Source organism: Lissotriton helveticus, chromosome 7, assembly GCF_964261635.1.
Source record: "Lissotriton helveticus chromosome 7, aLisHel1.1, whole genome shotgun sequence".
In the NCBI taxonomy this organism is placed as follows: Eukaryota; Metazoa; Chordata; class Amphibia; order Caudata; family Salamandridae; genus Lissotriton; species Lissotriton helveticus.
In genome coordinates, this window is record NC_136068.1 from 1,517,342,984 (window position 1) to 1,517,919,699 (window position 576,716).

A 576,716-nucleotide genomic window follows, 5' to 3' on the forward strand; every position below is an offset into this window, starting at 1 on the left:
CCTGTTTAAAGTCCACACACAACCTTAGCTTACCATTTGCACGCCTAGCAATCATGAATGGTGCGACCCAGTCAGAGGACTCTATTGTTTCAATTATACAAGCAGAAAGTAATTTTTCCAATTCTCTTTGCACTTTGTCTCTAATTCCCATGGGGATATTCCTGGCCGTATGGACACAGGATACTGCATTATCCTTCGGTATTATCTGAAGTGGGAACCCTTTTAATTCTCCAACGGCACCTGAAAATACTCTAGGATATGAATCTATGATACTTGCTTAACACATGTTAACATCTCAAACCACAGAAACAAGTTCAGAGCTGTTTGGGTCAAGGATTACACCCAATTCACCCTGACCCCACCATCCTAACACTGAATGATCTGATTTAGAAACATACAGCTTACATTCTGCCTCCCTATTTTTGAACACAAAATGCAATTTCCTAAACCCCAGCAACACAATTGGTTCCCCTGTGAAGCTTTTGTGTGATATATACGGGATTTCTCCCAACACAAGTTTAAGTTTCTTAACCGATACAGATTTCACATTTGGGCTTCTTACTATGGTACCTTTATAAATCAATGAATCACGGATTTGTGAAGCACACTACTCACCCGTGAGGGTCTTCAGGCACTGGGAGGGGGAGGGGTATTGCGATCTTCATCTCATCCGAAGAGCCAGGTCTTGAGGCTCTTCCTGAATGCTTGCAGAGTGGGGGTTTGTCTGATGCTGAGTGGGAGTACGTTCCAGGTCTTGACTGCAATGTAGAAGAAGGATCACCCCCCCCCGCTCTGGCTGTGCAGATGCGTGGTATTTAGGCTAGGGCAAGATCGGAGGCTTTTCCAGGGCACGTAGAAAGAGATTCTTTCATGAGGTATTGCGGTCCGATTTTGTGGAGAGATTTGTAAGCAGAAGTGAGGAGCTTGAAGGTCACTCTTTTCGATGGGGAGCCAGTGGAGTTCTTGTAGGTGTTGGGTATTGTGGTGATGTGGTGTTGTCGTGAGATGCTGAGGGATGCTGTGGCGTTCTGGATTTTCTGGAGTTTGAGGAGTAGAGAGTTCTTTATTTCAGTGTAGATGGTGTTCCTATAGTCTAGTCTGCTGGTTAGGAGTATGTGGGTGACAATCCTTCTGGATTTCGGGGGATCCATTTGAAGGTCTTGCAGAGAATGCGGAGGGTGTTGAAGCATGTGTAGGATATGGCATTGATATGTCGGTTCATGGTGAGGGAGGAGTCGAGTATGATGGCGAGGTTGCAAGCATGGTCTGTGGGAATGGGAGGTTTTCCAAGGGTGGTGGGCCACCAGGTGTTGCCCCATGTGGAGGGGCTGGATCCGAGGATGAGAACTTCCATTTTCTCTGAGTTGAGCTTTAGGCAGCTGTTGCTTATCCAGGAGGTGACATCTTTTATACATTGATGTCGGTTTTGCTGGTGATGGGAGAGGATGAGCTGGGTGTCGTCGGCCTAGGATACTATGTTGAGTCCATGTTTTCGGACGATGGTGGCAAGAGGGGCCATGTAGTTGTTAAAGAGCGTAGGGCTGAGTGAGGATCCTTGGGGTACTCCGCAGCTGATCTTTATAGGTTCAGAGAGGAATGGCGGGAGTCTGATTCTTTGGGTTTGGCCGGTGAGGAAGGAGCAGATCCAGTCGAGAGCGGTTCCCTGGATGCTGGTGCCGTGGAGTCGGTTGGTTAGTGTGCAGTGGGAGACGTGTTGAAGGCTGCTTAGAGGTCTAGTAGAATGAGGGCAGCCATTTGGCCCTGGTCGAGGATGGTGCGGATGTCGTCCATGATGGCTAGGAGGGCGGTCTCAGTGCTGTGGTTGATATGGAATCCGGATTGGGAGGTATCGAGGATCGAGTTGGCTTCTATGAAGTTAGTGAGCTGGATGTTGACAATCTCCATGACTTTGACTGCAAAGGGGAGGAGAAAGATGGGCAGGTAGTTCTTGAGGTCCGTCGGATCTGCAGTGGGCTTCTTGAAGAGGGGCTTGACATTTTGCATGTTTCCAGCCATTGGGGAAAATGTCTGTTTCGAGGGAGCAGTTGATGGTACGTCGTAGTTCAGGTGATATGGTGGATGTGGCTCTGTGGAAGATGTGGGGCGGGCAGGGGTTCATGGGGGTTCCTGAGTGTATACTTCTCATGGTCTTGGCGGTGTCCTCTGTGATGACAAGTGTCCTGGCGGAGATGGTAGACTGGGTTGCATTGTCAGTTGGAGGATTAGGGTCGGTTCCTAGATTCTGCTCGTCAAAGATGCTGTAGAGGGTTCTGAGTTTGAGATGGAAGTAGGAGCTGAGTTTCTTGCAGAGGTCCTGGGAGGGAGGGACGTCGGAGGATTTGCTAGGGTGTTTGGTGAATTCTTGTATGATGCTGGGGAGTTCCTTTGGGTTGCAGGAGTTGGTGAGTATTCTGTTCTGGATGAAATTCTTCTTTGTGGTTCTGATGAGATGGTGGTGTTATGTCATGGCAGTCTTGTAGGCAGAGCGTGCTTTGGCGGTTTTGCTGTTCCTTCACTCTTTCTCGATTCGTTGGCACGTGTGCTTGGATTCTCTGAGGTCCGTGGTAAACCAGGTGGCTTTCGTGGTGAGTTGTGTGTCGGAGTTCCGAAGGGGGTTAAGGGTGTCTGTGCAATCAGTGATCCATCTGTAGAGTGTGTTGGCTTCGGAGTTGGCATCGGTTGTGGTGGGGAAGAGCATGTTTGAGGGCGGACTTGAGGTGCTCTTTGGTGAGCTTGCTCAAGTTTCTGTGCTGGGGACGAGGTGTGGGCCTGTGTGCTGTGGGTTTCGAGACAAAGTAGATGCTGTTGTGGTCCGTCCAGAAGGGTTGTGTGGTGTGGCTGAAGAGAATGTTGTGTCCTCCCACGAAGATGGGGTCGAGGTTGTGTCCTGCCTTGTGGGTGTGGCCGGTGACAAGTACTTAGAGGAGTTCTCTAAGTTTTAGACACACATATTTTTATCCTCCCTCTCTGAATCTAATGCTTTTGAACCAGATTCTTCCTCCAACATTTTTATCTCTCCGGTCTTTTTGTTCCTGCACACTTTAAAAAAAGCCCTATGATACCACAACCCGAACATCTTTGGTCGTGGTGCTGGACACTTCCTGTCATTAGCAAAATGCCCTTTAAATCTACATCTAACAATTATTTCTTTTGGAGTTTTGTACATCCCATTCGTTATTTGGTTTGCATCTCTAAATCCCACATTGTCTCTTAGGAGTTTCTTGTGTGCTCCCTACTGGCTTCTTCCCTGTTCGAACTTTGTTCACCATTTCCTTGTGGTCTGACTTTTATTCCGCTGTACTGTCTTTCTTGTTTTCTGACAAAACCGCTTTGGTGCACCTGCCTGTGAGTTCTGCTTTCTTTACTACTGCTATTACTTCTTGCAGTGGAGATTCTCCTTTTGCTGTATGACAGAGTTTGTGGCATGCCTGGCTATTTGCCCCTTATAAGTTCATCATTTAGTGGTCTAAAACAAACATGTGAGAGCCACATTTTTCAATGCTGAAACATAGGCTTGTTTTGACTCTTCCTTAGTTTGCTTCCTATGACAGAACTTGTATCTATCTATGCCAACACAGACAGTAGGTGCATAATAAGTGTCTAAATCTTCCAGTGCACACGTGAAAACATAATCTTGCCCCGAGTTGCCGTTGTTTCTTTTCCAGATGTTTATACGTTTTTAGACCAACAGGCCCCCGACCAATGTAATAGGATTTTCTTCTATTTTTCAGGAGAATAATCGTCATCCTCATCACATGTCGATAGATGATTTAGAAAATATTCACGCCATTCCTGCCATCTAGTAGAATCCTCATCAGATGTACGTGCAAATGGCTGTGGGAGAGACCGATTTAAAGCATTTCAAGACACAACATTATTTATCAGTCCGTAAATATTAGCCAGAGAATAAAATGAAGTAATGAAACAAACAAGAATAGAATAATGACTCAGGACATACTTAAAAAATATGTATATTCGACAGGAAGCCACACCCTTAAAGTCTTTTTAGGTCTCGCATGGCGTACTGCGCACAGGCGCAGTCGAGCTTGAGAGATTTTATGTCTCAGAGTGAACTTCCCTAGCGAGGGTTAAGCCCCGCCCCTCTTCTCCATTGGCTGACCTCCTAAATGGTGGCCAGTCATTGGAGAAGAGATCCTAGTGATGTTCTTCTTTCTCTTTAAGCCCCGTCCTTTTCAGACTGGGTTCCTTGACTTACTGCTGAAGTAAAAGGTTTCTTATCTTCTTTATGGGTCCAGATGGCCCCATAAAGAAGATAAGGAACCTTTTACCCCAGCAGGAAGTCGGGGCACCCAGTCTGAAAAGGACGGGGTTTAGAGACAAAAGGCTTGAGGTAATGTCTTGTCCTTCCATCACTATGCATCCCAGACAGGCATTTGCGAGTCCAGTGATGCCCCTGAAACAGGCCTTTGTCACACAAGGCGGAAACCTTGGAACAGCTGGAAAAGTCATCCAGGGACCTCTAACAGCGCTGCAATGTCACGCCACTATACAAACATAAGACATAAGAATATTGCTCACTTCCCATGAGAGGCTTGTGCAGGCCCGTTGGCTACTAGAAACCAGACCCTGGCTCTGTGCACCACAACAGAGCCCTGTGTCTACCACTGAAAGCCAGGCGCAGGCCCTGGAGCACCTACGGTCAGTGGCGGCTGGTGGAATTTGAAAGTGGTAGGGCGTAAGAGCAATGAATGAAGTATAGTGCGTGTGAGAGAAGCAAGCACACATCACCTCAAGGTAGTTTTAAGTGGCGGTTGGCAGGAAATTTCGAAAAATTCCCTTTACTCTTTCAGGATGTACTTTATTTTAGCTGTTGGTAGTCACTTGTGCACACTGATTCGCCATGAGTGTTAGTAAAAAAAGCGGATGGAATTTAGTTGTACAGAAATGCATCCCACTGCACTGGCGGTATAGCGAGAACTGGGTATGTTGCTGTGTGTCTACAACTGAAGTGCTAAGGGGGAGTGTGTTTAATTGGAGCATGTAAGGAGGCAGCATTCTAGATTGTGCCAGACTACGAAGCAACCAAGACTGAGGTTTCTGAAAAGAGTCATGTATCCAGCATGTACCGTTTTGTGTTTAGAAATCTAGTTGCCTAATTTAATGGGATTATGTAACTCACTTTATAGACACAGAACGCAAAAGTTCTGCATATGTGAATTTCAGAAGCATTGTTTATTTATTGTTTTTTTCAGCCTGGCACAGTTTAAAAGGGTTATGCTGCCAAAGGCCCGGCAAGTGCCTAATTTATTTCCTGCTGCAGTGCTGTGGTCTTTACTTTAACTTTCTAGTGCTAGTTTCTTTCTGACTGCCGCTGCTGCTAAAGAGAAAGACAGGGAAAGGAAAAAGCGGGAAGAAAGGAAAAGCGAGAACAGATCAACAGGAGAAGGAGTCCAGGACGATGCGTGAAAGCAAGAAAGAAAAGTAAGGACGACAAGCGAGAGGTTGGGATCGCAGACAGAGTGCCTGAGAGCTTCGGAGTAAGTCCAGAAGGGGGCCCCTCCAAGCACTTTGCAGGGGGGGACCTTGAGGTTTCGTTACGCCACTGGTGTGCACCTAAATTTCACGCTAATGGAGCAACTCCAAAAGTGTGCTAAAACTCGCGGACCAAAACCTGGGCAACTAAGTGACACTCGTGCGAGATCTATGAACCCTACTAACTGGTCTGTTTCTTCTTGGCTCCCACGAATTGCTATTATCGCCCTTTCACAACATTTCATATATTTTGAAAGGATGAGCTGACTGACCCTGCAGGGATTCAGGTTTTGCTCAGCAATATTTTTACCAGTTTACATTTCACACCAGTTAAACATAGGTGCACTGGTATTCACGAGTGCTCAACTCATCAGAATGTACGACCGAGCGCTTCACCTGGGTGTGTGTCTGACTGGAAAGCAGCGGACAGCAAGAAAGCGCGCGGTTTGCACCCGAGACTAATCCCCACAGGAATGTCACGTGTAATAATATTCCTCAGACCCTCACAAATTCCCTGCTTAAGCCCATCTGTACACACACTGTAAAATTGTCAGGATTGCTTGAGCTGGCTGGGCACACACAAAGGGGCATTATCTATCCTGCTAACAGCGCTCGCTCGTGCAGAGAAACCTGCAGCCCGCTCAGAGTAAAACTGGACATTATTGGGAGCGGGGGTTACAGAACGGTGGACTTGAGCCGAACTGCAGAGCACGATAGCAGGCACCTTCTTAGATAACAAAAGATAGCTTATCCTGGAATGTGTGATGTAATAAAGCCGTATTTACTCAGCCCTGGTATTTTTTACATTCACATTTCTTGAAGCCTTTGAGTACAACTTTCGTTACTGCACACCATCATCCTGACCTGTGGCATGTCTGTTTCTCACAAGGTGGCAGTGTCTTGGCTTCTCCCCCCACACATGCCACGAAGTAAATAAAATAAATATAAAAGTCAATAAACTTACTTACCTATACCTTCCCGCCTTCAAGTTCCGACTCCAGACTCCTGATTCCTGCCGTCCTGTTCCTGTTCTTGAATTCCCATGGTGCTCGTCGTCACACAGGAAGGCTGCAGGCAGCCTCCCTCCCCTCCACCACAGCACAGCGCTGTGATTGGTTCGGCCGGCTGCCCCAACCACGTCATTTCTCTCTGTATGCCGCAGCATACAGAGAGCAGGGAGAGTGGGAGGGGTTACTCGAGGGCAGGGGGGAGCGTCTTGCCCTCTGTTCTTAATACAGTTAGTTAATACTGTCTGGACAGCCTCTCAGGCTGCCCAAACAGACAGTATTAACAACAGTGGGAAAACCACTCCCCCTGCCCTCGAGTAACGCCGCCCACTCTCTCAACCAGGAACTTCTGCTTTCTCGCCGTGCGAGAAGGCAGAAACAAATGGTAGTTCTCTACTATTTGTTTCTGCCTTCTCGCACGGCGTGAAAGCAGTGGGGCGGTGCCCAAACGACCCCATGGAGGATCCGTCACTGCCTACGGTCGCAGGCCTCTGCTACAAAACATAGCCCCGTGGCCCTAGCAAAAGAAACCGGCCTCAGTTATACCGTGCTGCGTGAACCAGTGCACCCAAGCACCTCTGCAACGGGCCTCTGTCGCACAATAGTGCCCGCTGTCATGGGAAATAATTACTGTACTCGGTGCGTGCAGCACACAGGCGGCGATACATTTTCCATTTTAAACTAGACTTCCCTCTTAAACTTGTGAGAATGGAATAAAATAACCCAGCTGTACAACAGGAAGATAGTTCAAGCCTCTGTGCTGGCACTACTTGAACCAACACAAAATTAATAAAACCACAAAATGTAGTAAGCCTGATGTGTTGGAAACTACAACCCAATATACACACACATTACCAGACAAAATGATAATAACTTATCTTTAATAGCGCAGTAAATCAGGAAAAGTGCGAAATCAGTTGTCACTATTTCTCCAATCTAAGGTACGCAGTGTATCGACTTCAGAGGAATGAAAGACGAGTTGACTCTGCCAGCATTCGAGCCTACCCTACAGATTTCACACATATCCTATCAAGAAACGCATCAACCCTTTCAGATGCCTCACCAATAGAAGGAAATCTTTAAAAATAACTTGGTACATTATGTTCTCTGTGTCTGATTTTCTTGCTTTCAATCTGTTACATTTCAGAGGTTCTAAAGCTATGGCGCCTACAGGCGAATCCATGGACGGAACTCTGCTACAGAGCAAGCATACTCCGTTTCCTTTTCTATTATGTACACTATCATGCTGGAAAGCGCTGCGGCGTTGTTGCTTGGTATAATTTTTCTATTCTGATAATAAAAACAATAAACCAACTGCTTACCCGGAAAGGCATCTATCTTGCTCTGGGCGCTTGTATTTGCTTGCTCTGGATTTCGAGGCACTGTGGCGCGATAGCCCCGGATCTTTTGGAGGTGGCGTGTCCCCCCTGTGCACGGGGCTCGGGAGTGTGGTTGTGGCAGGTGTCTCATAAAGTAGGCACAGACTGAGCCCGGATTACCAGCTCTCAGCGCATTAAAAGCTGCTCCAGTGCGCGTGGCATGTGTGAGGAGAGTCCCTGGAGCCGGGAAGGGGCACAAAGCGCGCGCGCTAAGGTGTGCTGTTGAGATATTGTGTGCCCGGCTCCTTGAAGGCTAATCCTGCCAGTGCTGATTCGGCATTTCATCCTTCCATGACAGCCAACATGACTAATAAAGTCAGTCGGGTAGGCCAAGCAGCTGCAGATCAACCACTCAGTAACAGCCTGTGTGTGTGTGTGTGGTTGTGTGTGTGTGTGTGGCTCTGTGTGTGTGTGTGTGTGTGTGTGGCTGTGTGTGTGGCTGTGTGTGTGTGTGTGTGTGGCTTGTGTGTGTGTGTGTGGCTCTGTGTGTGTGTGTGTGTTTGTGGCTCTGTGTGTGTGTGTGGGTGCAAATGCAATAGGTCTCGCATTTGCGACAGATTAAGCTATTGGCATTGTAAATGACAATGTCATTTATTTATCTGTTTTCAAAACCAACACATAAATAAAAATGTTGTCATTTACAATGCCAATAATAACTCTAACTTTTGCAAAGGCGAGACCGTTGCATTGTAAATGCTTGTTTTTATTATTTCAGAGCCTTATATTTGTCCGGCAATTCTCCTATGTGCTTATTGCAGTACTATGACATACCACAAGATGGCGGCACGTGCACATAAACTATATGTAGATGTCAGAAATGACGAAGCTGACACAGAGGAAAGTGCAGCTCGGAAAATGCAGCTTGGAGCATTGTGTGGCACAAGAGTCGAAGAATGCGCGTGGCTTTGCGCGTGGCTTGACAGTTAGTAAGGTAAATGAGGAGTTGAATAATATGGTTGAAATAGGATATTCAGCGCGACTCACTATTTTGCTTTAAATAGTCTGCCTTTAAAAATACCCTCTTAGTTGCCGCTTATTCTCCACTCATCCAAGAAGAGTTTGCACATTTCTGGAAATTGTGAAGGCAAGTAGGATCCTGTGCCGGGGCGCTCGTCGCCACTTTCTGTAGTAAATCAACATACTCTGGTGCACTTGAAGTGAAATCGGTGGCGGCTGCTAGCTGAACGCAAAAAGGGGGTAACAGGGGAAGAAGTGGGGTGGGGTTAAATACAGGGGCAGATTTATGAAGGCCTTGCGCCGCCGGTGCGTCATTTTTAACATGGGAAAAAGTGAAGCACCGGCGGCGCAAGGCCTTCATAAATCTGCCCCAAAAATCACTTACCGCCTCTCCTTCATCCGCTCCGTCCTCTTCCAGGCTTCTTCTGTGCCAACAGTAAACAGGAACCACCCGGGCTCGAAGGCTCCTAATAGACAATGTGATTGGTCTCAGCGCCGAGGTTCATCGCTCAACCAGGGAACAGGAGCCTGGGCATGTTCTCCAACCAGGCTGTAATGCAGTCTGTGTGGAGAAAGTGCAAAGTGTGCGTGAATGTTTGCCCAGCTCAAAAGGGCCGGCCAAACATTCATGCGCACTTATATAATGCCCAGCACTCCTCCCGCTGCTCTGAGCAGAGCAGACCCACCCAGCCAAGACACCTCAGCAGGAACAAATAAAATGATAATAAAATTGAGTTATTATTGTAAGCCACCCAGACCCATCCTAACAATGTATCCACCAGCAACCCTCTGGACCGGGTGCAGGCCAGAGAGTATAAATAAACGTGACGTCAGCGCTCGTGCTGTTGCCACTTTGATAGCAAGTGGTGTGTGTCTTGACTGTGTGGCACATATAGTTCAGGACCCAACAATAAACCCCCTTCCCACTCTCCCCGACAGGCGTGTCCGCAACATTGGTGACGAGGCGGAGCGGACCCACGGTGTGTGTAAGGCCACGAAACCTACCGGTGGCAGCAGGTGCGGTGCGTAGAAGTGGCGATTCGAAGGCGCCGAAGTCAAGAAGATGTAAATGTAAATGTAAATGTATGAAACTTATATAGCGCAGGACTTACCCTGGGGCATCTCCGCGATTGCTTAGGGAACCCGTCCTGGTATTCCCCTGTGAGAAACCCCGGCAGGGTATCCACAAGGTGAAAGCCAGGCATCCCGCCGCGAGGGGCCGATGTGGAGATTAAGCAAGCTATTGCCCAGAGTCGCAGAGTGTGACCCCGTGAGTCGAGTAGGCACCGGAGCGAGAATTGTCGAGACCGTGGAATTTATGAGCCCGAGACCCGCCAAGGCGGGGATCGAACCCTGGTCCACGGTCGATCTCAGATTCCGGGTCTGCCGCCTCTAACCACTGAGCCACACTTCTCCAGATCAGGAAGTGAGAGGCCGTGAAGTGGAGGCGGCATGTTGCTGTGACCTGCTGTGTCTCGACCCGGGAACCTGTTTCTTGCACTTCTTGGCTTGAACACTGCACCTTACCTTTTCCACTAGACCTTAGCAGTCTAGTCGGTACATAGGGAGTTAGAAAATCATGCAGATACAAGGGCCCCTTTCTTTGTAAAATCCGGTGACTAACACACATGGCCTTAACCTTTACTCTCTCCCTAATAGGAAGCCAGTGTAGGGAGGTCAGAGCCCTTGTGGCTGAGGCTCTCTTTGGGAGCATGAGAACCAATCTCGCTGCTGCATTCTGGATGCACTGCAGATGCTCCTTGCATTTGGCAGTTGCACCCAGGTACAGGAGATTGCCATAATCCAGGCGAGAGATCACCAAAGCGTGCATGTAGTAATCACTCATGAAGGTTGTAGTAGATTTTCACTAGTTTATTTGTAGCAGCACAGATGACATCTTACACCATTTCAGTCCAGGCTTCATATGAATGTTAACAGTCATAAGACTACAACAGCTGGCCCTAGAATGTAGAACTAACTCAAAGGTAAACTTGCCTCATGCACTGGCATGCGACCATTATGTAATTCTTAAAGGCATATTACTATATTGGAATGTAACACATCTCCCTTTTTATAAAAAAAAATATAAGTATTGGCAAGCACTAATTTATAACTATATACAATATTAAAACTTAAACATGTACATTTCAAAACAACATGTAGGTTCAATTAACATACTTTTTAGGTATGTTAATAACACGTTTTGAATCTTTCACCCTATGAGCAATGGAATCATTTCTAACCACCATATGAAATTTATTGGATGGAGTTTTATCATCACGATTGAATGTACATTTTGCCAGTTTCTTAATATTCCAAAATTTACCATCCTGTGTCATCACACTGTTGGAAAAAACTTTTTTAACTTGAATGGGAACACTAAATTTATTAGATCCTTTAGCTAGTAGACCTGGTCTAAGAATTCTCACCCATTCCCCCACTTGAAATTCTTGAGACTTAGTGTTCCATTTCTTATCATACCACTCCTTGGTTTTAAATTGCTTACTCTCTATACGTTTGGCAACATCTTCTAAATTTATTTTATCTACTGATAATCGTTTGCATTTTTCTTTCAACCACCAAGGTAGTATTTTGGATGCTGGATCACGACCTTTGAATAACTTAAAAGGACTCACTTCAGTGACAGTGTGGGGCGTGATGCGATAAGTCCATAACCTTTCTCTTAGAGAACTTATCCAATGTTCACCTGACTTTACTGATTCCACAAAAAAAATTCTTCAAAACACAATTAAACCTTTCAACTTGACCATTCTCATGTGGTTCATATAGTGAAGTAAAACTATGAATAATGTTGCAACTCCTAAGAAAATTGGACATTTCAGCAGATGTTAACTGAACTCCATTGTCTGAAACCAATACGGCAGGACAACCCTCTCTAGTAAATATTTCTTTAAAAAAACTAATAACACTCTCAGTAGTAGCTCTAGAAACAAACTTCACTTCCGGCCACTTGGAATGATAATCCACTATCACTAATGCATATCGTGAAGATTCAGGTAAAACACTGAACGGTCCAGATATATCAAAAGCAACCTTCTGCCATGGTGCTGAAGGCCATTCAACAATTTTTAATGGAGGAGTATATTTTAAGCATCCTTTCTTTACACACACATTCTTGACATTCCCTCACAGTTCTGTCAACAAATCTGTCGATTCCTGGCCACCAAAAAACAGACCGAACCAACCGTTTCATGGATGAAATTCCTGGATGAGTACTATGAGCAACCTGTAAAATAATGTCTTGCATGCTTTCTGGTGGTATACATTTCCCAGACTTAAAAATAAAACTACCATCCAACTCTAACTCATCCATGACATTATGAAAAGGCATTCATTCTGATCTGATCAATTTTTTATCAGGCCAACCGTTCTGAATGTAATCAGATAATTCCATCCAGTTTGAATCTTTTTTTATACCTTCATTCCAATCAGATTCAGAAATGGTCTTAAATTTTCCTTGTAATACATCTTCTATGGCTAATACAAAATCAGACTCTTCAACAACATTGGCTACTTCCACTTTGCATGGTAACCGTGATAAACAGTCTGCCGTAACATTCTTTTTCCCAGGTACATATATTGTGACAAAACTATATTCTTGTAATCTGGAGGTTAGTCTAGCAATCCTGGCTGTGGAATTCCATCCTCCTCCCACTGACAAAATATTTACTAATGGTTTGTGATCTGTCCTCAGCGTGAACTTAGATCCCCAAACATAGAGTCTAAAATGTTCTATGGCCCAAACACATGCTAATAGCTCTTTTTCTATCACAGCATATTTACGCTCACATTCATTCAACGTTCTTGACGCAAATGCTACATTCCATTCCTCATTACCTTCTTTCTGAGATAATACTGCTCCCAAACCATATAGGCTAGCATCAACTGTGATGATACATTCTTTGTTAACTCTAAATGGTTTTAAATTTGGAGCTTTGATAATGTCGCTTTTGATTTCATCAAACGCCTGTTGTTGTACATCTGACCAACAAAATTCAATTCCTTGTCTCAACAATCTCCTCAAAGGTTCCATTTTATCAGCACATTTTTTTACAAATTTGCTGTAGTACTCACACATTCCAGCAAATGATAACAATTGATCCTTATTCTCTGGAATTGGAGCATTACTAATGGCCTCTACATTAGATCTTTTTGGAAAAACTCCCTTGCCTGACAAGGTATGTCCCAAATATTCTACTGATTCTTGGAAAAGTTTACATTTATGTGCCTTTACAGTAAGGCCATTTGACTGTAGTCTCTTGCATACTTGTTGTAAATGATATTCATGTTCACTAACATTTTTTGAAAATACCAAAATATCGTCTTGAAAACACTTTACATATTTATCTGCATCTCTGAATATATGAAACATCACCCTTTGAAATACCGATGCAGCAGATGCTAGTCCGAATGGCATGCGTATATATTGGAAAAGACCCTGGGGAGTTATAAATGCTGTGAGATTCCTAGATTCTTTTGTTAACTCAATCTAGTGGTAAGCAGATCTTAAGTCTAATGTAGAAAAAAATTTTGCTCCATCAAAAATTGACACCAATTCATTAATATTGGGTAGCGGGTGACAATCAATAACTATGTTGGCGTTAAGTGCTCTTAGGTCAACACACAACCTCAATTTTTGATCCGGTTTTCTTACTAAAACTATTGGAGAAACCCATTCTGATGACTCTATAGGTTCTATAATTCCTTCCTTCAATAAATCATCTAACATAGTTTTTAATTCATCTCTTATGTTTATGGGGACTCCTCTAAGTTTTTGAATGACAGGAGTATGATTTCTTTTTAAAATGATGTTGTGTGAAAAAATTTTTAGTTTCCCCAATTTTTCACAGAAAACCATATCAAAACGTTTGATCAATTCAGATCCATAAACACTTATCATGTGTTTATTACTTGGTTCAATACCCGATACGGTATTCATTAGACTGTCGTCACATAGGGATACTTGTTCTTTTGCTCTGGGATTCAATAGAATGCCTAATTTCCATTGGTCAAACCAACCTAATACATTGATTCCCTTAACTGAAATATAAAGTTGGATATCAGCTTTTCTATGTTTGAACTGAATTTCAACTTTGTAAAATCCTAATATTTCAATCTTAGCCCCAGAAAAATTTAGGGCTGATACATCTGATTCATACATGTTACCTAATTTATCTGAATTACTAAAATTACTTTCAAAGTACTCTTGAGTAATTATGGTCCATGGAGATCCTGAATCAACCATTAAATAAACATCAAATCCACAAATGGAAAAACTGCATTTTGGTGAATTACGTTGAAAATTTGACTGAATATTGACAATTGATACTACAAAACCTGACTCAATGTTAGATTCGCAAGTAGTGTCTATGCTTCTACAACTGCTTACATTCTCTTCAGAGGTAACAGATACAGCTCCTTTATTTTGTATTTGAGTACGTCTATCCCTACACATATTGCTGAAATGTCCAATCCTTTTGCAATTGTTACATTCTCTTTTTAAGGCTGGACAACCTGGAAAAGAAGCAATGTGAAATTTATTACCACATCTAAAACACATTCCTTGAAAACTTTGGTTAAAAAATTCATTTTTCTTCTGAAAAGAATTTTGTCTATTTTTGTTAAATGAAGATTCTTGTTTAGTTCCTGGTTTATATTTTACCACACATACTTCTTCATCTAGATGTTTCTTTTCTGAAGTGTTTTTTACTGTGTTCATCCACATATCAGATTGTTCTTGAGCTTTAGCTATGGCAATGGTTTCAGTCAAATTTGGATCACCCATGACCCAAAGTTTATCTTGAGTTTTTTTGCATTTAGTGTGAACAATTATTTGATCTCGGATCATTTCATCAGTAATATTGCCAAAGTTGCAATGTAAACTTAATGACCTTAGTGCGGTCAAAAATTTTCAAAAGACTCCTCTTCCTTCTGTTTTCTAGTATAAAATTTAAAACGTTTAAGGGCAATGCTTAAATTGGGTTTAAATCTTTTTTCTAGCCTTGCAAGTGCCTCTGTATAAGGATTTAAATTGTCTCCTCCTGCTTCATTGGTTGAAGTAATTTGGGGTAAAGACCTAAAAATGTCCTGTCCTTCCGAACCAAGACAGTGAAGCAAAATACTTTTTTTTCTTTCTGAACCCATTCTTTCCCCATCAATAGCCCTCATAATTTACAAATTCTTCTTTCCACCTTGTCCAAGGCATGGGTGGATCGCCTTTTACCTGTAGAAACTTTGTAGGAGGATCAAACTGCATTTTATGAAATATGAAGAATAGATTGGAAGAATTAGTTCAGAATAGAATATTTTGTAATTTGTAACCAGAATGTAATTTTGTAGTATTCAAAATGCTAGTTCCTTAAAGCGATGTTTGAATTAATAAAACTAAATTAAACCTCTTACTTCCTTTTGTCCCCGTTTTTGAGATCGATGCGAGTGAAATTGGTAAATAACACGGTTGAATCTTGACTTTGTTTCCGTGTGTGCGTAGTTATGGTAACCAAGGTATACAAAATGGTGGTGGAGCGTCGTGCGTCGAGCGTCGTGCGTCATGAGCGTCACTGGGTTAGTTCAGTAGCATCATCATGAGCTGTGAAATGGCTGCGCACGGAGGTTCCATGACGCGGAGATCAACGTTCTACAAAATGGTACGTTGTTCTCCGTTTTGAATGTAAACGAAGGAAACAGGCCCACCAAGTATGCTTAAAATATATGAGTTTGTATCAACGTTTCCGTTCAGAAACCGGACAAACCGAGTCCGCGTTTTACATCGGAACAAGACAAACAAAGTGCACTGTCGCTTTATGTTGAGTGCGGCAAACTGCACAAGCAGGCGTTTCAAAAGTTGAATTAAACATCAATTACTGCCGCGGGTGCCATCAATGCACATGGACTAAATTCAGCCGCTGGCACAATTAGAGTGCATATAGAATTTTAAAATACAGTACATACCAATTCGTTTCAGTCCAAAAGATAAACACGACGAAATCTGTAGAAATGCGGGTTCTGAACACCACCTATTTGAATCTGTGCTGCAGGTGGTGATCTCCTCAGTCGCCAAAATTGTAGTAATCACTCATGAAGGTTGTAGTAGATTTTCACTAGTTTATTTGTAGCAGCACAGATGACATCTTACACCATTTCAGTCCAGGCTTCATATGAATGTTAACAGTCATAAGACTACAACAGCTGGCCCTAGAATGTAGAACTAACTCAAAGGTAAACTTGCCTCATGCACTGGCATGCGACCATTATGTAATTCTTAAAGGCATATTACTATATTGGAATGTAACAGTGCATCATATTCTTTCTGGATGCAGTGGGTAGGGCGTCAAGGGTTTTCCGTAATCCCCTCAAGATGCCAAAGCAGGCGCCTGCCACCCGCCTGGTATGGTAATCAAAAGACAACTTGTTGCCCACCCATACCCCAAGGCTCTTCGCTTGCTCACAGGGTGTAGGAGTAGGGCCCAAGGTCTGGGGACACCAGGTCTATGACCATACTGATGGAGCCTTCCCTATCACCAACACCTCGGTCTTGCTGCCATTCAACTTCAGGCAATTATTTGCCATCCACACAGCCAGTTCTTGAAGGCATGACACAAGGTGGGAGGCAGCACCAGCCCGGGCTTGGGTCAGAGAGACCACCAGCTGGGTGTCATCAGCATAGGACAGGGCATTGATCCCAAATTTATCAGAGATTTTAGCCAGGGGGGCGACATAAAGATTGAACAATGTTGGGCTCAGGATAGAGCCCTGTGGCACCCCCTGAGTCAGCTTGATGTTCCTGGAGTAATGAGTACCCTGCATGACTTGAAAGCTACGCTCCGATAAAAAGGATTACATCCACTTCAGTGCTCCACCTGCTACACCCCCTCTCTCTAGGTCCTGTAGCAGGGTGTGATGGACAACAGTGTCGAAAGCGGCACTAAAGTCTAAAATAATTAAGGCCGCTGTCTGCCCTTCGTCCACATAGTTCCGAATGGTCTCAGTTGAGTACAACAGGGCAGATTCAGTAGAATGAAAGGCCCGGAAGCCAGACTGAGAGGAATGGAGAAGGTTGTTGTTACAGATATGTGCTCTAAGTAGTATATTCACAATCTTCTCCGCAACCTTAGCAAAACACGGAAGCAGGGAAATTGGGCGCAACTTGTCGAGTTGGTCAGCACTAATATGAGGTTTCTTTTGTAAAGGGAGCAACACTGCCTCCTTCCATATTTTCGGGACCACTTCTGAGCTAAAAGACAACTCTATGAGATATCTCATAAAATGTTCAAGTGTGTCAATACTCCCTCTAAGCACCCTAGGGGTCCCTTGGTGAGCCCGATTTAATGGTAATGGCAATCTGTTTAAGAGTGTCGGGGGGCACAATAAATTCATGGAGACCCTGTATTTCCGAAACATCCACAGGTTCCCTCTCCACTCCCTTGCCATAGCGAGCAAAGTCAGGAAAGGAGGAGTAAATCTTCTCCACCTTTACTGCAAAGTACTCGGAAACTCGATTGCATGATTCCTCAGATCCAACGATAGGCGCTGCAATGGATGTCAGAGAGGATATTTCTTTATAGACCATAAACAGCTCTATGGTAGAGTTCGTAGCTGTTTGAATCCTTTAATTAAAATAGGCTGTCTTCTCCTTTCTAATGAGCGAATGGTAGTTCTTGAGGCTGATTTTATATTCCTCTTCCAATTGGACTGAGAAATCTTTCCTCCAGCGCCTTTCTAGGTGTTTACAAGCAGATTTAGCGGTTCGTAGCTCTTCACCAAACCAGGGAGCAGACTTACGTCTATTAGTGGACATTTCTTTTGACCAAGGTGTGGTACAATCAAGGGCATCATTGATGCGTCTCTCAAGGGCTTTAAAAGCCACATTTACATCCAGGCCAGAGGGTAGTCCGTCCCTTAAAAGGGCCTGATTAAAAATCCCCTGAATAAGCCGGCCCACTTCCTTCTTTTTATGCCAAACTTAACTTTCTCCGGTGTCTTAGGCAACAGCAACTTTATCCTAAACAAGATCAGAAAATGATCCAACCACAGCACTGAGAGCGGAGGCTCCAATTCCAGCGCATTCAAGTTGGCAGAAATAGGGTCAAGTAAATGACCCAACTTATCAGTGGGAAGTTCAGACTTTAGGAATAATTGTAGCATTTCTAATTCCTGTTGCATCTCTTGTGCCCCAGAGTTGAATGCATCATCAAAATGCAAGTTTATGTCACCCAACACCAATAACTTTTCGTACCGTAATGCAGGTTGAATGAGGTAGTCAATTAAGCTGGGTGTGAACCTCAAATGGGGTCTCGGAGGTCTATAGATCAGTAGCCCTTTAATTACATAATTAGTAGCTGTTCTGATAACGAAGAGGCCTGCCTCGCTGTCTGCTATGTCAGCTGGCACAAAAGAGCACTGAATCTCATGTTTGTAGATGATTGCAAAGCCCCCTCCTCTACCAGACAGTCTATCCACTCTTATAATCCCATACCCACTAGGGAGTGCCTCCAAAATTTCAGGTGCAGAGTCAGTATCCAACCATGTCTCGGTAAGAAATAAGACATCTGCTTGACCTTCCGTCAGTTGGTCACATATCTCAATTCTGTGCTTCCTCAATGCTCTAAAATTAATTAGAGATAGCCTGAGTGAGGGGCCTCACTCCCTATCCTCTACTCGTGCATCCGCCCTAAATGAGCAGTGACTACATCGCCAACTCTTACCCTCTGAGTTTATACTGTGCTTACATTTATCATCCATACTTGGACAGAGAGCGAGAAGCATCCGAGGGCTGTAGTGGCATCTTGGGTCAAATCCAGCAGGGGTTCTACATGAATGAAGTTGAATTTTTTGGATACCCATTTTCCATGGCAAGGCTGCAGGTCAATCCAGCGAAAGTGGAGGCAATAAGAGCTGCAACAGTACCGCAGAACTAGACGGAAATGCAGAGTTTTTTAGGCAAGGCAAATTATTGCGGCCTTTATATTCTTCATATTGCGACAATAGCGGTGCTGTTGAGAGCACTCACCAAGAAAGACATGAAATGGCAGTGGATGTGGGAAGCAGAAAGAGCATTTCAAGAGGTGAAAGGAGCGCTGTTGCAAGGGGTGACGGTGTCCTATTTCAGGGCACCCAACAGAGCTGGTGGTGGATACCAGACCAATTGGTCAAGGGGTGGTGCTCCTTCAGCAAAACACAAGTGAGGAATGGGTGTCCTTACATATGCCAGCAGAGCGTTAACAGCAATGGAATCAAAATACTATCTAATCGAAAGGGAGGCATTAGCAATCAAGTGGGCGTAGCAGCACTTCGACATCTATCTCTGTGGGCACATGTTCCGAGTGGTCATGAACCACAAACAGTTGGTACCACTGTGTTGCGGGGTATGGGAAAAAGCAGGAAGACTCGATGGGGTTAAGGAGGCTTTTATTGGTCTTAGTACACATTTCTTTCTTGTGAAAAGTCTGTAATAAGGTAGAGGTGGGTCTAGGTCCTTTTCTGGCAAGACGCGCTCCCTTGGCGAGGTCCTCCCCTTTCTTCTCCACTCCAGCGTGATGCCGTCAGGGGGGTAGTCAAGTGATGGCCCAGCATAAAAAGAAAACAAATAACCTGGTTTGAGTCAGGTGCTCAGAACTGATACGTGATAAGAGCGCGGTAGTGAGGAGTCACACGGTGCACATTTCTCTATCTAGGTGAGGATAGTGCTCAGGGCAAGGGAATAGGGAATTCAGGGTCACAACCGCTACAGTTGAGGTCTTCCCCTTTTATCCATCCAACCCGTAAAACGCTTGCATACCTGCGAGAGCCACGCTCCTCCTGGAACATGGCCGGGCGACGCACGGGAACGCTGGCCTCCTGGCTCCTCGGGTTTTCGCGGGTGCTCTTCTGCCGTCTCTCCTCCGGTTTCTCTCTGCTCTGCACTGCTCTCTGTTCTTCGAACCGCTCTGACTCCTCCGTTGTTCAGAAACATTTGAAAGCCAAGCCCCCTCTTCGTCATCACCAGAGGCATGGTGTAAAGTCCTTTTTTTTAAAAACACAGGAAAAATCCAATGTAATAAAGATGAGATTTAATAAATAATAAAGTTAAGCACAGTACTTCAGGCTGCAGATCTCAAGCCAGAATGCCAAAATCTAATACTAGAAAACAGTTCTAAACAGAATCCTCAACTGAGCAGCATGTGCCATAATTAAAAGTATACAGGTTGTTAAAGGGGAAATGTACAAAGGAGGGAAAGAATGACTTAAAAGGTAAATGGCATTTATAAAGCAAGAAGTACAACAATGCAACACATTTCCCCCCTAAGGAAAACTAAGTATAATTGTTAACACATTTAGTAACACGCCTGACATTCCATACTCTACCATCCTGCATGACAATACTATTTTGATTGATCTTAATAATTTTAATGGGTTTTCAAAATTATTGTTCTTCTTTTGAAACATACCCAGGTTTCCTAATTCTTACTCATTCACTAACAGTAAAAGAGGGCATTTTAAGTTTCATCCGAATGTCATAATCACATTTACTTTTGTTTTGTTTAACTTCCACTTTTCAAGCTATATCACTGACCAAAGCTTCTGATTGACGAATATCTTTGGCTTTTTTGAACCACCATGGGCACAATTTCGACACAGGATCCCTTCCTCTCAACAAACGGAGGGGCGAAACCTCTGTAGTAGCATGGGGTGTAATCCTATACAACAAAAGTTTCTCTCTTAACTTTTCCTTCCATTGATAACCAAAATTCCGTGCCCACAATATGTCTTGTCTGAGCACCCTATTATATCTCTCCACTTGGCCATTTCCTTGTGGCTCATATAATGCCGTGGTGATGTGCCCTATGTTGTAGAACTTTAAAAATTCCAACATCTCATTTGATTTAAACTGCACTCCATTGTCCATGATGAGAACTTCTGGATAGCCTTCGCCAGCAAATATCTCTCTCAAAAACAGTATCACACTTTCGGTAGTAGGATGTGATATTAACTTAACTTCCGGCCATTTAGAATGATAATCTACAGCCACAATGGCAAATCTACAATCTTGCAATAAAAAATTGAACGGACCTGCAATATCAAGACCTCATTTTTGCCATGGTTGATCCAGCTATTTCACAGGAATCAAGGGAGCAGGATCACATTTACACATTTTGTCACTCCTGATGCAGTCTGGACATTCTCTGACAACTCTGTCCACGAACCTATCAACACCAGGCCACCACAAATTTCATCTGATCAATCTCTTCATTGATGACATCCCTAAATGACTTTCATCGACCAGATTATATCTCAAATAGAAGATGGTGGAATACACTTTCCTTCTCTGAAAATTAGATCTCCTTCTGTGACCAGATCACCAGAAACTTTCCAATAAGAAACAATATCAACATGAATATCACACTTAGAAAGCCAACCTCGTCTAATATAGTCCAACACCTTACTCAGCACCTCATCCTCACCCATACTTTTCCTCCACATTTCTTCAGAAATGAAACTAAACTTTTCTGAAATTATTTCTGCAATGCCAGCAACTGTTTCCTCACCCTCACACTTATCTTCACTCAAGCAAGGAAGTCGGGAAAGACAGTCAACGGTCACATTAATACTCCCTGGAACATATTCGATGTAAAAACTGTACTCTTGTAAACGTGACATGAGTCGAGCAATACGAGCAGTAGCTCTAAGACCACCACCAGGAGTAAGTATGGAAACTAAAGGTTTGTGATCAGTTCTTATCATAAATCACACTCCCCAAATATAATTGCGAACATGTTCGACTCCCCAAACACACGCCAGCAACTCCCTCTCAATTACAGCATAACCTCTCTCGGTGTTGCTGAGTGTACAGGAAGCAAATGCAACATTCCATTCTTCTTTTCCAGCACGTTGAGACAAAACACATCCCAATCCATACAGGCTAGCATCAACCGTAAGCACACATAACTTATTCATACAATATGGTTTAAGAGTTGGTGCAGCTACCATTTCAGCTTTTATAATTTCAAAAGCTTCTTGTTGTCTTTTTCCCCAACAAACTCAACATTTTTCCTAGATAATTCTCTCAACAGTTCCATTTTTGTAGCAAAGTCCTTGATAAACTTACTATAGTACTCACAGAGTCCTGAAAACGAAAGTAATTTATTCTTGGAACCAGGAGCAGGTGCCTTCAAAATAGCATCCACCAGCGACTTTTTTGGTGACACACCTTCTTTGGCTACAGTATGTCTCAAATACTCCACAGAGTCTTGATATCATTTGCATTTCTTACTTTTGATAGTGAGTCCATATTCATTCAAAACGCTACACACATTTTTTAGATGTCTGTGTGAACCTCTACATCCTTAGAGAAAATCAATATATCGTCCTGAAAACATTTGACGTAATCTTGCATATCTTTAAACATGTGACACATGGAACGTTGGAACACCGATGCCACCGATGCTAAACTGAATGGCATCCTCTTAAATTGGAAAAGACCCTGGGGTGTGATAAAAGCTGTCAGATGTCTTAACTCTTCTGCCAGTTCTACCTGGTGATACGCAGATCTAAGATCAAGCGTGGAGAACACCATAGCTCCCCCCAACATGCTCACCGCTTCATTTATATTTGGTAATGTGTGACAATCGATAATATTAGCATTCAGAGCCCTCAAATCAATGCATATTCTCAAAGATTTGTCCGGTTTTCGTGCAAGGAGCACCGGAGAAACCCATTCCGAGGATTCTATTTCCTCAATAACGCCAGAATTTAACATTTCTTTCACCGCATCACCCAATTCCTCCCTAACATTAATAGGAACATTCCTTAATTTCTGTTTAACTGGTAGAGCATTTTGTTTTAGTTTTATAGCATGAGTAAACCCTTTGAGTTTCCCAAGCTTCTCAGAAAATACACCAGGAAATTCTTTAGCTAAATCCATTTTTCCCACATCTTCCTCTACTACCATTACTGGATTACTTTTGCGGAGGTTCAAAATAATCTTTAATTTCTACTGGTCTCTCCAACCCAACACGTTAACCCCTTTTTTAGAAACATACAATTTATTATAGGCAGACCTTCCCTTAAATTGAACTGAAGAAGCAACATAACCTATGAAATCAATGGTAGAACCATCAAACCATTGGGCAACAATATCTGGAGAACACAAATCTTTAGTCGATTTACGAGCACCATATTTTTCATTGAAGAAATTCTCCGTCACAATGGTCCAAGGAGAACCAGAAACAGCCATTAACTCAATATCTTCATCCAAGAATCTGACCACACACTAAGGGGAATTTAACACCTCACTCTCAACTACACTTACATTTACCAATGAAACTACAATCCCTCTCTCTTTAATAAAATCAGTACTAGCTGAATGCTCACAATTCACACATGTAACCTCCCTGGTAGGATCCATCCTTACACAAGACAATTCACTACGCTTATTATTGTTCCTGCTCTTGTCACCCATTTTCTTTCTATCATCCCTACAGGCTTTAGAGAAATGACCTATCCTTCAACATTTGTTACACTCTTTTCCTTTTGCAGGACAATATTTAAAAGAGGCTACATGATTATTACTTCCGCACCTGTAGCACACAACACTCTTACCACTAGCCCTATTAGTTTGAGGATTTTTAGTCACGTTACTCATAGGACACATTTTATCACAAGCTTTGTCACTCTTTTCATCCTTCATCCCAACATACTGTATGGTTTTCATCCACTTGTCCGACTGCTCAAATGCTTTGGACGTAGAAATAGTTTAATTTAAACTAGGATTACCCAATATCCACAACTGTTCTTGAGTTTTACTCCTTACATTGACAATAATTTGGTCTCTAATCATTTCATCTGTTATGGCCCCAAAATTGCATGAGACAACAAGTGACCTTAGTGCAGTCAAAAAATCATCGAATGATTCAGACTCTCTCTGTGCTCTTGGGTCTTATATCGGTTGAGGGCTATGCTAGTTGTGGGTTTAAATCTTGTTTCTACACGTAACATTGCCTCATCAAATACACCCAAATCCCCTGGAACTGTGGGACGAGTTCTAAATACTGCTTGTCCCTCTGATCCCAAACAGTGAAGAAAAATATTTTTTTTCCTTTCATTCCCCATTCTCTCACCATCAATTGCCTTTAAATAAGTGATGAACTCTTCTTTCCATCTACTCCAGGGTAAAGGAGGATCACCCTTACATTGAAGAAATTTAGAAGGGGGATCACATTGCATTTTGTTGTCTAAAATCACTTAACTATACATAAGAATATTAAATTATATGCAGAAATATTGGTTGTAAAACTACCACACACTTAAAATAGGAAATGGACAGTAATTGTGATCTAAAATGTCAAATTCTTGTAGCTGTGCAGGTAAACGTTTTGTCCAAAATGATAAATTAACTCTAACTAACATCAGCGTTATGTGCAAATAATGAATTTATATATTAAAAGCTGTGCACATCAGCATTATGTGCAAATAATAAATTTATATCTTAAAAGCATTAGTCGTAATGTGCAGATCCATAGACCAACGTTGTTAGAGCTGTGCACATCAGCGTCGTGTATAATTCAAAAGTTAGTAAAATGTCAAATACCTTATATTTGTATTCTGGTGAGAAATTTGAGATCGCCGCAAGTGCCGGTATTAACGAGATACTGACGTAGAATTGGAAGTTTCCTTAACGTTGTTATGCCGGCCCCAAAATGGCCGCTAATGACGTAATGACGTTACGCTGCGTCGTCACTTAACGTAACCGTGATGACGTCAGCACACCAGTGTCATCAGAAAGACAAAGAATGCTTGAGAAGACCACTGATGACACGGGTTGCTATGATGGAATGCCTCGCGTTGTCAAGATGATGACGACTCTACAGGCTTCAGGTAGGCGCTCGTTTCACTTGGTTTGCATGCGTAGACCGTTTCACAATTGAAAGATGCGGCAGATCCAAATATGAGAAACAAAACAATATTCCTCATAATGTTCTCCAAGATGCCGAGAAGATTCCGATTTGCACGAGGATAAAATGGTCAGTCGTGCAATATCTCTGCACAGTTCTACATTTAAATTGTGAAAGGCATAAATTCAAAGAAAAACAATACAATTCCCAAATACTCCCAAAAAATACGTCCAAAGCCCAGATTTTCAGTAATTAGATAAGAGAGATATGTAGGTCCAAACGCAGTCCACCAGAATTCGATGAAATCAAATAGAAACATTTCAAAAATAAGTATATGCACCGCTCCTGTGCTTCTGATGAAGTAGCAAGTACTAGTCCTCGTCGCCAAGTTTGTAAAGTTCTTTTTTAAAAGAAATACAGGAAAAATCCAATGTAATAAAGATGAGATTTAATAAACTTAAACACAGTACTTCATGCTGCAGATCTCAGATCATTTATAAAGAAAGTAGTACAACAATGCAACACGTGGCTTAGCGAGAGTTCACCCCATTTAAAGAAACAGTGCCTCTTTTCGTCCTCTACGTGCAGTGTTGGTATGTCCGGGTCTTTCCATTCTTCCGGCTGCTGAGAAAAGAGAGGCGAAAGGGAGTCGGTCACACAATCCCAACCATCCAGTGAGTCCGCCCTGTCCTTGATCCGACCCCCCCGGTCACATACCACCCCCCTTGGATTCTCCCGATTGGAGAGAGGGAATCTGGAGAGATAGTCCGCATTGCCATTCTCTGTACCTTTTCGATGTTTCACAGTAAAGGAGAATGGTTGGAGGGAGAGAAACCACAGGAGGACACTTGGGTTATGAGCGGTGTTCCGACTCATCCACTGAAGGGGTGCATGGTCCGTGTATAGGGTGAATGGGTGGCTATCAAGATAGTATCTCAGTTTATCCACAGCCCACTTTATTGCCAGGCACTCTCTCGATTGTAGGGTATTTTAGTTCTCTGGGAAAGAGTTTCCGACTAATATACAGGATGGGATAATCTATACCCTCAGGGGACATCTGGGACAAAACAGCCCCCATACCATTGTCCGATGCATCAGTGTGGAGTATAAAAGGCCGGAAGAAATCAGGGGAAGACAACACAGGACTGGTGGTTATCACCCTCTTCAAGGAGTTGAAAGCTTTCCACATAGAGGGGGTGGGACGGAGAAGGACCTGCGGTTTTACCTCTTGTTTGAATGTGTCTGTCAGGGGTGCAGCTACCTCTGAAAACTGGGGTATAAATAGGCGATAGTATCCTATCACACCCTATCAGACCTAGGAATGCTCTCATTTCCCTCTTATTGCTAGAAAAAGGGATCTTTGCTATCGGTCTGACTTTTTCGATCTGGGGTTCGATTAGTCCATGTCGCAACACATACCCTAGATATTTTACTTTTTGATAACCCACCCGGGATTTTTTTCAGCATTTACGTGCAGACCGGCCCGTTGTAGAGCTTCTAGTATAGTTTGCAGGTGACAGAGATGACTTTCCCAGCTGGGGCTGAATATCACGATGTCGTCTAAGTAAGCTGACGTGAATGTTTGGTAATCTCTAAGTACATTGTTCATGAGGCGCTGGAATGTTTCAGGGGCTCCATGGAGGCCGAAGGGAAGGACGTCAACCTCAAACACACCATCTGGGGTGGCGAACGTGGTTTTCTTGCAATCTTCCTCGTGTAAGGGTACCTTCCAAATCCCTTTGGTCAGGTCCAAGGTGGTAATATATTTCGCCTCCCCTAGTTTCTCTATGAGTTTGTCCATCCTCAGGATGGGATAGGCTTTGAAAGAAGAGACGTCGTTTAGAGCCCGGAAGTCCATACAGAATCTTGTGTTTCCATCCGGTTTTGGTACCATCACTATGGGCGAGGACCATTCACTCCTTGATTGTCTTATGACGCCGAGCTGTACCATCTCCTGTACTTCCTTTTGGACTGCTGCCCTCTTGGCCGCTGGTATCCTGTATGGTCTTTGTTTAATGGTAACCCCCTGGGGTGTCACAATTCTATGTTCTATTAAGGTCGTTCTTCCAGGTTTGTCTGAAAACAGGGATGAGAACGGTGATATGGTTTTCTGTAGGCCCTCTTTCTCCTGTTTTCTTAGATCTTCGTTTGAAACCAACTGTTCTATGGTAGAGGAAGAAGGAGTATGCGTGGGTAAGGTGAGATGTGGGATTTTCGGGGAGGTCCCGACCATTTCTTCAGCAGGTTTATGTGGTAAATTTGGGTTTTTGGGGGGGATATTTGGTTCTTGTAACTGGTCCGACAGTCGCGATGACTTTGTAGGGTCCCATCCATTCAGCCTGGAACTTCCTAGTGGACGAGGGTAGTAATACCAGTACCCAGTCATTGACTTCGAGTATTCTCCATTTCTTTCCTTTATCATAGCAGACCTTCTGTGTCTCTAGGCTCCTCTCGAAGTTCGCATAAGCCAACTCTCTCATTTTTCCTAATTTCGCTTTTAGGGCCTGGGTGTATTCCAACATTCCACGTTCTTCCTCTGCCTCTTCTTTCTCCCAGGCTTCTTTGGTCATCTCTAGAAGAGTTCTGGGTTGTCGTCCGTATAACATCTCAAATGACGAACAACCGAGGCTACTCTGTGTCTGTCCCCTTATGACGTACAAGGCCAGTGGTAACATCTGATCTCAAACACTACCATTCACCGCAAGCATCTTTTTTAGTGTTTATTTGAGGGTCCCATTGTATCTCTCGATGAGGTCATCGGTTTGGGGGTGGTAGACTGAGGTTCTAATCTGCCGAAGATCTAATAGCCCACAAACCTCCTTCATCAATCTCGCTACAAATGGGGTGCCCTGATCCGTCAGGATCTCTTTAGGGAACCCTACTCAAGAGAACAGCTCTATAAACCTCTCAGAGATCAGACGTGAGGTAGGTGCTTTCAGGGGGAATGCTTCAGGGAATCGTGTGGCATGGTCCACTATTACTAGAACATACTGATTTCCCCATCTTGTCTTAGGTAGGGGTCCAATCAGATCCAACCCTACTCTTTCGAACCGGGTCCCTATAATTGGAAGGGGTTGCAAGGGTACCGCTGGGGGATGGTGGGTGTTTCTTCTTTGGCAAATGTCGCAAGCCTGACAATGTTTTTTTATGTCCTTATAGATTCTGGCCAAAGAAATGCCTTAGTACGTTCTGCGTGGTCTTTTCACTTTCGATATGTCCCGCTGTTAGGTGGGAGTGGGAAAAACATAATTTGTTCCCTAAAAGTGATGGGGACCAGTAGCTGATGTGGATCCTCCTTGTTACCCTGGCGGTATAACAAACCAACTTTTATAAGAAACCGGGGATATACAGTGGTTTGACTGTCCTGGGTTCTATGCGCCTGTTTCCATGCATTAAATAATGGGGCGTCATTGGCTTGAGCGAATTTAAAGCTTTTATCTAAAGTCCATGGCTCTTGTGTTATGAGGGCGGGAGCTGGAGTGTTTCCTCTCTGTTCTAGGGGTTGTTTTGATGTCTGGCCCTGTAAGGTATGTACAAATAGATAAAGGAACTTGGGGTTGTCTGTACCTATAATCAATTCTTCTGGCAAAGTATCCAACACCCCCACCCATATGAAATAGGTACTACCGTCAGATACATCTAGGGGTATGGTTGCTACGGGGTAAGGCTTGACATCTCCATGAACACACCTGATGTGGAACATGGTATCGGGGACCACCTGCATGGGTTTTATAAATATCTCCTGTATATCGGGTTGCCTGCAACCTGAGTCAAGGAGGGCTTTAACCTTTATCCCATTCACCCGTACACTCACGTGAAATGCACATCCCATCTCAGCGGTATAAAGAATGTACTTGGGGACATATCCCACCTCCATGGGTTCTTCCCCTGTCTTTCTTTGAGGACACACCCTAGCAATGTGACCCCAGGCCCCACATTCAAGACATTGAGGTCCCTTAAATGTGGGTATCTCCGGTCTGTTGAGCCGTGGCTTGGTTGTTTCCATACTCAGGCGAGGCTTTTTCTTGTGTTTCGTGGCCAGTGGCCGACTGGATTTCTCAAGTTCCCACCCATACTGCTTTGGTTGGGCTCTGGAGTAGGTGGAAGCCATATCAATTGCTTGTTCCGTAGTCAAGTGCGAGTGTTGGCGTAACCATTTCTGCGTATTGAAAGATAGTGCATCTAAGTACTGTTCGAGATAAATGTTATCCATTATCTCTTCTTTGGAACTAGTGGCCAAGCTGAGCCACTTGTTGGCCGCCATCTTCAAACGGAAGAACAAGGTCTTTGGGTTCTGCCTTGGAATACCCCTCTCTTTTCTAAACCGCACCCGGTGTGCCTCTGCGTTGATGAATAGATGGTCCAATATTATGGTTTTTATGTCTGCATAGGGAGTGTTTCCTGCCCCGTTGGCCACCTGATAGGCAGCTTGAGCCTCGCTGGTTAATAATGGGGCTAGGAAAAATGGCCATATCTCTACAGGCCACCCACAAGCTCGGGCGGCCCGTTCGAAATTAAGCAAAAAGGCATCATGGTCCTCCCCTGACACATATTTTTTTAGGGAGATCCCAGAGGGCCCGGGGGTGGATTACGCTGTTCACGTTGGGTGGGGAGAGGCTGGTCCGTCATCATCTTATGGAACCCCTCTATCTGCGCAGATATGGTGTTTTTAAATGTGTCTCTGTTGGCCTGGGCTGAGGTCAGTTGTTGTTCGACTGCCCATCCGAGTTGTTCCTGGCCCTACACCGGGTGTTGTATTAGGGCGTCCATCTTATTTGTACAGATGGGTGTCAGGTTGCCCGCATTCTCCACCACTTGTTGCTGGGTATGGGAAAAAGCAGGGAGACCCGATGGGGTTAAGGAGGCTTTTATTGGCTTTAGTCCATGTTTCTTTCTTGTGAACAGTCTGTAATAAGGTAGAGGTGGGTCTGTGTCCTTTTCTGGCAGATTATGTGCGCGATGGGGATTTTATGTAGCACATCCTGGAATTGCCATACTTCTTTCTGGAATTTCTTTGATACCCGTACGAAACTCTTTCTCTAGCATCTACGGATCCTGGAAGATTGAGATGAGCAGGCCTTTTTCACCTTCCCTACAACACGTGTCTTCTTACATGTCCACCATTTTAATATTTTCTATACCTTGGTTTACTTTTTTCCGTCGTTAGAATTCCGGAACGACTCCAATTGCCTTCCTTCAAGTCCTGGGCCCTGTCGGGTCGGAATTATCACCGACAGAGCGGTGAGCTTTTCGACTGTCTTTATGTTATTGTGACCTTCCTATGTCATCATTGTATTTCTACCCCACCATGTAGGACAGTCATATGGATTGGGTATGTGCTATTGTGTTTTCTTTCTTACTCAGACTTACGCAACGACACTCTTTGTATTTCGAGGTATGACTTACCAAGTACCAACTTCTGTTTGGTTGTGTGTTCACCAACGCATGCATGTATAGAGTAACACTCGTTTTATTAGCATACAAATTGTTTCTTGCATGTTACCTCATATGCTGACGACACACAGCTGGCGGTGACACTTAGTGGTGACCCCGAGGTGGAGGCTCCCAGATTCCGAGAGGGTCTGGTGGCAGTAGCAAGCTGGCTCCGGACCAACTGCCTTCAGTTGAATGCCACCAAAACTGAGGTGTTGGTATTAGGGAAGCATGCGGAGCTATGGGGAAATCAGTGGTGGCCACCAGAGCTGGGTGTCATTCCGATTCCTGCCTCTGGCGTCAGAAATCTAGGCATTTGGCTGGATCCTGCACTCACCTTCATGGATCACACCAAGAAGGTGGCGGCCACATGCTATGGCATCTTGTGGGGTATAAGGCCGGTTTTAAAGTACTTTGACCCCCCCACTAGACAGCTTGTGGTCCAGGCATCAATACTATCCCGGCTGGACTACGGCAGTTCGATGATGCTAGGGATGAATCAAGCAGAGGCCTCTAGACTACAAAGGGTTCAAAATGCCGCGGCACGTGCCATTGTGGGCCTTCCCAGACACTGTTCAGTGGCTGGCACGATCGTGGCCCTACACTGGCTCCCGGTCAGACAGCGAATCAAGTTCAAAGCGCTGTGTCTGGCTTTTAAAATTTTGAAGTTTTCTTCGCCGCCGGCACTTGCCAACTTACTTACTCCCTATTTTCCTTCAAGGTCCTTGAGATCTGAGTCGCTTCACCTGGCAGTATGCCCCCGTTTCAAATTGTGCAGAATGGGTGGCCGTTCCTTCCGGGTGCTTGCGGCAGGGTTATGGAACTCGCTTCCGGTCCATATTCGAGCTCTTGACGACCTGCTTGCCTTCAGGCAGGCGATTAAAACCATCTTGTTTCCCGTCTCTGAATAGCTGCCCCTTTCTTTTATTGTGTGTTATGTTGTAGTGTCTGTCCAAGCGCCAGGACGCCCCTTTGCTGGGGCAGCTGTGCGCGATAAAAATACAATTAACATAACATAACATAACATAACCTGTATCGCCTTTACCTTGCCCTTCACTGCTAGTATTTTTCGTGCAGAATGGATCACTGCTAGAATCTTTGGTCCTTCACTTCACGCACACCGACTTCATTAGGTCATAGGTTTGACCTAGGCTTTTCTTTTCGTTCATTTTCTTTTATTCTCTTCACAAGATCCCACACTTTCCCTTTAGACTCACATGTCTCACTACACCATAGTATTTAGTTATGAGCACTTCTGTAGGATTTTCTCCTTTGGCCTACAAACACAGTTTTTAATTTTTCAACCATTGTCACCTGTTACTGGTCATGACATAAATGTTTTACCTTGTACCCCATCTCCTTCCTTTGTATTTCCCTCCCAGCCCTGAGGAGTCGCGGGAAACTATCCCCTGTGCGACAAAACACGTGTCGGCTGGTCTCTGTTGAACATTAAAGACACTTCTGTTGGAACAACCTACTCCGAGGACAAGATCTGTTATTTTGAATTTGATAAATAGGCTTTGTGCCCTTTGCTTTCTATGTCCACTTTGATATAATCAATGTATATATGAGAGTGTGCATAGGTGATCTGTCTTCTACTATATACAGTGGTGGCGCAGGCTATTCTGAATTTGGGGGGTTATAGGGCTTATCGCCTCCACCTTTTTGCACCTCACACCTTACTTGAACGGATTTACATCAAGCGCTAATCATTAGCTGTGCGCCCTTTTCTCTAGCTGACTAAAAACCCTTCGTCTAGACCCTTAAGGTTTTGCAGTTTGGGACCCCCCTTTTTCTCTTGGCCCCTGCTTGACAGATCATCCCAAACAATCCATGCACAAACTTGGCAAAAAGAACATTTTTGGGGTAAATTTCCGGGAGATTCGTGAAACAGTGCCAAAGTTATCAGCAACACAAAAAATGTATTTCCTATGGGAACTCTGACCTAACTATAAATACCCAGAAGGGACCGCCACTGGGTAATGTTTGAATGTATGGGCATGCTAATGCTGAATGCCTGATTGGCCCCATTTACTAAAGGCCTCTGTTTTGAGCTTACCAATATTTAAGTACCCCAGAGCAGCGCACGCTGTGCTCCATTGCCTACTTCGAGCATCTCTGGTCACTTCTGTAATCATGCTCGAATTCTTATGAGATTACGGGCATGATCACATGACCGGTGGGCATTTTGAAGGGGTGGCCATAAATACCACAAACCATTCCCTTCACATGACAAACTGTGTTAAACATCTATATGTTTTAACCAAATCTGTCTATAATATACGTAGTTCTGAAGATTCTCAGATTATCTATATCTGGATATGGTGTGTATCTGGCTAAGACTGGCCATGTTGCTCCCTCTTTGCTAAGTGGGTCCAGTCTAAAATTGTTATTTGTAGGTGGTAGGGTGCCTTCAAATCAATTCTTGGTAAGTTTATGGTATTTCTAGAGTTTCATAAGCTGTGTTGTTATCAGGAACTGTATCTGCAGTGTATGTCTGAAACAGTCCTGAAGTTGTAGTTGCTGCTTGGAATGTAACTAATGAATAGAGTACCTCTGTCCTGAATGCTTAGTAGGCCTCAATCACGAAGGTAACATCCCCACTCATCTGGGACAGACCACATTGGAACAGCATTTGTGTAACCACATTTTTGCAGTTAGCTGGTATGTCAATTGGTGATTCGTCGTTCTCAGGCATTCGAATATGTGGAATCGGAGAGGGTACCTCTATGAGGAAATATTTTGAACGGTTGAAACTTGAACAACCTACAGGCAATACATTGGGGTTAACCTACTCAGTTGAGGAGGATATTTTCCCTAACTCCAAGGATGTCTCCTGTCAGTAGATGAGCAAGGGTCTTTGGGTACACAAAAGAAAACTACTGAGGTGATCCATTAAATAGGAACCAAACCTAGAACGTTAGCGGCACCATGTCAAACTTTCTCAAGTAAAATTGTGCATTTGTTGGACATCATAAACGTTGAACTGGTGCGATACTGATTCTGAGCACCCCTCAGGATATGTTGGCTTATGAAAAAAATGACACACCAGTGGCACAAGAGGCTTGTAAATAAGCCCCTTGGTGTAGAGTCGAACAACATCCCTCGCATTGGGTGACATGAATTAGCTGGGCTTTAATTCCGGCATAGACCAACCTCTCAATGCCAGAAAATGCTCCTCTGGATAAACAAAGGCTTGATGTCATGTATATAATCACATCCTCCATGTTACCATGCTGAAGCCCCAGTCAGGCCACTATTGTTAATTCTATTGCGGTTGCTCAGTTGCTGAGAAGCCAAAAACAAATTACAAAATCTTTCGTGCTGAAATTAGCCCTTTTACAGAATGTTTAAGGTGTTCTGATAGAGTGGCTACAAAGTGCTATTGTAAGCAAACTGAGTATGAGTAATGTTATCCTGTGTGTGCACGCAAATGAATGTGTGTCAACTGTCATCATGTTTAGGGAGAGAAGGCAACTTTAGAATGTGTGCATTTAAAGATGGGATTTCTTATTCGGGCCTAATACTTCAACGTCATACTTGGAACTATGAACATTCTAGTTTGACACTCACTTAGGAGTGCTGTGATTTCTTCGACTTAGAGGACTCCCTCTTTGAAGTGCTGTGATTTCTTGGGGACAGCGGTTCTTGTGGAAACAATATCAGGGTAAACTGGATTAAAAATGCGCAATGGCAATGTAAATAGGTTGCACGGAGTTCAGACAAAGAGGCAGCCGAGTAAATTAACCCTGTTCAACGCAAGCCGATTCCACATGTGTAACTGGTTCCTGAGTCCTGAATGGCAGCGACCCCAACTTCGTTGCAGCGCCCACAACCCCAGACTCCCTTCAATCAGTCAAGGATATTTGCATATGGAAGGCCAGCGACACGTGTTGCCACTGAACCTGTACTATGCAGGCCGGTGGGGCCATCAATGTATGCACATGGCTATGGGCCCTTGCTCACCGCTACCTCTGACCTACACTGTGTATCAGCGGCGAACCATGGTGCCACTAACTCTGTTCAACTCAAGCCGATCCCACATGTGTAACTGTGTCCTGAGTGCTGAATAGCAGTGACCCCAACTCTGTGAGACAACTACAGCAGCAGACTCCCTTCAATCAGTGAGGCATATTGACATATGCAGCAGCGGCGACACGTGGTGCTACTAACTTTATTCAACACAAGCCAATCCCACATGTGTAACTGTGTCCTGAGTCCTGAACGACAGTGACCCCAAGTTTGTGGCAGCGACCACAGCACCAGACTCCCTTCAGTCTTATGTGTTGTTCTTTTCTTTAAATACATTTTTTATATGTAAATCTATACATGACTAAGATTCTTCTTTCTCCAACCGCACTGGGACACTTCCGGGCCCAAGAAGGTTGTTGGGGGTATGTTGGTAATGTGCGAAGAGGGTACGTTACCTGCTAATGTGGGGAGAGGGAGCGTCAAAGGGGTAAAACTCATAGAAATAACTCCGATATGTTTTCAGAAATGCCTCGGACAGATGCCAGCAGACGGACTGAATCACAAAATGGTTTTTCAATGAGTTATGAATAGTTCAGATCCAGGCTCGCAGAGGGACATCTGCGGCCCGTCCGCTCGACTTCCAGATGCAGTACTACGAGCCGTCCGCATCATTGTGTCTATCCCTGCCCTGTTTCGTTGTATGCCACGCCACGTCACACCACTCCGATTATGTTCCAACGTTGGCCCCACAAGGCCCACATATCTACCTGTCGCAGGCATACTTGCTGTTGGTGTGCAGGTCAGTGGTCTAGTTCTCAACATCTCACGGCCACTCCCTGTGGGCAGGTTTGCACACACACCACACCCATCCGGCACATGTGGCACAGGCCATGTGACCACACATATATAATAGATAGACAACGTCACATCCTTTATTGCAGGTGCCGACTAGCTGGGGAACACTCCACTGGTCTCAACCATAAAGAGTCTATGAAAATTGTGCAGAAGGTTAGTCGAACCCTCAGCTGTATGGCCGTCAGCGGCCTACCATCCCCTTGGCGTGTACTTCATAAGTATAGGGTTAGTGCCCAGTGGCGGCTGGTAACGTTTGAAATGGTGTGGCGTAAAATGAAGACACCAATTTTCTATTAGTGAGCAAACATGAGGAGAACTAAAGATGAAGGGACGCATGGTATTTTGTTGACTAGACAGGATAAGTCTGGTACCAATAGTGTAGACTAAAATTAATAGTTTTATTAAACAAAAGAAAAAAAGTAATAAAAGCTTGCTGCTGGGTACTTTTATGTTACATTTTAGAGGTCTACCAGCACATTACTCTTGACAGATCAACGTGTGTCATTGCTAGTCCTTTAAAATTATTCACAAAGGAACATAATTTTGCACTTCGTGTGTTTAACCCAGTTCCTCTCTTTTGCTCTGCAAAGCGATGAGAAGAAAGACTTTCAAATCACGTCATTGGACAACACACACACACACGGCCATTTAACATTTCAGCCAGGGCAATGCCAAAAACGTTTAAATTCACCAGGGCCTGCATATGTTGACTCAGCCAAGCAAAGAAAGACAGTCAAAAGGTTTGCACTGCGTTGTGCAGTCAGTCGGACAATTCCAACCCGTCTCTTATGGTTGGTGTTCAGATTCCTCACTGGCTTTTCTAATGCACCTTCTCAGGTGGCTAAAGGAAATGGCAGGCTGTGCGCACTGTTTCTAAGTTTTGAAGCCCATTTCACTGGCGAAATTAAATCTTGACTAGAATACATTTTAGCATACAGCAGCACCATGAAGTAAGAGAGGGAAAACAGACATTGTGGCTGGTGTGTAGCCACTTTGGTAACACGTAATTAAATGCGCACATGTGGGCCCCCTATTAAAAGTAGGTGCCAGGATTACTGATACAATTGTGCCATAGCATCCTATCTGCACTTACAACTGCAATATATCGATCGACGAGCTCACTTGGGGAGGCTGATCGGTGCTGAGGACGTTGCTCTGCATTCAGAGAGATCGTGAAGATAATAAGCCACAAATTCACACTTATCTGTAGACAATAAACAGCCCCAGGGGTTAGATTCCAGGGTTGAGCTTGCCACCTCCATCCGCTCACCATACCCACTCTCACAACTTGTCACAAGATGGGGTCAGTGCTGCTTGCCCCGACCCCATCCTGTGACGTGGCCTTGATGGACATGAAGCCCTTGGGGCTGCAGGGCTTCAGCCACAAATGCCCAGGGACAAACGTTTCACCCGTGGTATCAGGGGGCGGAGCTTAGCACGGGAGGTAATGATTTTGACAAGTTGGTGACCTCACAAGCCTCAGGGCTTAGAGCTCATCCGCCCGGCACATGGTAATTTGATGCAAGCATTACTCAGCTGCGCAGGTGCAGCAGAGGACTGCTCCAGGAGTTTTTATCTGACAGCGATTTATTTTCAGTACTGCCCTAAAGAAAATCGTTTATTTTGGAATAGTGGAGTTGAAAACAATTTCAATAGGAAAAGGCTATTTTGGAAAGGAAATAAAGGGGGCGAAGCCCCAGCACCCACGTGAGGGAACCGCCCCTGTTAGTGCCACCCCAACTTCAAGTGGCCATCAGAAGCCTATCACCACGTGGCACGAACTTGAGATCGACAGGCTTAGCGGCACCAAGCCCTGAGGTGGTCTCGGCCATTGACAACTCAGGACTCAGTGACATGTGTGAGATCTGCCGGGCCGCGGAGAAGCTGTAGTGGGCTCCACCATTCAGGACTCAGCGACATCTGGGAGATCCGCGAAGAAGCTGATGCGGTCTCCGCCATTCAAGACTTGGGACTCAGCGACATCTGTAAGATCTGCGCAGAATCTGATGTGGTCTCCGCCATTCATGACTCAGGACTCAACACATCTGAGATCAACGGAGTATCTGATGTGGTCTCCGATATTCAGGATTCAGGAATCAGCAACACATCTGAGATTGGCGGGGTTTTGACGGGCATGTGGACTCGGCCCACTGCTGCACACTCCGCTGGCACCAGGTAATTATTTGCTCATGGATGCACAGAGGCGACAGTCTCTCTCTCTCTCTCTCTCTTTCTTTCCTCTCTTCTCTCTCTTGTCTCTCTCTCTCACTCTTCATGCCTTTCCTTTTATCTCTCTCCCTTCTCCCTTTCTCACTCCCTTTCTTCCCTTCCCTCTCTTTTTCGCTCTGGCTTGTTTTTCCTTCTCTGTTTCTCTCTCTCAGTCCTTTCATATGCACATTACACCAGTGGCGGATGGTGACATTTGAAAGTAGTGGGGCGTAAAACAATTGTTGTACTGCACTGTGGCAAGCGAGCCCCAATCACCTAAGGGAAGTTTGGGGGCAATTCTACCCCGAGCAAATTTTGAAAAAGTGTGGGCAAATGGTGCATTTTCATGCAAATTTAAGAAAGCAGGACGAGGCAGCTGCCGCCTGCCTGGCTCCTACTGCACACTTTCTGGCCCACCCATTTACCTCCGAGAGTAGCAGGTTCGACCACGGAAAGACATGTTTGTACAAATACTTCGGAGCCATGACGGACAGGAACCTGTCGCCATAGTACACTCACAGGGTTCAGAAAGGGAACCACAACGGAGTGCGTGGACGCCTGGACTGACACACACATGTGCGTGTGGTGTGCCATGTGCAGGGATTGCCTGTGTGGGCGGCAGAGTGCAGGCAGGAATGTGCAAAAGATGCATTACAAGCCCCCCTTAGTAGATTTCATGGCCCAATTCAGAAAGTTGTTCAAGGCATGTGTCTAGCTGATGATCAGTTATACGACATATGAAAATAGTATGCGCTAAAACCTTTGGACTGTCCTTAACAAAATAACTGTTCAAAGGAAAGTGTCACAGAACTAAAGAGCTGTGTGGTGTACCCTCAAACTTGTAGATTTAACTTAGACCGGAATAATTCACTCATAAATCGTGCAGAAAATGTGGGAACATGCCCAATATCTCTAGTTCATGCTCGCTGATTGTAGCAAAAAGTTTTGTGTGTGTAAAAACAGCCTTTGTACAAGGAAGATGCTGTAAAGAAATGATTCCACAATTTGACTAATCCTTGACTTGCATGGTGTACGCATTGCAAATGTGAGGTAATAAAAATAAGCTAGGAATATTGAACAATACCAGGCAAATATGTGTTTGCATATCACATGTGTATGTTTTGCAAAAGCCACTAGGAAAGGTATGTGACTATTCTAAATGTGATAAACAACAAGGCTAAATGCACAAGTAGCACTGTGCAGGTCGGTATGGACATCTTGATCTTTCTGGAATGGCCCTTTGGTGCTATGATCTAGTACAGAAAGCGTTTTCTGCTCCGTTCAAGTCGGACAGGGCCAAACAGTGCACCCTGATTGTGATGGGATAGCTAGTACGCCATGCAGGATTCCTCGTGCCTTGCACATTCTGAGTATATGGCCAGGGTCAGAGAACAGCAGTTTAGGGTCCTTCAAACATGCCGCTTATGCAATCCGTACATCCATTTAAACTTTAGCAGGGTATGAAATCCGGTTCTAAGGCAAGTGTTGGCATTTGGGACATGGCACATACGGTGAAAGCAAAACACATTTTTTCGGTAGTGCTATCCTAGCATGGTTACTTCATTACTAGTAAATTATGTTATTTTAATTATGTTCTGAACTGAAGTCAACATAAGTTACGTCGCATAGACCACATAAAGACCGTCCTCTGTAATAGCCGGCGTATGCCTCGCGTTACAAGTACGCACATTCCTAATTCCGGACAGACACCTTTACATTATGTGGGACTGCGTGCCTTGTGCTGTGGAGCTTAAAAAGAGCCTTCACTTAACAGCAAGTGTCACCAATAGCTGCCACATAAATTCACTTCAACAGTGGCCACATCCACTCGCCACACACAAGCAGTGAAAAGCCTGTAATGGTCAGGCTATGCCATTTGCAGCTTTGTTAGTTTACCAACGCATCCCTGTGCTGATAGGGCTATAGTACCCATGACATCACACACTATACAACTCATATCTCTGCACCTGCGGTCTCGTTATACCGAAGGCTCAAGCTACACAGGCCCCATTATCCCAGTGCCAAGACAGAAGTGCGGCTTTTAGCTATAGAGGGGGTCGTGCTCTTTCTCTCGTTTCTGAGGGGTGGGGGGGGGGGGGGGGAGTTAGCATGGGTTAAGTTCCGCAATGCAGAAGACTGATTTCGACGCCAAAGGATGGTCACCCGCTGCAGAGCTGACTCACACAGCACCTCACATCTGATTTTTGAGTTTGCATGTAATCCGTGTTCTTGTAGTGTTTACACTCTGCTAATGGGGGACTAAGAGTCGCAAAGTTAAAAAGATGAATGTCTCGATTGAATGATTGAACACATTGATAAAGCTCCAGTCCCGATACTTCCGAAGGTGCCATGTTCTGCGCAACTCTCCTCTGTTCCGCACTCCATGGCTGCTTCTTGTTCCCCTTCCACCTGGCACTGCCTTTCTGCTCATCTGTCGTTCTCTCGCTCGTGTTTCAGTATAATGGATTCTTACAGCAAAGGCCTTCATTTCAGTAAGTTAAAGAGCAGTGGACTGGAGACATGGTTCATGCTGCCATCGACTGTGTGGTCAATGCCTCTGTGTGAGCCAACTCACTTCTGTGCACAGCACATCACATCACAGCAGGGATCCTGTTGTAGAGATCTTTGAGAAGTGCCGTTAAGTCTGCTGGCTGTCAACATAGACCCTGGCAGCATCTGATTTCTCCCGCTTTTTTTTTACAGAACCATATACAGTAATTTAACACTCGCAGCTTCAAATGTAAACAATCCGCTTGAATATTACAAACCATAACCATCTCAATGGTACTCATTTTACCATTTCCTCTAGTCTTAACACACAACTCGAAACCGCCGGCCTACCCCTATCTACGACGAACAAGACAAACAAGACCCTTCCTTGACCCTTTGCTTCTCTGGCTCACTTCTGACAGAATGAGGCACTCCAGGCTCACCACCCGACCAATCAATCGACGACCATTGTGTCTCTCAGACAGTTCTCTTACTTTAACTCTCTCTGATGATGATCCGAACTTGCCATGAACGTCGTCACCACCAGCACTGTGCCACACAGGTCTCTCTGGAGCCGCGCAGTGATGTCTGAGGCTGCTGCGTCACACGAGCGAGGGCCAGTGAGGAACTGCTGGGGACATCACGAACAAAATGGCCAATCACCGTCTGCTTCCATTCACAATAAGCCACAGTGATTGGCCATAACAGTTTTAACCAACTGTGTGGCTGTAACACCACCCACCCCGCGCCCGCCACCCAATACTCATTAGGCTTGCCCTCAGGCACAAGGCTGCGCGGTGTTTGAGCCAATCCAGGCACTGCATTAGCAGCGCCAGGATTGGCTAGAGCAGGTGTGCTCTCTGCCCCACCCCCGGGCTGCTGGTCGAGTCCCTGGCTCTGTGGCTCTCCAAAGGGGAGTAGTAGTTGCTTCCAGTGCGCTTGCTTGAGCTAGGAATAATAAGGACTAGCCCTAACTCAAGCATGCGCACTCTGCTGCTGTCAGCTGCCTGCCTGTCACTCAAACCCTCTGCTGGCGCGGCCCAACCCCCCTACAGCTCCGATTGCCTCGGGCGTGTCCCGATGCAATTTAGCGCCGTGAGCTGATAAACGGTACGTTTCGGAATTGGCCTGTCTCCACGTGAATGGGGGCATGTGTGGCAACGCCCCAGCGCCCCCAATGGACGCACCGCCACTGCATTACACACGTCCTTATTTTGTGCTTTGTTTTCCAGGCCCTGTCGTCGACATCCATGGCCCCCACAGCACTCTTCCACCTTGTTCTTTTCTATTATGTTTTTAAATTTTGTTTATTGGTTTGTTTTTTATATATTAAGAACATTTAAAAAAAAATAGTTTATGGTTCATATATGTTCATAAAAAAATAAAGTTGACAAAAAAAATGATTAACCTTTCCGGTTGTTTTCTTAACTACTGTGTGGCTCTTTCTTGTTCTTATTACTGTTATTTGCTGGTATCCACCATGGTGTTAAATTTTGGAGCACTTATCGCGGGAATACTGGTGATCTCTGCAGTTTGCACCAACTTCTGAATACTGTGTTAAATTTATCTCAACTTTAGTTGCATTAAAGTGCAGATAATGAAATGCAGAATAGCCATCCTGTGCAAAAACACACGAGGTGCACCATTGCGATTTATTCAAAATAATAAAATCTTGTATTGAATTGCACATAGGTAGTGCCTCCACTTACAGTCGATCCACAAAATCAATGAAGAAATCTCATTGTATTTATATTGATTAGGAATAGTGCATCAGGGGCTTCATCTTGATAGGATACACTGCCCAGTTCATATATTGTTCTGCACATGAAAAAATGACATCACAACTTTCACAACTGCAATGCGAAATTAATTCCGGCGATAACCCACGTTACCACCAGGAATTTTACACCTGCTTTCTGCTGGTGTTAAGCAGGACGACTACCTATAGCATGAAAGGAAACACAACAAAGAGCCACACGAGAACACCCACACGTGCCATAGAGTCAATGAGCACGATACAGGGATACCCATGAGGGCCACAAAGCTCATCGCAACAACACCAGGACCACCAACGCCCACCAAACCTGCATCTGAGCAAGTGTGTCCATGTGATCATTGTGTTAGCATGATAGGCAAGGGCCCTGCAACATCACAGTGTGCTGTCTTCAGCAGACGTTACCATGTCACCTCAGCGTTGGCAGTGACCCTGGACATTAAGCTACGCACGCATCCTCCTGCAAGCACAACACATGTGTGCTGGTCCGGCGTACACAGGTCACCGCAGGGGTATGCCTATTCGGCAAGGGAAAGGGTGTCTCGGACATGTTCGTGTGCAGGAAGTGCGGTAAGTGTGTCTCTGTGTTCTGGTCTGGCCTGTCACTAGGGCCACAGCAGACGATGTTGTAAAGTGGGATACACCACCACCAAACGGTACTCTCATGGTGTAGTTCGAATGCCGGGGGACATGCCGGAATAGACATTACAATGCTGTGCCGTACGAGTGCACGGGTTACAACAGCACACTGCACAAAAAGCGAGGGGCGGGAGGGAGGAGCAGCTGTTTTGGCAATGTAACACACAGTGAACCCGCCCATGAGCCACAGGCTGGGCATCTCATCCATGATGACCACAGTCACAGTCATCCCACAACACCCACGACTGGCCTTTCTACACATCCTGTATGAATGCAGCATGGTTTTCACTTCTATGCTCGTTCAGTGGTGTGATGTTGCCAGGTTGTGGGACTTATGCTCCTTGTTGGTGTGTTTCATTTTGGCTAGTCTTTGTCTATACTTGTGCTGTACTTCATTGTACATGTGTGCCATTGTGCCCATCTCCCCCGTCCCCCCACTCCCTGCTTCTTCCTCTTCATGGTGCTGTTTCTAAAATGTTGTTCCTCCACACATAAATGCAAGTACCAAACAAATTAGAATACTTCCTTGATTCTTACACGTTTCAAAACATCTCTCTATTAGTTTCTTTTTGATTTTCCATATAAACAGTTTTTTTTCATATTCAACGACACATCGAAGTCAGCAGTGCAACGTATTCTATCAACACACTTTCTAGAACATTCTACAACATGTGCAGGTTAAAAGTTCTTAATTTTTTTTAAACCTAACGATATTTTTTTGCAACATTTTCCCGAACATTTAACGGCACGTGCAGGCTAAAAGTTCACGATTGTTTTAGGTTCGAACAGTGCCTTCCAAATGTAAGTAGCAGGTGTGGGTGAGTTGAGCAAATTGTATGCTATAATATGTATTCCACATTCAAACTGCTTTTTCTTAACCAATCACAAACATGCTTTTCCACAAAACGAATGTGCACCCTACTTTTAAAAAACAATGCTTTTCATCTCCCAATCAGGTATCGTTTTGTATGTGGGAAAAAACTAGTTCCCCATCTTTAAACATATCTCTTAATCTAGGAAGGAACTGCATGAGCTACAGACATCTTTCCATACCTTTCAGCCATGCCTTCAAAATGCTAGTGCAGATCGTTGGACATGGCTATGTTTTCTGGTGCAAGAGGTATGCAGAACAGAGACGTATTGACTTAGATCTAGGTTTACAAAATGTGTACATTAAATGGTTTCCACAGAGAGGATTGAAGTGGCACCAATTGTTGCTTTTGGTTAAAACCTGTTTGCATCTCCAACACCCTGACCTCATGATTGTGCACTGTGGTGGTAACGACCTAGGCACATTGACTGGGGTAGGTTTGGAAATGCTTCTGAAGGACACCTTTGGACAATTGATTTGTATATTCCAATATATGTCAAAGACAGAAGTGGAAATGGTCAAAATAATTTTTTCCTCAGATTGAAAAATCTAGGAAGAAAGTCAACAAAGCTGTGTCTGCATACCTCAGCGACCACAAAATGGGGTCTATTTACAACATCAACATACGTTTTGATATGGCTGATATCTACAGAAGTGATGGAGTACACTTCTTGAATAACTTGAAGCTGTGCATCCGCACTTATATGTAGCTCCAACTAATGAACACAAGGGCTCTTTTTAGAGCCACCCTATAACTTTCAACTTAGGCCCGCTATATTAGGGCCAGGTAACGGCAACTCCCGGACCCTCGCTAAAATGTATTCTAAACACAGCTGTGGTGCAGCGGCCACACCATCTCACTTTGCAGCACAGAACTCTCGATTTGATCACCAGCTCTACTCACCCATAGGGGTCAGTAGTTTGTGCTTTACAAAATACTGTATTGATTTACCTTCGCACTCCCTATACAACATCACGTAAGCACCATATATAAGTTGGACAGGTGTGGCTCAGCGCCCAGAGCACATGACTTCACAGCATAGGACACACAGTTGTGCTCACGGTTTCATCCCTGGGTCCAGCAGCAGCTCGAATTACCAGCATGACACTCTAGGCAATACACCACTTAATTTCCGTACCCAGCACTTTCAGACAGGTAGGGGTCAGTAGTTCAGCGACTTTACCCCGACTCCTTTAGCAGCTCAGCTTACGCCACCAGCGCCATCACACCCGTAGGAGTGATTAGTTTGCACTTCACAAATACCAAATTAATTTGATAAGCGCACATGTACATTTGCACTCCCTGTATAAAAACCCCTAAGCACCATACACAAGTTACAATGTTCGAAACAAAAGTTCCTCCGAGTAGCTATAATTACATGCTGACACTACGTGGACAGATGTGGCACAGCGGCCAGAGCACATGACTTCACAGCATATGACACACAGTTTGGACTCACGCTTTCATCTCAGAGTCCAGCAGCAGTTCAGCTTAGCAGCATGAGACTCTAGACAGTACCTCACATATTTTCCGTACCCCAGAACTTTCAGACCAGTACGGGTCAGTAGTTCATCCTAGTAGTTATAACCACATGCTGACACTACTTCCACAAGTCTAGTGCAGCGGCCACGGCACATGACTTCACAGCATAAGACACACGATTTGGGCTCACACTTTAATCCCCGAGTCCCGCACTCGCTCACCTTAGCAGCATCAGATTCTAGGCATTCATAATTTCCATAGCCCACCACTTTCACACAGGTAGGGGTGAATACTTCACTTCGCACCCCCTCTACAGCACACCCTAAACACTCCACAGAGGTTACAGTGCTCCTACCCTTCTCTTTCACAGTTTTTTGCTCTTTTTTCCCCTTATTCGCTTCAACGGAATCACAAAATGGTGGCCAACACTTCCTAGTTGCAACCGCTCGCACCGCTCGCAGCCAATCAGCAGCAAGCTCGTGCTCGTAACGCTTCAGCCAATCAGATGGCTGAATTCCCAAATATCGATATCTGTAAATTTTGATATTTCTCCAAAACTACTGAACAAATGTACACCAAATAAACAAAACTGTGCTTTCTAGACCAAGACTCTTCTCCCTGCCAAATTTGGGGTAATTACGTTCACCTGTTCGACCTGTAGCCTTGTCTAAAGTTTCCTTTAGAAATTAACATGATGAAAACACGTTTAGCAAACCCCCTTTTTTCTCGGCCCCCTTATGAATCACCCTCAAACTTTTAACATAGGAGCTGATATCACCAAAGAATTCTTTTTGAAAATTTCACGAAGATTTATCAATCGCCGCCAAAGTTATTGTGAATAAAATGTTGCCATTTTCCTATGGTAACGAGGTCCTAACTATAACTACCTACTGGCGACTGCCCTGTAGGATATATATATATTTGTTCACCGAGGGATCGGAGAGCCTGGGCCCGCCCGGGTGTTGGGAGGAAAAGAAGGTGGTTTTGAGGCATTCCACCTCATGCAGGGCGGCGAGCATTGCCTGGCTGCCCCCACTGATAAGGATTCCTGAGCATTCATGGCTGGAGCAGTTGGGGACCCGAGGAGGCTGTTTCCACTGGTATGTCAAGCAGGAATATTGTTTTTGAACTTTGCGCTGTGTCCTGCATCAAGCGCCACCATTCGGCATAATTTCCCCCACTCACATCTTACCTGGGAGCTTCATAGTGCATTCTGGATCCTGCAGTCCATGGAAGATCACGGGACTAGCATCAGGTGTGCTAACACCTTCGTTGGGGGCGGTGCTTGTTTTGGATCACCAAAATAAGTGCCAGGACGCGCATTTGCGCAAAGGACAAGATTTTGACTGCTTGGGCGCTGAAGAAGGCATAAACATGCCGAAATGCATTCGCCACATCCTGTGAATAAAACAGCTTCATTGGTGTTCCCCTCTTGTGGCCTCTGCTTTCTTTCGTGTGAAGAAGTTTTTTTTGTATATATATATATATATTTATATATATATATATATATAAAATCTCTATGGCAAAATGAAACCCCTCATTTTGTTCCTTTTCAAATTAAATGTATTAAGTGTTACCACTTTATTCCAATCAAGATGACTTCAGGTGTGCCATACTTTTGTCATAAGTAAGACTGTGAGCGTTCTAGTTGTTCTTTAGAACACTCTGGGACATTCTGTCATTGGGCTATAGTTGGGCTACATCTGGCTGATATTTGGGCTACATTTGGGCTCTTTTGTCTCTGGTGGCCATCTTGGGAGACTGCATATCAGAATTTTTTCAATGAAATATAAGAGGATTTGAGAAGTCACTCAAAATGTGCCCTAATTTTTCTTTCTTCAGCACTAATCATAATTTCTATGGCAAAATGAACCCTTTCATTTTGTTCCTTTGCAAATTAAATGTTTTAAGTGATAACACTTTATTCCAATCAAGATGACTTCAGGTGTGCCATACTTTTGTCATAAGTAAGACTGTTAGCGCTCTAGTTGTTCTTTAGAACACTCTGGGACATTCTGTCATTGGGCTATAGTTGGGCTACATCTGGCTGATATTTGGGCTACATTTGTTTTTTTTTGTCTCTGGTGGCCATCTTTGGGCTACATTGGGCTACATTTGGGCTCTAACATATATATAGCCCAATGTAGCCCAATATATATTTTTTCAAAGTTAATTTTCGTAAAAACCACTGGAGCACATATCTTGAGACATAGCAAAGGCACATCGGGGTACCAGTCCCTACAATTTTGCCAAGTTTGGTGGAAATCCATTAAGCCGTTCGGCCTAAAAGTGAGTCCAACCGCCCTATGGAAATTAACATGGGGAAAACACGTTTTGGGACCCCCCTTTTATCTCGGCCCCCGCTTGACGGATCCCCCGAAACATTCAGGGAAGGAGCGGAGCGCAGCGAGGCAAAGTTAAGGTAAATTACAGGCAGATCCCTCATTCGGCGCCAAAGTTATTCCCAATAGAATGTTGCGGATTTCCTATGGAAAACGATCCTAACTAGAACTACCTACTGGCGACCGCCAGTAGGTAATATATATATATATATATATATATATATATATATATATATATATATATATATATATATATATATATCTTCAACCTTGGATGTGTTTGACATAAAACAATTGGGGAACTGAAAAGTCTGCGAGTGCATTTTTCAAAAAAGGATTTGTAAGGATCCAATGTGGAATTGTTTACCGGCGGGACTCTGCCAGGAATCTCGCTCCGAACGCCAGGGGTCCGGAAAAGTGAGCCAGTTTTGGTGAATATATATATATATATATATATATATATATATATATATATATATATATATATATATATATATATATATATATATATATATATATATATATATATATATATATATATATATATATATATATATTACCTACTGGCGGTCGCCAGTAGGTATATATAGTTAGGATTTTTTCTCTATGGGATTTTTGAAAATTCTATGTCTAATAACTTTGGCGTTTGTGGACGGAATTGGCTGAAATTTTCAGGAAAATGGCACATTTTGTTTCTGAGCAGCCCTTGAAAATTTGGGGGGGGTTCGTCAAGGGGGGGCCGAGAAAAAAGGGGGGTCCCAAAACGTGTTTTTAACATTGAGTTTTCCATAGGGCGGTTGGCCTCACTTTTAGCCCGAACGGCAGAATGGATTTGCACGAAACTTGGCAAAATTGTAGGGACTGGTAGCCCGATGTGCCTTTTGTAGGTCTCAATATATGTGCTCCAGTGGATTTTGAGAAATTAACGTTTAAAAAAAGATATATATCTGTAACAGCGGACCTGGCAGCGTCCCAGGACGCGTACTTTTCGCGCAACGGAGCTTTGTGAAGCGAAGCTGATTGGTTCTCCGGCGTCTGTCAACATTCCAAAAAGTCCGTAGCGGCCGCCATCTTGTCTCTCGGTAGGATCGAGAGACAAGAGGAGGTCAAAACAAAGGGGGAAATAACTATAAGGGGGCATAGTAGATCCTCGCTGACCCCCTAGGTTTGATGTGGAGGTTTTAAAAGGGCCCCGCGGGGCAAAAAAAAATAATAATAATAATAATAAAACGGCTGAATGGATTTGCACGAAACTTGGCAAAATATTAGGGACTGGTAGCCCGATGTGCCTTTGCTAGGTCTCAATATATGTGCTCCAGTGGATTTTGAGAAATTAACGTTCAAAAAAAGATATATATCTGTAACAGCGCTCCGCTTCGCGTAACGGAGGTTTGCGAAGCTGATTGGTCATTCTGTCACTGGGCTATAGTTGGGCTACATCTGGCTGATATTTGGGCTACATTTGTTTTTTTGTGTGTCTGGCGGCCATCTTTGGGCTACATTGGGCTACATTGGGCTTCATTGGGCTACATTGGGCTACATTTGGGCTCCAACATATATATAGGCCAATGTAGCCCAATATATATTTTTCAAAGTTAATTTTCGTAAAAACCACTGGAGCATATATCTTGAGACATAGCAAAGGCACATCGGGCTACCAGTCCCTACAATTTTGCCAAGTTTCGTGGAAATCCATTCAGCCGTTCGAGCTAAAAGTGAGTCCAACCGCCCTATGGAAATGAAGGAAATGAATGGGTAATTTGTAATTAGCAAATAGCTAATCGCAAACTAGGAATGGTAAAGAATCGCTATTTATTCCTTAAAGTTCGCTATTTAGGAAATGCAAAAAACTTTGATGATACATATGGCGGTTCATCTCTAACAAGATAAGAAGCATAGGGATACATTTATGATGACTGGCGCATCACCAGGGATGTGTTAGTCATTCTGTGCCGCTGTTCCGTCACCTATGGTGTGCTGCATTTACAATGCACAAAAAACCACTGGGTCTGGGCTCCCACCGGCATTGCTTGCCACAAGCGTATAATGAACAAAAACAGTGCAAATGCCGCAAAATTCAAAACTGCAAACTTATTTGTATAAACATACGACTTGAACAACAACTAACAATGAAAACATAAATGATTCAATAAATGCTGTAAACATGAACAGCAAAGAAAGCCAATGTTGATTTCACAGTCAATTTGATGTAAATTAATGTTTCTGTGTCAATTGTGAATAAACCAATTTGGCTATTGAAAGGTCTACGCGTTTCGAACTAACATTACTGTGTAGTTCTCATCAGGACCGATCTGAAATAGAAAAACAAAGGTTTTTTTGAGGGGGGAATAACTCCTGTGTGCTGCCTAGCCCCAAAACTCAAGTGACCTCACCTACCTTGCACTTGGCTACAAAAAGCTGGGAAGTTCAGTAAAAGATTGATCTAGAAAGTTTATCAAAAGAAACCAATCAGTGTTGCACCATATCACCCATCCAGACCACCACAATACACCATTTGTATCACACACTTACTTCAAGCTGTGGCAAGGCGTTTGAATTCAGCCCGTCCCGCCTGTTTTCATTGTTAGTTGTTGTTTTGTTGCGGGATGAGTGAGGTATGAATGAGGATTAACTGATATACAACGAGTTTATAATCACTGTAAATAACGTTTTTTGTGCACTCCAGATTTTTTAATATTTGTACCAAATTTGTGTAAGTCACTATCAAAATAGAAGTGAAAAATTGAAAAATTTATAAAAAAATCAGCTTTGATTTATTCAATAAACATATTGTTCAAGTCGTATGTTTATACAAATAAGTTTGCAGTTTTGAATTTTGCGGCATTTGCACTGCATTTACAATGCGGCGCATCATGGGGCAAAAACAGCACAGATGCGTGATGTATCTGTGCCGTAAAGGTGGCGCATTGCTGGAGTTGTATCGCAAGTGTGATGAAGCTCCAGCAAGGGTCGGGGGTGCCCCTGTCGCAGGGTTTCTGTTCTCACACAGAACTGTGGACAGAGGATTGGAACCTCGGCGAATTAGGGTGTCCCAAAACTCACGTTAGTAATCAAAAACTCCTTAGCAAGCTAGGTACAGTGTCACATTGGATATAACAAACTCTCAATGTTTAGACAATCCAGAATATGAACTTATAGTACCTCAGGATACGTGGAACTCATGAACAGTCGGTCGTTATATATTTCTTAGAAACCAGAACATGGAGTTAAGAAGAACACATGTGTATTTGAAATGTTTATTTACTAATGCCGTCTTCTCAGGCGTAGTATCTTAGATAATACAAGTACACATATTATCAGTAGCAAAATTACCAGCATAGTTACTAGTACATAAAAAGCGAATGGTGACAGTATGTTAACATGCTGTAAATGAATAAGAGTTAGCAACACTTATAAGCAGCCGCGGGCCGTGGAGGGAGTTACGGTGGGGCAGGGAGGCGGGGAGGGGGAGGGGCAAGGTAGAGAGGGCTCCACCCTGCTTCTCCCCCTCCCCGCCTCCCTGCCTCACCGTAACTCCCTCCACGGCCTGCGGCTGCTTATATCTCACCCTCCCTAATACACATATTATATTATTTGCTAAGAAGGTCTCTGTGTTGGTTTAGGGCGTGCCCATACTTTAGTGTCTTAGATTTGAAGGAATCACATCAGCATACACCAGCTCTCTCTTCATGTGAACCACATCAACTGTTGTGTATGTGTGTTCGGCAAAGCAATATAAAACCCGCCTCATGCCCAGAATTGGCAGAAGTTGCACTTATGTTATGAGTATGAAGTCGTGGAGATCAGACCTCATAACAATTCTGTATCGTGTTGTTCTTGAAACTTTAGCACTCGCTGTACAGATATAGTTTAACAAGCAAAGCAGATAGTAGAGCAATAACATATTATTCTCATGTAAACCACGATGAACTACTAGGTGGAAAGCTAAAGCAACAACTAAGTGTCGTGTGCAGAAGTTGCAAAAAAGGAAAAATGGCGTTTAAACCGGTAATGAGCCCATGCTAACTTAACACGGTGTAAAGATATCCAGGACCTAGATGACACCTCCCCATGATCCGGAAACGAACTGAATAAGATAATAGAAGTGCCATCTCATGAGAGCAGATTGCAAGTTTATATGTGGACGGTCCGCAAGGTAAAGCATTAAAAACTAGGAAAATTTAATGCTAAAGAAAAATAAAACAGCCAAGTACTTTATCGAGTCTTAAGCCAATAGGCAAGGTAAATAATAAAAACTTGACAAATAAGTCAATGAATTGTCAATGAAATGCTAGTACTCAGCATATCAAACATGAAAAAGGTCTATGACATAACTGTGTATGCAAAATAAGCTGCAACAGCCTCCAATAGGAAGTCACCGTCTTCATCCGAAAACAGTTCAGCCATCCAATTTAAAAGCGGAAAAGAACATACGTGCTCTCCCAGCACCGGATCCTCTATCACCTTCAGAGGACAGCTCGGTGGGTTTTCAAGAAAGCTCTGTTCCAAGAAAGACCGTGCTGCCGCCAGTAAATTCCAGGGACCAAGTAGTCCATGCATCAATGCCACAGCCATAATCCTTTCGCCAGGACAAACCAACTCGTGAGTAATGATAGGAGTCATCAGCTGATTAAAGTCGACGTCAGGAGAAACCGGTCCGCAGAGACACAAATCAATGGCCCAATCGAAATCACAGGTCAGGCAGTGAAATACAGGCTGGACACAGGTGAAGTAGGAGAATCGAAAAGATAATCCATATGCCGTGCTTAATATCGCCAACGGCATTGTGCCATAATATTCTAGCATGCGATTGCGGAACAGTGTCAGCAGCTGCAGGGTGGGAGGTTGCATAGGAGGGACATCCATATTTAAAAATGTAAAAAAGCACAAGAGCGTCCGCTGGTAATGCAAGTAAAAATGCCAATCCACGAAGCAGAGTGGAGAAAATAGAATGAAAGGAAGCAGGGATGACTCCAAAGATTTTCTCAAATGAAGTCACGAGACCACTGGTAACAACTTTAAAAAAGTGCGCCAGGGCCTTTGTGGAGGATGCGTTAAAGATAGTCGGAACCATCTTGCTGAAATTGAAAGGCAAATCTGAATTGAAAAGGGTCTGCACCTCTGTACGGGTGTTCGCTATGTGAAGCACGAAAGTTTCACGGGCCGAACTCAAGGCCACCTCTCTCTGAGACAAAAGAGCTCTTATTCTTGCCATGCCGTTGAAATCTGTCCCAAGGTTGGTATTTGTGGCCAGATTGAAAACTCCCTATGTTCATGTGTGGGAGGAAATAGAACATTTCTGCGCAAATAACCCGTTCACTTACTGTTACGATAAAAGGAATACTTTTAATTAACTCAGAACAATCTTCATTATTGAGCATCAAATAACTACCATTTTCCAACAACTTGAACGTGGGGATGATAGCAGGAACTGGCGTGCCTTGCAACACGCAAGCCATATTTGGTCGGTGTTTGTTGCATGAACCGTGTAACTGTATGTGCCTACACATTAGTGAATGATCTGGCGTCTCAGTGCATTCCTCTCCATTCAGATAAACTTCTTGATCATCTTTGAAACATCTGTATGTGTATGGAAGCGACCAGACCTCATGAAGAAAAGCACTACCTAAAGGTTCATAACGACCTATTGGTATATATTTCATACAATTTGAAAACTTATATAAAGCAAAAGGCAGCGTTATTAAACCGTGGATAAGGCACGTTGCCAAAAAACCCGCAATCCTCTGCTGATGATGTCACTGAGCATGTCATGAATGATGTAATATGTGACATCATCAGCAGTGGATTACGGGTAATAGTATCTCTAGTTTACTCCCCTATAGCTGTCTTTCTTTTAACATAAGTGTCTGTTTCCTTCCCTTATACTTACTGTTTTTGGTTCGCTTCCGGTTCGCGTACCGGCGAGCGAACTGGGAAGCGAACTAAGAGAAATAGAGGTTGGCACAGTTCCAAATATTGTACCAATTTTTTAATAACGGGGAGGTAGTTCTGAAAAGAACTTTTTTTTTATTGTTTTTGTTGTTTTATATTTTTTTTATTATTTTTCGGAACATTTTTTTACTTTTTTTGAATTTTTCTGAACAGTTTTATATTTTTTGGGGTTTTTCTTGGAGGGGGCAATGAAAACGATTCATTGTAAAGGGCTCAACAGGAGCAACAAAACAAAAAAAGAAGTATTTATTATTTTGGGCGTTTCGTACAAACTTGCATATGATAGTCAATAGCTCTGTTGATCAGAGTGATGCTTCTTTCTCCGTAGGAAATGAATCCATCGCAAAATACGCAGATGTGTTTTACTTCACCAAATTTCATTTGTATATTTGGCACCATCTCCCTGCCCTCTGGTCCCGTTACTTCCGGTACAACAGATCTTCTGGCCATAATAGGGAGATTATCTAGGTCGTTCCGAAACTGTGCAGCACTGTAGTTGTTAGGATGCCACCTAGTCATATGGCGATGCATTGTGTAGTTTCCGAAACTGTATTTTTTCTCGGTTCCTCTGGACAGTCTATCTTGACATATAAGGCAAGTTACGTATCTTGCATTTACTTTTTTCTGACCTTTGGGAATTTAAAAAAATTGCCAAATGAAGTTTTCTTTCCGGTGAGACGTCCTGGGCTGCTCAGGCAAAAACTGCCTCTCTTCGTGCTCGTCATCCTGTTCCTCTTCTTCCTCTTCTTGTTGAATTATAACTTGAGCAGGTGGTCCACTCTTCCTTGGATGTGGTGGAGGTGGTGGGGAAGCACCAGCTGAAGCTACTAAAGAAGCCATTGCTCAGTGATCACAAAGGGTCTTTCTCTCACAATGATGAAAGTCAGAGTGAGGAAAGAAGGAGGGATTTTCATCATTTGGGAAAAACAAGAGTTCTCAACCAATCAAAAGTGTTCATTTTAGATTATATGACCTAGTCTTACATCATTAGGAAACCAAAAGTGAAATGAACCAATGAAAAGTGTTATTACCAAGTCACAAGACTTGCTGTGTTTACGTTAAGCGCTTTGCAGGGCCTCCCGGTTTGCTTCCAGAAACCTGCGCTTTGCGACTCGCTTCGCGTACCAGTTCGCTAACGTAGCACGTCATATGACGTATCACGCGACAACGTGAAACGTCATGCGGACGGGAGGCGTCACGATGTTGTTTTCTAACGCGGCACTTGCGGTAAAGAAACGTTTACCGGCTCGCGGTCTATTTCGCGGCATCAAGGTCAGCTAACGGGAAGCTTCCCGATTCGCGAAGCGGGAACGAAGAAAAAAAAATATTAAAAAAAAAAATTATTCATAAACATATAAAATATATTTTTGGATTTAAAGAAGAATACATTTTACAGCTACAGATATTAGCTGTTAAAAAACCAATTAAATTCACAGAAAAAACCATAGGTTATAGACCATATATAGTTAGGAATTAGCATTTACAAAACCTTGAAAATTCACTGAAAAAACCATAGGTTATAGACCATATATAGTTAGGAATTAGCATTTAGAAAACCTTATTTTACTCACACAAAACCATTGAAATTCCATATATAGTTAGTTGCACTAACTATATATCGCGCACCCGCAATCCACTGCTGATGATGTCACATATTACATCATTCATGACATGGTCAGTGACATCACTGATGACATCACTGATGACATCTCAAATGACATCACTGATGACATCATCTAGTGTCTGTGTGTTTTTGTAAAGTTTAAATACTTTTACATATTGAAGAATGACTGGATGTATGGAAGACTGAGTGTGTGTGTGGCTGGCTGGGAGGTGTGTGACTCTGTGCATATCAATGTGTACTTGTATCAGTGATTGTATAAGAGAGTAAGTATGTGTTAGTATATGTGTGAAAAGTATGGTGTTCTGTGTTTAACTATAGATGAGGAAATCGAAGTGTGATTGATTCTTCACAGGACTGACTAGGTGTATGAGTGCATATGATAGTGTTCTAATAATAACTGACTGTATGTATGAGTAATTGTATGGGTGAATGAGTCAATGTGTGTGTAGACGTACGAATCAGTGAGTGCGTATGTAGTAACTGGTATTGGTGTGTCATGATGTCATCAGTGATGTCATTTGAGATGTCATCAGTGATGTCATTTCAGATGTCATTAGTGATGTCATCAGTGATGTCACTGAAGTATGGTGTTCTGTGTTTAACTGTATAGATGAAGAAATGGAAGTGTGATTGATTCTTTACAGGACTGACTTGGTGTGTGAGTAACTCCATGGATGAGTGGCAGTGTGTGACTGTCTGCATAGGTGTATGAGTGCATATGATAGTGTTGTAATAATGAGTGACTGTATGTATGAGTGATTGTATGGGTGAATGAGTGAATGTGTGTGTAGACGTAGGAATCAGTGAGTGCGTATGTAGTAACTGGTATTGGTGTGTCATGATGTCATCAGTGATGTCATTTGAGATGTCATCAGTGATGTCATCAGTGATGTCATTTGAGATGTCATCAGTGATGTCATCAGTGATGTCACTGACCATGTCATGAATGATGTAATATGTGACATCATCAGCAGTGGATTGCGGGTGCGCGATATATAGTTAGTGCAACTAACTATATATGGAATTTCAATGGTTTTGTGTGAGTAAAATAAGGTTTTCTAAATGCTAATTCCTAACTATATATGGTCTATAACCTATGGTTTTTTCAGTGAATTTTCAAGGTTTTGTAAATGCTAATTCCTAACTATATATGGTCTATAACCTATGGTTTTTTCTGTGAATATATATATATATATATGTATATATATATATATATATATACATATATATATATATATATATATATATTACCTACTGGCGGTCGCCAGTAGGTATATATAGTTAGGATTTTTTCTCTATGGGATTTTTGAAAATTCTATGTCTAATAACTTTGGCGTTTGTGGACGGAATTGGCTGAAATGTTCAGGAAAATGGCACATTTTGTTTCTGAGCAGCCCTTGAAAATTTGGGGGGGGGTTCGTCAAGGGGGGGCTGAGAAAAAAGGGGGGGTCCCAAAACGTGTTTTTAACATTGAGTTTTCCATAGGGCGGTTGGCCTCACTTTTAGCCCGAACGGCTGAATGGATTTGCACGAAACTTGGCAAAATTGTAGGGACTGGTAGCCCGATGTGCCTTTTGTAGGTCTCAATATATGTGCTACAGTGGATTTTGAGAAATTAACGTTTAAAAAAAGATATATATCTGTAACTGCGGACCGGGCAGCGCTCCAGTACGCGTACTTTTCGCGCAACGGAGCTTTGTGAAGCGAAGCTGATTGGTTCTCCGGCGTCTGTAAACATTCCAAACAGTCCGTAGCGGCCGCCATCTTGTCTCTCGGTAGGATCGAGAGAGAAGAGGAGGCCAAAGCGAAGGGGCAAATGACCATAAGGGGGCATAGTAGATCCTCGCTGACCCCCTAGGTTTGATGTGGAGGTTTTAAAAGGGCCCCGCGGGGCAAAAAAAATAAATAATAATAATAATCGAACGGCTGAATGGATTTGCACGAAACTTGGTAAAATATTAGGGACTGGTAGCCCGATGTGCCTTTGCTAGGTCTCAATATATGTGCTCCAGTGGATTTTGAGAAATTAACGTTCAAAAAAAGATATATATCTGTAACAGCGCTCCGCTTCGCGTAACGGAGGTTTGCGAAGCTGATTGGTCATTCTGTCACTGGGCTATAGTTGGGCTACATCTGGCTGATATTTGGGCTACATTTGTTTTTTTTGTCTCTGGCGGCCATCTTTGGGCTACATTGGGCTACATTGGGCTTCATTGGGCTTCATTGGGCTACATTGGGCTACATTTGGGCTCCAACATATATATAGGCCAATGTAGCCCAATATATATTTTTCAAAGTTAATTTTCGTAAAAACCACTGGAGCATATATCTTGAGACATAGCAAAGGCACATCGGGCTACCAGTCCCTACAATTTTGCCAAGTTTCGTGGAAATCCATTCAGCCGTTCGAGCTAAAAGTGAGTCCAACCGCCCTATGGAAATGAAGGAAATGAATGGGTAATTTGTAATTAGCAAATAGCTCATCGCAAACTAGGAATGGTAAAGAATCGCTATTTATTCCTTAAAGTTCGCTATTTAGGAAATGCAAAAAACTTTGATGATACATATGGCGGTTCATCTCTAACAAGATAAGAAGCATAGGGATAGATTTATGATGACTGGCGCATCACCAGGGATGTGTTAGTCATTCTGTGCCGCTGTTCCGTCACCTATGGTGTGCTGCATTTACAATGCGGCGCATCATGGGGCAAAAACAGCACAGATGCGTGATGTATCTGTGCCGTAAAGGTGGCGCATTGCTGGAGTTGTATCGCAAGTGTGATGAAGCTCCAGCAAGGGTCGGGGGTGCCCCTGTTGCAGGGTTTCCGTTCTCACACAGAACTGTGGACAGAGGATTGGAACCTCGGCGAATTAGGGTGTCCCAAAACTCACCTTAGTAATCAAAAACCCCTTAGCAAGCTAGGTACAGTGTCACATTGGATATAACAAACTCTCAATGTTTAGACAATCCAGAATATGAACTTATAGTACCTCAGGATACGTGGAACTCGTGAACAGTCGGTCGTTATATATTTCTTAGAAACCAGAACATGGAGTTAAGAAGAACACATGTGTATTTGAAATGTTTATTTACTAATGCCGTCTTCTCAGGCGTAGTATCTTAGATAATACAAGTACACATATTATCAGTAGCAAAATTACCAGCATAGTTACTAGTACATAAAAAGCGAATGGTGACAGTATGTTAACATGCTGTAAATGAATAAGAGTTAGCAACACTTATAAGCAGCCGCGGGCCGTGGAGGGAGTTACGGTGGGGCAGGGAGGCAGGGAGGGGGAGGGGCAGGGTGGAGAGGGCTCCACCCTGCCCCTCCCCCTCCCCGCCTCCCTGCCCCACCGTAACTCCCTCCACGGCCCGCGGCTGCTTATATCTCACCCTCCCTAATACACATATTATATTATTTGCTAAGAAGGTCTCTTTGTGTTGGTTTAGGGCGTGCCCATACTTTAGTGTCTTAGATTTGAAGGAATCACATCAGCATACACCAGCTCTCTCTTCATGTGAACCGCATCAACTGTTGTGTATGTGTGTTCGGCAAAGCAATATAAAACCCGCCTCATGCCCAGAATTGGCAGAAGTTGCACTTATGTTATGAGTATGAAGTCGTGGAGATCAGACCTCATAACAATTCTGTATCGTGTTGTTCTTGAAACTTCAGCACTCGCTGTACAGATATAGTTTAACAAGCAAAGCAGATAGTAGAGCAATAACATATTATTCTCATGTAAACCACGATGAACTACTAGGTTGAAAGCTAAAGCAACAACTAAGTGTCGTGTGCAGAAGTTGCAAAAAAGGAAAAATGGCGTTTAAACCGGTAATGAGCCCATGCTAACTTAACACGGTGTAAAGATATCCAGGACCTAGATGACACCTCCCCATGATCCGGAAACGAACTGAATAAGATAATAGAAGTGCCATCTCATGAGAGCAGATTGCAAGTTTATATATGGACGGTCCGCAAGGTAAAGCATTAAAAACTAGGAAAATTTAATGCTAAAGAAAAATAAAACAGCCAAGTACTTTATCGAGTCTTAAGCCAATAGGCAAGCTAAATAATAAAAACTTGACAAATAAGTCAATGAATTGTCAATGAAATGCTAGTACTCAGCATATCAAACATGAAAAAGGTCTATGACATAACTGTGTATGCAAAATAAGCTGCAACAGCCTCCAATAGGAAGTCACCGTCTTCATCCGAAAAGAGTTCAGCCATCCAATTTAAAAGCGGAAAAGAACATACGTGCTCTCCCAGCACCGGATCCTCTATCACCATCAGAGGACAGCTCGGTGGGTTTTCAAGAAAGCTCTGTTCCAAGAAAGACTGTGTTGCCGCCAGTAAATTCCAGGGACCAATTAGTCCATGCATCAATGCCACAGCCATAATCCTTTCGCCAGGACAAACCAACTCGTGAGTAATGATAGGAGTCATCAGCTGATTAAAGTCGACGTCAGGAGAAACCGGTCCGCAGAGACACAAATCAATGGCCCAATCGAAATCACAGGTCAGGCAGTGAAATACAGGCTGGACACAGGTGAAGTAGGAGAATCGAAAAGATAATTCATATGCCGTGCTTAATATCGCCAACGGCATTGTGCCATAATATTCTAGCATGCGATTGCGGAACAGTGTCAGCAGCTGCAGGGCGGGAGCTTGCACAGGAGGGACATCCATATTTAAAAATGTAAAAAAGCACAAGAGCGTCCGCTGGTAATGCAAGTAAAAATGGGAATCCACGAAGCAGAGTGGAAAAAATAGAATGAAAGAAAGCAGGGATGACTCCAAAGATTTTCTCAAATGAAGTCACGAGACCACTGGTAACAACTTTAAAAAAGTGCGCCAGGGCCTTTGTGGAGGACGCGTTAAAGATAGTCCGAACCATCTTGCTGAAATGGAAAGGCAAATCTGTATTGAAAAGGGTCTGCACCTCTGTACGGGTGTTCGCTATGTGAAGCACGAAAGTTTCACGGGCCGAACTCAAGGCCACCTCTCTCTGAGACAAAAGAGCTCTTATTCTTGCCATGCCGTTGAAATCTGCTCCCAAGGTTGGTATTTGTGGCGAGATTGAAAACTCCCTATGTTCATGTGTGGGAGGAAATAGAACATTTCTGCAGCAAATAACCCGTTCACTTACTGTTACGATAAAAGGAATACTTTTAATTAACCCAGAACAATCTTCATTATTGAGCATCAAATAACTACCATTTTCCAACAACTTGAACGTGGGGATGATAGCAGGAACTGGCGTGCCTTGCAACACGCAAGCCATATTTGGTCGGTGTTTGTTGCATGAACCGTGTAACTGTACGTGCCTACACATTAGTGAATGATGTGGCGTCTCAGTGCATTCCTCTCCATTCAGATAAACTTCTTGATCATCTTTGAAACATCTGTATGTGTATGGAAGCGACCAGACCTCATGAAGAAAAGCACTACCTAAAGGTTCATAACGACCTATTGGTATATATTTCATACAATTTGAAAACTTATATAAAGCAAAAGGCAGCGTTATTAAACCGTGGATAAGGCACGTTGCCAAAAAACCCGCAATCCTCTGCTGATGATGTCACTGAGCATGTCATGAATGATGTAATATGTGACATCATCAGCAGTGGATTACGGGTAATAGTATCTCTAGTTTACTCCCTTATAGCTGTCTTTCTTTTAACATAAGTGTCTGTTTCCTTCCCTTATACTTACTGTTGTTTTTAAAAAAAAAAATTTTTGGTTCACTTCCGGTTCGCGTACCGGCGAGCGAACTGGGAAGCGAACTACGAGAAATAGAGGTTGGCACAGTTCCAAATATTGTACCAATTTTTTAATAACGGGGAGGTAGTTCTGAAAAGAACTTTTTTTTATTGTTTTTGTTGTTTTATATTTTTTTTATTATTTTTCTGAACATTTTTTTACTTTTTTTGAATTTTTCTGAACAGTTTTATATTTTTTTGGGTTTTTCTTGGAGGGGGCAATGAAAATGATTCATTGTAAAGGGCTCAACAGGAGCAACAAAACAAAAAAAAGTATTTATTATTTTGGGCGTTTCGTACAAACTTGCATATGATAGTCAATAGCTCTGTTGATCAGAGTGATGCTTCTTTCTCCGTAGCAAATGAATCCATTGCAATGTACGCAGACGTGTTTTACTTCACCAAATCTCATTTGTATATTTGGCACCATCTCCCTGCCCTCTGGTCCCGTTACTTCCGGTACAACAGATCTTCTGGCCATAATAGGGAGATTATCTAGGTCGTTCCGAAACTGTGCAGCACTGTAGTTGTTAGGATGCCACCTAGTCATATGGCGATGCATTGTGTAGTTTCCGAAACTGTATTTTTTCTCGGTCCCTCTGGACAGTCTATCTTGACATATAAGGCAAGTTACGTATCTTGCATTTACTTTTTTCTGACCTTTGGGAATTTAAAAAAATTGCCAAATGAAGTTTTCTTTCCGGTGAGACGTCCTGGGCTCCTCAGGCAAAAACTGCCTCTCTTCGTGCTCGTCGTCCTGTTCCTCTTCTTCCTCTTCTTGTTGAATTATAACTTGAGCAGGTGGTCCACTCTTCCTTGGATGTGGTGGAGGTGGTGGGGAAGCACCAGCTGAAGCTACTAAAGAAGCCATTGCTCACTGGTAACAAAGGGTCTTTCTCTCACAATGATGAAAGTCAGAGTGAGGAAAGAAGGAGGGATTTTCATCATTTGGGAAAAACAAGAGTTCTCAACCAATGAAAAGTGTTCATTTTAGATTATATGACCTAGTCTTACATCATTAGGAAACCAAAAGTGAAATGAACCAATGAAAAGTGTTATTACCAAGTCACATGACCTGCTGTGTTTACGTTAAGCGCTTTGCAGGGCCTCCCGGTTTGCTTCCAGAAACCTGCGCTTTGCGACTCGCTTCGCGTACCAGTTCGCTAACGTAGCACGTCATATGACGTATCACGCGACAACGTGAAACGTCATGCGGACGGGAGGCGTCACGATGTTGTTTTCTAACGCGGCAGTTGCGGTAAAGAAACGTTTACCGGCTTGCGGTCTATTTCGCGGCATCAAGGTCAGCTAACGGGAAGCTTCCCGATTCGCGAAGCGGGAACGAAGAAAAAAAAATATTTTAAAAAAAAATTATTCATAAACATAAAATATATTTTTGGATTTAAAGAAGAATACATTTTACAGCTACAGATATTAGCTGTTAAAAAACCAATGAAATTCACTGAAAAAACCATAGGTTATAGACCATATATAGTTAGGAATTAGCATTTACAAAACCTTGAAAATTCACTGAAAAAACCATAGGTTATAGACCATATATAGTTAGGAATTAGCATTTACAAAACCTTATTTTACTCACACAAAACCATTGAAATTCCATATATAGTTAGTTGCACTAACTATATATCGCGCACCCGCAATCCACTGCTGATGATGTCACATATTACATCATTCATGACATGGTCAGTGACATCACTGATGACATCACTGATGACATCTCAAATGACATCACTGATGACATCACTGATGACATCTCATTTGACATCAATGACCACATCACTGATGATATCATTCATGTGACAATACAATGCATCTCCTCACATTTTAATATAACCTCTGTTTCACCCAGTGTTAAATACAGAGTATAATTTTTGAAACCATTGACACACCAATACTAGTTACTACATACGCACTCACTGATTCCTATGTCTACACACACATTCACTCATTCACCCATACAATCATTCATACATACAATCACTCATCTTTACAACACTATCATATGCACTCATACACCTATACAGACACTCACAGTCTGCCACTCATCCATGGAGTTACTCACACACCTAGTCAGTCCTGTAAAGAATCAATGACACTTCCATTTTCTTGTCTATACAGTTAAACATAGAGCACCTTACATTTTCAAACATATACTAACACATACTTACCTTCTTATACAATCATTGATACAAGTACACATTGATCTGCACAGAGTCACACACCTCCCAGCCAGCCACACACACACTCAGTCTCCCATACAAATACTTGGACAATCAATCAGTAACCCATATAGTTAATCATATAGCTACTGATCAACACATGCAGCAGTTTACAGAACAACAGACATAATGATGCACAAATTAAGACAGTTTAGTCACTAACCCATGCACTCAGTGAGACACATTTAATCACTCACTCATACATTCAGTCATGCACCTACTAAATCCTTTGTCCAGACACTTATACTTCCACTCATTCTTCAATATGTAAGACACATTTTAACTTTACAGAAACATACAGTCACTGGATGTTGTCATCAGTGATGTCATCAGTGATGTCATCAGTGATGTCATTTGAGATGTCATCAGTGATGTCATCAGTGATGTCACTGACCATGTCATGAATGATGTAATATGTGACATCATCAGCAGTGGATTGCGGGTGCGCGATATATAGTTAGTGCAACTAACTATATATGGAATTTCAATGGTTTTGTGTGAGTAAAATAAGGTTTTGTAAATGCTAATTCCTAACTATATATGGTCTATAACCTATGGTTTTTTCAGTGAATATATATATATATATAATAACTTTCTAAGAGCTTTGTTAAGATTGGGGCCTGTTACCCCACCACCCTGTTCAGACCCTCCAGGATATTGCGATTTCGCTATTCTCGAAATTCCCACAATATTTATGTCCCTCTAATGGCTGCCTAATTAAACTAACTTGCAGTGAAAAATGGAATTGACAAGCATTTAGTCCCATTGTGTAATGTGATTTAGTTTTTGTTTTTTTATTGCTTATTATTTTTTAGCAACCAGGCTTTGGTATCTGCAGTGCACTTCGCAAATCTTTCCATTTATGCTGTGGTTAAAGACTTCTGAGTTGCACCCTCATCGTTTATAGCGGTAGGGCTGTGTAGGCAGGCAGTTTCCATGTTTGGTGGAAGCAGGATATCTGCTTTTGGGTAGGGTGCAATGTCCTCTACACCACTCCAACAGACGCAGCTGCTGCAATAATTATGCAGCATCTGAGAAAAGAACTAGCACTCAGTCTGATTAAGACGTAAAATGCATGTAGCTGAAAATATAAAAATTGGGAGCAGGAGCAACATTGGGTGCTCATTGTCATTTGTAACCATTGAATTTAATACAGGCCCATGACTTTAAAAAATACTGGGGCTGCTTATTAGCAAGCCCCTTGCGCCACCGGTGCGTCATTTTTATCATGGGGAAAAAGTGACGTACGAGTGGCGCAAGGGGCTTGAAATAAGCCTCTAGATGTTTAGTGAACACAACAAATTTATAGTTGCAGAACAGATATTCGAAGTATGTGAACGCTTCAATCCTGGACCCAATCTAAGGTGTCTACCCCTTACATTGTTTCTTTCTGATTGTTTCCTAGTTCCCCAGTCACACTCTGGCATTAAGATGTTTTTAGGGCTCGCAAGCGAAGCGAGCAAAAAGCCCTTTTACTAGGGTTTCAAAAATGGACCTTGAAATTCCACATAGCTCGTGCATGTGCATTTCAAGGTCCATTTTGATTGGGCTTTGCATATGTGCTGTTTTATAACAGAACACGCAATAGGCCATAGGCGGTCACATAGCTCCGCCTATGGCCTACTGGTGTCTGTTACGCACACCAAAGCCCATATGTCTTCAATTATGGCGGCCAGACTCCGCCGCCATAATTGAAGACATATGCTTGCAGTGGTGCGCACGCGGCGCCACTCACGAGCTTCTTCTTTTTTTTTTTTTTTGGGGATCCATTCCACGGCCGAAGCAACTAAACGCTGACGTCTTGTTTTGGTAGCGTTTTTACAGCAGTCATGTGACGTTCTGAAACTTGATTTATTTCAGCTTTATTATGTTATTCAGCTTGATTCCAATACCATGAGGCAACTCTGTTTTTCTCTTCCTCGTCTGTGATATAAATAGTAAGTATCAGTATAATAATTATTGTGGCAAGCCGGTGAGTGTCGCACACGGGACGCTAGTTCAATGAAAGTGACATTTTCAGTCCAGCAGCTGCAGTTGTGCCCAGTGATTGGTGAACCTCTAAACGTGCTAGCCGGTGCTCGCAGTGTCATAGTGACCCAGTACGCGCTGTGATTGGCGGGTCGGCGCTGCGCAGGCAGCTGCTCGGCTGCTGCTTTTAATTGTGTAATCTCCATTTGCAGCTCCCATAATGCGCCGCACGCTCTCTGTAACCTCGCAGACCCCCTCAGAGCCCCTGAATTAAACACATTCATTCTGTTATTGGTGCTCTGGTGCTAATGAACTCGTTAATGACGGCTCCAATAATTGCTTTATCACATGTACTAGAGTTTGCTTTCTGTGCCAATTATAGATTTGGCTGCTACGAAGGGACGTAACCAGCGAACGAGCAGTGGGCTCTCAGCCAAGGCTGATTAGAAAGGAGGACACGCTTGTGTGGGTGACGGAGACAAGCCAACATAAACACCGCCTCGCTGCCATAATTGAACAGTCCGACGACGGAGCTCGGCACAGCACCCGAGGATTGACTCCTTTTCCCGCTTTTCTTTTTTTTCAATTTGAAGGTGTCCTGGGAAGGCTGAAACTCATGTCCTCTGCTTCGCCCTCGCAGTAATTAGGAGCGTGCCAGGGGACTCCGAGATACCGGCACTCCGAGCGTTGCCCAGTGATTGCTGAGGAGAGAATGACCGCTCCGTTCTCCCACGTGCTTCACAGCTGATGCCACTTGTAGGGCCTCGGGCCCTAGGCCCGCATGCAAGCATACAGATGACACGGGCACATGATTATTGTACCTGGAACTGGCCCAGGGCATGTGCGCCCGGCTCCTTTTATTAGCAGAATCACCTGACCCGTGACGCAGGTGGTGGTTGTGTGTGTGGGGTGAGTGACACAGGCCAGCCCTCGGGGAGTGGCTAGCAAACCAGTACAGTGCCAAACACTGGAATGTGCCCAGAAGGACACTATATCCCTCCCAAACTTTATTGAAAATAAACAAGTCCAACCTGTGGAAGTGAGTAAACAACGAAACACCACTGAGTCTCTCTTGGCAGTCTGCTGGACAGTGCAGGATTGGGGAACAGGGGCAGCTGGGAGCACCCGGCATCACGGCACGTTTCCATAATTTCACTAGGTCACTCTGGGGTTGAATGTGAGGTGGATGGAGTTTGGATCTCTCTATCACATGTCCGTGGGGTTGCAGTCCACCTATGCCGTGTTATTTGGTCCCGCCTGCTCACATGGTGTTGGAGTCATTCAAACATTTCAAACTGGAGAGTGCATCAGAGGTGGAGTCTACTGCAGAGATTTCTTTGGAGGCACCCTGGCTTCCGTGAAAGCCAAACCTGCAGACACTTTGCCGACAGTGCAATGTCAGGACGTGTTTCTCTGAGGACTCCCGGTGCATGTCATTGGAACAGCTTCAGACTCAACTCTAGTGCTGGGATTCCCTCAAAGTAAAATTTCTTTGAGGCCCTTTTCACTGGGTTGCCACGGGACTGCAGGGAACCTCACTTGCAACGTGCAACCACAAGGGTAGGTGACACAATGGTTGGGTGGGCTCTCTTCAGCAGGACTTACGTGCACGTGGGGTCTAACAGAGGTTATTTAGATAATTGGTCCTTCATGGCTCCAGGAGTGCCTTGTCAGTCTCCTTGTCGTGACTGGCAGTAGCGCAAGAAACAAGAACACCACTAACCTTTTCCTGGGGCCAAGCAGAGACGATATCTGATGCTAAGTCCCTTATTTCCTCACAGCACGACCCCCAGCAGAGGATTTTAAACACTCTGCCTGACTTCGCACCCCAGAGGAAAAAAGGGAAAGAGGATGAAGGGGTATTCCCACGACTTCTCACAGGGACATGATTAACACTCTGGGCTGGGTCTAGTCTACCTTCAAGGCTGCAGGTGGGATGACAAAACACACAATTACTTATATATTCAATGACCTCTGCTCATTGTATTGTGCAAGTGCCTTTCTTTCACTCACCAAGATTCCTCAATTCCCATCATATATTACTTCCAGAGTAAACCCAGTCTTTATATCAGATGCGCCAGAACCAGAACAAATCCCAGAATGCAGGTTCAAGAAGCAGATAAAAAACACGAACTTCACCAGAGTACAATTCACAGGAAAGAAAGGAACTTCTTTTCTTCTTTATCCTTGTATTGTTACTGACACAATACGAGGAATTAAATAACCACAAACAGAGTCCTTGTCTCGGGATGAAGGAAAGTTAAACTTGACAGTTTTTTAGAATTATTGATTTCCAGGAGAAAAAGAGCAGGCGGCTTTCTCACGTAGTTCTGTACCTGCTTGCTCTCAAAAAAAACCTCTCTACAAAACTATAAGCGTATTCCCTGAACGCGTCCACAACCCAGTCGCGTTTCAGGAAATAAACACGCTTTTATTTTCTCGCGTGTTGAACAGAAGCGTCTTGTGCTTCTCACAAACGCCGCGGCTTCTCTAACTAACTAGCGGAAACAATAAATCAAATGTCAGGGATTTCTGTTCATTTCAGGAAAAAGGCGAGCCCGCACTTTCCACAAGATAAATCTCACAATTATTTACGAATACCAGCCGGTACTCCAGAACTCGAATCCAGGACAAAACAGGCTTCCACGAGGCTTTAATCTTCACGCTGGAATCCGGCGGGGAACACCATCCGCCCTTCCTTGATGCTCAAACAGATTAATTGACAAGCACCTTCCCCTTGCAGAGGAAGGGCTTAAGTCCAATGAGATAACCCCAAGGCAGTCTGGGACTTGTAGTTGGAAGGACTTTTCCCGTTTTTTCTGCATAGCAGGAATTCCGTCCCCTGGATCTCAGAATCGCCACAGAACCTCCTCTCGAGGACAGCCGACCCGGCGGTCGTCCAGGCTTCCCAGGATAATTCTCGTGGAATTGAGCAATCAGCTCAGGACATTTCAGATTGGCCAAAGGCTCCCATGTCCTCTCCTCAGGTCCATATCCCTTCCAACCCACCAAGTACTGAATCCGACCCCTAACCATACGGGAATCAAGAAGAACCTGTACCTCATATTCCTCCTGCCCATCAACGTCAATAGGAAGTGGCCTATCCAAAAGTCTAGAACTAACAGGACAAGGTTGAAGAAGGGAGACATGAAAAACAGGATGTATCTTCCATGAATCAGGGAGGGACAATCTCATAGCCACAGGGTTAATAACCTCCACTATGCTGTAAGGCCCCACATACTTAGGTTTCAGCTTATTTTCCCCTTTCAAATGTATGTGCCTAGTGGAAAGCCACACCCTGTCCCCCACCCCGTAGTCGGGTGCAGGCGTTCTCCTCCTATCAGCAAAGCGTTTCTGGGAAGACTGCGCATGCGCCAGGTTGTTCCGTGCAGCAACCAGCACAGCTTTGAGATGGGCATGATGTTCATGAATGCTGGGTACTGGAGAATGTACGGGCACCTCAAAAGGAAGTGCATTAGGATGATAGCCATACAGACAAAAAAAAGGAGAACAACCCAATGTGGAATGAATGGCATTATTGTAGGCGAACTCAGCCATCCAAATTAACATAGTCCAGTCCATATCGTTTTGCAGAGGAAAGCAGCGAAGATACTGCTCCAACGTCTGATTCAGACGTTCCGTTTTGCCATCAGTTTGGGGGTGGTAAGAGGAAGAGAGTCGAGCATCGACGTCCATGGACTTACAAAGAGCTTTCCAGAATCGGGAAGTAAATTGAGTTCCTCTATCCGTAATGAGCACACAAGGAATACTCGAATGATATGTTGCAGAAACACCTGTGCCAGTTCAGCTGACGTGGGAAGACCAGTCAACGGAATAAAATGTCCCATTTTTGTCAAATGGTCTACGACAACTAGGATCACGGTCTTATCGTTACAGGGTGGCATTTCGACTATAAAGTCCATGGACAACGTGTGCCAAGGTTTAGGGGGAATAGGTAGAGGTCTCAGAAGTCCAATTGGTTTGACATGGACGGATTTTCCTTGCATACAAACAGCACAGTTCTTGATATACTGCCTCACATCTTCCCTAAGGTTGGACCACCAAAATTCACGTTCCACTCCAGCAATGGTCTTGTAGATCCCCAAATGACCGCCCAAGGGGGAATCATGTATCCATCTCAATACTTGTAGTTGCAGGATCTCAGTAGGGACATAGATAGCGGACCCATGGTAGGCAAGGTCGTCTTTTTCCATTCGGTGTTCAGGATCTTCTTGCACCCATTCCTGTACTTCCGAATCTGCAAGAGCTACACGCACATCTTCCAAAAATTCCTGTGTAGCCAACAAAGCTATTGAGGGTGGTTGACCACTTGATTCTTTCAGGATTAGCGGGGGTTCTTCTTCACTCACTGCACGTTGTTCCTCAGTTTTGCCTATGCGAGACAGGGCGTCCGCTTTACCGTTCTGTGGCCCAGGTTTGTACTTAATAACAAAATCGTAATCTGAGAAGAATAATGTCCATCTCAATTGCCGAGGCGTAAGCGCCTTTGCTGTTTTCAAGAACAGTAGATTTCTATGATCAGTGTAGATCTCAACTGTATGAGCAGCTCCCAATAGGTAATGACGCCATTCCTCACATGCCCTTTTTATTGCCAAAAGTTCCTTATCCAAAATGGAATAGTTAATCTCACAAGGAGTGAGTTTCTTCGAGTAATAGGCAACAGGATGTAATTGGCCAGTTTCAGGATGGCGTTGTGATAAAATTCCCCCTATGGCAAATTGAGAGGCATCTGTTTCCAGCACAAAGGGTATCTGAGGATCCGGATGGCGAAGAATGGGGGCTCGAGTAAACTGATCTTTCAAGTACTGGAAAGATATAGCAGCCTCCTTGTTCCATACAAACGGTGTATTTTTTCTCAACAAGCTGGAAATAGGATGGATTATCTTGGAGAAATCTTTAATAAACCGTCTGTAATAATTGGCAAAGCCAAGGAAACTCTGAACGGATTTAACGTTTTGAGGAGTACTCCAGCCAATGATAGCCTCGATCTTACTGGAGTCCATTTGGAATCCTTTTGCATTGATGATGTAACCGAGGAATGCAACCTCAGTAACATGAAACAGGCATTTTTCGAGCTTAGCATACAAAGAATTATGCTGCAATTTACTGAGTACGGTTTTCACATGCTCCACATGCTCAGGAAGGGTAGATGAATAGATCAAAATGTCATCGATGTATACTATACAAAATGTTTCCAGACAACCTCTCAATACTTCATCCATGAAATACTGGAAGGCGGCAGGGGCGTTACAAAGCCCGAAGGGCATCACTCTATACTCGAACAAACCGAATTTTGTTCGAAACGCGGTCTTCCACTCATCCCCACTCTGGACTCTGACCAAGTGGTATGCCCCTCTGCTCCGATCACCCCTTCTTTCCAGGAGTCGATGGTCTAATTGGACTGTCAAATCGATAAGTTCCTCGCAGGTAGTAGGGAGCTGCACTACCTGTGCCAACACGTCTTTAAGCTCTCCTCGTAGCCCTTGATAGAAGATGGATATTCTTTTTGCAGTAGGCCACTCTGTTTCGACCACTAGTCGATTGAACAATGTGATGTATGAAAGCAAGTCTTGAGACCCTTGTCGCAATGTTAATAGTTCTCTATCCAAGGACAACATATGTAGCTTTCGATCGAATAGCCTTCGTAGTTCCGAACAAAAGTCCTCGAAACTGTGTAACACAGGATCATTTCTCTCTAACAAGGGAATAGTCCAACTTGATGCATTGCCTCCCATGTACGACATCATGAACGCCGTTTTTGCAGCATCATCCTGAAACACCCCAGGTTTGCACAAAAAGTGCAGCCTACACTGATTTAAAAATGTCTCGAACTTACGGGGATCCCCGTAGAACCTTTCAGGGGGCGCTAAAGGAATACCAGTGTTTTGTATCACATGAACAGTTGGTACAGTGTCAGAAGGGGAGGATGTGGCTGGGGAGGACAGAGAGAACCCACCCCCTTCAGCTCCCTGGGAAACAGTAGATGCAGGGGGTTGCAAAGTGGCTGGTTTTATATAAGAAACCCCTCCCGGGTTTTTTCGAGCTAACCCTGCCACTTCCTTCCGAAGCACACCCACTTCCTTATATAACACCTGATTCTCAGTTCTAGAAGTAGTGACCTCCTGTTGTAGAGCCGCAAGGCTCTCCACCACAGAATTCAACACACTTTCTATATTCATCGTCTAGGCCGGGCTTGTATACTTGGGCTTGTCAATCTGTCGTGACTGGCAGTAGCGCAAGAAACAAGAACACCACTAACCTTTTCCTGGGGCCAAGCAGAGACGATATCTGATGCTAAGTCCCTTATTTCCTCACAGCACGACCCCCAGCAGAGGATTTTAAACACTCTGCCTGACTTCGCACCCCAGAGGAAAAAAGGGAAAGAGGATGAAGGGGTATTCCCACGACTTCTCACAGGGACATGATTAACACTCTGGGCTGGGTCTAGTCTACCTTCAAGGCTGCAGGTGGGATGACAAAACACACAATTACTTATATATTCAATGACCTCTGCTCATTGTATTGTGCAAGTGCCTTTCTTTCACTCACCAAGATTCCTCAATTCCCATCATATATTACTTCCAGAGTAAACCCAGTCTTTATATCAGATGCGCCAGAACCAGAACAAATCCCAGAATGCAGGTTCAAGAAGCAGATAAAAAACACGAACTTCACCAGAGTACAATTCACAGGAAAGAAAGGAACTTCTTTTCTTCTTTATCCTTGTATTGTTACTGACACAATACGAGGAATTAAATAACCACAAACAGAGTCCTTGTCTCGGGATGAAGGAAAGTTAAACTTGACAGTTTTTTAGAATTATTGATTTCCAGGAGAAAAAGAGCAGGCGGCTTTCTCACGTAGTTCTGTACCTGCTTGCTCTCAAAAAAAACCTCTCTACAAAACTATAAGCGTATTCCCTGAACGCGTCCACAACCCAGTCGCGTTTCAGGAAATAAACACGCTTTTATTTTCTCGCGTGTTGAACAGAAGCGTCTTGTGCTTCTCACAAACGCCGCGGCTTCTCTAACTAACTAGCGGAAACAATAAATCAAATGTCAGGGATTACTGTTCATTTCAGGAAAAAGGCGAGCCCGCACTTTCCACAAGATAAATCTCACAATTATTTACGAATACCAGCCGGTACTCCAGAACTCGAATCCAGGACAAAACAGGCTTCCACGAGGCTTTAATCTTCACGCTGGAATCCGGCGAGGAACACCATCCGCCCTTCCTTGATGCTCAAACAGATTAATTGACAAGCACCTTCCCCTTGCAGAGGAAGGGCTTAAGTCCAATGAGATAACCCCAAGGCAGTCTGGGACTTGTAGTTGGAAGGACTTTTCCCGTTTTTTCTGCATAGCAGGAATTCCGTCCCCTGGATCTCAGAATCGCCACACTCCTGATGTTTTGCAGGCATTTTGCTCCACTCTGTTGGTTTGATTCTCCTTGGGTAGCTCTGGTGATGCACATGGTAATGAGGATGATTTTACCATAGGACAACTTGTGCGAAAGGTGGCAATGTCTTGCTTGGAGTGAGGATGACTTGATGGACTTCGTAGTCACTTTTGGTTCTTCTTCTTTGGCATGTGCAGTCGCTAGCAGGGATGCCATTTATCTCCGGTGACTGGTGGCTGGACGGTCGCACTGTGAAGCGTGGGCAGATACGTGGTTCGCACATTCCGGCGGCTTACTTTCGGTACTCTCTCTGGGCTGTCTCCAATGGCGTCGCTGCACCCTAGTGGCATTCTTGTGCTGAATGCACTCTCTGGTAGTTGCGAGTCCTTGGTCTTGTCGCTCTTCTTTTTTTCTCCTGCAGACCCGTAGTTGTCGGGATCTTCAGTGTGATAGGTCTGTCCTACACTTTTCTCTCTCTTCTCTTCATACTGTGGCATCTTGCCACTCTTCTCTTCAACTCTTTCACGATGTGGCATCATGCCACGCTCTTGTCTTTTCTGACCAGGCCTCTTGCTCTGACATTCACTTCACATGGGCCTCCCTCGTCCTGTCCTGTTCATAGGACTGTTTCTGTTCTTCGGCGCGGACCTCCAGCAGGTCCTCTCCTGTCGGTAGTACTTGACTCTTCGCTTCCTCGTGGACCTCTCACGGGTCCAGTCCCTTCCTCTGGGATCTTCTTGGTGCCCCGCTCCCAGGAAGGAGGGTCACCTTTCTTCCGTCTTCTCTTCTTTACTCGAGGGCGTAGTGCTTGTGCCTGTGGCTTGGCCGTAGCAGCTTTTGTTCCTGCCTGAGTGCGTGCATGCTTGGAATGGTCCGTCACTCCATGTGACTTGCTGTGGCCGGCCAACGGTGGCCATTCTCTGCTGGGGCGGCCAGCCTGTGCTGCCTCATTCTTTTAACATTACTTCTCATTCTCTGAGGGTTCTCTCTTTCTAGGGCTCTTGCCTGTGCTGTCTTATTTCCAGGAACGACCCTCTGGGCACGTCTCATCTTGTGCTCTATATCCCTCTTTCTGCTGGGTGTGTTCCTGTGAGCTGATGATCTGTTAAGCAGTGATAGTCTCTCTGTGGACATCCTCTGTTGGCGCCTTGCATGCCTGCTCTTCTTTCTTGTGGAAGTGGCCGTTTACCACTAGTGGGCGTGCAGCATTATTAACTTCAGGTGACGTGGTGTTAGGCAGTGGGTGAGGGGGGCGTGCAGCGCCCAGTGCTCCTCATGCTTTGCGTGTGCTTGCTGGCTTGCTGGCAGGGCTTGCTGCATTTTGGCTTTGCTGCTCAGAGCTTGGCTGCCTTCAGTTCCATTAATTTGGCTGGACTACTCTAGGCTGGGCAGCTTGGGGTTTGCTGGGGGCTTTCTCTCTGCAGGGGTTCACAGTCTCTCCCCTTCAAAAGGTTAGGCAGCCCACAGGGGGTGTGTGGTGCTCTCTTGGCAGTCTCTAGCTGTGGTGGCCTATTGCCACTAAGGGGCACACACTTCTCTCTCTCTTCACAGAGAGCAGCACAGTACATGCTGGAGCAAAGTGGCAACAGACTCCTGTTTGTGTGCGGTTCTGCTGCAGGCATTGTGGTACGTGCAGCAGGGCATCTCTCTTCCTTGCTGATTGCGCTGCTGCCGGTAGTGTTTGCAGCGCAGCGGGGTGCTAATTCCTCCAGTCTAATCACTTAACAGTCCCCCACGGTAGGTGCGGTGCAGCAAACCACCGCTGGATAGCACTGTGAATACTGCAGGAGTCCGCAGCAGCTTTTCTGAGGCTGTGGGACTTGCAACTTATGCAGGATCTGTGGGAACAAATGTGGTGCATTCTGTGCAGGCGTTCCATACCGCAGGCTGTAGATTCAAGTGTGGGTCTGTGTTGGTGCTATGCATTGGGCTGTCGCCAGGTGGCGCTGTAGCCACCGTCCTCACTTGTGGTCGGCCATTTGCACACCGGTTGTCTCAGTGCTTCACGGAGAGGCTGCTGCAATAATTGCAATTGCAGGGCTTGCCACAAGGTTGATGTGGACTCAGCCTTGTCTCGTGTGCCGATTTGACTACTGGAGCACCTCACATTACATACTTGGCTCACTGGTGTCTTGCATGCGCCTTATTGGGAAGGAGCTCCACTCCCACTCCCCTGCCCATCTGAACAGACGTCGACAGACTAGGGCTGCTTGCGGGTGCCTCAGCAGGTAGTGGGGGGCATAGACAGTCACAGGGTCTGCTGTAACTTGAGGGAGTCCGGGGCACGCTCTCTTGTCGGCATGGACCCCTTCTTATCATGCTACCCGCTGATTCATGCAGCCACTAAGCTGCAGCAGCGGGGACATCGGACTAGTCTCTTCTCTCTCACCTCAAGGCCAGTCATTGCGGCGGGCGGCTGCAGGCCTCTCTGGGGGGCCTCATTACTGCTGTGTCTTGGGTGCTGTCGGGCTGGCAACAGGTGCTGCGGTGCCTCATTCTCTGGCTACTCCCCCCAATAAGGATATGCAGACCTGCAGGCCTGAAACACGTGGGGTTAGCCCCGCTAGCCACCATTGTAGGGTCTTAGACCCTACGCCCGCATGGAGGCATAGAGGATACAGACACATGATTATAGTACCAGGATCTCGCCCAGGGCACTTGAACCCAGCCTCTTTTATTAGTAGGGTCACTTGACCGGTGTCACCTGTTATGGATAGATGGATGGATAGGTGTGGGTGAGTGGGACAGGCCAGCCCTTGGGGAGTGGCTGGCAAGCCAGTACATTGCCAAACACTAGACACTACACTACATTGCGGGCCAAGCGTTAATTTTGAGGTCTCACAGACCTGTGTTGCAGCGCATGCGTGCTGCTCGCTCTGCAAGGCTTTTTGTGATCGATTCACTTTCAGAAGTGGAGTGAAGGCTCTGCCCCCTCTTTCAATTGGCTTGCATCATCTTCCATGCTAAACGCTGGCTTCACATTGTAAGTGAGGCTTTTTAGTCCCTCCTGGCTACCACCCTGTCCAGCTTTAGCCCCGCCCACCTGGTTGGATCTTTTACTGGCGGCAGTACACGGAGTCTTTTAATTATTCTGTGAGGACTTTTTAGGTCTCGAAGCACAAAGCGCTGTCGCCAAGGCGACCTATTGTCGTCGACTATGCTTTCAAGGGCTTGCAAGGGCGACAGGAGATGGGCACGCGCAGCCTACAGGCCGTATCGGATATGTGGACGCGCGCGTTCACCACGTACAGTTACGCGCTGTGCCCATCTCCTGTCTCCCTTGCAAGCCTCATGCACTTACTTTCACTTTCCCTCCCCTCTCCGGCGTCGGCTCCATGGCCCGTCAACACTCACCGAAGTCGATTTCCCTCGCCCCACCAGCAGCTGCAGACTCTGCTTGTTATCGCAAATGAATAAACAAGTTGTTGAGCCAGACAAGTACAGTATTTTAGAAGCTGCCCAACCACACCACGCTGGTCGTCGGAGCCTTTTACAATAACCTGAACAGGTCCAGGCCAACTGATTACTTGACTTTAACATGGGATGGGGTTCCTGAGTCTCCGCCAGAACGAAGCAGCTGACTCGTTTCGTACTATGGGAGTCACGACTGTCGGCTTCCGCCGTCTCTGGCAACAAGGACTGTTGCCCACACCACAGCAGCATGGCCTATGGGTCAGCGTGTCCCCTATAAGCACTGCGCGCCACTTCCCGAAAAACTCCCTAGTCATTGAGGCCAGCGACGACTGAGCATTCTTTGCAAGAGGCCACATCCCGCCAACCGACTTACCCGCGAGTGGCGACCACCAAGCGTTACGGGAAAAACGTGGAGTCTGGTCCTGACGCGCGGGCCGCCTTGGCAGAGCAGGAAGAGGGCGCAGAGCACAGCAACCACCCTCCGGGGGCTCCCAGCCGCGCCTGCGTAGTCTGGCAGACAGAGCACTGCACACCTCAGGGGGTGGTACCAGACGCTGCACTTCTGACACGTCTGACCAATGGTAGCACCCGAACGGCTCTAGTATCGTGATGTACTCAGTGAACTACAGAAAAAGAGGAAGTTCCTCCATGTCATGAGGGGCTTTATTTGATGCGTCTCTCTTCTATGTACCAATTGGAGCACCATTGTTTACTGGTTTTGATGCTCAGATAGTTATCAAGGGGCGTGCGGGTGAGATGCCTCACCACAGGAATGCGGGTATCCGTCTAATTTTCTTTAACATCTTGCAAGTATTTTGTTGCCATGGGCGCGCACCTTTTAGAGGACCACGTGGCTATCCATGTCTCACAAAGGTATCGCAGTAAGGGGAGGCCACTGTGAAAGTTCTTCCTCAGTTCCGTATCCATCAAAGTTGCAAGGTGAATGTTTGAGCCACGAGGCAGCATTGTAAGCAGACATACTGTTCCCAAGAAATAAAAAACTTCTTGTTTCTGCTATTGTTTATTTCTCCACTATTACGTTGCAAATATATCTGACATTGTGGCTTCTCCGTGACCTACTCGGTCTAAGGCCATGTGAGGAATCTGCAGTTAGAGTATCCACCGAAAAAAGCTCTAACTTAGTAACTTACACGACATCTGCATGTGACATTTTGGATCTGGTATTAATGAAAAGGGCATGCCACTCAAGTCACCTAATGCACCAGCCGGAGTCATCAGGATGCCAGTTGTTTTTGGCCAAGGTATGGAGGGAAATGCAAAAGCATAATGCTTCTCCTACACATAAGTCACTTGTTCTTCCCTCTGTTTTTTTTATTTATTGCACACACACACACACACAACCCCCCCACACACACAACCCTATATGCACACACAACCCCACACCCCCACACGCACACAACACCCCCACCCCCACACACACACCCACACACAACACCCCCCCACACACAACCCCCGCCACACACAACCCCCCACACACACAACCCCACACACAATCCCATGCACACCCCCACCCCACACGCACCAACCCCCCACACATACCAATCCCCAAATACAACCCCCCCACACACACAACCCCAAACACACACACAACCCCACACGCACACACAACCCCACACGCACACAACCCCACACACACAGTGCCACATAATTACACACCACATAATTACACTGCACTCAATGCAACATACACTCCAAATACCACTCAGTGCCACATAGTTACATGCCACATAATTACACTCTATCTATCGCATCACCACAGCATCACTCAGCACCACCACAGCATCACTCAGGGGCACCACAACATCACTATACACTACCACAGCATCACTGAACACCACAGCATCACTCACCGCAACACAACATCACTCAGCGCCACCACAGCATCAATCTGTGCAACCATTTAACAACAACTGGTTCAAATATGTTCTCTCAATGTTTCAAGCTTTATTACAAATGTCACAAAAACATGTTTTACTGTATGTCACTGAATTATTTTAGACACATAACTCTTATTCCCTAGGCACCGTAAATTCCCTCAGATTAGAGTTTGGGCTGAATCTGGAGAACACATTGGGGCATATTATCAAGAAACAGAGTTAACATTATCACTGCTTTAGCGGCAGAAAACCGCTGCTTAAGCGGCGATAATGGGCTTGATAATACGCCGTAGAGAATGCCCAAAGAAGCCCATGTTCACACCAGAACACGGACTTCTATGGGAATTGACAAGGGCATATTATCAAGCCCATTATCGCCACTTAAGCGGCAGTTTTCTGCATCTAAAGCGCCGATAATGTTAACGCTGTTTCTTGATAATATGCTCCCATTGTTCGCCACACAGATTTCACCAGGAGTTTAGAAGCTCAGAAGAAGGGAGACATGCTGCATTACCACACAAACCAAGGTGCTGAACTGGAAATGAAGAAGTAATATCACATGCTGTGGTATTGTTATTATCTGCGTGCAGTATTACCTCGCAGAATACTTTATTTCATGGAATGAGCCTCAAAACACTTTACTGTGCGCCTTTAACTTACCACATCTTTAGCTACAGAATGATGCAATTGCCCTGATGCTTGGAGGAATGGTGCTTCAAACTCTGATAAAAGCAAAAGGAAGAAATGATGGACAGAATGCTGAATACTGAAAACATTCACCCCCAGTCACAAAGATATCGATTTAATCCATTGTTCTTTTGGTCACCACGCCACTCCAGTTTGGACCCAGCCATATGCAAATCAATCTTGACCCAGTTTCTCATGGGAATAGTCTAGCTCAAACTGCTAAGCCAGGTCTTTCCTGGACTGAAAGCAAGCATCCTGCGACCAGTTTCAGCGCATCACCCCTCATCAGCTAGGCTAGCCTGAATCCAGTGGCGCAGTGAGCACGGGACCCACGTCTGGACATACCCTTCCTACTTAGGGGGACAAAAGGAGCAAGTGATGGATGGAATGCTGAACAATGCAAACATTCACTCCAGTCGCAAAGAACTGGGTTTAATTCATTATTCTTTTGCTCACAACGCCACCCCAGTTTGGACACAGCCATATGCAAATCAGTCTTGGCCCTGTTCCCCATGGCCAGGCCGGGTGCTCCCTGGACTAGAAACAAACATCCTGGAACTGGTTTCAGGGCATCACCCCTCATCAGCCATGCTAGATTGAATCCAGTGGCGCAGTGAGCACTCGTCCCACTTCTGGGACGAGTGGGTATACTCTTCCCACTTAGGGTGACAAAAGTAGGGCTGGGTGCAATTTGCAAATTTGCCTTTCGCAAAATTCCGCGAAACGGCAAAAAATCTCCGTGAACAAATGGAATTTCACGTGCTCGCGGAGATTTTTGGGGCAGGGCTTCTTTGCGTGTTCACATGCCTCTTGATAGGTTCGGAGACCAATCAAAGCAGCAGCTGAGGGGAAAGCAGCCTCCTGGTCACAGGAACTACACAGGGAGTGCGCTCGAGAAACTCATGGATGCAAAGACCTCCATCAAGGATTACAGCTAATTTTCGGCTGCAGATATGGGGAGAAAGCACACCTGCCCAGCCTCGACCGTGCTCACCTATTTTTTGGGCTGATTAATAATACGTTACTAAATTTGAGCTTTAACTCGGGGACCTGCTTGTTTATTTATGTCTGTAAGTGCTTCCTGTTGAGGTTTAATTTTTGTGACAGGAGCACCGTGCCAGAATGAATCCTGCAAGTCATATTTATCCACAACCAGCAACACGGCGACCTGCGGGGAAGAGATCGTACAGTGTACAGCTCGGGGATCATTTGAACACGAGGAGTTATCCGTTCCTCGTATATCCTCAATTCATCCCACAAAGTCTGACGAGAAGAATTGCCACATACTGCGTCCACTCTACATGAGCCACTATCGGGCAAGTGCCTGTGATACCGTTCAGGAGTTTTACGTCATCTAAGATGTTCAAGGACCACACACGTGTTTTCTAAATACCCGATTAGTTCTAACATACCGTGAAGCTGAGTACTTTAGTCTCGGGCCCAGCCAGGTTGGAATTATCACCGGCTGAGCGACTACCTATTGTTTCATTTTCTTTGGACACAGCCCTAAGGAGTCGCAGAAAGATTGTTCCGTATGCAACGAAACACATGTCGGCTGGCTTGTTTGAGAATTAAAAGACCGTACTGTTTCCAAACTATACAAAAAACCTATTGCATTTTTGTTGGCTTATTTATTAGAGTGTATATGTGTCTACACTGACACACTGTCTTATAATAAATTGTTGTGTGCCTGGGTATTTGTTTGAAATGTATCCACGAGGATTCCACAGTTTTGTGCAATACCTCTACTCGACTGGAGTACTTTCTTCTGGCTAATCAGTAAGTGCTACCTCGTTGGGTAAATGTGAAGTGCTTTTCCTTCACTACAGCTGCGTAAAGGGCCAGAAGAGTTGTTTCCATTGACCATGTGTGTCTGTAACTTTGTCACCGCGCCAAAAGGCGCCGAGGTCCCTTGAGTGAGCTGTCCATCATAGTGGGGAAAGGGCGTGAAGACGTTGCATACCGTTAGTGTGTGTGGGGCGGACCTGACGGGCGGGGTTTCTATGCGAGTTCACATGCCTATTATTTATATTATTTAAGAAGTGTCAGAGACCGATCAGAGCAGCAGATGAGGAGAAAGCAGCCTCCTGGTCACAGGAACTACACAGGGATTGCGCTCGAGAAACTCTTGGATGCAAAGACCTCCATCAAGGATTACAGCTAATTTTCTACGGCAGATATGGGGAGAATAATTATACTTTACTGAATTTGAGCTTCAACTCGGGCACCTGCTTTATCCATGTCTGTAAGTGCTTCCTGCTGAGGTTTAATTTTTGTGACAGGAGCACTGTGCCAGAATGAATCCTGCCCTACATTATTTATCCAGGAAGATGCCACCGTTTTGTGCAATACCTCTACTCAACTGGAGTACTTTCTACTGCCGTCATGCCCCCGAATTCCGTTCCGCAGCGGAAGTTTCGACATTTTTGCGTTCAGCGCGGAACGCAAAAATGCAGAAATTTTGCAAGTTTCGCGAGCAGAACGGAATTTGACGCCCACACCTAGACAAAAGCAAAAGGAACAAATGATGGATGGAATGCTGAACAATGAAAACATGCACCCCCAATCACAAAGATCTGGGTTTAATAAATCGTTCTTTTGCTCACTATACCACTCCAGTTTGACTCTGATGGCACTCCCAGAGAACAGTTGCCTATTTTTTTACAGTTCAGTCAACTTACAGTCTGCCCACAGCATGCTATCAGTTGTTTTAATTTCCACTCTCATTTGAAATCTTTGAAGAGAGACAGCCTTTAGAACGCTGTCTTTACCACAGAATGCCTTCAACATACAACCTTTACAACATGATGCCTTTACAACGAAAGGTAAGTATATTTAAGATAAGTGTCTATGTGTTTTTACACATACATACATACATACATATTATATACATACATAATATATACATATTACCTACTGGTGGTCGCCAGTAGGTACTTATAGTTAGGACGTTGTTTGATTTGCCAATAACTTTGGTTCCGTTGGATGAATCTTCGCGAAAATTTCAAAACTAATGGATCCGTCATGTCAGCTGCTGTCTTGAAATTTTCAGAGTGATCTGCCAAGTGTGGCCAAGCAAAAGGTTTGGGGGGAATGCTTTTTCTCCATGTTAGTTTGCATAGGAAATGTTTGACACAGCTACAGCCTGAATTGCTGAATGGAATTCACACACACACACCTGTTGACTCACCCATAGAGTTACTCATACAGCCACCCACCCTCTCACACAGTTGCTAACACACCCACTCACTTACTCATACAGATTCTAACATATGTACTCACTCACTTGTACAGACACTACCACAAGCATGCACTCACCCATGCAGCCACTCAAACTCCTTCTTTCTCACCAATACAGCCTCTCACATACCCACTGACTCACCCATATACCACTGACACACCCACTCACTCACCCACAGTCACTCACTCACCCATACAGCGTCTCACATAGTCACACAGCCACTTACTCATCCATGCAAGCACTTGCAGACCCATAGAGCCACTCAGACACCTACTCGCACATGATGCACACAGTCACACAGCCACTCAAATAATGTGTGTTACAAATAGGATCACTCTTTAGTAGTATACAAACTATACTCATGTAACTTGTAGTATCTAAGTATATATCTTTAACACCCAGAATGTTTTAGAATACACTCACAATCACTGGGTGATGTCATCAGTGATGTCACTGACAATGTCATGAATAATGTAATGGAGTATGGGGAGAGGAGGAATGATTGCCTCCATTCGGGTCCTGGAGCCCTCTGTTTCCAACGTCAATTGTATATGTGTCAGAATGTACAAAGGAATGCTTTTTATCAGCTATTATGCACGCAGTCACTTTCTTGCCGGCATGCACAATATGAAACTATGGTTCTGCATTAGTTTTGATGGTAACTGACCTGGACACTAACTGCAAGTACACTATGAATTAACTATAGTACAAAGCATGCTGAGTGTCGTAGTATTGCATGACTACTGGGCACATTGAGATCCCAGAGCCAAGAGCATTTAAAGCACATGATTACTTACTTAGTGATCTCTGTCACCTGTGACCAAGGCTTGTATGTCGAGCTGAAACGCATCAGGATTATGATCAGAAGATGTTATTTTGCCACCTTTACTGTACGGATTAAAACGGAGAGCCTCCAGTGATTTTGCATCAGCGTTTTACTTTTGTTTGAGATATATATATATATCTATATATAGATATATATATATTTATATACATACACACACACACACATATATATATATATATATATATATATATACACACATATATACAGGAAGTTATCTTTTGTTGGCCATGACAACATCAAATCATATTTGTCATTATTTATGAAAAAGTAATAACGTTGCGGCCATGGGTGGGCTGCAGCTTGTCTGGTGTAATCGTGCAGTGTTTCATAGCGGGTACACCTCTACCAAATAACTGCATATTGAAACCTCTAATCCCGGTTAAAGTTAACTAGAGCCTCAGCATCACAAAATGGATGCTGCTGCCACAGACACAAGTCTGACCTCCTGCTGCTGGGAGTCCTTCCAGCGAGGGAGGCTTGGACAATAGGTTTCCTGTCACAGGGAGGTGCCAGCACCACCCCACACAGGCTATAGTGTATTGGGGCAGGGAGGGCTGAATGAAATGAGACACTGCCTGGGGCACACAAGGTGTCCCATGCATAGTCCAGTTCAAACCGGTGCTGGGGCATTCCAGCCCCAGCGCGAAACTGGACAAAGGGAAAGGGGTGTAACCACCCCCTTCCTGGGTCCCACCCATAGGAAGGACCTAGAAGGTAATCCAGCCCCTAAATTTGGTATATAGGTAGAATCTTAGTCCCAAGACTTTAGATTTATCCTGACTGAAACTCTGATACGAAACTCTGGACCTTCGACATCCTACTCGACGTAGAAGACTGAAGAATCTCCCTTGTGGTCAAGGAGTAACCACCCTGCACAAGCAGGCACCACCAAGCGATCAATGGTTTGCTTTGTCGATGCTCCTGCCAGAGCCCGAGCACAGAGCCTGACAAGACCCAGACTTCCAGAATTCCTTCATCCCAATCCACAGCCACAGCAAAGCTGAGACCAATGGAGGTGACGCGAGACATGGGACCGGCCATCTTGGAAATCCAGCTAATTGCTTTACGTGCAACTTCTGAGGCACCCTCGAAGTTGTGCATTGGTGATTGAGAAGCACCAGCCCCGAGCACCAACTGCATCGAAGATCAGCCCTCCACACTCCACGAGTTCTGCGTGGGGCCCTTCTACATTTTCCTGCTCAACACGTCTGTCCTGTCACTTGCCCATTGGCTAGTGGCCTCTGTGACGACGAACCTTTGAATTTCCAATGCTAGTCTGGTTGCTCCAGACTGGCCCTTGCTCCCCTGAAAAGGAGCAGCCCATCATACCTTGCTGGTCTGATTAAGAAGCCATCTTCCTTTTCTGTGTGGGTTGCCTTTGCCAAGGCTTGTGACTCCAATCCGGAAGCTGACACCGCCGACAGCGAGAGCCTTCGTGAGACAGTCCGTACCCAGCTCATGGTTGTCGTCGACACCTCCTGGTCCACGTGGCTGCAGAGACAAGCTTCACAACATCACCTGATTGCTTCACGACATCGCCTGGTTCCTTCCTGGTTCCATCCTGGTCACTGGCTAGTGACCCAGACTCTGTCCCCTCTTCTTTCAGGTACTCTTCATCCTCGATCCACCCGGACACTTCTCTCCTGGTAGCCTGCAGCATCTTTCTCCGAGGCTCCATAGGAATCAGCGACGAAACCCGACACACTTTGACACCTATGCACCCACTTCCTGTGGGTGAGGTAACTCGAGTATTTCGGTACTCCTGTGGGTATTGACTATCCTAGTGTCCTAGTTTTCAGTAGCTTTTCCCTAGTCCATCCGGCAGTGTCCTAAAAGAACTAGTTTCCATTTCTTTTGTTCCCATTCTAACCCTATGGTAACTTGCGTGCGTGTAAAGACACTGCATGCGCATCCCATGGGCCTCCTGCTCTCCAATCATTGGTAGTATAGTGTAGCCCCAGTGATTCTCCAGGCCCTAGGCCTTTCCTTTGTTCATGACGTGGTTCTTATACCACTATTTTAGTATATGGTTCGAAGTGCCCCTAGGGCATTACTGTATTTTGTGCAACTTACTGTATTTTAATTAAGTATCTTGTATTGTGCCGGTGACTCTGACCTCAAAAAGAGTTCAGAGGACTGTGTTAGAAATAAATACATATATATTTTGATATACAACCTGTGTGGTGTCCTTTCACTTGGTATTAAGGGGATTACATATGGCAAAACAGCTGGCTTCACATGCCCTCTTGAGTTTAGCCTAAGACTGTTTTGTCCACGCTACCACTAGGATAGCTGGTCTATAAGGTTGACTTTACAACCATCACCATAAGGGTTGTTTGGACTGGTGCAAGGTGCTCACTAGAATAGTGAACATCATATACTAGGCCAACTTCTCACACCCCAGTCAATAGATCTGGGTTGAATCCATCGTTTTTTGGTCCCCATGCCATTCCAGTTCGAACCCAGCCATATGCAAATCAGTCTTGACACTGCTCCCAATGGGAACAGTCGAGCCCGAACCGGGATGCCCGGATATGGGTCTCGGGCTCACTGTGCCACTGGTTTCAAGTTACCCTGGCTGATATGGGGTGATGCTCCGAAACCAGGGCACAGATGTTTGTTTCTGGTCCAGGGAGTACCTGGCTTGGCAGTTCAGTCTGGACTGTTCCCAGGAGGCACAGGGTCAAGACTGATTTGCATATGGCTGCGTCTAAACTGGGGTGGCATAGTGAGCAAAATAACCATGGATACAACCAGATCTATTGACTGGGGGAGAATGTTTCATTTGCTCTGCATTCCATCCATCATCTGTGTGTCTTTTGTTTTCTCGCCCTAAGTGCACCGGGTATGCCCCGACATGGGTTCCGGGCTCACTGTGTCACTGGATTCAAGCTAGCCTGGCAGATGAGGAGTGATGCCCCGAAAACGGTCCGAGGATGCTTGTTTCCAGTCCAGGGTGTACCTGGCTTGGAAGTTAGTTCTGGACTGTTCCCATTTAGTGTTCGCGATCGCGAAAGGAGCAAGCAACAGCGAGGAGTGAGCAACGTCAACATCGCCTTTGGAATTGCCCGGGTGGGACATCGTGCAACAATAAAGCCACAATTTCGCCAGAATGTGATACCCGGAGTTCCAGCATTACGAAGTTTAAGAATTGCACCAGTAAAACCCTGCAATCAGTGGCTTATTTAATAAAAGACAAAAGAATGGCGTTTTCCGCATAATATGGAGGCAATCATCAAACAGACAAGGAATACTTTAAAAGTTGTACTTCCATTTGACAAGGCTGGCGGAAACAACAGAATGAATCCCTCAGCTCCCATTCTTTTTGAAATGATCTGATACAATGACAACGCCCTGAAGAGATCCCAGGAACTTTGTCCTGGAATCGAAATGTGTCGGCATTTAATAAGGAGGATTTTTGGTCATTCAATGCATCAAACCAGCAAGTGCTGGTCCATATAGTCGTGATTTATTGACTAAACTCCTTTCATTTTGAATTGATTGAAATGTTACCTTTCGGGGCACATGATTACATGATGTATGGTTTTGTTTAATAGTCTTGTGTTTTATATAGGATGTTGGTATTCATTTGATGAAAAGTTGTTTGTAATGTCATTATTTGTTTGTAAATTCCATTGTATATTAGTGTAAATATGTGGATGTACAGGAGTCTTATTTGCTGAAAAAACGTTTCTAAAAATTTAAAAAAAGATATAAATAATTGGTATAAATAAAATTACCTGGTCAAATTGGACAAGTAGTGTTTTTGACCTTTTGAATTTTGTGTATAAATAGTGGTGGTCAGGCATTTTCGTGTTTTTCTTATTCATGATTAATCACCAAATTGTTGCAAATTAGTCACAATCTCAGATATCCTTCTTTTTTCCCCTAAAGTTTTTGACTACTACTGAACGGATTTACAACAGGGGACTGATAGCGTGATCTGCAAACCAAAATCTACCTTCCTGCCAATATTTTGTGTTATTCCGGCCAACGGTTCGGGCTGTAGTCTTGTTCAAAGCTCCTATGGGAATTAACATGGGAAACACATTTCATCCCAAAACTTTCCATGCCTAACAAGAATTACTGGGTCACTTTTTAAAAAATAAATTGGGAAGATTTGTCAAACGTGAAAACAGTCAATATATATTCACTGAAAAAAAATAAAGGTTACAGGGACGGTATAGTTAAAATTGAAAAACCTTGGAAATGTACTAAAAACAAAAGTTACAGGGACGCTATAGTAGGGTTCAGATTTAACACTCACAAAACAATGGAAATTCAGCAGTTATAGTAAGAGATATCTCAAGTAACTATAGCTTGCGCCCTAAGGTAACTATAACTCACTCCCAAGCCATGCACCGTTTTCTCATCAAGCAAATGTTGCAGTGATATTGTCAATGATATAATGAGTGATGTAATATGTGTGGATAATTAGTAGTGCATGGTGAGGTGGTGAGTTATAGTTACCTAGGACACAAGTTATAGTTCCTTGAGATAACTGTAACAATAACTGCTGAATTTCTATGGTTTGGTGTGTGTAAAATATGAACCTAACTATAAAGTCCCTGTAACCTTTGGTTTTTCAGTGGATTTCTAAACTTTTTTAATTCTATTTCTGAACTATACTGTCCCTGTAACCATTGCTTATTTCAGTTCATTCTTTGTTTTTTAATGCTATTTCCTAACTATAACATCACTATCACCTTAGTTTTGTTTTGAATTTGTACTTTTTAAAAAAACATAAAGTAATATTTAATTACCTTATATTAATCCAACTCAGCCAACCCCACGCCACTTACTCTTTGGTCGTTCGTGGCAGGGGGTTGCCCATAAGTGGGCAACCCCTCAAAGTTAGCCAACCCGGAGGGCATGCAGCCCCGCTACCTGGGATGTTTTTTGCCCCAGGATGCCATATTTGTTTAGGGGACAGGGGTATGTAGTTCCCCTTCCAGGCCATATTTGGTCCCAGAGACCACATCCCCTGGGGCCAATCACCTAATTTTTGGGGGTGAGGACAACACAGCCCCCTTCCCTGGGCAGATTTTGGCTCTGGTGTCCCAATCTCCTGGAGCTCTGCCATATTGTAAATGGGACGAAAGGCACACAGCCCCAATACCCAGGCCAATTCGCGGCCCCGGGACCCCATATCCCGGGGCCCAGCCATATTAAGAAGGAAGAGGGGAGCATACAGCCCCACTCCCTTGCCTATCCAATTATTAATTAGCAATTAGCTCCCTCCCTAGGCCGATTCTAACCCCAGGAATCCATCTCGTCAGGCTTGACCACATTATAAAGTGGTAGGGGGACATGCTGCACCCCTCCCTCTGCCAATATTGGCCCTGGGAATCCAATCCCCCAGGGCCCAGCTAGTAAAGGGTGGGTGTCCTGGAGCCCATCTATGGCACCCACAACATCAATGTTGGAGGTCACAGGGGGAGCCCTTAGATTCCCAGCCAGCTCTCCACCTCCAATACGAGCCAGCAATACTTCCACCCAAAGGAAGCAGCTAAAAATGCTTCTCCCTGCAGAGAGGAGTAATATTTTCATCTGTTTCCCTACCCGCTACAGTGTGGACAGGGAAACAGATAAAAAGTCTTCTCCCAGTGGGCCGAAGCATTTTTGATGCTCCCGTCCACTGGGAGCTGACATTGTGTTTGCTGTCGCTTGACGGGAGCTCTAAAATTGCTCCTGCCAAGTGAGAGCAAACATAGGTTTCCCTGCCTACACCAGTGCGGATAGGGAAACTGCTGTGTCACATGGGTGGGCACCCCAGGACATAGCTGGAGCTGGCCCTGTGGGATGGGGTCCCCAGGGCCATTATTGGCTCTGGAGGGGGGCCAGGTCACACCCATTTGTTTGCACAGCTGGGCCCCAGGGATTGGGATCCCTGGGGCTGAAATTGGCATGGGGGCCATGTGCCCCCTTTCCTTCATTGTTTCAGCCCAGTCACAAGGGGTTACAGTCCCTGAGGTTGAAATTGGCTGTGGAGGGGGTTGTGTGCTCTCCTCGCCTCATAAGATGGAGTCCCAGGGGCCAAAATCGAGCCAGGGATGGGAGCCATGCGGCTGGAGTACTTTCTTCTGGCTAATCAGTAAGTGCTACCTCGTTGGGTAAATGTGAAGTGCTTTTCCTTCACTACAGCTGCGTAAAGGGCCAGAAGAGTTGTTTCCATTGACCATGTGTGTCTGTAACTTTGTCACCGCGCCAAAAGGCGCCGAGGTCCCTTGAGTGAGCTGTCCATCATAGTGGGGAAAGGGCGTGAAGACGTTGCATACCGTTAGTGTGTGTGGGGCGGACCTGACGGGCGGGGTTTCTATGCGAGTTCACATGCCTATTATTTATATTATTTAAGAAGTGTCAGAGACCGATCAGAGCAGCAGATGAGGAGAAAGCAGCCTCCTGGTCACAGGAACTACACAGGGATTGCGCTCGAGAAACTCTTGGATGCAAAGACCTCCATCAAGGATTACAGCTAATTTTCTACGGCAGATATGGGTTGAATAATTATACTTTACTGAATTTGAGCTTCAACTCGGGCACCTGCTTTATTCATGTCTGTAAGTGCTTCCTGTTGAGGTTTAATTTTTGTGACAGGAGCACTGTGCCAGAATGAATCCTGCCCTACATTATTTATCCAGGAAGATGCCACCGTTTTGTGCAATACCTCTACTCAACTGGAGTACTTTCTACTGCCGTCATGCCCCCGAATTCCGTTCCGCAGCGGAAGTTTCGACATTTTTGCGTTCAGCGCGGAACGCAAAAATGCTGAAATTTTGCAAGTTTCGCGAGCAGAACGGAATTTGACGCCCACACCTAGACAAAAGCAAAAGGAACAAATGATGGATGGAATGCTGAACAATGAAAACATGCACCCCCAATCACAAAGATCTGGGTTTAATAAATCGTTCTTTTGCTCACTATACCACTCCAGTTTGACTCTGATGGCACTCCCAGAGAACAGTTGCCTATTTTTTACAGTTCAGTCAACTTACAGTCTGCCCACAGCATGCTATCAGTTGTTTTAATTTCCACTCTCATTTGAAATCTTTGAAGAGAGACAGCCTTTAGAATGCTGTCTTTACCACAGAATGCCTTCAACATACAACCTTTACAACGCGATGCCTTTACAACGAAAGGTAAGTATATTTAAGATAAGTGTCTATGTGTTTTTACACATACATACATACATATTATATACATACATAATATATACATATTACCTACTGGTGGTCGCCAGTAGGTACTTATAGTTAGGACGTAGTTTGATTTGCCAATAACTTTGGTTCCGTTGGATGAATCTTTGCGAAAATTTCAAAACGAATGGATCCGTCATGTCAGCTGCTGTCTTGAAATTTTCAGAGTGATCTGCCAAGTGTGGCCAAGCAAAAGGTTTGGGGGGAATGCTTTTTCTCCATGTTAGTTTGCATAGGAAATGTTTGACACAGCTACAGCCTGAATTGCTGAATGGAATTCACACACACACACACCTGTTGACTCACCCATAGAGTTACTCATACAGCCACCCACCCTTTCACACAGTTGCTAACACACCCACTCACTTACTCATACAGATTCTAACATATGTACTCACTCACTTGTACAGACACTACCACAAGCATGCACTCACCCATGCAGCCACTCAAACTCCCTCTTTCTCACCAATACAGCCTCTCACATACCCACTGACTCACCCATATACCACTGACACACCCACTCACTCACCCACAGTCACTCACTCACCCATACAGCGTCTCACATAGTCACACAGCCACTTACTCATCCATGCAAGCACTTGCAGACCCATAGAGCCACTCAGACACCTACTCGCACATGATGCACACAGTCACACAGCCACTCAAATAATATGTGTTACAAATAGTATCACTCTTTAGTAGTATACAAACTATACTCATGTAACTTTTGTAGTATCTAAGTATATATCTTTAACACCCAGAATGTTTTAGAATACACTCACAATCACTGGGTGATGTCATCAGTGATGTCACTGACCATGTCATGAATAATGTAATGGAGTATGGGGAGAGGAGGAATGATTGCCTCCATTCGGGTCCTGGAGCCCTCTGTTTCCAACGCCAATTGTATATGTGTCAGAATGTACAAAGGAATGCTTTTTATCAGCTATTATGCACGCAGTCACTTTCTTGCCGGCATGCACAATATGAAACTATGGTTCTGCATTAGTTTTGATGGTAACTGACCTGGACACTAACTGCAAGTACACTATGAATTAACTATAGTACAAAGCATGCTGAGTGTCGTAGTACTGCATGACTACTGGGCACATTGAGATCCCAGAGCCAAGAGCATTTAAAGCACATGATTACTTACTTAGTGATCTCTGTCACCTGTGACCAAGGCTTGTATGTCGAGCTGAAACGCATCAGGGTTATGATCAGAAGATGTTATTTTGCCACCTTTACTGTACGGATTAAAACGGAGAGCCTCCAGTGATTTTGCATCAGCGTTTTACTTTTGTTTGATATATATATATATATTACCTACTGGCGGTCGCCAGTAGGTATATATAGTTAGGATTTTTTCTCTATGGGATTTTTGAAAATTCTATGTCTAATAACTTTGGCGTTTGTAGACGGAATTGGCTGAAATTTTCAGGAAAATGGCACATTTTGTTTCTGAGCAGCCCTTGAAAATTTGGGGGGGGTTCGTCAAGGGGGGGCCGAGAAAAAAGGGGGGTCCCAAAACGTGTTTTTAACATTGAGTTATCCATAGGGCGGTTGGCCTCACTTTTAGCCCGAACGGCTGAATGGATTTGCACGAAACTTGGCAAAATTGTAGGGACTGGTAGCCCGATGTGCCTTTTGTAGGTCTCAATATATGTGCTACAGTGGATTTTGAGAAATTAACGTTTAAAAAAAGATATATATCTGTAACAGCGGACCGGGCAGCGCTCCAGGACGCGTACTTTTCGCGCAACGGAGCTTTGTGAAGCGAAGCTGATTGGTTCTCCGGCGTCTGTAAACATTCCAAACAGTCCGTAGCGGCCGCCATCTTGTCTCTCGGTAGGATCGAGAGAGAAGAGGAGGCCAAAGCGAAGGGGCAAATGACCATAAGGGGGCATAGTAGATCCTCGCTGACCCCCTAGGTTTGATGTGGAGGTTTTAAAAGGGCCCCGCGGGGCAAAAAAATAATAATAATAATAATAATCGAACGGCTGAATGGATTTGCACGAAACTTGGTAAAATATTAGGGACTGGTAGCCCGATGTGCCTTTGCTAGGTCTCAATATATGTGCTCCAGTGGATTTTGAGAAATTAACGTTCAAAAAAAGATATATATCTGTAACAGCGCTCCGCTTCGTGTACTTTTCGCGTTACGGAGGTTTGCGAAGCTGATTGGTTCTTCGGCGTCTGTAAACATTCCAAACAGTCCGTAGCGGCCGCCATCTTGTCTCTCGGTAGGATCGAGAGACAAGAGGAGGCCAAAGCGAAGGGGCAAATGACCATAAGGGGGCATAGTAGATCGTCCCTGACCCCCTAGGTTTGATGTGGAGGCTTTGAAAGGGTCTCGCAGGGCAAAAAAAAAATATACAGTTTTTTTAGTTTTTTTGCGTGGAGTGCGCCCGGTTCGCGAACCGGGAAGCGTTCTGGGGAGCATACTTTCTTGAAAATTAGTGAAAAAAGTTAGAGTAAAATAATAATTGTGAGTGATCAGATGTAGGGTAGCTCTGAGAAGAGCTTTTGGGTTTATGGTACATTTAGGTACTTATAAGTAGGTACCAATGCACAGTCTTAAATTCAGAGTGAAAATTCTGTTGCCCTCATCTGAGAAGTGAACTCCATCTCCTCTGTAGATATCTTGCATGTAGTAACGCAAGTTATTGTTGTACAGGGAGCCCATTCCATGGTCTCTCATGTAAGCTGAAACAGATTTGTTTACATGCTTCCTCGATTTCTCAATTTGTGGACAAAATTGGTTCGACCACCTCCATTTTTGTCTTTGACATATATTTGAATATACCAAGGCAGTCTGAGGAAAAAGTGCCATCAATTGCTCAAAGGTGTCCTTTAAAAGCATTTCCAGACCTACCCCAGTCAAAGTGCCCAAATCATTACCTCCACAGTGCACAATTAACAGGTCAGGTTTTGGCAAATGCATAAAGGTTTTCACCAATAGTATCAATTGGTGACATTTTAATCCTCTGTGGCCAAACCACTTAATTTCCACATCTTGTAAATTGAGGTTAGGTAAATTCCTGTTTTCAGCGTACCTTTGAGCCCAATAGATATAACTATGTCCAACAATCCAGACAGAAAACATGGCGAGAGAAGGTTCTGCTGCAGTCAGATGAAGTGTGGCAATGAAATGGCAGTTGAAAAAATGAGAGTGTAAAATGAAAAAAACTGAGGAGTTTCTGTGTTAATGAAGCAGTAAGAGTGATTGGTGGATTTTGATTGCTGAAAACAGAAAGTTAGTGTGCATGGATGAGTTCGTTGAAAGATGTATTTTGAGTGGCGAAGAAAAAATCATTAAATGAAAGAATGCTCTGGATATGCAGGTGCACTGAGAGTTCAGAGTTCAATTGCAACATTGTTGTGTGAACTTGGAAACACCAGAGGTCTTGCAAGAGGTGGTTGCTATGCAGAAAAAGCAGAGAGGGGGCAGGGTTTTGCTTTGAAAAAAAGTGAGGGAAGAGTTTTGATTGGTGTGACATGAGAGATATGTGTGAGGAATTACAGCATTTCTGTGCTTTTGATAGCTGCAGACTCTGGAGTGCATACCTTTTGCTCTGCTGAAGACAAATTGGTGTGTTTCTGAGACTGTTTTGAAACTCAAAGTATGAATATATAAAAAAAAAGAAAATCGTTTTTGAGGTAAAGGAATGTTTTCAAAATTTATGTGCGCCATATGCCCCCAAATTTCTTTTTCGGGGGTGCAGCAGGGTGTTCTTGAGACACCCCTGCACCCTCGGAAAAATTCGTAATTTGCGATGAGGTAATTGCTAATCGCAAATTGCACCTTCATTCCTATGGGCCTCCTGCTGCATGGAAATGAATGGGTAATTTGTAATTAGCAAATAGGTCATCGCAAACTAGGAGTGGTAAAGAATCGCTATTTATTCCTTAAAGTTCGCTATTTAGGAAATGCAAAAAACTTTGATGATACATATGGCGGTTCATCTCTAACAAGATAAGAAGCATAGGGATAGATTTATGATGACTGGCGCATCACCAGGGATGTGTTAGTCATTCTGTGCCGCTGTTCCGTCACCTATGGTGTGCTGCATTTACAATGCGGCGCATCATGGGGCAAAAACAGCACAGATGCGTGACGTATCTGTGCCGTAAAGGTGGCGCATTGCTGGAGTTGTATCGCAAGTGTGATGAAGCTCCAGCAAGGCTCAGGGGTGCCCCTGTCGCAGGGTTTCTGTTCTCACACAGAACTGTGGACAGAGGATTGGAACCTCGGCGAATTAGGGTGTCCCAGAACTCACCTTAGTAATCAAAACCCCTTAGCAAGCTAGGTACAGTGTCACATTGGATATAACAAACTCTCAATGTTTAGACAATCCAGAATATGAACTTATAGTACCTCAGGATACGTGGAACTCATGAACAGTCGGTCGTTATATATTTCTTAGAAACCAGAACATGGAGTTAAGAAGAACACATGTGTATTTGAAATGTTTATTTACTAATGCCGTCTTCTCAGGCGTAGTATCTTAGATAATACAAGTACACATATTATCAGTAGCAAAATTACCAGCATAGTTACTAGTACATAAAAAGCGAATGGTGACAGTATGTTAACATGCTGTAAATGAATAAGAGTTAGCAACACTTATAAGCAGCCGCGGGCCGTGGAGGGAGTTACGGTGGGGCAGGGAGGCGGGGAGGGGGAGGGGCAGGGTGGAGTGGGCTCCACCCTGCCCCTCCCCCTCCCCGCCTCCCTGCCCCACCGTAACTCCCTCCACGGCCCGACGCTGCTTATATCTCACCCTCCCTAATACACATATTATATTATTTGCTAAGAAGGTCTCTTTGTGTTGGTTTAGGGCGTGCCCATACTTTAGTGTCTTAGATTTGAAGGAATCACATCAGCATACACCAGCTCTCTCTTCATGTGAACCGCATCAACTGTTGTGCATGTGTGTTCGGCAAAGCAATATAAAACCCGCCTCATGCCCAGAATTGGCAGAAGTTGCACTTATGTTATGAGTATGAAGTCGTGGAGATCAGACCTCATAACAATTCTGTATCGTGTTGTTCTTGAAACTTTAGCACTCGCTGTACAGATATAGTTTAACAAGTAAAGCAGATAGTAGAGCAATAACATATTATTCTCATGTAAACCACGATGAACTACTAGGTGGAAAGCTAAAGCAACAACTAAGTGTCGTGTGCAGAAGTTGTAAAAAAGGAAAAATGGCGTTTAAACCGGTAATGAGCCCATGCTAACTTAACACGGTGTAAAGATATCCAGGACCTAGATGACACCTCCCCATGATCCGGAAACGAACTGAATAAGATAATAGAAGTGCCATCTCATGAGAGCAGATTGCAAGTTTATATGTGGACGGTCCGCAAGGTAAAGCATTAAAAACTAGGAAAATTTAATGCTAAAGAAAAATAAAACAGCCAAGTACTTTATCGAGTCTTAAGCCAATAGGCAAGGTAAATAATAAAAACTTGACAAATAAGTCAATGAATTGTCAATGAAATGCTAGTACTCAGCATATCAAACATGAAAAAGGTCTATGACATAACTGTGTATGCAAAATAAGCTGCAACAGCCTCCAATAGGAAGTCACCGTCTTCATCCGAAAAGAGTTCAGCCATCCAATTTAAAAGCGGAAAAGAACATACGTGCTCTCCCAGCACCGGATCCTCTATCACCATCAGAGGACAGCTCGGTGGGTTTTCAAGAAAGCTCTGTTCCAAGAAAGACTGTGTTGCCGCCAGTAAATTCCAGGGACCAATTAGTCCATGCATCAATGCCACAGCCATAATCCTTTCGCCAGGACAAACCAACTCGTGAGTAATGATAGGAGTCATCAGCTGATTAAAGTCGACGTCAGGAGAAACCGGTCCGCAGAGACACAAATCAATGGCCCAATCGAAATCACAGGTCAGGCAGTGAAATACAGGCTGGACACAGGTGAAGTAGGAGAATCGAAAAGATAATTCATATGCCGTGCTTAATATCGCCAACGGCATTGTGCCATAATATTCTAGCATGCGATTGCGGAACAGTGTCAGCAGCTGCAGGGCGGGAGCTTGCACAGGAGGGACATCCATATTTAAAAATGTAAAAAAGCACAAGAGCGTCCGCTGGTAATGCAAGTAAAAATGGGAATCCACGAAGCAGAGTGGAAAAAATAGAATGAAAGAAAGCAGGGATGACTCCAAAGATTTTCTCAAATGAAGTCACGAGACCACTGGTAACAACTTTAAAAAAGTGCGCCAGGGCCTTTGTGGAGGACGCGTTAAAGATAGTCCGAACCATCTTGCTGAAATGGAAAGGCAAATCTGTATTGAAAAGGGTCTGCACCTCTGTACGGGTGTTCGCTATGTGAAGCACGAAAGTTTCACGGGCCGAACTCAAGGCCACCTCTCTCTGAGACAAAAGAGCTCTTATTCTTGCCATGCCGTTGAAATCTGCTCCCAAGGTTGGTATTTGTGGCGAGATTGAAAACTCCCTATGTTCATGTGTGGGAGGAAATAGAACATTTCTGCAGCAAATAACCCGTTCACTTACTGTTACGATAAAAAGAATACTTTTAATTAACCCAGAACAATCTTCATTATTGAGCATCAAATAACTACCATTTTCCAACAACTTGAACGTGGGGATGATAGCAGGAACTGGCGTGCCTTGCAACACGCAAGCCATATTTGGTCGGTGTTTGTTGCATGAACCGTGTAACTGTATGTGCCTACACATTAGTGAATGATGTGGCGTCTCAGTGCATTCCTCTCCATTCAGATAAACTTCTTGATCATCTTTGAAACATCTGTATGTGTATGGAAGCGACCAGACCTCATGAAGAAAAGCACTACCTAAAGGTTCATAACGACCTATTGGTATATATTTCATACAATTTGAAAACTTATATAAAGCAAAAGGCAGCGTTATTAAACCGTGGATAAGGCACGTTGCCAAAAAACCCGCAATCCTCTGCTGATGATGTCACTGAGCATGTCATGAATGATGTAATATGTGACATCATCAGCAGTGGATTACGGGTAATAGTATCTCTAGTTTACTCCCTTATAGCTGTCTTTCTTTTAACATAAGTGTCTGTTTCCTCCCCTTATACTTACTGTTCTTTTTTTAAAAAAAAATGTTTGGTTCACTTCCGGTTCGCGTACCGGCGAGCGAACTGGGAAGCGAACTACGAGAAATAGAGGTTGGCACAGTTCCAAATATTGTACCAATTTTTTAATAACGGGGAGGTAGTTCTGAAAAGAACTTTTTTTTTATTGTTTTTGTTGTTTTATATTTTTTTTATTATTTTTCTGAACATTTTTTTACTTTTTTTGAATTTTTCTGAACAGTTTTATATTTTTTGGGGTTTTTCTTGGAGGGGGCAATGAAAACGATTCATTGTAAAGGGCTCAACAGGAGCAACAAAACAAAAAAAAAGTATTTATTATTTTGGGCGTTTCGTACAAACTTGCATATGATAGTCAATAGCTCTGTTGATCAGAGTGATGCTTCTTTCTCCGTAGCAAATGAATCCATCGCAATGTACGCAGACGTGTTTTACTTCACCAAATCTCATTTGTATATTTGGCACTATCTCCCTGCCCTCTGGTCCCGTTACTTCCGGTACAACAGATCTTCTGGCCATAATAGGGAGATTATCTAGGTCGTTCCGAAACTGTGCAGCACTGTAGTTGTTAGGATGCCACCTAGTCATATGGCGATGCATTGTGTAGTTTCCGAAACTGTATTTTTTCTCGGTCCCTCTGGACAGTCTATCTTGACATATAAGGCAAGTTACGTATCTTGCATTTACTTTTTTCTGACCTTTGGGAATTTTAAAAAATTGCCAAATGAAGTTTTCTTTCCGGTGAGACGTCCTGGGCTCCTCAGGCAAAAACTGCCTCTCTTCGTGCTCGTCGTCCTATTCCTCTTCTTCCTCTTCTTGTTGAATTATAACTTGAGCAGGTGGTCCACTCTTCCTTGGATGTGGTGGAGGTGGTGGGGAAGCACCAGCTGAAGCTACTAAAGAAGCCATTGCTCACTGGTAACAAAGGGTCTTTCTCTCACAATGATGAAAGTCAGAGTGAGGAAAGAAGGAGGGATTTTCATCATTTGGGAAAAACAAGAGTTCTCAACCAATGAAAAGTGTTCATTTTATATTATATGACCTAGTCTTACATCATTAGGAAACCAAAAGTGAAATGAACCAATGAAAAGTGTTATTACCAAGTCACATGACCTGCTGTGTTTACGTTAAGCGCTTTGCAGGGCCTCCCGGTTTGCTTCCAGAAACCTGCGCTTTGCGACTCGCTTCGCGTACCAGTTCGCTAACGTAGCACGTCATATGACGTATCACGCGACAACGTGAAACGTCATGCGGACGGGAGGCGTCACGATGTTGTTTTCTAACGCGGCAGTTGCGGTAAAGAAACGTTTACCGGCTCGCGGTCTATTTCGCGGCATCAAGGTCAGCTAACGGGAAGCTTCCCGATTCACGAAGCGGGAACGAAGAAAAAAAAATATTAAAAAAAAAAATTATTCATAAACATATAAAATATATTTTTGGATTTAAAGAAGAATACATTTTACAGCTACAGATATTAGCTGTTAAAAAACCAATGAAATTCACTGAAAAAACCATAGGTTATAGACCATATATAGTTAGGAATTAGCATTTACAAAACCTTGAAAATTCACTGAAAAAACCATAGGTTATAGACCATATATAGTTAGGAATTAGCATTTACAAAACCTTATTTTACTCACACAAAACCATTGAAATTCCATATATAGTTAGTTGCACTAACTATATATCGCGCACCCGCAATCCACTGCTGATGATGTCACATATTACATCATTCATGACATGGTCAGTGACATCACTGATGACATCACTGATGACATCTCAAATGACATCACTGATGACATCTCATTTGACATCAATGACCACATCACTGATGATATCATTCATGTGACAATACAATGCATCTCCTCACATTTTAATATAACCTCTGTTTCACCCAGTGTTAAATACAGAGTATAATTTTTGAAACCATTGACACACCAATACTAGTTACTACATACGCAGTCACTGATTCCTATGTCTACACACACATTCACTCATTCACCCATACAATCATTCATACATACAATCACTCATCTTTACAACACTATCATATGCACTCATACACCTATACAGACACTCACAGTCTGCCACTCATCCATGGAGTTACTCACACACCTAGTCAGTCCTGTAAAGAATCAATGACACTTCCATTTTCGTGTCTATACAGTTAAACATAGAGCACCTTACATTTTCAAACATATACTAACACATACTTACCTTCTTATACAATCATTGATACAAGTACACATTGATCTGCACAGAGTCACACACCTCCCAGCCAGCCACACACACACTCAGTCTCCCATACAAATACTTGGACAATCAATCAGTAACCCATATAGTTATTCATATAGCTACTGATCAACACATGCAGCAGTTTACAGAACAACAGACATAATGATGCACAAATTAAGACAGTTTAGTCACTAACCCATGCACTCAGTGAGACACATTTAATCACTCACTCATACATTCAGTCATGCACCTACTAAATCCTTTGTCCAGACACTTATACTTCCACTCATTCTTCAATATGTAAGACACATTTTAACTTTACAGAAACATACAGTCACTGGATGTTGTCATCAGTGATGTCATCAGTGATGTCATTTGAGATGTCATCAGTGATGTCATCAGTGATGTCACTGACCATGTCATGAATGATGTAATATGTGACATCATCAGCAGTGGATTGCGGGTGCGCGATATATAGTTAGTGCAACTAACTATATATGGAATTTCAATGGTTTTGTGTGAGTAAAATAAGGTTTTGTAAATGCTAATTCCTAACTATATATGGTCTATAACCTATGGTTTTTTCAGTGAATATATATATATATATATATATATATATATATATATATATATATTTATATACATATATATATATTTATATACATACACACACACACACACACATATATATATATATATATATATATACACACACATATATTCAGGAAGTTATCTTTTGTTGGCCATGACAACATCAAATCATATTTGTCATTATTTATGAAAAAGTAATAACGTTGCGGCCATGGGTGGGCTGCAGCTTGTCTGGTGTAATCGTGCAGTGTTTCATAGCGGGTACACCTCTACCAAATAACTGCATATTGAAACCTCTAATCCCGGTTAAAGTTAACTAGAGCCTCAGCATCACAAAATGGATGCTGCTGCCACAGACACAAGTCTGACCTCCTGCTGTTGGGAGTCCTTCCAGCGAGGGAGGCTTGGACAATAGGTTTCCTGTCACAGGGAGGTGCCAGCACCACCCAACACAGACTATAGTGTATTGGGGCAGGGAGGGCTGAATGAAATGAGAGACTGCCTGGGGCACACAAGGTGTCCCATGCATAGTCCAGTTCAAACCGGTGCTGGGGCACTCCAGCCCCAGCGCGAAACTGGACAAAGGGAAAGGGGTGTAACCACCCCCTTCCTGGGTCCCACCCATAGGAAGGACCTAGAAGGTAATCCAGCCCCTAAATTTGGTATATAGGTAGAATCTTAGTCCCAAGACTTTAGATTTATCCTGACTGAAACTCTGATACGAAACTCTGGACCTTCGACATCCTACTCGACATAGAAGACTGAAGAATCTCCCTTGTGGTCAAGGAGTAACCACCCTGCACAAGCAGGCACCACCAAGCGATCAATGGTTTGCTTTGTCAATGCTCCTGCCGGAGCCCGAGCACAGAGCCTGACAAGACCCAGACTTCCAGAATTCCTTCATCCCAATCCACAGCCACAGCAAAGCTGAGACCCATGGAGGTGACGCGAGACATGGGACCGGCCATCTTGGAAATCCAGCTAATTGCTTTACGTGCAACTTCTGAGGCACCCTCGAAGTTGTGCATTGGTGATTGAGAAGCACCAGCCCCGAGCACCAACTGCATCGAAGATCAGCCCTCCACACTCCACGAGTTCTGCGTGGGGCCCTTCTACATTTTCCTGCTCAACACGTCTGTCCTGTCACTTGCCCATTGGCTAGTGGCCTCTGTGACGACGAACCTTTGAATTTCCAATGCTAGTCTGGTTGCTCCAGACTGGTCCTTGCTCCCCTGAAAAGGAGCAGCCCATCAGACCTTGCTGGTCTGATTAAGAAGCCATCTTCCTTTTCTGTGTGGGTTGCCTTTGCCAAGGCTTGTGACTCCAATCCGGAAGCTGACACCGCCGACAGCGAGAGCCTTCGTGAGACAGTCCGTACCCAGCTCCTGGTTGTCGTCGACACCTCCTGGTCCACGTGGCTGCAGAGACAAGCTTCACAACATCACCTGATTGCTTCACGACATCGCCTGGTTCCTTCCTGGTTCCATCCTGGTCACTGGCTAGTGACCCAGACTCTGTCCCCTCTTCTTTCAGGTACTCTTCATCCTCGATCCACCCGGACACTTCTCTCCTGGTAGCCTGCAGCATCTTTCTCCGAGGCTCCATAGGAATCAGCGACGAAACCCGACACACTTTGACACCTATGCACCCGCTTCCTGTGGGTGAGGTAACTCGAGTATTTTGGTACTCCTGTGGGTATTGACTATCCTAGTGTCCTAGTTTCCAGTAGCTTTTCCCTAGTCCATCCGGAAGTGTCCTAAAAGAACTAGTTTCCATTTCTTTCGTTCCCATTCTAACCCTATGGTAACTTGCGTGCGTGTAAAGACACTGCATGCGCATCCCATGGGCCTCCTGCTCTCCAATCATTGGTAGTATAGTGTAGCCCCAGTGATTCTCCAGGCCCTAGGCCTTTACTTTGTTCATGACGTGGTTCTTATACCACTATTTTAGTATATGGTTCGAAGTGCCCCTAGGGCATTACTGTATTTTGTGCAACTTATTGTATTTTAATTAAGTATCTTGTATTGTGCCGGTGACTCTGACCTCATAAAGAGTTCAGAGGACTGTGTTAGAAATAAATACATATATATTTTGATATACAACCTGTGTGGTGTCCTTTCACTTGGTATTAAGGGGATTACATATGGTAAAACAGCTGGCTTCACATGCCCTCTTGAGTTTAGCCTAAGACTGTTTTGTCCACGCTACCACTAGGATAGCTGGTCTATAAGGTTGACTTTACAACCATCACCATAAGGGTTGTTTAGACTGGTGCAAGGTGCTCACTAGAACAGTGAACATCATATACTAGGCCAACTTCTCACACCCCAGTCAATAGATCTGGGTTGAATCCATCGTTTTTTGGTCCCCATGCCATTCCAGTTCGAACCCAGCCATATGCAAATCAGTCTTGACACTGCTCCCAATGGGAACAGTTGAGCCCGAACCGGGATGCCCAGACATGGGTCTCGGGCTCACTGTGCCACTGGTTTCAAGTTACCCTGGCTGATATGGGGTGATGCTCCGAAACCAGGGCACAGATGTTTGTTTCTGGTCCAGGGAGCACCTGGCTTGGCAGTTCAGTCTGGACTGTTCCCAGGAGGCACAGGGTCAAGACTGATTTGCATATGGCTGCGTCTAAACTGGGGTGGCATAGTGAGCAAAATAACCATGGCTACAACCAGATCTATTGACTGGGAGAGAATGTTTCATTTGCTCTGCATTCCATCCATCATCTGTGTGTCTTTTGTTTTCTCGCCCTAAGTGCACCGGGTATGCCCCGACATGGGTTCCGGGCTCACTGTGTCACTGGATTCAAGCTAGCCTGGCAGATGAGGAGTGATGCCCCGAAAACGGTCCGAGGATGCTTGTTTCCAGTCCAGGGTGTACCTGGCTTGGAAGTTAGGTCTCGACTGTTCCCATTTAGTGTTCGCGATCGCGAAAGGAGGAAGCAACAGCGAGGAGTGAGCAACGTCAACATTGCCTTTGGAATTGCCCGGGTGGGACATCGTGCAACAATAAAGCCACAATTTCGCCAGAATGTGATACCCGGAGTTCCAGCATTACGAAGTTTAAGAATTGCACCAGTAAAACCTTGCAATCAGTGGCTTATTTAATAAAAGACAAAAGAATGGCGTTTTCCGCATAATATGGAGGCAATCATCAAACAGACAAGGAATACTTTAAAAGTTGTACTTCCATTTGACAAGGCTGGCGGAAACAACAGAATGAATCCCTCAGCTCCCATTCTTTTTTAAATGATCTGATACAATGACAACGCCCTGAAGAGATCCCAGGAACTTTGTCCTGGAATCGAAATGTGTCGGCATTTAATAAGGAGGATTTTTGATCATTCAATGCATCAAACCAGCAAGTGCTGGTCCATATAGTCGTGATTTATTGACTAAACTCCTTTCATTTTGAATTGATTGAAATGTTACCTTTCGGGGCACATGATTACATGATGTATGGTTTTGTTTAATAGTCTTGTGTTTTATATAGGATGTTGGTATTCATTTGATGAAAAGTTGTTTGTAATGTCATTATTTGTTTGTAAATTCCATTGTATATTAGTGTAAATATGTGGATGTACAGGAGTCTTATTTGCTGAAAAAACGTTTCTAAAAATTTAAAAAAAGATATAAATAATTGGTATAAATAAAATTACCTGGTCAAATTGGACAAGTAGTGTTTTTGACCTTTTGAATTTTGTGTATAAATAGTGGTGGTCAGGCATTTTCGTGTTTTTCTTATTCATGATTAATCACCAAATTGTTGCAAATTAGTCACAATCTCAGATATCCTTCTTTTTTCCCCTAATGTTTTTGACTACTACTGAACGGATTTACAACAGGGGACTGATAGCGTGATCTGCGAACCAAAATCTACCTTCCTGCCAATATTTTGTTTTATTCCGTCCAACGGTTCGGGCTGTAGTCTTGTTCAAAGCTCCTATGGGAATTAACATGGGAAACACATTTCATCCCAAAACTTTCCATGCCTAACAAGAATTACTGGGTCACTTTTTAAAAAATAAATTGGGAAGATTTGTCAAACGTGAAAACAGTGAATATATATTCACTGAAAAAAAATAAAGGTTACAGGGACGGTATAGTTAAAATTGAAAAAACCTTGGAAATGTACTAAAAACAAAAGTTACAGGGACGCTATAGTAGGGTTCAGATTTAACACTCACAAAACAATGGAAATTCAGCAGTTATAGTAAGAGATATCTCAAGTAACTATAGCTTGCGCCCTAAGGTAACTATAACTCACTCCCAAGCCATGCACCGTTTTCTCATCAAGCAAATGTCGCAGTGATATTGTCAATGATATAATGAGTGATGTAATATGTGTGGATAATTAGTAGTGCATGGTGAGGTGGTGAGTTATAGTTACCTAGGACACAAGTTATAGTTCCTTGAGATAACTGTAACAATACCTGCTGAATTTCTATGGTTTGGTGTGTGTAAAATATGAACCTAACTATAAAGTCCCTGTAACCTTTGGTTTTTCAGTGGATTTCTAAACTTTTTTAATTCTATTTCTGAACTATACTGTCCCTGTAACCATTGCTTATTTCAGTTAATTCTTTGTTTTTTAATGCTATTTCCTAACTATAACATCACTATCACCTTAGTTTTGTTTTGAATTTGTACTTTTTTTAAAAACATAAAGTAATATTTAATTACCTTATATTAATCCAACTCAGCCAACCCCACGCCACTTACTCTTTGGCCGTTCGTGGCAGGGGGTTGCCCATAAGTGGGCAACCCCTCAAAGTTAGCCAACCCGGAGGGCATGCAGCCCCGCTACCTGGGATGTTTTTTGCCCCAGGATGCCATATTTGTTTAGGGGACAGGGGTATGTAGTTCCCCTTCCAGGCCATATGTCCCAGAGACCACATCCCCTGGGGCCAATCACCTAATTTTTGGGGGTGAGGACAACACAGCCCCCTTCCCTGGGCAGATTTTGGCTCTGGTGGCCCAATCTCCTGGAGCTCTGCCATATTGTAAATGGGACGAAAGGCACACAGCCCCAATACCCGGGCCAATTCGCGGCCCCGGGACCCCATATCCCGGGGCCCAGCCATATTAAGAAGGAAGAGGGGAGAATACAGCCCCACTCCCTTGCCTATCCAATTATTAATTAGCAATTAGCTCCCTCCCTAGGCCGATTCTAACCCCGGGAATCCATCTCGTCAGGCTTGACCACTTTATAAAGTGGTAGGGGGACATGCTGCACCCCTCCCTCTGCCAATATTGGCCCTGGGAATCCAATCCCCCAGGGCCCAGCTAGTAAAGGGTGGGTGTCCTGGAGCCCATCCATGGCACCCACAACATCAATGTTGGAGGTCACAGGGGGAGCCCTTAGATTCCCAGCCAGCTCTCCACCTCCAATACGAGCCAGCAATACTTCCACCCAAAGGAAGCAGCTAAAAATGCTTCTCCCTGCAGAGAGGAGTAATATTTTCATCTGTTTCCCTACCCGCTACAGTGTGGACAGGGAAACAGATAAAAAGTCTTCTCCCAGCGGGCCGAAGCATTTTTGATGCTCCCGTCCACTGGGAGCTGACATTGTGTTTGCTGTCGCTTGACGGGAGCTCTAAAATTGCTCCTGCCAAGTGAGAGCAAACATAGGTTTCCCTGCCTACACCAGTGCGGATAGGGAAACTGCTGTGTCACATGGGTGGGCACCCCAGGACATAGCTGGAGCTGGCCCTGTGGGATGGGGTCCCCAGGGCCATTATTGGCTCTGGAGGGGGGCCAGGTCACACCCATTTGTTTGCACAGCTGGGCCCCAGGGATTGGGATCCCTGGGGCTGAAATTGGCATGGGGGCCATGTGCCCCCTTTCCTTCATTGTTTCAGCCCAGTCACAAGGGGTTACAGTCCCTGAGGTTGAAATTGGCTGTGGAGGGGGTTGTGTGCTCTCCTCGCCTCATAAGATGGAGTCCCAGGGGCCAAAATCGGGCCAGGGATGGGAGCCATGCGGCCCCCCTCCCTTTGTAAATATTGCAGGTGCCCCAGGGGTAGTGGTCCCTCGGACCAAAAGCAGACTGGGGTGGGGACGCAAACTCCCCCTCCACAATTTCAATTACAAACCATTCCCTCGTAAGCTGGCCCACCCATGGGTCTAATAACAACGAGCACCAGAAACCACACCTTTTTTTTTCGAGATCTACTGCGTCTTTGCAGGAATATGTTTTTTTAAAAACATTTTGGGCCCCTGGTCCGGTCCCTTTGGGACCCCACCAAAAGGCCTAAGGATCAGGGTATTCCTACACTGCCTGCTTGTCTTTTTTCTTAAGGTTTTTTCTTGGAATGTGGACGAGTAAGAGTCCAATGATGGCTGCCACCACTTCCTGGTTAAAGTGGTGGCGGCTAATCAGATTTAAGAATGAGATCTGTCAGATCCATGGAAGCTCTGCATCCCTAGATATACATACATCTTTATTCTTTAATAACTTCAAAAACTATTCAAAATAGTTCCTTGCTGAGCAACACAATAAGTACAATCCAAGTGTTCGTATGTATCAAACGTTTTTTCAATCCCAAAATCCCCCGTAGGGAAAGTCACTTCAATTATAACACCAAGGTACGTTGATATTGTGCTACATCAATCCAAGGGTTTTTGCAATCTCAATATTCCATATGGAGAAGGTCACTTCAATTATAACACCAAGGTACGTTGTTGTTTTGCAGCATCAGTCCAAATTTATTATAGACTTTCTTCCATCAATCAAAAAATTGGCAGCCAACACTTGTTTCGTCTGGCATTAATATCATGCCATTCGACTTCTTCAGGGCTGCAAGCCAAGAAGATTACAGTAAAACACTATTTGCAACCTATAAAACTTCAGATTCTATTTTTTATTTTTTTTAAGATTAATAAGTAAAATCACCACCTATGTGCAAAACCTACTCCCGATACATCAGTGCAATTAAATTTGGTAAAATAAAATGAGAAGACACCCTGTAAAAAATGGTGCACACCCTGGTGTCAAAAAGAACAAGAAGAGACCCAAAGTCCCAAGTCTGTCAGGGATAAATAAAATATAATTTGTTTACCAGTCCGAATAATCTTCAAAAACTACCAAGTGAATTCATACCAGATTCCAAAAAGCACTCTTTCTGGACTAAGATCCAACGTTCTGCAAAATTTTGTGTAATTCCATTCAGTGGCTCAGGATGTAGTTGTGTTCAAAATCACTATGGGAAATTGCAATGGGAAAACACATCTTAGGAGCCCTCCTTTTTCTTGGCCTTTACTTAATGAATCACCCCAAACCTTTCAAACAGCAGCTGAAGTTATTGGTGTACTATATACTGACATACAGAAACTAGCAGTAACTGTAAATAATTTTATTAGGGCCCTGGAGGCCGTTCCAACTAGCACACTTCTAATTCCACTCCGCTATGACCCAGGCATAAATGTTGTTTCTGATACAGTGCAGTTGAAACCACTTCTATTTTGGGTCAGCATATGGTCGACACCAGATTTTTATGATTATAGGGATTGTTTAACAGTCTAATATGGCAGGATCATGCTTTAAAGGTCTCCTGGTTAGGATTCCTTCACAGCTGGTGCAAGAAGTTGAAGCTATTCAAATTCTGGGAAACTCCTGACCAAGTTCGAAAGGTGGATGGTAAGGCCCTGAGGGACACATATTGGATGCATGTATATGAGTCACAATCTAATAATGATATTTTAGGCCATCTGATTTAGAGGGTCCTGGAGTTTAAACCTGCCCCGTCTTTTGAGTATTCTGTAACTCCTCTGCTTGCCAAAAGCCTTTATCTAAGGTTTAGATAAGGCTGCTTGCCTCTGATAGAGTTCTGCAGTAGTTGGAATAATACCCAAGCTTCTACAATATTTCCAGTTTGCGAACTAAACTCAGAGTAACTAGATCACATTTTAATCGTGTTTTCTGGTTACCGGCACCTATGTCGTAAGTGGCCTCAACCAATTTGCTTGAATCTTGGGATTACACATTATTGGCAGGCTCAGCGCTTGCTGAGAAAAGATACTTCGGAACCTATAGTAATTCTCAGTGAGCCAATTCCTTCTTAATGTCTGGTTTAAGCGAGAGAAGAACTTGAGATAAATTTTTTAAATATGGTACCCTTAGGTGATTGGTACTCCTAGCAAGAGCAATTAGCCATGATAAAGGGATTGGTGGGGCCACAGTCAGGTAATATTTCATAGGTTGATTTTAAGATTTTATCTGGATTTTAAACTGACTTAGGATGCACTTTTCTATATGTGATTGCTGCTATTCATGGTTTGCTTTTGCTTGTCAGGAGCTTAGAGCAAAAGCAAACAGCTATGTCTCGAGGACATAGCAGGAGCCAGTCCTGGGGGGTGGTGGTCCACAGGGCCTTGTACGGCTCCAAGAGGGGGCTTGCCCTGCCCCCACCTTCGAATCTCAAATGCCTCCCCCTGGCAGTCAGGTATATGCTATATTTTGTCAGTTTTTTTCTTCCCATGATCACTTTTTCCTGGTTGTGTTGGATCAAACCTCCACTCTGTTTGCATGTTGTGCCTGGTAAGTTCAGATCGTATTCCTAAAATTATTGTATTCGTATCACTCTAATATGTTTCCCTCTACACTGTGCTATCTCTCACATAGGTGGAGACTTTCAGATCCCTTGAACCTGGGTCAAACACACTGTGCTATAACCATCCTGTCCAGGTTTTCCAACAACCAACCTGCAAGAGTCTGTCTCTATTTCTCCATCTCCTTACCCCTTTTTCCTCTTACATTTGGGGTCGATGATCACATGATTGTGCGGACCCATAGCAGTGGGAGAAAGGATTTGCCTTGACATCATCAACTCTATCTGAGCCTGGGTCAGGACAATACCATCTCCTGTTCTATATGGTTATAGTAATAGAAAATATGTGTATCATGCATATATGATACAGATCTGAGGCAAATATAGAGTAACGCCCAAATGGCTGGAGCCCATTTAGATAGCAGTATCTGAGATTATACTTCAGCTCCTAACATGCTTTATTTACCTCAAAGTGGGAGCGGACAAATATGCATCAATCTAGTTTCCTAGTTAAATTGACACACTAATTGACTTGATACAATACAGCAAACCACATTCAGCCCCTCAAACCAGACTATTTCCACACAATTATAATAGTGATCATAAATCAATAAACATATCTGAGCCTACTATTGGAACTTTTTATTTTTATTAATACACATTTCCTTTAAACAAAACATCTATCAAACTGCAGTGCGATGGTAGAGGTAGCTCATTTTTGTTTGGTTACTTATCAGTGCTGAAGAAACTTTATCTTTATTTTTACTCATTACATATTATAATATATTGTGCAGTAAGGAGTTTCTGCTAATGATTCAACTCTGGCATGGTTGGAAAGCCCAACTATTAAAGCAAATCAGTGAAATGTATTTGTCAAACTGTGAAACACGGTCTTTTTCAAGTGGCTGCAGCTGTTCCGTTTGGCTTCTCCTCTGAAAGAGATCTTCTCAAACACTGGGTGCTTTGCCACAAACTTAAGGAAATAAGCTGAAAGGGTTTTCAGCACTATGAAGAGCTGGACTTCACGACTGTTGCTTTGATAAGGCCTTAGCCATTCACCAAGTCTCCAACCATAGAACCTGATATGGCTTGTGCTCTTGCTAAAATTTGATAAATGTGATTTATACACATTGTAATGCCTCTTGTAAAACATGCATTTATTGAGTACCATTCTACACAGGACAAATTATATATATATTTGTGTGTATATATATATATATATATATATATATATATATATATATATATATATATATAGAGATATAAATCTATGTATATATCCACGAAAAAAGATTCCTTCTGGAAACGAGTGCCCATGGGGTGTTTCACAGTCAGCGGCAGAGAAGACCGGCAATCAAATCCAATGTAAAGTTCCAATAATGACGCGCTCTCAGGACAAAGACTCAAAAACTTCAATCAAAGACAACGGGGTTTATTAACCTTCATAAACCCCCGTGACGCATTTCGACCCAAGGTGGTCTTGATCACACAGGTTGGTATATTAGATGTCTATTACTTTTTGGGATTGCCAAATATGTATGTATATATTGTATGTGTGTATGTATGTGTATATATATATATATCCAACAAATAGTCGTCCCTTACTTCAGACAGACAACAAGCTGAGGCCCAAAATGCTTCCGTAGTGAGTTTAATGGCACAAACGACCCAACGCGTTTCGCAGCAACAGCCGCTTGTTCACGAGTACGGCATATTACCATTCAATAAAGATATACAAAAAATAACATCATGTGACATTCAATGTATAAATACTGAAAACAGACTATCCGTCATGTAATGTGGTACATCGATTTCATATACTTTTGAGAGCCAGCCTTTGCAATCTTTCATTATAATTGTTAATACATAGCTGTCATAACATGCATATCAACTTGAGGCAAAGTTCAAATATCAAGCCCAATAGCATTGATGTGGCCGTACTCCATTTCCCATGATTCCTTGCAACCCATGCAATATAATGCTGTTTAATAGAAATGGGAATTATTGTGCTCAGGTGTATCAGCTAATCTCTATGAAACAATAATTCCCCCATGGGCCATAATGAACTAGTTCATAATCTATTTACAAATCATGCCCATGTGGGTGATTCACAATACATAATGTCATTTACGCAGATCCCGCTGCTGTTGACAAATCATAGCTGCTCAGGTTACGGCACCCGAGTTGAGCACCTGATTACCATATTCAAAATGTATCCAAATGTGTTGTATATATATATATATATATATATATATATATATATAGACATCTAATATACCACTCCAGCACCTAATGTCATGGTGATTTTAAATGATCAATGCTAAAATAGAAATGTACTTCTCAGATTCATTGATATATTGTTCTATTAATCAGCTACATCTAGGGTAATATGCTCTGATTTAGAACATTATGTGGAGGGCTACAAAAGTCTGCCAAAGGAAATCAACTGTTCCCAAATTCCATTATCCATTCGGTTATTTTACAAATGGTACACATTGTTAAATATCTCAAAGAACTCCGATTGATTTTCAGAGAGGGGTTTAAAAATCTGATTTTTATGTGTCAAAACATTTTGGAAATCCTTTGCATTTGTATTACATGTTCCAAATGGAAATTACATCTGAATGTCTTACTCAAAGAAAATGTTAGTTACTATCAAGTAATTGTTTTTGGAAGCAATTTCAAATGCGATCTTAAAGTTTAAAGTGGAAATCTTAAACATTAAATACATTTTATACAAAATGCCCTCCTAAAACAAAATCTTAAAGTTCTTGTCAATTTGTTGTAATGTCCATTAAATGTTATACAAGCCAATGTAAACACTCTGTGTACGGTTCTACACTAAAGTTTTCTGTTTCATTGTAATGCAGTAATAAAATGTGCAAATGTTTAGTGTGCTAACTTGCAGTTCAAATATTACCGTCAATGCTCCGGCAGCATACAAAAACTCACAATATAACGATCTTTCCAACATCCCAAAAATCATTACAATTTTTTTATAAAATGGTAAATGTCACTTTTACTCTGTGATTCTGCTTTGCAAAAACCTCATTTCATACATAAAAATGCTGTCAATCCTCTTAAAGTATCCTATTATAAACAGGTTAACATTCCAAATTGTATTCTGCTGTTTAGTTGCAATTCTCAAAATCACACATTAATGCTGTATGTTGGCTTTTTCAAATTCTCATTAGAGTTGACATTCCTTATTGGTCATTCGAACGCTCTGATGACATAGATAAGATAGGACTTCAAAAACACTATAAAATATATTTTATATCCTCTTTTGGCAGCCCACATCTATCGTTCATGTTTGCTGTTAACATTCATATTCTACAAAAACTGTTTATAATTGATCATGAAGCACATACTATAAAATCTACCTCTCAGTTGTCCACCAGAAATAATACTAAAATAATATAGCCTTTATTAATGTATTTAATCAGGGGTTTTGTAGAGTGTAATGTGCCACCTTTTAGTTACGTCAGAATGCTAATATGTGTAACAGAGTAATATAGGACAGTTATAGTCCATTCAGTAATAGGGGCTTGGTACAATATCCTGCATTGCAGTTCCCATGGGCAGGAGGTTCAGAAGAAAGCAAGCCAGAAGAGTAAAGTAAACTTTACCCTCAGACTCTAATTACCTGTAGTTAAATTGACAGCTTCTTTTGAACCAGAGAATTCTATGGCATAGCCATTTAAAGAAAGGAGCAGTTTCTTCAAACTGAAGGGATATCAGCCTCTTTTTAAAAATAAGAAGCAGGCTGCTATGCATTACAGACTCCATTAAAGAATGTATTTCCATTTTGAACTATGTCATCTTTTTTTAATATAACAATGTAATATTCTCATTTAGGCAGTTACTTGGTAATCCTAGTTTTGGCAGTTAAGAGATCTGGGGCAAATGAAGACAAAATGTGTCTATGATCACAAAATATTAACAAATTAATGTGAAAACACTAGTCTCTGTGGAGTGTAGAAAGGTCCTGCCCTATTATATTTTTTTTACTCACATGGTGTCTTTAGAAGTATCAATTGTTTATGCCTATTTATTTAAATATTTCTATAGCGAAAATGATTTAATAAGAAGCTACATCACTTATTTGAGAATATACAGTTATACAATACTCCAAAGCAAGGACCGGAGTACCTACATATGATATCTCAGTGGGTAGAAGCAGAGTAATGATGAAGGACAAGAAGTTATTTAATGCTTTATAATTGCTGATTATGTAAAAAAATTCTAGTCTCAATTGCTTTGTGTTTAATGCCAAGATTCAATAAGAAAAGCTCAGTATCTGCCATAACAAATTTGACATCAAAGAAGACATGTAGCATACTGAATAAAATAAGTTCCATCTTGAAGAAAACCTTTGGGTGCCTATTTGATTGGAACATGTTGACTCTCTGGTCCAGTATCAACAAAGTATTAAACCTAAGTACTGCTTTACTTAATATTGGGTCAAAGTAATCCTTCCTATTTTAGCAAATCACTTATCTCTCCATTGTCCTCTCCCTCACTTGTAGATGTAGAGCAAGAGCAATTATGTAAGGCAAAAATAAAATTGTCACTAATAAACCAAACTCTGTGAAAAGAAGCAGAAAAGGCAAAACAAAGCGTATGTTGACTTTTTGTCATGATTAGCACATACAGTAGCACATTTATATAATCTTATTTAGTTAATCACTACCGTATATATTCTCAGTTCAGATAGATATCTAGACCTGTAATTGAGGCTTCATTGTGGCTTCATAAATGCTATCTACGAAACTTTCATATTTGACAATAATCTGTCAGAGAGGTAATTATAATCGCCACTGCTGCAAAGAACAGAGTTGATAAACAATTAATCATAGGATTTCCAAGAATGAAATTGTAGAAAGATGAATACAAGTTGAAAGTACTAATAGTCCCCAATATTTCAGAGAAGAGTAGTTGCATCAAATTCTGACTTTGTAAAAATAAGTATAATTCCTTTTTGATAACCATACGTCCTTTAAAACTAAAAGACAAGTGGATTAAGTATCAATGCCTTCCTGCCAACTAGAATGCAATTTATAAAGAGGCATTGTGCTAACAAACCCACAGCACAATTCTTTCACGAGTCAACTTTTCAAAGTGTACATTTTAGTTCTGAAGGATGGTCTCAACATTCCAACTTTCCTACATGGCTGTAAAAATGTCAGTTTTCTTATTTATAAATGTAAGTCAATACAAATATCAGTTTTATGGTCAGAAAGGACTTAAAGCTGGACAGGAGAAGGTCACCTAATGAGAACTTGTTCACAATGAATGATACATCTAAGACTTGCAGTGCATTATGAAGGATCCTAAGTGCAGCGCAGATGTAATGTATAGCTAATACGTAACCACTGATAAAACATCACTGCTTGGCTCTTTAACATATAGATGTATTCCTGGGGGATAGTAGATCATGCCAAATGCCTCATATCAAGACATATTTAGGAAATAAAAATGGCTTTCGAACTTACCATGTTACTCTGATTAAGAATTCAAAAACGTTATGTGGCTTTTCAGTCTCTTTTCAATGAGAAAACATATCTAAACTTTTGAAAGCACTGCTGCAAAATTGCACACAATAGTGCCCTGGACCCCCATCCAGGGTCACCAACCTTAAGATCTACAAAGACATTCTCAAAGCATTTTTCTTATTCAGGAATATAAAACATTGACACATTTTCCATTCCAAAGCCCCAATGATATTCTACACAAAAGTGATTTCTTACGTTGTAAGAAAAAAGGTGTGCAACCTTTTCTCTTCTTTGTAACAATAATTTTCTAGGTTTTGCTCTTGAAATCTCACTTGTAAAAAAAAAGAAAAATCACAATTCATAAACCTTATTTGGATGGAAAAACAAGATTGCTAATATACTGATGTACTCTTTATAAAAATGTATAATATTTAAATGGCATTGACTCAATAAGGAAAGGTTTATATGTTTTTGGAGAAGTCCCTCAAACTAACTTCCATAATAAACCGGGTGAAACAATTCTGTACTACACTTAATCACAATAAAGAGATTCCTGCATAGTTTCTTGTTGTACAGGGATAAAACTAATGTCACACTTTCCCAAGAAATGCCAAGGTCCACAGAGAATGTCTCTCCAAAGGAGATTTCTGAACTTGTAAAATCAATAATGTAACCTTTTCTCTCCTTTGTAACGTTTAGAACAATGATTGTCTAGCTTTAACTACCTATATTCCCACTTCTAACAATGGGATAATATTACCATCTCCCAATTACACATTCCCTTCATGAAGGTAAGTCAGTGCCGTTAAGATCCAGATGAATATAACCATCACAGCCTCTCAAGTCTGCAAACGTTCTCAGCTGAAAGACTGCAGTACTGCCAGCAGAAAACAACAAATGAGGGCATGCTGTTAGCATGTTGGTCCAGAAATGGGTGGCTGAGCGAACAGCTCCTGCAAGATGGCTAAATGTTATTCTGGAGCGGAGGGCAAGCGAGTCCGGGGCTTCGGCTCTTGGGAGTCAGTGGTGTCTGGAAAAGCATGGACATCGCTGCCGCTGTTCCAAGAGGTTGAGCGGTTAATAGAATGTCTTCCTCCACCGATAGGTTGTGTAGAAATTGTGTCATCTGTGGGTGAAAGATTATAAAATATTTACTATTAGAGTAGTACAGGTTTGCTTGAAAATAATCTGTCTCCCTGTGCTTGGATGTTAGCTGAGTTGTGTTGTGAATAAGGGGGGTGAAGTTTCATTGTGCAGGATTACATTAAAATTCTGCAAGATTCAGGTAAATTCCGTGAGGGGCCAGAGTGTGCATCACAATATGCAGTGCATACCCCTCGGTGCCCTTACATAAGTATGTAAGGGCACAAAGGGTTATCCACTTCAGTGCATACCACATATTATCCTTATGTACTTATGTAAGGGCAGCAAAGACTATGTACTGCAGTGCAGACCCCTTGGTGTCCTTACATAATGATGTCAGGGTGCCGGGGGGTACCACCCTCGGTGCCCTTACATGAGCACGTAAGGGCACCAAGCGATATCCACTCCAGTATATACCACTCAGCATCCTTACATACTTAAATGTAAGGGCACCGAGGGGTATGCACTGTAGTGAATACTACTCAGCACCCTTACATAAGTATGTAAGGTCGCTGAGGGGTATGCCCTGCTGTGAAGTGGTTTAAATAGGGGTGGAGGAAGGAGCAGTCCCGCTAGATTTAAAAACCAATCCAGATTAAACTTTATCTGCTGCGGTTGTTAAACACAGAGGGACTGCTCCCTCGTCCAGCCCTGTTAAATTAAAAACCACTGCAGATTAATTCCGTCGGTGGTGTGGCAGAATTTAATCAAATATTCCGTGGTACAAGAGTAATGCGAAGGTCCAAATTCCTCCAGTTCCCCAGTGGAATTAGAATCCTGCCCTCCCCTAGTTATGAATCTTGCTATCACTTTACAGTTCTGACACAGCTGAACTACCAAAGGTTAAAGAGTCCACAAACTGATTGCACTAAAAACTACCATACAATACCATATGGATCTTTGGCAGTTCCACAGAGTGACTTCTTTGTGAGTAGGTACTTACATTTGGTGATATACTTTGCTAGTTAAGGTGTCTCTTTTTGTTGGCCTGCTTGGCCCTCAATTTCATTTCATGGGTAACATTTATGCCAGCACCTCAGCATCCATCATTCATTCATGCCTTCTCACCCACGTCTAAGAATGACATCCCATATCGGAGTCAAATAGTCAAAAAGTAAATTGCATCATTCTACACCTTATACTATTAAAATGTTAAAAGGGGGGTTTGAACCCAGAGGAAGTACCTTAGTAGATTCTATTGGGTCGGATTGACATTTATGAGCGAGAAAGATTAAAATGCACATACATATAGTCAATAGGGGATCTCAAAATCCCACTGTTCTCTACTGGTAAGACCAGCCTGGAAGTATGCCTTACCCTCTCCTTTAAAGAAAGAAAGGTTGTCACTCTGTTCACAATAATTGGCCATTTTACTACTGGCAATAAGTCTACATTGTGTTCCTGTTGGTGATCAGAGTGTGTAGAAGATCTTTTGATCCTTACGACTGCTTTGCAGTTCTTTTTCTAAATGTAATATTTTTCACAAGCCTTTTTGTAACATTACTGACAGTGTTGGAATCGTGTATGTATGCCACAAATATAGGTTTTATATTGTGGCAACACATGGCCATTTTGGAGATGCTGATCTTTCTCTGGTTAAATTCAACAGAGGTTCACCAAAGAGGCAAAGGGAGATGCACAGGTGGGACTACACTGTTACAGAGGGACTTGTTGCTACATCTTTATTGCCCTCTTCTGTTCAAGAAGTCCCTTAGAAAAGGTTTCAATCATAGCAATCTGAATGTACAAGCATTCTTCACCCACAGGACGGCCATACTCTATGTAGAAGCAGCTTCTAGGAGAATCATGCTGTTGGTTATTGACATTTCTTACATTTAAGCAGTAAATTTGCAAAGAGTGAGAAAGTTGGTTTTCAGACATTTCTGTTGTGAGGGGCCAGACAGAGTGATGATGTGATATGGCGTTTTTCAGGATAAGCAAACAAAAAGGAGCAAAAGAGGGAAAGTAGCCAGGTTGCCTACCATTCATGGAACCACAAAACACAAGACCTGGTTACTAGGGAACACTATTCTTCTTTAAGATAACCGGGGCAGTCTGAAACTAACTCTGCCCAGAAAAGCTGGCTTCGCCAGAATGACAGTCCTATCTCAAACTGGTGAGTATCAACCAGCAGATCCCTTGGTGATGCTTACGTGAGGTACATTTCTGACCTTTCACACCTTTCTTTTTACCTCTCTGCAGTTTCCTTTGGTGTTTTGACAAACAATTTAAAATTGTGAGCACTGTGAATGAGATACGATTGGCATTCTGGCAAAAAGCCAGTTTTTCTGGGCAGAGTTAGTTTCAGACTGCCCTGGTTATCTTAAAGAAGAATAGTGTTCTCTAGTAACCAGGTTTTGTGGTTTGTGGTTTTTCAGGATAACCCTGGATGATGAACATTTCATAAGTAGACCGTGGAGCTTATGAACAGGTAACATATAAAGAGATTGATTACCTTAACGAACAGAAGGGGAATTAGAGATTATGTACTGCTGTACATAAGCAAGAGCTGATATGGGCATCTGACATTGTGTGGGATCTTTTAGGTGGCAAAATATGTCATAGGGTGAGGGTGATAGGGGCAATCAAGAGTCTATGAGGTGATAAGATGCTCATGGACAGATGTTAGACTATTTGATAGTAAGACTTTCTCTTGGATGTAATGAGTTATGTTTGGGCTGATGAATGAGATTCTAAAATAGTGAAAAATGCATGAGCAGCTGGAGCTTCTTTTTATGTCTGCTTTTGGTATTCACTGGCAGGAGATTCCTTTTAAGCTGGTGAGAGAAATTAAGAGCCATTCAGAGAAAAGTCTGTGCTGGTGGTGGGATTATTGAGTTCTTGAGGGGTAGGTATCATATAATACAGTAGATGTAGAATTAATGAGGTGACCAGAGAGATATTAGCAAATATAAAGCACAAAATTTCATGAGCTGCTGTCAAGATTTGTGAATTTATTGGAAAACATTGTGTGATGTGCTATGACATATTGGCATTCTCTCGGTACTTGAGCTGGTAAAGATGGTTTATTGAGCTGAATCAAGCTAGCCCTTGAGTAGTGTGAATAATAGGGAATTCTTGAGCTAATGTAGAACATAAATAGTTGCTGGGAGCTTGATTGGAAAAAACATTAAGAGTTATCAGGTGCGTGTTAGATAATGAGCTAAGAATGCTACACTAATAGTAGCATACTGGATATTTTGGCGAGTAGGAAAATCTTGTGATGAAATTCATTTTTGGGTCAATACATGAATGCATGGATTTCTGGAGCGTTCAATACTTCGTGTATGGCATTCATGGGTGGATATTATAGCAGTCCTTACTTGAAGGTTTCTGTTACCTGTTTCTAATGACCTTGTTAAGTCTCACTGATATGTTGAAGTGGTTAAGAAGTTGTGAAACTGTATGAGTTTTTGATGATTTTTAATAAGTGATTGTGAAAATCAAAATCCAATGGAGCATTAATTAGCTCATGGGCTTTTTATGGTATTCCTTAAATGATGGAAAGCTACAATATGATAGACCTGTTTATTCAAAAATATAGGGTGGTTGTAATCATGAACGGACTGTGTCATTTGTGATTCTTTTTTTTCATGAACGATTGGTAAAGTATGGAGTTATGGGTCAGTGGGTGAGATCATGGTTTCTGAGCATTACTTATGAGCAGATCACAAATTTCATAAACACCTTGGAGTAGTCCTATGGCAGTTCATACCAGTCACATCTAACTTCCCCCTCTTTTCTTTTCCATTGGCCTTTCTTGATACCCATGTTCTTTACACCATTGTTACATCACTTGATTTCAACCGTTCCTTCCTTCCTTGATTAGTCTTATTGCCTCCTGCCTCATCTGTTTGATAGACATCTCCACCACCACCACCACCTTCTCTTCCTGTCCTCACACCCACTTGTATTGTCTTCACTCCTTCCCAGTTCTGGATCATCTTATTTCACCTGCAGGTGTTTTCTGAGACTTGACTTTGTTGTTTGTTTCCTCTTGAAGTAGCATCTCAAACCTCCGCACGTCTTCCAAGGACATGCCTGAAACCAACAAAAAAGATGGACCTCAATTAAACACCACATTCTAGTCCTAAGGACACTGAGAGTGCACAAGATGCCACATATGTTGGTATGAACTGCAGTGCATTTGAGAGCACAAGCTATTGCATTGGGACCACTCTCTTCACATTTGCCCAGAAACAAATGCATTGATCTGATGCAGAATCAAAATCCTATCCTAAGCAAAAATCACATAAACTCCCTAGTGAATACTCTGACCATCAGCAATCAATGAGAATACAGCCTAAATATACGAGGTCAACAATCTAAGGATGTTGAACTCACAACTTACCATGGCACCTCAAACCTTATAAGTTGTCAAAGTAGAATATTTTCTTGGGTTTGCTTTTTTAAAATTCTTTGACAGTGTATTAAAAAGAAGGCAGACATTAAAAACAAATCTTCACATTAAAAACACCTCTCATTTACCTGTCCAAATCCCCCTGTCCCTAACATTTATTAGATTGTGTATTTCGTTACATATTTCCATGTGGACATTATAAATACATTTCAAATATATTGCAATACCAATGTACAGGCTGCACCTAGATAAGCAGCAATATAATAAATAGCACATAACATCTTTTCATGCTTTTCCATTTGCTTTGCACACTTCCTTGCCGCTTGACCCCATCCTCAGACACAGTTTTACAAAAAGTGTCAGTAACTTGACTTGACTTGACTCTAAGGAAATAACTAAGCCACCTGGGGGCAGATGTATGAAGCTTAAATGGGTTCGCAAACGCCGAAAATCGGCGTTTGCGAACTCATTTTCGCTAAATGGTATGTATGTAGTAAAATTGAGTGCAAAATAAGAAATCGCCAATTTGAGATTCCTTATTTTGAGATTGCATTTAAGGAATCACAAATTTTGCGATTCCTTAAATGCAATGTTAGAAGCACCCAAGTTGTGCGATTTCTCATTAATAAATCGCAAATTACCACCAACTTGAAGTTGGTGGTAATTTGCGGTTTCTTTCACAAAAGCACTTTTTTGCATTTGTGAAGGTGCCATGTGGCACACATATATGCCCTTAGGGCATGTATGTGCGCCATATGCGCACATATGTGAATTTCAGGGGAGCATCATTATGACACCCTTGCACCCTTGAAATTATTCTCAATTTGCGATTCTCAAATTGCGAATCGCAAATTGAGAATAACTTCACATTCATTCCTATGGGCCTCCTGGCCCATAGAAATGAATGGGAAATTATTCCTTAATTGCAATTCGCAATTTGCGAATCGCAATTAAGGAATTTTAAGAAATCGCAAAAAAATGCAATTTTCTACATACATACCAATTTGCAAATCTCAAATAGCGATTTCTAAAAAATCGCTATTTGAGATTCGCAAATCTCGATGCTGATACATCTGCCCCTAATTTCTGGTTTCAAATGCACTCTACAACTATTAAGGTCCAATTCACCAATCAACAACAGAGCCAAACGTGCCTGGACCATAAAGAGTTCACACCAGCCCGAGTCCTGAGGAGTCCTCACATATACAGGAAGTCGAAATGCATTGACAGAATGTGCCAAGGGAAATTGGACTACATACCCAGAAACAATATGTGCCCTGCTACTATCCATGTGTGAAATCCAGGGAGGGCCTAGACCAAAACTGCGTTCACACCCTTGTGAAGGACATTCAAAGTGGGGTGTATAATAATCTGAGTACAATCTCCCACGTGACTTTAAGAATATTCGGCTGGTGTTTAAAAATTATTTCATACCCACCTTTTCCATCTTTTGTGTAAGTAATTTTTGACCTGGGTCAGGTATTTGTACCTTTTCATTTGACATATTAATGAATGCATACATTGACTTCATCTGCAGCATATTATTGTTTTACTCTATTTACACACATTTTGCATATTAGTGAAGGTAATCACCTTATAGGGTTCTCCTTCTTTTTGGGCGCACTAAAAACTGTCATTTTTAATGATAACAATATGCAATAGAAAAAAGCATGACAAAGAACAGAATTTGTGGTCTTACTTGTACAAAAGACATCAATACATTAATCAGTAAGATAATAAACTTTGTTTGCTGAATTACCAGAATGATACAATAGATTGCTGTGTAAAGTACAGTGAATAATTGAAAAGTATATCATGATATCCATTATTCATTATATACAGCTTGATGAAGGTTGATTCAACTCTCAGCTTTTTTCCATGTGTTTCGCAAGTCTCTGTCCCTTAAGCCTGTCGTCTGTTTGTCACACAGGGTTCTAGAGGTTCTCATGCTATGTTTCAGAAGGTCTCTTTTCTACCACTAACCAGTGTCAACCTTGTTTTTCCACTGCCTGCTATGCACTGTGGCTCTTGATCATGGCTCAAGCTCAGGCTCTGATGGCCGTACAGCCCTGACATGGTAATTTTCCTCAATTATCTGACTGACAAGCTGCAGTGCCTTCAAAATGCTGGCGCCAAGACACTGTTCCATCTCAAGGTTAATGACCGTAGGTCACAGCACAATCTGACCCTATTTCTAATCTAGTAGATTAACATACTATGAACCAGTGACAACTCTATGTTCCTCCAAAATGAATGTGCCCATGGTCGAGAACCTAGAATGGGTGGACAAATTACTTCTGTCCAAACTGCCTAATCATCTCTGGAAAACCACTACAGGTTGAGGTGAGCTCCGGATTTTTTTAATGGATTATTCATCCTGTAGGTAGTATTTATGACCAACAAAATACTCTAACATTAACTATTTTCTTCAGAAAAGGTACGTAAAATGGTCTTTATGTAATAATCTTGTTGAGGATCTAATAGCAGAGATTGCTCAAGTGAACAGAGATAGCTGGCAAATTGTACTGAAAAAAGTACTTTGTATCCACGTGCTCACAACAGTTGTTGAAATTAGATTACTGCATCTACAGAGATTCTCTCATGTGCCTCTCTACCAGTTGAGATGTACGGCTCAAGGTAAATTTACACGAGTGAATCTACATGTGTAAACTTACTCCTACTATTTATAGTAAATTCCCTACTTTTAGCTATTCTTTATCTACAAGTGGACATTTACTACTAAATGTAGACTTATATGCTTCCACACTCTGACTTCAGGGGTTGGAGCCTAATTTACAAGTATGAAGTTAGTACTAGTAACTTTTCACAAGTAGGCATAAATATGTGCCACCAGCGCTGAGAGTTCCCCATAGTAAAGCATAAGAAAAGTTGAAATGTTATTAAACATAACACAAAATATTAAAACCATTTTTAAACTAAATATTAATGTACATATATTTATATATGTATTTTAAATGCAGAGCAATGGTTTTTAAAATGCTGCAGCACTGTTGAATTATTTTTTAATTAAATATATTAAATTAAATTATTTTGTAAAATATTATATGAAAAACGAGTCAAATGGCTATATTTATTTATTATGTAGTTACCCTTGCTACAGGTTACGTACAGAATTATTTTTGTAATCAATTAAAGTTACATTCATTCCTAAATTCAAACAGGTATTTAAAATATTTAGGAAATTTCAGGGGATCCTCTGGTCAGTTGAACCTGTGGTGCACAGTTTGTTAATTTTTCTTTTGTCAATAAATGCTTTCAGACTCCAAAACAAAGTGAAGCTCCAAGCAATAGAACGTGCCACAGCCAGGCACCATGAGCCAGATAACTCATAATGAGGGCCTTACTATTGCAGACCCTATTGGATGAACAGGTTGAAAGATGTACAGTGAGTCAGCTGCCCTGGACCGTCTGTAAGCCCTAACAGACTGTGATCAGAGAGGTGTTTCAATTGCTAAGGGACAGTGGATAAGGAAGAATATACTTTCCATGTTCCGTCAGAGGTAAAGTAAAAACGCATCTCACTTCAAAACCAAATTCAAAAGTGGTAGAAGTTGCTTTTGTACAAGTTTCTTTACCAGAACTGTTTGTATTGGTCGCTGTTAGTGGTACAAGTGTGTAATAGGATTTTGCTGAATCTAAACTAATGTCTCTGCAAACGTAGGGCCAGATTTACTATTCTTTTATGCTGCGCCATTAAGAAACACAGGGGCAGATTTACTAGCCCCGTACGGCACATTTGTGCCGCCGTTTTGTCACAAAAGTGACGCAGCGGCGGCGCAAAGTCAGCGCCTTGCTGCGGGGTATTTACAATGTGATGCATCTGTGTCAAAATCCTGCGCCAGCATGAAGCAGGCGTAAGGATTGACGCAGCATGCTAGGCATAGGGGCACCCCGAGCCTTGCTGGAGCTGCGTCGTGCTTGCGACGCAACTCCAGCAATGTGCCAGCTTTCCACCGGGGGATGCGACACGCATCTATCCATCTGTTCGCCACGGTGCACCGCACTGTAAATGCGGTGCAACAGTGGTGACTCACGGGTGGTTTGGCGTGTCGCAACTGGCGCATTCCTGCTGAGTAGCAGATATGCGCCAGCAGTTGTAAATCTGCCCCACAGTTTGCTGTGCTGCGTTGCTCGAAAGGGATTCAGTAGAAATGTGTCATTTCATATCACAAAAATATGCACATAAAAAATCCTTACAGGCATATTCTGTGTGTGCTGGAGAATGCTGTAACTGCTCTAGTGTTTGTTTCGATGTTCCATTGAAAAATGAAAATGCTGTTTTAGTGGTGTTATGTAAAATGAATGTGCTTCTAATGTTCATAATACTGTGAATGTTTAATCTCAAACCATGGCCCACAATCTGTCCTTCCGGGTAGGCTAGTGATGTAAATTGTAATTTAACTGCTAACCTTATCAAAATCAGGTTGAATCCAAAGAAAAAGCTTTTCTGCATACTACAATACCTAGTGCATCCCAAGGTGGAAAAAGGAATGCACCTGGCCAGTATGATAGTGATTTGTTGATTGTTTCCTATTTCTGGACCAGTGCAAATGTGACTCCATATATCTGCCTAGAAAAGTAGACAAACAAGGGCCTAAAGCCTCTGGATAAAAACTGCAATGTTGTTTACTCTTTTATGATATTTAATTTCAAACATCTCGGCTGGGGAGAGGCATCAGACTGAGGATCGCTCTCCTTAAGCTGCCCTGACCTGTTATCATCTCTCAGGTACGCACTGCAAAGAATGGGTTTGGGTGTAAGCTAACAATGAAAAACCATTGATGATTTTGTGAAATAATATACTCCTGTACCTTTGCCAAGGTCCACAGAAGTGAATGAGCCTTTGTGTCTCTGAGAAATACACCACCATCCACACCTGCTCTGTGTTTACCTGATAACATTAAACTCTTCATGTAGTACTGCCATGAGAGATAGGGCTTTGCACTTGGAGTGGAGAGGATCATGGTGATAAAATGAAACTGACTGTTCATCTACTTCTGAGGAGTGACTCCATGTTTATGCCCTTTTGTGGCATCTGTTTATCTTATTGAAGAGTCTGAAAATATTGTACTTTGGTCAACTATCACTGTTGCTGTACTTCGGAATGTAGCTGCTCTGTTATTAATGACGAAAACTCAGCATCTTTCCATGAAGAGATTGTCAACGTATGTACTTTAGTTGCTCTCTGCTTTTGACATTACCCTGGCATAATGGGCCAGATGTACAACCCACCAATTTGCGACTTCCAAATTGCGTCGCATTTGCGACTCGCAAATTGGAATGTATAACAGTGTCTCAGACACTGTTAGCGATTCCTAATGGGGTCGCAAATTGCATGCCTCATGAATATTAATGAGGCTGTCGCAATTTGCGACCCCATTAGGAATGGCTAACACTCCCAGGGATGGCAGACCACCATGTTTGGGACTGCTTTTAAATAAATCAGTCTTTTTTTTTTTACATGCGGCCCGTTTTCCTTAAAGGAAAACGGTCTGCATTTAAAAAAGAAAAATTTAAATTTTCTGTTTAATTTTTTTAACGGCAGGCAGTGGTCCCAGGGACCACTGCCTGCTCTTAAAAAATATGTTCTCACATACTCACAAAGGGGAAGGGAGTCACAAATACTATTTTGCGAGTCAGTGACTCGCAAAATAGCATTTGTACATGCCTTTACCATTTTTTGTGGTCGCAAACAGGAGGAACTCCCGTTTGCGGATGCAAAAAAGGGTTGTAAATCTGGCCTGGTGTACTGTGCTGATCCCAGCTTTAATATCCTCATGTTTCGTGATGAAAAAGACACTTGACAATATTCTCAACGCTGCCCACTTTATCAAACCCTGTGTTGAGCATAATGACACTCCTTTGCTTAATTGTGATCTTGTATATTATGCAGATGGTTCTTTTCTCAGAAATAATGAAATGATGTTGGTTGCTTGCAATGCTGTTTGCACTTAACACAAGTCAGTGTCTACCGCAGGCTCACTCTCCAGAAGTGGTGAAACGGATAGCTCATACACATGCTTGTATTTTTGCTATCCAGAAAACTATAACCTTTTTCACCAATTCAAAGTTTGTGTTTAGTGTTGCCCATGACCATAGGCTTTTTTGGGGCCAGCAAGAGTTTCTCAAATCTGCATGGAACCTACTCATAAATGGGTCCAATGTCAAAGGTTTGCTTGATGGTCTCCAGATATTCCTAAATGTAGCTGTTGCTAAGTGTGCTGCCCATCAATCTACCCAAGATGGTGTGTCAGCCTTAGGCTACAGCTCCCAATTAGAGGTGGGAGATAAATTCTGCTCTGTCGTCGGAGTTCTCAGAGTTTTGCTCACATAAAACTCAGCTAAACGCAGTGTAGCTGAGTTTTTTCTCATGTGCAGCTCGCCAACGGTAAAATGGTGAGCGAGAATTGGTGTCTCCTGGCTAGGATTTCTCAATGCGTGCGGTTGCGACCGTTTGTGGTGAGAAAGCTGCAGCTCGAGTAGAAAATCTACTCAAGCAGCAGCAAAGAAGCAGTGCCTACTGGCACGCTGTGTGGTGCTGTTCATGCTGATTTTGTAGTGCAGAACAAGCTCTCCGCAGCTAAAAATCAGTGCGAGCAGTGCGACGTGCTTATTCTACCTGCTTGCGGAACTCCGCAGACTTTGGCACAGTTTTTATGTAACTCCGTACAATACAGCGGAGTGAAACTCAGTGAGTTCCTCCCACTTCTACTCTCAATCTGACCAGTTTATATCGTGGTATTTCCACATCAGTATGATCATGCTGTTCATACCCATTCATTTGCACCTTGCTCAACAGGACTGCTGTGTGTGTTGCATGTCAAGTTTACATTGTTATCAAAGATGTCAAAGCTACCACGGTTGCCCATCCTGCACCTCTTAGTCCTATTGTCCATGAATAAACTTACTTCATCCATATATTTTATGCTTATATTCTGGTTCTAGTATATAGGTTCCTTGGTTGGAATGTAGTCTACCCTGATGCCTGCGATGATGCTACCACTGTCGTTAGGAGATTTTACTATTTGTTTTGGGCTATCACTCAAGACTGGGAGTGACAGAGGCACTCACCTAGGATACTCTGTAGTTCAGAAACTATGAAAACCTCCAAAGATCAAACAACATTTTCATTGTGATCCTCAGGAAAAGGGATGAGTATGCTTTAAATTAGCAAATAGATCTGCCTGTTAACATTAGTAATTCTATGCAAGAGTCTACGCTGTTTTCTTTTTATACAGCAAGTAATTAGAGAGACTAACATGAACAATGTATCTTGAGAATATAGGGCAGACTATAGGACATCACAGGTCTCTGTCGGAGCACAATACACACCACATGTGAGTAATGATTTCATTGTATAAACGGGGTAGAATACCACATTACTAATTTATAAGTAAAGAGGGACAAATCTAGCTAATTCCAGCTCATCATTATTCAGTCATAGTCTGATTATTCATCTTTGTTTAGTACTAAAAAACAGGATTACCACACTCCAATACCATTTCCTTACAATTTGCAACGAAGTCTAAAATGCCACACTCGTCAGGACCTAATGTGGCCACAAAAAAGAAACAATGTATATGTCACTTTGGGCCACATTTATCAAAGTGTTTTGCATTTGTTAACGGTGCGATGAGGTAATATCGGCCGTTTGCAAATGCAAAATATCCTTTCATGATGTATGAAATGATTTAAAGTCAGAATGTTAGATAATCACAAAGTATAGCAATTACCTAAAATTGAGACTACAAATAGGGACTGGCAAATTGCGATTCTTTCAGCACATGTATGAACCATTTTCCAAATGCAAACTGTGTATTTAGGGAAATGCAATTACCATCGACTTCAAGTCGATGGTAACCATGTAGAAACTTTGAAAAATGCACAAAACTGCATTTTTCAAAGAGCCATGTAGGCACACATGCCTTTAGGGCATGTGTGCACTTTACGTGTGCACATTTAATTTTTGAGGGATGCTTCGGGGGTCCTTAGGCCCCCAGGCATCTATGGCTTTGCATGACCTAATTTGGGATTACCAATTAGGTAATCACAAATTAACTAATACAAAACCATTCACACATATGGGCCTTTCACCCCATAGGAACGAATGGAGTAATATTACCTAATAGCATTTCGCTATTTACCGAATCGCTATAAAGTAATATTAAGGAATCACAAACTCTTTGGCCATTCTTTAAATACATAGCATTTTACAATTACCAGATAGTGATTCTTCTAAAAATTGCTATTTGGTAATCTCAAAATGCTTATTTCATACAAGTTGCCCCATGTGACTAACATAGATCATGACCTTATTTTAAATAGTGTGTGACTACAGGGGGGTGCCCCCATGCCATGGCCAAGGTACTTTGTTAACCCAATTTATGGGTAAGCGATATAAAGGTTGCCCACAGGACTTGTCAGCTCTGATTTTGAGGTGCTCTGTGTTTTGGCACTCAAGATGTCAATCTCAGCTTGCTCAGGTGAAAAATGTTTGCATTGTTGTAACTCTTGAAGGCCATTTCACCAGTTCTCATGAGTTCGGCTAGTCACCTGCTTCTTTTCTTCGGGATATCGATACTAGAAACCCTTATGGAGTAGAGTATATGTTTGAGCTTTGCCTGTACTCTGAGAGCTTGATTCTATTGATGGTTTCAGGACATCCCCATATCAGTTGATCCTTTTACAAGCAGATTAGAATTGTGTCTTTATTCAATAAACACTTTCAGGCTTAACAAAAGCACCAGGCCAAGCTTTCTTCAACACCTGTTTTGTTCAAAATCCACAGAAATATGCCCACTTACCATACCACTCATCCATCCATGCCACAGCTTGTCGGTGTCCCACCAGTAAAATGTCTTTAATATTCTGGATGGTAGAGAGAAAAGAAAAGATGAACATTTGCCTAAAATGTTTATCCTCCTATGTTTCTGGTCTCTGTAGATATATTTAGCACATCACACAGATAACGTTAAAATATATTACTGCATTGCACTTCGGTAGCAAAGAGTGAGTTATCGAAAGATTAAGTAATGGCCATGAGCCATTCTTGTGGGACATGTGGGTTTAGATGGGCTAATCAATTATTCGTCTGAAGACAAAAGTTTGAACTGTGTAAAATGACAGAAGGGGCTGATCTCAGTTTGGCAGCCAGGTGAAGTTTGCTCAAGAGTATAGGTTAATTAAATAAGGATTCTTTGCCTGTCATGTGTTTGTGACATTTCTGGACTCTTAGCTGGGCTATGGCTTGAGTCATTCTGCCGTGATGGTGACAGACAACTTATTGGTCAAGTTTCCTGCCTTTTTTACAGCATCAAGTCTTGGAGATTAACCATTTCTAGGTGAAGATCCATGGTGTAGGGGAATGTTAAACAGTTTATTAAATATTATTTTACATTAATTTTATATATTTATTTTAAATGTAGTACAAGATCAAAAAATGCTACAGCGCTACTAACATAACTTTGAATTACATATGTAATTAATTTATAGAACAAATTAAAATGATTTGCTAAAAAGAGATTTAACCAAAAACTCACAAACTAAAATGCTTACATTTATTTAATTATATAAAAAACTGCTAACAATTAGGTATAGATTTAATTTTAATTTAGTTATTTAAAAAATAAAGCTTCATTTTTACATAAAAGGGTTATTAAAGTATTTTATAATTATACAAACCATTATGTAATTATATTTTAAATTAGATTAAATGTATGTATATTTTTATAAGCAGAACTAAACAATTCTACTTTATCATTATTTCCTATGTTATTCTATTTTAAGTCCCTCTCTCTATAAGTTTCTATGAGACTGTTTTGCAGTACCTGCGAGTGGCCATGTGTTTTGCTGGGTTTACTCCAAGGCTTGGCTGGAGAACATATACTATTAATTTGTGGGCTTTGGGTTGTAGTAACTTTAGATGTGTAGCATGTGAAAAGCAATTGGCTCACTATTGTGTGGGTGGGTGTCTGTATTATCATGCTTCTCCTTAAACCCTTCCTTAACCATCCCTGAATCCCTCCTTAATCCGCCCTAAAGTCCTTCCATTTTGCAGAGGATATTCTACATTTTCCAACCACTCCCATTAACCCCTCCCATATTTACTGCTAAGGGCCTCATTTCAATGTCAGGCACAATTCCTTCAGCCCGACACAAACTCAGTCCTGGGACCGACCAACACCCGGTCGGCAGTCCCAAACGCCCCATTACAATTCGACCAAACACTGTTCGGTCGCGTTTAACTTTTCTCAATGGAAGCTCATGTTACGGCCAGAAACAGGCCATAACACAAGCTCCAATTGAGGAAAGGGAGGTGCAGTTCACCCCTGCACCCCATGGCAGTCACCTTAAGGTGCCTGCCACAGGGTGCAGGGATCAACAGGGGGGCACCATGGTTGAACCCTCGGCCTTCAACTGGAGGCCATGCAATCCAAGGGGGCCCTGATGGGGGCCCCCAAAGTCGAGTTCCGACAGCCTTTCTGTGTCGGAAAGGCCAGCACGGAAAGGCTGCCGAAACCCAATATTGTAATCTCAAGGGCGGAAATGCCCGCATTTGAGATTACAGGCTGAATTCCAACTGTCCAACGGGCTCTCCGAGCCCATAAGAAGTTAGCTGGAATGACAGACAGGATAAGTTTATGGCCGCTTCCATTGTAATTAAGCAGTCGTAAGGTAAACCATTCTGCCTATTATGATGCGACCGTAAAGGCTCCGACCGAGGGTCGAACCTTTTACGGCCACATCGTAATCGTCCCCTAAGTAGTAACTGTACATGTGTGTAAATCTCTCGCTAAAAATGATAGGGGGAAGGAGGTGGAAATTTACACCTCTAGGTATATGAATTCCATTTTGGAGTGAGTAGTACTTTACATACAACAAAATGTGGATTGTGAATCAAGCTCTGAATGGAGCCACAGTGACGCGAAAGAGACTTTCAGAGGTGTGGACATCTGAAGAACTCATTAAGGGATTTGTGTGAAGTATAAACAGACGTTCTTTTACATATCACCCTTTTATACCATATTCTTTGTATGTATGTTTTAGAGTAAGACCCACTACTTACATTTTACTCTAAGTGTCACAGCTTCACCAGTGCATGATTACAGCTCACATGAGATGGCTTATTCAGCGTGGGGCAGAAGGCACATGTAATCTACTGCCTGGTATAATGCATTCTCCCCCTTGATGTTCTCAGCCTTGCTTCTTAGCCAGCGTGTAAGGTACATAGAATGCTGATGTGTATTGCACCCTTATGTTAGTGCCCTTCCTAGTTGGTAATGGGCGTGCTGTATAAACTTGTTGCCACCGTTCCGTGAGGGATGAGCAGAGGGGTTTCAGGGTTCCTAATTAAGCTTTTCTGTTTACTGCTTTGGAGTGGTATTGATGAATTTGTTGGACGTGTTACTTGTGTGTTTTTAATCTTGCGTCCATAGGATCTTTATAAGGGGGAGATGTGTTGTAATCTGCTGTCTGGTATAATGCATTCTGCCTATTGATGTTCTCTGCCTTGCTGCTCAGCCAGCGCGTGAGGTCATTAGAATGCTGAGAGTGTTTGTGCGTGGAGTGGTGGGCTTAGCAGCAAGGATGCTGCTCCTGGTGGGGCATTACATTAGAACCTACCATCTTCCTATAACCTGTAGCTGAAGATATAACTTGAAGAATAAATGAACATCCGTAATCTACATGATTTAACTAAGTGGCATTCGTTTTAACACTACTGGTAACATATTATAGCACCTGGATTGTAAACATCTCACTCTGTCGTTCACATTCACCATTTCTGGTCTACATTAGCTACTCAAGGAGAGACGTTTCTAACTACAATGCAGACACCAAACAAATGCCCAACAACCTTCAACTCTTGCCAGAATTCAACTGTGGTTAAAAGATACACATATTATGACAGTTCTGCAAGACAATTTTTTCATTTACACTTGATTCTATTCCTTTTATTTTTAAGTTGTTCTTTAGAAATTATGTGTTTTATTTTTTTGTATTGTATGGTATTACAACACACTATGGCATTGGACATGTGTTTTATAATCAACATGGCGACATTTCAAATGTATAGATCAAAGGAAGCTCCAAAGCTTTGTGTTAATTCACAAATGCAGAAACTGAAATATCAAAGATGATAAAACATCACACAATTATGATTTTATTCATTCTACATATAAATCTATTTTTTGTGAAGAGAGGATGGCATTTTCATGAGCAATTATAATGCCAGGTATTATGGTGCCGTTGTAAATTTTTTAATTATGATAGAAATCGAATGATTACTAAAATTATTGACTGGCTCACTTCGATCTTCCAGCTTTGGATATATGAAAGCCAACTGTACATATGTTTACAGAATTTTTCACCGTTCTTAATTTCAATGTGACATTTAATCTGAAAATAAAACACCACGATGTTCAGGCAAGACAATAGACGACTGTATTTTAAGATTCAATTAGCATGCAGAAGTATGTTTTACCACATTTATTAATATATTTCTCTTCTGTTTTATTATATACTTATGCTATTACTTGTTACAATATGTTGGAAGCCCTAACATTTAGGATGCAAACCTTTTGGAATTCCACTGTAAGGCCTGACCCAAGATTATCTAACTCTACTCATATTTTAGCTCGATATCAATTAGAGCATGCAGGGAAATACATCTGTGTTTTATTCCCAAGTGTTTTTTTCCAATTTCGATAATTCTTTGAGAATGGGTTGACGAGGATGGATTTTGGTGAGGGTTAGTTTATTTGCCCGCGAGTTGGTACACGTTTACTGATTTATAAGAACAGAAGGTCAAAGTGTAGTCATGCTTTAGCTAATATGAGCCGTGAGGATGAGCACGAATGAGAGGCAAGGTTATCTGCTGCTTTACTTGCTTTAACCTGGCACTTAATGCTCTCCCTGCTTGCTTGGATTTTTTTTAACTTTGCCTTTTAGATCTTTCAATGTGTTTGTAGTGGTTGTGTTGATTTAGTTGCACTGACAGTTTATATGAATCAAGCATTGTTCTTTCTGTATGAATCTTTTATGGATTTTAGAGTGCTATTGTCGATTTAGTTGCACTGACATTTTTCATGCACCATGCACTGTTCTTTTCCCCCACAAATAATATATGCAAGACTCTGTGGGAACAAGAGCAGCTATTGCTTCCCCTTATTCGGACAGATGGTTGGTTTGATTGGAGGGTGGTTGTTATTATTGTAAAATGAATGGACGTGTAGGAATACAATGTGCAATAATTGTTTTTAAGAATTAGTTTGTATGCTTGTATGATTTGTTTTGTTCAAAATGATGATGATGATTTATAAGAATATAGGAGAATTATTTACATTAAAAAATGTGTGGGATTTTACAGGATTTATGAATTTGTCAAAAGCAGGCAAAAGGCAAATGTTTGCCAAATTCACTTTTGTCTGCCTAAAATTCATCCGAACTTGTCAAATTTATTTTTGAAAGGGTTCAGTTGAAACTGGTTCTTGTACACGTCGACATTCAAAAAGGCAGCTGCATCTGACAATTTAAGAACACAAGTGTTAGACCTGGCATCTTTGGCATGATTTCCCCCTATCTTTTTGCCTCTACCTCCTGTATTTTTGATGCTGTGCTGGATTTCGTTTTTGCTGGTTTGGATGCTTTGGACACTCTGCCACTGCTGATCAGTGCCAGAGTGTAAGTGTTCCCTATGTAAATTGGTATCATGATTGGATATACATGATTAGCATATTTGTATCACCATGAAGTCCCTAGTAAAGTGCACTGGGTGTGCCAGGGCTGGTGATGACAAATGCTACTAGTGGGCCTGCAGCACTGATTGTGCCACCCACATGAGTAGCCCTAAAATGGTGTCTCAGGCCTGCCACCGCAGTGCCTGTGTGCAGTCTGTGAACTGCCATGTCCTCCTGGTCAGTGTCCCCACTGATCAGGTCTAACCCTTCCCTTTTTGTGCACATTAGTCACCCCTATGGAAGGCCCAAGGTACCCCCCTGGGCAGGGTGCAGTGTATGTGAAAGGTAGAGCATGTACTGGTGCAGGTAACATGCTCTGGTAGTGAATGGCAGCCATTTTCGTTTTTCACTACTGTAAGGCTATCTTGCTCCATAGATTAACATGGGGGATGCTGGCTACAGTGGCTACCAGCATTTCTTCTCATAGGAACAAGATAGGACATAAGAGTCTAGTATCCCTGAACTCAGAATTTAATAACACATCTTTTAGGAAAGGTTGTTTTTAAATCCTGTGTTTGAGAACAGCACTTTTAGAAAGTTGCTGTTCTCTTGTCTGACCCTTCTGTGTGCCTTGGCCTGTTTGTGTATTGACTGTCTGGTTTGAGAGTGACAGGGGCTGGGGATTCCCCAGGAGGCTGGATGAGTCAGCCCTAGGCTGAATGACTGCATTTGCAACCTGAGTGGTGGGAGGAGTTAGCACCTGGGCCTGAATAGAGCTGTGCCTGCCTTCCACAATGCTGGCTCCACCTCCTGCTGGGCGGCTGACGACCCTGCCCCTCACTCTGAAAGGAAAGGAGAAGCCAGGCAAACAAAGTGCTCAAGCAACACCCAGAACTGGTTCAGACCGGGCTCAGGGCCCACTTGCACAAAGAGAACAAAGACTTTTAGGGGTATAAGTACAGGACCCCTGACAACAGAAAGTTAGATCATCCTGGAATCAAGAAGGAACCTCTGCCAAGGAGAAAGCTGAATCCGAAGAAGGAAGACTGTCCTGCTGTTGCTCTGCTGGACTGACCTGTTGCTTTGCTGCCAAGGAGAGGGGAAGGACTTTGCTGTTGTGCTGTGTCCCCTGTCTTGAAGGAATCTCCTAGGGCCTGAGAAGAGCTGGCTCCCTGTTCTGAAGTCCCAGGCACAAAAGGACTTCACCCCCAGCTTCCCTGAACTCTGCTGAGAGAGTTCTGTCCCTCTTAGAGTTTTTGATCCAGTTGTGGGGCCTCTGGAAGTTGTACCTGTGCTGGGAAGCTTGAAACTAAGCTTGAGAGACTTTTGCAATTGAAAAGTATTGCATCGCTCGCTGCGGAGCGCATCCCCGACAGTGCGAGGAAATTCCCGCCGCTACGAAGACCGAGATCGTCGCAGCGCCTGGTGCCGCTGCCAGAGCCGTCGCACCCTTCGTTTGCGGGACGCACCAGACCGGTGCAGGAAAGTCTAACATCGCTGCGAGTGTCGTCGCAGAGCCTGTCGTTGCTGGGTGAGATCGCAGCACCGCAAGCTTGCGGACCGCATCACGTCGCTGCGAGTGTCGTCGCAGAAGCCATCGCATCGAGGAGCTGCGAGAGAGAAGATTACCGCTGGCCCGCGCATCGTCGCCCCGGAGATCGTCGCAACCCCAAAGATCGTCGCATCGTGCCTTTGCGAGAACAAACTTCGTACGGAACCTCTGCACCGGAATCCCTACAAGTGGCCTTCCTCCCCATACAGACCGGATTCGTCGCAACATACCCGCTGCTGCAGCGGGGCTGTCGCAAACGCCTCCCCAGGGTCTCAGGAGCAACGCATCGCTTGTTTTCCACCGCACCAGCTTCTGCTTTTGGAACTTTGTCGCAACTAAAAGGTACTGTGAGTAAACATGGTGCAACTGTGAACTTTTCACGCATCTGTGGATTCTTTTATCGCAACCTAAAGAACTTTATCGCAAACCTTAAGAACTCTTTTGACACCTTATTCTTGAACTGTGTATATTGGATTTTTGTCGCTTTGGTCTTGTGTAGTTTAGATTAAATACCTTTATTTTTAAACTGTTGTGGGGTCAGTTTGTGGTCTTTTCACTGTGTTACTGTGAGTGCTGGTACAAATACTTTACACATTGCCTCTGGTTAGCCTAGACTACTCGTGCCAAGCTACCTGGAGGGTGAGCAGGGGTTATCTCAGAGGGTTTCCTACTTGCCCTGACTAGAATCAAGGTTCCCTATTTGGACAGTGGTACCTACCCCTGCCAACTAGAGACCCCCAGTTCTAACAACAAGAAAACATGCAAATTAGAAAAGTAGGACAGAATAGTGTGAGGCAGGTTCCTTTGTATAGCTGCTGCACTCAAGCTTGTCAGGCGCTGCTGTGGTGCAACAGACAAAACATTTACGGGATCCACTCTAGTCTGCAGTGCCTCATCGCAATTAGAATGGAATGTAATTAGTACCACCTAGTGTCGCGACAGCCTTAGATGCATTATATAAGTTCATACTAGGTCTGCTTTTTTATTATTTTAATACGTCTTTAACCGCAGCACGGGGCCCCAAAAAGTGAGGGCCTGGTGCAAGAGGACCGGCTACTCTCTCCTTGTAATAGCCTAGGCTGCAGTGAATGGACCCACTGACGTTCGAGGTTCAAAGAAAGTAGCAGGGTCCTAAATCTTGTTTGAAAGAGAATTTTGCCAATTTCTTGTACTGTATGAGAACAGACTAATGTAGCAAAGAGGTAAGTGAAATGGTATTATAAAAACAACGACGCTTACTTTATGAGTGAAGCTCTCCACTCTCGTCTGAAAACCATACACTTCAAATTTGACTGTCACCGACTTATAGGAACACATGATGGGTTGAGATGTCTTCCTCCATCCCTCCACCAACGGTCCTCGCCCAGTCTTCTGCGAATGAAATAGTGTGAGGTCCTGTGGAGCAGATCATAAATATTAGCCTGGTCAAATAATAATTTGAAAGACATTTATTTTGTTTAATTTCTTTTCACAAAATACAGATGATGGATCAATTTGTAAATGTATAAGTAGATACTTAGATATGGAGGGTACTTGAATACATGATATATAGATGCATTTTATACATCCCATATACATCCATACGTTCATGCATGTAGAATTCTTTTGCTAAGTACAACTGCTCCGACAATTCTCTAGTTCTTTTTAAATGGTGTAGTTCATAAATCTGTATAAATCTCGGACTTTTTACTGACATGCTCTCCGTATATATTTCCTATTGGTTGATGTTGGTTTGGTCATGACTATGTTGATGAAGCACCTCATTTAATCATAGGGTATGTTTAGAAGTGTTTGCACCAATAGGCTACATTCCATCTGAAGGGGTTTTGACGCAAGAATACCAAATGCCAAGGTTCTCATACCAACAGAAACAAATCTATATCAAGTAAGAACTTTCATTTTTCAGAAGAATACACATCTTTGATCTACTTTTAGCACGGTACGCATTTGTTGCAGTGGCATGTGTTGCTCCTTAGTACCATTTATAACTTTATGGAAAGATGAAATTGTCTGCAAGTACGTGCCAGCCAAGTGATGCTGTGCTGAAATGTACAAAATTCCATGCCCACTCACTCATTCGTGTTTCTAAGCCTGGCTCATCTTTGCTTGGTGCCAATCCTCTGGAACAGTACGTTTATACACAGGAACATAGCTTCAAGGGGGTGTTTGGGGTGTTACATCCCCTAATAAATATATTTTGTAGTAAATTGTTGGACACAGGTACTTTAAGTCGGGTATGGTGATGTGTTCGTCGGATTTCACTTGTGAGTGTTTTTGTCTTAGTGTATGATAAAATTTCACACACTCTCTTGTTTCTGTTTCAAAGGTCTTAAAAAATGGTTATTCTAGAAAACATTGAGGGGCATATTATCAAGGACGGCGTTAAAATTATCGACGGTTTAGCGGCAGAAAACTGCTGCTAAAGCGGCGATAATGGGCTTGATAATATGCCCTGGAGAATTCCAATAGAAGCCCATGTTCACACCAGAATATGGACTTCTATTGGAACTCTTGAGCATATTATCAAGCCCATTATCGCCGCTTTAGTGGCAGTTTTCTGCCGCTAAACCGGCGATAATTTTTTAACGCAGTTCTTGATAATATGCCCCCAAGTTATCAGTAACTCTCACAATCTGCACTCCGCTCCCTTCCTTTTGCTCCTTAAGCCCCTCCCCCTGCCCTGCTTCTCCTATAATGTATTTTAACTAGCATGATTGTTGGGAAATCTGAAACTTCCCCCATCTCCCCTCCCCAATCGTATTGACCAAGCTATGCCCCTGTTTATACCCTGAATGGGGATAAGAGAGGGAAAGTATTACAGAGACATGGATAAAACTATCCTTTGTGCCAAATATAGGCTGGGAAAACAACAAACTGTTGGGACGAAGCAGTCCACATCTATCAATAAATCTGTTCCTGTAGCTTAGTTTTTTTCTGCAAAGGGTCGTGAAAGAACAATCTTTTTTACACATAGAACAGGAAATAAAAAGTACAGCAATTAAAAGGCATGGACAGAGGTCAAACAGTGGTTTAATGTACCTCACTTTTCTTGTAATAAGCCTGCGGGAGATCATCAAATGCAATATCCAGTTGGCAGACATCATCTGAAGGCGTAGGTTTTCCTCCGAAGACCTGCCGGCAGGAAGAAACTGATTACACAATCAAGTAAAGGAAAGCAAGGGAAGTAAACATGCAAAACTCTCATGCACTTATTTGGAAAATGGCTGTCTCTGTAGAGCAATTATTGCAGAGAACGTAGTCACAAGAGTAGACAATGAAGGATACTAGTGTTTACAAGCTGTGTAGACGAAGCAGTTAGGTGTCCGGGTACTTAAGGCCACAGGGGGTAGAGTTTGTTGTTATGTCTATGCCAACATCTCTGTAGATGACAATACAGGTGTATGAAGTGTGGCCACTTGAAGGGGATAGTACTATTTAAGTACACATCTATTACATGCAAATTCAGCTGGTATGATCTACAATTTATGTACGTTCATGTGTTCAGATTGTGGACCAATTACTCCTGTCAAGTTAACTGTATTACAATGCATGTATGGAACCCAGGATGGGTTTACTGTAACTGTATATGTTGCATTGAACCGGCTGATATTTACATGTCTTTGTAACATTAAGATGAAATTCAATACAAATATTGCAGTAATGAAATAGATGCATTTTATACCTGGAGACAGCTGGAGCTCACCAGAATCAGACTTTTCTCAGATTTTCTTGACTCTAGGTTATTATCACTTGGGATTATAGGTATAAGTCCTTTACCGGGACAGTAATACCCTGGATCCATGTCCTGTCCCATACTCCACAAATGACAAGGATCATACATTTCTTGTTAGTGGTGGTTGCAGTTTTTGGACTAAAAGTCATCAGTGGTTCTGCAAGAAGGTGCATAAGTCACTACTGATCCTCTATCAGCAATTGCAGTTGTTCCTATGCCTTTCCAAGGAAGCAATCTGGCTAAGGCTTCATGTCTATCCCACCGCCTTTACTAGGATCAACTGAATTTGTTCTGTCTGCTGCAGAGACTGATCTTTAACTAGGTTACCATAAAAGGAGTCATCCAGGAGCAGTTGGATGGCTGCCACCCTTTTCGCGTCCTCAGTATTGCCACTGCATAGCTGTACCACTGCTGTGCAATTGATATCTGAAGTGCCAGCTAATATATTTGCTCATGGAAAATGGGAATGTCTTTTGAATTAAGCTTTATTAGTATATTTATTTGGAATTTTATATAGCACCATAATGCGTACTGATGGCCAGTACAAAGCACAGAAGAAGTAATTTAAATCTTTCACAGTGTATCTGGATGAGGGTAAGTCAAACCCAACTGGATGTGTTGTAGCAACTATTCAGTATTCTTAGTTCACTACCTTTAAGTACTGTGGGGCAGATTTACAACTTCTGGCCCATCTCTGCTAATCAGCAGTAATGCGCCAGAACAGTTACGACACGCCAAACCACCCGTGCGCCACTACTAATGCGCCGCATTATGGTGCACGGATGGGCATATGCGTGTCGAAACCCCCCGGCGGAAAGGCGGCGCATTGCTGGAGTTGCGCTGCAAGCGCGACGCAGCTCCAGCAAGGCTCGTGGTGCCCCTATGCGTAACATGCTGCATCAATCCTTTACGCCTGCTTCAAGCAGGCGCAGGGTTTTGACGCAGCATGGCCATAAAAGTGACTAGGTGAAATCTTGTAGATTTCACTCAGCCACTTTTCCGAGACGATCCTGCGCTATTACGCCCCCCCTGTGGCGCAGGGCTTTACAACGTGACGCATCTGGGAGATGCGTCACGTTGTAAATACCCCGCAGCATGGTGCTGGCTCTGCGCCGCCGCTGTGTCTCAAAAGTGACGCAAGGGGGTGCAAATGTGGCGTACGGGGCTTGTAAATCTGCCCCCGAGAATATAGCAGAACGCATTCTTAAATTGTTCAGTTTTCTGATGGGTGGTGATTTGTTTCTGCAGTCTGCTGAGATTCAGGGCGATTTAAAGTCCTTTACAACCAAGAACCATGATCCATTTTTCAAGAACTTTTGTTGCATCACGTGCCAGTGAATCCTGTTTTTGGTGCCACGCACACTTGGACAGAACACAATACTCCACTGCAATTGCTTAACCCTGATGAAGTCTGTTCACAATATAAAGAATATTAATAAAGGTTGAATGTAATATCGCTACTTGTCTCCTTGCTGGATGATTGGATGATGAACTGGATAATTATCCCTTGATGATTGGATGAACTTTTTTGAATTATCATTATTCTTCTGAGAGGAGCCAATATATATGCTAAGCACTCCTCTTCATTTTGTGGGGAATAGGGAATTTAAGCCATTAAGGGCAATATGTACAGAATATAGGGATACTTAATGTACCAAACCTAGAGATTGTAAATAGAGTCTCCTCTTGGGATCGCAATAGACCTACCTCATGAATATTAATGAGGTAGGTTGCAGTTTGAAACCCATTAGGAACTGCAGCCATCACAGGGATGGTGGCCTGCTGAGGTCTACGGCCCACCATGTCTATGACTACTTTTTAATGCAGCAGCCATCACAGGGATGGTGGCCTGCTGAGGTCTACGGCCCACCATGTCTATGACAACTTTTTAATGCAGCAATTTTTTTTTTTTTTAAATGCAACATTTAAGTTACATTTTTTAAGAGTAGGCAGTGGCCCATGTATTGTTGTATCAACATTCAAAAGGGGCCCCATAAGGGCCCCCTCCCCTTTGTGAATCATTACCACCAACCTTGAGGTGTTGGTAAAAAATTAATGTTTTGCAACTGTAATTTGGTCGCAAAACATTCATATATATCACTGCTAATCAGTATTATGAAGGGCAGCGTTCAACACGCCCCTTCCAAATATGGATTTGTAAACCCACACTGCGATTCGGTAATAGGTTACCGAATTGCAATTTGGCTTTTATACATTTTAAAAACCTTTTTCTCAGTCGCAAATGGCCTGATTCGGCCAATCGGGCTGTTTACGACTCATACAAGGTTTTTTACATATGGCCTCAAGACTCTTGTTACAAGTTGGGTGGAAATACATATGCATGGTAAATACTTCCTATTTCGAGATTTTAACTTCAAAATGAGGCATAACATGAAGACGGTATTTAGCACACCAAGGGGCATATTATCAAGAACTGTGTTAAAATTATCGCTGCTTTAGCGGCAGAAAACTGCCGCGAAAGCGGCAATAATGGGGTTGATAATATGACCTGGAGAATTTCAATAGAAGCCCATGTTCACACCAGAACATGGACTTCTATTGGAATTCTCAAGTACATATTATCAAGCCCATTATTGCCGCTATAGCGGCGATAATTTTTAACGCCGTTCTTTATAATATGCCCCCAAATTATACATATTTTGCATTTTTCGTATGCTTTTCAACCAATAAATTTCAGCCGGTTCGACCTGCCTGAATATATAATAGAAACACTGTGAAGGTATGATAATTCTAACACAACTCTAAATTCCGATCCTTGGGTAAACTTTATTTTGCCCAGGAATTGGAATTTAGCTCTAAATGTGTAATGACAGCCAAAGAGTATCTGTTTCTATTATCCTTTTTTCAACATGATCTATGTTTGTCCTTGCCTTGCCTTAACTCCTTCAGGAGGATATTTTATTAGATTTTTTCTAACTTGAACTCTATTATTAAGCATTTAGTGGCATATTATCAAGAACGGCGTTAAAATTATCGCCAGTTTAGCGGTAGAAAACTGCTGCTAAAGCGGCGATAATGGGCTTGATAATATGCCCTGGAGAATTCCAATAGAAGCCCATGTTCACACCAGAACATGGACTTCTATTAGAATTATCAAGGTCATATTATCAAGCCCATTATCGCCGCTTTAGCAGCAGTTTTCTGCCGCGAAACTGGCGATCATTTTTAACGCCGTTCTTGATAATATGCCCCTTAGTACTTTGGCAGTTAGGACCTAACTCTACTGACTCTACATTTGATTCTGCCTTACCTGCATTCACAATTTCTTCTACCAGGAAAACAACTGAATTAGTATATTGGTAGGCATCTGTACCCTTTCAACATGTGCATGAGCAAACACATAGGACTTGTTTACAAGTGGATCGTAATATTCCAACCCATACGTAATCTCCTGTTTGTGCATGGATCAGAATTACGAGTCTGAAGGCATTTATTTAAATACCCCAATCTTCTTACATTTCAGCAGGTCAAACCTGCCGAAATGGAACAGGGGAAAATATATAATTACAGTAAAAATGCTGATTTTGGTGCATAAAAAAAAAAAACGCAATTGATTCCTCATGAACTCGTAATAAGTGTTGCTTATCACACCCAATAAATAAAGGGCCAGATGTACGATGTATTTTGCGCCCCGTTTGCGCAAGCAAAAATACCTAAGGGCCATGTACAAACCCTAATTAGAGAGTCGCAATTTATTTGCGACTCGCTAATTAGGATTTGCGACTTGCTATTAGGAAGGGGCGTTTCAAGGGTATCCCTTCCTAATAGCGAGTCTGAGCCCTATGTATGACTGTTTTGCGACCGCAATTGCGGTCGCAAAAAAGTTGCTATTTATAACCTACTTCAAGTAGGTGGTAAAGCATCTGCAAATGGGAAGGGGTCCCCAATGGACCCCTTCCCCTTTGGGAATGAATGGGAAAATATTTTTTAAGGGCAGGCAGTGGTCCTAGGGACAAAAACGTTTCACATTTTTAAAATTCAAATGCATCTCTTTTTCCTTAAAGGAAAACGGGTTGCATTTAAAAAAATAAAAATCTGCTTTATTTAAAAGCAGTCCCAGACATGGAAGCAGTCCCAGACATGGAGGTCTGCTGAGCCCAGCAGGCCACCATCCCTGGGAGGGCCAGCCATTCCCAATCCGGTTGTAAATTGTGAGTGGCTCATTAATATTCATGAGCTTTGCATTTTGCGACCCCATTGGGAATAGCTAACAGTGTCTCTAACACTGTTGTACATTTGCTTTTGAAATTCGCAAATTGCAACTCACACGAGTCGCAAAAGCAAATGGTCGTACATCTGTCCGAAAGTACCTTGTCGGATCATTCTTTATCAGGGGCAATAAATAACGCATTCAGGCCCCTTATTGATCATCCATCCTCTCTTGAGTGAATACCACCTAAGGCAGACTAATTCAAGGAACACCTGGCCATTCATTTCCCCTAACAGAAGAGTGAGTTGTCACTCTGAGGTGCTGAATTTCTATAGAGTGAGGGGGCAATTAAAATGTGTGGGGGTTTAAAAAGTGTTTATTTGTTAATAACTTTGGCACTGTGTGGGAAATCTGCACATAAAATGGCAGGATTCATTTGCATTAGTCTTCTATCGGTAGGCGGTGCGTAGTCTCCCCATGACCAAAATGACGGGATCCCCTTGAACTGTTCGCCAAATCCCAGCGCTCAGACGTTTATTGCCCTGTCCCCGAGACCCCACAGCTCCTCAGATGACCAGGCATCAATGACTACGTAGATAGGGACCATGAATGGAGGACACTAGCAGCCTTGCTGAAGCCTCTCCAGACTGCTTGCAATGCTGACCGCTGTGATATCCAGGCCTCTGTGCCATGGTCTTGCGCGGACCATGAACGTGGATATTCCGGAAGCCAGACCTGATGGCAAAGGCACAGAGACTTGTGGCACCGCAGCAGCCTACCCAATATATCCACTGATTGCACCTGGGCTGCTTCTAGACTGCACTGCCTGGCACTGTGGGGCAGACTAGGGGCTATTGTAAAGAAAGAGAGCACCCTGGGACCGTATGTCCATCGGGGACAGAAAACCGGATGTGGGACATGAACTCTGACTTCTGCAGAAAAAAACGGACTGATGTCGAAGAGCAGAGCAGGTGGAGCAGTATCTGTTCTCTTTGGAGTGCCAAAGGGGGCAGAGGCTCAGGGCATCGAGGGCTTCCTCTCTTCTTTGCTTCCTGAACTAAAGGGCATGGCGTTCTCACTGTCAATGGAGATCAGAAAGTCCACAGGATCCGCTCTTATCCGACAGAACCACAGAGGCCCCACAACCTATAACAGCCTGCCTATTACGCCAACAACAAACCCAGCAACTTATCATTGTGGCTAAAAAGAACAATGGTCCCTTCCTCTACAAAAACTCAAAAATGTATACAGTGGCAGATTTTCCCACAATATAATCTGCAGAAAAAAGGTTTCTTACCCTATGCCCACACCTCCTGGCACTCACCATCCATTATTGCGTTATGGAGCCAGCCATGATGGTGAATACTGTTGGTGGGACAAACTGGGATTTTACAGAGCCAGAGGATCTAGACAGGTTCCTCACCATGCTAGAGGCTGGAGACCTGGCCATCCCTAGCCTGGAGAAATAGTCACTGCTGCCATCTTGTAGACCACAAGAACAGATGACTTCCTTAGGCCCCACAGGTTCTGAACCTTCTCAAAGCGATAGGTCCAGTCCTTTCCCTAGTTTTGATTGTAGCTGAGTCGTGAACTTCTTCTACACCTCCATAAGACCGACTAACCCCCTCCCTCACCACCCCTACACTTGAACACAACGACCCTCCATCTGGTTAATCCACCTAGCTGTCACACACAGTTCTTCCACCCCTCCAGAGGTACAAGGACTAACTTCAGCAGTTCACGTTTGATATCCGACCAACCTGTTGTAACTCGTCATGCTGCCGCGGAACCTCCCACACCCGGCGATATCCGACCCACCTGTTGTAACTCGTGCAGTTCGGACGTAAACAAAGCTGTGATGAACAAGACATGCCCGAGGCACTTAGGGATACTGTCACTCAATGTTAGTGATATGGCACATACCAATAAGAGGAAGAAATTCCTCACCTACCTAGCCTCCAAATCCCACCATTCGCAGAGAGAGCCAGACAAGCTGAAGCAAGACTGGGTCGGCAGAGTCATACGTGCCAGCCACAGAAGACTGGCCAGGCAGGCTGATGATATATCAGTCAGTAAGTGAAATTCAGTCAGTCAGCGAAATTCCGAAAATAAAGAGGGTTTACCCAACTTATTAGGAAGACACTCCAATGCACAGTACACAAATAATGGGCAGATGGTGGAGTATGCTATGTTTTCACCAAGATTACACGAAGGAGGGGATCATAATCCTGGACTCTGATTACACACCTACTAATTATAGAGCTGCCTTCCTCTCCTCTTGGTTCCAACTCATGAGAGAATTCGGCCACTTCTCAGTGGTGACAGGGTGTGACTGAAATTTTGCCCTTGATCCATTCGTGGTCTGCACAAGTGACCCAGACAAATCCAACACCAAAGGCCGGCAATTCTGTCTCATGTGATGGCAGACTTTGGTATGATGGTTCCATGGTGGTTGCACCCAGAGACAGGGAACACACTTTATGTCGAGCGTCCATGGTTCATGTTCAAAGATGGACTACTTTCTACTGAACCACTCAACACTAGTTGTACTGCGGGATAGTAACATATTGTAGGTGGGAGAGAGGCTGTCCGATCAGGACCTGATGCAACTTGTCCTGGACCCGGATCTTATAGCCTCTATGTCTAAATGCTAGAGCCTTAACATCAAACACTATTAATCCTTTCCATGCTCATGACGAGTCCAGCTCATCATGCTGCACGGTGGTCGTGTGCACATGACGAGCTGAACTTGTCATTCTGCCGCGGAACCTCCCACACCCGGCGAATTCCCCGCCTGTGCGGGTGTTCTAAAAGAGTGAGTGGAGTCATGACAAGCCCAGCTCGTCATGAGCACAGCTCCACTGTTCAGCATGACGTGCTGGACTCGTCATGAGTACTGAGGCGCTGCGCGCGGCCCCTCCTCCCCCCGCAACACTGGGGAATAAGCCCTGTGTGGAAGGGGTTACGTTTTCTATTGATATGTAAAATTTTCTGTCAAACCATCAAGGGGACGACGTTAAAGGATGGGGGCAATGCAATTTTCTTTGCTCATAACTTTGTTGCTGTTTGGTGGATCTGCATAAACATGGCAAGCAGCTAGCAAGTCACACCCAGTGCAGGTATTTTAGCTTTCATGCAGATTAACAGATGGAGGTCATAACAATTTTGATATACTAATTACTTTATCACTGTCTGAATGATCTGCATGAAGTTTAGAAGGGACTTAGCATGTTTAGCCTATTCTTAGATGTTTCAGTATCATGCACAGTCATAAATGTATAAAATTAGGCAGCCATTTAGCAGGTTGGCAAAGTGGTTTATGTGATTGTGAGATAATGTATTTTGTGTCTAATACAAAGGATATATCTATAAAACCTTGTGTGGAGTCTCTTTTTGTGGTGTGCATAGTGTGTCACTGGTATGTGTGTGTGTGTTGCACAAACGCTTTACACATTGCCTCTTTGACAAGCCTGACTTCTATGCCAAGCTACCAAGGGGGTGAGCAGGGGTTATGTTGTGTGTGTAACTCCCTTACCCTAACTTGAGTGGTGGGTTCTGCCTGGCTTAGGTGCGTGCCCGAGCAAACCAGAAACCCCATTTCTAACAGCCTAAGTCACAGATTTATTTAGGAGAAGTGTTACCAGAGGTGCAATTACAGGGATCAAGAGAGAATAAACAAAGTGAGAGCAAGGGTCAAGTAATGGTCAGGATCTCATCATTCTCATTGTCCTTTCCACCATTTCAACTGTTATGAAAGCTGCTCCCCAGTTGGAAGTAACTTCCGGATGTTCTGCAGTGATCTTCGATAGTTCCCTTTCTATGAGTGGTTGAACCCCAAATGTTGAATACCTGGATATGATTTTATTGTTAAAGATTGTGGATAAGTTCTCACAAAAATATGCAGAAGCTTTGATTGCGTGAATCAGCACTGTAGGTTGAGCTACTTCATTGACAATTTTGAACAGCTTTCTAGATGAATTATTATTTTCATCCAGTTTTTTCATAAAATTTTGTTTGCTTCTTGGCATTTCTTAATTGTTTTGAAAAGGCATTCAGTGCATTTTTATAAATTGTTCTGTCCTCTGGACTTTTAGTACGCTACCACTTGCATTCACAAGTTTTACAATCCCTTTATTGTTTCCTCAATTCTCCTGTATACCCCTGGTTGGGTGTTTGTTTGAGAAGGTATTATTCCATGCCGGGGTGCAGATGACTAAAGCTGTAGATATTGCATTTCCCAACTCCCCAACTGCTTGATCCATAGACCAATTCTCTCTTGTTGTTGGAGAAATAAAATTGCTAATAACAAGATCAGGACTCACTTTCCTCCATGGGCACCTGCTAGTAACAGTGGAGTTAGAATTTCCCCTCCGATTTCCTGATAAGCAAAAGAGAATTGCACTAAAATGTGGTCAAACCACATTATGGGCTCTACCAATTGGATTGTTATCGAATTCAAATTAGAAAAGAGTAGACGTAACGTGTCGTGCTTTGTGTGTTTGACAAATAATCCATTGCTTAAGCTGTAGGGCCTTCATCTCGTTATCCAGCAATCTACTCTGGCTCTCTACCTGATCTTCAAAATGTAAATTAAAATCCCCCACTTATAGGAAATATTGAAATTTCAGTACAAATTGAGACAGCTTATCAGCCAGTTTAGTTGCAACCAGAGGGTCATATTTATGAGCCCTTTGCTCCACCAAATCGTCACTTTTTGTGACACTCCGGCAGTGCAAACTACAGAATCATATTTATGAGGTCACACAAAGCCATTTTGTGTGGCTTTGAATGGCCTCATAGATAAGCAGTAAGGGAAGTCAGCACAAATTGCTGTGTTGCCCTACTCTGCGCTAGGGAGGCATTCCATGGGCATTGCGGTGGGTATTCCCAGCCAACACCCATGGATTTTGACGCTTCTCCAAATTTACAAAACCATGTATATCATGGGATGTGCAGAAAAACAATTGATTTCAGAATGCAGAACAATGTCATACATTCACCCCAGTACAGAGATCTGGGCCTAAATCCATCGTTGTTTTGCTCACTACGCCATTCCAGTTTGGACCCAGCCATATGCAAATCAGTTTTGACCATGCGCCCAATGGGAACGGTCCAGCCCGAATTGCCAGGCCAGGTCCTCCCTGGAATAGAAACAAGCATCCTAGGACCGTTTTCAGGGTTTTACCCCTCTTCAGCCAGGATAGCTTGATTCCAGTGGCATAGAGAGCATGGGACCAACGTCTGGGCATACGAGTCCCACTCGGGGTGACAAATGCAAAAAAAACAATTGATGGACAGACTGCAGAACAATGTCATACATTCACCCCAGTACAGAGATCTGGGCCTAAATCCATCATTTTTTTGCTCACCATGCCATTCCAGTTTGGACCCAGCCATATGCAAATCAGTCTTGAACCTGCGCCCAATGGGAACAGTCCAGCCCGATGTGCCAGGCCAGGTCCTCCCTGGACTGGAAACAAGAATCCTAGCACCGGTTTCAGGGTTTCACCCCCCTTCAGCCATGATAGCTTGATTCCAGTGGCATGGAGAGCACGGGACCCACGTCTGGGCATACCCGTCCCACTCGGGGTGACAAATGCAAAAAGAGCAATTGATGGACAGAATGCAGAACAAAGTCATACATTCACCCCAGTGCAGAGATCTTTGTTCGCCCTAAGTTGGCAGGGTATGCCCAGACGTGGGTCCCTTGCTCACTTTGCCACTGGATTCAAGCTAGCCTGGCTGATGAACGGTATTACCCAGAACCCGGTCCCAGGATGCTTGTTTCTGGTTCAGGGAAGACCTGGCTTGGCAGTACAGGCTGGACTGGTCCCATGAGGCACAGGGTCAAGACTGATTTGCATATAGCTGGGTCTGAACTGAGGTGGCGAAGTGAGCTAAAGAATGATGATGGATTCAACCTAGATCTGTGACTGGGGTTGAGTGTCTGAAAAGTTTCAGAGCTCCGTCCATCATCTCCTTGTATTTGCTTTGTTCACCCTAAGTTGGCAAGGTATGCCCAGACGTGGTTCCCTTGCTCACTTTGCCACTGGATTCAAGCTAGCCTGGCTGATGAAGGGTGTTACCCAGAAACCAGTCCCAGGATGCTTGTTTCCGGTTCAGGGAAGACCTGGCTTGGCAGTTCGGGCTGGACTGGTGCCATGAGGCACAGGGTCAAGACTTATTTGCATGTAGCTGCGTCTTAACTGTGGTGGCGAAGTGAGCTAAAGAATGATGATGGATTTAACTCAGATCTGTGACTGGGGGTGAGTGTCTGAAAAGTTTCAGCGCTCCATCCATCATCTCCTTGTGTTTACTTTGTTCATCCTAAGAGGGTTTTCCAGGGGACCGCGGCTACTTTGGAGAAGGATTGATCGCCCATCCTGACCTTGGTCGTACGTTTGACTGAGGCAAAGGCCTGATGGCGCGATCTCAAGTTGCATGATGGAACATGGAATTCTATTTTATTGCGTAAGATGTATGGGCCTTTTTCGTGCAGGGTTCTGTGTGCAAAGCAGAGGAGCTTAAAACTGGCTCTTTGGTGCACTGGTAGCCAGTGTAGCTCTTTCAAGCAGTGGGAGGCTGAACTGTATTTCTTTTTATTGCAGATTAGTTTGGCTGCAGCGTTCTGAACCACCTGGAGATGCCAACACAGGGCATTGCCTTAGTTCAGCCTGCTCAGAAACACGGCCTGTGTCACCATTTTTCTGCAATTCAGAGGGATCCAGGCGAAAAGCCTTCTGAAGATTTTTAGTGTGGCAAAGCATTTTCAGCAGAAAGTGTGTACTTGATCCTGTATAGATGGGGTATCGTAAAAAATGATGCCCAAGTTTCTTGCATCCCGCTTTGGTACTGGGGCGGTGCCCAATGTCTGGGGCCACCAGCTGTTGTCCCAAATTGTATGGGCACCCCCGAAAAGCAGGACCTCCGATTTTTCAGCATTTAATTTTAGGCAGTGCCTGGACATCCAGCCTGCAAGTTCTGAGGGGCAGTTTATTAAGTTGTTCTTGGTGTCAGCATTGGTCAGCCTATTTGCAAGGGGAATCACCAATTGCGGGTCATCGGTGTATGAGCAAATATCAAAGCCCCATTTCCTGCCGAAGTCCGCCAAGGATGAGACGTATGCATTAAAAAGGGTGGGGTTCAAAGTGGCTCCCCATGGAACCCCATATTTAATGCTTTCAGAAGTGGAGGAACAAGATCCCATTTGGATTGTTTGGGTTCGATCTTTCAAAAAAGATGCGAATAATGACAGAGCTTTATAGCAGATTCCTTTTTCATGCAGGATTCATAATAGGTTAGTGTGGGAAACAGTGTCGAGAGCCGCAGTAAGGTCCAGAAGGATTAATGCTATGGCTCTACCCTGATCGACAAGTAATCAGATGTTGTCGGATATGGATAATAGGGTGGCCTCTGTACTATTTTTGGCCCTGAAGCCAGTCTGAGAAGTGTCCAGTAAATTATTGGATTCGAGGAAAGTGGTAAGTTGTTTATTGACTAGACGCTCCAGGACTTTAGATAGGTATGGTAGTTGGGATATTGGGAGATAGTTTGCTGGCTCGTGGACTCAGAGGCTAGCTTTCTTTAGTAGTGGAAAGACCACTGTTTTCTTCCATAAGTCTGGGAAAGAGTCCAACTCTAAAGATTGGTGGAAGACTTTAGCGTTATAGGGGCATAAAACTGACCCTAATTGTGAAAAGATAAAATGTGGGCAGGGATCAAGTGGCGATCTTGCCTTGACCTCAGTCATAGCTTTAGCTACCTGTTCCTCTGTGAAAGGAGTTAGAATGTCAAGATGGAATTTTGCTAAGGGATTGGGTGCCAAATTTTCCCAGTCAATATTAACGTCTTCAGGGGTATTGTCAAAGGACGCATAGATTTTTGACACTTTACCAGTAAAGAAATTATTAATCAACTTACAATTCTCCATCGTGGGTGCCATAGTTTGTGCTAAACTGGTAGGGTTGCAAAGTTCTCGGATTACTTTCCTTGTTTTTTCCTCTTTCCATGCATTCTGCAGCACACAAGGACAGAGGGAAACACCTCCCAGGATTGTTTTTGTGCAGGAAAGTACCCCTTCCTGCACAAAGAAAATCCTACTGACCACATGCGTTGACACCCGGCTACCAAAATGGCGCCAGTGCAGGGGAAAAGGACAGGAATGTGCCGTATTGGATGAATACAGTACTTTCCTGCCCTTTCACTTTGACATAGGGCAGCGCAGCAAGTTGACTTCTGTGGTGATAAACACAGGAGTCAGTTTAGGAGATAAACACGTCTTTATTGGTAAAGACAGGGCTCACAGGAGCGTGGTCCCTCCAACGCCAGCCACAGCCCCAACTGACGCCGATGGAATGCACGCGCACAGAAGACCACAGAAACAGAACCCTAAGAGAAGGTCCAAGAAGTGCCACATTACAACACCCCCCACCCCTCCCTTCTACCCAAAAGTCAAAGAAACAAGCACCCAAAAAAACCTCCCTCAAAGTTTTGTTGTGTTCATTTACTGACCCACCAAAAACCAGAATATCATCCTGGAAAGATTTCACATTTTCGAAACCCTTAAACATACCAGTCATGATACGCTGAAAAACACTGGCTGCGGACGAAAGTCCGAAAGGTAGCCTAGTAAAACGAAAAGTACCCTCCATGGTTATGAAAGCTGTTAGGTTTTTCGAGTCTTCGTGAAGTTTGATCTGGTGGTAAGCACTTTTCAGATCAAGTTTAGAAAAGTACTTACCACCTTTTAACAAACGTAATAATTTGTTAATGTTTGGGAGGGGAAATGTGTCTGCAACCACATGCTGATTCAAACTGTGAAGGCCCACACAAAACCTGAGCTTGCCATCACTCTTCTTCATTATGACGACCGGAGAGACCCACTCGGAGGCCTCAACAGGTTCAATAACTCCTTCCGCAAGCATATCATTCAGCAATTTCTTAACATCATCCCTAACCACAACCGGGACCCGTCTCAATTTGTGTTTTACTGGAATAGTTCCCTCACATAACACTTTGCTATGGGTATAGTCCTTGAGGACACCCAATTTCTTTTTGAAAACATCATCCATTTCTGCAAGAATACTCTCTGTGACAGACTCATCAGGCACACACAAGACTTGACCAGGAGCATGTGGGTCAATCACAATATGAAGGTCAAATTGATGACACCAACCTAAAATAGGTGGGCCATCTTCTGCTACATAAATGTTCCCTTGAACCTGTCTAAACTTGAAAACAATAGTAGCATTAAAAAAACCTAGTGCAGATATTCTCTCCCTTTGATAACCCCTTGGATCAATGTCTTTGGGGAGGAGAGATACTTGGGGCCACTCCTTCTTTCACATCCATTTAGGGACAATGGTATATAAAGACCCACAGTCCACCATTAACTCCACTACTTTGTTTAAGATCTCAAATGATGTTTTGGGGCTTGTCCGCCTTTCTAGTGCTTCAGTTTCCGAAAGTACCATCAAGAGACGATCATCGTACTCTTCATCAATGCTGAAGTCCTCCATCGCATTCACACTAGATTTGTTGAAGTCCTTGCACATTCGGGCATAGTGATCCGTACGACCACATTTTCTGCAATCCTGTTTAGCAGCAAAACACCATTTAGCATCACTAGAATGGGAAGAGCTGCCGCATCTAGAACATCCTTTGTATTTTAACGGTTTGTGTGGCCTGCTAATCGGTTTATTACTTGACATTTTGCTGGGTTCATCCTTATGACTGCGATGGCCCCATCAACATTTTCCACTTTGTTCACCTCCTTCATGCAACGGTCAGACTCCTCCACCACTTTTGCTATTGAAATTGCATATTTTAATGACGGATTCTTTGCTGCCCATAAACGCTCTTGAGTCTTTTTACTAAGACAATGGACAAGGAGTTGATCCCTAATTAGTTCGTCAGCCATTTGGCCAAACTTGCACTTTATAGATAACTCCCTAAGAACTGAAATGAAGTCATCAAGGGAATCACCCTGCTTTTGAGGCCTTTTATAGAAATTGTACCGTGACATGACAATGTTCTCTTCTTTTGAAAACCTTTTCTCTAAGCGCAGTTTTGCTTTCATAAAAACATCCTCAATAGGGTTATTATCATTACCTAACATTTGAGGAGTGTATTTAAATATGCGTTGAGCTTCTTTCCTTATGGTGCCCAACAACAAAGCTTTCTTCCTTTCAGGTGAAAATTCAATACCATCCAATGCTATAATCTAGTTGTCAAAGGCATCAACCCATTCTTCCCATAACATTGATGGCTCTCCATGCTGCTCAAGAAAAGGCGGTGGAACAACAATGGCAGAGGTAGCCATCTTGTCTGGCCAAAAATACAAACAAAAATGCTCCAAAAGACTGTCAAAATAGTGGAAAGTAACAACTATAATGACAAATTAAGAGCTATTTAATTTTATAATGCCGTTTTACCACTGGCCAGCAGGGGGCGATAAACATAAAACACACAAACAGGAAGAAGACTGTTATTTTACTTCTCTTTTAAAAGTCACGTGATTCAAAATCCTTACTGAAGAATAGAGGCAGCAACACAAGTGGCGTGGCTAAAGGTACGTAGAACTTTCTATAGTTCAATAACCGAGTTTAGCTTGTGGACGTGAGCACATGACGCTCCTAACGTTCACTAAGCTATGGGTTTCAGTCTGCTTAACTAATGGTAACCTTGGTATGACAACGTGAGCTCGACTTGCTCCTAACGTCTGTCAAGTGTTACATGTTAAAACTGGGTAGGCTTCTAACTAGCAGACTTCGCAAACCTCCTCTGCTTACTATCTTTCAAGGGGCAACCAAAATAAATGGATCTTGAACTGCGTAGTAGCAGGTTACGCAAGTTTACATTCCTCTCTGAAACCGGGTTGAGGATCTTCACTACAGGGACATGACTTAATCCTGTCTCCTCACCTCAATCTGGAACTCGTTCGCGGCACCCCTGCTCCAATCCAGCTCCTCACCTCGACTCCGCTGTTCTCACCTTCACAGCTGATTTCCCTAGACATCAACGGCCCCTCTTGATACTTGATGGGTTACAGCCACAGGATACTAGGGACCCGCTCTGTTACTCCGTTCACCACCTGTGGCTGGCAAGCGTTGCCAAAATGTGGTGATAAACACAGGAGTCAGTTTAGGAGATAAACACATCTTTATTGGTAAAGACAGGGCTCACAGGAGCGAGGTCCCTCAAACGCCAGCCGCAGCCCCAACTGACGCCGATGGAATCCACATGCACAGAAGACACAGAAACAGAACCCTAAGAGAAGGTCCAAGAAGCTCTGCTAAAGGCAAGTGCCACATTACAAGAACTTCCTCCCTGCCCTACACTAAATCCCCATATGAGAGTTGTGTCCAGGCAGTCTGTAAATAACATCTCCTCCAAGTACTGTCCATTTGATCGCTGATATCTAGAAAATCAACATTTCACAGTCATTATCATCCTGCATATTATTATTCAATAGGGGCACTGACTTGCAATCCCCTACTACTCCGCCTCTCTCCAGCCTCCCCAGACATGTTGTTTACATTTTATATATATACTAGCAGCCCGTCCCGACGTTGTCCGGGTATGAAATAGAATGTGTGTAATGGGTGTATTTGGCAAGGGCAATTTATTTTAAAATCTCGCGGTAGACAACATTTTTTGTTTCATTAGAATAGGGACGGAGAAGGCCCAGCTGCAGCCCTGGTTGATGTTAGCAGGCGCGTGTAATTGGTGTAGTGATCCGCCGCCTGAGCCCGGCTACAGCCCTGGTTGATGTTAGCAGGTGCGTGTAATGTCGTTGAATGAGAGAGTTATCAGCCGCGGGTAAATCCGTTTAATGAGAGAGTTGAGTGACAGCGAGTAGGAGAGGCTGCAGTAATTGTCCCCGAAGACACGCTCATTTGTGTGTTCCCCCGCTTGAGGCCCAGATGCAGGCCTGTTTGGTGTTAGCAGGCGCGTGTTCCCCCGCTTGAGGCCCAGCTGCAGCCCTGGTTGATGTTATCAGGCGCATGTAATTAGTGTACTGATCCGCCGCCTGAGCTCGGCTAGAGCCCTGATTGATGGTAGCAGGCGCGTGTAATTTCGTTGAATGAGAGAGTTCAGTAACAGCGCGCAGGAGAGGCTGCAGTAACGTTACTTACCAGGCCTCCAGGTGAACGCGTTTGTCACGCCCCCAGCACACGGCCACAGCAGACGATCTTCTGATTAATGTACGACCCACATGGCATGAAGGGCGGAACATAGCACACGCCCCCAGCGTTTCTCACGCCCCCAGCGTGCCCCTTGATGCGGCGCAATTGCGTTCACATGGCATGAAGGCCGGACACACGCCCCCAGCATTTCTCACGCCCCCAGCGTGTCACACCTCCAGCGTGTCATGCCCCCAGCGTGCCCCTTGATGCTGTGCAGCAACGTAATTGGCGCTTGTATGTACGACTCACATGGCATGAAGGGCGGACACACGTCCCCAGTGTTAGCTACGCCACCAGGATTTGTCACACCCCCAGCACATGCCCACAGCCCACGATGTGATGGCCGTACCACACGCCCCCAGCGTTAGTCACGCCCCCAGCCCACGCCCACAGCACAACGCAGACACGCCCACAAGGGACTACTTTGCTGGCACGGTTCTTTTACCTTTTAAATGTATAGAGGAGTTGGCCTAACGGCTAAGGCGCTCAACCTTGGACCTGGGGATCTGGGTTCGAGTCTTGGTAACGACGCCAAACATCCTGTGATTCTGGGCAAATCACTTAATCTCCCCGTGCCCAACAAAAATGAATGGGTGTCCTCATGTAACGTAACTGGTGCTATGTAAAGCGCTCTGATACCTGATTCAGTTTGGGTCAAGTTCGCGCTATATAAAACACTGCAAAAAAAATATATATATATGGTGGCCGTCTGCATAGCCTATGTCCTTCTGCTGCAACTGCCCTTTCCAATGCTGTATTGGGTGTTGTGATTGGTGCTGTGGTTACTGAGATTACCAGCCTCAAAGGTTTCGGCTCTCTCTTTATAATATTAGTATGGATAACATTTTGCTACCAAGCCACCCCTTTCTCTTTCGTGTGCTTTTACAATTTTCTTTACATTTGCCGCTCCAAGACTTGGCATGGTAAATGAAAAGTTTTTTTAAATGGCCACTGCATCATCACTGCCTTCATACGCATGCAGTGTGATCCATGCATGCTTTTATGACAGAGCAGCAGATGTTTTTTTTATTTTTTATTTTGCATCTGCAAATTAGCAATTTGTCTTTTTACTAATGCAAACTGCATTGGAAAAAATGCTCACAAAGTCAATAGTTTGGATAATGCCATCACAAAGGTGTGAGCTACTGGCATTGTCAATGCCTTTTTAACAGTTCCGATTCCATGAGCGTGTCTTGCTTAGAAGCATAATTCATGCATATTTCATGTGGAGAACGTCTGTGGGAGTTGCTCAGTGCTCAATAACACATGGAAAGATTCATCTTGGCACTAGGTTAGGTTTCTGAAATGATGCTACCTCAAGGTTTGGTAGTTTATAGAAGAAACTTTTATTCAGCAAATTCAATCTAACTCCTAATCACAAGCCTGGGTCTCAACTGTCTCCCCTGGAATCTGGAACCCAGCAGTGTTCCCGATTCCAGGCATGACACAGCGATACCACACATTCCCCTTCGTAAAGAATAATAAAGAAACATTTTAAACTGAAAATGACAGAACAATAATTGATATACAAAGTATTTTTTTTTTGTTTACAGAGTTTGAAAACAAAAGCATCAATAACAAGAAATCACATGGTACGATGAACAAATCAGATAATCCTTAAACCGCACAGGAGTGAGACATTTCCTCTGCGTTCGTTGAATAGTATTAGAGTCAGGAGTACAGGAGAACTTATTTTCAGGGACACAGTGCAGAGATGTCGAACCAGAGAACTTTCTCCAATTACTGGCACTGTTGGAGGTTCCCGAGTTGGATGTCATGTTACACTCTGAGGCTGTTCTCTTAGGCCACAACCACTTGGGAATCTTTACCACTTTGGACATATTCCACACGTTGCCATCTGAAAGTTCAACAACTTGTCGACCAACACGTTTGACCAACAAAGGATCTGAATATCGTGACTCCCCAGACCTGACTAATCTGCTCTTCTTAACACGCACCCAATCATTGACATTGAACAGTGAAGAATTGGCATGCAAGGAATAATCATTATCAATAGTCTTTTTTGAATCAAGCATCCTCATCCAAGGTTGACATATGTTGGAGACACTCCTCCTCCCTCTCATCTTCTCAAAAGGTGAGAGATCACCCATGCTTCTTGGCGTATTTCTGTAACACCACAGAATTTCACTAATGGTTTGCTTACAATCATTACCATTACGTAAGGCTAATTGGAGACCCTCTTTAAACACCCTGATCCACCTCTCTACAATACCATTACTGTTGGGATAATAAACTGACACACGTTTGTGTCTTATGCCATGACGCACCAAAAACTCCTTCATCTCTTGAGAGACAATTTGTACACCATTGTCTGTTGTAATAGATTCAGGGAAACTTTCTCTTTCGAATACTTCATTCAAAAACCTGATCACCACACCAGACGTTATACTAGAAACCATTTTTACCTCAGGCCATTGAGACAATTGATCGATCAAGATAATCGCATACATCATGCTCTTGTTGAATGACATGGGACCCGAAATGTCTAAGGATACACTTTCCCAAACCCGTGAAGGTCTAGAAACGGGAAGACGTTAATACGTGACATGCTTTTGAGACTTATCACTTAAACAGCAATCCACACAATCCCTGACGTACCTTTCTATACACTTGTCCATACCTGACCACCAGAACTCACTCCTGATCCTCCTTTTCATAGATGTCATACCCGGGTGACCCTCATGAGCCATCTCTAAAATTTTAGACTGCAATTCGCCAGGCACCACCAGTTGTAAACCTCTAAATAATAACCCCTCAACCACAGATAGTTCTTGGGCAACATGAAAGAACGGTTGAATGCCATCAGACAAGTCTTTGCGTGGCCACTGAGTTTTCACAAAATTACATATCTCATTAAAAACAGGATCGCCACTACATGCCAATTTCCATGTATCCTCACGGATACAACCTTTGGAAAGCTCACATATTGACACTACGTTATCATTATCATTGTCCACCTCAACTACATTGTCATCAGGCACGGGTAGTCTAGATAAGCAATCCGCTAACACATTCCTAATACCAGGAATATATTCAACTTTAAAATGAAAATCCTGTAGCTTGTATTGCCACCTGGCAATTCTAGATGTTGCTTTTCCACAACCTTTGGTAGTAAATAAATCTACTAGAGGACGATGATCAGACCAGAGTTTAAAAACAGTACCATAAACATATTTGCAGAAATATTCTATGCCCCACCAGCAAGCAAGAGCTTCTTTTTCCAATGTAGAATATTTACATTCAGCTTCCCTCAATGGTCTTGAGGCAAACCCAATAGTTACCATTTGACCCTTTTGACGCTGCATTAAAACTGCCCCGATTCCCACATTGCTAGCATCAGTAATGATGAACGAACCATGAGCAGTATTAAACGTTGCCAGAGCAGGAGCAGATGCAATGTTCTGTTTCAACAACTTAAATTCTTCTTTACAACTTTCATCCCAAAGGAAATGAACATTTTTCTTCATCAAATTTCTCATATTTACAGTTTTGTCAGAGAACAGAGGAATAAACTTGGAGTAATATTCGGCAAGCCCCAAGAAAGACCTAAGCTGATCTTTATTCGTAGGGTCTGGAGCTGATTCAATGGCCTTGATTAAATTTAATTTTGGGGAAATGCCTTCTTTACTAATAGTGTGTCCCAAATAGTCAACAGAAAACACACCAAATTTACACTTTTCCTTTGTGAGGGTGAGACCACTATCTTGCAGCATACATAATACCTTATACAGTATTTCAGAATGGTCAGATGGATTAGATGAAAAGATTAAAATGTCATCTTGAAAGTATAAAACATTTTTAAAATCCTTAAAAAGATTATGCATCACCCTTTGAAAGACAGAAGATGCTGATATTAGACCAAAGGGCATTCTTTTGTATCTGAAAGCACCTTCTGACGTGATGAAAGATGTCAAATGCTTACTGTCCTTGTGCAATGCAATCTGATGGTATGCATTAGACAGATCTAGCGTGGAAAAAATGGATGCCCCTTTTAATTTCGTAAACATTTAATTTATATTAGGCAATGGATGTCTATCCACCCATACATTCTCGTTTAAATCCCTTAAATCCACACAAAGTCTAACTTTGCCGTTTGGCTTGGGAGTGACAACGACCGGGGATAACCAAACTGAAGATTCTATTTCCTCAATAACGTCTAACTCACACAATCTTTTGAGTTCAGACTTCACAGCGTCTCTTAAATGTAAAGGCACATTCCTCACTTTATGAACCTTAGGTACAGCATCGTCCCTGAGTATTATTTTGTGCTCAAAATTCTTTAAGAGACCTAATGCAGATGCTGAAAATACAGATGGAAATTTTTTCTCACACTCATGGCCAAGATCAAACTCTACATTCATGACCAGGTCTGAATAGCCTAGCACTTGATCAGGATGGTTGGGATCCAATTTCATCATTAAGTCCTTCTGCTGAGGCCACCCCAACAAACATGAACCATCCTTTGCCACATAAACCTTGGAATTAATGGTTTTACCTTTAAAACTTAGGGTTGTTGTGAAAAAACCAAGAATTTCAATGGGCTTTTTCCCATATCCAAGCAGTTTTATATCAGGAGGAGATAATTTTAAACCCGGAAACTCTTTTATCCATTCCTCACCAATGAGAGTACGTTTTGCTCCAGAGTCTGCCATAACACTGATATTCTTCCCCCCAATATCCACAGTACAGTATGGAGAGTCCTTATCACCCTCATTAACTTCATATAGAGCAAAAAGAAATTCTTCTTCTAAATTATCATTATCTATTTCATTAACATATTCATTAGAACTCTTCCTTTGCACAAAACTTTTACCATTAAATTTGTTCTTATTTTTACACATTTTACTAAAATGACCTTTTAATCTGCAATATCTGCAAAATTGTCCAATTGCTGGACATTTCCTGTCATTTGCCAGGTGATCTGGATTTCCACACTTGAAGCATGCATACTCTCTCCTCTCTTGGAATGGTTGGTTCTTACTTCTAAAAGGATTTTTTTCTTCAAAATTAGATTTTCTGATAACATTCACCTCAGTTGATTTCTTTTCCGTAAGTACTTTTACACCTAGATTCATGCTTTCAAAACGATGAGCGATATCTAACGCTTTGTCTAAAGTTAGATCCTCTGTGTCTAAAAGTTTTCCTTGAAGCTTGACATCAGCAACTTTGTGGACCATTTGATCACGCAACATTTGATCATGAAAGGTTGAATAATTGCATTTAGACGCTAAAATCCTCAAGTCATTTATAAATGAGTCAATAGATTCACCTGGTAATTGACCCCTACTCAAGAATTTATGACGCGACACCACCACATTAACTTTCTTTATATACTGTTTATCCAATTGTTTGATGGCTTCTTCGAAAACATCTATCACTTGCTCAGTAGATGTTACATTGCGTGAATCAACTGGTAAATGACTGAGGACATGTCTTCCTTCAGCGCCTAAACAGTGCTTCAAAATTGCTAGTTTCCTTTTGTCGGTGTAGTCTTCACCACCAATTGCCTCTATGTAAGCACAAAAACCCTCTTTCCACCTTTTCCATTCTAGAATTGGTTCACCTGGACTTGGTAGGAAAGGTGGAGGCGCAGAGAAACCTTCCATTTATTTAAAATTAAAAGTACTGAATTTTGAAGCAAATATGTTGAATGTTGAAAGCAAAAAAGAAATTCTTTTTTTTATTTATTTATTTATTTTTACTCTTTTTCCCTACATATTTTTATTGTTGCCTTGTTAAAATGTTTGTTTTCGTGGTTTATCGAGATTATGCAGGTTATATTCGCATTGAATAGTCTGTTACGATGTTCTCCTCGCGATGTCACATATCCACACTGTTTTACAATGGAAATTAGCCCAAAAGATGGCCGCCGTGCGTCCAAACGCGTGTTGTCACGCCGTGACGTCACGCGCGTGCGCACTAGTTCGTTATGTCTCATATGCTGACGGGCTCTCGCGCTGACAAGTTCTCGCGCAACAAGCACAGAAAGTGCTGAAATAGATCAAAATTGAATTCCTCACTCACGGAAGGGCGCACAACAGCGGGATTTTCTCCAGTACGGCTCAGTACCTGTCCGTAGCTCGGCGCCGTCTTCTTCTACAGGAACTGAAGACGACTCGTGATCCTCCGTATACAACGCACCTCTCACGTTGCAGGTAGGGACTCCAGGCTTCGGTGTCAAGGTCTCTGTAACCCAATCGTCGCCAGTGAAATGATGCTACCTCAAGGTTTGGTAGTTTATAGAAGAAACTTTTATTCAGCAAATTCAATCTAACTCCTAATCACAAGCCTGGGTCTCAACTGTCTCCCCTGGAATCTGGAACCCAGCAGTGTTCCCGATTCCAGGCATGACACAGCGATACCACAGTTTCATTTAGGGATCCGGATATGAATCTCCTCTAATGAGACCTCCCATGAGCAGTCGATGGGTCATGATGAAGTCACAAGATTGTTTGGCATTACTCCTCTGTGTCTCAAGGTCATCTCATTACTGATTTTTCGTATGACATTGTTTACAAATTATTCTCGCATTTGACTGCAACCCACCAGTTTCCCAGGTTGGTCGAATAGATATCAGAATGATTTAAACAGTGCTGTAGAGTTAGTCTATTTATGTAATTTGTTGGCATACAATACAATCAGTAGCGGCTGCTACTGAACAAGGGTGGTGAGCAGTATGGAGTGGAGGGGGAATAAGAAAAATAAAAGCACTTACCTTGGTATGGCCAACTGCCGACTCTCCTCCATCCTCTTCTCTTCTCAGACAGCAGAAAGCACAGAAGCTCCCAGAATCCCCTAGCCAATCAGGATGCTGCATGACAGCAATGTTGTGATTGGTCTGAGCGCCATGGTTCTGCACTCATACAGAGGCTGGGAGGCTGAGCCTGTTTTCCCCCAGGCTGTGCAATACAGCCTGGTGGAGAACATGCGTAGTGCGCATGACTGTTTGGCCGGCCAAAGACGGCTAGCCAAACCGTCATGCACACTTAGAAAGTGCTCAACACTCCTGCACCTGCTGTGAACAGCCCAGACCCACCCTGCCCCCTCAACCAACTGAGCCAGTACGTTAAAATAAAATGACAATAACATCGCATTATTATCATTTTATTTTTCCTTTTTGAACAGCTCAGTGAGCAGAGGGGCAGCCGCCGCTGAATTCATTTGTTTTTTTTCATATATAACTACATTATGTCCCATACTGAGTTTCTTTACTGCCATTGCTGTATCTCTCGAGAAATATTCACTTAATTCTTTTAGGCCTTTTGACACATGAATTTTCACAAATGTATTTTTCAAATACTGCTCAACCATACCGATTGTCACCAATAAAAATTTTAAGTAGAAGAATTCAATTGCATGTTTGTGAAGTAAACAAATGTTGTCATTCATCAGAATGAGAACAATGTGGCAGGCAGAGGTGCTAGTGCGATGCAATCTATACTCAGTGGTGACCAATTCATCAGATGAAAGTTTTCCCTCCAGGGAGTAATTCTGTGACCTGCCAGTATGCCACAATCTCTTGAGAGTCGTCTCATCGCCTTACAATATTTTACTTTTGGAAATTTAGGCACGATAAGCATGAGCCACAAGGATAATTTCCACGCACCAGTTTGTGTCTGTGCAAAACGTGCAGAGTAGTTAAACAAGTGCAAATGATAACTTTGAATTTATTGCTTAAAGCCACCCCTCGCCTTTTCTAATTATTGTAAACAGCATGTGTCACTTTTCTCTGAATTGAATAGCCTTCAATATACAGGCCTTGGAAGGATGAAAGGCTGAGTAAGCCCAGTTAAGATCCGAAGTTATAAAATACAGATCAGACAACTGTTATGAATCGGCAAGCACTGGATGCTGGCACTGGACACAAATAGTACATTCGAGGCGAATGTCCACCTTGCAATTTTTCGGTTAACTTATGACTGTGGGTGGCGGTGTCATATTTTTTCAAAGTCACCTAAACTCTGCAAGACCCACGTTAGCGTCTGTTCATCTAGGAGCCAGAATAGGTAATCATTGACTAAACAGAAATCCTGATCTTCACTCTAAGGGTTGGCCAGTGCTCCAGGCCCTGGTTCATCTGTGAGGGGCATATTTACAAATCCCTATCGCCACCGGAGCGTACCTTTTTTTGACACTCCGTGGTGTAGCGCCATTTTCTATATTTACAAGGTGGTATTAGGCCATTTAGAGTGGCTTAACGCCACCTTGTAAATATGCCCCTTTTCGCCCTAGTCACAGGGGCGTGCAATGGCTCCGCCGCAACACCCATTGCTTTTTGACACTGCCTCAGATGTGCAAGACTGCAGTAGAGCCAAAAACTAACTCTAAGGGAATACCAGGCATTAGATCAGCGATGCGTGGAGAAATTATGATTTCTCCTCGTTTTTTGCTTTTCCACGTGTGCTACATGTGCGTGCAGCACATATAGAAAGAGAAATCACCATTACTGATTATTTATATGCAGGATTGTATCCCTTCCTGAACATAAACAATTGTCCCTCCAGCGCAGGCACCCTTGCCACATTGTGCCTGCCTCATCACCACCCCCTTTTCTGAATCATGCCTTGGCGCCAGGCAGCTTTTTTTGAACTTGCGCTAGGTAAAACACTGGGGGGCACCATATTCTTGTGAATACAGCGCATCACGGTGTTTTCAAAATTTCGAACATAGTACTGCCAATATTGGCGCAGCTCTGGGCTCCAACAATTTATTGTAAATATGCCCCTAATCTTGGCTTTCTGGAGCAGCGTGTAGCCTGGTGCATGGCACATCAACGCCCGTCAAGGGATGTAAGCGCTATGTAAGTTAAATGACAATATAATAATTGGAAAGCGAGGGGCAGTTCCAATGCGTGCCACGGAGACTATCTGCGGTCTGCACACATGCCACTGTGTCCGTGTATCACACAAGCCAGGACACATGTTCCCTGCTTTATCATGGACGCTCACTTCAAAGAGGGTCGTGTGCCTCCACAAAATGTTTACAAAGAGAAAGGCGGGGCTGGCAATTGCCCGCCGCAAGTATGGCGGGGCACCGCCCCCCCCCACCTGCTCTCCGTGGTGAGGCACACCCCCACGTGTCACTGTGATGTGGCGGGCGCGTCTCATCGTGGATTGGACACAGGCCTCCCCAGTGACCCGGAAGCAATTGAATTGCTTCCGGGTCGCTGGGGAGCAAAGGTCAGGCCAGTTAGAACCAGCCTGACCAGTAGGGGGATTTAAAAGGCCGGGGAGCGCGGGAGTCTGCCTATTTGACCCCGTGCTCCACGGTCTGCCCCCCAGCCTCTAGGAGGCTGTAATTATCTTTCCCCACCCACCATCCCTTAAAGCAGATATCTGTATTGTGTTTATGAAGGTTGTTTCATATGTTTTTTCCCAATGTACATGGATGACAGGTGTGTCATATTATTATTTTGTTCCTTAGAACTTTATCCCATTTACAGGTCATCTATCGTCATATTCATTGCTATTCCTTGGTCAGGCGGTAAGGTCATGATTGGTGAGCAGTAAATTTAAGGTTGTTATAGGGCGGCACCATTCTTGAATGGGGTCACCCAAGGGGAGGGACACGTGGTCTCTCCTAGAACTCAAGGGGCGGTACAGCCGGTTGGCTGGATGGGTGCGGGTGAGGGGGGAGTCACGCTTTCTTTAGGCTGGTTGGCCACCCCGCACGTGCAAAATGACATTGGTAAATGGCGCAGAGATGCAAGGGCCCCCTTTAATGGTGTTAATAGAGCGTACGGGGTAACCGGGGGGGAGTACCCTCATGGTAAACGGGCCCTCTGTGCATGTGCACTCCTACTAGAGGGCGTGGTTAATTGATAAGGATCTGACACCAATTAGCGACCTTGCCGTATGCCCAAATAGGATATGCAGAAAAGTAATTAATAAGTGATTATAGTTCATATGTTAGATTCGGATAGGAAACACCTTGTACTAGAACTATGTTAAGGTTAGCCATCTGATATCTGTATATATTAATTTTAATCAAATGTCATGCAACGTTTTCTGCGTAAATATGTAAATATTGTTTATTTAAATTTTTATTTGATTTTATGTTTTAATAAATAGGGCCGGGGTTGTACGACCCCCGCCTCCAAAGCAATCCCTCTCATGTCCATTTTTAATAAATGTTGGTTAAGCACAAGGGGGGGGGACATTTCCGGAAGTCCCTGGCCATACGTACACCCTCGGCTATCTCATGAAACAGGCTCATTTCTACCAGCTTGCTCGCCATATTTGGCAAGCGGTAGCCCTTAGGGAGAGTCTGCTGATATACAAGAGAACCAGGCCAGGGAGGTGGAGTGTGTCTGTGGAATCACCTCACACAGAAAGAGCATCAGAGAGCTGGCTTTCGAATACACCGAGTTCAAGCCATTTCGCCTTGTTTCGCATGGGAACTTTACAGCCTTTTTTAAGGCGGCTTGGGACGTTTTGTTAAAATATTATCTCTAATAATCAGTGGTGGCTGGTCCATAGGGGCGCTGGGGCGGCACCCCACTAGTAGGCAGAATTAACAAAAAAACTGCTCACGGCACGGGCAGCAAGAAATGTAAGCAGCCCGCATTTCGTCTGTTTACATTTCCGGCCCGTGCTTCACAGCCTCAAGTCAAGTGCGCTGTTTAGATGCTCCCTCCATCACCACCCCTTTTGTACCGCTTTGTTAACCATAAATTGGCAGGGTATGCTCAGACGTGAGTCCCTTGCTCACTTTGCCACTGGATTCAAGCAAGCCCGGCTGAAGATGGCTGAAATGCCAGAAACCGGTCCTAGGAAGCTTGTTTCCGGTCCAGGGAAGGCATGGCTTGGCAGTTCGGGCTGAACTGTTCCCATGAGGCACAGGGTCAGACTGATTTGCATATGGCCATGTCTGAACTGGGGTGGCAGAGTGGGCTAAAGAACGGTGATGGATTAAACCCAGATCTGTTGACTGGGTGTGAGTGTTTGATTGGTTCAGATGCTCCGTCTATCACCACCCCCTTTTGTACCGCTTTGTTCGCCAATCGCCATAGGTTGGCAGGGTATGCTCGGACGTGAGTCCCTTGCTCACTTTGCCACTGGATTCAAGCAAGCCAGGCTGAAGACGGCTGAAATGCCAGAAACCGGTCCTAGGAAGCTTGTTTCCGGTCCAGGGAAGGCATGGCTTGGCAGTTCGGGCTGGACTGTTCCCATGAGGCACAGGGTCAGACTGATTTGCATATGGCCATGTCTGAACTGGAGTGGCAGAGTGGGCTAAAGAACGGTGATGGATTAAACACAGATCTGTTGACTGGGTGTGAGAGTTTGATAGGTTCAGATGCTCCGTCCATCATCACCCCCTTTTGTACCGCTTTGTTCGCCAAGAGTTGGCAGGGTATGCGCAGACGTGAGTCCCTCGCTCACTTTGCCACTAGATTCAAGCAAGCCTGGCTGAAGACGGCTGAAATGCCAGAAACCGGTCCTAGGAAGCTTGTTCCGGTCCAGGGAAGGCATGGCATGGCAGTTCAGGCTGGACTGTTCCCATGAGGCACTGGGTCAGACTGATTTGCATATGGCCATGTTTGAACTGGGGTGCAGAGTGGGCTAAAGAAGGGTGATGGATTAAACCCAGATCTGTTGACTGGGTGTGAGTGTTTGATTGGTTCAGATGCTCCGTCCATCACCACCCCCTTTTGTACCGCTTTGTTCGCCATAAGTTGGCAGGGTATGCTCATACGTGAGTCCCTTGCTCACTTTGCCATTGGATTCAAGCAAGCCTAGCTGAAGACGGCTGAAATGCCAGAAACCGGTCCTAGGAAGCTTGTTTCTGGTCCAGGGAAGGCATGGCTTGGCAGTTCGGGTTGGACTGTTCCCATGAGGCACAGGGTCAGACTGATTTGCATATGGCCATGTCTGAACTGGGGTGGCAGAGTGGGCTAAAGAACGGTGATGGATTAAACCCAGATCTGTTGACTGGGTGTGAGTGTTTGATTGGTTCAGATGCTCCGTCCATCACCACCCCCTTTTGTGTGCATGCATGAGTCATTCAACAAGCGCACAGTGCACGCACGCAGGTGAGAGCAGCAGGAGTCCAGAATTGGACTCCGACTGCGCATCTGCAAGGGGCGCTTTTAATTTCAGCACCCGACTCCATTGACATTACACTAGGCATGCTGTGCATGCCTAGTGTAGTACAGGAGCCTGAAGATAGGATCCTGCTCGGGCGGTGACGTGCATTCGCCCCATGCCCTGTCAAATGGCAGGATTTCGCCGAGTAGCCGCCCCCAGTCTTATGATTTGCCAGTTTGCCACTTGCCATGAGAGGGCTCAGAGACGTGATGCGTCATGGGACCGGTGGAGGAGATGCCTCAACCTGGTAAGTTTTTTTTATTTTTGTTTTATTTAATTAATAGTTCCCCCTCCCCTCGCGTACCCCCATTCCCCCCATCATGCCTGCCGCCGCGCCACGACTGCTCCCCCCCTACATTAGTAAAGAGGCATGAACATGTGCCTGACATACATTCTCGTGGATCTGGGCTGCGTTTGAGCGCTGCCTGATTTTTACGGGGAGTGTTCTGTGGCGTGTTTGCTGCATGGTGTGGTTTGCATCCAGTGGTCGGTCGTGTGGGTGTTTCTTTTTTCGGCGGTTCAAGTACAAGTTAGTCGAATGGTTTGAAATGATTTCGGGTTTTACTTTTTTGGCTGACTTGTCACGTGAGAGGTGCTGGGGACGGGGGTGCTCACGCGACTGATTGTTGGATGCGGGTCGCGTTGCGTGGCAGACACGTCACAGAGCACTTTTTGAGGGGGTCGGGTGCTGCTTGGACGCGGCTTGGATTTGCGAGGGTGTTTGTTAGGCATATGTTAGTTTGTGCCTCTTTATTAATGTAGATGAGTTTTGCTTCACAAGGAAGGTGATGGGGATTGGCCAAACAGTACTGCTTTATTGGGTCTGGGCCCACTTAACTAGAAGCTACCAGGAAGCCAAGAAACGATTCCAACTTTTATCCACAACTCCTATGCTAGAAAATGACACACTGTATTATAAGATCTTTGTAATTGTACTTTGTAACTGCCCTAATTTAAACTGATAGTGGGCAGTTGTATCTTTTCGGTGGTAGAGTGCCCTGACACCCACGGCCACGGGTCTTGATCATATAGCCTGCAGAGTAAATACACTGGATGGTTATTATGAAGGCTCGCCACAGTGCACTCTGACAGAAAGTTTACGCACACCACTTTCAAATGTCACCAGCCGCCCCTGCTAATAATGTAAAGTAATACATATGCATTTTCTTTTCAATGCATGTTTCCAGTATTTATGGATAGTTTTTATGACTGGCTGTGTATTGCGTTGTTTTATTTGCACTGCCTCAATAAGCTGTCCTAATGTTTGGAAAAGGTGGATGAGTAGAAATGTGCTGTCAGGCTTCTGAAAGTGAGTTAATTATACATGTGAAGTAGGTGGCTCTGAAAAAGCAACAGAAATGCAAACAGCGCCCAAAGCTGTGGATAAGAAGAAAAACCTGTTGAAACGCAGAGAGCAAGTGATTTGCTCACAAAAATATGTTAGCAAACTTTGGCTGCATTCCAAAGCAGGAGCAAGGTTTGCAGCATCGAATAATTCTCTTTCCGGATGCGGCTCAGGTGATTAGGTGCATTTCAAGTTACTCTTTTCTCCTACACCGAGGCAACTTTGCATTTTCCATATGGAGGCCTCGATGATTTGTTTAGAACTTTATGGGAGTTCACAAAGCATGCTTTACATGTGCCTTATTGAACGCCATTTGCAAGTTTCAAATTTACATGTATGAATTGAGCATTACGCAAGCCTGCGCCTTGGGCACTTGCTAGGTCTGTGAAATTTGATTTATTGCCAGAGTTGCACTTTTGCACTTCATGCATATATAAGAGGTGCATTAATTGAATAAGGACTGAAGGCCTGATGCTTATCGCTGTTCGCAAACCATACTTACGAATTCACAATGCAACTCTGACTTCATTTGCATGTTTCAAATTTACTTATATTACTCTGATCTTATGCAAGACTGTCAATAACAGAGGTTACATTGAGGCCGTGGTTGATTGTCAGCTATGCATATCTGTGCTGATACTCTTAGAAGGCAATCGCCCATTACATAAGTACTGAAGGTGGACAATTATTTATTGCAGAAAGTGCATTATGCCCCTTTGTTAACTACGTATCCATTCCCATCTATGTCTGGGATGCTCGGAAGGCCTCAACGCCAGTCCCTCCGAGAGTTACTAAAGATGTGTCTGGCGGCCCTGGTTGGGAGGTGCACCAACCCTTTTCTCTCCTACAAACCACTCCCCCAAAAGGGAAGGGCTTATGCTGCAGGAGGCTGCCTGGCCTGCCATATTTCCAAGCAGCTTCCAATGAGAGCAGTGGCTGCCTTCAGGTCTCATAGGACCACTGCCACTCTCACTACAGCTCCAATGTTGTATGGAGGTCACAGAGGTGTCATTGACGCTTCGATACCCAATTGTCTGATGCTACATTTGGATTTAGGAGATTCTAGAGGGGAACTTAGACCTCATGACAATAAGTACAATTTTACCTTCAGAATATGAAGTAGGACAGAAAGATAGTGGGGGTGGCACAGTACATTTCTATGATCCTTCCTAACCATAATTTGTACTAGTTAGGAGTCAGAGAAACACCTTTACTGCTTTGTTGGGTTTCCTGCTATGGTTAGGCGTATCACACCCTACCACACTTTTCTGGCATGTGCTCAGGGCTGGAGTAGCTCTGCTAAAAGCCAAGGTCACATCTGGAGACAGGTGGAGCCCTCATATGTTCAAGATCTATGCGTCGATTGTGAGGTAATAAAATATCAAAAACAAAGAAAAATCCACTGCAGTTGCATTTAAAAAAAATGTTATTGTGAAGTGGTCAACAACATGAAGTTAAAAAAAACATAGCTTGAACCTTTTTCAGGAAAGCATGTTTTGCACACAAGATGTTTCAGTTATTTGGCGTATCAATTTGACTAAAAATGACTTTTTTCCTGTTTCTTTACTGATTGTGCGCAGTTTCACAGAACAGTTATTTTTTTTTAGAAAATTAAGTACTTGTAGCTTACAGTAAAAAAAACTAGACATGATTATAAATACCTTTGATTCTCGAAATGGAAAAGAAGGTAGCACTTCCCATTTTTAGGTGGAAGGACATCTCTTCAATAAGAAACAGGCTATCTCAAACATTGAATTCCCATTTGAAATTGCTGATACCATCTTTTCCCTAGATGGCAAAGTATTATAACTTACTGAAACGCCTTAATGAAGGGTACAACCAATCTAGGACCTACCCTTACCTCCTGATAACTCGAGCATCCACCGTGATAGGGAAGACAAGTCTGGGGTGGAGTATGTCAATATGTAACACAATTGATCACGTTTAAACCTTCATATCGGAGTCTTTCTTCACATTCCATTGTGTGGTGGTTGTACCTGCATCCATTTCTCTTTCACCTACCATACTCAACATGATATATAAAGCACAATTTGGAGAGCAATGCATTTAAAGTGTTTGTGACCTACTGATTAATTGACGAATAACATATTTTTGGAGACATCCTTCTCAAATAGGGCATCTCCATGGCTGTCTTTGTGATCTCCTATCCTCATCCTCCTTGTTTACAAAGAGGTGATTCAACAGTGCTGGAAACTCACCCATAATAAAAGATACTGTCCACTCCTCATTCTCACTAAAACAGCCTTATGAAGGAATATCTCATTCTGATGCACTGCTTAGATCACCCCAAGTTATACTTTTTCACTACTTTACTTGAAAAAAAATCCAAGTAAATGAAAGCCAGTCACACCTGGGTCCGAGACAAATGTGTTGACACCACTTAGCTACCCTCCTGCATGTCCTCAAGACTTACCACTACAAAAGGTATTACAGAGGTCAATTATCTACAGCCTAATCAAATAAGAAGATCACCAGTTTACATCACTGACTTTGCCCCCACTAAAGGAAAAAAATCTGCTTCTAGGTAGGTACTCCAAGGATCTCATTGAAGAAAGACAAATTCCAGGTGATTGAAAGAAATCAAAATACTTCACCAACTAGCCGACCTATATACACATACATAACTGTGTATTAAATCATATCTTTCAAGCAAAGACCAGCACCATTACAGTGCAATTTAATTAAGCTAAAATAAACCCTAAAATATTATTTGATATTCTAAAATATACGATAAACACTGCCCACTTTTGCTATTGAGGACTTTTGGAGGCAAATACAAGGATATTGCCTAATTCACCAGATCTAAAATTAAAGATACTGAAGTTTCTCTTGCTAAATATTTGTAGGAGGCTGGCTTAGTAGATGGTGCTCACTTGTGTAGGTGTAGCACCCTGCACTAATCCACAGAACCCGTATGGTGATTTTAGTGGTCTTAGACAACATTGGAAAGCTCTCTAAGTGGTAGCTGTGGAGAGCAGCCTTCAGGCTTAGTCCAGAAGGAGTGTAAAGCGGCTTGTTTTACAAGAACATAATCTTATTGGTATAGATTAAGTGAAACAGAACCCCATAGTGTATTTATAACATATATATTTATTATAAGACACTCACTAACACATACAAATATCTCCTACCCGGAAATATACACAATGCACACAATACTTTGTGAAGAAAACAGGTAACTAGCATGAATACACAGTGGTCGCCAGGGGGGGACCAAACCATATACTAATACAGAGGGTTGTGAACCACGGCACAAGTTAAGACTATACCCAGGGGACATAGATGTGCTGGGGACCCAAGGAACCACCTGAGGTAAGTAACCAGGAAACCCACAGAGGCTGTGTGCAGAGTGGGAACACAATCCTGTGCTCAATTCAAGTCCATGGGTAAGTCGCAGTGGCAATTTTAAAGAAGAAGGGCGCTTCTCAGAGGATTCTGAAGAAACCCCGTAGAAGACAGAATGTTGGAGAGCCACCCCACCCGTGGATACCCTAGGAAAGAGGATGCCTACACGAGGGAAGCCGGGTGCATAGGTGCAAATTGGCGTTGGAAACCGCCGTCAAACTCAATGGAGGACTTCAGGAAGATGCAGCTGGCGAAGAAGGTGAAAGTGTCCGGTGGAACCCAAAGGTGGATTCAAGATGTGAAGTACCTTCAAGAAGAGGGGGCAGAGTCTATGCCACTCAGGAGTGACCAGGAGGCATGGAAGAGAAATGCCCACCGATGTCAGATGTTTCAGGAGAGTTGACAGTGACCTTTGAGCTGCAGCTGTGGGGACCAGGTGACACTGAGGAAGACCAAGAGCAGGACATGAGGTGTCCCATGTTGGATGTCGAGAGTTGAGGGGTCAGTGTCCATTGGGAGCACCAACAAGTCTTAGCAACTGCAAACAACAATGCTAAAAAAGGTGCAGTGTGGGGACCAGCAAGATCCAAGTGACTCACCACGAACAAGGGAGTCAGAGTAGTCTCCGAGCTAACAGGGGAGCCAACTGGAATAAAAGGAGACCCTCAAGAGGACCCTCTGTCCGGAGGGACTGGAGTCAAAAGAGGACCTCGAGCAGCTCACCAAAGATGCAGGCCCATGGTACAAGAGATGCAGTGAGGACGAAAATCTTGGCCACAGGAGATGCTTGAGGTGGAGGCTACATGGAGCCCCAAGATCTCTGAGGAAGAGAGCCAACAAGCCTTTGCAACGGCAAGTCAACGCTGTGCACAGGGGTTGGGTTCCTGCAGCTCTGACGAGGGATACTGGCCTCAAACTTGATAATAAGACAATGCAGGACTCAAGGGAGATGAAGAACCACTACCTCTGCTTCTGAGCCTTTCGGAGTCCATGGGAGCCCAGGATCAATCAGCCCAGGTTCAGCAGACCGGTTAGCTTTGTTGTGGTGCCTGCAAATACAGGGAAGTGACTCCTTCACTTCAAGGGAGATTCCTTCAGGTGTCTTGGATGTCCCCAGGCCTTAGGAGAATCCTGTATGAAGCATAGGTACAGACGTTGCAGTGGACTTGCAGGACGAGACCAGGAGCAGCACAAGTCTTCTCGGTTGCAGTCTTGATGCTCAGTGCAAAGTCCTGCGAGGTCCAGAGTGCTGAGACGGTCGAAGAAGAAGTGGGTTGGGACAATTCATGGTTCTATCCCAGGGGAGGGGTAGGACAGTGGAGAGGATACACCCATGTCTTTTGTCCAGTTTCAAGCCAGAGGGGGAGCCAACGGCCCCCTGAGCTGGTTTGAACTGGAGTTTGCTAAGAGAGCACGAAATGTGCCCTTCAAGCAGACTGAGTGGCGCTGGAAAGCACCCCCACCCTGTCCTAATACACTAAGTCCTGTCTGAGAGGTGGTCACAAACCCCCTGTGACACAACACCTATTGTCTTGCCTTCTTCTGCTCGACGTTGGCTCAGCAGCAGGTTGGTAGAATTGTTATCTCCGGTCGCGGCAGCCATAGTATGCTGTCCGGGTCTAGAAGATTGGTACCGGGAGCACTGAGGGCCTCCCGGAGGAGCTTTACAGTACATGGAATCATACTGCCCACACCGTTTAGTGTGGGAGTATGATTCTAACATGTTTGATACCAAACACGACAGGGTTTGTTCCAGCCAGTTTAGAGATGGCCATTGTGTAATGACACATGGCCAGTCTATGTACCGCAATGGCTGATACAATTACAACCCAGAAGAATGGACTATGAAAGATGTGCTCATGCAGAGGCACCCTCACATTTAGAAGCAAGCACCCTGCCTTTAGGATTGAAAGGCCTCCCTTAGGGGTGACTTATATGTTTTAAGTGCAGTGACCTCAGATATAAGAAACTTATATCTGTCATAAGTGGTGCTAGCACCAGCTTACACAGGCTCCAATGACAGGCCTGTTGTCACAATTTGAGTAGTCTCTCATGTGTGGCATACTACATGCTGCAACCCATGGGAAGCCCCTAAAGTACCTATGCCCTGGATACCTCTGTACCATATACTAGGGACTTATAAGGGTACACCAGTAGCCAATCTGGCATGTACCCAAGTACTCACCATAACCAACTTAAGGGAGAATCATAGAGAGACTGGGGTCCTGACTAGCAGGATCCTAGTCAAACTTGTCAGAAACAGCATAACACCAGGCAAGAAGTGGGGGTAACCATAAAATCAGATCTTACTTTCCTAAAATATTTAAAAAAGAACTCCTTCTCCACAACTCTACAGAAAATTCCCCAACACATGGACATAGTGCAACAGATTATCTCAGAATAAAGAAATACGATCACCAAGCTCAAAACCTTCAGTCATTTCTTTGATCCCTTCCTTGCTTCACTGGTCAAAGACCCAAACCCTCCCTTTACTTGCAACTGAACTAAACTAATCAACATCTCCCTTGCGAAAGGTCCATTTTCTGAATGTCTTACATTTGGCCACGTCTTTCTTCTCCTTTAGAAATTAATGGCAAGACAGAAAGGGGTCATTAGGCCCACTTATTTTGCCTTCTTCCTTACTTTTTCAGCCCCTGCAGATCTTCTGTAGTCTCCAGACATACTGGATGTAACTCAAATCATACTCATTCATGTGAGTCAAATGCTTATCCGGATACATTCGTTTTTTTGCTACTGTCCTCTTTTACCAAAAATTGATTCTAGCAGATAATAATGCCTACGCTTTATATTTTTGTTTAATAAATGCAGCCCCACCCAAAAATCTTTGTTTGAGCCATGATGGTGTGGAAGAGCCACTTTCATAATGTAGTTGTCCCTGGATGTAATTGTGTCCTCTTAATTTTCTATTGCTTCTTTGGATATCTGGGACCTCTGAAATAATCTATTTTGCTATTTCAGAAATGCTTGGGAAATAAATCTCAGGGAAGCTGCATATGAGTATGAATTACTTAAAACAGGTGTATAACCTGCTTATAAATGCTGTCATATGCTCTCAATAAGAGAACTAAAGCTGGGTCACTTGCACAGAAATCACACTAGAACCCAGGAGAATCTTGTCCCATCCCAGACCACAGCAGTAGGTTTTGGATCTCTGTCCTGGGCTGCCCTACTCATTTCAGGACTGAATGCCTGTGCCCCAGAGTTCCATTGTCACAGAGGGATACAACATGCATTGTAGTAAAGGCACTGATTCTACTCCTCCCCTCCACCCTCCCCAAAAAATAGAAGTTTACTCCGATATATTGTTTCCTCCAAGATTTGGAGTACATTTTTTTACTTTTTGGGAATTTTTAAAGGTTTTCCAGGAGTTAACCTGTAAAACCTTTGTGAATTCCTATATCTGGTTATGCAATTCAATTTCCACATGTGTAAATGTACATAATGTTATGCCCTATCTTCCCAGGAAGAAAACTGCGTTCCTCTAGTTTCTATGTTTAAAAAGACTCTTCTATCTGTAAGTCTAAAATGGATAGGCGTTCTTTTTTTCCTTACTGTCCTGCTGCGTGGAATGCTCTTTCCCTTATTATTAGGCCCACAGGCCTTCATTTTTTGTATGTAGAAGTGTTGTTACAGTTTTCTTAGAGAAAGAGTGCACAGCTCACCATCATGGTAGATTGCGGACTAGCTGAACAGGCGAACCGGAAGATGGCTGGCTAAATAGATTATATTTTATTAAGCACAAATAATGGGCCGACTACTGATACAGAAATGGTCACTGGTTTATGCAGCTCATCTTCGATTTGTTCTTGCCTTTCACTAGAAATTAAGTCATTTTACAATTTCCAGTTCTCTGGTTTGGGTCCTCACATTCATTCTCAGCTTTCGCCCTCAAACACATGCCGACTCTCTGCGCTGCCATTTCTGGCCCATTGGCAGTCCATCGCGAGGATTCGAGCCATTGAAAAAAAAATCAAGCATTGGTTAAAAAGTGAATAGGTCTTAACACATGCAAGCACAGATATGCACAAATGAACACAAGCGTCTGTGGTGTTTCTTTTTCAACCATGCCCTTATTATTGATTCAGATGTATATATTTTTTTCAAACTTACTCTTTTCTACCTTTCTTTTATATGTTCTCATAGATGAGATGCATGGTGCACTGCAAACAGCATATTCCTGTGTGTTGGAAGGGTTTTTTAGGGCTCACCCCGAGGCATTCCCACACTTTTTGGTGTCGTTGGAGAAATTGCCCGAAAAACATCCCATCGCACCTTCGACTTCCCGGATCACATACATAATTAAACATACACCATTTCCCTGTTGTAAATCACATGAATCTCTTTCACTCTTCAAGGTAAAAGAGAGCACAGGCATTACTCAAAGTGAAAACATTTTACAACGAGCTAAACTTTGCTTTGGCTAGCACTTCTAAAATGTGCACGTTTTACTGTCATGGAATAAATTAAATGTCCTGCATATATTTTTAAAGAAAGGTAGTAGTTTTGTGAGTTGAGAGCGAGGAATGCTACCACCAATCATTACAGTTTTATTAATAGCACACAAGCGGTGCATTTTATGTACTCTGACAGAACCCTTGAGGCTGCTTTTGAAATGTGTACATATGTCAACAGTATGGCTTACAAATGTTCTTTGTGTAAAGCTACAAGGCCGGGTCTCAGCCCACCCCACCACGAGGGCAGCCCTGAAGGAGTGCAGCACACACTTCATATGGCCACAGGCATGTTTTGAAGTAGTGAACAGATGATGCTTCTATATGCTTAACAGACGCCGGGACTATCTACAGGACCACCAGTTGAAGATGTGCTTATAGGATTGCCAGATTCAGTGACAGTCTTCAGAACTGACGGTCAAACATATGCTATGTGGCTGGAAACGGTGCTGGTAAAACAATTTCTCATTTTTAAACTGATATTCTTGGGAGCAAAACTTTCCTTTCCTCGCCAAACCCTACTGAGGACGTGGACGTACTCGCTTCCTCACTTGGATCGCTTAGGCTACCAACAGAGTACGTTAAGAGCTGTGTTTAGAGTTCCCACTCGAGTTCTTGAGATATGCATTGAATATTTGGCCCAAACTCTGGCGATGCCAACTTATGTCTGCTTTTATTTGTCAAGGACAAGAAGCTCACTGGTAGCCGGGCTCTGAATTACCAATTATTGCAACAGAAGCTACCAAGAAGGCACTTCCATGCATCTGAGTTTGTGCCAGATTCAAACTGGTGTGGCCATGGTTTAGTCTGTATTCACTCATGCGCTGCAACTACCTTACACCCAGAAACATCCAGATATTTTATACAAGTTAAAAGGGCATAGTTTTTACAACTAAACTGTTTACAGTCATTGACCACTGGTGAGCTAGCGCAATACGGCCTCCACTTAATATCTGCAGCCTCCACATCATCACTTTCGCACCACATTGTACACTGAGCCAGGAATAGGACGAAGAAAGCACCCTCTGTCCTATTCCTCATATTAATAAGTTTTAACTAGTGGGAGGAATTGCAGTGGGCCTGATGGTGTGGCTCGTGTAGGGCTGTACAATATTTATATGTGCAGTGTGCATCTTTGAAGCCAGCTTAGGGAGATAGGCACTACTGTCTACTTTTGGGGTGCTGTCAGTAGCAGAATGAGGGACATGGAGCAAAGCTATGCTTTCTCAGTTTGAGGGAATAGCAATTTGCGTGAGCCGTCTTTCTGTCTTAAGTCGCTTGTACTCCTTGTTGTCCACTTGCTACACTAAGGGCCTGATTTCGATGTCAGGCGGAATTCGTTCCGCCCGACACCGACTCAGTCCTAGGACCGACTGACACCCGGTCGGAAGTCCCAACCACCTCATTAGGATGCGACCGAACGCTGTTCGGTCGCATTCTTATATTTCACTATGGGAGCATGCATTACAACTGTAAACCGGTCCTAATGCATGCTCCCATCGTGAACTGGGATGTGTGGTTCATCCCTGCACCCCATGGCAGTCACCTCAAGATGCCAGCCACAAGGTGCATGGATCAACAGGGGGGCATCATAGGTGCCCCTTCGGCCTCCAACCAGAGGCTGTGCACCAATAGGGTCCCTGCTGGGGGCCCCAAACACACTTTCCGACATGGTTTCCATATCAGACAGGCCGGCATTCGGAAACCGTGCATCGTAATTTTAATGGCAGAAAGGCCTGCACTTGAGATTACTAGCCGGCTTCCGACTGGCAGAAGGGCTCTCTGAGCCTCTTGGAAGGCACCCAGAATGACCGGCCGGTTTCCTTTCTGACCGCCTCCATCATAATGAGGAGGTCAGAAAGGAAACCAAGCAGCCCATTACGATGGCTTTACGGGCCGCATCGCAAACGGCCCCTAAATGTTATCTACATTAAATGGTCACTGACCTAGGAGGCACTGGCTACCTGAAGCTACAGTAAGATAATTCGTCCAGGTGCTGGCATGAGGGTGGCCGTTGAAAAGTCTGTGAAGTCTAATGTGAAGGATTTCTGCTTGAGGAAGTAGGCCAGTGACAATCCCCGAGCATGAAATCTTTTAGACAGGTACAGTGAAAAACAAAAAACTCTCTGCTCTCCCTTGTGACGAGGACTGAGCAGAATTCTAATTGCACCAGAGTAATCAGAGACATTTCAGTAACTCCATGTTATTCTTTGATGCGGAAATACAGGGAACTATGCAATTACTCCTCCTCATGTAATTTAGAGTAATTTGGGGCAAAAATCCTGTTATTAGAGCGCATTTAGTGAGCGTGCGCGGCTGGTCATGCTCGCTATTCATATTCTTCTCAATTTAGCGCTCTTTCTTAAAGCAAAATGCAGCCTTGCATCCATTTTGGAAACAAGGGTGCATTTTGCGCTAAGAAAATAGTGCTAAATGGCGGTTGTAAGTCGAGGGAAGAACCACCCCAAAAGCACATTTACCGAGTGTGAATGGCTGCTCGCGCTCTCTATTTGTGTTCTGTTGCCTTTAGAGCTTTTTCTTAGTGCAAAATGCACCATTGAATCTATTTTGGACACAAGGATGCATTTGTGCGCTAAGAAATAGTGGTAAACAAAGACTTACTCTTCTTTGTAGTCTTGCAGAATGCTTAGGTAATGTCACATGATTACGCTAAACGGAATTACACACGTTACACCCACCCCCTACTTGTGCCCCCCCCCAACCATCTATCCTGCATTTGCTCTCTCAAGGGCCATGTGTGAGTGGCCATTCAGAATGGGGTGAAAATATAAAAACTGCATCAGTGCTAATAGCATTTTAGATGAATGGTTTTGCCCAGGTCAGCTAGAATCCGAGACTAGGTGTCAATCCTAGATATTTTTGCAGACTCTTTAACTTGAAATACTAGAAAAGTGCGACTTCATTGGATCACCCAAATTCTCTTGGCGCATATTTCTCTTCATGTATTAAAAACGGAGAAAACACTATTTTGTCTCGTTTATATAGGGATGAATAATTCAATTTACCGCCAGTGGCACTTTTCCTATCATCCTAATAAAAATATTACTAATCATGTGTGCATGGACATATTGAACAGGATGATTACTTGGGAACGTCATCTCCTTTCAGAGGACTTTTTACTGAAATTTGGTTGGTGGGAAGTCTGCAACATTTGTCTCAAGTACCATCTGCATGAAATGAAACCTTACACAACCAAACGTGTTTGATAATTAGAGAGCTGGGACTATCTATGGAAGTATGACGTGTTACCTTATGCAGATTTGTAGAGCGCACTATTGCACAGGAGGGTATCCCAGCGCACAAGCTTGCTTTCCTTGTACTACCAAGCAAATGTGAAACTAAGGCAGTGCATAATTTGAGCCGGTGGTTTCTGGTGCTCTGCAGCGACACATAATTGTCAGCACTGGCACTTATAACAGCCTACCACATGGTGGCGATGTTTGTCTAAATTAGAGAACAACAAAACAACTGCTGTTGATTATTTCAATATAGGTTGATAATGACTAATACCTGCCTCACAAGCCATTGTATAGCTTTGGGGGCCTGAAATAGTCAGAATTGGTACACATGTAGCAATATGATGGTCATGTTTGTGTTTGTGTTGGTACTGTCATTGGCAGGGCTGGCAAGGGGCAATGGGTGGCACATACATCAGTGGCCTCCAACAAGGACCCTGGCACTTATTTTTTTGTTACAATTTAAGCCCTAAATGGCTATAATAAAAGACACTATATCCACAGCAGTATTTTTGGTAAATACTCTCAGTTGATGCCAGGCAACTGAGCTATCATCCTTCGGCCCCACTCTTCCGGGGAAAAAACAGTACCTGAAAGATGTGCGTGGGCAGATTGTATGGGAGAGGAACAGCCCTTTTGTAAGGGTATCGACTTCAAGTGAATGTGGGACTGCCTTCTCTTCCTCCCAATATGAATAGGCCCATTCACAAACATGGGGGGGCTGTTTTTGTCGGGAGAAGTGTGAGGACGCAGAATTGTTGGACATTTCAGTGATTCAGAGCTGGTACTCGAGGGTAGTGTGAGAAGCCTCTCGTGGTGGAGTGAGGTGGAGACCTGAGGGGATGTTTGAGTGTGAGGATTGTTCACAAATTTCTCCCGTAACAGCTTGCCTTGCAGTAGCCACACGAGTGAAAACTCCTTTCTGGAAACGACACCCTCCTGTAAAACTCGGCCAAGCGCCTTGACGTAGTTCAATGCAAGGTCAAGGTGTCGCTCGTTCACTTCTTCAGAGAACGGATCGCTTTTCCCCTCCTGACGGCATCAGAGCCCTGATCATTCCTTCAGATACGGAGCTTTGCCGCCATATGGGCAGTGGAAAGTCTTCCATCCCGCGCTGACTCACCTCTCAGATGAACGAGATAAACGTGGCTCGAATTCATGTCTCGTGCCTCTCTAAGAATTGTCTAGGGTGCCATGGATTCTGAAGATGGCCGTTTTAAATATCTCTGTGGGTTCAGACAACTGCTGCAGAAATCTGTGTGGGCACTATACACTGAGGATTGGCGTTCCCTGGGACTGGTTCATACGCTCATCCTTCAAAGTTGAACAAAAAAATGTTTTTAAAGTTGGAAACTTGCAATGTCAGTGTTGCACGGCCAAGGCAGGAAGCGACATAAAAACTAGCTATTCATTTGTGGCATCGACACCTTTGTCTAATATAGGTAACTTAGCCACAAGTGCATTTATCTAGTCACTGGTGAACTATGTGCAGCAGTAACAGGGACTGGATGTCACCATTTATCATTCAACCAACAAGTACCCCCCCAGAAATGATGCCAAAGAGCATGGCAATGTCTTTAAAAATCGAGTAGTTCAGGCTTTTATTGCTCATGCTTCTTGAGATGCATTTTTTGACAACTGATTAAATACTTGGAATATCAGACCTGCTTGGGCGTTACTATACTGTCAAGCAACACTTTTCAAAATCGGAGCCATGATTTGCTCAAACAATGGCGCGCGCTGGTTTGTAATAGAAAGAAACAAGGCCGCAAACTCGGCAGAAAACACAGCTGCTGAAACAAAGACAACTAAGATGCTTTCTGTGCACAGAAGGGTGGCGTCGCACTGCGGTACTCACGTTTTCGTTGCACCCATTATTGTTCTCAAATTTGGTTTCTATTCGAATTTGGAACTTGGGCAGGAAGGAACACTGAAATAAACAAGCATTCAAAGGTTAGCTTTAGTCTTTTAGGAGATGGAACAATGCAGACCAGTTATTGTCTGCCATATTTATGTCTACATTTGTAAAGGAACTGGCTTGGAAGCTTCTGGATCCACTGGGCAACTAAACAGTGGCCTCTCAGTAGCCTCCAAGGAGCGTGTTAGAGAGCAGAGTTATAAGCAGGGCCACTAGTAAAGAGCAATTCTGTTTCCGTTGCACATAGTGCACACATAATTGGCCAGCCATATAATCAGGTAGCTGCTGCATATTTCATGGAGAAAAATGTGCGAGAGAGAAAGTTTGTGTTTCATTTGCACTTGTATGTATTTTATGCTGTTACTTATGCCACTATCTGGGTCCCTGCTTTATCTCTGCAGCCGTATGCTTGGATTTATGGTGTTGTCTGTGGTAAATGAAACGTGCATCTTTCTGCAGGAACAAAGGACTTCTAGTTTTCCTAAGTGTCCTTTCACTGCCTTTCTGAGGGTAGGTTTCAGCGTGTCCCTATCTGAAATGGGTGGCCATATGTTTATGATGTAAGTGTAGGTTGTCAATCCATGCACCTCTGTATGAATGTGCTTAGCTGAGGTATTTTTAACATTCTTGTATGTGTTTGTCTGACCTGAACTCTTACTGAGATGTTTTCTGTGCAGTCGTTTGATGCATCCATGCATGTGCCAGTTTGATCCTCTGTGCATGTCTAGGACCACGTGGTACTTTCGCTCTGTCTACTGGGGTGTGTGTCATGTAATTAAATTAGGGGTTCCCTAAAATGCCATGCCTCTGAAGAGCAGTCACCCACATATCAGGCAAGCATGATAACTTACTGACACTGCACTGGGTTTACTGGAATTTCAAACGCAGAGAGAGAAGTCGGTTTAGTTTTCCTGACTAGCCGGTCCACATATGGGCCTATCAAAAATATAACAACTAGGAAAAACTAGGTGCCTCAATCACAACTTAGCTTGCCTAATCTCCACAACGGCCCCACCAATTCCGGGGATGCCTGGCTCCATCTTGGGGACTCCCACCAAGGGACCATCCCACAGGGAAAGCCAGGACGGGTTCCCCAGAGTTATACAGCGCCGGGACGCCCCGTTGCTGGGGCAGCTGTGCGCTTTAATTACTCTTGCTATTAAGGCTACTCGATCTGGCAAAGCTCCGGGGCCCGATGGATTTCCCATTTTGTTCTATAAAACTTTTCTCCCCTTCATGGTCCCTCGGTTAAAACTCCTATTTGATGTGTTTATTCAGCAAAATGCAGTTTCAGGTACAGCGGCGGATGCGACTATTGTGGTCATTCCGAAAGAAGGGAAGAATATTACGGATCCTAAAATTTTTCGTCCTATTTCCCTCCTTAATATGGAGGCGAAGATTTTTGCCAAGATTCTTGCTAAACGTCTGGAGTCCTATATCCCTTCTCTAGTTCATCCATCACAGACGGGGTTTGTTAAAGGAAGGCTGGCTAGAGATAACATTCGTACCTTTTGCCATATTTTGGGGGCTGCTAAACGATCTACGCTTCCTGCTGCAGCTTTAGCCCTTGACGCCGAGAAGGCTTTTGACAAGGTCTCTTGACCTTTTTTGCATGCCGTTCTTTGTGCGCATAATCTTGGGGATTCCTTTGTTAACATGGTGATGTCCCTTTATGCCCACCCTCGAGCGAATATACGAGTAAATGGGGCTACTTCTGCATTTTTTAGTCTCCGTCAAGGCACTCGTCAGGGTTGCCCCCTATCCCCGCTTTTGTTTCTATTAGCGATTGATCCGCTCCTTAGGTTAATTGATCTTCATCCAGATTTTAAAGGGTTTACGTTCGGCTCACAGAGCATGAAGTTAGCGGCCTACGCGGATGATGTTCTTATTTTTTCTGAGGACATTGTCTCAGCTATTCCGGCGATCACAGACACAATTCCTCTTTTTTCTAAGGTCTCTGGGTACATGTTAAACAGAGACAAGACGGAGATGTTTCCCCTTAATGCTTATTGTTTTCCGGCCCATATGGGTTCTGCTGGTTTCAAATGGCAGTCTAAGCAACTCAAATATTTAGGGGTCTGGTTTTGTAGTACTTTGTCTGATACTGTGGCGTATAATGAGGCACAAACCTTAACTAAAGTTCGTCACCTTTTGGATACTTGGTCTCCTAAACACATTTCCTGGTGGGGTCGTGTTCAAACTTTAAAAATGATGATTACTCCTATTATTAACTTTATTTTATCTATGCTTCCGTTGAATTTATCCGCTTCCTTTTTTCGAGAGATTGATTCCATCACCTCTTTGTTTCTCTGGAATGATAAGAGGGCTCGAATCGCATATAAATCCTTAAGGAAACCCTACGATATGGGTGGCTGCAATTTCCCGGATTGGGGGAAATATCAGGTGGCTTTTTTAGCTTCTCAAGGAGCACTGTGGATTTCCTCACTTCCTGGTCATACACCTTCTTGGTTGGTCATCGAACAGACCCTCTCTTCTCCTCTTCCGGTTTCTTCATTTTTAACCACATCTTCACTATCTATTCTTTTTTCTCGAGCTATTATTCTGGATACTGTTGCAGCTGTTAAATTGCTTGATCGGAAAATGGCTACTCCGATTCATAAATCCAGGTGGTCATCTTTGTGGCGTAATCCCCGAATAAAAATTCTTATTGATCCCCCACTAATAAAAATATAACAACTAGATACACCCCAAAGTCTCAGAAAGAGCCCTAAAAATGAGAATTATGCTGCATGTTTAGACTTAGCTATTGTTACAAAACATACTAGGAAGGTGTCATATGCACGCTTTCTAGGAGAATCCTGTTCTCTCTCAAAATGTTGTCCCTACCTGTACTCCTCTCTCTCCTTCTAACCCCGGTGTAGGTCCCATACTTTCTGCTTTCTACCTTCTAATGTCTATCCCTGGATGTATGTCGGACATACCTGAAGAAGGAGCCGGAGGGCTTTGCCAGAGGATATGTTCAACATGGCAGTTAGCTAGCTTGAGGGCATGGGGGTGGCTTTTAGGAAGTGTTGTGTTTAATTTGGCTTTCCCGTGCTGCTCTACTACCCTGCTTTCTCCCAGTTTTTCTGAGTGCTTTCTCCTGCTTTCACCTTGGTGTTTACTTCTTTCTCCTTCCTTTTTCCCCATTTTTCTGAGTGCTTTCCCTGCGTTTGCCCAGTTTTTACTGTTTCTCCTTCCTTTTCCTCGTAGTTCGGAGTTCTTTTCCTATTTTCGCCTAATTTTTTATTGCTTTCTTCTTCCTTTTCCCCATTGTTTGGAGTACTTTTCCTGCTCTTTCCCACTTTTGACTGCTTCCTCCATCCTTACCCCCCTTTGATCTGAGTGCTTTCCCTGCTTTTGCCTCGTTTTTTACTGCTTTCTCATTCCTTTCCCCCTGTTTTTCTGAGTGCTTTTCCTGGCTGTACCATGTTTTGACTGCTTTCTCTGTCCTTTCCCTCGTTGTTCTGAGTGCTTCTGCTTTTGCCTTATTTTTTACTGCTTTATCCTCCCTTTCTTTCATTGTTCTGAGTGCTTTTCCTGCTTTTGCCTCATTTTATTTACTTCTTTCTCCTTCCTTTACCCCCATTTATCGGAGTGCTTTTCATTCTTTTGCCTTCTTTTTTTTACTGCTTTCACCTCCTCACTGTTTTCTCCCTCCTCTCCTCCTTTTTTGAGTGCTTTCTTCTGCTTTTGCCTCATTTTTCACTGCTTCTCCTTGTTTTTTTCCTTCATTTGCCACTCACACCTGAAACCTGTTTTCCAGCCTCCTGCCTAGCCCTGCCCATCCTCCCTTTCTTTCATTGTTCTGAGTGCTTTTCCTGCTTTTGCCTCATTTTATTTACTTCTTTCTCCTTCCTTTACCCCCATTTATCGGAGTGCTTTTCATTCTTTTGCCTTCTTTTTTTTACTGCTTTCACCTCCTCACTGTTTTCTCCCTCCTCTCCTCCTTTTTTGAGTGCTTTCTTCTGCTTTTGCCTCATTTTTCACTGCTTCTCCTTGTTTTTTTCCTTCATTTGCCACTCACACCTGAAACCTGTTTTCCAGCCTCCTGCCTAGCCCTGCCCACCGACTCACAGTGCCCCCCACCTACTTAATGGAGGCCGCAGTGCAACCCCATTGAGCAGGCCCCAGGCCCAGCTCTCCTGTTCTGCTGCACCGCTCTGCTTCCTCCCCGTTTTTCTGAGTGCTTTCTCCTACTTTTGCCTAATTTTTACTGCTTTCTCCGTCCTTCTCCCTGTTTTTCTGAGTGCTTTTCCTCCCTTTTCCTCGTTTTTTTACTGCTTTCTCCTTCCTCCCACCACTCAGTTTTCCTGAGTGCTTTTCCTGCACTTGCCTCCCTTTTTTTATTACTGCTTTCTCCTTCCTCCCTCCCACCCCCCTCCCCATTTTCTGAATGCTTTTCCTGCTTGTGCATAATTTTTCATTGCTTTCTCTGCGAAGCAGCTAGCAACTCCAGTGCCTTGAAGCCCTCACGGTTTGATTTAATAACGGTGCAGATATTAGTGGGAAATGTGAAACTACAAATCCCAGCATTCTTATAGAGTTGTGGCTAAGCAGGCAAGAGAGGAAGAAAATTATCCTCATGATATTGCGGTAGCTGGGTAGCTGCGTGCAGTGCACACCAGGGCATGTCATAAGCAGAAAATGCTTGTATTTGTCCACACTAGTGAAGGGCATGACCTCTGTGGTAGTTCACAATATTACATTTTGCTCTCAACTGTTAAAATACTAGCAGTTGAGGATGCATATGCTTCTATCCTTTAGTGTCCTAGTTTGAGGCGTGTTCAGCAAATAGCACTATTTAGCTATGTTAGAGCAGGGGAAACAATAAAAAGAAAGACATTAGACACATACTGTGCTCAATTTGTAAAAAGACTTGTGTAGCGGTCAAAAGTGTATTATTTGGAGCCTGCTGCTGGCGCTACAGAATGTCCAGGTTACTGAATACCAAAGCTGTCTTGTGCATTCCATGCCTCTTTATTCAACCACCCTACACTTCTTTCCTCTTTATCTCACTGTCCAGGTTCTTTTTCTGTCTTGGATCAATGTGTGGTGATGAGAAATAAATCCCCCAAAATGACATCCGCAACCACAACCACAAATAAAGCACGGGTGGCTTGATTTCAAAGGCCCAAACGTGTCGAGATGTCACTGCAGAACAAGTATACCTCATCCACAGCCACAGTCACACTGCTTCAATCTCAACTGGATTTTCAACTTAACTGAAAAACATCAAGCCATCGGGTCATGCGACTTACTGTATATTCTGCCGGCGGCGTCCAGAAGCGGATGGAATGTGAGATAGAGGGAGAGAGAAAAAAAGCGGTTAGTGTAACATTCTCTGCTGTGAAGTGAGCATCGCCTCGAGGGACAGAGGAGGCGGGGCTCCATGCTGAAATATTTAGGCCTTGCGCGGCTCACTTTGTACTGCTTTTCCCCACTCCTTCATTACTTATTACTAGGGCCCTGTGTTGCACTCCACCGCTGCTGAGTCTGCAAACACCACAACATTGTACAGATGACAAAATATAGGACAGCTGGGGTTCTGATGCATGCTGCTCTGCCTTGCGCTAGCCACATGCGCAGTGCGGCATCACAAAGTACCTGTTTGCAAATTGCCCTGTGGTCAGGGAATCTGATCTCATAATCCACCCCGGTATTACCGTTGACCATGAAGACATCTCCCTGACACACCAACAGCAGGCACCACCAATGGCACACCTGACATCGCTACCCGATTGAAGGCCGCCATGATCCAGTTTATAGGGCATGTTATTAAGATGTGCTATTGAGGGGGGATCAGATAGCTCAAAGGATTTTGGGTAGGTGTATGGTGTCTCGGCTCCCAAGGTCTCCAATTGTAATGATGGCAAGCCTGCTTAAACCAGAAACTTTGTGTGTGTGCCGGGATTCGTTGAAGGACTTCAGTGGTCTCAGCACATCCGCTTGGATACATTACCACTAAGGCCTGTATACTAGGAGCCTTCCAAATCCTGATTCGAGCACAAAGGCGAGTTTGCTCACGAATCAAGAGAACATTAGCACATTTGGGGATCTTTACCCGCATCATTTTTCACCATATGAAACTTGGCATAAATTATAATAGCAAGAAGCTCATGGTCCAATTTTAAGCTCTACAGAACAGGGAACATGTATGTAATTTGTAAATTTACCCTCTACAGAGATTCAAAATGTGAAATGGTGTAGAAATTGCCCACCCAGTAATACCACAGCCCGCAATATTGGTATTTAATGAGTGTGCAACTGAGTGGCTAAATTAGTAATGATACATATTCTTGTTGGAAATATATTGGAAACATGTACATGGAATTAATTGGGCTTGGGCCATGACCAGACTTTTCCTGTGTTGTCAGGGACTTCAACAGACCAGGGTCCAAAGTGACATTGACAGAGCGGCGCTAATGTGCTTTTGCTGTGCCTTATCAAAGGATGCCAAACGCAGGGTTGAAAATGATAGACCTTTATTCCTCAGTGAATGTCCACAGATTGGTAGAGCGGACGCCCAACCTCATGTCCAAACACCGTTGCTAAACTTCCAATACCTGAACAGATGCATGTGTGACTATAAGGGGAGTCCAAGGACTGGTAAAATGTCTGAACCCCTTTGATCCAAGTTCTCCTCAACTAAGACTACCTATAGTCTTCAACCTTTCAGAAACTGAAACAGCACCCTGGCGGACTCAAGCTTCCAACTCATTGTGATTGGCAGATGACTGAAGTCAATCACTGCTAAACTGTGTAAGGTTTGAACATTCTTCATAGATGGGGATACCAGTCTCTTTATACCCAAGTCACGAAAATGTTCAATTCTCCTTTGACAACGGGCTTAAGCCCTGTGATAACCCACAATGGACAATGGCTGTTGTACGTGTTATCAACAATTACCTTGTCCAAAACACACTTAGACTCACAAGTGGTCTTTATAGATTACGTATTTTCACATGTATTTCAAAGTATCTATTTTAATGATTTTACAGTAAAGAAAATTAGTGTCAATGAGCATTGGCCTTTGCAAGTTTTCTTTAGGGTCTGCCCCTCAACCTAATAATGTACATAGAGTTGGAGTCTTACTTGTTAAATATCTTCAAATACTAATTAGTTGGACTCCTAAATTAGATTTTTCTTCCTCCGTAAGAAATGTGTGACTGTTAGACTTCCTTTACTCATACTGTGACTTCATGTTAAAAAATTCTGCATAATGCTTGCCAAAATATTATTTTAGTGTGCAAACTAAATTGAATCAAGCCAATAGCTTGAAACGTGGTGGACATTCTGTAGCCAAAGTCAATATTTTTGGCTTGAAAAAGGAACTATGCAACTATTAAAAGGGAACAGGGGAAATATCTGCGGTTATCGATTCCGGGGATGTAAAAACATTTTGGAGGCTGGTAAATGTGAAGGTAGGGAGATTAACGTCCCTAGGGCTTATGATCCCTAATGATAAATGGGTTCTGCATTATGTCACTTTGTATGGGCATTTAGGAAATCACCCCTGGTTGTTAAGAATTTTCTTGTGACTCTTTCAGGCCATTAAGTCTAGTTGAGTGACATCACTCGATTATCTAACTCCAGTTATAATTAAGGATAACATTGACTGGTGGGTTGATCAACAGTCAGTTTCATATCTTTGGATCAAAGACTATGGGACAGACACTGAGTCCTGGTTTAATTCCAATACACTCTTCCATTTACTGTGTGATAAGCTTAATGGATGCCGTTGTTAAAATTTATGACAAACTATTTTTCTCTTCTCTCTATCAGTAGGTCATTCATAATAATCTGATCCCCGAGACCAGGGGGGGTTTAGAGATGGTCACTCCACCTTGGTCTACTGTCTCTCTCTATGGACTATTGTCCTTAAGCAACTGAACATAGTGGTGTGTTCTTCTGAACATCTGGGTGACCTTTTATTTCGTGGATAGAGATGGACTTTGATCTAACCTCAAATGGGTGGTAATGCACGGTGAATGGTTTTGTGGGACTATTGCACTTTCAATCATTTTACACTAAATTTAGATGTGTTTTGTTAGATATAAATTAAATTTTTCTAGAAACGAAATGACTGCACTTTAGAATGGGTTAGAGATTGTAAGTATTTAGGTCTCATGTTTTATTATAATTTGGGTTGCGAATATCATTTTTTCTCATTTCTTATTTGTGTTCTTACCTTTATAGCTTGAGATTTGATCGTACATTTGAAGGAAGATCCATGTACAGTTTTATAGATAAAAAAGTCAATTTGGGAACCACAGAAAGGAATTTATTGAAACTTTTGCTCAACACATCAGTGAGTTTTATGATTTAAAGCACATACAGAAAATTCAATTGTAACTTGTAGACACTAACTGCAGGTATACACGCTTTGCAACCTTTCAATCCAATTAATACTAATGCATTTGATAACATTTCTGCCTTCGGTTTGCAGGACTTTCCTCATAGTAAATTATCTTAACCTGTGGTGTGGTTGATAAGATATTATCTTTAAAAACCTTGCATTGTGATTCAGGAACTATTGATGTTTTCTACCTTTTTTCCGGGTCAAGATCCCCTTTAGGGAGAAAGCAAAAAATCATTCATTATATTTATCCATTAAGACTTCAATCTCATTGACATGGGGCTCGGAGGTTTAAAAAAACTCCCTACAGGAAATTAAGAAGATTACTATTTTTGTTTAGATTAGTGTACGGCATTAGTCAATATGCAGTTTAATGATTGCTGTTGGGCTGGTTAATTATTTATGTCCAAATATTTGTGTAATTTTTTCAAAATGTTTAAATTAATGTAAAATATCTATCTGTCTACTTGTGTGTGCATGTGAGAATATATATAATTTAATTATGCAATATTTAAATAGCTCCTTTGAGTTAAACAATGAATGTACCAATACATTTTATGAAAAAATAATTAAATTACTTTTAAATAATTCTATATGTCACTTTTAATTATTTAAAATATTTAGATAGATTAAATATTTAATTCAAAATTAAATTGAGTGCTGTAGCATTTTTTCTTGAGTTCTACATTTAAAATAAATATATAAAAAGGAATTTACAATATTATTTAACATAAAAAATATTTGTGCTATTTTTTTCTGATTTAAATATAAAAAAAAATATTTCGCCATCGGTGGAGAGTTCCACATGGTAAAGTATATCGAAAATGTAAACAAGTTATTAAACTTGGAAAAACATTGTACACATATTTTTATGATCTGGAAAGACTCCCAAAGGTGGGCAAGGTATGTAGATCCCTTTAAGGAGAGTTGGGGAACTAGGAAGAGGAAAAGGTTAAAATAGTCAATAAGTGTTGGTAATGTCATGGAGATGGAACCATGAAGTTCTGTACAGTGACTCTGACCAGGGATGTAAAAATGTCAAAGTATGTAGAAAGATGGTACCTACTGTTTGTGGTGCCTTGCAGAACACTCTGATGAGTATCCCTCCTCTACTTATATTGGTGGTGAGATTCAGTGTGTACCCCAAGAGTGGCACGGGTCACTATTAATATCATGTTGTGTGACAGAGCTAAATGCGTGGTTGATGACTCTGTACTGGTTTAATAGACTGGAGAGGTGTGGCAGCCATGAGGGTTTGCAGAGTTAGGGGAGAAGGGTGGGGTTGCTGAGGAGTTGGACAACTCCACGTCTGATGCCCATGAATGAACAGATCTTGGTATCAAAATTGGCAGGTTGGTCTGTATGGCTTGTACCGTTAGCTTGCTCTTGTAATAGAAAGCTGACAATGAGAGCCTGTTTCCACATTTTATCACGAGTGACAATAAGTAAAAGTAGACTGAATGTTTAATTTAACATTTAGATTGTTGCTAAGAAGAAGTGATTTGTTTCCATTACAATTTTTATGTTGTGGTAGATTTAGTTCAACGTTTTAGGAATCTGGCTCAGGAGTAGGCCCTTCAGTTTCTGCTGCTTTTAGTCTAACATTTGCCTGTCTACGTGGTGACAAAGCCGGCACAGCATACGTTTTAAGAGATTTATATTAGCAGTAGTAGGGCATACATTTTTAAGAGGTACAGATATCTGGAGGGTTACAATTGTGTAAAAAGTTTAGATGCATGGTGATACCAGGGAAGTGTAATAGACACTGCTCGAGAAAACATAAATTGGGCTACTCATTACAATTCTAACTCCCAATGGATGTGCCCTCATCTGAGGTGAGTAGGCATGGGATAAAATAAAATTCTGCACTTACGAACATAGTCATTTTTGCTCTATATGGGATAAATATGTTGCCCGTACCTTGGAGAACATGGCAGAGGCTAGAAAAAAAAACTTAGTGCAATGTCCCCGCTCCCAGTATTGCTGATCCTCCTCATGATAAACTATTAGAGATATCTTAGGACATAAAGTGATAACATCTTTCGACTGGGGTTAATGGGATCAGGAAAGATGTAAAAGAGATATTGTATTAAAATTAACTGCATCTACTGGCAGGAAAACACCAGTGCCAAGAAAGAATGCTCTTAACATTGGCAGTAGTTATGGACGCTGTCCCTGAGAGAACAGAATGGATCTGATTCAAGAATGGATCTTCCCCCTTTTTTCCATGAAGATAACTCTGTAGTTTCCAGCCTTCTTCTTTCCTTCTTCTTAGGGTTATCAAATGACTCCAGGTCACAAAAGATGCCAGGTTCTAGTCCTGAACTTTCCTTTTACAATTACATTTTTTTATAATTTACTCACATTACTAGAACCGTTTATCAGCAGGTCCAATTTCACTCTCCTCGGTGACTTCAATTTTCATTTGGAATTACTCGAGGATAATAACACCAAAGCTCTACTCGAGGGTTTAACCTCCTGTGGGCTTAATCAACTTGTTGACGGCCCCACGCACACTGCCGGACATACCTTAGATGGCATCTTCTCAAATGACACCAGGCTGACGATCGGAACTCCGATCCCTTTGTCCTGGTCCGACCATAGGGCAATTCCATTTTATATCAATATGACTTCCTCTGGTTCTGATCAAACCAATAGGAAAGGATGGGAGAACAGAAGAAACTATAACAATATATCTAATACTACACTCACCCCCTTTCTGACTGACTTCCATCCCTTCTCTTTGCCTGATGAAAATGAAGCTGCCCTAAGCCTGTCGGCTGCTCTCTCTAATGCTGTGGACCTGCTAGCACCCCCTAAAAAACATTATTCGGCCCGAAAAAGTCCCTCGTCCCCCTGGTTCTCGGAACATCTTAGATTACTACGGCAGAAATGTAGACAGAAGGAGAGAGCCTGGTATGCCTGTCCTGACCCCAGGGGAAAAATCTACATAAGTCAGCCCTGAGAGAATACAAAAAGGCCATGGCTGAAGAAAAAAAGAACTACTTCAGCAAGATCACCACCTCACTGAAATCATCTCGAGAGCTTTTTAAAGTCATTGACACTCTGTCAACACCTAAAGCTATCGAATCAGTGAATGAGTCGCAGGAGCTCTGCGATGATATCGCAAGCTTCTTCCAAACTAAAATCTCTGACATTTAGGTTTCTCTCAAATCCAAGAGGAAGAGGGGGGGCAAGAGTGCCAATAGGGCACTCTTGCCCCCCCTTCCTCCTTTTTACACATTGAGACCCCCAAATTGGGCCCCTCATCTAATTTTTCCAAATTTCCAAATCTGACACAGGACGAATTAAACCGCCTCCTTGATTCCATCAAATCAGGTTCGCCCCTTGATCCATGTCCTCTAAAGATGTTGAAGTCCTGCAGAGAGACTGTTCGTCCTCTTCTCTTGCAGGTTATGAACATGGCCATTGATGAGGGGTCTTTTCCAACCCCTTGGAAATCAGCAGTTGTTAAGCCCCTCCTAAATAAACCTTCCCTAAATCCTGAAGTTTTAAAAAACTTCCGGCCAATATCTTTGTTTCCAGCCCCGGCAAAGATACTCAAGGCCCATCTTAATTCTCATCTGACTACTTATTTAGAGAAGATGGGTCTTCTTGACATCTCCCAGCATGGGTTTCGTGCTGCCCACAGCACCGAGTCTGCCCTCACTGTCGTAGTTAACAACATCCGCTCCGAGGTGGACAGAGGGCAGACCGCATTATTGGTGCTACTTGATCTTACAGCAGCATTTGATACCCTGTCCCCTTCAATCCTGGTAGACCGGCTGAAGGGGATAGGGGTAGGGGGAAGTGCCCTGAGTCTTCTATGTTCCTTCCTCTCTCAGAGACAACAAAGGGTCCAGCTTGGTAGTTTTTTGTCTCCTTCCCAGGCCGTGCAATGTGGGGTCCCTCAGGGCTCCTCCCTGAGCCCCTTGTTATTTAACATCTACGTAACCCCACTTGCTGAGGTAATAAGGTCTTTTGGATACCAAATACTGTCCTATGCAGACGATACCCAAATTATCATTTCCACCACCTCACCGACCAAAGAGGCTCCCTCCAAATTTCGAACTTGTATGGAGGCAGTCTCGGAATGGTTGGTACGTAACTACTTAAAGCTCAATGGGGAGAAGACGGAGGTCCTAGTCTTTGGAGGAAACCACGACATCTGGTCCGAAGACTGGTGGCCCCCTTCTTTGGGAGACTGCCCCCAACCTACCAACTCGGCCAGGAACCTTGGTGTTCTCATAGACTCGGCCCTCTCTTTTGACCTTCAGGTTAACAGAACAGTATCCACCTGCTGTAATACCATCCGCATGCTGAAAAAGATCGCCCCCTACCTGTCATCTGACGCCCGCAAGCAGGCAACAGTCACCCTGGTATCTTCCAGGCTCGACTATTGTAATGCGTTGTACGGGGGCATAAATAGGAAATCCCTCCATCGCCTTCAGATGGTCCAAAATTCTGCTGCTAGGATGGTCCTAAAGCTACCCAGGCTATCATCCGCAACTCAGGCCAGGAAGGATCTCCATTGGTTACCCATGCATTCCAGGATTTCCTTCAAGCTCATCTGTTTGGCCCACAGGGCTGTGTTTGACTCTGGCCCCGAAGGTATAAAGACTCTTGTTAGTCCCTACTCTCCCAAAAGATCCCTCCGTTCATCCTCAAGAAATCTGCTTGTCGGACCCAGATTTAAAAAGGTGAAATGGGGAGGAAGAGCCTTTTCTACTCTGGCCCCTAAATTGTGGAACAATCTCCCCCCCGAACTTTCCAACCAACCTTCTTTGGCGACTTTCGGGAAGCTTATGAAGACTTGGCTCTTCTCTCAGGCTTATTATTAAATAATTTTTTCTGTATTAGTATATATGTTTATGTGTGGACTGCGCCTTGATGCCCGTTGGGCTAAGTTTGCGCAATATAAATAAACTTTCATTAATTCATTCATTCATACAATTCCTGCAGTTATACTGAATTGGCTGAAGAGAATCAAGTCACCTTTGTGTATACAGATCCTTCCCAGAATGCTCTGGGCAGTAAAATGAGACCTAGGACTGGAGCCTTATATCACTGGTTACTATACCTCCTCAGTTGCTAATTTCTCTTCGAGTGACCAATCTCGGGCACACAGAGATGACATTGACTTGTGGCGACCTCTGCCTTGGTTACATTCACCTCTTTCTCTGAGGGCGCCCCTCCCTCCCACTTGGCCATAAATGGCGACCGCGCGGCGCAGGTGAGTGTGACTTGTTCTCAGGACACCCCCGTGCCGCACAGCCACCAGCTGTGTGTGTGTCCCTCGCCTCGCTGCTGCCCGCAGCCTCGCTGTGCCTGCCTCACTGATCCCTGCCCCTCCGCCGTATTTGCGTGTGCCTGATTAATCTTTGTTTCCTTTTTGTTTCATTTGCCTGATTATTGTTGTCACTGCTGTCCCCTTGCACGTTGTTGTATTAGCTCCGTTTTGTGCTCATTAGTCCCCCTGTGCCTGCCTGCCCCCCGCTTCCCGCCGCCGTCCAAGCGGCCATGCCCCCTTTTCGTTTTGTCCCTTCCCGCTCCCGCCTTCCAGCTGCTCCTCCCTCCCTCCCACTTCGCCATAAATGGCGACCGCGTGTACGCGCAGCATTGACGCGCAGCGGGCGCGCCAGAGGTAAGCCCGTCTGCGCCCGTCCGCGCCTGGACCACGCCCAGTGCCAGGACCCCTGGCCCCCACCGATGCAAAACGACCCGACAGACCTACGACGCCGCCGCCCTCAACGCACTCAATGCCGGCTGGAACCCCGCCTGCTGCCGGGCCGCCCCGAAACGCATTCACGGACCCTTCACCTGCAGGACCTGCAAGTTCACCTGCCTCGAACCTGCACCGCACCGGCCAAGCCAAACGCCAGCAGCAACCTCAAGTGCATCCTGCTCAACACCCGCTCCATCCACAGACACGCCGTGGAACTCTGGAACTTGCTCGACACAACATCGCCAGACGTCGCCTTCCTCACGGAAACCTGGATGAACGCCTCCTCAACCCCCGACATCGCCATCGCCATCACCATCCCGGACGGGTACAAGATCATCAGGAGGGACCGCGTCAACCAGACCGGAGGAGGCATCGCCATCGTCCACACGAACACCATCCGCATCACGACTGACTCCAACGACACCTTCGCGCCGCCGAGCACCTCCACTTCCAGATTCACACCGACCCGATGACGACCCTCAGAGGCACCCTCGTCTACAGACCCCCGGGACCACGCACACAATTCAGCGAAGACATCACGGACTTCATCAGCCCACACGCCCTCCCCTCCGCCGACTACATCCTCCTAGGAGACCTCAACTTCCACCTGGAGAACAACAAGGACCGCAACACCGCCGCCCTGCTGGACAACCTCACCAACCTCGGACTCAAGCAACTGGTAAACACCCCCACCCACCACGCCGGCCACACGCTTGATCCCGTATTCACATCCAACAAGCAGATCACCTTCAGCCACTCCACCGGACTCCACTGGACCGACCACAGCTGCGTCCACTTCAGCTTCAGAAGAACCACAACCCACCACCACCCGCAACAGGTTCCTCACAGGAACTGGAGCAAGATCACCGCCAACCAGCTCACCACCTCCCTCAGCCAGAACCCACCCAGCTGCACAAAGGACCCCAACGAAGCAGCCCTCAACTTCACCCAGTGGCTGACCGCCTGCGCCGACGAACTCGCACCACTGAAGAACCCTCCCAGCAGACCCAGAAGCAAGAAGGCTTCCTGGTTCACCGACGAACTCAAGGACTCCAAAAAGACCTGCCGCACCCTCGAGAAAGCCTGGCTCCTTGACCAGACCACTGACAACATGACCGCCCTCAAACACGCCACCCGCAAGCACCAACAGCTCATCCGCACCACCAAGAAGAAATCACTGAAGGAACGACTGGACAACAACACCCACGACAGCAAGGAACTCTTCACCATCGTCAAGGAGTTCTCCAACCCCAGCACCAGCAACAACGACATCACCCCCTCACAAGACCTCTGTGACTCTCTCACCTCGTTCTTCCACCGCAAGATTGCCGACATCCACAACAGCTTCGGCGCACCACCCACGCACCCAACCGGCGAACCAACGCCCCCCACCGCCACCCTCCGCACCTGGACCACGGTGACCACCGAAGACATAGCCCGCACGATGAACACCATCCACTCCGGATCCCCGACTGGCCCCTGCCCCCACCACGTCTTCAACAAGGCCAACTCCACCATTGCACCCCAGCTCCGAGACGTCATCAACACCTCCTTCGACACCGCCAGCTACCCGGAGAGCTGGAAGCATGCCGAGCTCAGCGCCCTACTGAAGAAACCAACAGCGGACCCCACCGACCTCAAAAACGTCCGCCCCATCTCGCTCCTTCCTTTTCCTGCCAAAGTCATCGACAAGATCGTCAACAGACAGCTTGCCGCCTTCCTCGAGACGAACGGATCCCTCGACCCCTCGCAGTCTGGGTTCAGAGCCAACCACAGCACCGAGACCGCCCTCATCGCAGCAACCGACGACATCCGAGCCCTGCTCGACAACGGGGAAACAGCGGCACTCATCCTCCTGGACCTCTCCGCAGCGTTCGACACTGTCTGCCACCACACCCTAATACAGCGCCTCAGCAACATCGGTATCCAAGAGAAGGCACAGGAGTGGATCGTCTTGTTCCTCGCCGGAAGAACACAGAGAGTCCGCCTCCCCCGTTTCGATCCGAGGCCACTGAAGTCATCTGCGACGTTCCGCAAGGATCATCACTCAGCCCAACCCTCTTCAACGTCTACATGAGACCTCTTGCCACCATCGCACGCCAACACAACTTCAACATCATCTCCTACGCCGACGACACCCAGGTGATCCTCTCCCTCACCAGAGACCCCGACACCGCCAGAACCAGCCTACACGAAGGGATGAAAGACGTCGCCGAATGGATGAAAAACAGCCGCCTGAAACTGAACTCAGACAAGACGGAAGTCCTCACCCTAGGACCATCACCCTCCACCTGGGACGACTCCAGGTGGCCCCCAGCCCTGGGCACCGCTCCCAAGCCTACAGACCACGCACGCAACCTGGGCTTCATCCTGGACTCCTCCCTCTCGATGACCAGACAAGTCAACGCCGTCTCCTCATCATGCTTTCACACCCTACGCATGCTTCGCAAGATCTTCCGATGGATCCCAACCGAAACCAGGAAGACGGTCACCCAGGCCCTCGTCACCAGCCGATTGGACTACGGAAACACCCTCTACACCAGAACCACAGCCAAGCTACAGAAAAGACTCCAACGCATCCAGAACGCCTCCGCCCGACTCATCCTGGACATCCCCCAACGCAGCCACATCTCCGGCCACCTGAGAGACCTGCACTGGCTCCCCGTCAACAAGAGGATCACGTTCAGGCTCCTCACCCACGCACACAAGTCTCTCCACGACCTGGGCCCCAAGTACCTCAACGACCACCTGACCTTCTACACGCCCACCCGCCAGCTACGGTCTACTAGCCTCGCCCTCGCCGCCGTACCACGCATCCAAAGAACAACCGCCGGAGGCAGATCCTTCTCCTACCTGGCGGCCAAGACATGGAACTCCCTCCCCATCCACCTTCGGCTGACCCAGGACCACCTCGCCTTCAGGAGACAACTCAAGACCTGGCTGTTCAAGCAGTTGCGGACCCCCTCCCCCAAGCGCCTTGAGACCCTTCCGGGTGAGTAGCGCGCTATACAAATGCTATGATTGATTGATTGATTGACAGCTGCCAGGTCTTGGGTCCACTTGCCTACAGTAGTACCTAGCAAGGGTGTGGGATAGTAGGACAGGTGCCATTGGCTTTCTGATGGCACGATTCTTCCGGTTGCCAAAGTGGAGGCACCTTGGATGGGCAGAGTGGGTGAGCGCCGTCCCATACAACTTGCAGAACCTGGGGTTCTACAAGTAAGTGGAGAAGTTCATGCAGGAGATCACGCTGGAGGCTGCCGCCCCTACCACATAGACCACGAAGCTGGTCTAACGCCAGATATGAGCAAAGGACACCAGCGAACCGATCAGTGTACTGCCCTCTGCCACAGCGGACCACCTGTGGGGAAACATCGTATTCAAGTCCTGACCAACCAATACAAAGATATTGCCTGGATGGCCATCCAAGGAGGACTTCCCAGGAGAACCTTAATGCACGCAAGTGGACTCAACCGATACAAGTCCTGCCCAAGAGGGTGCATTGTTAACAAGACGACATACCACTTCTTCTGGGAGTGTGCGTATGCCCAGGACCTGCTGAAGGCCCTAGAGCTGCTTAGGGCCTGGATACCTAAGCCCTGCATCAATGCAGACTCTGTGATGTATGGTTTTTTTCCCCAGGGACAGACGCACTGACTGACCTCCAGAACTGCTGCAGGCTCCTGTGCTGTTTTAAAGATGTTCTTCTTCCCTACTACCAGGCAGTTTCTAGAAAACAGAAGGAGACGTCGACCCTGGCATGCCATAAGATGATCCACAGCCTCCTGTGCGACTACACAGCACTGGACAGATCAGATGAAGACAGCGATGATGAAACCTGAGGACCCAAAGGGGTCCCCTTGTACCCTCACATGGGGGGGCGGGCCTGGAAGGCTCAGTCAACAAAGAAGACAATGACAGCTGAGAACCCAAGGGGTCCCCTTGTCCTTACCTGGAGTTGGCCTGGAGGGGTCACTAACCAGTTTTTTTTGCCCTTTTTTCCCCATGCCCAGGAACCGGTCAGTGACAGGGGAGAAGAGAAGGCAGATGAAGACAGGTGGATTAAAAGTAGTTATTTACTGTAGGTATTTTACCAATGTGACCTTTTTCATTCACAGGTAAAAGGTCAATGGGATAGCTTGTGCACTTGTTGTCAAGTTTGTTATCAACGACTTACTATTAAAATAGGGCTTTGTGGAAGGTGACGATTGACGTATCAGAACCAGAAACAAGGCCCTAACAAGAGAAAAAAAAGGCGCCATTGGCTGGTGCTGAGTCACGGGATTACGACACAAAAGGTGCAGCCTTGGCAGAGCTGTGCCTGGGTTTACCGACCGTGAAAGCAAGCTGTCTCGTTGAAGCCAGTAAAACCTTTCTTATCATTATCAAAACTACAAGTACAACTCTCTTTTTTTCGTCTCACAAAGCGGCCTTTTTGTTCCATTGTATTTGTTCCTGCTGGGAACAGATTTGTTTGTGAATTGGGAAGGCGAACCCTGCAGAAGGTGAGTAAATCATCTCTTTAAATCAGACAAAAGGTGCTTTATGAGTTTTCTTTTCAAAGCCTCCAGATTAAAATTTCTTTTGAGGCAGCCATTCGTGGATGTCAATTAGAGGTCAACAGATGAATCAGTTGCTGTCCCTGGATTGCTCCTTGGTACTCCCAGCACTGCCAATATTACCCCTGGGTCAGAGGACATGAGGAAGAAAGTAAATATGAATTTAAGTCAGTGGGTAATAAGGGTGCGATGGGGTGAGGAAAATGTGCCCCTTGTCACTGGAAGGGTGGTATAAGACAGCCATAATTGGGACGCTGTAGGTCTCTCAGAAACTTTGGCCCTGGTGCCACTGCACCTGCTTAACTATTGATATTTGTGTTTCTGCCGTCACTGACCACTTTATTTTCAGTGAGTTCCAGTACTTGGAGTCCTAGCCCTCAGGAGGCTGTTGAGGGTTTAATGGTGGGGCAAGGAGTTATCTCTGTGATGTTGTTACTGGCAGATGGAAGACAGGGCGAGGGCCTACAGGACGGTTAAAGGGTGAAAGATGCCACTTACAGTAGTCATGGAATGTTGGTGTACCTACAGCCAGGCTGCAATTGAGGTTAAATCGATACTATGAAAAGAGTTTCTGAATGTTGAAGCAAAGCCATGCCTCTTTGCGCCAGTCTTCCTTGATCCCGGTTTAAGAGATACCAAACAAAGTTCTAATGCCAAGTTCTTTTTGATGCTGAGTTTTGGGTTTAGTAACTGGATAGCACATTTAGAACTGCATCAGCCCACGTTTGAAGTAATGTGTGTGCTATACACAAGCAACTCCCAGCCCTTCCACCGATCCTACTTGTGTACCTGGTTCACACGGAGAAGAGCTTCTTTTATATATTCTCTCCTATCTCAAGGGCCCATAATATAGTGTATGTACACACCTCAGAGGCAGGGAACTTCTATATCCCTAACAATCTATTCAAAACACCACGTCTTAAGTCGGGCGCGCGTTGACACAGAGGCTGCTCGGCTGACTGGCACTGTGTCCTGGTACTTTCAAACTGTTGCACAGCTTTTATCTTATAAACTTTTATAAAAACGTACGCTTTGCTGCTCATTGTTGCACCACTTCTATTCTGGCACTTTCCTGTGGCATTCTCCCCGGTCCACCACGAGACTAGCTCGATTGTTGTGGAGGGAGTCTGGACCAGGATCCACTTCTGGTTATGAGGGAGGGTGGCGCTCTAGTGCTCCAGCCCCCTCTACTTAACCGGATGCCCTTTCCGCCGCGCAGTGGACGCGCGTTGGCACAGAGGCTGCTCGGCTGAGTGTCACTGTGTCCTGGTACTTTCAAACTGTTGCACAGCTTTTAACTTTTAAACTTTTTAAAAAACTTACGTTTTGCTGCTCATTGTTGCACCACTTCTATTCGGGCACTTTCCTGTGGCATTCTCCCCAGTCCACCACGAGACTAGCTCGATTGTTGTGGAGGGAGTCTGGACCAGGATCCACTTCCGGTTACAAGGGAGTGTGGCGCTCTAGGGCTCCAGCCCCATCCATTTAACCGGACGCTCTTTCCGCTGCGCAGTGGACGCGCGCAACTGGCGCACTGGCGGTGTGCCGAAGGCGCGCCAAATGCAAGCCGGTCTGCGCCTGTCTGCGCCCTGACATCGCCAGGAGCCACTCCCAAACAGAACCCTTCCCCGCATCTGACATACTCTGGTGAGGAGCTGTTGGAGATGAGGACAGTACTCATACCCCCTTGCCGCCTTGAGACCTGGCCAAACCCAGGGGGGCCTTTCACATGTTGAGTCTGTCAGTTTCAAAGTACCCCTGTCGAAATGGACTCAATCTATGTAGAATCCTGCCATGTCCCCCTTAATACTCACTCCCCTGGTCCAAATCTTGCCACTTCCACCAGATTTGACACAGGTAAACCCCTCAATATTCCTCAGTGGGAGTGGAAAAGTCTGTTATGCAATATTAGATCCCTGCCTAAGCATTCTACTGAGGTTTGGGACCTTCTTTCCTGGGTACAGCCCGAGCTTGGGTTTTTCACCGAAACATGGCTGAAACCTCATTCACTCCCATCCATCCCCCTAGCCCTGCCTGAAGCATACAGGCTTATTCGAATGGATAGACAACTAAATGTAGTGGGTGGAATCGCTATTGTACATAGAGACAGGGTTAACGTTACCACACTAAAACAACACTGCAATGCCATCATGGAAGTTATGGTATTTCGAATAGACTTCTCCTCCCATCTTAGCTGGAAGGGGGCCTTACACTATCGACCGCCTGGCCCTTTAGCTGAATTCTCACTGAATTAATAGCTCCCCATGTGATCTCGACCAGCAATTTTCTACTGCTGGGTGATTTCAATATTCATAGTGAATGCACTTCTAATGTTGACGTACTAACACTCGGGGCAGATCTTGCCCTCTTGGGCCTATCTAAACTCAATAAAGGCCCTACCCATATAGCAGGCCACACATTGGACATTATATTCTCCAACTCTCCTAGTGTTCTCTGTGCGCCTCCGCAGCAACTAACTTGATCAGACCATGCCTCCATTGAATTCTCCATTCTAGGCCCAAGGGTGATGATGAGGGGTCCTAACCCAGTCACCTATTACACCCGTAGACAGTGGAAGAAAGTCACACGGAGTGCTTTCAAGGCTCCTTTTCAGTGCCTTGGAACACTATACCGGACAACATAGAGGATGGCTCATGCCAAATACAATGCTGCTGTCTCCTGCGCTATTTATTTAATTTTTTTTTTAAACCTTTATTGTACAGAAGGCGCTCACAGATACGGGCCTACAACCCACCGGGCCGGCCACCACAATAAAATGACATACGAAACAATACAGGAGTGACAACAGGATTTCTAAATAGCTCATATGTAGGCAAAGGTAACAAGTCTTCGAGCCGCCATCACGGACAGGATAAGAGTAGGTTAATTTTATAATAGAAAAAGGGGGTTTCGCAGGATAATGACAATCTATAGAGTCCAGAGGGCCGCGGTGAGCCGTGAGCAAGCCGAAGTTTCGAATACAGGAAAAGACCAAAAGAACAGTCACATTTTGGCAAAGGCAGAACGTGAGTCCCACGTCAATAACAATCACAATCGCTGCCCAACGCCCTCCCACCACTACCATGGCACATAATAGTAAAAAAGCGAAAAGTACGCTTACGAAACTAAAAGCCCTCCGTTACAGCAACCCTGAAGAGGAAAAGAAAAATAAGGGGGGGGAAAAGGGAAGATAAGGGAGGAAAAGGACATCGGAAAAAAGGAGGGGGAAAGTGAGGGCGCAGCGGCAGTGCACGCCCCCCACGGCTAACAAAGCACCCAATACTAATTCGGTACAAGGAACTAGCGTCCACAGGAGAAACGAATGCGTAGTAAACCGTAACAGCAGACATACCAAAAGGGCCATGCCAGCACAAACACCCCGGGGGGCGACGTGCCGACACCGCGCCACGAAATTAGGGGGTACATAAGAGCCATAGAACCAAAAAAGGAACAAAGGAAGATACAATAAAACAGACCCTCCCCCCACCCCGCACAGCCCACCCTGCACCCCTGCAGAAGGCTATGCCCTACCCCCCAGCAGCGTGCCTGTCGCCCTAATTAGAACCCGAAATATAGAAGAAATATAGAAAGAAAGAATCACGTAGATAAAAAAGGGGGGGGGGGAAGGGAAAACAGGGAAAAACAGCGGGAGAGGAGCCACAGAATCAAAACCCCTTCGGCTCCCACCCCCCCGCCCGAAAATACTCAGAGCCCACGGGAAGATAGTAAATATACGGATATGCTCCAGGAACGTTAAAAAGTATCAAACAGAATCATACAATTATAAACGGATCACCCAACCATACCACAAAATAACAGTCCACAGAGGCATGATCAGCTCAACCCTGTCCTCGTTTGTCGCAAACTGTAATCGTCCAACAAAGCAGGAACCAGATCACATGGAAACGGAGTTGAATAACAGGGAGTCGAATCACAAAGACACTCAAGTCATAGCGATCGCGACACGGATGATCCAGAAAGTACCATAACCACCTCAGGCAAAACAGGCACAGTTCCGAAGAGAACACGGAGAAAGCCGGTCCAGCGGCACAGTCACAGGATCTTCGTTCGGCCATGTGAGGCAAATGAGGAAAAGGAGACCCATCAAGGGCAGTCCAGACGGGATCCGGCTGGCGAACCTCCGGAGCAGAAGGAGGCTCAGGATGAAGAAGGGCAGCGGACTTCCGTATATCCACACCAACAGCAGCCTCCAGGTCCACGATCCCAAGGAAAGGTCCAGCAGCACACAACAGAGATGAAGCCGCACCAACTGGAGGGGGCCCGGCAGGCCCAGCCAAGGGACCTCTCTCCAGGATAGTGATAGGTGCGGTCATGGGCGCCCCCCAGGAGCGCAGGGCGGCGAGGATGTCGCCAAGTGTAGGCTCACCTTTGCAGTATTCAGAAAACGTGCCGTGCGGCGGATCCGCATCGCCGGTCCCAGCAAGGCCGAGAGTCATGGGGCCGGCCGCCATCTTAGAAGCCCGGCGGGGCCGCTGCAAACACCAACCCCCGCCCGGATACCAACGGGGCCAAATAGGATACCGGCAGCCACCGGCGGAGGTGCCACCAGGGCAGGAAGGGGGGCCACCAGAAGAAGGCGATGCGCCGGCACCCCACACGCCGCCGGTACCGTTCTCCGAGCCCGGGCGGAGGAACTCAAAATGGCCGGGTCGGAGAACAAAGGGGAGACGAGCCAGATGTACGGTTAACCCCGTCCATGGAAGGCAGCGCCCCAACACCAGGCCGCAGGACCGCCGGACCAGGCCCGGGGGGCCGCAATCGGTCTATTAGCACATCGGCCTCTCCGACCGACTACACACCACCACCAAGGGCCGGCCACCGCACCCCGTCCAGCCCGGGCGCCGCCAAGGAGTGCCAGGCCCGGCCGCTCCGGAGGTCCCGAAGCAGACAGGGGCGTAACTCAGGATCCGTGACACCCAGGAACCACCGGAGCAAACGGTAAGCGCCTGTGAGGTATCGTCGTTCCACTGCAGATCGTAGAATACTTCCCGGGGCAGGATAAAGTACAGGATAGTTGTTGCAGACAGGAGAGTGAACGGAGCCGAGCTAAAACGCGGCCATCTCGGACGCGAGCTTGGCCGTCTCCTGCGCTATTGATCAACTAGCACCATTTAAATCACTCCCCAACCTCTCTAAACATCTTCAGACGGCCTGGTTTTCTCCTCTCTCAACTAGGAGCACAGGGGGAAAGAAGGGAGGAGGCTGCCCCCCACTCAAAGTCTATACATACAACCAGAGCCTCCTCCTATCGGACACATATTTCAATATAAACGTGACCTAGTAGGGAAACCCTAATTGTTCTTGTTTCCTTATTTATAGGAATTTCATTTATTCCTATGTCACTGTGTCAAATTCATGAACAAACCACACATAAACTACCACCTTTAAACCCCACATTCCAAACCGTGAAAAAATGTGAGGAGAGAGAGAGAGCCCCTCACGGAAAAACCGCCACAAGGGGTTACTGGCTAGTCATTACCAGTTATACCCACTTATCATCATCGGTGACTCTCTCTCACTCATGAAAGAAAGAAGAAAGGAAAGAAAAAGAGTGAAATCAATAGATAATTTCACTACTAGGGAGACACAAATATTAACTCCCACTTGTGCACAAATCCACACAGACACCCCTCGTGAAAGAATCAACCAAAAGTGTAATTCTCATCATTAAAATTGAGAAGCTTGCTGGCCACTATGACATTTATTCTGGGCTGCAAGCCTATCAAATTAAAAATGGCTTCTATTATAGCCAACCTATTATTAGATTGCCGACATGTTTCGTTGCTATATACTATCGCAACTTCATCAGGGCTTAAAGGGGTTTCGTCCTTACACTCTTTCCACTGTGTTTTTTCAGTTCAACACCTGGAGGTGGCGAAGTAACCACATACCAGCACACCTCCTATCTGGGTCACCGTGTCATTAGATCACGTATCCCCACGCAAACCCACCGTGCTGCTGGGGTTCGCTGCCGCGTCCCACCGGCGTTACAGGAGCGTCACCTGGTTTTCTCCCCAGCTTCGTGCTCAGAAACTACTCTGTATAAAACAGGAAAGACGTTGGCTCAGTACACATAATGAGAAGGATAAAGACCGGTTTTTGGCCACTTTGTCTGGCTACCACAGAAATTTAAAGGCTGCGCGTAAAGCCCACATTGCATCTCAACAGGTCCAGGCTGGCAACGCACCAAAAGTGTTATACCGTTTCCTCCAATCCTTTATTAATCGAAAGGCCTGCGAGAATTTAGAGGTCCCTACGCAAATCCTCTGCAACAATATCGCCTAAAACTTCTCACAGAAAATAGAGCTCAACTACCAAAAAATAGTCCCGTCAGGGAGCCAGCCTGTGGACTCTATGTTATCCAAGAGTTTTCCTCCTGTGACACTGACAGACGTAGATACTCTTCTTTGCCTGGTCAAATCAGGTTCCCCCTAGATACCGTTCCGGCCAAAGTTGTTACCTCTCTGGCCTGCCATCTGTCTCCTCTCATTCAGGGTCTTCTCAATCTTTCACTGAGAGAAGGTCTGCTTCAACAGAATGGAAAGCAGCACAGGTCATACCTATCCGTAAGAACAACAAGGCTCCACTAATGGATCTCTCTAATCTCTACCCCATTTCGCTCCTTCCCTTCCTGAACAAGCTTTTGGAGAAGCACATAAATAAACACCTCTCTAACCATGTCGAACAGGCTGGTTGCCTAGACTCCTTTTAGTCAGCCTTCAGGCCCAAATACAGCACAGAATCAGCTCTGCTTGCAGTCACGGACAACATCAGGATCTATGATTCTTGTGCTGTTGGACTCATCAGCCGCATTCGAAACGAATGAAAATGAATGAAAATTGCATTTGTATAGCGCTGAAACTACCCGGAGGCCTCGCCGCGCTTGTGACTGATTACTCAACGCGAGCCTCGGGCAGTTCAGTAGATTTTACTATACAGGTGCGTTTTCAGGGCTTTCCTGAAGGACATGTGATTAGTGTTGCCTCGGAGAGGTAAAGGGAGGGTGTTCCAGAACTTGCCCGCGGTATGGGAGAAGGAGCGACCGCCCCAGCGTGCCTTCCTGACCCTGGTGAGGGTGGCCAGTTGGAGGGTGCAAGAACGGAGGGAGCGGGACGGGACGTAGGGTGTAGCCAGCGGGTGAAGAATTGCGGGGCCTGTACGATGGAAGACCTTGTGTAGAATACACATAGCCTTGAATTGTACTCTCGCTCCTACAGGGAGCCAATGGAGCTCCCTTAGGGCATTCCTCGCTGACTGCCAGCGGGGGAGATTATAAAGTAGACGGGCCGCACTATTTTGTGTCACTTGAAGTTTCTGGGTGACGGAAATCGGCGCTCCTATGTAAAGAGCATTTCCGTAGTCCAGGCGGGAGAGAATGAGGGCCTGGACCAAAACCCTCCTTGCCTGGAATGGGAGCAGGGGGAGCACCTTCCGCAACATCCTCATAATCCCAAAGCAAGTGGCGGCGGTCTTGGTTGCTTGGGCCGAGAAGTCCAGCGCTTTGTCGAGCCAGATCCCAAGGCTCTTTATTTGGGGTTTGGGAATCGGAGGCGGGCCTAGACATGGGGGCCAGATGGATGCAAGGGCAGTGGGAGAAGGGTTGCCCAGGAGAAGAATGTCTGTCTTCTCCCCATTCAGTTTCAGACAGGAGGATTGCATCCATCTAGCGACGGCCTCTAGACAGGGACCTAAGGTGTGGGACGATCCCTCAGAGTGGTCTAAAGAGACCACCAGTTGGGTATCGTCAGCGTAGGTGACGATACGCACACCGAAGGGATGGACTATCCTGTCTAGGGGTTCCATGTAGGCATTAAAGAGGGTAGGGCTGAGGGAGGAGCCCTGCGGTACTCCACACCGGAGTGGGTGTTTGGGAGATACTGTCTCGCCCTCAAAGACCTGGAAGGAGCGGTTAGCCAGGAAGGATGTCAGCCATTCCAGGGCCGCGCCCGACACACCCATGTCCGCCAAACGTTGCAATAGCGTGACATGGTTGACTGTGTCGAACGCGGCGCTGAGATCGAGAAGGATAATGGCGACTTTTCCTCCCTGGTCCAACACCGCTCTTGCCTCTTCCGTTACCACCAGAAGGGCAAGTTCGGTCCCGTGTAGAGGGCGAAACCCTGTCTGGGAGGCACGTAGTAGACTGTTGGACTCTAAATAGTCCACCAGGATGTTATTTACGTGCCTCTCGAGCAATTTACTCAGCCAGGGGAGTAAGGAGATGGGGCGGTAATTTGCCAAGTTGTTCTGGTCAAGATTGGGCTTCTTCAATAGGGCCCTCACCATCGCACACTTCCAAGAAGGTGGCACAAATTTGGAGGTGATAGATGTATTGAGGACGTCCAATATGACCGGGCGAATGACGTCCATAACCTTAGTGAGGGTCTGAGGGGGTGCTGGGTCGTTAGGGGAACCAGAGGTGATCTTGGTGGTAAGTCCACCCAAGCCCAGACTGTCCAGTAGTGGAATTGTATCGAGTGAACAAGAGGCGGGAGGATCAGAGGTAGTGGGCAGGCGAAGTTCCCCTTCATTCTTGACATCCCCGAATGAGGAGTAGATGATCTGAATTTTTTGAGAAAAGAAGATAGCAAGATCGTTACAACGTTTTTGAGCACCTTCGGCAGAAGGACGCTCCGCGGAGGGTGAGATGAGGGATTTAACAATTTTAAAAATTTCCTTTGGGGCATTCGCGGCCGCATTAATTTTCCCTTCATAAAAGGAGGCTTGAGTTGCCTTTAATTCCTGTTTGTAGAGCTTTATAGCAGCTCTGTACTCAGCCTTCCTAAGTTGGGAGTGATCATGTCTCCATGCTCTCTCAAGCTTACGGCAGGCTAATTTCATGGTTCTGAGGGAAGGGGTATACCATGGGGCAGCTTTAGGTCTTTTTAAGGAGTTGCAGGAGTGCATGGGAAGGACCAGATCAAGGGTGCCCGAAATCCAGTTATCGAAATTGTTGGTGGCCGTATTGGGGTTTGTTGCCTTCCCAGGAGGGGCTCTGGCAAGGGCAGCTTCCCACGCTTGGAGGGGGAGCGAGGGCCACTTCCTGCCTCGATACTTTGCAAGGTTTTGAGAGGAGGAAGGCAGGTTTGTGCGCCAGCTAAAAGGTATTAAAAAGTGGTCGGTCCAAGGTAGAGGTAAAGGGGTCTCTACCATTAGATCATCTACATTACTGTAGATGTGGTCAAGGAGGTGACCCCTATTATGGGTTGCGTGAAAGCCTTTTTGAGAAAGATCCATAGCTTGTAAGTTAGAACGGAGATTGTTAGCTGTGGTATCAAGGGGATCATCTAGATGAAACGGTTTCACACCAGATATTGCTCAGGAGACTGAAGGTGGCTGGACTTAGAGATTCGGCTCTGCAGTGGATGACGAGTTTTCTATCTTCTCGTTCTCAGACCATCATCCTTGGCCCATACCGCTTGGCGCCTATAGAATTAAACAAGAGAGTGCCCCAGGGCTCTTGTTTGAGCTCCACCTTGTTTAATAGCTATGTTGCTCCCTTGGCCGACCCACGTAGGGCGTGCAGGTTCATTCCCATCTCTTACACCGATGATACACAACTGCTTTTTCCATTCGACAAATTCACTCCAACAGTACAGGCGACCTTCTCCTCTGGTATGAGAGCTATCTCTAACTGGATGAAGAGTAACTTCCTCCAATGTAATGTTGGGAAGACGGAGATTCTGCTCGTTGGGGAGGCTCACCTACTATGGACTCCGGATTGGTGTCCGGCTGACCTTGGGGTTCTCCCTGATCCAAAATCCCTGGTCAAAGACTTAGGAATTCATTTTGATCAGGCTCTTACCTTAAAGGAGCATGCCGCTCAGACAGCGGTTCCTGTTTTCACACAATGGGCCTACTACGCCGAGTCTTTCCTTTACTGCCTGACTCAGTGCGGAAGACCTTGACTCAGGCACTTATATTAAGCTGTCTGGACTACTGCAATGGCTTGTTGATTTCTGCTAATGAGGTCTCGCTTAGCAGACTGCAGGTAGTCCAGAATACTCCAGCACAATTTGTCCTCAATGCCCCTCCCAGGACTGCCTCCTGCCCCCTTCTTTGCTAGCTGTACTGGCTTCCTATACGCGAGCAGGTCAAGTTCAAAGTCTGTTGTACCATTCACAAGGCTTTATTTAACTTCGACCCTGCCTATCTCTCATAGAAATGTACACCTTACATTATATTACATTGGCTGGAACGGTATCTAGGGGGGAACCTGATTTGACCAGGCAAAGAAGAGTATCTACGTCTGTCAGTGTCACAGGAGGAAAACTCTTGGATAACAGAGTCCACAGGCTGGTTCCCTGACGGGACTATTTTTTGGTAGTTGAGCTCTATTTTCTGTGAGAAGTTTTAGGCGATATTGTTGCAGAGCAGATAAGGTGTACATTTCTCTGAGAGATAGGCAGGGTCGAGGTTAAATAAAACCTTGTGAATGGTACAACAGACTTTCAACTTGACCCGCTCACGAATAGGAAGCTAGTACAGCTGGCAAAGAAGGGGGCAGGAGGCAGTCCTGGGAGGGGCATTGAGGACCAATCGTGCTGGAGTATTCTGGACTACCTTCTAGGTCCCTCCACTCGGAATCTAAATATCTTCTTGTGGTCCCTCGAGTCAAGAAAGCCAGATTGGGTGGGAAGGCTCTTTCTTATCTCTGTCCCCAATACTGGAACAAACTTCATCTGCATCTAAGACAATGCTCAGCCCACCTACAATTTAGAAAGCAGCTTAAAAACACTCTTTTCCATCTGTGATGTTGTAATTCAGCCTCATGTTCTGCCGCACGTCCAAAGTGCAGAGATTCAGGCGGAATACTAATAAATAAATAAAATTAAGTCAGTGTGTCTGTTCACCTCAGACACACAGACCTTATCCACAACAAACCATTCCCATCCATTGCTACATATGCAGTGCCTGCATGCCTCAGATGTAAGGATCCTTCATATTACGAATGCAACATTTACTACACCTGTCTGCCTATCTCAGATCCAGGGCTTTCACCTAACAAGCTTTTTCCTCCCTATCACTCAATGCTTTGTATCTGCACATCTCCAAGACAGCAAGCCTTTTTCTAGCTTCATTCGATCTAATTATAGTTAAGGCTTCTGGTTTTCTGTTTTTACTGATTTCTACAGATAAATACAGACAGAAAACAATGCATTTATTTTTAAAAGTGGAAAAATACTGAAAAAGGTGATTCTTGCGATAAACTCTCCATGCTGTCTTTCATGAATTCTAGGCAACAGCTGAGCAGGCAGACAGCATGGAGGGTTGAAATACAGGATGAAATTTCCTTAAATACAGGCATATATTAACGTATATTTGTAGTATAACGCTAAAATGTACCTGTTAGTGTAGTCTTTTCTTATAAATGGCTGCTTAGTTTGCTAAAACTTGATAGGCATCCATGTTTGAGTGCACAACTAAGAGTTATATAAACCCATAAATATACCAATTTACAGCTATATTTATTCTTGAAAAACAAAATAAATATGGAAAAATACCAATAAGATGGCCAAAAAATAAATATGGATAAATACAGACGGAAATGTAAAATAAAAATACCATAAAACCAGGAGCACTAATTATAGTTCACCAATCCATCGCTCTAATCTGGTCTGACCTCTTTGGAATTGTATCCTTCATAAAATTACCGACGTGCACTGGTAGCCATATATATACTTTCGGGGTTGGCGCGCAGGTGCAACTGGAATCTTTTAATCTCATACCAAGTTGCCAAATAATTAGTTAATCTATGGGCCAACATAGATTCCAGCCCTAACATTCTGCTTTGTCATTTCAACTATGCTAAAGACTGCTTATATGGAAACAAAATTCTGCACACAAGAAAAGCTGAAAATGCTTAATCTAAAATTTCAGCGAGCCGAAAGGAAATGGAGAAGAGACTACTTCACCTCATATAAGGGGTTTACTACTCTGTAAAGCTCTCAGCAAATGTTAAGAAAATGTCATTGTTCTCTGAAAGGGTTTGTAATTTCCCCAAACTTTCTAAATAATTGTTTGCATTGCCCCTGAACTTCAATGCCGTGCAGATGTAAATTTAGAAATGCCACCATCACATGTCCTTTGAGACAATATTTTTGCCCTTTTCTCAGACTACAGGATTAATTATCCAATTCCTATGGCTGCTGCACCATTTAAATCTACTTAGCAGAAAGAGAGCCTCCGAGACTCCTTCATACAAATTACGCATGAGCAACTCCATACTAGACCATATCTACCCACTGGCGTTCAGTTTCCCCCAAAGATCCTGTTTCAGCACTCTTTTTAGCCACAAGTAACCAGTTCCTGATTGTTTTAACAGCTCCTTAAGGCATGGCATTTTTCCAGACCTTTGGAAGTGAGACTTTTTCTGAAGAAGCCTATCATGGTCGCCAACAAATTGAACAATCATAGACCCATCTCCTTGTTCACTTACATGGGCAAACATCATGAAAAACTGGCCCTACTTCAGTTTCAGGACTTTGGAGAATTAAAAGATGGGCAACATGTTAGATTCAATGATGGGCATAGCCCCAAGTAGGTAGTCTATCGTCCCTCAATGATATTCGTCAGCTAGTTGATAAAGAAGAAACTGACATACTAGTTGACTTAGATTTGGTTGGCTGCATTTGATACCATTGATTACAACATCTTGCATACGACCTTGGAAGCAGCAGGTATCACTCGAACGGTCTTGAAGTGGACACATTCTTTCATTTCAGAGAGACTGCAGGTGGTCATTCTTCCCCAATACTCTTTAAAGCATATGATATTGAAGACAGGTTTCGGCAAGGGCTAATGTTCTCGCTCTTTCTGTTTAACATGTACAGGCAGCTCCTTGACTAGCTGTTCCACCAAGTAGGGGTAGACTTTTACATGTATTCTCACAATACTCAGGTCATCGTTAATCTTCCTAGTGTGCAAGAGCCTCCCAAACAAAAGTTGAGACCTTTAACAAAGGCTCCTGCCATCATCAGGTTATAGATGGCCAGCAACTTCCTAAAGAACCAGACCAAAATTGGAATTTTAATGACCTCTTCTTCATTGGTGGCGGAATAGGGTGTGAGCTTATGACCAGATATAATGGACATCTCTCTGATTCTCCAACAGTGGTGCAGCACTTTGGAGTTCTTTTGACCACACCCTGTCCTTGGCAGCCTAATCCATACATATGGCCCAAACTTGTTTCACTCACCCTTACCTTCTAAAATAATTCTCTCCTTTACTGAACCTCTTTGCATACATCCGTAGTGAATGCTATCATTCAATCTTGTCTGAATATGCAAATTCAATCTACCTTGCATATCCAGACAAAATCATATGCCGACTGCAACTTGCTCGGAATGTTGTGGCACAAACACCTACCAAAACTGTCAGAAGATTTCATATATTTCATTAGGACTGCAAAGTCTACGCTGACTTCTCATTCAATCTTGTTTAGCCTTTACGGCACTAATAATTGTCTACAAAGCCTTATACCTTACATTACCTTTCTTTCGGGCCAATAAATGATATTTGCAATAGCTGTCAAACTCCCTCAGATACGCAAATCAATTTTTCTTTGCCACAACTTGAAACACAGCGGTCAGTTATGGAAAACAGGCTTTTTCCACAGCAGTGGCCACGTCTGAGGCAAGAATATGATTTATCATTAACAAAATAAGGTCAGAAACAGATACGTCTCCAACAAGCTACTCAAACTTCAGTAGTCAATATGGTGTGTGTCTGAACAACTTAGAGACAGGAGGCCATCCTCACCAACAAACTATTATTAGAGTTTAACGCAGTGTGTCTGCGAATATTAAAATGAGGGAGCTGCTGTCCCTGACAAATCATCAGTTTTACAGAGTGCATCTGCAGACAGGGGAGTCAGGTGCCTGATCTCACTACCAAACCATTATAATAATCTAATGCAGTGAGTCTGCAACCCTTAGAGACTGGTGGCTGGCAAACAGTTTCCAGCACCAGAGCCTAATGCAATATGTCAGCATTTATCAAAGGATGGACGCATCACTAACATTATTACTAGAGCCGAATGCAGTGTATCTGCACATCTTGGAGCCTGGGGCAACTCTTGCTTTTAAATCATTTCCAGCACCATCACCTTATGCACTGACTGCACACTGCAGAGGCAGTGAGCTTTTGTGTCACTAACAAACCACTCACAGCTCAGAGCTCAATGCAGTTTGTCTCCACACCAGAGAGATACGCAGGCTTATTCATGAATAGGCCTTCACCTTTCAGAAGAGAGGGCTTTTCTTCCCATCAAACAATTCCCACCCAAAGCTCACGCTTTGTGTTAATCATCTTAGTATTCTAATAACTAAAAACATCCCCAGCACCAGAGCCTCAATCACTAACATACCACTATCAGTGAAAGAGAGGTTATCCAGCACTTGCAAATCACCCTCAGTAACATACAATCCCAGAACTAGAGCCAAATGCAGTGTGGCTGTACTTCCCAGAGGCAGGATGCTTCTCTATCTAGTCTTTTCCACCACAAGCACTTAATGCAGTGTATCTCTACACATTAGTAGGGATACAGAGTGTTTCTCATTACCAACAAATTCCCAGTGGAATAAATAAATGCTGTTCGTTAGAGGGAGATTCTGTCTACGGGAAACCATTTCCAGCATGAGAGTTCTTTGCGTCATTCTGTACTCCCAGAAGCTTTCTTACTCTGGGACCATTCCTCGCACTAAAGCTTTAATCAGTGTGTTTGATGAACACCTTGGTCATGGTAGGGGAATATAATATGGTCAATAAACCATATTTACCATATACCTTTAAATCAGGGAAACAAGTAACATTTCTGTAAATGGTGGGGAGGAGACCACATGGTGCAGCAACGCAATGTGAGTAAACCCCTTTCCTTTACCAACCTGTACTAAGCGTTGGCTAACCAACATAAAAGCCAACAACTTACCTGTGCTTTGTAAGTGAGCCTGATCCATCAGTAATAAAGCGACTTTCATCACAACTAAAGTAAAACATGTTTAGCCTATGGCAGTCCAAACTATCCTAAGTAGGACAATCTGTTTTTATCCAGAGATGTCCAGCACACATTGGCTGCGCAACTTAATGATGCACAATTTCATTCAACTCGTACAGTTAAAAGGTTGCCTAAACCAATCACATTTATCTAAACTTCAGATGAGAAGGTGTGCATTTGACTTGAAAGGGAAGATTGGTCCAGAGTCACGGACTTGGAGAAGATAGGGCACAGCGACCAATTTTTGAGCATTTAAATATTGGGGTAGTGAACCGTCTGTTGACATTTGATTGAACTTGTCTTCCAGTAGTATAGGGAGTAAAGCAATCGGAGAGTGGCGATTTTCCAGAGTTGTAATATACTCTGTGCATAAGTGTCTTAAGTTGAATATGCTGTTTCACGGGAAGCCAGTATATAGTCCTTCTAGCTTTGCTCGCTGTGTTAAGGTTTCTCATCTGTCAAACTCATCACGGGGCAAAAGTCTGAATTCTTTCCAGTTTATTGATCAGATAGTCCAGCAACCCCAAGGAAAGGATATTGCAATAGTTAGTCCTTGACATTATGCATGTAGGGGTCACAGTTATTTCATCTGGAAATATCTTAAACAATATAACCTATCATATAGATTATGTGTCATAATTACCTGTGATGGTGTAGGGATAATAATTCCAAGCTTTTTCTATGATGTAGAAAATCTTGGGGACGAACCCTCTGATCCAAGTGGGAAGTTTCCTGGGGAAATAGGTGTAGGGTGTACATTAATGTCACTTCTAGATAAAGCAGCAGATTAACTAGGTAAGTAATTATTTCAGAGGAATGAACAGTATGAGCTACAATGAATGATTGATGATTACAAATGGTCACAGAGAAGAGCAGATACACCATGTGCATCATTGCACGAAGATAGATGAGGTAATCACATGTGTAGATCGATTACAATAAGGATAGGAGAGCAGGAGGACAGGAAAGGTTGCTAATGGAATGGAGAGATGAACAGTGCATGTTGGAGATTTATGGAGGAATGTACTGAAAATCAGAAGGAAGATAGTGATCAATCGTGGGACGGCTGGGAGAATAGGGGCATCTTGGAGATCCTCATCATATTGAGGCAAACATAGGCGATTGGCTTGATTAACTTCAAGATCATTGTAAATGTGTGTAATTAAAATGATGAATAATGATAACGATGTATAATGAATGAAAGGAGGTAAGGTAAAGAAAATTGCAACATGTGTATGATGATTATGAAACAAAAATATATGAACATTGTTGGACTTGGCCTTTTCCCCCCAAAATTTTTCGCTTTTGACCCCCTCATCTAGATTGTCTCCCCCATGGGATTAAACCTGTATAGGCCATGAGTGGTGTGAGCAGGGCCGGACTGGGAACTGAAAGCAGCCCTGGCAAATTTTGCCAGACCAGCCCCTGTCCGGAGCGCAGCGAGCGATCCCGACGGCTAATATGCGGGGTTGGAAAACGACAGAACAAAATGGTGAACTTTACAGCACATTTTTCATTACATATTCAATTGAATCAACCTAGTGGTAGGGTGTTAGCTGGTGGTGGTAAGGGTGGTGGTTAGGGGGTGGTAGTAGGTAGTAGGGGGTAATGGTGGTGGCAGGATGATGTTGGTAGAACGGTGGTGTGATGGTGGTAGGGTGGTGTTGGTAGGACGGTGGTGTGATGGTGGTAGGGTGGTGGTTAGGGTGTTGGTAGGGTGGTGGTGATGGTTAGGGTGGTGATGGTCTTTAAACTGACTGTGGGTAGGGTGGTGGGTTGGCCACTGGTATAGTGGTGATAGGGTACTAGTTAGTGTGGTCATAGTTAGGGTGGTGTTGGTGGTCAAGGTGATGGGTGGGGTGGTGGTAACATTCTGGTAGGGTAGTGGTAGTAGGGTGTTGATGGTGTTGGTATGGTGATGGTGGTGGTTGCATGGTTTGGTGGTGAGGGTGGTGGTAGGGTGATGCTGGTTAGAGTGGTGCTAGAGGTGTTAGTAGGGTGGTGGGGTGGTAGATGGTAGATTGGAGGTGGTGGGTAGGGTGGCAGTAGCTAGAATGGTGGGGGTGGTGAGATGGTTGTGGTGGTGGTTAGGGTGGTGGTGGTGTTGGGGTGGTGGCATGGCTGTGGTGGTGGTTATGGTGATTAGGGTGGTGGTGGTTAGGGTAGAGTGGTGGTGGGGCTGGTGGTAAGGGTGGTGGTGGTGGAAGTGGTGGTGGTTAGGGTGTTGTGGTGGTTAGTGTGGCTAGGGTCTTGGTGGCTGTTAGGGTGGTGTTCAAGGTGGTGGTGGTAGGCGAAATTAAACCTACTCAAATGTTTTCTGACGGTGCCCAGCAGCATAACTGGTGATCTTTGGTAATATGGTTGGTTTCTAATGCACTGTTTTCTTAGTAAATAACAAGCTGTTGTTGGATATCAAAAAAGTGTAAGTGTACGTTTTAATAAGCTTTAACTACAGAACAATCTCTCCCGGCCCCTTTTACAAATTCCTCTTAAAATGCTTTGCGTAGATGAAATCAATGGCATGCACACCTCTCTGGAAAGAACCAGGTTCAGATTCCTGTCCTTCTCTACATAATAAAAAAAAAACACTCTTAAAGAGGCACCTTGGGGATCATAGTTTTCTTGTTAGGTTTACCTCAGAGCATCCCTCTCTTCATGGACATAGTAGAGAGATTACGAAATAAAGACTCTGGTGCAGGGACCATTTTTGAACATGGCGCTTTGGCCAAGTACTGAAACTATACTAGTTGTAAAATGACATTTTTGCTCTGCAGCAAATGCTGTTGCTCAGTAGAAAGTAATCGTCTCTCTGAAAAAAGCCTGAAGCACCACGGAATGCACTCTAGTCGAGTGCTTAGATAAAAAGAAAAAAAGTAGTTCCCAACTACGTGAGCAGTGGGAAGACACAAGAATGTGGGCCATGCTCCTGGAGAGGGACAATCGCATGAGGCGAAGGAAAGCCCACATACACAAACGAATAACAAGAAAGCAAATAAGAGTCACAATGAAGTCAACCAGTGGTAAGCAATGGATGGCAGGGCTTACCACTTAAACAAAACGTTGCGCAAGCGACAGCATGCGCTGTCTCAGGTGAGACGTTAAAAAGTCAAATGTATCCTTGTGATTAATATTGTGTCTGGATACTCATCTTGTACATAGGCATGGCAACTACGGTTTGGCTGAAATCTAGAGGGTCCATGACAAGTTTTATTTTCTTAGCACTACCATATTGATTCGATTGGGTAGAGTATCTTTAATTTCCCGCACTGTATAAACCAAACTTCAGGGCAGAATCAGTAAGGAAGAAAAAGCCAATCCTTCGCGTCTAATGGCAGTTCTCAAACTCTTCTGCAATAGAGTTGATTGAGTTGAACGTAGGTTAGTGCCAATATCTGACCCCCTCGATGCTAAATAAAGATTAGATGACCAACCTCTGCAACTCTAGCTCTTTTCTGCCTTTAATTGTTAATTCTCTTTGTCGTATTAACTCGAGCAGTAAATAGCATTTGAAGAGCATGCTCCTCATGTCCAGGAAGCGCGCGCTCCGTAATCGAGAGAAGAATCCACAAATAGTCTTATTAACTCACTTCTAGGCATCCTATCTTCCAATCGCAGGAAGTCATTCTACTGCTGAGTTTTCCTTCTGATTGCCCTGCTCACCTGCGGTGACGGCGGTGCTCATTAATTATTTTATTCATTTGGCTGCAGTGCAGCTGAGCCTGGGGCGTCAGGCCGGGGCAGGAGGAACCAAAGGGCTGCCTGCAAGGGGGGGGGGGGGGGGGGGGGGTAGGAGTAGGACAAGTAGCATAGGCTCCCGGAGTCCGGGCCGGCCAGCAGGCCCAGGCACGGCACGACACAACTCAACTAGTCAAGCCAGGCAGGCAGCGCAGGCGCAGCCTAACCGACAGCAGCCGGCTCCGCCGGGTCGTCTGCGCTGGGCCCTGTTCTGTTCACCAACAGCAGGCCTGCTCAGTTGCTCACAAATAGGGACGCCCAGGGTGCTACGCAGTAACGCAGAAAATGCAAACAACATCAGTGACTCACCTGCGGGCAGCAGACAGTCGGCAGCAGGGAGGGACAGGCATGCAGGGCAGGGGCTAGAATGAAATAAATTAATTTATGGGGTGCCTGTGCCTCAGTCTCAGTTGTTCTGGAAAGCTAGTCCTCTCGACCTGGCCTCACATCACGTCACGGTCCGGGTCACGCGCACTTTTTATTGCGCGAACCCCAATGCGCATGTCACAACCACCAGCCGCCCCCACCCTAAGGTGGGTGAACTGAGACAGCGCAGTCACGGCGGATGAGACAGCTGCGCGCGACCCACCCCTATTAGATGGTGCACACTGCACAGACAGTGCTCCGATGCATTATGATGTTATGAATGATTGCATTTGCAACAGTAAAGAATCCAGAGAGAGATTGTGCTTTTTTTTTTACCCCCGCACGGAGCGCAGTAGTGTGTGAGTGACTAGTACTAGTCTGCTGTACTGAATGAACATTTCTGTCTCGGATTTATTTTCTGACTAGTAACGCCGCGTCAGACCAAAAACCGGCCCCAGAAGCAAAACCGGCCCCCTGCCGAAAAACCGGCCCCCACCCCTGCCAGCCGACCGGGGAATTGCCCGGTGCCCGACATTGCCAGTCCGGGCCTGGGTGTGAGACACCTTGTGAAACTGTAATTACCTGACATAATGTGAGCACTTGTAAAATCCCCCATTTTAAAACTGCACCCCCATTTTAAAACTGCACCTGACTGAAATGTATTGCTTTTAAAATGGATGCCATGGCCATGGGTTTTGCCACTGGACTGACATAGGTCAGCGGTCTAGATAATATTACCCAGCTACCCCTAGCTTTTGGAGGGAAAGCCTGGCACCCAGGGTGCTCACCCCCTCCCCTAGAACCAGTTTAGGCTAGATGTGCCAACATTCTAGAAGGTCCTGGCACTGCCTGGGAGGAGGGTATAAATAGGGAGAAGTGTCACCAGAGAGTCAGTCAGCGCAGGGACAAAGAAGCGAGGGGACCTGCTGTGAGGTGCTACCGCCACATGGGCCTGTGAGCTGGGCCCTGCACCCCTAGAACCCCCTCTCTGCTGTCCCCTATGGGCCCCTGACAAGGGAGGGCCCCTGACTAGGTCCCTGTCACAGTTGGGATCTTGAACCAGGCCAGCGGCGCGCTGAAAGAGCACTGGGAAGGGAAGGAGCTAAGTGGATTCCCCCCAGGAGGTGAGGAGTTTGCCCCCCTGAGGAACTGCAGTGGGACTGTCTACCCCCCTTTGAAGTGCTGGGCCGTGTGGAGCCGCCTGGGGAGGATTGAGCCCCTGTGAGGTGTACCTGCTGGACGCTGTGCCCTGGAGGCGCTGTTTTGGGAAGTTGCGGCCCCTGTGGAAGCGCTAGACTGGGAGGAGCTGCCCGGGGAGGATAGTGCCCCCGAGGAACTGTGCCTCACTAATCTGCCTCAGTCAACCTGCCCCTGGACTGCTGAACAAGCAGTGCGCTGTGAATAGCGCCATAGTGCTGAGAAGATTGTGAGGAGAAATAGCGCTGTGGGAAGAAAAACGCGTTCTGAGGGCCTGCTGTGTTCCCCCTAGGAAGCGCTATAATCTGGAAGCGCTAATCTGCCCCAGAACTGCCGTGTGGGCGCAAGGAGCAGTGCGCTGTGAATAGCGCTGTGGACTGAGGAGTAGTGCGTGGTGGAAAACGCTGTTTCCTGAGGAGACTGTGGCAAGGAGCAGTGCGCTGTAAATAGCGCTATTCTCCTGAGGAGAATCATACTGGGAGGAGCCTACCCTCGCGTCATCGCGCTGTCTGCTATATAAATAATTAATTGAAAGGGAGCCTACCCCTTACTGCCGCCGAGGGGCGCTGGCGCTGCATTGCGCCGGTTGTAAATAGGCGATCTCACCGCCACGGCGCGGCGCCGCCTTGAAGGGACCCCCCACTGCTGTGGGCATCGTCGGGCGGCCCCCGGCGTCAGGAGAGGGCCGCCGATGTGAGGAAAGGGCCACGCTACGCCCTGAGGCCGCCGTCACCCGGATCATGTGACCGGGGCCGGCCGCGTCATCGGCCTGCCCCCGCCGCGCACGGATTGGCTGCTGGCCGGCAGCCCGGGAAGAGGAGCGTCCTGAAGCCCTGGGTCCCCGTGAGGGAGGGGGACCCTGGTGAAGCTCCGTTGCGGGGCCCCCGTGACGAGGAGGGAGCCCCGAGAGAAGCGACCGTCGCGGGAGGCCACCCCGCCGGTCTGAGCCCCAGAGTGAGGGGCCAGTGGAGAAGGCGGGGCCGGGGCACACTGTCGGTGCCAGCCCGCCGGCACGGAAGAAGCGACCCGAAGGAGGAGGGAGGAAAGCCAGGCAGGCTTCCCCCTCGCGTGCCAGGTCCCTGCGCCGTCCCCGGTGGCCCCGCCGACGCCGTTTGAAAACCCCGGGCCCCTGTGAGGAAGAAGGGCCCGGGAGAAGCCGAAAGATACCGCCGGGAGGGGCGCTCGAGGAAGCGCAAACCCCTCCTTCCTTCCACCCTGATGTGAGGGTGCTGCAGGACCCGCGAGGCTCCCGATTGGTCGGGGAAGCCCCGTGAGTTAAACGCTGTGCGGCAGGGGCCTCGAGGCACATTGTCGGTGCCCGCCCCTACCGCCAAGGAGTCCCTGGACTGCCGGTGAGTGTGGGCCTGTCTTAAGTTGGTGGAGGGAGGGGGGGCAACGGGGTACATTGCCGGTGCCCGCCCCCGGGGACTGAGTTACCTTATCAGGTGCCCCGTCTGGCAGTGGGTACCTGCAACGTTGGGCCCCAGCGGAGTCTGTGGCCCCAGTAGACTGTGCCAGTTGGAGGAGGCCGATAACTAGCCCATAGGGTCCCCCAGGGAATTATCGATGCCCCCCCCTGAGTCACGGCCACACCTTATGTTAATGCTGGGCGATGTATGTTCCGCCTGATGTTTGATACACCTAGCCGGTGACATGCCTGATGAAATGCCATAGTTACCTGTTGCCAGATGGTCCCTGAGGTTAGGCCTGGCTCTTAGGTTATTGGTTATACGTTTATAGTGAGGCCACTTTCCTATCTAATGGTTAATTGCATGTTTTTGTGCCACCGTGCAGGTGATTGTACCTTTTATTACAGGTGCTCCTATTTAAGAGGTACTATGATGCCCTGATGTTTTCTTTTACAGGGGTGGGTTGGCGTGATTGTGCATGACATATATACCTATGCTAATGTGGTACTCTGCATTTACAACCCCCTAAGGATGAGAGCCTGAGTTGGCCCCGCCAGGTTGGCCCCAGGTCTAATGTTTTATTAACCATCCTTTTTCCTTACAGCTATGGACTATGGACTCAATCCCTTTTTGGTCCCATGTAAATAATCCCCCTCTGAAATACTTGGCTCTGGTGCCAGTTGGCGCCGTGTTATGATGACACTGTTAATGCATTTTTGACTTGCAGGTTGGAAACCCTACTAAACGACGTATCTTTTTCCAACTCAAATTGGTGTCCTGCCTCTTTTGTGGTGTGCCTGGTGTGTTGACTGAGGGTACTGCGTGAGTGCTTCACATGTCCTCCAAGTTTGGCTTGCCCGCTTGATGCCATGCTACCCCCTTTGAGACTTGGGCAACCCCCATTTCCAACATTTGGTGGCAGAGCGGTGGGATAGGACTTGTGTTTGCGCAGTACCACAGCGACCACAGGTTACACCACAAGTAGAGCCTTGTGGTGGGGATTATTGTTTGAATATTGTTTTTGATTGCTTCCTCCTGAAGAGTATTCTGAATTGTCCCCTTGTTCCACTGGGAGGGTGTGTCCCGGGTGTACCTCGCCACGATGGGGTTGATTTACCAGGAAGTGGAACTGATGGAGTACACCGAACAGGAGGTGATAGACTTCCTCCTGGAGAGAGGGATACCCCCAGTAGGGAACATTAGGAGGAATTTGTTTCTCTATGAGGCCCTCAAGAGGGGAGAGCCCTTAGAGATTAATGGGGACTTGTCTGACTACCCCCCGAAGTTTTGAAGGGTCAGTGGGTTAGAGACCAGAGAGAGGGCTCCCCATCCAGAACCCTGGGAGGTAGTTGCTCCGATGAGGAGGAGGAAGAGTCTAGCAGGGCAGAGACGCCAGTAGCTGTGGAGGACACCGAAGATAGGGAGTCTCGCACTGGGTCCAGTCCCGGGGGCACTGCCCCATCCCTTTCCCTGTCCCCAGAAGAGTGGGTAGATAGGAGAGAAGAGAGGGAGTATCAGCTGGCGCTGGCAAAGCTCAGGCATGCCGAGGGCTTAGCGCAGCTGAGGGTAGAAGAGCAGCGACTAGAGACTGAAAAAGTCCTAGCGCTGGAGAGGATGGCGGAGGCGGAGAGGGCCTTCGCCAGGGAGAGATCAGCTCAGGTGGGTAGGTTGTCCCCTGAGAGTGGTTTTAGGAGTCTGGATTCACCGAAGAGGGTGGGATCCAGTGGTGGCAGCGAGTGTAGGTCCAGTGCAAGGAGTCCCACTCCCGAAGCCCAAGAGACTGTGCCTGATTCCCCGGAAGAGGAGGACGGGTTAGTGTTTAGGGGCAGGGGAAAGCTGTTCCATCAGTCCTGGGGAGAGTTTGAGGAGGAGTGTTGGACTGTACTGGAGGATTGGGTGGTGAGGAGAGCAGTGGAGGATTGGGAAGGGCTGTGCCATGCCGTTATCCGGGAGCACATGCTAAGGAGTTGTGTCCCAAGACTGCGTCACCATCTGGTGCGGTGTGGGTTCTCAGACCCCAGGGAACTTGCACGGGAGGCAGACCTCTGGGTAAGTGCCAGAGCGTCTGGGAAGGCTGAGGGGAGTGATCCTGAAGGGAGCGAGACGGGGAGGTGTCCCGAGATGCCCCAGCTGTGGTCACCGGGCCTGGAGTGTTCTTTAAGAGAACCTCCGGTTGGGAGACTAGGCTGTCCCGATGCGTCATCCAGAGGAAAGGATCCCCTCATGTCAGGAGGACCCGGAGCCACAATAATTGGAGCTCCAGTGGTTCGGGGGTCTGACCAGTCACAGGGTTTAGATCCTGGACTGGGGTTCCAGGTTGAGGGGTTGCCTGACCTGGAAGGTGGGGTACCTGTAATTCAGGTCCCTACCACTTTGACTCCCAGGGGTACTACTCCCAGTGGGAGGGTGCGGAACTCTGGGAGGGGGTGCAGAGGGAGGAAGGTCTCTTCTCTGTCACCAGCTCAGCCACAGGGCGCAGATCCTGGGTTGGGTGGCCAGGGACAGGGTTTGCCTGCCCTGGTGGGAGGGACCTCTGTAACCAGAGTCCCCCCGGAAGTGACTCCCAGGGGTACTACTCCAGTTAGGAGGGTGCGGAACTCTGGGAGGGGGTGCAGGGAGAGGGAGGACTCGCCCCTGTCACCGGTTCAGCCTGTGGGTTTTGGCTCCAGGTTGGGGAGAGAGTTGTGTGAGGGTGTCCCCCAGCGTAGGAGATGGAGGAACCCTAGGAGGAGAAGTAGGGGGAGGAGAGCCTCGCCCCTAAGGGCTGGTCAGTCTGAGGGTGTAGACCCCAGATGGGTGGACCAGTGGCAGTTTGGAGAGAAGAGAGTGGTTCCAGATTATCACAAGCCTGAGGCTAGAGCCTCCCACTCTAGGAAGGAGAGACATCCCACTAGGGAACACCAGTGGGGTGGTTTTGTTGGTGAAGGGAGGGTTGCGAAAGAGAACCATTGGGTTCCAGAGTGGAGGAGAGACTGCAGGTGCTCCTGTAGTTGCAGGCCTGCGTCCACCTTTTTCCGCCCCAAGCAGGGAAGCCCATCAAGGCATTGATCAGTCTACCCTGGCTTTTGGCTGGGGGGGAGTCGTGTTGGACTTGGCCTTTTCCCCCCAAAATTTTTCGCTTTTGACCCCCTCATCTAGATTGTCTCCCCCATGGGATTAAACCTGTATAGGCCATGAGTGGTGTGAGACACCTTGTGAAACTGTAATTACCTGACATAATGTGAGCACTTGTAAAATCCCCCATTTTAAAACTGCACCCCCATTTTAAAACTGCACCTGACTGAAATGTATTGCTTTTAAAATGGATGCCATGGCCATGGGTTTTGCCACTGGACTGACATAGGTCAGCGGTCTAGATAATATTACCCAGCTACCCCTAGCTTTTGGAGGGAAAGCCTGGCACCCAGGGTGCTCACCCCCTCCCCTAGAACCAGTTTAGGCTAGATGTGCCAACATTCTAGAAGGTCCTGGCACTGCCTGGGAGGAGGGTATAAATAGGGAGAAGTGTCACCAGAGAGTCAGTCAGCGCAGGGACAAAGAAGCGAGGGGACCTGCTGTGAGGTGCTACCGCCACATGGGCCTGTGAGCTGGGCCCTGCACCCCTAGAACCCCCTCTCTGCTGTCCCCTATGGGCCCCTGACAAGGGAGGGCCCCTGACTAGGTCCCTGTCACAGTTGGGATCTTGAACCAGGCCAGCGGCGCGCTGAAAGAGCACTGGGAAGGGAAGGAGCTAAGTGGATTCCCCCCAGGAGGTGAGGAGTTTGCCCCCCTGAGGAACTGCAGTGGGACTGTCTACCCCCCTTTGAAGTGCTGGGCCGTGTGGAGCCGCCTGGGGAGGATTGAGCCCCTGTGAGGTGTACCTGCTGGACGCTGTGCCCTGGAAGCGCTGTTTTGGGAAGTTGCGGCCCCTGTGGAAGCGCTAGACTGGGAGGAGCTGCCCGGGGAGGATAGTGCCCCCGAGGAACTGTGCCTCACTAATCTGCCTCAGTCAACCTGCCCCTGGACTGCTGAACAAGCAGTGCGCTGTGAATAGCGCCATAGTGCTGAGAAGATTGTGAGTAGAAATAGCGCTGTGGGAAGAAAAACGCGTTCTGAGGGCCTGCTGTGTTCCCCCTAGGAAGCGCTATAATCTGGAAGCGCTAATCTGCCCCAGAACTGCCGTGTGGGCGCAAGGAGCAGTGCGCTGTGAATAGCGCTGTGGACTGAGGAGTAGTGCGTGGTGGAAAACGCTGTTTCCTGAGGAGACTGTGGCAAGGAGCAGTGCGCTGTAAATAGCGCTATTCTCCTGAGGAGAATCATACTGGGAGGAGCCTACCCTCGCGTCATCGCGCTGTCTGCTATATAAATAATTAATTGAAAGGGAGCCTACCCCTTACTGCCGCCGAGGAGCGCTGGCGCTGCATTGCGCCGGTTGTAAATAGGCGATCTCACCGCCACGGCGCGGCGCCGCCTTGAAGGGACCCCCCACTGCTGTGGGCATCGTCGCGGCGGCCCCCGGCGTCAGGAGAGGGCCGCCGATGTGAGGAAAGGGCCACGCTAGGCCCTGAGGCCGCCGTCACCCGGATCATGTGACCGGGGCCGGCCGCGTCATCGGCCTGCCCCCGCCGCGCACGGATTGGCTGCTGGCCGGCAGCCCGGGAAGAGGAGCGTCCTGAAGCCCTGGGTCCCCGTGAGGGAGGGGGACCCTGGTGAAGCTCCGTTGCGGGGCCCCCGTGACGAGGAGGGAGCCCCGAGAGAAGCGACCGTCGCGGGAGGCCACCCCGCCGGTCTGAGCCCCAGAGTGAGGGGCCAGTGGAGAAGGCGGGGCCGGGGCACACTGTCGGTGCCAGCCCGCCGGCACGGAAGAAGCGACCCGAAGGAGGAGGGAGGAAAGCCAGGCAGGCTTCCCCCTCGCGTGCCAGGTCCCTGCGCCGTCCCCGGTGGCCCCGCCGACGCCGTTTGAAAACCCCGGGCCCCTGTGAGGAAGAAGGGCCCGGGAGAAGCCGAAAGATACCGCCGGGAGGGGCGCTCGAGGAAGCGCAAACCCCTCCTTCCTTCCACCCTGATGTGAGGGTGCTGCAGGACCCGCGAGGCTCCCGATTGGTCGGGGAAGCCCCGTGAGTTAAACGCTGTGCGGCAGGGGCCTCGAGGCACATTGTCGGTGCCCGCCCCTACCGCCAAGGAGTCCCTGGACTGCCGGTGAGTGTGGGCCTGTCTTAAGTTGGTGGAGGGAGGGGGGGCAACGGGGTACATTGCCGGTGCCCGCCCCCGGGGACTGAGTTACCTTATCAGGTGTCCCGTCTGGCAGTGGGTACCTGCAACGTTGGGCCCCAGCGGAGTCTGTGGCCCCAGTAGACTGTGCCAGTTGGAGGAGGCCGATAACTAGCCCATAGGGTCCCCCAGGGAATTATCGATGCCCCCCCCCTGAGTCACGGCCACACCTTATGTTAATGCTGGGCGATGTATGTTCCGCCTGATGTTTGGTACACCTAGCCGGTGACATGCCTGATGAAATGCCATAGTTACCTGTTGCCAGATGGTCCCTGAGGTTAGGCCTGGCTCTTAGGTTATTGGTTATACGTTTATAGTGAGGCCACTTTCCTATCTAATGGTTAATTGCATGTTTTTGTGCCACCGTGCAGGTGATTGTACCTTTTATTACAGGTGCTCCTATTTAAGAGGTACTATGATGCCCTGATGTTTTCTTTTACAGGGGTGGGTTGGCGTGATTGTGCATGACATATATACCTATGCTAATGTGGTACTCTGCATTTACAACCCCCTAAGGATGAGAGCCTGAGTTGGCCCCGCCAGGTTGGCCCCAGGTCTAATGTTTTATTAACCATCCTTTTTCCTTACAGCTATGGACTATGGACTCAATCCCTTTTTGGTCCCATGTAAATAATCCCCCTCTGAAATACTTGGCTCTGGTGCCAGTTGGCGCCGTGTTATGATGACACTGTTAATGCATTTTTGACTTGCAGGTTGGAAACCCTACTAAACTACGTATCTTTTTCCAACTCAAATTGGTGTCCTGCCTCTTTTGTGGTGTGCCTGGTGTGTTGACTGAGGGTACTGCGTGAGTGCTTCACATGTCCTCCAAGTTTGGCCTGCCCGCTTGATGCCATGCTACCCCCTTTGAGACTTGGGCAACCCCCATTTCCAACAAACATAAATTGGTCTTGCATGTGATCCTGAATCCCTTCCACATTTACAGAGTGATTCAATATCCAGTTGTTCTAAAGAAACACTAAATATGTGTTAGACCTGGTATCCTTGCCATGGTTTCCCCTGATGTTTTGCCTTCTGACCTCCTGTTTTGCTGACTTCATTTTTGCCGGCTTTAGGATTCTGGGCACTTTCCACTGCTAACCAGTGCTAAAGTGCATATGCTCTGTACTCTAAACATAGTAACATGGCTTATGCAAAATTCACATATATAATTTACTTATAAGTCCCTAGTAAAGTGCACTATATGTGCCCAAGGACTGTAAATTAAATGCTACTAGGGGCCCTGCAGCACTGATTGTGCCACCCACTCAGTAGCCATTTAAACGTGTCTCAGGCGTGCCACTGCAGAGCTTGTGTGTTCAGTTTTAAAATGCCTTTTCGACCTGGCAAGTTAACCCACTTATGAAAACAATGGCTGTGATGCACTCAAATAAACCAATTCGACCTATACATACATACTTATACAAACTTTCTGAATAGTGCTGAAGCGGGCTCTGCCCAAGCCGTCGCAGTTGATTTGAAGGAAAACTAGATCACCAAAGTTGACTAGATACAGCACTCACTGTGATCACCTAAGGCTTCCCTGTACACACATTTAAACAATTAAGTCCAAAACAATTTTCAATGTTTACGGTTCAACAACTGGAATTAAGTTGCTTGTAGATTTGATGTCTTGTTTACAAATGTTACATTACATTTGCTAGTGACATGAATGTAGTATCCTCATGGAAAATAATTTTCATCACAATTACACAAAACCCCAATTAGTTTTGGGTGGGAATCACCCTTCATCAGGGGAAACTGGAATTTAGAAAAACACTGATTACATATGTGGAATAACTTCACACGGTTAAGTGCAGTCAACAGACAGCAAAGGAAAAGGAAGAGAAAATCAGAACCCTCCCATATTGTAACATAGATATAAAACTACCTACCAGATAATAGCATGCTAGATACAATGACAGCAAAGAATTATGGAAACTAGCATTCCATCATCAAGCATTATACAGGCTGTGGCATGAGCATTCAAAACATGCTATTATTTAAATAATAACATGACTTGTTTGCTAAATCAGGCATACACAAAAAAAATAGGCAGGAAAAATTGTAATTCCCAGCATGCACCCGTTCTGGTATGTGGAGTGAGCAAAACGAGAGGTTAACAGTGCAGAGGAAACCATGTGTGCAGAAGCAATGCCCAGAGAAAAACATATGAATAATGCCCAAGAGGCCAGCTCCTTAAAGTAATATGAATCCGGCGTAGCAGGATTACATCATGCACTCGTGCCAGTGAGTCACAGAAAACAGGATCAGTGCATGAGTGCAATTAGACATACCGGCGCAAGACTTGTTGATGCAACAAATTGCATGCTTGAAAGCTACAATGTGTACAGAAGCCATACCCCACCTGTCCCCACACAAAGATCTTCATACCTCCCTGTAGCGAGTCTGGAGCCAAAGCAGAAAAGGCAGGGACCTTGTGATCGTGGATGTCTTCACCACTTCAAATGCACATTTGAGTATAAATACTGGACCCCTGACTCCACCAGAGCAGAACTTTGCTGGAACCAAGGACATTCTGCCTGGAAGAAGAGTTGTTGTGCTGTAGGGGGGACTGCCACTTTGTTGCCTGCATTGCTGTGCTGTTCTGCTGATTTCTCTGCTACAGGAGGGAGTGACACTTTACAACTTGCTCTGCTGTGTTGGCCTGCTGCCTGCTGCTTCTTGCCTGGGAGTGAGAGCTGCTGGACCTGCTCTCCACATCCTTGAATCCAAGATTCTCAAAGAGCTTGCTGGCTTTCCTCCTGTTTTCCGAAGTCTCAGGGACACAAAATACGTATTGCAACTCTGCTGGTGCTCCTGGACTCTGCCATCTGTGGGTCCTTCCCTTGGGTGAGGTTTCCCCTTCAGTCCTGAGCCTCAGAAGTTGGCTCTTCAGCTGTTTTTCTGCAAAACCAGCGCATAGACCAGACTGTGCAGGGGCAGTTTCTGGGGTTGGGCAGAAGGGGCACATCCATCCAATTATTTATGAAAAGGATTTTAATTACAAAAAGCAATTACTATCCAATTTACATTATACTTGACGGATGCACTGCCTTACCCAGTACGTTCTCCAAAACGGATGCCAGGCAGTAAGGAAGTTTTAAATAGGCACATGCACTATTGCGCATGTGCCAGTTGGCAGCAGTGAATGTTAAAGCAGGGTATAGGCTGGCATGCTGCCCGCCCAGTTCAGCAATACTTAGGGGTCCTCTAGATGGTCTACAAATGATGCAATCAAGTGCCACATTCTGAAGCAGCTCTGGGCTTGTACAGAATCAGCCCTGTGCTCCCGGGACTGCTTTTCCGTTATCAGCTGCCTCTCTCTACTCCTCCCTTTCCAAGTCATCCCAGGGTGATGAGTTTGGGGAAAGGAGGTGTTGTAGCATTTGCAAGATGGCGTGACTTCACCGAGTCATGAGACTCCATTGGCTCTGTGAGGCTGCGTCATGTGCTGTAAAAAGATGCACAGCGCATGCTTCTGCGCCTCATATATCTGTTTAGATAATTCCATTGAGAGGATTTCAGGACCTACCAGGTTAGCCTCATGGAGAGGAAGTGTCAAAGAACGTTGCTGTGAAGTGTCTCCAGTGCAGTCCGACACCAATGGGACAGTAAGTAATCTTGAATTCTTTTGTCGCTCCGTCATGATCGAGTTTACTTTCTCGTCTTTTCCCTCTCCTTTCTCTTTCCTGTGCCCCACTGTCCTTGCTTTTCCAGTCACTGAGAATGTTTTTAAGCTCATTTATACCATAACATAACATAACAGGTGTATTTGTAAAGTGCACATTCAACCCAGCAACGGGGCATCTTAGCGCTGAAATAACAGATATATGTTCTTACCCAACTCAATGGTACTCATTTTAACGACCTCATATGGATGAAAGGCTGAGTGGACCTGCCGGGATTTGAACCTGTGACCATGAGGTCGAACACAGGCCCCTGCAGTGGATGCATTAGTCCACTGAGCCACAAGACCCGGTTATCCCAACATGACTTCTGTGTCTACAAAGGATCTCAACATAGATTATACCTTTTAACTTAGTCATTTATAGCAGGCATTTGTCTTATATTTAGAAAGCAAGTTCCTAATTTAATTAGGCAAATTGCTTTCTTGAAACAGAACACAAAATGTTCTGGATCAGACGCATACATTTTGGTTGCTTCCCTGTTTCTGCCAGCTAACATGACCCCTGCACTGTGCACAGTACTGAGAGGCCAAAGACTCGCTGACAATGGATTCAAACAGCTTTTTGAATGTGCACTGCCTGCAGCCTGAACTTCAGAGCTCTCAACAATCAGTGATAAATAGTCTAATAAATCAAGCCCAAAGGTGTTGGTACAACTGGTATTCTGAACTCACATGTTTGAAAGTGCTTTTAGAAAATAGAGTTTTGATGAAATAAATATTTGCCTAAGATCACACAATTTAAGTGGCAAAGCTGGGATTTATACAGATACATTTTTTCACTTTGTACAAGTCAGCCACTAAGAGTGTGCATTTTTATGTAGTGCAAACTCGACCCAAAGGTTTTGTAGCATTTTAAATTAGCACCAATGACATTACAAAAAGTAACATTAATTGATAATAGGCACATGTGAGATTAAGTGATTTGTCCAGAATCATAGTATGTCCTGCCAATGCAGAGAATGTAACCTGGTTCCCGAGTTCCAAGGTTAGTACCTCTGGCTGTACCACCAAATACTTTGTAGAGGGAGGGTGGCAGGCTGAAGTCAGCATAAGAACTGTAATTTTGGTCCATTTGTCCCAGAAACAGTGCAAAAATTATTTTAAAATACACCAATTTTTAAAAGTTTTTATGAGGGGAGGCCTCCCAAGTCTCCTCTATTAATCATCGGGCTCGCTCACTCCACTTGCTTGCACTATACAGTAATTGCTCATACGGCCCACCATTTTCAAATGCAACCAGCTTCCACTGCGACTGCATGACAAAAATTGACGCGTCGCTCCTCGATGGTGCCACAGTACTGAATCAACAACAATCCCGACTGTGAGGCTCGATGACATGCAGTGATGATTCTTCGACACCATCTGAAAGGCTGGACGATGATGCAGTGCCAAATCTTCAATGTAATCTGCGGGGTTCGTCTCTGACGCAGTGACCCAACTGTGGGGAAAATTCCGATGCATCGTGTGTTCAACGTCAAAGCTTTGCTTCATACAAGGTACTTTCTCAGCGGGCCCTGCATGAGTTCTGTAGCCGGCCTTCCCTCCATTGTTGTTGGCCTGGACTTTGGATTTGTACTGGTCACTTGCGACTTCAAGTAATCATTTGACCGCTAGTGACTTCTAAGCACTGTTTTTTACTTTCAATCTTTAATCATTCATATCTCAAACTCTACTCATTGGATTTTTGTCGTATTGATATTGTTTTACCCAGATGAATATTCTCTATTTTTCGAAACTGGTGTGTAGTTCTTTTGTGGTGTTTTCACTGTGTTAAAGTGTGCATAAATACTTTACACATTGCCTCATATGTTAAGCCTGACTGGTCTGTCCCAAGTTACTAGAGGGTGAGCACAGGTTAATTTAGGTTGTGTATCTGATTTACCCTGACTAAGATTATGGCTCCTTCGTGGACAGGGTGTGTACTCTTCCAATCAGAAACCTCAAATTCTAACAATATGGATAACAAATTAATTCTTTGGCATTATAGGCGCATGCTCTTCCTTCCTCTTCAAGAACCCAAGACTTTCATAAGCTCCTGAAAGCCCCAGTTAATCAGTAGATCTTCATGTTCCTATCAGTGGTGAAAGTTGAGTCCCCAAAAAACGCCCCCGAGAGCTATTATTGCAGGTATGTGAATTATTTCATCTTTCTATTTATAATCTTAGAAAAGATCACCTGGCAGATGGATGTCAGTGCTCAAAGTATCTTAGGAATTTACAGTGGCAGCATTTTAGCAATGGACTGATCAAGTTGGCCATGTGTCCTGGAATTGAATCAAAACAGAACTAACCAAGACTAATACATCTCTTTGTTGCTTTTCAACTGTTTCCAGTCCAGAGAGAAGGTTCATGGAGGTTATGTATTTGCAAATCTCTCCACTGCCAATTGGTTCAATGCAAAGTTGAAGATTACTTTCATTTACATCTTATGCTAGAGCTTGAATCAAGGGACCCAACCCATAGAACTGATTATTGAGAGGCAACTAACTGCTCTTTCATATGTTGTGATGCATTAGTGATATTAATCAGTCTTGTAGGCATCTCACACATAGTAATCATGCGACTCACCAACAATATCAATGAGGCAGAATGATCAGTGTCCAGGGTGCACCACCTTGTAACTCTTTGACTCCAGTTGAGAAATGTCAACCCTATCTGTGTTCATTCAAAGGCTAGTCTGAGGATGGGTCTCTTCGAAATGGGCATTTCGCCCTCACACTGCGACATCCAGATCCAGCACCCAAGTCGGAGGGACAGGCTACTCATCTGCTCAGAAGCCTGAAATTGAAGACCCACATGAGGAAGCTTTGCACACCTTTTCCTGAATCACCCACAATGTTGTGCGGTGTCTTTAAGGTGACCTATGACAGTGAACAAACTGGCTGTAGCCACATGCAGGCACTATAAAAATCATTATTATCAATAAATTATTTCCCAAAGTTGACTTACATCATCTGCACAGGTCTCTCACCAAAATGAAATGGGCTTTCAGGACATGCTGATAATGAGTAGGAAACTAGAATTTTGCTGCAGCTGTCCCCCAGCATTTTGCCCCCTTTTAACTACTAGATGCTAGTTTTCTCCTCTGACTAATCAGGCCCCAATGCCAGTGCTATTTCCTTAAAACAAACCACATGTTCAATTATTAACCAAATGGCAAATCCTTTAGCACCCCTGTACGTCCCTAGTAATGGTACCCTGGGCATGGGTATTAAAGGTGGTCCCTAAGGGCCGCAGAAGTTATTATTTCACCTAAGGGACCCACACCAAAAGCCATGCAAACTGCTATAGCAGGCGGCATGAAATGGTGCAAACCATTGTGAAAACACGATATGGCACACACCCTGTGTGCCATTCCCAATGACACTGCATGCAATATATGTAGGCTGTGGGGTTTTAGGTTTATACCTGTAATAACTGATAAACCCCCACTGAAAGAGAAATACCCCTCACTGTTGAAAACATATAAACACGGAAAAAACACCTGCACAACCAGAAATGAAATGCCATTAAAAGAAAGAAAAAAGATAGTGAAAGAGTCATTTTTACGGGCTCGGCGACGTCACCACAAAGTGGGGAGGAGCTGCGAGCCGTATTGTAGCGAGTTTCTGGCTCATGCTGGAGAAATTCTTCTTTGCTCGTACATTTCCAGTGCTTTATTTTATAAGCTGAATGGTAATTGGTCCTCGCGGTGGTGTTTTTTTAGTTGTCTTCATGTGATAGGGCATATGTAATGTTCGTCCGCCATTTTTGGCATTTTCTGTGCGGTTTCGCGCACGGCAGACCATTAATTTTAATTAGGAGCTGTGAGAGTGCCCTTCTAATGCAATCCAGATGGTGGGAGCGCGTTCACCATCCTGCATTGCATGTATAGGGCGCGCGTTCGTCTGCAGCCTTTTTGTGGCTGAAAAAGAGGCAGATTTGATAAAGATCCTAGTGACAGTTACAAATATAGTAGTGGGAGACACAGCAGAATCCTGCATACTAGGACTGACCGGTAAGCACAAGAAGCAAATAGTACAATCCAGATTTTTTAATTTAGCTCCGATAGTGGCAAAACGTTCAATCACGATGCGGTGGAAATCTGCGCTACCCTCTGCAATGCTCACCTAGCATGGTGACGTGGTTAGATGCCAATACAATCCAGATTTTTTAATTTAGCTCCGATAGTGGCAAAACGTTCAATCACGATGCAGTGGAAATCTGCGCTACCCTCTGCAATGCTCATCTAGCATGGTGACGTGGTTAGATGCCAATACAAAGCAATCAACATGTTTTGAACTGCACACACATCTTAATGCACAAATCCACCATATCCCGCGAGAGAAATCAGATACATCTGAAATTTTAGTTATGTAAGTAGGCTACAGAAATATAGAACAATCAATAAAAACCCTGGAGGCTCTGCAAGCGTGCCTCGTTTGCCGTTCTGTAAATGTAATACTAAGAACACTAAATGCCAAGGAATTACAGCAAAAAATATTAATAACATCGATGTTTGCATTAGCAATACCAGCAGTGAGCAGCCCTGCAGATTAGATCAGCACAGATCAGGCTTCAGTGCCAGGCAGCGGCTGCTTGCAGACCCAAGAAGGATGAAGACACAGAGCAGCCCTGCAGATTAGATCAGCACAGATCAGGCTTCAGTGCCAGGCAGCGTCTGCTTGCAGACCCAAGAAGGATGAAGACACAGAGCAGCCCTGCAGATTAGATCAGCACAGATCAGGCTTCAGTGCCAGTCAGCGGCTGCTTGCAGACCCAAGAAGGATGAAGATACAGAGAAGCCCTGCACATTAGATCAGCACAGATCGGCAGTGCGGCATGTGCGTGTCTGCCGTGCTGTTGTGAAGGGAACTAGGCTTCAGTGTTAGGCAGCGGCTGCTTGCAGACCCAAGAAGGATGAAGACACAGAGCAGCCCTGCAGATTAGATCAGCACAGATCAGGCTTCAGTGCCAGGCAGCGGCTGCTTGCAGACCCAAGAAGGATGAAGATACAGAGCAGCCCTGCAGATTAGATCAGCACAGATCAGGCTTCAGTGCCAGGCAGCGGGTGCTTGCAGACCCAAGAAGGATGAAGACACAGAGCAGCCCTGCAGATTAGATCAGCACAGATCAGGCTTCAGTGCCAGGCAGCGGCTGCTTGCAGACCCAAGAAGACTGAAGACACAGAGCAGCCCTGCAGATTAGATCAGCACAGATCAGGCTTCAGTGCCAGGCAGCGGCTGCTTGCAGACCCAAGAAGGATGAAGACACAGAGCAGCCCTGCAGATTAGATCAGCACAGATCAGGCTTCAGTGTCAGGCAGCGGCTGCTTGCAGACCCAAGAAGGATGAAGACACAGAGCAGCCCTGCAGATTAGATCAGCACAGATCAGGCTTCAGTGCCAGGCAGCGGGTGCTTGCAGACCCAAGAAGGATGAAGACACAGAGCAGCCCTGCAGATTAGATCAGCACAGATCAGGCTTCAGTGCCAGGCAGCGGCTGCTTGCAGACCCAAGAAGGATGAAGACACAGAGCAGCCCTGCAGATTAGATCAGCACAGATCAGGCTTCAGTGCCAGGCAGCGTCTGCTTGCAGACCCAGGAAGGATGAAGACACAGAGCAGCCCTGCAGATTAGATCAGCACAGATCAGGCTTCAGTGCCAGGCAGCGGCTGCTTGCAGACCCAAGAAGGATGAAGATACAGAGCAGCCCTACACATTAGATCAGCACAGATCGGCAGTGCGGCATGTGCATGTCTGCCGTGCTGTTTGGAAGGGAACTAGGCTTCAGTGTTAGGCAGCGGCTGCTTGCAGACCCAAGAAGGATGAAGACACAGAGCAGCCCTGCAGATTAGATCAGCACAGATCAGGCTTCAGTGGTAGGCATTGGCTGCTTGCAGACCCAAGAAGGATGAAGACACAGAGCAGTCATGCAGATTAGATCAGCACAGAGCAGGCTTCAGTGCCAGGCAGTGGCTACTTGCAGACCCAAGAAGGATGAAGACACAGAGCAGCCCTGCAGATTAGATCAGCACAGATCAGGCTTCAGTGGTAGGCAGCGGCTGCTTGCAGACCCAAGAAGGATGAAAACACAGAGCAGCCCTGCAGATTAGATCAGCACAGATCAGGCTTCAGTGCCAGGCAGCGGCTGCTTGCAGACCCAAGAAGGATGAAGACACAGAGCAGCCCTGCAGATTAGATCAGCACAGATCAGACTTCAGTGCCAGGCAGCGGCTGCTTGCAGACACAAGAAGGATGAAGATACAGAGCAGCCCTGCAGATTAGATCAGCACAGATCAGGCTTCAGTGCCAGGCAGCGGGTGCTTGCAGACCCAAGAAGGATGAAGACACAGAGCAGCCCTGCAGATTAGATCAGCACAGATCAGGCTTCAGTGCCAGGCAGCGGCTGCTTGCAGACCCAAGAAGGATGAAGATACAGAGCAGCCCTACACATTAGATCAGCACAGATCGGCAGTGCGGCATGTGCATGTCTGCCGTGCTGTTGTGAAGGGACCTAGGCTTCAGTGTTAGGCAGCGGCTGCTTGCAGACCCAAGAAGGATGAAGACACAGAGCAGCCCTGCAGATTAGATCAGCACAGATCAGGCTTCAGTGGTAGGCATTGGCTGCTTGCAGACCCAAGAAGGATGAAGACACAGAGCAGCCATGCAGATTAGATCAGCACAGATCAGGCTTCAGTGCCAGGCAGCGGCTGCTTGCAGACCCAAGAAGGATGAAGACACAGAGCAGCCCTGCAGATTAGATCAGCACAGATCAGGCTTCAGTGCCAGGCAGCGTCTGCTTGCAGACCCAAGAAGGATGAAGACACAGAGCAGCCCTGCAGATTAGATCAGCACAGATCAGGCTTCAGTGCCAGGCAGCGGCTGCTTGCAGACCCAAGAAGGATGAAGATACAGAGCAGCCCTGCACATTAGATCAGCACAGATCGGCAGTGCGGCATGTGCGTGTCTGCCGTGCTGTTGTGAAGGGAACTAGGCTTCAGTGGTAGGCAGCGGCTGCTTGCAGACCCAAGAAGGATGAAGACACAGAGTAGCCCTGCAGATTAGATCAGCACAGATCAGGCTTCAATGGTAGGCATTGGCTGCTTGCAGACCCAAGAAGGATGAAGACACAGAGCAGCCACACAATCATACACGACACACACATAACACACACACACCACACACACACCACTCTCTCACCACCACACACTCATCACCACTCACCACAACACACTCACTACCACAGACTCACCGCCACAGACTCACCCCCACAGACTCACCTCTACAAACACAAACACACACACAACAACATAACACCAGCCATCAGTGCACCCTTTCACCAGGGCCAAACACCACCAGCCATCAATGCACTTTTTCACCAAGCACAAACACCATCAGGCGTACAACACCAGGCAGCCGTCAGTGCATTCTTTTACAAGGCGCACTCACCAGCAACCGTCAGTGCACTCTTTCACCAAACACACACACCATCAGCCATCTGTGCACTGTTTTACTAAGTACACATCCACCAGCCGTCAATGCACCCTTCCACTAGGCACACACACCTCCAGGCGCCAGTGCACTTTTCCACCAAACACACACACCACCAGCCATCAGTGCACGCATCAATTGTTAACGCATCCACAATTAACTTTTGTAGCAATCGCAGTATGGTACACTTTTCTTTTAAACATATTCATCTAAAGCACAGCATGACACCATTGGTAAAATTACAATCCAACTCACATAATACCACTACACACCACATGCACACACATGGTGAAAAGACATTGCCATTTACAATTCCATTAGCTCAAAATCAAATAAATCCGAGCCCGATTGCATTTCTAATGCTTGTTTTTCTTTCTGAAGGGGTCAATACAATGGAACTTTGTTATACAAGCTAGCAGTGAGAAAGACTGGGCTAACACTATTCTGCTTGAGTTTTGTTGTTTAGGTGTGCCACTAAAATATTGTTTATTCTTCCTTTTTTCAGTTTTGTGGTCTTTGGTCTAAATATGCAGGGTTTAGAAGCATGTTTTAGGCCTTGTTTAATTATATTATAAACTGGTGAGAATCAGGAAATATCAAAATCATATTTGTTATTTTGGCTGTGTTTGATTCTTTCACTTATAGGTAAAATGGGTGGTTTCATAAGAATCTTTCCTATTATGTGTCATCACATTTACCCACACAGAATGTGTAAAAACCCTTAATACATTCGCCCATAGTTTCTAGTGGATCAGTATTGATAGTAGGTGAATTGCCAATACCTCAGACTTTAAACATTCAATGCAAGGTATAGTGACAAGTATATGTATAAAGAGCACTATCACCAAGCATCTTGGATAGTGGTGAAAAAATGACACCAGACTTTTGGAAAACATGGAATGCAGTGTCACTTGGAATGCTCTGTAAAAATGGTTATTTCCAAGTTCAACAAAGACTGGAATGATATTGTTTGTATTTGCAGTGATTCAGCTACGTATATAACAAAGTTGTTTGATGACCTGTCAAAATTGATACCCAAGCTGAAGTGATTCCGTGTAGGAGATCCTTGCCACTTGTTAGATGCTATGCTGAAAGCATCTTCACAATCTTCAGAGTTAATGAGGGATGCTATTGACTTTTTAGTCCATTCTGGTGTGCTCTTTTCTTATGCACAGGAACTAAAATGCAAATGTGTATCATTTCGTGCTTTATGTGGCATCAAAGAAAGAGTCACCCCAACTGTGTCCCTTAGCTGATGGTTCTCAGTCCAAGGGTTTATAAATGCTATATCCATGTGGCAACCGTTTACAGAATGTATGCTGAGTGATGATGCCAAAGTCAAGAAATGTGAGGATCTTCGGTCGCATATGGATAGAGTTGTGAAAAAACATACAATCTACTGCATTGTTAGATTTTTACAGGAAAACATAACTGCTGTAGGGGACATTACTAGAGTCTGAAAAAACCCTTGTCTGCCAAGTCTTCAGCATAATTGGTGTAGATGTGAAACATCTCCTTTAGAGTGGAATGGGTGACACCTTTAGTGACTTTGGCACTGCAACATGTTCCATGTTAGAATGCTTGCCACTTGGTAAGCAAAGCAATATTGAAGAGTAATTCAGGAACATGTATTTTACAATGTATGAGAAATGGCTTGCAATGATGCATAGAAATGTCCCTTCACCACCAATGGCATTTGAATTCAATGAAACCTCACTGTGGTACTCTGTACAAGTTCTATATCCCTTCAGTAAAGGGGAATTTCCTCCGTAGATTCAAAAGTGCTGCTTCATTTTTGACCGCTTCAATAACTCTGAGGGCATAAACGCCCAGCTCAAAGCAAATGTTGCAGAACCTGCCCTGAGAATCGCATCCTTCAAGTGCACCAGTATTGACATGGAACACTATGTCAGTGTCCAGAGTTAACAAATTGTGTACTGGCAGTTTTAGCGTTGCCCGTCTCTAGTGCCAATGTTGAGAGGGCCTTTGCACAGAGGTTAACATGGGATGGAAAGAGCGAGCGAACATGAGCAAAGACTCACTGAAGAAGTATTGTATGGTGTACTACAATAAGAATAATTTGCAAAAATCTATTTGGACCACATATACACGATACATACACTATCTATATACCATGTTCTATCGGTGCAGAAAGCAAGCAATAATGAAAGCAAAACATTCCATAAACACCTGCAAAACACTTTTCTGTTGTTTTTAGTGGCGCGAAAATGTGTAACCACTGATAAAAACTGTTTTTTTAAGGTATGGAAATCACTTGAAAACAAGGAAAAAACCCCACCAGAATTTATCAAAAATAAAAACTGAAAACAGGAAAGCCTAAATATATGTAAGTAACCTATACAGCAGGCCTAAGAACTCAAAGGCAGCGTGCATTATATTACATGTGAGGACATAGCTGCATGGGCAGATATGACCCTGGAATGTCTAGTTTGATTACAAGATATTACAATGGATCAGGGAAGCCATCTTAAGGATGTGTATTGGGCACTGGTCATCACAGATTCCTCAACAACATGTTAGCTTCCAGTAGTATTTGGTATCAAACTCTATTAACATTCTCAGCTAAAGACTGTTGCCAATTCTAGATTTATTATCACATGCACTAAGAGGACACCTTAGAGTATACCACCTGAAAATCCTTCTAGTCTCTTAGTGTGCTGGCTGAGTGGCATCTTCAAGCCTGCCACCAAAGATAAGTTTCTGACCCTTGCAGGAGAAAGCCCACGCTCTCTGAGATCAGAAACAATACCCATCTGGAGAAAGATGATCACACCTCCTCTAACAAGACGGCTAGAGACTTTAGCATATCAAGGTATCAAGGCCAGAGACCTTGTTCCCCCCCCCCCCTAGACATGGGAATGCCACTCCCTGCCCTGGGGCCCATTCGGCAGCAGAGCAGGTGGGAAAATGAGTTAGTCAGAAGGCGTGTCTCACATACAGGCTGGTCACACCCTCAAAGTGAGCCACATGAAGTGGACAGTCAAGGAAGTGTTTCACCATCTTGTTTTTGCTAAAACTAGGAACTCTGGGTCAGGATTATGCCCACTCTCCTGAGGAAGTTGTCGTATAGGGAGTGTAGTCACCCCACGGGTAAGTAGCCCATTGGCTGCTACCTTATTCTCCCCTAAATTCAGTATTTCGTGGTCCTCCTGACACGAGGAACTCAGATTTGTCTAATGGGAACAGAAGACGTACAAAGAAGAGCCGACATCGCAAAAACTGTGGACCAGCTCCGGAATTGATGCCAAACCCTGCCTGCTCATGTCCCGACAATTGCAAAGACTCAACATGTCCAACAACTGTGCATCCTCCTAAAGACTTGGAGGGATGCCAGCACTTTGCCAACCAGCCAGCATCTTCCTTGAAGTGGAGGAGCCAAAATGCTTAAAAAAGGCAATCATGATTGTAGAAGCAGTATCAGAAAAATAAACTGTTGTGCTAACGTAGAATACAGAGTCAAGTTTGGTGTCATAGCAGATTTTGATTGGGAAAAAAACACAGCGCAGCATGCCTAGGGTAAAACTCTGCTCCTGGAATGTGGCTGGCCTCAATGATAGGGCGAAAAGGGAACAAATGTGTGGGATAATTACCCAGAATGCATTCGATATAATATGTCTTCAAGAGACCCATATCCCTTGGGCGGAAAGGGCAATATTAAGGGTCCCTGGATTTAACTTGCTGGTATGTACATCTCATACCTCTAGGACTATAGGGGTTGCTATATTTGCTAAGCCATTTTTGGGTGAGGCCATACGGGTAGCTGCTGATTCTATGGGCAGGTGGGTCATCGTGAAACTTAAGATCGGGATCACAATATGTTCTATTTATGCCCCTAACGAAGATGACCCCTCTATATTTATTGATCTTGAGACGGAACTTTCATCTTGGTCTCAGGCACTTATATTTTGTGGTGACTTCAATATCTCCTTGCCAAAAACGGATCTAGCACATAATCAAGCTCGAAATAAATATGCTGGCCGTAAGCCTAAAGTCTATAATGCTCTTTCCCAACTCAAGGAAAGTTTAGGCTTGGCTGACATATGGGATTTAAAGCAACCGCAAGACCCAGGGTACACGTACTTTTCCTATCCCCACAACAAGTACGTCCGCATTGATTATATTTGGATGTCTAGTAATTGGGCTAGCCAGGCAAGAATTTTTAAATTACCAAAGATTATAGCGGACCACAATCCCTTAGTACTTTCTGTTAGCATAGATAATATGGTTAGACCTCGCTCGAGCTGGACCTTTGATAGAAAATTGCTCGTCAATAGGGAATATATTGAGCATATCAAGGCATGGGCGCAAGGATTTCTGGATTGCAATCGATATAGTTCATCTAGAAACACGGTGTGGGATTGTTTTAAGGCGTCAATACGGGGTGAGACACTTAGTTATGTAGCTAGGCAGAGGAAAGAGGGTGCAATTCTGAATGAACTTCAGCTTCAAGAGTTAGCTAGAACAGAAGAGAAGCATACTGCCATAATTGCTCAGGGCGGAGAGGGGGGTTCAATCCTGAGAGAAATGGCGATTCTCAAAGCAGAGATAAATAGTAAGTTTACTCAAAGGGCAGCTGAGATCTATCAATCCCATCGTAATAAGATTTATGAAACAGGAGAGAGGGTGGGGAAGCAGCTCGCACTCAGCACTCGGCCAAAACAATCTCTCAATTCAATTGTGTGCATAGAGTCAGAAGGTCAAGAATATACAACACCTGAGACTATATTAGAAATCTTTAAAAAGTTTTATGAGAAACTGTATAATAATGAGGACTCCTCTGACTCTGCTACAATCAAAGAAGAAGTGGTTAGATGGGCTGCCGAGTCTGAAAGCACCTTAGGGGTAGACACGGATACTAGGCAAGATTTAGAAAGAGATATAACTATGAGTGAAGTACAAACTGCTCTAGCAGAACTAGCTGCGGGCAAGGCAGCAGGCCCAGACAAAATTCCACTCGAGCTTTATAAGATTCTGGGTAATATAACTCCCCTACTCCTCGATTTAGTTATAGGAATCCAAGTCAGTGGCATTCCCCCTAGATCATGGATGGAAACTAATATTGTGGTTTTTCCAAAAAAAGATAAACCTCCCAAACTGCCCTCATCCTATCGCCCTATTTCTCTTATCAATTCAGACTCGAAGGTATACTCGAAGATCTTGGCTAATCGGCTCAGGGGGACTATGGAGCGTCTGGTCTCTCCGTGGCAACACGGCTTCATCCTGGGCAAGGGCACTACGGACCACACTAGACGTGTCATTGCCATGTTTGATGCCGTGGCTGTCGCGGGGGGCCAGATGTCGGTAGTCCTCCTAGATGCCGAGAAGGCCTTTGATCGGGTCTCATGGGCATTCTTGTGGGCAGTCTTAGAGCAAAATAATATGGGACCAAGTTTTATGAAGTTTCTAAAAGCAATGTACTTCTCACCGAAGGCCAGAGTTTTGGCGATCGGCCAGGAGTCGAGGCTCTTTGATATATCCTGTGGGACTAGGCAGGGATGCCCATGTTCCCCGATTCTCTTCGCCCTCTATATAAATCCCCTTATTATAAAATTGTTAAACGCTGAGGCAATTAAACCAATTACTCTGGGTCCATTTGACACTAAAATATTAGCCTACGCCGACGATGTGGCGGTAGTAACATCACACCCCAAGGAGGCTATAATCGAAATTGAACAGATTACTCAAACATTTGGCCAAGTCTCGGGGTATTCCTTAAATAGGGATAAAACGATGGTTATATGTACCCAAAATACTCAATTTACAGACTCCAGGAAAGTAGAAAGTGCCGTTTATCTGGGAGTCCGTATATCCCCTAAAACTGACAAGATCATCAAAATAAACTATGATCCTCTTATACAAAAAATTAAAACAGATTTAAAGCGGATAGATGGCATACATCTCTCGATTATTGGAAGAGGCAATTTTCTTAAGATGAACATTCTACCCCGGGTCCTTTATTTGTTTCGGGCGATCCCGTTATTGGTGGATGATAAAACTATCAAGACCCTCGAATCCCAGATGAGTAAGTTCATATGGGGATATGGGAAGATAAGGAGATCTATCCGCTTTTTATCTCTCCCAGTTATAAGAGGGGGCCTCGCAATTCCTAATTTGGGATTCTATATGTTGGCAGCCCTGCTTCAGCAGATGAAGCCCCTATTCTATATAAAATCTCTGGGAAGTGAAGCAGGGGAGAACTATATTCCTTCAATATTTGAACTGGTTATCGGGGATAAGGCTAGAGGCCTCCTAGTAAAACAACTTGAACCTTCATATTTCAAAAAAGTCAAATTTAAGATTATATTGAGTGTCTGGGGTATTTGGAAGAAAACTAGAAGACATTTGAGCATTACTAAGCATAATAAGTACACCTCGCTATGGCACTCTACCTTATTACCACCATCTATATATGATATGATTGCTAGGAAATGGGAAACTTGTGGAGTTTTGACTCTTGGTTATTTTTTACTGTTTCCTGCTGGTCAAAGATTCCAACAGCTACAACTTAAGTTCTCTATTCCCAGCAATAGTGTATTCAAATTTATTCAGATCAGCACGATTCTAAACCTAAAAAGTGCAGATATCACATTAGAGAATATCCCCCTATTTGACTGTCTATTAAGACCTTTAACCAGGATTGGCACGATCTATGATATTTTAATTGTCAGTCAACGGGATGATGTTGCTGCTGTTGAGCAGGGCTGGTCAAGGAAACTAAACAATCCCAATGTTGATATTGATATGTCACTTATATTGTCAACAAAATTGGTTATGTCATCTAATTTGAAAGCACAGTTGTATAAGACTCTGTATGATTTATATTTTACCCCTGCTAAACTCTACTCTTGGGGGAAAAGAGCTAACTCAGAATGCCCCAGATGCGGAAAAACTGCGGCACATTTACTCCACATGCTCTATGAATGTGAAAAATTATTAGTTTTGAAAAATATGATAACGCGTTTCTGGCAGGAAGTGTTTGGACACCCAGTGGCCGAATCCCCCACCTTGTACATTTTGGGCTATGATAATACACTGTCACACACCAACGAAGAACAAACATCTCTCTTTTTGGGGACAGCTGTGTATCGTATTATATTAACAGCCCGTTGGAAAGATACAGATCCCCCTAACTTCCAGTTGTGGCTATCACGATTCTTAGGTATGTTTAATCAAGAGAAGGCGATCTTTGCCTGTAAAGGTTGGAGGGCTAAAGCCCGGGGCATTAAGATTTGGAAACCAATTGAGAATTGGAGTAATAATATCAGAGTGGCTAGCTAGACTCTGTCCACCAATGTAAATAATGTTGTGGTCTTTTTCTTTTGATATCTGCTCTCTATATTAATTGTTGTTTTATTTTTGTTCTTGTTAAATCTGTTCGGAGACTAAAATGCTGTTCTCTATGTCTGTTTCTGCAATTTATGAGATGTCAAATAAAAATTAAAAAAAAAAAAAAAAGAAGTGGAGGAGCCACTTCTCTGCATTCTGCAGGCATCAACTGCATCTGGCTGGTACACCGTTCTGCTGACCATTGGGTCCACCGAGGGAGCAGCACCCCCAGTAGAAGGACTTCATGGCTCCCAGAGGTATCCTCCATCTCCCCCAGGAGTTTAGAGCCAAAGACCCTCCAGAAGTCCCCCAGCACCGCAGCCAAGGACTGTTACGTGTCCATTCCGGACTCTAACACAGCCAAGACTGACCTACCGATGAGGGGCATAAGCTTCACTGAGGCCATTCCCAAGAGTGGACCTGCTGTTCTGTTTTCACCCCATCATCAGATCGACCCCCAAGAAGTGAGAGACTGCAACGCAAGTGACCTGTTGTACAAAACACCTCCGCAACTGAGTCTGAGCCAGTCGACGGTGTCCCCTTGTCTCAGGGTCTCTGAACCCTCAATAGCCGAGTGCCCCTTTGGGTTCTGCCAGACTTGTAACCACTTACAGCCTATTTCTTGTTACAGGTTTCTCCATTGACTTTACCGTGTAGCGCTCAAGGCTACCATCGCAAGCAGCAGCCTCTGCACCGGGACAAACAAGGGCAGGTAACACCAAACTGCTGGTGGTTCTATGGACTTTGGCCCCTAAGCAACTTAAGTCCAAAATATTAACCCTAACAACCATGTGCAAGTATACCTATGCAGTGTTGTTTCTCCCATAGGATAACATTACCGCGTTCGAGGCATGATCTGACAGCATTTGCTATTTAACTGTTTTTCTGTAAAAACGAAAATTCCAAAAGTACTTACCTGATTCCAATGATCTTGGTGTTAAAAGTAATATAAAAATCAATGTTATTTTTCTAAATTGATCACTTATTTTTTCTTGAGTGTGTGTCTCATTTTTTGACTCTGTGTGCAGAACAAATGCTCAACACGTCCTTCTGCTAAAGACTAAAGCTGTCAGACCACACTACCACAAACAGAGCACTTTGGGATGGTTAAAGCAAGCCCTTGTAAACCAATAAAGTGTCGCCTGGACTTTCTGCACAGTGTACCTCATCTTGGGACACTATATATAAAGCTAACTTCCTACATAATGCCCATTTTATGTGGGGATGTGTTATCTAGTTCTGCTTCCAGTGCTCTGGGTGGCATGTTTAATGACTACTACAGTGATTAGAGAAATTAATCATTTTCAGAAAGATTTCAGCATAAATGAGCACTAAGTTCTGCAAAAGGAATAGAAAGAGTTACTTGAGTTACATGAGGTGCACAGGGGTAGTGGACAAAGAGAACTGAATGAACAGAGTTGCATAGATGGCATGAATAAGATTATGACGTGCCTTCATTCTGCTCTGTATCTGATAAATGTGCAAGGCTGTGGGACATGTATAGCACAAGGACAAAATTAAATCAATGACAGTGGCATTCATGGTACAAAATGGAGGCTGAAACCAGTGCACCCCTATTCTGCATCCTATCCCTTGAGGTTTAAGTCTAATAAGCTTTTGGAAAGGATATGGGCAACATAAAATGGCCAGGGTCTGTACTTGGTATATTAAGAGTGTAAGGACAAGGAATGCCCATTCTCTGGCCTACCTGTTCAGGTGCACCCTCTTCTCTGTGTACTGGCCTCGGCCATATTCCGGGTGCTCGAAGGGTTCATTGATGACGACCTCGACCCCTTCTCCATCAGAGCTCTGCTCGTGGCTGTGTTTGCTGATCATGTAGAGCTGCCCAATCTTGTACTACCGGAAGAAGGAGAGGTCCAGAGAAGAGAATGAGATAAAGGGAACAGAGCAATAGTAGAGAGGTGGTAACAGAAGGATAGAGAGGCAGAAAGAAGGAGCAAACAAGAAAGAGATATGGAGAGAGAAGAAAAAAAGTTAAGAAATTCATTAAAAAACTTTCCAACAAAAAAAATAACTATTATAGTCTATCAATGGTTTCAAACTTATTTATTTATGAAAACTGTATAATTGTCATCCCTAGGTGGTTTCATAAAGTGCTTTGGTCTTAGTACAGGTTAACGTACATTTGTCATATCATAAATGTGTTCACTTGATATAAAATCTATACATGAAAATAATTTGATCCTTCGAAAAATTATAAAAGTAGCTGCCTGTTTCCGAATCTCCGAATCTAGGACTACAAGTATAACACACTAACTCGGACTTCAGTTGTTAAAGGAATACCAATTATAGTCAGTGGAATAAAGAGCAATTGTTTGGCAATTATTGACCAGAATATTTAGGACTTGACAGAGTAAGTGTGCTAAGAAAACGCCACTAGAAATTTAAATAAATAAAGCATTGTTCATTAAGAACTATGTGTAAGGACACGTTTGCTCACTAATGTCATGTACTCCCCTTTCAAGCCGGTCTTAGATCGCGGGTCAGTACAGTGGACCAGGTGTTTAGGTTTTTATGTGTTATTTGGAAATATATTAAGCTGAAAGGGGGCCATCTATATTTCACATTTGCAGATTTTAGGGCAACCTTTGACCTGGTCCCAAGGAGTTCTCTCTGGGAGCCCTAGGGAAACAAGGAGCCCCAGAGAATCTTCTATCTAGGCCTGGGTGGAGTTGCGCTACGCGGAACTCCTCAAAGTGACCAAAATTCACTGCCACACTATGCAGAGTTCTGCAAGCGGAGGAGTGTGTTAGCTTGTGCCGTTTCACTGATTTGATTTTTTGTGCCAAGTGTTTGCTATGGGCTGGAAAATTAGTGCAAACTGCACCATGCACAGCCCAAGAAGGTGCTGCTTCTTTCTGCCGCTAGAGTAGATAAATGGCAGCTTCCTCAAAGTGAACGGATGGATTCTCAATGCGAGCGGTAGCAGCTATCTGCAACCGCCTGAGTTGAGAAATCTAGTCAGGAGGTGGTCTGGAGTAAGATTATCCTTAGTCGCCAACTTGACGTTGGCGAGTGCGAGCCAGGGGAAATCTCAGTTCCACGGAGTGGAGGTTTTTGGGACTCTGCACGCTATGCGGAGAGAACATCTGCAAAATCCACGAAGAGAGTGGAATTGCACACGCAGGCCTACCTCTATCACAGAGAATGAGACTGCATGAAGGAAATTATGCAAGGGTCAGTTGGGGCCCTCAGGGCGAACTCGCTATTCCAATACCCATTAACAGGGGAGTGACACAGGGTTGTATGCTCACACCCACCCTTTTATCTCTTTATGTTAATAATGTAATTGGTTATCTAAAAGAATCTAGACACGATTCACCAAAGCTTATTGTGCCCTGTCTCTGCCTTACTTTTTGCAGATGGCCTCTATTTATTGTCACAGACCCTGATGGGGGTTGCAGTCCCTGCTAACACATTTAAAATCTGTTGCAATAGCAAGGGCCTTGAGATAAAGCAAAAAAATATATAGTAATTAATCCAAGTGTTCTTTAAGGGGAACATTGGGCTCCACCAGCAAAAGTTTGAACGTGTACCTAGATTTGACTTTTTGGGCATAATGCATGACTCTAACTTGTCTTGGTCCCCTCAAATAAACAACTGAACACTGTCCCTAGCTCCATAGTTTTGTAATCAAACTAAGGTCCTTCTAGGTAATCAATCCAGTAGCCAGTAGTGTAGATATATAGGTAGGTTTATTCATTTACAGGTAAGGTGGTAAGTAATGTGCCCCACCAGGAGCAGCATCCGGATGCTCAGCCCCACTCATTCCAAATGACCATCCAAACCATGCATGCATGAACATTCTATTACATCACATTCATAAAGACTGAGCAGCAGGAAACTAAGAGATCACAGAATACAACACATAGCAATAGTGAAAAAGCATAAGCTACTTTATCAAGGGCCATTTCTCTGGTAATTGAGGTTTATAGAAGCAAGGCTCTGTGTGAAGGTAGCTGCTCTGTATGAAGCTGAGTTAGGGGTATTTTATAAGGTGGACAAACTGACCGGGAGGTGGGGAGAACACTTTTTTGAAATTGTTAACATGCCTCCCTACCAATGTTCCCGTCATTCCTTTATAGCAAGACACTGATCTCAAGAGAGTTGAGCACATAGAGGTCGTGAGATCCCTATTATTCTGGATTTATGGGGGGTTTGCAACTAACTTACTTCATCAGAATTCTAAACCGGCCAATATTATTTAAGCCCACACCACAATTTAAATCCTTTTCGAAGGCAGTCAAACCCCAATTGACCAAATTACTTTATCTGAAATGTTGGTATTACCCTCTTCAAGTTAGAGAATACACATTGAGATGGACAACTGGTAATAGGGAGATTTGGTGGACGCAAAATGTAAATTGTGTAATTTATACACTAAAGAAAGCACTGCACACATATTATTATTCTGCCCAACCTATACAAACCTGAAGGGAGGTAATTAATCTGTCCTATATGCTATAGTTTGGGATTTAAGAAGCACCAAGAAGCGCTAAGGATCCTCAAAACGGATACTTCTCCGTGCATAATTTTAAGTGCAAGAGATTATTTGCCTACAGTTGGGTTTGATCGAAAAAAGAAAGGCATGAACCTCTAAAGTAGACTCCACCTTTAATGACCAGCCATAAAAAACTGTTCTATTGTGCTTGACATAAAAATGCAATCTTTACATTTTTATTGATGAATATTAATTTTCTGCAAGTTTAGTTGTATATTTTAGCCAATAATTATTTTTAAATTAATTGGTACATGCTAAGGAACCACAGGAATGATTTTAAAAGATTTCAATTGTTTTTAGATAATACAATCCATTCATTCATTCATTTCTTTATTCAGTTTACAAATATAGGAAACCATAAATGTACACAATAAAAACAATACATTGATGAAATAAATATGACACATAGCTCATATCTCAATGCCCATTCCTGATGGCTGCACACTCTAACATTTGTGCGTAACAACATAGGATCTCCAGACCTTAGAGAAAGGCAGTGGCCTGCTACGTGGTCAACCATATTAATAATTATAGTCACCTGGTGCTCCCATTCCTCATTCGAGAAAATTTGGCCACTCAGTCAAATGTCCTTTTAATCGAACACTTCATAGAGAAAATTTAAAAATATAATACATTTGTTTCAATTAAAAGATATTTCCTCATTTCTCCTTGCATTTTTCAAAAGCTAATGAATATTTTGAGACTCATTAGGATGGTGGTAGGACGTGCCTCCGATCGCCATCCCTTCGGAAATGGGACTGCCTGACTACAAGTTGGCGGTCCCAAAAGCCAAATTGGGATGCGACCACCACCACGGCAATCACAATGTCTATATTTTGTATTGCGGCGAGTGCTGATGGCTGCAGCACATCCCATAGTACAAAAAGTTAACTTTACACATATCTCTGCACTCAGGGTGCAGCGATATGTAGGGGGCACAGGACCCAGGTCGGAGGCCCAGGAGGAAGCCCAGGAGGAAAGTGGGTTCCGCTGCGGGCCCCAATTTCCCTTTCCGCCTGCCGTTTCATGTCGGAAAGGAACATTGTAATACCTATGGTGGTGCCTGGCCGGCACCAGCAACATTGTAGGTATTACTTCAACTCCAAAGGACCGATAGGCTCCCTGACCGCCAAAGAACACCTGCCATTGTAATGAGGCAGGCGGTAAAGCAGTGACCGCCACCCACGGACTGTCGGTGGCGGTCCCCTGTCATCAGAAGAGGCCCATGGTGATTAGCTATATTTATATTGAGAGCAACTAGTAATAACCATTTCTTTGCTCTAGGAAGAGGCATATATATTAAAAACTATAAGTAATTTACTAAGTTTAAGATTATATAATTTATGTAGGAGTTAGAAAATTCTACAGAAAGGATATCTTTCAAAAGAGACATAATAGATATAGCTATAGACATCTTCAAAGGATGTATAAAGCGGCCTCATAATTTAAAGCTTCCAAATGTGCTAGATTTTTTATTCTCCCTAGGGCAGATATAATGAATGATGATGATAAACAAATATCCACAAATATTCACATTTTCCAAAGCACATAAATAATTAAAAACATCCTGATAGTACATATATTTACTAGTTTTAAGAATCGGCGCTAGAAGTTGTTTTCTAAGGTCCTTATAAAAACTACAAAATAAAATAAAGTGCATAGTGGTTGGGCTAGTTCTACCATCACATGGGCATTTTGATAAAGTATCGGTCCAGGCTCCGATTTTAGAAAGAAAACCCTTAAGTGCATTGTTCCTAGATGTAATCTGGTGTGATAGAACCTGCTTTGAGTGTTCCTTATCAAATAGTTTTGTGGGCCCACTGGTACTGGGCCTCACAGATATCTGCACACCGTAGATTTTTTGCAAACTCTGGTATCTCTTTCTATCTCTCTCTCTCCCCTGAGTATAGTTCTTACTTAAATTTTAGTATATTGGAAGATGTTAAAAGTATCCTTAACTCCGATGCTATTGTCCACTTTTCTTAGGTGGCTGTCTATGTAAATCAGCCATATTATTTTTGTCCATGCATTTAACGTTAGGCAGTCTAATATTATAGTCTTTCTGAACACTGTCCCTACTTTACTCCATATATTGTACCACTAGAGGACAGGGCTAACACGTAGGTTGTTTTCTAAAAAAGGAACTGCCACTGTCTTGTGAGTTACATATGTTGAGCTCGTTTTTTGGCACAGCCAACACTCGAGCTAAAAACAGATTCTCTAAGGTTTGCAACGGGGCAAAAAGATAATACAATCATGTATTGTTTGTTTATATGAGATGCTTACTTGCGCTTTTTAAGATTTGTAACCGAAATAAAGCTATGTTCTACTACTCAAGCACATCAACCAATAGGAGGGGAGTAGGTGCCTAATGCCAGCAGTGAGCCTGTGAACTGCATGCCTTATGGAAGTTACTACAGAAATGTGGATGTTAATAGAGTTACCCATTGACAGTCAACACAGAGCCTTCTGCGGTTACTGAATTTGATAATGTCTACATGATTTGTCTTGTGACCTCTATATTCTGCTTCCTGTCTGCTGGGGCATGCTTGTTAAGACAGGAAAACAGAGTCTTTTAATTCCCTCTTAGTCTGCATGATGTCCGAGAGTGTTATTAGTTCCATGAAAAAGTGTAAAAATAACCAACCATGAGTGGGCTCACGAACCAATGCAAGGCTATTTAATAACTGTTAATTTATATTTTGCTGTAAATTGCAGGATAGGGCAGCGTCTCACCAATTTATAATAGTACATTTGTATAGCCATGATTGGATCATTTCAATGGACAATCAATTGCTACCCTTGCAAAAAGAAAGCTTGATTAATAAAAACCTCTAATGATATAGATGACTTTTAGACTTTGAAGACATGCTGCTTTTGGGTATTGAGATTATATACTCACGGTAAGTGTACCAATAATTGTTGTGGTTTGCAAACTCCCAGAAATTCTGATCATGAATTTATGAATAAAGGGGAACACAGGAACACACATACACAAAGTTGTGCCCTTTTCATAATTAAAGAGTGTGTATGTCCACTAAGGACAAACTCACGAATTGGTTAGCATATTCAATAACTATTATTCTATTAATTTGAATACTGTTTGATGACTGATTTCTGCCTCTTTTATGATTCTGTAATTACAGGTTGAAGTTCTGGGTAGAATCCAGGCCTGAAGACAAATTTATGTATAAAGGGAATATGTACAGAAACAAGACATTGGAATTGAAAACACATTTTACTCTAGAGCATTTATTGAGGATCTCTGAATCTATACTTAAGCCAGTGAATACACTTAACTCTTGCAAGAACAAGTAAACTAATTTTATTCTCAAATGAGGATCCGGTCTTAGTATGAAAAACATACAGATGTTATTAAAAATTAATTTACAGCACAGTATGGACTGGCACGCAACAGTTCAATTGTTAAAAAAAAAGCATAACTCCAATCTATAAGAGATCAGCACAATGTTGGAAAAAGGTCAAAGTGAAAGCTGTGATCCACTTCTTTTGTAATGAAATTCTACGTGTCATCATTGTATATCCTAATATTAGAAGGGAAATCATTTTCATAAATAAAAATTATAATGATTAGTAGCGAGGTTCTGATATTTGAAAGTCTTTCAAAGTAATATTTACTAAGAAAATGGAATTTGTTGATTGCTTCTTTACTTGTTTCTTGACATATGTATGCTCCTCCCTCCATTTTTTCTTTTCTTTCTTGCCTATATCTCTCTGAAACTATATTAAATAAAATGCAATTTTCTTCTGATATTTATATTAGCTTGAGTACTGTGTATTTTTTCTGTGTTTGCAATATATTACACCTCTTGGTAATGTGCATCCTTAAAAGTTCTCATTGTAGATAATATCGGGTTGTTTTCGTTTGTCTCAGTCTTAAAGAAAAAAGAAATGTTCACTCAGTAGTAAGGAACAAGAGCACTAAGAGTACCTACTTCATTGACAAGTCAGTCACTCAGTGATGCACAGTAATTCACTGTACATTGATTCATAGTTAAATCTCAAGGCTTGTTTTGCAGCCTGTATTTATCTTTACTATTTTCCTTTTATCACACAATGTGGCCAGCAAATACTCTGACTGCCTCGTTTAAAGCATCTCAGATTACATGCCATACTAATGCACAAACTGTTAAATCGAAAGCACTATTTGATTGTGCTCCTGAGATGCCTTTAAACAGAAAGGCATTCATTGACTAACCCTGACGGCATCATATAAGGACTTAAATCATTCATTCAGAACTCCATGTTTGAGTGTAAAGGTGCATAATTCAGCCCAAATACGTTATTATCAATATGCCATGAACCTGACTAGTTTGAGTTAAAATACTGTAGTTTGTGGAGTATAACTTGCACATGTGAGTGATAAGAAAAGGCTATTTCTCCTCTGTGAAGTATTCTAAACACCTCTGTTAGTGCTACCTGATTTCCTAAGTATAACAAGCGTCAGACACCACTCCCAGCAGATTATTGGAGGATGTAACTCTTTACACATGTAGTTTGGAAGAAGGTTATACACTGCACCTACCATATGCCCCCCACATCCAATGAGATATCATATGGCCACAGACGAAAGGATGTATCCAGAAAAAAACAACTTGTTACCTCCCACACTTCGTTATCCAATTGTCAGAACCTTGTTTAGAAGGCCACATAGCAAGCAGGAGCCACTTTGCCCAACCGTGAGGGGTGAAGGCCTTTTACTCCTGATGTCCTAGGGCCAGACCTACATTGGATGCTGAGCAACTGGGCAAGTATCAGTTTATCACTTGACGATCAGTGGTAACGCAGATCGAGCAGTCTAAGGCTTCACGGGGGGGGGATGTAGACACACGGACTAAACACAGGCTCACAACTCAAAATACGTTCAGCAGCAGAAGCAATACCTGGTTACCCATCAATTAGTTGCTTTTATGAAAAAAGGAGCATTTATAATCAAACACAGAGTAAAATAGAACATTCACAAAGAATAAACAAAGGACAGGGCTCTAGTGTTTTATAGGCGCGTCCCTGAGATAAGGCAAGAGCTAGGTTGGTGTTGAATGATCAAAATCTAAATAGAGAACATAGTTCTCCTTCCTCCCCTAATAAGGTTAATCATAACAGATTGCTATCAGATATGGTTTGAGAAGCATTCTTGATTCAGAGGATTCTCAGGGCCCATGGTCACCTCTACATGAACTACAGTCTTCTAATTGGAAGGAGAGTGGAAGTGATCACATAAGCCTGCCAGAAATATTCAGGCAAATGTGTGTGGTATCTGTTGGTATCAATACAGATAATCTAACAACAAATAGTTAACTGAACAAACAGCAAAGTACCTGCCATCAGTTTCTACTAGTTTCACATGCTGTTCAAACGTTATATTGGAAAGCGCTGAACCTTTCTTCTTTAGTTGCAATACGCAGGAGGGAAGTGGATAATGTGGTGGCACACAGACACAGTCAAGTTTTTCATCTCAATTCAGTAGTGTTGTACATAGATGGGTTGTACTCAGGTAGGCTTGTTTGCAACAGTTAAGAATATTCTCCGAATAATTCATTTCAAGTTCCGAAACAGCGAGCAATTTGGGGGTAGACACATGACTTTTACATCGTCAAAGAAGCTATTCTGCCGTTGCTCCTATCCCTTTAATCTTAAGGGTCCTCATGAGGATAAAGAGAGAGCATGTAAGTATAGTGATGATTGTTCCATTTTGCCCCACTCTTCCTGGTTCCCTCCCTCTTCCTCATCAAATGGGAAAGGGCTCGGAATGGGTTATTCCTCTTTCCTCTTACTGAGCCCATTGGTAAGCATGGAAGTCCTTTCGTATCTAAAATGTACTGCTTGAGGTTAAAAGGCTAGGTTTACAGAGGAAAAGACGGTCTAAAGAGGTAGCCTTGGTAGTCCAATCTTGTAGAAGGCCCTCGACTCGTCAAATCTAACAGAGGCATTAGGCTCCATTCCAGGAGTGATGTGTAAATAATGACTGTGGCCATGTCTTCTGTAGTGAGGTACAGAATCCGGAATTCTTTCAAAGTGGCCTCACGTTCGATTAGTCGTTGTCAACCTTGAAAATCCAATGGTCAGCAATTCGAGCTTTTAAGGAGCTATGGGCTGCAGTGGCAGAACTTTAGTCCTATGTCTTTAGAATGTTGAGAGGTTTTTCTTTATCTAGACCATCAGTCAGAAAGACGGTTCCGGATTTGGATTTAGTATTGGTTTAGGATCCTGTCCAGAAATACCCATTTGATCCTTTGCATATGGTGTCCTTACAATTTCTGAACTGGGAGGTTTTATCCTGGTGACAATTCTGTCTGTGTGGAGATTTGGGAAGTCAAGGCTGTTGTATCTTGGTTACAGTTTCAGGGTTCTAAGTGTGATGACTTGTTCACTGGATTCTGGAGTGTGGAACCCAGGGATCAAGTCAGAGGTTGCTGTTGCTGAAGGAGAAAGGACCTGCATCATTGGGGTGGTTTATGGAATAAACTTACTTTTCTACATCAACCACTGTTTCTTGGTAACTTAACAGTGGCCACGAGGATGGGATCGCAAAGCGTATCAGAATAAGTATGTTCATAATCATAATATCAAGGTCAAGAGTTCTCCAAGGTTATTCGATGCGGGAGAATGGGTACGTACACATTAAATGGAAAATCTTAGACCTGGGTGTTCCAAATGGTCCAAACCAAAACAAATCATTTACATGGATGGCAACATTGTGAAATTGAGTGATGGAAAACGATGGAATATAAGAAGTATAACAAGATGTAATGATTTAGAGTGCAAACATATTTTGGGTCAAGATCTGGATCAAAAGTTGATGGATGCTAATGTTAAGGCATCAATTGAAAACAAGGGTGAAGAATCTAATCATTCAAAATCTCATGTCAGTGTATCTGTGTCTAGTATGAAAGAGAAATCTACGTGTTCCAAGTCAAAACCTTTCTGGATGAAAGATTATTCATGTACATAAATGTTATTGTATTTAAATCGGTATTTTTATTTTCTTGGTAACATTACATGCTCTTATAGTGTTTACTTTCTTTTTTCCTTGTATCATTTCATTATGTTTTATTTGTTTTATAGGAAAGGAGATATGTTGTATCTTGGTTACAGTTTCAGGGTTCTAAGTGTGATGACTTTTTCACTGGATTCTGGAGTGTGGAATCCAGGGATCAAGGACCTCTGTTGCTGAAGGAGAAAAGACCTGCATCATTGGGGTTGTTTATGGAATAAACATACTTTTCGACATCAACCACTGTTTCTTCGTAACTTAACAAAGGCTTTGTCCTCTAGACCACCATGTTGAAAAGGCCTCCAAATCCAAGGCCCAGCCTACATGAACCACCGCCTGCTCCTCCACCAACCAACCAGAAAACTTCACTCCGCACACCTCGCTCAGACACCACTTGACCACCGCTGCCGCTCCAGAGAACGCTCTTTCTCCCACTTTGCCTCCAAAGCCTGGAACACTCTCCCCCTTCACCTCCGCACACCCGCTGACCCACTTCAGGAAGGCACTCAAGACCTGGCTCTTCGACTGATACCGGGAGCACAGCCAGCGCCTGGATATCCCCTGGGGCAATTAGCCATGCTATACAAGTATGTCTTGATGATTGAAATGCTTTTTTTGGACAGGATGGTCCTTAATCTGGGGCTTTCTTTCCTCCCTAAGGTCAGCTCACAGTTTCATTTACAGCAGAAGGTGGTTTTACCAGAATTTGTCTTGGATCCTGTTCTCGTCATTCATTGGATGCGAGAAGGGTAGTTCTTATTTACCTAGACAAAGTTTCTTCTTTTACGAAGGCAGACTCCTTGTTTATCAACTTTGTTCCGGCGATGTTTGGGGTGGGTTTAAAACCACCTGTTTCTACTTTAATTAGATGGAGAAGATCTCTGATTGGTTGTGATTAGAGGTTAGTATTCCCTAGAAGAATTTAGGGTAGATAAACCAGAAGCATGGCTGATTTTTGGCCGAAGGTCAGGGAACCTCAATTGCAGAAATTTGCAGGGCAGCTATGTGGGCTATTCCTTTCACAATCAAGGATTCAGTGTGATACCTATTAGCGGTTGCACTATGCTTCACACAAAATAAACTCTTCTAAACATTCTTTCTGGATCTGCTGTGTTCTGTGTCCCGAAATTACAGTGGATTGGGTATTCCCCAAAAGTAAGGACTGGAGCAAGGAAGAAAAAAAAATGAATACTTAAATTCCTTGCTCCAATCATAACCACCCACCCTCCAGTGGGCATTTCGGGTCAAAAGACCTTGGATATTACAGAATCGATGGAGTGTAGGAGGAGCCCTCTATACGGGATTGTTCCTCTTTCTTTCTTGGTTGAAAAAAAAGTGAAGTAGGACTAAAGAATGATAGTCTGTGAGCGAAGACAGGCTCCTCAAAAGTAAGGACTAGAGTGAGCAAGACAAATCAGAGTAATTGAATGGAACTAATGTAAGCAGTTTCACATAGTGCGAGAAAGAGCAGGTCAGCTTTAGAATTTACTACCTAATGGCTTCCAGGAACCCTATGAAAATCAGCCTGCTTCTGTGACCTCTGTGGGGAGATAAAGTATTAATTAAATAACAAATATGGATTCGCTTCTTACTTACAATATGGAAAGTAATTAGGCTTCACAACGAGTATGGAGAGCACTATATAACTACCAATACAATACAATAGTGCTAGCGCTTCAAAGTGGTTATTGCCACAAGTTAGCTTTTTATGAAACATTTAAATAGATAAATCTTATGTCCATATCCAGAAAATCTGAAATGTGGCTGGCCCTCCTGCGCATAGGATTGGACACCGCTAACAATATTCTTGTTAGTTTCTGCACACAGCTGAATTTCCTGCAAAATAAATTGGGTATTCACATTGAAATAGGAGAAAAAGGAATAGTAACTTTGTCCGCTAGAAAGTCTGTAAAAATGTCTAGTTAACGCGAGACGAGGCCGACTTACTTCTGCAGACAACGTGGACCCTTAATGCACCTATGGACTTTCAGTTGCGCGAGTCTGTCAAGAAATAATTTCACTCTGTTAAACGCATTGCCGCTCCTCAATAAAAAGATAGGGGCATATTATCAAGAACGGCGTTAAAAATTATCGCTGGTTTAGCGGCAGAAAACTGCCGCTAAAGATGCGATAATGGGCTTAATAATATGCCCTGGAGAATTCCAATAGAAGTCCATGTTCTGGTGTGAACATGGGCTTCTATTGGAATTCTCCAGGGCATATTATCAAGCCCATTATCGGCGCTTTAGCTGCAGTTTTCTGCCGCTAAACCGGCGATAAGTTTAACGCCGTTCTTGATAATATGCCCCGTATTTTTTTCTTATTTAAACTCAACGACGTTTTTAAACATTTCAAAGCCTGCTAAAATTCTAATCGGGGGTTTCATCACACACATAAAAACACACAATTTACGTTTTAAGTTCTACACAAAGGAAATCGAAATTCGAAAAAAGCTGTTTGGAATGCAGTTGAATTTAATGCTGTTAACTCCTAATCTTTGAGGAAGTAAATGTAATGTTTTAGCATTTTTGGCCAATTAAATGTTTTCACCTTTGAAGTTCACGTTCTTATAAAAATTCAGCAATTCCTCCCTTGTTTTCAAACTTCTGGTCTGTTATCCAGTGGCGGCTGAGCCCATGTGACGTGGTACGGTCGATCCTCGACTGCTGCACACTGCGCAGGCTCCCAGGTACCAATACCAGTGTTTCTCTCATCCTGGGAATACTATTCCAAGCATGCTCACATGTAATGCTCACAACTCCTCCTCCTGAAGCTAAGCAGGATGGCCCTGCCTCACCAGGTGATTCGGCTACCCAGCAGAGGCAACGGTGAAAAAGAAAATGATAATACAATTATTTTATTTTTCACTGTTGCCTCTGCTGGGTAGCAGCAGTGGGACAACGCTCCTCTGCCATAGAAAAGGAGCCACTCCTGCTGTTATCGATTAGAAAACCCAACGTGCTGTGGATATTGATTCTTGGAGCTGTGTGTGAGCAGTGTATGCTCAGGGCACAATTCAAGCAAAAACGGTGTATCTTTTCATGACCTGTATGTAAAGAGTTGCCTGCCTGGCATATCCTATGCAAACTGTTTTGTCCGTGGAACTCCGTCCGGGTCGCATGAGCACTGTTCTAAGGGTGTCCTAAAGACGTCATTGCTAGGTCCTGTCCTATTGTGTAAAAAAAGCCAACCGTAATGTACACTTTATATGAGTGTGGGGTTACCTGGTGAGCAGCTAGGCGGATAAGGCAAACCAGTTTGACAGTAACTTGTTTGTCGGGTGCCCTAATGACATCATTGCTAGGTCCAGTGTGTGGGGAAAAAAAAACCCACACAATTACTAGGAAACAAAAACAAACTGTAATGTACACTATCTTTACATGAGTGCAGGGTTACCTGGAGAGTAGCCAAGTGGGTTTGGAGAACCGGTTTGACTGTACCTTGTTTGATGGCTGCCCTAAAGACGTCATTGCTAGGTACTGTCCTAATGTTAGAAAAAAACATACACACACACAACTACCAGGGAATAAAAGCAAACTGTAATGTACACTTTATATGAGTGCGGGTTACCTGGAAAGTAGCCAGGCGGGTCAGGAGAACCGGTTTGTCAGATGGTGTAACATGCCCTTTGGCGTATATTGGAAAACTGCTTGGGATCGTGCAAGACTCATGACTTTAATTCTCACATTCCACACTCCCTGAGACATATGAGTGCTTGTGCCGACAAGATGGCTGAACCAGGAAGAGGAAACTTATCATGTGAACTGGAGGTTCTACGCGCTCTTCCAAAGCAGCGATGAAACCCTGAATGATTCATTAACCTCATCGTTTATATTTTTCCACATTTTGCTACCCAGGCAAGAGTGCATTAAAGTACTTTAGAAACTTAAATGACACCAAACACACAAAAAATGTAAACAGCAGTAAAATAAAATTGATCACTGCGAACTTCATATCACTGCTATGTGGTCTTCAGCCCCTTCAACCACAGCATTATGGTGTGAATTCAAATACTCTCACAGAGTTTTTGGTGCTCCTGGTCTCCTATACATATACGGTGTCTTTAGCTGTGGTGTCCCTGGGGTGCCGCCTAGAGGTAGGGCATATCCAAATTCTCGCATATTGTTACGTTTTCTACAGAGACATCATATTTTTTTTTTTTTTTTTTGTAAAGCGCGTAGTCACCCAGAGGTATCCCAGCGCTAGGGACCCTAATTCTGAAGTACGGTGGGCCAGGGACCAAGAGAAAAAGAAGGAGGTGGGGAGGGACAAAGATACAGAGTAAGGAGAGGGCAGACAAATATGATTAGGGAAAGAGATGAGTCTTTAGCTGCTTCCTGAAGCGCAGATATTGTGGTTCAAGTCGTAGGTCACGGGGGAGCGAATTCAAGAGACGTGCAGCCTGGACCGAAAAACGTCTTCCTCCTGATCGGGCTTTCTTGAATCTTGGGGCGTTAATGAAGTTTTCTGCGTCTGAGCGGAGGGATCTTGTAGATTTATAGGGGATGATGAATTTGCTAAGGACTGGGGGGCCTTGATTGTGCAGTGATTTATGGACAAGGCACAAGGCCTTGAATTTAATTCGCTCCCTTATCGGGAGCCAATGGAGGAGTTTGAGAGCAGGTTTAGCCGAGGTTCTGGCCGGGGTGTTTGTGATAATCCGGGCAGCGGTGTTCTGGATACTCTGAAGCTTGTTGAGGGTCGCTTCAGGGGCGCCCAGATAAATCACATTACTGTAATCCAACCTCGATATTATAAGGCCTTGGATTAACAGTTTTTGGGACTTGGAGGGTAGGAGGGGCAGGACTTTCCTCAGAGTTTTTAGGAGACCAACGCAGGTCCCGACTACCTTCTTAGATTGAATATTGAATGAAAGATCAGAGTCGATCCAAACACCCAGACTTTTTACCTCTGTTTTAGGTTCAGGGGGAGGGCCCAGACAGGCTGGCCAGATGTCCGGGGAAAGTGAGATTCCTTTTGGACCAAGCAGAAGGACCTCAGTTTTCGTCCCATTTAGCTTAAGGGCTGATCTATTCAATAACCTCCTCCAATGTGGACATATAGATATTAAATAATGTGGGGCTCAGGGAGGAGCCCTGAGGCACACCACATTGGAGGGGCATTTCGGAGGAGCGGGCGTTCTTCTCCCAGATCTGGTAGGTCCGTTGGGCCAAAAAGGATGAGAGCCAGGACAGGGCTGTGCCTTCCACGCCAACTCTTTTAAGTCTTTCAATGAGGAGTTGGTGGTCAACGGTGTCGAACGCCGCACTAAGGTCAAGGAGGATCACTGCCACTGATCCTCCCCCATCCAATAGTGCTCTGGCCTCCTCTACCGCTGCCAGGAGGGCGATGTCAGTGCCCTGCCCTGGTCGAAAGCCCGTCTGGGAGCTTTTTAGTTTATTATTGACCTCCAGAAACTGTGAGAGTATCCTATTGACTAGTTTTTCTGCGATTTTGCTGACTCCTGGGAGAAGGGAAATAGGCCTGTAATTGGCCAGATTCTCAGGGTCAAGAGATGGTTTCTTCAATAGGGCTTTTACGACAGCCGTCTTCCAACTCAGGGGTACAACTCCTTGTTGGAATGAGGCGTTGATCAGATGAGTGAGGGGGGGGATGATAGTGGAAGCTACCTCCTTGAGGATCCGGAGTGGAGCAGGGTCCCTAGGGGAACCGCTCTTCATGGAATTAAGCATGTTTCCTACTTCATCTATTGTAACTTGGCCCCACTTGGCCCCACGAGGAGAGACAAGTAGGAGATGACGGGCATGGGAGAACGATTTCTTCACATTCTTCATATAGATACGCGATTTAAACTAATACTGCTGCTTGGGTAACAGCCTCTCCCGCTGTAACCCTTGTGCACTCTTATTTAAGCAGGCCTCTAAAGGAGAGTTTCTACAGCTCATCCAAAGTCCACCTCTACTGTGTTAGGTTTATTCCAAGAAAAACCCTTCCCCCAGTGGTAGGTCTCTCTTATCTGTCTGCTCCCTGTGACCTTAACATGTTGTTGTGTGTCTCTAGCTTTTCACATGGTGGTGGAGCTTCAAAAATACTTCATTGCGTTTGAATGTCATCCCATATAATCTCACATAGGAATACGGAGCCTTCACAGTCGGGCTGGTTCAAGTGGTGACTCAGCAGCACCAAGAGAAACATCTTGGGACAAATTTACAAGTTTCTTTCGACTTCTAGCATCACTTTTTCTGGCGCTCCGGTGGCGTAGCACCATTTCACATATTTACAAGGTGGCGCCAAGCCACTTAATGTGGCTTAACACCACCTTGTTAATATGCCCCTTAGTGCTGCAGCCTGCTGCTGCAAAGAGGCGGGCAATGCGGCTGCCCGAGGCCACGCAGTGGCCAACAGGAGGGCGGCCCCTTAGATACAGAGGGCTTCCCCCCGACCCTCTCTAGCCTCTCTCCTCCCCCGGGCAGGCGGAGTCCCGAGGGGAGTTAGGAGGAGCTGGGTGGGCATGTCCGGTGCGGCAGGCGGGGCGAGGGGTACTTAAACCCCCTCGCCATTTTCTCTGCCTCTTTGCTGCACCGGACGCGCCGTAGTGTCCTCGTGTGGGGACACACATTTTCCCTCCCGACCTCTCACCCTGTGTGTCAGCTTGTGGAGGACAGTTTGAACGTTTTAATGTTTTAATTTTCGTTGCAGGCGGAGTTACAGGGCAATCCGGAAGCAGAGAAGTTCAGCACTGGACCTCAGCGGGCACATAGGGGTGCCAGAGCCTAAGACCTGGGGCCTCATGGGAGGTTCCGGGAACACGTGTCGGCGCCCCATTGGTCCTTCGGGCGGTTGTGGGCCTGTGCAACCGGGGGTTTGCCTAGTACGCCCCGCAAGGGGCGTGAGTATAATGTTTACCATAAGGGGCAGCACATGGTAGTACGCCACGGTGCTGCCTGGCTCATCAGGCGGGCAGGTGGCGAGAATGCGGCCTGCCCTTGGATTGCCCGTAAGATAACCCACTATGATTACATAACGTTGTATGTAATAAAATAAACCTGCAGCAGTTATTCCCAATGTAACACTGGTGTCTAGTGTGTTATTTGCGGGATGCATGCTAAGTGTGGGTTGGGGGGTCCTGTCGCCCTGATGTATCTATGGGTGTTGCAGTTTGTGTTCCACTGCAACACCCATTGCTTTTTTACGCTTACCCAAGTTAACTAGGCAGGAGCAGTGGCAAATACTAATGCAGGTAATATTTGGTTCTTAGAATGGTGATACAAGGAGAAATAATTAATGTTTGCTCTTTCCATGTGTTCTGCATTCTGAATGAGAAAGAGCAAATCACCATTAATGATTGTTTATGTGCAGGAAGGTGCCACTTCCTGCACACAAACAATCGCCCCTGCAGCACAGGCACCTTTGTGGCACAAGAGTGCCTGCGCTGGCACTAGGCAGCTTTTGTAGCGCTAGGGGAAGTGCAGGGATGTGCAGTATTTTTGTAAATATGGTGCATCCCTGCATTTTAAAAATGTTGGAGCGTGACATTTCCAAATTTGGCGTAACAACGCACTCCAAAATTGGTTTGTAAATATGCCCCAATGTGTTTTATTTCGTTTATGATAACAATTCATGTAGCACTACACACACTAACTTTTTGGGACATGATTGTGTTTATATCTACACAACTGAACCAATTTTATACTTTTTTTTAGAACAATGAAACATTGTGTAAACTCCTCCAGGACACAACTTAATGCATTGTGTGGAACCTTTTCCAGAAGTCCAAATCCAGACATGGATTACTGGACCCAGATAGTGTCATAGACGGTTACCACTGGTGTCCTTGAGCGTAACCATAAATTTTGCCCAAAACTATGCACCATCAACATCCCTTTAGCTCCCCGTCCTCGGGGTAGCGAAGTCCAGCAGTACTAGGTTTACTCAGGAAAATGGTGTGGTCTTAGAGACTCAGAAAGAAAATAATTTAATGTCCAGTGGTTAGTCTTTGAAAAAGAAATACTGTAAATCATACAAAACATAGCACTCTGTCTAATATATCAGACCACAACAACTTATTTTAGGCATTTGCGTAATACTCAGAAGTTACTGGAGACATTTCCTTGCTTGTTTCTTCAAGAGAACCTCTAATAGTGTCTGTGTTGGTTTCTGTAGTGTTGCAGACACTGTTTGTCTGTGTCCTAGATGAGACCAACAGGAGTGGGGATAGCACTTGTGATTACTCCGTGTCTGTATGGGCTTCTTTCCCCTACAGCCGCGGCCCGTATAGGTAAGAACGGTGAGGCCAGGTGGGCGGGATTTCGACGGACGATGACGAGCGAAAATTAAATAAATAATGCATTTTCTTCGTCGTCGTCCGTCGAAATCCCCGTCACCCGGCCCCACCGATCTTTCTTGCATGGGCCGTGGCTGTTCCCCGATTTGGTGTTCTCTCAGGTTGCACAGTAACATATTGTCTGTTTTTATCTTTTGGTTGTGCAGGCAGCACCTGCTATCTTCGTTGCTTTCGGGCGGTGGGGCGGCTACACCGCTCAGAATGATTTGCACTGCACACTCCATGGAGGCCGGTGTCCTTGGACTATCCCCGCTGATTTGTTTACAATTGTAGTGTATTGTATTGTAATTGCATTTATATAGCGCTTACTACCCCTGACGAGGCGTCGAAGCGCTTTTTTGGCAGATAGCACGCTACTCCGGGACCCACAGAGGATTAGTGTTGAATTAGTATAGCGAAACATGCAAGTACATTTTAAGTGGTGGATAGGTTAATCAGTTATTTGGATTTGGAATGATAGCAGAAGGATAGAGTAGGACAAAGGTTCATATTTATCTATCGCTCGCTTGTTGACGCATGCTATTCAGGGAGCCTATAGAGGATTAGTGGTGAATTAATATGGTGAAATATGAGGTCATTTCAGTGGTGGATATTAGTCTGTTACTTGGAGTGAGAAGGATAGCGGATGGATAAAAGGAGAAGAAAGATTTGCATTCATATAGCACTTGTTACCCCTGAGGGATGGGAGGGGAGGCTGAGGGGTGAAAGGGACCCAGGGAAAAGGAAATAAGTGAGACGGAAAAGAAAGACAAAAGCAGAAATCATCGGCTACTATTTTTCTTTTGGTTGCTCCAACCTCTACCCCCTCCCTTCACATTTATGCATAGCTATTATTTATCCCTCACCTCCTGCCTTGACTAAACCATAAAGCAAAAACACATACCTGAGCCTTTTCCTTCTGACGAGGGACGACGGTGGCCAAGGCTCACCTATGGGACTGAAGTGGAAGACCCTCTGCGGAGAACCAGTCAAGACAAGCCAGTACCAATTGTGAAAGCTGTTCCAGAGTTGATGTGTTTGAGACATGGGGGAACTTGCAGCTTTGTTGTGGCATTCTTACAGCACTTCTTACCCATTTCCAATCACAACGCTCACCACCTAAACAAGTTGATGCCCACCCCTGGTCATAGCAATGACTTCGGTCTTCGTGCACAAGCCTCTATCGATGTAGAATCTCCTCTGACACTCTGGTTTTCCTTTAAGGGGAGGGCATGCGTTGCACTACAGCTTTCTCTAGTGCCTTAATACTTGCTGGTGCTAAGAACATGGGCAGAGTAGAGCTGCAAAGCAACCTTTGTGCCCCAGGCACATAATGCAGTCCATGCTGCAGGACACTTTGGGGCTCCTAAGACTCTCCCTCATAGAGGGGTACAGGCCCTTTCCTCTTGCAGTGAAGTGTTCGGCTCACCCCACCAGGCTTCTTTATGGCCCCTACTTTTGAGCAGCCAATATGGCAATATGGTGCAAATAGGCTGTCCTAGTTGAAAAAGTGGGGCCGTCTTAAATTGGGCTGCCTCCTAAGAAAAATTACATTAAAGCAATGGGTTTATTGTGAATAATGGTCGATTGTGAAATGGGATTTACAATAATTGGCACTGAACGTTTATTCATACTTATTTTTAAGATGGCAATTTATTCCTCCAGAATTAAATCACAATTATTTTATATTATATTTGCAGTCTGCATATAGAGTGTACTATTGGCAGAAAGCCATCGGAGCACTATGCATCAGGATGGGAGAGAGTAAGGCAGGCGAATGCCGTGCAGTAAAAAGAGCCAGGGAGAGCAAACCGATGAAAATACAAGGAATGATGAGGAGTAAATGAAAAACATTGGGAGATAATTAATACGATGTATATAAGGTGAACTGGGTGCTATAGCTAATGGATTCCCGTTCCTGTGTACCTCATGGATCTGCAAAAAACCTGGGAGGCACTTTTTCTCTGGCCCCGTTGACTTTGATGGAGTTTCATGTGAGGTAAACAACCTGTTTGATGTTAAAACATTAACCTTTGGTTTAAATCTGAAATCTCACCCCGGTGGACTTTTGAACCATGACTTCTCATGCACAGCAATTACAGGCCGATGTAAATGCCATCACTGTAAAAACAAAAAAAGAGAACCATCGTTTCCCCACAAATTTAAAGAAGATTAAAACTCACATTTCAACAAATCCGTAAATCTAGTTCCATGACTATAGCAGATAGAGGAGGGAAAGTTATATTTTGGTGATCTGTAAGGGTGAGTTTAAAAAAAAAATGACGCAGTGTACAAAGGTATTTTCCTATCGCAAAGCCAGAGAACTGCAAAAAACACAGGGTTTGTGACCACAAAATACGTTTCTGAAATATACAAAATACATTTTGCCCAAACAGTTTTGTGACCCTTTCTTAACTGTAACTAGGAGAGGGCATTGAAGGGTCTTGCAGTCTCAAGTGGTGCAATTGTGGTCACAACCCATTAGACAGAGAACAACCCCAAACAAGGGTGGGAACCGATTCACAAGGGGAGGCTGTCCCCTTAGGGGCTGCCTCGGGGAGCAGACAGGTATCCAGGAGACCTCTACATATTGTTTACATGGCAGAACAACAAGCCATGTCCTGGGTTGTCTATCAGTGCCTGCCTTTCGCCAGTTTTTGGGTGGCTGGCTGCAAATCAGATGAAATACACTACAGGGAAGACAGAGTTACTCTTCTTCGCAGGGGCGCTGAGACACCGCTGCAAGTCTTCTGGCCAGCGGACGCACCAGCCCCCATGGCGAACAACAACTCGACAGTGAAAAATCAGGTGTTCATAATGGATAACCAGCTGCTTTTCCGCGCCCAATTCAATGCGGTGGTATGCACCTGTTTTGTCCTGCTACGTCTCTTGCGGAAATTTTTATTTTTTCTATCAAGAGCTAGCAGACAACAGGTGACTCAAGCCCTGGTTATATCCCGGATGGACTACGGGAATGGTCTCTATCTTGGCATGCCTAGCTATCTTCTGGACAGACTTCAGCTTGTCCGGAATACAGCAGCCCGTACCATATTTGAGCTTCCCCGGAATACGCATGTGTCCCTCCTTCTGAGGCGCCTTCATTGTCTCCCAGTAAGGAAAAGAGCAATCTTCAAGACCTTACTCGTTACCCAGAAAGGCCTTCCAGGGACCTGACCTAACTCACTAATGAAACATTGAATCGACACCTCTGTTTCGAAAGAAACTGAAAACCTGGCTCTACACTTGCCAATAATCTTTTACTCCCCGCTGCTCCCTTTTCAGTCTTTAGCTCCAGGACACTCTTTGGAGTAACAGAGTGCTCAATAAATACCCTTACATAGACATAGACATATTCACCCAATGTCTTCTCAGCATGTAAAAATGTTTTTTTTTAAAAGCAGCAATTGTAAGGGACATAAATGCCACCATGCCAGGAATTCAAAGACAGGTTTGGAGGTCTGCTGTCCCTTCATGGTCTCCGTTTGTACGTTCGAAGCCGCCCTACATGTTCTGCATCATTAATATTTATATGGCGGGAAGTTTTGCAACCCTCTATGAATATCTGATTTTGAGACGCGATTGATTAGTACATAAGCCACTTCACAAGATGAAGGGATGTTACCAGTGTACAATTTGCACTCATTGGTTTACAAAATCATCTTTATTAAATCAGGCTCAAAATGTTATGTACAGAGGTTGCAGTAGGTTACTTCAGATGGCCAAAGAGTGAGAAAATATATGATCCTGCTGATGGGGAAACATTCACTGGTCCTTCATTTACAGGGCGATTATTGATTGATAGGTATTCTCATATTTGTTGTCATTTTTAGGACAAGATTATGCGTGAGTTGACATGGTTGCAATAACTTACGCAATGATCATTTGTAACTTCATACATTTACTTTTCGCTTTACCTGGCTTTACCAGCTGCTCTTATCTGAACAATGGGCAGAATTGATCCTCGGGAGGGGGTTCTGTGATAATGTGCACATATACTGTTGTCTCCCGATGCAAAAAAAGCTGTAAGGAGCGATCATTTGTTTTGGTGCAAGGAATAATACATTTGAATAAAAACTAGAAGTGTCTTCCTCTGTTAAATAAGCAACCAGTGAGCGGAAGTTAGAATCCAAGAATCAGTGTCTGAGTTGGTGCTAAAGGTTTGCTTTAGAGCCTTCCTGCAGTTTCAGAAATGTGTTCCTATTCAACTATACGGAGCAGAACTAGGTCTGGGTGAAATTTTAAATCTTCTTGAGTAATTGGTGTAATTTCGAGTAACAAAATTGAAGTGAAATTACTGAGATCATGCCATTACTCAACAATGCGTAATTTACCAGAGGAACTGACACTAGCCATAGGTGCTAAACAAACTGGGAAAGCTCTAGGACCCAACGGTATACCTATTGAACTTTACAAAAAAGCAGCAACCAAACTCGCGCTGCACTTGCTTAATATGTATAATGCCAGCCTAGAAGCAGGGGAACTTCCCAGGGATCAGGGACTAGCGACTATAGTAGCAATTCAAAAACCAGGAATGCACCTCCTATCAGCCAATATCACTCCTAAATGCAGAGGCCAAAATACTGGCAAAAACACTAGCTGGCAGGTTACAGCCATGCCTCACCACACGGGTGCATCCAGATCAAGCTGGTTTCATGCCGGGCCGTAATACTGCACTTAACCTAAGGCGCGTTACATGACGTAATGGCCCGCATACCCATTATCCAAGAAGACGCTGTCATCCTCTCATTAGATGCACGTATGGCCTTTGATTTAGTCGAATGGCCTTTCCTTTTTGCAGTCCTTTGACACATGGGTTTTGGCCCCAAAGTTTGCTTTTGGGTCCAGTTAATATATAAGAAACCTCTAGCACATGTGGTGGTGAATGGGAGGATTTCAACAGAATTTACTCTGGGACGTGGAACAAGGCAGGGCTGCCCCTTGTCGCAGCTCCTGTTTGCCCTGGTACTTGAACCACTGGCAGCCTGGATAAGAAGGGACCCGATTATCCATGGGCTTAAGTGGACGGAGAGATGAGAGGACCGCATTCCCTTATATGCGGATGTTGTTCTACTATACATGGCATCCCCGAGACGTTCGATCAGCAGACTCCTAGATATCTGCAATGTGTATGGCAAATTCTATGGGTATAGTATTAGATGGACCAAATCTCTGCGCTTTATATGCTGAGCAGCTCCGCACCACGATTACCAAGGAACTGTGCGATGCATATCGCAGAAGAGGGTTTCAAGTACCTGGGACTTTATATCACACCCCAGCCCATGCTATTTACCTAAAAAAAACTCCAGGAACCCCTAAAAAGACTCCGCAGCGATGTCAAACATTGGCAGGCCCTACCATTGATGCTACTAGGAAGAGCTGCTCTCTTCAAGATGATGGTGCTCCCTAGATTCCTATACGCCCTGCAAAACACCCAATTCCTAGTACCCTCTACCTATTTCAAAGCAATAGAAACAGAAGTAAGTAACCTCCTTTGGAATGGGAAACCTGCCCGAATAGCTATGCAAAAGTTAGTGAAGGGCTGGTATGATGGTGGGATCGCCCTTCCAAATATAAAAACATACTATTGGGCTTCCCAGTTAAGCGTGATAAATCATTGGCTCCAAGCCCCACAAGAGGCACATCCCGGGAGACGATGGTGTCATGGGAGCACTATACAATAACCCCGACATAAAGCACTTCTGGGGTCAACTGCACACACCGTACAAATATGGTTTACTGCACTCCGTACGCTCGGTTGGGAGAGGATTATCACACAATCCACACCGCTTTGGGAGAGCTGGAGATTGGGAAGACTTCGTAATAGTAAAGGTTTCAGGCAATGGGACTTAATAGGTATTTCAAGAGTAGGTGACCTATGGAGTAAGGGAGAAGTTCTTACATTCCCCCAGCTTCAAGAAAAGTATGGGATGGCATCAGCAGACATTTTTCGTTACATGCAGGTCAAACATGCACTCATGAAGACTATTCCATCGGGTACTATACTCCCGGAAACCTCCCCATTAGAGGACAGACTGTTGACGGAGTACATGACTAAAAAAACCATTTCCCTAACCTATCGAAAGATAATAAACCAGACCCCACGATTACTCTTAGACAAAAGTGGCAGACAGAAATATGGCAGCTGGACGAGACAGACTGGCAGGAGTTACTGGCGTCCCCGCGGTAGGTGGAAGTACCCTCCAAACTAAAGTTAGTACAACTAAAAATACTTCACAGAATCTACTATATAAGGCTAACTATGCACAGAATGAGAAAAACTGATACCCCACTCTGTTTATGGCAAAGCAGGCACCAGGTACTTTTTACCATACCCTGTGGGAATGCCTAGAGATCGAGTCATACTGGAACGCGGTTATGCACACAGTCACACAAATTAGTGTAACCAGCGTCGGGCCGGAACCCAAGCGATGTCTCCTCAAAATTTGGAAACCGACAGATCTTAACCATGTGGCACAGGACTGGGCAACACTGGGCATGATGATGGCTAAACAAAACATTGCTCAACACTGGGGAGCGCATACAGTTCCTGCCTATAGTAAATGGTGTAGCGATATGGATGGCGCAATGGTAGCAGAGAAAGTGGTATATGTACATAGAGGGTGCCCCAAAAAACTGGATATGAGTGTGGGGAAAATGGAATAACTTTAGAGGAAATATTTGTACCCCACCTTCTGATGAGTGAATAATGATTAAGGTCCACTGTACTGTATGGTATTTCATATTTTATGTAGTAATGTTATGAGTGTGGATGGGGAGTAACTGGGACGAGAAGCTGATACACGAACAATTGTTTTATGAACAATCACTGTAACTTGTACATGCCTTAAATTTTTTATAGTGATGCAAATTGTGGAACTTAATGGAAAATGACAATAAAAATGTTTATTAAAAAAAAACAATGCGTAATTTCATGGAGGTATTTTAACGTGAGAAGCACCATTCGGGAAATCTATGAACATATGCACCATTTTAGGTATATTTATTACCTCAGTGCATCGCAGGTAAATTATTTTTACCCGAGCAGACCGTTCAAGCAAATTTTAAACGTAAATCTGCAAATCCAAACGTGAACAACCAGAAATCAACTTGAAATTACACTTTCAAGTAGAATTTTTATCTGCACGAACCATTCGGGGGTAATTGTTTCAGATCGAGGTACATTTTGAATAATCATGCCTAATTTGTGGTCATTTTGCAGATTTACACTATCCGAAATTACACAAGTTATGCCAGCACCTAACAAGAACTAAGGGGCATATTAGCTACAGATGCCGATAAATATCGCTAACCACGTTTAGCGCGTTTTTATTTATTGCTGGATTTTATCGCCCGGTTAGCACATTAATAACAGCGCTTATCACCAGGGCGATAAAAAATCCAGCGATAGCGACATTTTGGGTGGATATCGCTAGAAATCCAGCGATAGAACTACAGAGATAGGGAAATCCTTCTAGATATGCCATGGTGGACTTAGCCTGATGATCCACCTCCCATTAAGGGGATGGCTAAGTCAGGATTTTAGGAGATGTTAGAATCTGGCGAAAAGCGCGCTTAGCCTGACTTTTTACATTGTTAAGAGGTTGCGGGCCGCATTGTTGATATCGCGATGTTCAGTTAGTGACCTTTTCCGTGATGTTTCCAGGCCGAACGCCCACTTTGCATCTCATTAGCGATGTATATCGCTAAGATGCGTAGCGTCACTGAAACGGCTGCTAACACCCGCTAATGCATGTTAGCGCTGCATTGTTAAAGCGGCGATTAAGCCCTTGATAATATGCCCCTTGGATATTTTCTTTTCCAAAGTCAGTTTGGCAATTTTTGCATTTACCGCAGATTGATGTTGATTTGGACAAAATGTGGCCCCTCTTTCACTCAAAACAAGACCTCCTTTTTAGGTCTGGCTTGACAGTGAAAATGTCTCAATGAGCTGTTGCTACCAATTATTCAAAATATTCAATGTGGCTTTGACTCCAACCACAGAATATTTCTCACTCACCTCATTCTTTTGCATGTTTAGTGTGTTATTCCACGTACAAATATCTTAGATTGGAATGCATGAGACACTTTTTTGCCTCTGAAAATACACTCAATCATTGCACTGTTTGCCACATTCAATTTTTTATATCCTTTCTGCATTCTATACAGAAAATAAACCTTGCTTCAATTTAAAACCTTTTCCCCAGCATTAGTAAAGGCAATAGGGTTGAATTTGTTGTGCTAAGCAGAAATTGTGCAGGCAATGCATGCAAAAAGTATTTGTGATTGTCAGACTATGCTTGTGTTCCCCAAATTAAAGCTAGGCCTATTAACTTTTATAATGCTTGTTTACCACTTTCTGGCCACGTGATATGGCTCTATTCTGAGGCTAAATCTCAAAGACATGTAGAGAGCAACTGAACACTGTATGCAGCACAGAGGGATGAACAAGGTCAGGCGGGAAATCCCCTCACAGGCCATCAAAGACGTGCAGAGTACACAGAGGTAGATTGAACACCTTAAATACCACTCAAACCACTTACCCCTCTTGCTCCGCTGTACCCTATTTCTTGTGCACACTTTTTGTTGTTAAGCCTCCCTTTGCACAGTATTTAATTGCTTTGTACCTTGGTTCATGTTTTGGAAATCATTTACAGACATTTCTCTTTGTACTGTTATACAAAAAAATGTGTCCAGCATACATATCACCGAATGAACACAATTCTATTGAAACACACACATGATGTAGTTTCAAGAAACTCCAGTAAATATGAAACAGAGCAACATAATTTATAAATGGAAGAATCATTCCATTGGGAAAAGCAGGAAGGTCCACTCTTCTGCAGCCAACATCAGTATTCGAACATCATCATGCTTACCTACAGGGTTTTATTTGCGAAGCTTGAAACAACTGTAAGAACTTTGAAGATTATCATTTATTCAAGCATTCTTCAGGAGCCTCAGTCTGAGTTAGATATCAAATGCATTTTGAATTTTGGAACGGACTACAAAAGAGATTTAAAATCCCTACTAGGTATGTCCACAAAAGTACTAACATGGCCATGGACAATAGCAAGCGCTCTGATTACCATTGGGATATCCCAAAGGGGATATCCCAAAGGTAATCCCCTTTGGGACATGTGCCATCATATAAGGATTGAAAATAAGACACTGGATGTCACTAGAAAATTGGACTGAGTAGTTAGGATGGAGCCATTGACATAGTATAAATGTTGAGAACCTTCTTGAAACAGCAAATGTAGCCAGCAGCAATGAACCAGAGTTTGGATTTTGAACAAGATTCTTGATGCCACCAGGAGACATACAACTAAGGGTCTTGAAGGCGATGCATACTGACACTTAAATGCATGAACTTAGCCATAGTGAACATGGACATGTGGCAACTAGACAAAGACTGTGAATGTTGCAAAGAAGATGCAGTCAAATTTGGGATCATCAGTTATATCTAAAATGAAGCTTGGACCCACAAGAACCACAAAGAATGAACTAGGGAATAGGCGCAGACTACACAGAGCAGTTGGAGAAACTGCCAGGTCCAACTGGAAGATCCTATTTCTGGAAGCTATTTGAAAACATGGCAATGGATGTCGCTGAATTGTGCAAGGGTGTATAACTGGGCATGGAATTTGTCTTTCTATTGTTGATGCTGATCTAAGATGAAAATGACTAACATGTCTTCGGATCTCCGTCCAGCATCTTGCATGGAATGAGTCTTCGGACCCTGTCATCTGATGTAATCATTTTAATTCCTCACTAGCAGTGGGCACATCGCTTTTTAAGATGAAACATGCAGTAGTGTATCAGTTCCATAAATATATCCATCGCAAACCCACAAGTGTTTTGTCATTATCGTTGAATGTCGAGTTTGTCAAGGAACTAGACAATTCTGTAAAGAGCAGTAGCAAATAAATTCCAAGATTGCATTATTTTGCTTAAATGGTGCAAAAATGGAAATCCTCATATTGAAAAAGACGACAAAAACTCCCATCTATTTCAGAGGCCTTCCAGTTTGGAGCCATCTCCCCCACCACTCAGAAAACAAAAAACTGGGGGATTCTCTTTGATGAAATATTTAATTTACTAAAACAATGGTGTAGTGAAGGGAGGGTGTTAAGAAACTCTTACTCATGCAGAGTATTGCTTTCCTGCAAACTGCTAACTGAATCTAACTTACATGATGCCTTGGTTTGGGACAGAAAGACTGCTGCAATTTGATCCATGCATACCTGCCGAACAACTTGACTAATATGTTCCAGAGGCCATCAACTTGTGCCTAGATCTTGGTAAATGTGATCAGGGCAGACTGGCTCTATAGAACTTTACTAACTGGAGTTAATACTATGAATAGATTCAAGTCACTTTGTGTAATGCACAAGGCCTTTTAGAACAAAATCAATTTTTAAACTCTTTCTCCAATTACATACCGCAAAGAATTTTCACACAGCTGCATCACACCTGATTCCTAGCCACTCTTTCAATCATATGAAACCCAAATGAGAATGTGCATCACGTCTGATTCCTAGCCATCCCTTCAATCATACAAAACGCAAATGACTGCTTGGGTAGTTTTGAGTGCAAAATATTGGAATGCTCAGTACCCACAACTTAGAACCAAACCAAACTACCACGGTTTCAGAACATTCTCCTTTTCAAGCTTTGTAGGAAATCCTTTTTAGCTCAGGTGTTATTTAAGACTTTTTGATTCTATTAAAATTTTATGTAAAATACACTTACTTAAAATGGCTTTTAGCCAGCTCACTTTATGCTTTGGTCTGTTGTGTGATTTATCTTCTGCTTCTGCCTACTACAGCACATAGCATGGGATAGTGGACAGTGGGTCAGCCTACTTCATCCACTGGCTAACTTTATTTTGAGTGACTGCATTGTGTTCTTTCACAAGGGAGTTGCCTTTAGTGCCAGTGTTTTTGTTATTACTTCAATTCAATTAAATCAACTTTATTTCGGCTCAACTGAACCATAAAAGTACACAGTGCAAAACAGTAGAAATACTTAAAAACATTATAAATACAATTCTCAATTCATAACAGTAAGTAAACAATCATACAACATCAGTAGTCCAATGAAGCTCCACTAAGCTCAGATAAAACCAAAGGAACAAAAACCTTGGAAGAAATCCTTAAGAGGGAACTCATTAGGGGTCTGCTTTGTCCCCCGGGATCATCTGAGCAAGAGATGAGATATACTAAGGACAATGAGTACAACAATAAAAGGCACAGCGGTCAGTAAAATAAAAATACATTAAAGTATCCACCTATTTATTTATTTTTATTTATTTATTTATTTATTATAGTGTTTTGTATAGCGCGAACAAGACCCGTGGTTATCAGAGCGCTTAACATAGAGTATAGATTACAGATTGACAATATAATAACACGTATAAAAACAAACAGATATGAGGTAGAAGGAAATATGGCTATGAGGGGGGGACTAAATATATATATTCATAACGCATGTGCAATTAGCATTAAGAGGTGAGTAAGGCTTAGCTTATGTCACTGTCCATATAGACAGACAAAGGTGAATTCCTTGAACACCTAGAATTCCTAAAACTTTACATAAAATCAGTAGCCATCTGCCTGATGATGCGTTCAATATATGTGGCAGCAGAGAAGCAGATCTTGATCATGGGTAAGGTTTTAGGTAGATAAAGGCAGCTCTACAATATAAATATTGGCTGCACTGAGGATGGCCAACAAATAGAGTTTCCTCAGCAACGAATAACATTTACAGAATAACATAAAATGTAGGATAGTTTGATTCTTACATTAGTGGGGCCCTTGAGCTTAGATCGGTGTAATAGCAGTATGCTTTCCACCAGCTGCTTTTGATGTGAGAACAGGGCACATTCCAGCTTTATAATTTCCTGTCTCTTGCTAATGCGGTTGTAAATTTGTTTTGAGTGGCATTCGTTTTTCTGACTGCTTCTATTTCACAGCATAACAGATTGTGTCCATTTGAAAATATTCTTTGTTAAGTTATCCTTTTTTTAGTATGCATGCAATGAAGTGCATTTAGAACTGCACTCCTGTATGTCATGCTGGTATGTAGTTTGAGGACTACAGTTATATTTGTAAACCAGTTAATCTGTATGTCCTGCTTGTATGGCTTACTAGTTTGCTTTCAGTGCACATGTATGTCATGGTTATAGAGTTACTTAAATATTCTATTACTATTTTAAACTGTGCATTTATTCAAGTTCTGTGTCCTATTTGTCTATCTGTGTATCTTTACAACCCTATCTATTGGTTTGTCTGTCTAACTAAATACCTGTATGTCTACCGATCTGTCTATCTACCAGTCGTTCTGTTTGTCTACTTTACTATCTACACGTTTCTGTATCTATCTCCCTGGCTATCTAGTTGTGTTTTTTATTTAACCTGTCACTCAGTATACTTATCTATCTACCTGTCTGTCTATCTAACAGTCTTTCCCTTTCTATCTATCTCTCTATCTAGTAGTCTATCGGTACATCGGCTTGTCTGTCAGTCCATCAACTTTTGTCTATTTATCTATCTATCTATATAGAGGCCAAAATATTTTTGCCTTTAGCCATATATATTTTTTAGATTGACGAAGACCCATCAGCTTCCTCAAAAATAAAGTTTGCAAACCCTATGAAAGAACAAAACATTAGTTACCAAATACGGAATCATGTTAATATGTGCTTTTTCTCCTTAAAATGTGACCAGGGTCCACAATCGAACAATGTCAGTAATGAGTCCCATTTCAACGAATGAACTCTAACATCCAAGTGATTTCCCAATGTGATCCCATATATATATATACTTACGTATGTATGTATGTATATATATATATACTGAAACGCGTCCGCCCTCATTTCACCACCACAAGGCTTTTTACTGGGAAACCTTCAATAAATCTCCTTCGAGCCACTGAGCATGTGTCGGACCCGTTTCTTTGTGGAGTGGGATTGGTATATATATATATATATATATATATATATATATATATATATATATATATATATATATATATATATATATATATATATATATATATCTACACTGTTCTGTAAAGCCAGTACTCTGAAGATGTTAAAAGAATGAGAATAGGGCTGTCATAAAACATAAAAATATACATAAGTTGAGCTTAAGTCTGTCCTGAGGGGCTGACAGTTTTGAATTGATGTTTTCACTAATATGGTGCACATACATCAGTAGTGTGGTATTAAGAGGTTCAATATTGAGTCTCTGGCTAGTAGAGGTGGAGCTGAAAGTTAGATGAGTGTGAGGAAGTGGAGGACGAAGTTCTGTCATTGATAGAAAGCCCATTTATTACTAGCTTCCAAGTTTAGTATTGGCGTAGTGTATGGTGTGATACTATATTGTTGTAATGGTGGTAGTAATGTCTTGTGTCATGTATTGGTATAGTGTATTTTGTGTATGATGTAGCATTGTGGTGATGGTGCACTGTAGCATTGTGTATACATTTAGGATGAGATGATGTAGCATTATGGTGTTGGTGCTCTGCAGTATTGTGTATACATTTAGGATAAGCTCATCATAGGTCATGTGGTGGTTGTTAGCCATGTTTCCTGATCGAGGCATTGACAGAATTGTGCATCGAGCAGGGAATGAATCCGCCATGATATGCGCAGTCAACCTAAAAAGTCACCTGTTGCTTCCTTTGCTTCATTGGCATGTCAATCAAGATACCTGGGATGAGCGCTCTGGGAGGTCCATGAAGGGGAAGGCACACTTGAGTCAATTTGACCTAGTTGACCAATCATATGGAAGATAGAGGATCCTATCCTTTTCCACAGCAGAGCTATGTGGGAGTAGGAAGGATGAGGTGGGTAGAAAATGAAAAGCCTCTGCAAGGTGTGAAATCTTCTAAGCCCAAGTTATATAAAATCATGTTCTTTGTGTTTATCCTGAAAGATGAATGTGTTTCTACAAAAAATTTGGCCAAGATAGTTTTACTCATTTGCTTTTTTATTTTAATTCATAAACATTTTTGCCAAATTTATGAACTGCAATTACAAAAAATAAAATTAGGAAGTGGAGTAGTCAAATTCACTAATTTAGCCCACTCTGTTAATAAAAGTCACCTTTTGCAGTTTTGTTCACAAGTCACAGTTAAATCTTGTGGCCAGTGTTCACTGCATAGGAGGGAAGGGATGGCGGTCGCTTGACAAGGTGCCAATGATACACCAAAGTGTTCGCACAGTGCTTATGCTTGTCATACAACAATGATAGGGCGCAGGGTGACATGTCATAACAAGTGGTTATTCGCTACCAACTGGATGATCCAGTTAGTACTTTCCGCAAAGGGTGTAGCTCAGGTGGCTTTGTCAATAATACTGCAAATGATTGATCTCTGTTTTGCCTTCAGGTGTGTTTGCATTGCATTTGTGTTTTTCAGGTTTCCATTTGCATTCCACAGCACCCATGTCCTAGCTCTCTATTTTAAGCATTCTATTTGTAGAACTAACCTGAACACCAGCTGACCCATTCTTCATGTAAAGCAGTTATTTTCATGTATTTTCCTGTAGGTAAATATTGTGCGCCTTCATTAGACCAACAGCTTGAAAATAATAAATCCCAGTTGAATTTTAGTTTCAGCTCTTTTCTCACGTGATTTCCCAACGATCACAAAGTCTGTCCAAGTGGTGTTAGCTGGGATTAAGAAACTGTTCTGCTGGTTTCTGCATCTGAAGGTTTAGCCACTGCATAACACCTCCTCTCTAATTCTTTGCAAATTTACCAATTTAAGCGGTGCATGTTTAGAGGCGCCATAGCTCCAGTCTTGTTTGTATAACAGGGTTAGTGCAGTCAATAAAGTTCGTGGTCGGAAGTAGTCCCTGGGAAGGTAATTGCTGTTTTCGGGAAGTCTGTAAATATTGCACCTTATAACCATAACGATTATTGGTGGGGTTGTCCATATATTGCATAGATGTGATCTAAGGGATGATTTAATCTTACCATTTGTAAGAAAAAATAGGCAGGTGTGAGTAGTTTGGCACACTTATCTCACAACTTTGTGGACTATTTTACCTCTTGGCACTGAATCGCTTTCAAAGGTACAATGATTATTAGTAATGCTCCACTCAGCACAGACCCAGTTTTGGGGACATATAGCAGCCCTGCTCCACAACACAGCGGTGTGGGTGTTTATTGACACCTACAGCAGACCTCACCCAGAGGACCAGAGACCTTGTCTATACTGAGGAGAACCAAAGCAGCTCGCTTCCAGAGGATGGGTGGAATTGAGGATTTTGGATACATAATGAAATCTTTCCTACAGAACACATGGGGCTGATTTGATAACATTTTGTGTATGGCTTATGCAAAAAGTTTATTTGAAATGTACTTTCCAGTGTGCTAGAAAATTGCAAGCAAGTAATGCAAAGCAGAGCAACTTTGCATTATTTTGCACCAGAGGAGTGTTCAATGGGTGGTACATGGGAATTCCCATACAACTCATGGTTGTGTCACAAAGCCCTATCTGCTAACAATAGTACACAGGGCTTTGTACCAAAAAAGAATGCATCTTTGAACATCCAAAGTGGAAAAAATGCTAGACATGAAGAAAACACCCTTGCGCAAATGGTACTAAGGTGTGTGCATAGTGCGAGGAAGCTTAATTATTCCACACCGCTAGGGAGAGAGCAGGACAGTGCCATATTTTAGTAGATATGGTATTTCACTGTTTGCTTTCACTGACGCAACACTGCATTGTCTGGCTGATATCTTTGTAAATCTGTTCCATGGTGTTCTGGAATTTGGGGGCATAATGCTGCCCTCCCAAGAGCACCAGGTATATTGAGAATCTTTGGGACATGCAGTAGCATTTTCCAAGTGGCTCTAAGGAGTTGTGGGGACAGAGAGCAGTCCTCCTTTAGAGGACAGAAGATGTTGTAATTCTGCCGGACTAAGAGCAGAGCGGAGGTGTTATGATGAGATAGAGCAGCCCTCCCCAGAGGTCAAGAGGTTTTAAGAAATATTTGCAACGTAAAGCAGCCCTCGCACAGAGGACCGGAGGCTTTGTGATTCTTGAGGGCATAATGAAGTCCCGCCCAAAGGCCGAGTGGTGTTATGGGTCTTGAGAACGCAAAGCAGCCCTCTCCCAAAACACATATGGTGGTGTAAATCTTGGGGGCAGAAAGCTGCTTCTACAATAGTATGAACGTGTTGAGGCTTTTTGGGACATGGAGTTGCCCTTCCCTAGGCGACGAGAGGTGTTGTGGATCTTGGGGACATAAAGCAGCCATCCTCAATAGACCGGACGTATTTGTGATCTTTGGGGCATGCAGGAACCCTTCCCTGGAAGAGTAGTGATGTTCTGCACCCGTGGGACCTGAAACAGGAGTATGCTGGAGCCAAACACAGCCTTCCTCTTAGGATGGGAGCTGTGGGGCCAGTATATGAATTATGATGCACAGAGATAGACAAATTGGACAGGGGAGGCTCTAGGCTCATGGCGGCCCTGGGCATTCATTGCGGGCCTGGGCAGGGAGCGCAGGTAGGGGGCCCCGGAAGAGGGGGTCCGGGTGGGGCGGAGTGCAGAGGCCAGTGAAGAGGGGGAGGGGGGGGTCAGGGTGTTTGGTAGTGGAACAGAGCCGGAGGCAGCCAAATCCCTGCCAGTGGCCGCCACGCAAATATGTATCCATCCTCAGAGGATTATTATATTATAGATATATATTGGCGTGGCGGCCCCTTGGGTTTGGCGGCCCTGTCCAGGTGCACAGCTTGCACATGCCTAAGGCCGCCCCTGGATTGGACTTCTTCATACTACTTTCATGGATCAAACTAGAATCAAACAGTCATCTGAAGCCACTAATATTTCCCTGGCATTCACAGTGTGAGCTTATTTGCCAAGTCTGAGGGACAGTTAAGCTGTCGAATTCTTCACTTCCTGAAGCTTAATAGGATTTTTTTTGTAGACCTGGATTTTGCAACAGCGCAGGCAAAGGTTTAACAGTCTTCTATTGCAAAGTTTTGCTGCTCTTTAAAAGAGTTAAAGAATCGTTCTGAGGCCGAGGAGCTAAAATAGCCGATTTAATTTATTTTTGTTAATTTTTTTTAGCACTGATATGTTACCTGCTGGCCATTTCAGAGGAGTTAGGGATTAGCTGGACACATTCCAGATTCTAGGGCCTTGAACTCTGAACAATCGACCGCATGCTTGCATTTTTCGCCTGAACTTTGGTTTGTTGTTTGTTTGCAATTTGCTTGACCGAAGGTTGCTAGTTGTGTTCACAAAACTTTTAGTTTCAACCTGGGCCCTCGCCATAATACAACCGTGCAGGCGGAAGGGTGACGGTGGCAGAGTCCCCGTTCCGCTCGCTTGCTGAAGGTTAACACGAAAGTGCCCGGTGCTGTACTGAGATTTGCTGCATGTAAGGAAATTGAAATTGAATTTGAACTGCTAGCAATTTAAAAAAAACCTCATTGTTGATTTAAATAACGATGTTGCTCTAAAACGGAATTGTATCCTGATTACTTATTTTAAAACTGCACAAACTCACTCACTCACCCAATTCAGCACGCACTGCTACATACGCCACTTTCTCTGGATTGGCGCTATTTTGTATTTTGTATCACCTTTCCTATCCTGATTAAAAGGGGGGGAGGAAACATTGACTTTTGGCAAAGGAAGCCTGTGCTCGTCTTTTTCTCCTGCCCGTCCCGGTCCGACGCGGTAGCCAATACCGTTGCGCGGAGGGCGGGTCGGGGAGAGCCAGGCACTTCCTGCGGGGGCACTTCCTGAGCGGTTAGCGCTCTAGTGGATGCCTTTTGCTGGCCTATTTAGCCATCGCCCCCTACAAGCGCGCAGCGATCGTGCGCAGTGTCGCCGAAGCGTCGCCGAAGACCAGCCAAAGAGCTGCCCGTCTGCGCCCGTCCGCGACAGTACGTGGCATAGGGGCAATGGGCTCAACCCCTGCAGACCATGACATCTCAGGTACTAGAAATATCACATACCCCGCCCAATTCCTCCTAGATTTACAACCTACTGGAGATTGTGGCACTCGAATACCTTGTCAGAATCTTGAGGGCTGTTTTTCTTGTCTAAAATGTCGCTACCAATCATTAGTAGTAAGGAACAGTACAAATGGAAACGCTCTAAATATATCACCCCCAGAGGGACTAAAATGTTTTCTTCTGAATGTCCGATCTCTCCCCAAACATCAGCTTCAGGTATGGGATCTCATCTATACCACGCAGCCTGACATTTGTTTTTTTTACCGAAACATGGATGAAACCCCATACGGTTACTGCAATCACACTAGGGGTTCCATCAGGCTACAAAATTCTACATTTTGACCGAATCAATAAAACGGGCGGTGGCTTAGCCATCATATATAAAGACATACTAAAGATAACAATATTAGAACAAAGATCCAGTCCTCAATTGGAAATAATGATCTTTAAAATCCACTCGGCTGGCCACATTTCCTGGAAAGGCGCATTAGCGTACCGCCCACCAGGATCTAATCCGGACTTTGCCCTCTCCCTTCTGGAGTTATTAGCCCCACATTTTAAAGCCAGGGAGGATTTCATCCTCCTTGGAGACTTTAATATACACATGGACAATCTGACACATCCCGAAACCATCTTATTAACCGCAGATTTGTCTAACCTGGGGTTAAAGGCTATAAATAGCGGTGCTACCCATAGAGGTGGTCACACTCTAGACTCACTATTCTCCAACTGCACTAATATAAGATGCCTGCCTGCTAAAGAAATCAACTGGTCAGATCATTTTTTGATAGAGTTTCTTCTAACTGGCCCGGTTAAACCCTTGCATAAACCGCTGCCCCCACCAATTCTGCGCCGTCAATGGCACAAAATATCGGTGGAAAAATTGCGGGAAAAGTGGATACTACCAAAATTCACAAATGAAGACTCAGCAGACACCGCATTAGAAAAACTCAGTAATTCACTGGAGTTAGCTATCGATACTCTGGCCCCACTAAAACTTCATAAACAATACCCTCCCACCAAGCAAGAAAAATGGTACACACAAGACCTTAGAATAGAAAAGCAGAAATGTAGGCGACATGAAAAAGCATGGAGGAAATCGAAAACTGAGGAGAAAAGGAGAATCTACTAAGAGGCCCAGTCAACCTATTATAAAAACATAAAACAAGCCAGAAAAAATAGTCTTACCCTACAATTAGAAGAGGCAGGAAACTGTCCAAGGGAGCTGTTTAAAATACTGCAGAGCTTTGTCAAACCCACAGCTAGTGAAAGCCCTAATGATTTCTCACAAACGCTTTGTGATGAGATTTCATTGTTCTTTGAGGACAAAATCAATCTCATTTATAATAAAATCATGGCCTCTAGAGGTGCAGGAACCTCGGTCACCCTTCTCAATAACCCACCTACACAAAATAAAAACCCTCTGCTGACTTTTCCTTTAGTCAGCGACCTAGATCTGCCACCTCTCATCAGCCACATAAAATCTGGGTCCCCTAATGACCTTCTCCCTGCAAAAATGGTCGCCCCTCTGATTTCCCTCCTAGGACCCTCCATTCAGTCAGTGATGAACATCTCGCTGACAGAAGGGCAAGTCCCAAAGGAGTGGAAAAAAGCGGTGGTGAACCCAATAAGGAAAAAAGCGGCCTCTCCATGGACAGACCTTTCAAATCTTCGGCCTATCTCCCTCTTGCCGCACATCGCTAAGATGACTGAGAAGCACGTGAATACCCACTTATCAGATCATATCGAGGCAACGGAAGGCCTGGACCACTCACAATCTGGGTTCAGGCCCAACCACAGCACCGAATCGGCCCTCCTAGCAGTGACCAACAACATCAGGATGACACTGGACGGGGGAGGGTCAATGATTTTGGTGCTGTTGGATTTGTCCGCTGCCTTTGATATGGTATCACATGAAGTGCTTCTCGGTCATCTGAAAGATGTGGGATTGGGGGGTGTAGCCCTGTCCTGGATGGAGAGTTTTCTCTCTGGCCGCTCTCAAGAAGTCAGGCTGGGCTCCCATAAATTCACCTCTAGGGAGCTCACCAGGGGAGTGCCACAGGGCTCATGCCTAAGCCCCACATTATTTAATGTGTACGTGGCCCCCCTGGCTGACTTAGTGAGATCCTTTGGGTTCACCCCGGTGTCATACGCCGACGACACCCAACTTCTGTTTCCTTTTAAAACCTTCACACCTGCCTTAAAAAAATCTTTCGCAGATGGAATGAGGGCAGTATCAGAGTGGATGGCTAAGAACTGCCTACAGTGTAATGTAGGCAAAACGGAAGTACTGTTGTTCGGGGAGGCAGTGACACTGTGGTCTCCCGAATGGTGGCCCCTAGAACTGGGACCAGTTCCCAACCCTAAACAGACCGTGAAAAACTTGGGAGTGCTATTAGACCAAGCCCTGACTTTCAAAGATCATGTTAACCAAGTTGCCGGTACATGTTTCAGGGCCATCGGACTGTTGAGAAGGGTGTTTCCATATCTACCCGACAGTCATAGAAAAACCTTAGTCCAGGCATTAGTCATTAGCAGATTGGACTACTGCAATGGGCTTCTACTATCAACTAATGAAGATCAACTTAACAAACTGCAGATAGTCCAAAACACAGCGGCAAGGTTAGTCCTCAATGCTCCACCTAGGACTCCCTCCCGCCCTCTACTGGCTAAACTACACTGGCTCCCAGTGCGGAAACGCATTAAATTCAAAATCTTATGCACCATCCATAAATGTTTGACAGGTTCAGGGCCTAAGTATCTAACAAACGCCTTCATACCCAATGTCCCAGGACGCTCATTACGCTCTAGCAACCTCCAGCTACTGCAAGTGCCTAGAATTAAGAAATCCAGACAGGGAGGCCGTGCCCTGGCCCACACTGGACCCGCTCTCTGGAACCCTCTGCCCCAGACATTAAAACAAATCACTAATCATCTATCTTTCCGAAAATCCCTTAAGACCTATCTCTTCACAAGTAATTAAACACCTGTCCACCTTTTCAATTCTCTCTGAACATGATTTGGCATACTCTATGTCCCTTCTTCAGGCAAAGCGCGGAGATACCCCTTCGGGGGTTTATTCAGGCGCTATACAAGAGAATAAAATAAAATAAAAATAAATAAAATAAGACTATTTTGAAAATATTTCTAGCCTCCTAATTTTACGGCAGTTTTCACATGAGCACGTCATTTTAGGTTTAGCCTGTTTCTGTTTCTAGCTCAGATTTTCCATGCCTTATTGCAGGAGTATTTTTGGGAGTCTGGGGTAGATTATGTTGCAAAGATCCCAGTGCAGCATCAGCAGGCATCAATGGCACTTGGTGATTGGTTTGCGGCAAAGGAGGTCTTCTGGAGCTTTGAATAACAGAATTTAACTGCTTGATTATTCTGCTTATTCAAAGAAAGTCTTACAATCAAAACTGGACACTAATGTCTGAATGTTTACTATAGGACTGATTGTTTTGCAAAAGATTGTCTACATTGTCAGAAGTTTCCTAATTGCATCGGACCACAGGTGTTGAATGGCTAAAAATTAAACTCAATACATCAAAGTGCTGTTACATAAGAGGCACTACACCCCAAATAAATACTACTGAGAAAGCCTCTACTGAGATTTCCACTAAATAACATGTATTTGTAAAGGGCACGTTCACCAGGAGACATCTTAGCGCTGAATAACAGATGTTTATTGTTGTACAACTCAATGTTACTCATTTTATCGACCTCAAATGGATGAAAAACTGAGTGGACCCGCCAGGATTTGAACCTGTGACCATGCGGTCGAACACAGACCCCTGCAGTGGAACCATTAGTCCACTGAGCGACCAGACCTGGCTACATCAAATAAGGTAGGAAGAAGGTTGAGTACAAGGGTGGAAATAGGTTAAAGAGAAGTGCAAACATTCGGATTAGGATAAAGTTAGGGTTATAGTAATGAGCAGTGTTAGTTTTAGGGTTAGGGCAACAGCTAGGATTTTTGTGAAGGAGGCTTTTTCTGCAGTCCAAATTGCATAGGTCCAGAGATATCAGCATCTTGGTTGCGGTCAGATCAGGCAAATATGGATAAACTAGAAAGATACAGCTGTCCTAATGGTGGTGTTGGTCTGCAGTATCATTTAGAGGAAAATTGGATTTTAAGGTTTCTAACCAAAAGGGTCTGGTTTGGGAGTAGTTGGGGAGAAGTGGCAACATGGCTGCTGAACCTTAGTACAAGGCATTGGCAGCCGACGGTTCCTATGTATTCTGAGACAAAGTGGATCTCCCCCACCCCCAACTTGACTATTTTTAGCACAGACAATCCAGGCAAATTCCATCCTCTCTCCCCTGATTCTAACACAACAGTAACCACAAACCATAATTTAATTTAATTTAATTGCGGGTTTATATAGCGCTAGGAATCGACTCCCGGAGGAGTATCTCCACGCTTCGACCCCTGGGGAACCCGTCCTGGCTCACCCTGAGAGACGGTCCCTGATGGGTATCTCTAAGGTGCGACCAAGCATCCCCGGCGGTCTGGGGGGCCATTGTGAAGATGAGGCAAGCTGATGCCCAGAGTTGCCGAGTGTGGTTTCTGACTAGAGTAGGCACCGAGGCGAGAATTATCGAGTCCGCTGACCCTGGTCCACGACCCTGCCGCGTCGGGAATCGAACCCTAGTCGCGGGCCGTTCTCTGCTTACGGGTCTGCTGCCTCTAACCAGTGAGCCACACTTCTGTGAAACGGGAAACGGCCACTACAACGCGGCCGTTTCCACGAAAACCTTAACCACGCATGCATTACAACGCATGCGTGGTAACGAGAGGATTTACCACGCATATCTTTACTACCAAATACGTAGTAAAGGTATGTGTGGTAAATGAAAAAAAGGGGGGTCTCCCCCAAAAACGAAAAAAAAACGAGGGATAAAAAAGGGGGGGGTTGGGGTGGCTCCCCCCCCCAAAAAAAAGAACTAACCTGAAGTGACGAACATCAAGCGATCAGCGTCGTAAAAGAGGAAACGGAATTAAACTTCCGCTTCCTCTTTAGCTTTAGGACGTACGGCCGACGTAGCCAAGAAGAAAGACGTAACAAAGAAGATGGACAGGAGACGAGTTAAAAAGGTAAGGGAAAATGATTTTTTTTTTTTAAATAAGGGTTAATGGCAGGGGTAATTAAAAGGAGTAGAGGCTGGGGACATGAAAGAGGACAGGTGTAACCTTTAACAAGAATATGCCCTCACCATGCATAAATTAACAACGAAAAACGTTGTTAATCTATGCGTGGTAAAGGAATATTAGTGGTAAAGGTTATGCGTAGAAAACCAATTCCGTTGTAACGCATGCGTGGTAAAGGCATGCGTTGCAACTGAATTTGTTGTAACGAGATATAACCACCATAACACGGAATCTGCAGAGCAAATTGCAAGCACTTGATAATTACATGTATATTTTGAGTGCCTATCTCTCACATCTCTGCCTCTATTGCACTGGTAGGGGCTGCACCCCAAGACAAGAAACGAGCACCTCCCTGGTCACTCACGTAATACACCGATCGGTTTTGCATATAGAATCACAATGAGTACAACACTCTGCCAGCCAAGCACACCCTGCAACCCCTCCCCCCCTTGGTGTAGCAGGTTACCCATGTGAAAATGAGTTTCAGTGTCCGACAGCAGGTTCTGAAGTGTTACATAAATGCTACAATACAACATAATCAGGACTCCCGGTTTTATGGTATTTATATTTTTATCATTTGCTTCTATATTTACCCATGTTTATTTTTTTTGGCCAATGTTAGACCTGGCATCTTTGGCGTGGATTCCCCTGACTTTTTGCCTTTGCCTCCTGTATTTTTGACGCTGTGCTGGATTTCGTTTTTGCTGGTTTAGATGCTTTGGGCACTTTGCCACTGCTGATCAGTGTCAAAGTGCAAGTGCTCCCTGGGTAAATTGCTATTATGATTGGTTATCCGTGATTGGCAGAATTGTTTCATCAGTAGGTCCCTAGTAAAGTTCACTGAGTGTGTCAGGGCTGGTGATTCAAATGCTACTAGTGGGCCTGCAGCATTGATTGTGCCACCCACATCAGTAGCCCTAAAATGGGGTCTCAGGCCTGCCACCGCAGTGCCTGTGTGCAGTTGCTAACTGCCATGCTGACCTGGCCAGTGTCCCCACAGGCCAGGCCTAACCCTTCCCTTTCTGCACACATTGGACACCTCTCTGGAAGGCCCAAGGTACCCCCCTGGGCAGGGTGCAGTGTATGTGAGAGGTAGAGCATGTACTAGTGTGGGTGACATGCTCTTATAGTGAAACACTGCCAATTTCATTTTTTACTATTGAAAGGCTACCTTGCCTATAGGCTAGAATGGGGAATGCTGTGTATAATATTTACCTGCCTATCTTCCCATAGGAGCAAGATAGAAAATAAATTGAAGTCTGATATCCCTGAACTCAGATTTAATAACCCATCTTTTAGGATGGATGTTTTTTAACTCCAGAGTTAGAAAACAGCACTTTTAGAAAGTGGGTTGTTTTCTTGACAAACCTTTCTGTGTGCCTCTGCCTGTTTGTGAATTGACTGTCTGGTTTGTGAATGTCAGGGGCTGAGGTGGCTCCAGGAGGCTGGGTGAGTCAGCACTAGGCTGCATAGCTTCATCTGCATCTTGAGTGGTGGAAGTGGATAGCACTTGGGTCTGAATAGGGCTGTGCCTGCCTTCCACAATGCTGGCTCAACCTCCTGCTGGGCGGCTGACGACCCTGCCCCTCTCTCTCAAAGGAAGAAGGTGTCCACTGGCAGGAAGCACCCAGAACTGGTTTGGACCGGGCTCAGAGCCCTCCTGCACAAAGGGATCAAAGACTTTTTGGGGTATAACTACCGGACTCCAAACCCCTAAACTTTAGATCATCCTAGAATCAAGAAGGAACCTCTGCCAAGGAGGAAAGTTGGAAGACTGAAGATTAAGGACTGCCCTGCTTTGTGTTTGTGGGCTGACCTGCAGTTGCTATTCTGCCAAGGAGAGGGGATGGACTTTTGATGTTGCTGTGTCCCCTACTTGAAGAGATCTCTAAGGGCCTGAAAAGAGCTGGCCTCCTGTTTTGAAGTCCCAGGCACAAAAGAACTTCACCCCTAGCTTCCCCCAGAACTCTGCTGTGTGAGTTCCGACCTGCCTAGAGTGTTTGATCCAGTTGTGGGGCCTCTGGAGGTTGTTTGGGAGCTGACGAAGAGAAAAGAAGCCAAAGAACTTTATTTTCAACGCCGTTGACGCCGCTGCTGTGAAGTCGCAACCTACATCGAGGCCGGGAGCCGCTCGAGAAGTCAACAACCCAGCGCCTGCCATGCTCCGCAGCTCCGATGCCCTATGACGTCCGCCGACCCCGGCAATGATCGGCCGTGAACGACGTCAGCGCCTCGCATCGACTCCAGGTCCTTGCTGGAGGCCGTCCTCCCTTTATCGCGGCTCCGATAACCGCCGAGGGTGACGCAAGAAGCTCACCGACATCGCATCGGCACCGAAGCCGACGCCGCTCATCGACGCCGTTACATCCCGAGGATCTACACATCGTACCTGTGCATCACCTGTGCATCGGACCCAGCACAAAGACTCAACGCCGCCCTTCCCCTATAGAACGGATTCGACGCCACTGGACGCTGCTCGATGCCGCCTCGCCTCCCCAAGGTCTCAAGAGTGCCGCACCTCTTTGTGTTCCGACGCTGCAGCTGTTTTTGGAACTCCTACTACAGATACAGGTACTTTGGGCAAAACGCGACGCCTCTAAGGATTATTTTGGTACAAGTTCTGGAACTCTTTTTAAAATCATATTCTTAAACTGTGTATGTTGGATTTTTGTCGTTTTGGTCTTGTGTAGTTGAGATGAAAATACTTTATTTTTCTAAACTGGTGTGGAGTCCACTTGTGGTGTTTTCACTGATACTGTGAGTGTTGGTACAAATACTTTATACATTGCCTTTGATAAGCCTGTCTGCTCGTGCCAAGCTACCAAGGGGGTGAGCAGGGGATATCCAAAGAGAGTATCCCCTTTACCCTGACTAGAAGCAATGGTCCCTATTCGAACATTGGTACCTACCTCTGCCAACTAGAGACCCCCAGATCTAACAGCCAACTTATTGGTATCCATATTTATTTTGTGTTTTGCAATAAATGGAGTCGTAAAATGGTATGTTTCCATATTTATTAAACTCTTAAACGTGCACTCATATGTGGATGCGTCCTGCATTTTAGCAGATCAAGCAGCCACATACAACAAAACACTACACTCACAGGTACATATTAGTATTAAACTACAGATATATTACAAAATATGCCTGTATTTAAGGAAATCTCATTTTATTTTTTTAACTCCCTATGCTGTCTATCTGCTCAGCTTTTGTGTGCAGTTCATGAAAGACAGCACTGAGAGGCTCTCACAAGAAGAAACATTTTTTTAGAATTGTTCTGCTTTTCAAAATAAATACAGACAGGAAACACATTGTTTTCTATCTGTAAAAATCACTAAATACGGAAAATGGGGAGCCTTAAACATAATATGTGGCTGTCCTAAAGCATTTATTATTCACTCCAGCGAATTAAAGCTAATTCTAACGTGCTTTTGCTGCTGACCCTCCTAGAAAATCCAATTTGTAAATCTTCAGGCAGAGGTGGGGCTCAGGAATCTGTGAATAAAACTGAGGATCAATGTCTCCCCTGCCTCTAGGTCTCTCTGCTTGGTATTTGTGGTGGCACTACATTTATCCTTTATATTCTAGGCATTCACTAGGGGAACCAACAGATTTACAAACATACCTCTCCTATTTGAAAGTCTGTTTTTGCAATTTTTTAAAAAAAATGTGTTTTTGAAGGCTGTCCTCTTCATTACTTGTGAACCATTATGTGTGATAATAACTCCCTATTGAAATGTGTGCCTTTTGTGATGGAACATAATTCATGGTGCTGTAGCGCAAAAACTGATTCTTCTTTACACGGTACAACAACTAGTTTAACTACAAAAATTCTAATGTGCACTTTTCACACGTTGACAAAAACAACCACGAACACTGAGAAATGTTAAAGTAACATCACCATAAAAGCATGCTTGGTTTAGTAGAAGTAAAAGAATATAAATGCAATAAGATCAAAATCCTTATTAATTAAGTGCAATAACAAAACCGTTATCACAATTACTGATTCAAATGCTCTTACAGACAAACTAAAGCAATTCTTATGTATGAGACTTAGCATGTCTATTGCTTTCATTGTAATACATCATGAAGAAGAAAGTGGTGCAAAATTAGTATGAAATGATTTACATAAATGATATTCACAGTACTAATCCTTGACATTATTAGAATCATAAAAATATAAAAAGGATTTTAATAAAATGATATTTAGGGATAATTTACATTTATATATTTTGAAAATCGTATAAGTAGACCATATTCAGCTTTAAATATTTCTATGCTGTAATCATTGACAGTATTACCATTATTTCTTTATATGAAATGCTTGATTTATTTCATTTGCTTGAACTTAATTGTGAGTTTGATTTACTAAATAAGAAACACTAACTTTAAATACATTTAATATGCTTTTTTTTTCCTAAGCTGTATTATTTCTTAGCTTGGTACAATAGACTTTTGAGACGATTCCTCAAATGGTGCTTTTTAGGTCTCGGCTATAACGCGCTGAAAAGCGCGTTCTCGCCAGAGAACTATTGTCGGCGTCTCAGCAGTCTGAGAACACCGAAGTGAGACAAGACCTGGCCGCGTGCAGCATTTCCCCATAGGATAACGTTGTGCGTGCGGCCAGGTCTTGTCTCCACAGCATTCCAGGGCTGACCGGATCGCGTCGCGCGCCTCCCTGGAATGCAGGGGGAGTCTTCAGAGAGGCGCGCGGCGCTGATAAACAGGCAGGCAGTGAGAAAACGCTTTAATGCTATCAGGTCCGGTTCGCGCAATGTAAATGCGAGCTCTTTTAAATTTTACACGGTTGTGGTAGTTGACGATTCTCTGCATTGCTCTTCAAAGCTGTTTAAGGCACTGGCTATGGTGTGAATTGAGCTCAGTTTAGGAAAGTGGCGCTTCACCGGCTGTGAGTTTACCAGTGCGTGGTCCTTTGGGCTCTCTCTCCGTGAGATTTTTGCAGCTCTCACGCACTCTAAAGAAATGTTGCTGCTTATGTACAATTATGTAACTTTGAGCCATCTTGCTGTTTGTTTACTAACACCTGGAAACGGTCTCCGTGGTAGTGCTTAGGCGCTGGACAAACTACCCGCCTGGGTGCTTTTAAGGGAGCTGACCTTGGCTGCCTTTGGTGTTGGATAGGACAGAGTGCATGCAGACGTTAGTTTACTTCTGGTTGCAGCAGTGGCTCAGCCAGCTTGCCTCGACGCGTGGCTTGCCATCTCATCTTCTTTGTGGTCACCAAACATTTAAAAACGTGGATTAAAAAAATCAGTCTTAAAGGCTTTATAGCGCTGTCAGCTTCTAAATCTCCTTTTAGAGGGTAAAACATTTTAAAATCAGTCTTAAAGGCCTTATAGCGCTGTCAGCTTCTAAATCTCCTTTTAGAGGGTAAAACATTTTATTATAGCCCTTGACGAAAGAAATGGGAATGTGACAGGGATTTTTCTGGATAAATAAGAAAACATCTGTGCCTCGTGGGTATGCAGAGACTAAATTTGCTACCTGTATCTTAGTTTCAGCATAAAATCAAGACCGAGTGCATATTCTAAGCTAGGACAAATAAATACTGGCAGCCCAGAGATGCGGCGTTGGTTGTACCATGTAGTCTTAAAGTGTTGAAGTGTTTATTTAATACTTCAAATACCTTTTTAAGTGAGCAGAGAACAAGTATTGCCGCTTAAAGAGTAAAAATGAAACGCTAACAACAAAGGTTATTAAGCACTAAAATGTGCTTGACATTTTTTCAATGAAGGAATCCATTTAGAAATCCTTATTGGTTACTCACGGATGGTCAAGTAATCTGGGCGGTCCGATGCCGTCCAACAGTGTGGAACGGATGCGAAGTCGCAAGAGCAGAAGAAAGGCGAACCCTCCCCTCCTGACGCGTGTGAGCATAAGTTAGCCTGGAAGGGCGACCAGGCAGTATTAAGTCATTGCAGGACGTGTCGGGGTTCTGCAGTGCCAGCTGCTCATCTGTTCGCACGTGCCGCTTTCCATCCGCGGATAAGGAGCACGAGCGTCTTCAGGGGAGAGCGAGGCGTCTCGCGGTCCTTGCTCACGAATCGACGACCATCATTGGAGCATATGGCTGCCAAGTCTGTCTTCTGGCGGAGGGCGTGGGGGGAGTGTTGATTACAAGGCAGTCAGATAATCTCTATACTCACCTGCAGTGCTTAAACCTCCAATTATATTCAAGTTGATTTGATTGACCCCAGATGATTTCAATTGAATGGATCCCTGGAGGGGCCCTGGCAGATAATACTTGTCGGAGCACTTAGAGGGATCGTCTAACGCAGCCTAGCAGCCACTCCACGAAGCTCTCCCCTTTCTCTCGTCTTTGCTTACATCTGTTGCTGTTCCTTGCCCTTTTTTTTTCGATTACATTCAGATTTTTTTTTTGGTCTGCATTAGTATTTAGGCAGGGGCCACCGTGTTGACTAAATAACCATTGTTGCAGGGCACATATAAGCATGAACACACATGCACACATCGAAACACAAGCACATAAAAGCACAGACACGCAAATACACCAGGGCACATATAAGCATGAACACACATCGAAACACAAGCACATAAAAGCACATACACGCAAATACACCAGGGCACATATAAGCATGAAGACACATGCACACATCGAAACACAAGCACATAAAAGCACAGACACGCAAATACATCAGGGCACATATAAGCACGCACACATCGAAGCACAAGCAAATACATGCACACAAATACACCAGGGCACATATAAGCACGCACATCGAAACACACGCACATAAAAGCACAGACACGCAAATACACCAGGGCACATATAAGCACGCACACATCGAAGCACATACATGCACACAAATACACCAGGGCACATATAAGCACGCACATCGAAACACACGCACATAAAAGCACAGACATGCAAATACACCAGGGCACATATAAGACCGCACACACATGCAAGCACCTACACAATAACACATTTCTATATTGCCATGCAAGTACACAAGCAAACACAAATATAAGCCCACAGATGCATACACACATATATAGGCACTCACGCAGCCCACACAATTGCACATGGTTCCATTCGGCTACATAAAAACGCACACTCAATGCCACACAGAAACATGTAAAAGTTTGTTTAGATATGTCACGTGGATCCATGCACACACGAGGCATACACGCTCTGAAGCCAACACACACATCCAAACGCGCACACATGGATCCGTGCACAATGTGTCACACACACACATGCACGGGCAAACACGGCCACCTGTTCACACATTCATCACTGCTCTTGTGCTGCATGGAATATTACAGTTGGTGTTGCAATATTTAGCAATGCCAATAGTTCAAACTTAATTAACCCGAGACCTATTGCATTGCAAATGCTTGTTCTATTCTTTTTATGCACATTTCATGAATGGATAATTTTTCTAGTGCTTATTATGAAATGAAATGGTGAGTACCAACTCTTGGTCTGTACTCATGAAGCCTAACAAAATATTTAGCTCTTTGTTAACTAACCTGTGAGGATTGAATGGGCACTCGTTTCTCTTGACCAGCATAGAAAAGTTTACTGGAGCATCAAAATTGTACCTGAAGAACGGAAGGATGACCACATGATGTTCAGACCTTTGTGGAACGACTACTGATGTCACAACTGCATCATTTTTACTATTGAAACAAACTCCCCAAAGGAGGGGTGGGGAGGACTCTTTAGAATGCTTTAATTGAGCAGTAGCTGCTGTGGCTGCTGATCGATTTGGAATCCTTCTTTGCTGGAAGAAACAATTATCATTCCATGCACTTGACTTTTTCTCTTTGCAATGAACTTGACTCCTGAGCTCTTTTGGACTGTCTGGTGAGAGCCCATATCTGAACTTTCCTGATTTTGCTCTGGCCCCCTTTGCCCATGCCCATGGACATTTGCCTAGTTGACTTTAACTTGATCCCTTTGCCCCTTTCTGAGTGAACTCTTCGCAACCATCCTTCTGACTTCATAGTAGGAAACTGTTAGGTTAACCATCCCCTTTATTAATAGAATACTTTGACTAAATGTGCAGTTTTAGAATATGTGCTAGCAGATTCTTTTCTGAGCTACTTAAAAGGTTGTTGGAAATAACCGAATTATCTAAAATTGCCTGAACCTGTAAATGTGACTTATCATTCCTTCCTTAAAACTGCGCTAATGAGACACTGGTTCTAAATGCATGGCAGGGAGAGTCAGATTATTTTCAGAACATCAAGTTCTACGGCTCATATTTTGTGTTGCAACTGCAGAACTTTTAGTGTGTTTAATCCTGATCAGATTAAACTTCTTTAGGAGGTTGGGTCTTCCAATTGCGATACAAGAGTCATATGCTCGGTACATCAGGGTGTATCGGTTGGGAAAGACACCTGATGCAAAGATACCAGAAAAGACTCTATCACTGTCAATTGTTTGGGTGAAAAAGGAAAACTGTGATTGTTGAATATATGAGATGTACCATAAATGCCATGCTTCGTATTTACAATCACGAATAAAGAATTATAAAAAAAAAGAGTCATATGCTCCATGAAGAAAAACTACAGAAACACAATATCATGTAAAAGCAAATACTCTTAAGAAATGTAAGATGAAATAAACATGTGAAATGTAAACAGGGACTGAATCACTGACTTGAAATATATTATTGGTTTTCAAAAGTCACTGTTGAGAAATTGATCAGTGTTTTTGTCTGTAAAGTTAAAGATATGAATATAGGCTCCTTTAGTGACCCATTTCAACGTTAATTTGTAATGTTTCAGTGCAGTTTTAACTCTTGTGAACTGGGTTGAGTCTAGTTGTCTGACTAAGGTGCGTTTGAGCATGTGTATTTATGACAACGCACAATTGTGAGCTGTGGAGATGAAGCAGAGGACAGTGTGATTTTCTCACCGCTCCTGTCACTGGGGCATAAATGTTTTCAGACTACACGCTCATACAATTCTTGGCATCTCTTCTGAGTGTACAAAGCAACAGTCACATATGTGCCAACTGCAATTGTATGTAAAAGTAGGTTAAGGAGATGCACCACTATGTAAATATTGACAGCACCAAAGTAAAAGAAAATGGGTTGTTTACATGTGATTAGAGCGAAAGACTGTGTGTAGGAATGGTAAAAAGGAAGTGACATAAAGCAGTATTCTGAGTGAAAAAGGGAGTGATGAAGAGGAAGCAGTTGATGTGTAAGATGTGCAGATGAAGGTTTTCTAAAAGATGTGGTGAGAAAAAGAGCGTGCAGGATTAACGGTGACATATTGCACAACAAAATCGTATGAAATGGTGAACAGGAAAAATGTAGACACTTCGAAGTACACTAGCCTTTGCACAGACCGTAGTAATGCTCAATTCAGATTATCATGTTTCCAGAATTAAACCAATTTCAAATCTAATTATTCACTACAAAATCACCGCTGTTACTCTACTTAGTGCAGCTCACCAGCATTGGCAAAGCCAAAAGGTCTTGCTTGTTTCAAGAGAATGTTCTTTTTTGCTTTTCTACTTGCAATAACAGAACTCACAGAGAGACATCAAAATAGTAGTCAGGAGGCACATAGTAAGAAGGGCATGATTTTAGCAACGTGGTCTAAGTTAAGCTATTACTTAAATAAAAGTAGTAGAATAATAACGTTGGGGAGATAATGCAAAGAGGGGTGAAGGAATTATGAAACCAAAAGACATAAGAGAGAAGATGAAAGAAGAACACAGATTTGAAGAGACAGTGTGCTAAGGAAGTAGTGTGGAAAAAGAAATATATAGGCGAGGAGATTGGTGAAATAGAACGAAATGAAAGAACAGAGAGGAAGGCAGAGGCGGAGGGAGGTAGGAAGACTCAAAGAATTCAAGGGAAGCCGTAGAAGGGAAATATTGACGGAAGAAACAAAATGAATGAAGAAGAGACCAAAGGAGGGAGGATGGAAAGATGAAAGAGGCAAAAGGGAGGGAAATAAGAGACGAGAAAGAAGGAAAAATGCAGACAGAAGTGACAGAAGAATGAAGGACAGATGGAGGACTGGATTTGTACCTTAATTGCAGCTGCTACCTCTATGGAAATTCATGGGGTGGATGCCTAGAGCAGCACAACAGCATCAAAATATGTTCTATCCCCCAACCGACATGTCAGCAAAGCACCCATTCTAGTCACAGAAAAGAAACTGCCTTTGCCAATTTACTCCTTTAAATTAAACTGCCGCAATCCATGTAATTTCAAGAATTTAGCATTACTCTGGTCACACCAAGTTTCCAAAATTATGCCCTCATGCCGCATTACATAATTAACTACAACAAAATGATGGACGGAGTGCTGAAACTTTTCAACCACTCAACCCCAGTCAAGAGAACATGAGGAACCAGAACATGAGTAGCTATTGTTCTTGGCAATTATGTCTTCTGCACTAAATGTTTTGTGCAAAATGCATACAAAATTGATCCAAGGACTCACTTTGCACTAAAATGTATTGCTAAATGATAGATTTATATTTTGTATAATGTCTCAGGAAAATTTCAAATAATTACACCATCACAAATAATGTGAAATTTGCACACACAACTGCTCCTGTATAACCCAGTGTGTCTTGAAATGCATATCCATAGAGTTAATTGAAAATAAGTATGAAAACGCATTTGCTTCAATAGGATTCCCAAACAAGTGATCCTGCAGGACTTAAAAAAATCATAATACACAAGACACTTATACATAGAAGACACGAAAGGCTGAAAGTACTTGTTCCACAGGATAGACATAGAGACACATGAGAAAGACAAGTGTAGTAAGAGGCCCCATAAAAACGTGCTTTGAAAGTGAGATGAAAACACATTCAAAAGATAACATTAATACATAAATGAGTTGAGATAAATTCTAATGCATATGTTACTTATAGACATATGTGGAGGCGAGTTTTGATGCTATGTGAAGTGGCCCAGGGTTTAAGCTTTTTGTTGAGAATGCACAAGTTAGAAAAGTCGTACAAAAATGTGTAGCAATGAAGAACAGGCTTGAGATTTTGCATCTTGATACTAGAGACTGTGTAGGTTATGAAATATGAAAAAACGATTTTAATAGAATGAACATTTTAAAACGTACATTTATATGAATATCGTAACATTTTGTGGTAGTAGGATATTTCTAACGTTAAATATTTTTATGTAATAATATTGTGTGAAATTGATACATTCTTCATTTGAATAGATTAAATTTCATTATGTTTGAAGTAAAGCCAGGACTCATTTCATTTAACCATGCAATGCTAACTTAAAGGCATTCACAAAATGTTATACCCTGACATTCTTCAATGCTTTTACAATGTTCATCGTGAAATATTCCTGTGGGAACAGAATGTCAGCTATGGCTATAAGTTGCAACTTTGTATTTCTTCTCTACCACAGCTGGGCCGGTGAGGACCTGCAAACTTTATTTTTTCATGACTGACATGAGAAACCAGATTGATGTTTCAATCATACTAGTTGGCATGATGTGAACTGGGAATTATGATAGTCTTTTGATGGTGGTGTGATGCTGCGCCACTGGACTTTGTTAAACGTCTATAAAAGAAGAAACCCCAAAGGAGGGTCAACGGCCATCATTCTGATTTTTCATACCGGATCCTATGCTGATTGATCTTACTTTTGGACTGTTTGCCATCTTTGCTGAACCATTTCTATTTTTTTCAAATTCCTATATTACCTTAAAACTTTAAGTTAATGGACTCGCCCCTAATGGACTTTAACCCATTGGCTGCGCCACCCGTTTTGCGGAAGTGCGGCACTTCCGCAAAACGGGTGGGGCCACGTCGGCCATTGGCCGACGGCAGCACCAGCGAGGTAGTGCTGCCGTTGGCCAATGGCATGGATGGGGTTAAATATGGCCTTTTCCCTTTGTCCCATAGCACCTGATCTGAACCATCCTTCTGCCTTCGGGTAGTGGGACTGAACTTACGCACTGCTTCATGCTGCTGACACACATGTCATAAATATTCAGCATGTCCTTTTAAATAGCAGATACCCAGTTTGCAGAAAGCCCTTCTTTATAGGAGGAGTCAAGAAATGTAGTCCCAGGTATGTCAATACTGCAAGAAGTCGAACAAGGGTCTAAGAAACCTTGGCGTGGCTTTGAAGATCATTGACCTAGGTTCGCTGATCTAGGGCGTTGGGGGGGTGGGGGGGATTGTGAACCCATCTTTGGGATCCACGACCCCTGCTGCAAAATATGCATTTTTACAACAAGAAGGGCCCTTTGGAGCTCCCCACATGAGCCATAAGGCCAGGGGGTGCTCCCTCTGCCCTCTTATGACTCCTTAATTTCAATTTATTTAGCCCACTTGGTGGTGAATAGCATCTGACAAGTATTTGAATATGATACACTTTTTATGAATTGTGAATTAATGGCCCATTTGGGCTTGACATGCCTAAATATACATGAATGTTCATTGTTTTTCATGTCTTCAAAAAGCATATCATTTTTGCACAACATTGTAAGAAATAAAGATCTAAATGCAGAGAGTATGTTTTCTGCATCCATCCAATTCATGAGCACTCTACACTCTACTGGTTGTTATAAACAAAGTATAATATGGTGAACCATCTTGATCAGAGCTGTGTTGAGCCGAAACGCATTGATTCTGCTGCCTACTGATATAATAAATAAGCAGCGATAAATAACAAAATCTGAGTGTCAGTGCCTGTAGCTTACTTAACAGAGATTATTGTGTTTTTTTTTGCGTCGGACTGTTCCTTTTTTGTTGTACACCAGCTGTGTATTTGCATATATACTATATATCCTAAAACATGTCCCCCTTTTTTACTGGTTTTCCTTTCAGCACGAGGGACATCAACCCAGCAAAGTTTATGGCATTTTTTGTTTTAAATTCTAATTGTAGGGAACAGCAAGACTCTATTGGTCTTCAGCAACTTCTGGGTCTTTTTATTGTCTATTATTTCTCTGATGGATTTGGTGCACACTACGAACTTAATTGTACCACAAAACAAACAACAACTAGTTGCTATGGAAATCACTTTCCATAAATAAAAATACGCTCAGAGGTTAAATGGAAAACACATTATAGCCTTTCTGATCATCATAAGAGTTGATTTATTTTTAAATTTCCTCCGGTAATGAGTTTTATGTCTATAAACCCAAGATAGTTTGAGTACCCTTCGAATGCAGATTGGTGCTGGGGATTTTTCGGGAGCATTTGACTGCCTGATCTTAGTGGACACCTTGAGATGTATTCAGATAGCTTTTCCTGCAAATAAATAGGGATGATTCCTTTGAGACAACAGAACAAACTACAGGCCATATTAATAGTGATACATATGGTGGTGTGTAACCAAGAAAGAGACAATAATTCCGCCCTAATGTCTTCCTGCCATGTTTTATATGATCTGAAGCAATCCTCTCTAACCCATGGGTAACCCTCCTAATATGATATTTAGATGGCTCGGTTCAGAATTCATGTGGGCCTCCCACAGTTATGTTCTGGAGTTTTTGTTTGAGGTAGGACAGCATTTAAGTTGCTTAAGGCATAGGAAAGCTGAGGGATCCACCAGCTCGACAAGGGCTATGAAGTTGAGATTAGAGTCCCAACTCCAATGGCAAATTATTTGCTGGCTTAGCAAAGAAGGAGGGAAGGTCAAAAACTTCAGGGTGCGGGGGGATTTCCTCAGTTCCTGAGGTATGTGACTTGGACCACAAGACCTCTGTTTAGGCACCATTCAGCTTAAATCCACCATCATTAGTCCATTGGACGTTGTCGGCCAGCCATTTTTTTATGGTTGATAAATTCACCATCAGATCCTTACATACTCAGTTAATTCTGTGTACTGTCTGCATAAGAGTGGAACTGCGGATCTCTCACTATGTTCATGGAAAGGAGTGGTGTCATGAAGGTGTTATAGAGCCCTGTGGACCCCCGTACTCATACTCTAGCCCAGCTCCAGATGAAAAGAAACAATTCATTTTTACCGTTTGACTGTGGCAATGCAGGAATAATTGAAGCCATCTATTTACCTTATCAGACTCACTTTGTCACCTGGTTGCTGACCTGAGGAGGAATTGCGGGGAGAGCAGCACATTGCTTGTTTTGCCACCGTGCTGGAGGAACCCGCGGAGGGAAACCGAGCACCGAGAAGTATCGCCGGGAGAGCACTACAACTCCCATCTCCTCTGGCCACCGGCTATCATTTCCTGTTTCCGCACACCTCACCTCATAAGCGCGATGAGGGACGCGCACAGGGACGTGCACTGGGACACGTACGGGGACCCACCTGGGTCGCGCACGGGCATAGCCCGGGCCATGGGCAGGCCCATCAGAGCCCGTCAGAGACCGAAGGAGGCCGGGTTGGGCCACACCATTGACATTTTATGATCCCAGGACGATAATTACTGTTTTTATTCTAAGGTACTGCAAAACTAATATACTTGAATTAGAGTCTGCATATTGGGTGGTTTAAAAATGAATAGGCCTAAATCTGGAACTGGGAAGGTAGTTGTAAGAAGATTGGATGCCTTCCTATTGAGGGCTGAGTCGGCACTCATTCACAAGATTGAACTTACAGAGCGTAGACTATCCCTAGAGCCGCAAAGTTCCCAAAATGTATCTGTATCTACTTCTACTGTGTAACAAACTAACCTCGTAGACATTTCTTCTCAAATAAACATGTCGTACTCTATGGTCTCGGACCTTGTAATTACTAATGTTTCTGATATAAACAATAGTCCAACGAGGCCAAATGTAAACACCAGAGGCCAGAAAGCAAAGATAACTCATGGGAATAGCCTCGCAACACCACCTAAGGAAAGGAAGGGGCAGGGTACTCACAAACAAAGTCATCTCCTGCCAAAGGCATTAGGACGCAAAATTATACCCGTCGATAATGAGTCTAACCAGGGGCTGATTTTGGCACTAAAGGAGGCAGCATTATCGGGAATACCATCAATTCAGGAGAAGGAAGCTTTTTGGAAAAGTTTAGAGTCAATGGTATCAGCCCTTCAGGCCCCAATAATGCAAAAACTAAGTAATGGAAGCCAGGCTAGTCAATTTTGAAGAACCTGTGACTAGTACCTCTTCAACTTCTCCTGAAAACTGTCAAAGGAGGGTGGCGGCCACTACCTCCAATAATCTACCTGAAACCTATGATATGAATGGGGGTGCGTATCATTCTGAACCCCATTCAAGGCCTCATAACCCTATATCTAAATCCAGCAATATGGCTAAGGACGATTTGTCATCCAATTTATCAAATAACACCCAGACCCGACACATGATAGGCGGTGTGACCATTGGGCACACTCAGACCTCACAGGTTTCAAACAGGGCCTTCCAAGTTAGGGAAAGTCATACTCAAGCCGAGAGAGCCCAGACTACAAGTATTCTAAGGGGCCAGACTTTTGACCAAAGGGTCTCTCCCAGCCCAATTACTAACTTACATTTACCCCCCGGAAGTAACCCTGTATACTGTGGTGTTGGCTAATGTTCCTACTATGTTGCCCAGAGACAAAGAGCACTGGTCTGAGTGCAAGGACAGGGATAACTAATAAGCTGTTCTCAGAATTTAAGATGGCCCGATGGACCGGCTGGGTAGGAAAGTCTGAAAAGTCATTACCTGGAGATTGCGTTGTACTAACATTCAGGTCCACAGGTTTGGTTCAGGCAATATTAGAAAGGGCTGGCAATTGGCTTGAAAAGCCAAATGGGATCATTATTCTACCTCTGGGGTTTTTCTACCAACCTCCCAGGCACCTATGGCCTATTGCTGAGGAGGAGAGATTTACTTGGGCAAACCAGTCAAATTATGCAGTCCCAGTAAGTAACCATTTTGATATTCTGAACACTTTAGAAGAGATTGACTGACTGATCCCTCAGAGCCTCTGTCGAAGATCTGCTGGTGAACATCATGTGTACTTTGGAGATAAGGTTTTAAGGCAGGACAATACAGTTCAAGTTAATGTAGAGCAAGAAGACTGTATGCCATTCCTAGCCTCTTCTGAAGAGAAAGCCCAAGATATCGGTTTTACCCTCCAGAACCAGGCCTCTCTCCTCGAACTGCATGATCCTCAGTCTCTAGCCCATGTACCCACTGGTGATAGTGACTATAATTCCCATAAATTGATAATTGCCACATCCCCATCTACTTCTGAGAGTTCTGGCTGTAGTCTTATCTCCTGGAATTTATTCAGGCTTACGTTCTAAAATTAGTAATCCACTATGGAGTGATTTTATACTAAATTTTGATAGCTTGTGTTTCCAGGAAACGATGTCGAAGGAACAGATACATATAAATTGATTCAAATCGTTTAACGCACAAGCAGTTGAGGGGCCCATATGGTAGAGCTAAAGGTGGGCTCTGCACTTATATATCTAGTAAATTAACCATTGATAAGATTGAGACTTGAAACAACAAAATGGGAGACTATCGGTCTGCAAGCAACATGACACAGAGAATAGGCAAGATAACCGTGATACTGGAACGATACAAGAGAAACACACTGTGTTAAAGTGAAACCCATCAGCCCACCTTAATTGCGGAGCATCGTCATCTGGGAATGACCTTTCAGAGGATGAGCCGATGCAGTTCACACCCGTCCAGGCGGATAATACACTGCACTTAATTCACACCCAATGACAGATCAAAGTAAACATCCAAATTGGTAGTGCTGATATTTTGCAGTGCAAAAAAGAGTGAATGTGAAAAAGAATAAATTAAAATTGACTACTGAGATACAGAGGAATTTTTAATAAATGCTACCTCAGTGTCAATGTTAAAAACAGGCTGATAGTTTGAAAGAATAACTATCTGGAGCAATAGGATAGGGTCGACATGTTTCAGCCAAGAATGGTTTGATAACCTGGATTTCTTCAGGACCAACTGATAATAACGCTACTGCAAAAAAATTTTTTAATGATGCCAAAAAATTGTGCAAACACTTACCATCAAAATTAAGGATACAATATGCGCTACCAGATCCTGTGGTGCAAGAATGCATATATTTCCATTTTCACAGGAGGGGCAATGTCTTTCCCAGCTTTATGTAGGAGTACTCCTCACCTCACCAGGCAACTGCTCGGTAGATGAGGTCCCGCTCTGTCCGTTGTTACCTCTGGTTGAAGCCGAGCCGGCTCGGCTTCAACCAGAGGTACGATTGAATGTCCACACTCTCGGTTGTTCCTTTTCTACTAAATTAAAATCCATCCACACCACCGCATGGTCTGATAGGTGGGGAGTTAGATAGCCTATTTCTTTAACTTTACCCCTCAAATCATTACTGATCAGAATATAGTCAACACGATATTTGTGTCTGTATTTCCGATTACAAAATGAGACACCTAATTTAGAGCCTGATCTTTCCCTCCAAATATCAGACAAGGCATTTTGCCTCATCATCAGCTGGAGGTATGTCCTTGATTTGGATAAAATGTTTGCTCTACTGCTTGGGGATTTATCCAATTGAGGATTCAGGACTATATTAAAATCTCCGGCTAAGATGGTCGAGTCTGAAAATCCTAGCAAGTTCCCCAAATTTTTTTCAAAGTAGTGGGGTCATCTTGATTGGGGCAAAAATATGTATGTAAACCTTAAGAAATAGCTTGACAATCACCCATCTGCTACTTGAGTCTGTCATAGTATCTAAAAGACGAGCTTTTGCATGTTTTTTCACTAGGCTAACAACACCCCTAATGTTAGCACTTTGACAGAACTAACACAGTGCTCCACCCATCTAAGCTTCCCGCAGATCTCACTTATTTCTTCTCTCAGCAGATGTGTTGCCTGTAAAATAATTAGCTGTGCGGGGGAATCTTTGAGATATTGGAGAATTTTATCCCTCCTGCTTTTTACCTGGAGACCATTAACGTTCCATGATAAATACTGTAGCGGTTTCATGGTGGATTGTGAGGCGGAACCCAAAAAATGCCCAGTTTCTTAAAACGTCTGCACCAAACGAAAAACATTAACCGGTGGAAAACAATCTGGCCAATTGGCAAGTGAGAATTTTTTTGTATTTTTTACCCACATGCTGCCCCACCCGTGCTTCCCCTTCCCCTTCCCCACCCCTAAAACCCTCCCCGGAGAACCCTTCCTACATTTGACTGGACTATAGGTCCAGATTCTGCCTGCTGGGCAGTTCTGTCCCTAACTATTAAAGCTTTATATGTTAAGCAAAACAGCTAATAACTCACACTATTACTACCACCATTACTGATGATATTTTCTGGTCTTGAGCTAGTCTTGAACTAATATAGTATTCTGTTGTATTATGCTATATTATATAGTGTTATATTGTGTTATATTGTGTTCATTTGTGACCTCTGTGACCCCTATAACCCACCTAACCCCTGTGTATACTAATTTAAGCCTAGTTTCTAACCCTAATAAATTCCTACATATCTTTACGTCATGTTGAATTTCTAACAAGGATTTCCTAATGTTGTTATTTTTGCTTAGATTTCCCAGAAGCTCCTCCGCCTCCTGCACTGTCATCAAGTTATACATTCCTAGCTCTCATTGTCGATCTAATGTGACTCCAGCCAGATCCGAACGGATTTCAAAAGTGAAGTCTCTAGGTTTCAGTGCTTTCTGCTTCAGGGCGGCGTTTAATATCTTCTCCTTCAGGGCAAAGGTCAGGAAGTGTATTAAAATCTTTCTTCGTTTAGTTCGATTGGGGTGCCTCCTAAAAGGGTCCCTGTGGATCCTTTGTATGTCCCTCATCAGGTCCTCCTCAGAATCTATCATTATTTCTATTTTTTAAAAAGGAGACTGTCAGGACCCTGCCTGTTACAGGCCCATTTCTTTATTGGATTCTTTGGCCAAAGTTGTGGGGTGAATTATTTTGCAACGCCTACATGACTGGGTCGAGGACAACCAGATCCTATCTGATATTCAATACGGTTTCGGGGAGGGGTTAGGGACAATAGAGCAGAGTTTAAATGTGTCCATCTAAGTGGGGAAGTATACTAGGGTGAAGGAGGGCAGATTGTTTTTAACTTTTGTGGACCTTGCTGCAGCCTTCGACTCTGTGATGCATGGTAAACGTTGGAAGGTACTTGAGATTCTGGGGGTTGACCCTAATATTATCCATTTTCTTATGCACCTCTACAGTGGAGCAAAGGTATGAGTGCGTTTTGGTTTGGGTGGCGAGCGTACTGCCTCTTTCCCCATAAGGAGGGGATTAGGCAAGGCTGTGTCCTAGCCCCGTTCCTTTTTAACCTTTACATTAATGGGTTAGGGCAGGCACTCCTTAAGGATGGTCGAGATTTTCCCCAAATAGGTGGCCATCCTATACCTGCTCTCCTTTATGCCGGTGGCGCAGTACTGATATCCCATATGCAGACTGGTCTCCAGAAGGTTTTAACCAGTTTCTCTAATTTTATGAAGGATCTTGGTCTTAGTATTAACCCGAATAAGACGTCTATAATGAGATATGGACGTGGGAATCAAAGGTCTAGGGACATGTTTGTGGATGGGCACAAAATAGCCCCCACAAAGAGTTTTTCATATCTTGGTATTTTACTTAATCAGACCGATTTATGGACCTGAAAAAAAGCTGGCATTTATTAGAACAACAACTGCCCTGGCCACCTTTTCCAAAAAATTGGGTAGGAAACCGCCAGGAGAACTTATACAAATTTACAAAGCAATATGCATTTCTATCGCAATGTATAGAGCGGGGGTCTGGGGCTTTGCTGACATACACCCAATACAATTAATGGAGAACACCTTTTTAAGGTATATTTTGTCAGTCCCAGACAGTTCCTCCACATATGTTTGTCATGCTGAGTTGGGCCTCCCATGCTGAGTTGGGCCTCTGACCGTATAAAACTAAAACCTATTCTCCGCTGGCACAGGATCTGGTCAAAAGAACAGACCAAGTTAAAAAGGGAGATCCTACAGGACAGTTTGAACTTGGAAGGGGCTTTAAAGATCCCATGGGATAAGTTTGAGCAAGAGTTTCCGAGAGATTTAGGTCACCCGGAACATTTTACTAACTTAAGCACCATCCAGTTGATCACTAGAAAGAACCTAAGAAAGGAGTGTCTCCAAATGTTGAACATTTTAGGATTGTCTAGGGAGAATTTAAAGCCCAGCGTTCAACAGCATCAGGTGATTCTAACTACTTTTAGTATGCAGCCATATTTAGCATTTGTCCCTGGTGGATTTGACAGGCTGCTACTAACTAGGTTTAGACTGGGAATTGTCCACAGATTTGTTACCTTCCCATAAATGAATGATTGGGCTCGATAATTACAATCTTGTCCTTGTGATAATCACTCAATCCAATCTACTATCCATTTTGTTTTACTCTGTACATTTTATACGAAGTTAAGAAAGGTGTTGTTAGTTCCACTCTTAAAAGCTCTGGCGGTGAAGCAATCTCGCCAGGCACTAATCAAGCTCCAGTTTTTAGAAAATGAGCACATAGCCTGGAGGATATCCATGTTTCTGAAGAAATTGCTTTGCCAAAGGAAGAGTATAGTGATATAAGGAGTGAGATTGTTTAGGCGCACTGTCACTTTAACATTTTTTGATTTTAATTATGCTGAATTTTATATCAATTTTTAAGATGCTTTTAATGTTTATCATATTTTTATTCTTGTGTAAATTGAAAGCTTTGTATATTTTATGTACTTTTATGATTGTTAAAAAAGCAATCAAATAAAGCTTTCTTTGACTTGACCTTATCAGACAAGGCGACCTCGGACACAGTCACGGCTCCTGCAGGTAAGTGCGGGGGCGGGGAGGGAAATCGACAGACAACGGAACAGGATATGTTTATTTTATTTTTCCTATTCCATTGACTTTTGACTCCCCCCCTCACCCCGTCCCCGCTCCACTGTGCTTATCTTCAGGGGCAGTGACTGCTCGAACACAATCCTAAAGAGCAGAAGGTCAAAATCCACTGCGTCAAATGCTGCGAACAGCTCCAACAGGACAAAAAGGGCCATGTCCCCTTCAACATCTTCATCATCAAGTAAAACTACTAGCATCATTTCAGTGTATTGGTGAGGTCTAAAACTGGACTGGTAGGATTCAAGTCCAACTTGATTATATAAGAAATTTGAGACAGGGAGCTGAGGGCAAGATGTACTAAACTTTTAGAGGCAACCCTCCTATTCACTAAATCGGAGGGACTCCATCTGCTAATCAGTTATTTATGATGTCCTAAATCAATTTTTGGAGATGGTATGTTTTTTCCGAATCCTAAAATGGGTATAGAAATGAACACAAAAGAACTGATATCCTATTTATCAATGGTTCACAGCCATTATTCTGGTTACAAGCCAAAACTAAGTTACTGTCTCCCAAGTTGGGGTGGAAACTAATTCACAAAAAAGAAAGGGCCCCATTTGGACCCGTTACCCATTGCAAATTGGGGGGATTCTTCTCAGGTGGCAGGAGTAGGTAGTGATTCAGGGGACCACTGCCAACCCTCACAAAATCTTTTCAATACAAAAAGTATATATTTTTTTAAAGCAGCCCTGAATTCTGCAGCAGGGGACAATGTATTTGCAACCAATCGTAGTAAGTCACAGATTGCAGCCCACTTAGTTAATATTAATTAGGCAGGTTTCACTGCAACCCCTATGATTCAGTATTTTGCAAAGTGTCCAATTAGTACATAGGTAGCTTCGAAAATTAGATACTGGTCTAAAACGTAGCTCCAATTTGCGACCACTTTTAGTAACCAGTATATTACTACATCTGGCTCGAACTAGCTAATCCAAAATTTCTGATAGACATCGAAGGACAGCAATTGGTAGTTGCTCCAGACCACCTTTTCCAACTTATGAAAGATAACTGGAACGCCTGACTCCAACCTGAACTTCTGTTTGTAATAGAATAGAGGTAGTAGACTGCTGTTCACAAGGGCAGTTGTGGTCTTCCGTATCTTCCTCACACTAATAGAACGCATGTCTGCTTTTCTATTAGTGTTGGCAATGGAAGACAAACTGTTTAATCTATACAAAGCAGAATTAGTCTACCTTGTCAACGAGGTCTATGAGAAGTGGCATTTCTCACCCCTCCTATTTCCATTTTCTTTGGTGTAAGAAATATTGCCAGTTAAAAGGTGGCTACTACCTGAAACTGAAGTAGATATGCATCTGTGTCAATCACTATTTTCAGTAGATATATTAGTCTTTATACTATTGCTCTTACTAACGAATCACCAGTCCAATATGCCAGTAGTGTTTTCCATAAAGGAGACTACTGTGCAAACTATGAAGAGCAATAGGCATATTAGATGTTCTTCTTTACTAATTACTGATGGCTCTTTTGGGTAGCTGTCAGACCCACTCACTAGAACAATCTAACTTGCAATCTGGTAAGCACGAGGAAGCCTCTGCGTCGAAAGGTACTGCCATTTCCTAGGGTGAACACATGCCCGTATTTTCCACAGAATGTCCAGAAGTTGTGTGCCTTGTCCATTAAGGCATGAGTGAATGAGTGGTCTATGCTTTTTGTCCGTAATGTTGGTGCAGGTGCTCCTCCTAAAGTATTGCTGCTTGCATTGTTCTGATAAAGAACACCGTCTGTTTTCCTAAGGAAAGTAGGATCTGGTTCTTGTGGTTTTCCCCACTTTTTGCTTGATGGTGTAATGTTTTTGACTAGTCTGACTGGGATCCTGCTAATCAGGACCCCAGTCTATCTGCTTTCTCCTTTAAATTGCCATGCATGTACTTTGGTACACTCCAGATTGGATACTGGGGTACCCTTATAGGTCCCTAGTATGTGGTACACATGTAGCCAGGGCATAGATACCCCAGAGGATTCCCATAGGCTGAAGCATGTATTATGCCACCCATGAAAGGCCATGCAAAATAGAACTACAGCTCTGCTACAGCAACTTGAGTAAGCTGGTGCTTGCACCACATACTTTAGATATAGGTTGCCTATATCTATAGGTCACTACACTTAAAACGTATAAGTCACCCCTATAGCAGGCCTTATCAATCCTGAAGGCAGGGTGCTGGGTTTTATGTGAGAGGGTGCCCCTGCATAAGCAGAGACTCTACAGCCTTCAGCGACCATTCTCCCGTTTTGTCAGTGACTCAGCCGGCCATATAGGTAGAGGTGCATTATAATCTTGTGGTAAATGCTATCTGGAAAAGGGCTGCATAGAAACATATCGTGTTTGGTATCAAACACTTTGGAATCATACCTCCACACCGGGAACTAGTGCGGGAGGTATGATTACACCCTTCAGAAGCGAACTTCGTGGGGTCCCTGGTCTATCTGAAGTCAACAGGCTTCAGATAGCTCAGAATGCAGCCGCCAGGCTATTGACAGGCACACCGAAATTTGTTTTGGTAAAAAGAGAGTAAAGTTGTCTACACTGGCTCCCGGTGAAGCAAAGGGTTTGTTTTAAGGCCTTGTGCATAGCTTTTAAAGCTCTCAATGGTATTGGCCTTGACCATTTGAGGCAAAGGTTCAAATGGTATGCCAGCGCCAGGACCCTGCGGTCTAAAGGAGCAAAAAATTTCCAAATCCCCACCTTTAAAAAAAACAGTTGGAGAGGCAGGAGCTCCATTACCTGCACGTCCAAGGCATGGAACAAGCTACCATTCTATTTGAGAAATGCCATAGACCTTCTTTCCTTTAGAAAGGGCCTGAAAAACTGGCCCTTTACTCATTGATCCCCTCCGACTATCGTTTAAGCAGAGCTCAGCGCCAGGACACCCTAGGGTAATCGCGTGCTTTTATGAATTCAATTAACGTAACATAACATATCCGGTGCCAGCCTTCTTGACCCGGACAGCAAAAAATGGATGCTGCCGACCAGAGACCCATTTCTGCCCTCCTGCTGCTGAGCCAAGCGCGAGCAGAGGGAGGTAGCACAATAGGCATCCCGTCACAGAGAGGTGTGACCACCTCCCAGACAGGATTTAGTGTATTGGCGCTGGGTGGGTACACTCTGAGAGTGCCTGAAAGTCTGCACCTGGGACACATTTGGTGTCCCTGTGTATAATCCAATTCAAACCAGTTCTGAGAGCCATTGGCTCCTGCTCTGGCGTGAAACTGGACAAACAACAAGGGAGTAACCTCCCCTATGTCCAGCCCTCCTCTAGGAGTGTCCCCTGAATATGTCCAACCCTCTCCAGAGGGTACAAAAGTGCTTACCTGGCTATAAGACTTTAGGTTTCACATGGACAAGATTCTACAAGAAGAAACCACTGATCTTCGACCGTCTGGACACTCTGGACTTCACTAGACCTCGACTGGGCTCAACTTCGTCCCCCTCCCCATCCAAAGCTTTGTCTGTGCCCTTGCTCCATACGGACTTCGTGCAGGACCTGTGGTGCACTAAGGACAACTCAAGAATCTCCCTTTAAGTGAAGGGGTCACTCCCCTGCACTAGCAGGCACCTCAACGAAACTGACCGGTCTGCTGCTACTGAGGACTCCGAAGATTTCAGCAACACAGGAGGTGGGTTACGAAGGTCCCTGAGGTCGATCTGCCCCCTCAGCAAGATTGAGGCCAGTATTCCTCGTGGGGACTGCATAACCCAAACCCCTGTGCACTGCTTCTATTTGCAGTTGCATATGCTTGTTGGCAATTCCCGAGCTTGTGCATTGGACTTCGTGTAGTCCTGACCCTTAGCAGTATTTGCACCAAAGAACCCCAGCCTCCTCACACCGAGTGATTCGTGGGCTGGTACTGTGCAATCTTGCTCGAGGTCCCCTCGCGACTCCTGGTCATTCGGACTGTGGGTCCTCCTGAGGGTCATCTTGCTTTCTGTTGGGCTATCCTGGTAGCTCCAGACGTGTCTTGACTCTCCATTGCTTGGTGAGTCACCTGGACCTTGGTGGTCCACACCGTAACCTGCTTGACTTTCCTGCGAGGGTTGCTTTTGCCAAGGCTTGTTGGTGCTCCAGCCAGACACCGACCCCCTCAGCACTCGACATCCTTCGTGGGACAGCTCACATCTGGCTCCTCCTGGTCCTCGTGGCTGCAGAGTCAAGCATCCCTTCTTTGCACCTGAAATTGGCGGGCATTCGTCTACCGAGCCCCTGGTCGCTCTAAAATGACCCAGACTCTGTCCCCTCTGCTTTCAGGTTCCTTCCTTCCAGAATCCAGGCTTGGATTCCTCTGGACCCTTTTCACCTTCACGGCTGCAGTACTTCTTCACAGCCCTCCATTGAAAATGACGGCGGTTTCCGACACCATTCCAGACCTATGCACCCGGCTCCTCTGGGATAGGTACTATGGTATTCACGGGTGGGGTGGGTCTCTAACCTCTTTGGTTCCAAAGGGTTTGCTCAAAGTCCTCCTAGAAGGGTCCTTAAACTTTAAAAGTGCAACCGCGACTTCCCCATAGAATTGTACAGAGCCTACGGTCATGTTAGCATACTGCACCTATCCACCGTGGGGTCTCTATGTACTCTCTATGTCACCTTAGGTGGTTCCTTGGGGTCCCAGCGGTTCTACGGGCTCTAGACCTTGTCTTGATCCCAGTCGTGAATGTTATACCACTATTTTAGTATATGGTTTGGTCTCCCCGTGGAGTCCACTGTGTATTGTGCTACTTACAATTGTCCTATTGATCTTGTATTATGTGCTTTGTGTTCTATTCTCGTGTAGAGGATACTAGAGAGCGTTATATTAATAAATACATATTTTTATATAACTACTTTGTGGTTCTCCTTCATTTAGTTAATTCAGGCGGTGATATTCTGGTAAAACAAGCTCCTTTAGATTCCTTCAAGATTAAGCCTGAAGGCTGCTCTCCACAGCAACCACTAGGATAGCTTTCTAAAGGTTATCTTTGACCTCATACATCGTAAGGGTCATTTGGACTGGTGCAAGGTGCCCCCTTTAATTAGTGGACATCATATACCAGGCCAACTTCTCACACCAAGGACTTTTAATAATAGGGTATTAGCCATGAGATGATCGCATTTGCATCTGAAAGCCTATCTCTGCCCTCTCATCCACTGGGCTCTTGAACCCTTGAGTGTCTACAAGAATAATAAGCATTGGCAAATCCAATAGGTCTTGCCTATAAGAGCTATTGGCATTGATAATACTTTTAGCCATGCTGTGCAGCATCCTGGCTGCTGTGCAGCATGGCTATAAAAAGCATTAACACGACTGCAGTGTCATTTTGTAGGCATGCATATGCTTTTAACATGAATGTGTGCACCTACAAAAGGAAACAGGCTTTTTTGCTTTTATTTACTGATTGGTAAATAAAAAAGTGGTGTAAAATCTACTCTCAGATGTAGTGCAAAGCTCGTTTTTAAAAATGTAATTTAATGGCAGAAGTATGATACATCACATCATGGTACCAGAGGAAAACACATCATAACGGTCGTGCACTGACTGTCCCAATAAAGCAGTAGCTCCCACTTGAAGTGAGAAAATTAAAAAAAGATTGTTAATGCAGCAGTAAAGGGCTTTTTCAAAATGTGTCCGATTAAGGGTGGCAGTAACAGGCAAGAAGAATAAACTTAAGAAGGAGCTTTGGGCAATCAAAAAGGCAAAGTACAACAACTACTGGGCGAAACTTATCTGTGCAAGTAAGGGTAAAAATGTCACAAAATGTTGGTGCATGATCAACAAAAAAAGGTCCTGGAAAGCCAATAATGCAAACATGAGTGAGCAGGCCTGCATAACTTATCTAACAAATAATTTTCTAGATCCTGAGGAGCAGCCTAGCAATATTAGCCAAGCAAATTTAAATAGGTATAGTGAGAATGAAAGAATTGATGTTACCATCGGAATGGCACAAGAAGGCACAACCCATGGGTGTCAACACACCATATACTCAACATCTCAAGATGGCAGATGTTTCACACCACAAAATGATGTCGACCATCTTATACTGTCCAGTGAAGACATAGAAAAGGTCATTGCTAAATCACACATAGACTGCGCACATGGCCCAAATGGCCTACCACAGGCCCGGTTTAGGAAATGCCCCAAGTTATGGGCCAATAGGCTCTCTGTGTTATATAAACACATTATGCAAGCTGAAGAAATTCCTGACTCTTGGAGGGGTGCAATAATGCACACAATTTATAAAAATAAATGGAGACCCTACAAAACCAAAAAATAACATTTTGATTGCTCTGATTGACATCGAAGCTAAATACTTTACAGTATGGTTAAAAGAGCTTTAATGTTGTGCCTACAACAACAGACGTATCCCCTGAATCAAATGGGATTCGGCAAAAATCAGAGCTGCCTTTCGAATTTGATTGCAATTTAATTGCTAATGGATCACGTGTCCCAGACAAGATCAGCGCTTTATGCATGCGTTATCGACTTTAATGCAGCTTTTGATCGAGAATCCACAAATAGACTATGCGAGAACTTAAAAGCCTGGGGTGTTCTAATTGAGCTTTTTATGCTAATCTAGCTATTATAGACAGGAACCTGGCTGCAGATAAAACTCCATCCCAAGTCACATCCTTAGTTATCATGCTCCAGGCAGGCACACAGGTGCCAACATCTTTAATAAGTGCACTCTCCAGGTGCTGTGCAATCCCATACTAGGAGCTACAATTGTTCACAATGTCTAGAGTTGCCTCTGATTGTAAACATTGTAAAAACTCTTTAAAGTGCAGTAACTTCTGCTTGGGCTCGTGCAGACAATTGGAAGAGAGAGAGAGGAGATCGAGGGGATGTGCTTGCCTGCTCCTCTATCCTACCACAAAATATGAAACTTAAGCAAGGCATGGTAGCTGGTCTTCAGAGAGGTGCACACAGAGCTCTCTCTCCCAAAAGACGCCCATAGACACCTATTATCACCTGAAAACAGAGCAAGTGCTTTGAAATGTGCAACCCCTACCTCAACAAAATTACTACTGACCGAGGACAAAACTTCAGAAAAAAACATGCTCTGGACGTGTTTCCACTTTTCCAAAAATACATGAGAATTTCCACCACATCTTGATATACTTTACACCACTAGAGAAGCAAATAGTTTTCTCTTCAGCCTGTTTTATTTCAGTGCACTAACACCACCAAATTATTTATAAATTTTAAATAGGGGCGCCCATTTTTTATGCTGATTTAGAATAGGCTTTTGATGTCTGGCGTTGACTTGTACTACATGATACATTTATTTATTTTTAAAAGAAGAACTCATCTATGTTTAATTTATCTAAACACAAAAACTCATTTCTGCATTGAGAGCCCCCATTATTTATTGAGTCGCTCTTAAATGTTTCACAATCTATGATACCCTTCAAACCTCATAGGGCCCGTAAATGAGGAACCGTTCCTTAAACATTTGTGAACAAAAGCTACGTTGAGTAGATGGGTCACTAAATGGCTGAATTACTTGGAAAGATGAAAAACGGAGGTTGTGGGGATGAAGGAAGGTGTGGGTGGTGGACAGAGAGAAAGAGTTTGGCATAAATGAATAGGGTGTAGGTGAATGTTGGGGTGAATGAAGGTGTATATGGTAGCTGGTTGCACAATGTGGGGGGTGAATGAAGAGGATGTGGATAGGTGGATGGGTGGAGAGTTGGGGAGGAAAGTAGAAGGTGTAGATGGTTGAATGGGGTGTGGGTGGGTGTAGATGGATAGATATATGGATGGATCTTGGTAGGCACATAGATGAATGGAAAATGGTACTTGGATTAATGACTGTCTCTTGGAAGGCACATGGATGGATGGATGGATGAATATGAAAAATCTCTTCGTGCATACTATCCACATTTTGAACAATGTAGAGTTATCCTCTGTGCAGTATCAGTAGTTCATGAGCTGCACCTTGCTGTAGTTGGCAGAGGCAGAGGGGTTCTGGCTTGGACTTTAAATAGATATAAAGAAGCTGTTGCTACCAATTTAGAGGGAGGTCTGTGAGAACCACTAGCAGTAGTTTTAAACTCTTGAAGGCCTTCAGGATCACATTGTGCTTTCTAAATTAGTAAATGCTATAATTCTTGTGCCATTGTGTCACCCATCACTGCATGTCCAATATCTGGCCGGGCAGAGCCCACTATAACAATGTTATGTCCTTCACGCTATAGCTTAAGATCAATTATAGAGCGGCTGGCACATGTCGGTGCACATCAGCCAGGTTACGCTACGTCATCAGTACATTTTTCACACTCCAGAGTATACATTTTCTGCTCATATAATTTTAAAATGATTAAATCTGCTGCTCTACTGTCTAGGTTTGGGCATAGCCAGTGTTTTACAATACTTCCCTATCATCATTCTTTGCATTGGTTGCTCTAAACGTGCACTGTCTGAACTGTATTAGGTCAGCCTCTGAGCAAGACAAGTTTGTGACCTGTTTAGTACCATTTGCAGATCAGTCATTCCACAAATGGCCTGTGTTCTGCGTATTTTGCACATTGCTTTATAATCTATGCGTAAAATGTTGATCTGTTACTCGCACTACAAATATGGCTCAGCTGAATCTTCTCTGCCTGTGTTCTGTAGATTTATCGTTTTACAACAGGTCTGTGTTAGGCGTATTTTGCACACTGTTTTAATTCCATGAGCAAAGGTCGGTTTCGTTATGTGCTCTGCTTTCTTTATCTACTTTCTAAAAACAGTTTACCTGAATCCTCGCTTTTTGTATTTAGCACTGCTTGTTTTCATATGGTTTTATCGTTGTACATTGTATATTTTTCTCTTTCTAGACATTTGTTAACGTTTTAATTCACCATACAATAACCCTGACTACACTGTGCTTTCTAGGCGTCTCTTTGTACAATCCAAGTGAGTGACAACCTGAATTCCTCCATATACATCCTATGCCTCTCCAGTCTCCCTCCACTCTCAATCTTAGGTGTTGAACTTGAGTGGGACCTCAATCACACTATGCATTTGTTGGAATTTATTTTTCTACACAGATTTCACCAGAGAAAATATGGTAAAATGAAGCTCGAAATGTGGTAAGGTGTGATATTACCGTGTTTACTCCAATTCCGACCGGAGATACTCAAAATGGGAAGGAAATAATACTGCCCCCAGGAAATTTCTCGCACTGTGATATCAGATTTTACTACCTTAGAAGTTACCACTCAAATACCGCAGCACTGTTAATGAGGCATGCAATGTGCCCAGAAGAGATTGTTTGGGGTACCACAGATAAAGAGAACTGCATTGGAGAGGTAACTTACGATGGGCTGAACAAAGAAGACATCTTGCACTAGAATATACATAATGGTTGGAAAATACACCAAATAAAGAAAAAACTAAAATCCTGCTATATAGCAGTAGATTTGGAGGGATTTCTGACCCCACATAAATTTAACCCTGATTTTTTCTGGGTGGCAATTAAGGGAGTGTAAAGCTGTGCTGGTGCAGTCAATTATTTCCTGGTAAAAACCTAAAGGACAAAAGATGGCGTATGAAAGTGACAATATGCAGAAAGGGCAAAATGTCCAAAAAGATACCTTCTGATAACACTGTACCCTGCAACAGGGCTGTTCTTTAGCATGGGCGAGCTTGGCCAATGCCCAGGGCACCAATTTTCTGAGGGGCGCACGAAGCTGTGTGCATTACGGTTGTGCCAACAGCAGAGCCCTTCTCATCTGGCTCCAGCCCAGTCCTTTTCCCTGCCTGTTCCTTTCTGCATGATTTGCCAGTTTAAAGTGGTTTTAGTCCTTCATTATCATATTGCAGGCATGTTTTTAAACACCCCTTTAGGCCCCTGCTTCCTTGCCCTCCTTTCACCCTCTTACCCCTACTGACACACACATCAACAAACCCATATTCTGCGTGAGGCAGCTAAGCCATGGGTGATTTCTGGGGGAGGTCCGGAGATGTTTGTATCGCGCAAGAAATCATTGTCCACATCTCTCTTTTAGGAGCAAAAAAGGCCACTTTATTTTAGGACAGGTGCATCATAATTTTCACGAAACACATTTCATTATTTATTTATTTACCAAAACCAACTCTACAATGATCTTAGAAAACCTGAATCCCAAAACCCAGAACGAAACTCCTATCTACTACCCCTAACCTACCCACACTACCCTTCAGGATGGCCAACCCGCTCCAGGCTGCCCACCCCCACTACCAAAAACCCGCCTATAGGTAGAACAAAGGCACCCATCCTAACCGTGGCAGGCCAAGAAAGGAGCAGCACCTAGGGTACCACAGAAGAAAAACACCCCCCACCCAAATGGAAAAGAAAAAGAGGGAGGGTGGGTGGGGCAAAACAAACCTCCCTACTAGCCTCCCGCTACGCAGTTACGCCACTGCCAACCTAACCCCCTTATATCACTTCCCTAATCAGCCCACACCTGCTTTCCTGCTTCTCGCGCGAACCTACCCAGGGAGAGACCGGCTCGCGCCTGGCTCTCCCTGGGTCCCCCCTCGCGCAAGAAATCATTGTCCACATCTCTCTTTTAGGAGCAAAAAAGGCCACTTTATTTTAGGACAGGTGCATCATAATTTTCACGAAACACATTTCATTATTTATTTATTTACCAAAACCAACTCTACAATGATCTTAGAAAACCTGAATCCCAAAACCCAGAACGAAACTCCTATCTACTACCCCTAACCTACCCACACTACCCTTCAGGATGGCCAACCCGCTCCAGGCTGCCCACCCCCACTACCAAAAACCCGCCACCCAGGAAAACCTTTAGTGTTTTCCTGCCCCACCAAAAGGACAGGAAGGAGCACACCATAACTGTACCTGAAGAACCTTACTAATCAAATCCCTGAGTTCTAAAAGGTAAAAAGAAATACCCAAAGCCGAGAGATGCACACCGTCCTCACAAAATAAATGATGTTCCGAGACCTGTAAATGATAATGATTCAAACAGTAGATACCCAAATTATGACAAAAAGGTCGCATTGTCCTGTTCACTTTTCTCCTGGCCCTTTCAAGGGCGGAATGGTTCCTTGCTCCACGCCACTGCAGACGAGGCACAAACTCAGTCCATATCAGCATGGTGCTCACCCATGTGGTTTTGATAATTTCCAGATCTTGCTTCATGAGTTTCAACAAAGTTAACCCAGAGAGAGAAACCAAGTCATTCTCGCCAAGATGGAGCACCAAGAGATCCGGAGGGCCCCCCAAACACTGGGAAACCAAAGCAGCTAAGGCGGGAAAAAACCCACCCCACCGCATGCCCCCTGTTCCATGCCAGGAGACTTCATGTTCCGCGCTGTTGAGACCCAGCGATCTCCCACAGAGCTGAGTGGCAGCGGCGCAAGCTGCACGTTTAATAAAAGAGTGCCCTAGTATCCAAACCCTCCGTTTGCCTCCGGGGGCCGACGGCCAAGGACCTAGGAGAGAAAGAAATGTTAGACAATCCAAACAATTCACTATTTCCTCACATATTTCTCACAGCACTTGGAACGCCAACGACCAATGCGTCTGATCTGGGACCAGTCCCACCCCAAACGAGCGGCCTCCGTCGCCGCACCAATTCTGAAGGAATGGGTACCAAACTGAACCGGATCCTTCCCCAAGCGCAACAAAACTTTGCGCAAGACAGCCAGCAATTGGGAAGCCACAATGGGACTACCATCCACATGACAAAATATAGACCCCTGGAGAAAATGTGGAGATGATACAAACACTTCCCATTCCCCAACCGGACAACAAGCAGAAACACCACTCCTGCCAAGGAACACCCACTTACCCCTCCCCAACTGGTCGGTTTTGGATGCCCGCAGCCACAGCCGCACCCTGTCACTCTCCAACACAACCTCACTGCTAGTCATGCCTACCTTACCCCGTAACCCCAACAATTCCGAAGCCCGAAATGCCCCAAAGAACAACCAAATGAAACACAAACGAAACTTGGCACACTCAAAAGCATCATGACAACACAACTCCAACTCTGGTAACAACAACTGAAGCAACTCAAAAGTCACTGGCTGCCGAAGCTGCGGACCACCAGCCCGAAGCCTAGCCAAACCTTTCAACATTTTACGAACCAACACCCCCCCAACCGGATCCCTCCCCCACCAAAGTAGCCCATAAAAAGAAATCCCAGCCAACTTGCCCGAAATGGTAGTGGGCGATAGACCTTTGTCTGCCAAATGCAACACAAACTGTAAGATAACACGTTCATCAGACCAACCAGCCCCAGCCGGGCCCACCAACTCCTTACCGAACTGCAGAAACTCGCTCCAAGCCTTCACATACCCCCGCCTCGTTGAGGCGGCCACCGAATGTTCGACTAATTGGTGAACCCTCAATCCCCCATGGCCCATACGTACTGTGGGATCGCTGTTGGTTCCAGGTCCGCCCCAGGAGCTAACTTGCGGAACTCGGCCCACTGAAATCGAGACAAAGAGTCAGCGATGCAGTTAGAAGTGCCAGGAACATGCCGTGCTTTAAAGACAATATTTAATTGCAGACACCGCAGCATGAATGCGCGCAGGAGTCGCAACACCCGCAAATCACGAGCCTTCTGGTGATTGACAAGATGTACAACTGCCAAATTGTCCACATGAAACAAAATTGATCGATTCCGAAACTCATCCCCCCACAGATACAAAGCAACCAGCAGTGGGAAGAGCTCCAGAAATGCTATGCTACGACCTTGGTCCCGCCAGAGCGCCGGCCAGCCGGCCGCGCACCACCGACCGTCCCAAAAGATTCCGAAGCCATGAGCCCCAGAAGCATCAGTGAACAACTGTACTTGCCACACCATGTCCTCATCCGCAAAAAACAAGGACACGCCATTGAACTCCTGCAGAAAACGAAGCCAGACTGTCAGATCAGCACGGACAGCGGTGGTAATGCGTACCCGATGATGGGGAAGGCTCGCACCGGACATGGACAGACCCAGACGTCTACAGAACGTCCTGCCCGCCCGAACAACCCGACAAGCAAAATTGAGGTACCCCAACAGCTTCTGGACAGTTCTCAAAACTACTTTCCGCTCCCTCAAAACCAGTTGGATGAAGTCAGACATTTCCGTCACTTTTGCTGCAGGCAATCGCGCCACCATAGACAGCGTGTCAATTTCAATCCCCAAGAAAGTCAGGGACGTACATGGGCCCTCAGTCTTGTCCGGCGCTAAAGGAACACCCAATTCCTCCGCCAGGGCCTGAAAGCTGGTCAAAGCCGACTGGCACTGTCCGGAGCGACCTTCCCCAATGAAAAGAAAATCATCAAGGTAATGACAGACCAGGACGTGGCCAGTAACAAAAGTGAATCTCCACTGCAGGAAGGTACTGAAAGTTTCAAACAGGGAGCAGGACACGGAACAGCCCATAGGCAACACACGATCCACATAGAAACAACCATCAAACTGCATTCCTAACAGACTGAAATCCCAAGGATGGATGGGCAAAAGCCGGAAAGCCGACTGAATATCGCTCTTCGCCAGCAATGCCCCAACACCTGCCATGCGCACGAGCCGTAAGGCATCGTCCACCGAGGCATAAGCAACACTCGAGTCGGCCGGATCGATGAAGTCATTAATGGAGGTACCCTCGGGCCAGGACAGGTGATGGATAAGACGAAACTCTCCTGCCGCCTTCTTGGGCACCACGCCCAGGGGTGAAACAATCAAGTCAGGCAGAGGACAAGATACAAAAGGACCAGCAATCCTACCAGCCGCCAGCTCGGCATCCAGTTTTTTCCGCACCACATGGGGACTCTCCTTCGCCGACTTCAAATTGTCCGACCACCTGCCCACCCTGGGTCCCTGATATCCAATCCGAAAACCAATTTTGAAACCCCAAGACAAAATCTTAGCGGCATCAAAATCTGGATAATCCACCAGCCAGAGATCGAGAACCGTCTGCCTAATAGGAGTAGGAGCCCTTGTAAACAGGCTGTTGGTGCTGTCCCCTACCCCCGGAACCTCGTCCCTGATCGCCCAAACGTTGTCCAGGAAAACAGTGGGTGAGGGAGTGCTTTCCCCCACACTGGGAACACTCATGCTTGTACCTACAAGCTGGCCTGTTACAGGAACCCCGGTTAAAGTGCCAGCAAGTGCCAGTGGCGGCTGCTTGACCTCTGCCCCAAACCCCCGCCCCAGACTGAGCGGGGCGAGCTGAAAAGGGCCGATAATGCACCGGCTGACCACTAGCCGTGTGGGTCGTAGCAGGCGGATTTGCCGAAGCCATCCACTGTAACCATAATTCGGAGTCAACCTCACCCCACGAACGCTCGGGGAAAGCGCTCATGCGGGCCCGAAATTCGTCATCATAGGACAACCATGCAAAGCCACCAAAAGAACTGTGAGCCTTGCGGACGATATCTGCATATTTAAACATAGCAATTGCCTTCTCAGGATGACGTTGACAATAAACACTGGCATAAATCAGAAAGGCCGAAGTCCAATTCTCTATAGACTTCGGAACACGGGGCCGCCTCGCCAGTTCTAGTTCCTCCTCCTTCGACCCCTCCTTTGCCTGAATATCTCTATGAAGAAGTCGAAAAACATCCACAAATGCCCCAGACCATATCAGATTCTTCGTTTTCTCGGACAAATGAGACCCCAAAGGCATTCCCACCCCAGAATAAGGCAACTTTTTCGGCAGGATACTATCCTCCGCCACCTGTGGGGCAACCATTCCACCATTCCCAGCAGTAGAAACCTCTTTGGCAACTTGCCCCGTAGAAACATTCGAACATACCGGCCGCTCAAGCCTCGGTCCCAGAGCGACTCGCTCAACCACAACCCCATCCCTCGTAGAAACATGCGAAAGTACAGGCCGCTCAAGCCTCGGTGCCAGAGCGACTCGCTCAACCACAACCCCATCCCCCGTAGAAACATTCGAAAATACAGGCCGCTCAAGCCGTGGTGCCAGAGCGACTCGCTCAACCACAACCCCATCACCCGTACCAATAGACCTTGTACTCTTCACAGGGAGACTCTCCCTAGGTTGCCACACAGACCACCACCCATCCTTACCTCTGGGCAACTGCTCCGACTGCAGTGTGACAGCCCCACGCTCCTTCTGCGAAGGTCCAGAACTCACTGCCCCTCGTACACCGGCCTGGTCCGCTCGAGACTCCTGCGAAACACGAGAGACAGGGGGTTGCCCCAACCCACCCCCCTGGGCCCGTGCTGCCAAAAGCCCAACATTAGTGTCTCTCAATTCCCCTTCCTCCAAATCCTCCTCACGAAAATTACCGCAGAAAGCTTCATCAGAAAATAAAACTTGGTCACTGCCACTGGGCATAGCCCCATCACCAATACCCCCATCATAAAACTGCCAATCAACAGGCTGAAAACTGTGTACATTGAAAGCTGTAGACGAGCTATCCGCTCCAGATAGCCCCCCGTGAAGCCCACCACTGGAAACAGCCGTGTGGACAGTTCCCGGGCCCGTAGAAACAGCCGGCAGCCGCCCAGCCGAAGGCGCCGGACGAAAACTGCGGCCGCTCGAGCCAGAAAAGGAAGAGGACCCCAGAACAGGCTCCCTGGAAACGAAAACGCCATCACCCCCCAAGGAACTGGTCGCCGACGCCAAACCATGGCCACCCACCGCCCCAGGCTCAGGACACCCAAAACGGCCACCCGGCCGACCCCTGGGGACCGGGAACAGGGAAGGACCAGGGCCCGCGTGCGCCCCCCCATGGAGCAAACCCCTCCCACCCGTAGCCAAATGAGGGGGGGTGGCAGTTCCCAGGCCAGGCACACTAGCGTCCGTAGACTGTGCAGGCGGGGGTGGCAGCCCACTGGGTGCAGCACCCGCAGAGGGAAGAACAGCAGCAGGTGGCGGGGCTTCAGGGAGGGGGCAGACAGGTAACGCGTCCGGCAAGGGCCGTAAATCAGCCCCACCTTGGGGTGGGGAACCAAAAGAGAGGTGAGGGGCCGTACCAGGCCCCGGCACAGCGGGGGAGAGCAGGAAACATTGCCCGTTCAGCCACAGGTAAGGCGAGGCCCCGGCCGGCATTAGAGGAACCGCAGGGGGGGGGGCAGGGGGCACCGCTGCAAGGGGGGGGGGTTGCGCATGCTCAGGCACCTCCAGGCTCCTCCCACGCTTGGGCTTTGGGCCCGCCGGAGGCTTCCCCGACTTCCCCCGCACCAGCCCGCTGGGGCTCGGTGCCTGCCCGCCCACTGAGCGACCCCTCCTCCCCCCGGGCGCCCCGCGCGTGTCAGCAAGAATAAATGGCAAAGCACATACCTGCAGCGGGGCACCCGGGGCATCCAGTGGGGGCTCCACAGCGACGGCGGGCGACACCGGCCCAGGCCCGTCCTCCGGCATAGCCGCGTCTCCGTCCTGCTCCTCCTCCAGGCCCTGCGAGAGGCAGGCCTCAACTGCCCTGGAGACGCCCTCAGACGCCCTGCGAGGGGGGCGGGACAACCCGACCCACGCCTCCGCCGGAACACCCGGCCGTAGAAGGTCTTCGCGCCCCGCCTCACAAAGGATCCTCACAGCCCTACGGACCTCCGCCGCTTCCTCCATGCCCCAGGACACAAGGTAAAACACGAGCGCCGCAAAACAAACCTCCCTACTAGCCTCCCGCTACGCAGTTACGCCACTGCCAACCTAACCCCCTTATATCACTTCCCTAATCAGCCCACACCTGCTTTCCTGCTTCTCGCGCGAACCTACCCAGGGAGAGACCGGCTCGCGCCTGGCTCTCCCTGGGTCCCCCCTTCGGGGTCAGTCCCTGCTCATCCAGGTACTTGCCAGTGAACACAAAAGCCTCCCCCTCCCACGCGCTGCCTCTTTTAATTCATAACCATCGGCAAGTTCGCTACATTTCTCTCCGCCCAGGGCCAGCTCTGCTCTTGCAGCTCCCGCTGTCCCGCAGCTCTGTACGTTTCCTCATTGCACCTGTCAGCATCTGTCGCTGCCCAGGTGTCAAGAGTGGTGAGAAAACGCGTTGTCCTACTCAGGCTCGTGGTTCGCGCGCGCAGCCCTACGCACCAAGGCGCGCGCTCACGACTGCTGCGCTGCCTTCACACTTCACAATAGAGCCATTATCCTCCATCCTCGCTGCGCACTTAAAATGGCTTACGTCCCTCCTGCTGCGCGGGTTCTTGTCGCAACAAGACCAGGGCCGCAGACGTGCTGCAGCAGCCTCGGTTTACTGGGAAATGCGGTCAGCCTGACTCCAGAAGGCCTGCGTTAGACGCATGGATGCGTACAATGTGAAGTAGTGTAATTAGGAGGCACAGGAGAGAACGCGTCATGCGTCGAGGGAAAAAAATGCCTGCAGCAAAGTATTTCCTCCATTTTTGTCTATCCTGATCCAGGATGACATTTCGAGCGCAGAGCTGCCTGCATAAGCGGTCTTGTAACTGCGCATGAATAATTAGATGTTATGTAGGCTGTGTGTAGTATGACACTCATTTTCCGTGCCTCAGGGCGGCACACAGGATTTGACAGTAGCAAACGAACTCCACTTGACCATGTATATACACATTTTAAAAACTAAAATCCTCAGCGTCCGAATACAAGTGTCCTCTTGTATTGTGACATCTGCGCACACAGTGCAGGGATCGCGGCCATAATAAGTGCTTCGGTATTTAGAACACTCGGCAATTACCGGGCGCGATAAAGCGCACCTTCCATTATATGTCTGCTGGTCAAACTCGCCGGAATTTAAGATGGAAATAAGGCCTGATATTTAAGTACAAAAAGATTCCCAGAAAAGTGGGAACAGGCGATAATTATCGCACCCGACAAATTCGGAATACCTCGTGCTTTGGGTAAAATAATTATCACATGCAAAACAGGTCACTCACTGGCAATCATGCCCTAAGTCTTGAATTTTGCCTTTGCTTATTTGTTCTGCGGCCATGGCATCCAAGAGCGAGATAAGGCAGCCGCCTAAGGGCTCCGGCTAAGGTGGCACAAAAGGACTTCTAATGTGTTTCCAGAGCTGCGACATTTCCCCTTCCTCCCTGCGTGCTCCAGTCCTACCCTGTGGCCTTTTGTGTTTTATGATAACTTACTCACAAAAAATTAGACTTTTCACTGTCTTTTCCCCTGTTTAGAGTATGACGTTTCTATCTTGCATCTCTTCTGTCTTTCTGGTGTAAACATGTTTTTGCTTCTACTACTACCGATTGTGTTCTAAAGCATTTATGATGCTGCTCTCTGAACAGTCTGTAATATGCAAAAAAAATAAAAATGTAAATTGATAATTGTATGGCGCACTACTCACCCGCAAGGGTCTCAAGGCGCTTGTACGAATACCGCTGTGGAACCCATCCTGGCTTTCCCTGTGAGGTGTCCACTCCTGGGCACCCCCAAGGTGGAGGCCAGGCATCCTTAGCGTTGTGGGGGCCGTTGTGGAGATTAAGCAAGCTATTGCCCAGAGTTGCAGAGTGGGACTCCATGATTGGAATAGGCACCTAGGCGAGAATTATCAGGTCCGTGGAATTTTTGAGCCCAAGACCCGCCGAGGCGGGGAATTGAACCCTGGTCCCGGGCTAGACCTCTGCATCAGGGTCTGCCGCTCTAACCATTGAGCCACACTTCTTCATTCTGATGCTCAAATAGTGTCCAGAACCAGGCACAGGACTCAAATATGCCCTGTAGAATTGGACATTCTTCAGAAAAGGGTTCTTAAACTGGTAATACGTCCAGACGGTGCCCAAGACCTTGACATACTATTCTGCAGGCGGCATCAGGAACAGGCCTGGGTGGAGAATGCAGAGTTCTGCTTCGCGGAACTTGCAAAAGGTCAGAAAAAACAATGCCACACTCCGCAGATTTCTGTGAGCAGTTGAGTGTGGTAGGTCACAGTGCTCACACAGATTTTTAGCCCTAGGAGGTTGTCCTACGAGATAAAATCACAGCGAACGGCACTACGCTTCATGCCAGAGGGCGCTGCTTCTCTCTGCCACTTGAGTAGATACTCTACTTGAGCAGCTGCTTCCTCAATGCGAGCGGCAGATTTTTGAACGTGAGCGATTGCGGCCTGATGTGACTGCCCGCATTGAGAAATCTCATCAGGAGATCTAAAGCATGATTTTTCTCTTTCACATGCTCGCCAACTTAACGTTGGCGAGCTGCCCAAGAAAAAAAACTCAGCTCCACATCACTTTGTAGAATTTTGAGGAACTCCGCACGGAGGGGCAAGACTCTGCAAACTCTGCCAAAAGAGTGGAATTCTATGCCCACCCCTAATCAGGAAGTGGGCACAGTATTATAAAAACCGAACACCATTCTTCAAAGTCTACATAGCAGTTTGTACAGTGATAAACATCTACTTTTTTGCTTCAAGATTTACAGTCTTCTCTCATAGGTCTTACATTCTATTTTCAACCTGAAGGTACAACCTCCTCCTACCATCTACAAGAGGTGCACATTACCTCTACTCAGAGGCGCAACTAGAGCTACATTTCGGGGGGGCGCTAAGAAAAAATTTCGGGGTGGGGCTGAAACATTAAGCAGTAGGTAGAGTGGCGCTGCAGGGGCTCTTAGAAGGGGTGAAACATCAACAAAGCCTCTTTAACATGCACATTGTCTTTTAAAGACCTGTTAAGTGCTCGGGTGCAGCTGTGTGTGTGGCCGGGAGATGTCTGAGCCCGGGCTGTCACACACGACGGTGGGGGGAGAGGGGGGGGCTGAATCCCTTTGATTCCAATGGGTGTTGCGCGCCAGCCTCTACTTCCTATGCAAAGTTGCTTACAAATGGCTGAAAAAAAAAGGGTCTGGGACTACTTGACACCTCACTTTCTCCAGAGCCACCTGCATTTACCAGCACTTCGGATGTTTATGGATCATCTAATCTCTAGTCCAGTTTGTAAGCCTTGCTCCACCCCAAACACTTATAAACGTGTTAAGAAATATTCAGTTTGGAGCAGAATCAAAGAATTTAATCTAAAAACAAATTAATCAATTGCTCTGCTGTGATGTATTTCCCATATTACTCAAACAATGTTAGGTTCCAGAACTCAATTAGATCAGTCTGCCATGACATTCCTGTTGTGAAACCATGCCGCTATCGATGGCGTAATCCGCTTCTTTTAAAGTATTCTCTTTATAAGTAATTTTATATAGTATGTGTATATTTTCTCACCAATGACGTCAGACAAGCTTCGCGGTCGATTAGAGGCTCCTCACCACTCCTCTCCATCTGCCTTTCTTAAGTGGTTCAGAAAGTCGCCTCTCTTAAATAGCACAGGGCTACTGTTCCCCACTCACCCTACAATTTCTCGTATTATTTCAATGTTGTATCCCACAGCCTTTGTTAGCTCCTGCAAAAGTGTTTATTTTGTGAGGGGGCTCATTTCCACCTCTGATACATTAGTATTGCCGTTTGTCTTTAGCTTCTGTTTTAAATATTGAACACACATCTCTTGGTTGATCAATTCCACAGTCTCCTTCACTTCTCTTTCAACTTCATAGCTCTACCGCTACATTTGCAACAGTAACTTAGAGATCTACAAGAGGTTGCCTTTCCTTCCTTCACTTATTTAGCAATTTTCTCCTTATTGCCCTTGCTCTTGAGAAAGCTTTTTTTCTGAATTTATGCCCTATTGAAATAGAAACTCGTACTTGATCTAACATTAGACAAACTAGGCCACGGAAGCCATCTTTTTCTGTGACGTTTCATTGTATCACGTGCATAGGCTTGCGTTTTCATTTCCCAGGAGAAAAAAAATACAATGTACCTTGCTGAGATAGACAACTTACTTGCACTGCCCTTAACAAAGTGCACTTATTCAAGGTCAAACCTAGCTGTCCTAGAAAAACCATATAATATGTAACCATTTCTGTTCTATGCACAGAAACATGGCACATAGACACCTTAAAGGTTGAGACTTTAGTGTCTGTCATTCTTGTACTGCCTGATGTGTTCTACAATTATGTTGCTTCAAATTTCAATGTTGAAGTCCTTAAAATTGAGACTAGATCAGCGGGGAGCACCAAGGCAGTCTAGTGACTACCCCACTCCCGATCCATCTCGTATGTGTACCAAAAGGACAAAGAAAGGGTTGAGCACGTTCTCATTTTCGTGGCTGTCTTCCACTCTTTGCTTTGCTTTTCAACTCAATGCTCAGTTACTCTGCTCCTATCATTTTGCGCACCTTTGAAATTCCCTTGGCATTCCGACAACTCTTTTGCCGAGTAGAAACTCTTACAACCAGTTTCGTGTTTTTATCCACTCCGGCTGGAACAGGGTGTCTATTTCGCTGCAGCATTTCTAGTGTGTTTTTCTCTCCTCATAGGATTGTCTGATTTTGCAGTCTCCCCATCCCCTTATTATTATTACTCTGTTTTGCAGCTACTTGCAATCTGGATCTCCTCTTTGCTCCTCACCTACACCTACATATTGGTTATTGCCCCTTAGCTGTGCCATATTGGGACAAACTTTCATCTTTTCTCTTCGCACCCTGATTTAAGAGGTTAGAGGCTCCATCTCTCTCTGTGTGGACTTGATAGAGCCATGTAAGGCTCTTGGCCAGATCCCATTGCCTGATCATCCCAATCACATCTTTTCTTTGAACTGCTTCAGCAGACACTTGCTCTCATCTTCGTACTGGTAAGTACAATCCTACCACCGTTACTCAATGAAACCTCACACTCCAGTTTCTGTAGTAGCATCCATCCTGTCAGTGGCACCATCAGTGCCCATAAGCCCATATGCTGTGGCATATGCTCAATTTCCTTGGGTTAAATAATTGTGGTTTCTTTTTGAACTCCAAAGACCCTTATTCATTTCAATTTGTTAAGGCTCTTAGATTTCACTTTCATCCCTAACAATGAGGGGATAGCACATCTTCCATGTAACGTTTATTCGATCATGTATGTAGAATGAATACTGTGTGAAGCACATTATTCCACGCACAACTCTATAAATATGGATGGAACAACCTATCCGTCAGGACCGCCCTAATTCTGCTCTAATTTAGTAAATAGTTGAAGCATCAACTCTTTAAAGTAGGCAAGGGTGTAAAATTCAACTCTGTCCATCGAGTTTGCTGAGTTTTTCACGCTCCGTGTAGAGCCTGGAGTACGCGGAGCAAAGTTTTTTCCTTGCTCTCCAACGTTAAGTTGGTGGGCATGGAAAATCTTACTTCAGACCAACTCCCGGTGAGATTTCTGAATGTGGGCGGTCGCAGATGGCAGCTGCTGCTCGTGTTGAGAAACCTTCCGTTCACGTTGAGGAAGCTGCCCCTCAAGTAGAACAGCTACTTGAGTGGCAGAAGGAAGCTGCACCCTCTTGCACTGCTCATGGTGCCTTTCACAGTCCAGCAAGGGACAAACACCAGGTGTTAAAAATCAGCACGATTGGCATGACCTAACTCACTCTGCCACTTGCGGAACTCTGTGTAGCATGGCAGAGTTTTTTTGGTCACTTCGTGGAATTCCACGTAGCGGAACTCCACCCAGGCCTACTTTGAAGAACACTACATCACAATGCATTAACAGTTCATAAAACAGCTGTCACTCCTGTCACTCATTGACTTTATGCTGGACACCATGTACAGCGCTCTGCTGACTATTGGCTAGGTTTGCGCTATAGAAATACCACATGCATACATACAAATAATATTGGCTGGTCCACAAGCAGTGTTAAAATGACCATGGCTTATCCAGACAAGGTGTCAGAATCTCACACATGACACCTGACTCTTTTACATAGGGTACAACCACACACCTCTGCAACCAAACATATAGGTCTGTCTGTAACTGCTTTTAATAATATAGGTGCTAGGATGCCACTCTAGTCACAGTTGAGAGATAAAGAACATACCATGACAGTCTTTTCAAACTCAGTTCTCCTTAAGAATATGATCTTTACCTTCGTATGCACAGGTTCAGTTCTATTATTACATTGAAGAACACTGTCTTTTATTTTCTTCAGCACCGATTTTCCCTACAACATTAATAATACTGTTCCAGTTGTTAGAACCAGATACTAACTTTTAACTGTGAGTTTGCTCTAACAATTACAGCTTCAGTTGGACCTTTTATTGGGGTTCCAGAATGTCCTTTCTACTAAGTGCAGGAGCAAACGGCATTCTTGTCTCTACATCCGAACATAGCAACCTTCTATCCACCCATTAGCAGTAACTTGACTTCATTAACAACTTATGAAAGCCTTAAGAAAACTTTACTGAACTGGTCCCCCTGATAAGGTTGCCTGTACCTTTCATGATTGAGCAAAATTAAAAGTCTTATTAGGTGAAGGGTGAGAGAATATCACAAAACATTTTTAAAACAATGTTTTTCAAAATAAAATGTAATATCAGTCTGGAGGTGTCAGGATCAGGGATGTTAGGAGGCACAAGACCTACCAGAGAAGGAGACAGACAGGACAGAGAAAGAATAGCGAGAACCAAGATTGAGGATTTGGAGGACTTGTCCGTGGCAGGTGGGTACAAAGGTACCAGGTAAGCAGGTCCATGGGAGACAATTACACAAAAGCCTCGAGGGAAGGTGGGAGCTCCCATGGGAATTAGAGAACTATCGAACTATGTGCTCAATTGTCTCAAACCTGCTTTGTTGTATGGCTGGCAGACTCCTAGTTATCACCCGCCATTTGCTTTCATCTACATCTCTATTTTCTTCCGCCCCTTCCCATCTTCCTCCCCATGCAGGTTTACCTTGCTTGCCTTGCTCGTGCTCTCATTAGCTGTCTAACCTTACTGGTTATTCTTTGAACCCACCTGATTGGTGTGCTCTTCTGGTACTTCCTACAAAAATGTTCCTCTCTTTTTCTCACTGTTATCTTGACCTATCTGTTTTCCAGTGTTCAGGCTTTCAGGATTGCCAAGATGTACCAGTACTCTTGGAGCATTAGCAACACTTCCTCACTTAAAATCTGGTATGTCCTTGACTGGATTGGGTGTTGTGGCTGGAGGTGGTTCTGCCTAGTATTAAATTCATTCTAAGTCTTCTCAGATATATGGTACCGGGAATACGTATACAAGTAAATGTGGGTCTGAAGAACCATCAATACATATGAAGCTGACATCGAACCACAGAAGATGCCTTTGGTGTTTTTCTAACTTGTGCCCCAATTTTCGCCCAACTGAGAGCTTGTGCTCAGATTTCCTGTGACTCAGAACTGTGTCACTCTCTGCAGGCGGAGTCTAAGTATTAGCAACAGAATCAGCCAAATGTACCCTTTTCAGTCTCAAACCTCACAGGAGGAAGGTCACCATATTCCATGATAAAGACGAAACCTGTTGAAAACACACTTTCAGCTGTAATTCTGTCAGTATTGTAAACTAGTTTGATGACTCTCACTGACTATTGGAGACCAATTCAAAACAAAATTCTAGTGATGGCTTTGCACGTTATCTTGCAGAAAATGTGTTTGTAAACTATTAGCAACTTTAAAATTATGTTTTAAGTGTTTCTGATTATATACAATTTAAGATAAGACTCAGATGACATACATTTAACTTACTATATCCCCCTGCCTTCACCGCTCCAGGCAGCTTCACAAAGCAAATCAGGTTATGGTCTGTGATGGAGCCATTTGATAAGTCATCACTAAACTACAGATCATGCTCTGATGCAACAATAATTTCAGAATGTATGCTACATAAATGACAATAATAACAACATTGTAACCAAACAAATACATTTTTTCTCTGGTGTGTGACATGTGAGTAACATTGAAAGTGTAGTGGTAGAATTGTATTTCCCAAACAATATCAAGTAGACTGCCAAGAGATGATCTGCAAAAGTACTAATTAGGGTGATGAATTACAAAACATCCTGAAATGTAGGCAGTTTTTGGCCCACATATGAGCCAAAGTGTGGCAATTCTGCTGTAGTAAGGATAGGATATTTGTAAATATTACATATTTTTATCTTATTACTTCAAATGGATATTTTTTTGCATGTGACTGCATCTCTTCCTCTATGACGCATTAAATGTTGCATTGTTGTGTTGCACTTTGCGTACTTCTGCACTATTTAATGTGCACCTTAATCACCTAAGCAAAGAAATATAGTAAGTGTTAGAAAATAGCTATTTCTGAAAGGTCAGCCCAAACTGTTTGCCTTTCTCCTCCTCTTTCTATGACTTTGTTTTTGTTGACTTGAGGACTCTGAGCAGTTTGGCACTGCTAACCGGTGCTAAAGTGCATGCGCTTCTTACCCTAAACATGGTAACATTGGTGTATACACAATTGACATATTTAGTTTACTTGTAAGGTCCTCGTAAAGTGGTATACCTTATAACAGTGTGTGCAGTGTGTGCAGCATACTGCCACTTTGACTTGGCATTTAATTCCACTTGCCAAGCCTTAAACAACCCTTTTGTTACACATAAGTCACCTCCAAGGTAGGCCTTAGGTAGCCCATAGGGCAGGATGCTGTGTAACTAAAAGGTAGGGCATGTACGTTTAAGTTTTACATGTCCTGGTAGTGACAACCTGCAAAAAAAAAAAATTCTACTGTGAGGCCTACTCCTCTCATAGGCTAGCATTGAGAATTCCTCAAAACACTTTATAGTTATAATTCCTGATTAGAAAGGAGATGCTGCATCATGTTTCATATCTTTGGCATGGTAATGATAACTCCTCTTTACTGGTAAAGTTGGATTTAACAGGACTGTTTTAGAAATGCCACTTTTATAAAGTGGACATTTCTCTGCTCTTACTGCTCTGTATGCCTTGCAGCCTGTCTCTACTGCATGGGATAGGTGACAGCCACACTTTATGCATTCGGTCTAAACAGACCCAAACACAGGAAGGGTGGGCCTGCCAGAACTCATATGCATTTATCTACATTCTAATAGCTCTTCCTAGGCAGGAAGACGGGGGGAGCAGGCACTAATATCTGAATAGGCAGTGTCCTGTGTCCCACACAAAGGGCTGATTACCCCTCACAGATAGCCTGGCAGACAGGGCTGGGATGAAAGGGGACCTGTGCACTTCAAGAACTTGCTTTGAAGTTACCCCCACTTTAAAGGAATGCTTAGGTATAAGTACTGGGGTTCTGACCCTACCAAGACAGTTCACTACTGGACCTGTGAAGAACTCTGCCAGGAGTAAATACTGTTGTTCTACAATAATTGCCAATGATTGCCACTCTGCTTGCCCAACTGTTCTGAAAGAACTGCTATGCTGAGATGCCTTGCTGATCTCTGCCCTGCTGAGGACAAGGACTGGACTCCAATGGCTTGCCGGCTTGGCCCCTGTTCTGAAGTCTCAGGGTAATCAAAGACTTCCTGCAACACTGCTGATACACTATCACAATGTGAGCTACATTTTTGGTGGTCCCTGCATGGGTCCTGTAGCCGGCTTGCCCTCCATTGTGGTCAGCCTGGACTTTGGATTTACCCAGGTCCAGCGCATCCTGAAGTAACCCCTAAGTGCTATGTGACTCTAAGCACTACCTTTTGGTTTATTCTTTAAAAATTATTATCTCCAGTTCTACTTATGGGATTATTGGTATTTTGGTCTTGATTTTCTCACAAAAATATTCCCTATTTTCATAAATATGTGTGGAGTGTTTTTGTGAGATTTTCATTGTGTTACTCTGTGCGTGTGTGTTGCACAACTACTTTACACATTGTGTCTTTAGATAAGCCTGACTGCTCTGTGCCAAGCTACCAGAGGGTGAGCACAGGTTATCTTTTAGGGTGTATCGAGCTTACCCTGACTAGGATTGTGGTCCCTGCTTGGACAGGGTACATACCTCTGCCAACCGGAGACCCAATTTCTTAACAGTAAGTGCTAGAAAGACCAATACATTTCACAATTTTCAGAGGAAATAAGTAAGAAGGAAATATTGTTCTTAGGAAATAATTATATAAAAAGTAATAGGTACAAATATGGTTTTTAAAATGTCTCTAATTTATTGGCCCTAACACACACAATTAGAAAATGAAAGCAATTTAGAAAGATCAATAATTGGTCAGTGTCATGCTAATGCTTTTTGACAAGTTTATCATTCCTCTGAAACCCTTCTGAAAATGGGGAATTTAGGTGCACTGCCTTAGAATCTATGCATCACTTACCTTTTACGTGTACGTTTTGCAAGGGTAGGAAAAACTAATTGAACATGGTTGTGAATACCACTTCTGCAAGGGCCACTTCCTGTGACAACATGTTAAGTGTCACAAGCAGATTTCATTGCAACCCTGAAGGAAACTCTGCAGCCACAAAAAGCATTTATTGGGACACTCTAGTGCCGGCAGACTCTATTGAGTAGCTATTGCACTTAACAATAAATAATGAATTTGTGCTGAACAATTCTACAGATCCTGACTCTAAGGATCATTATTGGAAATGTATGACTGGTTAATATAGTGTTTACTTGGGCAAGCTAGAATTGTACATGTAACAATTTTAAGCCAGCAGGGTACTTGCTAGCTTTAGAATATTTTCTTTAGTTAAAACTGAGAGTACTATTATTTCCCAGAACAGTAGTGTAGTCAATCGTAACTTTTTCCAATAGAACATAAACATATCTGCCCTCTGTTCTCGTGTAAGCAGTGGTGTTGGAACAATTCTGACTGGAATGTTGGCCATCAGCACATGTTCCCTACATTATAGGGATTTTAAAAATCCTGGTGTTACTAAATGAGTGAGTGCAGCAAGTATGCATGAACCTTAAATGAGGAGCGTGCATTTATGAAGTGCATGAGATAGTTTCTGAAACACTTATGTGAAAATGTGGTTCAGTAATGCATTAGGTTACAATAGTATTAAAACGTTTGATATATTATCAGTTTATGTTAAAAAGGAGTTATTTAAAAAAAAAGACCATTAATTAATCACAGGACTTTTAGTCATGTGTGCATATAAAAGTAAATTAAATGTATTTTGGTTTGTTTTTCACCATACTTCAATTCTTGCCTGACAAATATTCCACAATTAAAAGGCCCAAATCAATCTTTTTTTATGGTCTAGGACAAGTTGGGAGCCAGGATTACATGTTTTGATTGAACAGAAGGTGTGTGTTTCCACAAAACAGTGCTTGCCCTCACTCTTGCCTTGTGCACTTCCACAAAAAAATGTGCTTGCCCTCCAGCAGCTTTGGTCATTTTGTTCATTTATCCAGCTGCCTAAGCTTGAACTTTGAGATGCACACACATGACATTGTAATGCTAGTTAAGTGTATTAGATAACTAGCTAATTTGTGTCGTTTTTCTCTGGCAGCGTCACACAAAAGGGGTCAGCCATTAACCAATAGAGATTTTTAGGTCTGAATAGGCAGTGAAGCTCTCACCTAAGCTTTCAACCAAAACCAACATTATTATACAGGTCTTTGCTTCCACACAAATATATATCTATTCCCATGTTATTTACCTATTAAGCTTCACATTACTAGACAACATACCTTTAAAATTAGACCTATTGGCATTGCCGATGCTTGCTAATATTTGTACGCTTTAAAAAAGGGAGCTATTGTTTTTTAATCAGTTCCTTTCAAGAGCCTCATTCATTCATACTCCATATCACGGCGTCCTAAGACTGACAAAAGCTTGTTTGCAAACGCGACCTCTTCGTAGCCACACGTTGTAACATGATAAGCCAATGTGCAGCGCTCTGTTAAATGTTCTCTGGGCTCTTTATAATTACCGCTCATCTTTTACTACATTTGAACAAACATCTACTGCAGTGAAAAGAGAACTGACTGAAAGGCTTCATTGTTTTCCAAATATCTTTCTAAACTGCCTCTAGGTCTGGGGGAGCCCCGCCCCGAGTTCAAGCATCGCTGCGATTTAAGCACAGCTGCAATGAAGGGAGGGGTGGAATCATAAATTCAAGTGTATATTTTTTTCATTGGGTTACATGCCAGTTTGCCAGCCGGTGCAAGGAGCAGGCTGCAGTTAACACAAACGTAAGCAAACAGATCAGCCTGAGGTAAAAAAAAAAAAGGGAGCCCGTTTTGGCAAACAGACGTTTTTAGGGCTCGGACTCCTCCCCACTGAAAGTGGGAGGAGTTTCGAGATCCTAATGTTAAAGAAGAGAAAAAAGAAGTATCTCCTAGGGCTTTGGCGAGACAAATTCCACACATTCCTTAGCGTGTTGTGTCATCTGGCCAGTGATTCGTCTTCGTTGTGTTGTCGTTTTAATAGGCTTGAAGTGATAGGGTAAATGTAGTTTTGTTCCGCCATCTTGGGCATTTTTCGTTCATGCTCGCGCAAAGAAGTACATTAATTATAATTAGGAGCTGTCAGGGTGCCTCCGTAAGTGAATCCAGATGGCCGGGCGCGTTCACCATTCAGCAGCGCTCAGCGCGCAGCTCCCTTGAGCTGCTGCGTCTGTGATGTTCCTCAGCTCACAATCTTCTGCCTGTGTTGTACCTGTTCTGGGTGTTGTTTCTATGTGAGGGGCGCTTGCTGAATAACAATCTTTTCACTATACAAAAGGCAAAATGACGGGCTTTGTCAATGTTTTCATTACCCTGCAGCCTATGGCTCTCGGCCTATTGTGCTTGTCACACCCGCTTGTTGTATCAATAAAAAGGCGCTGTCTGTGTGGTCCTCAGCCTGACAGTTGCAGAGAGCAGGGCAGGGGCCACCGTGTTTACACAGCTTGCACAATTAGGCAGCGCAGAGTTTTTAGCGCAATCAGAAACTGTCTATTTATTCTCGCGTTTTCAAACAGTTGCTTAGCAGGCTGCGGGGAGGAATGCTGTCCTTGGGGTGCGGGAAACTGTGTGAGGCAGATGCTGGGACGCAGAACGCGGCACCGCACTCCCAGGCCAGGCTGCTGGCGATGGGCAGGCCATTGACGTCATTTCACTGTCATCAAACGAGCTGCAGGCAGTTCCTGGGTCAATGAGAGAACTTTAGGGAAGGATTTGGGAAAAATCAAGTGCGACGGACACTTACTTGCCTTATGCAGCATAATTAGGGCTGTGCACGTGTCCCTCTTAAATGGTCAGCCTCTTGTGTGTTGCAGTCGTGCCTTGCAAGTGCCTCGGAAACCTTAAGTAAACCGGGGTCATGGATTGCATTACATTGTTTTTTCATTGCCACCGTTTTTCAAAGTTCACTATTCGCTCTCTTAGGTTTGTTTTTAGGGCACCCTTATTTATCCTTGCCTTTGCCCATGAACACATGCCCTCCTACACTGATTGGCACGATAAACGTCACTTACTCGAACACAGGCAATGAGCCAAGCTGGAAAATGTATGCAGAATCTTTCATTGTATTGAACATTTTGCTGAGTTTTTCTGTGCGTTGTAGCAAAGGCATGCATATTTTTCAGCAATTTTAGGTTTTCTATGCACGCCTCGTGCACGAGATCATTAACTGTTTTCTGTGACGTATATCTTTTGTTAAACCACTTTGGTAGGGCTAAATACAAATATATGGCACAGTAATTGTCGCAAAAGTAATTCTCACAAGGAAATGGCAAATAGATAAAACAAGGAAACTACATGAAGTTCCTTCATGGTGTTTGCAAAACATGCGTGTGGCTTATTTTAAATGACACTTAAAACTAAACTGTGTTTTAGTTTCTGAGGTAAAAAAACACTCTAATAGCTTGATTCCCCAGGTACCTTAGAAAGATTATCTCCATCAAGCAGAAACAACATGTCTGTGGCCTTATTTTATGCAAAGTTTTGGCTTATTTTAAATGATTTCAGGCTTTTTGTACATTACAATTCACTGAAAACTCACAATAACATCATATTAATTAGCACAAAGGCTCATTAAAATACGACAGAATAGATTTACAATAAAGTGGCGAAGCGTGGTGTTAAGCCAAGAAGGCTAACAACAAGCTTTGTCACTTTAGAAACGCAGGGCTGCCCCATATTTACAAGAATGTGGTGTAGCCCTGCGTTTCCCCCTGCGCTGGCGCTAAATTTATCTTCCTAGCGCCATTGCAGGCACCCTTAACACAAAGTGCAAGGGTGCCTGTGTTGAGGGGAAAATTGTTTATGTGCAGGAAGACTGACAGTGAGTGCAGACTGACAGTGAGTGCAGACTGACAGTGAGTGCAGACTGACAGTGAGTGCAGAGTGACTGTAGAGTGAGTGCAGACTGACAGTGAGTGCAGAGTGAGTGCAGAGTGAGTGCAGAGTGACAGTGAGTGCAGAGTGACAGTGAGTGCAGAGTGACAGTGAGTGCAGAGTGACTGTAGCGTGAGTGCAGAGTGACAGTGAGTGCAGAGTGACAGTGAGTGCAGAGTGAGTGCAGAGTGACAGTGAGTGCAGAGTGAGTGCAGAGTGACAGTGAGTGCAGAGTGACAGTAAGTGCAGAGTGACAGCAGAGTGACAGTGAGTGCAGAGTGACAGTGAGTGCAGAGTGACAGCAGAGTGACAGTGAGTGCAGAGTGGCAGTGAGTGCAGAGTGACAGTGAGTGCAGAGTGGCAGTGAGTGCAGAGTGGCAGTGAGTGCAGAGTGACAGTGAGTGCAGAGTGACTGTAGAGTGCAGAGTGACAGTGATTGCAGAGTGACAGCAGAGTGACAGTGAGTGCAGAGTGACAGTGAGGGCAGAGTGACTGTAGAGTGAGTGCAGAGTGAGTGCAGAGTGACAGTGAGTGCAGAGTGAGTGCAGAGTGACAGTGAGTGCAGAGTGACAGTGAGTGCAGAGTGACAGTGAGTGCAGAGTGACAGTGAGTGCAGAGTGACAGTGAGTGCAGAGTGACAGTGAGTGCAGATTGACAGTAGAGTGCAGAGTGACTGTAGAGTGCAGAGTGACTGTAGAGTGCAGAGTGACAGTGAGTGCAGAGTGACAGTGAGTGCAGAGTGACTGTAGAGTGCAGAGTGACAGTGAGTGCAGAGTGACAGTGAGTGCAGAGTGACAGTGAGTGCAGAGTGACAGTGAGTGCAGAGTGACAGTGAGTGCAGAGTGACAGTGAGTGCAGAGTGACTGTAGAGTGAGTGCAGAGTGAGTGCAGAGTGACAGTGAGTGCAGAGTGACAGTGAGTGCAGAGTGACAGTGAGTGCAGAGTGACAGCAGAGTGACAGTGAGTGCAGAGTGACAGTGAGTGCAGAGTGACAGTGAGTGACAGTGAGTGCAGAGTGACAGTGAGTGCAGAGTGACAGTGAGTGCAGAGTGACAGTGAGTGCAGAGTGACAGTGAGTGCAGAGTGACTGCAGAGACAGTGTGTCAGGGTGCACATTGTGTGAGTGTGCAGAATGAGTGTGCAGGGTAAACAGTGTGTGACTATGCAGGGTGACATTGGGAGTGTGCGGGTGAGCAGTGTGTGAATGTGTAGGGGCAGTGTGTGAGTGTGCAGAAAACACCACACACACATACACCACACACACATAACGCACACACAAACCACACACCTCAGTGTCTCAACACCACACACTTGTCACCACTCAACACAACACACTCACCACCACACTCACTCCCCAGGCTCACCCCCACAGACTCACCACCACACACTCACCAGCACACAGAAAACAACACACACAACAACACACCCCCAGCCGTCAATGAATGCTTTCACCATGCACAAACACCAACAACCATCATCCATCTGTGCACGCTTTTACCAAGCACACACCCACCAGCCGTCAGTGCACCCTTCCACCAGGCACACACACCTCCAGCCGGCAGTGCACTTTTCCACCAAGCAATCGCAGTATGGTACACTTTACTTTTAAACATATTCATATAAAGCACAGCATGCCACCATTGGTAAAATTACAATTCAACCAAGATACTTCCACTACACACCACATGCACACACTCCATAACACATGGCAAAAAGACATTGGCATTTACAATGCCATTAGCCCAAACTCAAATAAATCCGAGCCCGATTGCATTTCTAATGCTTGTTTACTCTGGCTAAACGCAAGATCAATTTAATCTCAGAACAGGATAGGTTTACAATTATGTTAACCAGCGCCTCGAGACCCTGAGGCAATGGGCACTATATAAATGTAGTAATATTAGCAAATGTACTTATATAATATACCAGGGATACATTTTTCATCAGCTGGCTTGTCTGCCATGAAAGAGTGAGCCTTCTTGCTCCATCCATTCTTCCAGGAAGGCTGAATTATTTCTCGGCTCTGCGAGGCTAGTCTGTTTTTTACGGATGCCTTTGAAGTGTGTTTCATGTGTGCCCTCTGACGACAGACTTCATTGTTCGAAGCAGTCACTGCCGCTGTAGTAGATCTCATGACAGTCTGGTGCATGCAGACACCCAGAGAATGATCTGCAATGCATTGTTTGATATGACACAGACCATGTGCTGCAGAGAACATCTCATGATTCCTGTTGCCTCTTGGTCATATTTCTCCTGGGTCCTAAGTGCTTAGCAGGGCTTAAAGTGGGAAAAAAACCTGGCGGTGCTCTAAAAGGGGTGTGGGAAATTTCTTAAAGGTGTGTGGCCTACCCAAGTAGGGGCGTGGTCTAAATCAAGATAACTAGTATTGTGTGCAGGCCATCAGACGCACCGCAGGAGGTGGAGCCAGCATTGTGGCAAGCAGGCACAGCCCTATTTTTTATTTATTTTTTGCAGAGTTTTATATAGCGCGAACTAGACCCGAACTGAATCAGGTATCAGAGCGCTTTACATAGCACCAGTTACGTTACATGAGGACACGGATTCATTTTAGGCACGGGGAGATTAAGTGATTTGCCCAGAATCACAGGAGGTTTTTGGCGTCGTTACCGACACTCGAACCCAGATCCCCAGGTCCGAGGTCGAGCGCCCTAGCCGTTAGGCTAACTCCTCTCCCCTATTGAGACCCAGGTGCTTCTCCTCCCACTACTCTACATGCAGATGGGTCTATTCAGCCTTGTGCTGACTCAACCAGCCTCCTGGAGCCACCCCCCAGCCCCTGTCACTCACAAACTAGACAGTCAATACACAACCAGGCAGAGGCACACAGAAAGGTTGAACAGAAAAAAGCCACTTTCAAAAAGTGCTATTTCCAAACTTAGAATTTAAAAACCATCTTCCCTAAAGGATGTGTTATTAAATTCTGAGTTCAGGGATACTAAATTCCATATGTCTATCTTTCCGTTTTGAGAAGATATGTGGGTAAACATGTTACACAGCATGGAGAAGTGTGGCTCAGGGGTTAGAGGCAGCAGACCCGGAAGCTGAGATCGGTCCTGGACCAGGGTTCAATTCCCCGCCTCGGCGGGTCTTGGGCTAAAAATTCCACGGGCTCGATAATTCTCGCCCCGGTGCCTCCTCGACTCACGGGTTCACACTCTGCGACTCTGGGCAATAGCTTGCTTAATCTCCACAATGGCCCCTCGCAGCGGGATGCCTGACTTTCACCTTGTGGATACCCTGCTATCTCACAGGGGAATATCAGGACGGGTTCCCTAAGCAAGCGCCGGGAAACCCACTGCGGGTAGCTGTGCGCTATATAAGCTCAACTACATTTACATTTACATTTCCCCATGTTATCCTATGGGCAAGATAGCCTTTCAATAGTGAAAAACGAAATTGGCAGTATTTCACTATCAAGACACGTTACCCACACTAGTAACTCCAAACAAAAACTGGGACGTATGGTCACCCTACCTTTGACCTTTGAGGCCCGAAAGTAGAGCCCCCTGAGCCTCCTTTCGAGCCCCCCCCCAAACAACTGGGGGGCTCAGACCCCCCCCCCCCCCACTTAAAGCCCTGGTGCTTAGGTGATCTTAGATCTTAGACTGCTAAGATATTCACGTCTGAGTGAAACCACACGGTTGTTCCCATATTTAGCTGATCCGATTGAGAGAGCCATGACATTTAATGCTAGCCATATTCTAACAACTCCATTGGAGGTTATAGAGCGATCCATAAACCAACATCTTGCGCCCATGAGATTGAAGGGCATGGATGGTTGGGGGCAGTTAGCCATTATGGAGCAGACCTTGTCACTTTTGTTCTGTGAGAGCAGTAGCCTAACAACCCTTTCTTGTCTCATTTCACATCTCCAGGTGCCATGTCTAGAAACAATGTATCCATGTTCTGATTAGCGATCACCCAAGTGGAGATTATCTACACTGGAAGCATTTGAGAACAGTAGAGGGCTTTCGGCACCTTCCAAATTTTTTGTTTCCTAATTTTTTATTAAGATTTTTTTTATAATGAATGTAAAAGTTTTAGTATATAGGAATAACATTTAAAAAATGTAAGCTCAAAGAAGAATATTATTAATAAAATTACCAAAAGAAACAGAAATAGAGAGAGGAAGAGTTACATAAGGGGTCCTTTACGAATAAGGAATGAATTGTGTAAACAATATAAAAGAGGATAATATATTATATAGGCAGTTAATAAACACATATATTCCATTATCGAGCTAGTCGTAAAATAATGAGTATGAGATTTAAAATACAGAAATTGATACATGAAATATAAAATGCATAAAGTTAGGTGAATATTGAAAGATATAAGGATAGCTGCTGGAGAATCATAATTAAATAAATAGATAACTAGGTAAATAAATGAGTGAATAGATATATACAAAGTTCATAGGGTCGGATTATGTCCCAATTGCAGTTACAGTTTTTATGGTATTCAGACAGAATATCGAGTTGGAAATGTCGACTTACACAAATATCGAGTTGGAAACATTGTGATACAGAAATATGGACAGCAGGAATATCGTGGTCTAGAATATCGAATTAAGGTAAGAAATATTGTTTTAAATAATATAGAATTTATTAATATCATTAGCAAAAATATAGTTATTTAAAATATCGATTTTTTTATTAGTGTTATGTATTTTAGTATATATTTTAACTGTATGTGATGTATGTTTTTTGTATACGTTTTGTTTATGTTTAATATATGTGGTAGATTTTTTGTAATTATAAATGTTATTATAAGTACATTTTGTGTATTTTAGTTCTGTAGCGGGTTGTGGGTTTATAGGGGAATAGAGCGGGAAGTCATTTAATTGTAATAAATTAATGATTATTTTTCATTTATTAATATTTATTTAATTGATATTTTATAGTGTTAATTGTGGGAAGTAATTTATTTCTAAGTAAATATTAATTGGTTGTTAATTAATATTAATTCATTAATTGATCATAAATGATGGTAATTGTGTAACTTTTATTGGTGTGGGTTGTGGGGTTTATAGGAGTAAAGGGTGGGAAGTAATTTATTTGTAATTAATTATTAATTACTTGTCAATTAAAGTTAATTTATTAATTGGTAAATAATTATGATAATTGTGTATTTCATTTTAGGTGCAGGTTGTTGGGTTTATAGGGGTAAAGGGTGGGAAGTGATTGCTGATTAATTAATAATTAATTGTTAATTTATATTAATTAATTGAAAATTAATTATGGAAATAGTGTAATTAATTTTATGTGTGGATTGTAGGTTTTATAGGGGTAAAGGGTGGGAAGTAATTTATGTTTAATTAATCAATAATCAGTTAATTTATAAATGATTCTAAATTTATTATTAAATTGTGTAATGAATTTTAGGTATGGGTTATGGGGATTATAGGGGTGAAGAGTGAGAAATACTTTATGATTAATTTATGATTAATATTAATTAATTATTTGATCATTAATTAGGGTTTTTGTTTTTATTTTTAGTGTGTGGGTTTTACTTTTATTGGGGTACAGTGTAGGAAGTAAATACACTTGACTTACTTTATAAATAGTTGTTAAATACTTTTAGTTTTTTAATTGAAAATAAGTGTTTATTGTCTAATTAAAGTTTTAGAGTTTGATTTTAGCTATGGGTTGTTGGAATTATAGGGGTAAAGTGTGGGAAGTTTATTAATTTTTATGAGTTTTAATTTGTTTTTTAATTAATAATATTTAAGTGGCAATTAATTAAGTTAATTAAAGAAGTACATTTTTTTAGATGTGAGTTGTGAATTGTGTGGTGTTATAGGGTAAAAAATAAAAAAAGTAAATTGATGTAATAATTAATGTTTTTGTTTCTAAATAATTTCTAATTAAAAATATTTATTTGTTTGAAAATGATGTTTTCTTTTATTTAATATAATATTTGTAGGTATTGGTCAAATGTATTTAACATAAATTTATTTTAATGTTTTAATATTAAATATATTGGTAATTTAATTTTTAACATATTTATATATTTTTTAATTTATTTTGTTTTTTAAATAATTTTGAACTGACTGGAGTGAGAATATTAAATGTTACCCCTCCCCAATCCCACGCTTTCCCTACTGTTGCACTCAATGGAGTGGGAACAGTAATTTTGACCTCCGCTATACAACACATTCCCCACTGTTCCACTCATTGGAGTGGGAATAGTAATTTTTACCCCTCCGCTATCCAACACTTTCCTTACTGTTGCAATTATTGAAATGGGAATAGTAATTTTTACCCCTCTGCAATCCAACACTTTCCCTACTGTTACACTCACAGGAGTGGGAATAGTAATTTTTATCCCTCCACTATACAACACTTTCCCTAATGTTGCACTCACTGGAGTGAGAATAGTCATTTTTACCCCTCCGCTATCCAACACTTTCCCTACTGTTCCACTCACTGGAGTGGGAATAGTAATTTTTATCCCAGACTATCCAACACTTTCCCTACTGTTACAATTATTGGAGTGGCAATAGTATTTTTTACTCCTCTGCAATCCAACACTTTCCCTACTTTTACGCTCATTCGAGTGGGAATAGTAATTTTTACTTCTCCACTATCCAGCACCTTCCCTACTGTTGCACTCACTGGAGTGGGAATAGTAATTTTGATCCCTGCGCTATCCAACTCTTTCTCTACTGTTGCACTTAATAGAGAAGGAATAACAATTTTTATCCCTCCGGTATCCAACACTTTCCCTACTGTTGCACTCACTGGAGTGGGAAATGTAAGTTTGAAGATTTTTAAATAGTTTAATGTTTTAATTTAAAATAAAATGTTTTTTAAATTTTGATTTTATGTTGTACATATATATATTTGTAAATTTTTATATAATTTTAAAATTATAAAATAAATTTAAATGAATAGTTTAATTGTTTTAAAGTAAATATATATTAATGATTATGCATGTAACTTTTTTTAATTAAGTTTACTTGTTATATTTGTTATAATGTATATTAAATCTACTTTATGTTTTATATTATTTTATTATTTAACATATTGAATATTTATTATTTTAAATATATATAAAAATCGATAATTTGGACAACTATATTTTTTACATCGATTTGTTTTATGATAGTTTTGTACTTACCTCTAAGTAAAGGGAGTCAATATTTTTGCATTCTATATTGTTTCATTGATAATTTGTACTTCTATATTTTTTACATGGCTATTCTGTCAGTGAACCACTTTAGATCGGGTACCCCTGCCTTACACTAAAATCACCATCTGGATCACCGGACCACTGGAATTATGCCCCTTTGCTGTAAATATAAACAATATTCTGCTGTCTAGGTTTGTGCTATATGAAGTCTTTAAACAAGCAACAAATCCAGGTGGTTGCCACCAAACAGTAGTACATGCCAGGGCACAGATGGTATCAGATCCCTCAAGAAGGTGACAAATGCATCAGCACATTTTTGTTCATGTTTTTGGTGGCCTCGGTACCAGAGGCAAGAAAGAGTGTGGTGCCATTCATTTATGGCTCATCAGAACCTAAGGGCAGCCAACAAAGTTGAGCTGCGTAATATCATGCACTGCGTGCATTGATTCCACTAGAAGCACCAACATCCAAAAAATCACAACAGACAGAAACAGTTTGCATACAATCAATACAACCACAATTAGCCTGTAGCCAATATCACATAGTCCACAGCAGAAGTAATCACAAGAGTAGCACACATAAAAGTCCAACAGAACACGTTACACAAAACACCTTGCATCCAGAAATCCAGTAAAACACATAAATCCCATGCTATTTGATATCACCCTGACCACAATCACATTTCTAACCACGGTCAAAACAAAACAACTATAACAGTGCTAACATGGCCCAAATACGCCACCTAGTAAGCTCACATTTTCTCCAAACCACCTTCACACTCATCCAGAGGTAGTAGACTGTTGCTAACATAGCGCTCTGCTTGCACTGTAGTGATTACGTCCGCCTCCCTTACTCTCCTTCTTGACCTATAAGATGAGCAATTGGGAGGTAGTGGACGACTGGGTACTTTAGCGAAAGCTGCTTTGCTCGTGCATGTTTTAAAATGATCTACCACCATTGTAGCAATTATTTCCATATGACGTGGCATCCACACTGTCAGTTACATTAATAATCATTGTACTTTCTTTGACAGTCGGCTACATGTACAAAGAGTTCTTTACATTACTGAGACCTGTGGTGCGCAACACGGCCAACTTTGTGTTTGCAAAAACTCAGATCACCGCCTACTTAAGTGTCACAGTGAGAAACATAGCTTTGCCACTCATGATGCCAACATTGTGACCTTTTCCATTTCTCAAGAAATTGGGGTGAATTACAAAGGAATTTATCATTGGTTTGCAAATGCTCTCCCAGTCACCAACCATTGAAACCTTACCCACTGCCAAAAGCAGTCAATCACAGTTTGCAAAGTCAGAGCTGTGCGTTTGAGCCAGCCTCCACCTTGTGATTGCCAGCTGTGGGCATGAGGTGAAGCAGACAGCAGCCTGAGGGCCAACAACATGAGCCTTTTAATTAGCCTTTCACATTGTGCCCAATCTATTTGATATTGTGCCCCCTTCTACTTTAAGGTGCAGGGATTAAAATAACACTTTTAAAATAAAAGGCTTGCAATGATGTCACTTTGTAAATGGAGGGATAAAGGTCTCTTGGAGAACGTAAAGAGGAGGACCAGGGAGATTTATAGACCTGCAGGTGTTTACTCCCAGTTCATATAACTAATACACAAAAAGAAACACCTGGGTCTGGGAAGAAGAGGAGAAAGAGAAACCTAGCTGAACAGAGAAGTTCCTTTTTTTAGGACGAATTCCCTCACCGACCGGACCCATTATGCTTCATCATTGGTATTCTCCTCGCTTTGTGACAACTGGTCACAGTGCGGGCTACAACTCCCTCTCTGAGAAGGAGCTCTTCAGATGTTTTAGAAAAGTTAAAAGAAACCCTATTGTGAGATAAAGGGTGGTGAGTTATGCAGAGAGTGCAATAAGGGGATAAAGTGATTAACAGGATTCCAGGACAAGCGTACAACTTTATTCATGCGTACCTGGGTCAGGGTTAAAAAGAGAGAAGGGGCACTGCAGTGGTGAATTCACCCTGCTTTGATGAAGAGGCCCCTTCCGAAAAGTTTGCAGAAGCGGCCTCTTGTATGGACAGAGAGCACCCTGAGCCCCACGCCACGGCACCTCGAGTTGAGGCACAACACCAGACGATTGCAGGTTGATTTACAGTGGATCCCTCCTTGAGTTTCACTGTGGACCACTATGGACCTCTGATTGGTTTTGTACTTTTTAATTTATGAGAACTTTTTTGAGCAGGAGCGATACTTAGAGGTCCTGATGAATGCCAGCACACCTCCTTTGAAGGTCTATCTGGCAGAAACGTGTTGATCTATACTTAGCAAAACATCAAAAAGGGGGAATTGACCACTGCAGTGACCCTTCTCACTTTTTAACCCTGACCCAGGCACACATGAATAAAGTTGTACACCTGTCCATGGATCCATTTTTAGGTCTCACCTACGCAGCGCGCATGCGCTGCATAGGAGGACCTTTAGCCACGTTCTGGTCATTTTCAAGCACACACTCGTTGTGGTGGCATCCACCTTGCGGGAGTGAGCAGGGGCGCGCCGCAAGCACTAGTGCAGTGCTTGAAAATGAGCAGACTGAGCACGCCCGCACAAGCACTCCCGGGCTCCTCTCTCTCTCTCTCTCGCTGTCTCTCTCGTTCTCTCTCTCTCTCCTTTGCTTTCTCTCTCTCTCTTTCTCTCGGTCTCTCCCGCTCTCTTATTTCCATCTTAAATGGGAACATGTTATAAAGTCCATATCAAGGCAGACAACGCATGCTTCCAAGAGCGCAGACCACATGTCTGCCCACATCCTCCATCTTAATATCTGCAGTTACTAATAGCGCTGGCTGTTTGCAAAAACTCAGATCACCGCCTACTTAAGTGTCACAGTGAGAAACATAGCTTTACATTACTGAGACCTGTGGTGTGCATCGTGGCCAACTTTGTGTTTGCAAAAACTCAGATCACCGCCTACTTAAGTGTCACAAACTTGGCGTGCCTTTTTTTTTTTACAGTATTATGTATGTGCCTCTTGGTAGACATTTGTGCAAACACATTTACACTTTTCTTTTACACTCTCCTTTCTCATCATCGTTTTCTTTCCCTCCCTCTGTACTCTATTTTCTGTCTTTTGTTTTCTTGTCTCTTGTCTCAAGCAGCGAAGACACCCATCTGCAAATTGTATTTTCGTTGTTGTGCATTTGTCATGATTGCATTTTTTGCGGATTTCCACCTGCTTTGTATAAAAGAAATTACAAAAACAGCCTAAAGGCAGAAACCGGGCATCTGCCAGTTGGCGCTACTGCAAGAATTAAAAGAAAAATTGAGAGTACCCATTTCTGTTCTAGCACACTTCTCTTGTCACCCCTGCAGTAAAACGGATACAGACCAAGAAAAAGACGCATGAGCTGGCTCACTTCACATGCTTCACTATTACCCCAACACACAACATGCTAACACATACCCCCTATACAGTACAAATCACTACAGTCACATTTTGAAACAGGAGGAGCAATTTTCAGGTGTCCACAAAAAAAGTGGTGTGTTTCCACACAATGGTCTGTGGACTATATAAGGGATTTTATGAGAGCAAGCCTCACAGAGCAGTTTAGCACAGCTACATGTTGCAGTGCCAGTCACAATAGTGCCTGTGAAATTTTGGGGTTCTTGCAGCCGGGCCACGGGAAATTATGCCCAGCTGATAAGTAACATTTCCTTAGTCAAGTCTTGACCAGATTATGTCAGAGACTACTAAATATTTTCTCTCCTGAGTAAGGGAGGGCATGGGTTTGTCTAATTGTTAAGACAATGATAGAGCATTAGCCTGGCAATGTCATCATATATAGAGGGAGTTCTTTACCACTGTAACTAGCAAAGACACTGTGTCATGGCAGCATCACTCAGCGCCACCACAGCATCACTCAGCGTCACCACTGCTTCACTCAGCGTCACCACAGCATCACTCAGCGCCACCACAGCGTCACTCAGCGCCACCACAGCGTCACTCAGCACAACTAAAGCACCACTCAGGGCCACCACAGCATCACTCAGCGTCACCATAGCATCACTCAGCGCCACCACAGCATCACTCAGCGCCACCACAGCATCACTCAGCGCCACCACAGCATCACTCAGCGCCACCACAGCATCACTCAGCGCCAGCACAGCATCACTCAGCCCCAACACAGCATCACTCAGCCCCAACACAGCATCACTCAGCGCCACCACAGCATCACTGAGCGCCAGTACAGCATCACTGAGCGCCAGCACAGAATCACTCAGCGCCAGCACAGAATCACTCAGCGCCAGCACAGCATCACTCAGCGCCAGCACAGCATCACTCAGCGCCAGCACAGCATCACTCAGCGCCAGCACAGCATCACTCAGCTCCAGCACAGCAACACTCAGCCCTAACACAGCATCACTCAGCGCCACCACAGCATCACTCAGCGCCACCACAGCATCACTCAGCGCCACGACAGCATCACTCAGCGCCACCACAGCATCACTCAGCGCCACCACAGCATCACTCAGCACCACCACAGCATCACTCAGCACCACCACAGCCTCACTCAGCGCCACCACAGCATCACTCAGCGCCACAGCATCACTCAGCGCCACCACAGCATCACTCAGCGCCACCACAGCATCACTCAGCGCCACCACAGCATCACTCAGCGCCACCACAGCATCACTCAACGCCCTCACAGCATCACTCAGTGCCACAGCAATATCACTCAGCACCACATCAGTATCACTCAGCATCGTCTTTGCACTAGTACACCAACACATCATCATCACTCAGCAAGACCGGAGTATCATTCAACATCACCTCAGCATTGTCCCCGCACCAGTCACCACCACCACCACCACCACTACCACCTCAGCACCACTCAGCACCACCTCAGCCTGCTCTCGGAATCTGGCATCTGTTGATTCTCCCCTAGTATCTGTCCACTGCTAGTGTTATAATACAGGTACTAGTTCCCAACCTTCATCCTCCAATTGTTTATGCCCCCTCAAAAAAAGCTTTAACAAATAACCATTGGAATAGGCAGAAACAAGTTGCCAGCATTGCAAGAACAAAAGAAAACTGAGGAAATGTTTATTGTAAATACTTTTTTTAAATATGGTTGCTCAGTGTACATAATGCCTTCTTGGTCATATATAAGGTAACAAAAGTGCTTCTGACACTTTTTTATTATAACTTTTCAGCATGCTGCACAGCAGCCACACTTCTCTACAACACAGCTTGAAGACATTGGCAAAGTCAATAGCTCTGGCTAAACACTTATAAGGCCCCAAAGGTGCGACCTATTGGCTATACCAATGCTTGTTTTCACTTTATCTCTTTTTTGCTCACTCTGTGTACCTCACCACCCAATAGCTTGCAACAGGGTTTCCACTACCTCTTCTAAAACATCTGAACACCTCCCCCTTCTCAGAGAGAGAGTTGTAGCCCGCACTGTGATCAGTTCTCACGGTCGAAGAGAATCCCATTGATGAAGTATAGCACCTCTGGTGGGTGAGGGAATTCGTCCTAAAAAAGGAACATCCTGGTTCAGCTAGGTTTCTCTTGGAGAACTCCAATTCTGCGTTCGCAGTCATTCACAAAAGAATTTTAAGAGGGAATCCTGACTCGTGAATATTAATGGGACTGAAAGTCTGTGAATCTGTGTGAATTGCCACTTTCTTCCTAGTTGGTTTGAGTTGCGCTATATTAGCACATCTTGCACAGCGTAAACAATGGGTTGACATTACGTTTGTGGAAATACACCTGCGCCGGGTGACCATGGCATTCATTCATCTGGACCTAGATGGCAAGAACTATGATACACCTATAGAAATGCAGTTGTTTGTTTGTTCCAGTGGTCGGAGGTGGGTAGCAGCGACATTCATTCTTTGACTACCACGATTTATTTTTCCATCATCATATTTTGACTCAGAAGAAAAGGAAGAAAAGAAAAAAAATAAGAAAGGAGGCGGCAGAATCAAGGCTCTTTATCCGACCTGATATTAGGCAACATTGGTATTCCGCAGCAATGCTGCCAAATGGATTCTAGAAACATTTTGGACCTCTTCCTTTTTAGGTCTCGGCCTATTCCATTCCGCAGGAATGAATAGGACGAGTCTATAGCAGTGAAACCAAGAGTTAAACTAAGCTCTCCCAAAGCGGATTTCCACAAGTGCATGTGCTCTCGTGCACGAGCTTTTGTCCGATCCGCCTGCCATCAAGAGCTTCACATCCAAGCCATCTGTTACTTCCCCAGCGTGGTGCCGCCAGCAGCTTCACTTCAAGGTGTTCAGCTCTGCCCCCTGCTGCTTTCATTTCGCGGCCGCGCCATTACTTGACTCAGGCCACAGACTCCATTACTTGCGCACGTTCGTCTATTCCAACCCCCCCTCTCATGCACGCTCTTCGCTCTCCAAACCCATTACTCATGCCACAGACTCCTTTACTTGCGTGCTATTCTTTTAGGTGATAGAAGTTGTCATTGCATCATAAGTACAAAGTGTGGCGCCCGACTTGTATTTTGCTGTTTCCGGCATTGCATCTAAATATATGATACAATTTAGATGCTTTTGGTGAAATGTATTTCTTTTCCTTTACTGCGTGCAAACACGCAGACGACAGCCTATCTCTCACTCAGCTGCACGTTCGTCCATTCCACCCCCCCTCCCTCTCATGCATGCTCTTCGCTCTCCAAACCCATTACTCAGGCCACAGACTCCTCGCTCTCCTTTTTTTTATCGCAAACAATATTAATCAGGCCACAGACTTGCTCCATAATTTGCGTGATAATCATGCTAACACGCAGACCACAGCCTATCTCTCACACAGCTGCACGTTCGTCCATTCCCCCCCTCTCATGCACGCTGTTTGCTCTCTGTTAGACCTGACACCTTTTGGCGTGGTTCTTCCCCCATCTTTTTGCCTCTGACTCATGTGTTTTGATGCTGTGCTGGATTTCGTTTTTGCTGGTTTAGATGCTTTGGACCCTCTGCCACTGCTGATCAGTGTCAGGGGGTAAGTGCTCCCTCTGTAAATTGTGATATTGAATGAATATACCTGATTGGCATATTTGTAGCACCACGAAGTCCCTCGTAAAGTGCACTGTGTGTGCCAGGGCCGGTGATGACAAATGCTACTAGTGGGCCTGCAGCGCGGATTGCGCCACCCACATGAGTAGCTTTAAAATGGTGACTCAGGCCTGCCAGCGCAGAGCCTGTAGGCAGTCAGTGACTGCCATGTCAGCCCGGCCAGTGTCCCCACTGGCTGGGCTTAACCCTCCCCTGTCTGTGCACATTAGCCACCCCTATGGAAGGCTCCAGGTACCCCCCTGGGTAGGGTGCAGTGAATGGATAGGGTAGAGCGTGTACTAGTGCAGGTAACATGCTCTGGTAGAGAGCAGCAGCCACTTTGTGTGCTCACTGCTGTAGGGCTGTAGGGCTCCCTAGGGTAGCCTGGGGAGGCTGGTCCCATTGGATCCCAGCCTATCTCCCTATAGGAACAAGATGGGACATAAGTGAAAGATATCCCTGGACTCAGAATTTAATGACACATCTTTTAATGAAGGGTGTTTTTAAATCCTGTGTTGGAGAATAGCACTTTTAGAAAGTGGCTGTTCTCTTGTCTAAACCTTTTTCTGTGTGCCTGGGCTTGTGGAATGTCTGCCTGGTCTGGATGTGACAGGAAGGGGCTGCAGAGCCCCAGAGGAGAGGGTCGGAGCCATCCCGGGGATGAAAGGGCACATCTGCCTGCTTGGGAGGAGGGAGGAAGGAATGCCAGATAAGTGCTGGGCTGTGCCTGCCTACCTCCCCCACATTCGCTCTCTCCTGGTGGTCAACTGACCCCCCTGGCCCTGAAGCTGACAGGAAGAAGAAAGCCAGAGACACCTCAGTGCTCCGCAACCCCCAGAACTGGTTTAGACTGGACCCAGGGCCTCCATGCACCAAGAACTTCAAAGACATTGGGGGTATAAGGAAAGGACCCCTGTCTGCAGAAAGTTAGATTCTGAAATTCTGCAAGCAAGAAGGAACCCTCGCTGGAAGGAGGACAGCTAGAGAACTGAAGGAAGACTGCCTTGCTGTGTGCTCTAAGGGCTGACTTGTTCTGCTGTCCACCTGGAAGCTAAGGAGAAGAAAGGGACTTTGCTGTGTGCTGTGACCCTGCCTACTTGAAACTGCCAAGACTCGGCTGTGTGCTGTGTCTACAACTGAATCTCCAAGGGCCTGAGAAGAGCTGGCCTCCTGCTTGGAACCCAGGGCTAAAGGTTCCTAAAGCTATCCCAGGAAACCGCTGCAAAATCGTGCTGTTGGGACCCAGGACGCGTGGTGCTGGACTGCGGAGCGTGAGGAGGAGATCGGTGTGCTCATCGGCACATTAATCGTGAGGGTTGGAGGCTTGTGGAGCCTCCCCTCGTGAAATCTGCTCCCAGGTGGTGGCAAGGTCGAGAGGGGGGGTCTAGTTCTGACCAGCGCCCTCTAAAACCCTTTGCCGCCAAATCACCGTCGCAGCCCGGGGCCAGGATCACCCCTGGTAGTTGCTGTTCGTGACCAGGAGCGGCCGCGGCGAAGAACGAAGCCGCCGCGACCCCATTGGCTGAGGGAGCCGAGCCCCCTCACTAACGCCGCGACGGGATTGGCCCGCGCGGCGTAGCGTCATCAGGTGTGGTGTGCCGGGATTGGCTGAGCCCGCGGAGCGTCATCGGCGAGGCCGCGCTGCCATTCGTTGGCGGCCTCGCGCTCAGAGGGGCTCGACTGAGGGCCGCGACCGGATTGGCTGCCTCCGCGGAAGCTGCGGGAGGTGCCGAAGGATTCCCCAAAATCACCGCCGGGACCGGGGAAGAGCTCCGACCCCGCCGAGGGACCTGGAAGTGTCCCGCACCCCTGGCCCGCCGTCCCTCCATCAGGTGAGCTTCACCGCCTCCCCCGCCGCTCGTTGGATTGTCGAGAGCGGGCGGGAGAGGAAAAGGGGACCGGCCGGGGCGGGGACGCGTGCAGTCTGCACGGCGGGTGAGCGTGAGTCCCAGGAAGACGCGAGGCTGCCCCGGGGACGAGAAAGAGTCCCTGGGCCTCGCGGGGGAGTCTTAACAGCGCTTGAAGCCCCCAGTTACACGTACACAGGGGCCTTGGGTCTACTGCTCATGTTGCGAGTGTCACAACTATAAATCAGTGGCCATATTCTTTTAAGGGCTGATTTAAGAGACTAGAGACAGTGGTTTTGAGAACTTCCTGAAATTAAGAAAGACCAATTAAGAATAAAGTGCAACCTTGTTCTAAGTGAAGGGTTTAACGTGCAACCTTGAAGTTAGAAATGCTATGCGTTCTAAAGAAGTGATTATCATGCAACTGCTTCATTTACATGCTGAAACTAGATAAAGTTATATTTTATATATACTTACCTGTGTGGTCTCAGTTTGTGGTGGATTGGGAATTATTGTTGTGTTAAGTGCAAATGTTATCCACATTGTCTCCGAGTTTAGCCTAGACTGCTCGCGCCATGCTACCTAGAGGGTGAGCAGGGGTTATCTCAGAGGGTTATTCCGTTGCCCTGACCGGAGCTAGGGGTCCCTACTTGGGCCAAGGTACTTACCTTTGCCAACCAGAGACTCCCGGTTCTAACATTGGTGGCTCGCGGTGCGGATTTTGAACTAATGATTGCACTTGACCAGCAGTGATTTCTTGTACATCACTAGTCTAGTATAGCGGAACAGGTTGCGCAGGATTTTTTTCTTTTTGGTGAAACCTTTTTAGTTGAAAAAGGGTAGGAAGCATCATGTCTCGGAAAGCGCCAAGCGTGAATGGAGACGTGGAGGTGGAATTTGAAATCCAGAAGTTGTTAACCTATAACAAGGAGCAACTGAGAAAAGTCTGCAAACAGCTTGAATGCCCAGTGAGGGGCGGCGCAAATAAGGAAGAGCTACAGACAGCTCTGAGGGCCTGGTGGGAGGCCAAACATGGTGTCCCAGAAGCTCCTATGGAAGAGGGTGGCGCACAGGAGATTGGGTTTTGGCCCAGTGAATTGCCAGTGGCGAAGCCAGCGTCTAGGGCCGGCAGCACCCACTCCAGTAGGAATATTTCTCCAGAGGAAGTGGAGGAGAATCAGAGAACTAGGGCCCATGAGATTGAGCTTTTGAAACTCAGAGCGGACGCCGATGAGAAGAGACTGCGCCTGGAAATTGAGAGAGAGGCGCAGGAGAGAGCGGCGCAGGAGAGAAGGGATGCTCTCGCTTTGGAGGAGAAGAAGCTCGAATTGGCTCATGAGAGGGGCATGAAGGAATTGGCCATCAAATATAAAGAGAGGGTGCCCAGTTCTAATGGTGGCAGCGCACAACCAGTACAGGCGGGTAAGGTATACATACCAAAGGATCTGGTACAGAATTATCAGAGGGGTGATGATATTTATGCGTGGTTTAGAGCGTATGAACTAGCCCTAAGGATGAATGAAGTGCCTGAGAAGAATTGGGGAGCAGGATTGTGGAAGCATTTTGAGGCCTCTGGGAGGGATGTTTTGGCACCCTTAGAAGCAGAGGATGCTTTGTCCTACTCCGCCATGAAGGAGGCTTTGTGCCTCAGGTATGGGCTCACTGCGGAACAGTACCGCCAGAAGTTTAGGAACTTCAAGAAGCTTGATTCAAGTACTTGGGTGGAGTGTGTGAGTATGTACACGCGTGCACTGGAAGGCTGGATGAAGGGCAGCAAAGTTACTGATTATGTGGGGTTGTGTCACTTGATTAGTAGGGAGCACTTAAGTAGTTTGTGTGTCCCAGAGCTGCGCCAGCATCTTTTGGATAGTAAGTTAACTGATCCCAGTGAGCTTGCTAAAGAGGCGGACCGGTGGACTAGCACCAGGGTCCACAAGGGGGTGGTAAGTACCCCAGCCAAAGGTGGACAGGGTCCCCAGCAGAAGAGTGGGGGGGACACGGGTAATCAAAAGGAGTCCTCTAAAGGGCCCCAAAGTAGTTCCCAAGAGAAGGTGTCTCAACCCCCCAAGTCTAAGAAGTCCTGGCCCCATAAGGGCCCGCAGGACAAGAAGACCCTCACTTGCTATGCATGTAGGGAGGTGGGGCACATTGCTCCAAACTGTCCAAAGAAGAAATCTGCACCCACTGGTGCTCCAGCTCCAGCTCCGGCGATAGCCAGTGTAGCTTTGGGAGGGGATTTGATTTCTAGTGGGGAGGAGGGGTTAGCATTGATGACCCTTGTCTCTCTAGGAGACCGAGAGATGGCCCAGGAAACCTTGCTGCCCCAAAACACTAAGAAATACGGGCAGAAGGTGACCATCAATGGACAGGTGGTGGAGGCTCTGAGAGACACAGGGGCCAGCGTGACATCTGTTAGGTGTCAGTGGGTGTCTGAAGAGCAAATTGTTCCCCAGGTACTCCGGCCTGTGGTGGCAGCTGACAGTTCAGTGCGCTACTGCAGGCTGGCGAAAGTTCCATTTGAATGGGGAGGAGTCTCCGGTATTTTGGAGATTGTAGTAAGTGATGCCTTGCCTGTAGATTGTCTATTAGGTAATGACCTGGAGAGCTCCCCCTGGAAAGAGGTGGAGCACAGGACTCACTTGGAGATGTTGGGTTTGCCTGCGTGGATCTGTGTGTCCACCCGTGCAATGACAGCAAGAGAGGGCGGTCTAACAGAGCTGGAGCCTGGAAAAATGGCCCAGGGACCTGCCAAGAGAGGAAGGAGTAGAGGGCGCGGGAAACCGGCCCCCACTGTTCCCACGGTCCAGGAGGAGGCAGACCCAGAGGGGGATGCCCTGGAACCTACGGGGGAGCAGGTGGCCGAACTAGGGGAATTGCCTGAGCTGTCCCAGTGGCAGCAGGAAGGTGGTCCCTCCAGGGAGGAATTCTGCCAGGCTCAGAAGGAGTGCCCTTCTCTCATTGGTGTGCGGCAGCAGGCTGCTGACCAGGCCGCAGGCCTGGGGTCCAAGGAGCATTTGATCTATTGGGAGGATGACTTACTTTATAGTGAGCCTAAGTTCGCTGAGCCCGGCGCAGCCCGTGTGCTGGTGGTACCGGAGCGCTTCAGGAACTTCCTACTGGGTCTGGCTCATGACGTGCCTCTCGCAGGACATCTGGGGCAAGACAAGACCTATCACAGGCTTGTCACACATTTCTACTGGCCCCAGATGAAGACGCACGTCGCTGCCTTTTGTAAGTCTTGTCAGACTTGTCAGGCCAGTGGCAAGAGTGGAGGGAAGCGCGTGGCACCCCTCCAACCCTTTCCCGTGGTGAGCACCCCTTTTGAGCGGGTGGGCATTGATATCGTGGGGCCCCTGGATCCCAAGACAGCCCTAGGCAACAGGTTTATCCTGGTCTTGGTGGACCATGCCACTCGGTACCCGGAAGCCCTTCCGCTCAGGACAGTCACCGCCCCAGTGGTGGGCCGTGCCCTGATGGGGATCTTTTCCCGGGTGGGATTTCCGAAGGAGGTCGTTTCGGACCGCGGGACAAACTTCATTTCTAAATATATGAAGTCCCTGTGGAGTGAGTGTGGGGTGACATACAAATTCGCCACTCCTTACCACCCTCAAGGAAATGGTTTGGTTGAGAGATTCAACCGCACGTTGAAGGGCATGATTATGGGCCTGGAAGAGCCCATGAGGCGGAAATGGGATGTCTTGTTGCCATGCCTGTTGTTTGCCTACAGGGAGGTGCCTCAGAAATCATTAGGGTTCAGTCCCTTTGAGTTGCTGTATGGCCACCCTGTCAGAGGGCCTCTGGCTCTGGTGAAGGAGGGGTGGGAGAAATCCCGTGGGAAAACCCCTCAGGATGTGTTCAGCTATGTGCTGGCCATTCGCAACCAGACTAAGCGCTTCAGGAAGCTCGCTCAAGAGAACCTGGAGGCTAGCCAGGAGGAAATGAAGAGGTGGTACGACCAGAATACTTCTCTGGTTGAGTTCCAACCTGGACAGAGGGTGTGGGTGATGGCGCCAGTGGAGCCTTGTGCGCTCCGTGACAAGTGGTCTGGCCCATATGAGGTGGTGGAGCGCAAGAGCGAGGTTACCTATTTGGTTAACCTGAAGACTCCCAGGCAGCCCCTGAGAGTGCTACATGTGAACCGCCTCAAACCCCACTTTGAGAGGACTGAAGTGACTATGCTCATGGCTACAGATGTTGGAGGGGAGGAGGATAGTGATCCTCTCCCTGACCTCCTGGCAGTCAAGGAGCAAGATGGGTCAGTGGATGGTGTGGTCCTCTCCCCCACCCTGACCCCCGAACAGCAGGAGGACTGTCGCCAAGTGTTGGGTCAGTTCGCCCCACTGTTCTCCCTGACCCCAGGTGTCACCAAATGGTGCGTCCACGACGTGGACACTGGAGACAGCATGCCTGTGAAGCAGAAGTTTTACAGGGTGGCTGACAAGGTCAGAGCTAGCATCAAGGAAGAAGTTTCCAAGATGTTGGCGCTTGGGGTTATTGAGCCCTCCAGCAGCCCCTGGGCTAGCCCAGTGGTCTTAGTGCCTAAGAAAGCTGCTACCCCCGGTGGCCCCCCAGAACTTCGGTTCTGCGTGGACTACCGTGGGCTCAATGCGGTCACGAAGACTGACGCGCACCCCGTCCCCAGAGCTGATGAGCTGGTGGATCGGTTGGGAGCTGCCCAGTACCTGAGTACTTTTGATTTGACTTCAGGGTACTGGCAGATTGCCTTAACTGACGGGGCAAAGGAGAGGTCAGCATTTTCAACGCCAGAAGGACACTTCCAGTTTCGTGTCATGCCCTTTGGGTTGAAAAATGCTCCCGCCACATTTCAGAGATTGGTCAACCAGGTACTGGCAGGGCTGGAACAATTCAGCGCAGCCTACCTGGATGACATTGCAGTGTTCAGCTCCACTTGGGAGGAACACCTGCAACACCTCACTGAAGTGTTGAAGGCTCTGCAGAAGGCAGGCCTCACTATCAAGGCCAGTAAATGCCAGATAGGGCAGGGATCTGTGGTGTACTTGGGACACCAGGTGGGGAGCGGCAAGGTGGCGCCCCTACAGGCAAAAATTGATACCATTCTGGCTTGGGAACCCCCCAAGACCCAGACTGAGGTGAGAGCCTTTCTAGGTCTCACCGGGTATTACAGACGGTTTGTCAAAGGCTATGGCACCATTGTGGCCCCTTTGACAGAGCTGACATCTAGGAATCAGCCCAGGAAAGTGAATTGGACTGAGGCCTGTCAAACTGCTTTTGACACCCTCAAAACTGCCATGTGCACAGCACCGGTGCTTAAGGCACCTGACTTTTCAAGTGAGTTCATTGTGCAAACTGACGCTTCAGAGCAAGGCGTGGGAGCCGTGCTCTCACAGATCAATGATGAGGGAGGAGACCAACCTGTGGCTTTCATTAGCCGGAGGCTAATCCCCAGGGAACAGAAATGGAGTGCCATTGAAAGAGAAGCTTTCGCTGTGGTCTGGGCTCTGAAGAAACTGAGGCCCTACCTGTTTGGGACTCACTTCCGTGTTCAGACCGACCACAGGCCCCTCAGATGGTTAATGCAGATGAGGGGTGAGAATCCAAAATTGTTGAGGTGGTCCATTTCCCTACAGGGGATGGACTTTACGGTGGAGCACCGCCCTGGTACCGAACACGCCAACGCTGACGGTCTGTCCAGATTCTTCCGCCTTAGTGATGAGGACTCCCAAGAGGTTGGGTAGTTCTCCCCACTTTCAGCTGGAGGGGACACGTGTTAGACCTGACACCTTTTGGCGTGGTTCTTCCCCCATCTTTTTGCCTCTGACTCATGTGTTTTGATGCTGTGCTGGATTTCGTTTTTGCTGGTTTAGATGCTTTGGACCCTCTGCCACTGCTGATCAGTGTCAGGGGGTAAGTGCTCCCTCTGTAAATTGTGATATTGAATGAATATACCTGATTGGCATATTTGTAGCACCACGAAGTCCCTCGTAAAGTGCACTGTGTGTGCCAGGGCCGGTGATGACAAATGCTACTAGTGGGCCTGCAGCGCGGATTGCGCCACCCACATGAGTAGCTTTAAAATGGTGACTCAGGCCTGCCAGCGCAGAGCCTGTAGGCAGTCAGTGACTGCCATGTCAGCCCGGCCAGTGTCCCCACTGGCTGGGCTTAACCCTCCCCTGTCTGTGCACATTAGCCACCCCTATGGAAGGCTCCAGGTACCCCCCTGGGTAGGGTGCAGTGAATGGATAGGGTAGAGCGTGTACTAGTGCAGGTAACATGCTCTGGTAGAGAGCAGCAGCCACTTTGTGTGCTCACTGCTGTAGGGCTGTAGGGCTCCCTAGGGTAGCCTGGGGAGGCTGGTCCCATTGGATCCCAGCCTATCTCCCTATAGGAACAAGATGGGACATAAGTGAAAGATATCCCTGGACTCAGAATTTAATGACACATCTTTTAATGAAGGGTGTTTTTAAATCCTGTGTTGGAGAATAGCACTTTTAGAAAGTGGCTGTTCTCTTGTCTAAACCTTTTTCTGTGTGCCTGGGCTTGTGGAATGTCTGCCTGGTCTGGATGTGACAGGAAGGGGCTGCAGAGCCCCAGAGGAGAGGGTCGGAGCCATCCCGGGGATGAAAGGGCACATCTGCCTGCTTGGGAGGAGGGAGGAAGGAATGCCAGATAAGTGCTGGGCTGTGCCTGCCTACCTCCCCCACATTCGCTCTCTCCTGGTGGTCAACTGACCCCCCTGGCCCTGAAGCTGACAGGAAGAAGAAAGCCAGAGACACCTCAGTGCTCCGCAACCCCCAGAACTGGTTTAGACTGGACCCAGGGCCTCCATGCACCAAGAACTTCAAAGACATTGGGGGTATAAGGAAAGGACCCCTGTCTGCAGAAAGTTAGATTCTGAAATTCTGCAAGCAAGAAGGAACCCTCGCTGGAAGGAGGACAGCTAGAGAACTGAAGGAAGACTGCCTTGCTGTGTGCTCTAAGGGCTGACTTGTTCTGCTGTCCACCTGGAAGCTAAGGAGAAGAAAGGGACTTTGCTGTGTGCTGTGACCCTGCCTACTTGAAACTGCCAAGACTCGGCTGTGTGCTGTGTCTACAACTGAATCTCCAAGGGCCTGAGAAGAGCTGGCCTCCTGCTTGGAACCCAGGGCTAAAGGTTCCTAAAGCTATCCCAGGAAACCGCTGCAAAATCGTGCTGTTGGGACCCAGGACGCGTGGTGCTGGACTGCGGAGCGTGAGGAGGAGATCGGTGTGCTCATCGGCACATTAATCGTGAGGGTTGGAGGCTTGTGGAGCCTCCCCTCGTGAAATCTGCTCCCAGGTGGTGGCAAGGTCGAGAGGGGGGGTCTAGTTCTGACCAGCGCCCTCTAAAACCCTTTGCCGCCAAATCACCGTCGCAGCCCGGGGCCAGGATCACCCCTGGTAGTTGCTGTTCGTGACCAGGAGCGGCCGCGGCGAAGAACGAAGCCGCCGCGACCCCATTGGCTGAGGGAGCCGAGCCCCCTCACTAACGCCGCGAAGGGATTGGCCCGCGCGGCGTAGCGTCATCAGGTGTGGTGTGCCGGGATTGGCTGAGCCCGCGGAGCGTCATCGGCGAGGCCGCGCTGCCATTCGTTGGCGGCCTCGCGCTCAGAGGGGCTCGACTGAGGGCCGCGACCGGATTGGCTGCCTCCGCGGAAGCTGCGGGAGGTGCCGAAGGATTCCCCAAAATCACCGCCGGGACCGGGGAAGAGCTCCGACCCCGCCGAGGGACCTGGAAGTGTCCCGCACCCCTGGCCCGCCGTCCCTCCATCAGGTGAGCTTCACCGCCTCCCCCGCCGCTCGTTGGATTGTCGAGAGCGGGCGGGAGAGGAAAAGGGGACCGGCCGGGGCGGGGACGCGTGCAGTCTGCACGGCGGGTGAGCGTGAGTCCCAGGAAGACGCGAGGCTGCCCCGGGGACGAGAAAGAGTCCCTGGGCCTCGCGGGGGAGTCTTAACAGCGCTTGAAGCCCCCAGTTACACGTACACAGGGGCCTTGGGTCTACTGCTCATGTTGCGAGTGTCACAACTATAAATCAGTGGCCATATTCTTTTAAGGGCTGATTTAAGAGACTAGAGACAGTGGTTTTGAGAACTTCCTGAAATTAAGAAAGACCAATTAAGAATAAAGTGCAACCTTGTTCTAAGTGAAGGGTTTAACGTGCAACCTTGAAGTTAGAAATGCTATGCGTTCTAAAGAAGTGATTATCATGCAACTGCTTCATTTACATGCTGAAACTAGATAAAGTTATATTTTATATATACTTACCTGTGTGGTCTCAGTTTGTGGTGGATTGGGAATTATTGTTGTGTTAAGTGCAAATGTTATCCACATTGTCTCCGAGTTTAGCCTAGACTGCTCGCGCCATGCTACCTAGAGGGTGAGCAGGGGTTATCTCAGAGGGTTATTCCGTTGCCCTGACCGGAGCTAGGGGTCCCTACTTGGGCCAAGGTACTTACCTTTGCCAACCAGAGACTCCCGGTTCTAACACTCTCCAAACACAATACTCAGGCCACAGACTGCTCGCTCTCCTTTTTTTTTATCGCAAACAATATTAATCAGGCCATAGACATGCTCTATAAGTTGCGTGATAATCATGCTTTTTAAAAGTGACATAAGACCTACTCACTATGGCCTCTGCAACACAGAACATTTGTAACAAACAGTAACACAAAACTCGGCAATTCTGTGGACCATCATGGTTTTTTTTTTTCGAGGGAGTGGTGGGGCCGTCTGGTGACGATACCACACCAGGATACTGGAGTGCTTTAAGCACAGCCATAAAGATTCTTATCTGTTGGCGGACATCCCCTGTGAAATGCAAATCTGAGCTAAAGGAAACGAAAAACACAACGGCCCATCCACAGTCACATCATAAGTAGGAAGTGTGGCGCCCGACTTGTACTTTGCTGTTTTCGTCATTGCATATAAATATATGATACAAGTTTCATGCTTTTGGTACGTTTCATTTACTGCAAGCAAACACGCAGACCACAGCCTATCTCTCACTCAGCTGCACGTTCGTCCATTCCACCCTCCCCCCTCCCTCTCATGCACGCTCTTCGCTCTGAGCTTTTTGGGGGAGTAGTTCATGCAATTCAATCATTACCATGTCTATAAGCATTTTTTAAAGAAATATAAATGACAGAAATTCGTCCATTGGCTCTTTTCGGGAAAGTTTTCTGAATAAAAGCCGAGCCGCCTGCCTTCGAGAGCTTCACACAAAGCCATCTGTTGCTTCCACAGCGCACTCGGTCTCACTTCTCCTCCCCCTAATTACACTTCTTTCACGGCCGCGAGGCCGTACTTCAAAAAGATCCTCATCCGCTCCTCTCTGCCCCCCACCCTCGCCTTCACTTCTCATCTCTCATCACAGCTCCCCTCTCATTCATCCCCCCAACCCCCAAATCCGCTCTTGTTTTAGGACTTGTGCCCTGACTCTACGTCTCCGCTCACATTTGTGGAAGGGAATCTGCGTGGTGTTTAAAAACAGTTGAAATCATAATGTATGACATCAATCTACTTCTAAAATAGCACTCTTGAACAGCACGCCGCTGGAGCATGTGAAGGAATCCTGCGCATGTTTATGGCAGCTTTAGAACATGCAATCCATGTATGACACCGGCCCAGATCACGTTCACCAGTGATCTTTCCCTCATGCGCATACTTGTAAAATATTAATTCCTGGCACCTGCTTCACGTGCAAAATGCGTCAGTAAGGCTGCATGGCTGCAAATTAAATCCCAGAAATGTTGTTTGTGACGGATGACACGTCCCAGATGTCAACGCGCGCGAGCAGCTATATTTTGTATTTGATGCATGGACTTTAAAGCTATCCCGAAAAAACATGACTGCAGCATCATTTTTTCCTGTGATGCTGCTTTGGTGTCGACGGGATAGTTTACACTTAGGAAGGCATGTGTGTTCATGAAATGTTATGTATTCAGGAGTAAACTCCGCGTGTACACACAACAGACCCTCTTGTTTTCCTCACAAGCTTGGAGGCAATCTGCTTCCCCGCCCCCCTGGTGTTTAAGGCTTTTCTCGCTCTCTAATGCGTTTTTTCCCCTCCCACCATTCCTTTGATGTCCACCGCGCGTGGCCTCTGCCTGTCGCCTCTCCGTCCTTCACAGCCCCTCTCTGTCATGGAATCTCAAATTTGGGGACTACATCTTCAAAACAAGCCTGTTCATGTTGACACTTGCAATTAGAATCCTTTCTTTCTTTCCATTCATCCTTTCTTTCCTTCTTTACTTTCCTTCCTTTCCTTCCTTCCTTTCCTTCCTTTCCATCCTTTCTTGCCTTCCTTTTCTTTCTTCCATTCCTTCCTTCCCTCCTTCCCTCCCTTTCATTCCTTTATTTCCTTCCTCCCTTCTTCCTTCTTTCTTTTGTTCTTTCTTTCTTTCTTTCTTTCTTTCTTTCTTTCTTTCTTCCCTTCCCTTCCACATTATCACTCAGCATCACCACAGCACAACTCAGCACCACCACAGCATCACTCAGCGCCACCACAGCACCACTCAGCGCCACCACAGCATCACTCAGCACCACCACAGCATCACTCAGCACCACCACAGCATCACTCAGCACCACCACAGCATCACTCAGCAAGACCACCACAGCATCACTCAGCACCAGCACAGCACCACTCACCGCCACCACAGCATCACTCACCGCCACCACAGCATCACTCAGCACCACCACAGCATCACTCAGCACCACCACAGCACCACTCAGCACCACCCCAGCATCACTCAGCGCCAACCCAGCATCACTCAGCACCACCACAGCACCACTCAGCATTACCACATCATCACTCAGCGCTACCCCAGCATCACTCAGCACCACCACATTATCACTCAGCACCACCACATTATCACTCAGCACCACCACATTATCACTCAGCACCACCACATTATCACTCAGCACCACCACATTATCACTCAGCACGACTCAGCACCACCACAGCACCACTCAGCACCACAGCACCCCTCAACACAGCTTAAGACCACAGCACCCCTCAACATCACAGCACCCCTCAACACCACAGCACCCCTCAACACCACAGGACCCCTCAACACCACAGCACCCCGCAACGCCACAGCACCCCTCAATGCGACAGCACCCCTCAATGCCACAGCACCCCTCAACGCCACAGCACCCCTCAACGCCACAGCACCCCTCAATGCCACAGCACCCCTCAACGCCACAGCACCCCTCAACGCCACAGCACCACTCAACGCCACAGCACCACTCAACGCCACAGCACCACTCAACGCCACAACACCACTCAATGCCACAGCACCACTCAACGCCACAGCACCCCTCAACGCCACAGCACCCCTCAACATCACAGCATCCCTTAACACCACAGCACCCCTCAACGCCACAGCATCACTCTGTGCAATCAATCAACAACTGGTTCTAATATGTTCTCAATGTTTTCAAACTTTATTACAAATGTCACAAAAAATGTTAATGTTTCACTTCTGTTCTTGGATTTTCATCACAATAAAATACAGTGAACATAATCTTCCAAAAAGTTATTTGCAAAAGTTTAAGCTATTGCCATTATAAATTACAATAACTTTTATTTAAGTATTAATTATTTAAAAAATACAACCCATTGTTATTTTTAATATTAATACATCTAAGTCATGTAAATACAACACATATTGCATTAAAAATGCTATAGGTGTCACGTTTGCAAAAGTTACGACTATTGGCATTGTAAATGACAAAGTTATTAATTTAGCTATTTTCAAAACAAAAACATAAATAAAAAATTTGCATTTACAATACTAATACCTCTAACTTTCCTAATGCGAGACCTATTGCATTGCAAATGCTTGTTTTTTTATTTTTCTAACACGAAATAAGCATGGTGGCAAGCCTATGCTGAAAATAAAAACCCTTAGTAGTTTATGGCGACCTGAAGATTCTCAAACGGACTTTATACTGCGAGGCAGTGAACATATTATGCAGTCCTAGCGCCACATACTTTCTTTACATTTGCTTTTTTTCTTTTACGATTTCTTATCGAAATTCCAGTAGCTCCGCTTTATGATGAATCATTTGAAAGGGAGGGCATTGTTTCCGTGTTCCCGTGGTGCAGATCTAAGGAAAAAAAGAAAAAAACTGAGTGGGAGGCTATTGCCCTCGAAATAATGTCTTCGGCTCTATTTTCTTTTAAGTGCATACTGCGAGATGACACTGACACTGGTGTGTTATAATGAGCTCTGCGGTCTTCTATTATATTTCCCAACTGCGCCGAGCGCCTGCAGTCCTTACACCTCTGCAGAAGGCCACGTAAGCGGAGCAGGGAATGTCAGAAGAGGATTTCACCAGAGAAGAAAGGAGGGGACAGGAATGGAGAGCACTTGGGGCCTGTTAGCATGAAAAAAATCTCTTCCTTCAAGGGAGTGAGCCCCATTCTCAAAGGAAGAAAGAAAAAGCATTGGCACCTTATGTGTTTAGCCATGCAACAGTTGATGTTGTTGCACCAAGGATATTGTGCTGCATAACTAAATGCTCATAAGGTCCCAAAGGCACGACCTATTGGCTATGCCAATGCTTGTTATTAGGCATGGGGAGATTAAGTGATTTGCCCAGAATCACAGAGAGTATGTAGCCAAAACAGTCAATTTCCCTATGTGTAGGCCGCTGTCGCTCTTTGCAAATGACAGAATCTATTTGCCTGTGTGCATTCCGCAGAACGCAAAAGTTGATGCCTGGGTAAAGAGGCACTGGTGACCCGGGGGTGTGCTGAATGTGCCCTTCCCACCCATTGTGCCCTTTATCCAAGAGCCTTAAGGAAGTCCCAGGTGTGGGAGGTGTCACTGCCCTTCCAAAGGGAAGCCACGTGTTTCCCTATCCTGACGTTGGTAGTCTATCGGGGCCAGTCTGTGAGCATCTTTACTGGGGCACCCTGGCTCTTGAGAGTGGGGTGGAAACCCATTTGATGGTGGGTAATGGGGTGCTTGAGACCTCAGTTCTATGGGGGCTACGGCTTCCCTTCAAGAGTTTTTTTTGGGGGGGCAGCGTGGGGGAGGGGGGATGCTCCTGCGCACACACACACACACACAGAAGTATGTAAATTCCCGCTCCATGTCTTTGTGAAACATGCTTTTCTGTGCAAGGAACCAGAAGTGCGTGTGCAGAAGATTGTGCCCACTTCCTGAGATGTAAAGGAGAAAGTCTTATTGATCACAAGTATGACATCATATATGAAGGCAAAAGTAGCGAATAAAAATCGGTGCGGAGTAGATACAATAGTGTAACCGGTGAAGGAGTTACGTTATGAATTTTCCAAGCCCAGAGGTGCTGCAGCACTGTGCATCACGACATAGGAGCTATACACCACCCGGCAGGCTGACACTTTGAGGGTGGTATGCTGTGAACGCCTGCACGCAACTCGAGCTGTGTTTACAGCCTGTCTGTAAATCAATGTTAAGTTGTCGAAGTGTCTCGGATTTTGCTATTTCGGCGGGGTACAAATACTGTGTACCCAGAGACTGTCACGTGACTGGGGTTGGGGGTGGAGGGCTGCCAGGGTGTCCGGACAACAAAGAGAGCAGGAGAGGAAAGGTTGCGGCTGTTTGCTTTTTGCATATCTGCGCCGCTGGTGCGGAGTAGATACAATAGTGTAACCGGTGAATGAGTTACGGTATGAATCCTCTCGTTAAGAAAGCTTTAAACTCAGCACCGACATTCATAGCACACGCTTCCCTCGTGCACAAAACTGCCCAGGAGTTCCGCCGAGAAAGTGAAAGTGCATCGCGATCGCGATGCACTTGGTAGAGAAAAGATTTATGGCTGCATTAAAAGCGCCCTCGGGTACAGGGGAAGTAAACAATGACATGGTCGGAGTTACACAGCGCGTGCTGAAATGAAGGCATGTGTGTTGCCGTTTAAACCAGTTATGAGGGCGTTCGTTGTTCTCATACTTTAAATAGCATTCAATCAGTTTCGTAGTAATGACTTCGGCTATACAAGACGTGCTCAGTGGTGCGGGAGGGGGAAGGGCAAAGTGCCCGCACTGAGTGTGAGAGGAAGGAAGGATGGACGGACACAAAGGCCAGAAGAGTGACGCAGGCATGCACGCGATCAAAGAAGCCAAATGCCAGCTGTGCACATCACGCGCGATCTTGTGCGCGTGATAGCAAGCTGGTGGCCGCTTTGGTAGCACTTTTAAAAGTAGCTATTAAATGTCTCGGCCAGACCAGCGCAGGCGCTGGATCAGGCCGAGACCTTAAAACAGGAGGAGGGTGCCGCCTCTGCTTATACACTGTTTTCCTCCTCTCTGGAATTTACAAACGTTTCTAGGAGTGCACCTGGAAAGCTGCACTAGGCGAAGATTTCCAGGCATACCTCTTGGACACTATGAGGCATTCCCAGATGGATTCCGTTCCCCCTTGTCCAGAGTTCTCCATAAAACATCTCCAGTACAAATGCACACTTTTTTGCTCAAAAGGGCAATTATTTTCCACGTGGAGAAAGTCCTTGTCCTGTACAACAACAACATCAGGGGCTAGTTATATAAATACTTTTTCATTATTTGCATATAGTAGTCCTTAAAGGACCACTGCCTACTCCCATCATACATTTTTATCACATTCACAGAGGGAAGGTTGTGGTATCCTGATGGAATCTTAGCATGGAATGTGGGATGGTTGAAATGCTGAGATTCCAGGGAGTGGCAGTTAGCACAGGCTTACTCTCCCAGATAGAAGCTAATCCTTTATCGATTCAATAAAGATTACATACCTTACTCCATCGCATGTAGTCTTCCTTGGTTGAAAATACAGCACTGGCGACGAGGATGGGATACGGGAGAGAAGCCTAGAGCCTTGAGGCTGGCATGGCATTGAACATATACATACATCTGTATATTATCTACCAAGCAATGGTATTGTGGAGAGATGGATAACACTGTTAAAATAATGTTTCCAACTGGCAATAGCCTGTGGGAAGGGGGATTGTTATCAAATAATCAAGAAGTTAGTGTGTAGTTACCGCATCACTTCCAGAGATACTGGAGAGGATTCACTGTTTAAGAAAATGAGAGGCAGAGTAGCTGTGTGTAATTTGAAACAAATGTGGATGATGGATGTAATTGAGACAGTTGGATATGAGGTTAAAAATCACAGTATTGAAGAGTGGCAAAATACCTTTTCAGCCCTTGAAGAAGGGGACTGGGGCCAGGTGAAAAAAGGAAGATTTGTGAAGGTTGGGGAATCACATTTTTGGATACCATGTAGATAGTTAGGGTCAAAAATAAAGTTGTGGAGTTATCCTATTGTAATAGGGGGAGTATGAGCATAGTGGCTAAATTGCCGAAATGCTGTGGCCTAAATAGAATTTTTTTTAAATGTCTGAAAGGACGTTAAAGAAAAAATCCAAGAATGAGTATGAACATGTGAATGTGAGGATTTCAAAGAGAACAAAATATTCTCCAACATAAAGTAAGAGATTATGTGATGTAAATAACGTTTAGTTTGGATCATACAAATTGGTAATAAAGACTATTGTATAATTAAATCTAGGATGTGTACAGGTTAAGAAGAAAACAATTTGTGATATTTATATTTCAGGTTTGTCAATTTTAATGTTATGTAATTTTGTTTTGCTCATTCAACGTAGGGGAATATGTGGAGTCTTGATGGAATCTCAACAAGGCATGTGGGAGGGATGACATGCTGAGATTCCAGGAAGTAGCTGTTAGCCCAGGCTCTCCCTCCCAAGAAGAAACTAATCCTTTGTTGCTTCAACAAAGCTTACTTACCTTACTCCATGGGCGTGCAGTCTTCCATGGTTGAAAATACAGCAAAGATCCCATGGGAATTATTTTCCCTTTTTTTTTTATAGGTTTACAACTCCATGTTGGGGGGAGGGGGAGGTCAGTAACATTTCAATATTTCCTGACTGGATTTTGGTGATAGAACATTGATACATACTGAAACTGATCACTATTTGGAAGGATCACCCTAAACATGCCCTTTCCAAACAGAGATTTGTTATGCCCTTCTATATCTATTTTGCAAATTTAGTGGCCTGTTATTTAATTTAAAAATTGGGATTGGTGTATTGCAAAAACTCTTTTGCAGTTGAAAACTCTGAATCTGAGCATTTCAACCACAAAACTTTGCTCTTTTCTCCACCACTAATCGCAGTACCCATCACCCAAATAGAGGCAATATTCCATCAGTATTGTATTCGTTCTTTGCTTGTATCATATCCCCCTTCTTTCCATACTATTATGCAATAGAAAGGAAAGAAAAAATATTAATCATTGTGATACAATTAAGGAGTGCCCAATGGGCAATTACTTTCGTGAGGTGAAAATTTGTCGAAAAATAGCCCAGCTGAAGATATTTATCAAGAAATATTAAACAATCTCCCAAAACAGCCTCCATGAAACAAAAATCTCCAATACATACACGTTTGACAACCTGACCTCAACTCCCAAGGTGCAGTATATGTTATATAACTGACTCTTTTATAACCCTTATTCTAAGATTTGGACAACAATCAGTTTATAAAGTGCAGCTTTACAAAGGGAATATATTGCAGCTCACAATCTCTTTGCAGTTATTGTCCTTATCTTCTTCTGCATTTTAAGAAGATCTTGACGAGTAAGTTAGCTCATCAGAACCAGGAATTTGTGCATGGGACCATGCTGTATTGATTGTCTGTCCTCCAAAGAATGTTTGAAAATGATTGTCCGGTTGTTGAAAAACAAAGTCTGCCCCTTTTTAGTATCATTTGGGAGAGTTTGTTGCCATGTAAAACAAGCAACAGCAAAGCCAAGAGATGTGGCTTGAGTTTTTAGTTAGAAGGCAGAGCGATTTGCTTTGCAAAAGCCGCTGGGCACACTGAATGCTGCGATTACTTACCGGTAATAGCATTACTCTGAGTCCTTCTCCTTCCTTGATGACTCGCACAGGGCCCTCACTATGAGTCAGCAGCGCGAGAGGGAGGAAGGGGTAATTTATACTTCAGCAGCACCGAGCTCGTGACTGTCAAGGATTGTTTCTGTAATAGGCACTATTAGAGAAACAGCTCTCACAACCCTAGACATTCGTTTTGCCGTAAAGTTAACTTGTGTTCAAAAAAGTTTATAAAAGGGCTGTGTTTTTTCGGAGAAAAAGGACTGAACATGACGGAAAGTGTGATTATCGAGAGCGCTATTTCGATGTAAAATAGTGCCTCGTGCACTCAGGGCCGGACTGGGAACCGTAAACAGTCCTGGCAAGTTGCTCGGCCAGCCCCCAGGCGGGGCACGATGGGTGCGGCTGATCTGTTTGCTAGAGCCGGTTTCAGATGATTTTGTTACATGCGCCGATATTGCTGGACCCCAAGGGGCCCAAAACCGGCACCCACACTGGCGGCCCACAGGGGGGGGCGGGGGGGGGGGGGAGGGGAAGCCCGGTGCCCACTACGGCCAGTCCGGCCCTGCGTGCACTGCAGTGAAACCAATTCCCAGAAATAAGAATGATATATCAAACACCCAACAGCATGAGGTAACGTTATACACACCTTTGGGCTGGTCCAAGATGCAACTGATGCCATCGCTAAGCAGTGGCCTAAAGGAACTGACCGAAACAAGCTAATGGTTCAAGGCGGCTGACCCAGGCCCATTGTATGTATATTGTAACCAACAGGCCATGCACACAGCTGTGCTGTCAAACCAGACATAAAAAATGTTTTTTGTTGCCAGTTGAAAACTACTGTAAGCTAGTGTGTGTCTTTTTTTATACAACACTGTTAGCAAGGAGGGAAAATGCCCCGAAGGCATAGGCGGAGGCATTTTTGAAAGGATTGTTCGTATTGGGTAAGGCAAACAGAGATGTGTACTTTTGCAAACAATAGTTTTTTCATAGCTTGGGTGCACCCGCAGTCCTGATCTGCAGCATTTCTCAGCAGGCATCATGCAATCCTGTACACTTTTGTATGAAAAGATTAAAATTGGCCAAAATTAGCTCATGATGTCAACGAAGGGCTGAAGATTTCTTTTTACCACTTTTGTAACAATGGTTATTTAATACGTTGGATTTTCCATTTCAACACTGCAGCATCTGCTTTAACAAGGTCCTACCCAGGGCCTCTTTTTCATGTTCCAGACCTACTTGATATCTGTCACAACGGGGATTCCTTTCTTAGATGCCTTGTTTCTTTCTACCAGGTTTTGTGGTTTATCTTCAGTGGTGACACGAGATGCTACAGCATCCTACATGCAGGTTACTCTGAAAACTACTGAGCCACATGCAATGAAATACATCACACATCAGCAAGGACATTAGTCACTGCAAATTACAAGAGCGGCGCCTCATATGTACCCTAATTCTTCAAAAATGTCTGTAACAACATAGGGGATGGTAATGCAAACATTGTTTATGACCGATTTGTAGTGTTAAAGAATCTATTTATTGAAAGGATGCTATGGTTTGTTATGGCATTTTCTGGAAAAGTTTTTTTGTAAAGTTTTGCACAACGGTCTGTGTCAGGGAACTTTGTGTGCTGTCAATGTTAACTGTACAGGTTGCAGAGTCAGCATAGCAAAGGTAACTTACATTAGGTAATTGTTTTTTCCACTGTGTTTACATTTATAACTGGCTCTTAGGATTGACTTGAATTGTCTATATCACAGATTCACAATGTTCTACTCTCACCCACTTAAACATACAGCGATGATTTTTCTTAGATTAGACATCAATGTTATTTTATATTACCTGCATCTGTATAGCGCCTTAAGTCATTACTGTGGCACTGTAACATTTTCCTGACCTGTGCAACATTTTAATACAGTTCTTGGATTTCAATCAGTGGGTTGTTCATGGTTATTTTGTTGTCTCAGGGTACAACTGATTATTTAAATATTGAATTTACCAATGGTGTGTGTACAATACATCAATGGGAAATTAAACCCATATAAACATCTTTTTAGTGTGTTAGGAGTAGGGATGAGTGAGCCAAAGCACTCGGCTGTTTACCTTGCAGCCATGTGCTGAGGATTTTGTGCATCTATGCAGGCATGTTGTGAGAGCATGGTAGTCAGAGTTATTCCTAACATTTAGGGAATGCAACTTGTAGGTGAACTTTGAAAAGTGTGTGTAGTGTGTATTGTTGAAAGGAAGCTGCTGCTGGGTGTACATTGATAGCTGCTTAACACATGACAGAGATGTACTGGGAGTAAAGTCCTGTCTACTGTGTACTGCTTCGGTGGTGATGCACTGTATCTTGGATTCAGAGGAAATCCATATCATAGGGATAACCAAACCTGAGCCGCCGGATATCCTCAATGTCATCTCAGATAAGGGCTATTGAGATCTGGGTTGTCCTGTGGAAGAGAATCAAGGCACAAGAACAGTGCAGGTTTTATTATCGTCAGTGTACAGCTCCTAAAGCAAAAAAGCAAGCTGCATAAAACAATGCAGGCTTCTGAGTGCATATCTCATAAGGAAATCATGAAGTCCAAAAACAGCATTCAAAATGGATGACAGCCATCTCACAAGTGTTGTGCTACAATTCAATGGCAGCATGGGATTCTGTGTGTTTGTGTATGGGTTGTTCATTCTAACGATTTTGATGAACCCATGTAACATACTCCACAATGACAGCTATTGCTTGATCAGTGTGTATGTTCAGTGCTTACGTTAAATGTTTACGTGGCGTTTTTGGCCGTCTAGTGCCTCTTGGAGGAAACCAAAATTATTTTGGGTGAATAATCATAGGTATTAGGTACAATTCAAGCTGATGGTACTCTTTAGGTATACATCTTATTGGATGGTAGTCAGCAAGGTTAGAATAATTTATTGTTTCATAATTGATAATATTGGAAACTGGCTGGCCAGATCATGTTGTGAATATATGTGGAGCAGTATGCATCTGGATGGGTGTGCTTTGCTGTTTATTTTTTTCTACTGCGGTGTATGGTTGTCAGCTGCTGTGCTTGAAGTTGTTGTTTAGTTTGGAGGCATCTTTACTGATTATGAGACATTGGTGCAATGTTATATGCATGTGGGTGTTACGTATTTAAGTTAACGTCTCAATTGTTGAGATGGAGAGTGGTACAACAATATGGATGTGACATTCTTTTCCATATAACAACTTTGAATACTTTTGTGGGTCGATCATGCCCCCCAGAGCAATTCTCCATTTTTTATAATATATTTGGGGTGGAATACCCAAAGGCTTATGCTGGCCCCACTATACACTGAAACACCCAATTACACAACATGCTACAAAAATTCGGAACACAGTGAGAACCCCATGCACTGTGTTTTCAGTTTGTAACCCATCTCAGGCAAGCAAGCATAAACTTCATGCATCCAGGATAAGCACGCACACTCTGGCTTGCAAATGCTCACTCCTTCTCGCCCTTCTCCCTTACATACAAAGATCCAGGGCCGGCGGCCACACATCATAAAACTTGGCTCCTGAATCTTGGAACAAACTACCTCTTCACATAAGGGCCACCGGCTCAGTCATAATATTTAGGTAGAAAGTTAAATCATGGCTCTACACCGAAAGTCCCTGACAGTACATAAAGCAACATAACATAACGTAACATAACATATTGCTCAAAGCTACATCGCCACAAGACCACACTGGCGTTAGAAGCATTCCATGCAAAGGATGAGAGACAAGACTATAATGACTATTGACCATTTCATACAGATACATTATGTCTTTGAGGTGTATTCATTAGATTTACTTTTTTTATCACCAAGATATATTTTTACAACATCCTCTTAAAGGTACGATAGATTATGTTCTTTTTGAAAATTGCCTGTGTAACAATTTTACTCTTCTCTTGAGGTCCTGAATATTCCTGTTACAAAGGCAACCAGGAAGTAATGTAATTACTATTCATTAGATATGCCTGCCAACAATTTTGACATTTTAAACTGGATCTTCAGACATTTCCTAATTGTGACAGAGATCAAGCAAATGTATGTATTTATTCATTTATTTAGTAGTTTTCTAAAGTACGGACCAGGCCCAATAGTAACAGAGTGCTTTACAATGTTTTGGGGCAAATTTAGAGTTTGGCATATGGTTACTCCATCACAAATGTGAAGGCTATACCTTCCGCGTTATTACAAGTGCTACAGGATAAAAAGCATTTGAAATAAGGTGGACAGAATAACCATTATGTTTGTGACAGAGTAGCCCATCTGCCAACCTCTAAATCAGGCCTTTATTAAGTGAAGATAGTAGAGTCATTCAAACCTTTGATGGAGACAGAAATAGCTATAAATGTAGGCTATGCCACCTAAAGACTAGTATGTGCAAGACTGGAGTAATGATTGTGTAGATGTGTTTAAATATGCAGTCTCATTTAAGAAGATTGTCAGATTGTAGATCATATGTCAATTATTGGAAGGGTTTTACTGGTTTATCCTGCTGTCTGAAGGGCTGGGGGAAAGATGGGGCTTTTAAAGCCTATCTTCTTTGTAAGTGGAGGTGGTGTCGGAAGAATAGATTTTTTAGTTTTGTTTGGAATCATTCAAAAGAAGATATTATCCTGATCTTCAAGGGAATGGAGTTCTATGTTCTAAAGCATTCCCATAGAATGACTCAGTGATCGTTTTAGATTTATCCATAATTGGGATCTCAAGGAGAAGTGCTTCAGAGGTCTTGGTTTGCCACTATCCTCCTGAGATCTGTAGGTTTCTTGCTAGAAAGTGTGGCATGCCTTCATGTGATGTTCTGTGAGTCATGCATGCCATCTTGAAATTATTTCCTGCTTTGACTAAGAGCCAGCTCAAGGAGATCAGAATGGGAAACAGATGGTAAAATGTACTTGCTCTATAGACCAGTTTGCTGCTGCACGTAGGGCTGGTTTGAAGAGAGCCAGGTGTATGTTAGGAATTCCTACTAGTGTAGGTTGCCATAATCCATTCTTTATAAGCCGATCACCTCAACAATAGGTTTAAAATTGGGTACCGGGGAGAATTGTTAACTCTCTCTAAGCAAACATATTTGAAGTTGTGCACCTTTCATGATGTTATTCCTCTGCATATGGTCAGGTGCTTGTCTAGAATGAAGCCCAGAGAATTGTCAGAATCAATGATGTTTGAATTGATGTTGATAATAGATTTTGAGTCAGGATTTATGGGGATGTCGCAGTTATCTAGGGAAGTGAGGAGACATTCTGCTTTATCTGGTTGAGTTTCCAGAGGTAGGTGGGCATTTAGGACTGAATAATGTTAAGGTTTGAGAAATAACCTTGCCATTCTTTGGAGATGAGGGTTTAAACATAGTATCATGTCATCTGCAAAGAAGTGGTTGTTGATGGTTGATTGCTTTAGAATTCAAGCAAGTGGTACCGTGTAGAATGTGACTAGTGTGGGTGTATGGAGTGTATGTATTGAGCCTCGGCAGACTCCTTGAATTGTAAACTGCACTGTTGCAGGACTCAAGAAAACCACTTTCTTCATGGCTGGGTTATTAAGGGCTATCCTTTCTTTGAGTATTGTCTAAAGAAAGTCATGATTCACTGTGTTGAAGGCCTCTTGCAGATTTAGGAGGATGTGGAGGTAAACTTAGCCATCATCTGAAATGTGGAGGGCACTATTGCTTTATTTAGAGTTGGAATTTCTGTGTTGCCCTACGTTGTGAAGCCAGACTGAAGGTCATCCATCAGCTCATTTCCTTTAATGAAGAGGTTCTAATACCTCAGCGTTAGAAATGGGGTTTCTGGTAGGCTAGGGAATGTACCTAAGCCAGGCAAAACCCACCACTCTAACCTGTACTCATCCCCGGTAGCTTGCAACAGAGCAGTCAGGCTTATCCCCAGAGGCAATGTGTAAAGCGTTTGCGCAACACTCTAACACCAGTGACACAATAAATATACACACCGACTTGGCGATGCGGCGAGCACAAGGTAAGTGGATTTCTGTATTTTTTATTTTATTTTCCCTCATTGTCTGACTCCCCCCAACCACGTCCCACCGCTCTCACCTGCTCGGCTGCTCCTGGATGTAAGTGGTGGGAACATAAGTCTCGCAAGAAATGAAGACATTGAGACCATAGGTGGAAAAGGGATACACTTTAAAAATCAGTTACTTTTGCCCCATCACTTTCTGAATCCATCCAGGCCTAAAACAAATTAGTTTTGAAGCAAGAGTGCACATGGTGACCACAGCAGAGCAGGACTCAAATTACTATGAAGTTTTTTTGTTATCCTCATTTAGTTTGGCTATTATTAATAAATACAGTTTACGTGTTTTGTAATCTATTTGGATTAATTAATAATTAATGTTGGTACAAGCAAAATAGCACAGGTTTCTCCAATACATAAATCCTCCATTAGACCCTAAGCCTCAGCAAACTATTGACATGTACGAAATGTATTCTTTCATTATGATTACTGAAAAGTTAGGCTTGTTGATTCACCAATAACTAAGCTTTGATGCAGGATTCTGAATAGAAGATCCTTCTCTTTAGTTGCTAAATGCATTGTTCTTTATGTTGGATTAGAGGGAAATTTGCCCTTGCACATGTCAGTGACTTTAGATATGTTTAATCTCATTGTCATTTTCATTTTTACCTGGGAGACCTGCATGGGATTTGGGGCTGTAGTGCTTAGCTGGTTCTTCAACTTTTTGTAAGAATATTCACGATTATGCTGGTAGTACATGATTGCTGCTCTGCTGTTTTAATATGCAATTATTATGCCAAATATTTGTTTAAAGAGAGCATAGTCTATAATCGGTATGCTATCACTGAAGGGAACATAGCCTATAATTGATGTATTGACCCTTGAGTGACTTCACACTTTTGGACATCATAGGGTGGGGTGTGATAATCTATTTTTTGCATCAGATTGATGTCATACCTCTAGTATTTCTGCATTGTTGTTGTTCAATCTCAAAACATTTTTAAAACCTCCAAAGACATGTTGTGGCACCAAATATGGATATCTTCATCATGTTCCCTATACACTAATGTACCCATCAAAACATTTTAATAGGAATTAGAATATCCCATTCCCCAGTAAAGGCGGTACCTTTTCCTGCAGTTGCCATTTATTAACTGTCTCTTCCCCATGGGAATCGTTGATCCCATCTTTGGTGGTGTACATTGGCAGGGTGGTCTCCCATCTGCCAAATTAATACAAAAGTTGGGAGATAATCTGCATTTGTTCATCAAAGGGTAGGGATCATGATCTTCCGGAAGCTAAATCTACATGGTGAACTTCCTTGACTGTTGTGTGCTTGGGTGGGCTAGAAGAAGGGCGTAAGCATTGTGTTTGATGAGGCCCAGTACCTATGTGAGATGGTTGTACGCTTACTTGAACTTAATCCACAGAAGTCTCACTTTTATCACTGTGTTTCTTGTGTTTCTCCTCTACATTGATCAATGTATTTGAGCTTGCAAAACGACTCATCACTGAACTGGATTCTTAATCCTACCTTCTAGACAAACAAGGTAAGCCCTCATTTAGCATCTTAGTTGATCTATTTTATTTCCAACTTCACCTAAAATGAAAAACTATGACATTCAATCCCGTGGAAGAGTTGTGTATTGTGGTACAGGATTGTCTCATACTTCCCGTGGAAGTAGAAATTCAGTTTTTTTCTGATGTAATCAAGTAGTTTAATGGCCACACTTACAAAGATATAAAAATATTATCCTTGCTGCTGCGTTGTTGATGGTAGGAGCTTCAAAGTCGAACCATATCACCCATGGGTTTCATCTCTCCACTGAATGCCCATGGGAATCAGAAATATTTTTGTGCTTGCTTGTCTGTCTTTCACTGCTATTCATTGTTACCCACCAGCATACTTTTTACATGTGTTGATTTTTCATTGTTGGCCAACTGAGTCTACGAGAATGCACCTTCTGCCTGCTACATTATGAAGAAATCAAACAATAGTCTGTGCTTTTTAGAACAAGGCCAAGCATGTTGGCATGTCGCTGCAGGATAAATGGCCCCAACCTGTAGATGGGCACTCTAGTATGGATATCTTGCCCTGTTAGAGAGCACACACGTAAACGTTTCTACACTTCACCTGTAGTTCCCAATTCCAAGCATGCAGTGAGTGGGAGAGTACCAACGCCACACTCTCACTGCCTGGTAGAGAGTTGTGTGCTCCCTTTCTGGATGTGTCCGCTCTGGTGGAGACCCTCAGGGACAGACTAGGGTGTACAATTGATACTGCCTCAAACATGTCCTTTTACCCATTTTGTAGACTCCATAATGCATCTGTAGAACGAGAGATCTCCTCATGATTGCAAGAAAAGTCACCTTGCAGATGACCGAGCCCCTCACTGTGAATGCACTGGTGGTGGATTTTCTGTGTGCCGTAAGAACGCCAACCAGGGCGACCGCAGGTTTCCGTTTTTGTGTCCAGCAAACCGTCTGTAACAGGAAGCGGCATGTAACCCATATTTAGTATGTGCCTCATCTTTCTGAAACAACATCGGACTACTTTTTCTCAAGATGAGGTAATGCTACTTGTGGTTTATTCCTCAACTGCTAGCATGAGTGGTGCAGGCCCCGCCGCAGGCCATGCCCAGCTGAAGGCTGTTTGTGATCGGGCTAGATTCATCTGTAATTGCCCTGTGTCCAACCACATATTGCCCTTTTATAAATAAATATATAAAAATCACACACAAAAACACAGTTAAAATAAAGTTACTGTTCAGGCCATATGTGTACCAATGAGAACGAACTCAAGAATGTCACGACTTGAAAGCAAAACCTAAAAACCCATGAAATATGCCATTTACAGTCAGCTACTTGCACAAATCTGCACCCCACCATGAATACCATAGCCTACCCCCAACTTGTAACTGTACTTTTTTCATTGATACATATGCCTACATATTGCCGATTCTGTTGCCATATGTGTTGTCTTTCACAGTGTAAATGCATTTTGTTACAGAATTTGGTGCCATTTGATCAATATGCTGAAGATTTGGAAAATGCAAGACCTGGTTAGCTCACGTTCTTCCTTTCAAATCTTGATCAAATTGGTCGAATAGATTCAAGCACAAATCATTTTTAAGATTCGCTAAGTCATCTACAAGGAATCCCTGCATACGAGGCCAATAAAATATACTCCTCCGTTGGTCAGCATCCACCCAGGAGCTAGGACATTGTCAGACTAGAAACAAAGAAATTCAAAATCCAAAAGGCCAGAAGATAGACGACTTTCTAAATTTACGCACTAGTCTGCCGCATTGTAAACAAGCTTGAATTGTATGTGGCCACTCAACACTGATCAATGATCCATTATTCTCCACTGAAGCTGAAACTGTTCAACTACATTATATACATGCACAGTTATTTTTGTCAATCCAAAAGCACCATTTCCCATTTTAAGTGAAGCTAAAGTGCTCAACAGAAAGACACCCAACTTGTCATAAAGCTAGAAATGTAAATAGGTCATTTTTGGGTTGGTGTAACTCTGTTCATTAGTTTGGGATATTTGGATTACAAAAGACATATTTTATCTATTTGGACATTTAATCCAATGATCATTCAAATTGAAAATTAGAAAAAGTGTTAAAATTTCATTAACAGAGGAAGCATTGTCAAGCATTACCCATTTCGTGATCAGCAGATCCTTAATGGAACTGCAAATCTGGAGTTATTGATTATCAGGCATGAAAGGAACTTTGATTGCAACCACCATTGCATATTGTGAGGATATTGTGAGGATTTGTGTACTATCTGTACTCCATCCACAAGGAGGATGAGGGGAGGAACAAAGAGATAAATCCTGTCCCAAAATAAAAATGATTTATCATAGTTAAGGTTCCCATGGCTTAGGTGGAGCTGCATATCCAGCTGTGTGTGTAGGCTGCCAGTTTGGAATGGGTCACGCTCACAAAAATATCATTGTGATTTTTACCATAGGCATCTTTTGTGATGTAGGATGACTAGGTTAAAAAATGGCAATGAGACACAAGACAATCTAAAAAAGATGTATTTAGGTTTCTTCAAATTAGAATTTCAAATCTCAAATATAAAAATGACCATGCCACACAGTATCTCAATATATACTGATCAGTTGGAACGGACAGAATGCAAACTTTGAGACTAAAAATGAAAGCAAAAGGTTGTGCCATAGCCAGATATCTGTTTGCCCACGTGCGTGCGTGAAATGCACACATTGTATCTGAAAGCTTTCGTGGCAATTAATCAAAAGTTTGAGGCTTAGAGTGTTAGAAAGTTCCATTTGCACAGTTGCGGTACTTGCAGGTAAGCGCAGTGGGGGGATGTCGACAGATGACAGAACAGGGAAAATTAAATAGATAAATAAATCATATTCTGTTGTGTGGCAACATTCCTCCAACCCCACCTCACCGCACTTGCCTGCAGGAGCCGCGAGTGCATTTGCATGAACCATGGAGTTACTGCCAACATCATAGAACAGTCAGCAATAGTGACTCTAGTTATGTTTGAATTGGTTTCATTTATTGTTTCGCTAATAACTTTGGTTTCATTTCACAAATTGTCATGAAACTTCCCAAAAAAGAGATTCATTTTGAGTTTGTCTTGGAAAGTGGTTTTGTACACTAAGGGGAAATCAAAGTTAAGTGATACTGGGTCATAGAAATCATCACTTTTCTTATGCAAACTTCTTTGGGAATGTTTTGCTCAACAAAAGACATAGGATATGTTTACATTAAATTTGGATCTGAACGTAAAAACGTGCCCATAACCCTATTCCTTTTTGTTTTGATGGAAGTCTTTCAGTGGTTTCTGAGAAATTTGCACAAACTATGGGTAAATGCTCTTACAATATATTTGAACACAGTTTTTTTTTATGTCCATGGACATCAAACAAGCGCTTGGACTATTATTTTCTATGCAGATCTGCAAACTACTTTATCCATCATTGGTGATGTTTGTGGGTTTCCTTTGGGCTCTCAAATGTTGCTGCAGAGTATTTTTACTGGAGAAATTGAAAGGGAGGGGTGGCATGGCCACTCCACTTCAACACCATGGGGCATCAAGGTATATCTCACACAATGGAAATTCCTTTTTTGACACACCGACCTTTCAAGCTTTAATGCAAAAATAAGGCGCGTAGCTATGCAAGTACTACTTTACCCTGTACACATTTGGTGAGCTTAATTGGTTTGCCTAAATCCAATAACGACAGGCATGACTCAATAGAAATTTGGCGCCGGGGTGCTGGCACTGTGTACAAGCGTTGTCGTTATCATTTAAAGGTCGCCCAAATGTCACTGAAAAGCATATATTAGATTATGGCATGGATATCTCCTAAGTATAACTAGAACAATGGAATGTTGAGTGCTTCATTGAAGACAATGGAGTGCTCTGGGCTTCTAACGGCTGGTAGAAGACCGGAGCATCAACAATCCAATGTTTGTCGTTCACAGCTGTTGATGGAAACACAAGGCCTCATGGAGCCCGAGAAGACTTCAACCCCTCGGGCTCAGTGAGGCCTTTGTTTTACAGATTAGAACATTCTGCACTCTATGGGCAGAATGTTCAAATACCCAGGAGCCCTCCGCAACAGCCTCTACCGGCCAATAAAGGCCAGCTCCCTTGTTTAAGGCCCTCGCCGTGCTAAAGCGGGCCTTTAATGGACGGTAGAGCCTGCTAGGGTGAGCTCTAAGACTATATTAGAACACTGGAATGTCCAGAACTCCATTGAAGATAATGAATTAGCACCAGGCTTATAATGGCTAGTATAAGCTTGCAGCTTTAACATTCCTATGTTTGTGTTTCTGTTTTCCCTTTTTAATTTAGACCATTCTACCCTTAGTGGGTTGAATATTCTACGAACCATATAGCCCTTCTGCCTTGGGTTATACCCTGGGTTCAGGGTCTTTAATAAATGGTACAGCCCTTGGCAGCGGGCAAACAGGCTATGTTAAAAATCTCAGCTGAAAGGATGTTATAGTTTTTAATTAAAACTAAAAACTACAAAAAAGTCACCAGTTACAGTGAGTCAGGTAACCATAGAGCTCCCTATACACTATACACATTATTGCAAAAAACATCAAAAATAATAATGATAAAAAAAACTCAATGAGCACATTCACTTCGCCTTGCCGACAGCGTAAATACAACAGCTTCTCTTTAGGTAAAATGTATGAGTGGCAGAAATGTAAGAGATATGAAGGGTCAGAAATTACGAAACTGAGGCTAAATTTGATGATGAACAGGAAAATGCCAGCTAAATGAGGGTTAGCAGTCCAGTATTTCAGTATGTAGCTTTAGTTCCTGCTACCTGGTCCGCACTAGTCCATCGGCACAAGAAGGCCCATAATTCATTTGCTCACTGACAAATGGTTTGCTTTGCTGTGGCTTTCTGCTACTACAAGTTTGTTGTGTTTTCCTTTTGGAGGATCCTTAGTTCCTTGTTCTTTCTTCCTTGGTTAGGAAGGATTTTTCTGCTGTGCTGTCTCCGCCTCCTCCCTCTAGAGTTACTGGCTCTCATGCTCTCTGCTTTCCCCTAGTTCTTGAGAATGTCTCCTTGGCTTCTGTAGTGTTCATCATACACTTATTGGTGGATGTTCCAGTAGATTATCACCAATTGGCGAATTGAGTTACTATTAATTGTTTCCCCTTCATGCTGGGCTTTTGTCTGCGATTACCATCTGGGTTTGAAGATCAGTACCAGCTTCCACTCTTGAAAGCCACCCACCATGACAGAGGCCAGCTCCTATCATCACAACAACAGCTGAGACCCAAGAGACACAGGATAATCTTTGCTCTGTCTGTCTGTCCTCTCCCCGTTCTCTTCCCTCGGCAGGCTGTGTTTCATTTGTATATTGTCAACACAACAGTAAAGGGAGGGTTATTATTATTATTGGAGCTTGTGGAGCACGCAGCTACCTCCGACGGAAGTGTCCTGGCACTATCAGTGAGTCCAACCTATAAAGAGTGAACCAGACTAGACAGTGAGCTCTAGGGCAGGCCGAAGAGCCATGTTTTTAAAGCTTTCCTAAACATGGTTTCTGAATTAGTCTTCCTCAGATGCTCAGGCATAGAGTTCCATAATGCAGCGGTTTTCACTGAGAAAGCAGGGCCACCGATCCTGGCCTTTGCAAAACGGGGAATCGCCAGTAGATTCTGGTCGCTTGATCTGAGTACTCTGGCCTGGCTGTATTTCTAAACTCTCTGCTTCGGGTATTGGGGACCAGTACCTCTGACTGCTCTATGCGCCAAGGTCAGTGCCTTATACTCTATTCTTCTTTTTACCAGAAGCCAATGTAAACTGCACAAATGGGGGGTAATATGATGTTGCAGTGGCACATTCCTAATTAGCCTGGCTGCCGCATTTTGAATAATCTGTAACCTCCTGAGCAAATACTCAGGGAGACCAAGGTAGAGGCTATTAGCATAGTCAAGTTGAGAGGTGACTAAAGCATGCACCACTGTCTTCCTACAGTCCATAGGCAGGAAGTGAAGGAATCTCCGCAGAGCCTTCAGTTTTCCAGAAACACAGTGAGGAGACATGGGCAATTTGCGCCTTGCCAGTAAGTTGAGAATCAAACTTAAACCCTAGGTTCCTGGCAAAGGCAACTGGCCGCGGAGGCAGATTTAGCTCAGTCGGCCACCAGAGTACAGACTGAGGGGGAGTAGGTTGATTAAAAAACAGGACCTCCGTTTTGTCTGTGTTTAATTTTAAGCAGCTATCCGTCATCCATGACAAGATATTTAAAAGACACTGCTTAAAATTGACGAAAGCTGTCTCATTGTGTTCCCTAACAGAGAAAACCAGTTGGGTGTCGTCGGCAAACAAGACAAATTCACCCCACATTGCTCAACAAGTGCCGCAAGGGGATTAAGATAAACATTAAAAAGCATTGGTCTCAGAGCCGAGCCCTGAGGGAAACCACACATGAGGGGGTTGGAACTGGAGACATGGGGTGGAGAATCACTTGTTGTGAGCAACCCTCAAGAAATGAACGGAACCATGCCCAAACAATTCCCGTCACTCCTAGATGGTTAAGCCTATGTAAGAGAATCCTGTGACACTGTATCAAAGGCTGCAGACAAGTCCAGCAGCACCAGCATCGTGCATCTGCCCTGATCTAAGTTTTCACTAATCGACTGAGCGACTTCAAGCAAGAGTTGTCTCCGTGCTGTAGCCCGACTGGGAGTTGTGCAGGTGGTTGTTCGATTCCAGGAAGTCCGAAAGTTGTCTCTGGACTTCCTTTTCAAGAATTTTGGCTGGGCCTGGGAGAAGAGATATTGGCCTAAATTATTTTAGCTCTGCTGGGTCAGCGTCCTCTTTCTTGAGGATTGGCTGGACATATGCTTTTTTCCAGCTAGTTGGGTAGACCCCAGTCTCTAACGATGAGTTCCAGATAGGGTTCAATATAGATTGAACCAAGGGGCTAATAACTTGAAAAATCTGGCTGGTCAGGGGTCCAACGGAGAGCCTGATTTTGTTTTATTTAATTCCACCAGGGACACTTCCGGACAAAAAGGGCGGAAAGCCGAACACATGCCCAGATAGTGTGGGGTATGTGTTACCAATTCAGATAGTCCCAAGGATGGAAAAGAGGAATAGAACGCTAGAATTTTGTTCTGGAAGAAAGTGGCTAGATCTTCACAGAGAGCCATTGAGGGGGCTATAGTACTCTTCAGGGCTTGTGGTTTAATAAAACCTTGGACTATCTTAAAAACTTCTTTTGCAGAATTGGCAGAGGATTTGAGGGTTGGCTCATGTTGGATTAGCAACACTGTTGGTGCTATTGAAAATTAAACTATGTCGTTTCATATGATCTGTTTTTTTACATTACTCCCCTGTCAGAAGTATATAATTTTAAATAACTGGGAATTTGCTTCTCACCTGTCAGTTAATCTGCAGCCTTAATGTCTATGTTATACCAGTTCGGAAATCTGTTTGGTGTCTTTAGATTGTTAACTATTTATTTCTGCATAATTTATAAGAACAGAGCTGTTGCCTGTCAGTTCACAGAAGTCTTTCACTATGGAACATTGTGAGGACATCTTTTAGGTGGTTAAGTAACTGCAGGCCTTTCTCTCCCTTTGCCACTCAAGTTGAAGCTTTCCAATTCAATGAAATCTCTGTAAAGAAAATAGTGCATGAAAGTTGATCTGCCACCACTGTTTGTGGCATTTTGTGATACTTCGCAGTGCTTGGTGTTCCACCAGCACACACCCCTAGCAAATCTGACATGGAATGTTTTCACTTCTATCTAAACATCAATCAATCAATCAATCAATCATTCAATCAATCAATCAGGGGAATTTTAAGCGTGCTACTCACCCATGAGGGTCTCAAGGAGCTGAGGCGCGGGGGGTCCGCAGATCTGTTTGCCGAAGAGCCAGGTCTTGAGGGTCTTCCTGAAGGTTTCCAGGGAGAGGGCGCACCTGATGTCTGTTGGTAGCTCGTTCCAGGTCTTGGCTGCAATGTGAGAGAAGAATCTTCCGCCTGCTCTGGCTCTGTGGATGCGCTGGGTTTTGGCCAGTGGGAGGTTGGAAGATTGGAGGTTTCTTTTGGGTACATGGAAGTTGATTATGTTATTGAGGTATTTGGGTCTGTTGTTGTGCAGGCATTTGTAGGCGTGAGTGAGGATTCTGACGGTGACTCTTTTCTCCACGGGGAGCCAGTGGAGTCTTCGTAAGTGTTGGCTGATATGTTCATGCCGGGGGATGCCGAGGACGAGTCTGGCGGCGGTGTTCCGTATTGTCTGGAGTTTGCAGAGTAGGGATTTGTTGATGCCGGAGTAGAGTGCGTTTCCATAGTCCAGTCTGCTGGTGATGAGTGCGTGGGTGACTGTCTTCCTTAACTCAGGGGGGGTCCATTTGAAGGTCTTGCGGAGGATGTTGGAACAGCTGGATGTGACAGCGCTGACTTGCCGGTTCATGGTCAACATAGCATCATTATACATACAGGCTCGGAGTTACTATTCTTTGATGCAGGGCAATGCTGTGCCACAATTGCTGTGCTGCTTTACGTCGAAGGGAGAGCAAAGAATTTGGAATATCTACTAGGATATGGTACATTTCTTCTCTCCCCCAGCGCTAGCGCACTTCTGACAGACATTCACCAACGCACACACCCTTGTGCCATAGTGCAAGGGTGTGTGCATTCTCTGAAGCATAGGTTTTGTACTTGAAGAGCTTCCTTCTGGTACAAAAGTATGCTTTAAGGCTTTTCCCTCTAGGCATGTGTGCTGTACAAAGCAGCACGCATGCAAAGTTTGAGAAAGGAGGAGAAATAGAAACAATTCTCCTTGTTACTCCTGTCTCGAGAAGCCATAAGATTTTGGCACAAATTCCTCTCTACCAATGTTTATAACAGTGCTTAATTTGAGCCGGTGGTTTCCAGTGCTCAGCACCGGCACTTAATCGTCATCACCGGTGCTTGTGACTGTATACCACAAGGTGGTGCTTAGTGTCTAATTTAGATATGACCACAACAACAGTTAATTATTTATTAAAAATACATTCAACCGATTTGGGGTCTGGAATAGTCCTTATTGTCACACCTGTTGGAGTGTGATGGTGAACAGTCGGGTTATTACTGCCATTGGCAGCATGACGGGGGCGATGCGTGATACAATCTGCCGTGGCCTCCTGCTGGAAGCCTGGGCAATTATTTTGCTATAAATTAAGCACCGGTTTGTAAGTATGAAAATGTGTCAAAACCCATGGATGACTGCATGGCAATGGCCATACACCAGCCATGGAAAAACCCCTTACACAAAGTAGCACAATGCAACACATACCACAAATTTGTGGTGCTTTGGGATACTATCCAATGCATATCTGATTTGCGTTTCACAGTAAATCTCATTCTAGCACTCTGCGTCAGGTTTGCATCACAAAAGTGGTGCAAACCCGGTGCAAAGTGTTTGTAAATCTGGGCCTCAGTTCATGTTCATTGAGAGAGAAGCAGAGATATATAGTGTCTATATAAAAATAAACTCTACAGCGACCTGTCTTGATACCCAGAGGGGATGATTGCAGCTTTGCCGAGCTCTTAGCAGCCTCCTGCCGTTTTGCCAGCATAAAATCAAAAAGTGAAGCCTGCCGCGACGTGATCGCACATTTTAACGCAGTGAAACTGCGTGGAAAATAATAAGTGACTGGAGGTTTCTTGGCCGAGCACAAGCCGACACTTAGCGTTATAAATATGTAAAGCCCTTGTTGCTTCCAGTGGCAGCAGTCAGAGCGCTAAGCAGGATCAAAGTAACCAGTGGCTTTGAACGTTCTGATGGGACTAGATTGGCCCCTCGCCCGCTTCAGGGAGGGAGGGGGCCGCCCTGCCTGGATGAGGCCCCGCGGGCCTGCAAGGCACGGCGAACGCCATTTTGTCTCTTAAACATCCTCGGGTGACCTTGGATGCTCCTACTGTTTTCAACAAAACAATGCTACTCGGTTTGGCTTCTGTATAATGAAAAACTTTTCTTAAGTTTCAGTGAGAGACATGAACTGCATAACTTGAGCGCCAGAAATGGAAGTGTATTTCGGGGTGTATATACAGGGCAGAGCAAGCAAACCACACACCAGCACAGACAAGCAAAGTGCAGAAGTCCAGGCAGATGGAGAGCACGCGCTCCCTCCTCACACAAAGCACAGACGGTAGCAGAGCACGCCCTAGCACAGGCGCCTGCAGTGCAAGTTTCCACATTCGTAGGAGGCGCAGCCTTTGCAGTAGCATTGCACGGTTTTCACATTCACTTCCACCATATGGGTGTCAGTAGTGAAAGCTTCCTTCCTGCATACAATCAACAGGTACCACGCAGCCAACAGCAGCTGCAAGCATCCTTCTCCCACAAGCGACAGATATAGCACCAGCCCAGGACAAACAGGATGACTTTAGAAGCCATCCCAGAGTCATTGTATGATCATCCAACTACATTAGAAGTCATGTTCACGTCATCAGACATCATCAAGCTCTTAAAGTCATCAGCAGAGTTTAAAAACTTGAGCCCGATGATTTCAGGATGACTTGAAAATGATTATCTGATGGCTTCACAAAGTATGACTGTTCCTGATGATTTGAGGATGACTTGAATCCGAGTACCTGATTACTTCACAAGATGCGGGAACAAGTCCTAAAAAACAGAAGTGGGGGGACACTGACGTCACGACAGGAAGTGACGTCACAAAAGGTGGCTTGCACCATCAGACTCATTGCCTCCCCTCACCCACCCCTTAGATGCGATTGCATCAGAGAAGCCAGCGCGTGAGCAGCGTTCTGAATAAGCTCCGATCTCGCCCCAGAGAGGCCAAAGAGTGAATGTGTGGCTCCAATTGCTCCAGTAATCGAGCTCCTGGTAAAATAAGTGGGGGGACGCCGTCTACCCACGTGGTACCCTGACTCGAGCCCTGTACAGCACAGCTAACCTCACACAAAGACACTCCAGCCACCAGAGGACGGAGCATCTGAGCCAATCAAACACTCACACCCAGTCAAAAGATCTGGGTTTGACCCATCACTGTTCTTTAGCCCACTCTGCCACCCCAGTTCAGACATGGCTATATGCAAATCAGTCAGACCCTGTGCCTCATGGGAACAGTCCAGCCCGAACTGCCAAGCCCTGCCTTCCCTGGACCGGAAACAAGCTTCCGAGGACCGGTTTCTGGCATTACAGCCGTCTTCAGCCCAGCTTGCTTGAATCCAGTGGCAAAGTGAGCAAGGGACTCACGTCTGAGCATACCCTGCCACACTTATGGCGACCAAAAGCGGTACAAATGGGGGTGGTGATGGACGGAGCATCTGAGCCAATCAAACACTCACACCCACTCAAAAGATCTGGGTATGACCCATCACCGTTCTTTAGCCCACTCTGCCACCCCAGTTCAGACATGGCTACATGCAAATCAGTCTGACCCTGTGCCTCATGGGAACAGTCCAGCCCGAACTGCCAAGCCCTGCCTTCCCTGGACCGGAAACAAGCTTCCGAGGACCGGTTTCTGGCATTACAGCCGTCTTCAGCCCAGCTTGCTTGAATCCAGTGGCAAAGTGAGCAAGGGACTCATGTCTGAGCATACCCTGCCACACTTATGGCGACCAAAAGCGGTACAAAAGGGGGTGGTGATGGACGGAGCATCTGAGCCAATCAAACACTCACACCCACTCAAAAGATCTGGGTTTGACCCATCACCGTTCTTTAGCCCACTCTGCCACCCCAGTTCAGACATGGCTATATGCAAATCAGTCTGACCCTGTGCCTCATGGGAACAGTCCAGCCCTAACTGCCAAGCCCTGCCTTCCCTGGACCGGAAACAAGCTTCCGAGGACCGGTTTCTGGCATTACAGCCGTCTTCAGCCCAGCTTGCTTGAATCCAGTGGCAAAGTGAGCAATGTACTCACGTCTGAGCATACCCTGCCACACTTATGGCGGCCAAAAGCGGGAAAAAAGGGGGTGGTGATGGACGGAGCATCTGAGCCAATCAAACACTCACACCTAGTCAAAAGATCTGGGTTTGACCCATCACCGTTCTTTAGCCCACTCTGCCACCCCAGTTCAGACATGGCTATATGCAAATCATTCTCACCCTGTGCCTCATGGGAACAGTCCAGCCCGAACTGCCAAGCCCTGCCTTCCCTGGACCGGAAACAAGCTTCTGAGGACCGGTTTCTGGCATTACAGCCGTCTTCAGCCCAGCTTGCTTGAATCCAGTGGCAAAGTGAGCAAGGAACTCACGTCTGAGCATACCCTGCCACACTTATGGCGGCCAAAAGCGGTACAAAAGGGGGTGGTGATGGACGGAGCATCTGAGCCAATCAAACACTCACACCCAGTCAAAAGATCTGGGTTTGACCCATCACCGTTCTTTAGCCCACTCTGCCACCCCAGTTCAGACATGGCTATATGCAAATCAGTCTGACCCTGTGCCATATCTTTTGACTGGGTGTGAGTGTTTGATTGGTTCAGATGCTCCGTCCATCACCACCCCCTTTTGTACCGCTTTTGGCTGCCATAAGTGTGGCAGGGTATGCTCAGACGTGAGTCCCTTGCTCCCTTTGCCACTGGATTCAAGCAAGCTGGGCTGAAGACGGCTGTAATGCCAGAAACCGGTCCTCGGAAGCTTGTTTCCGGTCCAGGGAAGGCACGGCTTGGCAGTTCGGGCTGGACTGTTCCCATGAGGCACAGGGTCAGACTGATTTGCATATAGCCGTGTCTGAACTGGGGTGGCAGAGTGGGCTAAAGAACGGTGATGGATCAAACCCAGATCTTTTGACTGGGTGTGAGTGTTTGATTGGTTCAGATGCTCCGTCCATCACCACCCCCTTTTGTACCGCTTTTGGCCACCATAAGTGTGGCAGGGTATGCTCAGACGTGAGTCCCTTGCTCACTTTGCCACTGGATTCAAGCAAGCCGGGCTGAAGACGGCTGTAATGCCAGAAACCGGTCCTCGGAAGCTTGTTTCCGGTCCAGGGAAGGCACGGCTTGGCAGTTCGGGCTGGACTGTTCCCATGAGGCACAGGGTCAGACTGATTTGCATATAGCCGTGTCTGAACTGGGGTGGCAGAGTGGGCTAAAGAACGGTGATGGATCAAACCCAGATCTTTTGACTGGGTGGGAGTGTTTGATTGGTTCAGATGCTCCGTCCATCACCACCCCCTTTTGTACTAAATCTCATAGAGAGCACGCTCCATAGATTAGTGATAAGCTCGTTTAGGTTGGGCTCACTGGCTCGGCTAGCACTGTGACTCGAGCTGGCACATTGACCAAGCTGTGCGACCGTAGAGATTTCTCAAGAGCGGTGATTGGTGGAAAGTGGCCCATGAGGCCGTTGGTCTGAATCGGATTTACCCCCCTGCACCCTAGTACATGACAGGCTCAGATGAACTTGGATTAGACCATTTGCCGCAGTAGCCACATGTCTGGAACATGTTCAGAAGCACTGGAGTGCATCATGTGTGCAGCCTCCACCCAGGGGCCCATGTCCTTAACCATCTCAGATGCGCCGGAAGTGCATAATTTGCAAGAGTCTGATAAACAGATGGTAACAGCACCTTTAGTTCCCCTTACCCTGGGGGTGTACGTAGCAGTTATATTGCAAATGTTATTTCATTTAATAAAAGGCCAATATCACTGTGTTGTAGAGAGGAACTAACCAATGCTTCGCATTTTTTCTATCAAATCTATTCAATGTCTTATTTCCCTTATCACGTTACCCCTAACTGTGCATAATGACATTTAATGTCTCTTTTGAGATGCTTCTCTTAGATTTAAATATGTGCCAGACCAAGTTATAAAAGGTACCATTGTTAACAAAATGAGGTCAGTTTAAGGAAGGAGTTGCAAGAACTTATTTAAATTCTCGACCCCAGGTCTTATTGCACATAAAATAGTTTTGTATTGAAATGCCTCTCTTTTCTTCAAAGTTTTCAATGTGGAGACCTCCCCTTATCGGTCAGGTTTGCTCGCGCTTGGCTTGCTAGTGATGTAACACTCATCCCCAACTTTTACGCCCTACCACTTTCAAAAGTCACCTGCCGCCACTGGCCACAGCCGCGCTCAGGAGCAAGGATAAGGAAATACAGAGGGGGCTAAAAGGGGTGAGGCAGGTATGTGGCGCCTACCCTGCGGCAGACTCAGCAGCAATTGTGGCTACATGGATTTACGCTTACTTCGAAGCAGTTACATCAGGTCCGGTCACCACGTACGATAACCCCACATAGTCCTTCCTGACCGCAGCATGGGTAGAGTTGGGCACCTTCTGCAGCACAGAGGTGGACCTGCTTGAACAGAGTAGAGGGTACTGCCACCAGTACAGAGAGGGTGCCGCTAGGAGTAACCACACAGTACTGCCACAGCACAGGTAGGGAAGGCTTAGCATCTACAGCACAAAGAGGAGGGAATAAGAGACCAGACAGAGGTCACCAGTCCAGAGAGAACTGCTGGGAGCAGCCACACTGTCAAGTTAGCAGCACAAGAAGAACCTTCTGGGTATAATAATACTGTAACATAATAATAATGAGTCAATATGGAGTTGCTATTTCGTTCAGGGTTTCCTCTAATAACGGCTAGGGCTGTGCAGAGGGACATGTCTGGGAACATACAGGGCACTCCTCTGAGAACTTTTGGGCACATTCATCACAAGGGGTGCAGCCATCTTGAATCTTTAGGGATCAATCAAGAAAGGCAATTCTGTGAGAAACCTTTGGACACCTTTCTAGTGCTCGCAGGAAGCTGCTGTGGGAAACATCAGGGAACCATCTTCAATCCCGCCAGGGTGTTAACGTGAGAAACCACGGGGCACCATCTCCAGCGCAGACAGGCCCTCCTCTGGGTGGCCTCAGGGCCCCGTCTGGGGTGCTGACCGGCACTACTGTGAGAAACCTCAGGGACCCTCTCCACTGCTGACGAGCCCTCCGGTGAGAAACCTCAAGACGCCCTCTCCACTGCTGACGAGCCCTCCGGTGAGAAAACTCAAGGCACCCTCTCCACTGCTGACTGCCACTACTGTGAGAAACCTCCGGGCACCTTCTGAAGTGCTGACCGGCACTACTGTGAGAAACCTCAGGGTACCCTCTCCACTGCTGACGAGCCCTCCGGTGAGAGACCTCAGGGACCCTCTCCACTGCGGACGAGCCCTCCGGTGAGAAACCTCAAGGCACCCTCTCCACTGCTGACGAGCCCTCCGGTGAGAGACCTCAGGGACCCTCTCCACTGCGGACGAGCCCTCCGGTGAGAAACCTCAAGGCACCCTCTCCACTGCTGACGAGCCCTCCGGTGAGAGACCTCAGGGACCCTCACCACTGCTGACGAGCCCTCCGGTGAGAGACCTCAGGGACCCTCTCCACTGCTGACGAGCCCTCCGGTGAGAAACCTCAAGGCACCCTCTCCACTGCTGACGAGCCCTCCGGTGAGAGACCTCAGGGACCCTCTCCACTGCGGACGAGCCCTCCGGTGAGAAACCTCAAGGCACCCTCTCCACTGCTGACGAGCCCTCCGGTGAGAGACCTCAGGGACCCTCACCACTGCTGACGAGCCCTCCGGTGAGAGACCTCAGGGACCCTCTCCACTGCTGACGAGCCCTCCGGTGAGAAACCTCAAGGCACCCTCTCCACCGCTGACGAGCCCTCCGGTGAGAGACCTCAGGGACCCTCTCCACTGCTGACCGGCCCTACTGTGAGAAACCTCAGGGACCCTCTCCATTGCTGACGAGCCCTCCGGTGAGAAACCTCAGGGACCCTCTCAACTGCTGACCGCCACTACAGTGAGAAACCTCAGGGCACCCTCTCCACTGCTGACCGCCACTACTGTGAGAAACCTCAGGACACCGTCTGAGGTGCTGACAAGCCCTCCAGTGAGAAACCTTAGGGCACCCTCTCCACTGCTGACCCCCACTACAGTGAGAAACCTCAGGGCACCCTCTCCACTGCTGACCGCCACTACAGTGAGAAACCTCAGAGCACCTTCTCCACTGCTGACGAGTCCTCCTGAGAGAAACCTAAGGGCACCATCTGAGGTGCTGACGAGCCCTCTGGTGGGAAACCTCAGGGCACCCTCTCCACTGCTGACCGCCACTACAGTGAGAAACCTCAGAGCACCTTCTCCACTGCTGACGAGTCCTCCTAAGAGAAAACTAAGGGCACCATCTGAGGTGCTGACGAGCCCTCCAGTGAGAAACTTCAGGGCACCCTCTCCACTGCTGACGAGCCCTCCGGTGAGAAACCTCAAGGCACCCTCTCCACTGCTGACGAGCCCTCCGGTGAGAGACCTCAGGGACCCTCTCCACTGCTGACCGGCCCTACTGTGAGAAACCTCAGGGACCCTCTCCATTGCTGACGAGCCCTCCGGTGAGAAACCTCAGGGACCCTCTCAACTGCTGACCGCCACTACAGTGAGAAACCTCAGGGCACCCTCTCCACTGCTGACCGCCACTACTGTGAGAAACCTCAGGACACCGTCTGAGGTGCTGACAAGCCCTCCAGTGAGAAACCTTAGGGCACCCTCTCCACTGCTGACCGCCACTACAGTGAGAAACCTCAGGGCACCCTCTCCACTGCTGACCGCCACTACAGTGAGAAACCTCAGAGCACCTTCTCCACTGCTGACGAGTCCTCCTGAGAGAAACCTAAGGGCACCATCTGAGGTGCTGACGAGCCCTCTGGTGGGAAACCTCAGGGCACCCTCTCCACTGCTGACCGCCACTACAGTGAGAAACCTCAGAGCACCTTCTCCACTGCTGACGAGTCCTCCTAAGAGAAAACTAAGGTCACCATCTGAGGTACTGACGAGCCCTCCAGTGAGAAACTTCAGGGCACCCTCTCCACTGCTGACGAGCCCTCCGGTGAGAAACCTCAAGGCACCCTCTCCACTGCTGACGAGCCCTCCGGTGAGAGACCTCAGGGACCCTCTCCACTGCTGACCGGCCCTACTGTGAGAAACCTCAGGGACCCTCTCCATTGCTGACGAGCCCTCCGGTGAGAAACCTCAGGGACCCTCTCAACTGCTGACCGCCACTACAGTGAGAAACCTCAGGGCACCCTCTCCACTGCTGACCGCCACTACTGTGAGAAACCTCAGGACACCGTCTGAGGTGCTGACAAGCCCTCCAGTGAGAAACCTTAGGGCACCCTCTCCACTCCTGATCGCCACTACAGTGAGAAACCTCAGGGCACCCTCTCCACTGCTGACCGCCACTACAGTGAGAAACCTCAGAGCACCTTCTCCACTGCTGACGAGTCCTCCTGAGAGAAACCTAAGGGCACCATCTGAGGTGCTGACGAGCCCTCTGGTGGGAAACCTCAGGGCACCCTCTCCACTGCTGACCGCCACTACAGTGAGAAACCTCAGAGCACCTTCTCCACTGCTGACGAGTCCTCCTAAGAGAAAACTAAGGGCACCATCTGAGGTGCTGACGAGCCCTCCAGTGAGAAACTTCAGGGCACCCTCTCCACTGCTGACGAGCCCTCCGGTGAGAAACCTCAAGGCACCCTCTCCACTGCTGACCGGCCCTACTGTGAGAAACCTCAGGGACCCTCTCCATTGCTGACGAGCCCTCCGGTGAGAAACCTCAGGGACCCTCTCAACTGCTGACCGCCACTACAGTGAGAAACCTCAGGGCACCCTCTCCACTGCTGACCGCCACTACTGTGAGAAACCTCAGGACACCGTCTGAGGTGCTGACAAGCCCTCCAGTGAGAAACCTTAGGGCACCCTCTCCACTGCTGACCGCCACTACAGTGAGAAACCTCAGGGCACCCTCTCCACTGCTGACCGCCACTACAGTGAGAAACCTCAGAGCACCTTCTCCACTGCTGACGAGTCCTCCTAAGAGAAAACTAAGGGCACCATCTGAGGTGCTGACGAGCCCTCCAGTGAGAAACTTCAGGGCACCCTCTCCACTGCTGACCGACACTACTGTGAGAAACCTCAGGGCACCCCCTCCAATGCTGACAGGCCTTGCTCTGTTCACTTCAGGGCACCCTGTCCAGTGCTAAGCGTTTCTGCCATGAGAAACCGCAGGGTCCTTCTCCAGTGCTAACAGGCCCTGCTGTGAGAAACCTCAGTGCCCCTTCTCCACTGCTGACGAGCCCTCCTGAGAGAAACTTCAGGGCACCCTCTCCAATGCTGACCGGCCCTACTGTGAGAAACCTCCGGGTCCTTCTCAGTGCTGGTCGGCCCTGCTTTGAAAAATATCAGCACACCTCCAGTGCAAACATACCTGCTGTAAGTACAGCAGGGCCCTTCTCCAGTGCTAACAGACCGTGCTGTGAGAAACCGCTGGGCCCTTTTCCAGTGCTAACAGGCCCTGCTGTGAGAAACCACAGGGCTTTTCTCCAGTGCCGAGAGGAGGGTGCTGTGAGAAACATCTGCATGGACAGGCATTGCTCGGGTGTACCTCTGAGCAGCTGCTCTAGCATAGGGCACTGCTGGGAGAAATCGTTCGGCTTTGGGCATCCTCAGTAACGCAGGGCACTGTGACGGGGAAACTCAGGTCGCCTTGGCCAATACACAGACCCCTGCTTTTCACAATAGAGCCATGACAGTGCTTGGGCCTCACCTGCCTTGGCGCATCATGCTAACACCACATCTACAACAGGCCCTTCGAACACCTGTCATCACCATGCGCCTGCATTTACAGGCCGCAGGCAGGGCGCCAACCTGGAGACTTGGCGTGCTGCCCGCCACCGGGTGTCCTTATTGGCTGTCATGTACCAGAGGAGCGCGCGCGCGCTGCGCCATCACTGCCTGTTCCTTATAATCAGTACTTATCGAGGTTCGTGGCTGGCACGACGCCTGGCAGTGAGTTAATACCGGTTACAGTTTCATCGGTGTCTTCCGGTGACTCACTCGCTGACGCAGCGCATGGCAGCAGCAGTCACCGTGGCCTATGCAGATGCGCTCTGCACTGTTATTATGCTGCCAGGGAGGAAGAAAGAACGACTATTTAGCTGCCCTAGGAGGCGGGGGTGTGCGCGGGAGCGTGACGGGGCTCCCGAGCCCGTTGGAGCCCGCTGGCGTGGGTGTGCTGCAGGTGACTCCGCTTCCTTTTGGGCGAATGGGTTGGGGGGAGGGAGGTGTGGGGGGCATGGAAGATGGTTGGAGTGGACGGGACACCACAAAGACACTTCCTGCCAAGAGGAAACTTCTACCGCGAGGAGGTGCAGCGTAATGCTTTATCGCTGGGCTATTGCACATAGGAAAACAAGCACCATTATTTACGTAATATGCTAGATGTTATATTACTGGCATTTTTGCAGGGAATACAACGAGGTTTTTACCAAGTTGTACCTTTTCCTTGCATTTTTTACCACGCATGTTTTTAAAACGCATATGCTTTTACAACATATGCCTTTTAACATGCATTTAAGGCAAGTTCCGGGGTGTGGGAGGTCTTCTCCCCCAAATACATTGAGTATATATATATATATATATATATATATATATATATATATATATATATGCACAATTCCTAAAAAAAGAAGTGGGGGGACGCTGACGTCATGACAGGAAGTGACAGGCTTGCACAATCAGACTCATTGCCTCTCCTCGCTCACCCCTTAAATGCGATTGCATCAGAGAAGCCAACACGTGTGCAGCTTTCCGAATGAGCTCCGATTGCGCCATAGAGAGGCCAAAGAGTGAATGTGCGTCTCCATTTCCTCTAGTTATTGAGCTCCCGGTAAAATAAGTCGGGGGACGCCATCCACCCACGTGGTACCCCGATTCGAGCCCTGAATATATTTATATAAACAATACCTGGTAAAGGCATATGTTGTAAAAGAATATGCAATCTAAAAAAATGCAGGGTAGAAAAATGCATGGTAAAGGCATGCAGAGTATTTCGCTGCGTTCAGTCATCAGCACAGACGGTATCCATATATCCTCCAACTCCTACCTGCTCTCCACCATAAGCTTTTAACAAAATGTCTCAGAATGAACAACCATCTGCGGTAACCAGATAAACGAACTATGATCTTTAGAAATGCAATAAAGGGAGCTGCTGAGCTTACCAAAAACAACAAACTGCGCACCTGTCTCTCACGCTTCTTCATCAATCACACTGCTAAGTGCTGCTTCCCATAACAAAACCACATACAGTGGTCATCACACACCACATGGAAACACTTCCCCACATAGAATCAAAATAAAGATAACGCCGTTCCAACCACCTGGACCATAAACTTTAAACAAATGCCTCGCAATGAGCAACCCAGTGCTGTACCATGAGCAGCCTCCTGAGCTGTGATCATAAGAAAGACCTGCAAAGCTGCTCAAAGATGCCAGCTTACAGAAAACCATAAACTGCGCTTTCTCTCACACTTCTTTCTCCACCACACTGCTAAGCACTTCGTCTCATAACAGGATAATCACAGCTCGGGGGTAATCTTGCATGACGAGGAACCACTTCACAAGTAAGGTGAAACCAAAACCAACATCCTTTCATCCCCACGCTCTACAATCTACACGGTGTAGATGTTACCCATGTAGGCAAGATCTTCAGCGCCCCCACATAGGGGTAGTAAGTGTGATTTAAATGTTGCAAGTCAATACAATTATTGCAATGCTTTCTTTATCTGGGCACCTGTTTGTGCCATCAACTGGGTGTGTCGGTTGTTCGCCGGTGTCTGCTTGAGACAGATTAGTCGAGAGTTAGTTCAGTGGTTAGTTTAGAAATGGTTTGCACAGATTAGCGTTAAATTAAAATGAGCTATATTTTCGAGGACACTTGTATATATGGGTGCCACTTGTATATATGGGTGCTTTCAATTTTTAATTTGGGTTTTCCAGGTGTATTCATTTATAAGTCTTCGGAGACACCCAGCAATAGCCTCCCTCCCCGTCTGTGGCTCATTGAGGGTTAGGAGTGCCCCTTAGGGAAGTCCGGACCGACCTCCAGGCGTAAGTTATTGATTCCGCCATGGCAAATGGTGATACCGTTGACCTGTGCTCTCCTTTGAAGGTGCAATAAAGTTTGGTTAAGGATGCTCTCTGTCTGGTCTGAAATCTGTAATGAAGGTCCGGCCAAGAATGCACCATCATTCCATTGAAAGATGTGGGTCTGCGGTGTCCGAACCTAGGGGCCGATTAGGATAGAGGATTTTCCGCCTCCTCCGGGCCGGCGGAAGCCACCTCCGGCCCGGAGGAGGCGGAAAATCCTCTGCGGAGTCACCAAAGACCCACCGCCGCATTACGATGGCTGGTGGGTCTTGGTTTCTGTCCGCTGCTTTTCCGCCGCGGTCGGATTACAACCGCGGCAGAAAAGCTCTCATTTGGCTGGCAGTGTCTATCAGACACCGCCAGCCAAATTAGGAAACATTTGTAAACATGCTTTTCCGTGGCGGTTTTTCCGCAGTGGAAAAGCATGTGTACTTTTGATTTTGGGGGCCCGTTGCGGGCCCCCAGGGTGTAGGCGGGTGGGGGGTGCACATGGGGGGTACCTACGGTACCCCCCAGCATTTACATGCACAAAGCGGCAGGCACCGCGCGGTGCCTGCCGCTTTGTGCATGTAAATGTTAAACATGCACTTTTAACATTGCGGCGGGTGCTGCTTGAAGCAGCACCCGCCGCAATGTTAAATATCCAGGATGTGACTGCCAGGGTGGCGGTCACATCCTAATTTGCACGGAGGGACCGCCGCAGCCCATGCGGACGGTCCCTCCACCTCTGGGATGGCGGACGGACGCAAGTCCTAATCGGACCCTTAGTATTGCATCTTGCATCAGCTGCTGTCCAATTGCGTATGCAGAAGACAGTTCTGCGAATCTGAATTGTACATGACACGTCGGGGAGCCGCAGCCGTATCAAGCAGAGCATGCAAATCTGACCACTTTGAGAGCAGTCGCCTCGTTGAGCACGCTGATGATGGAAGATGCAATTAACCTGCCTGCGAGTCCAAGAGCTTGCGGGCCTTAAAAACCCAGTGTATATGTTCATGAGCAAAGCGTGGCTGTTCATAGTTTATACATGGCGACCAAGGGTGGCCAACTGTTAAGCTTGTTTTCCAGGGCAAGGAGAGCACATCTGATTGAGGAAGACATTTGTCGTTTTATATAGAATAGTATGGTCACATTTGTTTTTTTTACTTACACAGTCCACTTTCTGAATGTTACTGATCTCTGCTATGCTGGGTGATTCACAAGGACCCTCAAGGAAAAACAGAATCCTCCAGATTTTATTGACCATCATTATTGAATTGACCGCATCCTGTGGTCTAAAATTCTCTGAACACGTTTAAGAGCCTCTGGAAAATGAGTCACTACTAAAGAAAATATGACGGCACGGAAACACACACACAGCCTGTTTGGTTACATATATTTTATAACATTACAGAGGAAAGTAGAGGAAATATGCAGAGAAGATTGATTTTTGTGAAAGTACTTGCTTTAATTTAGGGAGTTCTTAATGTGTCAGAATGATTTTCTTGCGAAGGGTTCTTAAACCAGGCACGCAGGCGTGTAGCTTTAGGGGGGTGTTTGGGGTGTGACACCTCCTGAATAAATGGATTCTTGGCTTGGTAGTTGGGTCTGTATGTTTACAAGTCTTTGTAAATGTGGGTTTGCATCAAATGCCATGGGTGAATGCATGGGGGTTCCCATGCTACACCCATGTAATACCTACTCAATTCAAAGTAAAGCAAGGCAGCGTTACGTCCTGCCTTGTGTTTCTTTGTATTTACTTAACCAACCAAAGCCTCACAAATTGACTTTGTGTGGATTAGTAAATGCCAAATGGGATTTTGCAGGGGGGCTGTGGCACAAAATGGAGGCAACCCTGGCGCAAAATCTTAGTAAGTCTGGTCCTCAGGGTTTACATGACTACTGACTTGCCTCTTAGTACACTACTGGCATTGTCCTTGTTGGTGGGCGAGCCATGAATGTTTCTATTGTGGTATATAAATAAATAATACCGGATCTAGGTTTTACTGGACATAGCAATAACAGATAGCTCAATAAATAAGAGTCAAGATTCGAGGTAGTAGGAGTTTGCAGGTTTAATACAGCATAAAGGACAGGAACAGGACAACCTGCACGGGAACAGGATGGCAGCGCTGCCGGGGGCAGGATCAGAATCGGCGTAACATTTAATAACAGTGCACAAATATATATACTAAAACAGTTACATTACAATGAATTACAGTAGGCGGAGCAGTGGGTGTGGTCAATAGCAGTCGCAAAAGATAAGGGTGAAAATGGGTGTAACAGGGGCGTATACATAGACATGTGATGCAAACGTAACAGAATATGTCATAAATGGGGCGGAAACATGGAGGGGGCTACCTAAGGAGCCGGGACCTCTAACCTAATGGTGCGCGTAAACTGACAATGACGTGTTACTAGGAGAAGCTGGGGGCTATGAACTCTGTGCTAGGAGCAGAGACTGAAGTCTGGAGAGTCAGGGAATCATATGTACCTAAACAGTATCTAGTATCTAATGTTTGGAGAACATGTTGATAGAATCCAAAAGTTATCGGGGTAAAGGCTAACGGACTCTAAGACTGGAGCATGCATTATTCTGTATGTAGTGCGTGATGAAGAATATTAAATGACCATTAAATGCAGTATTTCTCTTACATGGAGACGTAAAGGCTAGACAATGACGGAAACTATTGATGCGATTCAGTAGCTTAGGAATGCAGAGAAGGAGGGCTGGACTGATAACTAGAATCATAACATACTCCTGGCAGACTCAGAGGCAGAGCCAGGCTGAGCCGGGCACTGCGAGGCAGGAAGTAAGTGAAGGGTCGAGGATACAGGTGGGGGCTGTATCGCTCCTCAGCGAGGACTCAGAAGACAGGAGCTGAATCTGGTGTCCGGGCCCTTTTGAGGCCTAGAAACGGGGACTTTACAATAAAATAACGTGCACACTGAGAAACGTGGCAACGCAACTTTACATAGGCCTAATATTCGTAGTATTCACGAGAACTGGAAACTGGCATACTAATGATGGACACAACTGTAATTGCGTCTTTAATCAAACATGGGGGATACATATGCATATTTAATCATGCACACATAACATAAGATGGAGGACACGTAGGGACACAGAACATGGCAAAATTTACTTTTCCACATTCCCTCCTTGTCACTACGTTTCCATCAGGAAACATCAATATTCATGATACCATCTATCATTTCATACAGTATCATTTGCTCGTCTCGAATTTTCTTGGAACTGGATTTAGGACGGGACTTGGGACTAGGAACACATGATGTAGCACAAATGCCGCAAATCGCAGGGCCACATTGTAAACAGAGGCAGCAACTGAATATGATCGCTACTGCAATACCCAGAAATGACAATACTTTCCATCCCCAGGTGGAAATTATATTCCAGAACCAACCGGACCATGTCCAGGTGCCTGGATCTTGGTGTAACATATGGGCAATTTTATGGAGTCTGGTAATAGCTGAATAAACAGACGGCGCGTTATTTGGAATGAAAATGCAGCAACTAGATCCGATGACTCTACAAGCCCCGCCCCTATCGGCCAGTATGACGTCAAGGACGAGACGATTCTGGAGCACAACAATTCTCATAAAGGATTGTTCTTCGGTTAAGTTACCTAGAGCAGAAGTAGTCTCAATCACTACTGCTTCAAGTGTTCTGGTTAATCTACGTATCAGTTTACTATTCACGACAGTACCTAAGTAGGGGAAGACACCTTTATTGATATCTATGTATTGTTCTAGAGCAGTTTCAGTATAATCGACAATCGGGAAATTTCTCTTGTGTCTAGTATGTACTAGGTGGGAATTCCTATGATAGTCAGGTGGGGCTAGGAAAACTGGTGGCAGTAGGAAGGCAATGTAACATGTACCATCCCAATCAAGGGGCAGACGAACATATGCGGTCTGACCACAAACAAAATAAGAATGACGTGAAGCTTTGAAAATAGATTTCCCACTGTCACTATACTTGACAATAGTAGTACAATCACTATGGCCTACATGTACGGAACCATTATTTCGGACACATAATTCACCTTCGACTGGTAGTACTGAAATAGCAGGTAAGTCTGGAGTAGAATCAGACTGAACATTCAGGACCATAAAATTCGAAGAATAATTACCCAAATTATAAACTTCATTTTCTAGATCTAACCCTGTTCTGTGGGGAAGACCTTGCTTGTCTGGGAAACATGTACTGTTCAGAAAAGACATATCTGTTGAGGATGTCGTTAACGTGGACCATGCTCCACACGAACCATTATGTGAAAACGGATAAGGAAAGAGTGGCAGAACTCCCTTCGGTGTCTGGAAAGGGGGGAGTCGACCACACACCCAACAATTTGTGGCATTGCTGGTCTGGTGTGAATAATGTAACATGCGGATAAAGGAGTTATTACGCATAGCAAGACGATATGAGAGTTCATGAGGAGGCAGATCACTAAACGTGTGCTCTACTGTAACATTAGCAGACTTATTTACATGGGAAACTGAAAAATACAAATAAAATGCATAACTGGTGCAGGAAATCATAATGCTGAAATATAGCAGAAAACATAAAATAATAGTGCAACTTCTAGAGTTCTCACTAACTCTCTCTCTGTGGGGGTCTATTATATACATGTCAGAAACCGGTCTAACCGTTTCACCTAGGGGAGGACTTAGACAATCAAACTGGCTGACTTATTTTACTAGACCTTAGTTTGAGCTTATACTCCTGTTGCGGAGTTTTCTCTAACAGGGAAGGGTTCGTAGCAATGTCTTTTGCGGGACAGTCCTTAAGAATAGTACTTTGGCAGTCTTTAAGATCCTCGGAAATGTTCTTTGAAACAGGTTTCAGTCCAAAAAATCTTTTCACATGTGACAAATGGACCCAGCCCTTCCTGCCTTCCAGCTTGACGGCAGTACGGGTGGCCAGGAGGACCTGTCGGGGTTCCTTCCAGCGAGGCTCCAGCGGACTTGAACGATCAAAATTCCTGACCAGAACCATGGATCCGGGAACGATTTCATGCGGTGCCACCTCGGTATTGTCTGGAAATGCGGCAGCAACCTGTGAACGACAAGAGTTGAGGGCAGACATCAAGGAAGCTAGGTAATCTGTCAGCATATTACTTGAAACATCGGTAATACTTCGAGGTCTAGGTGTACCCCACATGTTAGGGGGGCGGCCGAATACGACCTCGTACGGGGACAGACCTGATCTGGAATGTGCGACCATGCGCATATAAAATAGGGCAACTGGCAGAGCTACTAGCCAGTCCACACCTTTCTCTTTACATACTTTTGCAATTCGGATTTTCAGGGTCTGATTATGTCTCTCTACGAGACCGGCTGCTTCTGGATGGCGTACACAATGGAACTTCCACTGGTACCCTAACAACAGGGAAATATGTTTCATAAGCTCGGATGAGAATGGCTGGCCGTTATCAGAATATACGACTCTAGGGAGTCCGTAGCGGGGGAAGAATTCACGAACCAACTGCTTGGCAGTGGTCGCGGCTGTGTAATCTGGTACTGGATATGCTTCTGTCCATCTGGACAAAGCGCATACAACTACGAGGACGTACTTGAAACCTCGACATCGCTCCATCTGAATATAATCCATCTGGAGGACTTCAAAAGGGTGGTCAGGGGGCTGGAATCCACCTTGTTCCACCGGGACACTTTTACCTGGATTAAACTGACAACATATCATACAGGTACGGACTTTCTGCTTGGCTGCAGCTCGTAAATGCTTGTTGAACCAAATGTTCTGGATACTATCTAACATAGCTTTTTCTCCTAAATGTGCTGGACTATGTGCGGTATTGATAATGACTTGAACCATAGAATCGGGGAGAAACCATGTGGCTTTACCCTTCGTTACCCATCCCTGATCTGTCTGGACCCCTCCTTGTTCGGACCATTTCTTGATTTCCTCGGGAGTAGCATGTAACTGGATATCTATGACATCTTGAGTAGGGTCCTTAACTGTCATACAGGTAGTTGGATCTGGAGTGTGTGTCGGTGTCTTATTAACTGGAATGTCTGGTGTCTGTGCTGTAAGCTTGGCTGTGCGATCTGCTAGATCATTACCTTGGGAAATAGTGTCAGTAACTTTCGTATGTGCTTTGCATTTCATAATAGCAATAGATGTCGGTAAATGTATGGCATCTAACAGAGCTTGAATAAGGAGACCATGCTGAATCTTGGTTCCATGAGAAGTCATGAAACCTCTCTCCTGCCAGAGCACTCCAAAGTCGTGTACGACTCCGAATGCATAACGTGAATCTGTGTAAACATTAACTTTCAGGTTTTTAGCGTGTATGCAGGCTTGAGTCAGAGCAACTAGCTCTGCTGCTTGAGCAGACAAGGTGTCAATACGGTGTGTTTCAATAACTTCAGTGTCAGTAGTCACTGCATACGCGGCTACTAGTTCTCCTGTACTTGTTCTCATACATGAACCATCCACATAAAGCGTCAGGTCGGGATCTGGTAATGGAACATCTGTCAAGTCTTGTCTTGGCTTAGTCATAGTGTTAACTACTTCCACACAGTCGTGTGTGGCAGGATTTGAATTTACTGATGGTAACAGTGTAGCAGGATTTAAAACGTTGCAGCGTCTGATTTCTATGTGTGGCTGGAACAGTGTCAATTCATAACCTGTTAAACGTGCAATTGTCAAGTGCTGAGTCTGTGTTCGGTTTAAAAGAACTTCCACGGAGTGTGGAACTTGTACTGTCAAGGAATGTCCTAATACTATGGAATCACTTTGTCTGATAGCTAGTGCTGTGGCTGCAACTGACTTGAGGCACGCAGGCAGAGCCTGGGCTACAGGATCTAGTGTGCTCGAAAAATAAGCACAGGGCTTGTATTGTCCTGCTTGATCTTGTGTGAGAACAGATAATGCTGTACCTTCGCGTTCAGTGACGAAAAGTGTAAAAGGCTTACTGTAGTTCGGTGTTGCTAGAACTGGAGCTTGGCATAGAGCTTTCTTTAACTCATTAAAACTAAGTGTATGTTCAGATGTCCAAGGGAGAACAGTCGATACGGCTGCCTCCTGTGTCGTTAACTGTATCAATGGCTTGGCTAGAAATGCATACTGAGGAATCCATTGCCTGCAGTAAGAAGTGAGGCCAATAAAAGCACGTACCTCCTTCTGGGTCTTGGGCTGAGGAGGACTCGCTAATAACTGGATACGGTCAGGTGTCAACTGCCTACCCCTCTTGGACAGTAAGTGGCCTAAGTAGATCACTTGCTGGACACAGAATTGAAGCTTAGAAGGGGACACCTTGTGTCCCATCTCGGCAAGGAAATACAAGACTGTAAGGGATGCTCGCTCGCAAGCACGTTCAGAACGGGCTGTGATCAGTAGGTCATCGACATACTGGAGCAGGGCAGTGTCAGTTGGCATGTGAATATTGTCTAGTTGTCTCTTGAGTGCTTGACTGTAAATACTAGGACTTTCTGTGAAACCTTGAGGAGCGCGTGTGAACATATAGCTCCTTCCATTTAAACAAAATCCGAAAAGGAACTGGCTGTCTGGATGAATGGGGACACTAAAAAATGCGTTCTTGAGGTCTATGACTGAAAAAAATGAGGCTTCAGAATCAATGGCTGTCAATAGGGAAGAGATATCTGGGACAACTGGGTACTGGGGAATAATACATTTGTTGAGTTCCCGAAGGTCAATCACTAATCGATATACTGGGGGTGCATTTGGATCAGTACGTTTCATGACTGGAATGATCGGAGAATTACACACATTGGAGTCAGTTTCTACAACTACTCCTTGAGCGATGAGCTCGTCAATAATTTTGGATAAGGCTGCTACAGCCTCAGGTGGCAATCTGTACTGTCTGATTTGTGGTAACACTACACCTGGCTTGAGAGTCACACGATGGGGTGTGATTTGCATGAAGCCAACATCAGTTGGACCTTGCGCCCATAGATGCTGCGGAACATTGGACAATCTCGGATCAAAATCTCGTAATACATAGTGACCCTTGAAGTCACGTAGGAACAATCGTATTCCCTCTGGGGAACAGCAAATAACTGCACCTAATTCTTTCAGTGTCTTAATGCCTAACAGATTTTCTGGACATGACTTCGTAAGTAACAGATCAGTAGTGCGGGACAATGGACCTACTTCTAGAGTAACTGGCTGAGATATCTCATTTACAATAGGCTTTCCTGAAAATCCAAGGGAAACATTTCTTGAGCCTGAGAGCGGAGCCCCTGGAACTTCGGCGTGACTGATGGTGGTCCTACTTGCCCCTGTATCAATCAAAAACTTTCTGTCTTTCCCTAATACTTGACTATGAACATAGGGACCCTCTTGATCTACAGGTATCTCGATGAGAGGCAAGCCTACCTCCCTCTCTAGGCTGTTTCATGAATATGGCTGATACTCTGGATACTCGGACTGTGCATACTGGTACATCTGCTGTGTAACATGCTGTGTTGTAGCAATAGGCTGCGGTGCTGGAACTGTCTGTTGTGTATTCTGTGGCTGAGAAGTCTGTGAAACTTGTTCTTGTCTAGGCGGACGTGGTCTTTCTTTAGTCTTACCAGTAGCTATGTTGTGTTTCAGAACTGCACACTCGTTTATAAAATGACCTGGCTGTTTACAGTAATTGCATGTCCCTTTAACGGGAACTGCAGGATGACTGGCTTGATTCGTACCCCTCTTCTGACTGTCTTGAGGAACAGATTGTGCAACTAGTACTTTCATTTTCGTGTCTTTCATACGTTTCCTTTCGTGATCTTGTTCTTCTCTGATTCTATTCTGGTGGTATTGGAGCATCTGTAACATCTGGGACGGGGTATTAGCTTGCCAGGTACTTTCGACTTTCAAAACTCGATTCTTAACTTGTGGACTTGAATTCTCGACTAATTTAGTAACAAAAAGATGAGGGTATGACTCGCTACTTGTCTTGAGGACACTGTTGATACTAAAGCATTTCTCGAATCTAGAATAAAAATCACTAGTGTCTTCGTCTTGTTTCTGTTTACAGGCTGAGATTGCATCCCAGTCTTCCTTTTTAGTGGCTAATAATCTTGGCAAAACTTGTATTAACAATTCTGGTAATTCTTTACATTTTTCTCCTAGACCGGTACCTGGTACTCGTATCTTATCTTCAGCTTCTAGGACTGCCCAATCGATCTTTTTCTCTCCCACCTCCCAATCTTTTTCCTTGAGTTTTTCATATACCCCTGCGGGCAACAGGACCTTTAGCATTTTAATTATATCTGGATACGTGTATTCTCCCATACGGAGCATGTCTTTTAATTCTCGGTGGAACCCTGCTGGATCTTTGTCATGACAGGGAATTAATTTCTTCATCTCTAAGAGTTCTATCTTTGTAATCGGAGTGTAAACAAACACTCGTTGCATTTCACCATCTGTTGTCCTAACTGGGTGTACTTCTCGTAACGGATTCTGTCTGTCTATGTAAAAGGGTTTACTTTCTGGGGGTGAGACATGAACGAAATGCGGGTTCAAAAACGTTCTATATTTGTGGCGCTGTTCTAGAATGACACTAAATAAATCGGTACCTAAACCTTTCCATCTATATTGGAGTAACTCGTTCAGGACATCGTGTAACGGACCTGGATCAGAATGTTGACCCTCATACAGAGTAATGAGGTGCTGGATCATATACATACCCACCAGTCGTTGCTCGGCTGGGGGCAATTTCAGAAACATTTGAGCCACTATTTCGTCTGGAAAAGTGGTAGAATCAGTAATCCATCGGACTGCTGATCGGGCTAGTTCTTGTTCATGCATAGTACTTAACTCACTGTAACCGATTCGTGATTTCAGAATGTGATCGGTAGCTTGAAATACTTGTTCCAGAGAACCTTGTTCTGGTGCTGGATGATGTAAAACTGACTTGTGTTCTAGGCGCAAATGGCGATCTGGAAATCTAGATTTTCCTACATACGCTATTCTAGTGGGATTCTCATCCTCTACCTCTTCAGTAGAGTCATTTTCTTTCTCGCTTACTTGTGCTGCTTTACGTTGTTCGTGTAACTTTAGTATTTCCTTACGAATTTTCTTGTACATACTCTCTATACTACTGATAGTCTTGTGTTTACCCTCGGCTATATTATCACTCCACCTTGTCAGAATTTTCATTTCGGCCGGATCTTTAGTCGGGGAATCTTGTTCTCTTATTAGACAATTAATCAGAAACTTTAATATCATGAGCTGGATCTCAGCTTTCCTTTGAGACATGGCTTCGCCAATACTTTCTGGATCATCCCCTGTACGGATGAAGCGATATATTCTGTCTAGATCTCCTTTCATATCTGGTAGGGTGTCCAAATACCCGGTCACCCGTCTTACACGGATGGAATATATTACTGTACTATCATCACCTGCAACTGGATCATAGAGGCATTCAGTGAGAGCTCGTCGGATGTCTGCAACGGACTTATATTTGGGCGTACGCTGTAACGCACATTCATGTAACTCGGCCAACGTTCTACGTTGGTGCGGTGGCGGGGTACCAGGAGGACCTCCTCCTGCGGCCCCTAAACTGGAATCGTCGACTGATACTCTTCGTACTAGCGCGGCGGGAAATTGTAATGTAGGCTGGACCGGGGGTACCGTAGCAGGTACTGCAAGAGGTGCCCCGGTGTCTGGAGGAGCTAGATTTACATTATTTACAGGGACTGGCGGAACAGGATTAGCATATTCTGGGACTGTGTCGTCCAAATAGGACGAGATGAAAATATCAGCTGCGGTCGGTTTGTGACGTAGCTTGGTCGGAACTAATGGTGGCGGAAAATTACTGGATGCCTCCGGGGTCGCTTTTAGCAAGCCCTCGGCAAGAAGAGGATACATACCCTTAATAAGGGTATTCCTCTGTCTGTCTGACTGTTCTGTTTTAACTCGTTCACCTATCTCGATTAGTTCCCTTTCTTGGGCTCGTTCTAAGGATTCTCTACTTAGTTCTGACTTTCTGATTTCTTTTTCGGTTCTTTTATGAGATTCTTTGCGCCATAACTCGATGGCATCCTTCTGTGACTGTCTGGCTTTCTTTTTCCATAATGCTTCTTCTACTCTCATGATGCACTCGGCATCCCACGTACCTGATACGGGCCATCTATACTTTTCCTCTAACTCTTTGGTATACTCCACCCATAAATCTAGATATAATATGGCACTTATGCCATGCTTCTGATACATAAAGTGACCTGGACTGTCCCTAGGCGGGACAGGAACTGCTGCTTCTAGCAGACCTTTTCTAGTTTTTAACTGACGTAATTTCGAGAATAAGGGCATGACTGAACTGTAATCTAGACACAATACAATACACAATGAACACGATACTTACTCCACATTCATACCACGACGTTAAAATACATGAAGAACATTTAAAATAACAGTTCGAAGCAGAATACTACCTGGAATACTGAAAACAGAATACATGAGTTTTCTCGAGAACAGAACTGACTAGAACAGAAACTAGATGCACTGCTGAAACAGTACGAAACTTACCGGTCTCATAAAGAGACACGTCAGGACCCGTATCCACCGAAGTGGACACTTCGTTTTGGGTCTGTGTACCACCAACCCACGGACCAGAGTCAATTAGATTGACCCTGTCTAGATACTACCCCAGCAATGGTACTCACCGGGCAGCAAGAACGGAAGGCCTCGGACTGGACTGGACTGCTTCGACGCCGGACGGACGAACTTCGGACTTCTGTTACGGGTGGGCCTCCGGATACCTCGGACCTTGGACTCTCGGCTTGGGCTCTGGTCGGGACTCGCCGCGTTCCTCCACCGCCTCGTCTGGATGCTGGACCGCCACCTCCGTCTCCTCCGTGGGCCTGAGGGATACTTGAAGCAGAAATATCTGCACGTGCACGGTATGGTTCCGTCACGGCTGCAGAGGGTCAGGGGGCCGGCGTGGCTTCACCGGCGCGTGGGGAAAGGTCAAGTCCCTATTCGGGCGCCATTATGTGGTATATAAATAAATAATACCGGATCTAGGTTTTACTGGACATAGCAATAACAGATAGCTCAATAAATAAGAGTCAAGATTCGAGGTAGTAGGAGTTTGCAGGTTTAATACAGCATAAAGGACAGGAACAGGACAACCTGCACGGGAACAGGATGGCAGCGCTGCCGGGGGCAGGATCAGAATCGGCGTAACATTTAATAACAGTGCACAAATATATATACTAAAACAGTTACATTACAATGAATTACAGTAGGCGGAGCAGTGGGTGTGGTCAATAGCAGTCGCGAAAGATAAGGGTGAAAATGGGTGTAACAGGGGCGTATACATAGACATGTGATGCAAACGTAACAGAATATGTCATAAATGGGGCGGAAACATGGAGGGGGCTACCTAAGGAGCCGGGACCTCTAACCTAATGGTGCGCGTAAACTGACAATGACGTGTTACTAGGAGAAGCTGGGGGCTATGAACTCTGTGCTAGGAGCAGAGACTGAAGTCTGGAGAGTCAGGGCGACATGTACCTAAACAGTATCTAGTATCTAATGTTTGGAGAACATGTTGATAGAATCCAAAAGTTATCGGGGTAAAGGCTAACGGACTCTAAGACTGGAGCATGCATTATTCTGTATGTAGTGCGTGATGAAGAATATTAAATGACCATTAAATGCAGTATTTCTCTTACATGGAGACGTAAAGGCTAGACAATGACGGAAACTATTGATGCGATTCAGTAGCTTAGGAATGCAGAGAAGGAGGGCTGGACTGATAACTAGAATCATAACATACTCTTGGCAGACTCAGAGGCAGAGCCAGGCTGAGCCGGGCACTGCGAGGCAGGAAGTAAGTGAAGGGTCGAGGATACAGGTGGGGGCTGTATCGCTCCTCAGCGAGGACTCAGAAGACAGGAGCTGAATCTGGTGTCCGGGCCCTTTTGAGGCCTAGAAACGGGGACTTTACAATAAAATAACGTGCACACTGAGAAACGTGGCAACGCAACTTTACATAGGCCTAATATTCGTAGTATTCACGAGAACTGGAAACTGGCATACTAATGATGGACACAACTGTAATTGCGTCTTTAATCAAACATGGGGGATACATATGCATATTTAATCATGCACACATAACATAAGATGGAGGACACGTAGGGACACAGAACATGGCAAAATTTACTTTTCCACACTATACATGATCACTTTCAATATATATGTCTGTCTATGCAGTGATATAATCTTATGTACTAAGGTGAAGCACTGACATAGCTACGACCCTGCAGGCACAGGGTTGTGTCTGAATTGTATTCTAAACTTCAAATGGAGCAAGTGTAAACACTTAATGAATGCAGTGAATTTGTATTGTAAGGTTTCGCCTGCACAGCGCTTGCGCGGTGTTTGAGAAATGTATTGTTTTTAATATAAATGTCAACGGGATTTACATCCTGCCTCCTCTGTTTCCTGGCTTGTCACTGGTTCCTGTGCGTGCCACTTACTTTTCCTCCATTTCTATTGCCTGGATCACTGAAAGAATATCGACGGACAGAATATCGACCATCAAAAATATCGTTGAGAAAATATCGACAGTCAAAATATCGAGTTTCTATCTACAAACAGGTAAGTACAAAAATATCGAGTTAAAAATATCGTTTACAAAAATATCGTTTACAAAAATATCGTATTTACTAAAAACAGTGTTAAATTAAATTAATATTAATAATTAATTACTAAAATATACTTAAAATTACTTAAATTAACTTATAATAATTAAATAATTAATGAAAGTTAAATAAATATTTTTTATTTCATATTTATTAAACATATATATATAGTAATAAAATATAATAAAATAATACCCAAAAACTGAAAACTGACCCTGAACCCTAAAAATACCCCTTTACCCAAAAACTGAAAACTGACCCTGAACCCTAAAAATACCCCTTTGCCCAAAAACTGAAAACTGACCCTGAACCCTAAAAATACCCCTTTACCCAAAAACCCAAAACTGACCCTGAACCCTAAAAATACCCCTTTACCCAAAAACCCAAAACTGACCCTGAACCCTAAAAATAAAAACGATATTACTTCACTTACCTTAAAAACGATATTACTTCACTTACCTTAAAAACGATATTTTGGCTGTCTATATTCTGTCCTGTCGATATTTTCTCCAAACGATATTTTGGATTCGATATTATGTCCAAACGATATTTTGGAGTCGATATTATGTCTGTGCACCCTATTGCCTGTAGCATATTTTCCTGCTTTTACCAGTGCTTGTTCCTCAACTGCTTCTTTTATCAGTTTCTCGCCGGCAAAATACTGTTAACATCCGCTTTGGTGGAACTATATTTTCATAAAGTTTTGCCTTTTACTCTTGCAACATATTTATATTACAATTTATCACCCGGAGAGATGAAGTGATTTTCATAGAATCACAGGATGTTGCGCAGTGCCGCAGAGACTCGAACCAGGATCCCCAGCTCTCGAGTCAGCACCTCTGGCTACTGTGCCACATCCTCTCCACTCCAGTGTTGTCAGGTAGCTCTTTCCTTCTCCCAGACGATGATTGATGAAAACAGCTTTTTATCCATTACATAGGGGAAACCGATGCATTACCAATGCTTGTTTTTTAAGTCTAAAAATTTGTTGTCAGCAGGGTTTGTATTTTTCTGGGCATTTTAATCGGGATTTTGTTTACCCTGGTATATAAAGAATGAAAGTAGTGCATTTAAAATGAATTTGAGCGCCTGCATTTGGAGCAGGCAGCTCTAGTAGCATTTGGCGGAGGATACTATGGGGCTGCTGGAGTTTGAAGGTAGTTATCCCGCTGATTCATCAGTTCTTTTGTGGTGATCATCAAGGACGATGTCAATGTTGTCTGTTATTTTTCAAACGAAATTGTGCACTTGGCGACGGAGAGACAGACTGAGTCTCAAGCTGATGAAAGAGGACCTGCTGCTTACTCCACTTTTGGCTCTGCTAAACTTAAGAGTTTACAGAAAGGGACCTGCCATGTTGATAGCTCAATCTAGAGCAGTACTTGTTTCTAAGCTTTGTATAGTTTAAGGACATTTTAGTCTAGAGAGGGTCTCAGTTGCAGCTTTCAATCGCAGTAGATCAGTTTGTGTATCTGTGCCTATGCGCATCAAAACTAGGATCTCCTCTAGGGGTGTTGTTTTGCTATGTAGATTCTAAAAAAGAGTGCAAACATTCATTCATTCGTTTGTAAGTCTTTGTGGGAGATACTGCTGCACAGATTGTTGCGCTGTTGAAGTGGAAGGAAAGGCCAGTGGGCTTTAAGACATAACAGATAAGGGTGGCACGTGAGAAGCCCTCTGGAGCATCATGGGAGACGCGCAGAGGAAAGTGGTCAAGCTTGACAGACTTTGCCTGATTTTTTTTTCTTCCAAGTAGCTCTTTATTGAATTTTTAGATGCTTATAGAAATGCCACAATACATATAACTATATCTGGTGATAAAGAGTTTAATACAGTACACCCGCTATGCATGTCCAGATACTATGAAGCAGCCCATGTAAGGTGTAACTATCAACAGGACATAATGAGAATCATGAGTATGTAACATATGATCATATTACCTAGCTTACACAGTGTGAGTGTTAATGAATATCCTTCTCATCTGACAGACCCCATATGGGCATCAGGCTGAAGGGAGACCACACGGGGTCTGTGGGAGGGGCATTGTGTATATAAAAAGGAGCTTTATTGTGACGACATAGCCAACCACGTGAAACAATTTGAAGTCTGCCTGTGTGAATGAAGTGCCTAGTTGGGCAGTACAGGATAGTGCCAGATTGGAAATGGGGTGGGGTGGGGGGGGTTTGGGGGGGAGAGCAGAGACAATAATTTTCTTACTGTTGAGGTACGGGGGGTAAAACTGCTGCGAAGGGCCAACCTCAACTTCGCTGTCCACTCTGGTGCCACAGAGGGATCCCACCCCCGTCTTTGCCAGGACAGTGCTGATGGGGACTCGACCGTACTGAGACCAACTCTTTCTACAAGGCCATCTAACGGTCGTAAACACCCAACCAGACTTCGGGGGGAGGGTCTCTCGTCTGTCTTGGCCTGCAATTTAACAATGTAGGCATACCAGGCATCAAGCTGGGGTTCCACCGCCGCTGCACGGACAGCGTTCTCCAGTTCGTTGTCTCAGCAGTCGCCCATTTAAGAAAGCCTGTCAACCAAAGTGCCGGTGGTGGTACGACAGTGGACTTCCAGGCCATGGCCATATGGCCTTCAGTAAAAAAAACTGATAGTATATCTATTCTCTTGCGTCTGTGTGGTCAGCCCAAGGTGGCAGTGCAGTGGAGTGTACCGCAGGGAACGGTTCATGATGACTGTCAATGCCTCAACAGCATCCCCCAGTACCGAGCGATCTCCGGGCAGTCCCACACCACGTGGTAAAAATGGAGCTCAGGACAAGGGCATCGGGTCACCCCGAAGGGACATTTGGGAAGATGCGAAGTAGGTGCACTGGGATCAGATGTTTTTGGTGGACATAGTTCAATTGAATGTACTTCAGGCGGGAGTTTCTGGAGACACCAAGGACCTGTTCTAATGCATTAGTCCATTGTGGATTTGTTAACCTCTGGCCCAGAAATCGAGCTTATCTGTCCCTCAGAGCCTGATGAGGCGGCATACAAAGTTCCAGCAATCCACCGTAAAGCAGCGTGATTGCACACTTACCAGATCCATGTCCTAACAGCACCTGGAGCAACGAGAATTTAGCTGGTTCTGCACCTTCTGGCCCACACACAGCCGAAAAGCCACCATCAAGGTGTTATACATCAAAAATTGGCCCTCATGAATTTCGTGCCTCTCCTGTAAGTCTTGGAAAGACATCTGAAGTTTGTGTTCAAACAGATCTCCAAATGTGAGAATGCTCACCTACGTCCACGTGCCTGTGTTGTGTCGGACAGCAATCTCGCGAAATACAAGTAGCATCCACAGCGGCAAGGAAGTAGCATAAAGCACGGGGCCGCGACAAGGAGTAACATATTTATCCCAGCAATACTTAGCCATCCTAGTGAGACACCCCTCCCGCTGAGCCCAACAGACTTCTCCTGTTAGAAGCGAATGCTTCAAAATCATTGAAAAGTTGTACCATAGGCATTAGTTATATATTATATGTTATATTAGTTATACATATGAGAATTAAAACAGTTAGGTGTTTGCTGTCCAGGATGTCCACCACATGAATAACAGGATGGTCTTAGTTCCCAACTTGCATACTAGGAGATTTAGAAGAATGCTACAGTGTAAGACTGATTAGTGAGTAAGCATGCTAGACTGTCGGATTCTTTTGAGAGTGTAGTAGAATGGAACATCGACTTTGGGAGGACGATAGATCGCAGCATTGTTTTGCTGATTATGGGACATGGTAGAATAACATTGGTTTCGATACAAGCCAGAGTAGAAAGCTGGTTTGACAGCATGCTGGAATATTACTAAAGTTAGCGACTATGGTAAAGCACCAGAGTGTAATCGGTTCAAGTGAACGCTTGCTGGGGGCATGGAGTGTTGTGCATGTGGCACTCATCTTGAAGCACCAGAGCACAGCACTAACGGAGGAGCATGCTAGAGTTTTCCTTTGAAGTGTGAGAGAGCAATCCCGTACAGAGCTAAGGCCCATCAAAGAACATGCATGCCCGAAGACCCTTACACCAAGTCTTGTGCTTTAACCGTCTGAGCTTGCTCTTCATAACGGAATGCTTCATACCGGAAGTTACTGAGTCACACCAGCAGAGGAAAACACCAAATGAACCTGGGATCTTGGTGAAGAGCGTCAATGAAACATAAGCGCATAAGACTATAAGTCTTTATAGTTGGTACTCAGCCTGGCTAATTTAGAAGATGGCTACAATTAAATCAACAAAGGAGTATTTTAAGCTTTGAGCACAGTTGAGAGGCAACTTCACAAAAACCATAAGTAGAAGCAATGAGCTAAGCGAGCAACACAAATAGATGAATCAAGAGGTTTTTTTCTTGATTTGTGATATTTTTTATTGCTTTCTAATTCTTTATTCATAGTCTTCTGACTAAAAAGAACAGTCTAGCACAGCCAACACGTTCCACCCAGTTATGAGCTTCCTCAGGGCTCTAGGAATCCCGAAAGACAGCGTGACTTTTCCTTCAAATTCCTATTGCCAGATTCGATATGTTAATACCTCTGGAGCCGTATTCGACCATTCGCAGTCATCTCCATGCGAGTTAGGTGTCTTTCCCGGGTTAGTCAAGGACCGTCAGAGCTTGCTCTTCATAACAGAATGATACATACCGCAAGTTACTGTGTCACACCAGAAGAGGAAAACAGATTCAACCTAGGATCTTGGTGAAGAGCGTCAATGAAACATAAAAGAATTGATAGTTGGTCCTATGAGTAGATAATTTAGAAGATGGCTACAATGAAACCAACAAATGAGCATTTAAAACTTATTGTTGAGGAGGCTGAGAACTTTAGCAACATATGGTCTAGGCTCGAGGGTCTACTTGGCTATTGTACTACTCTGGGGATATCGGTTCTTCTAATCAGGGCCACATTCAGAGTTAGAGGCACCAGGAGAGACAATCTTTTTTGTGCCCCTTCCCCCTCACTTCCTGTGACATCCTTCTCCGCATATTCCCTCACTACCACCTTCCAACAGTGCCATTCATCTTTCCACAGCCTATCTCTCACATGCATTGCTTTTGTTTTTATAATGGTACTCATACCAACCCTGGGTGCTGTTCGAGCACTTTACATCACACAAACGTTATACAGAGGCAATGAATCCTACGTGTGTAAATAAGTCTATAGCAAATGTTACACAAAATAATGGATATCACCGTTCTGTGATCTGCATTTACACGTTCTTTGCAGCAGGCATATTAACTCTCTGTGCGACTTTATGGGGGAGTCAAAAGTGCTACTAAACAAAACTTCGGTCTCTCTCAGCAGAAACCTTAATCACCTTTAATATCTTCCACATTTGTATTGTTGCCTGAAAACTGCTGGACACGGAAGGAAACAGCAGGTGCTTTTAAAACCAAAAGTTATTTATGAACACAGACCCTCTCTATAGGTTCCTCCTAATCCTGGCTTCAGCACCAACATGTTATCTGTTCAGTTTATTATAAATATAAAAATAACAACTGATGTCCTTCATAAATAAGCATTCTCTTAGAGTTATGCTAACACTGTCACTCCTACATACATGCATGTTGTCTATAATAAAACAGGAGAGCACTCATACACGTGTGACGCTACAAATGTTCTCTAGGCCAGAGCTCATTTTACTTTCACAGTAATCTACACAACCAGGTTATAAACTAAGAACTGAACAAATACTGATCTATCACATACAGACAGTGACACCAATCAACAACAGACTTAAGTATGACAGGAGCAGGTTGTAGAGTAGAAGTAGTTTAATTCAATAAGATTACAGCATCACCGGAGGGCATCCAGTTCCATCAGTGTCCAACATCCAACTTATAACCAGAGCCCGGCCCGGACCTTAAGCTCCAGAATGAAAGGAGAATGGAACGTCCGTGCCGAGGTACATAGCAACTATATACACAACACAGAAACACGTAGATACCGGCATTGGTCTACTTCATTGGCCTTTATATTTTTAAATTGTTAAGATTAATTTTTTGGGGAACGAAGGTGAGTTGGGCTTTATTGACCATGTAGTTCTTTTAAAGCAAATTCTTCATAGATTGAGGTTTTTGTTTTTATAGTTTTGAACGTGGTGGAGGAAATGTAGGGAATATTTCAGCACCGCAGGGTGAATGAGTCAGAAGTTTAATGGATGTCAAGGCTTGGAACATATATACAGTTTTCATGTTCTTTGGTAGATGGATTTTTGGAGATAAAGCTGAAGGGTCTAATGATTGTGCTACTGAAAGGTGACGAATGAGTGAGGTCAAACTGAGTGGGCAGGAAGTTGGGGGAGTTTAATTGGAATTCCAGGATAATATATGGTTGCAATTGTGTCCTACAACATAAACGTGTGTCAGAATGTCTTCGACTCATTTGAGATTAGAGTGTGTTCTTTAGGGGACGGAAAACCGAGTTGGAAGTCTCCGGGTGTCTGTGTTATATATAGTTGTAAGAGAGTTGTGCAAAAAGAGGTGGTGGATTCTGTTGGTAGTTTATTATGATAGTACAACTACGCCGTTTACAGCGAAAGCATGCTCAATAGATATATAAATAATAAATATTGTTATGTTTGTCAAGACAGAGCTAGGTGCCTGTGTGTGTCTGTGTACGCGCACATGCACGCAATGCTGGGGATGTAGGTTAATGATTTATGTATTCGTCGTGATAATATTTTGAGGAGAAGAGAAACCACAAATTGGATGCGTTGGGCTAGTCATCCTAAAGGAATATTGCTTTATGTATGGATGTGGGGTAAGTGTTCACACATTCCCGGGCCTAGGTTCAGATACGGTTATTGGGCTGCTGCTGGTTACATGGTGAGTGAAAGAAAGAGGTACACTAGACCCAGTGCAAGACTCGTTATATATTGAGAGCGTGATGGGCGTGTAGGATGTGGAGATTTCTAGTGGTTTGTGTTGCAATAGAGGTAATAGTAGAGGATTGAATGCATTAATGAAGCTGGTTGGATATGGAAATCTACCAATGATTACTAGCACGAGTATGGCCGATTTCTCAAGAATGCAATCCATAAGCAAACATGATAAATGTTGGACCCATTCAATAATTAGACTCACAATGGCGCTTCCATACGAGTAAAGCTTATATGGGAGTTTGACAAAAACATAATTCTGACATCAGAGTTTGTTGATGGGTAACAGCACAAGTATCTGGTTTTAGGAGGGGAAAGACACCAGAGATGTGGTATTGGATGAGTACTGCCAGCTTTCAGATATTTTCTTTGAAATCCAGGCATGTAAGAAACCTATTTCAAGCAAGAGCAGTACAGGAAAATAAAAACTCCCAGGAGAGCACTCAATACTAAAGAATCTTCTGCAGATATTTGGAGCAATCTATGATCTCTTGGTACGCAACAGGAAGAAGAGGCGTGTGTTCACGAATACCTGCCAGCAAAGGAACCAAAAGATCTGGTAGATACTAGAGCTGAACAGAGCTACTAGACAAGGAACAAGAGGCGGCCTACTGACACCTTGGTGTCAGTAGGCAACAGAAGGAGAGAAGTGACTACAAAAGAATACAGGGAGCTGCTGAAGGCACCATGAAGAGATACCGAAGAATGAAATGGGACAAGGTGAGAAGCCCACGGGATAGCCGTATGAGGAAATTCTGGATCATTTCAAACTGAACCAGTTCAGAAAATAAAATAAAATATTTTGCCACGGCTTTTGTAGGGATCTAAGAATTGAAATAGAAAATGAGATACGTTACTTAAACATAAAATTACCGGTTTTGGTGAAGCTGAATCAAAGTCCTGTTGGGAGACGCTCCTATATAAATATATAAATAATATATATAAAGGGCAACAATACCTTTGTGGGCGGACAGATTCATGCCCTAAATTTGCCTTGTTCTCTGTTAGTGATTAAAAGCTTGTGGATATAAAAGGATGCTGAGGAGTGTACTCTGTGGAAGAAAGGGGGCGAAAAGCCAAACATTACTACCCGAATCAGGCTAGGAGATATTTGACATGGTTAAAAAACACTAATATAGTCACTCCATTAAATGGAGTTAAACTGGGGGCTGAAAATGGACATTTTGCAATGTATCCCTGAGAGGCTGCTGCAGTGAAGATAACCCCAAACTCACTGATGGAAAGGCCTAATCAAAGACCATGCGCAAATCAAGTGTGTGTATAGCACTGTTTTTAGGTCTCGCCAGAGCCAGCACGCATGCGCTGCTCTGCAAGGCTTCTAGTAAGGACTTTCAACTCGGAGCACACGCTTGTGCGTGTGCTTTTTTTTGTTGCTCACACGCTATTGGCCTTTGCGTGCGTCTTTCCAAGAAATACAGCATGCAATTGGCCAAAGGGGTGCATGTCCCGCCTTCTCTCTCCCCTGGCCTAGGGAGCTCGGGAGCGAGCAGCAGTGTAGCCGGGTGCCAGCTGCATACCTCACATTCCTTGCATTGCGCGCACACCGCGCTTGTTTTTCCGGGCATTCCCAATCGCTGTCACCCATCCAGGTTCTGCATACCTCTCCCTGCAGCAGTTTTACAAAATTGCACGCTTATCACGTGAACTGTTGAAAACTTCCAGTCTCCTGCACGCCTTCCGCGCCTTGTGACCCCGTCTGAGCTCCACTCAATAGTCTGCTGCTCTAAAACCATGAAAACGCGCACTTTGCCTATGTATCGCAGTCTGTTCTCGTACTACCAAGATATGATTAGGACGCCATGAGAAGACTTTGCAGATTGAGGATGATCTTATTTTGCCGTGGAATGACGATATACCTGTTCTGTATCCCAAAGTTTAAATCGATATTATTCAGAACTGATCTCTGTGGAGCAATGTGTAGGTTTTATATGTATGCAAACAATTTTCATATTATAAATTAAGAGTTTTAAGACCCTTATTTACAAAACAAGAAAAAAAAATCATCCGTTCTGCACACAGTACATTTTTTGCCTGAATTGCTACCTCATTAACGCAGATTTTTTTATTTTTCTTAATGAGTCTCAGTTACAGTTCTGTCAAACATTCTCTAGGATGTCCGCCCTTCTATATTTTATATGGAGCTTGCGTGAAATTTGTATTCTCGGTGTTGTCCGTCTTCGCTGTCAGTCAGCCAACTGTCACTCAGGCTTGGGGCTCAGCAGACTAGGCTGCACAGACGCTTTGTGAATGGACGGAGGAGCCGGTCACATGACGCGTCTTTGATGTTTACACTGGAGGGGGAGCCGTGGCTGCAGCCAGAGTGCTTTTGACTTACCCCCAGGCAGCGCCCCCCCAGCGACCCGCCACTAGCGAGGATTCAGCCACCCGCACCATAGAGGAACCAGTAAATGTGTTGTAAATGTTTTTGAACTTGTAAAGCGCACTGCTACCCATCCATAGGTCTCCTGGCGCTGTATAACTCTGGGGAACCCGTCCTGGCTTTCCCTGTGGGATGGTCCCTTGCTGGGAGTCCCCAAGGTGGAGCCAGGCATCCCCGGAATTGGTGGGGCCGTTGTGGAGATTAGGCAAGCTAATGCCCAGAGTTGCCGAGTGGAACCCCTGATTAGAGTAAGCACCGAAGCGAGAATTATCGAGTTCGCTGACCAAGGTCCACAACCCTGCCGCGTCGGGAATTGAACCCTGGTCCCGGGCCAACTTCTGCTCTTAGGCCTGCCGCCTCTAACCAGTGAGCCACACTACTCCACGTGGTGGAGGTGCGGGGGTCCAAAGGGGCCTTTTTTATGGTATGAGGGGCACAGCCTGCTTGCCCAACCCCATGCCCTACCCTTTGTCTTAGGGGCCCGGCGCTGTCTCTCTCTCTGTGTGTTGCTCTTTCCCCAAATAATTAGGTGTCTCCTACCAATTAGCCAGGTGTGCGCAAAGTGTGTGCGCAAAGTGTGTTGCGCATGATTGTCAGGAAACTGTCTAGACCCTGGAGAGCACAGCCCGAGCTTGCTTGCCTCCCGCCTGCTGTCCAGCAGCGGACAGTGTTGAGAGGTGCACCTCAGGGCAGTATTTATTTTTTGGGGCGGGTTGAGTTGTGCATGAATTAATTTACAATCTATTTGGAGATGGTGAATTGACCATAGCATTGTCATTTTGGGGAATCGCCCTGGTACAGTTATAATTTGGTATGCGGTCCCACGCAGCCTTGAAGTAGCGCATGTTGGAATAGTTTGTTTTTTGGAGAAAAACAAGTAATACGAGGGGTAATCTCAAAGGGCAGCAGCGTTGGTATGAGGGGTATTGAGGGGAAGATGCACCTCTTGTACTGCATCTCTTTCACCTTTAAGAGACGTGAATGCAACACTGGGGAGTTTAGTGGGCTCACTCCTGTAAGGCCCGGGGCACCATGCTCACCTACACTATGGGTGGAACTGTCTATGCACACTTTAGCTGTTAAGATTAATTAAGTGGTTGATTAACCCCCTACAAGCATTTAAAGAACTGTCCCCTTTTTGTTAAGAGTCAAGTTGGAACCTGAATTATTTTTAGGACGTTTCGTGCATCCCGCTGTTGTGTTGTGTGGGGGATTTCGGGGTTTTGTTGGAAATGCACTATCTTTGTGTTTTGTTGACTGGGCAGAGTGCAAACCCGAGCTACATGGAGCAGTGCTCAGTGCCTCCCATGTGCTATCGGCTTGAGGCAATGCCTCTTGTATTGTGGAGGATTGCGTCTCTATGTAGTTTTGAGGTGGCTTAAATCCCTCTAAAGTATAACAAAGCCTGGAAGAGAGTGTGTTGTCCAAATTTACATCACATCTTCAGGTTGGTACATTGAACTAATCCCCTCCCAAAAACTACAAATAGTCGGTATGCTTTGTGTGTTATCTATCTGTACACTGTAGTGGGACAAGCATTGGCATAGCCAATAGGTCTCGCCTTTGTGACCGTATGTGTTTAGCCATGCAACAGCTGATGTTGTTGCACAAAGGATATTGTGCTGCATAACTAAATACTTATAAGGTCCCAAAGGTGAGATCTATTGGCTATGCCAATGCTTGATTCCCTTATATTCATTTGTGTGTAGTTTGTTTCTACTCTTCCAAAACTGAGGACTACAAGAACCACAATGCATTACAAAACCCATAATTTGAAGGCTGACTTGTAGCAGTCAAAGGGCGATTTGTCAACTCTGTCTAAAGTCAAGTGAGCACATAAAATTACCTTCCTTGCCCACTAAACTTGAACACACCAGTGTAATGGGCACCTACCCAAGGGTTGACGGGCCAAGGTTACTTCACGACAAGGCATGTATCTGCACGCTTTCCTCATTCTCCCACACCCTGACACTTATAAAACCACACTGATGAAAAGACTCTTCCATGAAGTTCACAAACTCACACAGGTTACCCTGCAACAGGGACTTTTTCCATTTAAGATAATAAAGCTTCTTGCTTGCGCTGCAAATTTGCTGGAGTGAAAAAGACTTCCATAAAGAACTGCTTTGAGTCTTAAGTGCAAAATGCTTTTCCAAGGCAAACAGTTGAGTAAGAGGCTGAGCAGGCAGCAGACATGAATAATTCATTACTGCTGGCGATCTATGACTCGCTAACCTCCCTGGTCTGTTCCAGTAAAAATGTGTCCAACAAACCGCCCTGATGTAGTCAAGATGTCCAGAGCGATGTTTACAAATATATTGCAAAAGGGTTAAAAGCAGTTGGCAGGAGTCACGAGCGAGCACTAACATTATCCCAGCAGACATTTAGAGTGGGCATCCAACATTGAAACCCTGGCAAAGCCCACAAGACTCACGTTTGCAAACTCGTGCAATAGTTAAAATCAGTTTTATTATTTATAGCAAGCATAATTAAAAAAAATAAAAAGAAAGCAAAAAAGAGAAAAGAAAAAAAAAAGCCTACTCCCGCCTAAACATGGGATGTACCATTGCTTTATAGCATGCAGTGTACTTAGAACCTCTATAGAAAATCGGTTATGTTTTTATGCGCATCACAGGAAAGTATGATTGTTATAGGTAGGAAGAAAGAGTATTATTGATTGTCTTTAAACTCCTTTCGATTACTGTGGACACTGAAGACACAGGTTAAACACACAAGGATAACTAACAAACGTAAATAAATAAAGAGCAAAGAAAAAAGCCCTGGTAAAATAAAGCATTGTCCCTCCACCCTGTCCCTGAAGTGAAAAAACAAATATACACACACAAGGAGGGGCTTTTGGTTAGCCTTTTTCGTATAAGTCCGTATTTTTTTTTACGTATGATTTTATTTTATTACATCAGTTTGGCAAGACAGTGAAAACGGTCTCTAGCCAACACCTAAAAAATAGAAACTGCACTCATTGCATACTCCTGAAAAGTATATTTCAAGAAATCGAGAAAGCTGAAAATGTAAAGGTAAGAATGTTTCAGCTTATCCCAGCATTGCATCTCTGGTCTAAAATTCAGTAAACACGACCTTAATTTTAGATAACATCATGCCACCATAGAGAAATTGGAAAGTATGTTTGTAAACCTCGCCACTCCAGCTCATCCCTCTGTCCTACCGCATTTTCCGGTCCTGCGTGAAGATTCAGCACCATAGCTCAAGGTCAACGGACCACCATGCATCTTACATCACGGGGGGAAGCCATGTCAATCACAGCTTGTGAAAGACCACATGGCTCCCTATAGTGGTGTTATAGTTGCGTTGTGAATTCCTTGCTGCAGCTAGGACCACTACCTGATACCTTAAACAGTCATGGGTTGTCCCCTTTAGTGAATACATTTACTCCAGAACGGCAACCTTCAAGAAACTGAACAATAACACTTCCCACCAACTTCCTTCTGAATAACGAGTCTACAAATGTTGGTCTTAATATCAGCGCAATCAAACGCCAAGTAAAGTTATGAACTAGAGAAAAAAACAGTCTGGCTCTGTGCCAGGCATATGGTCTGAGCCCTTTTAGATGTATGTGGAGTAGGAGTTGTTTTGGCATGTAGGTGACCGGAACGGAATATGGTTATGTTTTCAAGTTTTAATTTCAATTGATGTTATTTTGTTTGTGTTTTCACTTGATTTACTTCATTTGTACTCCTTTTATGTGCATTAAAAAAAGTATATTTTTTATATAGTGTTTTTCTTTTCTTCATTTGATTTACACATAACAGCTATAACAGCCAACGCATTTCACCCTTGCAGGCTTCTTCAGGGCTAAGGTACGATCCGATACATGCCGGGTATTGGCCCAGGTAAGTAGATGAAATCTCCAATGGATATTCAATTAAAAAGTCTGAATCAGAGTGCTCAGGAATACACGCACAGAATGTAAGTAGGTTGATCAAGAAGAATACTTATATACTTCCAAAACTGACGGGATAAGATTTCCTTTTTGTGCTGTTGCATAGGCCTGTGGCGTAGCGCGATACACTACGCGTCTTGGTTCTATACTGCAATCTGTGTGAACCGTGTACACTTGATCAACCGACTTACATACTGTGCCGGTATTCCTGAGCACTCTGATTCAGACTTTTTAATCGAATATCCATTGGAGATATCATTTACTTACCTGGGCCAATACCCGGCGTGTAGCGGATCATATCACAGCCCTGAAGAAGCCCGCAAAACAAATGAATAAAAGAATTCATTACAGCACCTAGACAACAAGCATTTATTTCTGTCATCGTTTCTTTTCTGTGATCCTGGGATTGAACCCTAAAAGTGTTGTTCATTACAATAATGCCTCTCTCACTCTTTGTGTGTATAGAGATAAAAACCACATTGGAGGTTTACTCCCTGAGATGCACTTTGGATTCACAACTGAAAAGCGAAAACAGGAGGCTGAATAGGAAAAGCTTGAAGACCCACCTGTTTGATGCTTAGGTCGATTTTAGGATGCTAGTCTGTTCTCTAAAGTGGTCTTGCTATTAGCACCGGGACGCTCTGTCGCGAGTAGCTGCATGCTCTACAAATGCCATTGTATTGTTTTGAATTCCTTTCACCTATTTCAGCAATTAATGCCTTTTTCGAATAATGGCTTTTTAGTGGTCACACTAGTTTATATGCTTGCCTCCAACTCACCTTGTATCTTGTATTGGGGCTTCAAAGCCATTGATAGGCCCTGGTGACATGATAAGACAATGAAACAAAAGGCTATCAGCTAGATGCATCAAACAAAAATCTGCTGGCAAAGGGGCAGATTCTCAGAATCTGCCCCTTTGCGACCGGTATTTTTGCATTTGGGATGCATCATCCCAAATGCAAAAATCGTAAAATAGAGAAATCGCTAAATTGCGATTATTTGCATTTAAGGAATCTCAAATTGAGATTCCTTAAATGCAATGCATGAACGTTTTAAAAATAGCGAATTCGCTAATGGGGCACGCAAATTACCATGAAGTACAACTTCATGGTAATTTGCAAAAACTTTGAAAAATGCACTAAAGTGCATTTTTCAAAGTTTCATGTTGCGCACACACATGCCATAAGGGCATGTGTGTCCGCAACATATGTGCACAGATTCATTTCAGGGGTGCAACAGGGTGTCGTTTGGACACCCCTGCACCCTTGAAATCCCAATCTCAATTTGCAATTCGCTAATTGCGAATCGCAAATGAGATTGTCTTCCCATTCATTCCTATGGGCCTCTAGGCCCATAGTAGTGAATGGGGAGGCATTCCTTAATTGCGAGTCGCAATTTGCGAGTTGCAATTAAGGAATTCTAAGAAATCGCTATTTTTTTAGTGATTTCTTGATGCATTCCATTTTGCTATTCCTTAATAGCGAATCAGTATTTTTCGCTATTAAGGAATCGCAAATTGGGTTGTTGATGCATCTGGGGGCTAGTGTTTTCTAAATTTGTACAGAATCCCTAGATAGTATTATATGAATATCATGAAAAGGTTAGCCGATAGGTCTTTTTCCACCTTTCCAAAACTGGAAAGATAAAAGGAACAACAATGTCATCCCTATGAATTTTAGTCTTGAAAGTCCTTGTCAACTGCAGGGAAGGTTCACAATGAAGCAGATTTAGGGGCTCCCCTCTGGTGCCAAATTTACCCAAAAATAGCACTGGGTAGCAGGCCTCAAAATGTAATGTCACCTAGTGCACTAAGACTCACTGCATTTAACCATACGTTGTGCCTAGTACCATTACCACCAGCAACTTGCTATGCTCCACCTACGGCTACCCAGTGGGCACTGGGCACAAGATGTGACTTATTAACAGACTGTCTGGTCTCACTTATTGACTACTGCCAGCAAATGTGTCCAAAGAGTACATGGTTCATCCCCAGTACCCACTGGGCTCGGTCCTCAAGCAGCAGTTTTCGTGTTCTCACCTTGTAAAAACTTAGTGGTAATCTTAATGGAAAATATAAATGAATTCCCCCACCCCACACACACCCTCGGACCTCTTCGCGTAGCTTTCTAGGATTATATTTTGGCGCAGTACTTTTTTTTTTTGATGCTCATCATGTAGGCGCAAATACATAAGCAACCCACATTGACTTTTGTGTGGCTGCACACAGTGCTAGTGACTGTTTTAGGGCAGGCACTGTTCGATACCGTAGGAGTAGGACATACTGGAATCAGTTCACATTTAAGGCCATGGTTAGGGGTTTTAATATCTTATCTCTTTAAGGCAGGCAGGAAAGTAAAAACTTTTATTTTGGTTTGTAAAACAAAAAATGTGAGTTTTGCTGTTCATGTGGATAAATGCAGCCACTTTTTCAGGGGCATTTCACTTTCCTCTGACAGTCACACCGGCGCTTACTGGGGGTTGGATGTACCCCACCCTCCCTTTTGAACCAACCTGGCACCACAGATCTTGGCCACAGCGAGGGATGGGGTGTTTAACAAGCTTGCTATTTGTACATTAGCCAATGGTCGGATTCATGACCTTCTGCATGACCCCTCGTGGGCACGTGCCTTCCTGTCTCTCCAGCCTGTGGCACAGTGCCAGGCTCCTAGATACTAACCTCTTCCTATGTCTTCACTCTCCTTCCACTCGTTTTGGGGACAGTCAGCAATGCCCGCAAGGCTGATGAAACCCTTTAAAACACGTTATCTTACAGCACTGAGTGCCTGTGGCTCAGGAGAGCTCTGACACAGCACCTCTGGCAGGCCTTCAGAATGCATCCCAGAGATGGAGCACTGTTCTCCTCGCCTGACCTCCTCCAAGACTGCTTCTCTCATCCTTCACGGTGATTTAAAGGGACCTTTCAGCAGAGTCAGCACTACACAAAATCAACTAATAAAATATACACAGAACTGCAAAACGGCTTCCCGGGCTAAATTCATCGGGTTCTCCCCACCAATCAGATCTTGAGCTCATGTTAAAATGTGCGCTATCTGACTGGGTCACAAAACACAACTGAAAGGTTTTCTGTATATTTTGGTTTTACATTTTCTGGAAAAATTAACTGGTTTACACCAACCAATCAAAGAATCACCATTGGCAGCCGCTCTGTCTTCAAGCCACGGACGTCATTCCATCCAGTTATTTTCATTAAAGTGGAGACCAAAACTACACATAATACCCATGAGAATTTGAATGAGAGAATTTAAATTCAGGGAGCCCACTTTGACCTCCACTCTTGACCAATCAGCACGAGACTTTTCACGATCTCACTCCTGTGTGTATATTTTATTTGGACATTTTTTAGAAGATTTGTCAAATGGAGCAAAACTTATTGGTGGTAAAACAAGTCGTTTTCCTTTGGAATACGCCTCTATGCATAACAGCAGCATGTTTCGACAGAGAAACATCAAAGCTACATTAGAATACTATTATTGCAAGCCACTACGAAAAATGTATAAAGATATAGCTGCACAAGATGACACAACTCCAAGGTGACTTTTTAAAATATTGCTTCGGGGTATATTTTTACTTACAATAGGTGGGGTACCCACTAACCCCCTTCTTCATAGAGCTCACTACTACTTCTCCCAATGAAGGTGTAAGTAGTAGAGTCGGCCTGTCTTATTTTTTTAATTCTGGGATTTGTACTTTTTCTAAAGCAACTTTAAAGCCAGTACTACAATTCCAGACTAAAAAGAAAACAGCTGGCCTTGATTCGTGACTGGCAAATTTCAAATCCCCTCCCTCCTTTTTACTGAAGGCCTACCTGTGGCCTTCAGTGGTGGTGCATAGCGCTGAGATGTGCATGGACCGTGCACACACAGGTAAGAGTGGGTGGGCGGGGGGGTGGTGCTGACAGAAGACGGGATAGGTCAAATTAAATATAAAATAAATAAAATCACTTACTTTGCGCTTGCCGCATACGAACGCAAGGTACATGGTTTCATTCATTTTTTATTTACTTTGACCTATCCCATCGCCTGTCGACTCCACCCCCCCCCCCTGGATCCCGCCCCGCCCCATTCTTACCTGTGCCGGCCGCGCCTGACTGTGCATAAAGTGAATGGTTTGGAATTGGGGAATGCCAAGTCTGCCCACAAACACAAATGTCAGAGACATTTTCAGATACAGACATAGAGGGCAACTGCCTTCCATGGGGGACCCTGGTGAAGTTAACTGTCTCTGTTTCACCTCTGTCAGTTTCTGTACCACATCAATTCTCTCTCTCTTTGTCCACGTGTGTTTAAGCCTGTCTTTCTACCAATCCCCGGGCAACATGATCTCATCCCTCTTCACCTCTCTCTCTACCTCCATCTAATTTATTCTTCGTGTCACCCTCTGCTTACCTTAACTTCTCTCTAGCTCCCCCTTTTCTTTCTAAGTCAGCTTTCTCTATGATTTTTTTCTCAACCTCTCTATCTTGTGGTACCCCCAGCTCTTAAATCTCACCAATGACTATATACCCTCACTTCTCTGTACCTCACATCTCTATCAACCCATCTCTCTTAATCGGAGCAAGACTGCCCTATAGGGAAATCAGTCAGTGCCCGACAGGCCTGTGTTAGGGCCAGTTTTGTGGCTGTTTGTGGACATGCTTTTTGGTCTGCTAGACCAATTTTTGCTGTTGATTTATTAGTTATTAAAACAAACATTGGCTGCAGCAAGCTCAAATCCATGCAGGCTTCATACATTGCAAAACAACTATACCGTGGGTCTTTGCAAGTTCAAAACTGCCCCAATTTGAAATCATGGGCCACGTTTTTAGCTATCTGATTCGCTAATAGGGGCCACTTTTATTCTGGTGCCTGTGTCTATTTTCTATCCCTGTCCGACCCTGCTCTTATTACCTTCATGTCCCCTATACCACCCTCTACCTCTCATTCTGTGCCTCGTCTATCTTTCCATCTCATAGTTCACCTCTTACACACCTCCCTCTTTCCCTCTGCTTATTGTTACCTCTCGATATTTACCTATGCACTCCCTCTCTTCCTCTGTGTGAACAGGGAGTTCCAAAATGTGTCTTGTCCTGGGCCCCAAAAATCCTAAAGAGGCCCCTGACAAACGGAGCTGCACAGGAGTCCTGCTGGTATTCACCCCATCTCTTCCGGCCTTGGCCTTTCAATAACTGTGCCAGTTAAATACAACCAGGCAGTACAGCAATCTCAAGTTTCACAGATGTATGCTTGTGTAGTTCATCCTGTTAAGGTTTCCTGCTTGTGTTCTGCTACTTGGAGGCCTGGCTTTATAATAAAATGAGTAGAACTACAAGTCCCAGGAAGCACAGCAATACAATTGGATTCACTACTCACGCACAGACATAGGAAATTTGAGAGCTCTGGTAGAAGGCAGCACTGTCAAGTTCCCCATGTCCATAGGTGTGATATGCTGCTCCCATCTGGATTTTTCTTTGAATTCTGTGATTTGTAGTCTTGCTTATTACATTAGAAAACACAACTACAAAAAAGCACATCACGCATGGACTAAGGACCCTGGCAACTACCAGGGTGGCCAGACTTTGAAACCCCAAAACAGGGAGATTTCATAAAAATAGAAGCAGGACAACAATTTCACATCACCTGATCAGCCTACTCAACACTTCCTGTGTCTAGGTCATGGAGGGTGTTTGAAGAACCCAGCGGCAGCACAATCACATCACAACTCGCTGCCATACTAGTCTGCTGCTGTTTGTGCAGTGGCAATAACCAAACACGAATGGTGAATATGCATGTTCTAATGCAACAACCTGTATTTTTTCAAACACGAATGTGCAAACACGGCAGTATATACTTTTTCAAACAGGAAAGGTGGATATTCATGTGGAAATACAGCAACCTGTACTTCCTGAAGTCCGAACATGCACTGTATATCTGAAGACATCCCCCTGGCCTGCACCTGATGCACGCACTTTGCTCACTTCATACTGCGGCGCACGGATACTCATGTACCAGCACACACGTGCCTCACACAGGCGCACACTATGAGACCCATAGTGTGCGCCTGTGTGAGGCACGTGTGAGGCAGAGCGTGTTCATGGCGCGCTTCAATGTATCCCCAGCTCGTGTGGGGCACCTTTGTCCTGACTCCCTACACACCAGTAACTGCATTAAGGAACCCAGGAGACTTACCTGTTTTAGGTATGTTTGTCTTTAGGGCTGACAGGCCCACACATGCAGGGGAATGCTGACTAAAAATCCGGGAATTCCAAAGATATTGCCCACAGAGCTCTCAAGTGACTCCATGTCATGGTTAGTCATTTCTATAGCACGTAATACTAGTTTTAGCTCATTTCCAAGCACCTCCGATTTATCAAGGCATGGGATCTGTAGAACAGGAAAAGTCTTTTGTCCAAGATCACACAGCAATTGGTCAAGTTGGAAGGCATTATTAGAAGGACCGTCTCCTTGAGCCACACTCGTCAAGCAAATGCCTGTAAATGAAATTTCTCTTCAGGCATAGACTACACATTTATAATAACATCCGGGGGTCTCAAGATGCATGATAAAGAGAACTACAAGTACCAGGATGCATCGAGAAAAACAGACGTGAGCGAGCTGTGCATGCCTGATACGGGCCAACTTGTCAGTGCTCGAGGCTCATTTGTAAACACCGTCTCGTGTACACACAGTGGCGACGAATCCGAGCAGCCTGCAGGGTTCTCGCTCAATGCCTGCTACGGGCTCAAATTCAACCCCGACGCATCAGCCAGTGCATGGCTAGATGTGTGCGTGAAATAAATGTAGAGGTTGAAGCTTGTCAGCAGCCCTGGACACCGGTAGGCGATCTGGCTACAGATGTAGTGTTTAGTATGCAGAAGTCTAATGCACGCTTCAAACACTGCAAATAGCAGGTGCTTCTTTTAAACCAGTTGAATGTACGCATTGCATTGCCCCTCGAAAGAGGAAAAGTAGCGCAAGGGTAGTCAATTTCGCTTGAGACCTAGCCAAGGCGTTTCATTTAAGAGCCCCGAGCGATGCTCAGACATGCTGGAGACAGTAGCCTCGTGTCATTTCAATGCAAGCAACTGGACGGATGCACCAGACCACAACCTTATGCAAAATGACGGTGAAAGGCGTGGACACGAACACTTCTATCAGTGGACCGACTGGGACTTGAACCATGACTCGAGACCTCAGCAGTAGCACATTAACCCAATAAATTACATATTCTTTTTTTCCATTACAACATCCCAGTCCCTTGCCTACTCGAATGCTAGATGCATCTTGGGCCGCATTGCCGAAGGCCATCCCTCCTCCTCGGGAGGATGAAAGGCAGAGTCGCCGCAGGGGGATTCAAACCACAGACTTACACAAGGATCTGAGCCGTGCTCGGTTAAACCACGCTGCCGCGTGAGTGGCGCCGTCTTACCTCCTCCACGCTGAGCGGCATGCAGATCCGATATTCCTTCTGCAGCATCTCTGTCCGCAGTCCTGCTGTTCACGCGGCGGCTCGACCGGCTCCAAAAACCCCAAAGTTTATCCAAAACAATCCCGGCGCTTGGCTCACCTCGCAGGCAGGGGCTGTGCCCAGCACACCTTTTGCACGGGGAGTGGAAAACTCCTCCTACTGTACTCAGACACAGACAGACACACTGGAAAGTTAACCCCCTCGCCGGCTGGGGACCTGCCTTCAAGGCGGAAGGCGAGGAACCAGCCCGAAGTGCACATTCCGGAACATGCGAGGCGGTCTTTATCCGGATTAGCGGGGGCTCCGGTTTCAGACCTGCGGCTTCCGCTGCAGCGCCTGTAAGGAAGTGCTCGCTCTGCATTTCATCAGATGCGCATGTTCATCTGCTCAGATGAGCTGGCTGCTGCTCCTCGAGCGGAGCGTGTGCCTCATTGTCCTGTCTGACACTGCCTCCGCACCAGATCCCGCGCCTCCTGCCTTTCCCTTGACTCCCCCACCCCGCTCACTCGCAGCCGTTTGCTACCCTTGCCTTTTCCAATGCTTACTGCTCTCTCCCCTCAGCAGTGCCTGCCCCCCCAGCCCCCTCACCCTAGCAGCTCCTTCCCTCTGTGACCCTTATCCTATTCTCTATCCTTGGTTGTCGTAGTATTGTAGCCTCTATATAGCGCTTCCTACCCTTATGTGGGCTCTGACTACGTGGGTACCTTGCTACACAGTGTAGGGTGTGTGGTTGGTAAGTGTGTTGTCTTTGTTTTGATACTGTGTAGCAGGGCTCGAGTCGTGGTACCACGCGGGTGGACGGCGTCCCCCACTTATTTTACTGGGCGCTCGATAACTGGAGCAAATGGAGCCACACATTCACTCTTTGGCCTCTCTGGGGCGGGATCGGAGCTCATTCACAACGCTGCTCATGCGCTGGCATCTCTGATGCAATCGCATCTAAGGGGTGAGCGAGGGGAGGCAATGAGTCTGATGGTGCAAGCCACCTTTCGTGACGTCACTTCCTGCCGTGACATCAGCGTCCCCCAACTTCTTTTTTTAGGACTTGTGCCCTGCTGTGTAGGAAGTGTTTCCATGTGTGTGATGACCTCCGAGGTGGGGTTATGTGTTGAGGGATGCAGTCTTAGCATTGTGATGAAGGAAGTGGTGTCATAGACAGGGCCACAGTTTATGGTTCTCTGTAAACGGACAGTTGAGAGCCGCTCTGCACTTTCCTTTATGATGCTTCTCATGTTCATAGTCCACCAAGCTAGTTAACACACTGAGTTGTCCATTAAGAGATGTTTTGTTTAAAATGTATGGTGCTGGTGGTTGGAACAGCAGTGACCCATGAAGGAGAGCGGTGGTGGGGATTCGACAGACGACCACAAGAAACAAAGAAATAATAAATAAATGTTCCCTTGTCTGTCGAAATCCCCCTTACACCCACCCCACTGCTGTTACCTGCACGGACAGCTGCAGGGTTGGAAGAGTGCTTGGATACTGCTTTTACTTGTGTACAATCAATCAATCACGGGAATTGTAAGCACGCTACTCACCCATGGGGGTCTCAAGATGCTGGTGGTGGTGGGGGGGTCCGCTGGTTTGCTTACCCAAAGAGCCAGGTCTTGAGGGTCTTTCAGAAGTTGTTCAGGGAGGGGGCCCGTCTGAGATCTGCGGGCAGCTCGTTCCATGTATTGGCTGCAATGTGGGAGAAGGATGTACAATATATTGTTAACACGTTATGGTCGTGAGAAGGTATAGATTGGAGGGAGAAGTGGTTGAGAGACCTGTTGGGATGGACTTTGTTACTGTTATCCCATATTAGCCCCAACAGCCCGAGCACCTTGAGACCCTTAGGGGGGAGTAGTTTGCGGTTTACAAATACCGGATTTAGATTTAGATATATGCTTGTCATTGTGAGATGTCGAGGAGTGGTGGTAGTACGGAGCTTTTTGGGACCTGCCGTCATGGGCTAAATTAGAGTCTTCCATTGGCCAGCAAAGTGTGGCAGGTGTCATCCGTTATTTCACACGTGTTCTAGTCGTGATGGGTGCTTTAATCTGTGAACTGCTACAGTACCGGGTGATGGCCATTACCCGTATGTGTTCTGTGTTATGTGAGTGGAATAGGGTCAAGCGGTAAGAGGAACTTATTATGCAGCATGTTTTACTACAATTTATTGCCCAACCACTGAGGGCCTGATTCTGATGCGGTTAGGAAAGCATTCCCACCTAGGGCCTGATTCTGATGCGGTTAGGAACGCCTCCTAATGACATTTGCTCCTTCCAAATCGGATCTGGAACGTGTCTTCCCGATCCAGGGCCCAATTATGATTCAGTTAGGAACATTTACTCCCATTGAAGTCAATGGGAGTCCAACCAAATCGTATCTGCAAGCATCCGGATGCATCATACTCAGTCAGTCGTACTCTCCCGATCCGAGTGGGTTGGAAACCATTTCCAAACCGATTCGGTCGGGAAGCTTTGCATCCCGCATCAGAATGAGGCCCTTTGTGTTATGGTATTAGTACTCATGAGTGTAGAGGTTTATATATCAATTGACATAACTATATAACACCCTGACTAGACACAGGTCACCCTTCATATCTTGCATGGACATAGAAATCTGTGTTCTGATTGAGTTGTTCCGTACTGTAGTCTATAGACAGTAGATTGTACTTGTAGGAGACATTATTATTACTGGTCTGTTCCTGAGTTGTGGGAAGATGGTGTTATCTTTTGAAGTGTTTTCACTTCCCTTTTGCAGTGTAAATGCTCCAGAATTCTTTGAACCTTGGTTGATAGTGAGATCCAGAGCCTGGCGGCTTGTACAGAGAAAGAATTGTTTCTGATGGATATCTTACGTTAAGGTGGTATTTTGAGCGTTTGTGCAAGCCTGGAGTACAGTGAATTATTTTCGCCGGGGGAGCGCCCGGTACGCGCACCGGGGAGCGTACCGGGGAGCGTACCCTGGAGAAAACCCAGTGAAACAGTAAAATAATAATTTAAAGTGCTTAGAGGTAGGGTAGCTTTGCATAGAGTTGTTGTGTTGTGTGGGTGATTTAAGTACCAGCATGTAGGTACCAATACAGAGTCTTAAATTCAATGTACACCGTCTCCTCTGTAGATATCTTGCATGTTGTTACAGAAGTTATTGTGGTATATGGAATCTATATCATAGTGTGTCAGGAAAGCAGAAACAGATCCTTTAAGCACTCCTTGAGAAAGCCTATGGGATCATGGGTAGTCTACCCTGCTCCCTTATGATATTTTCAAGTATTACATTTTACTCTCTTCTGAATCTACACAAAATTGGTGGTGATATGGTGCATTAGAGACAGACAGTGAGAGAAAGAAGGCTGTAGATCAAAAAGAGATGTCAAATACACATTCGAGATAATATAGTAGGAGAAAGGAAGTAACTATGAGCAAACTTATTATGTAACACAAAAAAGTTGTATAGTATGCACAGTATACTGTAAGTCTCACTTTATATTATAATCATTTTGGTACTACTTCATGAATTATATATAAAAATGAATAATGTCTCAAACCATTTTTAATTATTAAATATTAATTTATTATTCTGAATTTTCATAATTTAATAACACTTGCAACATTTCATTATACGAAATCTACTCCATATTTGTACTGCATGATTCCATATTATCTACACAGTCTATGAATTCTTGGTCAAGAGAGTCATCTAGGAAGTCAAATAAATCTTCTTGAAGAATTTCTTCATCAGTTATTTCGTAATGAATCTGCTCATCAGTTATTTCGAAAGAAATATTGTTGGTCTGTGGTGTATCTTCCATTTTCTTGCTGTAAATTGCATAAAAAATAACTATATCAGTAGAGTTAGGGCACTGTTGGGTTTGAGTTCAGAGAGGTACTTCTGAGTTTTTAACAGTGAAGTTATCTTTGGGCAGTGTATGGTATGAGGTAGGAAGTAGAAATATAAAAAAGTGTATGTGAAGAAGCCTAAGTAAATTCATAATTATACCAGAGAAGCCTAAGTCAATCCATAACTATAACAAAGAAGCCTATCTCAATCTTTAACTATAACAGAGGGACAGTAAATAACTATCAGAAAACGTTTTTACAAATTAACTTAAAGTGTCCCTTACAAATTAACAACTTACCTTATTAAAAGGTGATGAAGATAAATGGAGAAAATTCTTTCAAGATGTACCTCAGGTAGTTGTAGTCAAAATGGCTGTGTTTCCCTCTCATTTTTCATATATATTCATGTACATAACCAATCAAATGTCAGGAAAAAAAAGTAGAAAATGAAAGTAACATTTTAATTGGTTGTAAATCCTAACACTTCATATGTGTTTTTGTCATGTAATTTACCTCAGGATATTTAGACAGGGCTACAGCCCAAACGGCTCAATGGAATTGCACCAAATTTGGGAAAATGGTAGGGACTGGTATGTAGTAGGGCCTATTCTATATTTGGTGAAAGTCTCTCCAGTGGTTTTTATGTAAATTAACTTAAAACAATTTTGGGGAGCGCTTACCGGTGAGCGCCCCGGTACGCGCAACGGGAGTCCTTCATCTTGTGTTTCGGTAGATTTGAGACACAAGATGGAGGACAAACAACATTGGGAATGGGTAAAAGGGGACACAGTAGACACCCCCTGACCCCCTAGGTTTTCTGAGGGGGGCTTAGGAGGCCCATATAGGCCCAAAAAAAAAATTTTTTTTTAAAAATTCGCGGGGGGAGCGCCCGGTACGCGCACCGGGGAGCGTACTTTAGTGAAAATTAGTGAAAAAAGTTAGAGTAAAATAATCATTTTGAGTGATCAGATGTAGGGTAGCCCTGAAAAGAGCTTTTGGGTTCTGTGGCTGATTTAGGTACCTACAAGTAGGTTCCAATGCACAGTCTTAAATTCAGGAGGAATATTCTATTCCCCTCATCTGAGAAGTGCACACCATCTCCTCTGTAGATATCTTGCATGTTGTAACGCAAGTTATTGTTGTATATTGAACCCATTCCATAGTCTCTCATGTAAGCAGAAACAGATTTATTCACATGTTTCCGTGCTTTTTCAAATTGTGGACAAAATTGGTTGGACCACTTCCATATCTGTCTTTGGCATATGTTGGAATATACAAGGTAGTTTGTGGAAAAAGTGTCATCAATTGCCCAAAGGTGTCCTTTAAAAGTATCTCCAGACCTACCCCAGTCAAAGTGCCTAGGTCATTTCCACCACAGTGCAAAATTATGAGGTCAGGGTGTGGCAGATGGTAAAAGGTTTTCACCGATGGTATCAATTGATGACATCTCAATCCTTTTTGGCCAAACCACTTGATGTGCACATTTGGTAAATCAAGGTTGTGAAAATTTCTGATAGCGGCATACCTTTGAGCCCAGTGAATGTAGCTATGTCCAAAAATCCAGACAGAGTACATGGTGAGAGGAGGTTCTGGTGCAGTCAGATGAATTGTAGGAATGAAATGGCAGTTGGAACAGTAGGAGTTTGCACAAAAAAGTGCTCTTGAATCACAAGCAATGATCGGTGGATTCAGATAGTTGAAAACTGAAAGTTAGGGTGCATGGTTCTGTTCTGTGAAAGAAGTAATTTGAATGGTTAAGAAAAAGTCATTAAAAGCAAGATTGCACCTGATAAGCTGGTGTATTGAGAGGTCAAACATCCTTGCTGAGTTCATTTGCAACATTGTAGAATAAACTTTTAACCCTGAGAGGTTAGTGAGGAGGGAGTTGCTATGGTAACAGGCAGAAAGGGCTGAGGGGGGGAAGGGTGTTGGTTTGAAAATAGAGAGGGAAGAGTTTTAATTGGTTAACATGAGGGATATGTGTGTAGAATTAGAGGTTTTCTGTGCCATTCATGGTTGCAGTGCCTGGAGTACATACCTTTTGCTCTGCTAAAGAAATATTGGTGTGTGTATCTGACACTGTTCTCAATCTCCCAAAGCATTTGTAAAGGTGAGTTATGATTCATTCAGTATAGATAGAGAGTTCAGATTAGGAAGCACATTGAGCTTCTTTGCTGTTGGTTTGTGTGATGCTTTTTGAAAATGCATGGTATCAATATTTGCAAGATAGAGGATTTGTATTTTGTGAAATAGTGAGGTTTTAGTAGTGACATTGAATGCTTGTACATAGGACCTGCGCTCTGTTTCTAAAATGTTATTTAAAAAACGATTTTAGGGCAAATCAATGGGTTTCAGTAGTGAAATTGAATGCTTGTACATAGGACCTGTGCTCTGTTTCTAAAATGTTATTGAAAAAATGATTTTGGGGCAAATCAATGGCTTTTACATTTTTGAGAAGGAATAAATAGTGTGTGCATGATTACATAAAAATATTTGAACCTTTCACAATCATGTCACCTGTGTTACCTCAGATTATGAAGCAGACTGAGCTTCTTTGCTGTTGGTTTGTGTCATTTTTTTGGTACTGCTTGGTAGGAATGTTTGCAATAGAGAGGAAATGTATTTTGTAAAATAGTGAGTTTTCAGTACTGAAATGGAATGCTTGTACATAGGACCTGCGCTCTGTTTCTAAAATGTTATTCAAAAAACGATTTTGGGGCAAATCAATGGCTTTTACATTTTTGAGAAGGAATAAATAGTGTGTGCATGATTACATAAAAATATTTGAACCTTTCATAATCATGTCACCTGTGTTTCCTCAGATTAGGAAGCAGACTGAGCTTCTTTGCTGTTGGTTTGTTTCATTTTTTTGGTAATGCTTGGTAGGAATGTTTGCAATAGAGAGGACATGTATTTTGTAAAATAGTGAGTTTTCAGTACTGAAATGGAATGCTTGTACATAGGACCTGCGCTCTGTTTCTAAAATGTTATTTAAAAAACGATTTGGGGGCAAATCAATGACTTTTACATTTTTGAGAAGGAATAAATAGTGTGTGCATGATTACATAAAAATATTTGAACCTTTCACAATCATGTCACCTGTGTTTCCTCAAATTAGGAAGTGGATTGTGCAGATGAGGTGAGGCATGTCCAGGGGTCCAAAGGAGTTGAGGCCTGTGTCCATGAGTGCAATGGAGAGGACTTACCTCCTCTGACCCTTAGACAAGCATTATCTAATCTGTGCCCCTTGGTCAGACCTTAATACAGTCAGTATAATTGATGCTAACAGGGTGAAGATGAGAAGAGGCGTGTCCAGGGGTGTAGATTAACTGAGGCCTGTCTAATGGTGCAGATGAGTTGAGGTCTATTCAGGGTTGCAGGTGAGGTGAGGATTGTCCAGGGGTGCATAGGAAGTGATGCCTGTGTTGAAGAGTGTAGTGGAAGAGAGGTCTGTCCAGGGGTGGAAAGAAGGTGAGGGCTATGTCTAAGAGTGTAGTGGGGGATAGGCTTCATGAAGTCCAGTTCAGTGCACTCTTAGACACCGGTTTCACCACCTATGCTCCTCAGGACAGGCCTTACCTCATGTGTACAATCTGCTTACTAATCTGAGGAAACACAGGTGATATGATTGTGAAATGTGCAAATATATTTTTTTAATCATGCAGATACTATCTAATCCTTGTCAATAATGTAAAACCAATTCATGTGCCCGAAATACTTTTTTAGAATAACATTTAAAAAACAGAGATAAGGTCATATGTATAAGCATTATAGTGTTTATATTGTTTGCTTATTGTCATTGCTTTGTTGTTTGGTAATAGTGGTCTATAATGAGTTTTTTTTTTATTTGTTTACCACAGATTGAAATCAAGATTTCAATAGTATTGAAATATGCCCTCAAGGCCGAGGAGACGGAAAGATGCTAAGCGGAAAAAATCAAAAACAGCAACGGAATTAAAGCAGTCTCCTACAACAAATACTTCAAAAAACGCGAAAAAAGCTCCTGGTAAGACAACTAAGTCTTTTTTTCGGAACATATGTAGATCCCAAAAAAATGATAATATACATGTGAATGTACAGAAGGAGAGAGCAAATTTGAAGAGGAAGGAGAGATCCCCAAAAAATGTTACTGCTGCAGCAGGAGACAATAATATGTATAGGAATAGAAGGCAAAATCAATTTAGGGACATTCGTAAACGAATGTTTCGCAATAGGGTGGTTTTAAATTTGTTAAAAAATATTAAGAAAGGTAAACAGAGAGCTGCTTTTTATAAGAAAAAGAAAAGTGTAGAGAAGATTGTTGATCAGGCTTTTGAAGTTAAGAAAAAAATATTTATTTTAGTAATCAATAGAATTAGGACACTTAACAAGACAATTGATGTTTTCAAATCAAAGAGTAGATGCAAAAGAGTAATTAATCAGACTAATTTTTGTAAAGTTTTTTCTGGAGAATGGATGCATAGTTCAAGTTGTGAGCCATTTTTTAATGAGGAGAGTTACTTCCAGGAGAATGATTTGGTGCATGCAGTTGACACCAGTGGTCAAGCATATGAGGTGAAAGACGGTTGTCCGATTGAAAAAGAGAAACTTGTGCCTAGAGAAGCAGAAGAGGTGTTAGCTGATGAAGTTTTAGGGAGACGTACTAAGGGTCCAGTGTACACTTGGAAGTGTAGTAGTATTTGTAGTGTGCGACAGGATTCAATTGATGTGCTTCGTAATTTCTTACGTACATATAGTAAGAAAAGTTTGAAACAGAAAATGAAGATGTTGCAATACTTAGATCCTTTCAGAGTGAGAGAAAACACAGGTTTGCAAGGGCATTCACTGGCTTGTCTTTCTAGAAAAGTCTGTCAGAGTGTTTTTCATCATTTTAGGATGTTAGCAGTGCATCATAACAAAATGAGGAAATTAGTGAGAAGGTTGTATTATGCAAAAAGTCCAGCACTTAAGCTTAAATAGTTAAATAGTGCTCTTTTGCATGGAACTGAATTAGATGTGAAGAAGATTTGTGAAGAAATTGAGATTTGTTATTTTTGTGAAAAAGAGGACAGTGTAGAAATTGATACAGTAATACAAGGTAATGTAGAAGACAATGTACAGATTTCAAGTACAGAAAAGTTTGACCAGGAAATTACCAGGTTTAAGGTGAAATCAAGTGAAAGGCCTAATTTTACTTGTGTGTGTTGTCGACGAACTCATTATAAGCATCAAACTAGATTTGTTGATTTATATGTAAAAAGTGAAAGGATAAATAATTATGAGTGGAAAGATTTTGCAACTTATTTGTGGGTGGAGAATTCTTTTGATTTGAGTTCTGATCAGCGTATTTGTAAATATTGTTATAATAAATTAAATCAAAACAGAATGCCTGCTAGAGCTGTTCATAATAATCTTGAGTTGGTAGACATTCCTCCTGAATTGATGGATTTAAATACATATGAGTCTATTTTGATTCAATGAGTCCATCCTTTTCAGGCAATTGTTCGCATGGAGCCTAAGATAGGGAAATTGCCTCCTTCAGATTTACAGAGAGCATTAAAGGGAAGAGTTGTTTATTTGCCTCTAGATTTCAAGAAAAATATTGATACAATTGGTGTGGAGAAAGTGGAAGAGGAACCTCTGGGTATTCTAGTTAATGGGGTTCCGACAAAGAGTAAGAAAATCTGGCAAGATTTAGTGGATGTTAGGAAAGTCAAAAAGGCAACGTTGTATTTGGTCAAAAACAATGAGTACTACAAACATGTATGTGTTGGAGCAGAGGAAACAGCTGCAGATGAAGACAGTGATTGTTCAGCTGGCCAAATTAAAAAAGTTGATGTGTCTACAAGTGAAGAAATATATGAACATTATACTGTTCGTCCTTTGCATTCCAAAGAAGTAATGGGGAATGCAATTGACTTGTTTCAAATGAAATCAGCAAAAGGAAGTCCCATTAGTGTATGGGAAGGAAGTTTGGAAGCTCGTTGTTTTCCACAGCTATTTCCAACAGGTCGAGGTGGACGATATGACGATCGACCACTTCAAATTCCAGCATCTGAATACCGGACTTTAAGATTATATGCTGAAGATCCAAGGTTTCGTCAATGCATCCCATATTTGTTTCATCTACTGTATGAAAGTGACTTGTCTGGGCTTTCTTATGCAGTAAACCATATACTGAAAAGTGGAGCACATCTGCAAAATGTTTTGGCGAGGGACTTTATGGAGAAAGTCAATCTGCTAAATAATATTTTGGAATCTCATCTAATCAATCTCATGGCATGTCAGCGTGGTACAAACGAGTATTGGTACCGTCGTCATGGGGAATTGAAATGTATGCTAAGAAACTTAGGAACTCCTACATGGTTCCTCACTCTTAGCTGTGCCGAGTATGCATGGGACGACTTACTTCAATTTATACGCGAGGCAAATGCAAATATACAAAATATCGAATTCAAAACACCTGGAGAACTGTGTTCTTTGGATCCAGTGAATGTATGCAGATATTTTAATAATAGATTTGAAGCTATGATGTCTTTCATTATCAACAAAAAAAATCCTCCCCTTGGAGAGGTTTTGGATTTCTTTTGGAGAAAGGAGTATCAAGCTAGAGGTGCTCCTCACATACATATGTTGTTGTGGATTAAAGATGCACCCAAATTTGGAACAGGTTCGGATGAAACAGTGATGAGTTTCATTGAAGAGTATTCAACATGTGCTGTTCCGAAAACTACCGAGGAAAACAGTTTAAGGCAACAAGTTTTACGCTTTCAATCCCATAGTTGTGGGAAGTATTGTAGTAGAAAATTCAAAAACAAGGAAAAGTTCTACACAAAATGTCGTTTCAGCTTTCCACGACCAGTGATTTCTAAAAGAAGAGTAAATAATTTGATGTCTTCTCTACGACATACTGTGACGAGAAAATCACCCCAAAATACATACAATTTCAAAAGAAACGAAGAATCCAAGTACATCAACGACTACAACCCAGTGATTTTGTCCATGTGGAATGCTAACATGGATATTCAATTCATTGCTGACAACTCTATTGCTGTGGCTCGATATGTGACGTCTTACATCACAAAAAAAGAAAAGACAGAACTGAAGGAAATGTGGGAGGATATTTCACATGAAAAGAGTCTAAGCAAGAAATTATACAGTTACAGTCTGAAGATGTTATCGAGAAATTGGAGCATATGAATGTTCTGATCGATTGTCATCAGCAAGTCTATATGCCAAATCTAGAACCATCATTTGGGTGAGTCTAGGTCTTGCTGCAAATGTTGAACGAAGAAATAGAGCAAGAAGCAACAATTGCTGCAGAGATTGAGAGAGACAGTTCTCAAGACAGTCAGAGTTCTACTTCATTGAGTCAGGATCCACTAGGAGGACAAATTATTCAAAATGAGGCTGCCACTGCCATGGATGAGGTGGAAAGAGCTATGGAACAAGCTGAAGAGGATGTAATTAACTTAGAAGATTTGGTGAAACAAATAAACATTGAGCAGAAACAGATATATGACGAAGTCACAGAACAGGTTGAACATGGATTCAGTCATGAGAAAAAAGAGTGCTCATGTACATCATTTAAGCCTGTCCGACTGTATGTGAGTGGAGAAGCGGGAACTGGAAAAGGTTTTCTGATTAAAGCAATTGCAACTTAGCTGCAGAAAAGGACTGAATCACCGCTGTCTTGTGTTGTTACCGCTCCAACTGGGCTGGCAGCACATAACATTAAAGGGATTACTTTACATCGTTTACTGATGCTACCAGTTGAGCATGATAACAAATTACAATACCACAAGCTATCTGGAGATGCTAGTTCTGAAGTTTCCAGAGTCCTGAAGAAAATGAAACTTCTTATCTTTGATGAGGTAAGCATGGTCTCAAATCTAATGCTTGCTTTTGTGCATTTGAGAATGCAAGAAATTCTTAGAACAGACTATGATGTCTTATTCGGAGGAAAACACATTATTGTTTTTGGAGATCTACTGCAGTTGACTCCAGTGAAAGGACAACCAGTGTTTAAAATGCTCACGCATGAAGATACCAGGAAGTGCCTAGGAAGCATTGGGAACGTTAATATATGGTTAAATTTCAAATATGCAGAACTGCTTCAAAATATGCGACAGGCAAAGGATGAAGATTATAAAAATATTCTACAAGATGTAAGAATCGTAAAAGTAAGTGAGCATGGGAAAGAAGCATTATATGCACAATTAATTTCAAATTTGTATCCAAATGAAAACATTCTTCCAGAGAATATTTGTAAGAAAATTACTGAGAACAAATCTGGGATATGCTTGATGCCAACTCTGCAAGAATGTTCCATCTTCAACCACAAAATGTTAAAGTTAGAAAATGAAGAGATTTTGAAACTGGAAGCTATAGATAAAATAGAGCATATGGGAGCAACAATTATTTTGTCTGAAAATTTGAAATCAAAATTGGATTCATTAGAGAAGAGTATATCTAAAACTGCTGGTTTTGAAAAGACTCTGAATGTGTGTTTAAATTGTCGTATCATTTTGAGAAGGAATTTAAATGTTGAAAGAGGTCTGGTAAATGGAGCAATGAGTCATGTTGTTGATTTTGTGAATTACAAAAATAGAGATGGAATTGAAATATTAAAAATTAAATTTGATGGCATTGACGAAATACAACAAATTTGTCATTGTTCAGCTAGATTTTTGCTTGTGAAAGACTTATATGTTCGCCGAAAACAGTTTCCTGTTTGTTTGGCATATGCGGTGACAATTCATAAATCTCAAGGTTTAAGTGTAGATAGTGCTTTGGTGAACATTGGAAGTTCTGTGTTTAAAGAGGGTATGGCATATGTGGCATTATCACGAGTCAGAACTTTATCAGGATTGTACTTGATTGAGTGTGATGAAACAAAGATTTGTGCTGATCTAGATTGTGTTAAAGAATACAATAGGTTAAGAAGAGAGTATGCTACACATTTGCCTCAATATCCTCTGTTTGAAAAACGTGTGGTAGGCCGAAAAAGAAGAAATGAGAATAATTGCAGTGAGGTAGTAGCAAAAAGACAAAAAGTAGATGAAACTGTAATTGTAAGCAGAAAGAAAAAGGATTCTGTTGAAGATGTTGTTGGATTTCAGTTTGAAAACAGTTCTGGTGTCAACTGCTATGCTAACGTAGTGCTTAATGTTGTTTTTTTCTTCAAAATTTACAAGAACAGATTGTTGAAAATCGGGATCAAACATTCTGCTGTTTATTGAATTCTGTGTTTGAGAAATGTAGCAGTGATAGAGCAAAAATAGAAAGTGTTTCAGAAATTTGAAATCTTCTAGACATATGTTCTGGACAAAATCAATTTTCACAGAATATTCAGCAGGATTGTCAGGAATTTTTAATGTATATGTTTGATGTATTGGAAGATGAAGGTGTAGATATAAAAAATCTTTTTAGCCTTTCTTATCAATGGCAGCATGACTGCGACAACTGTAGTTTATCAACTAGTAGTAGAATAGACACTGAAAGATTGATATATTTGACTTTATGAGACTGCAAATCAGTGTCTTTTAATAATCTAGTTAAAGCAGCTGCTCACAATATGGTGTGTACCCAATGTAAGTCTGCAATGCTCTCCACATTATTTTTACAAACTTATGGTCAGTATGTTATTTTAATGTTCCAACGATGTAGACCTGATGGAAGTAAATTGACAACTTCTATTAAAAATTTCGTGGCTTCTCAGTTATCAATATCAGGAAGAACTTTTGCAACTGTAGCTATTATTTATCATGACGGTCCTTCAACAACATCAGGGCATTACACATGCTATTTAAAAAGTCGAAAAGGTTGGACTAACTGTAATGACACTCATTTGACTTTCAAACAACGTTTGCTTTTTGACTTAAAAAATTCATACCTAGTGTTTTTAGAACCAAAATTTAAATAAAGGTAATTGCCCTATGAAGACGGGAGCAGTTAATAAAAGTTAGTTTGCTGTTTAAAATTATATTGTGCGTAAAAGTGATGAAGACAATATAAAAATTATAGTTCTCATAAAGGTATGGTAAGTGGATCACATAGTAAGTGATATTAGTATTATAGGAAATGTTCAACATGAGAGAGCCAGAGATGGAATTATGAATATTTAAATACTGACACTATTTGGCCTTAAGGAAAGGTGAAGGAATGAGCAAAGAGTCATGACTGAACAGAAGGAGTATATGAAAACATGAAAACATATTTCAGATGTTCTTCAAGCTTTTTTTCTAGAGAGTCGATTAAATGGATTTTTTAGAGAACAGCAGAGTACCTTCCAACGTAAAGGACCTTCATGATGTACTATTTGGCCTAAAGGAAAAGTAAGTGAATCAAAGATTAGTGTACATATGTGATTTGTAAGTTTATATGTTTTTTTTTTAAACACAATCTTTTTGATTGTGTTTTTTTTCCCCGCTGTCATATGATGAATAGTTTGAACTCACTGTTTTTAGTGAAATTCAATATGTTCTGGGAACAGCAAAAATAAACTATCTAACATGTTGTATAAATTATTCTACAGTTTGTATTGTGTTATTTATATTGTATTCCCATTGTCTCACGCTCACTTTCCTTTTTCCTCTCTCTTTCAGGTCTCTTTACTCACTCACACTGCCTTTCTCTCACTCTGTTTCACACCCATTCGTTTACTGCACTTCTTTCACAACCCCTCATTTTCATTTCAACTGTCTGCATCCCCTCTCTCCCTTGCATCAGTTTTCAGTCTCTCTGTTTTACTTCCCTTTTCCGTCTTTTCCTCCTTTGCTCTTTTAGTAATTCCTCTTTACTCACTCACCAGTATTGTTGCACTTTATCACTATAACTCACCCACTCTCCCTCGCTTATCTTTGTTTGCTCCTTTTTTTTTACCTCTTCTCTCTATTTTCCGTTCACTACCTCTATGTCCTCAGTCCCTCACTCTCCTTGTGTTATGTTCACTTGTGTTTATCTACCTTCTATTATTTCTCTTACAACAACTTCACTGCTTCTCTCTCATCGTTCTTCATCCCATTTCTTTTACTCTGGTTCCATTACTACCCCTCATTTCCTATCTTTCAGTGTCCTTCTCTTTACTTTCATCACTGAATCACTTTCTCTCAGTACCACTGTTTTAGTCCTCTTCTCCTCTCTTTCCTTTTTTTGCTCCCTTACTCATTCACTTTCCTCACTCATTGTACTCCACTTCACTCAATCCTTCTGTTAGTCTCTCTGTCTACTAACTTCCTCACTCCTTTTCCCTCAATCCTTCTATATTATCCTCTCTCCCTTCATCCCTTCACTCTATGACTCTCCTTCACTTACTCTGTTATCTTCCATTCCTCATTCTTCTAAATGCATCCTTAATTAAACTCCTTTCCCTCTCAGTCATTACCTTTTTACTTACTCCTGTTTCCTGATTTAGTTTTGCTAACTCATATTCTTTAATATCTTTCTTACCTTCAGTTCATTTCTCTCTTCTTCTCTTCCTCTCTGTCAGTGAATCTATATGCCTTACTCTTAGTAATTTGCTCTCCTTCTATTTCTTTTTCCCTTTTTTTGTCCTTCTACCTTACTTTATTTCCCTTTCTGTGTCCTTCACTCTTACTTTATTTCTAAATACACTGTTATGATTTTTAACCTCTTCAGTTGTATCTTTTATTTTAAAATACATATTTTACTAATTACAACTTATTTTTTCTTCTCTATTTCACAGATACAAAGTGTAGTAAAAAATGTAATTAAAGTTACATTAATTATTTGGTAAGTGTGACTAAAAAAAATGTAGTTTGTCATCACCCTTTGCTTTAACCTCACTACTATTTTCTCACCCTACCTCACTCATGTTTCTTTACTCTGCTTCCCTCACTTATTCTTATCCTCCATGTTTACTCTCCTTTCCCTAACTCCCCTCCCACATTCAACTTCTTTCAGTCCCCCTGCTTTACTTCCCTTACCCTCTGTTCCCTTCCTTTGCTCCCTCACTCATTCCCTTTCCCTTAATCATTTACTTTACTCCTGTCACTCCTTCTCTCAGTCCGTCTGTTCTCACAGTTCCTCATTTCCGTTCCCTCACTCTGTCTCTCTTATCGTCGCTGTCTCTGTCCCCTCATTCTGTCAATACTCTTTCGTCATGCTCACTCCCTACAACTCACCCACACTCCCTCACTTACCTTTCTTTGCTGCTTCACTCACTACCTTTCAGTCACTCCTTCCTTTACTCTCTCTCTCTTTTCTCTCTGTTACTCCCCATGTCTTATCTTTATTCACTTTTATCCACCCTCTTTAACCCCTCTTTACTTACAATCACTGCTCTTTTCTAACCCTCCATCACCGTTGTTCCTTTACTCCGGTTCCGTCACTACCCCTCATTCCCCATCCTTTACTGTCCTTCTCTTTACTTTCAACACCCACTCACATTCTCCCAGTACCTCTGCTTTAGTTTTCTTCCTCTCTCTTCCCTTCTTTCGCTCCCTTATTCATTTTCCTTTTCTCACTTACACCCTATAATACCTTCTCTCTGTCTTACTATGTAATACACAGGCCATCTGTGTTGCTCCCTCTATCTCTCTTTCTCTTAACATCACTCTCTCTGTCCCCTTCCCTCATGCTCACTCCTTCATTATTTTTTTTAATTTTTTTTATGGTGCGCGCCCCGGTGCGCGTACCCTGGAGAAAAAAGAATGACAGAGTTTTTAAAAAATATAGCATTTTTTTATAAATTGGAGGTAGTTCTAAAAAGAACTGTTTTTTTATTCGTTTTGTTGTTTTATATTCTTTTATTGTTTTTTTGAACATTTTTTACTTTTTTTGGTTTTTCAGAACAGTTTTATATTTTTTTTGTATTTTTTATGGGGAGAAACAAACATGGAATTGTAAACGGCTCATCTGGAGCAAAAAAAATCAGGAAAAAATTAGGGTTTTTTGGGGCAATTGTGGTTGTCACCAGCAAGGACGATGAGCTTTACGCTCTGCTCACCATAGCTGATGGTCTTACCACAAAAAATACATGTGACCCTGAATTCACCAAACCGTGGTTGTATGATTGGCATCGTCTCCCTTGTGTCTGGTCCCAAAGGAGTGGGTTGCTTTCTTTTGGAGGTGCTGGGTGAAGATTGGGGAGGGTTACTGGCCAGTTCTCTCACCTCTGCAGCAGCATAGTTGTTGGGATGCTTGCGCTGCATATGCTGAATCATGGTGTAATTACCAAATGAATATTTCCTATTAGGGTTCCCCCTTGAAAGTTCCATGCCACAGATTCGGCAAGTCACCTTTGGCGCATTCACTTTCTTCTTGCCCTCTGGGATGGAAAAAAACTCCCATACAATGTGCTCCTTTGGCCAATATGGGGTATTGTCTTCTGGGAGGAATGTCCTTCTCCCCTGCTCGTCCTCCTCCTCCTCTTCTTCTTCTTGACCACCAATGTGATGTTGTGGTGGTCCTCTTTGTGGTGGTGGTGCAGATGCTCCAGCTGCTGCTGCTACTGTAGCCATTTTAAAGTACAAAAGATTAGAGACAGATCTCCAAACAGGTCTTCCTCAGTCAAAGGACAAAGTCAGAATAAGGGAAAAAGGTGGGGGCTTTCATCATTTGGAAAACAAAACTGTTCTGGACCAATGAAAAGTGTTATTTTCAAGTCACATGATCCGGGCTTTCATCATTTGGAAACCAAAACTCATCTGCACCAATGAAAAGTGTTATTTTCAGATCACATGCCCCGACGCGCTTACGCTATGCGCCCCGGGGCGCGCCCGGCGGCGCTAACGTTGCGCGATCGTATGCGCTCGGGTGCTTCCGGGTGCGCTTACGCTGTGCATCATATGACGCATCACACGGCTACGCGATACGTCACGATGTTGTTTTCATTCGCGGGAATAGCGCTAACGGGACGCTCACCGGTACGCGCCCCGGGGCGCGCCGTACGCTGCGCATACCGGTGAGCGCATCAGTACATGCCCCGGGAGCGCTCCGAGGCAAAAAAAAATATACTATTACATAATTATACAATATAAAATTCGTTATGAAAAATATTACTTTTCATACCTATAGAGATTTGCTATTAAAAACCATTGAAATTCACTGAAAAAACCATAGGTTTCACACCAGTTATAGTTAGGAATTAGCATTTAAAAAACCTATTAAATTCACTGAAAAAAACATCGTTTTCACACCAGTTATAGTTAGCTGGAAATTTTACTGACATAAAACCATTGAAATTCCCACATTATAGTTAGTTGGACTCACTATAACGTGCGCGTGCAATGCACTGCTGATGACGTCACATATAACATCACTCATGACATGGTCAGTGACATCACTCCTGACATCACTGATGACACCATCCTTGTGACAGAGTGACACACCTCCTTTCACTGTAATGTAACCCTTGAAACACATATTCAAAAATAGAAACTAAAATTTTCAAAAAAATGGAGATACCCATACCAGTTACAACAACCAATTCAATAATTCCACCATCTATATACACATCCACTCATTCATCAACAGTTCTATATAGTCACTCATACATATACTCACTCATCATATGTAGTGATAGACCTATACATCCTGTTACACACCGACAGTCATTTAAAAGATACTCTCACACATACTCACACATGCAAATAAACTATTAAACATCCATTTATTTGCATATACAGCTATACACATACTACCAGTTTACTTCTAAGGAAACTTACACATACTTACTCTCTTAAACAATCACTTATAGAAACACATACTAATTAAAATAGGAACTCTTACAATCCCTCACTCTCACATATACTCACTTACATACATCAATATTCACATATACTAGATTAAAACATATGTAGTTACTGATAAAGACACTAGTGAGACAGTCATTCACTCACTAACACACACATGTACACACTCATCCACCCATACAGTCCTGCACATATGCTGTCTTCAAAACACATACAAAGAGAGAGTCAGTCATTCATGCATCTATGTGCTAAGTAATATCCCCACCAAACCATACAAACACTCATACTGATACTAAGAAAAACATCTAATAACCCATATACATACACATGTAGCTACTCACCAACCCATGCAGCCACTTATACACAAAGTGAAACACTAATACATATATTTAAATATTTAAACATTACTCACTAATATATGTATTCACTAAGATACACTTAATAAACCAGTTAACCAATCAATTTTTTTTTAAAACATCCATGTAAACACTTATTTAAACATTTATTCTTCCATCAACTTTTACATTTACATAAATAACACATTTATTTTTCAGAAAGACACACATTGACTGGATGGTGTCATCAGTGATGTCATTAGTGATGTCACTGACCATGTCATGAGTGATGTAATATGTGACGTCATCAGCAGTGCATTGCACACGCAAGTTATAGTGAGTCCAACTAACTATAACGTGGGAATTGCAATGGTTTTATGTCAGTAAAATTTCCAGCTAACTATAACTGGTATGAAACCTATGTTTTTTTCAGTGAATATATATATATATATATACCTACAGTAACCCTGGTCAATAGAGTAACATGGGCTGGCTACCGAGGAAACCGAGATAGACAGCTCCATTAAGGAAAAACCAAATTGTGTCATGTTTGGTATCAAACACCCTGCTTTTTCACTCGCAACACGAACACGATTCTCATGTCACACCTCCACCCTGCCAGGATAGCTAGAGTTTACAGTATTTAAGGCGGTGAGCCTCAAAGGCATTCACTGCCCTTGATATGGAATCTTGTGTCCCCCAATCAAGGACAACTCTCTTCCTGCCCTGTCCATCCAACAGGTGGGAAAATTAGGTACTCAGGAGGCATACGCTCCCAAAAGGTTAGCCACACCTTTAGGGTGACCAAAGAGTTCTGTACAGCCAAGAAAGGGTTCTGCCATTTCAACAGACCCTAAAATAGAGTATTCTGGGTAGCACAGTGACGTACACCTACATGATGTTGTCACTACAGAGGCGGGTTAGCTGTAGGGATCAGAAGCCCATTTGCCACTGTCCCTCATGCCCTTAACGACCCCTAAACTAGGATTTAAGGGGCTTCTCTGGTACCGAGCATTGTTAAAAAAAAAAAGCTGGACCCTCTAGATTTTAGAAATTACCGGCCTATTTCACTGCTCCCTTGGGTGAGTAAAATCTTGGAAAGACACATTAATCTCCAACTGGTGAATTTTCTAGAAGACCACCAATTGTTAGACCCTACCCAAACGGGCTTCAGACCCAAACATGGAACCGAGTCCGCCCTCCTTATGGTCACTGAGGAATCCAGAAAAATCCTGGATCAAGGAGGATCAGTGGCAGTGATCCTCCTTGACCTCAGCGCGGCATTCGACACAGTCAGCCACGACACCCTGCTGTATCATTTGTCTAGTGTCGGAATTTAGGACCAAGCCTGGTTTTGGTTCAAATCCTTCTTAGAGAATAGATCCTTTAGAGTATTCGACAGTGAGTCTGTATCCAATAGTAGACCATTAAGGTGTGGAGTCCCTCAGGGATCCTCTTTAAGCCCCGCACTTTTCAACATCTACATGAGGCCATTGGCTGAGGTCGTCCGCCCATTTGGGGTTAAGATCATTTCTTACGCGGACGACACCCAGCTGGTGGTCTCATTGGCACAGGAGGCTAACACGCCAACGACAGGCGGACTTAGAGAGTGTCTAGAGGATGTAAAGAACTGGATGTCCTCCTCATCCCTCAAGTTAAATGGGGACAAAACGGAGCTGATGCTCCTGGGCCCATCCAACCCCTGTTTCTTCAACTCCTTGTGGCCCCCTTGTCTAGGCACCCCTCCAGCACCCAAGGACAACATCAAGAGCCTTGGGGTGTGGCTGGACAGAAACCTTTCATTTAATACCCAGGCCACTAAACTTTCAGCCACCTGTTTTGGCCTCCTTAGGACGCTAAAGAAAATCCTCCCCCTTCTACCCATGGTAGCTAAGCAGGTAGCTATCCAGGGCCTAATACAGTCTCGCTTAGACTTTAACAACGCGCTCTACCTTGGCGCTCCAGATTACACCCTACGCAGACTCCGGATAGTGCAGAACTGTGCGGCTCGCTCACTGCTCGAGCTTCCTCGTAGGCAATCAGTGAGAGCCGGTCTGGCCAGCCTTCACTGGCTGCCAGTACGCCAGAGAATCCTCTTCAAGGCCATGTGTATTGCCCATCAGGCCTTCTGGAACACAGGTCCTGTGATCACTCGAGACTTAGTCACCCACTACCACCCCAACAGAAACCTCCGCTCAAGCCAGACGTTCATGGCTAAGGTCCCAAGAATAAAAAAGACTAGGACTGGCGGCAGGACGTTCTCCTACAATGCCTCCAGGACCTGGAACACCCTTCCCCTTCATCTCAGAGCCAACCCTAACCTCTCATCATTCCGCAAGCAGTTAAAGACTTTCCTCTTTAACTCTTCCCACTAACTCTCTGCTAGCCACACCACGAGGTCTCCTCTGTTACTCTAGCGCTTGGACGCCCCTTGGGCAGCAATTCACGCTCTACAAATTTACCTTCAAATTCAATTTCATCTCTATTTTGGAATCCGAGAAGAGACACAAAGAAGGCTCAGTCACCAAAGGTATGCCACTGCACGCTGCCGCAGTGCAAAGAGAGGACACTTAAGTGCCCTGAACCTGAGTTTTGACATGTGCCCATGGTGGAAATGAATTGCTCCCAGCAAGAGGGACTCCAGTTACATCAGAAATCCAAAACAGACTTCTCTGACTTGTCAAACAACTCACCTACAAACTGCAGAAGTATCAACATGCAGTGTTACATAATTGTGACACCCTGAGCCTGTTGAGAGTGAGCCTGAAGAGAAGTGGTGTCTTGTAAGCACAGAGTGGTAGCCAAGCTTAATTTAAGTTTCAAGCTGCTAGTTCACTTCTGTAGACCTCCAGTCATCAAAGTATCTGAAGACTTCATTTTCCGCAGCCAAGGCTATGTGATCGCCAGTCAAGTGATCAGCCCCTTGAGTGACTCCAGCCAGAGAGCAACTCACATTGTAAGCAACCACAGTCATCAACAACCCCATTTCTGTGTCCCTGCATCCTGAGGTTGATGTTGTCGAGTGTGCGACAAAGCACATTTGGATCAACCAGCCCCCAGTGATTGACAGTTGCCAGCTACTTCTGCACCCGGAAACGCCAAGCAAGGTAGAAGAAATCCAGCTGTTCTATCCTGGTCCTGGGATCCCACAGGCCTCTACTTTCCGAGGGTAGAGTGTAACTTCATCATAAAGTGTGGCTTTGCCAAGTGCTGCCTTTTTTATAGTGTCCGTGGATCATGTCAGCACCAAGGACAGCCAAGTAACCTCAGTACCCAGACTCCCTGGGCAAGGTAACACATTAGTGACTGTCGAGTCTTGGTCTGGAGCCCCATAGAACATAAACCACAAGAGGGTTTGCTTGAACTCACCCTGCAACTATCGTTTTGCTAAGTGTGTTTTCTCCCAATAAGTTTAATGTATGTGACAGCTTTCATTGCATTTATCATAATACTTTGAAAATTGATAACTCAGATTATCTGTAACATATGACATTCGTTTTGGTGTAAATATTTATTTAAAAATACAATCTATTTTTATAAATTGGGGTCATGATGTCTTTCAAATTGTGTCACTTACTTGTTGTCAATGTTGGTACTGTGCTTCACACATATTCCTCTAAGTACTCCTGACTGCTCTGTGTCTCTCTACCAGGGCCGAGGTTTGACTGCTAAGAGGTCCACGTTTGGGTATTGTGTTAGTATTACGTGATAAGGCCCACCATGCATATCACATAATACTTCCACTTTGCAACACATAGTATTTTTCTCCCAGTCTTATTGTCTTAGTGTTAGCAGCCCAGTGACAGCTTTTTCATGTCACTGTTTATGTGCGAGCCTCAGTGTTCCGTTTTCAGTGTGCACACCCACGTGAGTTCTCTAGTGTCATGCATCCAGTATTAATATCCCAGAGTCAGCTTTCTTTTTCTAGTGTTGGTTGCTCAGTGTTGGTGCTCCAGTTTCATTTGGCCACTAACATTATCACTATGTAACTTATATTGCTTTGATGTCCCTGTGACATTGTTGATGCCCAGTTTTGATGTCTGAGTGTCCCAGTATAACACTCCTAGTGTTAGTCTCCTCATGTTATGTAAAAAATGCCTATTTTTACATAGTTGCCCCACCCCTATGTCTGGACTAACGCTGATGTTTTTTTTTTACTCTGTGCTAACCAGGCCACACTGCATGTGCGCTGACCCCTAAAACGTTTCGAAAATGTCTACCTTCCTCATTGGCATATTTAACTTTCCTATAAGTTCCTAGGATATGGTGCCAAAGTATACTCTCGGCCTGCAAGTTAAATGGACTCCTGCAGATTGTTGGGACAGAAAAATCCTCTGCATGGTAATTTAAGTGTACCCTTGCTCTGAGAGTGCCCAACTGTACTGATTTCTGAATTCCTAATGGTGATTTTTATTGATCATGGTTGTGCATCATGACATAGGCTCATGGATTGCATTGTTGTTGGGCCAATAGGGGCATCCAAAGCGCTACCCTCATAGTGGTGGAAGGCTACTACCTTCACCAGGAGCTAAGCAGCACGAGCTCAGTGGTGGCAGCATACCGTGAAGTGATCAGTAGAAGTGAACAGGTTCTTTTTATCCTGTGTCACTGGAGTGAAGCCAACATGCTCATTCACTTTTTTATAGTTCTGCTGCTCTATGATTAACTCAACCCTTGGCCTACATAAGTTAGATGTAACGTTTTTTGCAGTGCAGGGGTGGTGACTCTGCACTGGTTATATCTTTTTCTGGGAAGGGTAGACACAGGGGTAGAGCAGTGCTCATCAGTGCATGCATGATGAATGCATTCACTGGTTGTATGTATACCGGCGAGGAGAACATAATACGAAAAATGTAGTGCTGTTCTGTGCATGTATGGTGAATGCCTGTGATGGTGTTTGGGCCCACTTACTCCAAAATTCTTGCTCAGCGGTCTTTTTGTGGGACTTGAGAGGTGAGTAGAAAACCTTTTTGATCTAATAACCAAATACAGTGTAGCCAGATGTGGTTGCACAATAACTCAGTTTGAAACTCGTCTCAAGTTAGTGAGTTTTTTTCAGATTCAAAAACAGATTAGTATAAACCAGTCTAAGCACTATAGTATAGAAGTATAAAACAAAGAAGATGAAGCCAAATCTTTGAAATCGATTTACTCTATATAACAAAATGAAAAGCACTAGCTCAATAACTGCAATATGATTAATAAGAAAACATAACTTCACATCAGATTGCATTACTTTGTCATTAAAGATAAGCAATGACTTTCTATCTGTCCCTACTCCTTTCTAATGTAAAGTCGCATCCCTAAACTAAAGCAAGGTGAAAGGAAGGTGAAATAGGAAGAAAAGTGTCAGCCGTCAGAGTCCTCTGTAAAAGAAGCTCTAACATGGGTCAAGTAGCATAAAGCCACAGAAGTCAAAGAGGTTTGTACCTCAAAGTGCCTTATACCAGAATGCTTACTATCCCTCACTACGTTGCATATTAACATCTGGTGCAACTAGGGTACATCCCACAAATCTGACTGGTACTTTTCTCTTCTTTCAGCACACATCGGCTTCTTCACACCAGCTTGCTATTCCCACGATTGTTATTTCAGCTTTCCTTGGTCTTGTCTCCTTCTCCCATGAGAACTCACCTCACATCTCGTTATCGGCCTCCTTGCCCCAGTTGCCACTTCACATGTCCTACGATCTACTGAGAACAAAGACTCTTTTATTTCTGCCAATGAAGCCTTGTTCCCCTGAAGTGGGAACACAAAATACATGCAACAATTCTACTGTAAAGAAAAATATTAATTTGAATTTTAAACTGAAACGTGAGGTTGAATCAAATAAATTTCAGGCCCTCAAGTTAGGCTAAGTTAATGTAAATGTAAATGTGAATGTAAATGTAGTATACTTGTAAAGCGCACAGCTGCCCCAGCAACGGGGTGTCCCGGCGCTGTATAACTCTGGGGAACCCGTCCTGGCTTTCCCTGTGGGATGGTCCCTGCTGGGAGTCCCCAAGGTGGAGCCAGGCATCCCCGGAATTGGTGGGGCCGTTGTGGAGATTAGGCAAGCTAATGCCCAGAGTTGCCGAGTGGAACCCCTGATTAGAGTAAGCACCGAAGCGAGAATTATCGAGTCCGCTGACCAAGGTCCACGACCCTGCCGCGTCGGGAATTGAACCCTGGTCCCAGGCTGACTTCTGCTCTCAGGCCTGCCGCCTCTAACCAGTGAGCCACACTACTCCACGCACGGGTTACATTTAAGTGCACCCTTTACACACACAAATAAAAATTTCGCAACACTCATCAGCGTTTGACACGGTCAACCACAACATGCTACTAAAAGTAGTAGAAAACAGAATGAGGTTGTCTGAGAAAGTGCTTTCTTGGTTCGCTTCCTTCTTACAGAATCGCTCACAACGCATCAAACTAGGCAACTCATTCTCTGACTCCTCTCCAGTGAGGTGCGGAGTCCCTCAAGGATCAACCATTTCCCCCACACACTTTAACCTGTATATGGAACCACTAACTGGAATCCTAAATCAATTGAACATTGCACACCACATGTAAGCAGGTACACACACAACTATACTTAAAGATATCCTCCCTAGACGACATTTAGCTAAATAAAACTCTAGTCAAAACTCAGTCCTGGCTCTTATTAATTTTATTTATTTAAACCGTTTTATATAGCGCTGGCTAGACTCAAGGGTATCAGAGCGCTGAACAAGGGTTGGGAGTGGGACAAAATGAAATATAACATTTGTACAAAAAGGGAAAGTACCAGAAAATAGGAAAAAAATGCAAAGAACAGTAACGACATGAAAATAATGAGTACAGTTAGACCATAGCCAGAACTGGATAGTTGATCCAGCATGGCTGGCCAGGGATGGGGAGGGGGGGAGTAAAGAGGAAACGGGAAACTGAGTAGTGTGTTGGGAGAAGAGATAGCATATAGGGGTAGGTAGGGAGTATAAGAGAACTAGTAGGGGGAGGGTAGAAATATATTTGGGAATGAGAGGAGGGGGTGTAGTAAGTACGGTATAATGTGGTGACAACACAGCACCGTCATGGGCAGGTTGTGAACCCCTGTTAGGTGGCATAATATAGGACCCCAGTATTTGTTGAGAAGGTGCAGCTTGAGCTCTTTTACGAAGTTAAGGCAGGAGGGGTTGCACCGTAGATCTTTGGGGAGTGTGTTCCAGATAGTAGGCGCATTTCGGGAGAAAGAGCGTAACTGGGTAGCGTTCTTGTTTACCAAGGAAGGTACTAGCCTGAGAATATTTTTGCTCCTCATTTCTCTAGAGCAGCCCGCTTTGTAGCGTTTGTCTGCGAGATACAATGGGGTATGCTGATGCAAGGCTTTATGCATAATGCAAGCATTTTTGTAGGTGAATCTGCCTTCAGTGGGAAGTCATTTGAGAACTTTGAGGATGGGGGAGATGCGATCGAAATGCTTACAATCCGAAATAAGCCTGGCCGCGAGGTTAAGGACTGATTTGATTGGTGCAAGGTGTACTTTAGGGGTTCCAGAAAGCATGGCATTACCATAGTCCAATCTAGAGAGAACTAGTGATTGAACAACTAATTTAAAATCATCAGCAGGAATTAAGGGTTTGATTTTCTTGAGGTGATGTAGAGAGAAGAGAGCCCATTTGGCCGCGTTTTTTATGTGGGGAGAAAGGCTGAGGTTCTGGTCAATGCTTATTCCAAGGGATTCTCTCAGGACAACCTCAAGCTGAACTCTTTGAAAACCGAATTCCTTCTTTTCTCCCCTCAAAACAGCTCCACACCCATCCAAGATGGGCTCAAGCACCTAGATGCACTCAGTTGCAAACCTACCATCATTGACTCCACAAAATCCCTTGGAATAACACTGGACAAGTGTTAAACATGAGAGCTCACATCAGTGCTACCACACGCAGTGCGGCATTCCAACTCAGATTACTTAAGAAATTGAAACCATTTCTACCACCTTCAGACTTGAAACAAGCAGTACAATCACTGTGGTCTCTAGAATAGAATAGGCGTGGCGACCCTATCTGGTCTACCCAAAGCGAGTACAGCTCCACTCAAAACTACTCTTAATGGTGCGGCAAGACTGGTAACAGGAATTAGACTCTTTGACGACATCACCACATCACTTAGGTATCTAGACTCTATTCCCCTCAGGGCAAGAACGCAATTGAAAATTGCCTGCCTCACACACAAAGCACTACATTTTAACAGACCAAGTTACCTGGCAGAAAAAATTAGAATGTCCGGTGGCAGCCGCTACTTAAGAAGTGCTAACTCTCTCAGGCTGGAACCTCCTACATACAGAAAACAAAAAACTTACACACGCTCGTTCTCTGGGGCGGCACCAAGGATCTGGAACTCCTTACCACCCATGGTGCCTTCAAACCCATCAACCCACTTTTTCAAAAAAGAGGTGAAAAATATCCTAATGAATCGATTTCTTGCATAGACTCTTGGAAAGCCCCACCCCCAGGGCTCAAAGGACGTCACAATGGCAGCAATCTTGAGTGTAGTCAGAAGCACATTGGTTACAGGGGAACCAGCGGAAACACCGCTACCCTGGGTACCTGGATCTGAATAGTTCAGAGCAGCAGCAAATACCTACCATGAAGATGCTAGATCAATGTGGACTAATGGAATAGTAATGGAATGACAGTCGTTTAATGTGATATCTGTTGCAACTGCCTATTGTGGCTCTTTACTTTTGATGTACCTGTCTATACCGATCATTTTGTTCATACAACGCTATATACAGCGCTCCAAAACCCTTTGGTGATGTGCACGCTTTATGAAACACTCTAAAAAAAATACCTTTAGAATTAAAACTGTAGTAACATGATTATTCAGTAAGAGGTTCTAACCACACATACTTTAATTTAGTAAACACGTCATTATTTCACTTATCGGTCAAACATTCACAAACATTTGTCATGAAATATTAATATTTAGTCCTCACAAGTATATTAAATATGTTTCTAAACACACACATACATTCTGTTAAATTGCAGGGATATCTTTGTATATGCTATACCCTCACTTCTATTATTGACATTAGTCACAAAGAATATAGGCGAGTACTGACTACCTTTGGCTATGATGCACTCCTAATGTTTTTCATTGTGTAGTCAACTTTACACTTCTCCAATCCCCCCTCTGATGGCAAATTGAGCCATCACACCAATCTTCTGATCCTATCAGATAATCTTATCAGATGGACCAAGCTAAACAATTGTTGCTGCAATCCCTTTTCTTTTGAAGTCCTCCAAATGCCTTGCATCTTTTGTACCCTTTCACAATTCCCACTACAACTAGTGCACAAAGACCAATAATTAACACAGGTTTCACGATAGAACCAACTATTTCACTTCCCAGACTCTCAAACCATCTGACTATAACAGTAAATCCATTTCCAACTGAATCCCAAACACCTTCAGCTGCCATCCCACTCAGTGCCTTCTGAACATCCTTTTTTTTCTTTTAATCTTTATTTTCAAATTTTCGTATACATCGCTTAAACACAAAGGATTCAGCGTGGTATATTTTTAAGTATCAAATCACATAGCAATCATCACTTATATAGAGACTTGTATAATGCAGCTCAGGCACATTGGAAATCTTGAGGTTCATAATAACAAATTTTGATTGTGTTAGGCCCATCAGTCCTCCCGCCCCCTCCCCCCACACTGTAAAGACCATCAATACCCAGACCCCATCCAAACAAAAGAAAAACAAACAAAAAGGATAACAAATACCCTTCAATTATATAGGGATCCCCATCAGTGAACAGGAAGAAAAGTTTGGAAGTATTTCAGATAGTGAGATATCAGCATGCTCATCCCACCCCCTCTGGTACTATTCCTCTTTCAACTTGAGAGGCAGATTTCTGGCGTTCACGTTCAATGTATGCCTTGTATGGGCCCCATATGTCCTTAGGGCACGACGAACTTGGCATTAGGGAAGAATATAGTTCACAGTTAACATTACAATGGGCCAAGCTACGTAGCCATCGCTGAAGGGTAGGTACAGTACGTTGACCCCATAGCAGCGCAATTTCCCGTTTAGCCAGTAAGAGCCCCAGTGCTGCAAATCTCTTAACCTTCTTGGGGAAGTTAACTGTATATCCCAGGAGTGCAATTTCTGGTGTGGGAATAAGTGTCAGCGCTATCTTGTTTCCTAATGTGTCATGTATTTGTTCCAAATATGTCTGTAGTTTGGGACAGGTCCATGTAAGTTGGGCAAAGTCCGCATGTTGAGCGGAACATTTCAAGCAGTGGTGGGTTCTGGAGGGATCAATTTTGTGTGACATGGCTGGTGTGTGATATAAGCGGCGGAAAAATTTAAAGTGGATACATTTGTGTCTGCTGTTTAGGGAAACTTCCCTCATTGAAATGCAGCATTTCTCCCATTGATCGTCTGTAATGGGACGGCCTAGGTCTTGTTCCCATGCAGTGCGTATTTAAACATCGGTCACCAGCCGCAGACTAGAACATGATCTATACATTTTGGAAAAGAGATGGGTACCCGTGTCGCTCTCAATAATCAATGTTAGTGGGGCCATAGGTAAACGTGCAACCGGATAAGTGGGTAGCGCTGCTCTCAATGCTGAACGAATGCGTTGCAGTGCAAAGGTATCCATGAAAGATCTGTCTTGGAATCGGACCTCTTTGGACACTGAGAAGATATGATCGTCTGGATATAGATCTTCTATCTTTGTAATGTTGAATTTGGTTAATGTGCACTGTACCAGTGTTTCGTCTGTGATGGAGAGCCATATGACATTTGGAAGAGGTAGAGCCGGAGAGTATATTGTGGTAAGTCCTAGAAGTCTCCGTAACCTGTCCCACGCCCAGCTAGTAGTGGAGACGGTTTGTTTGTCGCACAGGTCTCTGGGGGCGCCCTTCGGTAACACCGAGGACAACTTCCGAGGAAGTACAAAATTAGCCTCAGGTCTCAAAAATGGAATACGAGCATCTGGGTGATACCATGCAAATGCATAGCTACACTGAGCCACTAAATAATATAAATAAGGATCGGGTACTCCATCACCCCCTCTGTCACTCGGAAGAGTAAGTACCTGCCAACGGACATGTGGCTTCTTCCCCCTCCAGACCAATCTTTTAAGATGTGTACTTAATTGTAAAAAAAAGTCTTAGTGAGAGGGGTGGGGATGTTCTTAAATAAATAAAAAAAATTGGGGAACTCTATCATTTTAAGTATAGCGACTCTGCCTACCATCGACAACGCAGCCAGCTTTCCACCTGTGCCTCAAACCTGTGTATTGCCTGACCATAATTTAAGCTAATAAAACTAGCAAAGTCTAAGTGTACATGAATACCTAGGTATTTCACAGAATCGTGGCACCATTCAAAAGGAAATCCACAGTCCCAAGGAGTTGTGCCAATTAATGCCTAGCCCTGAAAAGCTGCCAAACCGAAGTATTTCCCGTATGATTGGTTCAAGATTGTCCTGTGGGTGGCACACATATAGAATGGTGTAATCTGCATAGAGTGAGACTAATAAAGGTCCTGTGCTAAATTGTAGACCCCGGTGGAGGTGTACATCCTGGAAATGTCTAATCAGCAGGTCCATTGCTCATATAAATAATAGAGGGGAATGAGGACATCCCTGTCGCGTGTCGTGCATCAACGAAAAGGGATGCGAGAGTGTGCCATTTATACGGAGTCTAGCCGTAGGGTTGGTATACAACAGAGCAGTGGTGGCCACAAATCCCACAGGCATCCCCATGCGACGCATTACAGAAAGAAAAAAGTACCATTCTAAAGAATCAAATGCCTTTTTGGCGTCTAACAAGACAGCTGCAGCAGGCATTTTTGGGATCAGTTCTGTGTATGACAGTGAAGAGGGTCCGAAGATTGAGTGTAGTGGAACGGTGTGGGACAAATCCAGACTGTGCAGGGGTTATAAGAAACTCTATTAATTGAGAGAGTCTTCTGACGATAACCTTAGCCAAAATTTTGTAATCTAAATTTAATAACGAAAGGGGTCTATAGGAACTGCATAGTGAGGAGTCCTTGTCAGGCTTGGGAAGGAGAATAATAACTGCCTCCCGAAGCGCGCGGGGGAGTACTTGCCTCTCAAGCGCCTCTGCGTAGACTTCAATCAGCTGGGGTGCAAGGATATCTTTGTAGGCCTTATAAAAGTCCCCTGTAAATCTGTCTAGACCAGGGGCCGAGGAACTGCGGAGCGCCACTATTGCTCCCACAACATCCATCTCAGATATAGGCTCAGCCGGGAAATCCAGCATGTATTTTTCAAGATACACCAGTGCAATTTCAGTTAAGTAATCTTCATGATCGTTAAGATCGCGTCCAATCTTAAAGCTGTATAATGCCTTAAAATACTCTATGAAAGTGTTGTGGATCTCCGATGTAGAGGAGACCGGCTGATTTGGGGGGGATGCATATCTCTGTTATGTATGCCTTACTGTAGCGGGGCGGAGCATTTGTGCCAGTACTCTTCCATGTCTTTCGCCCTCTCCATATATTGTAGCAGACTGATATCCACCCAAATATAACATTTCCCTGTCCGCGGCTTCGCAAAAGTCCACCAAGAGTGCCAAACGCCGAGTTTCAGCATCTGCTGTGGCATTTCGGAGTCACTCAGAATCTAGTGTAGATATGTCTTGTTCAATGCGGGCCAGCGTGGTGCGCAAGTCTTTTAGCACGCCAACACCTTTAGCGATGCAGACACCCCTTATGTATGCTTTAAAGCCCTCCCACAGGACCGCCCAAGTATCCACAGATCCAGTATTTAGAGTAAAATGATCTTCAATGGCTTCTCGTACCTCCGCATTAAAGACCTCATCCTGCAGCGCCCTGCATGGAAACCGCCACTGCCGCTCAAAGCCCTCCGGCCGGGGGACATATAAGCAAAGTATTACCGGGGAATGGTCAGAATATGTCCGTGGTAATATCTCTAGGTCTCAAAACCAGCCAGCAATTCCCGGAGAAACCAGCCAATAATCTATCCTGGTCCATGTATTATGGTAACCAGAATAATGGGTATATGAGGTGCTGGTAGGATTGTGTCTATCAATGAAAGTTGTCGGCAAATTTCCTGCAGTGCGCGTCAGGAGCGTGGTTTTGAGTCAGGGGATGAGGATGTGCTGTCTAATCTAGGATCTAATAATACATTGAAGTCCTCGCTGTTAGAAATGGGATTTCTGGTTGGCTAAGGCTTGCGCCAAAGCCGGGCAGAAACCACCACTCTAGTTAGGGCAAGGGAGTTACACGCCAAGATAACCCCTGCTCACTCCCTTGGCAACGTGACACGAGCAGTAAGGCTTATCCCGGAGGCAATGTGTAAAGCGTTTGTGCAACACACACACACACACAGCAGCAACACACTAGGCACACCACAAAAAGGAACTCCACACAAGGTTATATATAAAAAATAGCCTTTGTATTACCATAAACACATGAGATCATAATCACACAGATACACTGTGCCAACTGGCACAGGGCAGTATTTACAGGGGATTATTTACACCAGACAGGGCCACGTGGGCCACTTTCAGAAACAGCTCTTAGTAGAAATAGCACTTCTAGAACATAGAATAATTGTAGCACAAAATAACAAGTGTATGACAAAACCAGTAACCACCGGTAAAAGGTAGGTACACACTACGCAATCCTAATCACTTTAGGCATAGATCACGCAGGTAAACCTAAACTCACTAGTATAAACTGTACTAGGCAAAATAACCACCTAAGCATGAAAACACATTTAGAGGTATCACAGGCATAAAGGCATTGCACATTACTCATAAATCGCATTAGGCAATTATTATCCCAAACATATTAAGTAATCACATTGTGCAAAAATCACATAGGATACTGCCCCCAGGCCAACTGGCCTTCCATGGGGCTCAAAGGCCCAATGTCCAGAATGCTTGGGGTGACTGCGCACGCAGCCACAAGCAGAGTGCGCAAGAGTTTAGGGCCTAAACGTGGCAGCTGCCCACTACTTGCTGGGCAGCTGTGAGATCCCAAAGAACATGTGCCCTAAAAATGAAGAACCTAAACGGTGCAGCTGCCCACTACTTGCTGGGCAGCTGTGAGATAGGGAAAAAGGCGGCAAGGGCTCTCAGTAGCCCTTTAAACGCTTTAAACCAATGGTGCCAAACGTTGGAGCCCTCTAGGCTCTAAAACAACTATGTATCAGGGAGCACACTGACTCCTGAAAGGATCATGCACCAAACTAGGGAAAGAACGGGCCCCTAGGCACTGGGGATCGCGCTGGCCCTTCTAAACAAATGTGCCCATGGTGGAGCCATAGGCTCTGACAATAATGAGGCCAATATAGAGGACAACACTTGCCCCCAGCTTTGCAGCGGTTAACCAAATGGCACCCCGAAGCCCCTCACACACACAGGGACTTTAAATAAATGGGGGTGCGTTGGAGACATGTAGGCTCTGAAAATGATTAGCCCCAAGATGTTGGAGCGGCCCTCTTCCATGTGCGGGACCGCTCAGTCAGCAGAAGGGGCCCTATTCAATCCACCACCACGGGCCCCACTGGCACTCAGGACAACTGTGCACCCAACGTTGGAGCGTCCCGCAACGGCGGGCTCGCTCATAGAAAGTAGCTGCTGGCAAGAGTATCCCTCCAAGCCCTCACTCACCGGCTCATGGGTTCCCGCACCGGGGCCGTCTCCTCTGCAGGCGGTCTCCTTCAATTCACGGAGCGGAGTCTCCGTTGTCTTCTGGCTGCTTCTTGCGGCCGGTGAAGAAGGTTCCCGGTGAACCCCAGGTTCTAGTTGTCTGCACACGTGGGGCTCCTCCTGACACACAGGAGCCCTGACAGCGCCTGCAGTCCTCTTCCGCCTCACTCGGCACCACGGGGCTCCAGCGGGCAGTCTGGGGCTCTCCCTCGCTCTCAGAAGCCCCAGGGGAAGATGGGGTAATCTTCTTCCGGGCACAGGAGCGCGGGTGGGCTCCCGTCCGCTTCCTGTTGTAACTTTCCTGCACTTCCGGGTCGCCGCAAGCAGAGCGGCGTCCCTTAGTATTTTCACCTCGTGTCTGCAGTAGTTCAGGGTAGGCTCCCGATGAAAGCACAAAGTCCCTGGAAGGGTGAGCACACGCTAGGGATATAAACCGACGAAAATGTGGGGTGACACTCGGATTTCCTCAAAGGCGGTAGGAAATGCGGGGTGGGCACCCGTGCCGTCAATAAGCGCGATTGCGGGGGAATGGGGAGACTCCAAGCCGGGGGTCCCCCCACCAGAAAAGGATCGCATCCCACCACAGAAATGATCGCAGCCTCGTGCTGCCATGTAAATCAGAGGCGCTGCTCCGCGTAGCACCAAAGTGAAGTGCTCCTCAAAGAATGGAGATCCAGCGCTTCTCTAGAAATGGAAATAAAGTGCTCCCAGGTGCTACTGGCAAAGTCCAGTAAAGCCTTGGAATGAAGGCGGGAGGGCAAAGGCTGGGCCCAGGGGCCAGCTCACAGGGACCTCCATGCCTGGAGGCAGTCCCCAGTGGCGGTACCTCCTGGCGCCCAGCAGCAGCAGGCCCCCCGCAAGATAGGATCCAGAGAGAGAACTTTACAAGGGGTCACAGCCCCTTTTTATACATATTTATACTTTGTCTTAGGCTGCATGGTAGGGGGAGAAACAGTTACAACTGGTTCTTGAGCATTTTGTTGTGCTCAGCCCCTCTCCCCATTCACAGGACAAGCTAGGAACATCAGTCGCATCACAGGGGGCGGAGCCAGCATTGTGTAGGGAAGGCCCAGCCCTTTTCAGGTCCCAGGTGCACTCCTCCCACCCATCAACATGCAGATCTCTCCATTCACCACCGGGGCAGACCCATCCTGTCTCCTGGAGCCAGGCACACCAGCCAGCTCTAGCCAATCACAAGCCAGACAGTCAATTCACATTTACTACACAGACATGCCAACTTCTAGAAGTGGCACTTCCACACCAGACACATTAAATCTGCGTCCACCGTCGCACAGCATTTGATCTCCTGAGTTCGCACATACCAAACTCGCCCCTGCACCCCCCACACATCAGGAACTACCATGGACACACACATTCCCCATGCATTCCTGTGGGAGGGCAGGCCAATCTCACCACACGCACTCGGACTGCGCACGCACTTTACACTGGGACACAGGTCTTGCACCTTCTACGCAATGTATATTTTGATTCTCTGTGTTGCCACAATAAAAATGATTTAAACATAAAGAGCGCAGAAGCCAAAAACAACTAGTATCAGGTCACAATTAAAAGCAAAAAGTTTAGGGGTGAACCTGCCAAAAGGGCCAAGTCCAACACCCTCCCATAATAATCAGATTGGGTTTGAGATTCATCTAGTGTATGTAGGGAGTGAAAGAATTCCGGAGTATCAACGTTTGGGCCATAGACACCTACTAAGGCTGTGAAATGTCCCATGAGTATGCCCCTAACAAGAAGGAAACGGCTTCACTGTCTGCAACCACTTTGCCAGGGCTGAAGGGGAGCCTCTTATGAATAAAGAGAGTGACGCCCCTAGCGTAGCTGCTATAACTGGCAAAATATCTATGTGCCTCCCAACTAGCAGCCATGTGCATGGTATCGGCTTTGGGTAGATGTATTTCCTGTAGACAGGCAATATCGACCTTATGTCGCAATAAATAATTGAATATCTGATGTTGTTTGCGGGTGTTGTTAAGGCCTCGTACATTCCAGGACATAAGGGACAAACCAGAGGGACCAACAATATTACCTAGCTGAGCCCTAATGGGTGTACATCAAAAAACATGTGAACAAATTGCATACTTAAGAAATAGTCATGTGAAAGTGACCTTTTGTAACATCATTGAAAATGCGTAACCATCGCAAAGTTCCCCTCCAACTCCCACCAACCAACCTCACCCGATCCCAAGTAAGGCAATACCATGACCCAATAATCATCAGGAAGTGCCAACTTACTTTACGAATGTGTGAACAACCATTGGAAAAACACTTCCATACACACTGAAACAAAAAAAACAGAATAAAGTGTACATCTTAAGGGGTGGCCACGCAGCGTCGGTCGGGCGACTAACTTTATGACAAAACAGATGTATAGTAAGCATTACCCATTGCTAGACCTGGCATCTTTGGCGTGGTTTCCCCTATCTTTTTGCCTCTACCTCCTGTATTTTTGATGCTGTGCTGGATTCCGTTTTTGCTGGTTTAGATGCTTTGGACACTCTGCCACTGCTGATCAGTGCCAGAGTGGAAGTGCTCCCTATGTAAATTGTTATTCTGATTGGATATACATGTTTGGCATATTTGTATCACCATGTAGTCCCTAGTAAAGTGCACTGGGAGTGCCAGGGCTGGTGATGACAAATGCTACTAGTGGGCCTGCAGCACTGATTGTGCCACCCACAGGAGTAGCCCTAAAATGATGTTTCAGGCCTGACACTGCAGTGCCTGTGTGCAGTTTAGAACTGCCATGTCCTCCTGGTTAGTGTCCCCACTGACCAGGCCTAACCCTTCCCTTTTTGTGCGCATCAGTCACCCCTATGGAAGGCCCAAGGTACCCCCTGGGCAGGGTGCAGTGTATGTAAAAGGTAGAGCATGTACTAGTGCAGGTAACATGCTCTGATAGTGAATGGCAGCCATTTTCGTTTTTCACTATTGTAAGGCTATCTTGCTCCATAGATTAACATGGGGGATGCTGGCTACAGTGGTTAACAACATTTCTTCTCATAGGAACAAGATAGGACATAAGTATCTAGTATCCCTGAACTCAGAATTTAATAACACATCTTTTAGGAAAGGTTGTTTTTAAATCCTGTGTTTGAGAACAGCACTGTTAGAAAATTGTTGTTCTCTTGTCTGACCCTTCTGTGTGCCTGGGCCTGTTTGTGTATTGACTGTCTGGTTTGAGAGTGACAGGGGCTGGGGATTCCCCAGGAGGCTGGATGAGTCAGCCCTAGTCTGAATGACTGGATTTGCAACTGGAGTGGTGGGAGGAGTTAGCACCTGGGCCTGAATAGGGCTGTGCCTGCCTTCCACAATGCTGGCTCCACCTCCTGCTGGGCGGCTGAGGACCCTGCCCCTCACTCTGAAAGGAAAGAAGCAGCCAGCAAAACAAAGTACTCAGGAAACACCCAGAACTGGTTCAGACCGGGCTCAGGGCCCACATGCACTGAGAGAACAAAGACTTTAGGGGTATAAGTACAGGACCCCTGACAACAGAAAATTAGATCATCCTGGAATCAAGAAGGAACCTCTGCCAAGGAGAAAGCTGAAACTGAAGAAGGAAGACTGTCCTGCTGTTGCTCTGCTGGACTGACCTGTTGCTTTGCTGCCAAGGAGAGGGGAAGGACTTTGCTGCTGAGCTATGTCCCCTGTCTTGAAGGAATCTCCAAGGGCCTGAGTAGAGCTGGCTCCCTGTTCTGAAGTCCCAGGAACAAAAGGACTTCACCCTCAGCTTCCCTGAACTCTGCTGAGAGAGTTCTGTCCTTCCTAGAGTGCTTGATCCAGTTGTGGAGCCTCTGGAAGTTGTACCTGTGCTGGGAAGCTTGAAACTAAGCTTGAGAGACTTTTGAAACTGAAAAGTGTCGCATCGCTTGCTTGCGGAGTGCATCCCTGACAGTGCGAGAAGTTTTCTGCCGCTACGGAGGTCGAGATCGTCGCAGAGACGTCGCATCCTTCGTTTGCGGGACGCACCAGATCGGTGCGGGAAAGTCGAACATCGCTGCGAGTGTCGTCGCAGAGCCTGTCGTCGCTGAGTGAGATCACCGCACCGCTTGCTTGCGGACCGCATCACGTCGCTGCGAGCATCGTCGCAGAACCATCGCATCGAGGAGCTGCGAGAGAAAGGATCACCGCTGGATCGCGCATCGTCGCCCCGGAGATCGTCGCAGCCCCTACGAGATCGTCGCATCGTGCCTTTGCGAGAACAAGTGGCCTTCCTTCCCATACAGACCGGATTCGTCGCATCATGCCTGCTGCTGCAGCGGGACTGTCGCATCGCCTCCCCAGCTTCTCAGGAGCAACGCATCGCTTGTTTTCCACCGCACCAGCTTCTGCTATTTGGAACTTTGTTGCAACTAAAAGGTACTGTGAGTAAACGTGACGCAACTGTGAACTTTTCACGCATCAGTAGAGAATTCTATCGCAACATGGAGAATTCTATCGCAACGTAGAGAATTCTATCGCAACCTAAAGAAATTTTAACGCAACCTTAGGAACTCTTTTGAAACCATATTCTTGAACTGTGTATGTTGGATTTTTGTCGTTTTGGTCTTGTGTAGTTTAGATTAAAATACCTTTATTTTTCTAAACTGTTGTGGAGTCAGTTTGTGGTGTTTTCACTGTGTTACTGTGAGTGTTGGTACAAATACTTTACGCATTGCCTCTGGTTAGCCTAGACTGCTCGTGCCAAGCTACCTAGAGGGTGAGCAGGGGTTATCTCAGAGGGTTATCTCCTTGCCCTGACTAGAAGCAAGGGTCCCTATTTGGACAGTGGTACCTACCTCTGCCAACTAGAGACCCCCAGTTCTAACATTGGTGGTCAGGCGGTGGGATTTGAACTTGTATTTGTACTTGACCAACAGTAATTGGTGTACATCACTAGCGAGTGCAGACCACTACGCCACCGCATACTACTGGTTTTTGATTTTTTTTATTCTATTTTTGAGTAACTCTTCAAAGCATCATGGCTGCAAAAGGAAAGGCACTCAGTGAAGGGGCAGTAGGAGATTGCGAGTTTGTCATTGAGGATTTGTACTCCTATCCAGCGAAACAGCTTAAGCACTTCTGCCAGAAATTTGGGTGCCCCACAAAAGGCGCCAGGAAAGAGGAGATGCAGAAAATCTTGAAGGCCCATTGGGATGCACAAGATGGAAATGATTCTGTGGATGCAAAGAATAGTTTTCAAGTCACAGATCTGCCAGTGGGCAGAGTAGGCTCAGGAGCTGGCAGCAACCATTCCAGCAGGGGCCTCAGCCCAGAAGAGTTACAAGAAAATCAGAGAGTAAGAGAATATGAGTTGGAAGTTCTGAAAATGAAAATGAAGCAATTTGAAATGGATAAAGAGAGAGAAAAGGCGGCGGAGGAGAGCAAAAGTGCCCGCGCCTTGGAGGAAAAGAAATTGCTTTTGGCTCATGAGTTGAGCATGAGAGAACTGGATCTTAAAGCCAAGGAGGTGGATGTCAGTTCAAATGGTGGCAGCGCGCAGCCAGTGCAGGGGGGTAAAGTATACATTCCCAAGGACCTAGTGCAGAATTACCATAGGAGTGAGGATATTTATGCGTGGTTCACTTCGTATGAGATTGCATTGAGAATGAATGGTGTGTCTGAACAGCATTGGGGGGCGGGCCTGTGGAAACATTTTAAAGCTTCTGGGAGGAGTGCTCTAGAGCCCTTAGAGTTAGCAGGTGCCATGACCTACCCCAATATGAAGGAGGCCTTATGTCTCAGGTATGGCCTTACTCCAGAGCAGTATAGACTGCAGTTTAGAAACTCCAAGAAGAGAGAGTCTGAGACTTGGATGGAGTGTGTGAATGTGTACTCGCGTGCACTGGAAGGTTGGATGAATGGCAGTAAAGTAACTGATTTTAAGGGGTTGTTGCATTTAATCAGTTGGGAGCACTTGAGTAGTCTTTGTGTTCCAGAGCTGCGCCAGCATCTTTTAGACAGCAAGCTGACAGACCCCATTGAGCTTGCTAAGGAGGCGGACCGCTGGACCAGTACCAGGGTCCACAGAGGAATTGTGGGTACCACAGCCAAAGGTGGGCAGGGTCCCCAGCAGAAGAGTGGGGGGGACAAGGGTAACCAAAAGGAGTTCTCACAAGGGCCCCAAAATAGTTCTCAGGGAAAGGAATCCCAACCCCCCAAACCTAGACAGCCATGGCCCCATAAGGGCAGGCGGGACAATAGAGATAGAAGGAATAACCAAGGTCCCCCTATCTGCTATCACTGCAATGAGGTGGGCCACATTGCTCCAAGTTGGCCCAAGAAGAAGCCCGCACCCACTGGTGCTCCCGCCCCAGCGTTAGCTAGTGTAGCTTTGGGAGGGGATTTGGTTTCTAGTGACTGGGGGGAGGGAGCTAGCAGTTATGACCCTTGTCTCTCTAGGAGACCAAGAGATGGTCCAGGAAACCTTACTGCCCTCTAACACTAAGAGATATGGGCAGAAGGTGACCATCAATGGGAGGGAGATTGAGGCTCTGAGAGACACAGGAGCCAGCGTGACATCCGTGAGGTGTCAGTGGGTGTCTGAAGAGCAAATCATCCCTGATGTATTCCGCCCTGTAGTGACAGCTGACAGCTCAGTGCGCCTCTGCAAGCTGGCGTGTGTTCCCTTTGCATGGGGGAGAGTCTCTGGTCTCTTGGAGGTAGTTGTCAGTGATGCCTTGCCTGTAGGCTGTCTGTTAGGTAACGACCTGGAGAGTTCTCCATGGAAGGATGTAGAACACAGAACTCACTTGGAGATGTTGGGTTTGCCTGCGTGGATCTGTGTGTCACACGTGCTATGACAGCCAGTAGGCGGGGATTCAGCAGAACTGGAGCCTGAAACAGTGGCCCAGAGACCTGCCAGGAGAGGAAGAGGCAGAGGGCGCGGGAAACCAGCCCCAGCCAGGTCCAGGAGGAAGCAGAACCTGAGGGGGATGCCCTGGAACCTACAGGGGAACAGGTGGCAGAACTGGGAGACCTACCTGAGCTGACCCATTGGCAGCAGGAAGGTGGTCCCTCCAGGGAGGAATTCTGCCAGGCGCAGAAAGAATGCCCTTCCCTCATTGGTCTGCGGCAACAGGCTGTAGATCAGGCAGCAGGTGGAGCAGCCAGAGATCACTTTATCTACTGGGAAGATGACCTACTATATAGCGAGCCTAAGTTTGCTGAGCACGGTGCAGCCCGTGTGCTGGTGGTACCGGAGCGCTTCAGAAACTTCCTAATGGGTCTGGCCCATGACGTGCTTCTTGCAGGACATCTGGGGCAAGACAAGACCCTGAACCGGCTTGTCATCCACTTCCACTGGCCCCAGATGAGAAAGCACGTTGGTTCCTTTTGCAGATCTTGCCAAACCTGTCAAGCCAGTGGCAAAAGTCCACATTGACTGGAATGAAGTTGAAGGCACCCCTTCAACCCTTCCCAGTAGTGAGCACCCCATTCGAGCGGGTTGGCATAGACATTATAGGGCCCCTGGACCCCAAGACAGTCTTAGGCAACAGCTTCATCCTGGTCTTGGTGGACCATGCCACCCGGTACCCGGAAGCAGTCCCTCTCAGGACAATCACAGCACCCGTGGTGGGAAGTTGAAGGCACCCCTTCAACCCTTCCCAGTAGTGAGCACCCCATTCGAGCGGGTTGGCATAGACATTATAGGGCCCCTGGACCCCAAGACAGTCTTAGGCAACAGCTTCATCCTGGTCTTGGTGGACCATGCCACCCGGTACCCGGAAGCAGTCCCTCTCAGGACAATCACAGCACCCGTGGTGGGCCGTGCATTAATGGGGATCTTTTCCCGTGTGGGGTTCCCCAGAGAGGTGGTCTCCGACCGGGGTACCAACTTCATCTCTAAGTACATGAAGTCCCTGTGGGAGGAGTGTGGGGTAACTTATAAGTTCATCACTCCTTACCACCCTCAAGGAAATGGGTTGGTTGAAAGGTTCAACCGGACCCTAAAAGGTATGATTATGGGCCTCGCGGAGCCCATGAGACGAAAGTGGGACGTCTTGTTACCATGCCTGTTGTTTGCCTACAGGGAGGTGCCTCAGAAGCCCTTAGGGCAAGACTGGAATGAAGTTGAAGGTACCCCTTCAACCCTTCCCAGTAGTGAGCACCCCATTCGAGCGGGTTGGCATAGACATTATAGGGCCCCTGGACCCCAAGACAGTCTTAGGCAACAGCTTCATCCTGGTCTTGGTGGACCATGCCACCCGGTACCCGGAAGCAGTCCCTCTCAGGACAATCACAGCACCCGTGGTGGGCCGTGCATTAATGGGGATCTTTTCCCGTGTGGGGTTCCCCAGAGAGGTGGTCTCCGACCGGGGTACCAACTTCATCTCTAAGTACATGAAGTCCCTGTGGGAGGAGTGTGGGGTAACTTATAAGTTCATCACTCCTTACCACCCTCAAGGAAATGGGTTGGTTGAAAGGTTCAACCGGACCCTAAAAGGTATGATTATGGGCCTCGCGGAGCCCATGAGACGAAAGTGGGACGTCTTGTTACCATGCCTGTTGTTTGCCTACAGGGAGGTGCCTCAGAAGCCCTTAGGGTTAGGGTTGAACCCTAAGTCCTGTATGGCCACCCTGTTAGAGGACCTCTCTCACTGGTGAAGGAGGGTTGGGAAAAGTCCCGTGGGAAAACCCCCCAGGATGTGTTCAGCTATGTGCTGCCCATCCGCAACCAGACACAACGCTCAGGAAGCTCGCTCAGGTGAACCTGGAAGCAAGCCAGGAAGAAATGAAAAGATGGTACGACCAGAATACCACTCTGGTCGAATTTCAACCTGGGCAGAAAGTGTGGGTGATGGCGCCAGTGGAGCATTGTGCGCTCCAAGACAAGTGGACTGGGCCATATGAGATGGTGGAAAGGAAGAGTGAGGTAACCTACCTGGTTAACCTGAGGACTCCCAGGCAGCCCCCAAGAGTCTTGCATGTGAACCGCCTCAAACCACACTTTGAGAGGTCTGAAGTGACTATGCTCATGGCTACAGATGCAGGAATGGAAGAGGATAGTGATCCTCTCCCTGACCTCCTGGCAGTTAAGGAGCAAGATGGGTCAGTGGATGGTGTGGTCCTCTTGCCCACCCTGACCCCAGAGCAGCAGAGGGACTGTCGCCAAGTGTTGGGTCAGTTCTCCTCCCTGTTCTCCCTGACCCCAGGAGTCACCAACTGGTGCGTCCATGATGTGGACACTGGAGACAGTCTGCCTGTGAAACACAAATTTTACAGGGTAGCTGACAAGGTCAGGGCCAGCATCAAGGAAGAAGTTTCCAAGATGTTGGCGCTAGGGGTGATTGAGCCCTCCAGCAGCCCCTGGGCTAGCCCAGTGGTCTTAGTGCCCAAGAAAGCTGCTACGCCTGGTGGCCCTCCAGAACTCCGGTTTTGCGTGGACTACCGTGGGCTCAATGCGGTCACGAAGACTGACGCACACTCCATCTCCAGAGCTGATGAGCTCGTGGATCGGTTGGGAGCTGCCAAGTACCTCAGTACCTTTGATTTGACTTCTGGGTACTGGCAGATTGCCTTAACTGATGGGGCCAAAGAGAGGTCAGCATTTTCAATGCCAGAGGGGCACTTCCAGTTCCGAGTCATGCCCTTTGGGTTGAAAAATGCCCCTGCCACATTCCAGAGACTGGTTAACCAGGTACTGACCGGCCTGGAGGAATTCAGCGCCGCATACCTGGATGACATTGCTGTGTTCAGCTCCACGTGGGAGGAACATTTGCAACACCTCTGTGAAGTGTTGAAGGCTCTGCAAAGGGCAGGTCTCACTATCAAGGCCAGTAAGTGCCAGATAGGGCAGAGATCTGTGGTATATTTGGGACACCAGGTGGGGAGCGGCCAGGTGGCGCCACTACAAGCACAGATTGATACCATTCTGGCTTGGGAGCCCCCCAAGACCCAGACAGAGGTGAGAGCCTTTTTAGGACTCATCGGGTATTACAGACGGTTTGTCAAGGGATATGGCACCATTGTCGCCCCCTTGACAGAACTCACTTCCAAGAAGTTTCCCAAAGAGTTGACTGGACTGACGCCTGCCAAACGGCTTTTGAAACCCTGAAAACTGCTATGTGCACAGCACCGGTGCTCAAGGCACCTGACTTTTCCAGTGAGTTCATAGTACAGACAGACGCTTCAGAGCATGGTGTGGGAGCAGTACTCTCACAAATCACTGAGAAGGGAGGAGACCAGCCGGTAGCCTTCATTAGCAGGAGACTACTCCCCAGGGAGCAGAGGTGGAGTGCGATTGAGAGAGAAGCATTTGCTGTGGTCTGGGCTCGGAAAAAGTTGAGGCCCTACCTGTTTGGGACTCACTTCCGTGTTCAGACCGACCACAGGCCCCTCAGATGGTTAATGCAAATGAGGGGTGAGAACCCAAAACTGTTGAGGTGGTCCATCTCCCTACAGGGAATGGACTTCACGGTGGTACACCGCCCTGGCACAGAACACGCCAATGCTGATGGTCTGTCCAGGTTTTTCCGCCTTAGTGAAGAGAACTCCCAAGTGGGTGGGCAGTTCTCCCCACTTTCAGCTTTAGGGGACACGTGTTAGACCTGGCATCTTTGACGCGGTTTCCCCTATCTTTTTGCCTCTACCTCCTGTATTTTTGATGCTGTGCTGGATTCCATTTTTGCTGGTTTAGATGCTTTGGACACTCTGCCACTGCTGATCAGTGCCAGAGTGTAAGTGCTCCCTATGTAAATTGTTATTCTGATTGGATATACATGTTTGGCATATTTGTATCACCATGAAGTCCCTAGCAAAGTGCACTGGGTGTGCCAGGGCTGGTGATGACAAATGCTACTAGTGGGCCTGCAGCACTGATTGTGCCACCCACAGGAGTAGCCCTAAAATGATGTCTCAGGCCTGATACTGCAGTGCCTGTGTGCAGTTTAGAACTGCCATGTCCTCCTGGTCAGTGTCCCCACCGACCAGGCCTAACCCTTCCCTTTTTGTGTGCATCAGTCACCCCTATGGAAGGCCCAAGGTACCCCCCTGGGCAGGGTGCAGGGTATGTAAAAGGTAGAGCATGTACTATTGCAGGTAACATGCTCTGATAGTGAATGGCAGCCATTTTCGTTTTTCACTATTGTAAGGCTATCTTGCTCCATAAATTAACATGGGGGATGCTGGCTACAGTGGTTAACAGCATTTCTTCTCATAGGAACAAGATAGGACATAAGTATCTAGTATACCTGAACTCAGAATTTAATAACACATCTTTTAGGAAAGGTTGTTTTTAAATCCTGTGTTTGAGAACAGCACTGTTAGAAAGTTGCTGTTCTCCTGTCTGACCCTTCTGTGTGCCTGGGCCTGTTTGTGTATTGACTGTCTGGTTTGAGAGTGACAGGGGCTGGGGATTCCCCAGGAGGCTGGATGAGTCAGCCCTAGGCTGAATGACTGCATTTTCAACTGGAGTGGTGGGAGGAGTTAGCACCGGGCCTGAATAGGGCAGTGCCTGCCTTCCACAATGCTGGCTCCACCTCCTGCCGGGCGGCTGAGGACCCTGCCCCTCACTCTGAAAGGAAAGAAGCAGCCAGCAAAACAAAGTACTCAGGAAACACACAGAACTGGTTCAGACCGGGCTCAGGGCCCACATGCACAGAGAGAACAAAGACTTTAGGGGTATAAGTACAGGACCCCTGACAACAGAAAATTAGATCATCCTGGAATCAAGAAGGAACCTCTGCCAAGGAGAAAGCTGAAACTGAAGAAGGAAGACTGTCCTGCTGTTGCTCTGCTGGACTGACCTGTTGCTTTGCTGCCAAGGAAATGGGAAGGACTTTGCTGCTGAGCTGTGTCCCCTGTCTTGAAGGAATCTCCAAGGGCCTGAGTAGAGCTGGCTCCCTGTTCTGAAGTCCCAGGAACAAAAGGACTTCACCCCCAGCTTCCCTGAACTCTGCTGAGAGAGTTATGTCCTTCCTAGAGTGCTTGATCCAGTTGTGGGGCCTCTGGAAGTTGTACCTTTGCTGGGAAGCTTGAAACTAAGCTTGAGAGACTTTTGAAACTGAAAAGTGTCGCATCGCTCGCTTGTGGAGCGCATCCCCGACAGTTTTCCGCCGCTACGGAGGTCGAGATCGTCGCAACGCCTGATGCCGCTGCCAGAGACGTCACATCCTTCGTTTGCGGGACGCACCAGACCGGTGCGGGAAAGTCAAACATCGCTGCGAGTGTCGTCGCAGAGCCTGTCGTCACTGGGTGAGATCGCCGCACCGCTTGCTTGCGGACCGCATCACGTCGCTGCGAGCATCGTCGCAGAACCATCACATCGAGGAGCTGCGAGAGAAAGGATCACCGCTGGATCGGGCATCGTCGCCCCGGAGATCGTCGCAGTCCCTACGAGATCGTTGCATCGTGCCTTTGCGAGAACAAACTTCCTACGGAACCTACGCACCGGAATCCATACAAGTGGCCTTCCTCCCCATACAGACCGGATTCGTCGCATCACGCCCGCTGCTGCAGCGGGACTGTCACATCGCCTCCCCAGGGTCTCAGGAGCAATGCATCGCTTGTTTTCCACCGCACCAGCTTCTGCTATTTGGAACTTTGTTGCAACTAAAAGGTACTGTGAGTAAACGTGACGCAACTGTGAACTTTTCACGCATCAGTAGAGAATTCAATCGCAACATAGAGAATTCTATCGCAACGTAGAGAATTCTATCGCAACCTAAAGAAATTTTAACCCAACCTTAAGAACTCTTTTGAAACCATATTCTTGAACTGTGTATGTTGGATTTTTGTCGTTTTGGTCTTGTGTAGTTTAGATTAAAATACCTTTATTTTTCTAAACTGTTGTGGAGTCAGTTTGTGGTGTTTTCACTGTGTTACTGTGAGTGTTGGTACAAATACTTTACGCATTGCCTCTGGTTAGCCTAGACTGCTCGTGCCAAGCTACCTAGAGGGTGAGCAGGGGTTATCTCAGAGGGTTATCTCCTTGCCCTGACTAGAAGCAAGGGTCCCTATTTGGACAGTGGTACCTACCTCTGCCAACTAAAGACCCCCAGTTCTAACACCCATAATCCCCAGAGAGTCAAATGAGAGGTTAGAGATGCCACATCAGCGTGTCCCTGTATTGAAACAGAGTTCCATACTAGCGTCTGAACCGCTATGCGGGGGGGAAGTACATCCATCTCCAGTCCTGGGCCCGCTGTTGTTCTTCTTGTAGGTGTAACAGAATTCTTGTGCCTCTGTCGGAGTGTCGAATATGCGAGAGCGACCTCCCACATCTACTTTAAGCCTGACCGGGTACAGCATTCCATATTTCAATCCCAAATTTCTGAGGGTTGCCTTTATCCCGTTGAACTTGTGGCGGGCATCTTGGACCATGACAGTGAAGTCAGGAAAGAAAGAGAGTTTGGTGTCCTGCCAAATGTTATCACCTCGTTTCCAGGCCAGGCGCAAGACTGAATCTCGATCTCTGAAATTCATGATCCTTGCAATTATGGGCTTCTGTGGTAGACCAGGATTAGGCCTAGGTCCAAGGTATCTGTGCGCACATTCTATTACAAATCCCGGGGTGAAGGCCTCTCTGCCAAATAAATCAGATAGAAAGTGTTCCACAAACACATCCATCCTCCCGGCTGTACCAGTCTCTGGTATGCCAAAAATGCGCACGTTGTTGTGCGGACTGCGCGCCTCCAAGTCCTCGTTCTTAATGGCGACCTATTTCGAAATTCGTTCCACCCTGTCCAGGCATTTCAGCGACTGCACCAAGCTATCCTCAATGTCTGACACGTGGGCCTCCCCCACGTCAAGGCGCTGGCCATGTGCTTGAACTTTGGCACCCATGTCGGCCAAGCTTTTGTCCAGCGTGTCGAATCTACCATCAAGAGCCCTGAACCCTGCTCTTATCTCCTGGAGCATCAATGTGGACAACGAGGAGGGATCGGCCACATTGTCTGCACTCTGGGCGCTGTTCGCCATGGTGGGGGTCTCTTCAGAGGTGTTGTCCGCTACTTTTTCTAAGAGTAGGGTCCTTTGTTTGGGGTCTTTGCGGCCCATGATGCAGCGCAGGATTACAACGTGGAGGCAGAGTGGCAGCAAGGCTCCAGTTGTAGTCGGCAGGGCCAGAAATCAACCAGTCGCCGAGCAAGATGAGTGCAGTCATGGCTGAGGGAGAAATCCATGACCTTGTTACATGTCACCTCAAGGCAATGAGGTAGGAGGGAATGTTGTGGATTGTGCACGTTTCAGATCACACAGAAGGCCATTCAAAGGAAGGCATGCATGGAAGGACTGAAGAAAAGGAGAGGAAGGCAGCACCATGAATCCAGGTAGCGTTGATGGAGCTCCGAGAGCGTCGTGAACAGAGTACAGCTACAGCGGTGCAATAGGGATCTCATGACTTGAGCAGTTAACATGTCTGTAGCCCCCGTCATTGTAGTTCGTTTCACCCAACTGTCAGCAGTTTCTTAGGTGACGCACCATGAAGCTCAGGGGGCACGTTGCTGGCCTATGTTCCGTAAACTATGGGGCCGTATCACAGGCCAGACTGCCGTGCGTGTCCTGTCCGTGGAGGAATGCAGCCTCAGGCGAGTCGGCGTGTCGGGGCCGGGAGGTGCAGAATGCGCACTTCGCTGGAGGTCTCTAGGCCTCAAAAGAGGGGAGGGAGAAGGAGCCGAGTAGCCACGTGGTCGGCGGTGGAATGCTCCAGGATATGATCAGCCGGGCTGCCCCCCCCTGTTCCATGCGCCCCTGCACCCGCTCACCGTAGTGAGGCATGTAGACCGATGGGCCCTGTCCCCAATGCGGTCTCCCAGCCGTAATGGTGACGCTCAATGCATGACGGGCGCAGCTATGCCGGGCTGCTCAAATGCTACGATTTGGCGCTGCAGAGGGGAGAAGCAATTCAGCCCGCTTGTAACCAGCCCAGCCACCACGACCACCGACCCCTGCTCACCTCCGATCTAGGTGGATCCACAGTCGTCCGGCACCTTCAGCCGGTCCCCGGGCATCGCTCCACAGCTCTTTGCAGCCTCAGGACGCCGATGCCAGAAACAAGGAACAGAGGCCTTGTCTCTCCCCAGACCTGGATCGACAGATTCAGAATCCCCTCATGCGGTCAAATATGTCACTTACAGGTCAGCGATGCCGGGCATTAGGGGGAGAATGCAGGAATCATTGCATCGGCCGACGGAGCTTCAGCAGCAAGTAGCCATGTTGGACGCTTGAGTGGCCACGCCTCCCTTCTGAACATCCTTAATGTTTGTTATGTACTTCTGCAAGTCCTTACTCTTGTCTGGAATATACGTGCAACACTGCTGAACCTTCAAAACTCACCAGGCTCCGACTTCCTTTGCAAGCAAAATGTCTAAAGCAAGTTGATTCAGCAAAACCATAGCTTTATTAGCAACCATTTTAGTATTCACTAGCAACAAAGGTCTGCCCGTACTAGTAGATAACTTATGAACTACAGTGAACAATTTTCTAATCTTGAAATCATTCAGTATTATATTTGGTACAATAGCTCCAAAAATATCTCCCACAATTTCTCCAGCACTTAGTCCAAGTCTATGTCTCAATTTCTTATTGGATGATCAAAATCTTCAACATGATAAATTTTTGTGAACACTGCAAGTAAATAGCATGTACCATACCATTTACTAGGCAGCTTAAAATAGACATGCTTCCCACAAACAAAATAGGCTCCAGGATTCACTGGATCTGTTCCATCCACTAACACCTTCCATGACCCTCGAACATCAAAGGTATGATCACATTCACTCTTTCCTACAAATATGAAACGGTAGTCACTCCTGTCATGGTGTACACACAGTCTCCCATGATGCTGCCAATCCAGTGACAATGCTCCAGGTTTTCCTGCTGTCTGAGGTTCATTTTCTTTTGGTGACTAATTTTAAAAACAGACTCCCTTTGCTGCATCCACAAATATTGCTCAATATCTATCTTTTACTTGATCTATGAATACCCTTTTGTTGTCAGAAAGGGCACATATTAAATTGTATCTATGTGCATAAGCTGGCTATCGTTTGAACTTAAACAAAATATCTACCCACAATATCAGCAGTCTTGGTATATGAATGTGTATTCAAGTGCATGAACAATGGGATTTCTGAAAGAACGAGACACTAATTAAAAAAAGAATAGTCAAGTGACCTTTTGCGTAAAATATACTAAGAAGCAAACTTAAACTAATGCCATATGTCAAGGGAGGATGGTGATAGGTAATGCCTTCAGCTACTGAAACATGTAATTGCTTACAAACTTAGCAGTCTCTTGCTTCCATAGTGTTTACATTCTCATAGAGCAATCCAGCTTAAGCATTAAGTGTAAAATCTCCTCTAGTCAAATCTGTCTGTAAATACTGTTTGATTAATGGAACTAACCCCTCATCTACTTTAGGTGATACTTTCTTCTCAGGTGTATTTGTTGCTGCTATAGTATCAGTAGGGTGTAGACGCAACTCTATAATCAATGCTATTATCCTAAAAGCTCCAAGTGTTAGCAAAGCACCTATTATGGATTTACGCCTACGATTAGGGTTTATAGTTTCTATACAAGTTCAGATTCAGACCAAGTTGGGTAGAGAAATAGCAGCTACAGAATCTTCTCTGTTGATCGCCACCTGTGTAAGTAGTAAACAGTCTATGCTAAAAGTTAAAGTTCTTATTTTACGAATTATACATGATCTTCGTAAGACTTTCCTAGACCTACTTAATTTTCTTCTAGAGGTAAAAACCTCAACTTTATTCTTCTATCATTCAGACCTAAGTAATCTTCTTTATGAAACTCAACATCCCTAACAAGAAGAGAACCAAGTTCATCAATGAGCATTTCCAGTAACGCTCTTCTCAGTTCAGCAAACAATGCAGGAGACTCTTCCGAACTCAGATGAGGATATTCAGTTTCGTTCAGTATCAGATTTCACAAAACCACTTAGCGCATGTGGGAAACGAAGGAAAAGCGTGAGAACAACATGCACATCAGTCCCTGGAATCTTTAACAGGACATCTATTATCATTACAGAATTCCCAGACGTCGCCCTCATCGTCATTCACAGCTAAATAAACCACTCGGGAGAAGAGTACCTTCAACAAGGCACCCTCAATCTCTTTGCTCTTCTTGGACTTGACCCTTCTACTTCATTTACACTTTGCACTGATTTGGATGCTTCTGGTACGGGTGCAAACATTTCTTCAAAAGACAAATGCAGATTTCTCTTTGTTCCTTTGGCCAGCTCTCTTCTACTCCCACACGTGGTCCTACAGCACTACTTATTTTAGCGGAATAAGGATCCAACTCATTCACCACAACTGTACCAATCTCATTTGAGTCAGTTCCAATTTCTCCTTCTATGAGACCCCCCCCCCTTGGATTGCTCTAGTGCTGTTTCAGGCTCGGTGTGTTCCTGTAGAGCTTGACTGACCCTCTTCTGTGGTCTTTCGATGACTGCTGGCATCTCTTTTGGAGGAGGAGCTGTTTTCCCCAGTGGACATGGGACCTTACGAGTGTGGGATGTGTGCACCCAGTTCAGAAGACCACCACACTTCACTTGAAATAGGCCACGCCAACAAGGCTCGAGGCAGTTCTTCCTTACATGCTTCTTGATAACAACCCAGTCTCTGGGGTTGACGTTGTGACACTGCACCTGATGGGTTGGTGCTGTTGTGGCTTCAACTTTGTGAGATGAGATACAGATTGACCCACAGCAGTCAATCCTTTATAGTAGCCGAGCACCAAATTATCTGATGTGTTCACAAGCATGTTGGCAGGCACAGCAGGTAATCTCATAGCTCACCCCATGAGGATTTCATGTGGCGAGAGTCCTGTTCTTCTGTTTGGGACTCATCAACACAAGGGGCAAGACATTGGGCCATTTAGCCAGCCTTGATTTCAAAGTACCATTTATCTATTCCACGATCCCCTAAGCTTCTGGACGATAAATGCAACGCAATCACTGCTCAACGTGTAATGCTGCACACAACAGTCTCATGATCTCATTATTAAAAGGAGACCCTCGGTCTGACTCTAAAGTAGTTGGAAATCCAAACCTAGGAAGGAGCTCCCTTAATAGCTGTTTAGCTACCATGAGACTGTACCACCTTCTAGGAGTATAATCTTCCACCCAGTGAGGGAAATAAGCCCACCACCACAATTATGTATCTCAACTTGTTGCACACAGGCATCTCAACAAAGTCTAACTGCATCCTGTTAAAAGGTCCTCCTGACCTCTCAATGTGACTCAATGTAACAGAAGTTCTCTTTCCAACATTCATTTGTTGGCAGGTCACACACCTGTGACACAATGCTTCAATCATCACTCAGATCTTTGGATTAAACCATATTTGCCTGAACAACCTCACCATCGCATCCCTCTCTATATGTGTTGGTCCATGAATAATCCTCCCCACCTGGTACAACAAACTATTTAGTAAAACTGGACTTCCATCACTTGAAACCCAAATGTCATCATTTATTTTCACACATCCTACTTTAGTCCAAATCAATTGCTCTTACTCAGACACCTCCTCTTGTAGCCATTTCACCTAAGTATCAGCAACTGTCATCAAAAGGTTGAAGTTGGTCTCATCCGTTTTTTCATTCACATACTCCCCATTGAAAGTGCAGGCATTCCGTGCACAGTAACGTGCAACCTCATCAGAGTAATGATTACCAACTGTAACAAAGTAATTTCCCTTACAGTGAGCTGGGAACTTTACTACTGCAATTTCTCGAGACATCAGCAAGGCCTCCTACAATTTCCTCACAGCTTTTTCATTACAAATAGGTGATCCTGATTAGGCCATAAAACGCCTCTCAGACTATAACTGCCAAAAATCATGCACCACACTGAACCCGTCCTATCAGTGAAGATTGTCATTCTCAGCTGGTCTGAAACACAACATGCACATGTTAGGGAAACCATTTTAGCCATCTATGGGGAGAATACTCCTTGAAGAGGATCAGCTTCCACAACCCCTGAAACAATACAGACAGCATAGGCAGCCCTTAAGTTCCCCTCAAGATTCAGTAACCATGAGTCATCCAGAAACAGGACTTTGTCAGACTTGGATAATGGCTCATCAGTAATGTCAGGACGGGGTTTGGTGCACAGTTCAGTGACATTCAGACAATCATGTTCTCCTTCATCTCCACCTCCCTCACAATTAGGCAATGGTACAAAGGATTAAGGGTTAAGGATAGAACATAGTTTCAAGGTAATGTTGTCGGCAGCCAAAATCACCAGCTCTTATCGGGTGAGCGACTATTTTTCATGTGTTGGGTGCGCGTTCCAGACAACATCAATTCTAAAGAATGTGGTACATAGACATGCCACATGATGACCCATCACGATGCCTTCGCATCTCTTTATGTAGGCGAGTGATTTTATGTGTTAACATCGAGAGTGCACAGACCTCCCTTTCATGGCAAAAGAGTGAAAACGCTTTCTGTAATCTGGCATTCCCCATTAGGAGCGTGGCAAAGGCTCTCTCTCAACTTCAGGAATGCATTCAAACAGTCATTGTCCCAGGGCATCGGATCAGATATATTCTTGTGTGTCAAACTCTGCAAAGGTTTGGCCACTAGGGTAAAGCTTGGTATCCACTCACTACAGACGCCCACCATTCCCGAAAACATTCTGACTTCTTTCTGTGTGAGTATGGTGGATTCATTTGCATGATCACCAAAATCCATTCTCAGCCAAATGGTTCAACAAGGCAATGGTATCAGTTTTATAAGTGTCCGGAGTACTCGATGCAACCAGATGATCATCGATGTACTGCACCAGGACCGAGTTACATGGCATAACCAGGGCCTTGAGATTTTTCTTCAGAATCTGGTTTAAGATGGATGGACTCTCAGTATACCCTTGAGAGACACAACACCACGTTAAAAGACGATCGCCCAGCTGAAACAGAAACAACATTTGACTGTTTTCGTGCAAGATGATCGAAAAAAACACCTGCCAAAGATCAATGACAGAGAACCATTCAGCCTCACAGGGAATCTGAAACAATATTACAGTTCGATTCAGTACCATGGGACAGCAAGAGACCACAACACTGTTGATTTTTTAAAGATCTGGCATATTGCGGTACTTTCCGCTAAGCTTCTGCAAGCCTTTAATGGGAGAGTTACATGGATTCCCCAGGATCTCCTTCAAAGTCCCATGCTCAATCCTGGACTCAATCATAGATGTTATTCCAGCAACTGTTTCGGGTATCAGCTTATATTGTGGTGTTCTCCAGTATTCAGCATTGAGCTTAACTTGTGTGCAGATTGGCTCAACTCCTTTAATGAGTCCAAAATTCTTTCCTTAAAATCCCAAACCACACCTGCCGCTGTATCTCTAAGCTCCAGTGGAAAATCCTCTACTCTCAGCAAAGGAAACAAGAAAACACTATGGTTCTGATTTGCCAATTTGAACGTAGTATGTTCATTGTTCGCCTGGAGTTCGATGCCTTTTGGAGTGCAGTCTATGGTACAATTTAACTTGCACAAGTCATATCACAAAAGACACACATGACTTGAATCACACACCACAAACCAATGTTTATCTTCAAATGTCCCCATCTTTACAGGCACTTCCTCTGTCAGAGGATTTGACAGTCTCTTATTAGCAACTCCTACAACTTGGATTGTTTTTCCAGAGAGGCAAAGGTTTGGGCATTCGTGCTTCCAATGTCCCACCCTATTACAGTAGTGACATGGACTAGTTTTCTTTACAGTAGCAACATCAACTTTGGTCTTTGGATCTATTGGCCCACCTCTCCCTCTTCCTTGTCCCTGTATTCCTTCATCTTGTTGCACTTGAACTCTGGTTTGATATGTCCCTAACACTGGGACGACGTTCCCTAAATAGAGCTGAACCTGTCTTCCTAAAGGGGCAACCTTCATCTGCACCATCACCAACTTCTCCTTAATTCTCTTATGTCTCATTTCACCCTCAGCACTGCAATACTTTGCATAACGCAAAGTTTTGTCGACAGATTTAATCTGCCAACTAATTAAATGCTGCTGAATCATCATGCTAACCTCAGATCTGAGTCCAGTTACAAATTGTGATACAAACTGTCCCATATCCTTGGTTTCAAGCATATTCATTCCATTGTTCTGTTTAAAAGCCTGTAACAACCATTCACAATAAACATGAATCATCTCTTTAGGTTCTTGAGTAGTTCTATCGATCTTAACCCAATTAATATCCTGCAGAGCCACCTTAGCCTTTAACCAAGTATTTACGTGATCATACTTCTTCATTACTTTTGGTGGTGGACCATGAGTCACAGGGCTTCTTTCTGGCTCACCCTCAGGCCATTCCATGGCTAATTTGCATGCAGACACAAATCACTACGGACCACAATTCCAAAGAGAATATTTAGGTCGACCCACAACACCTTTGAGATTTTCACAAAGCGATCAACCTGTTTGTATACTCTACAGGCTTCTCTCTCAATTTTGAGAAGTCATTTATAAATGCAGCAAGATCACTTCTACTCCAAGGCACATGTACGTAACCTCAACTTGGCAGCTCTGGTATCAGATTGGCTCCAACTCCCTGTAACTCTCTCCCCTAAAGGAGGTGGTTCTCCAGTTGTTCTTTTAGATCCCTTCCTCCTAGACCATTTATCCTTCCACTTATCTAATGTACTCCAAACTCGAATGCCTAAAATCAATTACTGAATGAGAATTTTCAGCCCAGGAGTTCTCAAATCCTCAATATCCTGGTCACTGAAAACAAGCCTATGACTCTTTTGTAAGGACTTTGTTCATCCAAGATCACATCATATTTCAGAGCTAATTCCTGTAATTTCTCATGAGTTTGCCTCACCCTCCTGGTAACATCTTTATCCACAAATGCCAGTTCTCTTGGTTGATAGATATCAATCTGATTTAGATCCAAACTCCCACTTATCGTTTCATTCAATTCTGCTTTCAATTTAGCCACATCAATCAATCCACTTATACAGCTGACTTTATAGTTCCCTGACTTGGTTCAGTGTTCCAACTCTCACTAGCATCGTTGCATTCCTTCAACCACATCTCTAAATCCAAGATGTCAAATATATAATAACTCTCAGGTGTCTTCTAAGTGTTAGCATTTTCGCGGAGTGTGCTTTTAGGCACTCTAGGATGTGTTTTCCATACAGGTGAATCCAGACCTGCCAATCAAGGCAAATACCTTATAGTTCCTAACCTAGTCTGGGCTACCAAAGGGTCTGCACTTTCTGCACAAGGGGTACTTGCATTCATCGGAGTCAATGGAACAAATCTCGCTTTAGGAATCTCTGTACTTTCCTGTGACATTCTTCCCTCTGTAGGTATAGACATTCTCTGAGTCCCGTACCCAGCTAAATGTAGATGTAGATGGGGACAATGTGGCAAATAGTGACCAGTAACATAAGGGCATCAGAAACATAGGATTGAAATATCCTGAGACTTCTGAGGCTGGGAATCACCTGAATCAGTATAGCTTTCCTTCTGTGTAAAAAGGTCCGCCACACTATGCACACTTGTCCCATTCACACAAAGATCCCTGTCTCAATTGGGCTGTCGATGACATCTCACAACAAATCCCACAAAACGCAGAAGACAAATACAACATTGTGTCCTCTGCACATTACTATATATCCTGGGATGACTTTAGTACAGCTTATCCCGATGATATTCCTGTCTTTACCTCTGCCTGCGAGGATCACCTAGTCCGCCTCAGGGAAGGTTTGCAGGCCCTACATCAGGCAGGCTTCACAATCAAGGCAAGCGTCATATTGGGCAGAGTACTATTATGTTCCTGGGCCACCTTGTAGGTGGAAGCTGAGTAAGACCTCTCCACCTCAAGATCCAGACTATTCTGGACTGAGAGTCTCCAAAGACATAGACCCAGGTCAGGGCATTCATTGGCCTGACTAGCTACTATAGGAGATTCATGAAGGGGTATGGTACCATGGTGACCCCTCTCAGTGAGTTGACCTCAAAGAAACAGCCAAAGAAAGTTATTTGGACGACTGGCTGACAAAATGCCTTTGACACCCTTAAAGCAGCCATGTGCTCAGCACCTGTCTTAAAATAATTTGTTTATGGGAAACATTTAATTGTTCAAAAAGACGCTTCTGAACATGGGATTGAGGCAGTGTTGTCAGAGATCAACGATGAGGGCCAGGAATACCCAGTTGCCTGCATCAGCAGGTGACTCCTCCCCAGAGAGTAGCATTTGGTCGCCATTGAGAGGGAAACCTTTCTGTGGTTTGGTCCCTGAAAAAGCCAAGACCCTACTTGTTTGGGACGCTCTTCATGAAGATTAGAGGAGAGTACCCCAAGTTACATAGGTGGTCCATTTCCCTACAGGGGATGGACTTTGTAGAGGAACACATACCAGCAGCTGACCATGCCAATGCAGATGGCTTTCTAAGTTTTTCCACGTAGCCAACGAGAACTACCATGAGGGAGATTAGTGCTCATCACCTTTCGTCTGAGAGGTGGTCATGTTAGAAAGTGCCCTTTTTGTCATGGTCACCCATCACCTCACCCATCACCTTTTGCTCTAGATACTGTCTTTTTAGGTTTGAAGTACACTGGGACCTGCTAACAAGGCCCCAGTGCAAGTGTTTATTCCCATAAACTGTAACTGTTGAATTGGTACACCCAATTGGCAAGCACTTCTCACTCCTTGTAAGTCCTTAGTAGATGGTACCAGTGGTGCCCAGGGCAAGGGTGATAAGAGGGGTCTCCAGGGCTACAGCACTTTAAAGTGCCACCCTAGGTGACTCTAGTAAAAGTATGTTTGCAGGTCTTCCACTGCAGCCTTGCACAAGCAGACTGCCTGCTCGAGAGTGACTCTGCACTCACTATGTGCTGCAGAGCACACTACTGCAGTAATGTAAGTAACTCCCTCTTAATGTCAATGTCAATGTCAAATATTCTTATAAAGCGCTCAATTCACTGGGAGGTCTCAAGGCACTTAAGGTTGTCCCCATAAGCCCAGGAGGTAGAGTTCAATATATTACAGGTGTGGATATATATGTTTAGACATATATATTCCTACAGTTAGCCTGTAAAGCAAGGTTTTACTGTAAGTGACCAGGTGTCCATAGAGTAACATGGGCTGGCTACAGAGGAAACTCAATATAACCAGCTCTACTATGGAATGACCGAATTGTGCATGGTTTGCATCAAATACCATGCTTTTTCGCCCCTAAAACAATTCTCGTGTCAAGGGTGAGGTGGCATGCACCAGGGTCGAAAGCTATGTGGGTACCCCTCTAGGATACAAAGCTCCAGTGTCTTGAGGGGCTTCCCTGAGTTATTTGCCTCCAAGATAAGAGTCTGCCCTCCTGCTGGGATGTGCTTGCACTTCTCCAAGACGGAGATAAAGGTCTGGGCAGGAAGGAGGTCACACCTCCACCCTCCTAAGTTGACCAGTGTTTACAGTGATCAAGGCAGTGAGCCTCAAAGGCTTGCACCGCCTTTGAGATGGAATCTCTTGTCCCCACTCAAGGACAAAGCCCTTCCCACAATGTCCAGCCGACACGTGTGAAAATTAGGAAGTCAGGATACGTGCACCTCCAAAAGGTTAGCCACACCTTTAGTTTGGGGTAAGAGGTCAGTACAGCCGATGAAGGGTTCTGCCATTTTAACAGACCCTAAAATAGAATATTCTCGGTAGCCCTGTAATATGCACCCCCTAAACTAGGCTATAAGGGGCTCCCCTGGCACAAGAACCTCACATCTATTTTGGAATATGAGTAGAGACATAAAGAAGATGCCGCCACCGAAGACAGGACTCTGGACTCTGCCTCAGTGCAAACAGAGGACACTTAAGAGCCCTGAAGAGACCATATACTGAAACTGAGTTTTAATGTGTGTCAGTGTTGAAAGCTCATTGCTCCCAGCAGGAGGGGCTCCAGTGGACACCAGAAATATGGAACAGACTCCTCCGACTGGTTGAACTAGTCAGCTGCAACCTGCAGAAGAATCCATGTGTTGCCTCACAAGAATTGCGACCCACTGGGCCTGTCGAGAGTGGGCCTGAGCAGAAGTAGTGTCCTGCAAGGCCGGAGCAGTAGCCAAGTTCACATCAAGTTTCGAGCCGCTAGTCCTCTCCTGTCGACCTCCAGTCACCGAAGTATCCAAAGACTACATTTACCACAGCCAAGGCTTGGTGATTGTCATTCGGGAGATCGACCCCTTGAGTGACAATTCCAGCCTGAGAGCAACTCACAGCAACAGTGACTGATATTATCAACGACCCCACTGATGTGTCCCTCCCAGCATCCTGAAATTGGCATTGTCGAATGTGTGCTACAAAGCATCTTTGGCGCAACCAGCCCCTGGTGATTGACAACTGCCAGCTACCTTTCCACCCGGAGCCGCTTAGCAAGGTTGAAGAAATCCAGCTGTCTCTACTCTCCGAGGGTAGAGTGTAACTTCATCGTAAAGTGTGATTATCCCAAATGCTGCATTTTTCACAGCTCCCACAGATCCCGTCAGCACCAAAGACAGCCAATTAATCCCTGCACCCTGACTCTTTGCGCAAGGTAACGAAGTAGTAACTGTCGAGTCTTTGTATAGGGCCCAGCAGAACCTTAACCACAAGAGGGTTTGCTTGAACTCGCCCTGCAACTACCATTTTGCTAAGTGTGTTTTCTCCCATTGACATTAATGGCGAAGCTTTGACAGCTTTCGTTGCATTTATCGTAATACTTTGAAAATCGAAAACTCTGGTTATCTGCAACGTATCAAGCTCTTTTTGGTGTCAATATTTATATAAAAATACAATCAATTGTTATAAATTGGTGTCAAGGTTTCTTTCGAGTTGTTACATATTGTCAATGTGGGTAATTTGAAATGCTTAACACACGGGCGTAACAAAGACCCCCGCAACCATGCTGTGCGGGGGTGCCCCCAGGCCTACCCTTACTGGAGTGGGGGCCTCTTAGAGCAGCATATCCTGCAGGAGGGGCCTACTCATGTTTTGTTATGCCACTGCATGGCACCTGACCCAGGTGTAGGGAGCCACCCGGGCTCCTCTATACTTTGTTGCCATCCATACACGCATCCCCACACCCCCGGGGCGGGCTCGCTCCGGGGTATAAATAAACAGCGCGGAAGACCGCTCGGAGTCTTTCCGGCATCACCGCACTTCACTTAAACTGCTTGCATAGGGGCTGCTGTCGGATTCCAGGCGCACTTGCTGGTAGTGAGTGCCTTTGCCAGCCCATAGCTATTTACTGGACTAAGATATTCATGGTTCTGTCCAAAATGATTGGCCTGGCAGTGACACCATTCCCCAAACTGGTCCTTACGCAATGCACAATAAATATACAACGGACGGTACACAGGTATGCTTCTTTTGCGCCGTTGATAGCAAAGAGGAGGGTGGCCTGCAACTAGGGGAAGAAACAGCACCCACTGTGAAAATGTGGCTCCGCGACCTGTCACACTGTATGGAACAACTAGACACTTATTAAGTCCTGCTCCCACTTGCGAGCTGGCCAAGAGACATATGGCACCTCCTGCATGAATGCCTACTGGCACTGCACTTGTTGAGCTCTCCGAGCATTAGCAGAAGCAGGGTCCAGAATGAACTTCAATGACGCCACTCAGGTGAGGAAGGTGCCTGAACAACTTACATTAATGTGCTGTTGTGTCTGCTTGGCAGTGACTTTCTCAGACTGCTATCGTCTCTGTTTCGCCAACCTGATCAGCTGCTTTTATTCTCTACTGAATTCCTTCTCTATTATAGTGCAATGCATTGTCCTGGGAAAAGTTTAATGTTTTGTCACTTTATATGTTGAAATCACAAATAAAACATAAAAAGATTATGTACTGACATGAATGCTAAAGTGTCGCCTAAATTAAAAAACAGTGCATTTCTTTAACGTGCAAAAGTGTTTCACCTTAGTGCATCATATTTATTAAAAGTGATGAACATAGAAACATTCATGCCACCCTTCTCTTGATAATGCCACTAGTAAACTATGAGGCAAATCAATTCTCACGTGTACCCTATGTTCCTTGATTTATATTATTTTGTACAGAGCCTATTCTGAACTCAGACAGGGGGGCTCATATGTGATAACGAAGAAAAAGGAGGCTCAGCACAGTAAAATATTTCCAAAGGATCACACAATTTGATGTAGCAGGTAAGTCAGAATTTTCGATTCCGGCACACTGCTACGGAGGGGTAGGTCGTTTACCTAGGAGAGGCGAGCTAATAAACTCAGCCACTCACCAAGAGTGCGTTGACGAAGCCCGATTTCCTTAATGAGGGGTTGGGGGTAGGGACCCACATTGAGAGTTCCTATCTGGGCGAGGACGCTTATACACCTTAAGAAAAGGTATTACAGGTTTACAGGACCTTTTTTTCCTGAGACCTGTCCCTTTCTCTTTTACTTCATCAGCTTTCCGGTCCTGACGAAGCGCCTTTGGATCCCTTATGAACCAACAAAGAGCTTGAAACATGTTGACCTATTTTTGTGTGGTTTATTCACTCCTGCACTTATTCTGAGAGCAGCGGTTAGTCTCACGTCTGCCCTCTTTATTTGTTTCTAAGAGGAGCTCCAGGATTCACATCTATTTTAAAACTTACCAATTGGACCCCCGAATAAACACAGGTTCTAGGTACCGTCTGGTAATTTTAACTCACCCACTCACTTACCTCGCCAGGCCCACACACCCACATGCAAAACTGCGGCATCTCCTTAAAAGATCTCCGCTAAAGAGCACTCTCGCGGGGCCCGTGGGGGACTGCAGTGCCACCCCCTTGAGGAGCAACACCCGATGATGAAGCATGACACCTGCAAGGGTGAGTGAGGGCAGTATATCCAAAAGGAGGGATCCCCATCCCTATTTATAACCCAGCCATCTATAAGACTGACCACTTGTTACTATCCCTTCTTACTAACCAAAGTTTGGTTGCTACTCTCCTGAGACCTTAAGAACAGTTACCCCCTAGTGTATAACAAGTCAGAATTGATACCAGGTTTCTGGTTTCATACAGCTACCTATGTTTTCCATTAAAGGTCACTACTGTTTCTTCAATTCTTTGTCAAACACAAAAGTTAAATCAAACACATAAATGGTGATGGAAGGAATTCTGGCAATTTGTTTAACTACTGGCAGTCACTTGTGATAGCATCCCAATCATTGTTCCTTTGCTCACCATGCCACCTCCGTTTAGATCCAACCGTATGCAAATCAGTCCTTACCCTGCTCATTATGGTAACAATGAGTACAAACTGCCAGGCAGGTCCTCTCTGAACTGGAACACAAGCAATCCAGGACCAGTTTCCCCTCGTTATCGGCTCATCAACTGGGTATAGCTTGGTTTCAGTGGCACAGTGAGCATAGACCCACTTCTGGGCAGAACCGTGCCACTTAGGGCAGCGCATGAAACACAGAAAAGGTGATGGAAGGAATGCTTACGCTTTGCAATTGCTTGGGGTAGCATCCCAACCCATTGTTCTTTTGCTCACCATGCATCCTCAGTTTGGACCCAGCCATGTGCAAATCTCCTCATTGCAAATTAAGTTAGAGCGTGGCTGCAAGCAGAAGCCACATTAAATCTTAGAAGCCACATTAAATCTCGGCTTGTTTTGGGATCCAGCGGTCTAAGAGGGCCTCAAATTGTCCTAGAGCCAGGAATCCTGCTGGAGCCTGGCTCAAGCAGTGGTGTAACAATAGTTCCTGCATCCCCCAGGGTACACGTGGGCCCGGGCTCTAGAGGTCCCCCTCTGGCACTGTGACCGGGTTGGCCTGAGAGCTCCTAACTGGGTCCGTAGCATGGGGGTCCCCTCCATTCCCTTTGCAGGGGGGCCCCCACATGTTTCGTTATGCCACTGTTAACACGTTCCTTTAAGTATGCCTGACTGCTCTGTGCCACTCTACCAGGACCGGGCTAGGACTACTAAGGATGAATCCGACATACACTTTTTGTGTACTGTGTTAGTATTACATGATAAGGCCCACCAGCCAATTCACAAAATACTTCCACCTTGCAACGGTTAGTCTTTGTAGCCAAGTCTCATTGTCTTAGTGTTAGCAGCCCAGTGACAGCTTCTTCATGTCAGTGTCTATGTGCGAGCCTCAGTGTTCCCTTTTCAATGTGCACACCCCGTCAGCTTTCTTTTTCTAAGTGTTGGTTGCTCAGTATTTGTATTCCAGTTTTATTTGGCCACTGTCATTATCACTATGTCACTTATATTGCATCGGTGTCCCTGTGACATTGCTGATGCCCAGTTTTGATGCATGAGTGTCCTAGCATAACAACCCTAGTGTTATTTAGGACAATGCCTATTTTTGTATGGTCAGCCCCTTTTTTTTGGATTGAAGCCACTGTTTTTTTTAATCTGTGCTAACCAGTCCACGGTGCAGGTACTCTGACCGCTAAAACATTTTGAAATCGTCTACCTTCCTCATTTGCATATTTAACTTTCCTTTAAGTCCCTAGGATATGGTGCAAAAGTGTACTCACGGCCTGCAAGTTAAATGGACTGCAGCAGATTGTTGGGACAGAAAAGTCCTATGCCTGTTAATGAATGTGTACCCCTGCCCTGAGTGCCCAACTGTTCTGTTGTCTGAATCCCTAATGGTGATTTTTGTTGATCATGAGTGTGTACCATGACATATGTCTGTCTCACAGATTGCAATGTCGTTGGACCGGGGGCATTAACAGTGCTACCCTCAAACAGAGCAGCACAAGATCAGTGGTGGCAGCATACAGTGTAGTGATCGGTAGGAGCAAACAGGTTGTTTTTACCCAATGTCACTTGATGTGAGGCCTACAGGCTCATTCATCTTTTTACATTTCCGCTGCTCTGTGCTTAACTCACACCTTGGCCTGCATCAGTTAGGAGTAAAGTGCTGTGCAGTGCAGGGATGGTGACTCTGCACTGGTTGTATCTGTACCTGAGAAGGGTACTCACAGGGATAGAGCAGTGCTCTGTAGTGCATGCATGGTGAATGCATGTACTGGTTGTATGTATACCTGCAGGGAGAACATTACATGAGAGATGTAGTGCTGTGCAGTGAATGTAGGGTGAATGCCTGTGATGGAGCCTGGGCCCACTTACTCCGAAATTCTTGCTCAACAGTCTTTCTGTGCAACTTGAGAGGTGAGGAGAAATTCTTTTTGATCCAATACCCAAATACAGTGTAGCCAGATGTGGTTATACAATCACCAAGTTCGGAACCAGTCTCCAGTTAGTGAGTTTTATTTCAGATACAGATTCCAAAACAGGTTAATATAAAGCAGTCTAAGAATTATAGTATAGAAGTATAAAACAAAGAAGATGAAGCCAATTCTTCGAAATATATTCACTCTATTTAACAAAAAGAAAACTACTACCTCAATAATTGCAATATAATTAATAGGAAAACAGAAATTGTCACCAGATTGCATCAATTTGTCATGAAACATAAGCATGGACTAGCCTTCTGTCCTCCCTACTGTAAAGTGACAATTATAAACTAAATCAGGTTGAAAGTAAGATGAAATAGGAAGAAAAGTGTCAGCTGTCAGAGTCCTCTGTAAAAGAAGCCTCAGCATGGGTCAAGTAGCATAAAGCCACAGATGTCAAAAGAGGTCTGTACCTCAAGACGCCCTAAACCAGAATGCTTACTATACCTCACTATTTTGCATCATATTATCAGTTGCATTTAAGATACATCCCACAAATCCACCTGGTATTTCTCGGTTCTTTCGGTACACATTGGCTTTTTTATATCATTTTGCTAATCCCAAAATTGTTATTCCAGCCGTCCTTGGTGTCGTCGCCTTCTCCCATGAGAACTCGCCTACCATATTGTAATCGCTATCCTTGTACCAGTTGCCGCTTTACATGTCCTACTATCTACTGAGAACAAAGACCATATTTTCTGCTAACAAAGCCTTGTTCACCTGCAGTGGGAACACAAAATACATGCAACAATTCCACTGCAAAGAAAAATAGGAATTTGAATGTTAAACTGAAAAATGAGCTTGAATTCAAATACATTTCAGGCCCACAAGTTAGGCTAAGTTAATAAGTGCACATTTATGTGCATCCCATACACACACAGAAATCAAAATTTCTCAACATGCACCTTTACAATGAATACTGTAGCAATATAATTATTCAGTTAGAGTTTGTAAGCACACAAACCTAAATTTAGTAAACATCATTATTTCACTTGTCTGTTAAACGTTCACAAACGTTCGTCAGGAAATAGTAATATTTTGGCCTAACAAGTTTATTAAATACATCTCTAAACGCGCACATAAATTGCGTTAAATTGCAGGGATATCGTTGTGTATGCCATAACCCCGCTTCTATTTTTTACATTAGTCACAGAATATAGGTGAGTGTTGACTATATTTGGCTATGATGCACTCCTAATGTTTTTCAGGGTGGAGTCAATTTTACACTTCTCCGCCTGTATTGGGTGTATGTCTACCTGTGAAAAGTACAATACATGATGGGTGTAGTGTTGTGCAGTGCAGGCATGGTGAATGTGTGTGCTGGCTGTATATGTGCCTGCAAGTGGCACAATACAGAAAGACAGTACTGAGTTGTGCACACAGAGTGAATATGTGTGCAAAAAGCATGTGTGTCAGGGGTGGCACAATACATTAAGGGAACAGTACTGAACAGTTTGCGTGCTGCGTGCATACACTACACAGAAAACAAGTGTGCCTGTAATGGGACCTTGGGTTCCATTTTAGGAAGCCTTGGCCTGCATGGTGAATACATGAGGAGGTAGAATAATTGCCTCAAATAGATTTGTGTAATGTTGCATTCCTTTGAGCTGGGTGGGACACACTAGAGAAGGGAGAGAGACTCCCCCAACGGGTTGTTAGTACTGTGCAGATTCAAGTCAGGGACCCTGCATGCCAGAAGAGGACTCCTGTGAAGATAGCCATGAGCAGAGTGCCATGCAGGAAGAGTAAAACCTATACAGCAGTGTTGTGGCGTACCTGCATGCCAGGAGGGACTGCAGTGGAATATATAGCAAGGGGTGAAGCCTGTACGGAACCTTAGTGGCAATCCTATATGCCAGGAGGGGCTGCAGTGATATGAACTGCCGTGCGGTGAGGTCCGGCTCTTTAGGTGGAAGTGTTGCATCAAACTTGTATGCCAGAAGGGGCTACTAGTATCAAGAGTGCAGATTGGGCTGCCGCCCAAGAACTGAGAAGTCCAGTGACCTGTAGGTCAGAAGGAAGCATTAAGGATTTTCCTAAACTTATCCCCGTAAACAGAGGAGGACACAGTGGTTGCATCACCACATCACTGGAACCCAGATCGGGAGCATCAGAGTTTAACTACCCTCCTTTCTATGTTGGGGAGGCAGAACTTACCATGCAGGAAGAGCACCGGAGCACATCCGATCGCTGCTGGAGCCGACCTTGTGAGCAGACCAGAGTCTTGTGAGTGCCTGCAGATGGGGCACCCGCTGAAAAGCTGCATGCTTCCTCGCTGCTGGAGCGGATAAGGATGGTAAAGGGCCTATCGGGCCCCAGTCGACTCAATGCTAAGAGCGCTGTGGCACCAAGACACTTTTGGCTATTTTTGAAAAGTGGGAGTGGACTCTTGAGGTAAGGACTATATATGTGCTTTGCCTGGAGTGGCCACCAGTGAATGGGAAATAACGCCAACCACATTAAGAAGACCAGATGGGACAGGGAATTAACAGTAAAACGCTAGTGCCCGACCTCAAGTGGAAATGTGTTATTGTTTATGAATGTCATAATCTTTCTTTAAATGCACACAGTTAGAAATAAAAACTTATTTTTAGTATGCAAATAAGTATTTGAATGGACATTGATTTATTTACACTCCTGTGTGCTTTTTGAGGTATGAATCGTGTTCACTAATCTGTATTCTCACTTCACCCCAAGGAAACCTTTGACTGCTCCTTCATAGCTACCACTGAGAGTCAGGTGCAGTTCCTCAGAATTCATAGTAGGTCGAGCCCCAGACATCAGGAGTAAAAGGCCTTGACCCCCTGGCCTCTGAAAGGAGTTCTCACACACATATTGTGCTACCACTAAATGCAAAGCATGCCTCCTGCCCTGCCCCTGCAGTCTGAGTATACAGTTTGAAAAAAGTTCTAATTCGACCTAGCAAAGTATACTTTTTGCCAGACCTAACCATTCAGTTTACTACTTATAAGTCATCTTTAAGGTAGGCCCTAAATGCTCCTAGGGCAGGTTGCATGATATTAAAAAATAGGGTATGTAGATTTTATGTTCACCTGTACTGGCAGTAAAAAACCTGTTAAGTCATTTTTCTATGTGCAAGGATGGCTCTCTCATAGACAAGCACTGGTTTTCATTATAACAGCGTATAATGCTTAGCTTGTGGAAAGCTAGAAAAATATTTGAAGTACTCATTTCATTTAAAATCCAACTTAGTGGTCAAGTCGGATTTTATATTTCTGTTTTGAAAATGATACTTGTAAAAAGTTGTAATTTTACTGCCTGAGACAAATGTTCCTTTCTATGAGAGGTCAGCGTCACCTGTTAGCTGAATGGCCCATTGATTGGATGTGAAGTGGCTCTCAGAGCTGAGACAAAGCGAGAAGGGTTGATCATTCCCTTACAGCTTGGCCATCAGGCTTGTGCCCAGGAACGCATTTAACTTAAAAGGATGCCTACTCCTTCACAAGCTGATGTAGATCATTCCTGGGCCTGCCCCCATTTTCACTTGCTAGCCAGAAAGACAACAATCCAGTGGGAGAGGAGCTGCCCCAGAACCAGTTTTGAGTTATTACAAGAGAGAGTTTGCCTGTTATTACAGCCTCTCCTCTAGCTGGGCTTAGGGGGCTCTGCATAGGGGAAGTTTCTGCCATGTTTGGTTTAACTAGAGAGGGTCGCTGTGGATAGTTTACAGTAAAACACACCAGAAGCACTACAAAAGTGGGCAGGGGACCCCTAAATACCTTTGCCCAACATATTAAGGAGTAGCCAGGAATTTCTGCCACCCACAGGCTCTCGCACTGGGCATAAATGTGGCACCCGTAGTACCCTCTTCAGAACACTGCTGGACCTGTGGAAGCCCACTTTCCTGAGGGAATCCAGCTGACCAGTTACAACTGGACCTACCCTAGACAATGCTGGTGGCTTCTAAGTGTATGAATCCTGGCCTGTAGGGGCCTGAGTATGAGCTAAGCTGTTATTTATTGCCCATGATAAATAACAATGCCATGGAGTTATATTATTTTTTGGATGTGATAAATAAACACTTTTTACAAGTTCAAGGGGGATAACGTGGATTTTGGTGTTTAACACATCAAAATCTGCATGAGATGATAAATGCAGTATGCTTTCCGCTGTTAAATGTAATCAGGTTTGACCAGGTGAAATGTAACGTAAATTGAGATATTGAATGCATCCGATAATTACCGGATGTGTTAAATACCTTTGAACTCGTAATTCCAACCCATGCATAAACAGTAGGTTACCTATGGGTCGGAATATTATGAAGAACTCGTAATCGGGCCCTATGTGGTATCGCTAAGGTCCTGGGGCAGTTGGATAAGTGTCAGAGTATACATCTCTTGACTAACTCTAAAACCTGGGACTTTGAAACTTTTAAAAGGATTTTTGCCTGGAGAATCAATGACAGACAGGGACAAATCTACCAAGTCAATCTCCCAAAATGCCTTGCAGCTCGGCCAAAGATTCAGGTTGCTCCTGCTTGGAGCTTTTCTGTAGCAGCAAATCCTTTTCAGAAGCCCGTCCCGAGAAGATATCTGGCCTTGTGGAGCTCTGTTCAGTTACATCTTGCAGTCTTGCTTCACTTCACCATGTGACAGTTTTCATAAATAAGCCCCTTTGTTTTTTAGTGACTTATTTATGAAAACTGTTGCATCACTGCATGAAAACAGCAATGCGACAAGTTTTACTGCACCATTCTGCGACACGATGGATAAGCCGTATTTGCTGTACGGCGCTCCATGTTGCAGGGAGTGACAGATGCCTCAGGAATCCTGTTATATCTGTCGGCACAAAAGTCACGCTTTGCTGGAGCTGTGTCGCAAGCATGAAGCAACAACAGCAATGCATGAAGCAGGCCAATACACATAACACTGTGTCATTTTAACGCCTGCTATGAGGCAGGTGTAAGTTCCTAGAAGTGGCACAGTAAAATCTGATAGATTTCACTACACCACTTCTACGAGGCATTGTTGCGGGGGAACCCCCAGCCTGCATACATTATACCTGACGCAGGTATAATGTGGTGCAGGTCTTTACAACATCTTTCTAGATACGTCACCTTGTAAATATGGCGCAACGTGGGGCATTGTTTACCCCGCCGCTGCATCACAAAAAGTGAAGCAATGATGGCGCACCAGGGTCGCAAGGGGCTCATAAATAAACCCTTCGTTTCCTTGACTAGGTGTCCGAGTTTTAGTGAGATATGCACCTGTATCAGTGTCCCTGCTTAAGTTTTTGTGTTCCTATGTCAGTGTTAGTGCCACCATTTCATTGTCTTCATTTCGGTTTTATGTCCCTTTGTTATTGCCGTAGTGTCAGTGTTGGAGCTTGGGTCGGTGTTAAAGTATTAGCTATTGGTGCCACGATGTGTCCCAGTTTTAGTGACCCTGGTAATTGATGTCTTAGTGACTGCGCATTAGTGTTAGGGTCCCCAAGGCTGTTTGGTGGCCCTGTGTTGTTACCCTAGTCTTAATGTGACATTCACTGACAAAGTATCAGTGTGGTTGTGCACCACTGCCAGAGTCGTAGTGCAGTGTTGTGTCAGACTGCTAGTGCCAGAAGCATGGTCTGGTCCAGTGTATTAAACAATCACTGCTGAAACATGCAGTAATCTCCATGTCGCAAGTCGGGTTCCGGTGTGTCTGACCAAGCCTCTCACTTTTTCTGAAGTTGGATACATGCAGTACCATTAAGTGAGGAATCGTAACACATCTCATCTACAGTGGCTAGAAACCGCAGGTACGGTATGATGTGCTAGATAAAGCAAGTTATTTTACAGTTATCATCAATGTCTCTCTGTGAGTACTGTCACCCTAGTGCCACTGTCTTAGCGCCCATGCCCAGTGTGATGTTATTGTGTTTCCTTAAACAGCGCTTACACCATTCTAAGACCAGTTAAAAGCCCCAAGTGTGAATAGAAGTAGAATTTAGGGGGGGGTAGGTGGGAAGCCCGAAATCAGAAGGCAATGACGGATGAGAGATATGGTGGAGCCTGAAAAAGGAGCTCACGGTTGAAGAGTACTTTGGAAAGGATAATGTGAAAATAGGATGCACTATTATTTTCTTAGGGGGCTTGTAAACAGATGCTTCTCATTGGAGTACGTACTTCCCTATTATATATCCCCCAGCCCCTCATTTTGGTAGCTGCTTGAGCTGGAGAATCTTTAGTAACGCTGAAATTAAAGTAAAAAGGGCAACGGTTTCGGGTGTTTGTTTCATAGTACAACAGAGTTCTTGAATTGTACTTAGCCTGCTGCGCTTATCACATGGACATCATTTCAAATGAACTAATACAAAGAAAACAAGCATTTACAATGCAATAGGTCTCGCATTGACGCAATGCCGCTGACCGCGCGACACGCAGGGGAGCATGGGCGGGACAGCGCCCTAGTCCCACACGGCGGGCGAGCAGAGCATGTAGCGCGTCAACCCCTTTGAGCCGCCCTCCTCGCCAACAGCCAATAGGGAGGGCTCACCTGGGGAAAGGGGCGTTCCTTGGAGTATAAAACAGGCCCAGCAACTATGCTCGGCCTCTTTTTCCCGCGCCTGGTTCCCTAGGCTCTGCGCTGATCCCACCCTGAACCCTGACCCAGCTGCAGAGCGGCGGGCGAAAGTTGTGAATTTGTTAATGGTCATGTTTTGTGTTGCAGGCGGAGTCACAGGGCGATCTGGAAGCAGATGGACAGTAGGGGTACCTCTGCGGCAGAAGGATACAGTCTAAATACCTCTGCCTGGCACAGTAAGGGTGCCTGAGCCAAGAACCTGGAGCCGAGGGGGTTCCAGGAAACAGCGTCGGCGCCCCGTTAGTCCTTCGGGCGGTCGGGGGGCCTGAACCGACCGGGGGTGTGCCTCATCGCTCCGACCTGACAGGGGGGGCGGGGTGTAACGAAATAAAATGGTAATTTACTGCACCGACAGAGCATCGACTCTCCGTGCAAGATGGCTCCTTAGGCATGCGGGTCAGCGAGGGGCTGCCGCATTGGATCGCCTGTAAGATGACCCACCTTATCAGTTACCTGTTGTACGAAATAAACCTGCAACAGTGCTTTCCCACAAATATGTCTTGTGAGTTTTCCTTGGTATATAAGTGTTAATGTGCGCAGAGCGGAGCGAGCGCTGGCGGTGTGGGCACTAGTTTGAGCTATTGGCATTGCAAATAGCAATGCCTTTTATTTTTGTTTTCTTTTTAAAAACATAAATAAAAGGCATTGTAATTTACAATGCCAATTGCTTAAAAATGCGTAACTGCGATTGCATTGCAAATGCTTGTTGCTTATAAGGCATGCAGTTCTTTTTTTGAAGACACCAATCGTGGATTCTTCTTTCTGTTTGATATTCTTTCGCTGCTCCTCTGAAGGATCAAGTTATGGGTTCCTCCAGTTTAATTTGTAGCTTCCGCTTTTAAATCCCTTCACATTTACAAAGCATATTAAAACGTTCAATTTTGCTTTTTCCTGCTGTATATATACTTTTTAATCTACTAAAACTATTTAATTCTGGAAACTGTCGCAGTCCCTCTGAGTGGGTTTTGCAGAGGCCATATGTCTGCGAACCCCAGGTTAAGAACCACTGCCAGTAAAACATTCCTAAACATATAAAACATAATGTGAATACATGTGGGTCCGTCAGGATAGGTTAGTTGACACAACGCAGCCACATAAACGGTTCCACCACAACTTTCATTGTCAAGGTTATTTTAACCATCATAGCTTAAGCAAATACCAGCACGTTATTCTGTTCAAAGCAGGCTTGGTGGCATTGCTATGCGAATTTAATATGCACTATTCAGTAAAGTGTTTTACAGGGATCTGCAGTGAGGGGAAGGTCGGAAGCATCTCAACAGAGACAGATGCCTGATTTTTTAAACCATCATAAATTAATTATAAATGAGCAAGGCATCTTTCACTGCTTGTATGTAGAAAACTAGCAACATCACACGTGCTTTGCCGCACACTCATTTTCTTTTCTCTGTTAATGATTTTGGCATATTGCAGGCTGACTGGATGGTGGGGACATGCCACTTACACTAACAGCGGCAATCCAGTATGCCTACTGCATGCAGACAAAATGGCACAGGGTTTGAAAGTTCTTGTGAACAGCTAAGTTGGGTATGGGGCACTATTACACAGGAGAGTAATAATAGAGGACGCAGATCGCGTTTAAACAAGCATTTGCAAAGCCAACCATTCTGCTTTAACGTGCATGTAAATAGAGGCATTTGGCATATCTAAATGCAGGAGCAGGTTAAGCTGGACCTATCGGCTTTGCCAAGGCTTTCTCCCCCCTCACTCTGGCCTTTGCTTCTAATAACAAACTACATATAGTGAAAAATCTTGCAATGGAGAGGAGTTGGTACTGCTCTGAAGGACAAAATGTTTCCAGTGGGATTCAGAGGGAGTGACTGCGATCTCAATACACAATACCTTACTGATTCATGGGCGCCACTGAACCGCTCTGTTGTCATCTGCTCTTTAGTGACACTGTTGTGCCTTATATGTTTTAATGGGGGAGGGTTATTTTATTTTCTTTACTTTTGATTAAAAGTGGGGAAAAACTGAAGAAAACATTTAAGGAGTTCGTTATAATTTTTCATGACTCGTACATGTAGATTATTGCATATCATATAGAATGCATGTTAGAATTTTAAAATGTCATACATCCCCCCTCATTGTGTTTTCGGTCTCCCGCTTTCTGTATAGTATGTGGCGTAGAAGGTCCACCTTGATTAATTGTGACTAATTCTTAACGATGACTACTTTGTTGATAACTGATTGTTTAATACTGTCTTAACCATTGGTTTTTAATTATTTATGTATTTTATTGTATGTACATATTTTATCTGTGCTTTTATGGTCGTCGACCGAAATAAAGTTATCAATGAATATAGAATGCATTCACGTTAATAGTTTTTTTATGTTTATTGAACTTTACTACACAACATCAAGATTGCATAGACACGACTTTCAATGTAAAGCAATCGGTTACAGCCACCAAGACATCTCATCGCTTACACATTCGGAGCATCACGGTCTACCTCGTCAGGACTCCCCCACCCACCCACCGTTCGTTGCAAGAATGTTAACACCCCCGACACTGGGCATACTGCAAATATTACCCCTGAATGAATTCCACCTGCCCCACTCCCTGACCCATTTCCGAGGGTCTCCTCTATTCTTAAAGCCTTCCACTTCCGCGACCTCACGTTAATAGTTAATAGGTCTGCATGTATGTCTACAACTAATATTTTTCCTACAGTATTTTTTATTTAAACACATTTTAATAGCTTGTTTTAATTGAAGACGAATAATATTTTTCAAATATTGCAAGTGTGTCACGCTCGTGTACTAATTGGCATATTGTGTTTCTCTGGGATTCAATTCGAACTAGGTTTTAACCAAGTCAAAGGAGGGTGAATCAGTGTGAGCGGTTTATTAAAGGAGTCAAATGAGAGGAGGAGCTTAGCTCGCGACGGAGATGGCCGCCTAGGAAATCGGCTCCGCCGACCCTGGCGCTTTACTTCGATATCCTGTTTCCTATCCTGTCCTTCTACCCCATCACGACAACGGTGATACTATCCTGACTACGCCGGTGTGTCTCCCGGCGAAATCCGAGTTGTATTGGCGGTGATCCGCCCCTTGCTCCTTTCCCGGCCCGGTGCTGCTGGGGGACCGGGGCTTTGTTTGTTGGCTCGGCCGGCCTCGGCCACAGCGGTGGCGGTCAGCGCGAAGGTGGGGGAGCCGGTCGGCGGAGGGGAGGCTGCCGATTGCTCTTGTCACTGAAGCGCCTCGTCCCGCTCTGTGCTCCTTCGCTCCCGGATACATTGTATCTCTGCCATTGCCTGGCTTGGAGGACGTCGGAACATTTTCTTTGTTCCCTCTGCTGCTAGTGGATGCCATTTTCTGCTTTGCCCCTCGGCTTCTGACGGTGGAGATCTCGGAGTTCACTCTGGGGTCCGGATGTCGCCTGAAAGCGATTGAGCCTGTTCTACGATGCCCTCAGTCGCCCCCATGTCTCTGGCCCGGTGGCCCCTGGCGAGAAGGCGGCGCAGTGCACGGTGGGCGGTGAGTTATCATGGCGCTCGGCTTCCCGGGCTGCCTTTCATTAGTGAGCCTGGTGTGGTTGAAGCTGCTCTACTCCCTTTGCCTGAGACGCCGCTGGGGACCGGTGCTATCCTGTGTGCTCTGGAGGCGGTTGGGGCTGCTCTTCGTCTTCATGCCCGAGATTTGGGGTGCAGGCTTGCTGCTATTTCTCCTGTGGGCGGTGGTTGCCCCCCAGTGCTGTACACTGCGCTACACCCTGAGCCGCTTTCTGTTGATTTCCATGCCGGGGTGCCTATGGAGAGGTCGGAGGAACATAGATCTGATTCTGCTGAGGTGCCAACCACGATGATCCGGAGGAGATCTGGACTTTATGGTTTCGTACGCTGGCCGGGATGTCGTCCCTGGGCGCCATTTTTGTCATCTCCTTCGTATGCTGGTGGCCTGACTTTACATCCATTCCTGGGACTATCGCTCTGGCCGGCTGCTTCCGACTTACAGTTGCATTGCCCTGTGGATTGTACCATTCCCGGACATATGACTGTGTTTGACGTGGACTTTCGTGGGCGACCTCTTATCCTCTGCTGGCTGTTCCGGGATTGTTTCTTCTCCGCAGCACTGGCCGGACGGCTGGAATCCATCAACCACCATGATCGCAAGGGGCTAGGTTGAGACATTTCTCTTGGGTCGCTATCCTTTCCGTTGCTGGGACTGTATACTGTGAGCGGGACATTGCTTACACCGACCGTTGGTATCCTGTCGGATGTGGAAGCCGGTTGTAGGTGGCCGGATATGTAATTGTTGGTGGTTTTCTTCTTCTTTTGCTGATCCTTACCACCTTCGTTGTCTCATTCTCTCCTCCTCCATTCTTTGTACTTGTTGTACTTTTTCCCTTCTTTGGGGCAGTTTCGGGGCGACAGGCACGCTGTTTATGGGCTAGGCCGTAGCCATCACAGGGGTGCAGGGTGGCGGGTGTGGGGGGGGTTTGTTATTTTAGTTTTTTTTGTTCTATGGTCCCTTTCGCTCTTTTCTAGCTTGGGAGGGTTCTTTCCTCTTTTGTAGGGCTGGCTGTCCCTTGGTTTTGTGCCTTCTTTCTTTCTCCGGGTGTCTTTTTAGGCCCCTGACTTTCTCTTACTGGGGTGGGATTTCTGGGGTGATATCTGGGAATGTGATCTATTGTATTGTGACCGGTTACTTGGTATTACCGTCTTGGTCGTTTTGTTTATCTGGTAGTTATAATTATTGCCTGCCTCAGTTCGCAATCCGGGTGTGTCCCCCATGTCTTTTGGGTTTTCTCCTTTTTACGTGTGGTGCAATATCCTTGTTGTGACAGCCCCTACTCTCCTTTTGTAAATTTCAAACGAAAACCTAATATCCTTTGTTTTACTTCCCACGACCGGATTTGGTGTCTTTTCGTATATCCTGTTGGCCGATTGGTATACCTCCCTCCTGTCTATGATCAACTGTTTTGCGGCCGGCCATGATGGTTGTGGGCCTGCGCATGTAACTCCTTGTTTTTTTCGATTAAAGGTTTTCAAAAAAAAAAAAAAAAAAAAAAAGTAGTCAAATGAAAACAAGGCAGAGCAAAAAAAAAACACACGCCTAAATCTTGCCCCTTGACCTCGGTAGTAATAACAATAATCAGCTCCGGGTCAGGCATGAAATGACCAGGTATGCACCCCGAGAGTTAGATCAATCCCACAGAGAGACTATTATGATATTAAATGTCAGTCACATCAGCAATTGCTGCCTACACACAATTATGCTCCAAAGAGGGTCAAAAGGTGGACAAATATTGTACATTCTACATTACTATTACACTGACAAATGGCGAAAACCTGCCTAAGTAATGAGGTTAATGCGTTTCACTCATCTCGGCTTAAGTAGTCTAACTAGAAAGCAGGGGCGCCCAGAAGACAAACTTCATCCGGGACTGGATTAATGATGGCTCCCATGCACGAGAAGTATGGACACGTGATTCCCATCTCGGCAGCCCTAATAAAGTTCTCATTAAAAACTATGTAGCTATTAGGACCAGGTTCAGAAGCAGGTCACTGCGAGGATTCTGAAAGATGGATTTTGCTTCATGTCGACAAGAATGAGTGTAATTCCTCATGATCATGCTGCTACAAGGCTACTGTGCCTCCTGAACCGACCACCTTGAAGTAAAACATACACAAATGTGCCACTGTCCTTCTCAGACCATTGCTATTACAAAAATCCTCATCATACTGTCCGGGAGAAGACTAGGCATACTGTACATAAAAAGTAGCAGCTGAGGCCGCTTCAGTTAAGAGCAGTGTGGCGTAGGGCCGGCTTGGGGTGGGGAAATTAAATAAATAATGAATTGCCTCTTTAAAAGTAAGTTCTGACCCATGTATACCAAAGTGTACTGTGATTTTAAATTTTCTGTAGCAAAAAATACAATATTAAGTACATGCCAGCGGGAAGGACACCCATGTGCATATTGACCACAAATTATAAAGGACACAAGTAGCAACTCTGAAAAGTTACCCATTACACCAGAGGAATAGTAGCAGAAAAAAAGTAAGTTTTTTTTTAAAATGCCATTTGCATGGAGGTGGAGGTGTTCCAAATCATCGACCATGGTGTTCCAAACCATCGACTAATATTTGGCGATTCAGTAAGAGGGCAGTGTAATAATTAGAAGTAGGAGAGTAACCAAAGAGTGGTTCTATGCATAAGGGATAAGAAAGACCACAAATGTGTGTGCCTGGAGAAAGGAACAGACCTGGACATAAAATAAAAATCTGGGTGAGTCCGAGGAAGGCAATTCCCAACTTAGGAATGCTTGTACTGGCTGTCAGTGAAGCGGAGCGAGATGGACCCATGTGTGGTCACATTGTGTCAGGTCTAAAACAGATAGCTGTAAAACTTTCCTAAGCCCCCGGGTATGTGTACTTGCCGTTTCGACAACTGTGTCAGGCAGCGCCCCCCACCCCTCACCTCCCTTTGTCAACTTGCCACCGCTGCTCAGCGTGTATCACTTACTCATCGCCGCTGCCGCCGTCCTCCGCGTCACCGGGCCCATCTTGTTCCAGAACTCGGATCCCCAAGGAGTGAACGGCTCTCATCAGAATAGCCCCCATCGCCTCCACGATCACCTGGCACCGGCTCAGCAGCGCGATGTTGACCTGGAAGGAAGGGTTTTCCGTGGTCGCCCCGATTAGAGTCACCGTGCCGCACTCCATATGTGGAAGGAAGGTGTCCTGAGGATGGGAGGGAGAGATAACCACATCCACGTTGAGGACCGCCCTGAGCATCGCTTACAATGAAACCGAAACTTAAGAAACCGAAACTTAAGGAGATCACGCGCGCGCTGGGGAGATGAGGCGCCGCAGGTGGCGTGCGCGCTGGGGAGAGGAGGCGCCGCAGCTGCCGCGCACGTTGTAGAGAGGAGACTCGCGTGCTTCGGCCAGCACTCAGAGCACCCTGGCTGGCCCTGGGATCCAAGGGTCAGCAGACGAGGAGGTGAAAACACGGTAATTAAAATCATGCTACAGCTAGGAAGCGGCCGGCGAGGTGGTCTCAGTGGTGCGAGGAATATGCCATTGTGCTGGAGGGTGCACTCGTGTGTGTGCAGCGGTGGGGGGGGGGGGTGGGGAGGGGTGGGGGTGTGTGTGAGTGTCTCTGTATGTGTGCGCGACGGCGGGGGGGAGGGAGGGGTTCTGTATGTGTGTGTGTGTGTCTGCTTACAAGGAGCCATGGGAGACAGGAATCGCGCGCGACCTGATCCCAGTTCGCAAGGTTGCGCGTGCACATCACTTGTCTTCTGTCTCCCTTGACTCCTTGAAAGCAGAATCGATTGTAATAGAGTCTCACAGCGACGATCGCTTCGCGATCGGTTCGCAGTGCGAGACCTAAAAAGCACAATAAGTTTATAAAAAATTGACAAAATAAAAAGATGTGAAGTTGAAACACTTGGTGTCACATTGAGTCAGGGATGTGTCCCATTTGAAAAGAGATAAAATAGTGCACAGTATCGGCAACTTCATTGTTGTTTTTGTTTAACAGGCCCAGCCGTACTGTTGATAGGCGGTACCTTCTGCTGCTAGTTGCTTATCACATGGACATCATTTCAAACGAACTGTGCTGCTCTTTAGAGCTTACTTTTGAGATAATTTTCTTTTGAAAGTGCAGGCTTTTGTTCAACAAGCCCTGTCTGCTTCGAGTGACATCTCGTGCCGAGGGGTCTTGCACTAGTATGAACTGGGCGTCCCCTCCATTTTCGCAGACCCAATATCTACGGCTAGGGTCTCACTCTGCATGTCATTATAAAGTACTCCTTTCTCTGTCTGCCTCTTCCTCGCCCTCTCATTCACTCTTCTGTCTGATCCCCTGTCTCTCGCTCTCTCTCTTCGTTTCCTCAAGCACTCCTTCTCCACTGCCTCCCCCCCTCCGCCCGCCTCCTCTCCTTCTCTCTCTGTCCCTGTCATCAGTAATCGCTTAAACCGCCTTTCGCTCGAGGGTAGCCTCTGCTCTTACTGTCTCTTCACTCATTGCCACTCACACCCTCTCCTCAGCAGTAATCCACTACCAGCAGTTTCATGTGTACATGTTTCCCAAGAAATACTATCTTCATAGAGCTCTCTCTCCTCAACATTTCTTTTTTTTTATTTCAATATATTTTTTTATTGCTTTCACAACATATAACAGTTCATCATCAACGTTTGCAGCTTATTTGCCCTTCCAGGCCCCTTCTTCAATCCTTATCTGCTCATTCTTTTTCTTCTGGCATCTTTGCTTGCTTAGCAGCACCTGCTCTTTCATCTAAACTCTCCTACGCAGACTACAGTCCCACATGATTGGCTTCTTAAAAGCAGCCCGATTTTGGGAAACAAACTGATGAGTGTAGGGAAACTGAACAGTCAGCTTCCTTTTATACAAGCTTCACCCATACCAGTATGCATCTGTCATTCTCTGGAATGTTTTTAATATCCTTGAGGGACGCGAGAGGTCGAGCTACTAAACCTTCACCTTTGAAACCAGATGACTTTTAGGTCTAGTCTTACCTGCATTACTAACTGATCTCAATTGTGTGATCCTGGGCAAATTGCTTCACCTACACGTGCCTCATATCTCTTAGTTGACACATGTGGGACACTTGTAAAAGGGCATCAGCTGTTTGATGTTCACACTGTCTACCACGGAAGTGCCTGGAGGTGATTCATTTTATAACCTGTAAATAGGAATGAAGATACCACCATTTGCTTGTTTAATAAGGGGAAAAATAGGTATTTGTTCCCGGCAGTGTGAATCCAAATACAGAACATAGCTGAAAGTTTGGAGAAGCTTGGGCAGCTCATGGACTACCATGGACAATCCCAACATCCTTATTCCATAAAATTGTTAGCCAACGAAGTGCCCGTCCAGTCGTCGGTGTTTGTTCCTGTTTATATCAAATGCAACTCCATTGGCCATCGGGATCATCAGCTGACACCACCAAACTTGAGCACTGAAGTGAGACAGACAAAGTATTTCCTCACTCCAGTAGGTCTGTCAGAAGAACCGCAAACCAAAGCAGGGGCGTACGAGACACTAAAATTCTGGGGAGGACAGTTACAACCTTTTGGACTTTCAGTGCCCCAGTACAAATCGCCAATTGTCTCAGAGCTGTACGCTCTGTTAAACAAACACAATCGTATCGTTTTATAGTGAAACATTGATAAAGGCAGGCATGTAGTCACAGTTTGCAAGTATGATTTAATTGTTCTTTACATTCACAAAGTAATTAGACCAATTGTGAAAAAACCATGTTTTTGAATCTTGCATCTTCGTGCACCAAGCAAACAAAGGTGGGATGAAAAAAAGGAAGAATCAACGGAATGCTCTTCGTGACATTCCTGAATCTCATACTGCAATTGGACTAATATCGAAGTGTGCTGGAGACAAAATACAGTCACCCAGAACAGTAAGAGCAGAGAAATGTCCACTTTGTAAAAGTGGCATGTCTAAAATAGTAATATGAAATCCAACCCTACCAGTAAAGAGGATTTATCATTGCCATTCCAAAGATGTAAAACAACATGGCACAGCTATTCCTTTCTAACCAGGAATTACAGCTTAAAAGAATGGATGGATAAATTCCCAACGTTAATCTATGTGAGGAGTAGGCCTCACAGTAGTGAAAAACGAATGTAGGTGTTTTTCACTACGAGGGCATGCAAAACTTAAAAGTACATGTCCTACTATTCAGTAACATAACGCTCTCACCTATAGGCTAAGTAAGGTCTACCTTAGGGGTGACTTATGTTTACTAAAAGAGAAGTTTAAGGCTTGGCAAGGGTTTTTTAAAACCAAGTCGACATGACAGTAAAACTGCACTATACCTAAGCACACGCAAATTCAAAGACAGTCTTTTCAGAAATTTGTTAAAACACCCATGGCCCACGCACAAGGACAGCACAGGGACTTCTCATTTTTTGGGATAGAGCAAACCATGAGACACCCAAGGGGGGGGCAACAGAGAACTACAACTTGGTAGGAATGAAGCATCGTGGATTTTGAAATTTCGAACGACTGAGACAGGGATGAATGTTGACGATGAGATGCATTATTTCCTGGGCAGATGAGCACACCAGTATCTGAATTTGCACATACTACCTCAATGCTACAGTGGAGTGTGATATGATTTGTTGAAGCCTGATGTAACAATGATACCAAATACTATAACACTAGTAACAAGCAATGTATTAGTGATATAGTGAGTTAAAGTAAAAAGTGTATGTACATGTTCAAAATTGTCACTCACACTGAATAGTCACTGACAAATTTGTACATAGATCGGATAAAAACATACACTAAACGGCAACTCATATGTTGATTAGGTATGGATTACAGTTCTCTTCGATTGTTTTCGCAGGTGTTGAACAACATCACTTGAGATCTGTATGACTTTTGATTCTTGAAACAGGTAGCGCAAAACCCGTACCTCGAACAACTGAAACGCACCTTACTCTGGGGAGAGGACTTACTTAGTTACTAACCTAACGGCCAGACGAGACTGGGGATTAATCTACATCCCCCCTACCTTTCTCAAATATATTCTTTCTATAAAATAATAACATTATGGGGCAGCAATATGCCCGTTCACATCACCGTTATTATTATTTGGAGCGTAACAATAGAATTACCATTACGGTGGCACACATGTGAATATACAATAGCCATATTTTAATAGGATATGGGATTAAAGCGCCAAAGATTTCTAATGGCAGGTATTTTACTTTTTATAACAATCCTTTTTAATGACTGAATACGAGGGAAATGTTTTTTTCCCATGTAAAACATGGCCGATTTCCCCATTCAAAGATGGCGTTTACAGTGAACACACACGCGATCACGCGCCATAACGTGATCACGTGACAAGGAAGTACGGCTTATCTGACGATCTGGGAGAAATGCCGACACTCGTACTCGAGTGGACCATGTGGGGCAAGAGGATGCGAGAAGGCGCCCGGCTCAGTCTGAAGAGGTAAGGAGATAGAGAAACTTCTACTTACGCACAAACTTTGTGCTAGGCTCCTAGTGGGGGTTTTGAGAGGTACGGGACTTGGAGATAGGACAGAAATTGAGACCTGGTGTCTTATTTGTTTTCCTCTGTAGCCTCAGGAGACTGGCAAGCGGCGGAACCACAAAGACATTTAAATATTAATTTGGGATTTACATTTTTGGAATCTCACCTCACGCCACGGGAGATCCTGCGGCCTAGAATTATCGACCACAGGAAAAGTATGTACCATTTGGTTTTCATACATTTTGATAGCAGAACTAAGCATATGTTTATATTTATGGCGGAATGAAGAAACCTATTGGTATACAAATATCTCTTCAAATTTTGTGTTCACAGAATATATTACTGCGAAAACGCTCAGGTCAGTGAAAGGACATTCTATTAACTATTTCGCTGACTGATCACTAAAATGGTGATATTGAGCAAGGAGATTAAGGTGAATGTTCACAGGCATGTCACTGGGTGACGTAGTGTTTTTTCTGGTGACAAGAAAGTGTAGGAATACATATATGAATACCTTGCAGCACATAACCAACCCAATCCACATGCACTATTTTCGGAATAAACATCATGGAATGTATTTGTGTAACCTGTACGATTAGTCTCGTGGATGAAACTGCAAGCAAAAAATGCCACTCAGCACTGAATAGTCCTTTTGCATGTACAAACTTTATTTAAAGTGCAAAGAAATGCACAAATGAGTAACACATGGATGTTGCCCTGGCATCACATTTGTTTGGTTCACTAACAAATGAGTGCTTTTACGTAATTTTGTTTAAGCAACATAAGGTCTCATAATATGTATATATATGTTTTACCTAGCCGTGAACAAGTTGCATGTACTAAATTACAAGAGGTAACAAAACATGTGTTGGCTTGGGAAAATTTGAACATCTGACAACAGGAAGACTGATTAAAAGAAGAAAAAGTTGACAAAATTGACCTACTTTGTATTGTGTTTTAACAAATTTCTGAAAAGACTGTCTTTGAATTTGCGTGTGCTGGGGTATAGTGTATTTTTGTTCTGTTGGTTTACCACAGCAATTTAGGGAGGCGGGTGGTTCTCCTTAACCCTACAGCACCGTTACTAATACTGAAATCCACATGAAAAACGCTAAGTGAAAATACCCTGAAGCGCCTATAACCTATCACTTATACCACCAATCTCACTTTAAACTGACAGTACAACTGCACACACAGGCTCTGCAGTGGCAGGCATGATACATGTTTAAAGGGCTACTTGTGTGGGTGGCACAATCAGAGCTACAGACCCACTAGTAGCATTTAATTTACAGGCCCTGGGTATATGGTATACCACTGTACAAAATACTTACAAGAAAATTAAATACGACAATTTCACATGCACTTTAGCACTGGTTAGCAGTGGTAAAGTGCCCAGAGTCCTTAGACCAACAAAAAGAATCTGCAAAATGAAGAGGTAAGTAGGCAAAAAGTTTGGCGGAAGTCCACCCTAAGGCTGGCAGGTCTAATAGTATGGTATAGGATTCTGTGTGTCTGTTTGAGTATTGAAGTCAGTCGGATCTCTTTTGGAGACCCCTGGTTTAGCAGGGCACAAGAAGGAGAGCTAGAACTGTTTCTCAAACACGGGAAATGTATCACCTGCATTTCCCTTAATGCATCGCAAAGTATACAACACAATACAGAAACTTTTGTTGTCCAATCTATGAGAAGCTTTATTGTAGATGGATGACGTGAGTGTAGAGTGCACTCAATGCGCACTTTCTGCACAAAAATATGAGAAGGCCTATGAGATAAATATGAAATAAGAATTAGCCTTGTGTGGGATGCTTACAAAAATGAGATGTACTGTGTTTGTGTGAAAGAGGGATGCTTAACAATGTAAAAGAACCTGCTGTGAGAGACACATATGAGATGCTCACAGGAGACAGGTATAGTGAAATATGCAGAATGAGGTGTATGGCAAAGCTCAGCTATGAGGTGTGAGTGATGAACACTAGAAACATAGTGTTTGTCTGTGAAGCCTACAAATGAATACAGTGGGTGGAAGGTCACAAATGAGTAGTGTGTGGGATGCACTAAAGCACAACAACGTTTTTATATGGGAGGCTCACATAAACTATAAAATGAAAACTAGCAAATATGCCTCAGGCTAGGAATATCCAAGCCAAAATGTTGAACATTTAATTGAAATAATAATTGAAGGCATAGAGGCCTTGCTCAAGACTTTGACGATTTATTGACAAGTTGCATTTGGAGAGTTGTGCATTAACAGTGAAGTAATCTTTGGGGAATAGTTATTGCTACTAAGAAAAAAGGTCGGATGGGCAGATAACTTGGATATGGGTGGTGATGCTTCAGAAGAAGAGCCAGGGATGTCCAGCACCCATGACTCTGCTACTGAGCATGTCCAGGAGAAGTCTGAAGACTCCTTACTGGAGAAACGTAGTCTCCCATGGAATAGTTCTAGTCACACAGAGGGATGTCTTAGAGTTAGGACCCCATTTATTCCTCCTGGGAGGGTACAAAGGGTTCAGGGGTGACCTTGGTTCTCCTCAGTTAATTGTACCTTCTTGCCCACTTCAATAGGGATCCCCTATCTCTAGCAAGAGGGAGGATTCTTTAGAAAGGGAATACCACCGGCTCAAACATGAGAGAGCCAAGCTCAGAATAAAGAAGAAATAGTTGGTCCTAGATAAGGAAACCCTAGAAGTCCAGAGGGCTAGGAAGAATTTAGGATTAGAATCCTATGGTGGCAGCACTAGTGATCCTAGAGTTAGGAAACACTCATTTGACACTACGAACATCAGAATAGTAACTCCGTTCTAGGAGGGTGATGCATCCGTAAGTGGATTACTGCTTTAGAGAGGGCCTGTAAAGTTCTGAAGGTCCCTCAAGAGCAGTGGGCGTCTATCTTGTGGCTCTCCTTTGCTAACAAAGGAGGAGACAAACTCTTAACTGTAAAGGTAGAAGATGAAGACAATTACAAAGTTTTGGAGAGTGCACTCGTAGATGGGTTTGGGTGAACCACTGAGGAATACAGGGTTAAGTTTTGGGGCACACACTGAAGACTGAGTACATTTTGTAGATAGTGCTATTAAGGTTCTAGGAGGCTGGCTTCATGGAAGTAATGTGCTTGATTATGAAGGACTGTACCATTTTCTTGTGAGGGAGCACATCCTTAATAACTGTCAAAATCAGCAACTGCACCTGTACCTAGTGGACTCATATCTGACCTCTCCCCAAGAATTGGGAAAGAAGGCAGATGAATGGGTCTGCCCAGCATGAAAAAAAAGTCTCATGGTGGTGACGACCAGAAGAAGCAAGATTATTCTAAGGCCCAAGAGAATGGTAGGGGACAATCTAAAAAAAAGAAAAAGTCTTCGGAAGGTCTCAAAAAATTTTCCTCTATGGGTAGGTCCCAATCCTCTTGCTCCTCTAAGAAGAAACCTTGGTACTATTTGTGTAAGGAAAAGGCCATAGGACAAATAATGCCGATTGCTCTAAGTCTAGCACCATTACTGCTACTACTACTCCTAAACCTCCTAGTACCCCTAACAATAGCACTGATAGTAGTAGTGCCCCAAGAGTCCTCTTACGACTCCTGTGCCTTTGTTGTGTGGGTCTACTCGAGGGTCTTCCTTTGCTTAAGTAGGCTCTCCTGCTTGCTCGGGGCCTGCTTTGACTCTCCTCCACTTGGTGAGTCACCTGGACCGTGTTGGTCCCAATGAATGCATCTTTTCGCTTTCCACACCAGTTGCAGCTACCAAGGCTTGTTGGTACTCCTGCCGGACACCAACCACCTGAACACCAACACCTGATATGGGACAGCTCATGCATGGCTCCTAGTCTTTCTCAGCATTGCCTGGTCCTCACAGCTGCATCAACAAGATCACCGTCTTCACTCTTGAACCTCCCAGCATCAGTGGGCATTGTTCTGTGCCTCCTGTTCACTTCCGAGTGGCATAGACTCTATCCCCTCTACTTGCAGGTTCTCTTCTACAAGAACCCACTCTTGGATTCCACTGGACTCCTTCACAGACTTTTCCAGAGGTATCTTCTTCGAAGTTCTCCATTGTTGTCTACAACAGTTCTGATGTCACTTCACCCTTATGCAACAAGCTTCTCTGGTGCAGGTAACCTGGTAACTGGGGCATCCATGGGTGGGGTGGCTCTCTAACCTTCCGTCTTCCAAAGGGTTTCTTCGGGGTCCTTTAGGAAGGGTCATTCTTCTTTAAAACTGCAACCAAGACTTCTCCATTGACTTCCATTGGGCACGGAGGCTGTGTTCCCTCTCTGCACACAGCCTCCTTGGGGTTCCTTTGTACATACCTTGGGTGGTCCCTTGTGTCCCCACCTCCTCTGAGTCTTCTGGTCCAAGTCCCGTTTTGCAGTTTGTATTCCACTTTCGTAGTATATGTTATGGTCTTCACCTGGAGACCATTGTATATTTGTGCTAGTTACCTGAATATTTTGAAGTATTCTTGTGTGTATTGTTGATATCTAAGGGTAAGAGATGTACCAATATGTTAGTGATTGTTTTTCATAATAAATAGACTTATTTTTACAAACATTGTGTGTTTTTTTAATTTTTTTAACATTTTATTATTTTCATCACATCAGCAAGTTGTAGCAATATCATGTACGGCTGTTTTTGAACATTACTCAATACATCATTGTGTAGTTCTGCAAAATATGTACAAATTCCATTCTTCCAAGTTGTTGACATTCGTCTTCCAGCCTTCCCCACCTCCCCCCAGCCCTCACTCCCCATCCTCATCCAAGCCATCGCTGCCCTTTTCTGCAGGTGGATCACAAATATCCCTCCTGTAGGTATTCCAAGGTCCCCAAATTTTATACCACTTTCTGGGGCACCCTCTATTAACAAACACAGCCCGTTCAGTTATCATAGTCTCGTCCATGTTTATGCTCCATGCTGAGAGGGAAGGCACCTCCCTCCCGCCCCACTTCTGTGCTATGTTCCTTTTCGCGATCACTATTCCAAGCGTGACCCAAGTTTGCCCGTGGCGTGTAAGGTCATTGGGTTCCCATATGTTTAACAAGCATCTACGTGGGTTAGGTACCAATGACAGCTCCTGTACCTGAGACATAGTACGCATCATCTGGGCCCAACATGCTATTATTCTGGGGCATTCCCAGATCGTGTGGTAGAATGTTCCTTCCTCCCCGCACCCTCTGAGACAAAAGGGGTGGTCTATTCGGTGCATCTTGTGTAGGACTGTTCTGGTGTAATAGGAACGGTGCAGAATTTTTAATTGTACTAAAAAACATCGTGTGGTTCTTTTTCATCTAATCTATAATGTCAATTAAATGTGGTAAAATAAGCTTATTTACTCTCCTTCAAGATGAGCCTGAAGGCTGCTCTCCAAAGCTACCACTTTGAGAGCTTTCTATGGTTATCAAAGACCACTAAAATCACCATAAGGGTTGACATGATTAAGGCAAGTTGCATCACTCATTAGAGTGTGCGCCATACACTAAGCCAGCCTCCTACAACCACCAACACCAGCTTTCCATTATACTTCTCCCACCAGGGCACAAGTCCTAAAAAAAGAAGTGGGGCACTAACCAAGTTAATCAGTATGTAAGTGACATCACAGTACGTTACATAGCCCGTGACCTCACAGGAAGTTATATCCCAAAAAATGACATCAGTTTCTAAGACCTTACAGATGTTATGCAGATCTATCATGAGTTCATTTGATGGCATTACAATATTTAACAAATTAAATTTTGCGTTGGAGTTGTGACAAAAAAGTGATGCAACCCCTGTGCAAGATCTAGGTCTCCACTTATACATTTATTCATAACACCTCTGTCAGAAAGAAATTGGCAACAAGGAGAAACATGACAGTATATCCGTTCTGCTTAATTGGTTGCAAAGTCTTAATTTTAAAATATCTTATGGGGTTAAGGCATCTGCAGCATAGATCTTTATGTACCCAGTAAATCTCAGGAAATAATAATAATTGTAAGATAACTCTGGAGCTTTGGAGCCTAATGCACTAGCTGGTAGGACAGGAATATGGTCTAGTACCAGTTTTGAATCAAAGTAGCTTAGAGAGTTAATATGTCTCCCACATAGCACATATGTGACACATAGATGATGGATGTTGATTTTATGTAGATGGGTATAAGTGGGTTATTGCATTTGATACAGAGATCCTTTAGTTACTTGATGTTTATAAATTGTATTCCTTCTAATATAGCACAGTAAACTATGAAGGAAAGGACATGTGACTACTACACCTTGCAACCCTCCCTATCTTATGTATCACATCCTGTGGATTGATCTACACACACGATTTATTGTTAATGTATAATATGTATGTGAGATCTAAAGCGCTCCAACACCCTGGATTGGGGTGAGTAGCACTATAAAAGAAATAAGACATGATAGTGGTATTTAAATTGTTATTTTTTTAATGTTTAAGACCGACCAATACATCTGACACAATGTACCATGCACGATGTGTGCTTAGACTATGTCTGAGCTAGTTGTTCTCATGTTCAAGGGTGAAGTTGACCTGCTCAAAATAAACATTTTAACAAAAGATTAGGCTTTGAGTGGTTGAATTGCGCAGTGTGAAACAGACAAATAAGATAGAGTCAGGGCTCTTAAATAAAGTAAGAGAAATATTTAAAAACTGACCAGCGTTGTCTGTGAAAACAAAAACGCAAGAGAAATTTCAGCACCAATATTTAAAAAATATGTATATTTTCCTGGCAGATTTTTGCATCTAAATTTGGATATAGAGATGTAGGACAGCTGAGTGCTGTGTGGAATGTTGTAAAAATCGTTTTCTACTTAAATATATATTTTGAAAATGATTAAGATTGATTAATCGCTGTGAAATTATTTTATTGTGAAATACTACGGTAAGTAAATTAATGGGTAAGAGTATTCGCCAATCAAACATGTACGCCTTAAGGGGATTGTCACTAAAGCACAGATACAATCAGTCACCTAAGAGCAAAGGCTGGTCTGTGTGTACAATACACAACAAGCATTTACAATGCAACAGGTCTCGCATTTACATGAGTTTGAGCTATTGGAATTGTAAATGAAAATACCTTTTATTTATGTTTTGTTTTTTAAAACATAAATATAAGGCATTGTCATATATAGTGCCAATAGCTTAAACTCACGTAAATGCGAGACCTGTTGCATTGGAAATACTTGTTTGTGCTTGGGTCTGGGATAGCAATGCACTGTTTATTTTATATACACACCCCTGGCATCTGAACTTAACCATTGTGATTTAATTTTTCTGCATTAAACAAATTCTCCCTAACTGCAATATAATCTCAGGGTTGTCGTATGTTTTATCCACCCCATAAGCACCAGCTGCAAACGTACTTGCCCATTTTCCCCACCCCGTTCCCACCTCCCTTTCCACTGTGGGTGGTCGACATGCAGCCCACCCACCCATGTTTCTCTTCTGCCCTTGCTTTAACCCACCCTCATGTATCAAACCTCCCTGTATGAAGTGAATCTCCCACACCACTAGGGCACAGCTCTACATTGCTTTGTAAATGGACTCACATACACGTTTTTCAAGAATATGAACATGCACAGCGCTGCAAAGCCTTAAGAATGCCGAATCAATGGCTACTCCTTAAAAACATAAATTCTCATTACTAATTGTGTATTGCTTTATGATGTACTGCATAGAGAGCCCTGACTGGTTCTCGGATTTGAGGAGCCCTGCTAAATATAATCACTTTCCCCCTGTGATTCCTCATTTACTCTATTTTAGATGTGTTTACAAGACAGGCGCAGATACTTACGTCTTGTGAGCAGAATGTCATTATTAGTGGAACATGAAGGCTTTGCCAAGAATTCACGATGTCAGGTGATGATCACTGTATGATTAAAGAAACCCACCACAGCCAGATATTACTGAGGATGCCTGTTCAGTATCCAGCGACTGAGCTGCAGTCTGCACACGGTAAACGTCAGATGTCAGAAATGAGCTACAATTTTAAGAGGTTTTCGTATGTTTATGGAAGACTGCGGGTTTGTCAGCAGTGAACGAAGGAGGCAAGCATTAAACAAAGTGTGTGTGGCAGAAAATGGCCCCGGAATCCCGCCGCAGCCGCACCGTAAGTCAGGCAAGGTCGCCTGTGATGGGGGCGGGGCCGCGTCCGGACCGGAAGAGGAGGCAGGTGGAGTAAATGTGTCTCGCGGCTCCTGTGAGCGGTGGAGAGCCCCGGGGCCGACAGCAGGAAGCTGCGCAAGTGTTGCGGGGCTCCCTTGACCAAGAGGGAGCCCCGGTAAAGGAGCTGGCAAGAGCCACAGCGTGAACTCTGCGGAGGGGGCACGAAGCACATGCCAGGTGCCTGCCCCTGCCGCGTGCTGAGAGCGGAGTCCCCCGAGATTGGCCCGGTAAGTTCAAAAGAGCTGGGGGGGGGGGATCTCCGTAGGTGCTGTTGCCCTGGCCGACTATGGCCCGGGAGGATCACGATGAGGCGCGCATTGCAAGGGAATTGTGGCTTTTTCAATGGAGCGTGCGTTCTCGTTTCTAATTGAGCGCGTTAAGCGAAAGCGCGCCCACACAGCAAGCAGCCAGCAGCAAAAGTGCGCTCACAAGGACAAATCTGAAGCGCGTGGCCGACTCGTGTCTCACATTCCCAGAAGTCAGCAACATTAGTTGTCGAGCTTGGACGCATGCTTCGCATGCTTTTCCAGCTCGACCTAAAAACAGGTCTTAACCTTTCTTTCCAATGTATCCGCTAACAGTGCAATATGGTCCAACACTATTTCCTGTCAACATGAGAAAGAGAAAGACATCAGAATATCGTAAAACAGAGACAGTATTATACTCACATAATATTATCCACGGGTAGTATGAACCGCAATGCTCAGGAAGTGGCATGGGGAAACACTAGATCTCACACTTGCTGCTGACAACTTTGAAATGTAAGTAACACATGCACGCACCTTTCCCATGTGCAGGAGTTTACATCATGTATTCTCATGATGCAGTATTGTGTGTGTGTGTGTGTGTGTGTGCGTGCGTGTGTGTGTGTGTGTGCTCTTCTAAGAAATAATACTGATAAACAATAGGGTGCAATATTCCCACAGCATATTGATATTAAAGCACAACTCACAGATGAAGCACCCATGACTTATATCTACGTTTCTATTCATGTAGTGAAAAGGAATGGATGAGATCATTCTAAGTTTCCCATGGCATGTTTATTTTTTATTACCATCTGGATACTTGCTTTATGTCTGAGTCATTCGCTTGTCATAATCAATTTTCTATTGATGTAGTCTTCCTTCTCTTCCCTTAGTATGAACTGGAGTGAAGGATATGGTGACCATTTGTAGCTGGCGGGTATGGCAAGTAGTATATATGTTAGTAAGCACCCAGTTCATTCACAAGGTGGTGTATAGAACATCCAAATAATCCAGATAAGGCCAAGTACAAGCTTTGGAAGTGGTGCTCTACAATTCCCAGCACCTTAATTAGAGTATACATGAAGGACCCAGCCTCACCACTTGTCTATGACCAGCACATGTTATTTTGCAATGCCTGATAACCAACCACTTCAGTTGCCCCTGAAATTCTGGCACTGAAAGGAAATACCCTTGTAAATCTTCATGATGTGTTCCATTAGTCATTATGTGACAAGTACATTTTCAAGTTTAAAAATCACAGTGCCATTATTCATGGTGTGCTCTGTAAACCAGATAACTAACTACAACGTTCAAACTATAATAGGAAACCATAAAGAGAGGGACAGCTGTTAAAGCTAAGAAGCACTCTTGCATTACAATAATATTAATAATTCTTGGTAATTAGAGTGAGCCAAAATGTCATTATCAAGACCGTAGGTCCCTTTTGTGCATTTCTCTTGCTTTCATATGAAAGAAGCCAGTATAACATAAAGGCTACATATCCCATGAAAACAAGGGACACAGAAACTACATATGAAGGTAGGGTCACGGCTGAGGATGGGCTGGATGCAGTCAGCAATCAACAACCTACCTCTCTCCCTTTGTCCTGGAAGTGCAGATTGGAGGCAGCGGTGGCATGGTGGCGAAGAGGTGGAGTGAAGAAATTCCTGGAGCTTAATTGCAGCAAAACAAAAGAGAAGGTCACAGGTCGAGTAGAGGGCCATTGGACTGTCAAGGCACTAGTGCTTTGACGTGCCAATGGGGAGGGGAAATTCTTTTGTCCCCTCGTCCCCCTCACCCTCGACCCCAGTGTCTCAACTACAAAATCTGAGGGGGATATATCCCTGTGTCCCCCACACTTCCTACACCCATGATTACCAGAGAGTAGATTAATGAGAAGTACAAAGGCCCATGGTTCTCCAAAACCCTCAGGATTGTACGAAATAAAACTAAGAAATAATTAAACCTCGAGTAGTCCAACTTTTCTTTGTTGAGTAAAAAGTTTATGAAATTAGCATGACATACACATTTTACATCTGAAAACTTACTGAAAAAAGTCGGGGAAACACCAGCATCCGAGGACGATTTTTCAGAAGCTTTGTAGCTTTCTGGAAAGTCAGATGTGATTTCTTTATCAAGAGACAGATTCCTAAATATTTTTAATAAAATCTGTCCCTTGCACGAGTAATATTTTTGTGCTTCTATCCAGCCTGCCCAACGTAAGGGCCAGAGCCATCTAAGATTTTCAGGATCTTCGGATAAAATAAGTTTACATCCCCCTAATGTCCGTGACAATTTGTTTTACAAATAGGAGGATGAAGAGTCGAATTTCAGAGTATAGAAAGGGTTTATTTAACCATCACCAAACGAGTCGGAGAAGCAACTCAGTCACGCTTGAGGTCAGCTCCAAGCCTTATAGGTGGTATGACAGCAGCTGGCAACAGCTGGCAAAATGGAAAGTTCCAAATCCAGAACAGGGAAAGTGGGAAAACCAGAAAAGGTAGCAACCTGAGAAGGGGTAAGGAAAGAATATATTACACAACCATTTACATTGTAAATGGTCGTCTTGAAAACCTGCCAGTAGTTGCATACCTAAAAGTCACCACCTTGGATTAAATAGTTGACTTTGTCCTGAGGCAGTGGTGTGAAGCTAATCTTCAACTCTCCAGGACAGTAAGTGAGTGCTTGTTTGAACTTGGATCCTCGAGCCCAATATAAATCCCCCAGTGATTAGTGAAAGAGGTCTTGAACTAGGGCACCTCCCATTCACAGTTCTTCCTCAACGATTTGACATCTTAAGAATCAATCAAGATATCCTCCATATTAGTTATGTTTTGAGTGGGGTTCCTTTCTTTGGTATCTGCCTTCGTCTCTTGCATCACAGGCCGGGAGGAAGTGATTGGAGTGAAAGAGGACAACATTCATATGTCATAATCACAGTGGACTTGCCTCTAATCACTGAAGTATCAAACCACTATTTGGAGGGGGGAATCATTTGGGGATTGTAAGGGGGTGGAATAATGAGGATAGAAGAGTCTATACTCATTATGCAAACCAATATATTTGTAAACGTTTTCTAAATGCTTGTTGATGTTGGCTTTTCTCTACATTTTCCAGGAGAGGGAAGCACACAAGGTAACGCTACCTTTTCCAAACGGGAAAACCTGAAAGGAGAAGACTTGAAGTGTGGACAGCCAAATCTAAGGTGCATAATTTGACTCTTTTGCGGATATGTACTATAAAAGAACCATACATTGTTTTGGGGAAAGCAAGCTGCTGCAAACGTACTATATTTCTTATTGAGCGCCAATGGAGATTTCGTCATGCCTCAGATAGACCGCAACTTTGTTAAACCCCCACTAAATATACCATTCCCTTCTGAGCTGGCTGCGCCAACCCAAAACTTTAGAGTTCTTAAAAGTAATAGGCATCCATGGCCACATGGGTTAACAAATAACCACATCCAAGCTTTGCCCCAAGAAGGGGGAAATGTATTTAACTGAACAGGAATATAGCTAATTGCACACCAGGGTGTCCAATATTCAGTCAACGAAAGGAGGAGAGAAAGCAAACAGGGGCGGGCCATGGCTGCATTGTAGTAGGTCGTCCTGCCCCTTACTGTAAGGGGCAGGACATACAGCTAATCCAACGTTTTACTGAACCCGGAATGTATATATTGCTGTAACATTACAACGGTTGATGGAGGTTTACTTTCAAACGCTAACTGTGGAGTCCCCAGCGCACTGAGACATTCTTTTGTTGCTGTGTCTTGAACGTGCTGAGGCTCCGTGTTCGTCTCAGCCCACGCACTGCATTGTGGTGCATACGTCGTTTGACCGTCATCACTGCCTGTTATTGACGCACACGTCATGCACGTTGTGCGCATAATTTGCATGCCGCCATCTTTAAAGGACTATTTTTGCTCATTGTAACGACATATGAAAAAAAAAGAAGCACTTGAGTTTTAGCCAAACTCGTACGGAGTTGTTATCATTTTGCTATCTTTAGCTTTCTAGTTAACATTTGTGTGCAATAAGACATAGCTATTTTATTAACAAAAATGTGTTTTACCCCATTTCAAAGAAGAGTTTCACTTCGTGCTTCTTCACTTGACTTCATATAGAGACATCTAGACCTCGGTGACTACATTTCTTATTTTAACTTCATTATTTTGTAAATCATAATTTTTTTTTTCATGTTCAAGATGTGCACATCAATCTGAATTATTACTGTTTTACATATGTTCACAAATTAGTTAGGTTTCTAAAGTCGAGGTTGTTTTAATCTTATTTATCCAACTATTCACAACATGTCTAATATTGTCGCACCCCACATTTTTTACTAGCAGCTGGTGAACCTAAAATGGAGTGGAATCTATGGTATCCAATGTTTTTGGCTTATGTTAATGTTTTAGAGGAGGATGGTTGCTCGCCCAAGAGAAAACTTGCCCTTTTAAGGAATTGTTTAGGGGGAGCAGGTTTGAAAGAATTAGCGAATTTACCTCCCATTGAAGGTTCTAGGGAAACCAATGTTTTTGGGATTACCATTCAACAAATGAGTATTAGATTTGGCAGGAAGATCAATACAGTTATGGAAAGATTAAAATTTTACTCGCGTGCTCAAAAAGAAGATGAATCCATAGAGGATTATGTAGCTGCTCTATGTACATTAGCAGGATCTTGTGCTTTTGAAACTATCAATTTTGAACAAGTGTTAAGCGATCAAATTTTGATGAAAACTAAGAGCAAGAAGATTTAAGAACGCCTATGGATGGGCACTGAGTCTTCCCTTAATGCTGTATTGAATATTGCTAAAGGGATTGAACAGTCTGAAAAGTTTGTTAGTGAAATTAGGGGTCAAGTGGTTAAAGCTAAGGAAATTGTTCTGGAAGTATCAATAGTAAAGGATCATTCCACTTTTTAAAAAATCTCCTTCTTTTCCTCCCAAGAAAGACAACATGGGAAAGGACAACAAGTCTTTTGGGAAAAAAATCCCAAGTGGTTTGTTATAGGTGTGGTGGTTTCGATCATGTAGGAAGTTATAAATGGTGTCCTGTGTGGAATAAGATATGCATCAAATGCAAAAAACCTGGTCATTTTAGCAAAGCTTGCAAGTACTCGCAAAAAATTTATTTCATGACATATGAAGAGAGTGAACATCCTGAGTGTATCTCAGAGATTAACAGTCTTTTGTGTGTTGGTGATACTAAGTGCAAAAGTTTTCCTAGTGGTAAAATATTAATAAATGATATGGAAATTTCCATGCTCATAGATTCAAGTGCCTGGTATAGTATCATAGGCAGAAATGTTTTTGATAAATTCTGGAGAACTAAAAAATTATTTCCGCCTGATATTCAGCCAGGTGGTTATTCTGGCCACAAGATTGATCTTGATGGATTCATGTGGGCGGATCTAGAGTTTAAAAACAGAAGTACTAGAGGAAAGGTTTATGTGGCCACTAAAGGTGTGTCCATTCTTGGTTGGCCCCACCAACAAGAAATGGGAATAAAGCTAGATCATAATGCTCTGTCACCTGTCTATGTTGTACCCCCTGTTGGTGAGGAGTTTACTAATGAATTGAGAAGCAGATTTCCGTCCATCTTCACTGATAATTTAGGAGAATTTCTACATTTTCAACACAAAATCATTCTTAAGGAGGGCGCAATTCCTGTCAGACACAGGGTAAGAAATGTACCATTATCATATCAAGATAAATTGAAAATGATTCTGTCTGATTCAAAAAAGATTATTGAGCCTACAGAATCCTCTACATGGGTTTCTCCAGTTGTTTTATCCCTTAAGAGCAATGGCGATCTTCGTCTATGTGTGGATCTTCGTAGTTTGAATAAGGAGATATGGATCGATAGACATCCTTTACCCCACATACATGAACTAATTTCCACACTTTCTGGTGCCTGTGTTTTTTCTACTATAGATATAGCTAGTGCCTATCACCAGGTAGTTTTACACAAAGAGTCCAAATTTTTAACAACCTTTGTTACACCTGAAGGTATGTTTCAGTTTTGCCGTATGCCGTTTGGTCTAGCCAGTGCTGCATCTGTTTTTCAAAGGCTCATGAAAGAAGTCCTGGAAGGGTGTTTGGGTGCCATTGCCTTCCAGGATGACATTCTAATTTTTTGGGAAGGACTATGAGGAACATGACATAAACTTGGAAATGGTATTGAAATATGTACAAAAGAAAGGCCTAACCTTGGTATTGAAATATGTACAAAAGAAAGGCCTTACCTTAACATTTTCTAAATGCAAGTTTAGACAAAATAAAGTGGAATATTTGGGACATGAAATTTCCAGCAATGGGATTAAGCCCAAGCTTAATCATATCCAAAGCATTTCTAATGCTCCTGCTCCTACAACGAAAGAACAACTAGTGCCGTTTTTAGGGTTAACAGAGTTCTACAGTAAATTTGTACAAGATTACTCTTCTAAAGTCCATCCTTTGAGATCTATGTTAAAGAAAAATGCAAAATTCACATGGAACAAAGAACAACAATGATCTTTTGATCTTCTAAAAAAAGAAATTGTTAATGCACCATTTTTAAAACCTTTTGAGGTCGGAAGTGATTGTATTGTAACTGTGGATGCTAGCAATGAGGTGTTTAGGCTCTGTATTAATGCAGAAAAACAAAGGTAAGAATATGTTGTTTCATATGCATCCAGAATGTTACGTGGCTCAGAATACAATTATTCTACCATCGTAAAAGAGTTACTAGCATGTACTTGGGCGGTGCAACATTTTCGTCATTTTTTGTGGGGTACTAAATTTTTTTTACGAACGGACCACAAGCCTTTAATCAAGGGTTCAGAAATATCAAGCGAAAATGAGAGGTAATGTTTCACGATATGGCAATCATAGTTCAAAAATTAAAGTGGGGGATTTTGTACGTGTCAAATTTGGTGTTTTTTCTGGCAAAAAGTGGGCCAAATGGTCTGATCCTTGTAAAGTACTGGAAGTTTTCAGCAAAGCTGTAAGAGTAGATGGTGGGAATATCTGGAATTTCAGACGTATTTCTTTATGTAAAGTTGCTAATTCACAAACAGTTTCTCAATCCATTTCTTCCAAATCTACTGATGAAGATGAATATGATTCTGTTATGCTAGATACATTTGAGAATGTCATACCTACTCCTAATGCATTGGAGTCAGGTTCTATAAGCGTAGGCAATCATCAAGATTCAGCCCCTTTCATATCTAGTAACAATAATGCTGATTTATGTGATGACATTGCGGAATCTGGAAGCAATGTGATTGAGTTAAGAAAAAGTTCTCGCATTAAGCATACTCCTATCAAATTGAAAGATTTTGTTCATTATTAACTGTTATTGTTTGTATTTCTACATTTTTTTTGTTTGTTTTATAGGGGGAAGGTGTGTAGTATTCCTAGTTCGAATATTTTGTTTAGAATGTTATTGTTCTTGCTGGGTGTACGTTCTGTAAGTGGGAGTTAGCAGAGGGAAGAAAGCCCTTGATCAAGCGTGGATGTAGAAGCTGTCTACTGTGAATAAACTACATTCTTCTATGAACCTGTGTACCATATTACTTCACTTACCTCCTCACCTAACCCCAGATCAAATATATGAATCTGCCCTCATCCACACAAAAGGATGCTTGAAAGAAACTCACTATGTACCACTGAGAAGAAAGCAACATCTGCAGCACGATGCCACCAGATATGAGGAGAGCTGCATGGGTGGTGAAGCAAGGCCTGCAGGCATATCCAAGATGGTAGGAGATGCAAGGCTATTTTGCAGTGATACTTGTAAGAACAACTTGAAGGGACTGAGGGAGTTTGGAAGCAGACGGGACAATGGTTAGTAGTAGAGAAGCAGCATTGATATAGACTGCATCGGCAACAAGTACTAAAAGTGTTCAAGTACCGCTGCTGAAGCAACAGTCAGCCCCCTGCAGGGAAGTCCCAGATCAGGATACACAAGACACGCATAAAGCGCACAAGTTACCACGAACTGAAAACAAAAACCATAGAAACCCAGGAAGCAATTGCATCCTTCCCTCCACCCTCAGAACACAGGTACAGTGGGCATAAATCAACATCAGAAAATATGAAAAGTTATAGGATACCCAAGCTTGATGTTCCCCTCCTACATCTCTGTTCCAGAGGGGTGAAAACGCTGAGAAGGAGAAAAGATCACTAAGGAGAGAGGTAGAGCGTTTCCCCTGTTCTCCAAGCGAAAGCGCTACTGATGAACTGAGAGTGGTGTTAATCCCCTAAGGAGTTTGTTGCTCCACAACTGGACTTGTTTAACATGGAAATTCAATATAAAAAAACATTTCATAATTTAATGTAAAGCACATTAGCTTCCCAATAAAGACTGATAAGTATTAGAATAAAACCAAAGTAGGTTTACTAAAGGCTTAAGTCATTACAGAAGGCGAAATAAATGGCAAAAAACATTATAGTTAATACAACTTCATTTACAGTCAAGGTTCATTGTTCATGAAAATCACATCGTGGTCCTAATAGGTGAAACCTTGGAGAAGCATTCACTCTTATAACACAGCAGGAGAACGAAGCTTGCGAACAAAGCGTCATCTTGTACAAAAGAGAATAACATTGTGTTCAAAACATAGCCTATAAAATATTTTTTCTAAGCTAGATGCACAGAGGGAAAAGGACAGAGAGTTTTTTGCGTACATGAATAAGACGGTGACAGGCAGTAACAACCATTTAGACTCGACTGAAAACGGTAGGAGGTGTTTTTTATGTTTTGCAAAGCGGGGATAGTTAGCAGTTATTTCAAGAAAGCAATTTAATTAACAGGCAAGCTACTGGGTTTAAAAAGTTTATTTTATGTATGTTCTTACTACCTGTTCTGTAATTCTCTGCTGAGGAGCGCTATCATCGCTTGAAGTAAAATTGTAGTCCTTCTTCCATGTTTGTGAAATGTCCCGGTTTTTGGCTTTAAAATTCTGGTCACCCTACGTCTGGCCACATTTCAGCATTTCAGCTGCTGCCCTAGGCTAGCGGAGATCGGGCGCGAACGGCTTCACCGCGGTCCAGGGTCGGGGTAGGGGCATTGAGGGTTGGTCATCGCGAATTCTGGGCTCCTGTGGAGGGGGGTGTGGGCAGCAGCCAGGGTGTTCTGCAGTGCAGAGCTCACAGGTCGATCCCTAGCGCCGTTGGCAGCTCCTCTCAGCATCCTGTGACTCGGGGCAATGAAGCACATAATCTGCCCTACTTTCAAAGCGGGGGAGGCAGTCTTCCCTGGTCCTGGTTTGGCACCGCTGGCACACCAGGCGGCCACTAAATTCGAAGTGGCTCTCCTGGTTACTTTACATTTCTGGGCCCTCTGAGAGTCCCTCCGACCCCTCGCCGTCGTCGTGCGCCCAGACTCTTTCTTTTCTTTCAAATTCTTTATTTGGTTATTAGAACACAATAACCATAAAAGTTCATGTAAAATCACATTCAATTAATAAATTCATTATGAGGACCATTGTCGAATTATCATAAATACATAAGCATTTTGTCATAATACTAAAGAAATTTCTACATAGTTCCACAGACAGATCAGCATAATTTCATAGACAGTGCATCATAATTAAGAATACCATCATTTTTCGTAGTTTAATTTTTTTTTTTTTAAACGAGGAAATAAATATGACAGTTAAAATATTGTCCAGTTTCTGTACTGCTAAAAAGGCAGGGCGACAGCGGTTTTCATCCATAATCTTCCGTAGGGGAATGACCAATTTTCGTCTAGGCTTAATATAAAATTTACAAAAGAAAAGAATGTGCATGTCTGATTCCTCTGACAGGTTATCACAAGGACATTTGATCAGGTGTTTTGACCAGTCCTTCATATCTGGGAAACTAAATAACCGAAACAATAAATTAAACCTAAAGCGAGTTAATAAAAACCTCTCGTAATTGCTCATCTGGAGTTTGACATATGGCTGTATTTTAGTAGAAATGACAGTTTGTACATGTGCCACTACAGTTTTATTTTGCATTTCTATTTGTACTCTGCGTTCATGTAAGTATCCCATACATTTTTCTTTCAGAGCTTTCCTTGAGATATTACTTAAAGAGGTTGGGTCATTAAAATAATATATGGTTCCCAGGTCCTCGAAAAATTTCTTCACGTATGACAACCAACAGATTTTATTCTTCTTTTCTAGGCCTAGGATATTATTCAGAATCGAACGATTTAGACCACATTCGTCAGTTGTCCAAACTCTATGCCATAACAATATCGGGGCGGTTCTTGTGATATCTACTAGATATGGTTCCCCAAGTTCTATATGGCAAGAGTATGTGGATACACTTCTCTGGACAGCCAGAAGATACTTTATAAAAAGATTTTCTACCACCTGTAGACATGTCACGTTAGCATGCCCCCACAAGCCCGCGCCACAGGTCACTATTGCTAAACAAGTGGCCTTATATACAGTTAGCATTTCCCCTATAGGCTTCCTTCCCATTTTATGGCTAAAACATTTTAGCGCCATTATGGCTTTACAATACAACAGTTTTCTTGTCTTGATTGTAATATTCCAATTGCCAGTGTAGTCGAACAAAACTCCTAAATAGGAAAAAGTTGGAGTAAAATCAACTGGGGTCGTGCCAATAAAAACTGCTTTCCTCTTTTTATTTGTGCCACCACCACAAATCATGGTAAAAGTTTTTGAACAATTTATCTTTAGATTTAGTCCATTCATAAAATTTGCAAAGGAGGTAACTAGGGCTTGCATGGCCAGTGGGGTTCGGGCCATCAGGACAGCATCATCGGCGTACAATAATGCGGGCACTGGTCTGTCTCCTGCCACAGGCAAATCTCTACATTCCTTCAAAAGAGTTTTCTCCACATCGTTAATATAAAGTGTGAAGAGGAGTGGGGCCAGCACACAGCCTTGTTGTACGCCCCTAGCTATACCAAAAGAGTTGGTGCATTCACCATTTTTTCCAAATCTAATTCTCACAGATGCGCCCTGATACAATTCCCTTAAAAAATGTATGATTGATATGTCTACCCCCATATTACTCAGAACCATCCAAAGTTTGGTGTGTGAGACACAGTCAAATGCAGATGTTAAATCTATAAAAGTTAAAAATATTCGACCCTCTTTGGCCTTTGTATATTTCTCTGTTAAAATGTGTAGATTCAAACACTGGTCAATTGTACTAAGCCCTTTCCGGAACCCGTATTGTAAATCGGTGATTATCTTGTTTTCATCCGCCCATATTTGGAGCCTGTTTAAAATGAACCCTTCCAAAAACTTTGATAGTGCTGTCCAAAAGTGAAATAGGACGATAATACAAACATACACCAGATCCTGAGCTACAAGGAGTTCAAGTAAGTTCAAATTAACAAGTCCCAATATTTTAGGTGCTCTTCATTTTATTCTTCATAGAAAAGTTTTTCTTTCATTCAACTGATAGAGTCCAATCTTCATATAATAACAAGAAACACAACCACCGTGTTTCTTGTTATTATATGAAGATTGGACTCTATCAGTTGAATGAAAGAAAAACTTTTCTATGAAGAATAAAATGAAGAGCACCTAAAATATTGGGACTTGTTAATTTGAACTTACTTGAACTCCTTGTAGCTCAGGATCTGGTGTATGTTTGTATTGATTAACTGTGGCCCCTCGGTGTCGCAGGTTTTGATTCTGGTGGGGTGACCAAAATCTGATCCTTTGAGCTTGCCAAATATTGTGACTGCACTTTTATTTCTCCTCCCAGCGCATATTATCCCCTTTCACCCCTTTTTGTTGCTGTTGTATTGTTAAATAGGACGATAACATTGACAGCTAAGTCTGTCCCCTTTTTTAAATATTGGAACTATCTGTGATTCGCGCCATGATGGCAGAGGACCATTCTGAAAAGTAAAGTTAAAAACTCTAGCCAGGATCGGGGCCCATAAATCGATATCATTTTTATATAGGTCTACCAGGACCCTGTCAGAGCCTGGTGCTTTGCCCCCCAAACTTGCCTTGATGCTAACGCTGACTTCTTCTATAGAGAAATCATCATGTGCCAGAGTATTCTTTAAGTCGGAATCTTCTATGTTAGGAGTTACAAAAAATGAACAATCTCCTAACGGACTTTCAACAGAATATAATTCTCCGAAATGCTTCACCCACTCCGGTGCAGATATTGCTACCTCTATTGTGGGAGTACTATTGTAGTTAAAGAAAGGGGAGTTTACAACTTTCCAGAATGCTACTGAATCTCGACTTAACGAGGCCTCACATAGAGCATCCCAAGTTGCCTGTTTTATAGTGTCTTTCCTCTTTCTTAGCACCTGTTTATAAATATACCTGCATTCCTTAATTAACGTCCTGTCTTTGTCTGGCGCGTGTAATGCATATTTTAGATTTGAATACGCTTTAGTGCAGGCTGTATCAAACCAGCTTACTCGGGGCCTTATAGGGCCTTTAGTTTCAACCCAGAGAAGTTTTTTCATTTGTGCGACAATCAATAAAAAATTATTTACAACAGCACCATCCTCAATGTTTACGTCAGTGCATGTCAGTACATGTCTCAAATTGTGGCAGGGTGCTCTTCACTAGTTTTTTGAGAAAATCCTCAGGGACTATGTTTGACCATTTTAAAGAATAGCCATTTTTCCTCGTCAAGGTGATGTTATCCAATTGTACGTTAGGAGTTCCTAACAGACGTAAAGTACTATAAGTGCTTTGCAGTACTATTCTAAGAGGATAATGGTCGCTCAGTGAATTATCAAGAGTTCTACAGGAATGAATCATCCCCCCATGTCTCACAGTCATGATTATATAATCAATCGTTGTTGTAGCCCCTCTACCACAAAAAGTGGAGACGAATGGACATTCTGGGGTGGCTAGTCTGTTTACAAACCCCATATCATACCCGAACATGATTTCATTTATGTGATCTCCACACTTGGTATGTTCAAAATGGGACAAGAAGGTATCTTTGTCAAGCACAACACCACAAGACATTATTATAAAAATTCACTAGAACCAAAGAAAATTCAGAATCAATGGAAATGTGGAGAATATGATAATACCTGTCATTAAAAACAACATCAATTTTAGTATATGACAACATGTTTGATACGTATGTGCATAATCCCCATTTTGCCCTTCCATGGGGTGAACTAATTGCTGGGGAAAAATAGGTCCTAAAGCCATTAACATGATCTGGATCTGTAGTCCAGGTTCCTTGTGTACACATAACATCCTGAGCATTCACAAGATTAATCCAGTTTTTGTTACCCAGCTTAGACCTTAGACCAGCTATATTCCAGCTCACCAGTGCCAATGTATCCTTCTTCTTTGAACTGGCCTGCGGGCCCAGGATGCCCTCGAAATCCAGTATAATCTCTCGAGATAGATCTTTATCTGGAATTCTAAATATGCTAGGCATACTAGGGGGTTCGTCCTTTCTTATGGCATCTGTAAATCCTTCTTTATCCTTGCTCTCTATCGCGATTGGTTCACTCATATCAGAAACAAATCCTATATCGATTGGGGTCTTGGAAGTTCCAGGTTTTTGAATGATTGTAATATCAGGGAGTCAGTCAATGTCCTCCATCCCCTGTAAAGCAGCGAAATGGTTGAATGTTGGGACATTAAACATGACAGCCTGTCTATCCCAATCCTCTCCTTGCCGATAGGGGTTTGATCTAAATACCTTACAGCTCATTAATGGATAACAATAAGACAGATCCCGGGTTTGAATCCCAGCAGTCCCTCCAAGTGGATTCCACCCACAAATGTGTCTAACAATGTGTCTATCTCTAAAATGTATGATTATGCAGTCCCCAGGTGAATCTTTATATATATGTCCAATCCAGCCCACTCTGCGGACATTTATGATTTCTGCTTGTAGATATCCTGGGAGTGGTCTGTATGTGTTTAGCCAATGTACCACCTTGTTTTTTAGAATTATATAGGATTCCTCTCTGTTATTCTGTAGTTCCGGGACTTTCGTCAGTACCACAGTATAAGGCATTGACTCAGGTGGCAAGTCTATGAATGGGTATCTAAGCTTCTGAATATCAATACTCTTTTTTGGTGAGTCTCTTACAGGGTTTACCCCTGTTTTGTCTACTAGAGCCTCCCTTTCCAACGTTTTATTGATAATTTTATTAGATGCCTGGGCTCTGTTATCTGGGACTAAAGGTTGCTGTCTTGGTCGCTTTCCACCTTCTATTACTGAAGTAGGTGTTTTTTGGGGAGGTTTAGTGACGCTGCTAGCTATAGTAAGAATTTCAGCAGGGGCTGCTGCAACCCCTTCCAAACCCTTCATATTGAGCTGTTTCAGTATGTCCAAATTGCCCAGTGCCAATTTTTCTAGAGACTCTATTTTATTTGTCAGAACTTTTTTTCTTTTCAGCAATGGTAAGATTAAAGATCTCAGCATCTGCTTTAAGTGAATCATAGAACCTACGGGGTTAGGTGGTAAAGTTTCCAGATCAACCGTAGCATTGTGTCTGCTACTATTGATCTCAGACATAGTTGGATGGCCCTCGCTCACTTCCCCGTGTTGTCCCTGAACAGTAAAGGTTAATTTTTGCTGTTTAAGTTTACCTTTACCCCTTCCCCATGTTGGCTTTTGAATAATATTGGTTTTTCCCTGAATATTTTTCTGACCCCTTTCTCTTTGAGGGCGGGTCTCATTGCGCAGTCCAACAGATATGTTGGAGTTCGTCAATGAAGAAGCTCCAGAGCCCTCTAAATTAATAACATTGTTATTTAAGGTAGAGGACTCCTCCAATATAAGGGGCCGCTGTAATGAAGGTGTTGATGACAATCTAGTAGCCGAGGGAGAGGATACAGGGGGTGTACATGATATTAGAGGGGTACAGTGGCCTAGGAAACGCTGCAGAGCAATCCATAAGCATAGGATCTGAGATATTTGCCAATGTTACAGAGGTGTTAGTAGTAAGTGAGGGTACTAAATTAGGGGGCAGCGAGAGCCGTCTCTCAGTTCTCTCAATAGCAGTGACGACCACCCCTATAGTCTTCTGCAGCATCCTATCTATTGCAGTCAGGGTTGGCAAAGGGGTGGTAGTACATTGTTTCCGCCTTGAGCTGGATCGCGTAGTCATAGGAGTATTCTTGCCCATAGTTCACGGGATAATGCACAATAAATAAATGTACCCTGAATTCCCAGCGTAAATCCAAGTAAGTGCTTGGCAGTTCGGGCTGGACTGTTCCCATGAGGCAAAGGGTCAGACTGATTTGCATATGGCCATGTCTGAACTGGGGTGGCAGAGTGGGCTAAAGAATGGTGATGGATTAAACCCAGATCAGTTGACTGGGGGTGAGTGCTTGTATTGTCAACGCTCCGTCCATCATTTCCTTTAGTTTTTCTTTGTTCGCCATAAGTTGGCAGGGTATGCTCAGACGTGAGTCCCTTGCTCACTTTGCCACTGGATTCAAGCAAGCCGGGCTGAAGAAGGCTGAAATGCCAGAAACCGGCCCTCGGTAGCTTGTTTCCGGTCCAGGGAAGGCATGGCTTGGCAGTTCGGGCTGGACTGTTCCCATGAGGCACAGGGTCAGACTGATTTGCATATGGCCATGTCTGAACTGGGGTGGCAGAGTGGGCTAAAGAATGGTGATGGATTAAACCCAGATTAGTTGACTGGGGGTGAGTGCTTGTATTGTCAATGCTCCGTCCATCATTTCCTTTAGTTTTTCTTTGTTCGCCATAAGTTGGCAGGGTATGCTCAGACGTGAGTCCCTTGCTCACTTTGCCACTGGATTCAAGCAAGCCGGGCTGAAGAAGGCTGAAATGCCAGAAACCGGTCCTCGGTAGCTTGTTTCCGGTCCAGGGAAGGCATGGCTTGGCAGTTCGGGCTGGACTGTTCCCATGAGGCACAGGGTCAGACTGATTTGCATATGGCCATGTCTGAACTGGGGTGGCAGAGTGGGCTAAAGAATGGTGATGGATTAAACCCAGATCAGTTGACTGGGGGTGAGTGCTTGTATTGTCAATGCTCCGTCCATCATTTCCTTTGGTTTTTCTTTGTTTGCCATAAGTTGGCAGGGTATGCTCAGACGTGAGTCCCTTGCTCACTTTGCCACTGGATTCAAGCAAGCCGGGCTGAAGAAGGCTGAAATGCCAGAAACCGGTCCTCGGTAGCTTGTTTCCGGTCCAGGGAAGGCATTGCTTGGCAGTTCGGGCTGGACTGTTCCCATGAGGCACAGGGTCAGACTGATTTGCATATGGCCATGTCTGAACTGGGGTGGCAGAGTGGGCTAAAGAATGGTGATGGATTAAACCCAGATCAGTTGACTGGGGGTGAGTGCTTGTATTGTCAACGCTCCGTCCATCATTTCCTTTGGTTTTTCTTTGTTTGCCATAAGTTGGCAGGGTATGCTCAGACGTGAGTCCCTTGCTCACTTTGCCACTGGATTCAAGCAAGCTGGGCTGAAGAAGGCTGAAATGCCAGAAACCGGTCCTCGGTAGCTTGTTTCCGGTCCAGGGAAGGCATGGCTTGGCAGTTCGGGCTGGACTGTTCCCATGAGGCACAGGGTCAGACTGATTTGCATATGGCCATGTCTGAACTGGGGTGGCAGAGTGGGCTAAAGAATGGTGATGGATTAAACCCAGATCAGTTGACTGGGGGTGAGTGCTTGTATTGTCAACGCTCCGTCCATCATTTCCTTTGGTTTTTCTTTGTTCGCCATAAGTTGGCAGGGTATGCTCAGACGTGAGTCCCTTGCTCACTTTGCCACTGGATTCAAGCAAGCCGGGCTGAAGAAGGCTGAAATGCCAGAAACCGGTCCTCGGTAGCTTGTTTCCGGTCCAGGGAAGGCATGGCTTGGCAGTTCGGGCTGGACTGTTCCCATGAGGCACAGGGTCAGACTGATTTGCATATGGCCATGTCTGAACTGGGGTGGCAGAGTGGGCTAAAGAATGGTGATGGATTAAACCCAGATCAGTTGACTGGGGGTGAGTGCTTGTATTGTCAACGCTCCGTCCATCATTTCCTTTGGTTTTTCTTTGTTCGCCATAAGTTGGCAGGGTATGCTCAGACGTGAGTCCCTTGCTCACTTTGCCACTGGATTCAAGCAAGCCGGGCTGAAGAAGGCTGAAATGCCAGAAACCGGTCCTCGGTAGCTTGTTTGCGGTCCAGGGAAGGCATGGCTTGGCAGTTCGGGCTGGACTGTCCCCATGAGGCACAGGGTCAGACTGATTTGCATATGGCCATGTCTGAACTGGGGTGGCAGAGTGGGCTAAAGAATGGTGATGGATTAAACCCAGATCAGTTGACTGGGGGTGAGTGCTTGTATTGTCAACGCTCCGTCCATCATTTCCTTTGGTTTTTCTTTGTTCGCCATAAGTTGGCAGGGTATGCTCAGACGTGAGTCCCTTGCTCACTTTGCCACTGGATTCAAGCAAGCCGGGCTGAAGAAGGCTGAAATGCCAGAAACCGGCCCTCGGTAGCTTGTTTCCGGTCCAGGGAAGGCATGGCTTGGCAGTTCGGGCTGGACTGTTCCCATGAGGCACAGGGTCAGACTGATTTGCATATGGCCATGTCTGAACTGGGGTGGCAGAGTGGGCTAAAGAATGGTGATGGATTAAACCCAGATCAGTTGACTGGGGGTGAGTGCTTGTATTGTCAACGCTCCATCCATCATTTCCTTTGGTTTTTCTTTGTTCGCCATAAGTTGGCAGGGTATGCTCAGACGTGAGTCCCTTGCTCACTTTGCCACTGGATTCAAGCAAGCTGGGCTGAAGAAGGCTGAAATGCCAGAAACCGGTCCTCGGTAGCTTGTTTCCGGTCGAGGGAATGCATGGCTTGGCAGTTCGGGCTGGACTGTTCCCATGAGGCACAGGGTCAGACTGATTTGCATATGGCCATGTCTGAACTGGGGTGGCAGAGTGGGCTAAAGAATGGTGATGGATTAAACCCAGATCAGTTGACTGGGGGTGAGTGCTTGTATTGTCAACGCTCCGTCCATCATTTCCTTTGGTTTTTCTTTGTTCGCCATAAGTTGGCAGGGTATGCTCAGACGTGAGTCCCCTTCTCACTTTGCCACTGGATTCAAGCAAGCCGGGCTGAAGAAGGCTGAAATGCCAGAAACCGGTCCTCGGTAGCTTGTTTGCGGTCCAGGGAAGGCATGGCTTGGCAGTTCGGGCTGGACTGTCCCCATGAGGCACAGGGTCAGACTGATTTGCATATGGCCATGTCTGAACTGGGGTGGCAGAGTGGGCTAAAGAATGGTGATGGATTGAACCCAGATCAGTTGACTGGGGGTGAGTGCTTGTATTGTCAACGCTCCGTCCATCATTTCCTTTGGTTTTTCTTTGTTCGCCATAAGTTGGCAGGGTATGCTCAGACGTGAGTCCCTTGCTCACTTTGCCACTGGATTCAAGCAAGCCGGGCTGACGAAGGCTGAAATGCCAGAAACCGGCCCTCGGTAGCTTGTTTCCGGTCCAGGGAAGGCATGGCTTGGCAGTTCGGGCTGGACTGTTCCCATGAGGCACAGGGTCAGACTGATTTGCATATGGCCATGTCTGAACTGGGGTGGCAGAGTGGGCTAAAGAATGGTGATGGATTAAACCCAGATCAGTTGACTGGGGGTGAGTGCTTGTATTGTCAACGCTCCATCCATCATTTCCTTTGGTTTTTCTTTGTTCGCCATAAGTTGGCAGGGTATGCTCAGACGTGAGTCCCTTGCTCACTTTGCCACTGGATTCAAGCAAGCTGGGCTGAAGAAGGCTGAAATGCCAGAAACCGGTCCTCGGTAGCTTGTTTCCGGTCCAGGGAATGCATGGCTTGGCAGTTCGGGCTGGACTGTTCCCATGAGGCACAGGGTCAGACTGATTTGCATATGGCCATGTCTGAACTGGGGTGGCAGAGTGGGCTAAAGAATGGTGATGGATTAAACCCAGATCAGTTGACTGGGGGTGAGTGCTTGTATTGTCAACGCTCCGTCCATCATTTCCTTTGGTTTTTCTTTGTTCGCCATAAGTTGGCAGGGTATGCTCAGACGTGAGTCCCTTGCTCACTTTGCCACTGGATTCAAGCAAGCCGGGCTGAAGAAGGCTGAAATGCCAGAAACCGGCCCTCGGTAGCTTGTTTCCGGTCCAGGGAAGGCATGGCTTGGCAGTTCGGGCTGGACTGTTCCCATGAGGCACAGGGTCAGACTGATTTGCATATGGCCATGTCTGAACTGGGGTGGCAGAGTGGGCTAAAGAATGGTGATGGATTAAACCCAGATCAGTTGACTGGGGGTGAGTGCTTGTATTGTCAACGCTCCATCCATCATTTCCTTTGGTTTTTCTTTGTTCGCCATAAGTTGGCAGGGTATGCTCAGATGTGAGTCCCTTGCTCACTTTGCCACTGGATTCAAGCAAGCTGGGCTGAAGAAGGCTGAAATGCCAGAAACCGGTCCTCGGTAGCTTGTTTCCGGTCCAGGGAATGCATGGCTTGGCAGTTCGGGCTGGACTGTTCCCATGAGGCACAGGGTCAGACTGATTTGCATATGGCCATGTCTGAACTGGGGTGGCAGATTGGGCTAAAGAATGGTGATGGATTAAACCCAGATCAGTTGACTGGGGGTGAGTGCTTGTATTGTCAACGCTCCGTCCATCATTTCCTTTGGTTTTTCTTTGTTCGCCATAAGTTGGCAGGGTATGCTCAGACGTGAGTCCCTTGCTCACTTTGCCACTGGATTCAAGCAAGCCGGGCTGAAGAAGGCTGAAATGCCAGAAACCGGTCCTCGGTAGCTTGTTTCCGGTCCAGGGAAGGCATGGCTTGGCAGTTCGGGCTGGACTGTTCCCATGAGGCACAGGGTCAGACTGATTTGCACATGGCCATGTCTGAACTGGGGTGGCAGAGTGGGCTAAAGAATGGTGATGGATTAAACCCAGATCAGTTGACTGGGGGTGAGTGCTTGTATTGTCAACGCTCCGTCCATCATTTCCTTTGGTTTTTCTTTGTTCGCCATAAGTTGGCAGGGTATGCTCAGACGTGAGTCCCTTGCTCACTTTGCCACTGGATTCAAGCAAGCCGGGCTGAAGAAGCTGAAATGCCAGAAACCGGTCCTCAGTAGCTTGTTTCCGGTCCAGGGAAGGCATGGCGTGGCAGTTCGGGCTGGACTGTTCCCATGAGGCACAGGGTCAGACTGATTTGCATATGGCCATGTCTGAACTGGGGTGGCAGAGTGGGCTAAAGAATGGTGATGGATTAAACCCAGATCAGTTGACTGGGGGTGAGTGCTTGTATTGTCAACGCTCCGTCCATAATTTCCTTTGGGTTTTCTTCATCCCCCGACACAGCCACATCTCCGGACACCTGAGAGACCTGCACTGGCTCCCCGTCAACAAGAGAATCACGTTCCTACTCCTCACCCACGCACACAAATCTCTCCACAACCAAGGCCCCAGATACCTCAATGACCGCCTGACCTTCTACACTCCGACCCGCCAGCTACGATCGACTAGCCACGCCCTCGCCGCCGTTCCCCGCATCCGAAGAGCCAACGTGGGAGGAAGATCCTTCTCCTACCTGGCGGCCAAGACGTGGAACTCCCTCCCCATCCACCTCTGCCTGACCCAAGACCATCTCTCCTTCAGGAAGCAACTCAAGACCTGGCTGTTCGAGCAGTAGCGGACCCCCCCCACCCCTCCAAGCGCCTTGAGACCCTCCGGGTGAGTAGCGCACTATACAAATGCCTTGATTGATTGATTGATTGATAATAGGCGCCCTGCTGCAAGTATTTAGTAGGGTGAACCCCCAAGGTTACAAACGCAAATGCGTCAGTCTCACCATTCCAAAATGGATGCACTTTGAAATGAAATGAAATGAAATGAAATGAAATGAAAAAGAAACTTATAAAGCGCTCTGTGGCCAAGCGGCTTCCTGGCGCTGAGGAACACATCAGTAACTGCCTAACAGGTGCGGAAGAGTTTTAGCCCGGGAAAGCCTGAAGAAAAAGAAAAGTTTTGAGGGCTTTCCGGAAGTGAGAAAAGATGGGAATGGAGCGGATAGGGAGAGGAAGAGAGTTCCAGATCTGCGGAGCACGCACAGAGAAGCGGGTGCCCCCTGTGCGGGACTTACGGAAGCGGGGAACGTGAAGGAGAGAAAGGGAGGAAGATCGGAGGGAGCGGGGAGGGGCGTGGGAAGAGATCAGAGAGTTGATGAAGAGAGGGGCGGACCGGGCCTGTGCCCGAAAGGCCAGGCAGGCAAGTTTGAACTGGGACCTGAACTGAACGGGAAGCCAGTGAAGGGTTTTTAGGGCGGGAGTGATGTGGGAGAACTTCGGGAGACGAAGGACAAGACGGGCCGCCTGGTTCTGGATGGCCTGGAGACGACGAGTCTCGTAGGCAGGAATGCCTACATACAGGCCATTACCATAATCCAGGCGAGATGTAATAAGGGCAGTGATGATAACTTTGAGGGCATCAACAGAAAAAAAACGGGAAATCTTACGGATGAGGCGGAGGGAAAGAAAGCAAGAGGATACAACAGAACTAATGTGCGCGTGCATCGAGAGATCATTGCTGACCTTGATGCCCAAGGTCCGAACAGAGGGAACCGGGGAAGGTGGAGGACCAAAAGAAAGGGGCCAGTGAACAGAGGACCAAGGATTGGACGGGCCACCAGTGAGGACAAGCTCTGTCTTATCAGGGTTGAGCTTCAAATGATTGGAGCTCATCCACTGAGAGATAAAGACAAGAGTCGACCTGAGCTTGGGAAGAGAGTGAGTGGGGGAAGATAGATCGAAAACGAGCTGGAGGTCGTCAGCGTAATTATACACTGAGACCCCCAGCTCAAGAAGCGAGGAGATAAGGGGGCGGATATAGAGGTTAAAGAGAAGGGGGGAAAGAGAGGAGCCTTGGGGTACCCCACACGTGACCGGGAGGGGAGGGGCAGAGAAGGAGGAGAGGTGACCGCCTGTGAACGTCCCTGCAAAAAGGATGTGACCCAAGAGAGGGCAACGCCCTGGATGCCCGCTGCGCTGACACGGTCAAGAAGAATAGCATGATCGACCGTGTCAAACGCAGCGGACAGATCCAAAAGGACTAAGGCCTGAGGGCGGTTACCATCGGCCTTGCCCTTTAGTTCGTCCAGGACCGCAAGGACCACGCCCTCAGTGGAGTGGCCCGGTCGAAAGCCGGCCTGGCGAGAGGCCAAGATGTTGTTCTCCTCACTTTCAATATGCGATGCACCAAAGCTATAAGTGGGGCTTATTTATCATATGCAAATAACAAGCAATGACAAAGCCAATAGATGGGCTTGTGGAAGGTGTAGTGCTCCTTTTGTAATATATATATAGGGATGCATTAACATAGCGGCATGTACCAGGCAACGGCAAGTCACTGCCTCCTTCAGGATGCGTGGGGGGCTCTGACCAATCTGTTTTAGATTTAGGCAAGGTCAGAATTAGGGCCAGAAGTTCTGCAGAACTCATGGGGAATTCCTTTAAGGACTAATGGTCAGCTAAAAAAGCGCAGAAACCCTCTTAGCGGCAGGCCATGTGTTCTAACTTCTCCTAGTCACGGTCAAGTCCTATCGCTTCTGCCATGACCACTGGCGCAAGTTAGGCAAATGTTGTTTTAAAAGGGGCATAGGTTGGGTGATGGACAAGCGACCCTGTGCAGTTTAAGTTGTGCAACTTATATGACCTCAGAAGAGTGAGCGCAGAACAGCACAGGAGGTGAAAGAACATGGGAAACGCTTTTCCAAATCTCGCAACAGGACACCAATAGTCCGGGCCAACTGGTTTGTTGGTTGACTTAGGTAGGTGAAGACTTAGTACAGTTCTTGCACAGCCCGTCATTCCAGAATTGAAGCGTTGCCTCAGGTATCCCTGGGCCTACCCCTGATAATGATACAGGATCATTGTTTGGCTCTAGGAACTGGGATCTTATGCCCGGGTTCTGTCTTTGTTTGCCGTCGGTTACCAGCACTTTGGCATAATTAATACTTTCTACAGCTGTCCCGATGCTTTTGCAGCGCTTGAGGCTCAAGATTTATGTTGAATCTGTTTAAATGTTTTCAGAGAAAGCATGGAGCCCACCGCGGGTCAGCTATTTACGCATTCAGGCCACTCGAGTGATGAGTTCAGACCTCGGCAAGGCCCAAAGGTACCTGAAAGGGTTCGCCCTTCTGTGTACAAAGTCCTTAGACTTACAAATGAAGTTGGCAAGGAAACTGGAAATACAAAAACATAGTTTAATAAACCTTTAAAGGTGGTGATACAACCTCCACAACACTTCTACAGCATTGTACAGAGTAGCACACTGAATACAAGCACATGGCCCCTTTTATACACAGTGGAAGGGGTTCAGTTTACAGTTTAGACAGAGGTTACAACCACGTAAGGACATTTCTATATCAGTGGGTGGAGCTAACAGTATTTCTAGAACATGGGAGGGCTATGCTAATAAGGAACAGCTGTTACTTCTGCTGAGCATGCGCTATACCCTCAAGAAGGACTAATAATAACTGTTGCTAGGTAGAATCCACAGTGTAACTGGCAGAGAGGTAGGACAATCAGAACATTGAGCACATGGCAATGCAGGACATGAAAAATGGCAGACTCGAAATACAAAATGGAATCTGTATACTAGATATTTGGACTAATGCATTATGGCTTTGGCTAATGCTTAATAATACCGCTGTTTTATTTACAACAGATGACCCTTTCAGCATTAGCTGAAGCCATTCCATTTCATAGGGTAGTCATCATACTCATCTTGAATGTCAATGCTCATAATGTTAGAAATTTCTTTAGTTAAACTTTTTTGATAAGCAGCTTCGGAAACAGCTTTCTTATTGGGTATACAAGAGGTAACACTAGTTGTTTTTAGTTACCCTCACACACCCTAGTGGTGTCATGCTTCATCATCGGGTCACCCCAGCTCCTATAGGCCAGGGTGGGCTCAACCACAGTATTGGGAAGCTCTTAAGATAATGAAGGAAAAAGGTGTATATATAAATTACCTCAATCAGATCCCCGGTTTCCCTTTATTCATGGGTCTGATTGGGTTATTAAAAATAGAATAAAAGTAGGGTTTGTTAGGATTTTTATGGTCCTATGACCCTAGTGAAGTGCCGACATGTTTCAGTCCTTATGAGGCCATAAAGGTCCCGGACTTTCTTCAGGGCAAGATTCAAGGACCCCCTTATGTGTGGGGATACTAGAGAGGGGAATGCCCTACTCTATTAATGTGGCGAGGGAAGAGTAGCTTCTCCTCGTGTTCGTGTAGTTGTATTACTTTGAAATGCCAGGCTCCATCTGTAGAGAAATACAGCATATAAAATCTTTATCAGAGACAGACATTATCTGTATATTTGTATAATCCCTGTGCATGGCATGCTAGGTGAACATGCTCACTTAGTGGAGATCACGAATGGTCTCATTCTTTGTCACTTCTATGTAGTATATAGTGGCATTCTTATAGTGTGACACCCAACAATCCGTGTCAGAAACATCACACTCTATTAAACTTTAACGGTGTGAGGTTGTGAAGTGAAGTATAAAAACAAGTGATCGAAGTCTCAATTGCAGTAGAAGTATCGCACATGACAAACAAACACATATATTTTCCACATTCATCTATCACACCCTGGGGACATCTGTTCCACATTCATATATCACACACCGAGGGCATCTGTTCACATACTTCATGCACTGGTTGGTAATGCGTTAATACACTTACCCAAATTATGTTGGGCGTAGGCACCTCAGTGGGCGGGACATTAAGGCATACTCTCCTAGTTAGAGTGTGGCAAAGAGTTAGATATCACCTATTGGTTCCAGTGGGTGTAGTGCTAGAGATTGGTTACAGCGGGACTATATTTAGCTCGTAGGCCCCACCGCAAACTAAGGGGAATCTCCACTTACTTGTTTCGAGGGTGTACCCTACCCGAATGTTATCGGACCCGCTCGCCGGCTTGTGGCTGCTACAGGAGCCGACGCGGGTGGAGAAGCAGTTTATTTCTGCAAACAGCGTGATGCGTGTCGCGTCATACTCGGACGCGTGCGCATGCGCAATGGCAAAGGATCATGGGATTTGTAGTATTAAATCCGAATGGTCGTACCAAAGCCTCAGGGTTTCGTAAAGGAAGGTGATTGAGGGGTAATTGTGCCAGACTAATGTGGGTACGATCCATTTCTCCCATTTATGTAAACTACCATTATAGGGTATTCCAAAATTTAATTCTACTCTAAATACAATGATGATTGCTGAGTCCCTCAATTTTCAATATGCCAAATATACTCTCTTAATGGGAAACAACCATTCTATGAGTAGAGTCTATGTGACAGTGTGTGGCAATACAACCTTAACATACTAAGGATTCATCGATGTGTCCATTTGAACTAGCGATGGCAAGCAACCAGTGTGTTGTCTTATGGTGCACCCATAACCAGAGGAGGTTAGATTTTGTAACCGTGGGTGAATCCATTGTTATAAGCTGGATGTAGATGAACAATCAGCTCTATTTATGATCATTTCTTCAAAAAAACACACACGTCGTGGGTGATAAGACTACCCACCATTCCAGATACACATACATGACTAGAAGCATTATGATATTGTTTTTTGGTACATCATATCATAATGTCATTTCCTTAATTGAGCCCATGGTATTGAGTCATTAAGGCCTGATATATGAGTCTTAAGACGGTAGACCCATCTCTGCTCTTTTTCTAGTAGCATCTTTTGTAGGTTATTGCCTGGCCTGACTTTCTCAATCACCGTCCATTTGATCAGTGTCTTTATGGTTTTTTTCAACAAAATGCGCTGTGAGTCTTGTGGCAGTTACTGCTCTTCTTATTGTGCTCCGATGTTCGCTGATTCGTATTTTGATCTTGCGTGAAGTCATACCTACATAGGATAATTGACACGGGCATTTGATCAAATAGATTACTGCCTCAGAGTTACAATTTGTGTGGCATCTTTGTTCCCATGGTGTATTCAGGCCAAGATCTAGATGTGTGGTGTGTTCCGTAAACTCGCAAGCCACACATGTGCCACAAGGGTAGTGTCCCATCACTGGAGTTGTATTCCAAAGAGTAGTTTGTGTGTTTATTGTTGGTTTGAAACTATTGGTATGTACAAGTGAGTCTTTCAGGCTCTTGTTTTTCTTAAAGGAAAACATGGGTTTTTCAAATTCTAACGTATTGGAAGTCAAAATATTCCGTGATATTTTTGATCACGTTTGATGAAGAGTTGAATGTGGTTACACATATTAGTTGTTGTGGTTCTGTTTTTTCATTTGTTTCAAGTAAAGATTCCCTTGGTGTGTTTCGTGCTCGTTTCTTGGCTTTTTCAATTACTCTTGGTGGATACTTCTTTTGTTTCAATTTGTTTGTCAAAATCTCAGCCTCCTTTTTGAAATCTTTTACATCAGAGCAGTTCCTGCGTAATCGCAGAAATTGGCCCACAGGTAAAATTTCTCTCAGGCTTCTAGGGTGAGCACTATCGAACCTTAAGAGGCTGCTCTTGTCAGTGGGCTTGGTATAAAGGGAACTGGACAAGCTACCATCCTTGGCAAAGATGTTTATGTCTAAGAATGGTACTGTTTTATTGTTCTAGTTCATTGTGAATCGAAGGTAGGGATTCAAGCTGTTTATCCATTGTTCAAAATTCTTTAAAGTTGTTTCGTCCCCCTTCCATATTAGCAGAATGTCATCTATATACCTGTACCACCTACAGATGTTATTTGTGTAAGGGTTGGGGGCCCAGATGTTCTGGTTTTCAAAGTGGCTCATGTACAGGCAGGCTATGCTTGGAGCAAAAGTACTGCCCATAGACGTTCCATGGGTTTGCAGGTACATCTGATCTTCGAACTTAAAGAAGTTCTCCGTCAGCGCGATTCTTATGAGGTACACAATCCATTCGACTGGGGCTGACCATTCCCATTCTTCATTCTGGAGTAAATTCTGGATCACTTCTATACTCTCAATCTGTGGAATACTAGTATACAGTGCCTCCACATCAAGGCACACTAGAGTGTGTTGGTCCGGATCGTACTCAATGTTCATAATCAGGTTTAGTAAGTGCTTGGTGTCTTGTACATAGGACCTGATACATTTGACTAGTGGACGTAGAAACCAGTCAGCGTATTGTGAAAGAGGCTCCAAAATTGATCCACACCCGGACACTATAGGTCTGCCCGGTGGTGGTACTTTCCCTTTGTGGATCTTGGGAATTGTGTAAAACAACGAGGTCCTAGGTTCTTGTTGGTTAAGGAATTTGTGTTCTTTCTTAGAGATCCAACCCCTCTCTAATGCATCCAATGTAGCAGTGCTGATAGTTTTCCTCAGTCTTTCAGTAGGATCTCTATTTATTTTCTGGTAGAACTTGTCATCTTGTTACAATATGAGGCATGCAGTCCTGTATGCCTCTGTATCCTGTATTACTGTTGCTCCACCCTTATCAGCAGGCTTGATAATTATAGCCGCATTTTTCCTCAAGTTTTCCAGTGCCATCCGTTCCTTTTTACTAAGGTTGTTGTATGTCGTTGTATTTTGTGGTAGTGATTCAATTTCCTTCACTACTGCTTCCTCAAAGACTATGACTTCAGGTGGCATAAGGTTCGTTGGATAAAAGAAATGCTCCTCTGGCACCGGTGTAGAAACCACATATAGATCACGGGCAGGAATTACATCCTCAACAAACCACGTGATAATGGCAACAACTGCCACAATAGCAATGAATCCAAAAGCGCAGATCACTTTCTTTCTCTCCATGTTGAACAAATGTCTCGCAAATCTTCCTGAAACTAAAAAAAAGGTTGTCAGAACTCTTCCCCCAAGGCGGCCGTTGATTTCTTCACCAGCGGGCCAAGACGGGTGTCACTACTCTAATGCAAGGTTGATCCCCCCCCTTGCCTCATCGGCTCTCCGTTGCACCAACCGAGGGGCCGTTCTGACAACAGTCTAAACAGCAGCAAGCTTCTTCCTGGGTCGAAGGTTGTATTTTCTTACTCCAGAAGCTGTCGGGTCCGGGAACAACTCCTCTTGCTCATCAGGTATCACAGAGGGCCTTTCTCAGTAGTCAGGATTTCTCGATGGTCAGTCAACACGGCAGGCTCCACCAATCCAGGTTGCACTCTGCGACAGTGAAGGGAGTGAATCCAGTTTTTCCGGTTGGTCACTCGGACAGCCGTTCTTGTTGCGAGCAGAACTTGCTCGGGACCACACCATCGGGGCTCCAGGCCACTCGTCCTCTCGAACGCCTTGATGAGGACGAAGTCACCGGGTCGGACACTATGACCCTCGCCTGTGGACCGGTCAGGGAGTGCTTCTCGAACCTGTTGATGAATAGAAACCAAGTTATCAGTTAATTGTGCCAGATAGTCATTCATCAATACACAAGGTACATCATATACGGAACTTGGTTTGGGCACTCCCCAAATATTCATGGGACGACCAAACACCACTTCATACGGTGTAAGGCCGGTCCGGGAGTGTTGTACTGATCTTATTGACAACAATGCCAAAGGCAAAGCGTCTGGCCAAGTCAGAGAAGTGGAAGCCTGGATCTTTGCTAGTTTAAGCTTCAGTGTTCCATTGTACCGTTCCACCAAGCCAGCCGACTGTGGATGGAACACTGCATGGAACTGCTGCTTTATCCCCAGACCTTTCAGAACATACTTGATAACGTCTGCTATAAAATGAGGCCTGTTATCACTCCATAGCAGTCTACAAACACCATACCTAGGGAAGAACTCCTTCAATAGCACCTTTGCTGTAGTCATTGCAGTATTGTCCTTAGTAGGGTAGGCTTCAATCCATTTACTGAAAGCACACACCACCACCAAGACATACTTTAAATTATTACAGCGTTCGAGTTGGATATAGTCCATTTGCAGGACTTCAAAAGGTGCAGTAGGTATTTCAAATCATCCTGCTGGAGTCCGTGTTCCTTTCCCTGGGTTGTATTTAAGACAGATCATACAGGTCTGTACCACTCTCTTGGCCGTGCTAGCAATCTCTGGATGCTCCCAAACTTGCGCAAGCAATTTCACAATCGCTGAAGCTCCAACATGTGCTAGCCCATGTGCCATTTGAACCATAGGTTGGACAAAAGCTGTGGGCAACTTCCACCTATCCATTTGTTTGTTGCGCCAACAACCTTCATCATCCAGTTCTCCATTTTCAGACCTTTGCTCTCGTTCTTTATCAGAAGCAACTCTCTGTATTTCCATCACTTCTTTCCTAGCATCATGCCATCGTTCTGCTTGTGACTTCACAACATACATTGAAGTGGAGTCAGGTCTCATTGCAGTTTCTCGTGCTACTTGGTCAACAAAAGCATTTCCTTGCCCTACTTTGTCGGTAACCTTCTTATGTGCACTGCATTTCACTATAGCTATCTTTTTAGGAAATGTCAAGGCAGTCAAAAGATTGTGCACCAATTCTCCATACATAATTTGTGCTCCGTGTGATGTCAGAAAGCCTCTTTCTTTCCAGAGCAGGCCAAAGTCGTGCGCTACTCTGAAAGCATAGCGGCTATCTGTATAAATATTCACACACAACTCTGTACTAAGTTCACATGCTCTTGTCAATGCTATCAGCTCCGCTGCCTGGGCTGATTTCTGTGGTATGCGTGCTGTTTCCACGATAGTATACAAAGTAGTGATGGCATATGCTGCCGAAGTCGTACCATCCGGTAGCTTCAGGCAGGAGCCATCCACCCATAATTCTCCATCTACATCTGAGAAAGGCGTATCCTGGAGATCGATACGACCCTTTGTCTGTTCCTCAGTCACAAAAATACAATCATGTGCTTCCTGTGCCTCAGGCTGAGTCGTCGGGAATGGTAACAATGTTGCTGGATTTAACGTAGCACATCTCCTCAATGTGATATGAGGAGCCAGCAATGTTAGTTCATATCCGGTCAGACGGGCACTTGTTAAAGGCTGCGTCTTTGTTTGATTCAAAAGGGCGTCAACAGCATGGGGAACCAACACTAACAGCTTGTGAGATAACACTATTCCCTCACTCTGACGTATTGACACAGCTGTCGCTGCGACCGAACGAAAACACCCCGGCAATGCCCGAGCAACAGGATCGAGCAATGCCGAGAAGTATGCACACAGACGCTGCCTGTCCCCGTGCATCTGTAATAACACAGATGACGCACATCCTTCTCTCTCGTGTACATATAATGTGAAAAGGTTCGTGTAATCAGGAGTGCCCAACACTGGTGCTGAACAAAGGGACTGACGTAACTGTTGGAAAGCATTTTCACATTCATCTGTCCAAGGAAGGGGGATTGGAGTGTCTTTTGTCAATAGCGCTAACAGTGGTTTGACTATGTGTGAAAACCCCAGTATCCACTGCCTACAAAAGGACGTAAGACCCAAAAATGCTCGAACATCTTTCTGTGTAGAAGGTGTTGGTGTGTCCAGGATGGCTTGGATACGATCTGATGTGAGTGCACGCCCCTCCTTAGACAAAAGGTGGCCTAGGTAGGTCACCTTAGGTCTACAGAATTGCAATTTCTTCTTAGATACCTTATGATTGTGGGAAGCCAAAAAGGAAAGCAAGGACAACGTACAAGTCTCACATTGCTCAGGGGTGTCAGCAGCCAACAAAATGTCATCGACATATTGAATAAGCACTACCCCCTCAAGCAAGACAAAGGAATCCAACTGTCTTTTCAATGCCTGACTGTAGATACTAGGGCTCTCAGTATAGCCCTGTGGAATTCTACAAAATCTATACGATCGATTATTCAAAGTGAAGCCGAAAAGATAACGGCTATCAGGGTGAATAGGGATTGAAAAGAAGGCGTTCTTCAGGTCGACAACCGAGAACGTTGTCGCTGTTGGTGGGACCAAAGTAAGGAGTGTCGTAATGTCAGAAACAACAGGATATTGGGGCACCACTATCTTGTTCACCTCCCTCAAATCAATAATGAATCGATATACCCTAGTATCAGTGTCTTTCTTCAAGATTGGTAGAATAGGACTGTAACAAACATTGTATGGGACTTCTTCCACCACCCACACTTGGATGAGATCCTGCACAATCTGTATGAGCGCCTCCTCACCCTCCTGTGAAATCCTATATTGAGGCAGGCGTGGCAACACAGCTCCCTCCTTCACACTAATGTGAACCGGAGGAATGACCATCTGTCCCACATCAGTGTCTGAAGTAGCCCACAACGTGTGAGGTAAAGAGGCTAATGCAGTACTTTCAGCGACCATACACACTCTCTCTTTTGCAGGGTAATTGTCATTTAAAATCACGCGTACTCCTTCAGGGGAGCAGCGGATTGTGGCTCGAAAATGTTTCAACATATCTAGACCCACAATGTTGTCAGGCGTATTTGAGGAAAGCAAGAATGGACATGGTGCTGTAAATTTATCAACATGAAATGCAAGGGGTTGGGATAATGGGCTAAGAGAAGGTGTTCCATCGAACCCTACAGATGTGATCGTTAAGCCAGACAGGGGAGCCCTCGGAACCAATTGTTTAGACAAAGCGCTACGAGTAGCCCCTGTATCAACCAGAAACTGATCAGTAGAACCCAAAACATGTGCTGTAACATAAGGACCCCTCTGATCTACTGGCACTTCAACTGATTCCTCCCCCCATCCTACGCAATCCTATGCATATTGGGAATCATGACTTTCGGGGTGCACATAGTCAGACATCTGGTACTGATTTTGTCTATCAAAGGTATTAGACCTTCCTTGTTGTTGTTCCTTGGATTCAAATCTAGCCCTGTCATTTAGGTTACCTCGTGGTCCAGAGAAACCCCCACGATTTCTCCCAAAACCTCTACCCCGTCCCATAGCCCTGTGTTCTCGCGCTAAAGGACACTCATTGGCCCAGTGGCCTCATTGCTTACAATATGCACATTGATCTTTAGCCAAATCTGTGCGGTTATATGTAGAATCATGAAAAACCCCGACCCCCTCTATCATTTCCTCTCTGGGGTGGTCCATACACTTGTGCTAGCATAACTTTTGTTTTCAAATCCTTAGATTTCTTATCTTCATTACTTTTTGCTTCTAATTCCTGACGCTCGTAATACTGAGCCATTGTCAGGAGAGATGCCGGTGTCGAAGTCGTCCAGGAGCTTTCACTCGCTTTCAACCGAGCTGCTACTCCCGGTAATAAATTCGAGACATATTTGTCTACAAACAGATGTCGACCCGTGTCATCCGTCAGAGACTGACCACTAAAATCATGAAAAGTTTCTTCAAATCGCGTAAAGAAGTCAGAAACTGATTCATCTGTCTTTTGCTTGCAAGATGCTAACATAGTCCAATCAATCTTTTTAGGGGGGATAATCGTCTTCAATTTAGTCAAAATGGCAGCAGGGAGGCCTAGAATGAGCTGGGGTGGTTTCTGCGCAGGTTTCCTAGCTCTGTCCTCCTCCTCAATGTCTTCCCATTTAGCTTTAAACGTCACTAAATCGTCAATTTTCCATACTGATCTCCACATGTCAGGGGGTAATATAAGACCAAAGAATAAATCAATATCAGCTAATGTCATAGTACAAGAATTCAAAGCCCCCTCAACTTCCTCATAAAAGGCAGCAGGATTTTTCCGTGGGTCAGGTAACGCTTTCTTTAAGGCCATAACTTCCGCTCTATTCCAAGGAGTATATACCCAATTGTAGATAAAATACCCTCGGGCATCAGCTGAATTTTTATCTGAACTAGTACCCGCTCCTTTAGGAGGAACATACAAAGGTGCTGCCTCTCGCATGGGTTTAACATGCACAATCTCGACCTTATCTGAAGAAGAGATAGGTGATTGTTTCCCGTCGCCACTCTAACCCGTTTCTTTGATGTCCGCCGTTTCTTGTCGTTTTTCTTCTCGTGACCGAGACGTCTCATCCCGCAATGCGAATAACCGTCGAACTGCATCAGCTGCCTGAGAAGGAGAAAAGAGACCTTTACGCAATTCTTTCTTATCTTGTACTATGTCATCAGGTTCAAGAACAGGAGAATATTTTCGAAAAGCCCCGACTACTTCATCAGAAAAGGTTTCAAGAAAATAAATGTTTTCCCTGTCCGGCCATTGTTCAAGAGACAACAATATTTCAGCAAGAGGAGTTTTACCCTTAAGAATACGATAAGAAATTTGTCGGAGCTCCGCCATACGATCAGATGTTAACTTAGACCGCGTGTCTACCTTATCTTTAAGTGATCCAGAATCCTCATCTTCCCCTTTTGGAGCAGACGGGCCAGCATACGGAGGCGGAGAACGATCTAGTAATAAAAAGTCATCATCAGAATTATTAAGGACAGGATAAAGAGGCCGTCGAATAGGATATTGGCCAGATATCTGCAATCTACGTTCTTTTTCCCGTTTCTCTTCCGCTTCTTTTTGTTCACGTTGTCTCATTTCTTGCGCCTTCTCACGCACATTCTTCCTTTGCTCTTTCTCAATCAGCGCATGTTCACGTTTCTCACGCTCACGTACTTCTGTCACCCACATTCGCACACTCTCAAACATGTCTTGTCTCGCTCGGCGCTTACACAGGCATTGTTCCACATACTCAATTTTGCGCAAATCAAACGAACCATACAAAGGCCATCTCAACTCAGGATCCTTCTTGGTATACTTCCTCCATAATGTGCTGTACATTATAGGAGAAAGACCAAACTTGATGTACATATCCCTATTCGGCGTCCCTTCTGGGGGAGCCGGCTGCGATTCTTCAAGACTTAACCGGTTTCCACAGCAGCACCACTTACGTAGTGCGCTAAAAGTAGGCATGCTAGAAATAGTGCGAAAAACGCAATATTATACAGAAAAAAAAATAGCGCTTAATCGTTGCGCCGCTCACAACCATATGTTGGAGAAAAATCTCCACATTACCTACCTATATGTGTTGCAACACATATATACCAATTTTCATAATCATAATATGATCGATCATCCAAACATCCCCATATCCATATCCATATCCATAAGCCACAGCAAGCGTATCCTAAAACTGCCTTGCTAATCACTGGCTACCATAAACACTCACAGTAATTACCATACAATGGTCTTTACCAAGCACGAGCGTCCAGATTCCACCTGCCAAGTTCCACAATTTGCTCAAACAGCTTATCCACAGCAAACCGACAGAAGAGGTCTCAGTCGAGGACCGGCGCCACCCAGATGGTCAGATCGGAAGGAAGGAAGAAATACCTCAGGATGCCAGGACTAAAAATGCCGCTGGCAGTGATCACTTCCCCGGCAGAGTTCCATTCCTTCGTCACGACCAGTCCTTCAAGCCTCCGAGTCGCCGATGAGCCCCACGTGACGGGCGCCAATTGATGAGTTCAGACCTCAGCAAGGCCCAAAGGTACCTGAAAGGGTTCGCCCTTCTGTGTACAAAGTCCTTAGACTTACAAATGAAGTTGGCAAGGAAACTGGAAATACAAAAACATAGTTGAATAAACCTTTAAAGGTGGTGATACAACCTCCACAACACTTCTACAGCATTGTACAGAGTAGCACACTGAATACAAGCACATGGCCCCTCTTATACACAGTGGAAGGGGTTCAGTTTAAAGTTTAGACAGAGGTTACAACCACGTAAGGACATTTCTAAACATATCAGTGGGTGGAGCTAACAGTATTTCTAGAACATGGGAGGGCTATGCTAATAAGGAACAGCTGTTACTTCTGCTGAGCATGCGCTACACCCTCAAGAAGGACTAATAATAACTGTTGCTAGGTAGAATCCACAGTGTAACTGGCAGAGAGGTAGGACAATCAGAACATTGAGCACATGGCAATGCAGGACATGAAAAATGGCAGACTCGAAATACAAAATGGAATCCGTATACTAGATATTTGGACTAATGCATTATGGCTTCGGTTAATGCTTAATAATACCGCTGTTTTATTTACAACACAAGGGCATTGCTACACTGTGCCCGAGCTAGTATTGCCGACAAAGGAGTATCACGAGTTGTTCTACATGGAAGGCAATGCTCCATTAAGCACAAAGCCAACTTCATTCGGGATGGCTTAAAGCCAAGTAATTATTAATGGTATACACACAACCCAACTGGTATTCAAACCAACCTAGTTGGTGAGCTAAGGTACCAAGGAGATAATGATTGTTCTTGCAGGTCTCGTAGGCTGAGGAATTTTGGGACCGCGTTTGCGCACTGTTTCACGCAAGCTCAATGGGAATTCTTGTGCCTCTGGTGGCGCACGCTCCCACAAGACAAGGGTTCAAATTCTGCCATTGGCTTCAAGGTATCTCATAAGCTGAATCTTCATGCACTGCTTTCAGGATGCATTTCACATGTTCTCCTCGGAAGAAGTTGACTTGTTTATACGCTTGCGAATAGGCACAGTGTCAATTGTATTAAGTTTGAGCATTGTTATCGAGCATTACGTGTTGTATCGGTTTATGTGTAGGTACTGTTCTACAGGTCTGTACAGTACAGAGAGTCAATTGTATTGTTATTGCACTTTGTTGAGGAGCACGATGTGCATGACCTGTTACATACTACGTACTCGTTTCGCAAGATTGCAAGTCTGCACGGTGTCAACTAGTGTAATTTCTTATGCGCGTGGTGGAGTAAGTTTTGAGATTTAAGTCCCCAGGTTATGGAGTGTCAAGCACGCAATGGGGGGAGCCAGGGGGTTCAGTGTTTTATTACACCTAGTCTGGGCGCCACAGATTCAGCAACTCCCTGCGCCATGGCTGGTTGAGGCGGGTAAAATGTGTCCCCTGTAAACAAAGGGCAAGTTACAGGTCACTTTAGTTAAGCCATATTCACACGTTCTCTAGCCACGGCAGCAGGCAGGTTGCGGCAAGTGTCATCAAACAAGGGTGCTGCGGTGCAAGAAGTTTGGTAAACTCTGCTTTAGTGTACAAATGGTGACAAGGTATTATAGACCATTTGGCATCCCCAATATTCAAGAAAGGGCGGGTATTTGTTATCGTCAGCAGCTGCACAAATAGCTATCATTCCTTCAACCCAAACAAGGGCAGTTAGCGTTGCACAGTATCAGGGAATTGGTAACATACACCGGTTTTTCAGCGACAGCATGCCCTGGGGACATGCACGCTTCACAAAACACAGAGCTGGAACCAGAAAGGTGCCAAGTGGCAGAAACCAGTAAATAGGTTTAATATATGTGTGTGTCTGGCCTTACAGCTGGGTGGAGCCAATCTCCTTTAGAGGTACACACAGGTGAGAATTGGGTGCTTCTTAGGGTTCGCAGGACCAATGCGGTTTGTGGTATGTCCCAGCGGGTCCACTGAAGGTGTAATGCATCTGAACAGAGGACGGGGAGTCTGGGAGTCCGACACTTTTGCGAGTTTAAGCAGCCAGGGTCAGAGATGGGTAGCAGGTACTGGCATCCTTGATCCAACAGCAGTTAAGCAAGCGGGTGGGCTTCGTAAGTTGTCACTACACGAAGGGGTGAGGTTTCGCCGATAGTGGGACAATACATATATGTTTCAAACCAGATTTGACACCAATAGGTGTGGACCGAGGTTTAGCAATCAGAAGGGTCTGTGCAATTGTCTGGTCAGCAAGGCGAAGTAAATGCACCCCAGAACCAAGGGTAGGTGACCTGTTGCTGCAGTTAAGCTCAAAATCTCTGCACAGTCAGCTGTATTAGCCAAGCTGGGTGTGGACGCTGTCAACCAACATAGCGTGCTGCTGTTTCAGTACAGGAGAAATCACGGTGTCGAGCACAAAAGGCTACTATGCAATAAGAAGATTTGGCAGGTCCAGTGTTCAACAAAAATGTAAATCTAACAGTGCGGGGAATTTCCCACCGCCGGGACAGCTCAGGTTGGGCGAGTTGAACCCTGCCCCCCTATCTGGGAGCATCCTAGGATGGGGGTTAAGTAGGACTTTGCAATCCTTAGTGTTAGGCACCACACGGCAGACAGTGCACTCTGTATTAAATCAGACAGATTCTCTAAGCTGGTATGCGTAGGGGTTCCACCACTGAGGGAGCGGAGCGGGTGAAATTTCCATAAGGATTAAGGTATGCATGGCAAGGGCAGGATGGTACCCTTACTCATTGTCACATGCTTCAAGTTATGAACATTCCTATGCGTCATGATTTAGCAAGCAAAGGGACTGTTCAAAGGTTAAGTATAATCCTTCTCGCCATAATAGTCAAAGTAGGCAGGTGGTTTGGGGGACCGGTCACCTAGCAAGTGGGCTGCTGTCCCATAGATGGGGCACGCAGAGGTTCAGGCACACACAGTACTAGAAGGACAGCAGCTAGGTCAGATCAGCAAATAAATGGGGCAATGTGAGCCTTGGTGTCTGCAATCGTCTCGCCCAGAGGTAGCACAGGGCTGAGTCATGTGATGCAGTGGAACTTTCCCGCATGAGGGTGAATAGTTCTTGGCACAAGTTCATAGGCCAAAAGGACCTTTGGTTTCATCAGACACCAGCTGATACAGGCTAACATCAAGGGCTATTGTGATATAGATGGGGTTCATCTATCACCAGTGGGGATGGTTCACTTTCATCTAGAGTTGCAGGAGGCTCTAGATAGGGGAAGTTGCGGGTAAGACTATAGCTGTTTTGGTGGGGGGCTCTGGAGGCAACAGTGGCCACCTCCAGAGCTGTGGCGAAGTTACAGGGTGATCTGGAAGCAGACGGGTACAGAAGGGTAGCCAGAGCCAAGTCCTAGGAGGCTCATGGGAGGCTCCTGGAAAACGCGTCGGTGCCCCGTTAGTCCTTCGGGCAGTTAGGGGCCTGAAAACCCGGGGGTTTGCTATGCTACGGTCCGCCCTGAAAGGGGTGTGAGTAATAAGGGACCATGTGTCACCTGATCCAGGAACAGGATCACCAGAAGGGGTAGCACAGATGGGGTTCGCCGCAGTGCTGATTGGCTCATCAGGTGGGCAGGTAGCCCAGTTGGTTGCCTGCCCTTGGATCTCCCGTAGGATAACCCACCATATTACATAACGGTGTATGTAATAAACATGCAGCAACTTTACCCAAACAAGAAATGTGTTGTGTGTTTATTTATTAGTATGCATGTTACGTTGGAGGGGTGGCTAAGGCTGCCAATCGTGATACTATGCGGCTGACCGATGCCCCAGCAGGGGGCCAATAAGGAGGGCAGCTCTCTAGTATCATAGAGGCACCCCACAGCCCACCTTAGGGGCAGGGACTCAGGGAGGAGTACCCCCAGCCTTGTCGCGGCACGCTAGGTAGCGCCACTTCTTGGGCGCTAGGACTGGGGAGGCGTATATAGGCCTCCCCCACCATCTTGGCACCCTCTTTCGCGCGCCCGACATGCCATCCCCCACCCTACCGCTTACTCGGCATGGTTCGTGGCAGGCAGGAGGCAGAGAATGTTGTAATGTTGTCTTTTTTCATTGCAGGCGGAGTTACAGGGCGATCTGGAAGCAGACGGGTACCGAAGGGTATCTCTGTGCTGCACCATAGGGGTGCCAGAGCCACATCTTAGGAGCCTCATGGGAGGTTCCTGGAAAACCGTGTCGGTGCCCCATTAGTCCTTCGGGCGGGTAGGGGCCTGAACAATTGGGGGTTTGCTATGCTATGCTCCGCCCTGAAAGGGATGTGAGTAATAAGGGACCATGTGTCGCGTGATCCGGGAAGAGAATCACAAGAAGGGGCAGCACAGATGGGGTTTGCCCCAGTGCTGCTTGGCTCATCAGGTGGGCAGGTGGCCCAGTTGGTTGCCTGCACTTGGATCGCCCATAGGATAACCCACTAAATTATGTAACGGTGTATGTAATAAACCTGCAGCAACTTTACCCAAACAAGAAATGTGTTGTGTGGTTATTTATTATCATGCATGTTACGATGGAGGGGTGGGGAAGGCTGCCAATGATGATACTATGGATATGTGTCCATTCCAGTTCTGGCGAGCACCAGCACAGCCAAACTATCTGATGACGTGGGGGTTGTACTGAGAAACCACTGCCACAGCTGAGAGCAAAGAGTCAGGATAATCAAGGTCAAATGACAGCTTTGACTCCGGCAGCTGAAGCAATGGGTGCAGCACGCTCTTGCAACCTGATAACACTAAATGAGCTGTGAAAGCCATACCCCTAAACAGGATGCTGAATGCTGAGGGGGCGAGTTAGAGGAGAGAGGAGAGAGGCAGCAGGCCACAAAACAAAAAGATCACCCAAGTCACAGCCCACTCATGAACTCTGCTAAACCAGCTCCTATCCTATCCCCTCCTGTAAGCTGAGAGTGGTGAAGGGTACGGAGGGGCACTGTGGGGGGAGGTTAGGCTGGAGTAGCAGCTCAGAGGGTTTTAGAGGTGCCATTCATAATTGAATGTGTAGAAAGTCATGATAGTGCAGTCTAAGCCGTGTATACTTATTTACTTTATACTTTCAAGTGATGAACATGTGATTCTACTGAAATAGTTATCGGACATAAATAATGGTGCCTGTGTTGGCGCTAGGAAGTAGTTTGTACCCAAGGCCAAACCAACAACTGAAGACAAGCTCTGCACTTTACCACTAAGGACACTAAGTGTCCTATCTAAAAGGTAGAGGGCATATTTACAAGCCCCTATCGCCATGGGAATGTCACTTTCTACGACGTTCCTATAGCGATAGGGGCTTCACCTCATTTACAAGGCAGCGTTAAGCCACTTAATGTGGCATAACACTGCCTTGTAAGTAAGGGGCCCTTTCACGCTATACTTAGCTTGAAAGGGGTGGGCAGTGCGTGTTGCTGTGCGCATTCCACCACAACACCCATTGTTTCTGATGCTGCCCTCTATTTACAAGGGACGCGTAAATAGGAGGCAGTGCCAAAATTAAGATCAGGGAAAACCTGGCCTGACCCTTGCACAACAAGAAGAAATGTTTAATTTCTCCTAGTTTTTGCTGTTTTGATGTGTGCTGTGTTGTGCGTACACATGAACACAGCAAAAGACCAATGACAGTTTATGTACAGGAAGGTTACCCTTCCTGCACATAACCAAAATGCCGTTTTACAACGTCTGCGTGTGAAACATTAAGCAACACACAGAGGAGTTACAAAACGGCATTTAAAGATTGTTTATGTGCAGGAAACAAGACTTTTATTTTCGCGACAAATCAATTGCCAGGGGCGGAAAATATGGCCTTTAATATTAAATTTTCCATCACTGCATCCTTTCCTGGTATGCTCCTATACCACCTGCCTGGCCCAAAAATGCTGTTCATACAAGGTCTACAGACATTTATGGAATCATGCTTGGACTCCCTAACATTTACAATATTGGGGGATTTTAACTTTCATTTAGATGTGGACAAGAACTCAGACGCATCCATACTAGTAGATAATTAAGAAGGTTTCGGTCTTATACAAATAGTTTCGGAACCTACACACAAGGCCCAACATACTCTTAATCGTATTTTTACCAACAACCCTAAAATCACAGTTAAGAAAATACTACCCTTAATGTGGTTGGATAACAAGGCCCGTTTTTTTAAAACTCTCGCACCAGGAGAGTGACAGGTTCCAGCCGAAGACCTGCCCCCTGTTAAATCAAGGCCATGTCTAAAATCAGGAGAGAAGATCTAGGTTGTTGGATAGAAGCCTACCCCTACTAGGGCCGGATGTTAATGAGGCACCTGATAACATGGACGGATGATCAGATCGGCCATTGGTCACTTGGCCCCGGAAAGACTAAATAAACAATGGAGAAAGAGTGCTTCTGCCCCCTGGTACCATCCAGGCCATAAACGTCAGGTGTAGGCACTTGGAGAGGTTCTGGATTTCAGCTTATAGTGAACCTAGCAAACGTCACCATAAACCCCCCTTAGGAGAGTACAAGGAAGCTATCAAAATGCAAAAAGGAAGTACTTTACTAGCAAGCAAAATTGAGGAGGCTAAAAACTCCTCAAGAGAGCTTTTCAAGACTGTCACAGCTCTATCTAAACTAACCCAAGATAATCAATTTGTACCGGATCAAATTCTTTGCGATATGATGGCAAGCTTCTTCCAGACTAAAGTACAATTGATCTATGATGAACTGGCAGGGAAACTCCCTAACTCCAGTAACACCTGGTCACCTGGGCCAGCTGACCTAAACAGGCCGACTATGGCAAGTCAGTTGAGTAGCTTGACCCTTCCATCAGTGGATAAAATAAATAATCTGCTATTAGCAGCAAAATCCGGGTCTCCAACAGACCCCTGTCCTCTGCCTATAATACATTTGGTCTCAGATAAGATCAGTAAGCAACTTGCTCCACTCTGAATAAAGTAATGAGAGCAGGAATCTTTCCCACCTCCTGGAAGAAGGCATGTATTAGGCCAATTTTAAAGAAACCATCCTTTGACCCCCTAAGTGGTCGAAAACTATAGGCCCATATCTTGCCTACAGTTAGCGGCAAAAATCTTAGAAAAATCGATGAAACAAGACCTAACGGGATACCTGGTGCTTAATAACATCCTAGACCATTCCCAACATGGCCTTAGACAACAGCACTCCACAGAATCAGCCCTAATTATGGCCAATGAGGAAATACGTAGACAACTCAATGGTGGAGGAAAGGCCATTCTAATCCTACTTGACCTCTCAGCTGCATTTGATATCGTGAACTATCAGGTATTAATTCAAAGGCTGAAGGCAATAGGAATCAAGGAAGAGGCTTTAAGCTTTCTTGCCTTATTCCTCGTGGCAAGGGAACAGAGGGTGTGCTGGGATAACTACAAATCAAAGAGATTTTCCCTCCCCTGTGGAGTTCCCCAGGGGTCAGCCCTGTTCCCAATATTATTCAACATTTATGTGACACTCCTGGCTGAGTTGACCTGGGAGCATGGTTTCTCATTGGTCTCGTACGCGGATGACAGTTGTCATCTCCATCTCTTCAAGTATGAATACCATTGCAGGGAAATTTCATGGCTGTCTGAAACATATTATTGACTGGATGCACCAGAACTACCTTAAATTAAACAAAGGAAAAACAGAGGGGATAGTTTGGGACTGGGTCACAACTGTGGAACCAAGAGTGGTGCCCGGCTGAGGCAGGTCAATGCCCTGTACTCGCAGGAAAGATCAGGAACTTGGAAATCTTACTGGAGGATCAACTATGTTTCGGAGGCCAGATTAATCAGTTAACATTGTTCTGCTTTTTTTAACTACAAATCCTACGTAAAATACCTGCGTTGGTGCTAGGCTGCTAAGTGTAGCGCCAGCACACATGGAAACACAGGGCTGCACCATATTCTTGTAAATATGGTGCAGCCCTGCGTTTCTGAAGTGGCAGTGCAAGGCGTTAAGCCAGGAAGGATAACGCCTCACTCTGCTACTATCCTTGTACAAATTCCCAGGAAATGTGTTCTTACTTTACTGGAAAAATATGCAAAAATGAGGGTGCCTGTTTTCGTTTTCTGCTGCAAAGTCAGGTTTAGGCCTGCTTTGACAGTACAGCTGTCTTAAAGGCCTATTGTTAGACATCTTTTAAACATTCATAGAGCAGGCTTTTTCTGACCACAGTAAACTTATACTTTCACTTTATGCTATTGATAATTTGATGTATCAGTCTGGCTACTATGCGGTGCTTGTACTCCTACCTATGCTGAACTAATTTGAATCTAGGCACTACATTGAATCATCAGATATTAAAGTATCTTTTGTGCATGTTTTTTCCTGTTCTTACCCGTTGTCTTTCATCTTCACTTTGCATATATGTTTCTTTGCCATTTTTTTCCCTGTATGGCATTTTTCATTGCCTTCTTCCTGGTATGGTTTTAAAGAGGTAATATAGGCAAATAGAGATAATAGGGAAAGTGGAGCATGAAGGTTATTTCGTAAGTTAGCACATTAAAGCCTTTCCTGCTGGCTTTGCCATCAATTGGTTTTATATTATGTATTTCCTCTGCTGTCATTTAGTTGAACGGGTGATTTTTGTTTGCTGAAAGTGCATATTTGGCATTCTCAAAAATCTCTAATTAAAAGTGCCTGGAGATTATGTCTTCCTTCCCTCAGAGCAATTCAATCTTAGTCATCCTGCTTGTCATAGTTTCTTCAGCAAGCCCCAATTCATAGTTACTCACAAATATTTTCCCTGGGGCCCAAATGTTTAAACTGTGATGTGACTGTGGGCCGTATTGATGCCAGCAGTCTGGGATCTGGGGAGGAGGGGTGGTGAAGTGAGGGCCTGTAGGTAGGTAAGGTAGGCATAGGGAAAGAGAAAAATATACTTCTAGTGGCTGAATGTGAAACCAGAACACCTGGGATTAAACCCAGCTTCCCCGCTTAACCAAATTGTGTGATCCTAGCTAATTGTTTTTGTATTCACTTTTCCTCTTTTTTCTGAATTATCATATATTATAAGACTTTTAAATACATGACTTCTGGATATGTGCTATAAAAACCTTCTCCTGTGTTTGATTTAATAAACTATGTATTTCATGTGTAATTGGAACCTAGCCCCGCCCATAAGAGTGCAAATAACAACTGGCTTGCCTCTTAGCAAACCAAAATAAGCTCAAATATGGAGCACAAGTATCCAAGGTGGCTTCGTCTTCCTTTCACACTCTAAGGATGATTAGGAAAATTCTCCCTTTTATTCCTTGAAAGACCAGGAAAAACGTGATTACAGCATTAGTCCTCTTAAAATTGGACTACTGCAATGGGCTGCATATGAACCCACAAGAAAAATTGATTAGAAAGCTCCAATTCGTCCAAAACGCAGCAGCCAGAATGATATTGAATCTCCCAAAATTTCGTTCAATCGCCCTTGGAATCCGAGAGCTGCACTGCCTACGGTTCAGAAACAGATTTAATTCAAGGCCCTTCGTGTGGCCCACAAAGCCCTGCATCATGCAGGACCTGAATTCTTAGGGGACCACCTTAGGTGGTACACCCCCAATAGACCCCTGCATGCGGCTACTGGTTGAACAATTGCCACTGCCAGATGCAAGAAAGTACTGGGGAGGAAGGAGCTTTGTCACCAGAACAGCCGTCTCTGGACAATCTCCCTCCATATCTTAGAGCTATTTTACCCCTGTTCTCATTTAAGAACGAACTTAAAACATGGCTCTTCAGCAACTAACTCGTCCAATCTTAGCGCCCAGACATCCATGGGTATACGTGCGCTGCATACATTTTTTTAACAGAACATAGGGGCATATTATCAAGAAACGGAGTTAAAATTATCGCCACTTTAGCGGCAGTTTTTTTATCGCCACTTTAGTGGCAGAAAACTGCAGCTAAAGCGGCGATAATGGGCTTGATAATATGCCCTTGAGAATTCCAATGGAAGCCCATGTTTTGGTGTCAACATTTTCTGCCGCTAAAGCGCCGATAATTTTAACTTCGGGCTTGATAATATGCCCCATAATTCTTTTTTTGGTCTCGGCCAAATGCTCACGCACACTGTAGTAAATACTATCTTCACTGTTCCTCTCTGGCAAGACAATACTAATATACTTATGACATCATAGAATGCCAGAGTGTCTATCTAGCTGACTGTACCTTTCTATTACCTATTGTGACAGTTGGTCATCTGAGGCTGAGCTACCAACAGCGAGCTCCTGGTGGGGTTTACCTTATAACTTAGCTTATCTGTCTAACCTGGAAGGAACCTGCAATAAAGGATCTTACAATCAAGTGGACTCAGCATCATTCATTTACCACAGTTTGGCGACGTTTTCTAGAGGATGAACCTGCGTCTGCACTAAAGAAGCTACTTCAAAACAAGAAAATAAAGAAAGGAACTAAGGACTTTATGAAAATCACATCTACACAAAAGGTAACGCCCAGCTAACCCCACCAGTGTCCTGTGCCACCCAGACAGCCTGCACCCTGGGCGCAAGTCATTACCTTAATTCTTGTTTGTGTCTAGTCTAATCTTCAGCCTACAACCTGAGCCTTTGTTCTGTTATGCCTGCTGTCTCCTTGCTTATGTCAGCTAGAAGTCTTCCAGCACTACTCTTCATTGAGGCCTATAGTATGCTTTATTGCGTCTAGCTTTCGCCTTCGTACAGTATAGGAAGAGCCAAGCGTAGGCAGAAACTGGCAATTTACGCATGTGCTCAATTGGCTGCATCAGGGACTAGTACTGAGGATATATCAAGTTATTTTTAAGCATTGAAAAATTACACCAGCGCGTACATACAGCGCCGCATCAACTTGAGCCTGTGTATCTACAATTATCCCGAAACTGCACCTTTGAGAAATGGTCTGATTTCGTGTAGAGTACGTCTACAGATACACAAGTCTAGGGGCAGAATCTGCTCGTTCAGCGCTGAATGTGGGTAAACCTGGACGGCTTCAGCGTCTGCCTCCCAAGTTTTGCCCTGCCGTGCACCTACACTCACCGTCCTATATTCCGATGTCCGTTAGGTGACGGTTGGTCTGCTGTGATCATCTCTCCTTTCTGTCTGCCGTCCATCTGATGACGTCCCTGGAATGATACGGGGAGTTAGTGAAGCGAGGTTCTCTCAATGCTCTCTCACGTCTGTGACGCCGTCCTTTGGAGACACGTCTCTCACGCTCCTTACGCCACTACGACTGACGTGGCAGCCATCTTGTGATTGTTAGTGTCACTATAGTAACAGCTGCCACTCCGCATGAGTCTTCGGGTGTCTACTTCTTCATTCGGTGATATACACACCTGTGTATATTTAAGATCGCCACATTCTCTTCACCATGATGCCTCTTTTGAAAGGAGTGTGGAGCAACGGAAACGTAAATGTTTTACTCATGGATTTGACAATACGATATTTGACTAACAGAAGTCCATGGGATCTGCAGGGAGCCCAGCAGCATCAACAGAGAGCAAAATACACAGAACCCGGGTGAGAGATCGCTCACCGGAGCTTATGTTATAAATGTATTTATGTAGCAGTTCTTAACGCATAATGTATTTCTTTTACATTTAAATGTGTATCGTTTAACGCAGTTTAGTTTTGTATAGGAGTGTATATTTAGCATGGTAAATACCTAGTACTTATTCACAAAGTGTGTCGTAGTATGGTGTGGTGGTAGTCAATGCTGGAGGTGGTGTCTGCATGGGTGGTCCATTTCCCACGTTTTAGTGTATGCTCTTCTATTGTCAGGGCTAGTTTTCTGAAATGTACTCTTTCTAAAGGAGGTAGTCTCTGTCTAGGTAGTCCATACCCAAATATTCTTTATAAGGAAGACAGTTTCTGTCTGGGTAGTCCATGCCCATGTTATGGTGTGTCTTCTTATATATTGTCAGGGTTGGTATCCTGAAGTACAATGTCCCATATAAGTTGGTGTTTGTGGGTAGTCCAAATCCCATCGTTTGTCCCAGAATTGTTGTCTCTACTCTGCGGAGTACACCCTTGTGGGGATGTTAGTATTTGTGGGTAGTCCATGCCCATAGTTGGTCTCAGGATGTTTGTCATTATTCTACAGTTTACTCAATTCAGGACAAGTTGGGTGCTTGCGGGTAGTCCATTCCCCATGTTTATTACCAGCTTTACTGTCCTGCGTTATACCCTCTTAGGTCAAGTATTAATGGGTAGTCCATGCTCTTTTCCCAGAAATATTTGTTTACTCTGCGGTGTACCCTATTCAGGGGAAGATATGTTTTTTTGGGTAGTCAACGCCCATAGTATGTTCCATAAGTATTTATGGGTAGTCCATGCCCTTTTCCCAGAGATATTTGTTTACTCTGCGGTGTACCCTATTCAGGGGAAGATATGTTTTTTGGGTAGTCAACGCCCATAGTATGTTCCAAAAGTATTTATGACTAGTCCGTGCCCCTTTTCCCAGAGATATTTTGTCTACTCTGTGATGTACCCTATTTAAGGGAAGCTTTATGGTTTTTTTTGGGTAGTCAACACCCATGCTGTCCTGCAACGTACCCTTTGAAAGAGAGGTTCAACGTCTCCTGATATTGGTAGAAAATGATTGTACACAGTGTTTTGTCTGAGTCTACCTGCTTGTAGCTACTGGCCAGGGCTTCATTCAGGTGAGATTTTCAGTTGTATTTTTATCATACATTTAGTGTCAGCGTATCCTCTTCAAGGGTAATGTTAAGGATAGTCTTAGTTTTGTTTCAAAACCTTACTCTATTGTTAAGGGAAGGGGATGTGGCATATAATGTCATAATACTGATTCTTTGTTCTCTTCTCTCCTAATAATACCTCATGCTAAAGTCATCTTTTGTTGTACACTACTAATAATTTTGGTTCTTCTAAATTGTGTACTTCCTTACTATTTAGGGCATATTAGGTATTATTGTTGATTATTCCTTTGTTCTGCTATTACTCCATAAAGAGAGAGGATGTGTAGTAAATACTATCTTCACTGTTCCTCTCTGGCAAGACAATACTAATATACTTATGACATCATAGAATGCCAGAGTGTCTCTCTAGCTGACTGTACCTTTCTATTACCTATTGTGACAGTTGGTCATCTGAGGCTGAGCTACCAACAGCGAGCTCCTGGTGGGGTTTACCTTATAACTTAGCTTATCTGTCTAACCTGGAAGGAACCTGCAATAAAGGATCTTACAATCAAGTGGACTCAGCATCATTCATTTACCACACACACCCCACACACATTTTTCATTGTAAACATGGCGGGAGTAAGTAGAGGGAGACTGCGTGCAGCAGAAAGTTTGGGGTTAGGTTTTTTTTTATTCCGAGGGTGTAAAAGGTAGAGGAACAAATGCCTACGGAAAGCGCTTTTCAAACCAACAAAGGGTTAGCTAGCTCTTATTTCAAGATACACCGCACGGTTGATCTCGTGTGAAACCCAGTAAGATTGTTTTTGATGGAACTTCCTTGCTGAGTTTTCACAAACACTTTTGTCTGCAATCAATCCGTGGGAGATTTTTTCAGGTAGCAAACACAACAGCTGCTTGTAAACAAGGGGCCTCTTCGGACTTTTACCCAAAGTGGCAGAGCTGCCTTGATTTACTACTGTTTGTCAATATCATTCAGCATTCTCCCGCTCAAATCTGGCTTGGTGTCACAGAGGCTGTCAGCGGAAACCTAAGCACTGGCTACAGATCACCCAAGTGCAGCCAATCGTGTTTGAACGGCTCAGGTAATAAATACTCTGAAAGGCGATACCTTTAGGTTTTCGCGCATCTCACTGTCATGCATCACCTGAATGTAGGCAATTTTGAGAGAGTGGATGACAACATTAGGAGCAGCTCTGACTAAATTATGCAACAAGAAAGGGCAACTTATGTGTCATAATGCAGCACAGGCTGTAACAATGTTATTTCGTTCTTTCAGCATTTTCACACAAAGTAATCCTGTCTGGACAATGGTTTTATTCCATTAGCACCAGTTAACACAAGAATGCAGCAATTAGCAACTGAAGAGAGCCAGTTAACCTTTGCAAAGTCTCTGCCTCTGTGAGTCAGCATTTGAGCCACTTTTTTAGTAACGTTTGAGCTATGATTTTGTGAAGGGCCCTCACATACACTACACCCAACGGCATAAAGGAATAAAGAGCTCCGCCAAGAAGGCCCCTTATCGTGTGCTGATCGGGTATTGCAGCACCGACCCGAAAAGGAGCAGACCCGGTGATGAACCAAGACACCTAGCTGGCTGGGTGTGTGAGGGTCTTTTTCCGAAAGGAGGAAATCATTCTCCTGCTCTCTGACTGTACACCATTGTGTGTACTCTCAAACATATACAACTACCTGTTACTCAGAATAGGAACTGCATACCACTTTTGTTTATATTCATATTAAATTTGCCCACCCAGATTACATAAAAGGATTTAGGATGGGACTCTGCGAAGTTCTCTAATATATCAACTAAAAGCAAAGGTACCATCTCAGGGTTTTGGAAATTGTTATTGTAGTAATTCACAAGCAATAGGTCCCACATGTCATTCCCTTTAATGACCACAATGTGAAAATAAGGTGAGGTGTTTATAAAGTTTTAAACCTTGAAAGTCACCACCTTAGAAACCAGAGTAAGTAGACCCCTGTGGTCTGCCATGTAAGGAGGGCACAGCTTCAGTTTGGAAGGATAGAAAAACATTTATTGTAATAGATGCGGTCTCCCAAGTTTCTTGTAGAGTAAAAATCCGAAAATCGGCCAGAACAGATATTCACTCCTCATTATTCCGCTTGGTGTTATAGCCTGCTATGTTCCATGTCAGCAAAGGATTAGCTGAGTTTGATGCTCCGGGAATAACACTACTCATTGCCCCATTTAAAGTGTCCGGGGTCATTTGGCAAATCCCACTCTGAAGTGTCATGTCTCGGAGTGGGGGGCTAGAGGCATCATTTCTCTCAATCCCTTCACATACCGGTCTAGATAAAGATTCAGGACTCTGATATGTGGCCTCATGTCAGTCGCATGACTCCAACCCTGAAAGTGGAGCATATCTATTGGAAGTACCCCAATATGTATGATTAGTCAATGCTGGCCTATCAACACCAAGATCAGGAATTTGAGTAGTGAGTACAATCTTGTCAGTAACAATGGGCTGCGGTCTGTAAAAGAAGCCCAAGGGCACTGGAAATATCTTAGTCCCTGAATTAGGGGCTAGTGCAGGACAAGAAAGTAAATCAGCTACAAGCTGGGGGCAATCAAAATTAAGTACAATGCAATCACCTTCATATATCTTTGGAGACTGGCCGAACCTGTTGTGTTTCTATCTAGGACCCTAATTCGATATTCCCGATTTATGCCCTTATGTGGTTATAATAAATAGTATCCTTATAAAGGCATAAGAATCATATCCATATTTAGTAATAGCCCATGCAGTCCAAATACGGCAAGGCTACTCCCCTAGACTCCTAGAAAGTACAACGCGTTCTTTAAACAAACCAAGCCTCCAGCAGCCCGGAAATTCCCCCTGCTTTTGTTTTGATTTGCACTAGAACTCCTGGAGTCCAGAAAGAACTGTTAGTTCTTAGTGACGTCTTATGTCCAACCTTACCTCAAACCCGGCACCTTTCAGGTATAAATATACCAACGTTGCCTTAAGCAAACACACGGTGGTTTGGAGCAGAGCGGCTATCTACTTGCCCGACGCCCAGCTGATGCGAGAGCCGAAGGAAGCCGACTCTCCCTTGACGCACTGAGAGAGACGCTGTCTTTTCTCTTGCTGAGAAATCCAGCTACGGTGTTTCCATTCACCCTTGCGTGTTGCTGGGAGATCGAGTCCTGAGAAAGAGATACAAGACCACCTACATTCTAGAACCAAGGTACGGAGCTGACTAAACCCTTAAGAGAATTCTTGATTCAGATTCTTGGCAAAAACCAACTTAACTTAAACTGCAACTTACTTACTCCTTCCCACATATTAGGCTTAGGTCAGGTACACCGGGGTAGGCGTATCTTAGAAGCACCAGTTGAGTACGTTAGTCAATGTTTTTATGTATGTATATATTTTATCCATTTTAAAGTATCATATGGCTTAGAAACCATATCAATGCTTTTACAGTATTATTTCGTAATACTCCTTTTACTGTACGTACTTTACTTTATGATAAGTATTGCAATTGTGGCAACTCATTTCTCTTGCATGAGAAAGAAGACTGCTCAATAAATAACACCTTTTATTGAAAACGCCGTCTCTCTATTTCTCTGCACTCTGGTGAAACTAAGTATGCACGATTGACTGAGTAAAATAGTTGTCTATTGTTTTCACACGACTCTAGAGATATACTCTTTATTCTGAGGGAGCAAAGTTGTCATGTTTATGCGGTTGTCAGAAGCTAATCCCTTCTTGTCTAAATCAGGAGAGTTAACTCTTTCCTGAACATTCGAGAATGTTTCTAGTGACCTCTGAGCTAGCTGGCAAAACTAATTAAGTCCAATATAGTCAGTAGAGACCTAGATGACCTCAGTCCTACGTCTACACTGCTGTTTATATTATTCCAATGCGCAGAGCCTATTGGGAATATAGGAACTACACTACAACCCATGGGATTCTGAGCGCCATTAACAAATAATTCTGAATCAGGTGCCCTAACCTGGCATAATTACTTAACCAATTCCGTGCTTTAGACATAAGTTGTAGTGTGGTTTCGCTTTGTAGAGGTCAAAGTATTGGGACATTAGTCAAAACAAGAACAAATGGAAAAGCAGCAGGAGGCAGATTAAGAGTTTTGTACTTGGATTCTCTATGATTCTGTGTAGGTGAGCTGTGGCATTTGGTAGTATGAGTAGATGTAATATCACCACAGCTCCCCTTTGACTTAATAGAAAGTCGACCGTTAGTTTGTGGGGGACCTGTCAGGGTTTGACACAATATAGTCCCTCCAGGTAACATAGTGTGTTCTGGTACTGACCCGAAATTAGATACCACTAATGGTCTGTTGAGCTGAATGTGAGGGATACATTCAATAAGAGGGTTATTACACCTAGCTGGCAAAGGTGGAATGCTAGATGGAACATTGAGTGGTAAAGACTGTGAGGGAACTCTGTAGATGCTAAGTAGTTCCTTGAGTTTCATTTCGATATTGTTCAGGCGAAGCAAAAAAGGTTTTAACATTAAAGTTAATTTCACACAAATGTCATCAGAAGGAGTTGGCGTCCACAGCAAGTCCAAATTTTCCACACCCATCTCAGCACTAGTTTGATTTAGTTTTGATTTCCTTGGTTTCTTTGGCTTGGACAAGGGGAGTTCGATAAGGGGACCCTTCTTTCTCTTGCCCTTTGTAGAAATTGGGAGGGAGGTCTTGGCTGTGCACAAGTTTTTTGCAGAAAGAAGAATATCCAAAGCGTATACGGGGGCGGGTACAGTTGGAAGTTTAACACTGCTTCCGATGGTACTCTGGCTAGCAGTGTTAATGATCGGCACATTTGAAATATCAATGGCCGATACTGCAATCAATCAGGGTTGGTAAAGCTCAGCTACTCACCCGCAAGAGTCTCAAAGCGCTGGTGGGAGAGGGGGCTCCTTTGAGTTTCTGGGGTCATCCAGAGAGCCAGTTCTTGAGGTCCTTCCTGAACTGGAGCAGCGTAGGCACTTGTCAGAGGTAGAGGGGGAGGTTGTTCCAGGCCTTGGCTGCAAGGTAGCAGAAGGACTTTCCTAGAGATACTGGTTCATCTAGAGAAACTGGTTCCATAACACAGCACATGTGGTTGATTGGCAACAATGATGCCACTTCTTAGACAACAAGTCATGACACTACAGATAAGGCATCTTCAAATCAGCACTAAGACTTTACCAACAACAGATACGAAACACCAACATTCTGCTCTTGCAGACCCCATTAACGCTGGCACTGACAGCAGAAAGGAAATATTAGCTATCATCAAAGATTTCACTGTATCTCCCACCCCCTCAAAAGACCATTTCATCAAGTTCACAGAATTCTTCTGTAACAAAATCACCTCCAAATACAGCAACTTCGATCCTCAACCAGACCACA

At 44.5% G+C, this 576,716-nt stretch overlaps 1 protein-coding gene across 1 annotated transcript; it reads right to left on the reverse strand.

Annotated features, from left to right (window-relative positions):
* Positions 1-113,876: 113,876 nt before the first annotated feature.
* LOC144770442 (cytoplasmic phosphatidylinositol transfer protein 1-like) lies at positions 113,877-435,096 on the reverse strand. Its single transcript, XM_078654964.1, has 10 exons — positions 434,802-435,096; positions 246,190-246,338; positions 214,660-214,748; positions 185,619-185,626; positions 180,298-180,369; positions 136,840-136,932; positions 135,040-135,195; positions 127,377-127,440; positions 118,146-118,232; positions 113,877-114,174 (listed from the first exon to the last, which is right to left on the reverse strand). Exons 1-10 carry the CDS (start codon positions 434,847-434,849, stop codon positions 114,020-114,022), a joined length of 921 nt encoding a protein of 306 aa, XP_078511090.1. The 5' UTR covers positions 434,850-435,096; the 3' UTR covers positions 113,877-114,019.
* Positions 435,097-576,716: the final 141,620 nt, after the last annotated feature.

What these genes read in the sequence shown, in the direction of transcription:
- LOC144770442 (XM_078654964.1), bottom strand. Translation starts at nt 434,849, where the DNA reads ATGCTGCAGAAGGAATATCGGATCTGCATGCCGCTCAGCGTGGAGGAG. An exon ending in AAGAGGGTGCACCTGAACAG is followed by an intron (nt 214,749 to 246,189) that starts GTAGGCCAGAGA and finishes CTATTTCCCCAG; the next exon opens with GAAACTTCCCACTTGGATCA. An exon ending in ATAATGGGTGCAACGAAAAC is followed by an intron (nt 136,933 to 180,297) that starts GTGAGTACCGCA and finishes TCCTGCCGGCAG; the next exon opens with GTCTTCGGAGGAAAACCTAC.